General features: G+C 42.1%; 1 protein-coding gene and 1 non-coding gene across 2 annotated transcripts; one reads left to right on the top strand and one right to left on the bottom strand.

Moving 5' to 3' along the window:
• Positions 1-102,093: 102,093 nt before the first annotated feature.
• Positions 102,094-563,705, bottom strand: LOC126090393 (nephrin-like; the record flags this gene model as incomplete). The annotated part of the gene is made up of 12 exons (XM_049906987.1): positions 562,461-563,705; positions 348,811-348,940; positions 310,565-310,773; positions 301,550-301,660; positions 248,035-248,238; positions 211,467-211,612; positions 197,741-197,885; positions 134,635-134,765; positions 119,503-119,662; positions 113,922-114,215; positions 111,612-111,902; positions 102,094-102,257 (listed from the first exon to the last, which is right to left on the bottom strand). Coding segments are annotated over exons 1-12 (2,202 nt in total), but the record flags the coding sequence as incomplete, so codon positions are not given.
• Trnat-agu (transfer RNA threonine (anticodon AGU)) lies at positions 367,459-367,530 on the top strand. Its single transcript has one exon. It is a non-coding gene; the product is annotated as a tRNA-Thr (tRNA).
• Positions 563,706-576,716: the final 13,011 nt, after the last annotated feature.

The following is a 576,716-nucleotide window of genomic DNA, read 5'->3' as shown; positions in this document are numbered from 1 at the left end:
GACACGTGAAGGATGAGCGTCTACTTCCGGATGAGCAGTTCAGTTTTCGAACGGGCACTCAGACCAACAATAGCTTTTTAGATTTTTTTTCAATTCAACAAACTTTACCAACAGCCATACACTTTAAGATATTTTATTTTATTTTGAAAGCAACCAATTGGTTAGTTGAGCAGGCAATGGGAACACTCGACCGCAGAGAGTAGCTTGAAGCGATACCTCTTGACGTGTCCAAGGTATCTGACAGCGTGTGGCATAACGGCCTCCTGTACATGCTTCTTGTATTGTGTCACACGTCCGTCTGCTCAAATCCTACCGAAGTGACGGTACTTCTAGATTCGAGCGGACGGATTAAGATCCACAGCAAGACGAATGCGGGCGAGAGTGCTGCTGGTATCTGTTCTCGACCCCTACTGTACTCTCTACATACGTCCGACAAGCCGAAAACTTCCAGAGTCGAGGTAGCACTTTTTGCTCTTTGAGCGCAGTCTCAGTGCTCACATTATGAGACGTAGTCAGCAAGAATGTTGCGGTAACCTTGCATCTTGGGCGACCAAATGACGAACCAAGGTAAATGCAGTCAAAAGCCAAGCCCTGGTCATCACCAGGAAAAAGCTTCCTGCGGATTTAATACCGCTCGTATCATGGGACGCCTAATCCTTGGTCATGAACCGGGAAATTACCTCAGAGTGACCCTAGTTCAGCACGTGACCTTACGTCCGCGAAGTGATGGGGAAAGCGTTGGGTCGCCTACGCACGCTTTATGCAACAACGACGATGTCCACCCGATGTTAGGCCAGTTATAGAATACGCTTCTGTGTTGTGGGGCATTGCTGCTCAAGTCTACATTGAAAAACTTCAGAAAGTGCAGAGCAAAGCTCTCCGTCCTACTCTGCACTTACCCACACGCTTCCCCACCAGGGAGCTTCGCATGCAGACTGGCCCTCCTTTGTTATAGGACCACATCAAACAGACTACTCGCCAATTCTATGAAGAGGAGCAGAAGTCTCAAAATTCGCTAATAGCTAATCTGGGCAACCAGATGTGCTGGTGCCCGATCACACGCATGAATAAAGCGCGCTACAAGAGCATACATTAAAAGTGTACGAAAATAGCAGTTAAGTAGGCAAGGCATTATGAGTGCCAGAAGTACGGAAGGAACGAGATCCAGAGGTTTTCAAAAGTCAGGTGGTTACTGAAATCAATATATCAGACAACACCTGAAGAAGACTGCGAGTCACACAGATGAAATATGGTGCAAGAAAGCCGAAAATAGCCGGCAGAAATCCGATTGTTCAACATGACAACACATTGCCGGGTAAGCCAGAATAAATATATAGATGTGCTATACGACTGCAGAACAAATGAATCAGATTAAAAAATGGTGCAAATGACTCTGAGCACAATGGGACTCACCATCTGTGGTCATAAGTCCCCTAGAACTTAAAACTAGTTAAACCTAACCTAAGGACATCCCACACATCCATGCCCGAGGCAGGATTCGAACCTGCGACCGTAGCAGTCGCGCGGTGCCGGACTGAGCGCCTAAAACCGTTCGGCCACCGCGGCCGGCTGACTCAGAATAAAATGTTGGCTCTGAATATTGATAATCTCTATCTGTAGCCTTGCAAAGAATCACTGTACCAGAACTGTTACTGTAATTACAGAACAAATCAACATAAAAATTATCCCATTCGGTTTTCTGATAAAACTGCTTGTAAGTTCACAAGGTCACACTTTACTGAAATATTTCGTTGGTATTAAACCTGAGAACTGATACAGATATTTTCACAAAAACGCTTTGGCATTCCCTGTGCCTTATAATACACATGATCTGTGATGACAGTTAATTTTATTGGCATACCTCTGCGCAAGGAACGATCGTCTGTTCTGCAACCTGCTTCTATTAAGAATAATGATGTGATTCTTAAAATTGAAATTTCATTTGCTATACTTGCAATGTGCAGTGTAAGATGGCATCTTACCAATTTTCATTAATACTTCTCAGTACACAACTCGCATTGCACATTGTGAGTTGTGTACTGAGAAGTATAGTCGTTAAAGTAAATGAAAATAGAGAATTAATCCAAACGACTGATAAAAGAGGACAATGATTCCAAGTTGAACTATGCTTATTGAGCCATGACAACAAAACATCTTTTCATAAAGTTCAAATTATTTGCCGTTTTCATTCTGGCTCATAATACTGTAAAATAAACCGTTTCTTAAGCCATATGTATCCGACATTTCTATAGTACATTCTTGAAAATTTTCGAAGCACGTTTCTAGGCCTACTAGTGACCATAACGTAATGTAATGGACCTGAACGTAGCAAGAATAATATTTAATACCAATCGATGGAAATACTGGGGGAAGCTACACAGGAAACAGGCTAGTAATCGAGTAGGTGCAGTGGTGTGAAACAATTCACGTCCATGATCTGCAAAAGGATTCTTAAACTGCTGACCCTGAAAACGATTGTACTTCAGTTTCTGTGTTCGTAGTGTGTAAGTGCAAATGTTTTGAAGAAGACCCACTGTAATCGCAGTGTGACGATTAAGACACCAGATATCGTACCACGCAGATTATACTTACCAAATGAAAACAAATGCAGCTCAACCTAGAATCAAACCCTGAGCTTCCTGCATGCTAACCCGAAACGCTATCCATTGCACCAGCTGCACAGCACTGCTGTTAAACACTAGACAGTGGTAGTTACCGTACATTATATACTGGATTACCTTAAAAGGTGATTTTATCTGTCTTACTCTAGTACAGTCTCGTCAGCATCTTTGCTCAAAGCACATTACTACCAAATCGCTTTTAAAATAGCGCTGCCTCCACTACACGAAAAGTCAGCTTCCATTCTTTTTGAACCAAGCACATTTCCAGACCTTTCATATGTTTTTCATAATGTGGGGCCACAGTCATAATATACACTCCTGGAAATTGAAATAAGAACACCGTGAATTCATTGTCCCAGGAAGGGGAAATTTTATTGACACATTCCTGGGGTCAGATACATCACATGATCACACTGACAGAACCACAGGCACATAGACACAGGCAACAGAGCATGCACAATGTCGGCACTAGTACTGTGTATATCCACCTTTCGCAGCAATGCAGGCTGCTATTCTCCCATGGAGACGATCGTAGAGATGCTGGATGTAGTCCTGTGGAACGGCTTGCCATGCCATTTCCACCTGGCGCCTCAGTTGGACCAGCGTTCGTGCTGGACGTGCAGACCGCGTGAGACGACGCTTCATCCAGTCCCAAACATGCTCAATGGGGGACAGATCCGGAGATCTTGCTGGCCAGGGTAGTTGACTTACACCTTCTAGAGCACGTTGGGTGGCACGAGGTACATGCGGACGTGCATTGTCCTGTTGGAACAGTAAGTTCCCTTGCCGGTCTAGGAATGGTAGAACGATGGGTTCGATGACGGTTTGGATGTACCGTGCACTATTCAGTGTCCCCTCGACGATCACCAGTGGTGTACGGCCAGTGTAGGAGATCGCTCCCCACACCATGATGCCGGGTGTTGGCCCTGTGTGCCTCGGTCGTATGCAGTCCTGATTGTGGCGCTCACCTGCACGGCGCCAAACACGCATACGACCATCATTGGCACCAAGGCAGAAGCGACTCTCATCGCTGAAGACGACACGTCTCCATTCGTCCCTCCATTGACGCCTGTCGCGACACCACTGGAGGCGGGCTGCACGATGTTGGGGCGTGAGCGGAAGACGGCCTAACGGTGTGCGGGACCGTAGCCCAGCTTCATGGAGACGGTTGCGAATGGTCCTCGCCGATACCCCAGGAGCAACAGTGTTCCTAATTTGCTGGGAAGTGGCGGTGCGGTCCCCTACGGCACTGCGTAGGATCCTACGGTCTTGGCGTGCATCCGTGCGTCGCTGCGGTCCGGTCCCAGGTCGACGGGCACGTGCACTTTCCGCCGACCACTGGCGACAACATCGATGTGCTGTGGAGACCTCACGCCCCACGTGTTGAGCAATTCGGCGGTACGTCCACCCGGCCTCCCGCATGCCCACTATACGCCCTTGCTCAAAGTCCGTCAACTGCACATACGGTTCACGTCCACGCTGTCGCGGCATGCTACCAGTGTTAAAGACTGCGATGGAGCTCCGTATGCCACGGCAAACTGGCTGACACTGACGGCGGCGGTGCACAAATGCTGCGCAGCTAGCGCCATTCGACGGCCAACACCGCGGTTCCTGGTGTGTCCGCTGTGCCGTGCGTGTGATCATTGCTTGTACAGCTCTCTCGCAGTGTCCGGAGCAAGTATGGTGGGTCTGACACACCGGTGTCAATGTGTTCTTTTTTCCATTTCCAGGAGTGTATTTCTTTAAAGTTGGTAACACTGTAAATAAACAACAGTGTAATGGCGGTACTGACCTTAAGAAACATTTACAGACCGTCCAACACACAATGATGCTGCTAGTCTCTGACTTATTTTCTGACCAACATTTCTGGTCTCGAACATATACTTACGAAGAGTATGATTATACAGATATTACAGAGATTGACTACACGCATCAAATTCTCAGTTTCATTCACATTTCAGTTAAAAACTTCCTGAAAATCATCATAATAAGAAAGACCGCACCCTTTCATTGCGAAGTAAATTCCTCCTAAATATCGTACTTATTTCTGTTGTAAACGTAATGTAAATATCCTCGCTGCGCACTTTCACTTACGAACTTATTTTCCGCCTTACCTTCAACTCTCTGGAGTTATGGTCCTCCAGTCTGTGCCCGGTGAGATGGTCTGTTGGTCTTCCATCATGTTGTATCTTTCAGACTTGCTGATACGTAAGATTGCCAACTGCTGCATAGCTGATGCAAGTGGACATAAATTGTAAATCTGTTGGTAGCGACGGAAGACGCAGTACCACAAATGCATTTATCATTGACAACATTTTTTAAACACAAGAAAAGTAGAAAAATTAAACTTACTGATAAAGGCAGCAAGACACTCAAGGAAAATATACCTCTAACAAGAAGAACATTGTTGATGATATTTATCTAGAAGACTATGTCAACGAAGGTGGTCCGACAGATACTTCATTATCAAAACATAAATGTAGAAAGGGGGTTTCAAACGTGCAAGCAACGCACGTTCTCAGCTTACGACCAGCCGATATTTCAGACTAATGTCTACTTTACAGCGTTTATAACGTAAATATGCCAATTGAAGCCATTTATCCAGTTTGACTTCATGATGCTGTGGAGAAGCTACAAGTCGCATACAACTTTCTTTTATTTAGTCTGACGAAAAAAAAGGCGCTACATCACAATATAATAAATGTAGGTGCCAGATGTCAGTTTGTGGCATGGAGTTCCACACCAGTTGCAGTTCATTGGCTAATAAGGGGAGAGTTAATGCTGATTGTAGATGATGCTGGAGTTGTCGTCCTATAATGTAACATTTGTGCTCGAATGGAGACAGATCTGGTGAACGACCAGGCTAAGGTAGCATGTCGACACATTGCACAGCATGTCGCGTTACCAAGAGCGGCATATGGACAACCGTCATACATCTGGAAAATATGCCCTGAAATGCTGTTCATGAATGGTAGTACAACAGGTCGAATCACCTGACTGACGTGGAAGTTTGCATTCGAGGTGCGTGGAACGACCACGAGAGTGGTCCTGCTGTCATTCGAAATCACACCACAGGACATAATTGCAGGTGTAGGCCGAGTATGTCAGCAACCAGACAGGTTGGTTGCAGGCCCTCAAATGGTCTCCTTCTGTCAACACAAGGCCATCACTGGCACTATGTTGTTTGATAAAATTCACACAAACGTGGTTGGATTAGCGACACAAGCATTTTATGCATATGCCAAAACTTCAGGATGATGAAACCTACACTTAAACTGTTACTAGTTATCGAGACATGTTTCACGAGCTTGGTAACCGCTCTAATAATCATCCGTCTGTCTTACTTTTGGTTTTCTGAGTGTGTTGCTATTTACACAATAGTGGATCCCCACCTCTTCCTATGCTAGAGAGGTGGTTGGGCTACTGCATTAAGGTCTCGTGTCCCACCTGACCAGTTAAGCACATCCACCTACACTTACTTCCAGGAACATATACATCTACTATAATCACGTACCTAGCAGCGTTAACCAAAGGCAGCACGAACTTCACGAGACACTGAGAGTACTCATCTGCCATCCTGATCCGCCATTGCTCAACCGCTCCCCACGACTTGAGGAAATTGGTCGGAGTTGTGTTCAAGATTAGAACAGCTAGCTTTAATCCAGTTCCGCAGTACTTTATGCTTGTAAAAATCGAGCTATAAGATTTTTGTGCCTATAGTTGAGAATATATTGAATGCAAGCTTTCGACCTCCAAAACACTCGGGACAACCATTTGAGGCCAAACAACCACGAAATTTGGCACCTTTCTCAGATTTTCGAAAATTACTCGAAAACAATGCATCCTACTGAAATTGTTATCCGCACTAAAAAGGAAGAGCATTAAATTGTGCGACGAATGATTTACTTATACGTCGAAACCGGTGGAGCTCTCTCACCGCAATCAGTTGTCGACGTTTGGTCACTTTTAACAACTTGGCTGAAAAGTCAGATCCAATGCGTGTAACTCAAGAACGGCTACTTCAAATAAAAATGTCAAGTTATCACAGTCATAGAGCAAGAAATTTCTTGTCACAAAAGAAACTAGCTTTACAGTTTTAGGCACTATCAATCGGTCAAGCATATAGGTACTGGAAAGCCAAAGTAATAAAATTTCTCAAAAGTTATAATTATTGAATGATACGAAATTTCCAGCGGAAAAATGACTCTCTAATGAACACATGTGTTTTCTATATATATATTTTTAATTTTTTTCTTTGATGTGGTTTTTTTCATTCATTTTCACACATGCTTTAATTGGTAAGAGAGGGGTTGCCAAAATGAAAACGAAGTACATAGTTATGTCCAATATGTAATAAAAATTTGTATAAATTAACAAATAGAATGGCTCGAAAATATTAAGAAAACATAACTTACATATCAGAGATTGAATTGTATCTAATTTCAATTCCATCGACGTCGTTTGGAGACTGCGGCAGGACCTGATCGAGCATCCAATCTTCAGGACCCACTGCACCTTCAATATCTTCCTCATCCTGACATATGCGTTCAGTCTATTCCTCATCCTGGTAATCTTAGTTTCTGAGACGTTCTCGCAAGAAAAGCAACAACAGTGTTTGCACGTTGAGGAGCAGTTCTTTAAGAATGGGTGGCATGTTATATTTGAACGAACTGACTGTCGGTAATTTGTGGATTCTTCCATGAATCCATTCCACTCTGGCATGTTCGTGAATTTATTCCACTTTCCATAAAGCCACGGAATCTCATATCCCGAGCGCGATACCCTCAATAACTCACGGTCGTCAAAACTGAAATCCTTTATAGCAATACTGTTTAAGACTAAATCATTTGCTCTTTGATAGGTGATCAGCTGAGATACACCAACTGTAGATAAATATGTTCAACTGCCCGTGCTATTAGGTCTTGTGACCCTGAGGGTTTAACAAATTCAGCACCTTACATTTTCAGCTGTGGCTGTTTTTCCGTGCTATTCAGTAGTTTCTCTATTCCTTGGCCAATAAAAGATGATGTGGTATAATATCCTGTGAAGGAGTGGTTGAAAAGGGCAAAAGTAGGACTGCAATTTAAAAAATTACTGGAGTACCACACTCCTGCTGATTTCCCTATTTCAGGTTTGTGGAAGTACAAGTTGCTGTAGCTGTTTCCTCGGTCCTTCAGCATAAGAAGCACGTCACTGTCCTCGCTCACGGTTTCCACACTGTCAGTCTCAGCGGGTTGACAAATACCTTATTTTTTCTGTCTGTAGCACTTGAATGCCTCCATCCTCAAATTTCCCCATGAGCATGAAAATAAAGCGCTTCTAGTTACTGTCATTTGAGAGAGACTTTTCCTGTGCGACAGCAGCATTTGTAAACCTGATGAAGAATCTAGTGTCTTTGAACGACGAGATCTTCCAGAACACTTTTTCTCCTTTGCAAAGTTGCTATTTCGGATCTATAGTGTTTTCTCAAACGGTTTCATATTTCATAGACATGAGTCCGAACTTTTCTTTGATGTGCAAAACAGCCTTATACAGCAGGTGACCACCATCCAACACAAAGTATTTTATTTTCGATACTTCATTCTGTTGGAGAGGTGTGGTTGCATCACGTAGCCCTTATTGTAACCGTCTTTTGTGAACAACGGCATGGTGTATGGCAAAGTTCAAATGAGTAAGAGAATTTCCGGCCTGTATCAGATTGCTTGAGAATACACAGCCCGCGAAACAACGTCAATCGGTTCATGGTAGGATTCCTCTTTCTCTTTAAGAATGGGTGGCACGTTATATTTGAACGAACTGACTGTTGGTAATTTGTGGATTCTTCCATGAATCCATTCCACTCTGGCCTGTTCGTGAATTTCTTCCACTTTCCATAAAGCCACGATACCCTCAATAACTCACGGTCGTCGAAACTGATATCCTTTATAACAATATTGTTTAAGACTAAATCATTTTCTCTTTGATAGGTGATCAGCTGAGGTACACCAACTGTAGATAATTATGCAGAAGATGAATGCCTTCTTTCCAAATCAACGTTCTTATCAGAGTCCATAGCTACATAGAGAGTGACTGCTACGATTCCTTCCATGGACTCGACAGTACCCAACCCGTCAATCACGCAGATGTTAAAATGGGCGTTATCAAAGGATGAATCCTCCACTAGTCAGGTTAGAATGCTCAGGCCGTGCAATTGAGGACGTCTCAAAATGAGAAACTTCCATATATAAAACTGCAGACCCAATTGCCCTATGAGCTTTGGCAATAATTCTTGACCCGACTCTTTTGTACATGAGTGTACTAAGACCAATGAAGAGTGAAATTACAGCTGACCGGAGCCTAAGTACAGAAATAACTGCATGTGAAAAAGCAACACACTTTCTACCATTTGTCTAGAGTTCTTCGGTGGTTTTCCAAAATCAAAGACTTAGAGAAATGAAGCAATGATACACAGATCACTGATTGCACATCTGAGAAATCATCGGTTGGGACGTATTTTGATGTATCATATACCTGTATGCGGATGTCCTCTCGAAGTACCGGGTGATCAGAAAGTCAGTATAAATTTGAAAACTTAAGAAACCACGTAATAATGTTGAGAGAGAAGTATTGGCACACATGCTTGGAATGACATGGGGTTTTATTAGAACCAAAAAAAAAAAACCGAAGTATTGCTAGACGCGTGAAAGATCTCTTGCGCGCGTCGTTTGGTGATGATCGTGTGCTCAGCCGTCACTTTCATCATGCTTGGCCTCCCAGGTCCCCAGACCTCACTCAGTTCGATTATTGGTTTTGGGGTTAACTGGAGTCGGAAGTGTATCGTGATCGACTGACATCTCTAGGGATGCTGAAAGACAACATCCGACGCCAATGCCTCACTATAACTCCGGACATACTTTACATCGCTGTTCACGACATTATTCCTCGACTATAGCTATTGTTAAGGAATTATGGTGGACATATTGAGCATTTCCTGTAAAGAACATCATCTTTGCATTGTCTTACTTTGATATGCTAATTATTGCTATTCTGATCAGATGAAGCGCCATCTGTTGGACATTTTTTGAACGTTTGTACTTTTTGGTTCTAATAAAACCCCATGTCTTTCCAAGCATGTGTGTCAATTTGTACCCTTCTATCCACATTATTCCGTGATTTATTCAGTTTTGAAATTTATACTGACTTTTTGATCACCCGGTATACCTGCAGCAGTGCGTACAATTCTCAAATGTTTTTCTTGTGGATGTTACCAGACAGTATCTTATAGTCCATACTTTTGAAATACACTACTGGGCTCTTTTTATGTCTGTCAACAATCATCATTTCTTCACCATACTTCCGGAAGAGTTGGGTTTTTATGGTCCATGTGTGTGCCTCCCTGCAATCCCAGATTTTGTTCTTTAACACCTGCAAAGTAAACTGACATCCTTCTGATTTTTCTATGTAGGTTGGAATCACTTCCATTGCTTAATCTATCTTCATGTATCCAGGGGCTACTTGTGTCCCTCCACTACTGACGGTCCGTTGAAAATCCCCCTGATAAAACATTCCATCACGAGTACGTTCCAATACTTTGCAAACCTTTCAGCTATCCCAATAAAAGTGTGTCTTAATTCGCATTTCATCCCTTCATGAACAATATTTCACTTTGAATAGGGATTTCTTTTAAGTTTCTCCCAATTATCATAAATTTCCTCGCCATGATAAAAGCAGTGTTTATTAAAATCAAATACCTTCTTTTATCATCGAAGATTCGACGTTTACGGTACAGGGCCTCTTGTCAAAGACGATTTTGTCAGTCTTGAGTCATTACAATTATTCTGACAAGCTTCAGTCAGAACAGTTAATAACTTGCGATTTTCCTATCCTTACTGGATTGTAGTAGTGTTTGCAGTCCTTTCTGTTTTACTTTAACCACATCGCCATCTGTCAAATGGCCGTAGCATATAAGACACACCTCTGTACAGTAAGGAGAACTCATTTTAATGGCACTGACGGCACAACGAAGGTAAATTCAAACGATGAAATGAGAATTTTGAAAGACACAAGGAGTTTTGAGTACATCCCTCGCACAACACAGGAAGATTGGGCGCGGGTAACAATACAAACAATAACAAAGGAACAGAGGGGATGACAGCGGCGAGAGGAATATCAACAGATACCCTTACATCGGAAGGTGGAACAGAGTTACGTCTTCCTATTGGAAATTTCATTTCACTGAATAGCTTTGACGTAAAAAAAGCAACAAAATCGAATTATTTTGGCTTTCAAGTATATGAATGCTCAACCTCTAAAACATAAAAATTAGGTGCTTCTGTAACATGAAATTTCGTGCTCTACAACTTTGATAACTCGACATCTTACATTCAGAGTAACTGTATTTGAGTTACAGGCTTTGGGGCCAACGTTATAACCCAGTTCGTAAGAATTACCGAAACTTGACAACTGATTGCGGCCAAACGGACAGACGCAAAATTTGATGCTCTTTCTTTTTGGTAATGGTTACATTTTCAGTAGGGTGGATAGTTTTCGAGTAATAGCCGAAAATCTTAAAAACTGGCAAAAAATTCAAGTGTTTCTTTTTGGTCATAAAAAATTTTCCCTAGAGTTTAGAAGAACGAGAACTTGGATTCAACATACGCACAACTATGGACACAAGATAAAAACATGAAATTTTCTACCTAATTTTTTGCAGGCAAAGGGCTTTTCTTGTGACGCCGTTACTGGACTATTCGAGGTCGTCCACAATGTGCTCAGGACTGAAACACGATGTACTGAGAAGCGATAAAGGCTTTCATGTGACCTTGGATTGTACGCCAAATCATTTGCGAGCAATGGTATAATGCACTGACTTACTGAGATTACAGGTCACCTGCAGGTTTTTGAGGTGATGTGGATTTCTGGTGCCTCTTGTGTGCAGGATGACCCGGTATCAGTAGCATCTGCGGTAACTTAACTAGAGACAACTCACCGCAGCACCGCTGCAACGCTAATCGAGTAGGCGCGGTATTGTGAAAAACCAACGACGCCCTAGAAATCCACTCCTGCCGATTCACTGAGAGCGACACAGGTGCGTCTGATCTACAACGCCCATCACTTCCTCCCTAGAATATGCCGCCATGATGTACTTCAGCTATGAAGCCTCCACCGCAATTACCAACTCAAATCACAGATGTAAGATAGCCTGGCTCCAACCCGGCAGGGATGTGTCCAACAGCGTTTGATAATAAATGAAGTATGTGCCAGTAAAACCGCAAAATTTAAATTGTGCATCTTATAGTTTCCATCTGCTGGAACTGCTGAAGCAGTTCAGTTTTCATCTATTGGTAGTACGGTTAGTGAAAATAAATCGCTTTTACTGTCTAAAAATGTGTTGTCACAGTCGAAATGGATTTACAAACAAAGGGAAAGTTCCATGGAGCCATTTCGCAAAGTGCGCACAATTTACTGTCTGCAAAACGTAACAGATTGATGAAATATTCGAAAAGTAATTGGAAAGTTTAAGGAAAGCTGCTGTTATTAAGACACTGAAACTGCTGAAAATATATTTAGTAAATGAGAGAGATCGCTGTCGATTATAAGGGCGAAACATTTCGAGGAGTGGCATGCAAATAATTTTGTCGGATCTGAGGGATGACAATCCTAGCATAATATTCCAGGAGGCAAAGTGTGGACAACGAGCCGCTGTATGGGAGGATGGAGCAGCTGACCCTTGGTTTTGTAGAATGCCGCAGGAAGAGAATTCTTAGCAAATAGCGTAAATTATTCCTAAGATTATTGCAACGTAGTGAGATTTTTTGATATTAATTGAAGGGTGTAGACCATAAAATAGTTTCATCAAAATGACTTCCCCTGTCATAATATGTGGAAATCTCGCTCATTGCCGCATAAGAAATTTCCGTTTCGTATCATCCCAAGACGTGCACCGCTGAAAAGGCTACCACAATCTTTTAATATGACACCATTGTGACAAATCTCTACATGGTTACATATTATTTTTCATACGTATCGCAATGTATATTGACCAGATTAAAATAAAGAACGGTATTTAATTTTTCCAAATACCGGTAACAGATGTGTTTTATTCGAATATTAAATGCTACATTATTATTGCGACACTTTTTATATCAGCCATCTTATTACACAAGTTACGCACTCGAGGCGCGGCTGCGATCAAATCTGAAACGTAGGGAGAAAAAGATGTACATTTCGAACAGTGGGTTCTTGATGACTCAGGTCAATGGAAGGCACATCTGGATCACATATCTTCTTATTTATACAGTCTGCATTCTGAATTCGTATGCGAAATACACTCCTGGAAATTGAAATAAGAACACCGTGAATTCATTGCCCCAGGAAGGGGAAACTCTATTGACACATTCCTGGGGTCAGATACATCACATGATCACACTGACAGAACCACAGGCACATAGACACAGGCAACAGAGCATGCGCAATGTCGGCACTAGTACAGTGTATATCCACCTTTCGCAGCAATGCAGGCTGCTATTCTCCCATGGAGACGATCGTAGAGATGCTGGATGTAGTCCTGTGGAACGGCTTGCCATGCCATTTCCACCTGGCGCCTCAGTTGGACCAGCGTTCGTGCTGGACGTGCAGACCGCGTGAGACGACGCTTCATCCAGTCCCAAACATGCTCAATGGGGGACATATCCGGAGATCTTGCTGGCCAGGGTAGTTGACTTACACATTCTAGAGCACGTTGGGTGGCACGGGATACATGCGGACGTGCATTGTCCTGTTGGAACAGCAAGTTCCCTTGCCGGTCTAGGAATGGTAGAACGATGGGTTCGATGACGGTTTGGATGTACCGTGCACTGTTCAGTGTCCCCTCGACGATCACCAGTGGTGTACGGCCAGTGTAGGAGATCGCTCCCCACACCATGATGCCGGGCGTTGGCCCTGTGTGCCTCGGTCGTATGCAGTCCTGATTGTGGCGCTCACCTGCACGGCGCCAAACACGCATACGACCATCATTGGCACCAAGGCAGAAGCGACTCTCATCGCTGAAGACGACACGTCTCCATTCGTCCCTCCATTCACGCCTGTCGCGACACCACTGGAGGCGGGCTGCACGATGTTGGGGCGTGAGCGGAAGACGGCCTAACGGTGTGCGGGACCGTAGCCCAGCTTCATGGAGACGGTTGCGAATGGTCCTCGCCGATACCCCAGGAGCAACAGTGTCCCTAATTTGCTGGGAAGTGGCGGTGCGGTCCCCTACGGCACTGCGTAGGATCCTACGGTCTTGGCGTGCATCCGTGCGTCGCTGCGGTCCGGTCCCAGGTCGACGGGCACGTGCACCTTCCGCCGACCACAGGCGACAACATCGATGTACTGTGGAGACCTCACACGCCCCACGTGTTGAGCAATTCGGCGGTACGTCCACCCGGCCTCCCGCATGCCCACTATACGCCCTCGCTCAAAGTCCGTCAACTGCACATACGGTTCACGTCCACGCTGTCGCGGCATGCTACCAGTGTTAGAGACTGCGATGGAGCTCCGTATGCCACGGCAAACTGGCTGACACTGACGGCGGCGGTGCACAAATGCTGTGCAGCTAGCGCCATTCGACAGCCAACACCGCGGTTCCTGGTGTATCCGCTGTGCCGTGCGTGTGATCATTGCTTGTACAGCCCTCTCGCAGTGTCCGGAGCAAGTATGGTGGGTCTGACACACCGGTGTCAATGTGTTCTTTTTTCCATTTCCAGGAGTGTAGCTTCATCCCTTGGCTGAACGCTGCCTTGTTGTGAAGCAGGATGAATGTGATTATTTCCTTTTCCTCATACTTTAATAAATAGTGCTAACCTCTACGCACTACTCTAGACAACAGTTTCCCTTCTTTCGAGCACTCAATAATTATGTCAGTGACACTTGGCTTCAGGACAGACGCACTTGTGAAATTGTGGGTGACGTGGGCATTAGCGAGTTCCCACTAATATGGCCACTCTCTGGCCATTACTCTCCTTTATGAAAATGATTAACGCTAATTTGTTTTACAATCCGTTGACGACAGTAATAGCTGTCGTCCACAGGGTTTCGTTCATTGCAGTTAGCTGGCCTAGTGAAATCCTCCGAATTGAGGTACCCACAGACCGCGTTGCCTCCTGAAAACCTTGCTTCTGGCACAGCATGAAAGGTAGAGCGTTTCATGCGTCGAGTGCTTCCAACCTCAGTACGGTCATGAAAATCATGCTCCCAGTTGTAGGGACGACGGTAAAAGCAAAATCTGGTGACATCACTTCTGTCGGCAAGCTACTCCATTAACTCTGGCGATTAAGACAGCTTTCTCATCAAATGGTAATAATGGCTCGTTCATTTACCTGTGGCAGTACAAATGCGAATGAAAATAACGGTTACTTACTAAGCTCTTTCGAATGAAAAACATAGTTTGACATGAAAATGGAATACATATTTTTGATACTTGAGGACGACAAGTACGTAAAAGGACTTTCTTGGTTCCTTGAACATGGACGTATGACATATATTTGTCACTAACTTGCCTGTTAAAATCATGTTCGGTATTCTGACTTCCACTAAGAGACAGGTAAAAGTCTATGCAGATGAACGACTAACATGGTGCACAACTCATGGTGCACAGTCTCAGTGACGGGGTGTCTATTCAAATGCTCCCAAAGACAACAAAAGTTTGGTTTTAAGCATTTCATATAACTGTTGCCCTACTTTAAAAATTAAAATGCAGTCATCATCTAGTCATTAAGAGGTATAATCTTACGTTAAAGATTCAACACAGTAAGTAAGTATTACAATTTGAAACTGTTTGCTTGTCTTGAGGCAGTATAAAAAACTGCGGGCAGATTATTCAGATTATATTCATCTATTATTTGAAAATGAGAGTACTTAGCACTTCCAACAAACTTAAGGCATAATTTCAAACCCTTAAGAAACTTTTTCTCGCTGACACTCTCCACAAAACGATGGTTCCAAAAAAATCTATCACTTGCTACATTTTCTCCGATTATGCAGTAGAATTTCACCATGAGGCTTAACATATTAATACGTGATTTTCCTTTTACTAACAAGTCTATTTGTAGCATATTTTGTAAACAATGTCCACATACATGTGCAAAATTGTATTAATGTACGTCAAACAGTTTGGGAAATATGACGTTATTAACAGTATGATGCCTGAAAAATTATAACTTCCTTAAAACGGAGATAAAATTACCTACCCTATCGTCATCCAGTGTTTGATAATACGCACCCTTAGTGACTACCAACAAACTTTAATTTCCAATTTTTTATAAACTTTTCTCGCCACTTAGCGTGAAATATTTCACACGTTAACTTATTTGTATACTAGACACACGGTTAGAGCTATTTTATATATATAGAGGGAATGGGGGGTTACTGGTAATTTATGGGGGGGTTTACTGGTAATTTAGTACATAAGTTATCAGGTATGAGAAATGTAAAAACCATGAAACAATCACTGCAATGGATATGACTTCTGAGGACGTGCGGCATACAGTGCCAGCAATGGGTACGCACAGAAATGACAAATACTTATGCTGGAACCGACTGTTACATTCACAAGTTTGGCTCGACGTTAGAAGACTGGTACAGGTGTGTAAATGTCTGGGAAGAGGATTTCATAGCATTTGCTTCGGCAGTACTAGTGGAATCCAGGCCATTGCGTCGCCACAAATTGTCCAGAAACCTAGAGGGAATTAATCGCTGTGAGAGGCTTCTAAAAATTGTGTGATTGATTTCTGTTACCTACCTGATTGGAGTGCACTATGCGTAATGGTTTGCTTAATAGGAGCGGCCGTGCGGTTCTAGGCGCTACAGTCTGGAACCGCGGGACCGCTACGGTCGCAGGTTCGAATCCTGCCTTGGGCATGGATGTGTGTGATGTCCTTAGGTTAGTTAGGTTTAAGTAGTTCTAAGTTCTAGGGGACTGATGACCTCAGAAGTTAAGTCCCATAGTGCTCGGAGCCATTTGAACCATTTTTTTTTTGCTTAATAGTACACACCAGAGTTGAAGCTTCCTTGTGTGTACACTGTAGAATATTATGACGGCCCACTTTCGTTCCTATTGTGAACGTTCGTAGGAATTAGGCGACATGCTTGGGAAAAAGGGAAATAGTCGGTTGTCCTGAGTAAGAGGGGGTCTTGACATGAGAAAATTGTTAAAATTACCTTGCAACAAAAAGTATTGCTTTCAATACATACTGAAATTACGAAGACTATGAATATATCACAACTTCTGCCTCTATTCAGACAATATCAACTCTTTGCACAATTGCTGTAAAGCATGTATGGGCAAACAAGGGGCCACGGGTTCTTTTGCGGCCAGCCAAGATAGTGGGAATTGTGAGGATTTAGACCTTTCCTGACATACAAAGTTATATAATACTTGCAGCCATTATAAAAAGTGCTGCCCTCCGTTAAGCTCTGGTGGCCCTCGAGCCTAACCTATTGCGTACCCCTGCTCCAAAGGAATTGTACCCAAAGACCAAGTCTTTACCCAAAGATCAAGTCTTTACCCAAAGACATTGACTAACTATCACCGTTCAATCTACATAAAACGAAACTGTCAGTAGTAAGAGAGCCCACATCAACGACACAACACGCAGATGTTCCTACCGAAACATGTAGGATTCCAACATCTGTGCTCCAACTCTGCTCAGCCCCTGGCTGGTTACTCTCTTAGGCTGCCTCTGCTCATACTTCTACTAGCTTCCTACTCTAACAGTAACAGACAAGCAGAACTTTCGGAGCGCTCCGCTTTCGAGTTTCATTCAGTTTTTCCTTTGCTCCCCCCACCTGCTGACGTAGCGTCTTGTCGAATAGACGTTACCATCTCAATGGCTCTAGTTGTACAATATTCCTCGGAGACCGAGTAGTGGGAGGGAGGGATTTGTCATTAAATCTCGTCTTAGGCCTGCTAGAAGCTCTTCATGAAGTACAGGTGCCCTTCGAGAAACTCTCACTCTTTATCCCTCTCTTACCTTCGCTCCTTGTCTGCAGTTTCACCACTCTTGTTTTCGCTATACGCTATACGCGACCGTCGCCACCCATTCACCTCTGGTACACACATTCCCCAACGTTTTTAGGGGTTTATGACATTTTATGTAACCACCCTACAAGGTCTGACTGTTGTCGCACTTCAGCGACCAGTATCTGTTGCCTCGTAACATTCACTTTGAATCTTTCGAACTCAAAATACCTGGCCGTTTCTTCCGGCTACTGAATCACACCGCCCGTGTACTCGGCGTGACTCTTCACAGTGGAATCAATTTTAAACCTTCATTCACTTTTACAATATGTTGTTTACATTTACATATCGCACATGTTGAAACTACCGCTTCAGTTGTAAGGTTCTCTTTAATTTTCAGTATTTAAAACACGACAGGCTACAGGCTTTTGCATGCCCATCGTCAGATGTTATACTGAAAATAAACAAGGTTTATATTTTTATGTCCTTAAAAGTAAAATGAAAGAATTACATTCACACTTTACCTTTTCCTCTGGAATGAAACAATTACATTTAAACGTTGTAAACTGGGATGCTTACATTCGCACGTAATATTTTTCTCTACAATGAAACAATTTCATTTATACTGTTATAAACCGGTTTAATTGCACATATACTTTACATTTTCCTTTTGATAATCTTGAATGAAACAATTATGTCTACTGTCTATTTCTGAAGTACTCTGAGTCGTCGTGTTAATGTGAACTTATTATCTATATTACTACTTCCTCATTAGTGCTATTAAGGGGTCTTTGTACTACTTCAGCAGTTATTATTGTTTAAATAATTCCATATAATTCTAAAACATTCTAGTGTTCAACAGCAGGTCAATATAAGTAGCATAATTAATGTTATGCTCATATACGTAGTGATGGAATAATATGTCAAATATTTACAATGTATCATCTTTTCTTGCTGTTCTGTGATCACCTTATGTAAATCCTTTGAGTGATTTCCTGCAATCTTTGGTTTATCTCATTGCGTGGCCACATTATCTAATGATAACTCTAAAGTTAGCATGAAAATGTTCGTATTTTCCTTATTTACTATGCAACAATCAGTTTCTAATTATATTTGTGTGATTACATTCTTTTTAGTTGTGTTGGTGCATATTACTCGATTTGTCTGTATGAAAGCTCTTGTTCCATATCTCCTACATTTACAGTAAAACCTCATTTTTTCTGAAGGCCTCTTAGTACTACACCCTTAGGGTCTTGCCTCCCACGTAATACTGTCAGACCTCCCTCCTAAAAACTACTCATAACTGCTCATTGTTATTTAAATGTGTTCATATACTTTGCTGTAAACTACAATACCCTTTTCACAATGAACTGGCATTACACTCAATGGCTGAAGTTTTGCTTCACACTCTTCCTGGTCGAAGGTTGACAAGCGTGCAAATGTTTGTCAGCACATTTTTCTGTTCTTACTTAATTCTATAAAATCTAGTTGTTCTGTTGATAGTCTCGTGTACTGTCGTTTTGCATTGTCTATTAGAAAGACTCCTTTTCTCGCTAATTGAAAATACTGAATCAAAATACATCTCTGTATCGAAAGAGGAATTTCTTGCGGTAAAGGGAACATTCTATAAAGTAAAAATCTTATTATCTATTAAGGGGGCATTTATCAGGTATCATGATATGCTTTTCTCTATAAATACATCTACACCGATTAACTTTAATAAGAGGTATCCTGATGATTCGGCCAGAGGAACAGGGAACTTAAAAGCTTTCAGTTCATCTTTTTTCACACTTGTGTTTATTATTCGGGCGCTATGTGCCTTTCTGTGCATTAACTACTGCATTTATCATTTGTTCATACTCTGATTCTGTATCTGAAAGTACATCTGCTAGTTTAAGTACTTGTTCACATATGGTTTCAAACGTTGCGACTCTTGTAAGTCATATTTCTACCTCCTGAACACACGAGTTAACGAATCTTTGTATCCTTTCCAGCCCAAATTTTAACGTGTCTTCGCTGTCTTTTATCGCAGTTACTATTCTGTTTTCTGCTGATAATGTGGATCTTACCACTGCCACTTATTCCTTAGTTGAACTCAAAAGGTCTTTGGAGCTGTTCTCCATTTCCTCTTTGTTTTCCCCTTTATATGTAGCATCAACTTCATCTAGCATACCAAATAGTAACTTACTTGCCTTACTGATGATGATAAACAAGTATCTCTTCTTTCGTCTCTTATGCCTTGTCAACTGTTGTACTAATGTTGTATTTCTGTCACCTGTTGGTCTAGCAAGTGACACTCTATTAAACCTCCATTAAGGTCGTTTAGAGGGTCTCCACATCTCTGTACTACTACTTTGCTGTATCGTCTGAAAAAGTTCTGTTTTGGCATCTAAATTTACAAATGTCAGAGTCCTCCGTGTGGTACTGTATATTTCTACACTTCCTATATTATAATCTATTTTTGAAACATCATAATCAGTTCTAAATGTTTTTGCGTTATCTCTTGCTGTGACAGTTACTGGTACTACAATGCGTACGGCGAGAGAAGTAGAGATGGGAGATCCGCTCTTGAACTAATTCATAGAGTTCAATCTTTCAAAGGAGTGAACAATCAGTGATTCAGAAAAAAAGAACGGTAGCTCCAAACGTTTCCCACGGCAGAGAGAGAGAGAGAGAGAGAGAGAGAGACGGAGCATATCAGCAGCGCCTCTGCTGGTCAGAGCACAGTGCACACCACACAACACAGCCAGCGCCGGCCTCTGCCCTGCTTCTACCTTGGCTGCCTGCATTGTGCAATGCCCCATTGGATTTTGTGTTTCACATATGCCGTGCCATCTCTGTGCGTCGTCTGCCGCGTACAGTGTCTGGTGCAGCTTAACTTCGCATCGCGCTCTGTCGGCGATCGTTTCAGTCGCACGTCCTGCCCTCTGGGCAGTTGATGTGAGCAACAGGACAGAGAGTCGCCTAGCGGATAACATAGGAACTACTTGCAACAACCTGCTCGCAAGGGAACGGACGATTTGTCTCGGAGCGGGTGAGTTCACCGCTCCCCCCACTCTCGGAACTCGCCCGCTCAACGCTCGCCCCACCGTCTCGACTCTAGCCAGAGCGTTGAGCAAAGCGACTCAGGTGTCACTCTGGTCTCTGCGGTCTCAGATCACGCAGTAATACAGCTCGCGGCTCGACCTGCTCGACTCAGCGCCTCTGCATCGGAGTTCGTCTCTACTGGATATTGTTCTTCGTAGTAATACCGCTATGTATATTACATTATTATGTTATGTATACATCAATTGTTTTTATTTTATTTTTATTTGTTTAAACTGATTAGATTAGGTTCCTGATGACTCCTCTTACTATAGGATTTTTATTATGGACACTCGAATTTACGCTTTAATTACGAGCGAACCGATAAATGTATCGCAAAATGTGATACACCAATATTTTCCTTGTTTTATTCTGTGTAAGGCTATATGCAGCACTTTCGTTTTACAGTCAAATTTATATTTTTTTTTCTTATTCTGGTACGGATTTTGCGATTTTAGGCGTCTTCGGAAGGAAACGTTCACTTTAAAAATATATGGCTTGCGATGTATTTGTATGAGGTTAATGAAATTTTTATACATTATAGCCAAATATATTGTTAATGTAAATCACAAGTTACAACATTTTCCAATCACCCAAAAACCACGATAGTGCAAAATAAATCAATAATCAAAAACTTTGTCATATCGTGGAAATTTCAATAAACAATACAAAATTCTTACTCATTATCTGCGTTACTTCAAAATTGGATCAAATAAGATCAAAATACAGGTATAGTACTGGATTAAACCAAGTTTAAAGGGCAATGTGCCTTCCATTTATTTTCTATTGTAAATGAGTGGTGAGTCATGAAAAAGAGCTAATTCACTTCAGGGAGTGAACAGTTCTGATCCAATCTCTGAAAAGAACAGTTTTGCCCATCTCTAGAGAGAAGAGCTCTGACAGTTGATATGGCCTCGGAGCACGTGCTTCACACATCCACGACAGCCAATCAGATCGTGTGCTTTTGTTTACGTTTCTGTGGCAACATCTCAGTGTTGCCATAGTGCTGGGCGACCGCTGCTGACTAGCTTCCTGTTCGTATCGAATACTGGCGACGGTGTTGCCAGCTGTCAGAGCTCTTCTCTCGCCATATGGAGTGTACTAGTAGCAGAAATACGTAGTAATAGTGTTGTTCCATGCTGTGTCATACCTGAAATAAGAGGTACTGTTTAAGTCTGTTTGCCTGTACCTTCATTTCTTTGTTCTCTCTTTAATTTTATGACTACATTTGGCCTGTCTATTCTGACCATACGGTCCTCGCCACTGTGACTCTAATTTACTAGATCTGACACGTCTCACTGCTTCATCATATAGGAATGCCTTATCACAAACTTTGAATTCTTTCGGATTTTTTCGTTTATCGCCTGTCCCTTGTTAGCTTTTTTGTGTTGCATTACTGATTGTCTTGATATACTCTGTACTTCTTGTGAGGTAGATTTCAATCTTTTCATATATGAGTCATATTCATAACTTACCTGTGCTGATTCTCATTCCAATGCAGCAGTTCAAAAAATGGGCACCCCGTAGACCCACTTGTCCCATGTACTTTGATGTCCTGTGAAAAAATCTAAATACTCTATCACTGGGTGATGACTTCTGTCTAGTGCACCGCTTGACTCTGGATGGTAGGCCATTGTGTGTATCTTGTTAATTACCAACAATTTACAATGTCTCTTAAAAAGACCACTTGAATAATTTCACCTTTGCGCAGTTGGATACATTGACAGAATTTCATACCTTAAAACGATGTTTTCTACGAACGTTAATGTGTCGGAGTCATATCGTTCTATTGGAATAGCTAACTTAAACTTACTTAAATTGTCTTGGAAAGTCAGCATGTATCTTTTACCTGTAATTGATACATTTGGACCTAAAACGTCCATTGAACACATTATGGATATAAATTCCACCATGTCTGTTATTTCCAACTGCATTTTTGTCTTTGCCTATGGAAACGTATTCTTTTGGCGTGACGTATGGGTTTTTCTATACTGCGATTCATTTCTTTCTGTTGCTTATACTGCTTTAGCCTTCCGAACGTTCTGACAAGCCATCTACCCTGCTTATAGATTTATTTCAGTATTCGTTGCTTAGGACCAATCTCGCTTCGTGTTGTATCTGCCATTGCGTCTACTAATGAGTCCTCATGACTTTTTATTTCAGCGCTTGATTGTATTTGTCACACAGTCACCTGATTACCCTTTTTCTTTCCATCCATCTGTTCCATGTCAGTATAGATACACGCACTGAACTGTTTTCTACTAACAGCGTCTGCAGTACTAATGAGCCTACCTGGATTGTAGTATACTTCATAGTCAGAGTTTTCGATTTTAAGTGTTCAATTCAGGAGTCTCGAACTAGGAACTTTTACACTGAATATCCATATTAATGGTTCAAATGGCTCTAATCACTATGGGACTTAACATCTGAGGCCATTAGTCCCCTAGACTTAGAACTACTTAAAACTATCTAACTTAAGAACATCACACACATCCATGCCCGAGGCAGGATTCGAACCTGCGACCGTAGCAGCAGCGCGGTTCCGGATTAAAGAGCCTAGAAAGCTCGGCCACAACGCCGGCTCCATGTTAACGGCTTATGGTCTGTTACCATTGTAAACAATCATCCATATACATACAATCGGAATTGCTTTACTGAAAATACTGTAACCAATAATTCTATTTCTGTGGTACTTCAATGGACAGGTCTTCGCCAACTGTCTTGCCCTGGGGCAGCACCGGACCTAAAGCTGCATTGCTCATATGAGTCATCACCATGACTGGCTTTGGATTAACCAATTTCTGCTTTTGCCTTGAGAGCATTGTTTTGGCTTTCACTCCATTTGTATTGTACACTTTCTTCAGCAATCCAATGAGTGGCTTCGCAATTTAGCTAGCATTTTTGGTAGTACCCAATTAGGGTTAGAAACGATTTCATTTCCTTTGTTGTTTTGTGCTGTGGGATGAATTTCACCTTTACCACTTTTTCCATGTCCGGTGAGATTCCGTTGTCCACAATTCAAGAACCCAAGAAGATCCCTTCTTTTCTTGAGGACTCATACCTATTTGGTTGCAAAATTAAGCCGTGCCGTCGCAAACAATCAGAAATTAAACGTAGCTTCCCGTTACGCTCCAGAAGGGTCTTTCCACAACACGGCATATCGTCTAGGTACACAAAACATTTAATTCCATTCAGACTTGCCAAAACTGAGTTCATTAGCAGGAGAAAACAACCTGAGGCTCCTTCCAGTCTCAACGGCATTCATCTTTTATTAGTTTGAGCTGAACGGTCTCTATCTTTCTAGTTCGTATTTGGTAGTATTCGACTGCAAGGTCAAGCATTGACAAGTACTTTTCTTGCACTAGTTAGAACAAGATTTCTGAGGTATTTGGTAGCGGAAATGCATCGTCTACGGATTGGTCATTTTATTACCTTTAGTACACTAAGAATCCCCACATTTCTTTGGCGTCTCCTTTCTTTTCGACTAACAATAAAGGTGCATTTCACGCATTCTTGTCTTCGACTATTACGTCATGTTTCAGCATTTGTTATATATGTGTCACGCGGAGTGTTTGCAGGGTATGAGGCGTCATGTCACGGATTGTGAAGTGCCTCCCGCCGGATGTTCGAGTCTTCCCTCGGGCAAGGATCTGTGTGTTGTTCTTAGCTTGAGTTGGTTTAAATAGTGTGCAAACCTAGGAACTGATGTCCTGAGCAGTTTGGTCATTTAGGAATTCACAAACATTTATTGTTTTATGTGCTGTTTTGAAACCTCTCTCTGTGCTTTGGGTGTTCCATATGGTCTAGCGTTTATCACTTATCCTGCGTATGATGGTGCCATCGGGATCCTGTGTCAATCGATGCATTATGGAGGCTGTATATGACAGTCTGTCACCTGGTAGATCGAATGCATGCACATATTCAGTGGAGACTTCCACTAATGCGTTGATTTCTTCTGAATTTATGTGATCCACTCTAAGTTGTTTTCACAGAATGCTACCAGGATTTCCTTTTTCCCTGCGGTTTTCTGGCGACACCCCTCAGCTGAAGCCATTCGGCTACATCGATTCTAACCGTATAATTTATATGAATACTTCTTTTTTTTTAGCAACCATAGCTGCGCTCCCGTATCTGTTAATTGCTTTAATTTCCTATTTCACTCCACACAGGATAACACAAGCACTTTCTGTGGCATAGTCTGTTACCCTAACTATCGGCTAGTTTTACGTGAGAATGCCTGACTGTGCAGCTTTGTTACAACTTAGTTTCCTATGCTTCCCCGTCCCTTTTAGGCATTGACACTCTACCCTTTCTCCATGCAGGCCAAGGCCCTTCATTACAATTCTTAGCTTAGTGCCTCGTTAGTTTACACTTGAAACTCAACATGGAGCATTTTGCAGGTTACACTCTGGGCATCTCCAATCACACAGTAAATGTAGTCCTTTGACCTCTTTATAATATCCTTCTTAACATTGTGTGATCTCTTTCCATCAGCCGGCCGGTGTGATAGTGCGGTTCTAGGCGCTTCAGTCTGGAACCGCGTGACCACTACGGTCGCAGGTTCGAACCCTGCCTCGGGCATGGATGTGTGTGATATCCTTAGGTTAGTTAGGTTTAAGTAGTTCTAAGTTCTAGGGCTGATGACCACATATGTTAAGTCCCATAGTGCTCAGAGGCATTTGAACCATTTTTTTCTTTCCATCACTTTTCTGACCACGCCGCGTTCCCGTTTATGACAACCACAGCACAAATTTGGAAACTGTTTTGTCGTCGTAGTACGAAATTTTCCTTCCTCCTTGTTTCTCCTACACATACTTCCTGTAGTCTTTAGTAACCCACACGCAAAATATCTTAATTCTCCATTTCTCTACGCGATTTCATCGCATCATTGTTAGGCTCAATCTTCCTTTCATTGATAGTAGGGCATTTACTTTCTGTAATGCTAATTCCAACGCTGCAGATAATCCAATTTATCACCGCAATTCTTGAATGTCATTTTTATTCGATCGTTCCTCGGTCTTATACAAAACATGCTCTTCCTAAAGAGTCTACCAGCTCCATGGCACCTTTCCTGTTCTTTCTACTTACGATCCCGTTTACGGTTCCCGAAAGCGTCACTGCATTTCGTCTATCTTACTTGCACATGATGAGATTCGTACGCTGCGGTCATGTGTTTCATGAAATATACTGGAAGCGTAACCGTCTGTCGTCCTCTCACTCCTGTAATTCTCTCTTGAAATATGTTTTATATCTTCCCACCCGTGCTTTTTTCTTTAACTAATTTAAACAATATCTAACACTCCTCTGGACTCACTAGTCAAACACGGAATCTAAATGCTCAATAAATTCCCTTAGATCCCTCTTCTTGGCATCTAAAGGTTTCGCTGTAACACACAATGATTCTTCATCAGTTACTCTCCTGTTTCCCAATGATGAACATGCTTCGCTAGGAAGGGGGTGCGGGGGAGGGAATTTTTTAATTTTAAAAGACTTACGACTAACAGTTTTAGAATTACGGTTACGATGGTTAAAGTTTGGTAGAACATGTAACGACGATCAGTTCGGGTGCCCTGTGACGCGTCGGCAGCGCTTCGTCGGCCATAGGCTGCACTCGCGTCTCGTGCTTGCGAATGAGGACACGGCCTCACACCTGCCATCTGGACGAGGACACGGCTTACGCCTGCCGTCCGCTGCTTGCCTGGGATCACGTCTCTTGCAGCCACTAACAGACGCTCTGTGTCAGGCTCACGGACTCTTGGCAGGTTGTTGTTGTTGTTGTTGTTGTGGTCTTCAGTCCTGAGACTGGTCTGATGCAGCTCTCCATGCTACTCTATCCTGTGCAAACTGCTTCATCTCCCAGTACCTACTGCAACCTACATCCTTCTGAATCTGCTTAGTGTATTCATCTTTTGGTCTCCCTCTACGATTTTTACCCTCCACCCTGCCCTCCACTACTAAATTGGTGATTCCTTGATGCCTCAGAACATGTCCTAACAACCGATCCCTGCTTCTGGTCAAGTTGTGCCACTAACTTCTCTTCTCCCCAATCCTATTCAATACTTCCTCATTAGTTATGTGATCTACCCATCTAATCTTCAGCATTCTTCTGTAGCACCACATTTCGAAAGCTTCTATTCTCTTCTTGTCCAAACTATTTATCGTCCATGTTTCACTTCCAGACATCGCTACACTCCATACAAATACTTTCAGAAACAAATTCCTGACACTTAAATCTATACTCGATGTTAACAGATTTCTCTTCTTCAGAAACGCTTTCCTTGCCATTGCCAGTCTACGTTTTATATCCTCTCTACTTCGACCATCATCAGTTATTTTGCTCCCCAAATAGCAAAACTCCTTTACTACTTTAAGTGTCTCATTTCCTAATCTAATTCCCTCAGCATCACCCGACTTAATTCGACTACATTCCATTATCTTAGTTTTGCTTTTGTTGATGTTCTTCTTATATCCTCCTTTCAAGACACTGTCCATTCTATTCAACTGCTCTTCCAAGTCCTTTGCTGTCTCTGACAGAATTACAATGTCATCAGCGAACTTCAAAGTTTTTATTTTTTCTCCATGGATTTTAATACCTACTCCGAATTTTTCTTTTGTTTCCTTTACTGCTTGCTCAATATACAGATTGAATAACATCGGGAGAGGCTACAACCCTGTCTTACTCCGTTCACAACCACTGCTTCCCTTTCATGCCCCTCGACTCTTATAACTGCCATCTGGTTTCTGTACAAGTTGTAAATAGCCTTTCGCTCCCTGTATTTTACCCCTGCCATGTTTAGAATTTGAAAGAGAGTATTCCAGTCAACATTGTCAAAAGCTTTCTCTAAGTTTACGAATGCTAGAAACGTAGGTTTGCCTTTCCTTAATCTTTCTTCTAAGGTAAGTCGTAAGGTTAGTATTGCCTCACGTGTTGCAGTATTTTTACGTAATCCAAACTGATCTTCCCCGAGGTCGACTTCTACAAGTCTTTCCATTCGTCTGTAAAGAATTCGTGTTAGTATTTTGCAGCTGTGGCTTATTAAACTGATTGTTCGGTAATTTTCACATCTGTCAACACCTGCTTTCTTTGGGATTAGAATTGTTATATTCTTCTTGAAGTCTGAGGGTTTTTCGCCTGTTTCATACATCTTGCTCACCAGATGGTAGAGTTTAGTCAGGACTGGCTCTCCCAAGGCCGTCAGAAGTTCCAATGGAATGTTGTCTAATCCGGGAGCCTTGTTTCGACTCAGGTCTTTCAGTGCTCTGTCAAACTCATCACGCAGCATCGTATCTCCCATTTCATCTTCGTCTTCATCCTCTTCCATTTCCATAATATTGTCCTCAAGTACATCGCCCTTATATAGACCCTCTATATACTCCTTCCACCTTTCTGCTTTCCCTTCTTTGCTTAGAACTGGGTTTCCATCTGAGCTCTTGATGTTCATACAAGTGGTTCTCTTATCTCCAAAGGCCTCTTTAATTTTCCTGTAGGCAGTATCCATCTTACCCCTAGTGAGATAAGCCTCTACATCCTTACATTTGTGCTCTAGCCATCCCTGCTTAGCCATTTTGCACTTCCTGTCGATCTCATTTTTGAGACGTTTGTATTCCTTTTTGCCTGCTTCATTTACTGCATTTTTATATTTTCTCCTTACATCAATTAAATTCAATATTTCTTCTGTTACCCAAGGATTTCTACTAGCCCTCGTCTTTTTACCTACTTGATCCTCTGCTGCCTTCACTACATCATCCCTCAAAGCTACCCATTCTTCTTCTACTGTATTTCTTTCCCCCATTCCTGTTAATTGTTCCCTTATGCTCTCCCTGAAACTCTGTACAACCTCTGGTTCTTTCAGTTTATCCAGGTCCCATCTCCCTAAATTCCCACCTTTTCGCAGTTTATTCAGTTTTAATCTACAGGTCATAACCAATAGATTGTGGACAGAGTCCCCATCTGCCCCTGGAAATGTCTTACAAATTAAAACCTGGTTCCTAAATCTCTGTCTTAATCTATCTGATATCTTTTAGTGGCTCCAGGGTTCTTCCATGTATACAACCTTCTTTCATGATTCTTAAACCAAGTGTTAGCTATGGTTAAGCTGTGCTCTGTGCAATATTCTACGGGGCGGCTTCCTCTTTCATTTCTTAGCTCCAATCCTTATTCACCTACTACGTCTCCTTCTCTCCCTTTTCCTACACTCGAATTCCAGTCACCCATGACTATTAAATTTTCGTCTCCCTTCACTATCTGAATAATTTCTTTTATTTCGTCATACATTTCTTCAATTTCTTCGTCATCTGCAGAGCTAGTTGGCATAGAAACTTGTACTATTGTAGTAGGCATGGGCTCCCTGTCTATCTTGGCCACTATAATACGTTCACTATGCTGTTTGTAGTAGCTTACCCTCACTCCTATTTTTTTATTCATTATTAAACCTACTCCTGCATTACCCCTATTTCATTTTGTATTTATAACCCTGTATTCACCTGAGCAGAAGTCTTGTTCCTCCTGCCACCGAACTTCACTAATTACCACTATATCTAACTTTAACCTATCCATTTCCCTTTTTAAATTTTCTAACCTACCTGCGCGATTAAGGGATCTGACGTTCCACGCTCCTATCCGTAGAACGCCAGTTTTCTTTCTCCTGATAACGACATCCTCATGAGTAGTCCCCGCCCGGAGATCCGAATGGGGGACTATTTTACCTCCGGAATATTTTACCCAAGAGGACGCCATCATCATTTAATCATACAGTAAAGCTGCATGCCCTCGGAAAAAATTACGGCCGTAGTTTCCCCTTGCTTTCAGCCGCTCGCAGTACCAGCACAGCAAGGCCGTTTTGGTTATTGTTACAAGGCCAGATCAGTCAATCATCCAGACTGTTGCCCCTGCAACTACTGAAAAGGCAGCTGCCCCTCTTCAGGAACCACATGTTTGTCTGGCTTGTCAACAGATACCCCTCCGTTGTGGTTGTACCTACGGTACGGCTATCTGTATCGCTGAGGCACGCAAGTCTCCCCACCAACGGCAAGGTCCATGGTTCATGGGGGGGCAGGTAATGCACCTTTATCCCTCGTGGTTTTGTGTCATACTGCCGTTGCCATACGTTGCCCTGCACCCTGCTAGGACTCCGTTTCGAACTCTAATGCTGTGGGACGAATTTTTACTTGACTGAAAGTTGCAAATCCCCATAAGTTCTTGCTGTTTAGCACAATCACTATAGCAGTCTCACTCAGTAAACCGTCTTTTTAAACTTTCATTTACACACACGTCTTGAAACATTTGAGCTTTTTCTGTCGTATCTCAAAGGTGAATGTGGTTTGGGACTGGGCGACAGGTATCGGGAAATAGGGAAATAGTGAAATGGAGTCTTCACCTGACTATATTGATAATATTCCCTTGTTACAAAAAATAGGTTTTGGAATAAGCACTGAAATCACAAACACTAATGAGTGTTTTACAACCTCTGACTTTATTCAGATAACACTCTCAGCTTCTGACATACTTTCTCTAGAGGAATTGTACCCGCGGAAAGGTCAAGTGTTTCACAGAGACAATAACGGACGCCGCTTGATCTACTTAAAATGAAACACGCAGAAATCCCTACCTAAACCAACAGGACTATATCAAGTGCGCAGCAGCTATTGCAGGTAACTCTGCATAGCTCTGCCTGGTTACTCTCTTCTGCTGCACCTGCTGATACAACTACCAACTTCCCACTCCAACTGCAACCGATCTCTCAGTGTCCTGCTTCCGTATTTTATACACTGTTCACCTTCGACCCCCACGGATCCTGGAATGGTGTGTCGTAGATGGGCTTCCACCATTTCATTGGGTACAATTGTGCATTTGTCTTTGAAGGCTGAGTGGAGAGAGGGAGGCATCGGTTGTTAAATCATGTCTTGGGCCTAATATAAGTTTTTCATGACATTTAGGTGCTCGTCCAAAATACTCTAATCCTACCTTGCCCTTGCTCCTTGTCTACAGTGACATCACTCTTGTTTTTACAGCTTTTGATGTTTCGCTATACGCGGTGGTCGTCGTCTTGGCGCCTCTGATCAGTATTTTCCACAGTGCTTTTAGGAGAATTTGACATTGTACAAAAAGCTCCATCGAAGGAGCAGAGTCTTTAGCACTGAATGTCTTTGTGATGGATACGTTGTCAGATAACATTATGAGCAAAGCAATAGCGTGGTGGTAGTTTGTCCGTTATTGCATGTTGTGACGAACCTATAGATCGTACACTTTGAAGCAAAGACACTAGAAGCCACCAGGTTTTAACGAAAGTTTTTCAATTGTAGGTGGACACAGATTTGTGGTGTGGGTGCGTGGAACGAAATATGTTGAGAAGTTGACGTGACATTTAAATTCTATCCATCACAATATACATTTCACGAACGAACTTGAAAAGGAAAGCGGGCAACCTAGCCTCGTCGTGTTGGATTGGAGGAAAGCCGACGGTTTCCTGGGTTACTGTGCACAAGGGAAACCCACACATACCCTGTCTACTCGACTCGAGCCTTCACCATCTACCGCAAACAATGACGCTGCTGAGGACTCTTGTACGCATAGCTCACAAACGTTCAGACACGAAGAGCAGCTCCAAAGAATCGCACGCAAGAGTAATGATCTAGATGAATGGATATTCAGCTCGTTAAACTGAGAAGGCGGTTTATTCAAAGCCAAGAACGCCTGAGAAAGAGCTTCAGACTGAAACAGAGAGAGAAGCGTTAATCTACCTCATGCTTGTACAGTATCTGGAAAGATCTGTAGACAGCTACAAAAATATGGTATCTAGTGTATTTCGCTCCCGCCAACTAATAAAAATATATTAACTGTAATGTTAAATACAATTTACACCTCAAAAAACATGGTGTGTTCCGCAATCCATGCGAACGTGGCATGGCATGTGTGTTCCAAACTATCAGAATAGTCGAGGCGACATGCAGATATCATCAGTGACACAATCAGGTAGATCAACAGCCGCCGAGAAATGGCTCGAATATAATCACAAGGAGACCAATATGGTGACGCAAACGCAAGTTCCTGGTACAGCGTAATTACGGAGGCAATAGAAATAAAGATACGGGAAAACCAAATAAATAGGAAAGGAGGTTATGGAGTTGATGGCTGCGCATTTTCGTCCTAAATAAATAGTTCTAAGCACTATCGGACTTACCATCTGAGGTCATCAGTCCCATAGAACTTAGAACTACTTAAACCTAACTAACCTAAGGACATCACGCACATCCATGCCCGAGGCAGAATTCGAACCTGTGACCGTAGCAGTAACGCGGTTCCGAACTGAAACGCCTAGAACCGCTCGGCCACAGCGGCCGGCCGACATAAATAATCCGTCACAAGTTAAGAAGGATAGAGATCTTCATACCTACAACATTAGAAGAAAAAAAAATGACGTTTACTATTCATTATTAAAGCCATCTGTGACTCAGAACGGAGTGCAATATGCACCAACAAAAACTCTTCATCATTTCGATAAATACATGAATGTGTGACAGGTAGGCCGCTACTGCAATTTTTAAATCTTTTATGAAGTCATTTGTTTCTCACAAGTCCTTCTGTTCTACACAAGAATTTTTAAATTAAAACGCATAATGTGTGCAAATACATGTAGTCTTAAGGGTAGTTTCTTAATCAGGACTGAAAAATGCTATGATCATTAGTGTTAAATAAGGCCAATAAGTAGGCAAGCAATGAAACTAATCATAGATACATATAATGTAAACTGACACATTACATGCGTTTCAACATGGACCAATAAGAACCGTTTCATGAACCGTACATTATTGACACATTTTGTGCGCTAGGGAAGGCTTAGAGGAGACACCTCCGCTTGAAGTCAGGATAGCATCTTCGACGCTAGTGAAACGTTAGGAGAGTTTTGTCATTCACTCATATTGTTCACAAGTCGTCGTTGTTCCGCATCAGCCTCGAGAGTTTCTCATTCAGCTGTATGCTAGTTTTTAGCTGCGAACCGTCGAATTCACTCCGCTGCTGCACTCTCAAAAGAAGATGTCAGCGACCCAGGCGCCGCGGCACAGGTGCAGCCGTTTCCCAGTGCAAAGTGATTTCGGACTGGCCGCTATAGTGCACCCGGTCCCACTCCGAAATCTACGATGACCCTTGACGATAATCCACTACGTATGTGGTGTCGGCAGTCGTGTGTTCGGTTGATCTCCTCCTTACCCCCGGTAGGTGTTAGCATCCGAATGCGCCTGAGTATTTGAATAGGAACGTGGACCTCAAGAAACCTTGTTACTGATTTCCGCGCCGAAGTTAGATATTGGCAGCACTCTGCGTTATGTGCTGTCGGAAGACAGTTTCTTCTTGTGTGGCTGGTAGGCGGCGAGCAGCATGAAATTCAGTAAGTGGAGGCCATCGTGTTGAGTACGACTTCAGCTAGTTCATAGGCTTTGCGCATGCATCTAGGACATACATACATCAAGAAAAGGTTTGCAACACCCCGGTTCCCAGAACTCATGAAGATAGATGTTGACTCTGCGTATTTTATCACACACACGGTCCTTTTGACTGTTCAAAGATGTCAATAAATCCTCCCAAAGATGTAAACAATCATGCATGAACAGCGCCTATTAAATGGAGGGGGTCCGACAAAAGATCAGATCCAGTCATTTCACTAGGAAGGAGGCACACGGCTCGTGTTGTCTGTAGTTCAACCATGCCTAGACGATCAATACTGGGGTTCGATCACGTTCGTATTGTTACTTTGTGCCAGGAAGGGCTCTCAAGAAGGGAAGTGTCCAGGTGTCTCGGAGTGAACCAAAGCGATGTTGTTCGGATATGGTGTAGATACAGAGAGACAGAAACTTTTCATGACATGCCTCGCTCAGGCCGCCCAAGGAATACTACTGCAGTGGATGTCCGCTACCTACGGGTTATGTCTCGGAGGAGCCCTGACAGCAACGCCACCATGTTGAATCACACTTTTCGTGCAGCCACAGGACGTCCTGTTACGACTCAAAATGTGTCGAAAAAGACTGCATTATCTGCAACTTCACTCCCTACGTCTTTGGCGAGGTCCATCTTTGCAACCACGAAACCATGCAGCGCGGTACAGATGGGTCCAACAACATGCTGCATGGACCGCTCAAGATTGGCATCAAGTACTCTTCACCGATGAGTATCGCATATGCCTTCAAATAGACAATCGTCAGAGACGTGTTTGGAGGCAACCCGGTCGGGCTGAACGTCTTAGACACACTGTTCAGGGAGTGCAGCAAGGTGGAGGTTCCCTGCTGTTATGGGGTGGCGTTATGTGGGGCCGACGTACGCCGCCGGTGGTCATGGAAGGCGCCGAAACTGCTCTACGATAAATGAATGCTATCCTCCGACGGATAGTGCAACCATATGGGCAGTATATTGGCCAGGAATTCGTCTTTATGTTCGACAATTCGCGCCCCCATCATGCAGATCTTGTGAATGACTTCCTTCTCGATAACGACATCGCTCGACTAGAGTGGCCAGCATGTTCTCCAGACATGACCCCCATCGAACATACGGGGCTAAATTGAAAAAGGATGTTTATTTACGACGTGACCCACCAACCACTCTGAGGGATCTACGCCGAATCGCCATTGAGGACTGGGACTGTTGTTGATCTTGTGGATGATATGTCACGACGAACACAGGCATGCATCAGTGCAAGAGAACGTGCTACTGGGTTTTAGAGGTACAGGTGTCTACAGCAATCTGGATCACCACCTCTGAAGGTCTCGCTGGATAGTGGTACAACATGGAATGTGTGGTTCTCAAGAGCAATAAAAAGGGTGGAATATGATGTTTATGTTGATCTATATTCCAATTTTCTCTTCAGGTTTCGGAAGTTATGGAACCGAGGTGATGAAAAACTTTTTTTGATGGGTGTATATTCATTACAGTATAGTAACCATGGAATCGAGTGGTATTACTGAGAACGCCATCGGGATCAATGATCAACTCACGACGAGAGCTGGACAGGTGAAGTGTTTAAATGGAGCTAGCGTGAGGCTATGTCGCAAGGCTCGGCCAGCAATGACCACTTGTGCCTTCCTTATTTTGCTGTATTCTTCAACAGGCTGTTATCAGTCTTGTCAGTTCCTCGCAGTAAGCTCTTGAGAAAGAAATAGAGTTCCTTGCAACATGTCTAAGAGCTAACGATTATGCTTGTCTCCCTTTCTTTGATTTTATATCGCCGTCTCTTTGCTGCTGAATGCGTATTCTCACTCTACAGACAGTCTCGTAACATGTCGTGGACCTGACCCACTTGCGACATCCTGCCCTGCTTCCTGCTTCCACCTCTGTCTCTGGGTTGACTTCTGTTTTCTGTGGTAATGTGAATGAGTTTTAATAAAATTTTCTAATTTCTACCTCTTCACTACTCTGTACCGCGACCACGCTTGTAGTGCCGACTTCAAGACGCACGTGACACTTAATAATCAGTCTCTGGAGTGGGAATGAGTCCGTCTGTTCATTTATTTGGCTTATATGAGTGCTTTTCATTACACTGTATCCTTTAAATGACCATGAATGAATAAGAGTATGCACAAGTGGATAAAGTTTCCTCAAACGAATAAAGTTAGCAAACATCGCGAGTAGCCTTTTTTAACTTAACCTTATGGAGAGGTAAGAGAACGAAAGCACTGGATAATGCCAAAGATAAATACTGTGTCCACATGTTATTGGTGGGTGGATGCTAAGGCGTAACGGACTCTCTCACCCCCACCTGTTCTGAAGCGGAACCGTATCGGTCGCGTGCAGTGTTCGACACTCATTAGGTGAAATGGTAAGTCTACAACGTGCTTTCTTGAGCTGTCATTTTCGGCTGCAGGCCATTGAGTGTGATAGTGTGGTTTGCAGAAATGCTTCATCAATTCTGTTTCTGCTTCGTCATGGCACAGAAACCTTTCGTCATGCTTTTTTCCGTTTTTTGTTACTTAATTTCATGATTTTAGTGTCCTTTGACGGGGGTTTGCTTTGCTCAGTTCTGAGCAACTGCCATGTGTTTCCCGACTTCCGAGCTCCATGATCACCCCACTTTCTGGTTTTATCATATGAACTATCGTGAAGGAATATTGTGCTAAATTCAGCGTTATTTGGCTGGTAAACTTTTTGTCCAATTTCTTCGGCCTTGTTTGTTAGACCCCCACGCGTTTGCAATTTCATTGTTTTCAGTAAACTTTGCCATGTATATTGTAGTGCGTGATATTCTGTCCTTAATGAATCTCTAAAGCTGTGGAGAATTAGTAATCGTTGATAGTTCTTCAATTTTAACCACATACCTGCGACTAAGCATCTTTGACCTCTGTTAATTTTTTGCTTGTCTCGAAGAGATCAAGTCGTAGCATTAAGCGATGCCCGCTCTCATCTTGTTTGAATGTGGTTGAATGCAAATGATTCTTCCCCCATGGTCTGTAAGTTTGATGCCTGGAAGACGATGCTAATACCAGTTACGAAGATAGATGAATTATCATTGTGGCACCTTGATCTATGATAAGAAATCTGCCTTCTTATTTCAGACTTACGAATTAGAATCATAAGCTACATTACGTGCCCTCGTTTGCGGCTTGAAATGTTGTTTTACAAATGTATTTTAATGTGATTTCGGTGGGAATTCTATATTTGGTTTGAATTAACCGTCATCGTTCATCATAAAAGAATCCTACAATCTTGTTAAATAATTTTGCTACCACGAATTCGGCTTCCTATCCAACAACAATGCCCCTGCCTGTGAAAGAGAATGCAAATGGAATACCAGGGTGCCTTGAAAAATAAAGTAATAAGCGGATTTGGAGATGTGCAACTAGACAAAGACTAATGAAACCTCTCTGTCACCTTCTGCTACATGTCCGTAAGAATCGTACCCACCCGTTGCGCGAAATCGTCATTGATTTGCTTGATGGACTGCGCTCAAGTATGTTAATCATTGTAAAATTCAAGCGTGGTTCACAAGGAATTAAAACATCCCCCTCTTTATTTTGTGTCACTACTGAGGATTTCCTTTTGTTATAGGCAACACAATTAAAAAGCATACGCCCCACTTTGAAAATGATCAATAGAATATGTACCTAACCAACTAACTTGAAGTACACTCACACTAAACTTCCTGAAACGGAATAGAACCCAAAACATCCCTTAATTTATTTCAAATGATGCCTTTCATGTAAACCGACGAGGGAACGAAGCAGAACAGGCGAAATACATCTTCACCGTCAAGGTTTCTGGAGACTAAATCTGTGACGATGACGTCCCATTGGAAAAGTGACGTCATGTGCTAACATCAGAAGTTAAAATATTGTCTCACTGTCACTCATTTTATAATAGCGGACTTTTCCTTTTCGCAAATGTGCTCTCCCACAAAAGAGATGAAGTAGCGGAGATCGAAATGGTTTAGATATTGTTACAGTTCAATATTGATAATTTGACATAAGGTGCTCAATATTTTTCGTGTTCATTCAGTTCCCCGCAGCGTGGAAAATTTTTGGTACGACCTTTACGGGAAACATGCCTTATGAATTTAGCTTAGGTCTTTTAATAAACTCAGCTATCAGTGTTTGTTTCTTAACGCTGGCAATATATTCCGACAGTTTTGTAAGGCGGGCGGGGTTGCACAAAATCTCATTGTCATCGTTCATTATCGGTTTGAGCAAAGAGACGTGTTGACGATGCGCCTCGTGTGAGCACAGCTGGAGACAGTGAGGATCCAGTCCGTTGAAGGTCCGTTGATGTCCAGTGTGAAGAATCCCTAGTCCACATGAATGTCCGGTACAATAGAAATCAAGATATGTGTTATGTATGAATGAAACTATGATTGAAAATCAACAACAAAAATATACTTTATTGTCAACATATAAAATTACAAAATCTCTTATCTCTTTGGTTGTAGGAGCAACAATAATAATGGTTTCTTCTGTAATATTTTTGACATTGTGGGTCATGACTTCACAGTATTAATCGTTCACCTGAGATTAACTTGTTTTCAAATACCTCGGTCAGAAGTTCGTCCTTCAAAAACTAGTTTCTTTTTCGCAGTGTTTCAGTTAATGGGAGCACAAGAGTAATGGTTGCTTACCTTCGCAGAACTTCTTGCTGTATTCATCTAGGGTCCACTGTAAAGAAACTCACAACCTTTTGAAAACCCCTAGTTATCTGTTCCTAGAGCACCGAAAAATATTCCACTTTCAAATCTGAAAATGATTTGATGAGCAGATATAATACGTCTTTTTCTCCGAATAGGACGAAAACATCGATTTCAATATAACAGTATTAAACACCGTATTCAGTTCAAATAAACAATGCAGTCGTATTTTTAACAGTCGTAGAAGTGTTTAAATTTTTTCCTTTATTGGAAGACGTATTCCGGGGTTTTACGTGTTACTCTGTAACTTTGGGAACTGTACGTCCATAAATAATACGATATCGAGCTCTTCGTGATTGAGTCCCGGACAGTATTCTTCTACGTCACCACATATCGAATGACGAAGATCCACTACTAGACCACTCGCCGTGTAGCTGCTTTTCAAACGAAACCTGTGGAAAGACACAAAAAAATTCGATAAAGCCACAGAAAATTACACTTACATTCAAAAACGTTTTTAGTTACAACGAAAAAATAATCGTTTTGACACATTAGTACCGCATAGACATTTTAGATTTTGATCTGTATAACATTATACTTTCAAGATATTAAATGCATTCGATTTTGCATGCAGTAGGTTTTGGAGTTACGGTTTGGTATAATTCCGCTGCCGAATACAAAGAATCTTAATTAAATTGGAATATGCTTTTATCTTTGAAGACCAAAGTATTACTTACTAAATGCTAAACAATTTCTGTTAATTTCAAAGTGAAGAGAGAGACACAGAAATTAATTTTATCTGTAGACACGGGAGGTTTTTTGAATGATTTTTTGATTTAGCTCCTCCCAACTCGTAGTTATTAAGTTGCGTTAGATAGGACTTTTTGTATGAATGGTTACGCCCTGAACGCAGCTACAGTTCTACTGTGGGTTGGTTAGGAGCAGCTAGGTAATAGTAAAATAACAGGTCTATAGTGTTCCATCTACACTCGCATTTAAGAGACACCTATGTGTTTAAGAAACGTCTGTTAACTGTGAAAACACAAAATTGCCGGGACTTTGAACAGTTTCAGTGTTGAGGCGGAGTCTTTGAATACGACCCTGTGGTACCACCAGGTGTTACTTTTGTCAGTCGTTTGAATCTGCCGATTCACGACGTTCGTGTTACGTACCCTGTGTCCACTGCTTTGGCGACGGCCCTGTGCTGCCGGTTCACACAAACAGAAGAGCAATGTGAGGCTCAAATTTTCATCTTGACATTTACTATCCACGAGCTTTAAATTACTTTCACAAATTATACCACCAAAATATTAACCATCTGTTGGTAGTGTGTAGCTACGGTACAAGCACGAAAGTATCTGGACACCTGTCAATGGATGACTGTATTCAATCTTCGATTTTATTATGGTTTGATCCCTAGGGACATTTTGAGTGAGGTTTCTGAAAATCTGCGGAGGAATGGCAGTCCGTTCTTCCTTAAGAGCGGGAACCTAAGGAGTTAGCGATGTAGGACGTTGGGGCCTGGAGCAAAGTGGACGCAATAACTCATCCCAAAACGCGTTCCATTGTATTCAGGCCAGGCCTGACAGTCCATTTCAGGAATGTTATTGTTCATAGATCTTTGAGTCATAGACGAAGCTTTGTGCACTGTCATGCTACTGCAATCACTGCCTCCGAAATTTTCCTCTACTGTGCACAGTGCATAATTCCATGAACTGTGTTCATATCCTTCTGTATTTATTGTTATCGAAGCACAATGAAGAGGCCACGTTCCAGTATGGAAAAACACCCCCATACCGTAACACTACCTTCCGTACTACTCTGTTGGCCCTACACACAATGGCAGGTAATGTTCTCCAGGCATTCATCAGATCCAAATCCTTCCACCGAATTGCCAAAGGGTGTAGCATGGTTCATTCCAGCATGTCACTCGCTCCCAGTCGTCCACTGTCCAATGGCATCTCTCTTTATACTATATCGTGTTTTGCGTAGCACTGACCGCAGAAATGTATGGCTTTTGAGGAGCTGCTGGACCATTTTTAGCTCCTCACTCAGAGTCACTAAGCTTTCTGAATTGCTGGTAATACTTTGTAACTGATAAGTGATTCCTTCCGCTAGATCTAGTATGACTTTTTACCACCGACCTGCGCTAGACTGTCTCAGTCAGTCAGTACTTTGGTCTGCCTCATCTTGTCTTAGCTGTGGGTTTTTCCTTCACGTTTACGTTTCGCAACGACATTACTAATAGTCGACTTTGGCAGCTTTAGAAGTGGTGAAAGGATCCTGATCGATTTTATACGCAGGTGACATGCAGTGGCTGGGCCACACTGTAGGTCACTGACCTCTCGTGGCCATTTTATACTACTGTTACTGCTTTTCTGCTGATGTGAAATGTCTAGGTATGAGATGGTGGCATTTGATAATGTATCTTTGACTCATGTCTCCGTAAGCCCGTTGATTGAAAGGTGAAGTAGGTAGATTTGAATACCGATGCCCGTTTTCCTATATTACCTGACAGGAATTCAGGATGTCAGCCAGCTTAGGCGGTATTTTAAAATATTCGAACTTAGAAATATACAGTTTATCATGTCTCTGCAGCAGGCCTAACGATTGGCTAAAAAGACGGCATATTTCCTTTAGTTCTTACTTAGGTTTCCTGGGGGTTGTACACTTTTTTCCGTATAAGGTCTATAGTTGGATGGTAATAGGTTTCATTTTCTCCTAAACCACTCGACCAATTTTAATCAAAATTGGTACACATATCCCTTACTGTCAGACAACAACCGCTATCGGGGTAATAACCATCTACCTGTCATAGATCCGGAGACATGACGTCATAAACATGAGTGAAGAACTGCCGCATTATGCATGGCATATTACTCCTGCAGTGCTAACTGTACTCACTACAAATTTCGCAACCAGTATACACATATGCCACTAAATTCACACGGAAAAGTATATCACGGAGATAAGACGTCGTTAACACTGAGATACATGAAAAAATGTCGAATCGTGCATGAAGTTTTAATACAAGTACATTAATTCTTTACTACTAAGACACTCCTACGGTCAAGTCATATTATGGAAATATCTGACATCTGGCAGCGCTTTTGACAGCTTTGAACTGCAGAGCGCAAACGACTGTAGGCAGAAACGATAGCTTTCTATAGAGCTATGAAGAGGCATAGCCGTAGAGATGTTTACAAGGTAGCAGCTGCTCCCAGCTGTTCAGGACCAAACTCGTTATCTGAATACTATACTAATATGGTTCTACACCCTACGCATATTCCTTTGTACGACTGATTCATATTTTCAAAAGCATTTTCAGGAATACATGGAAATAAAAGTTTTCAATACTTGACAACAAATACAGTTATTTTTTGTTTTCGTTTATCACACAAAATGGGGGAGCGAATACTTGGGAAATGTTGGATTTGTCATATACAGCGTATCGCAAGTCTGGACAGAGCAGTATTACGGGCATACTCACTGCATCGGGTCTTAGACACATCGGTCAGATGTAAATTATGAGTATGGTGACTGGAAACATGTAACCTTTTGTCAACATCTACACAATGTTTTCCATCAACCTACAAAACTGGTTTATTCCCTACACAGAAAACCACGGTTATATCAGGTTTGGTTAGATTATGATTTGCCAACGGCCTTGGAGCAGTTGTGACACCGGTTCACGTCTGATCACCGAAGTTAAGGGCTGTCGGGCTGGGCTAGCACTTGCATTGGTGACTATTTGGTCTGCCGAGCGCTGTTGGCAAACGAGGTGCACTCAGCCCTTGTGACACAGACTGAGGAGCTACTTCATTGAAAGGTATTGTGATGAATTGGACGTGAAGTTAATTATAAAGTCGAATACATTTGCAACGACTCTGAAAGTATTTCATACTTAAGTAAACGGCGGCTTGTGGTCACACATTGTCTGTTACCTAGAAAACGACTCTTTTATAGACTCGCGTTATTGCAATGTTTTTGTTTCCATTACCATTTTTGCCCATGTCATTGTTCGCTGTTAATTGCAATGTACGTGTGGAGAAAATCATGGAGCAGATTCGAATGAAGATATTCTGGCAAATTAGAATAAGGATGACGAAGATGAGATTGGTTGACTAATATAGAGGGACTAATGTGATATAGCATTAATTTTACTGGAAGGCCATAAAGCTCGAGGATATTAACTAAAATCACTTGGAGGAAAGCTGCTGTTGTCGTCTTCAGTCCAAAGAGAGGTTTGACACAGCCCTTCACGCTAGTCTATCCTGTTCAGGACTCTTCATCTCAAAATAACTACTGCAACCTTAATACATTTGAACGTGCTTACTGCATTCATCCCTTGGCCTCCCTCTACAATTTTTAGCATACAAACTTGCCTCCAGCACCAAATTGACCATTTCTTCATGATTCTGGATAAACCCTGTCAGTCGATCTCTTCCTTTAGTCAAGTTATTCCACAGATTTATTTTTTCTTGACGTGATTCAATATCTCCTCATTGGTTATTAGACCAAAAATATCCTTCAGCATTCTTCTGTAGTAACATAAATCAAAAGACTCTCTTCGCTTCTTGTGTTAATTGCTAATCGTCCACGTTTCACTCCAGTACAAAGTAACACTCCAAACAAATACCTTCAGAAAAAGACTTTCTAATACTTCAATTTATATTAGATATCAGCAAATTTTCTTTTTCCGTGACACTTTTCTTTCTACAGAAAGTCTACATTTTATAGCTTCTCTACTTCTGCCGAAATATCACCTACTGCTTTTACTGTATCCTTCAGAATCACCTGATTGAACTATGTTAAATTACATTTCCGTTGTTTTACTTTTGTTGATGTTTATCTTACGACCTATTTTTAAGACACTATCCATTCCGATCAACTACTAATTCCACTGCTATGAGGGCTCTGACAAATTACAAAGTCATCATTAAACCACAAAGTTTTATTTCTTCACGTTGAAGATCAATCCGGTCCAAAATTTCTCCTTGGTACACTTTATCACTTGCTCGCTGTACAGATTGAGTAACATTGGAGAAGGCTAAAACACTGTCTCACAGTCTCCAACACTGCTCCCTTTTCATATCCTTCGACTCTTATAACCAGTCTGGTTTCTGGACAAACTGTCGATAAAAAGCAGAATTTCAAAACGTTTATTCCAGTAGACATTATCATAATCGTTTCCTAAACATACAAGTCTTATAAACTCTCCCGAACTAAGAGAGATCTTCTCCAACGTCGGCTTATACCAGTTTTCCCCATGATCTGTAAATAATTCGTGTCAATATTTTTCAAGTATGACTAATGGAACTGATACTTCAGTACTATTCACACCTGCGAGCACCTTCCTTCTTAGCAATTCAAATTTTAACTCACTTATTGCAATCTGAGGGTATTTTGCCTGTTTCCTACTTCTTACACTCGCCTTGGAATAGTTTTATGTCCACACTTAATCAGGGTAGAGACAAACGATTTATAAATCGATAACATAATCTGTCAGAATTATTCAGAGACTTGGAGACTATGGGAATTGTCTGCAGAAGAAAAGAATATTATCCTGCAGCTTAACACGAATCAAATGCTATCACTGGGAAGAAAGGAATATAGTCTAAGATACCAGTATCAAAGGGAGTGAAGCATGGATGGAGCTTGACTCCACAATTATTTAATTTGTACGTAGAAAATGCAATGAAGAAACGTGAGAAACCAGCAGCAATGGGATAGTGCTTCAGAACGAATTACTTTTAAAATGATGTTGTCAAGTTGGGCAGGAATAAAGAAATGGAACACAAACCGTTTCGCCTTTTGTATGAAGTAATGGACAAATGCAATATGAGCGTGAACAGAAGGGAGGCAAACAGTAATGAAATACACCAAAGATAAAAAAGAATACCCAGTAGCCACGTTCAAGGTGAAAATCTGGTGCAAGTGACTTCAACATGGATGACATAAATACAACTGATGTGAAAGTTAAAATGTCCCAGGCAAAAAAAAATCTGTTTTAGAGAAATAAACTGTAGGGAAGATCTATATTAGTTGGCATAAGAGGCTACTTAGCTCACAGTTTCCATTTCCTGCCATCGTGGGCCTAGTGTTTTGTCATCGTTCTAATGGGGAAGGTACCGATATGTAAATGTGCACCATCCACCGTGACTTAAATCTGCTTGGAAGAGTCAGGAAGGAAGGACCCCTGTTTTATGGTGTTTCTGACTGGGAAAAAATATTTTAATTTTTTTCTTTTACGGGGAACCTGTATATATAACTTAGGCGCTACTGATGGCGGTTTTCTGAAGAGTGTTTAATTGTAGTTGCGTGCATTTATCATAATCCCTGGTGTCTGTTGTTTGGGACTGCGTGGCATCAGTACTGAATTTTGTATCCCCGTGTGTCTAACTGGCGTATTTAGTAAAGACGTCAGCTGTCGTAGCTATGCCAACTCGCCTCACAGCTGTTCCAACAAAACCCTCCAGTACCGTTTATTAAAAACAAACAGTCCCTGTAAATATGAATGCGTGCACATCACCCCAGAAAAAATTCACCCTTTGACCAAAGCTGGGCCACCATAGAAATCCAGGTATGTCAAAGAAAGAACATTTACTGCAATTCTAACAGACAGTCACGTCAAAGATAGAATCGCGGATGAAAGGGCCAATGAAAAGAAAAGGGCATATGCAGCCAAGAGGGCGACATGGCTAAGATTGATAAGTTGCATGAAACCTCCCAGGAAACATGGATATGAATTTTCTTCTGCGAATTCTGATGACGGGTTACTAGACATTAGGTACGTCGAAAGTAACAACATTTTGGCCTCCTTAATGGTAGTTCAGAGGCTGAAGAACCTCTACATTGCAGGGAGCTTTCACTTTCAATCCAAAAAGAAGATGGTGAGGTTTCTCATTCGGCAGTTCCCTAGAATCCTGGGAAACATCTGAGAAATGCCAACAGGATGTATCGAATAAGACCAACAATGAATTTCTTACACTCTCAAGGGCCTCGTTATCACCCAGAATACTAATGGTGGCTTGGTTTTGATGAAGTACCTCCCCCCTCCCAGTTCTGTTGGAAAATTGTCACTATCGACGGCAACGAGATTCGCATGTCCATATAGGTCAAAAAGGGGAAATTCTTGAGGTGGCCAGACTTTAATGATTGAGTTCTATAGGACCACAGTAAAACTGTGTGCAAATTGAATCCTGTGAATAAACAAATATACAATTGCTACATTCCTGATTTGTTAAAACCATAGAGGTAATTGTATTTGAATAACTATAGGCAGATACACTCCTGGAAATGGAAAAAAGAACACATTGACACCGGTGTGTCAGACCCACCATACTTGCTCCGGACACTGCGAGAGGGCTGTACAAGCAATGATCACACGCACGGCACAGCGGACACACCAGGAACCGCGGTGTTGGCCGTCGAATGGCGCTAGCTGCGCAGCATTTGTGCACCGCCGCCGTCAGTGTCAGCCAGTTTGCCGTGGCATACGGAGCTCCATCGCAGTCTTTAACACTGGTAGCATGCCGCGACAGCGTGGACGTGAACCGTATGTGCAGTTGACGGACTTTGAGCGAGGGCATACAGTGGGCATGCGGGAGGCCGGGTGGACGTACCGCCGAATTGCTCAACACGTGGGGCGTGAGGTCTCCACAGTACATCGATGTTGTCGCCAGTGGTCGGCGGAAGGTGCACGTGCCCGTCGACCTGGGACCGGACCGCAGAGACGCACGGATGCACGCCAAGACCGTAGGATCCTACGCAGTGCCGTAGGGGACCGCACCGCCACTTCCCAGCAAATTAGGGACACTGTTGCTCCTGGGGTATTGGCGAGGACCATTCGCAACCGTCTCCATGAAGCTGGGCTACGGTCCCGCACACCGTTAGGCCGTCTTCCGCTCACGCCCCAACATCGTGCAGCCCGCCTCCAGTGGTGTCGCGACAGGCGTGAATGGAGGGACGAATGGAGACGTGTCGTCTTCAGCGATGAGAGTCGCTTCTGCCTTGGTGCCAATGATGGTCGTATGCGTGTTTGGCGCCGTACAGGTGAGCGCCACAATCAGGAATGCATACGACCGAGGCACACAGGGCCAACACCCGGCATCATGGTGTGGGGAGCGATCTCCTACACTGGCCGTACACCACTGGTGATCGTCGAGGGGACACTGAATAGTGCACGGTACATCCAAACCGTCATCGAACCCATCGTTCTACCATTCCTAGGCCGGCAAGGGAACTTTCTGTTCCAACAGACAATGCACTTCCGCATGTATCCCGTGCCACCCAACGTGCTCTAGAAGGTGTAAGTCAACTACCCTGGCCAGCAAGATCTCCGGATCTGTCCCCCATTGAGCATGTTTGGGACTGGATGAAGCGTCGTCTCACGCGGTCTGCACGTCCAGCACGAAAGCTGGTCCAACTGAGGCGCCAGGTGGAAATGGCATTGCAAGCCGTTCCACAGGACTACATCCAGCATCTCTACGATCGTCTCCTTGGGAGAATAGCAGCCTGCATTGCTGCGAAAGGTGGATATACACTGTACTAGTGCCGACATTGTGCATGCTCTGTTGCCTGTGTCTATGTGCCTGTGGTTCTGTCAGTGTGATCATGTGATGTATCCGACCCCAGGAATGTGTCAATAAAGTTTCCCCTTCCTGGGACAATGAATTCACGGTGTTCTTATTTCAATTTCCAGGAGTGTATAACAGAACATATTTTTCTTGAAAAATCTATTGTTTGTTTGTACATGTAAGCTCATGCTGTCGTTTGTACATTTAAGTAGAATTTTTTTGATGAAGTATCATTTCTTCATGAGGAATTTATTTTTTTAGGAATTTTGTTCTTTCAAAAGGAAGTTGCCCGAAGTTTTGATAAAATCAAATGTTATTCTTAGAAAATTTCTATATTCCGCCAGAGTATCCCTATTCACATCAGGTTACGTCATCTCATCACTAGGGGTGATGCACAGTTGCAGGATTTTAGGAAAAGTGATTTTGGGTTGACCTAGACATGCATTTAATTAATGGGCCCTACATGATTTTGTAGTCAAAAAGTTTAGTTTCCACCACATTCACCTGAATCTCTGCAAATACTGCATAAAAAGATAAATAATTCGGAAACCAGTGCCAACTAGCTCGATGTAACCTGCTGACATCAAACAGTGTCACCTTGGTTATAAGGGAACAGTTAAAGAGCTATATCTGGAGCGTATGCATGTGCGAAGCAGAAACGCGGGGAGCGGCGAAGGCGTCAGAGGAAACAGTGGAACCCTTTGAGATCTTGATGGTGGAGGACACAGATGAAGACAACTTACACTGACACCGTCTCGTAGATGCTCACTGACAGGAGAGCCTACGTGGATGGGCAGCTACTCAGCATTAATCCTAGTTTATTACTCAGACTAAGGGAATATTTGAGGCAAGAATACAGACGGGAAAATCGAGACTCTAGTTCATGGATAAAACTAACGCTGGCAAAAGCATCGAGAGAGTAGAATCAAGAAGGGAGGACGTACGAGGGAGTTCACTAACTCTCGAGTTGAGGAGTAAAAAACTTATAGCAAATTTGGCAGTGATGAGTGCTACACAACTGGTGACTTCCGTATCGACTCGTAACATTTCAGGTGGAATACGCAAAATGTAAACAGAACAACGACCTTGTCAGCGTATGTAAATACTCAATTCACAGCAACAGTGGGCAGATGGAACGCTCCTTCTCTCATTTACTTCATTTCGTGAAAGAACATCTGCGTCAGCACCTATTATCGTTCTAGGTAGGCACTGCAAGTCTTCAGGAGCGTTATTCCTATTTCCTCAAGATCGCAACGGTTCATCATTCGATGAAATTTAGTTGAGAATCCACTTTTTCTAAACTGCGCTGATGTGTCAACTCTTGCTCACTGCCTGCAGTATCAAAAGATCATGACGCAAGCAGCCTTAGCACGACGTCATTGTGCCCCGTGCTGCTGCTGGGTGTACTCCGTTGTATACGCAACACACATGCTCCCCTTTCCACGAAGGACGCTTGAAGGCCATGGTACGTTACAGTGACCCCATCTTCGTGCAGTATGCATGAAGTATGGCATCGATGGACAAAAGTAGTGTACATCGCAGGAAACAATCCCGGCATAGTTATCCTGTGCGTGAGGCAAGGTATTCAGCAGCGGACACACGGCAGACCGCTCCAGGTTGTGTTTCGCGTCGGCAGCCACGACGCCATGCAGGGCGTTCCATTTATCTTGACCATATCAAATAACTTTTCGTCTATGAGAAAAAAAAATTGTCTACAAATATTGTTTAGTTAGCAGGTGCACATTTACCAATACGACTGCCTTTCTTGAAAATTTGTTTCTTACGAAGATATGAAGTCTTTCTAAAAAGCAGACTACATTTTTTCTGTAATCCATATCCTCTCCTCAAGATCTGCTGAAAAACATAAATCAAGTCTAAGTCAATTTTGTTTTACTGGGCTTACAACTTTGCTTCCGCCGCAGTAGCGGCAAGCGGCGATGCAGATGCTTGGGCGTAAGTGTCATGCAATAAGTTTATGCATTTGTAAACACAACGCTATAAAATATTAGTCTATTTGTGATTACCTTATAAAGTTGTTCTCGACTGAATACGTCGACTGACGGACTCGATTCTCGTCTTATGTGGGAACTTCTAATTATCTGCTTTAAAATAAATAAATATTCAGCCGAGGATCATAAAAATCTGGGTAAGATCAGCGGTGAGGCACCTATTAGTGAAATAATAGGAATAGAATCGTTTCAGTGCTTCGAGATCGGTAATTTTGACGTCGAAGACCGGAATGGTGGCGGAAGAGTGAAGTATTCCGAAACTACTGGATCCCTCAGAAGCAATCACAACAGATCGTTATCGAAAGCAATTGATGAGTTTGAGCAGAGCACTAAAATACAAGCGGACACTACGCAGTGATAGGCAGGAAATGTGATTTTGCAGTCAAGACATACTTGGAAACGTAGACTCCAGACATTGCTCACTCTTACAACCACCATTTTTGATCAATGGCATACTGCCTGGCTAACTGGAACCTCTGGTCGTATGAACAAATGCCAAATTCAATCTATATGTGGATCACCTGAGCAGTTGCTCAGTTATTCCGCGTAGGATTCGTATGCTTCCGAAAAGATGGGAGAAAGTAGTGACCAGTTATGGTCAGTACTTTGAATCTTAATTTTTTATTCACAATTGAGCCTCGGAAGCGAAGTTATAGACCTACTACGTTTCTAGCAACGACGTGTTTGCGTGATTGGTACAGTGTGATATGTGAGTGTACAGGTCTTGAAGGGAGAAAGTGAATTACTGAAGAAAGAGAGCAACTTAATAAAATAAGGAAACCAGAGTGGTGTTCATATATTTGTAGTGATAGAAGTTAAAGGAAAGGCAGCCATGGTGATTACATACTCCTGATAGCTGTATAATATTTTCCTGATACAGTTCTTTTTTTCTTCTAGACAAAAAAAATCTTTTTGTTTGTCCAACATAAATGGGACATTTTATAGTGGTGTATCGCGTACAGACGGGAACTTCGCTATGTTCACTAACTTGGGGAAATACCATGAAACAGGGCGCCTCTCGTTGTTATCTGCATCATTCCATCTGGATAGATATAATATCAGCTCTCTTCCGTAAAAGCGGAAATTCAGGAAATTCAGAGGGAATACAATGTGTTCAAAGGGCTCACAGCAGGCTTGATGGATGACGGATGATTTCTAATGGTTCTCGGTGAATTTAGGAGCTGTAGCCGCACTTGTTACTGTCTTCCGTAGAGGGGCCTCGTCATGTGTCTTTCGATAGGCTTGTGTTTGGTACCCATGTTGAGCTCTGTAGCCTGCGATGTTACACTAAATCTTGGTAGGTACTGTGCAAATTGTAGCTCTGTAGAATTATGCGACATATCTAACATCAATTGCTAGGTAGCTTGATTCAATAAGAGTGATGAGAATGTGTGTCGGCCATAAAGGCTAAAACCTTTTATTTCAACCGTACGTTCAGTTCTCCAAGACTGAATGTATATTGATGACTACATATTACAGTGAATGACTCATCATAACAGTTTATCCCCAGCATCATACCTCAGTGGCCCTACATGGATAAAAATTGTGCCATGTTTTGTGTTTGTAATCTATTTAACAATTTCAGTTAATGAAAATGCTAATGTCATTTTAGTGTAGTAGCAGAAATCATGCTTCCATTCAGTGTGCGACAGTCTTGGAATATTACGCGAGAGCTATGTATCTTATAGAAGAATGATGTCTTAGATAACAATAAATGAGTAGAAACCTAGTTCACTACACCAAGAGACAAACGTTATCAGTGGCAGTACAAGTGATATACTCAACTACAGATTGTCTCAAATGGTTATAAACGCCTCATCTAATTGTCTGTGTCAGTCGCATTTGCCGGAGCAAATAGCTCATCACATTTGTGTGTACATGACAGCAGTAACGAGGCTCTGCGTACCAACCATTTACTCACAACGTATGAAGTCTTATTCCAATTGCAGAGACTTTAGTGAGAACGGGCAATACGTCAAAAATTGTGAGACAATACCGCTTTTGTTGTTATCCCTCCGAATATATTCAGTTGCGTTTGGAAATCTCAAAATGATAGTGTTAAGCATCTTACACGTACTTTTAAATAATAGAAAGCAGAATTTGAACTTTAAAACGACTGTGTGTAACAAAACTTTAATATTCACCTATGTAAACTAGGTATTTTGAACTCTTCATCCACTAGCTCAACGTAATAAATGGTTCCTGTTGCGGAGGTACTGTACATCACATTTGCGGTAACGTTGAAACAACAGTTATGACATACTCGTAAAATGGCAAACCACATTCTAGTTCAAACCTTCCCATTAGTCTCTCTCAAAATTTGGAAAGCCAGCTTGAATTGTCATTTGTGCTTACACATTTCATACGGGTAAACTTTTTTTTTACTAAAAATGTACCCTGTATGAAATACTTTAGCCTTAAAGACTATAAAAACTGTCATTTCCAATTCTCAACTATTCTGATATCTTAACAAATGTTTTGTCATCCTGTCTTGTCTCCTATTCAGTGTTTACCAAATATTCGTGTCATCGCCGGTTCTGCAGAGAGCTTCATAATTTTATCTCATCAGTCCACTGAATTTGCGACAACCTCATGTAACACCACACTTAAATAGTTTCATATAGTCTTCCCGCAAACCACTTCCATTCGATGTCGTGTTGTAGACGTACATTTTCAGAAATTTCTTCCTCAAATATAGAGTTACATTTCGTACTAGTAGACTTGACGAGGAATGCTCTCTTTGCCTGTGCTTAGGAACTCCTTATTTCATTTTTCCCGCGTTCTTTAGTTTACAAAACGGCAAGATTCCCTCACTTCGTCCAGCATTCACTGAGGAAGACCACTAAACGCAGCCGAAATTTCTATTAGTTCAGCATTTTAATATTTTAAGTGTTTTCCGAGATGAGGTGACACTCCGTAGGAGTTTTGGTGACCCCACTGACTGAATTATACACAGTTACAACATTAAATGAAAACTATAGTGAAGTTGATACGTTGTGTCCGCCCCAACCTCCACGTATAGTGGTCATATTAGATACCCTATTCATAATATTTCAGCATATACAGCAAATAGAGCTACAGTAGAGTAAACGCACTGGAGAACTACATTCTTCGGACTTGGAGGAAACAACGTTTGTGCAGACGAAGCAGGAACCAAAAAGTAACCTATCGTCGCGCGTTAAAGAGGTTTCGAGCACAGTACTCTGTAGTAAGTCATAGAGGGACAACAGCAGTAAGAGTCCCAGTCAGAGTAAGTGTTGGTGTGCACTTCTGCTGACACTAGACGTCACATAGTCTTCAGCCAACAGTGTTTAGTGCTGTATGGTCGATCATCACTTTCCTGTGAATGTACTCTTGTATGAAGTTTGTTTCATCAGACAGAATACAGAACCGGCGCTATCCACCGTTGATGTACGCCCTGGCTGTGGAAAGGTGCGTCTGCGTCAGTCGGTTGTTTGGAATTAACGCAGTACGACGGGTCGACACTGAAGACATGGCAGATTGGCGGAAGGGATCTATCCTGTTTGAACTTGCCTTTTACCACACGTTGATAAAGTAGCCCCATTTGTTGCTGTACTAACGTGGGCTGTCGACCATGTGTATGGTGTAGTACTCGCAGCCCTGTAACATAACGTAAGAACAGTGGGCTTAGGAAAATCCTAACTAGCAGCGACCAGAGACGAATATAACACTCGCCAGTGACAACAGTTTTGATTCTGTCAGTTAATTACGTCCATTCAGGACATATTTGGAGTCGGGTACTGAGCAAAAGCCAATTTCCGATAGCAGCATATAAAGCTGCAAATCGTCAGGTCTTCAGTGGATCAGGCAGTAGAGAAACTGAACGTTATATAACGGGACGCGTTTAGTGTGATCATGCAAGTAGCGATTCCACATTTCAAATCATGCAAGGGGTTTAGTTCACTGACGCCCCAATGAGGCGTTTTAGCCGCTGTGTGTAGAGGGTGTCGGTTCCAACAGAGGTGGTTCTCTAATATTTCTTACCATCTTTTGGGCACAATCGTTCAGAATGCCGTGATCTTGAACCAGACTATTTATTTGTAAAATGGCAATCTCCGTCCACGCGTTGCTGTTGCTCATTCTGGTTAAAGGGAAAAGAAAGGAAACAGAGAGCACATACATGTATGCATGTATGTCTGTACGGGAATCGGTCGTACAAACTAATCTCCTTCTCCCCCTGTCTCTGCCCATTTCTTCCTCCCCATCTCTTCATCCATCTTCTTCTCCTACTCTGTCCATCACCTTCTTCCCCATCTCTTTTGCCATCTTCACCTCCCCCTTTTCTCTATCTACTCCTGCTCCTTTCTCCCCACCCCCTCTATCAGTCTATCACCTTCTCCCACTTTCTTTGTCCATCCCCTCCTCTCTCCCACTCTCTTCTTGAAAACAACATATTCACTGAGGTGACAAAAGTCATGGGATAACAATATGAATGTTTTAAGAAGTTGGTAGTATCGCGTACACAAGGTATAAAACGGCAGTGCACTGATGCAACTGTCATTTGTACTCAGGTGATTCATGTCAAAAGGTGTCCGACATGATTATGGCTGCACGACGGGAATCAACCGACTTTAAATGCGGAATGGTAGTTGGAGCTAGACGCACGGGACATTTCATTTTGGAAATCGTGAAGGAATTAATATTGAGAAATCCACAGGTTTAAGAGTGCGCCGGGAATATCACATTTCAGCCATTACCTCTTATCACGGACAAAGTAGTGTCCGACAGCCCTAGTTTAACGACCGAGAGCAGCGGTGTTTGCGTTGAGTTGTCGGTGCTAAGAGACAAGCAACACTGCGTGAAATAACAGAAATCAACGTGGGACATACGACGAAGGACAGTGCTGCGAAATTCGGCGTTAATGGACTATGGCAGCAGACGGCCGACGTGAATGCCTTTGCTAACAGCACGACATCGCCTGCAGCGTCTCTCCCGGGAAAGTGATCGCATAGGTCGGACCTCAGACGACTGGAAAACTGTGGCCTCGTCTGGTGAACCAGTGATTTCAGTTGGTAAGAGCTGATGGTACGGTCCCAGTATGGCGCAGACCCCATGAAGGCATGGAACCAAGTTGTAAATAAGGCACTGTTCAAGCTGCTGGTGGTTTTAGCGATTTGGGCCTGTTCACATGGAATGGACTGCTTCCTCTGGTCAAACATAGCTGATAATCGACTGGAAATCGTTATACTGGATTACATGGAGGCCATTTTCTTCCATTTATGTACTTCATGTTCACAAACAACGATGGAATTTTCATGGTGACAATGCGCCATAACACGGGGTAACAATGTTGAAGAACATTGTAGACAATTCGAGTGAACGACTTTACCACCCAACAAACGTTTGTGGTACACAATTGAGAGGTCAGATTGTGCATAAAATCTGCACCGGCAACATTTGTGCCATTATGGTGGCTATAGAGGCAGCGTGGCTCAGTACTTCTGCAGGGAATTCCAACGACTTGCTTAATCCATGCCCCCCTGAGTTACTGCACTTCGCCGTGCAGGAGGCTCGACACGATGTCTGGGGGTATCCCATGACTTTTGTCCCCTCTGTGTATGTGTCCAGACATTTATAAAAGCAAAGTGTACAAAATTGAAGTACATCGATCCAGAACTTCTTTGAAATTTTTAGCAACAATGTTCCCCATTTATAAATTACAAATATATTAATATATTACATATATTAAAATATACAGTTTATGTCAATCTGAATGTTTATTAGAGTATATTTGAAAACGTGAAATAAACCGGTAAAGAACTTTTCGAGAGGCTTGGTAATAAAGTTTCCCCCTTACACAGTATTTACTTGTTTATATATTATGTAAGTTAAAAATAGTTATACAAAACACGTGAGTATTCGAATGCAACTTAAAACCAACCAGTGAAAAGATTCCGCAGATATTCGATTATGAATGAACGAACATTTTTATTTGTACAGATTCACGGTGAGCAAATAGTACTTTTTTTATCAGCATCATCATAGTGACTGCACTTTGACGAACATTCAGGCACTGTACCGCGCCTGACTGGCTGAATAAATCAGTCGATCTTAATTCCGCAAAAAACGGCCGAATCTGTTTGGAACAGCGAGTGAATCATTGTACTCAACGTCCACTCCCTTTATTATCTCTGCTGGAGCTAAAGATCAGTGAGTGACTTCTGCATAGGACATATGTGAGAAAACGTGTGGGGCCTTATCTTTAGCGGAATGAGACGATTGTCTAGGCGGTGTTAGATGATATTTATTTGTCTGTTGTTCTTATTTCTAGTGTTTTATGTGATTTAATTACTAGTCAGTAGATCCTCTACTGCTTCCTACTAGCTATGCAACGGTATACACTACGCTCTTGAGAAACATACCCTTACTTTGTTTGAATATATCCTACTCCTACAACATATTCGGACCCGTATGTATTTTCAACGTAGAACCCCTAAGTATTTTTCACTAGTTCATCGTAAACATGCGCGTCAGGTATTCCCCAACCTTAAGAAAGATGACGTGACAACATTTGTTTTCTATTAATTACACCGTGCATAAGACCTTGGAGAATACAGGCGGTGGTTCGAAACATGCTGGAATAAAAACTGACTAACAAGACCTCGAACATTTATTGTGACTCCATTATTCACACCTATTTATGGAGATAAATACTATTACAACTTTTAGAAACTATTATAATTTTTTGCTCCAGGAAATAGAGACCTAATAGTATTATAATTATTTAGGAATCGCAGTCGTTGTCGCATATAAGTTGTTACTTTTTATTTGTGAATGACCGGTTTGATTTACTACAAAGATCATCATCGGATCTACATTCCTTGGTGGTAGCAGGAAGCCCTAACGCAGAACAGGCTTGTCCTTGCTGGCGTTGGGAAAACTTCTTCTGTCTTAACTTTTGTTCTTGTAAGCTGAACTACATTAAATTCCAAAACACCCCATTTTGGCTTACAGATTTCGAATAACTGTTTCACGAATAATATTTCTCCTCAGTTTGATAAATTTTCCATTCTCTCTCATGTGAGAGGAACTGTGTCATCGTGGGAACAAATTGTTGAACATCGTCTGACTGCCAACATCATAAAGAATGAAAGGCTGGTGTTTCCGTGTAATGTACCATCATAATGTTTACTGAAAAATAAACAGAACATACTTACATTCCGTTATATGGGAATCTTCCACTTAATTTTATCATATCTGACGTTTAAAACACCAAGACGAATATAATTATAAAAAATGTTTTACAGTTGCATACCCTCACTTGAGGAAAGGATGGATAATTGTATTTTAACGTCCTGTAGAACAGTGCGGAGTATTCCGGCAATGTCCAAATGTGTTCGAAGCTCATTTCAGCGCCTTGCTGTAGATTGCTGAAGCTTCCACATGCATCTTGACCGCCTCGTATAAAATGCCGTATACTACACACACAATGCAGTAAATGGTAAGTGTTATGAACAACTATTTACACTACGAGGGATAGTCATAAGGTTTCAACATTTTGTTCCGACCATCAGTCTTGTGACTGGTTTAGTGCGGCCCGACATGAATTCCTCTCATATACCTAACTCCTTATCTCAGAGTAACATACGCACGCCCCTAATTATATGTTTGGTTGGTTGGTTCGTTGATTTGCGGGAGGGGACCAAACAGCGAGGTCATTGGTCCCATAGGATAACGGAAAGTTGGGACAGGAAGTCGGGAGTGCCCTTTCGAAGGAACCATCCCGGCATTTCCTGAAGCGATTTAGGGAAATCATGAAAAACCTAAATGTGGATGGCCGGACGCAGTTTTGAACCTTCCTCCTCCCGAATGCGAGTGCAGTGTGCTAACCACTGCGCCACCTCACTCGGTTTATCAGTATGGCCAGTCTCTGTCTTCCCCTACAGTTTATACCGTTTATTACTCTCTTAAGCACTACGCAAGTTACCCCTTGACGCCTTAACATATTTTCCATCATTCTCTCCCTTTTTCTTATCAGTATGCTTCACATATTTCTTTCCTCGCTAATTCTGCGGAGAAGCTCATCGTTTCTTATTTTATTACTCTACCCAATTTTCTGGATCACTGTAGGGCACCACATCTCAAACGCTTCGATTTTCTTCTTTTCCGCTTTGTCTGCAGCCCATTATTCACTTCCATACTGTGTCATGCTTCAGACGGGCATTCTTAGAATTTTGTTCCTGAAATTTTCGTCATTGTTATAAACTAGTAGACCTATTTTGGCCAGAAATTCCTTCTTTGTCTATACTAGTCAGCTATCTGTTTCCTCTTTGCTTGGTCTGCCATCCGTTATATTATTAATCACACTCCGTAATCTATCTTTCATAAACGCAATTGCTTTCTAAATATATACTATTAAATAAAATGTGTATACAGATATTATTTCGTAACTACATTTTTCAAGGTTCTAATTAGACATTAAGACTCTGTGTGTGACGGTATCATAATTTTTAAAAGTAAACTTTCTATCGTTCATGTATTGCCAGTTTCAATACCGAATGTATTTATGTCACACTGAATTAGTAATTTTTCGTGTTGAAAACTACAGCTTCCATTTATACCATCTTACATGTGAAAATGATTGCTCCGAGAAAAATGTTTTATTTCTTGCGTTCCTGTCTCATTAAAATCTAACGAATAATTACTTTAGGAATAAATGATTCAGTAATGGAAAGTTATACGGTGGCTGCGTATTTGCGTCCCACCCCCAACTGTTAAGTGGCAGGGTATCGAACGCTTAAGTAAAGCTGCCGCACCCTCCTCCACCCTGTCCACCGTTTAGTGCAGTGCTGTGTCAGCGCGCTTCAGTTGCATAATTTAGCAGTCCTCTCAGGCGACTCTTGCAGACACTCCCGGCACTAGTGCATCATGGAGGCCAACGTTAGCTTTACACAGGGTACTCGGTTCCAGCTCTGAATAAAGTGTGCCTACAGCCTTTGTCAGTTTGTTTGCACAGTTTTTCAAACATACATCAACTTTACCCGCCTTCAGTAATGGCTCTGAATTTGTGCAGCTCAGAAAGTTTCGAGAAGTACCTCACATTCAATGTCGTAACATCGTCATGTGGCAAATGGAACCATATATTTTCTGCAGTATGACTTAATAACTTAGGCATCGCCGTTGACCCGTATAAATGGCTACGTACATACTGCAACTGCTACCTTAATTTTAATTTTGCTAGGTATTTTACGCTATGCACATGTGTCAAAGTTCATCGACAAATACCAATCTATGCAGGATATGTACTTGGTTACTGATACGTCACAAGTTAAAAAATTGTCAGTAGGCGCTTAGGATACTCCAAAACCAGTCCTGCACTCTCCTCGTCTACCTCAAAGAGGTTTAAGATTTCTACGACTCAACTGTTCACAACAAAACATCATCATATAGCTAATTTATACATACAGAATGTACTGGATATGTGCCGAATAATATCAAAACACAGTATGTATAGCGAAGTAAATCAAATCTACATTTCTTGGTGCCTCGTTGTTTGCATATTAGAGCTGCGAAAGTAATGTACACTTGTTGATTCAGTATGATCCGTTATTAATCCCTTCCATACCAGAGGTAAGAGCTGAGTTATTGAAAGTAGAGAAAGGAATGTTTTCACAAATTCGCCAAAGGTGTATCTCAACCTATTCATCAGTCATCCTGATCGCATATCTGCTTCACGGGTTGCATGCCACGGAAGATTTGTACGTAATTATAAGCTTTCGACGCCTTCCTCCGTCATCATCAGCGGGAGTTATCCAAAGAAAGTGTGGTACTTTCTTTCGTTGGCCGACTTACGTCATGGAAACGTCAGGATGTGACAGAATTTCCACATGCTACCAGAAGTTACGTCGGTACATGTCATGTAAGGACTTTGATAGCGATATTGATTTCGTTAGATGGGGGTTACTCGCTTTGTTCCTCTGTTGCCATTCATCATCAGGTTCACGTTTCCTCACAGAACGAGTTGGATGGTCGCCAAACTTTTAAAGTCGTTGAAATTTTGGATCTCAGCGGCTTGGTATTGAACACAAATCTCATGCAGTTGGTAATCTGTGAAGCATTTATTAAAAATGTAGCCGCGAAGAAGTACTTTAACAAATTATTTTGACTTTCTTTCTACTTTAATATTATTTATGATCACCTTAAAACAGTAGAGCTGGATCTCTGGTTATTATTTTGATTCATCAATCTTCCGACTACTCTGATGCACCCCGGAAGGATTTCGTCTTCTGCGCTTACCTCTTCATCTCAGTCTAGCTCTTACATCCTACGCACTCGATTATTTGCTGGAAATACAGGGTGAGTCACTAACTATTGCCACCAACAATAACTCCGAAAGTGTGATAGGAGCTAAAGGGTTGTGTGACAAAAGTTGCATGGGACTACACGGGCCATAATATGAAGTTGGCTTTTTGTTGCTAGATGGGGTCGCGTCAGAGATATGAAGGTCAACTCTATTTAAATGGGATGCTGTAGTTTGGTACTTATTTTCTGATGGCGGTTATCGAGGCGAATCCCATGAAGTGTATCAGTAAGGTCTTTGAAGGTCACAAAGATGGCATCAAGGTCCATTTACAGAAGGTATTCGAGGTGATGAGCATTGGTATCAATGCAGTACTGCAGTCTTATCATGGCTTAAGTGGAGTTCATTACCACATCGGCACTTTCGAAGCACATGCTCTGACAATTCTCTCTCGTGTATCGTGCAAATCGTAAATATTCGCCGAATATGGCGTGTCCATCTAACGTGCCATTGACATGTAAACACCAATCTACGGTTACGCAATACAACACTAATGGGGACGTAAGATTAGTATCGTCGAATCAAGCGAATGTGAAAGATGTATTCCTTCGAATAGTAAGTTGATATGCTTCCCATTTACGGAGAATTAAAACGAAATTCAGTGAGAGCTAGATACTTATATGCCGGAAGATAACCTCAACTTACTCACACAACACATCGTTCATTTAAATATGTGTATGATAAATTGAGAACAACTGGATCTTGAAAGCATCGGAAACATATCCAACAAAGGAAAGTTACTAACGAGGAAACAGAAATTGGTACTCTTGCCAGTATGGTTCGAGATCCTTGTGTTAGTTCGTGTCAAATCGCAAGGGAATCTGGCAAGAACCAGGGTAGTGTTGTTCGTGTTCTGCATCGCCATAAATATTATCCTTATCATATCAGTCTTCACCAAGAATTAACTGGTACGGATTATATGCAACGCATAGAATACTGCCGATTGGCTCAACATAAGAGGAATGACATATTTATTAATTTGATTCTATTTACTGACGAGGCTACATCCACGAACCATGAAATGTAAATTTGCATAACATGAATAACTGGACAACTGAAAATCAATATTGGCTGCGGAAATTTGCACACTATAAATCGTGTTCGGTGAATGTATGGTGTGGGATTCTGTAGGAATTGTAGGCTTCTATTTCATCAAAGGAAATGTTATTGGTACGAAGTACACCACATTCCTGTTAGAAACATTAAGTCTCTTATTGGAAGAAATACCTTTAGGAATAAAGAACAGAATGCGTTATCAACATGATAGGTGTCCAGCACATTTTTCGCTGATGGCTGAAATGAGTTGTAGAGACAATTCCCGAATCGTCGGATTGGACGCTGAAGAGATGTGTCTTGGCCGGCTCGCTCGCCAGACTTGAAGCCTCTGGATTTTTTCTTGTGGGGATTCGTAAAAGACATTGTTTACAAAGACGTTCCAACTACACCTGAAGATATGCAAGAGAGAACTGTCAGAGCACGTGTTTCGGTAAGTGCCGATGTGATAAGGAACACCACTCAGTCCATGATAAGAAGATTGCAGCATTGCACTGATACCAATGGTCATCACTTCGAACACCTTCTGTAAATGACGTTCACGCCACCTTTGTGATCTTCAAAGACCTTACTGTTACACATAACTGGATTCGTCTTGATAGTGGCTATCAGAGTATAAGTACCTAATTATAGCATAGTTGACCTTAATATCTCTGACGCGACCCCATCTAGCAACAAAAAACCAACGTCATATTATGCCCCCCGTTGTCCTATGCAACTTTTGTCACACAATCTCTTCAGCTCCTATCACAATTTCGGAGCTTTTCTTGGTGTCAATAGTTAGTGGCTCATCCTGTATTTTTATCACTGCCTACGTCGAAAGTTTTTATCTTCTAAATTTCCATCTAGTTACATAGACGCTATTCCCTGCTGATACCTTAACACGTTTCCCGGTATCTTGTCCCTTCTTCTTGTCAGTCCTTCCATATATTCGTTTCATCGTCGATTATGCGGAGAACCTCTTCGCTCTTTACCTTGCCAGTCACCAAGTTTTCAATATTCTTCTGTACCATAACACTCCAGACATTTTAATTCTCTACTGTTCCAATTTTCCCAAAGTCCATGTTTTATTGCTATACAATGCTATTCTCCAAACGTACATTCTCAGAATTTTCTTCCTCAAATTAAGGCTTCTTTGATACTCGTAACCATCACTTCGCCAAGAATGCCTTCTTTACCAAAGCTATTCTGCTTCTTATATCCTCGTTGCTCCGTCCACCGTCGGTTAATTTGGTGCATAGATCGGGGAATTTCTCAACTTCGTCTACTACGTGATCCAGAATTCTGATATTAATTCTCTCGCTGCTGCTACTTCTCATTTCTTTCGTCTTCCTTTGATTTATTCTCAGTCCATGTTCTGTACTCATTAGACTGTTCACTCCATTCTACATATCCTGTAATTATTCTTCATTTTCGCTCAGGATATCAATGTCATTAGCGAATCGTATCATTGATATCTTTTCACCTCGAATTTTAACTCCACTCTTGACGCCTCCTCTTATTTCCGTCATTGCTTGTTCGACGTATACGTTGAACAGTTGGGGCGAAAGATTACATCCCTGTCTTACACACTTTTTAATTCGAGTCCTTCGTTTTCGGCCTTCCACTCTTATTGCTCTCTCTTGGTCCTTGTGCATACTGTATCTCTCGCAATAGATTAACACTATTCCTCACAGAATTTCAAATATCTTGCAGCATTTTACAGTGACGAGGGCTTTTTCTAGGTCGACAAATCCTATGAAAGTGTTTTGAATTTCCTCAGTCTTCCTTCCACTATCAACCGCAACCTCAGAACTGCCTTCTACAATCAAGCTGACGGTCGTTTAACAGATTTTTCCTTTCCATTTTTCTGTACATTATTCTTGTCAGCAATTGGATGAGTGAGCTATTAAGATGATGGTGCCGTAGTTCTAAGACTTGTCGGCTGTTGCTATCTTCAGAATAGACTAGACGACATTTTTCGGAATGTCTGATGGTATTACTCCAGTCTCATACACTGTACACTTGAACATCAACAGTAGTTTTCTTGCCACTTTCTCCAATGGTTTTAGAAATTCTCTTGGAACATTTTGTATCCCTCCAGCCTTATATGATCTTAATTCCTCCAAAGCTTTTTTAAATTCTGATTCTAGTAGTACTGGATCACCTATCTCTCCTCTACAGGAGGCTCCTGTTTGTTATTCTTCACATCTTCAGGTAAGTCACCCCCCACCACCCAACGCACGTGGAGACCATCAGTGTAATCTTTCTACCTGTCTGCCCTGTCCTCTGCATTTAAGAGTGAAATTTCTATTGCACACTTGATGGTGCCACCCATGATTATAATTTCTCCGGGGGTTATTTTGACCTTCCTATTTGCTGATCAGTCTTTTCGACAAGCGTTTTGTTTTCGATTCTTTGACATTTTTCATACAGCCATTTCGACGTAGCTTCCACTCATTTCCTATTTATTTCATACCTAAGTGACTTGTATTTCTGCGGTCCTCAATTTCACAGAGTATTTCCTTCTTTCGTTAATCTGCTTAAGTGTGTAATGTGTTAGCCATGATTCTTCGCAATTACCTTACTTGTACTTATGTTTTTATTCCCAACTTCTGTGATTGCCCTTTTCAGAGATGTCCATTATCCTGAACCGAAATGTCTATTGAGATAGCCGCTATGGCAGTATCTATAGCCTCAGAGGACTTGAAACTTATCTCTTCATTCTTTACTCGTCCCGTATCGCCGCGGTGTAGCCCCCGGTGTACGCGCCTTGCCACGGTTCGTGCGGTTCCCAAAGTAGAAGGTTCGAGTCCTCTCTCAGGTATGGGTGTGTGTGTTACCTTTAGCGTAAGCTAGATTAAGTTGTCTAATTAGTGCGTACGCCTAGGGACCGATGACCTCAGCAGTTTGGTCCCATAGAACCTTACCACAAAAATTTCCTTCCGTATCGCACTTCTTTGCGTATTCATTCTTTCTGACAAGGCTCTTAAACTTCAGCCTACTCTTCATCATTACTAAGTTGCTATATGAATCTCTTTCTGATGCTGGGTACGCCTTACAATCCTGTAATTGATTTCGTAATCTCTGCCTGACATTGATGTAATCTAACTGGAATTTTGCGGTATCTACCGACCTTTTGTTATTTATTTCTCCTCCTCTTATGATTCTTGAACAGATTATACATTTTTACTAGCTGATGTTTACTGCAGAACGCATTTAGTCTTTTTCCCATTTCGTCTCTGCTACCAAGCTCATATCCTCCGGTAACCCTTTGCTCTAATCCTTCCTCTAAAACCGCCTTCCAGTCCCCCATGACTATTAGATTTTCATCGCCCTTTACGTACTGAATGAACCATTCAGTTTCATTGTATATGTGAACCGTTGTTGTCAATGTCGGTTTTGCTATCGATTCTGATGAGAAGAACTCTGTAAGTGAACTGTTCACAATAACTAACTCCCTGCCCTGTCTTCCCACTCAAAACGAAATCTTCTCTCGTTAAAACATTTTCTGTTGCCGTTGATATTACTCCATACTCGTCGTCTAACCAGAAGTCGTTGTTGTCTTTCCATTTCACTCACTGATCCCCACTATATCTAGATTAAGCCTTAAAATTTTGCTTTTGAGATTCTGTTGCTTCACTAGCACGTTTAAACTTTTGACACTCTACGTCCCGTCTCGTAGAACGTTATCGCTTCGTTGGTTATCCAGTCTTTTACTAATGGTCACGTCGCTCTTGATACGCCTCTCCCGGAGATCCGAATTGGGGGCTATTCCGGAATCTTTTGCCATTGGAGAGATGATCATGACATTTTTTTCAGTTACAGGCCGCATGTACTGTGGATGTGTCTTTAACGCAGTGGTGCCTTCTGCATCCTCATGACATCAATCACGGCTACTTCTTCCATCTATTACGGGCTGTTCCCGACCGCAAGGACAAGAGAGGCGTTGAACCTCTATCCACCTCTACGCCCCCTTTGACAAGGCCGATGGAAGAATGGGAGTGAGTTCTTATGCCGGAAGCTTTCGGCCAGCATTCTGATGACTTTAGTTCAAAATTTAAGCAATGTCGAGGTTTAAACCCATAATCAAGGACGTTTTAATTATTAATGAGAGACACTACCTTTATACCGCGGGGATTATTATTGATGATAGTGTAGACGTCTATTCTATAGAATCAGTTCTTTTGAAAACCGTTGAAATAGACACATATTTAATAAAGACCACAAATTTCTAAGATTTAGCATTTAATATGAATAAAACCCCTTTTGGTGTTAAGTCATTTTGTCATGAAAATTTAAACAAGATTATAACTAATATGTTCAGTATTTGTAGAGGTATCCTTCAGAACTACTAAAGGAAAGCTGCAACGTCCGTTTTATGCTGTAGCTTTTTATTATGACGTGCCCTTTCCCACGAAGGAATTTTATTCGAAATAACGGTGTAGAAACCTAGATTGTTATATCAGTTCGCATTTGGACTGACGAGAGGTATATTCAAGAAAGGGAATTTTCAAAATTCATCGCTAACTCAAGAAAACTCACTTCAAATGCATTGACTGCTGCTATTGATAGCAGGACTCGACTTTCAAACTGGAATGGAGTGCTAATTCAACTAATAGGTATATCTAGTTCTTAATCAAGGTGTAGTCCGAGGAGTGGTCAATATTAGGGTCATGAAAGGAACGATTATTTAAAACGAATGTGTGCAGTAAACATGGGCTCTAAAATGCACACCCTAAGAAAACACTGGCTCTAAGATCCATACTTTTAGAGATATGAGCAGTTGATCGGTAGGAGAGATGTTTTTCACAGAAGCGAAAATAAACAAGGCCTCATAGCTCTTGCCTATGTTTTACTTGACATATTTTCCATCGAATGATGTTTCCTCTCATAGCATCAATATTGTACATCGCTCTTGGGACATCCTGTGTACTGAGTATTTCTGCCGAGAGGCGTAAACTATCTCTAAGTGAAAAGCGGATAGCTAAAGTACACGTTACAGAGCCCCGTTCTTTCAGCGAACTCATCAGCTGGGCGAGCCGAAGCTAACCCAAATTGGAATTCACAATTTCTACAATACATTTTCTCTACAACCAGTCGCCACCTCGAGGAAACTCTTGTTGGAACTACAGAATTGGAGCTATTTTTTATTTTTAAGTGGGAAAATAGGTACCAGAAAATAGTGCGTGTCTGTATATCTGCTTAAATGGTAAGGGAGTAGACTACATGACTTTCGCAAGATGTGCATGGTACCCGCACGCCCCTGTTGTATTTAGCTGCCACATGCTTTTGCCAAGGACAAAGTTCAGTACGACAGTGATGCGACATTTAAATAATGATTCCATTATTGCTTTCTCAGGCTTTTTTACGGATCTAGTCTAAAAGACATTATCCCTATTCTTGAAGGAAAGCTATCATAACGAAGCTATCATGTTGAAAGTTCGTCAGACATTATGTTATCAGTTATTTGTGAGTGCGTTTTCCCTGCTGAATGTCATGCACAAACTTGAAGTTTCTGTGGGCGGCATGCCATCAATAACTGTGTTTAGGACACTAGAAGCACGTTTTGTCACTGATTGTATCTCTAGTTCTCATTCTGCAGAAGAACTTACATTTGACGTTTAAAATATGTAACTTTGCGTTGTAAGGGATGTTTGCCGGCCGGAGTGGCCGAGCGGCTCTAGGCGCTACAGTCTGGAACCGCGCGACCACTACGGTCGCAGGTTCGAATCCTGCCTCGGGCATGGATGTGTGTGGTGTCCTCAGGTTAGTTAGGTTTAAGTAGTTCTAAGTTCTAGGGGACTGGTGACCTCAGAAGTTAAGTCCCATAGTGCTCAGAGCCATTTGAACCATTTGTAAGTGATGTTCGTTTACACTTATGGACTTGAATTCCTGCACATTGTGTGACGACCTGACAGCAGGCCGCAGTACAGTGCGGGCAACCCTTGCCCTGCGTTTTATGGCAGGAAGTGCAGCGCCGTTGCCATCCTTTAAAGTTTCGTATCTCAGAATATATGACGTGTAGAACAGGCGACAAAGTCTTCCATCACTAACTACACTTCCAGTTTATATTTCTATAGAAAAAACATACACCTGCCATTAAAAAAATCTAACTTTGAATAAAAAGTGGTGTTACTTGATTTTCAAGAATCACACATTGCTGCCCAATGTGTGCACATAGGTGCATACCTGGCCAACTGCAGTTTGCTCAGTTTGTTTCTTTTCGGAAATATATGAGCTGGAAGACTTAAATGGAGCATCCTATAATGTATACGTAAAGTATTGTGAATATGAACAACCATCAGGTGTATAAGAGAATGATGACAGTGAAAATTTGTGGCGCAAAGTGACCCGGACGTTGTTCTGCCGCTTTACGTGAACCGCTTCTGCAACAGTGCACGATCCATGGCCAGACCCAAACGTCCGTGCGTCGTCGTCCTTGTGTCACCACCTGTACTCAGATGTTCAAATGTGCGTGAATTCCTAAGGGATCAAACTGCTGAGGTGGTCGGTCCCTAGACTTACACGCTACTTTAACTAACTTATACTAAGAACAGCACACACACCCATGCGCGAGAGAGGGCTCGAACCTCCGGCGGTAGGGGCCACGCAGTCCGTGACATGGCGTCTCAAACCGCGCGGCCACTCCGCTCGGCTCACAACCTGTACTCATACACACACTATGTAATTCCCGTTAGGCCAGGTCTTCTTGACTGAAAGTCGCTGGCGGTATCGGCGGATATATACGACACTGCAGTACCCATGATGTTGAGAAAATGATGCAGTGTTCCTTCGGACATGCAAGCATATGCAAAGGAACAGGCGGTGCGGCGGCTACAGCCTTTAGGAAATACATTATATCCATTCGCAGTTGCGAATACGAACCACCATCAGCTGAGTAAGGGAATGACGACATTGAAAATTTGTGCCTCACCAGTACTCGAATCCGGGTCGGGGTCACTTGGTGTAGATAACTGTGATCCAAATAGAATCCTTCCAGGTGATTGAAAGGAGGAGGGAGGTCTCCTAACACAAGCGTTGGGTCGAGAGAAGGCTGTTCCATCGCGATCAGTAACGATCTCGTAAAGTTCAAAGGACATCTACGCCACAGCTTTCGGTAGGTGCTGATGTAGAGGGCAACCTCCCTGTCGTAGACGTTGACGAGCCCGAGCCTCCTCTGTCCTTGGGTACGGTGAGCGAGTCGTATCTAATTTATTTCTGCTGAGAAAGGAACCGTAAGCGTCCATAATACCATGGGCCAATGGGTCCATATTGGATAGAGACTGTGCGACGTGTGGAAGCCGCGATACTAAGGGTACATTGATATAATGTGCCTGACGTACGATATTGAGGGACAGGAAACTTTGACCCACAATGCTTGCTCGTATCTGTTGCAACAAGCGTCTTTGTTCAATGTTATCGTGCCCCAGATGTCGACTGTGAAGTCCAGTCCTAGGCATCATGGTGTGATGATGATGTTTGGTTTGTGGGTCACTCAACTGCGCGGTCGTCGTCGGTTCCGTGCTAAGTCCCAGTTTTTACAGAGTCTAATTTTTTTACGCAATCCAATCTAGCCACTGTCATGAATGATGATGATGAGGAAATGATGAGGACCAAACAAACACCCAGTCCCCAGTCAGAGGAAATCTCCAACACGGCCTGGAATCGAGCCTGGGACCCCGTGATCCAGAGGCAGTAACTCTATCCATTAGACGACGAGCTGCCTGCGTGTGTCGGTAAACCAAAAAAGATCAACGCATTCTCGTGACCTAGTCGACCCCATAGGCAGTGCGACCGATTTTTCGATACTGAATTTACTTTCGAAGGACGCTCCATGAGCTGCAATTCAGAATATGGCCTATGTCATGTCACTGGCTTCACGGACGACGAGCGTCACATCATCAGCCTACACGGAGCGATGGTAAACTCCATCGCAAAACCGGAGTCCAGCTAATCGTTTGTTCAGGTCACGCAGCAGAGGTTCCAAGGCCAAAGCATAAAGCACCTGTGTAAATGACAACCCTGGGGCATCGAACTATTGACTTGGAGTATTCCTATCAGGTAGCCATCGACGAATACCAGTGCAGGCGTCCCATGTAGGAGGGAATGACCATATATATGAAGGCATCAGGATACCGCATATTTCATAATCCAGTGATGCCAGTGTTGATGGGAGACGCTGGATCAGTGCTACAGAGTATTGACACAAAGCAGACCTGATAATGCATTGACCTCCTTGGGAGGTTTCGTCTTTGGAGACATACCGAATTGAATCTCGGTTTCCTGGTAGCCGTGTGAAAATTTTCAAGTTACTATTAAACATCATCAAAGGTCAGTAAGCTCGTGTCCGATACCACCTTTACGTATGTGTATTGGCAATATCAAACCTTCTAGGAAAGCCTCAGGTAGGCGCATGTTGGGGGACAGTGATTCCCTACAAATCTCAGTCCTACGCGGTATCAAGGGCAGTTTTGAAGTCCATAAATCTCCAATTGGGGCCCTTCATGTCCTAGATTCTCCCTCACAGATAATGTCACGAACATATTCTATCACGCCCAGCAATAAGTCCATTGCCACATCTGATGGAACAGTACCAAGAAGTAATCTGGAAATGGTAGCTACTGCCACAGCATCTGCGTCCTCTGGCACGTTGAGTAGCGATTAATGCCCTTGAAAGACTGACAATGCTTCGTTGGAACTTGTTGAGTTGGCCGTCATCACTAACCAAGGTATGCACCACCACTATTGTGAGCTCTTTCCACTCCAAGTTAACGTTCTGTATCTAAGGTCATTTCTGAGGTACCCGATCACGAGCTAGCACCCTTGAACCTGCTGAAGGTTCATCAGGGCGATAATTTTCACTTAGCTCGATGATCAGCATCTGGCGATCTGTTGAGGCTGCGCAGTGGAAAACTCTTGTAGTATAGGTGTAGTATAGTGTAATAAAAGTTAACTGTGTGTCGTCTCCATGTTGCTACATCCTTACTGAACGCCATCAGTATCTGTCAGAGAGCAGGCTTGACACATTTGATAGATCAAGTTAATGGTCGCCCGAAGAGAGGATGACGGCCGACAGCTTGGTGCCAGGTGGGCTCCACTGCGTTCCTACTTACCTGTGAGACGAGGCGGTCAGTGTTCATCGGCCAGGAGAGTTGAATCTTCTAGTGCAGAGGGACTGGAGGGCAGTAGCTCAGAAATATGTCACGTAGTTGGTGAAAGCCGTAGGCCATTCTTCCGCTCCATTTAATGCCGTCTTTTGGTTTCATGTGACGCAAAACACATCATTCTTGACGAGCTACTGGCAAGGTGAATTACAATGTGTAGATCGCCACATGTCGACCAGATGAAGGTTTGGTATAAGGGTCTCAAGTTCCAGACAAGGTGAATGATGTGGTAGTTAGTAGGTAGGTACCTACATACAATTGAAGTCGCCACCATCAGCATGTCATCCAGTCGATTCTGGCAGAGCTTCACTATACCCTTCACGAAGGAATGCGAGCATTGTCTTTGTCGTCCAGAGTCAGAACGAGTGTAGATATTCACAAAGAGCACAGCGTTGATGATAATGGCCATGCTCCTGGCATTCTAAGGTGTCACAAGTAGGTGGCCATCAAGCTCTGACAAAGAAGGATGGCAATTCCACGGTCGGTGGGCGACGTGTCTGAGATACTAGCCATATATCCAAAGTAGTCAGGGAATTTAGCTTCATGGACTTCTCGTACGAAGACGACGTCGACCTCTGCTGCAGTGAGTATTTGCTACGGTAAGGACCGCTTATGTCATGTCCTGATTGTATTGATGTTAAAAGTGGCAAGACGGAAAGCCTGTTGTTTAAATCCGCCGACTGAAGGTGTCGTAATGGCAGACAAGTGATAGAGAGAGCCCTGAACGTCACAGCCCGTAACCCCAATTAACGGTGTTGCTGGTTGGAGGTGGTACACAAAATTCCATGACCCTCCACTTTCCCAATCGCCACATCATCGGCGGCCTCAACTTCATCAGCCCTCCGGACAAGAGCTTGTGTTGGTCCGAGGGATAGCTCGCCACTCCTTTCATCAGAGACTGCTGTGTCATTGGTCTACACAGCAGGATAGTCGTCTTGTCCGTCTGACGCTGGTGTCTGGCTGAGAAATCATGTGATACCATTGTCATGACAGAGTTGAGGAACTTTTCGTCTACTGTTGTCGTCTGGCGTACATTCCAAATCACCATCAGTATCGCCGTCTTCATCCACGCAAGACATATGAAGAAGGCGTTGATCAGAAGGAGCCTGTCTCAAATTCTTGTGGTGGCGATGTGACTGATGTTTACAGATGTGACGTGTATGGTTCAAATAGCTCTGAGCACTTTGCGACTTAATTTCTCGAGTCATCAGTCGCCTAGAACTTAGAACTAATTAAACCGAAACCTAAGGACATCACACACATCCAAGCCCGACGCAGGATTCGAACCTGCGACCGTAGCGGTCACTCGGTTCCAGACTGCAGCGCCTAGAACCGCACGGCCACTCCGGTCGGCAGACGTGTATGGTATACTGAAGTGTTGTGGATGTTCTGTTGGCCCCTTGTTATCTGTAAGAAAGGCCAATGTTGACACAACTCTACCATCCACGTTCATCTTCTCCTGAGGTATAACCACGGGTGGCTGGAGCTTTGTGGTCACAGCAGATGTCATCAAGGTCGTCGTCGAAAACTTCTGGCGTTGTGGAGTCCTGCCCTCCTGAGGCAATTGTTTCCTTCAGCATATCTCACCTTTCGTCATCCACCAATGGTGATGTGGGAGGTTTGACACTGTGCTTTGGGAAAATACTGGTCTCTGTGGATACAACAACATCCCTTACTGGAGCCCTCGTCAGACGACGTTGAAGTTATGCCATTCTGACATGGCCGCCTTGTCTACAGCCAGAACCCGTTAGAGACTGATCGCCATACACGACGATGGCAGGAGTGTCACCTATGTTCGGCTATAATGGGACATGTTTTGAGAGGTCGATTTCCACTTAACATACTCTGTTGTAGACTCTGTATGTTTCGAAAGCTTGCCATTTTTCCGCCATATGTGTGATCACAATACCATACAATCAAAACATTTTCCGACACCTCAAAAGGAAGCTCATAGAGTAGTAGCATCTGTGAACCATGTTCAGCACGGTAGAAGTGTTTCGACTTAAGGCATAGTGACCATGTCAGTGCACAAAGCCACAGATGTCATCTTTCCATAAACAATGCTGGCTGTGGAAGAAAACTGAATGCCCACAATGAGCGAAGGGTCCAGTCAGAGCTCACCTCTTAGTTACTGCTTAACTTCGTAAGCAAGTTTTTAGGCGTGGTCCTGTTGGAAAACTTCTTGTCCTGCCTGCAGGAACGGGCAATATCGCGGTGAACATAAGAACAAAACTAAACCATGAATGACAAGGAAGGAAACACAAACAACTCACGCTTGTCCCTAATGGCGGGACGCAGCAAACGTTCTCAGCCCTCTGCTGCTAAAGTACATGGAATTTGGCTATCCGTGCACGACCCACTGCCCGACCCAAACTTCCGTATGTCGTCGTTCCACCGTGGTAACCTGTACTCGTAGCAACAGGATGTAATTCCTTTGCATGGGAGGACATTTTAATCGACAGTCGCTGCCCGGTATCAGCGGATAAATACGATGTTGCATTCCCTGAGGCGTTAAGAGGAACGATGCAATATTCCTTCGGAAATGCATGCATTGCACCGTGCTTAACGACACAGTAAACGAAATTTCAAGCCTGTATTGTGTCTGGTGAGCTTATTTACTATAATCATAGTCAGAGTTTCGGAAGTGGAGGAGTCCGTAAGGCGAATATTATTTTGATACTGTGCACTGCATCCTGTAGGAGTAATAATTTTTGTAAGCGTATCCCGATTGCGAATGTGATGAATGTTGTCTCGAGTTCCTAGCGGCGAAAATAAGGTACTCACCGTAAGCTCTAGTTCAGTCGCAGTATTTGAACGCCGTTGCGGTTGAAGAGGTCGTGTCTGGTGAGAGGAGTCCTCAGGCTGGCTACGACGTCGGCACGGCGCGCCTTGTACCACCGCGGTCAGGCTGCGCACCCAGACACAGACCGAGGCGCGGGGGCGGGCGGTGGCCACCGGCGCATCCTTGCGGTGCGCCCGCGCACTCAGCGGGCCGCCGACAGCCGCGCCTGGCTCGCCTGCACGCAAACGAATTCACGTTACCAACACACGCTACCTGCCACACATGTCAATTACTGCTCAACTCACGATCTCCGCCTATCCTTTCTCGGTGTGCATTTAAGAAGGATGGTGGTGGGATGACGCAGTGTGACATGAGCCAGTGCACGACGCAACACTGCAGCCAATAGCGTCATTCTATCAGGTGTAACGACACGGTGGACTTTGGAGTATGCTTAACACTTTTATAATTGATTTTCTTGTTGGTTTAGGTGTGGTGAAGGTACTGTGTGAATATAATTAAAGTAGAGGTCTCACGGAGGTCCAGTGTGGACTGTAATTATCGTGTGGCAGCGAACTTGGTAGATATGCTAATGTGTTAATGCAGAACCGACTTGAGATCGAAAAAAGTAGTTCCAGCTTTGGGTACCAGGTGCAAATCTGGCACTGCCAGTTGTTTGTATGACGGTATGAGATCCACGCTGTCATTTGGCAAACAGTAAGGTGAGTCAACAGTACTGCTATTGAGAAGAGACTCTGTGCGCTTTTAGTGAAATTGTTTGACGTGAAAATCAGGAAATGGATTGCTGCAGTGAGAGAGTATCGCCGACTGAAAGGTCTCAGGAGAGGCCCAATGTCATTAATGGTTTAAAGAAGGTGGCAATGAAATTCGAAGAAAACTGTGAGCTTAGTGAGGCATTTGAAACGGGCGGCGTTGTACCCCGGTAAATGTTGCCGACGTGGTTGCTGATGCTGTAACTGTGCATGCAGCACATGCCCGGGTAGTGCTAGTGCTCGTGCAGAGCCACTAGAATTCTCTATACCATGGTGAACAGTGTGGAACGTTTTGCGGTATATTTTACACCGGTACCAATACAGTATCCAGATGGTGCAGCAACAGAAACATCACGACCCGCAGCAATGTTCCGAATTTGCTCTTTGGTTGTTGACGGGGTTCGAAGTTGATGATATGAGGCCGCGCAATATTCTGTGGAGTGACGAGGCACATTTCTACTTAAAAGCTGCAGTAATACACAGAACCGCCGAATTTGAGGTATAGATAAACCGCCTGTGGTGTACGTAGAGCCATTGCACTCACAATATTTGACCATGTGGTGAGGTTTCACAAGCACTTCTATTCTCGATCCGTTCTTCTATGAAGACAACACACCCAGCGGGTCTGCCAGGTTGCCAGGTACATCGACATCTGCACCTTATCGAGACCTTCATATGCAACATGTGATTCCTGCTTTGAAAGAGCCCACCTATATGGAAACCACTGTTTTCTTGCAAGGTAGGCCAACAGATCACGTCATTCGCCCAGTGACAGATCTGCTTAGTGGAACCTTCCGAGAATGTGTTTTCTCCAGCGGTTTTCGAGATGCGTGGCCTGGATTGTCATCTGATCTGAATCCATGTGACTTTGGCTCTGTAGATATATAAAAGGACGTTTACCAGGGACTAGATCGGTCTCTACCTGGTCTGAAGACTAGAATACAGCAACACGTTGCCCATATTCCACGGTAACTGCTACGAGCTACTGTTTGTCATGTCATTTTACGGATGCAACATCTCGTCATCGTCACACTGAACACATTGTGTAAAAGGCAGTTACTAATAAAATCAAAGTTATGCCTTTCTCATCTGTTTGATTTTTTTCTGCCTACGTCCCGTTCCTAATACATTACATTTGGAAACATTGCTATATGCCTTATTTGCGTTCACAGCACCAGATTTTCACCTGATGGCCAAAATGAGAAGTATTATTTTTGCCCAGCATAAATCGCTTCCGCGTTAATGTATCAGAATCTGAACTACTCTAGACGTCGTATTCCCGCCAGTGATGCCTTAGGATTATTCCATTGTTTTAGGGGCACTATTGTGACACTGCAAAGTATGCTCCGTCAGAACACGTCATGCACCCGCCTTCTTACTTGCACTTCTCCAAAGCAACAGCAGTACTTTTATATCTACAGAGTCCGTATCAACATGGTCATCACTCGCTATTGGCTCTGTGTATTTCATAAATAACACAGGCTAACGATGAAATGACTTCCTTTTATTAAACTTAGCTTATTCCCGCGGTTTTTAATATTCTGAATCATAGTGTCATAATAAGAAAGTCGTATAACATAACACTTTTTTAACAATTAACCCAATATATTAAAAAAAGCATTAATCTGCAATTTCAAAGATCTCTTTGTTTTCCTCATTACCTTCTTGGTACATTACCTTACAGATTTCAGATGAAAATACACTTCATGCAATACACGTGAAGAATATCTCAGACAATGGGCAAAACAAGAAGAAAAATATAGCCTTTACATTTCCGGTATTAACATACATTTTGTCAGGTTGAGAGGTATATAAACAGCGTAAAAGTTTGTATGAAAATTTTATATTGAATCAGAGATGGTCAACAGCGATCGCTGGTTCAAGGTGTTATGGATAATGTGTTAAAGCAACTTTAGATAGAGAAATGTATTGAGAACTCTCAAGTGTAAAGACGTGTTGTATCTGATGTGCTGGATACATACTTACTCGCTGCAGGCAGTAATGGTTTTTATTTGCAACATACCGTACTGGAAATAATTAAGGTAAATAAAGTTGTTGCCCGCATCTCGTGGTCGTGCGGTAGCGTTCTCGCTTCCCACGCCCGGGTTCCCGGGTTCGATTCCCGGCGGGGTCAGGGACTTTCTCTGCCTCGTGATGGCTGGGTGTTGTGTGCTGTCCTTATGTTAGTTAGGTTTAAGTAGTTTTAAGTTCTAGGGGACTGATGACCATAGATGTTAAGTCCCATAGTGCTCAGAGCCATTTGAACCAATAAAGTTGTTTTGCTATCAAATGCAACACTCATATTCATAAATGATTATTGAGACAATATAAACCACTCACATCTAATGATTCTGTAATGCTAATTGCCGGGCGGGGTGGTCGAGCGGTTCTAGGCGCTACACACTGGAACCGCATGACCTCTACGGTCGCAGGTTCTAATCCTGCCTCGGGCATGGATCTGTGTGATGTCCTTAGGTTAGTTAGGTTTAAGTAGGTCTAAGTTCTAGGGGACTGATGACCTCAGAAGTTAAGTCCCATAGTGCTCAGAGCCTTTATTTTTGTAATGCTAATTGTTAATGTATATTCAGTTTATTGGGTTTTATGTCGGAATCATTAATTTTTCAAAAAGTCTAAATACAAGTTTTAAAGTTAGTGCCATACTGTTACCACAATTCAATACCAGTTCTCAGATCCATGTCGTTTTCGATTAACTATATTGATCAAGAAGTTATTGTCTCAGTCATATTCGAATTTAATTAGAATATGTGCTAAGCAACAGACTTGCACATTAACTGTATGTGAATTACACAATTTAAAGTGCTAGCAGAGAGCAGTGTGAAGAGTGTTTACATTGCGAAGATAAACGCAAGAAATTTTGTAATTTCACGGATAGTATTCATTAAGCACAGGGGTCATTATTTTCAAATTGAATTGATCAAGTTTTGTTTTATTACCAGGGCCAATTTCAGATGAATAGTGTCGCATCAGATTCAGTTTTTGTGTTACGTATATTCACGTAGTTTGACTTGGTTTTATGTTATTGACAGTTAACATTCTCACAGTCAGAAAAGTTCAGTAAAGGACAAAGCGCACAAGCGACGAGGTAAATTACACGTTCACTGTCGGACTCTCATTACAAATGTACATGTTTCACTACTCTCAGTTATGTTACTATAAACGTACATGTTTCAAGGCGTTGTCTGTGACTGCAGCTTAGGTTAGGAATATTTTTGCTAATAATACGCCGTCCTTGGTCACAGATATAATACCATATTGGCAATGAATTGTATCAACCTTACACATTTATTACTCCATTGAAATGGGAGCTGTTTCAACGATCTTTGCAGGAAGCTTCCTTATCTACCAGAAGCAAAATGGGGAGACAAGGTTATGTAACACACCCGACATTCTATAAATTGCTCGATTACAACTTCGAATCAAAAGTGACTGAATGAGTCAGACATGTGTGTGCGTGTATTTCGTTGATTTTCTTGTTAGGACCTAAGGCAACAAGGAATGGCCCCGATACGCTTTTGTTTTAGTCAACATTCGGAAAAGCTTAAGGAGTAAGACAGTTTGATAAGCCGTAACCGACACTGTTTCAACAGACATGTTGACTTTTCCGTGAAATATTTGGCAGTCAGTGACGAACAAGGTGAGTGATTTCGTCAAGGCATCGATTTGACGGAAAGACATTTCAGGAGACCACAAATAGCCACGAATGTGATGGCAGATTACTGGTGGTCACTGCACCGAAAAATATATCGGGCAGTTCATCAACGTAGAACGTATATTAGATGCTTTAAGGATCAATCGACCTCAATACCGTCTAGCGTAATAAATGTTTTCATCTACTATGTGTTTCTCCTGAGAGTCGCCAGTCAGTGCAATCGCTGCCACGATACTGGCTGCTACTCGTGTTTTGCAGCCCCTGTTAATACACAGAGACAAAACAAAATTTCACTAGACTAATCTGGGACGGTTCTAGCGAATGAACTCTTAAAATTCCGCTTTAAAAATTATTTTGTTTGTAGCGGGAAATAAACCGACGCTTTCCGTCGACGCTGATCACCGGATGAAAGACGTGCAGAGCAGTATTTGTTTGGTCTGACTCCTCACTGCAGAAACAACATTGCGAATGTTTGCCTAAATACCAAAAAAAATGTACCTGACGACTGTTAGAAGGGACACCCCATATACGTCAATAAAACCTTTGTTCAGTTTAAGAAATCAAATTATTTCTCATTTATAGATTGGTAATTGTCTACTTTTTAGCGATGCTTCACTGCGATAAAACTGTGGCTGTACGAGAAGCTAAGGTCCGATATTGATTCACTGCCAAAAGGGAACTACGCTATTAAGCTGTTTCCTAATAAATAATGAAAACGTATTTTTTTCGGTAACCTGTTTAATTTATTCACGGCAGACTCTTCAAATTAAAAATCTGAATCACTAATTCTGAAGCGTTGGGTTACAATTCAACTTCAAGAGGCAGTGCTCAGTTACTGCTTCCGAAATATCTTGTTGCGTGTATCGGATAGTTCAGTGTAACATGAATAAAATGTATTTTATTAGAGTGTCAGTACGTTTCCACAATATGTTATCCCAGCAAACGAGATTAATATTCCAAGTACATTTTACTATAATGATTTGAAATATGTATAGCGATAGATATAGGAGGGTACCATTTTTCTTTTTAAATAACTCTATGTAACAGAGACAGTGAGCTTCAAAGTTCGAGGCACATTTATTCCTTACAGTTGCTTCCTCATGCACATCTGCATACCAGATTGGCTGACTTAAAAATAGTATATTCCACTCATGATCCATTCTCTGATATTTCTTGGGTTCGTGCTCGTAGTTTACAGTTCTCAGAATCGTCTTGTTACGAAAAATTTTCAGGACTTCTGAATGGAAATAATCGATTTGGCGTACCAGTGATACGAGTGATGTCCTGAAAGTAATGCACCACAATTTCTTTCTCAAGCGAAAAAGTTACATATGTATTATTTGAAGTCTCTTGAGTGGGCGCGCCAAGTTGTTGTCACTTCCGACAGACAGCATAGTTGCAGGACAGTTTCAAAATACTGTCTGTAGGTGACGTACGTTAGAAGCCACGTGCCGTCATTGAATTTCTGCAGAGAAAGAAATGTGGGGATTTTCACAAACGCTTGTGCAAAATCTATGGAGCATCTGCTGTCGACAGAAGTACAGTTAGTCGCTGGCCACGGAAGGTGAGGTCACCAGAAGGCGGTTCGGCAGAGCTCCACGATTAGCAGCGGTCAGGGAGACCATCCACGACTTTTGAAGCGGACTAATGTTGGCATTCGCGAGGACAGACGCATTACAACTCGGCAGTTGGCGCTGCACCTGTCAGTCAGCAAAGGAAGAGTACATGCAATTATCCGCACTCTTGGATATTAAAAAGTATGTTCAACATGGGTCCCGCGGTGTCTAACGGTGGATCACAAATCGCAGAGAAAAAAACATTTGTTGTGATTTGTTGCAACGTTTTGAAGCCGAGGGTGAGGCCTTGTTGTCCCGGATTGTGACAGGTGATGAAACCTGGGTTCACCATTTTGAGCTAGAAACAAAATGACGGTAGATGAAAGAAGAAAAAAATTCAAAAGCATCTGCTTCCTCCGGTAACGTCATGGTCATCGTGTTCTGGGACTATGTAGGTGTGATTGTTATTTATGTGATGTCAGGAGGCGATCCCAATAATTCAGAAGCATATGTCAACACATTAACAAAACTCAAGACGCGCTTTCGGTGACTTCGGCGTCACAACAACCCAGGAGATGTTTTGCTGCAACACGATAACGCTCGGCCCCACACAAGTCTGATGACTACCGAACACATCGCAAAACAGGGTTGGGCAGTATTACCCTATCCACCCTGACCAAAGCCCCTCGGACTTCCACTTGCTTGGGTCACTAAAGGATGCCATTTGTGGAAGACATTTTGAGGATGATGAGGTGATTCACACTATGAAGCACCAGGACAAGGACGGATACCAACAAGACACACACGGCCTTGTTTCACGCTGGAGGAAGGCCATAGAACGGGATTGAGATTATGTGAAAAAATAGGGTGTGTAGATAAAACACCATTCTTGTAGGAGGAGGAGATTAGTGTTTAACGTCCCGTCGACAACGAGGTCATTAGAGACGGAGCGCAAGCTCGGGTGAGGGAAGGATGGGGAAGGAAATCGGCCGTGCCCTTTCAAAGGAACCATCCCGGCATTTGCCTGAAGCGATTTAGGGAAATCACGGAAAACCTAAATCAGGATGGCCGGAGACGGGAGTGAAACGTCGTCCTCCCGAATGCGAGTCCAGTGTGCTAACCACTGCGCCACCTCGCTCGGTACCATTCTCGTAATGTGTGTTATTTTCATTATGTTCAATAAAGAAGAGTTGAAAAAAATGCAGTGCATTACTTTCTGGGCAACCCTCGTACGTAATAGGCCAGACATCATTAGAAAAGAATATTACAAAGTCCAAGATAAACTGAGCTCACTGAGGGCGCTCACGGCCACTCATCATTCTGAATTAATGTTTAATTTCAGGTGCAAAAAATTGATGCAGAATTGTTTAATCCCTCTAAACGTAACGGTAGAATCTATAGTGATTTCACAGTTAAGTTGTTTTCGTTTTACAATGATGGTTGATTTGCAGCCCCAAAGTAGCTGTAAAAATCAATAATTTTTCTCTCTAGATGCAGTTAACTATAGAAGTATCTACTTTCTTCAGTCTGATTCTTGCTGTATACCATTAATTAGTTCTACATCACCATTTTCCTGGCAACTGTCACGCACTGTGTAACGTGGTAAATTTGTTTTTTATTTTTTATTTCTTTACTTTCACTTTGGGTTACAAAGACGATACAGTCAACAGTTATTAAGTGCCCAAGAAACATAACCGCAAAAAAACAGAAAAGCACAAAATTACAAAGTTAGAATATAAACATACTCTTAAAAAAAAGCGCAATTAGAAAAACATTAGACAGCCGACGCCAGTGATGTCAATCACACTGGAGCAGAACTAAAGAGCACTATACAACAACATTATGAGAAACATACATATGCACTTAAGATAAGACAAAACACTATATGGCAAACATTGTACATCACACAATAAGTACAAAAATAGCTTAAGAACAGAATTGCAAATAACAACGTATAACAATGTATTATAGTGTACAGACAGACGTACGTATAATACTAGAAAAACCCAAAATGACAAACACAATACAACGAACGGTATGTAAAAAAGCGCCAGTAGACCAGTGACATAAAATGCAGAAGAGAGCCATAATACAAATGTAATGTGCAGGGAGAGGTCCGTAAACAAGACAAAACACAAAATTACGTACCCCATTACGAAGCGACTGATACCATTTGAAAATGAAGATCTCGGCAACTCATAGATAAAATTTGGATGACGGTGGCTTTCAAATACTCTGTGAGCAAGGTACATTTATAAGAACGGTGGAGTAAAGCAGGAACACTAGTAGGGAGGGGGTAACCTCTCGCAACCCATTTCTTATACAAGTCAGATTGTGCAGTGGTGTACTTGAACATGTCTATATGATGCGGTTAAGATCCGCTACTGCCATTGTGTCCTCACAGCAGTTTCGAGAAGTGATAATCCTCAATCGATATAGGTGCAGGGGGTAACACCCGTGTCCCAGCCTCATGCATGAGATATTAGTCACGTGCCGTCTACGAAGCTGCACCGAGGCGAACCACAGTCATCTTCGGTTTGACGTCACGTGTGCTGGACTGCTGTTGAAATTGATCGTAAATATTTTATAACGTTTTTGTCTTCAGTTCCTTATTCTAAAGTTTATTTGTGTTAATATTTGGTGTAAAAGTACATTATTAGTAGATTTTCATTAATCATAGTCTTTCTTCCTGTGTTATTAACTCGAGTGGTCTGTTATTCGTGAGTGTGCTTACGTCATTCATCCAAGCCTCACGCATCAGTAGTGTGTTTACATTTTGCGGCGTGCGGTTGCAACTGTAGCGGTTGTAAAGCTAAGTACTGACAAAGTTATCTGTGCACTGTTATACAGTTATTAAATTTAAGAGCTTTCAATGGTGTTTCGTGCTGGCGATACAGCGATTTAATAAACTTATGGAAACGTTCGCCCGCTGTTTTTGGTTTTTTTTATAGCGTTTTTGTGCGTTGAAGTCGTTTAGTAAATTCGTGCTTTATTTTTCAGCTGACGTTTCTTATTGTTTCTAGTGTAATATTTCAGTAAAACTCTCATTCAGTGTTTTAACTTCGTTGAGTGCTGCAGTGGTCGCTTGAGTTTTTGGTTTTAGCTAATAATTTTGTGAAGTTTTGTTGATATTGGTATTAGTTGTAGTTTAGTAGCATTAATAGAAGTAGTTGCCTTCTTAGTTTAGAGAGTGTTTCGAGACTGCTCTTGTTAGTTCTATATATAGTTCTACTGGTGTAACTGAACTTAGGCAACGTAGACATATAATTTTTTTCAGTAACTGTAAAATTTTACCAAGTGTGAGAGGTGTGGGCTCTGTCGTAGGTTTGTGAATAGTGGGTTACAGCGTGGTATTTGTTCAAAATATTTCCATCAGGGGGAATGTAGTGGGGAAGCCCGTGGTTATTCTAACGAGATCGACTGCTGGGAATGCAGAATCTGAAATAGAAATAAGTTGATAGAGGAGCAGGAGGGTAAGATCTGTGCCCTTCAGGTGCAGTTACAACACGCAAAGGAGGAACTAGATATGTTGGGGAGGGTGAAGGGTGCTGGGGAACGGGAACTGACATTTCGCAAGAAGGCTAGGAGGAGGAGGTATTCAGACAGTTATGCTTTGCGCATATGCAATAGATCTGACCAGTTTAGTTTAGTGCAGGAGAGCCTTTTGTAGCTGTAGGTGTAGGGAACACGCATCAGTCCTCAGCAGTTAGGAGGCATAGGTCAGTTGCAAAGTCTAACAGAAAGAAGAAGGTTCTGTTGCTAGGTAGTTCGCACGGTAGAGGTGGGCAGGAAGTGTTGGGTTCAAATCTGGTTCAAATGGCTCTGAGCACTATGGAACTTAACACCTGAGGTCATCAGTCCCCTAGAACTTAGAACTACGTAAGCCTAACTAACTTAATGACGTCACACACATCAATGCCTGAGGCAGGATTCGAACCTGCGACCGTAGCGATCGCGCAGTTCCAGGCTGTAGCGCCTAGAACCGCTCGGCCACTTCGGCCGGCGAAGTGTTGGGGAGTGAGTACCAGGTCACCAACATTGTGAAGTCTAGTGCAGGGTTGGCTCAGGTGACTCACAGGATAGGGGAGTTATGTAGGAATTTTACGGAGGAGGATCAGGTACTGATAGTGGGTGGAGCAGGGAACAGTCGTGATAGGAACGATAGGGACGGGGAATATGATGTAGGTAGTGACCTACTAAAGATAGCTACTCAAACTGGTGGCACTAATGTGCATTTCGTGCAACTTTTTCTGCGTCATGGCCGGCTTTATCTTAATGCGGTTGTTAGGCTCGTTAACTTGGGGCTGGAGAAGGCACTGATGACAGAGGGCATGGGTCATTTTTCAGTGGTGTCAGTTGAGTCTATCTGTAGATCGGGTTTCACTAGGCATGTTCCTGCACGTCAGTAGGTATGGGAAGGGGAGGCTGGCACTACTTATAGGTGACAGTGTAGTGGGTGGTAGTGGGATCACTTACGGAAAAATTCCTGTAGTACTTCATGTTAGAGCTGCACGTATTCTAGACTGAAGTCAGCTGATACGTATACCTTCTTAAAGGACGACTCTCTAACTATGGGCTCACCTTCAGAGGACATCATGATTCTAAGTAGAAAAGGAATTAGCATATTTCATCAAAATATAAGAGGTATTAGAGATGAAGTTAGTGAACTGCTTATATAATATGTATCCGGACCACTGGCTGGAAACGACTTATAAGTTCGTGACGCTGTTCAACGGTAATGCTAGAATTCAATATGGTGTCGGCCCACCCTTAGCCTTGATGACAGCTTCCACTTTCGCAGGCGTACGTTCAATCAGATGCAGGAAGGATCCTGGGGAGTGGAAACCCATTCTTCGTGGAGTGCTGCACTGAGAAGAGGTATCTACGTCGGTCGGTGAGTCCTGGCAAGAGGTCAGCATTCCAACACATCCCATAGGTGTTCTATAGAACTCTGTGCAGGCCAGTCCATTACTGGGAAGTTACTGTCGTGTAACCACTCCGCCACAGGCTGTGAATTATGAGCAGATGCTCGATCGTGTTGAAAATTGCAATTCCCATCCCCGAATTGCTCTTCGACAGTGGGAAGCAAGACGGTGCTTAAAACATCAATGTAGGTCTGTGCTGTGATATTGGCACGCAAAACAACAAGGGGTGCAAGCCCCCTCTATGAAAAACACATCCACACCATAACACCACCGCCTCCGAATTTTACTGTTGGCACTACACAGGCTGACAGAAGACGTTCAGCAGGCATTCACCATACCCACACCCTGCCATCGAATCGCCACATGTGTACCGTGATTTGTCACTCCATACAACGTTTTCCCACTGTTGAATGGTCCAATGTTTCCGCTCCTTATACCAAGCGAGGCGTTGCTTGACATTTACCGTCGTGATGTATGGCTTATGAGCAGCCGCTCGACCATGAAATCCAAGCTTTCTCACTTCTCGTCTGTCATAGTACGTGCAGTGGATCCTGATACAGTTTGGAATTCCTGTGTGATGGTCTGGATAGATGTCTGCGTATTACACTTTACGATCCTTTTTAACTGTCGGCGGTCTCTGTCGGTCAAACGAAGAGGTCGGCCTGTACGCTTTTGTGCTGTACGTGTCCCTTCAAGTTTCCACTTCACTACCACATCAGAAACAGTGGGCCTAGGGATGTTTAGTAGTGTGGAAATCTTGTGTACAGAAACAGTGGGCCTAGGGATGTTTAGTAGTGTGGAAATCTTGTGTACAGACGTATGACACAAGTGAAACCCAATCACCCGACCACGTTCGAAGTCCGTGAATTCCGCAGAGCGCCCACTCTGCTCTCTCTCAATGTCTAATGACTACTGAGGTCGCTAATATGAAGTACCTGGCAGAAGGTGGCAGAACAATGCACCTAATAAGGAAAAAGTTTGTTTTTGTGGGTGTCCGGATACTTTTGATCATATTGTGTAGATGCTGACACTGGAATTATTGGTACATCGGAAAATCACTTAAATAATTTGACAATTCAGAGGCTTCCTTTACCAGAATACAGATTAGTTGGCTGTTTTTCAAGTTATTGCAGGGTGTGGGAGTGTCCATGCACGTAAAAAATAGTATTTCATTTGAATCCATAGACGTATCACGGCACTGCACTGAACAGATATTTGAATGTTGCACAGGGTCAGTTGAATTTAGGGAAACTAAACTTCTAATTGTTCTTTATAGGTCCCATAACTCTGACAAGGAGCACTTCTTCTCAAGCTAGAGGAGGTCTTTGATTCACTTTGTAGGAAGTACCAAAAATTTTCTATAACATGGTGCAAGAATAGTAATTCTAAAAAATAATTCTGTTACCGATAAACCACGTAAATGTTCAGTATTTAACAATCATTTTCTGAGTATTGCTGGTGAATTACATGAAACTTCAATTTTTGCAAGGAATCATACAATCTCTTGGCAAATGCCTTTCCGAGATTGATGTCTGAAATATTCCTCTGCAATACAGACAAGGGGGAGATTGAGTCAATAATTAAATCAATGAAGACTAAGGACTCTCATGGACATGATGGAGGGTCTAGCAAAATACTAAAGCACCGTGCTGCACATGTTAGCCCTGTATTTAGCTATGTTTGTAATTTTTCTTTTAGGAATTGTCAGTTTCCTGAACGATTGAAGTCCTCAGTAGCAAAGCCGCTTTATAAAAAGGGAGAAAGTGATGATGTAGACAATTTTAGACCTGTTTCTATGCTATCAGTGTTTGCTAAAATTATTGAAAAAGCTGTGTATGTAAGAATAATTGATAATTTTATATCACATACTTTACTACAGATGTACAGTTCGGATTTAGAAGTCGCATAACAACTGAAAATGCTGTATTCTCTTTTCTCTGTGAGATACTGAATGGGTGAAACAAAAGGTTTCGAACGATACGCATATTTTTTGATTTAAAATATTGTTCCAGAAGTTGGACCATTGTGGCAAGTGGGTAGTTGCTCACAATTTGTTCACCTCTCAGTTTAGCAACAGACAGCAAAAGGTCATTATTTGCGAGTTGAGAATGGCTGTGATTTGGGGCCTGAGTGCGGTACAGACAAATGGGGGGGGGGGGGGGGGTGCCACGGGAATCAGTGATGGGGCCACTCCTGTTACTTATTTATGTAAATGATGTGCCTTACGGGTCACTCTAAAATATTTCTGTTTTGCCGATGACACTAGCTTGGTAGTAAGGATGTTGTGTGTAACATTGGCTCGGTTTCAAGTAGTACAGTACATGACCTCAGTTCATGGTTTGTAGGAAATAAACTGACGGTAAATCACAGTAAGAGTCAGTTTTTACAGTTTCTAACACACAGTTCAACAAAACCTGACGTTTTAATATCACAGAATGGGCATATGAATTGTAAAACTGAACAGTTTTAATTTCTAGGTATTCAGATAGATAGTAAACTGTCTTGGCAAACCCACCTTCAAGATCTTGTTCAAAGACTTAATCTGCCATTTTTACTATTCGAACGGTATCTGAAGTGAGTGATCGTTCGACACTAAAATTTGTCTACGTTGCTAATTTTCATTCGCTTATGTCGTATGGTATTATATTTTGGGGTAGCTCTTCCCATTCTAAAAGGAGACTTCTGGCTCAGAAACGGGTGGTTTGGAAAATAAGTGGTGTAAGTTCACGAATCTCATATCGACGAGTCTGGGTATTTTGACATTAGCCTCTCAATATACACATTTCTTACTGTCATTTCTTGTTAAAAATATTAGCTTCTTCCTAAGAATAAGTAGCTTTCACTCAGTTAATACTCGGCAGAAATCAAACGTGCATTTGGATCGGACTTCCTTCACTCTTGTGCAGAAAGGTGCGCAATATACTACAGCATCCATTTTCAACAAGCTACCACTAGAATTCAAAAATCTTAGCAGGAATCCACGCGCTTTCAAACCGAAACTGAAGATTTTCCTCATAGTTCGCTACTTCTATTCTGTCAAGGAGTTCCTTGAAAAATTAAGCTGTGTCTTGTTGCATTTTTGATTGCGTTTACTTAAACTTATGGCTTGACTTTTCTTGGGTTCATAAACATTTAGTTTTATCTGTTATTACTTTTATGTTGAAATTTCGTGTACTGACACGTTCCGTGACCTTGGAGATTTGCTCCTCAATTTGGTCCTAAATAAATAAACAAATAAGAAGAGATGATCGGTTTTATGGCCCCCAGATGGGTTCCTTTACATTTCTGAGTGTGCTAAGACGTCTTCCGCATCTTCGGTGTGATATCCGCATAAGGGATGGGCGTTTGTCGTAACTGGCCTTCTGCAATACAATCAGATATCGACGATCGGCTGAGGAGAAAAATATCAGACAACTTATGCCATCTTGTAGTCCGGAGCTCGTTGTCTACCGGTAGCGTTGTCGCTTCCCGAGAACGGAATTCCGGGTTTGATACCCGGCGGGGTCAGCGATTTTCATCTGCCTCGAGATGACTGGGTCTTGTTGTGTCGTCTTCATCATTGTCATTCATCCCCATTACTGTTAGAGGAAGGCAACGGCAAACCACCTCCATTAGGACCTTGCCTAGTACGACGGTGCGGGTCTCCGGCATCGTTCCCGTACGCTCTGTCAAGAAGCATGGGACTTCATTTTTATTTTCTGCCATCTTGTAGACAACGGCATGACGGATGCTTCCATTAGCAGAGCGTTGGTGGGCGTTGATTTCATGACGAATTACTCTATAATGGAGGACACCGAGCTTACTCAAAGTTGATTGCGTTACAATGGCGGAGACAGTGCTACCACAATCGAAGACGAAAAGGATCAAAACCTTATACAGAGTCAAGGCTATATCGGTTCCACTACCCACCATCCCCGTCGAGCATACAAGAGATTTTCACAGCGTTTTCCGCCTTGTCGATGAGGTACGCAACAAGTTGCGTCCACGCGAGATTGCCGTCGAAGTATGTAGATACCCAGGAACTTACCATGTGCCCGAACCGGAAATATGTACGGGCCAAGATCAATAACGCGATAAATATACTGTGGAAGAGTGTGAATGTCTGTTCTACAGTGATTACTCAATGGTTATAGATATAGATAATTGTGTTAATTAGTTCTTTTATATGTACCTCCTTCAATGTGTTGTGTGTTTTTTCTCTGCGTCAAACGCTCTTGCCACAAACGCTTACATAATTTACAACCACATGTTTTCTGCACTGTTGTAACTATGCTGTGAAATGAACTATGCCTGTTAGTACAGACGATCCGTCTTGAGTCCACTCATCCACATTTCAATACCTGATCGACAGGACTGCGGAAATAAACATTAATGGCATACTTGTGCCACTCGTGCTTTGAAGTACAAACCAACCCAAAAACATACTACTTACAGTAGTCGTAGTTATTAGTCTCCAGATGAAGTAAATTCTAATTTAAAATTCTTCAGTGTACTGTCCTCAATCATAAATATAAATATCTGCGCTGATACAGTCAGTTCCACAAGAAAGTGTACGCCGTTATTTGTATGAAATACAAGAAACTATTAAAAAAATATATTTACATGAAAGTACATGTTATTACTAATTGCGCAATTACCTAATAGCTAATCCAATGGTCGTCATTATCGATAATAGCCCTGCCTCCAATAAATCATAGACGTTTCCAACCTCTAAGTATCATTTTACCGATTTGGCAACGAATGTCTTTGACTTTCTAACAATTTTAGCAGCAGCACCATATGAAAGTTTCGGTCCCTTTGGACGATTTACAAGGAACACTGCCTCGTGACGATTAAGAAATTTTGCATTCATTTTAAACTGCAACCGACGGAACATTCAACTCTTACACTTGACACACTGTGTAAAAGTGCACTGATTACAGATTCGAGATCACTACCAGAGGTTACATTTAAAATTATGGCGCACAATTTCTTGTGGAACTGACTATACCACTGACAGCCCTTATATTAGTCTCGTTTCAAGCAAGCGTTTCGGATTCATGATTTAAACTGGTGAATCTACAATTTTCTTGGACATACATAAAATGAACACAGACTTGAAACTCAATAAATATATCCGACATTCTCCGTAACGACGAGCTCTCGTTTGAACATAGAAAATTATTGCTCGCTGCTTGCACTGAAGACCCTGGCCTAGAGCGAATTTACGGTCCCAAAAAATCCTTCACAATGTAATTAGCAGTTTTGTGTGAATTTGACTGTGAGGCAAATAGTTAATGAACGATACAACACAACATGCATCAGTGCAGAAACTAACATGTGTAAGATATTTTGTTAAATTTGGCAGACTTTACACTTGAGTCTTCACAACGACGACAAACTAAAAATTACTTCAGCAATGATACTCGAACACTAGAGTCTGCCTTTTATATTCAAAAGTCTTCACTCTTGGCTTTTGGCATTTATTCTACAGCTACTGGGTAAGATTATCCGAACACCACTGATGGCATATCGTACTTCATATCACACTCTGAGCTCATTATGATGAATGTACCTATATTTGGTAAATAACTACTTATTTCACCTAGCAGTGTTGTTCGACTTCTAATGTCAACTCTTTAACAATATTCTAGCTGTAACACGCTTACGTGATTGCTGTCTGACGGTATGAGTATGTTGCTGAGCCTCTCTCGCTGATATGTACATTAGTCAAATCTTGTGACCGGTATTTCTCAGTTGTAACTCATATATGCCCATCGTGGTTCATGTTGCCTCAAAAGTATACAATGACTGTCGTCACACCGGACTTGACAATTTAGAGGAATATCGAAGCCGTTCCTCCCTTGGTATGCTTCGGCCTCCATTCACTCTTCTCGTCAGGGTAACACGTTTATAGTACCAAACTGTTCTAACATCAGCGTCTATACGTTAACATCTCGATAAAGTTGCGTGTTAAACATATTTTTCCTTTCGTTCCGCAGTGTCTCTGCAATTTAAGTTGGTATCGTTGTCGAATGTTACTACATTCTATATACTACATCAAGAGACTAACTCTCCGGCAACTCTATGTGACTGGAGGAGCGGTTTTCTGCAGTCGCCTCCTTACGCTCAGCCGCAAGGCGTAAAAACACTCATGAGTCCTCGCCGACAAAGGCATGTTTAATGTTATGAGCAGTGGATCGAGCGGACGAAAGTCGAAGAGTGTGGAAACAATTATATCTTGGTTTAAAGGCCACCATGACGTTCAACATTTGTAACGACGTAGTCTGGTGGAAGGCAGCAACCCGCCTGTAGTGCCCTGCTCGTCCATTTCTATTTACTGGATTAGTTTCCATGAATCTTGACACAGCATAAAGACTCTGTTCAGTGTAAGAAACAGGTTGCGAACTAGTACTTCAAGACAGATGTTTCCATCGTAAAACGATCAGTTATGCTTCTTTTTCATAAATTAAGACGTATTTAATAATGCATATACTGTTTATTTTGCTCCTGAGTTGCACTTTTATTTCAACACGACTGATTTCGACCACAGGTGATTAGCTTCAACTCTATATAGTAGAAAGTACACATCAGAATGCAATATTTTTTCTTTCAATATGACTGATTTCGGTCACATGTGATTACCTTCAACTCCGTAATTGAGTTACCAGTCCGTTGTCTCATGTAGGAAGTACGCATCAAAAAGTAGTATTCTTACTCAACCACATAGATCTGAGGGCGATCACATGCAGCCGAAACTACTCATATTGTAAAACAAATTTCGGTTGAGACGGAAAAGAAACGATATATAAATTCTTAACCTTCAGCACGGTGGTTGCATTCCCACGCGACAAGTATTGCGGTTGCAGCGAAAATTAAGACGTACGCGGGACCATATAGAGTCTCATAGTATATTATAGCGTATTTGAGTGGTAATTGTTGTAATAATCGTGCTGATACTCAGTTCCCACGTAATCAAATCTGTTAATATTGACTAACATACATTGAAATGTAGCGCCCCTGTAGAGTGCACTTTTGTGGTCTTGCTGTCGTGAACTTAGGATACTAATTAAAGGCGTCATTGAGATACCTACATTTCCTAGGGAGTTAACAGTTGGTGCTATTTAAAACAGAAACTCATTGCTTTCTTATTTCTCTTAATCTCATACCGAAATGCAAGCATTCGATCCTAAACTGCCTGAGAATCTGGTCATGATATTGACTGTTACCCTCAATAATTACAGTAACAAAATCTATTGTTACCTTACTCAAGGCGTAAATGACACACTACAATGGAACGCTCTCGCGTTAAATGTTTGTCGAAAACATGCGAGGTTATCTTAGAGCTGCCTTCGTAGCAGAGGAACTTGTGGAGGCTGGAGGCCGTATTCACGATTATCGCCCAACCCCAAATGGAGGGTCAAATTCCTTATGATGGTCAGTGATTTGAGAGAGATTTATTGCAAAACGTTTTTCCTGGGTAGCGTCTGTTGCAGTCTTTCGAAACAGAGCTGGCAAGATCGTCGTAGCATGGAATGGAATGTGAAGCCATAGAATTGGAATTAAACGGTAAAATACAGTCATTGACAATGCGGGTGTGTTCGACCCATTATGGTGTTAATGATATATTTGATGTTAATGTACAAACTAAGCGGAATCGTGCGTACTGTAGACTTATATCTGCATACATCTGCTATATCGTATGCACTTAACCATGAAGATCGCAGTTATGCTCGCGAATATGCGAACCGAAGACTAGAGTGTGTAACGGAACTGAAATGATGGTGGGCTGACAGTAATTTGGAGCCCGCGCGTCGGAAACGGGCGCGCTTGTGTGAGACTGCCAGGGAGTGCACCCTGATGCCATCTATTGGCGAAACTGGGAATTAGCGCTGCCTGTCAGACAATGCACTAAGCTCTCGGAGTCAAATGTATTCTTTTTCTTGGTAATTATAAGTTATTACTGTATAATTTAATGTTGTAAAGCGCTAGTAGTAAATTATTATGACTGGTATGGACTCCAGGGTAGTAAATATAAATATTCTTAAATACTAAATGATTTTGGTAAAAAGGTGCTAGGGGAACGCCCCCACTCTTGGTGATACGAGCGTGGCTAGGGGTAGCTGGAGACACAGGGACTGAACAATGGAATGGCTTGGGGAGTGTTGACGTGATCGGACGTGTGTAACTGTGCTCATGCAAAAGTGATTGTGCAACAGTGAAGAGGCGAATATCGTCACCGTTTTTGGAGTAAAATGCGACGAATGGTTGTTGAAGCCGCCTTTATGCCACTGGGGCTGATTGTAAGAGTTCCTGTGCCCAGATTTTATGGCGGACGTGCAGTAGCTTATACGAGTGCTACAGCTCATAGTTCCAGCCGCCATTAAGGGCATGAGGCGTGAAGAGCTGCGTTAGCCACATGCATCTCACCACCAGCACCGACATGTCTACCCAAGGCAAGACTGCTTGCAATTGTTAAGTCGAACTTTGTATACATGTAAAAGGAGAATACCAGTTTTCTTTTATGCAAGTGCAGAGGACAGAATATAGTAATGAGTAAAATTACGACGCATGTTGTTCATTGTAAAGTGTAGTAACCTCAAACATAGTATAGTGAATTCAGACTGAGGCCACCATCGCCTCTTTCATTTACAATTCTTTTGGTTGTAGAATACTTTAGCGTATAAGAATGTTGAAAAGAGCAATGGTCACACCAGAATGAGTCGCCTATTTACAGTTACTTAAATTTTTCTGAGCAACCTTTCAAGTAAAGTCACTTAACTAATTCTGTATCAATGGTCCAAAGAGTAATATCCAAAATCATTAAATAAGCTGAAGGATAGAATTTTGTTAACCGAAGTTGCATAACCTGTCTTGGTAGTAATTACCAAGCCAACTCACAGAAATTGAGAGAGTATTTGCTTTGTAGAATCATCTAGAATGATCAGAAATAGTAATATTCAGAATTAAGTTTAAATTCAACTCAAGCCATTTCACTTTGAAACGAGCCCAAAAAATTGATTTATTCTTTTGCTCCTTCAGAGCTGGCGACCGTAGTTATAAGTATTTTCAGGAGGATTCGACGGTAAGTCTGCTGCTCTCGTCGTGCTGATAGGATTATCCACTGCTGCTAGCAGTGGTGATTGGATACATAAGCTCACTACCAAGTTAAGTGGGTCAGGTAGGCAGTGTTACCGTGTGAACTGTAGGGCACTGTAGGCCGTGGATTGAACCCGTTCAATCATCACAGCTCTTAGGGAAATAGTCCGGTTAGGAGTGTACTAATCATTAGGTAAATACTGGCGAGTAACGGTCAAAAATGTATACGCAAGTGAATTTAGCAAGGTCCACGTAGCACCTAGTTAATGTGGTGCAATGGCGAGGGTAGGAGTGGAGTAAAAGTGAGCTGAGCTTGTGGCAGCTGTGCTGGATTCAAATATTAACTACGTGAATTCACTACTGCCTCTTACCATTGGGACTGAGCTATTTACAGTTCAAATACGTAGCAGTAAGCGCAAAGGCGTGACAGCTACAAGTCCGTATTGGTTTTATACATACGGAATTGGGAAGTGGGTCATTCCGTCAGTGGAGGGGGTTAAAACAACCGAGTCAGGGGAGAACATACCCCATTTACTGATGGAAAGATTCAGCGGTTCAGTCGCAAGTGCTTCGGCTGTGAAAAAGAGTCGGACTCAAGTTTAAAAGCAGTATATGAACAGTTCAGCCCTGAGAAAGAACATATTTCAGAACAGATTTGAATTTCCAGAACAGAGCTACGTTAGTTGGTGCAATAGCTCACTTTCAGTTCCTCCGTGCTGTACTAGATGCTATATTGAAATATGGCAGTATATTTATAGTGATGGTGCCACAGAGAATGGCGTAGCTAGTACAGGACCTTGAGGTGGGTGTTACAGGCCACGGTCATACAACATAAACACTCCTACCAGCATTAATCCAGTCGGGCTTACACAGTTCGTACCAAAGATACATGTTGTTGTTGTGGTCTTCAGTCCTGAGACTGGTTTGATGCAGCTCTCCATGCTAATCTATCCTGTGCAAGCTCCTTCATCTCCCAGTACCTACTGCAACCTACATCCTTCTGAATCTGCTTATTTTATTCTTCTCTTGGTCTCCCTCTACGATTTTTACCCTCCACGCTGCCCTCCAATGCTAAATTTGTGATCTGTTGATGCCTCAGGACATGTCCTACCAGCAGATCCCTTCTCCTAGTCAAGTTGTGCCACAAACGTCTCTTCTCCCCGTTCCTATTCAATACCTCCTCATTAGTTACGTGATCTACCCACCTAATCTTCAACATTCTTCTGTAGCACCACATTTCGAAAGCTTCTATTCTCTTCTTGTCCAAACAATTCATTGTCCATGTTTCACATCCATACATGGCTACACTCCATACAAATACTTTCAGAAACGACTTCCTGACACTTAAATCTATACTCAATGTTAACAAATTTCTCTTCTTCAGAAACGCTTTCCTAGCCATTGCCAGTCTACATTTTATATCCTCTCTACTTCGACCATCATCAGTTATTTTGCTCCCCAAATAGCAAAACTCCTTTACTACTTTAAGTGTCTCATTTCCTGATCTAATTGCCTCAGTATCACCCAATTTAATTCGACTACATTCCATTATCCTTGTTTTGCTTTTGTTGATGTTCATCTTATATCCTCCTTTCAAGACACTGTCCATTCCACTCAACTCCTCTTCCAAGTCCTTTGCTGTCTCTGACAGAATTACAATGTCATCGGCGAACCTCAAAGTTTTTATTTCTTCTCCATGGATTTTAATACCTACTCCGAATTTCTCTTTTGTTTCCTTTACTGCTTGCTCAATATACAGATTGAATAACATTGGAAAGAGGCTATAACCCTGTCTCACTCCTTTCCCAACCACTGCTTCCCTTTCATGCCCCTCGACTCTTATAACTGCCATCTGGTTTCTGTACAAACTGTAAATAGCCTTTCGCTCCCTGTATTTTACCCCTGCCACCTTTTTAATTTGAAAGAGAGTATTCCAGTCAACATTGCCAAAGCTTTCTCTAAGTCTACAAACGCTAGAAACGTAGGTTTGGCTTTCCTTAATCTTTCTTCTAAGGTAAGTCGTAAGGTCAGTATTGCCTCACGTGTTGCAGTATTTTTACGGAATCCAAACTGATCTTCCCCGATGTCGGCTGCTATCAGTTTTTCCATTCGTCTGTAAATAATTCGCGTTAGTATTTTGCAGCTGTGACTTAATAAACTGATAGTTCGGTAATTTTCACATCTGTCAACACCTACTTTCTTTGGGATTGGAATTATTATATTCTTTTTGAAGTCTGTGGGTATTTCGCCTGTCTCGTACATCTTGCTCACCAGATGGTAGAGTTTTCTCAGGACTGGCTCTCCCAAGGCCGTCAGTAGTTCTAATGGAATGTTGTCTACTCCCGGGGCCTTCTTTCGACTCAGGTCTTTCAGTGCTCTGTCAAACTATTCACGCAGTATCGTATCTCCCATTTCATCTTTATCTTCATCTACATCCTCTTCCGTTTCCATAATATTGTCCTCAAGTACATCACCCTTGTATAGACCCTCTATATACACCTTCCACCTTTCTGCTTTTCCCTCTTGGCTTAGAACCGGGTTTCAAAAAAATGGTTCAAATGGCTCTGAGCACTATGGGACTCAACTGCTGTGGTCATAAGTCCCCTAGAACTTAGAACTACTTAAACCTAACTAACCTAAGGACAGCACACAACACCCAGCCATCACGAGGCAGAGAAAATCCCTGACCCCGCCGGGAATCGAACCCGGGAACCCGGGCGTGGGAAGCGAGAACGCTACCGCACGACCACGAGATGCGGGCCGAACCGGGTTTCCATCTGAGCTCTTGATATTCGTACAAGTGGCTCTCTTTTCTCCAAAAATCTCTTTAATTTTCCTGTTGGCTGAATCTATCTTACCCCTAGTGAGATAAGCCTCCACATCCTTACATTTGTCCTCTAGCAATGCCTGCTTAGGCATTTTGCACTTCCTGTCGATCTCATTTTTGAGACGTTTGTATTCCTTTTTGCCTGTTTCATTTACTGCATTTTTATATTTTCTCCTTTCATGAATTAAATTCAATATTTCTTCTGTTACCCAAGGATTTCTACTAGCCCTCGTCTTTTTACCTACTTGATCCTCTGCAACCTTCACTACTTCATCCCTCAGAGCTACCCATTCGTCTTCTACTGTATTTCTTTCCTCCATTCCTGTCAATTGTTCCCTTATGCTCTCCCTGAAAGTCTGTACAACCTCTGGTTGAGTCAGTTTATCCAGGTCCCATCTCCTTAAATTCCCACGTTTTTGCAATTTCTTCAGTTTTAATCTACAGTTCATAACCAATAGATTGTGGTCGGAGTCCACATCTGCCCCTGGAAATGTCCTACAATTTATAACCTGGTTCCTAAATCTCTGTCTTACCATTACATAATATATCTGATACCTTTTAGTATCTCCAGGATTCTTCCATGTATACAACCTCCTTTTAAGATTGTTGAACGAATTGTTAGCTATGATTAAGTTATGCTCAGTGCAAAATTCTAACAGACGGCTTCCTCTTTCATTTCTTAGTCCCAATCGATATTCACCTCTATGTTAACTTCTCTCCCTTTTCCTACTGTCGAATTCCAGTCACCCGTGACTATTAAATTTTCGTCTCCCTCCACTACTTGAATAATTTCTTTTATCTCATCATACATTTCTTCAATTTCTTCGTCATCTGCAGAGCTAGTTGGCACAGAAACTTGTACTATTGTAGTAGGCACGGGCTCCGTGTCTATCTTGGCCACTATAATACGTTCACTATGCTGTTTGTAGTAGCTTACCCTCACTCCTATTTTTTTATTCATTATTAAACCTACTCCTGCATTACCCCTATTTGATTTTGTGTTTATAACCCTGTAGTCACCTGACCAGAAGTCTTGTTCCTCCTGCCACCGAACTTCACTAATTCCCACTATATCTAACTTTAACCTATCCATTTCCCTTTTTAAATTTTCTAACCTACCTGCCCGATTAAGGGATCTGACACTCCACGCTCCGATCCGTTGAATGCCAGATTTCTTTCTCTTGATAACGACGTCCTCTTGATTAGTCACCGCCCGGAGATCCGAATGGGGGACTATTTTACCTCCGGAATATTTTACCCAAGAGGACGCCATCATCATTTAACCATACAGTAAAGCTGCATGCCCTCGGGAAAAATTACGGCTGTAGTTTCCCCTTGCTTTCAGCCGTTCGCAGTACCAGCACAGCAAGGCCGTTTTGGTTATTGTTACACGGCCAGATCAGTCAATCATCCAGACTGTTGCCCCTGCAACTACTGAAAAGGCTGCTGCCCCTCTTCAGGAACCACACGTCTGTATCGTTGAGGCATGCAAGCCTCCCCACCAACGGCAAGTTCCATGGTTCATGTGGGGAGGCAAAGATAAATAAAGATGATGATAATGATGATGTTTGGTTTGTGGGGCGCTCAACTGCGTGGTTATCAGCGCCCGTACAATTACCCTATCTTTGCTCAGTCCAATTTCGCCACTTTCCTGGATGATGATGAAATGATGAGGACAACACAAACACCCAGTCATCTCGAGGCAGGTGAAAATCCCTGACCCCGCCGGGAATCGAACCCGGGACCCCGTGCTCGGGAAGCGAAAGATACATAAAAAAGACAAATATAGTCATCTGTGATTTTTAATGAAAAGCCAACAGCCCCATTACAGGTTTGTCAAGGTCACTAGATCACAAATTTTATGTTCGTTGTAGCAGTAATATCATTCCAAGGAAAAAAGGCATACAAAATGAATGTCTTTTATTTGCGTCTATGATCATGAAGTTGCTAGGCTCTTAGGCTATCGGTTTCGGTCAACGGTGACCGTCTTCAGATCTGTTTTAAAACCTGTCCTAATATTACGAACCCATAGTCAAAAGATACACACAAAATTGTCATAGTATCGTCGCACATATTTGAAATATGGCGTATACTATGCCATAGTATCAGTGACACTGTGTCCTAGTATATACCAAATTTCAAATATGTACCACGATGTTATGCTAATTTTTCTATGTGTTACACGTAATCGTCTTAAACTAGTGTATTTGTTATCTTAAGTAAATGATCTCAGGCACTCTAGATTTCTCAGCAGCACGCAGACAAGCTGAAAATGCATACTGCACGGCAAAACAGTACCCAAATTCAGAGATGATTCTTTTCACTCGATAATTAAATAATTACTAGATGCATGGAAGACATTTTGGATAACTCAGAACTTGAATACTTTTTATTTTACTCTTCGGCTATTGTTGGTGTAACAACGACCATTTAAACCATTATCAATGGAGATATGTAACAAATTCCGACGGAGACACTTACCTGCTGATCGTGTGATATCCTCCAGGTGTTGGTCAAACAGTGGTTCTGGTAAGACGTCAGAGCGGGAGACATGTCCCTCAGCGGAACACACTCACTGTCTTCTTGAGGCTCTGCAATGAAATGCACGTCGTGATTTAGAGACGAAGCACGTACGCTTCCTTTCAAAGGAATGAATGCGATAGATTATAAGAATATTTATCGCAGATCATTTATGTAAACAGCAAGAAACTTAAATCCATTCTATTAGCGAAACCTAGATTACACAGCAATCCACCACTAACTGCATAATCGTCAGATATGTTCCCGACGAAACATTGGCAAATAAATAAATGAATGCGACTTGAATTATCAAGTAACACATGGTTTTCATTTGAGTGACGCTGGAGGGAGTTTTCTGCACAGTCGTTGGAACTGAAAAGATGGAGAATTTGTGAACTATCTCGTAAATGTCGATGGCCTGTGAGAGCACCTCATTTCCAAAACGGACGTGAAACGCTTGTTGCGATATAGTGAGTACACTAATTGCTTGTCCGTATTTATCTGAATTACTACGTTTTTCTTATCTCAAAACCAAGACAGTTTTTAAACATCTGCCTATACGCGCCATTTGTGCATTAGTGTTAAAATCTGTAGCACAACATGAAAGAAAAGATAATCTTCTAAGGTTACTGTTAATATATTTTTTTCTTCATTATTATTTTATCCCCCTCGCTCCATATGGGCTTGGGATGGGCTGTCAGCAGGCAGGGCGGTATTCCAGGAAGGTAGCCACAATAAGTTCGTCATGCAGCCAGCGACACACTCGGTGTGACACATTTTGGAACGGCGTTGAGTTCCCCTCTCTCACGCTCTGATACGTTTGCCTTGAGTTACAAGTAGAAAGCATTGTGCGACTTACAGAGAGCGGTGAATTGGTACATAAGGAACTCATTACGCTGGGACTGGAGGCTGTCGCAGTAAATACTATCTTTGGAGCACGCGGAATGTGAGACGCCGGTCGGAGTGCCGCGACGACTTCCTCTACGGGAAGTTCAAATGACAATTCGAAAATGCGTATCGTACGCATATCTAAGCCCGCGTGGTCGGCGGTTACCACCCTCACATTGCCATCAACATGACAGAAGCGGAGCCACAGTTTGGTCTCATGTAGGCTGCATTCGCACGCCGCGTCGTTAATGATGTTAACTTAGACCGTGCTGCTCACGATCGACAAATGTATTCCGATAATATCGGTCACTGGGATCTTCTCTTCCTCTCGCAGAAAATTCTCTACCTCGAGCGCTTTGGGTCGTTGGAGCAAGTAAATCGGAGTGTAGATTTACGGTAACGGTTCGCCTTGTATCGTACTCGGTAAGCCGGCACTTACGAAATGTCCGTCAGAATGTAAACAAGGCGAGCTCGCGTTCCGCACACGGAAACACGCACGCGTCTGTCTGTTGCCCTGCCAAAGGCAGACTGCTCATTAAGCTTTACCGACCATCAATGATTTTCGATCATACTTTGCATCTTACCGAGAATGCGTTGTCGATGAAACCTCGGTATTTCGTTACTTTGAACCGGCATACTTCAATAACATGCTAGTTGTAATAATTTCTTAACCAGCAATAAGACGTTTCCCATCAATTTACTGCAATAAATCGTAAATTAACTACGGGATTTTCAGAGATCCTTAATTATCTGGTGTTTAGGAACGTCACGTATTCATGTAGGTTTCAAATGAAAGCCAAAATGGTATCTGTCGACACTGTACTGAAGAGAGATGGCGTCAACTGACGTACGTGGCTTTCTTCCATCTCACTGGTCTACGTTCAAACGCGCGTTCAGAATAACTGAAATGCTATATTCTGCCCTCCACCTTTTGCAAGACTCCTCAAGGTGCTTATTCCAAGCTGTGACGTCAGAAGCTCAGCACCCTTAACGTACGGATACAAACGGCCAGTGTGCCGATGGCTTTACCCGATGCACGTGGCTGTGTTCTGAGGCCTCAAATGAAAGACTCCCGCACTCCACGACTTATCGTACAACGTCCCTCTCCCTAATTTTCAATCTTCATATAAAAACTTCGATCCCTCTTTCCATTCCACAGATAAGATCAGAGTTTCTGATAGCATAGTCCGATTCGCTGAGTTCACGATTTCTGCCTGTCGGTCTTATCCAGAGAGCGTTTCCCCCTTCCCTTTATTCTCTCCTCTTGGTTTTCACCGACAACAATGCAGACAAGAAGACACAGTTTCAGACATATCCTGTCCTAAACAGTGTCCGACAGTTCACCACTGATCTCCTAAGTCCAGTCCCGTCCTACTTACACGTCGGCGGATGCTGTGCAACAATAATGTATGACGGCCAGCTTCGGACCCGTTCTGGGTGCGGCAAAGAATGCCACCTTTGATCCGAATGCCTACAATGTCGTATTACGCAACTTCTAGCTACCGTAGGACCTCCATCGTAGCAACCTACAGTGCTAACGGTGACTTACGCGGCTGCTCTTGCTTCTCCTACCGCTTGGCAACGCCGCCCGCACGCCACAAACGACGCCAGAAACGATCCCGACCATACCTCGACGGAGAGTGCCTCGGACGGCCCGCCGCCTCGGCTGGCCATAGACCCCGCTCCGATGGTGCCGGCGCGACCGGCCGCTGACCCAACCATTGGCAACACGATAAAGATCGACTCGCTCATCGTACCCTACGGCGGCCTTCCTGCCAGAGCGATGCGACTCCCTTCCGTCGTCGGACACAGAAGGTCGCATAAGGAAACAAGGTTCTGCGAAATGTCGCAACAGAAGGCGCCGCACCGTTCCCAGTAAAGAGGAGAGGTTGCAGGTCGAGGACGACACGGCCGTCGGCCCGCATGACGTCCCCGCATCAGCTACTTCCGCGAAGCCGTTACGAGCGTGGAGACATCCAACGGTGTGCCTACACCCGTAGCTACACTGGACGTAGCGCAGTCGAATCTACACCAGGAACCACTACATCACCTTCTAAAGACCTTATGGACGATACACCGGTGCCCACCTCCACGGCGTAGCAGTCGAGAGCAATACCCTGCGCCGTCGGGGGTGATCCGCTAATTACACTCTCCCCAGAATCCCCTGGATATAGGAGGTATGCATAAAACTTCAGTATCGATTTTCACGAAAATTAGCGACCGTCGCATTAATACACCTTAGTGTATCAGGTTCTGTCCCGCACTACTTTAGTACAAGTGTTTAGCTAAAATGAACAAGCATATGACTGCCGTAATGGATGGTGTAGCAGAGCTTAGTGGATGATTTGAAAATTAGCATTGGGCACGATACTAGCCGTCAGCATGGAAAATGAATACGGCAACTAGTCATGGTACTAAGATCGCATCTGTCGCGGCAAGGAAGCACGAGAACTTTTTTTTTTTTTTTTGCTCAAGGAAATTTATTGCAGTTTCTTTGTGAACGTGCGTAATATAAACTAAAAAGCCAAATAAGCTGGTACACCTGCCTAATATCATATAGTGTCCAAGCAACCAAGCATAAGTGCCGCAACACGGCATGGCATGGACTCGACTACTGTCTGAAGTAGTGCTGGAGGGAACTGGTGCCATGAATCGTGCGCGGCTGTCCATAAATTCGTAAGAGTACGAAGGGATGGAGATCTCTTCCGAACAGCACGTTGCAAAGCATCCCAGATATGTTTGGTTCAAATGGCTCTGAGCACTATGGGACTTAACATCTATGGTCATCAGTTCCCTAGAACTTAAAACTACTTAAACCTAACTAACCTAAGGACATCACGCACATCCAAGCCCGAGGCAGGATTCGAACCTTCGACCGTAGCAGTCGCGTGGCTCCGGACTGAGCGCCTAGAACCGCTAGCCCACAGCGGAAGCCCCAGATGTGTTTAATAATGTTCATGTCTGAGGAGTTCGGTGGCCATCGGAAGTGTTTAAACTCACAATAGTGTTCCTAGAGCCACTCTGTAGCAATTCTGAGCGTATGGGGTGTCGCATTGTCCTGCTGGAATTGTCCAAGTCCGTCAGCATACACAATGGACACGAACAGACGCAGGTGATCAGACAGGTTGCTTACGTATGTGTAACCTGCCAGACGCATATCTAGACGTATCAGGGGTCCCACGTCACTCCTACTGCACACGCCCCACACCATTAAAGAGCCTCCACCAGCTTGAACAGTCCCCTGCTAACATGGAAGGTCCACGGATTCATGAGGTTGTATCCATACCCGTACACGTTCATCCACTCGTTACAGTTTGAAGCGACTCTCTTGGAAGGTCCACGGATTCATGAGGTTGTATCCATACCCGTACACGTTCATCCACTCGTTACAGTTTGAAGCGACTCTCTTCCGACCAGGCAACATATTTCCAGTCGTCAACAGTCGAATGTCGCTGTTTACGGGACCAGGTGAGGCGTACAGCTTTGTAGCTTCGTTTCCGAAAGCGCACATCGATAATGTTTCGTTGAATGGTTCGAATACTGCCACTTGTTGATAGCCAAGCGCTGAAATCTGCAGCAATTTGTGGAAGAGTGGTACTTCTACCAAAGTGAACGATTCTCTTCATACGTCATTGGTCACGTTTTCGCAGGATTTTTTACGGCTGGAACCATGTCAAAGATTTGATGTTTTACCGGATCCCTGATATTCACCGTACACGCGTGAAATGGTCGTACGGGAATGTCCCCACTTCATCGCTACCTCTGAGGTGCTGTGTCCCATCGCTCGTGCGCCGACTATAGCCCACGTTCAGACGAAATTAAATCTTGGTAACCTGCCTTTGCAGCAGCAGTAACCGATCTGACAACTGCACCATACACTTGTTCCACATCGGCGATGACGACATCTGCGGCGTTTTCTATCTGTTTACATATCTCTGTAATTGAACACGCATGCTTGTACCAGTTTCTTTGGAGCTTCAGTGTGTAACACAGTAAATAAGAACTTGTCAGCAAAGCGGAGAAGAGTGTACACATAAAGTGGCTTTCGGCGTATAGGTTTAGTGTGGTGTGTGTTGGAGACTGACCGAACTTGTCCGGGATGAGGTCGGGGTCGACGTCGTCGGCCTGGCCCGGCGCCTTGTCGGGGCCCGCGGCCGCGCCGCCGCCCCCGGAGCGCGCGTGCGCCCCCAGCGCCCCCGCCGACGCCGACGCCGCCCCCGCCAGCGCCGGCTTGTCGCTGGAGACGCGCCTGGCCAGCCCGCGCCGCACCACCAGCAGCAGCACCGCCGCCAGCAGCACCAGCACCGCCCCCGACAGCCCCAGCAGCGGCGCCAGCGACAGCGCGTCTGCGGCCGCTGCCACCACACGGGCCGAACGCTCACTCTACCTCGCTGCTTTCCAGGACGCATTTAAGCTCTTTATGTAGAACAGACACTTGTCTTCATAACCTACCGTCAGCACTGTGAAATGTGGACTGTCAAATCTTGATTCACTGATTTGTCTGTAATGGAGATATACGGAGATTTTAAAGAAACGTAATGCACTTTGTTCCACATTTTAGGTTGAGAAATGGTAAGTGATCGCTGTGTTGGAGATTCCTCATGTATTAGCTACCTTAAAGAAAGCCCAGAATGGACAAAATCTTTTAGAAACACTAACCTTTCAAACTTTCGGTCTAAATACTACCACCATCACCCATAAGTATATAAACTTTATCTGCCACATCCTTACCTATTTCAAAGTAGCATTCATTCCTCTAGGGTTTTATCATCTCTCCGTATCCTCGAACGTAATGTACTCCGCCTCTTTCCGTAGCCGACTACTTTCTCCTCCTCGTAACCTGTACAAAACTCATTAAGTTCTCACGCTTCCTGAGACAGCTATAACAACACGATGAGACCAATAATCCTTGCGTTTGAGAAACCTAGCACGTTCCCCGAGCTTAAATCAACATTCCATTTCTTTATCTCCAAACTCTCAACGTTATTTCCCAAAGTAATTTCAGTCGATGCACTCGAGTACCATTTGACTTAGTTTTTAATACTTTCGTTCGTCAGATACGAGTATCCTTAGATATTCATTGCCCTAGTGCCAGCTCGTTGGAAGTTTGAACCACCACCCCGTTTCAAATGGTTCAAATGGCTCTGAGCACCACGGGACTTATCATCAGTGGTCATCACTCCCCTAGAACTTAGAACTACTTAAACCTAACGAACCTAAGGACATCACACACATCCATGCCCGATTCAGGATTCGAACCTGCGACCGTAGCGGTCGCATGGTTGCGGACTGAAGCGCCTAGAGCCATACGGTCACCGCGACCGGCCCACCACTCGGGAAATCAACAAAACAGCACTTTGTGTTAACGATGATGTCAAGTGGTGCTTTAAACCTCTAAGGTATCGTCACCAGGGCAATGAATCTCTGAGGATACTCGTGTCTCAAGAGCGAAACTAGTCAGAATTAAATAAAAAACGCGATTTATTTGTACAATGACTACAATGATCGGTGCGTCAACTGCAGGTGGCGTCTGCGTTTGCCAAATACTTTTAATCGCCTTCTTCACCAAGATCACGAACTCATGTCTGTAATATACCCTTCCTTTCAACCATATTCTACCCATCCCATCCCAAATGAAAGTATACCATCCTTGCACATCTGGTAACCCATTCGTCTCCTAACACTTGCATCGCCCCTTCCTCAACAACACCAATAGCAATCACACTTCCTTTCCCATTTTACACTCACCTCAATGCTTCAAACATCCCAGTTCTTACTCACAGCTGTCACTAACCGATATTACATCATGCCCGTACTAAAGAGATTGTACTACCATGCACAAAAGTACTCGAATGGCCTGAACTGGTTTCCCCCTGAAGTTTACGCAACCCACAGAACGTAACGTCCTCCGATTTCTTTTTAGTACAGTCGTCTGACCATCCAAATTTCTACTACACATACCAAAAAAAGTTATCATCACCACGGCTACGAGAGGTCCGGAATCTTAGACAGAAAATTGGAATAGAGGTCAACATAAACATCATTTCCGCCTTTTTAGTGTTCATGAAAACTACACGTCGCATGTTGTCTCACCATACAGCGAGACCTTCAGAGGTGGTAGTCCTGGTATCTGTACACACCGATACTTCTAATACCCAGTAGCACGTATCTTGCAGTGATGCATGCCTATTTTCGTCGTGGCATACTATCCATAAGTTCATCAAGCCACTGATGGTCCAGATTGTCCCGCTCCTCAAGGGTGATTCAGCGTAGATCCCCCAGAGTGGTTGGTGGGTCACGTCGTCCATAAACAGCATTTTTCAATCTATCCCAGCCATGTGCGACAGGGTTCATGTGTGTAGAACATGCTGGCCACTCTAGTCGAGCGATGTCGTTATCCTGCACGAAGTCAATCACAAGATGTGCACGATGGGGGCGCGAATTGTCGTCCATGAAAATGAATGCCTCGCCAATATGCTGCCGATATGGTTGCCCTATCGGTCTGAAGATGGCAATCACGTTTCGTACAGACATTATGCCGCCTTCCATGACCACCAGCGGAATACGTCGGCCCCACATAAGGCCACTCGAAAACAGCAGGGAACTTCCATCTTGCTGCATTTGCTGGACAGTGTGTCTAAGGTGTTCAAACTGACCGGGTTGCCTCCAAACACGACTCCAGTGGTTGTCTAGTTGAAGGCTTATGCGACACTTATCGGTCAAAAGAATGGGATGAAAGTCCTGAGCGGTCCATTCGGCATGTTGTTAGAACCCATCTGTACCTCGCTGCATGGTGTCGTGGTTGCAAAGAGGGACATCGGCATGGACGTCGGGAGTGAAGTGGAAAATCATGCAGACTATTGCGCACAGTATGAGTCGTAAAACGACGTCCTGTGGCTGCACGAAAACCATCATTCAACATGATGGCGTTGCTCTCGGAGTTCCTCCGAGCCATAATGCGTAGGTAGGCGCGTAAAGTGCCCTCCGCCACACACCGTTGGGTGGCTTGCGGAGTATAAATGTGGATGTAGCCGTCATCCACTGCTGTAGTAGCCCTTGGGGCGGCCTGAGCGAGACACGTTATTGACAATTCCTGTCTCTCTGTATCTCCTCCATGTCCGAACAACATCTCTTTGGTTCACTCCGAGACGCCTGGACACTTCCCTGGTTGAGAGCCCTTCCTGGCAAAAAGTAACAATGCGGACGCGATCGAACCGCGGTATTGATCGTCCAGGCACGATAGAACTACAGACAACATGAACCATGTACCTCTTTCCTGGCGGAATGACTGGAACTGTTGGACCCCCTCTGTCTAATAGGCACTGGTCATGCATGGTTGTTTCCATCTTTGGGTTTAGTGACATGTCTGAACAGTCAAAGGGTCTGTGTATGTGATACAACATCCACACTTAACGTCTTTCTTCAGGAGTCCTGGCAACCGCGATGATGCAAAACTTTTTTTGCAGTGTGTAGTTGGATTTATAAAAAAATGGCTCAAAGAAGATGGTCTGTGTCACGAACCGCATCCCAAGGGTGTGTTCAGCCCAGATGGTATCTGTTTTAACAAAAGATGGGATTTGTGGTGCCAACGTATCAAAAGTGGGCAAGGAGACTACAGATAGTTTTGCTAATGTATGCAAACGACCCTCTACAAAACGCTGATTACACAAGTAAATCTATCCAAGAGCTAGGCTGAAAAGTAATTCCTATCGAACTTCTTCAGCTCTAGTGCCATCAAACTTTTATCTTCCTCGCTCCTTACGGAGCAACTGTCAACGACGAAAATGTACTTTTAGTAGTCGAAAATGTACTTTAAGCAAGGACTGACGATATCTTGATTTGCAAAGCACTATAATTTTATAGGCGTGGACGTCAAAATTAGCTAAATCTGAATTACAGTTTAGCTGGTTACTCTCGTGACAAAAGTCCAATTTAATATAACAAAAACTATCTGTAACACGAGCCTGCCTGATAGTTCAAGCATTGGCAAGATATTTTACACTTTTGATTCGCTTGTTCACAAAAATACTGAGTCGATATAAACAAGAAACATAATTTTTAACAAGGACGCAAGGTCACAGTTCTAAAATTTTTCAAATTTGGGTCTATTGGGTAATAAACCGAAATTGCGATGAGGCTTAAGATGGTGAAGTGAAGATTTTCTTAATAATTTTCGACCAGAAAGTTTATAGTCGGGCAATAGAAGACGTAAAAAGCAGACAAAATGTTTATGCGTCTGCAACAGTGAAGAGTTTGTCGCAAATCAGCAATCAGTTCTGAATTATCAGTTGATACAACACTGCCTTTGAACTTTCACAAGGCAAGGAACACTACTTTCAGAGCAGTTCAGACACATCCTGCATGATGTCAGAAGATTAAATGAAATTAAATTTAGGATCCCCGAGTGCGTCATATTCAGCCACACGTACAGTAGTATTTAACTCCTAGTAGTCTGTTTTAACAGAATGAATTTTCCAATAGCCTAGAGGCTGCTCTAGTATGAAAAATCGGGTTTTAACTGTAAAGCAAAGGTCGCCGATTGCTAAGTACTACATAGAAACTTCACACTACACTCTGCTCGATGGATCTCTTCCAGATATTTCGATTTCCTCCCATCTCGTCAGATGCTTTTCGCTTTCACTGACAAACCAGTATCAGCGATTGTATTGTAATCACCATAAGTATATGATACTTTTCGTTATTTTTATCAGTGCAGAGTGAATGGCTGTTTGGCTTTAATAAAGACATATGTCAAAAAATACAGACAATACTGTTAGTGTTTTATGCTCTTTTTAAAATATACTTATCACTGCTGCTGCTGTCTTCGTGTTAGCACAAGCACGAATCGTATTTGCTCTGTAAACAGTCGCCGGCTGCAGTCTTTGCAAGCTTTTGAGCGCACTCGGTTTTATTGATTTGAAACCTTACGTCAGGCCAATGAAAGTATTAATTAGAAAAGGTTGTTTATGTGGTCAGATGAAAAAACTGCGATCTCATCATCATGTTTACAGGTTACACTCAGATGACGCTGGAAAATAAAAAGAAATGAATCGAGCCTGGCGAGAAAGTACATTACTTTGACGGAAAAAATAATTACGAGAACTACTGAGGTTTAGAGCCGTCAAAATAACTGCCCTGCTCCTTAACTGTGATGTTTGAGTTACAGCCGGTCAGTCTAGGCATTACTCCTGACTATGCTTCAGATCAGATTTATTGGGCTGTACTTCAGATGCTTCGGCCGCCATTATAGTGGTAGCAGCAAGCGTTGCCGCTTGTTCGACAGACGAGCTACCCCACTCCTACCCAGTTTGGCACATCGGCAGAGCGAACGTGTGCTCCCTGTCATTAATTTAATGGAGAATTAGCAACATCGTAGAATACGTTTGGCAACTACGTGGCCACCAATTTAGTCCCTGGTGTGGTACAGAATTCTCCTGCTATATTCACCTAATATTACGTTGTCAATTCCGACAAATAATCTGAATGATTCTCTCTTATGACGTGACATGGGAGTCACACATTTATTATCTGATTCCTGAAAGGTCTTTTCACACAGAATCTAAAAGTTATTTCATATTTAACATTACTAATTATCTCTGTTAATCTGCCATATCACAGTGGCAACCTACTTCTAGCAGTAGCGGCTCGCTAGAAAGACGATAGCGTGGCCACTTTGAGCAGGTAACACTGTCATAGATCTAGGTTCTAGTCTAACTAGAGTCATAAACATTTTGTCTGCTTTTTACGTCTTCACTTACCCAGCTGTAGGTATCCTCATTAACATTAATAAAATCCTAACTTCACGATCTTCAGTCTCATCGCAATTTCCATATAGTACCCCTGGGATCTAAACATGAAAAATTTAAAAATTGTAAATTCGCGTCCTTGTTGAAACTTACATATTTTGCTTATATTGTCATGCATCTTAGTTTTCTGTGAATGCACAATTCAGTTGATTACGTGTGGCAGTGAATATTTTGTTAAATGGATTTATGTTTTATCTAAAAATGGTGCAAATGGCTCTAGTTACTAGGGGACTTAACATCTGAGGGCATTAGTTCCCTGGACTTAGAACTACTTAAACCTAACTAACGTAAGGACATCAGACACATCCATGCCCGACACAGCACTCGAACCTGCGACCGGAGCAGCAGCGCGGTTCCGGACTAAAGCACCTAGAACCGCTCGGCCACAGCGGCCGGCTCTGTTTAATCTACCCTCACTGCGATATCATTATTTTCGTGGTAATCACGGACAGCTTATTCGGTAGGACAATGGACTTCAAGTACACTAGGACCACATCGCGCTCAAAAGTGCATAAAATCTTGCTATGTGTGATATTTCGGGCACGCTCGTGTGTTGTCAAATTAGAGTTTTATCCTAAGGGTATACCTATAAAATGTAATTCATTTGTATTAGGACAGAACATACTTTTTATCGAGTTTCTCGTTGGTTTATTGATTAAGACACAGAAACATGAGGTAAACATTGATCATCAACAACATATCCCCGTCCTCCCCTCCACGCACTACCTGAAGCAGCAGAATGACGATGATCAGACTGTGGTGAGTGTGGTCGATGTCTGGTCTCTGCGATTATTCTGCTTCTTATTTATGAGTAGACAATAAATGCATACATCAGCACAGAATCACAGGTGGAAAATCACTCTTTTAGCAGAAATTTCCGCATCCTACACTGTCGCCATTTCGTGGAGCTGGCTGTTGTGTGATTTTATTTCAGTGACCGCAAAGTCAAGTCAAAAGCATGCATTGGACAACTAAGGAAGCCAGTGAATATCGATGTGGAGTACAATAAAATACACGCACAGAACATATTGTAAACAGCTTCCAGGGAAAAAGAATTCTCTTTCAGCGTGGTGCGTCCTTCTTTACACGCACCGAACATATTGTAAACAGTTTCCAGGGAAAAAGAATTCTCTCTCAGCGTGGTGCGTCCTTCATTAATACACAGTCAGGCTGAATATTATGTGTAGGATGGCGGTCGACAGGAATGATTCCAGCTACCTATGTATACGGTCTGGGTACGACCCAAACACCTGACGATCATTTTTAACGAGCGCAAGCGGACCCTCTTCATCCGTGGTAACGCAAGTTGAATTGTATAAGGTTACATCACGGTGCCATATCACAGTAACCGTGAAGTCGCTTCGCTATGTACTTGATTAGAGGCGGTGTAGGTTGGACCTTGAAAAAGGCGGAAGTCACGCCAGATAGAAACTCTGTCACCTGTTAGTTTCCTTACACGAGAAATTTTCTTTATACTAAGAATATAATCGTAACATTCAAATTTATCTGATGAAATTCATATGTGTGTTGTAAATTAGTTTCAGAACCTTTGGCATGCTTAAGGTGCCCAGCAGAGCTGCTGCCGACGTTATAGATTTTACAACAACCGTTACTCTGGCGTACCCTGTCCGTGTGTGGCTGAATGTATTCTCAAAGCATAATTCGTCCTGCTGTTCTCACATGGCGTTACCGAGAGATTATTCGCTCGCTTTAATGAACACGTCGTAATTACGCCTGAAGAGTGATTCTTTCCTCTTTTCAGCCGTATAACACCTGCGATACAATGCAAAGCTATCAGCAGAGCGTACGTGTGTTCCCGTCTCGAGGGCGCTTACGCTATTGCTTGTATTTCCTTCACATAATATTTGTTGGCCGTAATCCATATGGCCAATATGTCTCTGTGTGTGCATTTTTGCACGTGAATGTGGTTTCGTGGTTTCTTCGACTCATCAGTCTTCTGATTGTTTTTATGCAGCCCAGCAGAATTCCTCTCCTGTCACAACTTTTTCATCTCAAGAGTATCACTTGCAACCTACGTCCTCAATTAGTTGCTGAATGTAATCCAGTCTCTGTCTTCCTCTGCAGCTTTTACCCTGTACACCTCTCTCTAGTACCATGGAAGTTATTGCCTTATATATTAACAGACGTTCTACCACCCTGTCCCTTCTCCTCGTCAGTGTTTTCCATACACTCCTTTCCTCTCCGAGTCTGTAGCAGTACATCTCAAATGCTTCGATTATACCGATTTTTCTACAGTCAATGTTTCACTATCATTCAGTGCTATTCTCTAAACGTATATTCTCTCAAATTAGTTCCTCAAATTAGGCCTATCTTTGATACTGGTAGACTACGAGGCATGCCTTTTTTCTAGTGCTAGTTTGCTTTTTATATTCTCCTCCCTCCGTCCATCATGTGTTATTTTGCTGTCTCGGTAGCACAATTCTTTGACTCTGTCTAACTTCTGTTCCCAATCTAGATGTTAAGTTTCTCGTTATTCTCATCTCTGCTACTTCATATTACTTTCACCTTTGTTCGACTTACTCGCAGTGCATGTTTTGTCTCATTAGGCTGCTCATTCCAGCCAACACATCCTGTAATTCTTCTTCACTTTCTCTGAGGATAGCAATGTCATCAACGAATCTTATCATTGATATCGTTTCGCCCTGAATTTTAATCCCAATTTTGAACCTTTCTTTTACTCCGTCATTGCTTCTTCGACGTGTAGATTGAACTCTAGGGGCGAAAGACTACATTACTGTCTTACATTCTTTTTAATCCAAGCAGTTCATTCTTGGTCCTCTAGTCTTATTGTTCCCTCTTGGTTCTCATGCATTGTGTATATTAACCGTCTTTCTCTACAGCTTAGCCCAATTTTTTAGGATTTCGAACATCTTGCGTCATTTTACACTGTACAATGCTTTTTCCAGATAGCAAATTCATTGAACGTATCTAGAGCGTTGTCCTTCAGACCTATGTCTGATTCAACATTCATGATTAGCCTTAGGTATAAGGGGTGCGGCTCTAACGTCACACCCAAGAACCTTCTGATTGCACAGTGGGAGATGTTTCAGTAAACCCTGCTGGACCGCCTAATCTGCAGAAAGGACAGGCCATCTGCCTCTGGTATTCCCGTGCTATGGTAGTCATTAATGTAGCGAAATTTTATCTCATGTACAAAACGATTTTATGGATTTTATGAACAACTGGTGTTAACAGATAATACGCAGATATAAATATTTTATTTCTTTCCAAGCAAAACTTTCTGGTTGTGTGATAAAGTTGAAATGGTCTTAACTACCACGCTGAAGGCCAGTAGCAAGTAATACAGCACACTAATTGGGTGTAGTCTATCTTATTGCGACCCTGATCGTACATGTTCATTAGTAGTTTCAGTGTAACTACTAAGACCAAAGCTGCAGCTGCTTATCCAGTTACTCCCTGTTGAGCAGTGTTTATTTTTAGTAATTGTTTAACCGGTCTACATAGAGTAGTTCTTAGCATTACTTCGTAATATTAGTACACACTGGTATCACAAACGTATATGAACGAATGGGTTTAGTGGAGGACGCAAGTTGAAGGTCTTTGGAGTGTTAAAATATTAGTGGCATGGGAAAAGCTACTTGACGTAGCTATCAACCGAAAGTAGTTTGCTAGATTACGCTGAATGGAATACATATATATTAGAACTTCAGCCAGGATTACGGTTTTCAGTGATGCTCCTGAGGGACAAGGAAGAATGTTTCGTCGTATGTGTTGCAGTAGTTAAGGTGTCCACCGCAAAATCTGCTCTGCTAGCAGTAAAATGGAGACGTAATGAAAGCTTAAAATTTATTTGAGCGACAGTCATGTACGTTTTTGTTTGTCCACCAAATATGGGTTTAAAAATCTGCGGAGGTAACTCACCCACGTGCCTCTCGGCATCGCGGAGCGTGATTTCTTCGATTAACACCGGAGGACTGCGGCCTTTGGCGTTGACGGCAAAGATGGCGACCCAGTAGCTGATGTCTGGCTGCAGCTCGGTGAGTGTGAAGGCCGGAGTCTCGGCCGTCAGGTTGTAGCGAATCCCTCCGCCAGAGTGCAGCACCAACGCGAAGTGCTGCGGGAGGCCCCCGTCGAAGCCCGGCTGGCACACCACCTCGACCGAGGACGACGTCTGGTTCCACAGCGAGCAGTTCCGCGCCGGGAAAGGCTTCCCTGTAGAGGGCGCGCAGATGAGCGGCTGCCTCCGCTATGACAACTCAAAACGCTACAACTCTAAAACTGCTCTGAAAGTTTTTATGCAGGAAGAGTAGAAAGAAGTAAACTCAATGTCAAAATTCTATCTGTGCAGACACACTATAAGTATTTTTTAATGTTGAAAATTGTCATATTCTTACGTCTCCAGAGGGCTGGAAGACGGCACATTACTACCGTAGCTGCAGGCAGCGCATGCACAACACAGCAAGCACTTGTCCTTGGCTGACGGAATATCGATAACCAGATAACACAGCGCGACGAGAGTGTAGTTTGTAAAGCATATTCCAATTTCTATTGATACTTTGCCTGACACATTTATTCACAGTTGCTATTCGCTCAAATTTGGAACTCGTTTAATATCCATATTAATTAGCATTTACCTTTGTGATATTGCGAAGTGTTGGCTACAGAAATAAAATTGAATTAATTTTCTTCGTATTAGTTTCGTACATATGCTTTCTAATAGTAACTATATTTATGCAGATTCCAGACTTTTACAGTAATGTGAAACGTTTCCAACCTTGTAAAGATGAAATATGAACAACATGGTCTCCAAACGAAATCACCTACTTCTCCTTGAGACCTACATATGTGTTATTTATTAATTAATTTCTTGAACATTCATTCAACTTATTTATACATTTCGTTAGAAATTGTGAAAACATTTAAGAAGCAGGAAATAATTCTGACGTTAAGGTGATTTATGTTTCGAAAGATGATTGTCGTGATACTTAAAAGTCCCAAACCCAAATACATATATCAAATGAATGCTATGACCGCTAAAGGCCCCAACTTACTTGCTACTAAGAGCTTAGAGTCTCGACCCTTGTGAAATGCCTTCCACAGCGGTACAGGTACCTGTAACACGTCCTGATTTCTGACGGGATGCTGCTTTCAGCTGCATATGGTTCTTCACCTCATAGATACTGTCGTCTGTGCCGGATACCAAAGGCTGTGCGCATACAGTGAAATTAAACGGGCATATGAAGTATTAAAGGCAAAGTTACTGAAAAAAAAAGAGCTCTAGAATAATTTTATTTATTTATTTTTGTTTTTTTTGTTTTTACTATTAAGAACAGTCTTGATCACGATTTATTTATCAAGGTGACCGTTTCGACCACTACTGTGGCCATCTTCAGACCATTGAGTAGGAACCTCTTTCTGTTGGAGAATAACTCAGTAGTGATTCTCCAACGGAAAGAGGTTCCTACTCAATGGTCTGAAGATGACCACAGTAGTGGTCGAAACCGGTCACCTTGATAAATAAATCGTAATCAAGACTGTTTTTAATAGTAAAAAAAATCACTCGGTAGTGATTCTCCAACAGAAAGAGGTTCCTTCTCAATGGTCTGAAGATGACCACACTAGTGACCGAAACCGGTCACCTTGATCAATAAATTGTGATCAAGACTGTTTTTAGTAGCAAATATTTATAACACACTGATCACTGCCACTCCAATAATGTATTCCAGAATTTTTACTAAGTCTAGTGGAATACAGGGAAAAGAATCCAGGAACGCATAAATAACAATCAGTATATGCCAAAATGTTAAGTGGGAGACAGTGATTTGAACTTAAAACGTGATTTAAGAAACATTCAGTGGTTATATAGCAAGATATGTGCTACCTAGAGATATATAGAGGAAGATGCCAAAATATCTCAGCTATCATCAACGAGTATAAAGTCCCATACATTTGTTAACATGTAACAGGCAGCACCACCTTAGATATTCTTCTACTTTTATGCCAAGAACTATTGCACTCCGATTCATTAGAAATTTAATAAAGTTGAAGGTGAATACCTCCTTCGTCTTTTTTCCCATTTGTGTTTAATATATCTGATGCATAAATGGTAAACATAAGACACGTACAGTGTAGTGGACCTGAGAAAGCGCTGTCGTTGAGAGTTTCTGGCACGCGACTCAGTGGTGTGAAAGGAAGGGAAGGGCACGGGAGCGTCACAGCGTGGAGCCTCACCTGCGGTGACGACCTGGAAGACGCAGGGCGCCGCTTGCGTGCCGACCTCGTTGTCGGCCCAGCAGGAGAGCGAGCCGTAGTCGAGGTCGGACTGCACCGTGTAGCGCAGCACCGACACCTCGCCCGCGCTGGAGAACCGCTCTGGAGATACCTCCATCGTCTCCCCCGAGTTGTTGAACTTCCAGCGGAAGGCGCGCGCCGGCGGGTCGGCGTCCACGTGGCACGAGATGTCCAGCGTCTCCGATCGCGACGCGCCCACCACCACGATCCGCTCGTGACGGCATCGCGGCGCGTCTGAGGCACACCGCATTAGCACTGTAAAGCTCCGTGATAGGGCCGGTCGTCTGCCTGAACTGGGTACACAATCCCACTAATCCCACTTCAACAGAAGACAACGACGACAATGAAGAAAATTACGTGAGACTTCGTCTGGTCCATGCATTTGGATTAGATTACAATACAACAGCTTGCGTCTTTATATTGATAATTAGTCTCATTTCTCCCTATCTTCGAAGACAGAGAGCTCTTCGTCCATTGAAACGAACCAAAAACATTTGCTTAGATACTCAAAAAAGCTAGATGCCAGACCGGCTCCAGTTGGTGGGTGCAAAATTTACTGTGAGTGAAGTGAAATCATAATATACTAGTATTTTGAAACATTAGATATGTGAGTTTTCAGGCAACCTTCGTTTATTTTAAAAAGGTGGAAAAATACGTCGCACATTTTCCCATTTCAGTTGTAGCTTCTCGCCTGCTTGTTAAAGATGCTCTGCAGTTTATTATTTCTATTTATAATATGGGATTCTCCGCATAACTATCAACATACACTACTCGCCATTAAAATTGCTACACCAAGAAAAAATGCAGATGATAAACGGGTATTCATTGGACAAACTTATTATACTACAACTGACATGTGATTACATTTTCACGCAATTTGGGTGCATAAATCCTGAGAAATCACAACCCAGAACAACCACCTCTGGCCGTAATAAGGGCCTTGATAGGCCTGGGCATTGAGTCAAACAGAGCTTGGATGGCGTGTACAGGTACAGCTGCCCATGCATCTTCAGCACGATACCACAGTTCATCAAGAGTAGTGACTATCGTATTGCCACGAGTCAGTTGCTCGACCACCATTGACCAGCGTTTTCAATTGGTGAGTGATCTGGAGAATGTGCTGGCCAGGGCAGCAGTCGAACATTTTCTGTATCCAGAAAGGCCCATACACAACCTGTAAGATGAGGTCGTGCATTATCCTGCTGAAATGTAGGGTTTCGAAGGGATCGAATCAAGGGTAGAGCCATGGGTCGTAACACATCTGAAATGTAACGTCCACTGTTCAAAGTGCCGTCAATGCGAAGAAGAGATAACCGAGACGTGTAACCAATGGCACCCCATACCCTCACGCCGGGTGATACGCCAGTATGGCGATGACGAACACACGCTTCCAATGTGCGTTCACCGCGATGTCGCCAAACACGGATGCGACCATTATGATGCTATAAACAGAACCTGGATTCATCCGAAAAAATTACATTTTGCCATTCGTGCACCCAGGTTCGTCGTTAAGTACACCATCGCAGGCGTTCCTGTCTGTGATGCAGCGTCAAGGGTAACCGCAGCCATGGTCTCCGAGATGATAGTCCATGCTGCTGCAAACGTCATCGAACTGTTTGTGCAGGTGGTTGTTGTCTTGCAGACGTCCCCATCTGTTGACTCAGCGATCGAGGCGTGGCTGCACGATCCGTTACAGCCATGCGGATAAGATGCCTGTCATCTCGGCTGCTAGTGATACGAGGCCGTTGGGATCCTGCACGGCGTTCCGTATTACCCTCCTGAACCCAACAATTCCATATTCTGCTAACAGTCATTGGATCTCGATCAACGCGAGCAGCAACGCGATACGATAAACCGCAATCGCGATAGGCCACAATCCGACCTTTATCGAAGTCGGAAATGTGATAGTGCGCATTTCTCCTCCTTACACCAGGCATCACAACAACGTTTCACCAGGCAACACCGGTTAACTGTTGTTTGTGTATGCGAGATCGTTTGGAAACGTTCCCCATGTCAGCACGTTATAGGTATCGCCACCGGCGCCAATTTTGTGCGAATGCTGTTAAAAGCTAATCATTTGCATATCATAGCATCTTCTTCCTGTCGATTAAATTTCGCGTCTGTAGCACGTCATCTTCGTGGTGTAGCAATATTAATGGCCAGTAGTGTATTTCTTTCGAGCTAGTAATGTTTTGTGTCAGCATTCAGTATATTGCAAGTTGAAGGGGGAGTGGAGAGGAGGGAAAGGAAAGAGAAGGAAGTAGTGATATCTGCTGCATTGAAACTTCATGCGGTATCAGAGGCGACGAGTGAAGATGTAAGCTGGACAGTGCCTCGAACTCGGAATCTTCTGCTTAGTGGGCAGTTCTGTTAACCACTACACCACCCGGACACAGCGGTTATCGCAAATGCTCAGACTATCTCGGGACGCTCCCTGGCCGATCCACACTCCCAATTACCGTTACCTATCCGCAGTACTCCTACATGTCCTCCATGCTCGTTAATTTTAGATCCGCGTCAGAGGTCGAACATATGTGTCCAACCGCACTGCTGAGTGTTGGTTTCATTGCCCTATGAGGTGAATGAATTGCATCAATGCGTGGTGTCTGCTCTTTCGGACATGTGTCAGGCCAGCTTTTGTCCAACATTCAAACAATAAATGCAATATTACAAGGTCTGTGCACAGCCCCACCGTCAATTGTGTCAGTCAATTTAATAATTACTACCTTCAAAGTACTGACTTAACTGTGGCATCACATTTAACCTTTGTCAGTGCCGCATTAGCTAGGTAGCAGGAGTTAGCAAATGCTACGGGCCCCACGCCTTGCAGTCATTTCAAGTATGGCATAAATTTGTTGCAGGTAGACAAGTGAAAAAGGTGAATTATCTTACAATTTAGCTAAGTTTGGAACATCCTGCCAACTGTTTAATGATGTTCCTTGCGTCACGATGACGTACAGGGTAATCGGTGTGTCGGAGCTAACCTCGATGGCCAGCAATAGCTTCTTAGCGACATTTAGTTTGTGCAACAACCCCCCCCCCCCCCCCGTTCTCTTGCCCACGTGGAGTGGCCATGTCACGGATGCGCGGCCCCTCCCGCCGGAGGTTCGAGTCGCCCTTCGGGCACGGGTGCGTGTTGTTCTTCTTAGCTAAGTTACTTTAAGTAGTGTATAAGTCTAGGGATCGATGACCTCATCAGTTTTGACCTTAGAAATTCACATGCATTACATTAACAAATCACTTGCATGCAACCAAAGCCACACAGCACAACAATTGGAAATATAAAAGCACGGAAGTGTTGACTTTCGCAACAGCGATTCAAAAGGGCAGTCGACACAAGCCCCGAGGGGTACAGACATCTAACCGTCGGTGCTTGGAGGCCGATCGTCAACTAATTTTACAAAGTAGAAGGTTATTAACTGAGTCACATCGATTTTATATAGTGATTCCAAAGCTGCTGACTGAAAAGAGGAGACCACTGAAGCATAAGGTAAGGTTCTTGTTTGTTCATATAAAACAATAAAAATGTCTGTTGGTTCTCGGTATGTAACTATGAAGGAATCAGCTGTTCGTGTTTGATAACATAATAAAACATTGTAGTTTTTATTTGGATGATTTCGAATACAGAAGACACAAATAAGCGTTCAGAATTTGTTCGACTTTAATATTTATATACAGGGTGAGTCCCCTTACGTTACCGCTGGATATATTTCGTAAACCACATCAAATATTGACGAATCAATTCCACAGACCGAACGTGAGGAGACGGGCTAGTGTAATTGGTTAATACAAACCATAACAAAATGCACGGAAGTATGTTTTTCAACACAAACCTACGTTTTTTAAAATGGAACCCCGTTAGTTCTGTTAGCACATCTGAACATACAAACAAATATGTAATCAGTGCCGTTTGTTTCATTGTAAAATGTTAATTACATCCGGAGTTATTGTAACCTAAAGCACCGAATTACGTAGGGATGCAAAGGGAACGTTGATGGACCTTAGGTACAGAAGAGACTAGAACAGCACATTACGTCCACATGCTAACACCTTTTTATTGGTCTTTTTCACTGACGCACATGTACATTACCATGAGGGATGAGGTACACGTACACACGTGGTTTCCGTTTTCAATTACGAAGTGGAATAGTGTGTGTCCCGACATGTCAGGCCAGTAGATGTTCAATGTGGTGGCCATCATTTGCTGCACACAATTGCAATCTCTGGCGTAATGAATGTCGTACAAGCCGCAGTACATCTGGTGTAATGTCGCCGCAGGCTGCCACAATACGTTGTTTCACATCCTCTGGGGTTGTAGGCACATCACGGTACACATTCTCCTTTAACGTATCCCACAGAAAGACGTCCAGAGGTGTAAGATCAGGAGAACGGGCTGGCCAATTTATGCGCCCTCCACGTCCTATGAAACGTCGAACGTGTACCTCACCCCTCATGGTAATGTACATGTGCGTCAGTGAGAAAGACCAATAAAAAGGTGTTAGCCTGTGGACGTAATGTGCTGTTCCAGTCTCTTCTGTACCTAAGGCCCATCAATGTTCCCTCTGGATCCCTACGTAATTCGGTGCTCTCCGATACACACGATCGAACAGCGGAGGAGTGGTACTCAAGCGTCAACTTTAGGTTACAATATCTCCGGATGTAATTAACATTTTACAATGCAACAAATGGCACTGATTACATATTTGTTTATATGTTCAGATGTGCTAACAAAACTAACGGGGTTCCATTTTAAAAAACGTAGGTTTGTGTTAAAAAACATTCTTCCGTGCATCTTTTTATGGTTTGTATTAACCAATTACACTAGCCCCTCTCCTCACGATCGGTCTGTGGAATCGGTTCGTCAATATTTGATGTGGTTTACGAAATATATCCAGCGGTAACGTTAGGTGACTCACCCTGTATACTTGAGTTTTTAATACCACAAAGGAACGTCATCGACTTGAAGCCATATTCTAAAAAGGAAAACAGAACGCTGGTGAAATAGCGACCTAGTAAGTATTAGGATAATTAGTTGGGAGAGTACTAAGCGATTTGTGTGTAGTGTCTTACCTGACACGCACAGGTGTCGGTTGCATATGGCATGACCCTGACAATGCCTGACGTTGTATCCACAGCAAATTTTGAGCAATGTGTACTAGTACGAGACATGCATATGGTTTCATTTTGAGAAGCAGTCCGCCCTATGAAGGTAACAAATCATCGATATAATGGGGTGTGTAGTGTAAGGTAGAGACACACTTAATGGACAGCTGAAGGATGTAGAAGACACTCTCTCCATGGCAGTTACATAAGTGAGTCATGTAATGAGGTGTGTACAGTGGAGACGCAAACTTTATGGACAGGTGGAGGCTGTACGAGATGGTTTCCCTCTGGAAATGTCAGAAGGCATTTGTGGAGCCGGGACTGAAACTTGATATGCAGCTGGAAGCTCTTGGAGGCTGTCCATCCAGGGAGTTTCATAAGCGAGACATGTATTGAGGTGTGTACAATGAATACTCACACTTTACGCGCAGCAGTAGGCTATTGGAGGCGGTCTCCCCCTGGGCGTTGGTCGCAACGCACACGTAGCGTCCGGCGCTGTGCCTGGTGACCTGCTGAAGTGCCAGGCTCTGGTTGCTGTGGATGACGCGCGGAGACGCGTTCTGTGGCAGCACCTCGTCCTGCGGCAGCATAAAGCACTGCTCAGCTACTAAACTGTACTCTAGGACTGGTATATGATGTGTGAGGTAATATGCTGTGAGTCTCTCTTCAGTACCGCTAGCCTCAATTATTTATTTGTTATCGTATGGCAATACCGACACATAAGAAAGAAACAGACAAATCACTAATACAACAAACGTTAATAACTGCAAACAAACATCACTAATACAGCAAAGATTAAAGATTACAAACAACCATCAAGTCTATTAATATAATCTTATCGATTCTGGAGTTGCGAGCAGGAAATCGTCGGGGCTCCCATTAAAGGCTTTTCTGGAACACTCTTCAACATTGTGGCTGATGGTCTGAATTTCTTTGCAGTCAGACTGAGGGGATGATATTTTACCCCATTTATACAGGGAGTAAGCACATCTGCCATGACGAGTTCGAATCCTGTTTAGAGTGGACCACGTTTTGTGTGGTAGGTCAAAACCAGGTGGCTTTTGTGTGATGCAAGGCATGTTATGATTTTGCCATGCGTTCCAGTTTTCAGATCATGTGTTTGTGATACTGAAACCTTCTTGTACATAGGTCCTTGCTGTTCTTGTTGACGGGTTCCTAGGTCGAAGCCTATTAGTATTTTCAGCCGCAATGTCTTGGTGGTTTGGCAGGCTTCGATTTCCCATGATGTTTTTAGCATCAAGAGAATAAGTATCAGTTACTCGGATGCCCTTGCACATTAATAAATTGGCCAGGAAAAGTAGTACATTCTAAACTTGGGTTCATGGAAGTCACTGACATGCATGATCTTACAAGGAGAACACTGCAAATGCCAAAACTCGATTTCCCAGAAATTTCGCTCAGCGGAGGAGGGGACAAGATAAGTGAAGACTCGTCTGGGCTTATCCGTAGATGTTCGACAACTTTTGCGAAAATAAAGGGCAAAGTTTTCGATGTAATTTATGTGCCTTTTAGAGAGTAACGAGTGTAGCTGAAGCAATGGTTCTGTGGCTAGTGTCATGGCTTAACTCTTTTGCAGCTCATGTCCGTAACCCGAATATTACTTTATTTTTATTTTTCGTTTATCAACCCATGTCGGTAGAACATTACTGCACGAATGTTTCCCGATGCGTATGGAATAACGTTGTCCTTATTAGCCTACTAATTGTGTGTCTGATGAAGAAATAAAAAAGAATTGGCGCTAACCTTGACAGGGGACACCACCTTTGAAAAAAGCATCTTTAGTACTTGATGGGAGTGTTTGTGAGATTCGGTGAATTCGAGGGCTATGCCGACAGTAGCGTAACTAACAGCCGGGTCACCTAGGACGGAGGGGCCTTGGCAGAGGAGCCAGAGAATGTGTGTCACACAACATAGGACGAGGAGGAGGCGGCGGGGAGGCTTCTGAGGCACAGCGGAGCCACCTTCCTTGGTGGAGGCTGGTGGACAATCCCACTATCCAGCAATACATTTGCTGCTCTCTTTATGCGGCCAGGCGAAATCAGAAATCACTGGACGGAAACCCAATTGACGAAATGGAAAAAGAAAGAGGATATGGACTCCGGTGTAGGAGAATACCTAAACCTAATAACATGGAACTTTAGAGTGAAATCCACAAAGGAAGGGGAATTGAAATGTAATAGATGAAAGGAGATGGGATGCAGTGTTGATTACAGAAACCCAAAATAAAACGAAAGGTGCCAGTGATCATGTAAATATATACTACAGTGGAACAATGCAGATGAGCGCAAACTGGAGTTGATATAATAATTAATTAAAAAATATAGGAAAGGAGTGCTAAACTATAAGTTGATAAACAAACGGATATTGAGTATCAGATCTAAGATCTCTACAAGCTATTGAACCTGTGTCACAGTATAAGCATTGTATGCCCCAGAATAAGAGAGAAATAAGTAAAGTGATAAGAGGAAATCCACCCTACCCCGTCCTGAAAGTAGTTTAAAATATCATACCTGAAAATAAAACCCAGTTCCTCGGAGAAAAGGAAGAGCTAGTTTCACTTTTCGTTCGTCGTATTAGAAGCAGAGTGTACGGAAGACCATGCTTAGCAGGGAGTCAGAAGATGGGGGCATTCCATAAGGATATGACCTACTGACAGTAGCACTACGCAGCCGGAAGGTGCGGATGGCTCATTGAATAAGACAAAACTACGCCAAAATATGATATGACTGATGCAGAGGTGGCAGAGGACAGTATATTTCTTCTGGGAGAACGGAAGAAGTGCCTTGCAACAGTAGGTTGCTGGATAATTTGGAGATTATTAGGGGAAACAACAGTACACTAGATAATATTTTGAGTGATAAGAGATCTTAATTGCAACGGTAAATCCGCACCTTGCACCGTCAAAGCGGATGTTAAGCGAGTAATCGCTTCTTTAGAAGAACGGTCGTTCCCTGGGATACCCACTTGACTTGGGACCCAGGGGATGACAACTGAGCAGGCACAACGAGTAAGGTCAGGAGGAACGTCATGAATAGCAGGGTGACGAGAGTAACATTGATCGATAACCTAGAGATAGTTCACTTAGTCACTAAAAATTAAAAGATCGACGAAGGAAATTTGTTAGTAAAACCTAGAGCTCTGATAATGGTGTCAACACAGCTGTAAAATCACTAGACGATCCCAGCTACAAATATTGTTCCTGATATTCGGGAGACGTAAAAGCATATCCCGTCTTATCCATGGTTTAGAGCTGTCAGTATAAATGACGGTAGTATTCTGATAGTCCTGAAGAGCTGAGATACATGATGTCGAAAAGTCATGAGCGTCACTGATACTTTAGGTCCTGGAAACCTTAGGTTCTTGCAACAGATTGGTTCTAATTTATGGTATGGGCAGTAACAAAGGAGAGCGAGTAGGGTTGCGGGGGAACACATTCTAAAGTGGTTAAGCAGAAGTTCTGACAACTCATAATACCAACCGAGAGTGGGTATCAAGTCCCGATGCCTGTTTTATAAAAAACTAATTTGTTAAGTGGGACGATGAGGGAACTGTCGTATGGTGATTGGATAAGTCAGCACGAGCTGTTATCGTTGGAACTGATGAGGTTACATCCCCATTTCAGCATAGGGACTGTCTACACATCTAGACTGGGTAATGCCAGTTGTCAGGCTTACTCCACAGTGATACACCAGGTCAAGTAGGTTCAAAGCCGATGTGCCGATGACCCATAAACGTGACTCTGATACAACAGTCGGGTGAATGAGGATCAAGGAAACAGCGAGTAGCGTCATATGATCCGGACCTCAAGTGGTGTTGGCTGGAAAGTAAAGGTAGCTGAGCTTTCATACGCAGCTAGTCACTTGATGACGAAAATAGCGAAGCCATGTCAGCTTTTTATCAGAGACTGTCCCAAATATCGGGACACTTCATCAAGGTCCGTGTGCTTAGTACCAAGTAGAGATCCCTGTCGGGATGGCCGGCCACGGTGGCCGTGCGGTTCTAGGCGCTCCAGTCCGGAGCCGCGCTGCTGCTAAGTTCGCAGATTCGAATCCTGCCTCGGGCATGGATGTGTGTGATGTCCTTAGGTTATTTAGGTTTAAGTAGTTCTAAGTTCTAGGGGACTGATGACCACAGCAGTTGAGTCCCATAGTGCTCAGAGCCATTTGAACCATTTTTTCTCTGTCGGGATGGACTGTGGTACGGCGACAAAAATGCAAGACTCGCGTTTTCTTGGGAAGCAATTGGAAGCCAAGAGAAAGTGTCCAAGCGGTGGCCTTCGGATTGCTCCCTGGAGCTGGTGTTGAGACAAAGCTGCAGATAGCAAACTATACCAAATTCAATAATACTCAATACACAAATCGGATGTGACCATTAGTCTGATGGAAGATACTAGTTCATTTATGACGAGAGGAAGTGTGCAGATCCGTGTGAGATACGATTCTGTTGACCCATGGGGAACTAAGCAGTGCACCAACTCCATCCCGAAACAACAGATCGGATGAAAACTGACAAACAAATTTCCGTATGGAGACTCGAAAACGATAGTCAAATATGGCGGTGGCAAGCAGTAGGGCATGCCTCATATGTAAAACTGACACAGAGTAAAAGCCTATCAGATTGCTACTTCCAACCTAATCATATGCTTGGTTGTGGATCATCGTCGTCGTCGTCGTCGTCGTCGTCGTCGTCGTCCCCCCTACCCACCCACCCATTCCCCAACCCCTAGCCCGTCTGAAACGATACCGTTATGGGGACATAAGGCTCCGTGGTTTCAGAACACAGCACAGCCGTCAGCTACCATCCTTTCAGTTAGTTTGCAGAGCACGTTGCTGAAGCTAACAAGTCGCTGGACGTTGCGTTATGGCGTGGTTGAAGGATTGAGGTGATGATGTTGTCTCGATAAGGCAGAGGGTAAACATCTTCTAGCCAAATACGGTCGAAGTACCTGAGTAGATGAAATCTTTGAATAAGATTCAGATGCTGGATCGTCTTATTATGAATCAAACTGATGTTGGGGGTACAACGTCTGACGAGTCAAAAGCCTGAACCAATTCCCACATCTGAAGCAGTCATTACACAGGTCTGCGTAACGGGGAGCAAAGGTTATAGCGTGCTCACCTTTTATGCATTCCAAAGGTAGCCACGTAAGAAGGGAACGCCAGCGTTCTCTATAAATGGGTCGTGAGGTTTTGAGAATGACCGATACATCGCCAGAAGTACTACTATGAAGGAGGAAACAGTCGTACTCTCAGCATTTCTTCTTACTGTGTTCGATTAGATTGCGAGCCTTTGCATTATACACTTAAAATTGATGAGTGTAGTCTCTGCAGGAAGTTGGTTGAGATGTTACAGGAGCCTTCAGCGCTCCTGAGCAGCTATTGCAACTTTTTTGTATGGCATGGCACCGGTGGTAGTAAGGGAGCACGGGTGTTCGCGTCGGAAACATTTCCTACAATCTCCTCGATGCGATCCGATACACAGCGTACGAAGATGATGGCACAGGTATACAGCTGCAAGATGGTTCTTCGAAGAACCCATGATGATAACCAGTCTGTTCGGCAGTCCTAAGGAAGTGACAGGATCATTGGAAAGTTGTCATTGTCACAAAAGTCGTCATGTAACGTCCATTTAGCGGGGCCACGATTTTGGGGGAAGACACTGTAAGGTCTATAACGGAGAGGGTGCTATGGGTGGCACTTCAGTGGAGCAAATAGGTCAAGATCGGAAAGGAATGGTCAATCAGAAGGCCCCTACAAGACGACGTGGTATTTCCTGCAGGAGATGCAGTGAATTAAGGTCTCCAACTTGTAGAGAACGGCATGGGAGGTTGTCGGATTAAGGTGGTCATCTCAACGCAAGTAATTGCCCTGCTCAGCTACAGTCGTATGCACTCGCATATCCACTGCTTCCATTGTGCTATGGAGGAGAAGCCAATCACTGACGATATCTGTACGAAACAAGGTACGCATCCCTCGAGTTACTCTTTCAGGGACAGTATGGTTCCAACAGAATGTCTGAGAACTGGGGAATGGGCATGAATGAAATGTGTGCCTTGGAGAGCAGCAGAGGTCGCAGAACAGGAAAATATTGTTGTAGTTGTGACATGTTCCATTTTCTTGTCACATTAAGGGCGTCGGGGTTAGACATGGAGGAGACAAGAGAATTTGTCGTGCTATTGAATTACTGCCTGTCACTTTCCGGTGTCGAACAACATCAAGATACACATGTTCAGAACCGACGGTGTCGAGTGATCGAACGCCTGCAGGGTACTAGAGTAGCCTTCTATCGAAATTTCTTCTCTTTCTGTTTCACTACTTTAGGCGATCGAGACTCACGAGAACGCTTATCCGCTATTGACGTAGGAACGAAATAGGAGTAGTTACATCTGAGACCAATCATAGTTCATAGGTCTCCCGGCCACTGGCCAGTGTCGAGTCACTCCTCTGTAGATTTCTGGGGAGAGGATATTCGAAAGGGTAAACATAGGAGGGGAATGCCACCTCTTTGGTCAGCTACTGGGTGTTTACATCTCCAAAGATGACGCTGCGGGAAGCAAAAGAAGGAAAGATCTATTTCCTCCCAAAAGTCAAATTTTCTTGCACAACAGCCGCAGGTACCCTTCATGGGAGTAAATACGCGAGGTATTACCGGCGAACTGCCCACAGCCGCGGCAACGGTCGCATCACGGAGGCAATATGTACACGATCGTGCTTTTTTCTAGCTTCAAAACGTGACAGGCAATTGGCAACCTTCAGTACTTTGATTTAGCTGTCATTAATGGGGGAAGTACATTTTGGGGATCATGAAGGATGGTCGTTTCTGCAACTGACAAATGTAGTAGGATACTGGTGGTGCTGGTGCAATTTCTATATCAAGTTGATATACAAATTAAATAAATTGATTAATTAATTATCGCTGCCAACAACGCCCACACCACCCACCGATTACGTCATGTGCTTTTCTCAGCCAGCACCTGTGTCCCTGCAACCTCCCCTTCCCCCGCACTTGTCCTCCCTTTACACCACATACTCTATTAGGGGGAATTTCGAATTTTAGCTGGAATTTCGAACTTTGGTGGGAATTTCATGGTACCAGGGCTGTGCTGACGTCCTGCCCCACGACCCAAGCGGATATTGTCGAGAAATTAAAAGTGGCAGTACCCTTTCTGGGACTTGAACACAGGTCCTCCTCTACGGAAGGCCCAAGTGCACCTATCTAACAGGATTATACCACCAGACGCGCTTGGAACTGATGGGAAATTAAAAATGGCAAAGCCCTTCCCAGGACTTGAAACCTGGTCCTTTGAACAGAAAGGCCAAGTGCGTACCCCAACACGCCGCAGTGACTGACCACCTTGAGGCGACGGTCCTTCACCAACACAAAGGCACGTATAGTCAACTAAACCATAAGAGACAAATTTAAGCCCACTTGAAGTGGAACTTTTTCGTCTAAAATATAGCGACCTAGCCACACCTCGGGACGCTGCCCCCCTGGTTAGGGTGCAGCGGCTTCGTCGGTGACCTCACACACAACCTAGGTGTGCCTGAAGTCCCCCCAATAGGACTGTCGTTCTGTGATGGGGAATGCTTTCATTTAATGTCAATGGACCTCTTATACTCTAGCATCTGTTAAAAAGGAAAACACAGTCGCCACTATAGTAGATGTCCTCTTTCCACGAAAATAGGAGCAGTCCATTTTCTTTTACTTCTATGAGCAAGGTCCGCATAGATTTTACGTTCGACTGCAGGGTATATTTCGAGTCTCATTATTTTGCAACATCCAACGAAGTGCATCACCGCAGATTACTTCCAGAAGTCAGGCTATACATCCCCTACACACGTCCACCCGGCGTAAAATTGAGAAAAAAAGCTTCCAGTCTATTGCTGTGAAAATTACCAATCACGGAGAATGTCCTCGTTATTTCCAAACTGCCATCGGAGTAAAAGATAAAGCGATAATTTACACTCCGAAAAAAAACATCTACATTAACCAATTTCATTCAGCTTCTTGGACAAATTACACGACCTTGAGTTCAAAATAATGTCTGTAAATAAACTGTAATGCACTTGTGTGTTCAGATACGTGAAATAACATTCGAGAAAAGAATCTTTCATGCCCTGGCTCACACGTCAGAAAAAATCACAATCATTTTAAGTGCGACAACAACATGCTGTAGTTCATGTAGACGTTGCTGTTTTATACACGTTGGCAAGTCCCGATTCCAGTGTGAAGCTTTACCACAACTGCGTTTACGAAACAAATCGTGAGACTCCCTTGTAATGGACCCTCCTGTAAGGTTTTACCACGTCTCTAACCTTCTCCCATGACATCGAAACCGATTACCGATTGCATGGTTACATTTGACATTTTTGTTCCATAACTCCCCTCTACCAACATGACTGTAAACTTCCTATTACACACTAGAACACTGTGTTCCAGTTTTTAAGCTTTTTGATCATCACAGCCCGTTTCACGCAATCTACTCACATGTCAGGCGGAATAAAACACTATCACTTCTATGTTCCACAACGAGCCATAATTCAAGTGGTGTCTAATTTATAATTGGAGTTTATGAAATATAAAATAACAATGGACTTGCGGTAGCATGTATGTTTTAAACATGAAATCGTGACGATAATAACAAGAATTGTAGTGATTCTACGAGAATGGATACATCCGATTTCCATTACTTTTACGAGCAAAATCGCCGTAGTTTTGAGAGAACTATCTGCATCTAAACTTTTACCAGTTATACCACTCCTTATAATAGAACCTCCTTTAAGATTTCACCTAGTTTGTCTCTCTTCTGATGTTTTGAAAAATTAATTATTACATATACACGTATCACCCCGTGGAGCACATTGCCAGTGCTAGAAGTCGCTTGCACAGATCTGCATAAAGTTTGTCGACTGTAATGGAGGAAGACCATATCCAACAGACCTGAATCACAAAAGTGAGTTTCTGTATTGGTCCTTTTTCAGCAATTTGGTATACTGTTTTTTCGGCTGTAACATATCCATTCAGGATATGCCTAGAGTTTTGTACACTGCCACTCACTTTGTTTCTCCACCATGGCTTCGAGGTCTGTGTCACGTGTTAAAACGGTATTAACACGTTTCAATCCTTTGGCTCTCACAGGAAGCTGAGTATCGCATGGTGTAAACAACGCAGCAACCACAACACACTGGTCGATATGAATAAAACACAGAATCGATATTTCTAATTGACAAAAATGTGGAAGACATCGCAACATATGGAACATGTAAGAGTTTGTGGCGTTTTAGAGCGTTTGTAGTTATAGAAGGTGAAGCCCTATACAGGTAAGCTCATCTTCCACAGCGACGGGGTAGCCAATGTATCGGTGTTTCGGTTGGACAAGCATTCAAATGGCTCTAAGCACTATGGGACGTAACATCTCAGGTCATCAGTCCCCTAGACTTAGAACTACTTAAACCTAACTAATCTAGGGACATCACACACATCTATGCCCGAGGCAGGACTCGAACCTGCGACCGTAGCAGCCGCATGGTTCCGGACTAAGCACCTAGAGCCGCTCGGCCACAGCGGCTGGCTCGACAAGCATTGTTTGCTCATTTTTCAGTCGTGTACAAGATTACGGTTCCGTTGTCGACCACCGCTGGAAGATGCCGTTCACAACCCGCGCGAGATAGCAGAGATAAGAAGAGATAGTGTTATGTTATTGGTGAAACAAAAAAATTAAAGGATGTGCAGGGCATCGCAGAATATGTAAATAGGGCGAGTCTGTAGCATTGAGGAACTCTTCCAATTAACTGTCTGAAGATGATGAAATCTACGCTTCATCCCATGCTCCATAGCGACAAGTAGCAGATATCTAATGTTCCGCCAAGGCTGCCTCCATCTCAATCAACCAACCGAGCAGGGTGGCGAAGTGGTTAGCATACTGGACTCTCATTCGGCAGAACGAGGGTTCAGACCCGTTTCCGGCCATCCTTATTTAGGATTTCCGTGATTTTCCTAATTGGTTTCAGGCAAATGCCGGTATGATTCCTTTGATATGGTAGAGCCGATTTCCTTCCCAATCCTTCCCTAATCCGAGCTTGTGCTCCGTCTCTAACGATCCTGTTTTCGACGGGACGTTAAACATTAATCTCCTCCTCGTTCCATCTCAACCAAGCTGTGTGGTTCAAATGGTTCAAATGGCTCTGAGCACTATGAGACTTAACATCTGTGGTCATCAGTCCCCTAGAACTTAGAACTACTTAAACCTAACTAACCTAAGGGAATCACACACATCCATGCCCGAGGCAGGATTCGAACCTGCGACCGTAGCAGCCGCGCGGTTCCGGACTGCGCGCCTAGAACCGCTAGACCACCGAGGCCGGCCAAGCTGTGTTAGTCAGTAATTTTGCGGTAATAAACTGTGTACTAACGGATGGACGGGTTGTGAAAGTCATTTATTATATGGGACGGTGTACTGTAATACGCACTGCAGTATATAGCGCGATCAACTTTAGTACGTTTACCAATTGTTCCGTAATTTCAACGCCAACCAATGACACAACAGCGTGCTTCCCAGTTTCTGCATTATCGCTAAATCACCCCTCCTCTAATTAGCAAGTACCATATACTAAACTGCAAGTGCAGCTAGATGACTGTGCAGCACATCCATTTGACCATATTCGTACCAATTGTTCCATTAGTTTCAACGCCAGCCAGTGATACAGAACAATGCTTCCCAATACGTATATCAACGCTAAATCACCAACCTCAATATTTTGCAACTACTACATACTAGACTGCGAATTCATAGTCCTATACCGACGCAATTAAGTTATCTATATAATTACAGCGCGTCGATCTTAATGCAGGAATGATGATTACGACTGGCCATCTTTCCCTGTGTGGATGGGCGTCACAGGATATTCTCTCATTTGTAGGAAAAAGTCGGAGACTGACAGATCCCTCCTACATTGTCCTTTACCAACACACCCTACAGCACCAAACTTAGCCACAGCAGTCATCCGACAGTACAAGAGTTCACCAGATGCGTGCATGTCGAGGAGGGTAGAGCCTCCAGTCGATGTATAATAGACATGAGAGTGTTGCAGTGATATAACAGACGGTTCAGAAGAAATATATGGCTTATACATGACATAGATCCAGACGGATGGAATTTGAAATATTTCACGCAAATCAACCTCGCTGTCAAACATGAAGCATTACTCCTGTCTAGGAAAGAGACAGTAAGGTACCAGCATGAAAGAAATGATCGTAGAGAGTAAGCACATACTCCTTCGGTTACAAGGTTCAGCACCTAAAAATCCTACACTATGTGATCAAAAGAATCAGGGCACCTGGCTGAAAATGACTTAAAAGTTCATGGCTCCCTCCATCCGTAATGCTGGAATTCAGTATGGTGTTGGTCCATACTTAGCCTTGATGACAGCTTCCACTCTCGCAGGCACACGTTCAATCAGGTGCTGCACGGTTTCTTGGGGAATGGCAGCCCGTTCTCCACGAAGTGCTGCACTGATGAGAGGTATGGATGTCGGTCGTTCAGGTCTGGCACGAAGTCGGTGTTCCAAAACATCCCAAAGGTGTTCTATGGGGTTCCTGTCAGGACTCTGTGCAGGCAAGTCCATTAAGGGATGTTACGGTCGTGCACCCACTCCACCACAGGCCGTGCATTATGAACAGATGTTCGGTCGTGTTCAAAGATGCAATCGCCATCCCCGAATTGCTTTTCAACAGTGGTGGGGAGCTAAAAGGTGCTTAAAACATGAATGTAGGACTGTACTGTGATAGTGCCACGCAAAACAACAAGGGGTGGAAGCCCCCTCCATGAAAAACACGACCTCATCATAACACCACAGCCTCCGAATTTTACTGTTGGCACTACACACACTGGCAGACGACGTTCACCGGTCACTCGTCATACCCTGCCATCCTGCCATCGGATGTGTATCGTGATTCATCACTCCACACAACGTTTTTCCACTGTTCAATCGTCCAACGTCTACGCCCCTTATACCAAGCGAGGCGTCGTTTGAAATTTACCGGCATGATGTGTGGCTTATGAGCAGCCGCTCGATTGTGAAACCCAAGTTTTCTTACGTTCCGCCTAACTGTCATAGCGCTTGCAGTGGATCCTGGTGCAATTTTGATTTCCTGTGTGATCGAATGGATAGATGACTGCCTATTCGTTAGTTGATAGTGTGTCAGCAGCACTTAGCATTATTCACGTGAGAGTTTTCTTCCCTGTACCTGCGTAGTGTGCATCCCATGCAACCTAATTGATAAATGATTAAAAATTTATGCATTATACCCGCAACCGTCCGCCACTGACATCTCTACACACATACAACTATGCATGCCTATTACCAAGCGTGAAGTCTCGATTTCTACAGCTTATACGACAATGCAACAGACCCGCAAAGAGCGATAAACTCGTCGCAGAACGATTCTGTAGGAGATGTAAGTACATTTAATTTCATTCAGCTACAGAAATAACATCTTCGATGCAAGTTATATTATCGATATTTCCTTTTTGTGGAAAGAGAACATCTACTATCGTCGCGATTGTGTTTTCGTTTTAAATAGATGCTTGATTGTAAGAGATGCCTTGACGTTAAATAAAAGCGTTCTCCATCACAGAATATCATGCCTATTGGAAGCATTGTAGGCATGCTTATACATTGTGTGAGATCGATGATGCAGCCAGCTGCGCCCTGACCATGTGGCGTCACGTGTGGGCAGAGCTGTGTCGCTATATTTTAGACGAAAAAGTTGCACTTGTGGCGGCCTTCCATTTTTCTCCTAAGGTTTAGTTAACTATACGTGCTTTTGTGGTGATGAAGGACAATGGGCTGAAGGCGGTCAGCAACCGCAGCAAGCTCACGCAATGGTTGAAGGGCTGTAGACCACAAAGCAGGGCGCCGTGGCAGCACCTAGTCAATTAAAAAAGCGAACTGGAGCATTTTCCAGAATTTCGTTGTCATTCTAGAGGGGTCCAGTCTTTCCGAGAGATATGTTTAACTGATTCCTAACAGAGTTCTCTTCTTACCTTTTGTCTATTTGTGTCTGATTTCTGCAGACTGGAGACAGTATGTCAATGTCACCAGAAGGGTCTGTCTCTGGACCATCACTGGGAAGATAGAACCGGCCTCTATCTCTGCCTACAGTGATGAGAGGGAGGAAGGGAGGGATAAGGGATGGAAGGGGTGTAAGACTGCCTACAAGTTGATTAGTTCATGAACGCCTATCGAGAAGAGTGTACGTTCAACTACCGCTGCCTCTGCAGTCTTTTAGTACGATGAATTTCCTCATTGCATTATGACCAATTTGTTGGGAGTACTAGTATTTTCACGATAATTTTGAAGTTTAATTAGAACACTGATGCATTTTTTCCATCAGCTGTGGTAGCAATTAGCTGGACTGCAGGATGATTGTCTAGCAGGCATCAGTAGCAAACGCTGTTGTCAAACTGCTATAGACACTGTTCTTAGCTGTAAGCTTACAGGTAATACACTTATTAAAGTCCTCTCTGTCTCACACCAGCATCTCGTCAGTTGAATATATTTCCCACCAAAAACTAGAGTTTGAGTGTGTCTCCAAGGGGGCATATGATTGTGTAATTAGGACTGGCCTATATGATTAATAACATAACTAGGACCGATCTTTACTTCAGTTTCCCAACCAAAATAAATAAAGTACACTAACTTAACCTTCATTTCCTGAATCAGGGTAGTTTCCATGTCTTGTGGGATGCAGTTGGGCTTCCCATCCGAAGGACCACGGTTTGAGTCCCGTATAGGCCACCGCTGTTTTTAATATCTCGCCAATTCTTGGGGGGGGGGGGGGGGAACTGGGCTGGGACAACTGCACAGACCTGGGACAAAGAAATTCCCACCAATATTTGAAATTCTCACCGATAGGGTAGGTGGGGAAAAGAGTGTGGGATGGTGAGGAGGAGGGAGGGTTTCAGGGACCTATGTACAGTCTGATAAAAGGACATGACGTCATCCAAGGTGGGGTAGCGTGTTTAGGTTGTAATTAATTGACCAATATAATTAATTTGCATATTATTTTGATATCAGCTTGATATCAGATTGCACCAGGACCCCTGGTACCCTACTACTGCCACAAGAGATTGGTTGTCCATTAGGTGCATTCTGTTAAAAAATTAAACACTGTTTCATGCTTAGTCTCTTATGAGGAATCATGGTAAAAGGTAAATCAACAGACATTTTACAGGAGTATAACACTCGGGAGTGGGCAGGCTTCTTTGTTACAGTTAAGATGTAGTCATTTCGTAGTTTACTAAGGACGAGATTTCTTCAAACATGTTTTCAATTTCCTCCACAAATAAACACTGGATTTCTAAACGCAGTTTGTCTAGTTGCAAATCGTGAACGGAAGCTCAGTTTATTGAGAGCCGCATTGTTTTGCTTTCATTCCACGGTGTAGCCAAGGAGGGAAAGTTATTAGGGTCGTAAAGATCTGTTGTTAAGTATTCTGGTCTGTCTGAAGTGAACGACAGAGCTCTATTATCACTTGCTTACAGCTTTAGCTTTTTAACAGTACCATGTATCCTTTATGATGCCGCCAATTTCGAATACGTGCTCGCCCCACAGGCGCCATCCAGCCAGAGAAACGGCCACCTACATTTTTGGTCACTGCCTGCAGTCTCAGTGCCCCTAAAACCTGCTGTGCATACGAGGGTATTTAACGTCTCGGGCATCAATGGCGTGTTCCCTGCTTACTTACACTTTGAATACCTGATGACTCGCTACATGGACCGATTCCATAGTAGGTAGCAGGCGAAATTCCCTACACAGTCCGCCCTTCAACAAAAGAAAGTCTTGGAAGCTTAAGGTACAACACACTTGAGGGGACCGAACATCTGTTAATCAAAATAGTAGGTGAAAATAATGGAACAATGTTGGAAAAGCCATGGTCATTGTCCTGCGAGGAAACTCGCATGTTCAAATGATTCAAATGGCTCTGAGCACTATGGGACTTAACATCTGTGGTCATCAGTCCCCTAGAACTTAGAACTACTTAAACCTAACTAACCTAAAGACATCACACACATCCATGCCCGAGGCAGGATTCAAACCTGCGACCGTTTCGGTCACGCGGTTCCAGACTGAAGCGCCTAGAACCGCTCAGCCACAACGGCCGGCAACTCGGATGTCAGAAGGGAATCTGTCCAAATGACTAGGTCAGAGAATTGGTGTAGTCACAGAATAAGATCGCAGCACTAGAAAGGAAGAAGTATCGCGAAGGTTTCGGACGCATGCCCTTCACGCACGTACTCACAAACAAGTTCTGAGCCCCCTGGGGATGGACAATGTAAGAAATGACCCATAAGAATAAATTCTGCATCTCGATAGTGCTGTCGGTTTCTGGACTAGACATGTGATTGGGAAAACTACTTAAATATCTGCGCTATTTGTTGTGGGTACAATGGTGACGCATTATGTAGATACTAGGTGAACTGAAGTGCCATTGTCATATTCTGCATTGTGCTATTGCGTAAACTTACGTTGTGCAGCCACGTGAGCTTCTTCCAAGGAGGGTTGGCCTTGACATGGCACTCGAAGTAAACATCGTCGCCCTCCTTGATGTTGTCAGCTCGTAGCGTCGGTCCCAGCCGCAGCGTCACTATGGGCGCGACTGGAAAAATTGGAAATTTGTGGTAATATCTTATGGGACCAAACTGCTGAGGTCATCGGTCCCTCAGCTTACACACTACTTAATCTAACTTAAACTAACTTACGCTAAGGACAACACACACACCCATGACAGAGGGAGGACTCGAACCTCCGACGAGGGAAGACGCGCGGACCGTAACAAGGTGCACAAGACCGCGCGGCTACACCATGCGGGCGCGAATGCATAACACATGTATTCCATTATTAATTCACGTTATATGTGTAAACAAATGGTTATATGTACTTCCTGCAGAAAATTTAAATTACACGAATCAAAAAGGTGTTGCATTGGTATTTAATGCAGAATAAAGTTATTAGAAAGCAGTTCCATTATGTGGGGTGCATCATAATTACTAGCGAAAACTGACATGAGTGAAAGTATAGGGTAACAGTAACAAAGAAGTTCAAGGAGCCATCGGTCCTCAAATTAAACAACTGCAATATAATTGTGAATACGTGGTTAAAAATCACTAGTGACTTCAGTATGAAACACTGACCCGATTAATGCTATCGTATTGGAAATACGCCACGCGGGAATGTTACCAGAGAAGCACCGAACTAGCTTAGGGGAGGCCTTTAAGACGTTACGTGCTTTCAAAGAGACTGGGAGCAGGGCGACGGTGGATAAACGAGGGCCACCAAACGGAAAAGGCATTGCACTCTGTTAAGTTCCTTGTTAGGGTGACTGTTTCCCTAGAGACCATAAAACTTCTGTAAAGTTTATTTAATGGCACACTTGCTGTCTGAACAGTGACACATGCTGTTCGCATGAAACCAATAGTAACTTGGTTTTTAGTGGATATATGAAGAAACTGGAAGCAGTATCTTACAGACATTTGAGCTAGAGTAATTCAAACAATAGTCTCATTCTCTGTCTTAATCATTTTAATAGTTGCGACTGTTAATCTCAATTGAGTTGTGAGGTACATGGTAAAATCATAATCACTGAAGCATTTACAAACACTATTAGTACAATAGTAACTATCCCTTATTTTTAAAAACATAGTTGGAGAAAGTCAGCGATCACACTGTAATATTTCAAATAAATTATAAAACAATTCAGATCGCAAAGACATGTTTATTTAAAGGTGACTGGTTTAGATTATCACATGACCATTTTCAGACCTTCAGCTGTAATATAATGCAGGACATAAATTCGATGGATACAGAAAAAGAACTTAAAATTAGCTGTAAAATTACAAAACGTAGATACACACATACTCTTGAACAATGGCTGTTCTTGGCGCAGGAATCACTGAATGAGGACAATAAACTGCTATCCCTGATTAAGATTAACAAATAAACAATAACATAAGAGAAAAAGCAGTCATTACATCCTTTTTCCTTTTATTGTCTAGCTTTTTATTTTCATATAGTTATGTACTTGTTATTTGTAGTGACTACCGCCGCTGATTACTGTGTCGGCTAGGAGGGGATCAATGGAAGTAGTAACGAATGAGAAGCGAGCTCGCTAAGACGTTATGGATTAGGATAGATGGTGGAAGCTATATTTTGGATGCGGTGAAGGCAAGTCTCGTTTTTAGTCACGGTTAGGGGACATGCGAGAGTGAAGACGTATTTCGAATGGCGTACATGTGTGCACAGTTACACAGAAACATCGCAAATGAAACTTAGTTATGGGCAGAAAAATTAAGTGATGTCGGTGACTAAGTGCAAAGCAACTTAGCAATGAACTATAAATAGAAAGTGTAATAGCATGGTAATCATGCCATTGCCGCCTACCGACAGCATCTATCGGCCGCCGAACCTAGTTATTTATTCGCGGCAAAACTTTTGTTTGATGAATAAACAATTAGAGTTCAAATTTAGCTCTTGGACGACGTGCCATGGCCATTCCAAATCACTGCAACTGAAATTCAATAATTTTACGCTGTTCATATTCTGCTAGGATTTTTATACACTATAAGCTCTTTTGGTACTTCTTTGCATAAGTTTATTATCATATATAGAATAACAGAGGTACGGGCCAAGACCTCATAAAAGCCAGTGGTACATTAGGTTAAACGTCCTCAGGCTAACACGTAAGTATTAGTTTAGTGTGTAAAGTCCCAAAAATATAAATTTTTCGACTAAGTCACTTACAAAAACTGGGCTCCAATTTGGCCCATATTCTATGGCTAGGGACAGCGATAAATACTTCAGGAAAACGGACATGTTCCCCTGTTCACTATGAAGTGAAGCGTACAGCACTCTCGTGGATAAGGGTAAAGTGCTAGAGCAGTGATTTGTAAAGACTTGCCAAGATTTTCCATACAATCTAGAGGTGCTTGAAATAATTTCTAACTCACTCCAGACCGTGTAGAGTGTAGCATGCAAACCTCGAGGACACCACGTAGAACGCCTCCTTTAACAGGTGAGAATGCACAGTAACAAGTAATCTGCATCATGTGTATTGTTAAGGCAGTCCATAGGAGATATTTAAGTGGAATTATGTGCAAACTTGATCGATAAGTTCAGATACATTAGTTCTAAGAGAGGGCCGGCGACGGCCTACCGAACTCCACGCGCCCACGGTGTGCGGGCCACAAGCGGGCCAGCCTCCGGCCTCTCTCGGATTTGCTCGATCCCTCTCGGTAGTTTCAGGAATAGCGCAACATTTCATTGAACATTTCGATGTTGCATTTTGATGTGTTAGCGCTATTTACCAATCGCTATTTGGTCGTGTTGTGAAGGACGTTCACAGATCCAGTGGCTCTTGGCACAAAAAGAGACAGTCTAACTATCTATCATCGCAAGCCTTTGACAATGAATGGGAATGACAGAAAAGACTGATGAAAACTCTCGACGTCTATTATGCAGTCGCATAAGCGAATGGTACTGCACATATGCTATGAAACGGTATTACAAAATCTCGCACAAAAAATTAAAACGTTTGATCACGAAAAAGCCAAAAGTTACGACGATACGTATGGGATTCATTGTTCAGCACAGCAAGAAACACTCTGTGCTGAATTTTCAGGCATGCAGCACGTGAAGATGTGTTGGTATGAACAGAAAAATCTCTGAAGTCACCTAATTTCTCCGTTTTTAGTTGCAACAGTTTTCGACTGAATAAAACGCAGTACGGAAACATTGTATATTACTGCAAAGTATGTTGGTTACATCAAGGGGCTTGTATGGAAAGATTTTTCTATTTAAAAGTCTATTTAAAAGTTGATTTTATAAAGGAAAACTGAAGGCAGGAGCTAAAATTAGAACATACGAAATTGATTGCAGGCCTAGTATTTTGAGTGGACGTGACTGCAGACTGCCTATAGTAAGACCTTACAAGTTGAGGAACAACTTCTTTCTTATCTGATCTGCTTATTGAAAGACACCTTCTGACAAACACTGTCCAGTTCCCTAACTCACTGTCGTTAATGAAAATCGGAGGTTTGGTGGACACTGCCGGTCTTACGTCTGTTTTGGAACTGTTTCCGAGACTGTTTGCCATTTCAGTAGAAAGTATGTGCAGCTGAAACTTATCTTCAAGGTAATTCCTGTTTTAATAACAAATATTTTAACTTTAAAACTGTCCTGGACGTCTATATTGCTTTCCTCAAGTACAGTTTCCTTGTTTCCATAAGGAGTTGCAAAACTGTTACAATATTTCGATCGCCATATTTATGCGAAAAACCTTTTTCCGATTATGAAACTAAATGAGTTGGTAAAATAAACCTGCATCTGTCTTCATATCGACTGTTTGTAGAAAAAATGTATTATATTGTCAGTGCGCCAAAAATAATGAAGCAATACTGAAAATTTGTTTTGTTTCTGGCATCTGTTGTTGGGAAATGTAAAATAGGAATGCGACGCGTTCGCAGTTTCGCCCTCTCCCCCCTCCAATTAGTCAGGCAGTGTGCTTCTGCCCGGGGACTTGCCCTCATCATTGAATCATAATCAACATCATTCGTGACAAACATCATCATCATCATCAATCAAGCAGTTTTATGGTGTAGTGGGGGAAATTTGAGGCGAAGCTAAGCGTTATACACTCGTGCGAGGGCATGGTCCACGAGCCGATATGTTGGCCGGCTCTGAAGTAGGACAATATTTCAGCATATACGTCCACATATAAACTCCGCAAGCTAGCGCACGGTGCCTGGCGGACCGTACCTTGTACCATTAATAGTCAGCTCGCTTCCTGTTCCATTCACAAAGAGAGCGTGGGAGAAACGACTGCTATATGCCTCAGTACGAGCCCTAATCTCTCTAATTTCATATTTGTGGCCATTACGCGGAATGTATGGTGGCGGCAGTAGAGTCATCCTCAGATGCCGATTCTTTGCATTTTGTCTACAGCACTCCTCGAAAAGATTACGGCCCTCCCTCCAGTGATTCCCATTTGAGTTCCCAAAGCTTCTCTGTATTATTAGCGAGTTGTCCGAACCTAACAGTAAAAGATCTAGGAGTCCGTCTCTGAACTGCTTCGATGTCTTCCTATAATCCGACTTGATGTGGATCGCTACAATGAACATCCTATACGTGGTCTCTGTTACAGATGAACCATACTTTCCTAAAATTCTCCCAATAAACCAAAGTCGACCATGTACCTTACCTAATATAATCTGTGCATGCTCATTCTACTTGATACTGCTTTGCAACGATGCACATAGCTATTTAATAGACGTGACCGTGTCAAGCAGCACACTATTAATTCTCTACTCGGACATTACAGGTTTTTTTCCCTATTCATCTGCATTAACTTACATTTTTCTATATTTAGAGCTTGCTGCAATTCATCACACCAACTAAAAAAATGGCTCTGAGCACTATGGGACTTAACATCTATGGTCATCACTCTCCTAGAACTTAGAACTACTTAAACCTAACTAACCTAAGGACAGCACACAACACTCAGTCATCACGAGGCAGAGAAAATCCCTGACCCCGCCGGGAATCGAACCCGGAAACTCGGGCGTGGGAAGCGAGAACGCTACCGCATGACCACGAGCTGCGGACACACCAACTAAAATCCTTCCTTTATCCTCCTATGTAATTCAACGACGGCACCTTCCCGTACACCAGAACATCATCAGCAGAGAGTTGCAGACTGCTGCTTTCCCTGTCCGCCATATCATTTAGACATACAGAAAATAACATCGGACCTATCACACTTGCCTGGCGTACACCTGACGATATCCGTCTCTCTGATTAACACTCGCTGTCAAGGAGCACTTGTTGGGTTCTTCGAGGTGTTCACATAACTGAGAATTCATTCAATACGCTTGTACATTCATTAACAGTCAGCAGTGTGGCACCAAGTGTAATGCTCTACGGAAATCTAGGAATATAGAATCTGTCTGTTGCCCTACATCCATGGTTCGCAGGACATCATGTGAGAAAAGGGCAAGCTGAGTTTCGCACGAGTGATGCTTTCTAAAATCGTGCTGATCTGTGGACCGAAATTTTCCTCTCTCAAGGGAACTTATTTCATTCGATCGGATAATATGTTCAAGGATTCTGCAGCAAACCGATTTTAAAGATATTGATCTGTGATTCTGCGATTCCATTCTTTTACCCTTCTTATGTATAAGAGTCACTTCCAGTTGTTTTCCGTCACTTGGAACTTTCCACTCGGCTAGAGGTTCGCGATAACTGCAAGCTAAGTAAGAGGCAGTGTTTTACAGTACTCTTTATAGAAACGAATTTAGATTCCATTGGACCTAGCTACTTACTTCCTTTCAGCTCTTCCAGTTTTCTCTACACCAAAGATGGTTACTGGTGTGTCCTCTGGTATGCTTGCGTGAACGATTTCTTAAATGCGAAATTTAAAATTACGGCCTTGGTTTTGCTGTCTTCTACAGCCACACTAGACTGGCCAACGAGTGACTGGATGGAAGCCATAGACGCACTAAAGATTTCACGTAGGACCGGAACTTTCTAAGATTATCGACAATATATGTTGCTGAGATATGTCAGTAGAAGTTGTAATCTTCGCATATCGAGCTACATACTTACAGCTATGCTCGAATTTCTTTTAACTTTTGCCTGTTGTCATTTGTGGTTTATCAGCATTTTCGAAATTTCGTTGTTAAACCATAGTGTTTCTTTGCCACCCTTAATCCACTTGCTCGGCACATTTCCATAGTATGTTTTACAATCCGTTTAAACTGTGTTCATGATTCCTCTACGTCCATCGCACTGGATGTCAATTCATTGTTTACGTGGGATGCTAACAACTGCCCATCTCCTCTTTCTAGGATAAACCCTCTTCTAGTTTTCTTGATTGATTTATTAAATTTAGTAACTAAAGTCACTATGATGACATAATGGTCAGTAACCCCTGTCTCTACTGTGACGCCACCGATTAGTTCTGCCTTCTTTGGAGATACAGGGTCTAAAATATTTGCACTGCATACGGGCTGTCGAACTACCTGCTCAAGACAGTTTTCGGACAATCTGTTTAAAAGTCAGTGTCGGCTTATAACCGTACATTCTCATTTATTTAGGGCATAGCTCCTTTGTGAGCCCATGTTTGATGAAAGCCTTTTGTTTGTATCATCATGTACTTTAAGCAGTTTGTGTTTTCTGGAAGAATTGTGATACATCCCGCATGTATCGTTACATATTAATTCAATGGTTCATGGCGTAGGAATTATTTCTTTTGGTTCATGGTGTGGGTTCCTGTTGTCATGTCCTAGTTCATGAGCCACGGGCAACGTATGAGTGGCCAAGTAAGTGGTCCCGACAGTCGGGATACCAGTTACTTTGGAATAAGGCTGGGCATCTCGGACATATTCTGAGTCGTGGTCACCTTTGTGCTCATACGGCAAACAGTACCAAATCCATCGGTTAGTCCCTCAGCCGTTAGGGGTACAACCCAATGCGACTCGGGGCAAGTAAGGCTAGCAACCTGCTTCCCTGGTACTTTAAATATGATGCTGGCAACAATCAGAGCAAAATGCATCGGACCTTTGGAGGTGACGGAGTCCCACCTCTAACTGACAATCCAGGGGCTCCTAAGATATGACTTGGCAAACAAATGGTAATGAGATGGGGAGCTATTAATAACAATGGGGGCTACTCTGGGAAGAAGGTAGAGCTGGCAGAGGCTGCAAGTCAGATGGGGCTGCACGTTTTATCTGTTAGTGACATTCGGGTAAGGGGTGAGAAAGAAGAGGAAGTGGGAGAATACAAGGTCTACCTGTCAGGAGTCAAAGCAGGAATATCACAATGGTGTGTAGGGCTTTACATCAGGAAAGAAATGGAACCCAGCGTAGTTGCAATAAGGTATGTAAACGAACGACTGATGTGGATAGATTTGACAGTGTGTAGCAAGAAAATTAGGATTGTGTCAGTATATTCGCATTGTGAAGGGACAGATCAAGATAAGATGGATAGTTTTTATGAGGCACTCAGTGATGTAGATGTTAGAGTAAAGGACAAGGACAGTGTTCTGCTCATGGGTGATTTTAACGCCAGGATTGGAAATCGAACAGAAGGGTATGAAAAGGTTATGGGTAAATTGGGAAAGGATATGGAGGCCAACAGGAACGGGAAACAACTCTTGGATTTCTGTGCCAGTATGGGCTTAGTAATCACAAACTCCTGTTTTAAACATAAGAACATTCACCGGTATACTTGGGAAGGCAGGGGAACCAGATCTGTCATTGACTATATAATGACAGATCAGGAATTCAGGAAGGCTGTGAGGGACACACGTGTATTCAGGGGATTCTTTGATGACACTGATCATTATTTAATCTGCAGTGAAATTGGGATTGTGAGGCCGAAAGTGCAGGAGGTCAGGTCCATATGTAGGAGGATAAGAGTGGAGAAACTTCAGGATAAGGATATCAGGCACAAGTACATAACAGCGATCTCAGAAAGGTACCAGTTAGTTGAATGTAGTCAATTACAGTCATTGGAAAAGGAATGGACAAGGTACAGGGACACAGTACTAGAAGTGGCTAAAGAATGTCTTGGAACAGTAGTGTGTAAAAGTAGGATGAAGCAAACAGCTTGGTGGAATGATACAGTCAAGGCAGCCTGTAAAAGGAAAAAGAAGGCGTATCAAAAATGGCTACATACCAGAACCCAGGTAGACAGAGAAAGTTATGTTGAAGAAAGAAACAAAGCCAAACAGATAATTGCAGCATCCAAGAAGAAATCGTGGGAAGACTTTGGAAACAGGTTGGAGACTATGGGTCAAGCTGCTGGAAAACCATTCTGGAGTGTAATTAGCAGTCTTAGAAAGGGAGGTAAGAAGGAAATGACAAGTATTTTGGACAGGTCAGGAAAACTGCTGGTGAATCCTGTGGATGCCTTGGGCAGATGGAGGGAATATTTTGAAGAGATGCTCAATGTAGGTGAAAATGCGATCAGTAATGTTTCATATTTCGAGGTAGAATGGGATAGGAATTGTGATGGAAATAGGATCACATTTGAGGAAGTGGAAAAAATGGTCAATAGATTGCAGTGCAATAAAGCGGCTGGGGTGGATGAAATTAAGTCGGAACTCATCAAATACAGTGGAATGTCAGGTCTTAAATGGCTACACAGGATAATTGAAATGGCCTGGTAGTCGGAACAGGTTCCATCAGACTGGACAAAAGCAGTAATCACACCAATCTTTAAACATGGAAACAGAAAAGATTGTAACAACTACAGAGGTATCTCTTTAATCAGCGTTGTGGGTAAAATCTTCTCAGGTATTGTTGAAAGGAAAGTGCGAGTATTAGTTGAGGACCAACTGGATGAAAATCAGTGTGGGTTTAGGCCTCTTAGAGGTTGTCAGGACCAGATCTTTAGCTTACGGCAAATAATGGAGAAGTGTTATGAGTGGAACAGGGAATTGTATCTATGCTTTATAGATCTAGAAAAGGAATATGATCGGGTTCCTAGGAGGAAGTTATTGTCTGTTCTACAAGATTATGGAATAGGAGGCAAACTTTTGCAAGCAATTAAAGGTCTTTACATGGATAGTCAGGCAGCAGTTAGAGTTGACGGTAAATTGAGTTCATGGTTCAGAGTAGTTGCAGGGGTAAGACAAGGCTGCAACCTGTCTCCACTGTTGTTCATATTATTTATGGATCATATGTTGAAAACAATAGACTGGCTGGGTGAGATTAAGATATGTGAACACAAAATAAGCAGTCTTGCATATGCGGATGACTTAGTTGTGATGGCAGATTCGATTGAAAGTTTGCAAAGTAATATTTCAGAGCTAGATCAGAAATGTAAGGACTATGGTATGAAGATTAGCATCTCCAAAACGAAAGTAATGTCAGTGGGAAAGAAATATGTACGGATTGAGTGCCAAATAGGAGGAACAAAGTTAGAACAGGTGGACGGTTTCAAGTACTTAGGATGCATATTCTCACAGGATGGCAACATAGTGAAAGAACTGGAAGCGAGGTGTGGCAAAGCTAACGCAGTGAGCGCTCAGCTACGATCTACTCTCTTCTGCAAGAAGGAAGTCAGTACCAAGACTAAGTTATCTGTGCACCGTTCAATCTTTCGACTAACCTTGTTGTATGGGAGCGAAAGCTGGGTGGATTCAGGTTACCTTATCAACAAGGTTGAAGTTACGGATATGAAAGTAGCTAGGATGACTGCAGGTACTAGTAGATGGGAACAATGGCAGGAGGGTGTCCTCAATGAGGAAATCAAAGAAAAACTGGGAATGAACTCTATAGATGTAGCAGTCAGGGCGAACAGGCTTAGATGGTGGGGTCATGTTACACGCATGGGAGAAGCAAGGTTACCAAAGAGACTCATGGATTCAGCAGTAGAGGGTAGGAGGAGTCGGGGCAGACCGAGGAGAAGGTACCTGGATTCGGTTAAGAATGATTTTGAAGTAATAGGTTTAACATCAGAAGAGGCACCAATGTTAGCTTTGAATAGGGGATCATGGAGGAACTGTATAAGGGGGGCTATGCTCCAGACTGAACGCTGAAAGGCATAATCAGTCTTAAATGATGATGATGATGATGATGATGATGATGATGCATTAACATCTTGTAACTGGTACCATTAGTTGGAAAGCATTAAAAGTGAACACACAGAGTAAACTGAGAACATCAGATAAGTAAAACAAATATACTGATTGAGTTAACACATCCCTCAAGCAAGCGGAGTATAAAAGACATATTGTCGACATTCGATGGACTCCATTCTATTAAGAAGGGTATTAGTAAAATGACAGTAACATAATTATGGTTTCCACAGTGAATAGGAAATCATCTTTTCTTCGTTTCAATGCGAAAGATGGCAAAGATAGGAGGGGCGTTCATTAAGTAATGCAACAAAGTTTTTCCTCAGACTTTTTCGGTTGAAAAAATGAGGAATTTGTTGTGAGACATCGTGGAAAATTCTCGCCTTAGCCGCTACTGTTTCATGAAGATCCGACAGGTGGCAGCACTATGCGTTGAGTTCAAAATGGTGTCTATAATGGACGTGCGTTCCAAGCAGAGAGTTTTCACTGAGTTCCTGGTAGAAAATCAGAGCATCGCTGATATTCATAGGCGCTCACAGAGTGTCTGAGGTGACATCTAAGTGGACATAAGCATGCTGAGTTGTTGCACGAAGCGTCTGTGGTCATCGCAACAGGGTCGCGCAAACGTGTTCAATCTTCAGCGGTGCCGGCCGTGCGCACGCGGATGTGACTCCTGCAATGTGGGAACGTGCAGACACTTTCATTCGAAGTGCTCAACTGGACGGCTCTGTGGTAGCGCTGACGTACTAGTCGACTTGTTGGGGTACCGAAGCTGTGTGCCCACTAGGTTCCTCGTCGCCTATAAGAAGCTCACAAAGAGCAACGAAGAATCTTCTATAAGGAACTGTTTACGTCTTACGAGGCTGATAGTGACTATTTTTGTCGAACGTCATCATAGGCGATGAAACTTTAGTTCACGACTTCGAACTGTAAACGAAACAGCAATCCATGGAGTGGCGCCACGCCGATTCTCCTCCGAAGATAAATTCGAAGGCGCGCCCTACGCCGGTAAAGTCATGGCAAAGGTCTTCTGGCACTCTGAAGGGGTTATTCTATTTTATTCTCTCCCTCAAGATGCCACGATCTACTCTCAAGTGTGCTACACTGCTCACGTCGAATTGAAGAAACGACCTTACACAAGTTGCTTACCCGGGTAGAGCTCACAAAACTTCATTGGACTATATTTCCTCATCCATCCTACATCCCGAATCTCGCACCTTCCGACTTCCATCTGTTTGGCCCGATAAAGGACGCACTTCTCGGGAAGCTGTATGTGATGCAAAAAGACGTTGGCTCCTACGTCGACCAGTAGAGTGGTACCATGCTGGCACACGGGCCCTCCCAGTAATGTGGAGTAAGTCCGTCGTTGAACGGAGATTATGATTAAGGATAGGGATTTGTAGCCAAAAGATTGAGGAATAATATGGTGTACTGGAATCATTAATAAAACGAACCTGCTTTCAGAAAAAAAGTGTGTTGCATTATTTACTGAGCGCCTCTCGTAAGGCATGGTATAGGGCCGTGAATACTCGCTCCTCACAACAGCATTTCTTATCATTTACGACATTACCTGCAGTTTTTCCGCTACCTATGACCGTATATAAAGCATGAATCATCAAAAACAGGTCATGCGAAATGTATCCTAAAACACTAAATATAGGAAGATGCAAATTTCGCTGACCTATAGCAGATCGTGTGTCAAATTTAATTCACATACGCAATTAGCCTTTGACGTTCCTCTATTATTATATAACTGTGTATAAATAAATTCTATGCTTGCTGATATACATGAAACAAATAGTCAAATATAAGTATGGTGACGAAGACGAGACTCAGGGCACAGTTCAATAACAAAAGCCATTTAGGGAAGGCAAACATGGAAACGGAGTTCGTTAAATTTTGGCAATAGTAATTAGCGCTGCAACAGCAACAACGTCAACACCAACAAGTTCGACAGAAATAGACCTAGCTGGAACAGTGGTGGGAGCTGGAAGCTACGCCGACTTAAAAACCCTGCTATGAGCAGAGGAGTCAGTACACCAACGCGGCCAATTCCACCTATTCAGCCATACGATGAGAAGTGGGACAAAAACCACTGGTGCTCCTCCCTATACCCCCCAGGACCGTAAAATTTACAGAATTTCTTCCTTTACTTTCTTAGTATTATGAAAAAAATGTCATACAGTACTGCGAGATTAGACATTTTTCAGGAGCAAAAATGCTCTAATCAGTCATACGCCATATGGGCAGCTAAATTTGGCAAGATTAATACAGATAAAAAGTGTGTGCTGGACCGAGACTCGAATTCTGGCATACAGTTTTAATCTGCCAGGAAATTTCATAACAGCGTATACTCCGCTGCAGTGTGAAAATTTCAGTTTGGAAAGATTAACATAGCTGTAAAAATTCAGGGCCAATGAGCATAGTCGCCAGATTTTCGATGACGCCATCGATAATGTCACAATGTGGTGCTGCCAAATTGTTCCTCTCTTCCACCACTCTTCTACTACGATAGGCCAGTTGCTCTATGATTAAAATGTCGATCAATCCAAGATGGCAGACTAACACAATATTCATAAGTATAAAATCAAAGATGACTCTCTCTAGGACAGTCTGAAGTTTCATATAGGTCTACAAACTCAAGGTGGCGAGTTGGTGAAAACAGGACAGCCTCTATAATTGCAAAATACAAAATAGCGGCCCAACACCGCTGACTAGAGGATACAAGGACAACTTGCACCACTGTCAGATTTTCCCCAGCCCTATGACATCAGAACCAAAGATAGCAGACTTGGTGGGTTCTGAGATACCCTGTAGGGTATGTCAAGTCACTTGTACTAAGATTGCAACCGAACATGGACGAGGGTTTGTTCCAAGTGCCAGAGACCACTTATTCTACTTTTAGAATTGCTGCAAATTAAAAATACATTGATTTTCCCCCAATCCTACAACGTTTTCCCCATTTTTACAATGTTACAGTACACTGACACAGCTTACTTGGTTGAAACCCTAGGTTTGAACCTAAGTGCTGACTTACCCTAAGTTTAAGGCGAGTTGTACTACATTTACACACCTCAACCATCAAGCGTCTGGTCCGCTTGTGCTGTTACCACACACAGTGGGTTAGGACAAAAACGTTTATGCCTTTATCTAAATGAATAGAGTGTCAGGAAGGTCTCATCCACATCTCCTCCAAAGCCCACACCACCACTCCCATAAGCAGTCGTCTTGTAGAAGCCACCTCCAGAGTGGTGGGGGAATGCCCTCAGCAGCTACGACTGTTAATGGATACTGTGTCTCCTTGCAGGTTGGTAACATGCATGGAGTGGGCTGTTTTAGTGACAGCACCTCGACTGTGTATTCCAGCAGGTAATATTTCACTCCACATTTGCTAACTCTGCCAATGTTAATGTTTTTTCATGACTGTCCTGATTAGATTCCCACAGCCTACTCCGTACAAGGTACACAGCCCCAGACACCCACAGTTCACCACACACAGCTTTCAACCCATGTGATACATGTCTGCACCAGACAATGGCATTTATGCATTTTGGAATGAAGAAATATATAAGCAAAATGTGTAGGCACTATTGAAGGCTTCTTATGTACTCAAAAATCCCAGATGGTAACGCTTCCCGTGGCATATGGTTGATCCTATCGTACATACATCATATGTATTTGCTATAACATGTGACAAGGTGAATGCAATCATACACAACCTGAACTGTGATGTAAAAAGGGACAGCCAGAGCTGTAACAAAATTGGGTATTTTTGTAGTCTCTCTGGATCCACTGCGGACGTAGGACAGCAGCTGGTCAAATATTTAACAAGAAATTTGCCATATAGCTGTGGAAATTAAGAATTTATTTTATTTTAGTATCGCTACCAGTTTCGGCAATGCAATACGCCATCTTCAGGCCCCATATGCACCGCTCAAAATATATCGATGTTGGCGTACTGCGACCATCTCTTCTGGATTCTCAAGTGCTTCCTTCGAGGACTCTGAGCTGCAGTCAAGTCCCAAATTTTACTACGTCTTTCTCTACACTATTTCTTAGATCTTCTTACATTATTGCATATGGTACAAAACATTATTGTCTTGGGAGCTGGCTCACATGCATCGTTTACTAATTCTATGTTATCATTCTAAAGTTTTAACCTCTTTTAACAAGTTTACTTATCCTTATTTCCTTTTCTTACAAGTTATACTAGTTTACAATTCACATATTCATAGTTTCTCGGTTTATGCTACTTAATCGCTGGACAGGTATCTGATGCGTCAGTAAGTCTGGGAAATGGATACTTTTATAACTGACACAAAAGTAAAGAGTGCATATTGTCATCAGTATCCAGTAAAGCTTGTTGCCATGTTTCAGTGTTGGTTCTCTCGCTACTGTTGAATGTGATACAACATTTTTCCCATGGAAATTTTTCCCTACTGAGATGTTACCTATGCGCCTGATCAGGACTCAGGCTGTTACTAGGTAAGTTAGATTTTGTGTTGGCGGTACCTTAAACGAATTCTCTGGCTATTACAATGTAGAAGGAGTGACCTAGAGAGCAGCTGTACCAATGTGTGTAGCTGGGAGGCAGAAATTCGTCCCAGCTGTCTCACAAGTCGTCCCATTCACTAAAATGCAGTTCTAACTTAACTAAAATATTACGCTGCTTTGAGGTTTTCTTCTCCAACAGCAGTTCATAAATGTAGTTTCCAATGCAAAGATTGAATGTATCCAAAGTGCCTCTATCTTTCGAAAATGAGACCTTGGTGTCAATATTTCTTCTGACAATCCATTGTCTTTGTTTCTCCCAAAAACAGTTGCATCTCACATGTCCATACATCAGTCTGTATTTATGTGGTTGGATAAATGGCGACATTCTCTTTCATAAACTCTTGTAGGTTCCTTAGTGACATAAAGCGTGAGTTTCTCCAAGCTCAGAAATGATTAACTCCTCTCGCCTCTTTACTTGAACCCCTTTCCTCGTCGCTGTCTGCTTATCTTACTGGATAAGTGTAAACCATGTAATATCGATGCTGCACATTCATCTCTGTTATTGGTATTCACACTAACACGTATAACCCTGCTCTGTCCCTATTTAGTTACACGTTTTTCTCCTACATTTGTGCTACATGTCGTAGCTGTGCAGGGAATTCTTATTCAGCTAGTTGCAGCCCTGTCAAGAACTGTTGTGGCCGCAGTAATACCGAACTTAACTGACGATTTACCACATTGCAGATTCCTTCCTGTAGTGACCACTTCAGTTCTTCCGTCACTGAGCCGACCTGCTAATGATCGTACAAGCCTGGCTAGTGCTAGTTTGCTGTCCAGTAAGAGCTGTTGTTTTTGTATTTCTCCTAAATCACTGACCACTTTTTCATTGTATCCTGGGTGTATTGGGATAAACCCTTGCTTAACACGAATATCATATGTGTGTTGTTTAGAGCGCTTTGCCGTAAGTTCGACAACTGCATCTTCTGTAGCTTTGGTAGTGTCTACCAACGTTTGCACTAGCCTACCGTGTTTTTCGGCTGTTGAATATCGTAGTTATCTGCTATTCCAAATATGGTTTTTAAGATTTTTCCTCCTGTGTCCAACCACCCTCTTTTCCATCCATGTAATGTCCATGGTAGAATGACAGCGATCTTTGTCATATAAACCCTCAATTTGGCATATGACAGCCGCAGATACTGCTTTTCAACCTGACCCTGCAGTTCCTGTATCTGTGGATACTTCCTGCAACCGTGAACATTGTTGCTTATCTCTTGAACTCAATGATGAACCTCAGTGTCCACTTGTGGCTCATCAGCAACACAGCCGATTGTCGAGAAAAATGACACACCTGCCTCTTGAATGCGAGCTGTATGCGTAACTCCTCTGTCGATGCCATGCACGAATTTGTATAAACATTATATCAATTAAGAAAGAATATGACAGTTATAGAGCCATAGCGAGTCACATTACAACTCCAACTACATTTGACATGAATAGATCGACATAAGATGACCATACGTAAATAATATTATTGGTCACATGACGTTAATGCATCCAGCTTGTTATGTGCATCTTGCTTGTCTACAGGTAGTTCCTTCTGGACTTTTCTAATTGTATTCGTGCAGCCTGAGTCAATCATCCAAACTTGATTCCCTCTAATGGGATAATCTCGACTCCCATGGACGATAGATGTTTTAATCAGAAGCTGCACTTTAACTTTTACTAGAGATGTTATCACAACCTAATGAAGTTGCTGATACTTTACCAAAAATTGTTTCAACTTCCTCTTATGCTTGTAGGGATTGGAGATCATTACCCGTTGATACACGTGATATTGTTGTAATTGTTCATAGTGTGTTGATTGTCACTGTCATTCTAGAGCTTTAATATTGGCTCACCTTATTTTCTGCCATTTTCCCATATTCATTTAGCAATTTATCTAACTGAGTCACAGTCTGGCCCTAACTTTCAAAATCATGACATCAGAGTGGAGTGGCATTCTTCTACCGTACACTCTCTTGAAAGGTGGGAGATCTGTATCAGCTTGCACTTCAGAGTTGTACACGCAAACTGCAAAAATGGATCCCAGTTTGTATGACTGTTATTAACATAATAACATGACAGAGCGTGTCTTAAGCATTTGTTCCATTCTTCCATTAGTCTGTGGATGGAATGGATTTTACGCAATCTCTGGATGCTAAGTATATGGTGTAGATGTTACATTAATTCTTACATAAAAGGTGTGCCCTGATTCAGAAGTAAGGTATCAGGTGTTCTATATTTGAGCATGCACCTATTAATTAAATCCAACACTACTGCAGTAACCTGCTGACCAGGAATTGCTACCATTGTTAGAAACCTTGATATATGGTCTATCATTGTTGCTACATAGCTAAGGTAGTCTATGAAAAGTGATATTCTGATGATTAAGATCAGCTCTTTGTCAACAAGGCACATAGTCCTTTACATATTGCTCAACGTAATGTTTTCTTGTTCACCACCAGAATTTCTCTGCTACTCATCTTTCGGTGTCCTCCTAGACCTTACAACAAATGGTCATACATTTGCTGCAGCACTTCACCCTTGAATGGTTCCGGAGCCGCTTTGTGCAGTTGACATTTAATTATTCAGCAGAGCATGACCTCAGTTGTCATTAACTGTGGTTTTGACCTGAGTGCCTACAGTCTGTCAGCCACATTTGTTCTCTGCCAATGGGTCTTTCAGCTGCTACAACCATTTTAATGAAGTGTGGTCTGTGGCAATCTTAATCTTCCATCAGTATAAATAACAAGAAAAGTACGCTACTTCACATACAACTGCCAATATCTGCAGTAGTGCTGCATTAGTGGTATGCCTTTATGGCATAACGACTGGCACACCAACCCAGTGCTAACCTACTCTGTCCCAAGCTTGACTGGTAGAACACTAACGAAATAGTAAGCTTGCACAACAGAATTATTCTGCTGCGCAACGATGTCAATGTGTTGGAGCTAATAAGTCTTTGATAGCAGCACCAAACACTTGTGAAAGTTGTCACATTGTATCTATTAACAGAGCCATATCAGCACAATCTATATGAATCATATTCAGCTTAAATGATCTGATGTGCTGAATATGTAGTCTTACCTTGGGCTCTCACGGAAATCTACAGCTTCTTTCAGTTCAGCGAAATTTGATGTGTGATTCTTACCCATCATCTGTCTTCCACGGGACTGGAAGAAGGCCCAGGTCATAGCAATTCATAAAAAGGGTGGAAAATCGGACACATATATCTATCGGCCAATTTCACTGACATCGATTTGTTGTAGAAACATGGAACATATTTTGTGTTCGCACATAATGACCTTTCTAGACCCTGAGAAGCTCATCTGCAGAAACCAGCACAGTTTTAGGAAACAGCGGTCATGCGAGACACAGTTGGCCCGCTTTGTGCAGGATATACAACAGGCTCTAGATACCCTCTCTCAGGTTGACGCCATATTCCTCGACTTTCGAAAGGCATTCGACTCAGTTCCGCACTGTCGCTTGCTCCATAAAGTGCACGCTTCCGTTCTATCCTATGACATATGCGCAGTTTTCTAACACATAGAGAGCAGTATGTCATCCTGAATCGGGAGACTCCAACAGAAACAAGCGTAACATCAGGTGTGCCCCAGGACAGCGTAACAGGTCCGCTGCTTTTTACGATTTACGTAAACGATCTGGTTGATGGTATGACAGCGGCATTAGACTGTTAGTCGATGATGCTGTAGTCTACAGGAAAGTAGTATCACACGTAAGTTGTGAACAAATCAATGAGTTTTTGCAGAAAATAAATGTGTAGTGTAATGACTGGCTGTTATCTCTCAATATTAGCAAGTGCAACCTACTGCATATGACAAAGCGAAAATCCCCATTAATGTACGAGTACAAAATAAATGCCCAGTCTTTCGAAGCGCTAACATCCGTCAAGTATCTGGGTGTGACTATTCGAAATGATTTCGTATGGAACGATCAGATTACACAAGTAACGGGTAAGGCCAACCCTAGATTTCGGTTTATTGGTAGAATCCTTAAGCGATGCAGTCTTTCAACAAAGGAAATTGCTTATAATACTTTATTTCGTCCAGTATTGTTCGTCTGTATGGGACCTTACAAGTTGGGTCTGATTCAAGAGATTGAGAAAGTCCAAAGAAGAGCGGCAAGGTTCGTGACTGGTACATTTAGCCATCGCGAGAGCGTCACAAATCTCATTAAAAAGTTTGAAGTTGAACACAATTGCCGATAGACGAAGCACTAAACGGAAGGGGCTGCTCACTAAATTCCAAAATCCGATCTCCGCCGAGGATGTAGAGCATATATTATTACCACCAACTTTCAAATCGCACAATGATCACCATTCAAAGATAAGGGAAATTAGAGCTCGTACTGGGACGTTCAGTGTATGTCATAGCAGCAAACTTGCGCTTCCATGACTGTCTTCAGTCCTGGCTAGTAAAATAATTCCTGCACAAACACTCTTGTTGAAGTATCCATACCTGCATATATCAAAAATTATTTACAAATCCTGTGGGAAATTTAATCGCTATACCACGTTCATAACAGTGTACTCGGATGACCAATGCCGCTATCAACAGTCTCCCTCGCGCGATCCGCGAGTGGAACAGATGGGAGGAAATACGAATTTCGCGCGAATAGTGCCCTCCATCACACACCGATTGGTGGCTAGAAGAGTATATATGTAGCTATGTAGATGTAGATAGTGAGGTATTGCTTATAATTATACTATTTTTGTTGTAAAATATGGCATTTTGTTAGACTACAAGTTCAGAGTAACAGAGATCATTCGTTAAAATTTTTTGCTGTAACATGTAATACAACTGTGACATGGAGCATTTTGTACATTTTCACTCTAACAACGTTACAATTCTGTTGTGATATTTAGATCTTTGGAATGAAGTGTCATGCAATCTTGATGGTTCAGTGGCGTAAGTTATTATTATCAATGCACTGCATTTATTAGTTCTACAGCACATTCCTCAACACAGTCACCCAACTTAAGCGATCTGCAGTGTGAGTGCTAATGATAAATACATGAATTTGTCAAGTTCACATCATATTCCTGCTTCACTCAATAAATTCAAAGACTGATATTCAGCCAAAGTACTTCAGACTGGGCTTCACAAAGTGGAGGTCACAATGAACTTGAATAACTGTAAGTTCGGCGTTGGTGAAAATATTTCGAGGTCTAACTACAGACGGACATACTTCATCTCCCACAAACTGGCAGACCTTCCCTAAATCTGCAAGCGTGACGGTTTCACTCCTCATGTTCTAACATTCACAACCTGCTGTAGCAAGAGAATTCACAAACAAATGTCATTAGAACTGTCTGTGGTGTAAGGCTCAAACAATGCCACAGTTGTTCAAAAAGCTCGTGCATTCATGTCTTAGCCATTGTCTGATCTGAACGCATCTGGTATGCAATCGGATTTCAGCTCTGTACCAGCAATTTAGAAGCCTTGTGTAAACAGTTGATGCTAGATACGTGGAAGCATCCAGTTCAGCACTACATTTCCTGCTTGTCGATATGACATCAATCGTACGCTGTCGTATGGAAGGCAGTGTATGTCATAGCAGCAAACTTGCGCTTCCATGACTGTCTTCAGTCCTGGCTAGCAATATAATTCCTGCACAAATACTCTTGTTGAAGTATCCATACCTGCATACATCAAAAATTATTTAGAAATCCTGTAGGAAATTTAATCGCTATACCACGTTCTTGACAGTGTACTCGGATGACCAATGCAGCTATCACCTGTCTTCTTCGCGAAAAGGTATGTCTGACTAGTAAATCATGGCCCATCTTCCGTGGCATGATGCGAGTGAATGTAATGCGATACCATTTATCTTCAGTGTAAGACCTGTGACCCTTGTCATCGTTTATCTAGATCACGTCTAGATCTGTTTGCAGTAATTGCGGGTACAAGATTTTCACGCTTCTTCCGACAGGTTATAATCCGCGGTATTATTAACGCGATTATGTGGAGTGATTTGGCGAATGCTTTAGGTTGGATCTTAACCGCTGGTAAGCGTTTGTCCCCAGTTGAGTGTCCAAAGATATGAACAGCACTTCTACATCTCGATGCTTCCACTGTCCTAATCAAGAAAACGGAAATCTACTCTCACGAGGTCTTGCCAAAATGTACCTATGTTCATCTTCCTTATGCAGAAATTGAGCTGCTCCTGATGGTTAGCCGTAGAAAACAGTACTATTCTCGAGATATTGCTTTTTGTAAGCAGCAAAGAAAATGTATTTGACTTAACAAAGTACACTCATTTTGGAAAGTACTACGCATTACGCGATGGATTCTGCGTTTTGTGTAACAGAGAATCGACGTTTTATTGGGTAGCAACATGCTTTTAAAAATCATTCCTGCTTTCAAGAAGTGTTTTTGAGTTGATGCACGCACCTATAGGCCTATATGACTTATGCCAGTTAGCTGTTAAATTTTGAAAGACGTCGTATGACTTCTCTCGAGACAGAATATTTAACGTAGTTTACAAACAATGGTTAGTAGAACTCAGCTCATTCTGTTTGCCCATGAGACGTGGAAGACAGTACATACCAACGTCTAGTTTGTTACCATGATCCATATTTTTCCACGCTGTCATCGTAAGAAACTGATATTAATCAAATTTGCAGTTTAATTGTTCTTAACGAATTCAGACTTAAAACTAGTTTTGTGATTACCTTTAAAGAATGTTATAGCATCTAGTAGCTGTGTGAGCTGGCGCATGAGCGTGACCATGTCCGCTCCTGACTTAGTACTCAGTCTGGAAGTCCATTGACATAATAAAGCGCAGTACAGTTATAAACTTGGGACATGATGAAGGTCTTAGAACTGCGTCTCAAAGCGATGCATTCCAGATGACTAAGAGGCCAGAGATCTTCTAGTTCTATAATTAGAGTAGGGTTATGTGTGACAGTCGTTGGATACAGTGCCCATAGCGTATTGAAGGTGTAGGTATCTCTGTTTTATAAACTGCGCTTCGTGGTACTGGCTGGTTTTGACATATAACGCATGAGGTGCAATCAGTATTCAGTGTACACTGGACCTCTCACACTAGGTATGCTGGAGATTGCAGCCAGCTGACGCATTTGGGCAAGGTGCTGTCATTGACCGAGACGAGTCCATATATGCTACATAATAACTTGAAGACACAGGATCGACGAAGTGCACTAGTAGCCAGTGGTACGCACCAGGCACATGTTGGCTGTTCGCAAGGACTGCAGCGCTGGGGTAGTGGAAGTGACATGCAAATGACCCTCGTAACACACTATACAAACATTCCTATTCTGTTTCAGAGAGAGTGGTAACAGCACAAGTGGATCACCAACTGTGTGGGGGAACTGTTTAGGCATAACACAAATGGGCTTGAACTAAAGGCCAGGTAACTATTGGGTTCGAACTTAGGGTGGTGTCAGAGACATATAACATTATAAATGCTGGAAAACCAGTTATTTTAGAATTTTTACCAACTTAGGCTTAGGACCTGATTCTGTACTTCACAGAAGGAATGATGTCGTATTTTATGAATGTCCTGCCATTTTAAAACAACCACAAATGGTCTGTGACATCAGCAAGAAACTCAGTAGCTGTTACGGATTTCAAACACAAAGAAAAGTTACGTGGCAAACAGGCAGGATATATAAGTGTTCAACAAGTCTGCCATCTTAATTCTGACATGAGATGGCTGGGGAAAATATGTCCACCTTGCAGGCCATCCCAGTATCCTCAGGTCAGCAGTCTTCGACCGTCATCGTGGATTCGTGTGTCTTACAGGCTGTCCTATTAAGCCAAGATTATCATCGTGGATTCGTGGACCTGTATTATGCTTTAGACTGTCCTAAGGACAGACATATATGATTATATATTTGTAACAATCGGGTCAGTCCACCGTCTTGGTTTTTCGACATTTTATTGCTCGAGAGATCATGATGATGTAACTGCTAACGTCATCATAAATTTGGCACTACTGCTGACTGACACAGAACCTGGTAGCCTATATAACTCATGAGGTTCCAATTCAGGCTCCGCACTCGTTCGAGGAAAAGGTGTGTCATCTGCAAACAATTAATTCCGCTCCAACAGAAAACTGCAGAACGTGGACTCAAGACTGTTCAACTGCTAGCAGTCATAGCGATTCTTCTCATCAACGTTCATCCCATTTCCACACCTAATCATTGATCCAGGGTTTGAATATCTTATCCGTTAGTATAGACTGCAAAAAGGGAGTATTCGAACAACTATTATTAAGCATCCAAATCATATTCAGACTAGCCGGCCAGAGTGGCCGAGCGGTTAAAGGCGCTTCAGTCTGGAACCGCACGACCGCTACGGTCGCAGGTTCGAATCCTGCATCGGGCATGAATGTGTGTGTGGTCCTTAGGTTAGTTAGGTTTAAGTAGTTCTAAGTTCTAGGGGACTTATGACCACAGCAGTTGAGTCCCATAGTGCTCAGAGCCATTTTGAACCATATTCAGACTACCCATGTGGTTGTCCCTTGCCTGTTTGCCCACAGTGTTATCGCACACACCTCCTACAGCAATGCCCTCGTAAGTACACATACCAATCAGAATGTTATAAACTCTCCCACATTGGTGAGATCTGCGGCAACCATCCCAGCACACCAAAGTGCGGGCAATAATAACTTACGTTATTGTGCCTCAGTTCATTTTACAGCCAAAGACAGAAAATATGGATCACATTCACCATTTCCGACTGCCAGGTACATTTATAGAGGCTACATTTACTTCCATATCTCTCATGAATGAAGACACCTAAGTTTAAACACCATCTCCACAGTTTGTCCGCCACCATCAGCATCCACTGAGCAATAGCTGACAGTGTATCCCCTGTGGAGTGTAGCCTTATTACAAGACAATCGACAGAAAGCTAAACAACATTTTATATCGTTGCTTCAGGCTTTGCTCAAAGTATTTTCGGTGTCGAAGCTTTTCACGAATATGGCTTCCAGCTTGACTGTTCTTTAAATGTGATTTCCCAATGGATGACATTCTATAATAATGATAGATGCGTGACGAGTTGTCTTCTCTCTTCGATCCCAGACTTGGCTTCACCAGTTGTTTTGTGTCCAGCCTGCCGATGTGGCCGAACGGTTCTAGGCGCTTCCGTCTGGAACCGCGTGACCGCTACGGTCGTGGGTTCAGATCCTGCCTCGGAGATGGATGTGTGTGATGTCCTTAGGTTAGTTAGGTTTAAGTAGCTCTAAGTTCTAGGGGACTGATGACCTCAGATGTTAAGTCCCAGTGCTCAGAGCCATTTGAACCATTTTGTGTCCAGCCAATTCCTGACGCACTTCAAAAGCCACACTGGAACATCTCGAAGCTTTAAGCTTGTTGACGCCCACTGACACAAGTGCGTGGGCTAGGCTGTTCGTGTTTCACCGAAAACCTGTGGAGATTTTATAGCTACATTTTAAAACACCTGTTCTACCATTTGTCAAGCCTGAACAGTTTCTTCATTCCGAGCAACCCATTTCAAAACTAGTAGGCTAGAAATATGTGTTCAAGGTTCCCTAGCCCAGTCGTATCTACAGTTGCCATTGGACGAGGCTTCCCAGCAGTTCACGAATCCTACCTCCGACTTCCATCGCTACGATCGCCTCCATTTCATCGTGGCAAGGGACTCTGCATTCTTTGAGCGTTACATAGAGCTAAATCTCGAGGTCGTCCCATTCTGCATTTAATTTCTTTTAAGTCACAGCCAACAACCCATCTCCTGCGTCAACCTCCTCATTTCAGAGTTGCACTTGAAGCCTATGTCGTCAATATATTTTCTGGATGTATTCCAATCTCTCCCTTCCCTATAGTTTAGACTCTCTACATTACCGTGAAGATTATTATCTGATGTTTAAAACAAGCACTAACATCGTGTCGCATCTTCTTGTCAGTGTCGTCCATATGTATCTTTCTTTGACGATTCTGCGGAGAGCTCTGCTTATTGCTTATGTTATCAGTCCACCCGATTTGCAATATTCTTCTGTATTACCACGTGTCAAACACTTCGATTCTCTTCTGTCCATCACTCACTACCATATACTGCTGTTTTCTGAACGCACTTTCTCAGAAATTTCTTCCACAAATTAAGGGTGTTATCTAATACTAGTAGATATGTCTTAGCCAGGAATGATATCTTCCATAATTTTAGACAACATTGTCTGGGGCTATGTTTAGTTAAAATCTGTAGTCGCTGTCCCAATAACATTTGCTTATTTACCGGTTTCGGCTTATGCTAAGGCCATCCTCAGGATTTTCTGCCCCTTATGACTGGTGCTGCTGGCAACTCCTCGGTTTTCTCGCGATACCACAGCGTACGATGAAAACCGATGAGCCACCAGCACCAGCTACAGAGGGCCAAAAATTGTGAGCACAGCTTTAACATAAGTTGAAACCGATAAATAAGAAAATATTATTGCGAGCTCGATTGTAGGTTTTAAACTGAATGCCATATTTTCCTGTGCTAGTCTGCTTCTTACGTTCTCTTTGCTTCTTCCATCATGGGTTATTTAGCTTCCAAGGTTGCAAATTCCCTTAACTTTGTCTACATCGTGGCTACTAATTTTGACCTTACGTTTCCCACTTTTCGCATTTCTGCTTCTCCTCATTACTTCTGTAGATTGCTCTTTTCATTTAACAGATATTGTAATTCTACTTCCTTTTTACAGGGGATAGCAATGTCATCAGCGAATCTTATAATTGCTACCCTTTCACCCTGAATTTTAATCTCACTCTTGAACCCTTCTTTTATTTCTATCACTACGTTTTCGATGTATAGACGGAACATTAGGGGCAACAGTCTGCATCCCTGTCTTACACACTTTTCAACTCGAGCATTGATAGTATTATTGTTACCTCTTGGTGCTTGTAGATAATGTATTCTACATATTGTATATTACCCGTCTTTCCCCGTAGCATACTCCAATTTTTCTCGGAATTTCGAACGTCTTGTACCATTCTACACTGTCGAACAATTTTCTAGATCGAAAGATCCTATGACTCTAGTTTGACTTCTCTTGAGTTGTACTTCGATTATCAAGCGCAAAGTCATATCTGCATCTCTGGTGCCCTTACTTTTCTTAAAGCCAAAGTGATAATTCTTGACAGCAACTTGGATGCACGAGATGTTGAGTTGATTGCGCTCCAAGTTTTGCACCTGTCTGCCCTTTCTATCTTCGGAATTGTGAGGAAGATGTTTTCCGAAAGTGTGATACTATTTTGCCAGTCTCATAGAGTGTACACGCAAGCTTCAATATTCATTTGGTTCCCATTTCTCCCAATGATTTTACAAATTCCGATGGAATTTTTACCTATCACTTTTGCTTTACTTCGTCTCAAGTCTTCAAAAGCTCTTTTAAATTCTGATTATAATCTTCGACCCCCTGTATCCTCCTTATCGACTTCCGTTTCTTTTTGTCTCACGTCCACAGATAATTCCCTCCCTCGCTCCCGGAGGCCTTCAGTGTACTCTTCCCTCCTACCCGCTGTTTCCTCTACGTTTAACATTGCGAGTTTCATTGCACACTTAATCCTTCCGCCCTTGCTTTTATATTCACAGAATGTTATTGTGATTTTTCTGTATGCTGAGTCAGTGTTTCCGACGTTCATTTGTTTTTCGATTTGTTCACATTTTTCCTGAAAACATCGTCTTCTCTGACCCTAATTTCCTATTTATTTATTCCTTAAGTTGTTTATAATGCATTATTAGTGTTTTTCCCTAAAATTTTTGTTTTTCCTCCTTGCCCCGAACAGTTGAGAGAGGTTCCTTGGGAGTTGCCTTCTTGTACCAAAGTTTGTCTGTGTAACATCAGTTATTACCCTTTTCTTCAAGTGAAATCCCTAATGGTAAATTCCTAATCGCAGAATCTACTTCCTTAGCGAACTTCAGACATGCGTCATCATTCCTCAGTTCTTCAGCATCCAACGTCCTTGCACACTAGTTTTGCTCCAAGTTTCTCTTAAACTTCAGTGTACTTTTCATCATTACTAAATTACGACGATCTAAGTATATATCTTCTGCTGGATATGGCATACAAGACAATATCTGATTTTGGAATCTCTGTCTAGCCAACCGCGGTGGTCTAGCGGTTCTGGCGCTGCAGTCCGGAACCGCGGGACTGCTACGGTCGCAGGTTCGTATCCTGCCTCGGGCATGGGTGTGTGTTATGTCCTTAGGTTAGTTAGGTTTAAGTAGTTCTAAGTTCTAGGGGACTTATGACCTAAGATGTTGAGTCCCATAGTGCTCAGAGCCATTTGAACCATTTGGAATCTCTGTCTGCTTTAATCAAACTAGGATCGTCTCTTGTCTATAGTACTTGTCCAAGTGTACCACCACCTCTTGTGATTCTTGAACAGTTTTCGCTATTAGCGTGTGTAACTTATTGCATAATTCAATTATTCTTCCTCCTTGCTCATTCCTATGTGACACCATCCGTACATCATGTCTGCAGACCACTGAGGTCTTCTGGCCAGGCGTAGGACGTACAGCATGCTATCAGTGGCTGCAGTACCTGTGACGCCACGCAGACGTCACCGCTGCATATATTCTTGTTCTCGATGACGCTGCAGCAGCCACGGCAGCCACGCTGGCACCTTCTGCAGTAGCATGTGGGTAGTGGTCTTTTACAGACTCCAAATTTCCCTATGCAGTTGTTGCTGCGCTCTACACATTTCGCTACGTAGCCTGCTGCAGCACCACATTCTGAGACGCAACTACTCATATCCTAAATATGTCATTTTTCGTTAGGGTTCTCCTCACACCTTAGTCTCGCACATTGTACAATAATAGTGGTCCGCTCAATATATGAACTTTTGAAGAAACAACGGTGTCCAAAACCCTTTATTTCCCCTTTTTAGTATGCTTCTAACGACCAAGCTGAGTGCTTCATGCTCACATTCGAAACGCCAATGGCTAAAGCCATCACTATTGCCAATATCGGAGATGAGCTGATTTTTTTTTTATCTGCCTTTACGAACAGTCCAGTTCAGGACCGAAACCCCTACTGAAATGATGCTTGGTCATCGGCAGCGCACGCTGCTGGAGCTCTTGCAGCCGGCGCCGCAGCATCCATGTCCAGCAGATGGCGATGATATGCAATGAGCACCACTGTCTAGGTCCGCACTTATGGCCAGATTACAGAATGGGCCCGGGCATCGTCACAGATATTTGTGACCAAACGTTCGACGCAGAAGTAGACCCAGGGGTGTATGGTGCGTGCAACATGCATATAAAGTCTATCTTCACCTTGTAGCCACTGAGCTGGTGACAGCTCAGCCTACCCCACCCCACTTCGGTAACACTTCCATTGGTATCCCCTCGTGCCGTCCCCAGAGGCCATATATAAAAACGACACTGTTAGAACACAAGACGACACGGCTTCCTCTGGATTTTCCACTACAACCGCCGACATAGGTGTTCGACGCCATCGACAAATCGCTTTCTTTGGAAGTGAATGTGGACAAGACATCATCTATCTCCCTGCCACCTCCAGACATGGGCATGCAGCTTCGGCGACGCTTCAGCGACGGAAGCACCAGGAGAGACACCTGCCTACGCTTCTCCTCGTCGTCTCCTTCCGGAAGCTGAATAGTTTTGGCAGTGCCGATTGACACTTGGAGGGGAGTTTCTTGTACCTTACCAGATAACAACACTGATTCCACCGCAGAAGACATCAAATTAAAAAAGTTGTGGTTAATATCAACTCAGGATAGGCATAGTTCCTAGCGATTCACCTAGTAGCGCCACCTAGAGACAAGACTACGTTTATAAGAATATGTCTATAAGCTCCACCCACATGTAGTTAGCCGAGTGAAGGCTGTGTACATCATCCTAGTGACGCACTACTCGAACATGTTGTTCTCTTCTGGAATGAAATACAGCTTTCTATCGGTATGTAATCAAATTTACCATTAAGCAACTTTGGTTGTAGCTAAGCAATAGCATGTTTAGCGTCCCACGAGAAGGCGCTCACGCCGTCTTCTGCGTCGACTTAACGTCGCTCCGGATCAGTCCGGTCTCAGTTGTTGCACACCGATAACAGGTGGATGATCACTCAATAGCAGCTGTTGCTGGCTATGTGGGACGTTCTTGCAGTTCAAAAAATGTTTCAAATGGCTCTAAGCACTATGGGACTTAACATCTGAGGTCATCAGTCCCCTAGACTTAGAACTACTTAAACCTAACTAACCAAAGGATAGCACACACATCCACACCCGAGGCAGGATTCGAATCTGCGACCGTAGCAGCAGCGCGATTCCGGACTGAAGCGCCTAGAGCCGCTCGGCCACAATGGACGGCGTTGTTGCAGTTGCTCGAAGTAAGTGCCGGACCTGAACAGCTCTTTGAAAACCACGATGAAAAAGGCCAATTCAGCTGTATGCCAAATTTTTATTTATGATCGATGTGGTTTCGGGGGGTTAGAACCATATATTCAAGGATACATATTTATTTCATAATTTATTTCGAACAACAACCATCAGATAAACCTAAATTCTTCGTCTAGTTGTGATAAAACGACAACTAATATATTTATCCTTGCGTGCCCAAGCCAACGCAAATAATATTCCTGAATTACAAACCGGGCTCACACCCAATAAACAGCAATGTTTCTAACATGAACAGACAGAGACCATTAGCAATGTGTATGACTTGATTTCAGATTTCACCCAAAAGGTCTATAAATAATATTTTAACGAAAACATCCACGCGGCTTCAATTAATACAGAAAAAGTGAACTTCTTTCACGCTGAGTATACATTACAGGAACTACTCGTAAAAATCATAAAGAATGAAGAGAACGCTGAGGGAACAGAAAGAAATAAGCGTGAAATAATGGCAAGTTTAACAATATAACCACCACCAGCAAGCATCTCTTAACAACACTAGGTTTAACTGAAGCGTAAAACACGCAGTGTAATAGCCGCACAGCACAGCAGATAACTCCAAATAACTTCACATACATTGATACATTAACGTGCTCGCGAAAGAAGCCCCTATGCCTATAATTTCTGTAGACACTACTCAACAGACACATTTCGAAGGCTGTCTTCCACCATGTTCGAGCGACGTATTTCTCAAGCACGTAGTTGATAGAATGGCAATGTAGCCTTTCGATTAAAATCTAGTATTGTGGACATCCACAACTGTATAATTGCACCATGATGTAAAGACCGCTTCAGCCGTATAATAAATCTTTAGATATGATCCTACTAGTGAAACGTCCCCTTAGAACAATTTATACACGACTGTGCTTAACCTGACACACAATAATTTTAGCGCAACGCAATCTGACTATCAAAAATCCCTGCAAAAGAATGGCCCTGAGTAACATTACACTATACCTTTCACAAATAACTTACCTCACAAAAATCTTCATTACTGGAACTACTGCAATACAGCGAGCGCCACTACTGCCAGCTAAATAAAAGATTCAAACTACAGAAGGCACTAACTACTGATAGGGATAGTTAGCAAATGAAAGATATTAATAGAGAACAAACAATGTATTTACCTTAATATTCATAATTGACATCCAGTATTACAAAACTCCGCCATCTCTCTCCCCACATCCACCACTGCTGGCGGCTCACCTCCAACTGCGCAACGCTACACGCTGTTCACATCCAGCTATAGCAGTTCATGACAACAATGGCAGACAACAATGCAAACTAGCCACATACTGCACACAGCACAGCCAGTGATTTTCATATAGAGCGCTACGTGGCATTACCCATATAAAAATCTAAACAGCCTACTTACATAGCCCCCATGCTCCCCACAAAAAATTTTACAAATTTTTTTGGCCAGTGGCCAATAATGATTTGAGAAAATTTTTTATAATTACAATAACAAAGATATCAAATGCACACACTTATTGATACAATGTTGGTCAACAGCTAAAATTTTTCACAGTCAATGAAGACAGTCCTGATCATTCATCATAAGAGTAAACCTGCAGTTTGTTTGCTCAAAGTCTGAGCAGTAGAATACAATGCACACGGAAGTAGTGGATTTCCATGCAGTCTTGAAGAAGTAGTATTGTCCTTCCAACAGTAAGACAGTGCTGACTCTTGACATGCTGACAGGTAATGGGCCACAACAGAGCAAACCCACAGCAGAGTCAGTCGACGTTTCGAAGAATATTGGTAGGTAGGTCATCACAGAGTAGACCCACTGTAGTCCTGGTAGAGATTGTGGTATTGGTGGACCACCAGAGGTGCAGACCCACTGTTGTCCTTGTAGAAATTGTGGACAGGCCCACTGTAGTCCTGGTAGAGAGTATGGTATTGGTGGGCCACCAGAGGTGCAGACCCACTGTAGTCCTTGTAGAGATGGCCAGCAGCCATCTGTTGCGACTGTGCAGGTGCACAATCACCATTGAAGAGTCTTGTGGATAATAGAGCAAGTCCATAACCACCACTTGTGCACTCACAAAGTTTTTGGAATTGTCCTTAGAACCAGCAATGCTGTTATCCAGTCCCTTGCTGAATTATTAACACACGTGCAAACACTAACAGTCCCTACTTCTCACATATTGTCCATATACTATGACCAACAGAAATGTGTGCAGTGAGATGGAACTTACAAGTTACTTAATTTGATGAACTGCTGTCAATTACAATTTTATAACATAAGAATACAATGACAAAGGTACAAAATACATAATTAAAAACATAACAATACAGATAACATTTGTAGTACCGGCTTTACAAAAGAATAGAAATAAACATATACATCAGTGTTACAGGAATGATGACATCAGTACAAAAATAAAAGATCAGAATCACTTTTGAAACGTCAACTTCACACATGAGCATTAAAACAAAACAGAATAAATAATGTCTAAGCATCTTTACAAAGAAAATAACAGAGTATTAGAAAAATTCTACAACATAGCTCTCATCAGCACATAAACACATCAACACATAAAGACAGGAAAAACACAAATACACAAGGGTACACAAACATATAGAGGGATGACACAAAAGGAAAGGACAGGGTTTGTTTTACTGCAGTATTTTGCATGGAGATCTCCCTTCGTTCATCATTATTCCCAAAAGTCCTATCTAAGCCTGCTTTCTGTATTCTGTTCACCTCCTCTGTCAGAAATAGCTTTTCTCCACTGTACAGTATCCTTTTTTTTTTTTTTTTTTTTTTTTTTTGGCCAAACCATTTTCTTATAGCTTCTTATTGCATTATGCATTTCGTCCAATTCATCATAGTTAGTTTCTTATATAGTCTACCCCCTCTTAAGCTAACTTAAATCAACTGAGCTCAGATATATATACCAAGGGACGAGGCAATGCAGCATCACATAACACAGTTAATATAAACAGCAATGAAAAAAAACGCAGATTTGCGAAGCAAGCAGCATTAAGAAATTAGCAAAAGTCAAATTCAATAACACTATGTCTGGCAAACAGCAGCAACTTATACCTAAACATGACATAGCGCAAGCAGAAAAAATATTACAGTAAAGACAACAATGCAGAAAAGGGAAATGTCTATTCACATCTTAATATCTATGTAATTAAAGTGGTCATCTTAATGTCTATGTAATTAAAGTGGTGCACCACAACAACTTATTGTAAAAAAATATTACCATGTACTTGAAAAGAAAATTATGTGTTACTGTTACTAGTTCCTTCTTATTGTTCTTTCCTTTCCAAGTGCTCCTTTTTTAAAGAATGTGGATCATAAAATAATTATTTAATAGATCTGTTGACAGAAAGAGTTCACATTAGCAAATGCATCTAAGTTTATTTTATAAAACTAATGCTGCAACACAGCTGGAAACCAGATATTAAATGAAATAAGCAACTATGAAAAGCAAAGCATAAAAATATCATTCAATAGTCATGTGACATTTCTTAAGTCAGTAGCTCTCAACTCTCGTACAAAGACACTTGTCATAATCAGGTCTGCAGATGTAAAAATATTTCTTGTCATTTTATTAGGCATTTCAGTAAATATCATAAATTACGAGCTCCACAGTATGCTTTCAACAAGGAGATGTCAGTAGCGCGGACAATGGCCTTCCCTTTCTTTTTTTTTTTTCTACCTGTGCTTCTGACGAGGCACTCACACTAATGGCTTGTTCTCCAGGTGTTTGACACAGCTGTGTCCCGACGACGCACGTGCAGGTGGTCAATTAACTTTCTTACGGAAATATTTACGACAGCAGTTTCCGCTACAGTGACAGTCTCATATAAAAATATTTCACAGGTCAAGAATGTGCGTTGCAAATGTGTAGAAACAAAATCCTATGAATATAACCGTGTTCAAAAAATTTTCGCCGGCATTGTGATACATTCACGCATTTACACACCTTTCATAACTCTTAAAGTACGATTCTTGGTTTCCAACATCCTTTTTCACAAGTTCGCGTCCCTAACCACTATTCATTACTCCTTACCTTATTCGTCGACACTTCTTCAATATTGCATCATAACAGATAAGTAGCATAATCAAATAACTCATATAGCATCAGCCTATTAATCATAAACATACCTCAGCAGCATAATACTCATCGTCATCGTAATAATAACATCATAACACCTCAGTCAAATCTCAAAATCGTCGTAGCTTCCTCCAATAATTTCAAAACCTAACAAAATTCTCTGCTCATGTCAGAAGTGTCATCTGCCTCAAACGTACTTTAAAATCACGCTCCCTTACCAAATACATCATTCAAAGCTCTCATAGTATCACAATGGTACCAAAAAAAAAATATGAACAGTGCAAAAAGTACAGACAAAATACAATTTCTTAAGTGTGAAGTAATCCAACTCTGTAATTGCGTAAACATGTGTCACTGACGTAGTAAAAAAGATGTTTGTTTCTCTGTTAAATGATCAGATAGCTGTGTAATTTATGTGTTAGAGAAATATGGTACCGATGTGTTAAATTGTATAAGCAAATACCATATTAGCTAGGGCTCCTTGTGCTTGCCAGACACATGGTACACAAAGTAAACGTGTACCCCGCTGAGGTTTATTGTAATTATACCCTCAGGTGTTACAGACTACAGCAATGGAATGAAATGTATCACAAAAAACTTTCTGTGTAATTCAAAACTCTTTAAAAATAAATGTTTTAAGTACAAAATTAATCACTCAAATACGTGTCCTGTAGCGCTAAATATGCGTCTTGCTGTTAGATAATCTCTGGGAAGTGTGGTAGTTATTGTCCTCCGAAAGCTAAGTTCTGCAGAAGTCAATGTACTTACCTCATGATACACAAAAGTGAAATGCTTTGCGTATAGATAACTTAGTTATTACGCTTATTGCCGTGATGAGGAAAGTACTGTGCTGTAACGTATTGTTGTCCTACGGAAAAGGCTGTCTCCTTGTAGCAATACCACAAAAGTTACTACTAAAACATGTTTTGCTTTCCATAAGGATTCAAAAAAAACTGTGCAGATATAAAACAGATACACCGCAAAAGCAACATTGTAAATTGTCACTCATTAGTAACGTCGTGATATAATCGTAAAGGTGTCACACAAAACAACCACTGTGTCATCTGGCATTTCACAGAAAGCACCTAAAATCCAGAATCCACTCGTAAGCAAACCAAAATGTTGCATGTTAACAGTTTCTTAAGTCTGACAAAGCATACTAGAAATGTGAAGTGAAAAGTTTTATGGCAAAGACAAAGTTAAAAGCAGATTATCTTTCAATAAACGGTTTTACATGTGAAATGTGGTGTAAACCTTTACTCTTCCTAGTACGCAGAGTTTCAACTTCAACGCAATTATCATGTGGTATACGTCGGATTCTGTAAGGTCCATTGTAAACTAGAAAGAATTTGTGACTCAAGTGTTTCTTCTTATGTGACAATGAATGAGCTTTAATGAGAACTTTCTGACCAATATATAATTTCTTTGCATTTGCTTTACCGTGTAGTTTTCTCCTTTTGTCTGCTGCAGATTTTATATTTTTAAGAGCCAAATCAATTATGTCTTTGTGTCGAAGTTTACGTGTATTTGGGAAAGGTACAAGCTCTCTGATTCTGTTCGGAGGTTCTACATTCTTCAGTACAAGAGTAGGTGGTAAAGCAGTGGAATCATGAGGCATTTCATTCAGCACATTTTGAAATAAGTGTAAATATCTGTCCCAATTCTGATGCTTTCTGTGACAATAAAGTCTGCAAAGCTTATTGATTTCTTTCATAATCCGTTCAGACGGGTTACAATGTGGTGAATACAATGAAATAAAAACAGGTTTGATTTTATGATTCCGAAGCATGCGTGACCAAACAGCAGATCTGAATTGCGGTCCGTTATCTGAAATGACTTTACTAACGTGTCCAACTTCACGTAAGAAATTTTTAACAAAGGCGTTGGATACAGAGCGTCCAGTGGCTTTACGTAACGGAGTGAAAGAAACAAATTTTGAAGTAAGTTCAACAGCGACTAGAACGTACGCAAATCCATTAGATGTTCTGACAAGCGGTCCCAAGAGATCAACAGCAGCAAATTCTTTTAATTTAGAAGGAATGATAGGAAACAGCGGAGCACGATGGGAGACAGTAGATGGTTTCGCCTTTTGACAAAGTTTACAAATAGACAAGACTCTTCGAATTCTCTTTTCCATATTGTTAAAATAACAAGTCGTTCGAAGAATATGATAACATTTTCGTGGACCAAAATGTGCGTAGCTGAAATGAATGTACCAAATGAGCTTATTAACAAAATCGTCTGGAATGCAAATTACCCATAGCTTGTCATCAACAGTGCAGCGTTTGAAGAGTATGTTGTTTCTAACCAGGTAATAATGCCGAATCTGAGTGTGTGTCTTTTCATGCCATTTACTTTTGATGACTTTCCAGATCGGATCTTTATCTTGTTCATGAGCAATGTCCTTTAAAGATGTGGTGATGAAGTTTTCAAAGGCGACTTTCTGAATGTAAAGAATACTGAAATTTTTCTCAAGGTTGCCTTCTGTGTTACTTTTCGCAAGCCCAGCCGGTGCGCGTGACAGCGCGTCCGCAACAATGTTCTCCTTGCCGGGAATGTAGACTATTGTGAAGCGGAATTCTTGCAGAAACAATGCCCAACGTTTTAACCTGTCATGATTTAATTTTGAAGACATAAGAAATTGTAATGCACGATGATCACTGTATACTTTTACGTGCTTACCAGAAAGAAAGAAACGGAATTTGTTAAATGCCCAAACGATAGCTAAAGCTTCTAATTCAGTAACGGAATAATTTTTTTCAGATTTTGTTAGCACTCGGCTAGCAAAAGCAATGGTTTTCTGAACAGTAGTGTCATTTTCTATAGCTTCTTGAAATAAGTGGGCACCAAGACCGACTTTAGAAGAATCCGTGCTAAGGCAGAAATCTTGTGACAGATCTGGATGAGCTAGTATTGGCGCGTGAAGTAACGCTTCTTTCAAAGAATTGAATGCTTGTTCGTCCCAGTTCCAAATAGTACTTTTTCCAGTGAGAGAACAAAGTTTTGGTGTAACTAGAATATGCATATTCAGAAAACGACGATAAAAATTACGAGACCTAGAAAACTACGGACTTGTTTTTTTGTGGATGGAACTGGAATGGCTCTGATTGCTTCTAACTTTTCAGGATCCGGCTGAATGCCTTCAGAAGAAATAATATGTCCCAAAAACTTCACCTTTGACCTACCGAATTCAGACTTTTCCAAGTTAACTGTAATTCCAGATTCTGCAAAAATACGTAACAAACTGTTGAGGATGCGGTTATGTTGTTCCCATGAAGCTTCTGCTATTAGAATATCGTCCACATATAAGGTGATGTGACGTTTTAAGAACTCAGGTAATATGGAATTTAACCCACGAATGAATGCTGCCGAAGAAATGTTCAAACCAAAAGGAAGTTTCCGAAACTGATAACAAACGCCGAAACAAAGGAAAGCTGTGTATTTTCTGCATTCTGGATGAAGTTCGATCTGATAAAAGCTGGATCTGAGATCAATGGAAGACAACACTTTTACACCATTAAAATTTTGAAGAAGTTCTTCCATCGTCTGTGGCCTATCTGTTTCAGGAATGATGATAGTATTGATTTGTCTCGAATCTAAGACAAGCCTGATCGATCCATTTTTCTTCTCAACAACATGTAACGGATTGTTGTATGAGCTTACTGCAGGCTCAATAATGCCCTCGTCAAGCATAGATTGTATTTCTGTTCTAACACGGTCCCTATAATGTGCTGGAATTACATATGGTCTAACACAAAATTTAGTATGCTCACGAACACGAAATTGGTATTGAAATCCCTTGATAATAATTATTTTGGTTCCCATATTGTCTGTTTCTCTGATTGTCTCTGTGATAGTCATTACTGCGGAGAGGTGATCTTTCCCTGTAATTATTACTACTCTGCCAACGGTTGTCATACGGGTGGTGTCTATTTTGGTCACGATTTGTGTGGTGAGAATAGCCTTGTCGCGTCCAGTTATCGTTTCTGTCGTCACGGAATTGTGACGGATGTGACCTGTAGTGATTGTTTTCCTGTTTTCGCATCCCGCGACTGTCTGTGTCAATTTCTAATTCTTGTAACAGTCCCTGAAAAGCTTCAATGTCGTCTTTGCAACGTCCTGCTAAAATAATATGTCGTAAATGTTCAGGCAGTTTGATTAAGCAAATGCGGATGAGTTCTGAGGGGCTGTATGGGTTTGACAGGTACTGATTCTTGTGCAACATGTCTTCAAAATATTTGACAAGACTGGAAAATTCAGATTGTTCAAAGTGTTTCATCATCATGATGCTATGTTTTACGCGATCTTGTGTAGCTTGTGACCAATATGCTGAGAGGAACGCATGGTAAAATTCTCCTTCACTGTGACAATCGTGAATGACAGATCGCATTCTTACAGCTGGTTCATTCTCCAAGTAGCCACACATAAATTCTAATCTGTGTTCTAATGACCAGTTGGGAGGAAAACAATGAGAGAATTGATGGAGCCACGCTTGTGGATGAATGTCATTGGCAGAATTCTTGAATGTTTTGAATTTACGTGTAGTAATGAACAGCTTATAGTCAAAGTCATCGTGTCGGCGAGTAGCATATCGGTCATTGTTACGTCGTGCCGGCGGTTCCATCTCAAAATTCGGTGTACCTTGCCAATTTCTTTCATAATTACCGAAATGCCCTGTGTTATTATTTTGTGGCTTTTCCGTATTTCTAAGTTCCTCTTCCCGTGTTGGAGCGCGAGTGTCCTCTGAAATATGTAATTCTTGTATCACCTGTGTCAACTGATCTTGTACTTCCCGGATTTCTCTTTTGTACTGTGTATTGATTTGATTTTGATTTTGTCTGAATTTTCTAATTTGTTCATACTCTTCTGTGTCAGTGAAGGCTACGGGTCTTGTGTCATTCAGATCATCATCTACCTTTGTAGATAAGTTAGTGACCTGATCCGAAAGTTCAGCTACTTTCTCCGATAGTGAACACATTTCCTCAGTGTGTTTTTCTGAACCAAGTTTCAGAGTGTCCATTTGTGTTGAAATCGAATCTACTGTGTTCTTTAAGTTTTCCTGAGTTTTTGCCAGTTGCGTAACCGAATCGGTAGATGCAACTGAGTCAATTTTAGCCCACAAGGTCTCATGATTTTCATGAACAATGGTTTGCAGCTCTTTTATGGCTGCTTCGTGATTCTGTAATGCATTTTCATGCCGCGAAAATATAGGTTGAAAATGCTCACAAATTTGTGTTTTTACATCATTACAGACTTTTTGACATTTCGATTCAATGTTATGTAACTCAGCAGTTAAATCTTCACGTGTTTGTTCGAGAGTTTGTTCCAATGAGTCTAACTTTTGAAGATTTTGTTCCATTGTGTCTAACTTTTTAAGATTTCTGATTTTTTCTTGTAGTTTGTGTATTTAGTGTAGCTTTTGTTTGTTGCTAGCGCGTAATTGTAGAGAGAATCTCCTTTGTAGTTGCAGTCTTTCATTGTTGTACTGTAAAACAGTTGTGGCATGCATGTAGATTTGCACCAAGTATTTCGCAGCTGCGCTTGCAATTAACTACATATTATTTTCAGTGCTATGTTAATGTGTTTTCTTATTTTTGCTCTTCAAATTGTGCTTTTCTGTGTTATCGTGTGAAATATTGTGACTATAATGGCGTGTGAAAAACGTAACACTAGGCTCCAAAGTAAACTGAGAAATAGTAGTGACGACGAGCGTAGCTTATCAGCACCACTGTGTAGTGAATTAACAGATATTCCAAGTAGTAATTTGGTAATTGTGTATAGGGAAATGGAGCGGGCGGCAAATAATGGTGTAGACAGTGAAACAGGTAGTGAACAGGGAAGCATTATCGATCGATCGGTCGGCAACAGCTCGCCTCAGGAATCCGAAATGACAGAACACAATATTGCAAATACTGTAGACTTAGGTTTTGGGTCCTCATCGTTTTCTCAAATGAGTCAAGACACATTTTCTGCTTGTCAAAATGTGAATGTTGCCGGTGAAAATGCACTGCCAAAAAGCATAGAGAAACAGATTCCAGACACTAATACATTATTATTGCAATTAATGCAACAAATGGAACAAAATCAGAGACAAATGGGACAAAAGCTTCAAAAGTTAGACACAATGGAACAAAATCTTCAAAAGTTAGACACAATGGAACAACATCAGAAACATACACAGCAACAGTTAGACACAATGGAACAACACCAGAGACAAACAAAGGAACAGTTACACACAATGGAACAAAATCAGAGACAAACACAGCAAAAGCTTCAAAAGTTAGACTCATTGGAACAAACTCTCGAACAAACACGTGAAGATTTAACTGCTGAGTTACATAACATTGAATCGAAATGTCAGAATGTCTGTAATGACGTAAAAACACAAATTTGTGAGCATTTCCAACCTATTTTTGCGCGTCATGAAAATGCATTACAGAATCATGAAGCAGCCATAAAAGAACTGCAAACTATTGTTCATGAAAATCATGAGACCTTGCAAGCTAAAATTGACTCAGTTGCATCTACCGATTTGGTCACGCAACTTTCAAAAACTCAAGAAAACTTAAAGGACACAGTAGATACTCTGAAAATTGGTTCAGAAAGACACATGGAGGAAATTAGTTCATTATCAGAGAAAGTAGTTGAACTTTCGGATCAGCTGAATAATTTATCTACGAAGGTAGATGATAATCTGAATGACACAAAACCGGTAGTCTTTAATAACACAAAAGAGTGCGAACAAATTAGAAAACTGAAACAAAATCTGAATCAAATCGATACGCAACACCAAAGAGAAATCCGGGAAGTACAAGATCAGCTGACACAGGTAACACAAGAATTACGTATTTCAGAGGACACTCACGCTCCAATACGGGAAGAGGGAAATAGAAATACGGAACAGCCACAAAGTAATAACACAGGACACTTCGGAAATTATGAAAGAAATTGGCAAGGTACACCGAATTTTGAGATGGAACCGCCGAAACGACGTAACAATGACCGACATGCGACTCGCCGACGTGATGATTTTGACTATAAGCTGTTCATTACTACACGTAAATTCAAAACGTTTAAGAATTCTGCCAACGACATTCATCCACAAGCGTGGCTCCATCAATTCTCTCATTGTTTTCCTCCCAACTGGTCATTAGAGCACAGATTAGAATTTATGTGTGGCTATTTAGAGAATGAACCAGCTGTAAGTATGCGATCGGTCACTCACGATTGCCACAGTGAAGGAGAATTTTACCATGCCTTCCTCTCAGCATATTGGTCTCAAGCTACACAAGACCAAGTAAAACATAGCATCATAATGATGAAACATATCGAAGAATCTGAATTTTCCAGTCTTGTGAAATATTTTGAAGACATGTTGCACAAGAATCAGTACCTGTCAAACCCATACAGCCCCTCAGAACTCATCCACATTTGCTTAATCAAATTACCTGAACATTTACGACATATTATTTTGGCAGGACGTTGCAAAGACGACATTGAAGCTTTTCAGGGACTGTTACAAGAACTGGAAATTGACACTGACAATCGCAGGATGTGAAAACAGGAAAACAATCACCACAGGTCACATCCGTCACAATTCCGCGATGACAGAAATAATACACAACAAGGCTATTCTTTCAATGTAAATCGTGACCGAAACAGACACCACCCATATGACAACCGTTGGCAGAGTAGAAATAATTACAGGGAAAGATCACCTCTCCGCGGTAATGACTATCAGAGAGACAATCAGAGAAATAGACAATATGGGAACCAAAATAACTATTATCAAGGGAGACAGAATAACTTTAGACGCAACGGTCCAGCACGCAGTTACGACTCAGGGAGAAATTCTCCACCACGTGACCTACAAGAAAGAAACTATGGAATCTACCAACATGACGACAGACGATATGATCGTAACGACAGACCTGAATTGCATCAGAACTGGCGGGGTTTAAACAGGGCTGGGCCCTCTGGGCAATGTGAATTTGTAGAAGTTAGGTCTCCAAATCCCAATAACGACGCGCGCCAACAAAGAGACAATAGGCAATGACTCACACCACTGGCAGCCACAAAACGTACTTATGAAACTGACGACGCAGCTGCCGTAGCTAGTAATTACGTAAAAATGGAAGACATTAGGGACATCTTACTCCAGGAACACGACGTAACACGTAACAACATTGCATATCCTGTGATTTACATTACTGTAAATGACGTAAAATTTACGGCAGTACTTGACTCTGGCAGTCCCATTTCAGTAATTAGTGAAACAGCTTTTAGCAAATGCAACAAATCGAACGATTGCCCCACACTTCCGTTACGTAAGATTAAATTACAAGGTGCAATCTTTGGTAGAAGTGTAGATGTACGCCAACAAACCAACTTAGAATTCTTATGTCAAAGCCACAGCTTCTTTATGAACTTTCTTATTGTTCCATTATTGTCGACGGAAATTATACTGGAAGTAGACTTTTTGAATGAATACAAAGCAATCTTAAGCTTTCCGATGCTGAAATAAGTTTAGAGAAAGAAGGTAAGTCAATAGCTTTGAAATTTGAAGACTGGCTCTCAAACCATGATGAGGAAATTAATCGGCTTTACCTCCTGTTAGACAACGGTTCGGAATTTTCTATGGAGCTAGACACTAACAATCACTCTGCAAGTACTGACAGGGATGATATCGATGGCATATTTGAAACTAATGAGTTAATTCAGAATAAATTTCAAACAATTGAGAATTGTAATGACACTGATAGGCAGGACCTTTTAGAGATTTTACAAGCACATTCCACTGTTTTTACTCACAAAACAGGAACAATCAAGGGATTTCAATACCAATTTCGTGTTCGTGAGCATACTAAATTTTGTGTTAGACCATATGTAATTCCAGCACATTATAGGGACCGTGTTAGAACAGAAATACAATCTATGCTTGATGAGGGCATTATTGAGCCTGCAGTAAGCTCATACAACAATCCGTTACATGTTGTTGAGAAGAAAAATGGATCGATCAGGCTTGTCTTAGATTCCAGACAAATCAATACTATCATTATTCCTGAAACAGACAGGCCGCAGACGATGGAAGAACTTCTTCAAAATTTTAATGGTGTAAAAGTGTTGTCTTCCATTGATCTCAGATCCAGCTTTTATCAGATCGAACTTCATCCAGAATGTAGAAAATATAGAGATTTCCTTTGTTTCGGCGTTTGTTATCAGTTTCGGAAACTTCCTTTTGGTTTGAACATTTCTTCGGCAGCATTCATTCGCGGGTTAAATTCCATATTACCTGAGTTCTTAAAACGTCACATCACCTTATATGTGGACGATATTCTGATACCAGAAGCCTCATGGGAACAACATAACCGCATCCTCAACAGTTTGTTACGTATTTTTGCAGAATCTGGAATTACAGTTAACTTGGAAAAGTCTGAATTCGGTAGGACAAAGGTGAAGTTTTTGGGACATATTATTTCTTCTGAAGGCATTCAGCTGGATCCTGAAAAGTTAGAAGCAATCAGAGTCATTTCAGTTCCATCCACAAAAAAACAAGTCCGCAGTTTTCTAGGTCTCATAAATTTTTACCGTCATTTTCTGAATATGCAAATTCTAGTTACACCAAAACTTTGTTCTCTCACTGGAAAAAATACTGTTTGGAACTGGGACGAACAGGCACAGTTGGAATTCAATTCGTTGAAAGAAGCGTTACTTCACGCGCCAATACTAGCTCATCCAGATCTGTCACAAGATTTCTGCCTTAATACAGATTCTCCTAAAGTCGGTCTTGGTGCCCACTTATTTCAAGAAGCCGTAGAAAATGACACTACTGTTCAAAAAACCATTGCTTTTGCTAGCCGAGTGCTAACAAAATCTGAAAAAAATTATTCCGTTACTGAATTTGAAGCTTTAGCTATCGTTTGGGCATTTAACAAATTCCGTTTCTTTCTTTCTGGTAAGCACGTAAAAGTATACAGTGATCATCGTGCATTACAATTTCTTATGTCTTCAAAATTAAATCATGACAAGTTAAAACGTTGGGCATTGTTTCTGCAAGAATTCCGCTTCACAATAGTCTACATTCCCGGCAAGGAGAACATTGTTGCGGATGCGCTGTCACGCGCACCGGCTGGGCTTGAGAAAAGTAACACAGAAGGCAACCTCGAGAAAAATTTCAGTATTCTTTACATTCAGAAAGTCGCCTTTGAAAACTTCATCACCACATCTTTAAAGGACATTGCTCATGAACAAGATAAAGATCCGATTTGGGAAGACATCAAGAGCAAATGGCATGAAAGGCACACACACAGATTCGGCATTATTATCTGGTTAGAAACAACATACTGTTCAAACGCTGCACTGTTGATGACAAGCTATGGGTACTTTGCATTCCAGACGATTTTGTTAATTAGCTCATTTGGTACAGTTATTTCAGCTACGCACGTTTTGGCCCTCGAAAATGTTATCATATTCTTCGAACGACTTGTTATTTTAACAATATGGAAAAGCGAATTCGAAGAGTCTTGTCTATTTGTAAATTTCGTCAAAAGGCGAAACCATCTACTACCTCACATCGTGCTCCGTTGTTTCCTATTATTCCTTCTAAATTAAAAGAATTTGCTGCTGTTGATCTCTTGGGACCGCTTGTCAGAACATCGAATGTATTTTCGTGCGTTCTAGTCGCTGTTGAACTTACTTCAAAATTTGTTTCATTCGCTCCGTTACGTAAAGCCACTGGACGCTCTGTATCCAACGCCTTTGTTAAAAATTTCTTACGTGAAGTTGGCCACGTTGCTAAAGTCATTTCAGATAACGGACCGCAATTCAGATCTGCTGTTTGGTCACGCATGCTTCGGAATCATAAAATCAAACCTGTTTTTATTTCATTGTATTCACCACATTGTAACCCCTCCAAACGGATTATGAAAGAAATCAATAAGCGTTGCAGACTTTATTGTCACAGAAAGCATCAGCATTGGGACAGATATTTACATTATTTCAAAACGTGCTGAATGAAATGCCTCATGACTCCACTGCTTTACCACCCACTCTTGTACTGAAGAACGAAGAACCACCGAACAGAATCAGAAAGCTTGTACCTTTCCCGAATACACGTAAACTTCGACACAAAGACATAATTGATTTGGCTCTTAAAAATATAAAATCTGCAGCAGACAAAAGGAGAAAACTACACGGTAAAGCAAATGCAGAGAAATTATATATTGGTCAGAAAGTTCTCATTAAAGCTCATTCATTGTCACATAAGAAGAAACACTTGAGTCACAAATTCTTTCTAGTTTACAATGGACCTTACAGAATCCGATGTATACCACATGATAATTGCGTTGAGGTTGAAACTTTGCGTACTAGGAAGAGTAAAGGTTTACACCACATTTCACATGTAAAACCGGTTATTGAAAGATAATCTGCCTTTTAACTTTGTCTTTGCCATATAACTTTTCACTTTACATTACTAGTATGCTTTGTCAGACTTAGAATCTGTTTGCGGTGTTTCTGTTTCATATCTGCATAGTTTTTCTGTATTATTCTGGAAAGTAAAACATGTTTTAGTAGTAATTTCTGTGGTATAGCTACAATGAGACAGCCTCTTTCGTAGCACAACAATACGTTACAGCACAGTACGTTCTTCATCACAACAAAAAGCGTAATAACTAAGATATCTATATGCACAGCATTTCACTTTTGTTTATCGTGAGGTAAGTACATTGGCTTCTGCAGAACTTAGCTTTTGGAGGAAAATAACTACGACACTTCCACAGAGATTATCTTACAACAAGATGCACATTTAGCGGTACAGGACACGCATTTGAGTGCTTAATTTTGTACTTAAACCATTTATTTTTCAAGATTTTTGAAATACAAAGAAAGTTTTCTGTGATACATTTCAGTCCATTGCTGTAATCTGTAACACCTGAGGGTATAATTACATTAATCCTCAGGGGGGTACATGCTTACTTTGTGTACCATGTGTTTGGCAAGCACAAGGATCCCTAGCTAATATGGTATTTGCTTATACAACTTTACACATCGGTACCATATTCCTCTAACACATAAATTACACAGCTATCTGATCATTTAACTGAGAGATAAACATGTTTTTTATTACATCAGTGACAGATGTTTACGTAATTACACAGTTGGGTAACTTCACAGTTACGAAATTGTATTTTGTCTGTACTTTGTGAACTGTTCATATTTTTCAGACCCATTGTGATATTATGAGAGCTTTGAATGATATATTTGGTATGGGATCACGATTTTTAAAGTACGTTTGAGGCAGATGACACTTTTGACATGAGCAGACAATTTTTTTTAATTGATGGAGGAAGCTACGACGATTTTGAGATTTGACTGAGGTGTTATGATGTTATTATTACGACGACGATGTGTATTATGCTGCTGAGGTATGTTTATGAGTAATAAGCTGATGCTATATGAGTTATTTGATTAAGCTACGTATCTGTTATGATAAAATATTGAAGAAGTGTTGACGAATAAGGTAAGGAATAATGAGTGGTGGTTAGGGACTCTGGTTTGTGAAAAAGGTTGTTGGAAACCAAGAATCGTACTTTAAGAGTTATGAAATGTGTGTAAATGCGTGAATGTATCACAATGCCGGCGAAAATTTTTTGGACACTGTTATATTCATAAGATTTCGTTTCTACACATTTGCAACACAAATTCTCGACCCGTGAAATATTTTTATATGAGGCTGTCACTGTAGCAGAAACTGCTGTCGTAAATATTTCCGTAAGAAAGTTAAGTGACCACCTACACGTAATGCGTTTTGGGCGCCCAGCTGAGAGGTAGTCGTCTGACAAAAGAAAGCCATTAGGTGGAGAGAAAAAAAAGAGGCCATTATCCTCGCCATTGACATTCCTTTAGAGATAGCATTGCAAATACGACACGTTCATTACTTGGAAAGATACTTACATCTGCACACCTGATTATGACAAGCGTCTTTCTACGAGAGTTGAGAGAATTTCTACTAACTTATGAAATGTCACATGACTATTGAATGATATTTTTATGCTTTCATCCACATTCTTCAAAAAAGGAGCACTTGGAAAGGAAAGAACAATAAGAAGGGACTAGTAACAGTAACTGCATACATAATATTCTTTTCAAGTACATGGTAATATTTTTTTTTACAATAAGTTGTTGTGGTGCACCACTTTAATTACATAGACATTAAGATGTGAATATACATTTCCCTTATCTGCATTGCTGTTTTTACTGTAATACTTTTTCTGCTTGAGCTATGTCATGTTTAGGTATAAGTTACTGCTGTTTGCCAGGCATAGTGTTACTGAATTTGACTTTGTGTTACTCTTCTAAGCTAGTTTTTCTACTGTTTTATTTTTCTTGTTTGTTGCACAGTGCCTTATATTAGTTGTAGTACTGCAATTGCTTTGCCTATTTAAAATTTTTGTCCTTTATGTTTGTGTTAATTGTTTTGTGCTGCTGCATTGCCTCGTCCCTTGGTTTAGCATCTGAGCTCAGTAGATTTAAGTTAGCTTAAGAAGGGGTAGACTGTATAAGAGAATGAGTTGCAATGAATTTGAAGAAATGCACTGAGAGGTTATACGAGAAAAATACAGAAAGCATGCTTGGATAGAATTTTTTTGGTGGAAGCAAAGGTTGAAATAAGACGAACGATCTATGGAATGAAGGTTTGGGTTGGACTGCAGTACCAAATGTTACACTGAAAACGAACCCTGTCCTTTCCTATTGGTGTTATCCCACTATGTGTTCGTGTACCCTTGTGTATTTGTTTTCTTCCTGTCTCTGTGTAGTTTCATAGAATTTTTTCTTCTTTTAATATTAAGCTACATTCACTATGATGAAGAATACTGTTCTCCTCAAATATAATTGTCAATAATAATATGTTATTTACCTTGTAAATATGCTTAGACATTATTTATTCTGTTTGTTTTAATGCTCAAGTGTGAAGTTGATGTTTCAAAAGTTATTCTGATCATTTATGTATGTACTTATGTCATAATTCCTATAACACTGATGTATATGTTTATTTCTATTCTGTTGTAAAGCCTGTACTACAAATGTTATCTGTATTATTATGTTCTGTAATGATGTATTTTGTACCTTTGTAATTGTATTCTCATGTTATAATATTGTAATTGACACCAGTTCATCAAATTAAGTAACTTGTAAGTTACATTTCACTGCACACGTTTCTGTTGGTCATAGTATATGGACAATATGTGAGAAGTAGGGACTGTTAGTGTTTGCACGTGTGTTAATAATTCAGCAAGGGACTGGATAACAGCATTGCTGGTTCAAAGAAAAATTCCAAACAGTTTGTGAGTGCACAAGTGGTGGTTATGGACTTGCTATGTTCTCCGCAAGAATCTTCGATGGTGATTGTGCACCTGCACAGTCGCAACGGATGGCTGCTGGCCGTCTCTGCAAGGACTACAGTGGATCTACACCTTTGCTGACTCACCAGTACCATTATTTCTACAAGGACTGCAGTGGGTCTGCACCTCTGGTGGCCCACCAATACAGTAATCTCCACCAGGACTACAGTGGGTCTACTCTGTGATGACCTACCTACCAATCTTCTTCAAAACGTCGAATGACTCTGCTGTGGGTTTGCTCTGTTGTGGCCCATTACCTGTCAGCATGTCAAGAGTCAGCACTGTTTTCCCGTTGGAAGGACAACACTACTTCTTCAAGACTGCATGGAAATCCACTACTTCCCTGTGCATTGTCTTTTACTGCTCAGTCTTTGAGAAAAGAAGTGGCAGTTTTACTCTGATGAATGATCAGGACTCTCTTTATTGACTGTGAGAAAATTTTAGCTTTTGACCAACAATGTATTAATAAGTGTGTGCATTAGATACTTTTGTTATTGTAATTATGAAAAAAATTATCAAATCATTATTGGCCACTGCCCAAAACTATTTGTAAATTTTTTTATGGGGAGCATGGGGGCTATGTAAGTAGGCTGTTTATGTTTTCTTATTGGCAACGTTACGTAGCGCTCTGTATGAAAATCACTGGTTGTGCTGTGTGCAGTCTGTGGCTAGTTTGCATTGTTGTCTGCCATTGTAGTGTTGGGCAGCGGCAGCTGGATGTGAACAGCGCATAGCGTTGCGCAGTTGGAGGTGAGCCGCCAGCAGTGGTGGATGTGGGGAGAGAGATGGCGGAGTTTTGTAATTTGTCATGAACTGCTATATATATTATGACTATTAAGGTAAATACATTGTTTGTTCTCTAATAAAATCTTTCATTTGCTAACTATGCCTATCAGTAGTTAGTGCCTTCCGTAGTTTGAATCTTTTATTTAGCTGGCAGTAGTGGCGCTCGCTGTATTGCTGTAGCTTGAGTAACGAAGATTTTTGTGAGGTAAGTGATTTGTGAAACGTATAGGTTAATGTTAGTCAGGGCCATTCTTTTGTAGGGATTTTTGAAAGTCAGATTGCGTTGCGCTAAAAAATGTTGTGTGTCAATTTAAGCACAGTCTTGTATAATTGTTCTAAGGGGACGTTTCATCTTGTATAATTGTTGAAAGGGGACATTTCAAAGGTAACGTTAATTAGCGAGCACGGCACCTCCTAGGCGTTGTGGACTGCCCGCTGCATCTGAGCCCCGTTAGTCTAACTGAGGTGGTCAAGCCGCCCTCGTTTGTTTTGAGTCGTACGCCGGTGCGTAAAACAACACCGACCTACTTCAGGATAGCTGTCACCCGCAGTCTCAGTTACTTCAAGTGCAAGCTCATCTGGCTCACTTAGTCAAAGGGACGCAGGTTTTATGGAAAATAAATGCCGAAGATAAGCTGGAAGCTGAAACTGATTCTAAGGATATTTCACGAATTAGTGTTGATATGGAGATACGGAAACTGGTTAATCGTTTTTTTTATCTGGTAATAGTTACTATACAAGGGATTACTAAACTGTAAATGCAGACTAGTGCCCAAACTGTGCCGCTTTGTATTTGTCCGTTAAGTTGTCATAGCAGGCATCTGACCTTGAAATTCCCGGTCTTGTAGTCCTCCAGATTTTTACCCAGTAACCAGCAGTACGTTGGCTAGTCCCACTGATCAGGCTATTAAAAAATGAGGCACCTTTAGTCGTATCGTGAGAGTATAGTTAAAAGTTTGTCAGATAGACTGCGAAATGAGTTAATTAATAAGCACTGTTTCCAGTACAAGGTTTGTCAGACAGACTGAGAAATGACTTACTTAATAAGCATTATTTCCGGATACAAGCTCAAAAAGGAGCCTTTGTGAACTACGTTGAATACATTAGATGCGCTCAGTTAGCATCACGTGCTAAAGTCAGCGAAACGTAAGTGGTTAGTAATATAATTGAAGAAATGAGGCCATAAGACCTTTCGCGAGTGAATTTTGCTAATATATCCAGTAGTTCCTTGATTTGGATAGAATTACGTGCGATACAGAGAGAATCAGTCTCGCTAATCAGAAAAGGAGGGTCACTGAACCAAAGAGTAACTTGCCCACAACCTCTTCTCTTCAGCACCACGGCAGGAGCCAACGTGGACCAGACAGTGGAAATTGTTCTAGATGTAATAAACCAGCAATGTCCGGGAAGGCGCGAGAACAGTAATGGCGAACGACATTTTCGGATATGGAGTTGGGGTCAGGTAAATAGGACTGCCACCTGTGGAATACAACCTCTCAAGTGGAGTTAGTAAGCCCTTCCTGCCCTTTCTCTGTGCCGCCGTAAACCATGGACCGGTATGTGGATTGCTGGATTCTGGCAGAAACATTTCCTTGACAACATATGTTTGGTATCTCAAGAATAGGAACAGTTGTAAAGTTCCCACTTTACCGTTATTGTGCGAGATACGAGTTAATTTAACAGCTCAGCAATTCTCGTTCCCTATTAACATCTTTGTTGCCAAATATCTGTTTTTTGACTTAGTATTGTATTGTTGTTTCATATACAAAATACGTTGTGTAGTAAACTATTCCAGAAATAAGTTACCTTTAAAGTTTAACGCGAGTGGGGATTATCAGTTACGTAATCATGCCCTTCTTCCTTCAGCTAATAGTGCCGGTTCCAGTGACTTACAATTCCACGTCCAGCACAAAATCTTCTCTCCTTACCCGACCCCGCATCAACTCGGTCTCAGTTGGCACTCACTGATAGCGGGTGGATGGCCGGCCAGCAGCTGGTCCACGCTGTTATGTGGGACATGGACAATGCAAGCAAATGCTGGCACTGAGTAGCACTTTGAGTAAAAGTCGGCATTGCCAGTCTGTCAATTTCATGCAAGAGATATATGACGCTTGGATCTATTGGAAGATGGCACTGGGGACGTCTCTGTGTGTCCTACCACCAGAAAGAGCAGGCATGGTCGGCTGGTTGTGCCATGTGGACATGTTCCGTGAGCATCTTCCCCTTTACACTGTACGTGAAACAATTTGGAATCGTCTGCTGTGAGGGGATTCTTACACTTTGTGTTTCAGGCTTCAGTTAACACAAGTGGTGTTATGAGGTGTTCACCGGTAGTTATAGTGATAAACTTGCCTTTACTTCATGCTTATTTCTTTCTGTTGCCTTGGTGTTCTGTCGATAATTTATTAATATTCCTGTAATGTGTACTCACCATAAAGGCAAGTTCCATTTTCTATCGGGTCTGGTTCGAATTTTTAAAAATTTTCGTGGAATTTGAAATGAAACCGTGTGCATTGCTCATGGTCATTTCTGTCTGTTCAAGTTGCAAGTATTCCCGTTCATTGGGCGCGAGGATAGTTTGTAATTTAGGAGTAATATTTACTATGGCTTGGGCATTCAAGAGTTAAATATATTACTTGTCGCTGAAGCGAACTGGGCGTTTTGTTTTAATCTTTATGGAAACACCTATTATTGTTTCCCTTTTCTAATACTTTTTAAAATTATGTACTGGCACGTTGTCTGTACTGAGCTGATAACTGAACGTCCATTCATGTTAGTCTTACTGGTATTTAATAATGCTAACTGAAAAGTTTTTCTCTCTATTTTAGTCCATATATGCTTGTTTAAGCTATTTTGTAACAGAGCTGCTAAACAGGCTAAATTTAAAAGTTGGCTGTCCCATGTCAGGCTGGGCAAATTATAATTCTAAAATTGTATTTTCTTTTTCCTGGCATTTATTGAAGTTTCTCAGACTTACGAAACATGTGCTAAAGGAATACATTACTTTTGCGGTACCGTTTATTTTGTGAATAAATAGTCTTTTCTGGCTGAAATATTATTTTTAGGAACCTGAAAATTTACCACTTCCAGCTTCTCGCTAACTACAGTATTCCACATACCGTGGGTCCGTAATCAGCGTCAAAATAACATAGACGGTAAGACTCTCAAGATTAGTAAATAGTGGTCAACATGTAATATTTAAAGGGTTTTCACGGTCTTCATTGAGAAACGCGTGTCTATAAATTGTCTATGTCCTGCACCAGAGTTGGCGGTGGTGGTACCATCTTAAGAAATTATATAGAATGATGAGCGTTGATTTATAGTTGGTTTTTCTCGTGTGTAGTTACACGATGACATTCATTCACGTATAAATTCCAGTACAAACTGGCGAGAAAGCGATTGTGAGAGTCCTAGCTTCCAGTCTCATTGCATAACAGGTAATGGGAATGTTTAAGAGAATATCAGAATTTCGTGTGCCTATGTACATGTAGTGAGTATGTCGGTCCGACAATCTGAAAAGCTGATATATCCGTTTACGTCAATGAAAACGTTGTAATTCATTCTTGGACATTTTCTTCTGTATTCAAAAGAAGTTTAGAATCCTCTATCATATGTGAAACCCTATCCCACAGAGTTTGAAACAGTGTATATTGGAAATTTAAGAGAAGTACTGACAGTACTTGTACTGCGGGACGCAACATGTTTGCGCATTAAAATTTCGATCACTCTAGATATGTGTAGCTTATTTATCTGTGCGACTTGCAAATATAGGATGAGCAAAGTACGAAGTTCCTCCTTCAATGAGAGCAGACTTTCGGTGGTTTTAGATGGATTAAAGACAATTGTGTTACCCAGTAAGTGGCTCACAGGGCATTAGTTGTGTCGGCATTGATTCATTCTTTGCATAAAATTGTATTGTCTTAGCTGGTACAAAAGTAATTTAGCACATCATGCATCATGCATACAACAATACTCGGACCTACCACCTCTGACAGCAACAACCGCTCAAACTTGGGTAAGTATCACGTCGAACTGGAGTTATCTTACAGATACGTCATTGCAAGCTTCTTTAACTCTAGTCAGATTTCATGTCTCGTGTCGGCTGTCATGTGGCAGAGCTACAATTCCTCGTAAGCACATGACATTTTTTCAGCGAGAGAAAGGTTTAGAGAACATAATGGCCACAGCAAGACAAGAGGCCTCTCTGAATCAAGGTATTACAAGACAGCACAGGCAGCAAGAGTCCTCTCGTTATCTTGTTGATAGATAACGTCACGGAAAACTGCAAGGCAGGGCACCGACACAGGTCTTATCACGTCAGAATGTAACCTGATGTATAGCTCACCAGCCATGTTAACCTGAAGCGACCTTGTGTACCCGATGACAAGCCACATCATCACCCCAGGTAATGGGCTCATGTGACGATGAGTAATTGTCTGCGGAACTTCCATCCTCGAATACCTCAATCGTGGTGCTGTATGCAGGAATGGCACTCGGCTAGAAACAGCGGCGTTCAGTCCTCTTCGTTGACGCACTGCCATCGAGCGCCTCACTCCGCCGCCTCCTCAAGACGGAATGCAACATTGACCACCGTTCTGCCTGCTCGTGTGCTCCAGGTGTCATTGCATTCTCCATGTATTAAACACCTCTTGCTGCGAACCCATTTCGTAAGAGTGCCTGTACGATTCTGCTCAGCCGAGCGAACATTTTGTCTCTCCTCTCTTGGACAAATAGCGCTGTACACTAAGATCTTACGAGCGTCATAAAGCTGTCGATTTCATTTTCATATGGTAGTCGTGTGATACTATCCTGCACGACCAGCAATATTGTGGTATCATAAACTCCGTTCTGGTACGTCAGGATCATAACTCTGTCGTGTTATTACTCGAGCTGCTAGACACATCTCCTTCTCACAAATGAACCCATGGTCTTCAGCGCTGACTCTTGAATAAGAAATATCGCTGTGTAAACTCTCCTCATTTACAGAATGTAAAAGATCCATACCCACTTAGTTTTGCGCTTACAGTGAAATGAAAATTGTGTGTAAACTGCTTGTTTGGAAATTCCTGTTACAGAGTTCTAGCACGTGTAGAAGGGAGTGAGTACATGATATTTTGAGTAGGAATCCATGTCCGGAAACGCGCTGTTTCCGTTCTGTGAGGGTTTCAGTCCAGAAGTTTAACTGATATACACCTGCTTGAGGAACTGAATTAGGCGTGACGCAGTACAGTTACTAGATAACAATTCGAAAGGAAATATTCATCGATTACTTAAGAAAATTGTATTAACACTTACACATTATGTGTTTACATTAATCCAAAACAGAAAGGAACCCAACAAGGTATGAGTAAAGACCGGTTCATAACAACAGCGGTTACATACATTGTACCTACAAAGTATTCTGGTATACATTCTGCATCCCACGTGGTCTCTCTTCAATCTCTAGTGCAGCGGCCGGAACTCGTGCCAGCAGATCTTCCTCTGTCTCTACAGGAGTCCCGTGAAATAGTCTTTGTATACGACGTTAAACGACATCAGGTGACCGTCTGACGTAGTACGTGTCATCCTGTTTACCGTACTGCACAACAGGACAAGCAACTCTGGTACTTTCCTCTTTGGCTCAGAAGACGTGGAGGCGCTACACATTTGAACTGTGTAGAACAGAAATGGTACGTTTACGGACATAGGTTCCTGTTCACAGTTGTATTTACTCACTTCCCCCCTCCCCCCTAGGATTCCTAGAAGTCTGAAATTCGAATTTCCGAACACCCTGTGTTTATGCGTGTTGTATACTTCTTGCTGTTCCACGTGCGTTCCACACTGACTCCATAATGTTGCAATTTTAATGGACAATCCGTTTTTATGTAACCCATGATTGAATAAATATTGTCGATGTAATTCAGTTTTTTTTTTTTTTAACAACAACCTCATTGTTGGATACGTACCAATCTTCGGTTTCCTCTATAGTTTTTGCGCGCTGCAGCTCTCTCAATCACCATGTCCGTTCTTCTTTTAAATACATTTCACGTGTTCCTCATCTCACCGATTCTGCCAAGATTCTCCACATTTCTTATCAGTCACCTAATTTTTAATATCCTTCTATAACACAACACCTCAAACGCTACATTTCTCTTGTCTCCCGGTTTGCCGATTGTCCAATATTTATTTCCATTCAGTGCTGTGCTCCTAACCTACATTCTCAAAAATTTTCCTCAAATCAAGACCACTGTTTGATGATAGACCTCTTTCAGCCAGTAGTGTCCTGTTTTCCCTTGCTAGGGTTATTTACTGTCCTCTTTCCTTCGTTAGCCACATGTTACTTTCTTCCTAGGTGTCAAGATTCCTTCACCTCGTCTAATCATGGTCCCAATTTTGATGTCAAGTTTATCGCTACTCTTATTCCTGCAAGTCGTAAAGTGTCCGGCAGTTCTTCCTTACCTTCAATGAGAGAAGTAGTTCATTAGCGATCTCATCAATGGCGTCCTTACAGACTGAATTTTAATCCCTCTCCGGAACTTTTCTTCCATTTTGTCATTGCTTCTTTGATGTATATATTCAGCATCAAGTGCGAAAGACTACAACCTGTCATACAGGCCTTCGTTCCTGCTCTTGCATTCTCACTTTTCCCTGACGGTTCTTGTACATAATGTATAGTATCTGCCTTTCACTATAGTCAACACATATTTTCCTGAGAAATTCAAGTAATTTTACATTGTCGAACGTTCATTCCATGTCGACAACTCCTTTGTCCATGTATTGATCTTACATTGTCAACCCAGCCACATGTCAGAATTGCTTCTCTTCCCGGCGTTGGTTCGAGTCTTCCCTCGGGCACGGGTGAGTGTGTTTGTCCTTAGGATAATTTAGGTTAATTAGTGTGTAAGCTTAGGGACTGATGACCTTAGCAGTAAGTCCCATAATATTTCACACACATTTGAACATTTTAGAAGAACTGCTTCTCTGATACCTTTATTTTTCCCAAAGCTAAACTAATCCTCATAAGACATCATAAGAAGAATAAAACAGACGACCTGCATAATAATAGACAAATATTTTTAACATTCGTTTGACACACAAGTCTCAGTTCGAATATAATAAATTTCCTTGATACGTGAAAGCTTCTGTAAACAAATAGGCACAGTTTCAGAAAGCATCGATCTTACAAAACTCAGCTTTACCTTTTGTCACAAGATACCATGTCAACCATGGATGTGAGCAATACGCAGATTCTACATTTCTAGATTTCCAAAATGCGTTTGACACTTTGCCGCACTATCAACCATTAACGAAGCTACGGGAGCCGTGGGGTTCGCTTCTATCTCTCGATCGTCGGTTGTGCCATTGTGTGGCCATATCTGCCTGAGCGAGCGTTTATGGTTCGATAGAGGAGCCTTGGTAGTTGAAAGGTGGGCTTCAAACTTTAAGGGGTCGGCGGAAGCACCGCGACGTGAAGGGAGTGGCCACAGCGCTGTGCTGTTAATTGATGAACCCGTGTTGCGTCTATGGGTCTAGGGGCGTACTGTTTAACCTTACCTAACGGACATTAGCTGTAGACCGAATTACTCTAATTGCCTGTTAGCGCTAACTGTTCCATGGAAATTCGCCCAAGCTCGAACTATGAGCTGGCCATTTTACTATCACGTCCCTCTCTGGGACTCCTTCTAACGATATATTTATATTTGTGTTTTTTTAGTTTTTTTTATAATGTCGGTCCTGTGTCTGGTCGGGCCGGTTGTTGACTTGCCTTGCCACGAGAAAGAGTCCGTTGTTTTCCAGGCAGTTGGTTCGGCGCCCTACCTAATGGCAAAATCACTGTAGTTTCAAACGGAGCCTTGTTTAACTAAGCGATGGGCTTAGACTATTGTATATTATTCAATGTCGTTAAGTTTAAGTATGGATGGTTTTACCAAGCCACTTGACTCAGTTGTTTCTTTTTTAGTTAAAGTTTTCATTTAATGATGCAGATAGCAAAAGTTTATAATATTCTGAGTTTTGTTTCCTTTTAAATTTGTTAAATTCACTAACTTAACAGCTGTAAATAATTTTTAATTTCAAGTAGAAGATTCTAGTGTTCACGAGAAATAATACAAACAACTGTAGTACATCTACATCTACATGATTAATCTGCTATTCACAATAAAGTCCCTGGCATAAGGTTCAATGAACCATCTTCAAGCTGTCTGTTTACCGTTCCACTCTCTAACGGCGCGCGGGAAAAACGAGCACTAAAATTTTTCTGTGCGAGCCGTGATTTCTTTTCTCAATCGGAGGAGAAAACTGGTGATTGAAATTTCATGAGAAGATACCGTACCAACGAAAAACGCCTTCGTCTTAATCATTGCCACTCCAATTCACGTATCATATCTGTGGCACTATCTGCCCTATTTCACGATAGTAAAAACGAGCGGTCTTTCTTCGCACTTTTTCGATGTTATCCGTCAGTCTCACCTAATGCGGACCCCACACGGCACACCAATACTCCAGAATATGGCGGACAAGAGTGATGTAAGCAGTCTCTTTAGTAGAGCTGTTGCCCCATCCAAGTGATCTGCCAATGAATCGCAGTCTTTTATCTGTGTGATCGTCCCAATTTATGTTATTTATAATTATAATCCCTAAGTATTTAGGTGAATTTACAGCCTTCAGATTTGTTTGACTTACCGCGTAATCGAAATTTATATGATTTCTTTTAGTACTCATATGAATAACCTCACACTTTTTTTTATTGAGAGTCAACTGCCACTTTTTGCACCATTCAGATGTCTTATCTAAATCATTTTGCAATTCGTTTTGGTCATCTGATAAGAACATCATCTGCAAACAATCTAAGACGGCTACTAAGATTGTGTCCTATATCTTCAATTTAGATCAAGAACAATAGAGGGCCTATAAAACTTCCTTGGGGAACGCCGGATTTTACTTTTGGTTTACCCGATGACTTTCCGTCTATTACTACGAACTGTGACCTTTCTGACAGGAAATCACGAATCCAGTTTCACAATTGAGGCAATACTCCATATGCACACAGTTTGGTTAGAAGACGCTTGTGGGGAACGGTGTCGAAAGCCGTCTGGAAATCTAAAAACATGGAATCAATTTGACGTCAGCTGTTGATAACACTCATTACTTCATGAGTATAAAGAGCTAGTTGTGTTTCGCAAGAACGATATTTTCTGAATCCTTGCTGACTATGTGTCAATAAATCGTTTTCTTCGACGTACTTCATGAAGTCGGAATACACTATTTGTTACAAACCCTATTGCAAATCGATGTTAGTGATATGGACCAGTAATTCAATGGATTACTCCTACTTCCCTTTTTAGGTATTGGTGTGACTTGAAAAATTTTCCAATCTTTAGGTACGGACTTTTCTGTGAGCGAGCGGTTGTATATAACTGCTAAATATGGAGCTACTGCCGGCCGCGGTGGCTGTGGGGTTCTAGGCGCTCCAGTCCGGAGCCGCGCTGCTGCTACGGTCGCAGGTTCGAATCCTGCCTCGGGCATGGGTGTGTGTGATGTCCTTAGGTTAGTTGGGTTTAAGTAGTTCTAAGTTCTAGGGGACTGATGACCACAGCAGTTGAGTCCCATAGTGCTCAGAGCTATTTTATGGAGCTACTGTATCAGCATACTCTGAGAGGAAACTGACTGTTATTCAATCTGGACCGAAGGCCTTGGCTTTATTATGTGATTTAAGCTACTTTGCGACATTGAGGATATCTACTTCTATGTTTCTCATCTTGACAGTTGTTCTTGATTGGAATTCAGGAATATTTACTTCGGCTTCTTTGGTGAAGGAGTTTCGGAAAACCGTGTTTAGTAACTCAGCTTTAGTAGCACTGTCATCATTGACTTTACCGTTGTTATCGCGCAGTGAAAGTATTGATTGTGTCCAGTGTTTTAATCATGTTTACATTTTAAATAATATTTAAAAGGTTGTAAAAAATATGTAAGAGCACATGTATCTCGTTTTTTTTCTCTATAAAATCGTTTTATCTTAATGTTAACACATAGTCACCACATAACTCAGTGGATAAAACACCATCATTAAGACTTCTTGGCAGCAACACACTGGTCCTGCAGTATTACTCGAAACCATAGGAAGAAGAAGAAAAAGTAGAATATAACATTCCATCCCAACTATGTATTTTGCGGCAAGCAAAGGTTATAAGATAATTGCTAACCCACCCCGATGGGATTACTTCAAGCAAATGCCAGATATTACACGAGATATTATCCAGCATCCACACTGTAATATTTTTATGTGAATGTGAAACGTTTTTCCCCGCTATTGATAATAAATATCATTAAAAGCTATGTAAATAACCTTAAACACAAAGGATTTAGTGCTATCTCTGCTCCTTGCAAAAAATTGACAGTCATGGTAGGTCATCCACGTTGGGAAAGGATAGTAATGAGGCCACTTGTTGCATATAAAGCTCAGTTTAAGAGTCAATTAACCTATTTAATGAGTAATAATGACTACGAATCGTTATAAATTTTTTGAATGAAAACTGATATGACAGGCTGATGCGCAAGTGAATTACAACTCGACAAGGTGAGCCACAGAGTAACATGGTGGTATACAGGGGCTAGAAAACGTATGTAATGTTCATTGTCTATGATCCAGGAAGCAAAGCTGTTGGGAATGTTATGGAAGTTCATGCATGGCGAGGTCACAGGCAGCCACAAGTCGTAGATAAGGCAGCGAGATGTAGATAAGGCGGCAGCCCACTGCTAGTTCTTGGCACTTGGCCGCCTAAGATTGCTACACATGAACGTGTTTAAAGATGCACTGTGTGTCCTGTAGCACCTTCTTTACTGTTACAATAATATTTATATACTGCTACACACATGTCCTGCGACGTGTTGAATTGTATGAAAACGTTTAAGCAGGTATACCATGCCACGTCCAGCCGTCGTGATACAGGTAACCAACTTGGATCGCCATCTTCGGTCACTATCTTCACTATACAGGCGTATACGACAATTTATAGTTGCAGCCAACTTGGTCTTTGACGTCATTTAGGTAGCCACTATGATATTGAGAGAAGCAATATGATTACTGTCCCTGAACAGTGTTAAGGGGAATGGGAAAGGGGTAGGGGATGGATGGAGGGCAAGGTAATGGGGATACCAAATTATCCAAACTACTTCAGCTGTCTGATGGGGGACAATGGCAGGGAAATAAATTTTGGGAAAATATTCAGCTATCTGACACTGGGTATGGGGGCCATAAGTCACTGATGAAGGGTTTGGAAGGGTGACAGGTCATACATTTTCCCCTGAGGACACTGACATAGGCGATCTAAATAACTCCAGAATCAGCAAAGGGCCGTAATTCAGAGACGTTCTCAATTTCCCTTTCCATTCCGCTGTACATATGGCTGGTCAGCAACTTGCATGCATAAACTTATGGGCTGATTGTGTGATATTTCTCGCACTTATCTCCCCTTTGCTACCTCCGGGACTGTGTATAATTTCTGATGGTGTGTCGCCAGACTCATAGACTCGGGAATCATACCGAAGAGTCATCTGGTTGCCACCGCCTTAATGACTTTAGAAATTCCGAGGGAATTTGGTCAGTGTTTTCTGCTTTATTGGTTTTGCAAGTCTCTGTTGAATTCTAGTTCTACTAAACGATCCCCTATATCTTCTCTATTGACTCCCGATTTTTCTTCTATCACTTGATCCAAATGTTCCTTCTCCTCGTTAGAACTTCAGTGTACTCTTTCCACCAATCCGCTCTCTACTTTCTGATTAACATGAGAATTCTTCATGTAATGTAAATGTTAACGTCTGTGTTTTTAATGTCACATACGACACTTTAGATCTTTTCACAAGCTATACTAGTTCCTGCTACGTTCATTTACGTATATTTATGTATATTGAACCTGATTCGGTAACTCTGAAAGGTTCCCAAATCAATTAATTTCATTTTCTTGTTTTTATTTAATTTCTTTGTATTGCCTCGTATCTTAGCATTGAAGCTATCGTTTTAGTGAAACATATTTTTAACATACAGCGGACGCTGACCAATTCTACTACCATGTGGCTTTCTTATCCACCTAGTCCACCTAGACGTGTATAATTACTGCGACGGATATATTTGTCATTGGTTGTACACTGTCCCTAGCAAAATTTTGTTACCTACAAAGGTATTAACGTAGTAGCTCATATAATATGGCAAAATGAGATGTTGGTTGACTAGTCGACATCGGAAATTTCAAAAACAAAATACAAAGAAAAAAAGAAAAGAAAAAACGCTAAATTCAAAGCTATGATGTAACACTTATTTTCTACATGCTGTCACGAGAACTCGATAACTCTTTCTAAATGTCAAATAGATCGTTTGATATATTTTCAAAGGACTTCTTACGAATGTCTGAGAGCGATACTGCAATAAGTGCAGACAGTTGAAATAGTCTTGACCACTTCGTATCCCAGTCAAAGAAAATAGTGAGCGTTAGAGCGTGAAATTAACATAATCAAAACAAAACTAGTGGTCATCAGCAAGAAAGATATAGCACACTGCCATTTAAACAATAAGGTAAACTTATTGAATAAGTAAACAAATACACGTGTATGGGAACTAACATTAACAATAGGTATGATTAGTCGAAAGAAATTAACGTCCGTATTGGGGAAGCCAAGCACGCGTTTTGTAAAAGGATAATGTCCTCAACCGCCATCACTTCTCGAATGGAGAGAAATTAAGTCCATGGGACCGAGACCTGGACTTTGAGCGAGACGACGGGTGAACGACTTGGGGCATCTGAGGTGTGGCTTTACGGTATGACGCAAAGACAGGCAGACCAAGTTACTAACAACGACACTTTCCCTTAAATTGAAAAAAAGAAAAAGAATTAATAAATACAGAAAAACGTAGAAAGCTACAATATTTCGCCTGGATAATGAGGACTGGAAACAGGTACAAATGCTGCAGAACATTCTCCGAGGAATACCTGGGAAACCTAAGGACATAGGCTTCGCACATAAGCCAGAAACTTTCTCGAAGAGGCAAACGTGATTTAGTTCTGACGTTCACCAGCATCTGGTATGGGTAAGCACTATCAGAAGAAGAGTTGTTTCATACTACTTCGTGAAAGTATTTTAATCCTTCTAGTAACCTCTTTCACATCTTCACCTACATCTATATCTACATCAGTACTCTATAAACGACTGTGAAATGCATGAAAGGGGCTATTTAACACTGTATTAGTTATTAGGGTTTTCACGTTCCATTGGGTGTTTAAGTAGCTCTGTACGAGTTGTAATTAGTCTAATCTTATCTTCGCGTTCTCTTCGGGAGCGATACGTAAGGGGTTTTGTACAGTAGTACATTCCTATTATGGGCAGTCAAATGAAACGAAGCAGAACAAAACAGTGAGTTTATTACTTTTTAAAAAACAATCGCCGTAACAATTAATACATTTAACTCACTATGAGAAAAGATGGTCAGTGCCTTCATGGATAAACGTTTGCGGTTCTCTAAGGGACCATGATTGAACCAGCATGCACCTATTCTTTCGAAGCAAATAGACAATCACAAATGTCTTTCTTTAGGGCACCAAAAATGTGGACATCGCATGGAGGATGTGCAGCGTAGTCGAAACAACAGGCACGCCAGGTTTTGGAAAGTTTTGATGGGATTTTTCTCTTATTGCAAACATCGGCTACTGGTTGACTTTCTAGAACACGGTGACACAATTAACGCACAGTGGTACGTGGACACTGTGCAAAACCAGAAGCGCCCCATCAAGTTCAATCGTCTAGGAAAGTTGGCAGGTGGCACCATTCTGTTACAGGCTAGTGGCCACTCACATTATGCCAAAGTTGTCTCGACAACGCTGCAAAAGTGTCTCTGGGAAGCCCTTAAAAATCCCGCATGAAGTCCCAATCTCTTTAGATGCGGTGTCCATATTTTTGGAACCCTGAAGAGAGAATTTCGTGACCGTCGATTTGTTTAGGACGTAGAGGTGCACCCCTGGGTTGAACAAGGGTTCTGTATCCAACAGCAAAAGTTTTTCCATGAAGGCACTGGCCGCCTCGTATCACAGTGGAATGAATTTAGTAACATTTATGACGATTACTTTTGAAAAATTAAACAATATAGGCCTACTTAAATCTCTTAATCTCCCTCGTTTTCATTAAACTGTTCCTTATAGATTTATGATTTGGAATTGTTCTTGACAGTTACTAAGTAGGCTTTGACGGAATAGTGTACGTCCATCTGCAAGCGTTTGCGTATTCAGTTCGTTCAGCATATCCATCATGCTCCCCCATTGGTCAACCAAAAGTGTGACCATTTGTGCGTCTCCTCTTTCTACACATTCAGTGTTCCCCGTTAGTCCTATTCGTTGCAGGTCACAGCCACTTGAGCAATATTCTTAGATGAGTCGCAAGAGTGTTTTGTAAGCTGTTTCCTTTGTAAATTGATTATATTTCCGTAGTATTCTGCCACCAGCCTTACCTATGACTGGGACTATGTTATCGTTCAATTTTGTATTCACACAAATTGTTACACCCAGGTATTTGTATGAATTGACTGACTTCAAACGTGACTTATTTTCATTGTAGACATAGGATATTAGTATTTTTCGTTTTGTGAAGTGCAAAACTTTACATTACTGAAAATTTAAAGGAAGCTTCTGTTTTTCATCGCTTAGAAGTCAGCTTGGAGTATTTACTTTCCAAACTGCTCTGTCAGCGCTGACAATCTACGATTAAGACTATCTGTAACTAGACCTACTTGAGAGCCTAATCTGACAGGAGGTGCAGACGGCAGGTACTCACAGACGACGGAGAGCGTCCAGGTGGCGTCGAGGTGGCTGCCCGGGATGGAAGGGTTCTCGGCGCGGCACGTCACGCTGCGGCCATCATCGTCGGTGCCGGGCACGAAGCTCAGTTCGCTCAGCGTCGCGTTCTCGCGCGTCTCCTCCTGTGGCAGAGGGAGCTAGTTAACTTCCTCAAGTGGGCTTTCTGATTGTGTCGCTCGGAACATCACTGTTTATAAGCTCACACATGGGCATCATTATCTACTCGATTAAGGTGATATTAATATCTGCACGTCAACTTTACTCTATCCGATATTTATACACAATCTGATAGAAAGTATCTGGACACCTATTGGTGGACATTAATGTGGAGTTCACCAACCTTTGGCCTATATGACGGCTTCAATTCTGCTGGGGAAACTTTCAGTTAGGTGTCCCGACGACTATGAAGGAATGGAAGCCCATTTTACCTCAAGAACGGAAAATAGATAAGGCAGTGATGTCTGCGCTGTGGGCTAGAGTAAACTCGACGTTATAACTAATCTAAAAGGTGTTCCAAGGGATTCAGGAATCTGTGGATGCCAGTCCAGAAATATTACTGCCCACAGACCATTTCCTCAAAGATGTTGCTATTATGACAGCGGGCGTTGCCATGTTGATACAGTCAGCGTCTCCGAACGATTCCTCTACTACAGACAGTAAGAAATGCCGTAAAGCGCGTTCATATCCTTGAGCATCTAGCATTTCCGTTACGCGCAATAAGAGGACCATACCATAACCATGAAATATATCCCCTTATCACAACACCACCTTCTCTATACTTCGCTGCTGGCATTACAAAAGATGGCAGGAACACTGTCCACGCATTTGTTAAACCGAAATTTTTTCCACCGGTTTCCCAAAGGGTATTCATCACTACAAATCAGTCCTTTAGAATCATACGTTGTCCAGCGGCTTTGCTCTTTACGTCACCTCAAGCATCGCCTAGCACTGACAACAGAGCTGTGTGGCCTATAAGGAACCCCTCGACCATTGTTCCCTCTTTTCTTTAACTCGCTATGCGCAATCGCTATGCTAGATGCTATGTTGGTAGCATTTTGGAGCTCACAAGCGATTTCTTATACTGATTTCAGCCAGCATACGACGTGTGCCTGGCCTCGATTTAGCTGTAGTATGCGTTTCCACTTGACAGTCGCATCACAGACAGTCGACTTGAACTGCTTTAGAAGGCTCGATGTGGCCCTGATGTATTTGTCACTCAGGTCCCGTCCTACGACTAGACCTCGTTCGATGGTACTGGGCTCGCCTGATCGATCCATTCTGCTGTTTCTGCGTTTCTACCGGCGGTACAATAATCCCCGCCTCCTTCAACGCTATCGCGGTAATTACTGCACTGCGTTAGCGTGTCCGGATACTTTTCCTCATCTACATCTAGATCTACATGGTCACTCTGCAATTCACACTTAAGTGCCTGACAGATGGTTCATCGAACCATTTTCATACTACTTCTCTACCATTCCACTCGAATGGCGTGTGGGAAAAAGGAACACCTAAATCTTTCCGTTAGCGCTCTGATTTCTCTTATTTTATTATGATGATCATTTCTCCCTACGTACGTGAGTGTCAACGAAATACTTTCGCATTCGGAAGAGAAAGTTGGTGATTGAAATTTAGTAAATAGATCTCGCAGCAAAGAAGACCGCCTTTGTTCCAGTGACTGCCACCCCAACTCGCGTATCATATCAGTGACACTCTCACTCCTATTGCGCGATAACACAAAACGAGCTGCCCTTCTTTGCACTTTTTCGATGTCCTCCGTCAATCCTACCTGGTAAGGATCCCACACCGAGCAGCAATATTCCACCAGATGACGGACAATTGTAATGTAGGCTGTCTCTTTAGTGGGCTTGTCGCATCTTCTAAGTGTTCTGCTAAAAAAGCGCAGTCTTTGTTTCGCCTTCCCCACAACATTATCTATCTGGTCTTTCCATTTTAAGTTGCTCGTAATTGTAATTCCAAGGTATTTAGTCGAATTGGCAGCCCTTAGATTTGTGCGATTTATCGTATACCCAAAATTTATCGGATTCCTTTTAGTACCCATGTGGATGACCTTGTACTTTCCTTTCTTTAGTGCTAATTGCCACTTTTCGCACCATACAGAAATACTCTCTAGATCATTTTGTTATTGTAGTTGATCATCTGATGATTTTTACTAGATGGTAAATTACAGTGTCATCTGCAAACAATCTAAGAGGGCTGCTCAGATTATCACCTAGATCATTTATATAAATCAGGGACAGCAGAGCGCCTATGACACTACCCTGCGGAACAAGGTAGTGCGGCACAAGATAGCGTATTTATTTGAACTGTGCCAAAAGAGGGCTACCGTTTATGGAAACACTATAGGAGAGAAAACTAAGACCCCATTAATTGTTTTTGGATGAAAACTACACGTTCAAAGCTCACTGAACGCTCACTCCAGATTGAATCTGTGTAGCTGATGCGAACTCTAACACGGGCGTACATCACTAAAAGCCAGATATCCTTTTATTGTGCCACTCACATAGCCTTGTAAATTGACAAAGAAATTTCAGTTTCTTGGAGATTCTCCTATTTCGCCACGCAGAAGGGCAGTAACTATAACCTTAAATAACTGACATTGTACGAATTAATGTGACTACTCAGAGCTATGAAGTTTTGATCACTAAACAAAGATATGTATTCCATTATATCTTTGACGATTAGACAAAGTCTCTCTCGTTAATGCTATTACAAAATTTATTTAAAAAGAATATATTAATTACATTCCGTAAACACACAATGCATTTTAATGACTCACAGTACATACAGGTCAGTCTAACGTGTTCTACGATCATTCTGAAGTGTACAGAGGAAATCCACTGCAACGGCCCATTTAGAGCTGGTACCCACCCCGAAGTAGTAGTCCACTTGCTGATGGGGATTGTGTAACACACCGACACTACTCGGAGATTGTAGGCGGCGCACACATCTTTTGGTAAAGCGAATGGATAAAAAATTTCTACTTAAATCATTTCAGTTTCCGGAAGATTCTGTTTGCTGCTATAAAAACCGTACTGAAAGAAACGTAGAAAAGTTATATTCACGAACAGTTGACAAACTGTTCGATTATATTGCACGGGAAGAAAACTTAAGGGATACCCGGGGTAGAAACAGACAAAAATTCCTATTTTTCTTCATTTCATGAATCATATGATACATTATATATTTGGATGAAAAATTTTGCTGTTGGTTGGATCTTCTTTTCCTTATGCAGTTGCATTCTCAGTTTACCTCATCAAAAGTTGCATTAACCATTTGGCGGGTCTTACTACCGAACCTGTTGTCCTTAGCAGTGTGTTGTTATCATCGTTTTATAATGGTAAGTTTATTGTGCATTGTGATTTATTCTCGAAGAACCTTCGTTCTAGGATTTTTGCCTATCGCAGCAAACAGGGAATGTGAGTGTTATTTAAATAAATAATGACAAAATGAAGATGAACCTTTAAGATGCGTTCCAAAGGTAGGAGATCGTACTGCAAATATATGGTACGTGTGTTTCAGTACAAGTTATTTAGCCACGTAACTAAGACAAATTCCGTGCGAATGCATCCCAGTGCTTCAAAACAGAACGATGAAATCAGTGATTGAGAAGAGCTCACTGTAGAAAATGACACAGAAGCCGCTATAATTGTAAAATTTATTATACTGATCCATGTTCTAGGTGAAATAATGAATTCTTCTTTCGCTGTGGCGTATTACCACTGTAATGTATCTGCAAAGAAATATACGCCCTATCTATGTACTGCCTATCTGTGTATCTTCTGGGATGAAAACACTAAAATTAAGGTCCAGTGATTAACTATATTTATTATGTGAAGCAACAGTTACCTATAAGTTAATGAGAAGCTAGCAGAAGTTCCGGGTAGTATACAGTGAAAGGGCGGAGAAGAATCGACAGGAGTAAAAGCTAACTGAAACTGCAGCTAGCAATAAAATCATACCGGCTAGAAGGAGAAGAATGATGTTACTTGGTAACACTTGTGATGGAGATGACCAATAGTAAGGAATAAGACGTTCTAATCACGTAACTACAAAAATAAGAAATTTCATATGAAAATATTAATTGCTTTCTTTTGTTTGTACTTTCCCACTGGAAACGCCCTGTTTTCTCATAAAGTACGGCCAGTATTATTCAGAAGCTCTCACAGGTTCCTTTACAACCATTTACACAGTCTCTCATTGATATCTATCCAGCCTTGGTTATTTTATATAAATTAACGTTTTCAAAATTTTTAGGAAGATAGAATCATTGGGTAAAGTGCTATGAAACCTTTCGCATTAATCCAAAACATTCTGTTATAGTTCAGTGAAAAAACGACAGCACAGTTAACAAATATGTTGGATATACCGAATTGAACAGGAACGAGACAGATCCCCGTGTCTCCTTCTATATGAAACTTTATTGTACTACCCGTTTAATTTTGGTATCTCATATCGGGGATATGTCATACTATTACGCTCGACAGAGAGATTGGAGATTGCCCTTTTTCTCTGGATCACTAGGAAGTGGTTTTCTTTGCATCAGTCTGCCCCTTCAGATAACAGGATATGATTTTACACCATCCTCCTCCAATTGGTTTTGTCCCCAAAGATCTTGAATCATCAAGAGGTCTTACAGTTGCTGTATTCCCAGGGATCTTCTGAGTACTACGTGCTCGACTGGAGAAGGTCTCTTAGCTACTCGTACCTGTTACCAGATGAATACATACATGGTTTGATCTCTTTTACTTCCTGCAGACAAAAACGGCAGAGTTGTTTTTCAATGTTTTTAAAGTTAATTAAACAAATAACCGATTGCTTATTATGTTTCTGTTGTGAACCGTAAACCACAAATCACGCATGGCAATTGCTTAATTTTCCATTAGCTTCATCACACAATACTATTTTCAGGCAACAAGGTGAAACAAGTGAAACGGAGAAGATAACATGCCTTGTCATAGATGTACTAGCGTATCTGTCAGCAATACAAACATTGAACACATTGGCAGCTGGTATAACGAAAGGGATGGCAATCTGAATTATGTTTATGTGATACTTCAACTGTTGTTTTTTATTGTTGTAGTCTTCAATTAGAAGACTGGTTTGATGCAGCTGTCCATGCTACTCTATACTGTGCATGTCTCATCACCTCCGAATAACTAATGCAACTGGCATCCTTCTGAATCTGGTTATTGTATTCCTCTCTTGGTTTCCCTCTAAAATTTTTACCGTCAACATTTCTCTTCAGTACTACACTGACGATCTCTTGATGTCTCAGAATGTGCCTGTCAACCGATCCATTTTTCTAGTCAGATCGTATCTACCCTTTCTTTTCTCCCCAATTCTTCAGCACCTTCTAATTATTTACATTATTTACCTAATAAACTTCTACAGTCCTCTGTAGCATCTTATTTCAAAAGGTGCTATTCTCTTTCTGTCTGAACTGCTTATTTTTCACATGTACTTTCATACATAACTACGCCACATAGAAGAACTCACAGAAATGACTTCCTAACAGTTAAATCTATATTCCATGTTAACAAATTTCTCTTCTTAAGAAATGCTTTCCTTGCAAATCCCAGTCTACATTTTATATCTTCTCTACTTCGGCCGTCATCATTTGATTTGCTACCCAAACAGCAAAACCTATCTACTACCTAGAGTGTTTAATTTCCTAACCTAAGCCCTCAGCATCACCTGATTTAGATTACATTCCATTTCTGTGTTTTCCTTTTGTTGATATTCATCTTATAGCCTCCTTTCCAGGCCTTTCCATTCCATTCAGCTCCTCTTCAAAGTCCTTTGCAGTCTCCGACAGAAACATGTCATTGGTAAACCTCAAAGATTTTATTTCTTCTCCCTCAATTTCAATTCCGACCCCAAATTTTTCTTTTGTTTCCTTTATTGCTTGCTCAATGTTCAGATCGATTAAGACAGACTAAAACCTCATCTCACTCTCTTTCCTTTCATGGCCCCCGTCCCTCCATCCCGTGCATGATTCTTACAACAGGCGTCTGCATGTTGTAAATTATTATAAACAGCCTTGCGTTCCCCTATTTTCTCCTACCACCTTAAAAATTTGAAAGAGACAATTCCAGTCAACATTGAAAAAAATCTTTCTCTAAGGCTACGAATAATATAAACATAGGTTTAGCTTTCCTTAACCTATCTTCTAAGATGAGTCGTAAGGTCAGTACTGATTACTTCGCCTGTTCCTAGACTTCTCCGGAATCCAAACTGATCTTCCCCAAGGTCAGCTTCTGCCAGTTTTTGCACTCTCCCGTAAAGAATTTGTGTTAGTATTTTGTATCTATGTCTTACTAAGCTGTGAGTTTGACTATATTCATAGCTGTGAGCACCTGATTTCATTGGAATTGGAATTATTATATTCTTCTTGATGTGCAAGTGTATTTCACCTATCTCATACGTGGTGAGGTGGAAGAGTTTAGTTACGGCCGGGTCTCGTGAGGATGTCAATAGTTTTGATGGAATATCGTCTACTCCCGGGGCCTTGATTCGACTTAGGTCTTTCAGTGCTCTGCCAAATTCTTCTTACAGTGTTATATCTCCCATCTCAAGTCCATCTACGTCCTCCGCCATTTCTATAACATTGCCTTCAAGTGCATCTCCCTTCTACAGACCTTCTACATACTACGTCCACCTTTCAGCTTTCTTTCCTTTTCTTAGGATTGAGCTCTTGTTATTCAAAAAGCTGCTTCTCTCTCCTCCAAAGGCCTCTTTAATTTTCATGTAGGTAGCATCTATCATTCCCCTAGTGGTATATGTATCTAAATCCTTACATTAGTCCTCTAGCGATTCCTGCTTGATCATTTTGTGCTTCCTGTCAGTTTCAATTTTTGGCCGTTTGTGTTTCCTTCCGCCCGCTTCATTTGCTGCATATTTATATTTGCCCCTCTCATCAGTTAAATTCAGTATCTTCCGTGTTATACAAGGACATCTACTAAGCTTTGTCTCTTCATTTATTTGACCCTGTGCTTCCTTTTTTATTTCATATCTTAAAGCTGCCAGTTCGTCTTCTAATTTGTTGTTTTCTACTGTTCTCATCAACTTATTTCAATAGTGGTACAATTCCATTACCTTCACTTTGCTGCCTATAATGCTTCTGAAATTAATGATCCAAATAAACAGAAAGAAAGGTTCATCTCTAGCAAGAAGCGATATGCTTGAATATTTCTGGTATCTCAACTGAAGATATTTCAGCGCTCATTTAACTTTAGGGCTCTGTATCTCAAAATGAACAAAAATGGACTTATACCACTACTGAAATAAGCCGTCCAACTGTTCTCCTGTTGACATGCTTAGAACTACAACTTCTTTCAACTTGTCCAGCTCCCATTTCCATAATTTCCATCGTTTTGGCTATTTTTTATCTTTTAATCAGCAGTTCATAGCCAATAATCTGTGGTAAGAGTCCACATCTGCCACCAAAAATGTCTTGCAATTTAAAATTAGGTTCTGAAATCTTTGTCTTGCCATTATATAATAAATGTGAAACCTTCTAGGTTATCCATGTCTCTTACACGGATACAACCTCCTTTCACGATTGTTGAAACAAGTGTTAACGATGAATGAACTATGCCCTTTGGAAAATTCTACGTGACGGCTTCTCCTTTCATTCTTTTCCGCAAGTCCACATTCACCTACTATTTTTACTTCTTTTCCTTTCCCTACTATAGAATTCGAATCTTCCACCATAATTAAATTTTCGTCTGGCGTAACTAATCGAATCATTTCTTATATCGCTTCAGACATTTCTTCAAACTCTTCATCATATTCGTTGCCAGTTGGCATATAAACTCTTTCCACTGAGCTGGGAATGGGTTTAATGTATATTTTGGCTACGATAATGCCTTCACTATTTTGTTGATAGCAGCTAACTTACATTCTTATTTCCTTACACATTATTAAACCTACTCTTGCAATACCCCTATTTGATTTTGTATTAATAAACCTGTAATCACCAGACCAGACATCCTGTTCTTTCTGTGCCGAACTTCAGTAAGTCCAACGATATCTAGCTTCATCCTATCCATTTCCCTTTTTGAATTTTCTAACGTGCCTACCCGACTAAGGGATCTAATATTCAACGCTATAATCCGTAGAACGCCAGTTTTGTTTCTCCTCATGACAACATGCTCCCTGTCCACAGATCGAAATGCGGGACATTTTTTCCTGCGGAATATTTTACCCAAGAGGATGCTATCATTACTTAATCATACAGTAGAGTAGCATTCCCTCGGGAAAAATTACGGTTGTAATTTCCCCATGCTTTTCGCAGTACCAGCAAAGCAAGGCAGTTTTGGTTGATGTTACAATGCGAGATCAGTCAATCATCCAGACTGTTTCCCCTGAAACTGCTGAAAAGCATGCTGCCCTTCTTCATGAACCTCACGGTTGTTTGGCGTCTCGAGGGATATCCCTCCTTTGTGTTTGCCGCTACGGTATCACTCCCTGTATTACGGAGGCACACAACGCCCCCTCCACCAATGGAAAGTTCCGTGGGTGATGCAGGGGGGCGGGTTTCTACAGTATAATGTACAATACAACAGCTTTAGTTTTATTTGCATTTTGCACTAATGAGAATTACATTTATAAGCGAAACATATCAACCCCGCCGTAAAAATATCAGAAGGAACGTAATTTCTGTTGTTTGCTCTTAATCATTGCAATCATCGTCCTAATCAAAAGTTAAGCTTTACCTCTTACTACGATCCACTGATCAAACTTTCTGGTCATTGCTTCAAATTTACTGTCTTTCAGTAATGTGTTACACGTTTCGTTTGGGAAGCGATAGTCTTCCATTTGTGAACGTGTCGATTGAAAATTTACCCATAGTGTTCAAACCAGTCACTGACGGCAAACATAGTCAGTTCTTCTTCTGTGTTATTATTTAATATCCGCTCAGGTCTTGATTCGTAAACTCTTTTGAAAAAACTTCATTTCTGTCGTCTGGGAAGTCCTTTCATTCTTGGCTTTTCTCACGAAATGTCTTCAACGAAAAATTTTGCATGACAACGGCAATTGTTTTTTTTAAGTTTTCTTCAGTATGTTTTAAATTAGATGACCGATTATAATAGTCACTCTTCGCTCACTTTTAAAACGTTTGCCTTGTTCTGTATTTTAACAATTTTATGGTAACAGCGAGTAACATCACATCCGAGATATTTAAAATATATTACGAATTCTGCCATAATACTGACTAATGTCTTTTTTATATCGTAATATCTTCTTTTCATTACTTCCTTGTTTTTCATAGTCGTTAGATGTAGCCTTGACGAGAGCAGATTAAATGATCTTCATTTATTTTCAGGAGAGTTACTATGTACTATGAGTGGCGTTCAAAAGAAAACGTGCGAAACAACATTGTGAATATAACTGAAGTCTTAACTCAAAAGTAATCAGCAAAGACCAGAGCACAACTGTCTCACTGTTTCCGAACCGAATGATTCCGTATTCCCAGAACTCCTGTGGCTGTGGCAGGAGCAGGTTCTAACCTCCCCCTCACTTACCGACCTTAATGACAGTGAAAAATGAAACCGCGTGTACCTAATGGGAGTTTTGGAAAAGCAATCGTCACCGAAGTTAACCTGTCGGTAAAGAGGGAGGAAAGGGTTACATCTAAATGAAAGGAAATGTGCTAATGAAACTGGTGGAAATTAATTTTGAAAAGGGGTAAAGTTAATAAAGAAAGTGAATGTGCAGCCGTTACGTTAACAATTAACTAGCGGTAATTAGGTATTTGAGATTTGGGGGAAATCACGGTCGCCAGTCCTAAGGACAATTACTATAGTAACTGAAAAAGAAAGGTTATTACACATATAATTAGCACTAGAAGCGTGGCAACTGAAGGTTGACACGTGTAGTGTGAAAACAGAAAGTTTGTCAGAAGTAATAAATTTCGCTACACCCTGACTTAATTTAGCAAAAGAATTAATAAAACCGGAAAATCGAAAGTTAATTTAGTGACTGAAGTTAATAGTGAGCTTTCTTTCTGAAGCACATCGAAATTCAGTAAAATACGGTTAGTCTTGGACTACCTCAACAATCATTTCAAAAACTACTTGAATCTACGCAATTTAGAAATAAGAGATTTAACTTTGAACTTGAATTAAATGATTCCAAACAATTAACAATAGTAAAATTTAGTACGTACCAAGCTGAGCTGCAGTCACAGGTAAGCTAAAATATGGTAACAAAACTCGCACTCTTAATTTGTGCTTGTGTAATCTGAATATTGTAGCCAGCTATTAATGCCATAATTGAACTTTGAAATTAAAGCAGTGAAAACGAGTTAGCTATATTACTTTAATGCTGGCGTTTGAATTTCAACGCCACTCGGGTTCATTTCGGAAAAGGAAGGGACTCTGCTTGGTAATGCAATTGGGACAATGAGCAACAAAAGTTCATGCTAAGTTGCTGTAATTATAGTGACGAAAATGGAACAGTTTGAAAAACTGAGGTCTGCCATACAGTTCTAAAACTTTACGTGCGTCCAGTCTTCCTCGTCGGTTGATTGAAGGTTTGAAGCCGTCGGTCGAGGAGGTGGCGACAGTCACTCATTGTCGGCCGTCGCTGTTGCAGAAGCTGGATGTTGGCGCGCCTTCTTCTCGACACGGTCACCAGACGAAACGGGCTCTTGATGTGCGCTAGTTAATGTTTCCCGTCCGCGACACCATGTCAGAAACTATCATCGCAAGTCGATCGCAATTACATGCTGCCAAACCCCGAAAGCGCGGCAACTCGCGGGAGCGTCACACAACACACCTGCTCCACTCGCTACTCCAGCCAGACTCCTTCTGCTCAGCCCGCGCTCCACGCGGCAGAGTTAACACTACCAAAGATCCTACACACTTTGATTCTTCACATGACCTATCGACGTAATCGTTCGATAGCAGTTTTCCCTAGGCAAGACCCAGCGTAAAAATACAAATAATATTTACGAAACAAACCAATTATACATCGACATAAATGTATAAATATATATATACAAACAGTAAAACAATTACAATATACAAAGAGACAGAAATGTCATATCTTGAGGTAACAAAGCAAGGAAAGAAAATAATAGCACAATAGATGGACATAGGAGGATATGCATTTCCGGCGTTACAAGGTCCTCCACAGCGTCCTTCAGTTCGTCGCCCGAATTGGAGCACTTCATTTAGAGATTTTAGAGGGTCAGACAGCGTGGGACGTGTCTGGGCTGTAGACCGAATGCTAAAGCTGCTCGCACTTGAAGTTGACTATTACACTTTGTGTGGTCTTCAAGATGTGACGGCGCGCCTTACGGTGGAGCACAATCACTCCTTTCGTGAGCAACCCAGGCCGTTTGCTCCTGATGGGCTTTCGTAGGCTGAGTGTCTCATAACACGTGCTGTTAAAGATTTTCTGTGCTCGCGGGCTTTAATGAGTATCACATCTCGAACGTCGAAAAAGACGGCGGGAATCACCTGCCCGCTGAGGGCACTGCTTTAAATTTTTTAAGCAAAGAAGACGACACTACTTTTGCGTCCCTAGATGTCCCAGTACCTTATCTCAAAGAGGCACATGCAGTTTTAAAGCGTTTGGGTTATTATAACGTGTAGTTCATTTTGATTCGATCGCTCCTTATATTAGTAAGCTAATCTAGGCGTGACTGAGTACGGGTTGTTGCTCAATACCTTCAAATGCTTGATTCTTGCATTAACACTGAAATATCCTAAATAAATTTCGAAAATAACAGTAGTTGGGTGGTATGCGTTATAATAATAGCAGCACCTCTTGTCAACATCAATGTTGTTGTTGTTATGGACTTCAGTCCTGAGACTGGTTTGATGCAGCTCTCCGTGCTACTCTACCCTGTGCAAGCTTCTTCATCTCCCAGTACTTACTGCAACCTACATCCTTCTGAATCTGCTTAGTGTATTTTTATCTCTTGGTATTCCACAACGATTTTTACCCTCCACGCTGTCCTCCAACGCTAAATTTGTGATCCCTTGATGCCTCAGAACATGTCTTACCAACCGGTCCCTTCTTCTCGTCAAGTTGTGCCATAAGCTCCTCTTCTCTCCAACTCTATTCAATACCTCCTCATTAGTTATGTAATCTACCCATCTAATCTTCAGCATTCTTCTGTAGCACCGCATTTCGAAAACTTATATTCTCTTGTTGTCCAAAATATTTATCGTCCATGTTTCACTTCCATACATGGCCACACTCCATACAAATACTTTCAGAAACGACTTCCTGACAATTAAATCTATACTCGATGTTAACAAATTTCTCTTCTTCAGAAACGCTTTCCTTGCCATTGCCAGTCTACATTTTATATCCTGTCTACTTCGACCATCATCAGTTATTTTGCTCCCCAAATGGCAAAACTCCTTTACTACTATAAGTGTCTCATTTCCTAATCTAATTCCCTCAGCATCACCCGACTTAATTTGACTACATTCCATTATCCTCGTTTTGCTTTTGTTGATGTTCATCTTATATCCTCCTTTCAATACAATGCCCATTCCGTTCAACTGCTCTTCCAAGTCCTTTGCTGTCTCTGACAGAATTACAATGTCATCGGCGAACTCAAAGTTTTTATTTCTTCTCCATGGATTTTAATACCTACTCCGAATTTTTCTTTTGTTTGCTTTACTGCTTGCTCAATATGCAGATTGAATAACATCGGGGAGAGGCTATAACTCTGTCTCACTCCCTTCCCAACCACTGCTTCCCTTTCATGTCCCGTAAATCGGTAAAACATGAAATAGCTGCGGCCGGAAAGAGATCGTGCAAGAACGACGTCTATGATGACTAAGAGATTCGTTCAACGTGACAAAAGTGCAACCCTTCCAAAAATATCTGCAGATTTCAATGCTGGGCCATCAACAAATGTCAGCGTGGGAACCATTCAACGAAACATCATTGATCTGGGCTTTCGGAACCGAAGGCCAACTTTTGTACCCTTGATGACTGCACGACGAAGAGCTTTACGCGTCCTCTGGGCCCATCAACACCGGAACTGGACTGTTGATGAATGTCAACATGTTGCCTGGTCGGAGGAGTCTCGTTTCAAATTGCATCGAGTGGATGGACATGTACGGGTATGGAGACAACTTGATGAATCCATGGATCCTGCTTGTCAGCAGTGGACTGTTCAAGTTGTTAGAGGCTCTGTAATGCTATGGGGCGTGTGCAGTTAGAGTGATATGGGACCCCTGATGGGTCTAGATACGACTCTGACAGGTAACACATACGTAAGCATCCTGTCTGTTCACCTGAATCCATTCATGTCCATTGTGCATTATGACTGACTTTGGCATTTCCAGCAGGACAATGCGACACCCCACACGTCCATAATTGATCCAGAGTGGCTCCAGAGTTTAAACACTTCTGCTGACCACCCTACACGACATTAGACAAAGGTACCAATTTCTTTGGCTCTTCAGTGTATATCAGATATCAGTATTATAAAATCAGAGATATAAATGTCTTTGAGTAAATCAGTTCCGAACAACAGACAAGTTTATTATTGTCTTCTACTCATAGTTTCAAAGCGTCCTGAAGCAACCTGCCCTCCCACCTGCAACTGTACTCAGCCCGTCTGTCCTATTTGTTGTTCAGCGGCTCACAAGTGTAGATACGAAACAAATAATTGGGCTTGGACTGGAGGATACACACAGACACTGTACCTTGATCTTGCGCAGCTGGCGCCGGCCCTTGTACCAGGTGATGACGGCGGGCGGCCGCGAACCGGCGGCCTCGCAGCTCACGTGGTAGCGGCGGCCCGCCTCCAGCGCGCCCTGCGGCTGGCTCAGCCACACTTCCAGCGGCGGCACTAGCAACCCAACACACCATTGTACGTACCGTCCTCCACAGCACTGCAGTTTACAACGCATTCTATGCTATATATAATTAAGAAAAGACCTTTGGTAACGAGAGAGCTGCATCAGTCGCTGCCAGCTATTAACACAGCAGTGCACGAGGAATAACAGAAGAAATTACTGAGTGACAATCGTAACATTTAACACAGAAGTATTCTGAGGTGATAATACTTTGAGTCATCACTGCATTTGTTACTAACCAATCAAGTATCCTTTTATATGAACTTCTTTACGTTACTGTACTTTATAACTAGTTCACATTACACCAAATTTAAATTTTCTTACATCTAAGAACTTTGCGCCATCAATTATAACAAACAAGAGGAAGATCAGTTTTTTTATAACGAATGTAATATTTACGGAATACTTATGTGCAGTGAAACATTATTTAGCTCTTAAAAGAGCACATCTAAAAGAGCACAAGTATTTCCCAACATGTCAGTAATTTCGTTGTTTCGGAAGGTTATCTCTACATTCACGAGACTACCTTGAACTTTAGATCATAACAATAACTCTCACTTACGCGACGTTGTTAGTCAAAAGGATAGAATTTGCTAGCAGAACGTAAAAAAATAAGTTACTACATTTTAAGTATTTAGTTGTATACCACCTAAACTTGGTACAAAGATAATAGTGAATGAAATAGGTGGAATTAAATCACAACATAATTCATAAAGGTGCTTCCCAACTCTCGCAGGGGAACCATATTTTCTTGAGTATCGTATGGAGGTTTTGGATGACCTTTGAGCCCTGTTCAGTGGATTGCACTTTAATACACTCCTGGAAATGGAAAAAAAAAACACATTGACACCGGTGTGTCAGACCCACCATACTTGCTCCGGACACTGCGAGAGCGCTGTACAAGCAATGATCACACGCACGGCACAGCGGACACACCAGGAACCGCGGTGTTGGCCGTCGAATGGCGCTAGCTGCGCAGCATTTGTGCACCGCCGCCGTCAGTGTCAGCCAGTTTGCCGTGGCATACGGAGCTCCATCGCAGTCTTTAACACTGGTAGCATGCCGCGACAGCGTGGACGTGAACCGTATGTGCAGTTGACGGACTTTGAGCGAGGGCGTATAGTGGGCATGCGGGAGGCCGGGTGGACGTACCGCCGAATTGCTCAACACGTGGGGCGTGAGGTCTCCACAGTACATCGATGTTGTCGCCAGTGGTCGGCGGAAGGTGCACGTGCCCGTCGACCTGGGACCGGACCGCAGCGACGCACGGATGCACGCCAAGACCGTAGGATCCTACGCAGTGCCGTAGGGGACCGCACCGCCACTTCCCAGCAAATTAGGGACACTGTTGCTCCTGGGGTATCGGTGAGGACCATTCGCAACCGTCTCCATGAAGCCGGGCTACGGTCCCGCACACCGTTAGGCCGTCTTCCGCTCACGCCCCAACATCGTGCAGCCCGCCTCCAGTGGCGTCGCGACAGGCGTGAATGGAGGGACGAATGGAGACGTGTCGTCTTCAGCGATGAGTGTCGCTTCTGCCTTGGTGCCAATGATGGTCGTATGCGTGTTTAGCGCCGTGCAGGTGAGCGCCACAATCAGGACTGCATACGACCGAGGCACACAGGGCCAACACCCGGCATCATGGTGTGGGGAGCGATATCCTACACTGGCCGTACACCACTGGTGATCGTCGAGGGGACACTGAATAGTGCACGGTACATCCAAACCGTCATCGAACCCATCGTTCTACCATTCCTAGACCGGCAAGGGAACTTGCTGTTCCAACAGGACAATGCACGTCCGCATGTATCACGTGCCTCCCAACGTGCTCTAGAAGGTGTAAGTTAACTACCCTGGCCAGCAAGATCTCCGGATCTGTGCCCCATTGAGCATGTTTGGGACTGGATGAAGCGTCGTCTCACGCGGTCTGCACGTCCAGCACGAACGCCGGTCCAACTGAGGCGCCAAGTGGAAATGGTTTGGCAAGCCGTTCCACAGGACTACATCCAGCATCTCTACGATCGTCTCCATGGGAGAATAGCAGCCTGCATTGCTGCGAAAGGTGGATATACACTGTACTAGTGCCGACATTGTGCATGCTCTGTTGCCTGTGTCTATGTGTCTGTGGTTCTGTCAGTGTGATTATGTGATATATCTGACCCCAGGAATGTGTCAATAAAGTTTCCCCTTCCTGGGACAATGAATTCACGGTGTTCTTATTTCAATTTCCAGGAGTGTATAAACAGGCTCCAGCGCAATTAATTTCCTATATTTGCCAATGAAATTACTTTCTTAACCTGTTTTTAGGAAAATATTGTTTCATTATGTTTATATAACAAAACTACAGTAGAAACGATGCCCTTAGCAATTAGTACCTTGTGACAAAAGAGGCATTTGCGCTTGCAGGAGCACGATCAACAGAAAACTGAAGTTGCCTCCGTCTGGAGATGCACTCATACGTCAAATAAGTAAAAACCCACTGGCAGTATCAAAATCATAACTATCAAGGTCGTGAGGTATGGAACACATCAAATAAAATTTAAGAAACATGATAACTTCTTACTTAGCGGTTGCTTTTCTAGAGATATTTCTTGCCAAATAGCCAGAATTCTTGAGACGTATGAAACCCGTACGAGTTCCTTAACAGTAAAACAATAGAGCAGACACTTCCACACGTAAGAAAATTACGAATAAATTTGAAGACGAAACACGTCAACAGCAGATTTACTTCACACAGACAAGGAGGAGCTTTCACATTAGGTATAATGGATAACAATAAATATTTTGACGTCAAAACTGAAAATTCGTATGTAAAACTCACCATCAAGAAAGATTCTGTGTAACAGAAGTAACTCACGCTTACCATTCTTCACATCGAATTTATACATTTACAACTTTTCTGAATTTGTAAATATGCTGAGAGGTAGTACTGAACTGAAAGAACGGAAACTACTTACGTAACAGTTCTTTAAGAGAAGAGCGTTCCTCTTGCAAATTGCGCTATAATTTTATTCCACCTTCCTCACTCCCTATTTGATTGACTAATGAGAAGTTGTATAAACCAAAAGAATTACCACTGAGTAGCCAAGAGGATTAATTGGGCGCATCGCGTATTTGCGATTATGTCACACATTACAGTCGAATGTATGGTGGACAGGACTCTTGACATCAGCGATTCTCAGGGTGTCCGACACATGGGACACAGTGTGTCCGACGTCACCAAGACCCCCGTGCCAAGTGTGTAACGTGATTATTTCGATCTGGTTAAGACTGTCGTAGCAGACACTTATTGTTGGCAGTGTGTTCAAGACTGAACTGGCTACCTAACACTGGACATTGAATCAGCAGACAGATTAGACACTCGCTATTCACGACTGAAACGCCACGCAGAACCACGCAGTGACGTACAGAACCTGTCGCGCAATTAAACACGTCTGCCCATCACATATTTTTCGTAACAGAGATGTTACAGACACAGATACTGCTGTCTCGAGCACTATATATGAACGGCAGTCGCATCCTGTCTCCAGTGTCCAAGTAGTTCAGTGTTACTCGCTCCCATGCAGGTGAGCTCTCACTGATTGTTACTCAAAAGGCGCATGGCCCTTTCCATGGGGCTAAGGAGACATGGAAGGTACCTAGGTCATAATGCACTGCAAGGCGCAGAGGTAGCACAACGAGCCTGCACACACCGCAACGTCGTGGCCCATGCGCATCTACAATCAGTTCCACATGTAGTGTACGCCATAATATTAAATATAACGTCCGCAGCGACTTCTCTGGCAGTGGTCTCGAATCTATACTCAATGCGCTTTTGCACAGTGAACAGATAAACTGTGTGGGAGTTGAATATTTTGTTTTGTCGGTTGCAGTTTTCGCTATGTGCACTCCTTTACAGCCAATTTAAAGGCTGAGAAAACGTGCAATATTTATCAAAAATGTCTTCTGGCGATCTTTATGAAGCTATTTAATGCGAACGAGGCAAACTGGATGCTTTAAGAGGATAATGATCCGAAAAATCGCAGCCGTCTCTCTACAGTGTGGAAACATGACTATGGGGCGTCCAGGATGGATTGGCCTGCAATATCTCCGGTTGCAAATCCGATCCGAAATGTTTGGTCGCACATTAAGATGAAGCTTAAAGGGAAACCAATATGTACTTTGAAGCAGCTGTCATATAAAATGAGGACGATATGGTGATCGTTACCAACAGAGCGAGCAGAAAATCTTGTGAAAAGCATGCCAAAACGATGCCAAGCTATAATCGATAATGGCGGCAATTGGATTAACTACTAGATAACTGTGCCATTAGTAATAACTTGTATTTTCATGGAAACATATAGTTACAATAGTGTCTTTTATTTCATATGGATAATGGCATACACTTTCTCGTGGAACTGACTGTATGTGAGTTGCGCATGTCCATGGGTGTCGCGGTGGTGGCCGTGTCTTTAGGTGTCGGTCATGGCCGGCAACTTTTGCCAAGCTGTACGAAGTTTATTCGTCCTCTCTATCGCACACCACAGTCGAGTGAGCAGAAAGTGTATCAGTAAGTAGTGCTCTACTCGGCGGTTGGATGACGAGAAATACCGGGAAAAGCTACAGCACCAGCTGTAATATATAGTTTGTTTCAACAGTGAAAGAAAAATCTGAAGAGCCATCTTCTCCTTTCTTCTGTTACTTTACTCTACATAACACCCTGCGTTTCCTTTAACTACTTTAGTTATCTTCGTGACTCATTGTAATTAATTTGGTTGTTTACGAAACAAAAGTCCAAGACGTTTCCTTTTGATGGCAGCTTGCAAATTCCTCAAGAGATTACAGTGCCCGTCTGTATTCACTGTGTGAGTTGGGAGGGAAGTAGTGAACGAGAAAACATCATTCATACTCCCAAAAGATGATTGCTGTAACTTTCCATATCTAATGTGTGACCTTCGGGTCTTATTAGACCCATTTGCCACGTGTCTTCCACAGCATGAGCTGACGTTTTGTCTCAGGAGTCGAATGATGGACCCAGCTTCGTCCTCAGTGATAAGCCGTTTGGACTGCAGATCTCAATCTCTCTGATGTTTTAGCAGAAACATTCTGGCCAAATGCATCAGTTGCTGCCTGTGGACATCGCGCAGCAAACATGACACCCTATCTTGCACCGGCTTTGCTGTAATGAAGAGAGTCTCTCAGGACCTTTGCAATCGATGAGCGTCTAATACCAGGCCTAGGAGGTAGCAGCATTACGGAGTTGTCGGTAGTAACGCGGTGCTCTTTCACGACAATATTGTGAACTTCAATGATGGCATCATCACCTGTCTCTGTAGTCGGCCTCTGTGCGCGCTGATCGTCATGCACATCTTGGCCTCCTTCCACAAACTGTACACACCAACGTCGAACCATTTTAATGGTAGTAAAGCCTTCCTCACAGACAGAGGTTAACTCCTAATGGATCTCGACAGCGGATAACTAATGCCAAAGCGCTGCTCAGAAGTGGTAACTCCATGTTAGCTGTCAGCGTATTAGGAAGATGCTGTGGTATGTGTCGTAAGATGATATGAGCATCATCAGCGCTTACCTGTTGAACTCGCCATCCCTCACATGCCACGGCCACAATTTAATTGGAACGAATCTTAAAGGTTGATTTTGGACTACATTCAAGCCTATATAGTTTGCCGATGTCTCGTCATTCATGTGTGTTTAATAAACGGAAGTCTTCTGTAGACGAGATACACCTCCTAAACCTGTTCAAGGGATGGTTATTGATAAACACGTGGCTACATGTGCACGTGACATGACGTCGTACGGAAATATGGACGATGAAGGCTTACTGGAACTTTTTTAGACGTTAGTCGAAGCTAGAGCGACTTAGGGAAAAGTACCGAAGATGCTATCATACCTCAATTCACAAGTGTGTCATGGGATAAAGCAGAAAGTGCTAAATGGCTGAGGTATGTAATTGTGCCAGAGGAATAGCTCATACACAGTCCATACACATTAATATGACCACCTGTCAAAAGCCTGAATAACCATCTTTTGGAGCATATAAGTGAAGGAAAACAGGGATGTGGGACTGTGCCGACTTAGGTTCTGTGGCCAGCAGCTCTAGGTTTCTTTGTTGACGATCTATGGCACGAACAGACCGACCGATCTGGTCCAACAGTTTCTTGATTAGGTTTAAATCCAGGGAGTCTGGATTCCAGAGGGGTACGGTAAAAGCAACCTGGTACTCTTCGAACCACTCACGTCACCGGGAGCCGTGTGGCATGTAGCATCGTACTGCTCGTACATGTCATCGTGCGAGAAAAAAAAAAAAAACATACTGTATGTAGGGGTGGACATGCTCCCCAAGAGTAGATGCATACACGTGTTGATCCACTGTGCGTATCAGAATGACGAGATCACAAAGGAAATGTCACAAAAACATTCTCGAGATCACAACTCTCCCACCTCTAGCCTGGCCCTTACGGCTATTGCTGCAGGTTCATACATGCCAACGGCCGTCTGTCCGATCAGAAATAAACATAATTCGTCTGAAAAGGCCACCTATCACCACTCAGTGGGCGTCCAGCTGTGGCACTGGCGTGTAAATTCTAGTCTGAACAGTAGGCTTCAAAGGAGCATGAAACAGGCACATACTGTAGAAGCCCATATGCAGCAACGATCGCTGAACTGTCATTGAGAAAAGACACTGTTGGTAGCCCCTTTGTTCATCTGGGCGGTAACTTGCTCAACAGTTACACGTTTATTCACCCACACAAGTCTCTCCAAAAGAGGTTCAACCTTGTCATATATGGCCGGGTGGTGAAACACAGTTGCCTCGGGGCTGGTTTTGGATAGCGCTGTTTTGCCATGCAAGGCATACTTTAACGACGTCAGCACGCAAACAATTCACAAACTTAGCCGTTTCGGAAATGCGTTCTGGCCGGAAAATTCAGTAATCATGCCCTTTTGGTCTTCAAATAAGTCGCTTCGTTTCTGCATTACGGCTACGACTGCACTGTTTCTCCCCCCTCCTCCCCCTTCCCCCCATCACCACTACCCGACACACATTGTATAACCTCCACCGGTCGTCCTGCAACCCGCCATCTGTGACGGCTACTGCACGTTGACGTCGAACATAGTCTGTGGTCACATTAATGTGCTTAGACCGTGTATAAGAGGTGATAAATGCTTAGCAGCTCCAGATATGTGGACGTTTAATGCAAAAAAGACCCGCTATCTAACATGTATTGTCCCTATTTTGTTGAGTGAACACTCACATCCGTGTTTCATTTTCCACCTAGTTTCCAGATGAGTCTAAAACGGGTGATAACATACGAAGAGAATTTTTAAGACGATATGTGCCCCCATATGCACGAGACTGTTTTGAAAGATATGCGTTTTGCAATCTAATCAATTATCAACGTTATCGCTGTGGTTATTTATAATTGAATTTTTGCTCCCATGCGCTCAATACAGGGTTTCGAAATAGTTCTAATGCGCTGTATATATCCGTAAGTTGTCCGCGAGTTCATGCTCTTTTGACAGCGGTGAAATAACTTCTTGATTTGTCCCTTTTCGATCTATCGATCTTCGAATTCGTAGAGACACTTTGGACAGCCTGACGTCGCGAGAGGGCGTTCTCGGCAATATAGAGGCGCTACATAAACTGTGCGCAAGCCCGGAGTAGTGTTAGGCTGAAGAGCGGCGTAATAAGCTGCTGCCAGCCCGACCCCTTTAGGTGGAATCGAAACCCAATAAAGGAAAATAAAAAACCGGAGTAGGAGGACACACCCATTGCCACCGAGTGGACGACGTCCTCTCGCGGCTGATGTGCGAGGGCCGGCTGAGACGACGGACATATTCCGTGGGCCAGCGCGGCCCCAACCAGTATCATAGTTAATTTGTCAGTTGCACTTTAACAATTACAGACAAATTATGTGCCTTCTGAATTTTAAAATTTTTAGTTGCAATTGTCAGTTTGTCAAAGACTGACTGTAGGAATTGAGGAGGTTGTCTGAAGAATAAGGAGGAAGGGAATGGTTCAAATGGCTCTGAGCACTATTGGACTTAACTTCTAAGGTCATCAGTCCCCTAGAACTTAGAACCACATAAACATAACTAGCCTAACGACATCACACACATCCATGCCCGAGGCAGGATTCGAACCTGCGACCGTAGCGGTCACGCGGTTCCAGACTGTAGCGCCTTGAACCGCTTGGGCACACCGGCCGGAGAGGAAGGGAATGTTAGGAAATGCTTACAAGAAGAATGTTGTATACATGGAAGAATCACGGGGATACTAAAAGGTATCAGATAGATTATATAATGGTAAGATAGAGATGTAGGAACCAGGTTTTAAATTGTAACACATTTCCAGGAACATGTGTGGACTCTGACCACAATCTGTTGGTTATGAACTGCTGATTAAAATTTAAGAACCTGCAAAAAGGTGGAAATTTAAGGAGATGGGACCTGGATAAACTGACTAAACCAGAGGTTGTACAGAGTTTCAGGGAGAGCATGAGGGAACAATTGACAGCAGTGGGGAAAAGAAGTACAGTAGAAGAAGAATGGGTAGCTCTGAGGGATGAAGTAGTGAAGGCAGCAGAGGATCAGGTAGGTAAAAAGACGAGGGCTAGTAGAAATCCTTGGGTAACAGAAGAAATATTGAATTTAATTGATGAAAGGAGAAACTATAAAAATGCAGTAAATGAAGCAGGCAAAATGGAATACAAACGTCTCAAAAATGAGATCGACAGGAACAGCTAAATGGCTAAGCAGGGATGGCTAGAGGACAAATGTAAGGATGTAGAGGCTGATCTCACTAGGGGTGAGATAGATACTGCCTATAGGAAAATTGAAGAGACCTGTGGAGAAAAGGGAACCACTTATATGAATATCAAGAGCTCAGATGGAAACCCAGTTCTAACCAAAGAAGGGAACGCAGAAAGATGGAAGGAGTATATAGAGGGTCTATACAAGGGCGTTGTACTTGAGAACAATATTATAGAAATGGAAGAGAATGTAGATGAAAATCAAATGGGAGATGCGATACTGCGAGAAGAGTTTGACAGTGCATTGAAAGACCTGAGCCGAAACAAGGCCCCGGGAGTAGACAACATTCCAGTAGAACTACCTACGGCCTTGGGAGAGCCAGTCCTGACTAAACTCTATCATCTGCCGAGGAAAATGTATGAGACAGGCGAAGTACCCTCAGACTTCAAGAAGAATATCATAATTCCAATCCCAAAGAAAACGGGTGTTGACAGATGTGAAAATTACCGAATTATCAGTTTAATAAGTCACAGCGAATTCTGTACAGACTAATGGAAAAACTGGTAGAAGCGGACCTCGGGGAAGATCAGTTTGGATTCCGTAGAAATATTGGAACACGTGAGGCAATACTGACCTTACGACTTATCTTAGAAGAAAGATTAAGGAAAGGCAAACCTACGTTTCTAGCATTTGTAGACTTAGAGAATGCTATTGACAATGTTGACTGGAATACTCTCTTCCAAATTCTAAAGGTGGCAGGGGTAAAATACAGGGAGCGAAAGGCTATTTACAATTTGTACAGAAACCAGATGGCAGTTACAAGAGTCGAGGGGCATGAAAGGGAAGCAGTGGTTGGGAAGGGAGTGAGGCAGGGTTGTAGCCTCTCCCCAATGTTATTCAATCTGTATATTGATCAAGCAGTAAAGGAAACAAAAGAAAAATTCGGAGTAGGTATTAAAATCCATGGACAAGAAATAAAAGCTTTGAGGTTCGCCGATGACATTGTAATTCTGTCAGAGACAGCAAAGGACTTGGAAGAGCTGTTGAACGGAATGGGCATTGTCTTGAAAGGAGGATATAAGATGAACATCAACAAAAGCAAAACGAGGATAATGGAATGTAGTCAAATTAAGTCGGGTGATGCTGAGGGAATTAGATTAGGAAATGAGACACTTATAGTAGTAAAGTAGTTTTGCTATTTGGGGAGCAAATTAACTGATTATGGTCGAAGTAGAGAGGATATAAAATGTAGACTGGCAATGGCAAGGAAAGCGTTTATGAAGAAGAGAAATTTGTTAAGATCGAGTATAGATTTAAGTGTCAGGAAGTTGTTTCTGATGGTATTTGTATGGAGTGTAGCCATGTATGGAAGTGAACATGGACGATAAATAGTTGGACAGGAAAAGAATAGAAGCTTCCGAAATCTGGTGCTACAGAAGAATGCTGAAGATTAAATGGGTAGATCACATAACTAATGAGGAGGTATTGAATAGAACTGGGGAGAAGAGAAGTTTGTGGCACAACTTGACGAGAAGAAGGGACCGGTTAGTAGGACATGTTCTGAGGCATCAAGGGATCACAAATTTAGCATTGGAGGGCAGCGTGGAGGGGGAGGGTAAAAATAGTAGTGGGAGACCAAGAGATGAATACACTAAGCGGATTCAGAAGGATGTAGGTTGCAGTAGGTACTGGGAGATGAAGAAACTTGCTCAGGATAGGGTAGCATAGAGAGCTGCATCAAACCAGTCTCAGGACTGAAGACCACAACAACAACACAAGAAGAATGGACAGGATGTTAAGACATCAGGGAATAACTTTCATGGTACAGGAGGGAGCTGTAGATGGTATAAACTGCAGAGGAATACAGATATTTGAACACATCCAGAAAATAATTGAGGACATAGTTTGCAAGTGCATCTCTGAGATGAAGAGGTTAACACAGGAGAGAAATTCGTCGCGGGTTTATCAAACAAGACAGGAGATTGATCATTCAAAAAAAAATTTTAATACTTAGAAATGTATCTCAGTTTATTTTCACTGGTCTCGATAGATTTTGTTATATATATTCCCATTAACCGATTTTGACTGTAATTAGTCTTCTTATGAATGCAACACGTAAAAGTTTTCATCGAACAGTTATTGTGGTCAATTACAATGTATCTAACAAATGCTGTCAAGATATGTGTGAATTAAAGAGTACTTAAATAGATCATGAGCGCCAGTTTGGCAAAGTCCAATTTCTTTTAAAATGTCTCCCAAGGAGAGATCCGAAGAGTGCGAACGACTTTTTTAAATCAAATAGACAATGGTGTAGATAACAGTCCCAGGTATCAGATCCGCAAGCCTTCAAAGTAGACCCTCGCTGGCGAGTAATCGATGAAAGAGTAGTTCATGTGATGCTCTAAAGTCTTACAAGTAAGAGAGTTGGGGATATTGGTGTCGTATTGCGGTGGTTGACATACAGTCCGCTGTGCAGAAGGCTGTGAGTTCGTTTCTCCTCATGTGCCTTGAGTGGTTTTATTATTGAATATTTTTTGAAATTACTTAGATCACCATTTTTTATTCAGTTAATTGGCTGGAAAGCGTTTTTGTTCCTAATCCTTTGCGGTGTGATTTTCGTCAGTACACTGATTTCTTGGCCTCATTTTTGTTCCTATCACTCATTTTTCGTTTGCAATGTCTTTACATAGTATTTTAACTTTTTATTAATTTTTAAAAGAATTTAACGCTTGAAAGTGCAGAGATAACGGTTAAAAAACAAGAGACGAAATTAACTATTTACATTTACTGTGAAATGTTGGCAAAAATGTATTTTTCATTGTGAGATGTACATTTTGTTGGATGCTAATTGGTATATAACACTTGAAACAAAAATTGTATTTACCTTATGGACAGAATGACACAGACGTAAAATTTAAACGATAACAAGGATTGTAAATCAAGCGAGATTCGAGCAAAATGAGGAGCAGCATATAGAAGTAATGACTCCAATAACAAGGAAATAATGAAATGATAAAACGAATGAAATGTAACTGAAGTTAATACAAAGAAAATCACATGGATGGAGTTTCCATGTAAAGAAAAAGATGTGGGGAAGAATAAATGAGAGCAAATAAACAAGGCAATATGATGATGAGAATGACGTAGGAAAGGCTTAGAAATTCAAAAAAATAATTTAAACTTAGGTGAATATAAATAATGATCATAGCCATTTCGAGAACCATTTAATAAAAAGTAGCTTTAAAGAACCTGACAGGATTCGAATCCTCAAACTTTCGCGCGTAATGAATGGATCTTAATCACAATACCACGCCGGCGACCTACAAAACCCCATTATTTGTATCTCTCTACTAGAAGATGTCACGAAATTCTCGTTCGTTGACTATCTCAAACAAGGGCACTCTTTGACGAATGGCTTCAGGATGCAGAACCTGGGACACTAACCTAACCACAGGACGATTTCAAAAAATCGATTGCAAATTCGTGGACCTCTCCGTGTCAGTCAGAGGAAACGACGGTAGGACGCGCATGCCACACAGCAATGTTTCCGCGACGCGCGTAGCGCGGGGTGCCTACTTCCGGTGGTCCGCGACACAGCCCGGCCTGTTCGGTAGACTGCAGTGGGCTGAGAAAGTCCAGAACAACGGGCTGCCAGGTGGCCGCGTGCACTAAGCCGGGACGGGTCGGGAAAGCCCGTGGGCCCTGAGACCTTTGAGGCCGGGCTCTGTGCACTGCTCTTGAACACGGTCCGTCATTTGTCATCGTAGAAGACTAATTATCCGCTTACATGTCCTTACAATAATTGTTTTCTTTGTAACAAATTCTAATAATCCTAACGCAATACGGCCCAAATTTCTGATACATATACTGCGAGGAACACAACGACCACGGGTGAATTACATACAGTACGTCTGCTGAACGTCATAGCATCCACGCTTCCCTAGTCTCTTACTTCATCGGAATTTCCGACGCACCCAGCAGGTTCTCTAGAAAACAGTAAACCATAGTATATGATATGCTGTTCATTGGCATTTTTTTCCTCTCCAGGAACTATTTCCGGGTGTTTGTATGTTGAAATTATGTAACGTATTTTAAAGGCAAAGGGTAGAATAAATGTTTCTCCAGTAATAAAATGAAACAAATGCAGTCGTCTTTTTGATGGATGGAAATACAAAAAAAAAAAAAAGAAAAGTAATATGAACTCCGCCAACAGGTCCTCAAGACTACGCGATGCCGACGGGTGGTCGTATCGTCCTCTACCACATGGCGTCTTTTGGATGCGGTACGAAGTGTCACAGCGTCACCATACAGCTCTCCCGGTTGTTGATGTCTTTCCAGACCTAGGAGGCACTACTTCTCAATCAAGTAGCGCCTCATTTGGCGCAACTGGACTGAATGTACTCCGTGTCCGTCCTATCACCAACAAAAAATCCCTAGCTGTACTTAAAGTTGAGCCTGAGTCCCCCACACAGCAATCAGACACGCTGAACACTCAGATACGGAGGTGGACAAAGGATAAAATGGCCATTCGTGGAAATACTCAGCCTACAGTCACAACTGATCCAATGAATTATCAGTTTCAATAATAGTTGGAATAAAGTCTTTCTTACGACGTTATTGTCAAAGATGAGGGAGGTTCACAATTTACCAGTTTTTTTTTTTTTTTCATATTGCTATGAACCCTTCACTGAAGGTTTGTGAATCAAAGACAGTTCCAGTTACTCAAATTATGCTATTCTCTTTTCTCAGAAAACTGTAAGATATTAACATCACAATTATTCCTTCAAAGGAAATGGGTCCACTTTCATTACTAAAGAACCATTGTGTGCTGTGTGCTAGAGCCCGACTAGATATTTATTTTTCCATGTGTGCATTAGATGTGGCAAGTTTGCACTAAATCGCCATCGTAGTGCCCGTGGATGAGCTGTTTCCTGTACATTAGCATCCTCTTGAAACCACTGTTGCGAACGTTTTCACACTAGTGAGTCCGGGAACACTTCGCAACCGACAAATGTGTGTGCATGGGCGCGCGTAAAAATTTATGATACAGGGTGTAAGTTCCTAAAAGCGTCATTATGATGTAACTGATTGTTTAAGTTTGACAACGTATCGTGCCAAATAGATAAATTTAGTAAGAGGTACACAAAGCTTACTTTATCTTCAACGTTTGATACTCATACCTTCACTATTTTTAGAAGGTTATACCATACCTTCAAGGCATGCATATTTCATTGGTACATCCAAAGATCATCTTCTTATGTTGTTAAATCGAGTATGGGTGCGTGTGAGGTTCGAAAGTATCTACCGAACTGGTCGATGGAATCAGTTCTTAACAGTCTAGGATTAACACAAAATGAACCTCGTCTCCCTGGTTTGGCAAGTTGTTGTGTAGCAATGGGAACTCGGCTGCAGAACTAATTACCCTGTGACTGTATATTGCAATTTATTGACCTCATATCGCTTAAGATCCATGTATGTAATTTCAAAAGATGCAAACTCCTGTCAACCTTGGTATTTCGCCAACTTTTCCTTTCTTCCAATGCAAAAATTGGTATTTCTTCGGCATTTGGATCCACACCTACAGTATACCTACAGATAGCTACAGATAGCATGATGGTGTTCGAAATTGTGCAATCCCTCTACCGTGTACAGATGAATGAGTCTCAAGAATGAACTGGTCAAAAGGAAACCTATTGTTGAGATGAAAATGTGCAGTGGCCGAAGGAGCTGTTGCTGTGGGAGGTGGGAACGGATGTCAGACATATATACGAGTACTTCAGCAATTTCTGCACCGTGCTCCCTTTCTGCTACACGATAAGAGCTGCACCAGGAAGCGAGACAGAAAAAGGGTACCCCACTCAGGCAATGTTCTATAAAATGTTAAAAATAATGTAGGAATCGCCGTCACGACACGTAAAACAGTATAGCTTCCCGAGAACAGCCTTACAACCAAGCCCTGTAGCATTTACTGAAGCACAACTTTTCCCCCATATTCACCAATGTTAAATATTTGGGTCGGTAGAATCAGAAACAAAAATCAGAAATAAACACTTTTAGAATTACGTGAGAAATCTGAAATAAATAAAACGGCTGCCGTAGATTTAAGGAAGGAAGTGTGTTTCCTGCCGCCGTTGGATAAGCTGCTGCCAGCAGCAAGTCGTATACTCCTAGCTCACTTATTTGTTACATAGTTTCGTATAGGAGGTGTAATTTCGAGTTTTAGTTACTGTAGCCGTAAATTCGGGCAGATTGTAGCGCAGTAGTTAGAATGGACAGGGACTGTCACTGCTGTGTTCGGATGAGGGCTGAGTTGGCATCCCTTCACTCACAGCTGCAGGCGGCGCTGACTTCGGTTGTGCAGCTTGAGGCTGTTGCCAATGGGCACCACTGTGGGAAGCCGGACTTGGGTATCACGGGAATGTCAACCTCGTCCTGTCTGTCCCCAGATCGGTCTGCCGCTGTGGTTCCCCCGGTTGCTGCCCGCAGTGGGGCTGAGCACTCGCCTGTTGTTGATTGGGAGGTCGTTCTGAGGCGTGGCAGGCAGCGAAATACATCCCCGGAGGCTGATCAGAAAGCCTCCCTGGTGCGTCTGACAAACAGGTTTCAGGTGCTGTCTCTGGCTGAGCCAGATGCAGCAGCCTGCCCTGTTTCAGAGGATGATTCTCAGCCTTCAAGGTATGGACAATCGCAGAGGGTGGTCTTAGTAGTAGTTGGGAGCTCCAATGTCAGGCGCGTAATGGGGCCCCTTAGGGATATGGCGGCTAAGGAGGGGAAGAAAACCAGTGTGCACTCCGTGTGCATTCCGGGTGGAGTCATTCCTGATGTGGAAAGGGTCCTTCCGGATGCCATGAACAGCACAGGGTGCAGCCAGCTGCAGGTGGTGGCACATGTCGGCACTAATGACGTATGTCGCTTTGGATCTCAGGAAATTCTCTCTAGATTCCAGCGGCTATCTGATTTGGTGCAGGCTCTCGGTCTTGCTTACGAGATGAAAGCAGAGCTAACCATCTGCAGCATCGTTGACAGAACCGACTGCGGAACTTTGGTGCAGAGCTGGGTGGAGGGTCAGAATCAGAGGCTCAGACGGTTTTGCGACCGTGTTGGCTGCAGATTCCTTGACTTGCGCCATAGGGTGGTGGGGTTTCGGGTTCCGCTGAATAGGTCAGGAGTTCACTACACTTACCTGGCGGCTACACGGGTAGCGGAGGCTGTGTGGCGTGGACTGGGCGGTTTTCTAGGTTAGAAGGCCTCGGGAAAGTACGGGGTGGGCTGCAATCTCAAAGGGTGCATGGCAAATACAGGACGTGCTTGGATCAAGGAACAGTCGGAATTGTAGTTGTAAATTGTTGTAGTTGTGCTGGGAAAGTCCCTGAACTTCAAGCGCTAATAGAAAGCACAGAAGCTGAAATCGTTGCAGGTACAGAAAGCTGGCTAAAGCCTGAAATAAGTTCTGTGGTAATTTTTACAAAGTCTCAGACGGTGTTGAGGAGAGATGCATTAGGCAGAATTGGTGGTGGAGTGGTTGTTTCTGTCAGTAAGGGTTTATCTTGTAGTGAAGTCGAAGTAGATACTCCGTGCGAATTGGTATTGATGGAGGTTATACTTAACAGCCGAACTAAGTTAATAACTGGCTCATTCTACCGAAGCCCAGACTCCGACGATATAGTTGCTGAACAGTTCAGAGAAAATTTGAGTCTCGTAACAAATAAATACCCCACTCATACGGTTATAGTTAGTGGGGACTTCAAACTTCTCTCGGTATGTTGGCAAAAATACTTGTTCAAAACCGGTGGTAGGCAGAAAACATCTTCCGAGATTGTCCTAAATGCTTTCTCCGAAAATTATTTCCAGCAGTTAGTCCACGAACCCACGCGAATTGTAAATGGTTGCGGAAACACACTTGACCTCTTAGCCACAAACAACCTAGAGCTGATAGAGAGCATCATGACTGATACAGGTATTAGTGATCACAAGGTCGTTATAGCAAGGCTCAATATCGTTTCTTCTAAATCCACCAGAAACAAATGCAAAATAATTTTATTTAAAAATGCGGATAAAGTGTCACTAGAAGCCTTCCTAAGAGACAATCTCCATTCCTTCCGACCTGACTATGCAAATGTAGACGAGATGTGGCTGAAATTCAAAGACATAGTAGCAACAGCAATTGAGAAATTCATACCTCATCAACTGGTAAGAGATGGAACTGATCCCCCATGGTACACAAAACAGGTCCGAACGCTGTTGCAGAGGCAACGGAAAAAGCATGCGAAGTTCAGAAGAACGCGAAATCCCGGAGATTGGCTAAAATTTACAGACGCGCGAAATTTGGCTCGGACTTCAATGCGAGATTCCTTTAATAGGTTCCACAACTAAACATTGTTTCGAAATTTGGTAGAAAATCCGAAGAAATTCTGGTCGTATGTAAAGTACACAAGCGGCAAGACGCAGTCAATACCTTCGCTGCGCAGTGCCAATGGTACTGTTACCGACGACTGTGCCGCTAAAGCGGAGTTATTCTACGCAGTTTTCCGAAATTCCTTCACCAGGGAAGACGAATGGAATATTCCAGAATTTGAAAACCGAACAGCTGCTAGCATGAGATTCTTAGAAGTAGATACCTTAGGGGTTGCGAAGCAACTCAAATCGCTTGATACGGGCAAGTTTTCAGGTCCAGATTATATACCGATTAGGTTCCTTTCAGATACAATAGCTCCCTGCTTAGCAATCATATACAATCGCTCGCTCACCGATAGATCTGTACCTGCAGATTGGAAAATTGCTCTGGTCGCATCAGTGTTTAAGAAGGGTAGTAGGAGTAATCCATCGAACTACAGACCTATATCATTGACGTCGGTTTGCAGTAGGGTTTTGGAGCATATTCTGTATTCAAACAATTGAATGGAACGATCTATTGATACGTAATCAGCATGGTTTCAGAAAACATCGTTCTTGTGCATCGCAGCTAGCTCTTTATTCGCACGAAGTAATGGCCGCTATCGACAGGGGATCTCAAGTTGATTCCGTATTTCTAGATTTCCGGAAAGCTTTTGAACCGTTCCTCACAAGCGACTTCTAATCAAGCTGCGGGCCTATGGGGTATCGTCTCAGTTGTGCGACTGGATTCGTGATTTCCTGTCAGGAAGGTCGCAGTTCGTAGTAATAGACGGCAAATCATCGAGTAAAACTAAAGTGATATCAGGTGTTTCCCAGGGAAGCGTCGTGGGACCTCTGCTGTTCCCGATCTACACTCCTGGAAATGGAAAAAAGAACACATTGACACCGGTGTGTCAGACCCACCATACTTGCTCCGGACACTGCGAGAGGGCTGTACAAGCAATGATCACACGCACGGCACAGCGGACACACCAGGAACCGCGGTGTTGGCCGTCGAATGGCGCTAACTGCGCAGCATTTGTGCACCGCCGCCGTCAGTGTCAGCCAGTTTGCCGTGGCATACGGAGCTCCATCGCAGTCTTTAACACTGGTAGCATGCCGCGACAGCGTGGACGTGAACCGTATGTGCAGTTGACGGACTTTGAGCGAGGGCGTATAGTGGGCATGCGGGAGGCCGGGTGGACGTACCGCCGAATTGCGCAACACGTGGGGCGTGAGGTCTCCACAGTACATCGATGTTGTCGCCAGTGGTCGGCGGAAGGTGCACGTGCCCGTCGACCTGGGACCGGACCGCAGCGACGCACGGATGCACGCCAAGACCGTAGGATCCTACGCAGTGCCGTAGGGGACCGCACCGCCACTTCCCAGCAAATTAGGGACACTGTTGCTCCTGGGGTATCGGCGAGGACCATTCGCAACCGTCTCCATGAACCTGGGCTACGGTCCCGCACACCGTTAGGCCGTCTTCCGCTCACGCCCCAACATCGTGCAGCCCGCCTCCAGTGGTGTCGCGACAGGCGTGAATGGAGGGCCGAATGGAGACGTGTCGTCTTCAGCGATGAGAGTCGCTTCTGCCTTGGTGCCAATGATGGTCGTATGCGTGTTTGGCGCCGTGCAGGTGAGCGCCACAATCAGGACTGCATACGACCGAGGCACACAGGGCCAACACCCGGCATCATGGTGTGGGGAGCGATCTCCTACACTGGCCGTACACCATAGGTGATCGTCGAGGGGACACTGAATAGTGCACGGTACATCCAACCCATCGTTCTACCATTCCTAGACCGGCAAGGGAACTTGCTGTTCCAACAGGACAATGCACGTCCGCATGTATCCCGTGCCACCCAACGTGCTCTAGAAGGTGTAAGTCAACTACCCTGGCCAGCAAGATCTCCGGATCTGTCCCCCATTGAGCATGTTTGGGACTGGATGAAGCGTCGTCTCACGCGGTCTGCACGTCCAGCACGAACGCTGGTCCAACTGAGGCGCCAGGTGGAAGTGGCATGGCAAGCCGTTCCACAGGACTACATCCAGCATCTCTACGATCGTCTCCATGGGAGAATAGCAGCCTGCATTGCTGCGAAAGGTGGATATACACTGTACTAGTGCCGACATTGTGCATGCTCTGTTGCCTGTGTCTATGTGCCTGTGGTTCTGTCAGTGTGATCATGTGATGTATCTGACCCCAGGAATGTGTCAATAAAGTTTCCCCTTCCTGGGACAATGAATTCACGGTGTTCTTATTTCAATTTCCAGGAGTGTATATAAATGACCTGGGTGACAATCTGAGCAGTTCTCTTAGGTTGTTCGCAGATGATGCTGTAATTTACCGTCTAGTAAGGTCATCCAAAGACCAGTATCAGTTGCAAAGCGATTTAGAAAAGATTGCTGTATGGTGTGGCAGGTGGCAGTTGACGCTAAATAACGAAATGTGTGAGGTGATCCACATGAGTTCCAAAAGAAATCCGTTTGAATTCGATTACTCGATAAATAGTACAATTCTCAAGGCTGTCAATTTATCTAAGTACCTGGGTGTTAAAATTACGAACAACTTCAGTTGGAAAGACCACATAGATAATATTGTGGAGAAGGCGAGCCAAAGGTTGCGTTTCATTGGCAGGACACTCAGAAGATGCAACAAGTCCACTAAAGAGACAGCTTACACTACACTCGTTCGTCCTCTGTTAGAATACTGCTGCGCGGTGTGGGATCCTTACGAGGTGGGATTGACGGAGGACATCGAAAGGGTGCAAAAATGGGCAGCTCGTTTTGTATTATCACGTAATAGGGGAGAGAGAGTGGCAGATATGATACGCGAGTTGGGATGGAAGTCATTAAAGCAAAGACGTTTCTCGTCGCGGTGAGATCTGTTTACGAAATTTCAGTCACCAACTTTCTCTTCCGAAAGCAAAAATATTTTGTTGAGCCCAACCTACATAGGTAGGAATGATCATCAAAATAAAATAAGAGAAATCAGAGCTCGAACAGAAAGGTTTAGGTGTTTGTTTTTCCCGCGCCCTGTTCGGGAGTGGAATGGTAGGGAGATAGTTCGATTATTGTTCGATGAACCCTCTGCCAAGCACTTAAATGTGAATTGCAGAGTAATCATGTAGATGTAGATGTAGAAAGATGAAAGAGTGAGTTTAACGTCCCGTCGACACCGACGTCATCACAGACGGAACACAAGCTCAGATTGTGACAACAATGGGAAAGATAATCGACCATTCCCTTCAAAGGAACCATCCAGCCTTTACCTGGAGCGATTTAGGGAAATCTCGGAAAACCTACATGGAAATGGCTGGACGCTGGTTTGAACCGTTGTCCTCCTGAATGCGAATCCAGTGTTTTCCACAGATTTCGGGGGGGGGGGGGGACTTCAACCACCCTTCCCCCTCTATCGGACGTTTATGTCTATATAAGAATTGAATACACGGCGTAATCCAGGATATTTGTAGGAACTGTGCCAGGAAGCAAATTTCTGCTCCTCGTTGCCACTTCGACCACTTTCAAGGCACAAAACTCGAAATTATAATAAAAGGACCTTTCTGGTTTTGTTTTCGGTTTGCATTTTTTTGTGGAGAATACAATTATATAAACTTATAACATACGTTTATTGTTTCTTGTTTTTCCTACTATATGCTAACTGTATGGACGGGTTTCCTGAACTACCAGTGAAAGTTCGTATACAATTGGCGATTGTAAAAAAAAAGAAAAATCATAAATCAGTTTCAAGGTATCTGAAATTCCGACCATAAGCTTTATTCACTGTTCTGTGTAAAACCCTTCGTTCATTTGAGTTTAGTCGGGGCATCAGACGGGGTCATTGGTATATGGGATCTCCCTCGCTACTGGACCTGTGAGAATAGTAGTTGCACTTACAACACTTCACATAGATTTAATTAGTTAAAGGCCAGAATTACAAAATTTCGGACGATTCATATTGTATAGTAACCACCATATGCTTAACATTACATGTATGGCGAAACATTTTTTTTTCTTTTGTGATATGCCACAATACAGCATCACCGGTCTTTTGCGGTCTGTGTTGGTGAGGCTAAATTTATCGACAGGGCAGTGACGCTGCGTCACTGCAGTACGGTTAAGTCTGTGGTGGGACTTGGAGTCCCGTACCACTCCCCAACGGTACTACATCAGCCAGGCAGAAAAATTTTGCGGAACATGGTCAGGTAGGGTGGGAAAGTATTGAATGTAGAATGGGAGGCTAGTCTCACCAGAGGATGCATCCATGGTGAGCGTGCCAGGCCTATCGTTAGCCATGGTAGAAATCCAATTCCTCTAGGATGGTTAGAGGAACCGGATGTCGATTCCAGAGGCGTGGAAGTGTGGTCCAACGTGGCGTAACCCAGGGACACTGTCCCGCAGGGTATCCACTTTCTCACAGAGCCCCCGCGCGATGTGGCGTATGGTTGGCTTGAAGGGGACGATATCCGCTTCCTCGTGGAGAGTCACAATTCTCTTGAGTGGCAGGGCGTGCAGGCTGTACCTGAGAACTTTGTTCTGCAGGCGCTACAACGTCCGCATCCTGGTGACCCTAATCGTGGCCCATGCAGCAGAGCCATACGTGAGGACTGGCAGGATAACTGTTCGGTAGATGCGGAGCTTGGTATGCAGGTTACGTTACCTAATGCGGAAGAGTGGGTACAAAGACCTGGTCAGCTTTTGCCCCTTGCTGGCGACATACTCCGCATGACAGTTGAAGAGCAACTTGTGGCCCATCCGGACCCCGAGATAGGTGGTTGTCGGGGACCAAGGCACCTGCACGCTTGCAGTCAAAATATTGTGGCGGAGGACTGGGCGCCGTCTGGTGAAATCGACTGTCATAGTTTTGGCGGCATTGAGAGCTGTTTTGTTTGTCTGACATCAGGTGATGATGGCGTCCACCTGTCGCTGGAGGCGGGCGACGACGTCGTCAGTAATGCGGACAGCGGTATATAGTGCTGTGTCGTCAGCATATTGTGCTAAGTGGCACTCTGGGATGACTGGTATATCATTCACATAGATAGTAAAAAGTATTGAAGATAACACCGAACCCTGTGGAGTGCCTGCCGACAATTGGCGAACGCCGGAACCCATTCCCCGTTGAGCCACTAGGAATGTCCTAACCGCGTAGGAAGTCATCCACGATCTTGACATAAATATCCGGTATAGGGGTCTGTGTCAGCATCTTGTGTACTAAGTTGTCTTGTCAGATCTTGTCCTAGGCGTTCTGCAAGTCTGCACCGACGGCAGCTGTCGGTGAAGCCTTTGCTGAAGTGTTCCGTGATCCGTGCGACCTGAAGTGCAAAGTGAATAAAAACGGTTCAGGTCGGATCGTCCTAGCCGCCACCAGAGATTGGGAAAGTCGGTGGAGGATCACCGATCCAAGGACCTTCCCCATAGCATTTAGGAGGCTGATCGGCCTGTTGTTGATGGGGGCCGTACAGTCCTTGAACCGCTTGTGGATCGCAATCAGCTTGACTTGTATCCAGTGAGGGGGGAAATGGCCAGACCTGAGACACCAGCTTAAAATCTTGGTGAACAAGATGAGAAGCGTGCGGGAAAGGTGGCAAAGATGATCATTTAAAATTCCGTACAATCCAGGGGCCGAACGGCCATGTTTACGTCGAAGGATACGTTGAATTTCTGCCATGGACGTAAGGAGGGGGGCAGACTGGGGTGGGTGGTTTCGGAAAGCAGCAACAGGTGTCAGGACTTCGTGTTCGTCCTATAGTTCGTTCGGAGAAAGGTTCTGGACAAGGGGGAGGTTTTTGGCCTCGAACGCATCTGCCAGCGTTTCCACAATTTGGAGGGTATAATACGACAAGCCCGCTGCAGTGCGAATAGAATGGGCAGTCGCCTTCATAGAGCGCCGTTTTGTGGCGAAAGAAGAAAACATACATCCTGTCATCCCATTGTTCGGACCTCCAGTCGGCGAGCCGGTGGCAGAATTCGCGCTGGAGACGTTTCACCTGCCGTTTACAACAAAGATCGCGAAACTGCTTCCACCATAAGCGGTAGCGATTCTTGTGCAACTTCAGTTGCCGTGACAAGGTAGATAAATCGTCCAAGGGGAGGCGCAGTGAAGGAATGGCGAAATAATTTGTGTAGTGCTTTAAATTCCCCATTCTCATACTTACAACTTCGAGAGAAAATACGAAGCCACATATCTTCAGAGAACAGTAAATTTTCTTTCCCGCCGTTGGTTTTAACGGAAAACCTGCGCTTTGCTACTTTTTTATGTGGGTCCCAATTTTTATAGAGTAGCTCATATAAAATTTTAAATAAATGGATAATAACCTTTTTGATGTTTCGGTAACAATGTTTTCCTGTTATGTATAAATCACTGACAGCAAAATTGGTCTGGCGTGCAAAATAACACATTTGTAATGAAGCGCCACAAGTTAATCGATTGTCACAGCGTATGGGCAGACAGTGAGGGCGAGAACACTCGCAGAGCAATTCTTCAAGAATAGTAGCTCTATATTAACGCGAGCAGCCACATCTATTTGTGTAGTGGTAGTGTCAATTAACATTTTCAGTTGTTGGAGAGTATTCTGACAGACACACATTCAGACCACATATCTCTGTAGAAATGAAAGAAGTGTCGTACATCAAAAGCATTCCGCCCATGCAGATTAATGGCTTCTGAGCGGCTACGAATCGCGTGCGATGTTCACTCTTGCACGCCTTATACTAATGACAATAACATGAAACATAAAAATGATAATAAATATCATCCAGCCGTCCATATAGCACAGAATGTGAATTTCACTCTAAAAAGTGTGCCAGGTGACTCCAGGCTAATGGTAATTATAAGTAAATACTGTAGACAGGCATTGACCCAGGTCTTCTTGGTTTCGCAAATTATACATCCTAACCAACGCATTTTTTTTAAATCTACATTGGTGTTAGTGCTTCGCGGCATACATTTCAAGCTAGGCTATAATAATGCGTTATCTACATCTGTCAGTTAGTTATGAAAACGCGAACTGTACATCGTTCCGCGTACATATTCGAAGTAACGTCAGTAGATCAGAAGAGCAAAGTAAAACACTAAGAAGAAGCATTATCTCTCTAATGAAGAATCATAAATACGACTGAAGTATAATTTATAGAAATATGAAATTTAAAAAAATTCTAAAAAAATGAAAAAATAAGTACAAAATGTAACAAACACCCACATGATTATGTTTACGGTAACTCGAACATCCCTGAGGCAAGAACATACAAGTAGTGGTAATGTAGAGTAGTAAGCAACAATAGCTCTGATTAATTGGTAACAAGAGCTCACTTTCCCACAGCAGCCAGGAACAGATTCAGTAATGTAATCTGAGAGTTATTTAATTACATTCATTTTATTTTACATTGTTTAGTTGCATTTGTAACATTCTGTTTTATTTCCACATTGTGTATTATCAACAGTTGCTGAACATAGTTTATTGATGTGGGCAGGATATGATTCATGAGAGAAGAAGGAGGTCAAAAGATCATATTGATATATATAACCTGAAACGCGTTCCAAGTGAGGTACACTCACTTTAGGTGTAGATTAAAGAATTTAGACTCGTATTGCAGTAACAATACTATGCATGTGGTCCAGCAACAAGCCGGCAGCATGGAACATTCTCCAGAACTGCCACTATCGGTATCACTTGTAAGGCCTGCAGGCCTTACTACTTACAGACTTATCTCCATGTCGAGGGTTTTGCCGCTGATTCGTCGCACAGGCCACTATGGTACTAGTATTTCTGTCATCCATCAGTTTCACAGATGAGCCTATCGTAGGCGAAGTACCATCTCATTCTCCAATATATCTATGGGCTATGGAGAATTCCCGTGGTATAGCGGCAGTGAACCATCATCACTACGTCCTCTTCAGTATGTAGGCAGGCATTATTGACAACTGCCTCGTGAGACCACTCATTGTTCCACAAACCCTCATAGTCAAGACATGTTTGCCCTTCTTGAAAGTGACAGTCTCATTCCTGTTGGACTTCAGATGGTACAGAGGGTAACGTAGCTTCTACACGACGGTGCTTCATGTCACTGCTCTCTTGAGTGTTGAACCAAAACTCTAGTACAGACAGAACTTTCCCACTTGTCTGGTATGTTCTGATGTTTACTTTTAATAACTGGAATCTATACTCTCACAGATACTTTATTTCTATCCTGATGTTGGTATACTTTGTTTGGAAATTATTTCTGGACGTATGACCCACTACTTCCCGCTATAACAGATGTCTTGGTAGTTTCTGAACACAGAAATATGAACCAGTGAAGCTACTACAAAAAAAAAAAAAAAAAAAAAAAACATTTCCACAATACCCCCTGATTACCGACCTATTTGTATTTTTCCTGCACTGTCCAAGGCCCTGGAACATGTAGTCCACAACGAGCTAACAAACTCTCTAACTACAAACAACCTACTAGACGAATATTAATTAAGATTCCGTAAAAATCGCAGCACACCTTCTCCCTCATTAAAGATAAGAGACGACGTGAAGCTTGACCTGGATGCGTAAGAGGTGACTATCATGTGCTTCTTAGTCTTCAGCAAATCCTCTGACATTGTCGACTTCGACATTTTTACTTGCCAATATTAGCACCCTACATTTCTCGTCCAGTGTGGTGGAATGGTTTCATTCATACCTGACTTCGCACCAGCAAAGCGTCATATCTGGCACCATAAAGTCACAATGGAGGCAGTTAGCATCAGGTGTCCCTCAGGGTTTGGTATTAGTGCCTATACTCTTCTCCCTGTGTATCAAAGACGTGTTATTAATTTCGTACTACTGGAAATACCACATGAAAGCTGATGACCTCTAGCTGAATGTAAGTGTAAAACAAATAACCCAGAAGAAAGATATCGACAGTATCAACACTGATCTGTGTGCACTATCAAAATGTGCGCAAGATATAGGGTTACAACTGAACCCATCCATAACCCAAAAAGTACTATTTGGTCATTCTATGCTCATTAGCCTAAAAAGGGAAACCATATCATCTTTGAACCTAAATGGGAGAAATAACAACCTCTCTCCTTTAGCAAAGAATCTAGGACTAATAATGAATGAAAATCTAAATTGGACTAAGTACTTAGCTGCAATGTGCAAGAACGCATCAGCATGTTCCAATGCCCTACGAAATTAAAGAATACTCTTCCCCTAAAGAACCATGTACAAACACTTATACTTGTTGTTATTGATTACGGCGATGTTATCCTGAAAGGCCTAGCTCAGGATAGCTGATAGGGGCTGGAACAGGTTACGAATGCCTGTGTTTGTTATCTGTGTGGTGTTAGAATCTTTGATCATGTTTCACCACAGTACTCACAGATGTCCTAGCTCCATGCCGACAAGCGCCGATATTTCCATACCCTCTATCTTCTCTGGTGTCTTATTATCTTACACTGTTCCTCACATTTCTCCACGACCTTAACACCCTTCTCTGAACAACACTCATGCTCTTCAGAGCAAAATCCTTTCTGTCCCATAGCATGGCTCATCCACTTTCTCAAAGTTCTTCTCAGTAGCAGGAGCCGGCCTCTAGAATAGCGTCCAGCATTATATTAGATAACTGGGTAAGATCTCCAGCTGCAGAAGACAGTTAATGACATATTTACTAAAGCAGCAATAATGATTTCCATTGCCCCTCTATGCACTCGTCACCCTCACATATACGTCTCCTCAGATTTCGTTTCCCCAGAACGTGTTATATCAGAAAGCATCTAGTTTGTACAGATATAAATTCTATTCATATTTATCTCTATCATTAATGTTATTATTGTCATTATTATAATTATGATCACTATATGTGGTTGCAGCAACAGATTCATAAATACTGACTATATTAAGTTTATTAGTTCATGGTATTATTTGTGAAAATTGTCACTAAAGACACTCAAATCATTTAAATAAATAAATGAAATAAATACCTAAGTATGTGGATTTGATCTTATTGGTCCTTATCCTTTCTGTTCAGAATGTCTTGAGAAAAGGTCATAAATGTACACTACTGACCATTAAAATTGCTACACCAAGAAGAAATTCAGATGATAAACAGGTATTCATTGCACAAATATATTATACTACAACTGACATGTGATTACATTTTCACGCAATTTGGGTTCATAGATCCTGAAAAACTAATACCCAGAACAACCACCTTTGGCCGTAATAGCGGCCTTGATACACCTGGGCATTAAGTTAAACAGAGCTTAGATGGCGTGTACAGGTACAGCTGCCCATGCAGCTTAAACACGATACCACAGTTCGTTAAGAGTAGTGCCCGGCGTATTGTGACGAGCCAGTTGCTCGGCCACCATTGACCAGATGTTTTCAGTTGGTGAGAGATCTGGAGAATGTGCTGGCCAGCGCAGCAATGGAACATCGAGAACGGCCCGTACAGGACCTGCAACATGCGGCCGTACATTGTCCTGCTGAAATGTAGGGTTCCGCAGGATTCGAACGAAGGGCAGAGCCACGGGTCGTAACACATCTGAAATGTAACGTCCACTGTTCAACGTGCCGTCAGTGCGAGCAAGCGGTGACCGAGACGTGTAACCAATAGCACCCCATAACATAACGCTGGGTGATACGCCAGTATGGCGTTGACGAATACAGGCTTCTAATTTGCGTTCACCGCGATGTCGCCAAACACGGATGCGACCATCATGATACTGTAAATAGAACCTGGATTCGTCCGAAAAAATGACATTGTGCCATTCATGCACCAGGTTCGTTGCTGAGTACACCACCACAGGCGCTCCTGTCTGTGATGCAGCGTGAAGGGTAACCGCAGCCATGGTCTCCGAGCAGATAGTCCATGGTGCTGAAAAAGTCGTCGAACTGTTCGTGCAGATGGTTGTTGTCTTGCAAACGTCCCCATCTGTTGACTCAGGGATCGAGACGTGGCTGCGCGATCCTTTACAGCCATGCGGATAAGCTGCCTGTCATCTCGACTGCTAGTGATACAAGGCCGTTGGGACCCAGCACGGCGTTCCGTATTACCCTCCTGAACCCACCGATTCCATATTCTGCTAACAGTCATTGGATCTCGAACAACGCGAGCGACAATGTCGCGATACGATAAACCGCAATCGCGATAGGCTACAATCCGACCTCTATCTAAGTCGGAAACGTGACGGTGAGCATTTCTCCTCCTTACACGAGGCATCACAACAACGTTTCACCAGGCACCGCCGTTCAACTGCTGTTTGTGTATGAGAAATCGTTTGGAAACTTTCCTCATGTCAGCACGTTGTAGGTGTCGCCACCGGCGCCAACCTTGTGTGAATGTTCTGAAAAGCTAATTATTTGCATACCACATCATCTTCTTCCTGTCGGTTAAATTTCGCGTCTGTAGCACGTCATCTTCGTGGTGTAGCAATTTTAAAGGCCAGTAGTGTATCACAATTAAGTGAATTGAATTGAATCGAATAGGGCTTTTGTATTCGCATTATGTTTTTCAGTATCAATGAAAGAAGACTGCATGAAACTCATTTTATGAAAAACTTGTAGATGGTATATCGAAAATCATTGCGCTTTATTGCAGGTGCCTCAGATAACGTGTGAGGGAGCGAGACTGCGACACGCGTCTCGTGTGGCCCTGCTGGGGAGACGCGGCGCCGTGACTCCCCGCCGTTAGCGTCCGCCCGGGCGCACGCGTTAGCAGCGATCGCAGCCCAGCTCAGGATTACAGGCCACCGCGCCGGCCGCATTTTCATATTACGACTCATTCCGCGCCACGCCGCGGCACGCCACGCCATGCCGTCGCTCGTATAGCTCCTTAATGGCGGCCGGCCCTCTGACGTGCCGCTTCAGCGGCCTCAAGGCTATTGATTTAGAAGAATAAATCTGGCGAACTGTAAAATACTGCAAGGCAGCACGCCACCGCTGTAAAGGGAAACATTTGCAAAAGGGCTCCCATGTATTCTGTAGAGTTTTATCAGATAAGGTACAAGCATTACTGAGCCCCTTGCGAGACGGAGCCGGTTTACCTCGTAATGTCCACGTTCTCAGCGAAAAGCGTCAGTGTCCTCGCTTAACAGCTCAGAGACATAAAGGAAACTAGCAAAATTACAGTCAGAATCACATCTCCAGTGATGTGTAAAGATAATATGTTAATTTAACAGCTCTGACAAGCTCTGTGCTCACTAATGTCGTGGAAAAAAACATGCAGTTAATCCTAATTGGTAAAAGGGACGATTTCTAAATCTCATCTTCGGACCTGCTTTTAGCAGTCGAGATCATACGAAACACTTAAGTACAGAAAGGCATCCAAAATATAATACCTCCTCCATCACCAAGGAAGATAAAGTTAATTTTTTCAGGTCAATTTATTATACTAGAGATTTGACACTGAGGAATATTTCACGAGTTCGATCAGATTGACATTCGCGATCTAACCTGCAGCGTCTATAACAACCTTCTTACAAAGATCTATTCTATTAAGATTGTGTAAAACTATGTTTTCAAGACTGATGACTTTGCAGTGCTAGAAATATGGTATACACGGTACAGACGGTTACAGTCTCGGCTACTGAATCACGACCAACGTTCATTTCATGGGATCTCTCGTAGATAAACTTTGTTTTCATCCTTATCATTAATACAGCCACAAATTTACACATCGCTTGCTCTAAAGCGGGCAGTTTGGACTTGATCAATATGTCTAGTACGGAGTATCGCAAAGTTCTGTTAATATCGTTTTCCCTAGTCGTAATCACGGGGTGAACTAGTTGTTAGCATTTACTGTTACGCCTATATGCCGTTTCATTTGAAGGCAGTAATCCGTTTCCAATATGTATCTAGCTTTGTGTTGGACAAAAACTGGGATGTTCAAAATGAAGTCTGCTGGCCCGTTAGGCTGCATCGTCATCTTCTTCGACCCTCTGAAATTCGGTGGAACACCTTTCCAGATATCGTGCAGTAGTCAAGATATTTTCGAGGGAAGCTCGGTTAAAATCTCAAACTGATTCAGGTTTTCAGTAGTTTACCCAAAACAACTGAAGAGGGGTGATTTCTGAAACAGGGCGATACTGATTTACTCGGGAATCGTTTTCTAATCCAAAATGGTGCTCCGTGTGGCGTCAATACAACGATACGCGATAGAATTTTGCACATGGATGCAAACCGCAAGCTGCGGTCGCACCGCTCCACACTGACAAAGAGCTACGGAAGCCTCGGACAATCCGATTATGACGTCACCGCATGTAGTGAAGTATCTATTATAAGGGGTGAGGATCAAAATTTTTCCATTTACATAAAGGCATCCAAAATATAACCACTCCCAAAATTTGTGGTGTAAGGACCCTCGGCGTTCGTAACGTATATTTGGTAGCTTAATGTTGGCTCCGCAATGGAATTCTCGTGCCTACGAATGATTAGAAATACCCTGCCATTGACACACCTACACTTAGGGATTTCCATAAAACGAAGTATCGTGCTGTAGTTTTATTTCACATCAGATTAGCAAATAAAACAAATTATTCCTGTCGGGATGCTACTAGAACGTATCACATCTTGGATCCGTAAAAGAGTTATACTCAGAAAATATAAAGATTGCAAAAATTTAATTTGTATGAAGTACATAATGTCACATTCCACCCTAAATGTAATTTCAAAATTGACATGACATATGTTTGACGTTCTTTAGACGACTCTCCCTTTTATCATACGGACGCCAAGTTGGTTGGCACTGGTTAGCGGTGGGCAACAGAAGACTGACAGCCTAACTGGCACTTTCAGGAATAGTTCAGTGGACAAGCAAATGGGGCTAAAAACGTTTACTGGATATGAGTGTATCGGTATCTGTCGAACCAAAGTGTTCCTATCATCTATTGGGATACAATCAGTAGTTACACTGCATCGATGATCTGCTTATTGGGGCGTCGACCGCTGGGTAGACGATTTAGGTGGCGCACCTGTAATTCTCTGTCTACACAGTGGACACAATATGCTGTTCGCAAACTCCCAAGGCTGAAATTACCTCATTACAAGACAGAACACGAGTTAAAATTTAACCAGAAACGAATTTAACTCAAGTATTCTTCCGTAAGGAAGCACTTCAATGTGCGTCAGACTCCACAGAGAAGTAAAGAATTGTCACTCAAATAAAAGCAATAATGACTTCGTTTACAGATAAACGACTCCAGGCGCTCCGTGTGGCGAAATCTCAAAATGTAATCGTCAGATTCTCCGCTGTGGGTCTCGCCAGCGGAGTCTGTAGGTCGATCCCCGGAAACAAGTTCCTTCGTTCTGTCCTCGCAGGGAACTGTGTCCCCATGCCGTACCCAGCTGCCACCTGGACACGGGACGTCTATGTCTGCGCTCAGGTGACAAAGCCCAGCCGCCGTCACAGAAACACTACCTCCCTCTATATGGATCATGAATCTGCCAGTCAGTCGCATGAAGCTCATACTTCTGTCAGACGATTTTCTGGAAGTTTCCATTTCCCCTCCTCAATTCTTAGCACACCGCCAATCAAACACACGTCTCTGGTTTTCGGTGTGTAGCGTGTCCCTCACCATCCTGTGGGAAGATTCCTCAGAGATCATATGGCGACCGTCGTTTGACCGTTTGTGGCTCCGAGCATTTCTTCACACGAAAAGGACGTCTTTTCGCGTGGTTCCACCCAGGACGCTAGTCTGAACTTTTCCTTTTGGTCCAACAGAGTGTAACCTCCTGCTCACAGTACCGGTGTCTGCAGCCTGTAGCGTCGTAAACAGCCTCCTCTCTCTCAGGGTAATAAACATCAGCCTCTGCAGAACACATGGGCTCCCTTCCAGCCTCTCTTTAGCCGATAGCAGCTTCTGAGGCCACAACTCCAATAAACTCCCAGACAGACAGTACTACAGTAACTGTTAGTACGTGGTGTTAGCCAATAACAGCCAATGATTAATAGTCTGATATTACATTGTAAAGAGTGATCTAATGTAAATGTAAAAGAGTTTACAGACTACTAAACGTACATAGACAAATTCTTACCGTTTTACAGTTGCCTCATTTAATGTGCTAAGATCTTTCTGTTCAATTGGGCTACCAAAAGCGCACCCGAACATTAAAATGAATAACAATGAATGAAATACCATAATTAAAACAGTGGAATGCATTATCCAATAACACTATATTAATGAATGCTAATGAACTGTCTTATGCATCCATACATAAATATCAATAAAAAGTGACAATCGGTATCGAAACATAAACATAGGAACAAGTTTGTGAACCTTTGGTTGCGTCGGTGCGGAGAGAATATCTGATAATGGATATTGTCCATTTCCGTTATAGAAGCTGTAAATTTTCCAATGTCATTGATCTCTGACATGATCTTCTGTCATGTAACAGTTCACATTCCTCAAATCCTACTGTTCGGAAGCAAATGGATAGCGATGTTAACGCGGTAGACTATTGATGAAAAACACTTGCGTGAAGTCTAACGTTTCTACATTTGAGTACTGCCACTTGGTGGTTGTACCCGTCCCTGAAGACGGGTTTTCTCCTTCGTAGGACTGACGGCATCCCCTGCACTTTGTTGAAGAAGGTCGACGATTTGAGTCTGAGATGCTAGAACTGGAAATACACGAAGCTGAGTTGACAGCCCCATGGCAGTGCACTCTTTGTTCTCCTTATTACCATTTACCCCGATAATAGGCACTTTCGACATATACGGTAATGAACTCAACTGCAGAATTCACATCAGCACAATAATATGTGTCATCACGCGGGTAAAAGTGATAAGGGCTTCGTATAACTGTAGAGAACTGGCATCATGTGAATGAACCTTCTTCCTCGGGGACGAACATGTTTCTAGTATAAGACACACTTGGTGTTTCCATTGCGGTATAAATATCTGGTAGCTGATCTCGAGTTTGTGACAGTACTTTAGCACGTGTCATCAATTTGTAAATCCTGCACGATAAGAAACGAAGTATACATCGTTTCCATTTTCTGAGAATTTTTTTCCATGTATTTATAAAACGGAGAGAGGCGGTGCTGTGGTTGCAAACTGGACTCATAGTAAATAAGACGATGGATCCAATATCTGTGGCTCATCCAAATTTCGATTTTCTAAGTAGCTTAAACTAAAAGCCGAGATAGTTCGTTTCTGAAAGAAACGACTCGTTTTCTTTACTTTCTTCCATAATCCGACCTTGTAGTCCTGATGTTAAGCTATAACTTTCCTTTTCATATTTCTATACTTCCACGCTACGTGCTTGCAGACATTATTTCCACACTTCTAAGGATTTAAGAGATATTTTAAATATCGGTTATATGTTAATAAGTAAAATATTATTCTATTACACGTTTTGGTAGCACAGGGCAGAAATTGAACTAGTTTGAAAATTTTACTCATGTGGTTGCTCCTCGAATTGAGAACGACGTAGCTGCACGCAAAGTGATAAGTGGATCCTTACGAGAATTTTCATGTTTTGTCCCCTGCGACCCCTCTGCACTACCATCTAACTTGAAGAAGCACAGATGATAAATAACTTCTAAGCCAGCAATAATAATATTACAACGTTTTTCAGGCAAGATCGAATCTTCGGAGTAACGTATGGAGTTACAGAGCCAGTCATAGTTTAATTGAACAGTTCGTGGCTCTTACTCATTCTCATATGAGTAAGAATAAAAATTGGGAAACTGTCCTCATCAGTCATGTCAAGCTGACTAAGTATTATAATTTTAGACTTGCTTTAAGGAATCATGTCTTCAGCCTACATAGTCTGAAAAGTTGTTTAAATAACCATTTCGTTTACCGTGAATTAATGTTTTAGCTCTAAAAGAGTAAAAAAAATTAATGTTAAATGGACTTGTTAATTTGTAATAAAATTGGAAATAACATTTTTTAGTTTGTTAAAAGCGCGCTGCGGAAGTACCTAAACGTCTACTTCAATCCCACTCACATTCACTAACGATGTTAATAGCTAACGTAGGATAATCTGTTTGATTAAACGTATTTAGTGTATAATGTCGATATTAACAATTGGTTTTGTCATTCTGTGTGATTGTCACTTTTGCAGTATTCGTATGCTGGGTTCTCTGAGCCACAGTTATTCCTAACACCCCTGTGAGTGCACGACATAGTAGCAGCGCGAGCTTCCTTCTATATAACTGGCGTTGTCAGCCGCAGATGATAACCTCCGTTTCAAGAGAAGTACGGGCTCGAACGTATACCAGAAAGAAAGGATTATTTAGAAGATGTGCGTAATTATTGCAAACATATCGAATAATAACAAAAATATTACAATTAAAGATGTTTTTCTGAATAATTTACATAGCGGTTGTAGAAGTTGGTAGTATTTTTTTTCCGACTCTGAGGAAATTACCAGTTAACATCTCCCTCTACTAATATTTGTTCACAAGGAGTCAAAAGTCTTCATTAGCTCCACATTTAATCTTCACATATTTTGGCATTGTGCCAGATTGAACTACAAGCTTGCAGAATCTGAATTTAATTCCAACGTCCACTAGGAATGCTATATAACGTCATGAAGCGAAATGTCAACCTATGGTTGTGAAAATAAATTAAATCTTTTTGAGTACAGCGCACCGCTCGTTCTATTGATTGGAACAATCATATCAGGTAGTTATGTAGCAGAGTCTGGTATTCTTACAGGAGCTGCATAGTACGTGATGATACAATCGACAGACACATTTACAAATCATCAAGGTCTCTTTGATTATCTTGGTAGGAAGGTTTCAAGTGTTCACTGGCAGAACTTGCATCTTAGGTATTGTATTACAATATAAATGGAACATTTGACATAGCAGTATTATACATTCTGCACAGTAGAGAATGGGGATGGATCAAGTGACGTACCTAGCCCATAATTTAGTAAGTACAGAGAAAGCATTCAGTGATACTTATAAAATATGAACAACGTCTGTTTTCTTTCCCTGTTTAATGCCTGAGCGTTCATTCAGTGACATGCTGACCTATGCATTTATTATAATTGTACGAGCGCTTTTCTTCTTCTCATTTTATAAGCAACACGCACTGATACTATACTGAGCTTCCAGAGGAACCTGTCATAGTACACGAGGTGGCATTTTTCATACTTCTTCAACGGTATGAGAGTGAAGTCCGAAGGAGTGTTAAATATTTGAGATTGATTAGACACTGATGTCTGCAGACAAAAATGGAAACTGCTCTTCCGTTAAATATAAAAACAGTCAATCACTCCGAGGAAGGGGTGAGTATTATGTACAACATCTGTTAAATAAATTAAAATTTTGCGTTTACTTTTCTAAACATAATTTGCAATATTCCATTAATTTACAGTGACCTCCACAATTGCGATTCACGACGACTTAAGTAGTTTTGGAAACCATTACAAAAGAACGCCTTTTTCCTTCTGAGAAGTGGATTGTACCATATCTTAACATTTCGGGCAGTACTCAATATAATAATCGTAGTAGCTTACATTCCATCATGATATGAATAAGATTTGTGAGTGCTACGAATATTGGCAATTTGCCTTAACTGAAATGTAAAACTGCTAGTTCTACAAAACTCAGAAATGTATTATCTCATGACTAAAATACCAGTGAGTCTTAAAGGTAACCAATTAACTCCCACAAATACATAGTTCTAAAGTTTATGACGATGTGAGGTACAATGATCAAACTCAGTGGCAAGTAAATCAAGTGGCATTCTTGGTCTCAGTGGTTGGTTACTGGAAAAATACAGTTCACGAAGGAGATACCTTTTAAAACTATGGTACGATCCACCCTAGAATGTTATTCAAGTATGTGCGAACCAACGGGATGACAAGAGATACTAAATGTACAGAAAGAAGGACACCATGAATGAATGCCGTCAGGTTTGACGCTTGAGAGATTGCCACGTAAATACCGCAGAACTTGATCTCACAGGCTATCTCGCCTAAAGAAGCTATTTACAGTTTTAAAAACAACAAACAATAAGGGAACTAGAGATATAATCGCACCCCATAGGCGACATTCTCGTACAGATTGTGAAGATAAGATTATACACGGATTCTTTTAAGAGCCTCACTGCATGTGCTGATGGAAGGGAAGAAACCTAATAGTTGGTAGAATGGATAGTACTCTCCTTTAGTAATTTGAAGAGGCTATGGAGATAGGTACAGAAGCGGCAATACCTTTCGACAAAGCAATCACTGTTACAAATACGTTGCAAGAGGGACACTTTGCATCATGTTCCTGATAACGTGGTCATGCAGCTAGCACACTTTTATTTGAACTGCTCGTGCCTCTGGAATATGAGCAGTAGGTGGTGCAGTACTCACGCAGCAGGTCGAGCTGCAGCGCCGCCTCGCGCGGCTCGGTGAGCGGCGTGTTGTCGGCGCGGCAGGCGAACACGGCGCCCAGGTGGCGGCGCGCCACGCCTCGGAACGACACGCGGTTCTCGATGACGTCACCCACGTTCTGCTCGACGTCCGCGTCCAGCACCTCTCCGTCCAGCAGCCAGCGCACGCGCGGCTCCGGCTTGCCTGCGTCACACACAGCCCTCAGCGTCACTCTGAGGTGCAACAGTACTACAGCTTACACAGAGCGTCATTTTCCGTGACCTCTTCCGTCGCTGCATAAGACAGTCGCATGCAACGTCAATAAAATTCTGTCGTATGGAAAATTTATTACTCTGACATTAAAATGCGTTTTATCTGAACTGGACATACTTGTCAAAGGGAGTTCCCTGAAATTGACGCCCGAATTCCCGGGTTCGATTCCCGGCGGGGTCAGGGATTTTCTCTGCCTCGTGATGGCTGGGTGTTGTGTGCTGTCCTTAGGTTAGTTAGGTTTAAGTAGTTCTATGTTCTAGGGGACTGATGACCATAGATGTTAAGTCCCATAGCGCTCAGAGCCATTTGAACCATTTTTGACCTGAAATTGTTATTTATATAAAACGGACTCATTTTCTGTATGTCCGTAACTAGTTTTTATAATTTCAAACTTAAGGGTTTCGGCCAGTGTCACTCATCTTCAGACACTTTAAACAATATTAATTTTTGTAAGAGCGTCGTTTTTATCTGACACGGAAAGCCTCATCGTGATGCCACTTGCGCCCTGATATTTACGTACCTCGTTCCATGATTGATTAATTGAGGATAGAAGACATGCTCTTAAATCATTTTTAACTGTACTGTCCCTTCATAAAATATGTTTGTCGACATAAGAAACGCTCTGTAATTATTTGTGTTTAATACTCCGTGATTTTTATGTGTAAATTATACAGAGATTACATTTTTAAATCCGTTAATACGCGGAGAAGTGTAAAACCCTACAGGCTTTAAACGTCAATGAAATTTCTTTTTTAATTTTAATACCGATCGAAGCCATACAATCATTGCTTAAATATTTGACAGTGAAGCTGATAGTTCCGTTCGGACTGATTAATCTGTGCTTACGAGAAATGGTACCTTATAGAACGTTTGTACTGTAATTGGACAGAAACAGTTTTCGCTCCCTTATTTTCATATTTACTCGCAGTACTGAAACTGGATGACAGTGTCCATATCCGGCCATTTTGAAGGAATAAAAACAGCGATCGACAGACTGAAAAGATTGCATTTACAGTATATTTCCTCACAAATTTAAAATAAAATCACAGAAGTAAGAAAAAAAACTCAAATCTAACAATAAAACTACGCTCGTAATTATGCTTTCGTGAGCGTCGCAGAACTTTGAGCAATACGTCGGAAGATGCTAAAATTATCGTTATCGGTAAAATATGTTGTGTGATTTTGAGACTGTAATCTGCCTCAAGTATCAAACTTGACAGGAAGGACTTATTGTATCTCAATAGTCTGAAAAGCATCCACTAAAAGTTTTATTGCAGAGGGCCTCGGTATTTCAACAGTAAGTATACGGTAGCTCATTAATACATGAAAAATACATATTTTTATGTTATTAATACCAATATGAATGCCAGCTTCTTGTTACATCCGTCTGAAATTACATCTGATGAAATGCAGGGTGCTGAATGAATATTTCAGAAAAATATTTTCGCTGCTATATGAAGAACGTTAGGTTGAGACTCACAGTTAAAATTCTAAAACTGAAAAAATGAAATATTCATAATGACTGAAAAAACCATGCTGGATTGCAACAAAAAGAACCAACAAAAAATGACGCAGTAATACTTCTCAGAATGTAGAAATTGGCTGCCAACTTTAAAAAACGCTTACTCATCTTCGATGCATTATGCAAAACTAGTTTGTCATAAAACATTCACAGCTGGTCATGATAATGGACACAGAGCATTGTTTTCATGACTTCTATTATTTCAAGTTAACTTTCATAACTAAAGTTGGACAAGGTGTGTTTTGAAAACTGCATTTTGTGAGCGAGTTTGGTCAAGTGTAGCCCTGGACAAGCAGTCAATTAGCGAAATATCAGAGACTTCCTGAAACTACTCCCAGACTGGACGTTAGTATCTATTTTTAGCAGGCTACAATTGACCCCTGTCACCGCGTTTGACACAATATTGTGCAAGCATAAGAACTAGTACTTTCCCTCTAGGCCAGGAACGTTGATGCAGTGGTAATAGATTCTCAGTCGTTTCAAGAAATGAATGTTATATAATGCCCCTAGAGTCCATCAGGTGGCAAGTGACCCCTCTAACTCACCCTCCACCCTTCTGAATACCTGTAAACTCCTTGAACATTTTCCAAATTAACTCTAAATTGAAACTCGACTTCAATATGCGTGTTTTCTGTTGATAGTGTAACTCGACTAAAAACACATGCTTATTTCTAAGTTATGCTAATTCCTGAATGTATCCAAATGGTTTTGTGAGAATTCTAACAATTTATACTGTGGCACCATGTAGGAAGACATTCATTCAGTTTCCGGATACGCAAAGCAGATAAGCAACGTGCCTTACTTACCTCTTACAACTGACATCAATGACATGAAATCAGAAAAAGTGAATGCTAGCCTCTACAGTTACTAGTGAGCAGTATTAGCAAGATACGCAATTTACAGAAAAAAAAGTTCTTCAACTAAGCCCACCTATACCAACAAACGATAAAATAAAGAAATAAAATAGAAACACGTATACATGAGATAGAAGGTGACATGAAACATCTCTTAAATATACAGGAGACAATTATTGAATAATATGAAAAAAAAAACAAATTAGTTAAAAACTACGGCGTGCACATACTTTATTCAAGATGCATAAGTCGCTAGATATACTAGGATTTAGGTTACGACATATTAGATATACCTGCCATCATTGGCGATGATGTGGCGCAGACCAATATCGAAATTCTGCATGTCCCGCTGCAGTGTCGGAACATCGATGCTGCTATTGAACGTCTGAATGGCTGTTTTCAGAACAGCAATGGTTTTGAGGTTATTGCTGTCCACCTTGTATTTAATATAGCCCCACAAAGAGGAGTCGCATATGTTCAGATCCGGAGAATATGGCAGCCAATCAAGGCCCATGACAGTGGCCTCTGGGAACCCCGGAGCCAGAATGCGGTCGCTCGTTGTCGAAATCAGGGTCACTTTGGATAATGGGGGTGAAATCATCTTCCAAAACCCTCACGTACAGTTTGGTAGTCACCGTGCCATCAAGGAATTTCGTACTGATTACTCCGAGACTGGACACCATGTAAGCGTATTGTCATATCGCTGGCTTAGTTGTGGAGTATCTTTGCGGCCAGCGGCGTCTGTAGTGAGTAGAGCACGGGACACGAAACTGTTATGTTGTGTAGTGTGTAGCTCTGCATGCAAGAAGCATTGTTAGTATTCAGGTTGAAGTGTTGTTACAAGTGCTACTACAAGAAAGTGATTAAATATGGAAGTAATTCAGAGGAAAGTGCGTCAATATGTAATTAAAAATGAGCAGTGCCGCCGCTAACGTATTTGTGCATCCTCTCGTTGCGTGTCGCACAGTATCAATCATCCGCGCCGTGTACGGACTACCAGAATGAACTGATGTGAATCAGTAGAAATTAGTTACCATAAAAGAGTGCAGTCAAATGCGAGCGTCTTGTAGCGAGCGTGAGGACGTGCGTTCGTCCATCGCGTTTCCGCATTATCAACAATCAGTCGCGCCGCGACGGTTACGCGCACGCTCGTACAAGTGAGAACTAAGAACTGAAAAATTAGCTTTTCGAACAGTGTTATATCATTACTAGTGACAAGGAGGACTATTATTACCAGATATCTGTATGTGTGACGAGCGTAAGAACTTTCGTTCGATCATTCGGTTTCCGCATCATCAACAATCACCCGCGTCCTGTCGGTTACGCTTACGCTCGTCCGAATGATCTTTTTGGACTGTTAGTCATCAAGATTGTTAATTGGGATAAACATTTACGATTTAGAGCGTAAACAGTGCAACCTGTGATTTCCATATTGTCTCATAATATAGATGTTCATAGCAGACATAGGACATTGTTGTGTTTTAACGTTGAGTGGCTCCCCTAAACCCGCTCGCATATTTCGATAGATAATTTCAGGCAAGCCAGCAGCAGAACAGTACGACCGCCGCGGGAATATCAGGTACGTGGTGTGGACAGGGCGCACGGTCAAGAAAAGCAACGGTCACGAAACGAGAAGTCAGTTTAAAGTACCCCACCCATTTGAACTTCCGGGCGTGTTACAACCACACAGTCGCCCGTTGAAGGTGAAGAGACTTCTCGATGGCGAAATTTGGATTATCAGTCCTCCAAATGCGCCAATTTTGTTTGTGGACGAACCTATCCCAATGAAAGTGGGCTTCGTCACTAAACCAAATCATACTAATTCCCAACATGCCTCGCAGCCAACAGCGCAGTTTTAACGTTCTAACGCAAAGTGTCCAGAAGTTATGATGATTTTATTTCATTTTGTTCAGTAATTGACACACTGTAGGTACTCAACATTTATAGGCTGCGGTTGTTTTATTTAAAGCGAAAGAGCCGAAGCAACCGACATCATCAAAAGTATAGGACGTAACAGAATTATGTCAATAGACGTCGAAAGTGTACTCAGACACAAACTGAAGATGGAAAACCGAGGCTGGAAACATCGTCCACCTGATCGCAAGTACTTTTGCGATGAGCGAGGATACGTTGGGCAGTGTTTACCATTCAGACTGCTGCCGAGCCCACTGTACCACTCTCTTCAGGACACCCTGAGAATACCATTTAGTTTGTCGGTAACTGGACAACCATAAGAGAGGCTTGGAGCATAAGCAATTCATTTTCGAATACACTTAGTTGTCTAGGTATATGGGTTCCTGATGCAGAGTTAAGGTCCACATTTAGAGGATCGTGGCCCCAAATGTTGCTATCGAGAGGAAAATGTAATGCAACATGTTCTCGTGTACCAACATCTGCATCTGTGTCAATCTGATTCTTTTTTTTTTTTTTCGATGCTATGATGGTGAAGGAGGTTGAAATGGCGTAGGCCTTATTTGCATTTCTTTTATGGTTTAATTATTTCATAAATGTTGGCTGGTAGGCACGTACTGATTATCCAGGATTTTGGGGACGAGATTACGATTGAACAAAAATAAGTAACAGGTTTCACCTTGTTGTCTACTGAACTGAATGAACGAAGATTCTGGTAATATAATTTCAATTGCTTCCACCAACCTTAGATGCATACCTTCCTACTGAGTTATGCTTTCGTATGTTCAAACTGCATGTTCATGGTTTCTGATAATCCAATAATGGCAGCAAGCTGTGTGTTCTATGTTACAACCTCACAGCGGGCAATGGTAGTTTAGAGGGCGTATTTATAAAAGTTCTCTTATTAATCATTATTAAGACTATTGTATTGTGGTGAGAATACGTATCTACATATATATAGCTTCTGCGAACGAGGTTACTCTTAATTTAAGGATGGGATGTAGTGTACCTTTCAGCGGCAAAAACAGGTTGTCGTATGGACAGATACTTAGTTTGTTCTTCACACATTACTGGTGCACTATAGATAGAAAAATTGTGTATGTGACCTCTAGTTTTGCTAGCAAATTCCTTGAAACCGTAAGTCATCAACATATGGGACGACTGCGCCTAGGATTATCTCGCTATCAGCTAAGGTTAGAAAATGCACGATGGCTCTATTCACGACATTGGATCAAAGAAAGAACCTTGTGTGTTGCCTTGTGTATTTTCCACTCAACAGCTCTCCCTTCACAGAAGTCCACAAGACTGTTGTAAGGCCAGTTCAAGGCACTGTGTCAAAGGAAATCTTCACTATAATAAAAACTCCAGTGATGGACTGATGTGTTTCTTGAATAGAGATCAAGCGCAGTTCAAAAACTACTTTTTAGAGTTTGAACTGACCTTTGAAGAAAGAATCCAGTTTATTTTGTGTGTCGTAGTTTTTGCACGACATTTGCCCATAATGTTATGTGTGAAAAAACAGCTGTAGAAGCAGCGGGAGGATACAGGTAGCCGTACATAATAATTATTAGATTTCTTTCGTCATATGGAATAGTTATACTTAATGTCGTCTGTACAGCCAAATTATTCTTTTTCCTGACATACTGTAAAGAATAATGCAAGTTGATGTGTGACTGGACGAAGTTATCTATTTATATATACCATGTATCCGACATACGTTAATTAATCACACTTAAAATTTTGAATTAGGGATCCAATGACTACAAAATGAAACAAAACAGTCACTTCCTTTTATTCTGCTTAAGTTATTCGCGAAAGAGTTGGTGAAAAATGGAAATATTAAAATAATAAAAACTTAGCTCATCTATCAAAAGAGGTCAGAGGGAGGTTTTAATAATTGTTGAAGTGAAATAACTGCAATTATAAAGATACACGGCCATTGTTATGATGTTCACTGAAAAGACGGATAGTATTACAGAAACAAATGGGTTACACCTGCGGCTGGAACCGAAAGCAGACCGATCAATGAAACTAAATGCAAGTCTTCAAAGTGAAGGTTGAAGTAATTGAAATACTGTTAGATGTCTTAAATGCACCTACACATTGTCTCACGCTTGGCATTCGATCTCATTACAGTAAACTGTAGATGGAGCTGAAGTGTTCGCAGAATCGGTCATTGGTAGCAGCAATGAGCCTCGCCAGTGAGAAAGACGAAATCCTTTAGAAATGTCTCGAAGTCTAATGAGACATCGTCTCAGGTGGTGTTACATGCTGGTGGAAGTTATGTCTGGTGATAGGGACTCCCAAGATCATGACTCCCGAAGATCAAGTAATTTCTGATCGAATGTTTACTAAAAGGGAACCTTGCATTTCCAAGTTTTGCGTACCTTGCTGTATTCAGGTTGGCTGGGCTCCAATTTTCAAGCAGCGACTGGTAAAAATGCTGCTTAGAATAAGCCAGTCCCCTTTCCTGGGGCATCCTCTAGCCGGTTTACCAGTAACGTGCATTCTACCATTTAAGACACATTCTTTCCATGTTCCTCTGTGACCAACTAGGTGGGTCCTCATCGACACAATCAGGCATCTCTGCCTTCTAGTCTATTTATTTTTGCCATTCCGTACGATTATTATGTTGTGTAAATATTTGTTTTTCATATAGCCAAACACTCAGTGGCGTCTCTCACTTTCAAAGGCCGCAAACTGAGTGTTCCCATTTCCCTTTCGAGATATTTATATGTGGTGTTTTTTATACTTTCCAGAGAAAAACTCAGCTTTCTATTTTTGTGCACAATAGTAGCTTCTGCTGAAATACATTTCTCCTTCTTCCTCTCCTTGGGTTGTTAAGCGGTCATGTGAAATCCAGTGTGTGTCAGGCCACGATACCCTAGGTGCCACAGTGCGGCATTGCAAAAGGCTGTCTGGTGTCCTATTGGCCACTAACCTGGGCGCTCCCGGCCTGTTCTTTCCAATGGTGGTAGCTTGCTTTACTCTCCTGGCAGTCCGACTGTTTCTACATCGTCTCAAATCTTCTTTCAACGTCCCTTCATTTATATAAGGCATGCAAGTCCGAATGAAAGAGTAAATGAATAATGTTACATTAATCGATTACCGATAAAAACTTGTACCGGTACCACATTCCTCAGTGCAGCTTAAATATTACAATTTTGATAAAATTGTAAACATTCCACTGGACTGTTTTCGGGAAAACGGTTGTATAACGCTGATGACATCCATGTAATACCTACTGTAAAGCTACTGATGACTGCAAACCGCCTTCAATTCAATGAATAGGTACAAAGCCACGTTTGCGTATGAACGTCTTAATAAAGTACTTTGTAATAAACATTATCTTTCAAAAACAGGCTGAGTATTTGCTCCTTGTTAGGTTGTCTTATGTGAGTCATATAAATGAGCCAACGGTCTGTTTGATCACTGGTTGGTTTCATGCTTAGGGGAAATGTCGTTAGCTCCTTTTGAGCAAATCTCTTTGCTTCAGAGTAGCACTGATAAGAAATGTCCTTGATTATAAGCTTAATGTATTCTGTCTCCCAATTACAGTTCTTTTCCTTTATTTGGCTCCCTCTAGTTCAGTCTGTCTGCTCTTCCGCCAAGTTCTTTTCTTGCGAATTCTCTGCAAATCCCAACTTTTATCTTATCAGTCCACTTAATTTTCAGCATACGTCTGTAACACTGTTTCTCAAACGCTATGATTCTTATCTTTTCTGATTTTTCCCACAATCCGTAATTCCTCACCGTACAGTATTTTATTACAGACGTAAATTTTCCGAAATTCCTTCCTAAAATTAAGATCTCTTTACACTAACTGAAAATTGATTTATGGAATGTTAATTGTCAGTGTAACTTCGTACATACACAAACCACTAGTGGCCATGTAAACAATTCAGTGTTTCCATCATCTGTGGCTTGTAGGATGGCCACCAGAGTGCATTAGTGGTTTTGGTGTTCAGTGTTGTTACCGCATCTGGTAAGGAATACAAGAGGAGTGAACAGCGTCATGTTTCATCATTACTGTGAAGGACACTTAAAGGCTGCGTACTGATGTCAGACCGCATTATCAGCACTTGACACAGTTTGAAAGCAGCGCCATTGTGGGTCTCCATTTCGTTGTTGGTCAGATCGCCTGGTATGCAGACGTCACAGTGGCCTGTGGTTGGACTGCATAGGAGCGTGAGGGCAGACATAGTTGTTTAGTTGTTGCCAAGGTTCCGGTCACCATATCTGACCACTACAAGGGAGGATCGTCCCATCCTGAACCATAAAGTTCGCACCCCCCCATTATCTACGCCTGTTATCCGAGAGCAAGTAACGGATTCCCTGAAACCTTCCCTGTCACGTCGCACCATTGGTCGGAGGCTGTCAGCAGCTGGACTAGGCAACTATCTTCACAACCGCAGGCTGGCTTTAACACCACAACAGAAGCATCTGTGTTTGGAGTGGCGCCGTGAACGAGACTGCGTTGATTGTTCGTAGATTAATCGCAGTTCTGCACTTCAATGAATCACCATTGTCGACGAGTGTGGTGGCTACCTCAGAAGATGTCTCTTTCTTCCAATGTTTTGAAGAGGCACAGGGGTGTTACTCCCAGCGTAAAGGTGTGGGGAGCCATCGGGTATGACTTCAGGTCATGGGTGGTTGTGAATGAGGGAAATCTAACGGCAGAACGCTAACTCACTGACATCTTCTGCCACATGTGTTACATCTCGTGTGACAGTTAAGTAGTGCCATTTTTGAACAGGACATTACTCAACCACTCATGGCACATGTCTCTACGAACTCTCTGCGTGGTACTGATAAAGACCTGTGTCTAACAAATGACTCTAGGTCTGTTCCGATAGAATATGTGTTAGACCAGCTTGGACGTCAACTTCGTCACTGTGCCAGTATCTAGGATTTCAAGTACCATTTACAACATTTGTGTGCCAGGTTATCTCAGGAGAGGATACTGTGGCTTTACGACACACTTCAAAAACCGAATCAGTGCATGTCCACATGTCAGAGTGGGTGTAACGTCATACGAATGAGTATTATTATAGCGCCAAGTTCGTTATAAATATGACTCACCAAACCAACATCAAACAACCTCAAAGCGTTTAGTGTTTTTTTTTTTCCTGGGTGCTCCACATTTCTTGTGAAGCAGTGTATTTGCTACGGTTTGATCGTTGGTTTGTTATATTATGTTACCAGCAACAGGAGGACGCTGTGCGGAAATACGCTGCGCTTCGCTTCTCGACGTAAGGTGAGTCCATAACAATGGTGCAGAGGACGTCTCAAAATGTTGTCAACAGATTAGCATAGACACATTTGTATATTCACTCCGTCCCTTGCACTTTGTACCATTCATTATTTCGTTTCATAAACAATAAACACAGCTGTTATTTTACAAATATAGCTGTTGAAAAAAGTATATTTCCTTCAAGAAAATGAAATTTTACAGGAAACGATGGTGTGGGTCAGTTACTAGATACTGGAAACTAACATTCTTCTGCACTGTATGAGATGATGTCTGTTCGAGGAATACCCGTATCCTCACATGTCATATTTATACACCCACCTGTAATGTGAACAGTTCGAATTTTCTATGACATCCTGCGACATACATTTCGATCCCACCGTACTTTATCTCCCCTTTTTTTCTGTAAGCAATGAATGGAACACAACCACATCATCAAGGAAGATTACGAGACAAATATTACAGTATCAGCTGAAATACGTGTTCACATCAATACCGGGTTAACTTCGTAGTTGAAAAATACCTACATGTAACCTCTAACATACTCTTTGCACGGGCCCTAAGCTACGAAAGAGGTTCTAATTTCAGTCATAAAGTCTTATCTACAGGTTTCGTGACTCTCACTCACGGCTGTACGTGCAATTTAGCTATTATCTCGGTGCTTCAGTTCATCAATATGGCAGTTAAGTCGCTATAACGATGTAATTATCAAACAGAGAACTGATAATTGCATACATTTGTTCTCATCGCCAAGTTTGTTACGGTTGCTAGCCGTTGAGATTTATCGTGCAAAGCAGTCGTAAGGCATTGAGTCTCGGAAGAACAAGCTATGGCCTCGTTAAAAGGCAAATCATAATTCCGCAATGATACGAATAGGAGAAAAGAGCATCCTGGAAACTGCGAAAATTTGTACGTCGTTCACGTTAAAAGAGACTTCTGTCAGGAATACCAGTAGACGATGTTATCGATGTTGTGACGTAATCAGTTGCACTTCTAGTGCCAACGAGGTAATTCAAAGATTCACCATTTCGAGTTTATCCATCTGTTTCTCTATATGACACAATTCATTAAGTAATGGAATAGTTTATTACTTGTTACATTGTCTTTCTACGAACTTTTACTATAGTTTGGTACTTTAGTGTTAATTACATGTATATTTTATTGAAAACAACATGGAAAATGCTCTCCAGCGCTGTACAACACGGACTGAATGGGTGTAACGAATAATTTAAAACGAAACAATCCACTGTCGTATACATGCAGTGCTATGATTATGTGTATTGTATTAAAAACTGCAATTCTTTAGACATACGCAACATCTTGATGCTGCGTGTACGTTCGTGAATCTCTGGATTAGAAACACATTATCTGATGGCGGACGCAAACGTAAAACACGATTCTCGTGAAAGGCCATCGATGAAGACAAGGAAAGGAAGGTCTGTTTAGACCACTGATATATCTGTTGAACAGTATGGAATGTACTTCGTAATTAATACTGAAGAACATTCCTTCAAAGCAGAAATGTCCATTGATATATCCATCCAGTTGGCCGATGACCGCCGATTGTCTCTTGTCATTACTTCAGGAACACTGTGAAACGCTCAGAATTTATGAACGTTGGCAGACATTAACCATATGACTACGTTTCTGTATCGAATATAGCTGAGCCTCGCGTCACACGTGAATCTTATACAAAGCGCCTGCACTCACCAACATGCCTTGGCAGTAATGGAGACAGGTTGTGGTCGCTGCAACAGTATGGAATAAGCAGACATACGAAAGGCTGTCGACAAGGTACAAGACTAGCTCTGTAACTTCGCCATGTTCCCGAAGCTGAAGATCCAGTTCAAAGTTTTGCCGTTTTGTCACCACTGCGGAGTTCTAGAGCGAATGGCAGAAATTGCTTGACACGTTTCGAAAAGAAGACTGTAGGAGGCATTTCAGCAGTGACAGAAACACTGCGAGCCGTAAGTGTCTGTAAAAGATGAGTATTTTGAAGATAGTAAATATTTGAACGTAGATACGTAAGAAAGTACTCTCTTGTAAATAGTGTCAGCTTGGAAACTTTTTGATACCCCCACATATCTGTACATTCCCACACCGTCATCCGTGGAATGGTGGCCAACCTTCATCTTCACTACTCAAAATCTTTGTATATAAGGTTGCGTCACAACATGCAAACAAACCATGATATGGATATGTTGTCTGAAGCTGCTTACTTACTGCAACAGAAAAGAAATACCGCGAAAAACAGGATCATCGCTTACTCAGCGACGACTCAAAAGTAGACATTACATCACATACCAGACGTTAAAATGACATAAAATCAAAGAACGTATGAGAAAAATTGGTATATGCCACATTTAAAATTTCTGGCGTTCACGAAGCTCTCTAAGTATCTGATGTAGATGTTGATACATTCATTTTGATTAAACATTATTCAGCTGGATTAAATTTACGTACAGTGTAAGTGTAAAGGGTATATCTATCGGGAGCAGTAATAGTCCAGTGCCAGTTATTAACCGTGGTTATGAATAGCTGATGAACTGAAACCATTTCTTATTCTATTGTACACAAACTGATAATTAATAATCAAATTAATAAATTTAGAAACATTTGTGACAGTAAAATACGGACAATGCATGCATAACTACACACGTTAAAAAACGGATATCACAATGCAGTAATGAGGAAAGAAAGCTGTGAGATGAAAGGAAGTAGAGCTTACCCAGTGTCACATGCATGTTATTGAATGCTGACATCGAAGTACTGGAATGTGAATGCTCACTGTTAAGTGGAAAGCTATTTCAGAATGGCAAGCCACTCCTGCTTATACTCCCGTGTATTTCCAAGCGAAAAGTTTACAAACGCTGATAGGCAGTGAAAATTATACTGCGGGTTAGCTCAACCCAGCACACAGCTTCCCGGTAACCCAGCAAACAAAGGACTCCATAATGCTGATTCCCAGATCAGGAGGCAACACTGTCATGACGCGTTCTATTCGGAGATTGTGTCTCTAACGGAAGGGAATCGCTGAACAGGATATGCTGTAGAACTAAATACCTCTTGTCTGTGACAGACTGGACATAGTATTTCTGTGAGAAGAGATTTAGCACTGCTAACGCATCCAGAAAATGTGTCAGCCTCAGTAAGCTGAATGGTATCTAGCCGTTCAAAAAAATACAGATGAATCTAACGTAAGTGTATAGTACTGGCTGCTAAAGCCACTCCATGAACTATCGTTTACTGAAGCTATTGTTTATCTCTATCTTTGTAGACATTACCATTCATTTGAACGATTGTTCACAGATTCATATGTCACTCTAAAATTATTAATTTTCGATCACCATTAAGTACTTAAAACTGTATATGCTTTACTAAGTGCTATTATTTTGCTTTATTGAGCAGCTGTTTTAGACAAACGTCTATAATCTTACACAAGTAGCTCATTTCGAGCTCTATAGTAGAAATTCAGTAATAGCTGCGATCTTACGAAGGCATTATGTTAGAGATATCTGCAAGGCTACTGTCAGTTTGATACGCCACGTTGTGCCAGTGCCTTTAAGCTGAAAATTAACTTTACCACGAAGGTTCCTAAAACATTCAGGACAGTAAAAGCTACAAAAGGAAAATGTCGAGTGAGAGATAGGTATTAACAGTACTGTCGAAGTCCTTGATGTCTCAGCAGTTTGAGTGCAGTGAAAGTAAATATCAAAATATTTGGAAGCAACAAGAACATATAGCTGTGTTACAACCCCATGAGTACATGGTAAGATTTGAGAAAGACTGAGACGTACGGTTTAGGACAGAGGTATGACTCACGCCGTAGCGTGCAGACAAACACAGGCAAGTGTGTCATTGAGTTTGTTACATATAAGATACACAGCAGGCCTTCTGCAGAGCTCGGCGATGGTATCGCACACCGTGCCAGTGCCAGAATCTGCAGCGTCGCCTCCCGGTTGCCCAAACTATCGGACATAGCGCTCCTATTCACGCTACAGCTAAGTGACCGCCGGGTGCGTGAACTGTGCCTCTGGCACTGAACAAGGCTGACTGCTTCCTGAAGCCCGACTCGTGGACCCCATGTTGGGCGACGAAGGGGAACAGCAGACCGCCTGTACATGTCTGTTCCGCCGCAGCTATTACTGAATTTCTGGTTTAGGTATAGCTACAATGTATCAAAGGCTTACACTTTCCAAAGATACATAACTGGTTATACGGACACCATTTATTTGTTTCACTATCAGTGTCACACGTTGATTCATTTCATATTTCCTCTTTGCTACATGAGACTACGAAAAAAGTTGAATTAGGGACGATCTGTAATGAGTGGTTTCTCTGTGGCTATTTCACCCCTCTCTCCACCGCCTCAAACGCATCAACAATAAAACTAAAACCCCATCAAGTGAGCGACATCGCCTGCCGGCCGCTTAGGGAGCGCAGTCAACAGCATTTCAGTTAGCCTGACGAACGCGAACCTCTTCGTCTACGGAAAGGCGAACGCCGTCAGTTTCCGGTAACCGGAAACTCTATGCGTTCTGACTCGGCAGGTAACAGCGATGCAAAATACTTTCCTACTCAATCACCACATAACAGTTATTTTACTCGCCCTTAAGAAGGCCCTTAGCACCAGGTGGAAGCGTTACAGTTTCAGAGATGTAGACACACAAACAAATGGGGCTCTCGGTTTGTCCTTTCTCTTCTTACATTGTTTTTGGATATCCAGTAAGCGACGTGAAATCAGATTGTTTTACGGTAGGGACTGGTGCCCCTCAAAATAGTGTTCTAAGTGTGTCCCCTTCTTTCATCAAGTCGTGATAGCATTATCCTGTCGAGTTGTGTTTACTTATGGATGATTTTTCAGTTCAGACTTCCACTTCTGTCAGAAGTACTCTTGTAAGCCAGCTACCGATTATCAATAGGGCACTAAAACAGTTTACAGTTATCGCCATAAATATCTGAATACGTCGTTTTCCCTAGTTCTTGTTTCCTTCTCAGTTTTTCGTAACGTAATGTGATGGACTCCATTGTAAAATTTAAAGAACCTGTGACGTATGTGGACACAACATTTAAGATCAAATCCGTATGTAGCTGCTTCCCCTGGAGAACTTGAGAAGTCTAGCCCTGAATTCTCGTTATGTTTCAAAATGCATTCTGTACGAAGACTGGACGGCAGACGAGTTGGGCTACCCCCATTTTATAGAACATTCTCATGCTGGTTATCAATGTACGGGTTCAAACTTCCTCGAAAATTAAAACTGTGTGCCGGACCGAGACTCAAACTCGGGACCTTTCCCTTTCGCGGGCAAGTCCTAAACCAACTGAGCTACCCAAGCACGACTCACGACCCGTCCTCACAGCTTTAATTCTTCCAGTATATCGTCTCCTACCTTCCAAACTTCACGGAAGCTCTCATGCAAACCTTGCAGAACTAGCACCCCTGGAAGAAAGGATACTGAGAAGACATGGCTTTGCCATAACCTTGGGGATATTTACAGAATGAAATTATCACAAGTGCACTTTCCCGCGAAAGGCAGAAGTCCCGAGTTAGACTCTCCATCCGGCACACAATTTTAATCTGCCCGCAAGTTTCATATCATTTCATAATCAGTTGCACAGTGAAAATTTCATTCTGGAATGTACGTGTTTCTGATCAACCAGGCCATAGCAATTTAAGGTATTAAAGTGAAGTGAGGCCACCAAGAGGAAATTGCGTTGGACAGAGGCAACAACTGCATTCCCAGCCTCTGTAACGGAGCTGGAGAGCTCCTGCTTCGCATCAGACCTCAACAACTCATTGTGTGACAAGGATACAAAATGTACTTCGTAAGCAAGACGCTCGCCCATCCATGGACTAATTTTCAATAAGCACCAACTGGGACCCGTACAAACAGTTTTCATACCACACGATGTCTAGCTTAGCAACTGGTCAATAACTCATTGAGAGTCAACGACGACGCCATTTGGCATCCGCGCAAAGACTTGTATTTTAAAACTAGGTGTAGCGAAGATTAATTTTTCTCCCAAATTCTCAAGAAAACTGCTATCTTGGATTCTTAACATGTCTAAATTCGAACTAAATTCGGCTACGATATAGCAGTACCTGTGTGTTAAGAAAAACGATGCAATATTACTTCGAGGATGCATGCATGCCCGAAAGAACAGGCACTGTAGTGACTACAGCCGTTTCACATTTATTCGCAGCTGCGAATACGAATAAACATCAGCTGCACAAGGGAATGACGACAAGGAAAATTTGTGCCGGTCAGGATTCAAGTCCGAATTTCTTGCTTTACGCGAGCGGTCGCATTAACCGTTAATGGCTATCTTCGCAAGACTCACCGGCAAACCCAAACTTCCGTATTTATTGTTTCCTTTATACACCTGATGTTTGTCCGTATTCGCAACTGCGAATGCATATCATAAATTTCATACAGTTGAAGTCGGTGTAGCGCCTGTTTCTTTGGAATCCGTGCCTGTCCGAAGGAACGTTGCTTCGTACTTCTTAACAACTGTGCCACTACAAAATCGTATTTATCCACAGATACCGGGCAGCGATTTTCAATTAAAATGTCGTCATATGTACGGCATTTACATAATGGATGTAAGTCTGCAAATTGTGAGGCAGAAACGACGATATATGGAAGGTTGGGCCTGGTCGTTAGCTGTGTACAGATAGCCAAGAGCGGTTAAGGCAACAGCTCGCGTAAGACGGGAAATCCAGGTTCGTGCCCCAGTCCAGCAAAAATTTTGATTGAAATCATTCTCTTGTACAGATGATGGTTGTTTGTACACTGGGAGGAGACAATCGCGGATATTCAGTAATTTTCCTGATGGCACAGTCAGGATCAGTCTACCGGATATACAGTATTTACAGTGTACTATCCTGTGTTCCACACTGTTCCACACGTTTATAAAAGTGCTGATATGGCTGACAGGCGGACAAGAGAAAATGTTTCCCATCTGATCCGATTTCCTAAGTGCTCCACAGTCCTTTCAACAAGGTAGAAGAAATTGTAATGAATGTAGCGAACAGGATTTTCTTGTTGTAAAAGAAAGGAAAGGAGATGACGTTCACCTGTGCGACGCAGTCGACAAGAAGACATCTCAGGTCGCTGCCTAGAAAGCCTGAGGGCCGGTTCGACTGTACGCGCCTATGGGTGGTTTTCGTAATCACTGAAAACTCGCTGATCAGTCGGAAGCTCACCCGTCAGTCGGAGGAAGAGTGAGTGCAGGTGAGTGACCGCGCGCGCCAGTGCAACTGGCCCTCGGCGCTTTATCGACCCCGCTTTGGTCGTGAGCTTATCTCTGGCGGAGCTGTGGCGCCTGCTGAGGCAGGAAAGCCGTTCGGAAAGTGCGTTTAACACTTGAGTACGCCTGAGTAGGGGAATTGCCGTTGTTACAGAGTGAGAGGAGCGTTAACGTCACGAGGACGCTTGTTCGCACCCGGAATCGGTGGGCAAGGTGTCACTTTACTGCAGAAGATTGAATACTGCAATTGGTGGCAACCTTTGGGAGGAGGAGCTGTTGGGCATCGAAGCAGATATGTCCTGTGCTACATGTACCTGAGATATCAGGAAGGGTAGGATTCATTATTTTGCTAACGGAATAACCACTTCATTTTCGGGGAAACATTTTCTATTATGGCCAGTAGTCTGAAAGTGCTGACTTTTGATCATTTCTTGAATTTTTGTTGATTCAATGGGGCCTAAAATTACTTTTTGAACTAACTTATCAGTGCTGAATTTCTATTCAGTTGGTAATTCTTCTATACCTTATTCGTATTTGCTCGCGGTCGTGTGTCTTGAGTGAACTGTGTGCCTAGTCAAAAGGTAGTTTTGGGTACCTCCTTTGTATCTCTGAATGAAACAGCGAGCGACTAAGTATTTCTCTCCGAGTTATGTACTGCTTTCGCACATGATTCTAATGTACCTTGTGTCAGTATCTTGCTTAAAGTTGTTTGCGGCCGTTTGTTTTGAGTGAATGGTTTTGCAAGTCACATGGCAGTGGAAACTCCGTTGTTCTGCTGAGTGCCCGGAGTTGAAAAGCGAGCGGCTGTGTAACTGTGTTTTCCTAGTTTATTAAATAGCTTTGAATCTGTGTTGCAGATGGTTCATTGTAAGACTGGCAGAAAGCTCACGTCTGTGTGAAGTCTCAGTCTTCTTATGAAACGACGCGACTCACTCATTTTACTGCCAATAGAATTTTGAGGAAATGTCTTGAGTAAGGACGGCTGCAGAGGACTTGGTTTTTTCTGTTTGAAATAATATTGTTGAGCTTTTTGTGTATTAGCTGGCCGTTCGAGAATTGGGGTTCTTTTACTTAGTATTTGGCTCTGGTTAATTTATATTGTAGGTTGTGATTTGCCGTCATTTAACTTGATTTTCTTTAGGTTTCAGTTTCTTCAGTTGTATGTGTAATGATGCTACAAAGTTGGAGGCTTCTTGGGGCTTGAACGCTTGTTGGTGAAGCCGAAGCATTTGGCCCTGAATGACTTTGTAAACAGCAATCGTTCACAATAGTAAGAACACACCCGCACCAAAAGAACGTATATTTTGTTCTCTGTTCAAGTCGGTTAGAGAGTTCACTTTTTGTTACTCTTGTGGTTACTGTTTCGGAACAGGGCTTGCTGTATAGGGATTAGTATGTCACTGTGCATGGATATTGATTTGCAGCTTTTACCTTAAACGACGCGACCTTAAACTAGCCCTTTTCAGTGCTTTAACGACACCATGTTGACCGTACGGACGCTTGTTTCTTGCTTTGGAACGCGGTACAGTTCCGTTATTAGAAGGCTGTTTAGTGTACCTTGGATTTTTGTGTGTTTATAGACTGATGTATAGTTTTTGGTTTGCATCCTTGGGATGTTGTTTTATGCGCCGTCTTACTGCTAGCTATTTATCTTGGCGCCAGTATTAATTGTCTGAGAATTTTCTTGTCTCTGATATCCCGGCTCATGTGGCCGTTCGAAAGACGATTTCTGCGTAGAATTAACAGGAATTCCTTATAAACACCTTGGCGCATGAAAATTCAGCCATGAATTTTGTAAGCTCGAGGCCCCTACTGGTCATATAATTACTTTAAAGATTGTGTTACTGGAATTCTTGTTACGCGCCCCGGCGCCAGCATCAAATATGGCAAGTTGTTATTTGTTCTTACAGATTACTTCTTAAGCTGTCACCAAATTGATGTAACTGCACTCCGTGTTGGTTATACTAAGAATTGTTACTTTATGTTTCTGATAAGGAATATTTTGGACTCGTGTTGCCGCCCTTGAGCCCACGAAGGCGCTGCACTTTGTTACTGGATTTTGTAGGGTAATTATTACTTGGTTGTTACTTGATCGTCGTGTCTAAATGTCGTCGTTATTACTGTAGTGCAGCTTCACAATTTAAATGTTTATATTTTAAAAAAGATTGATGAAGTGTAAACACCCGGTAGATTTAAACTGACATTTATTTTGGTTGCTTTTTGCATTGGGTAAAAATCTGTAATCTGAAGTTAGTGGACGTCTGGAATATTTTTTTTTAAATTGTTAATAAATTTATTTTTAGCCTTACGCTGTGTTTATTTCGGTACCAGCACCTTCCCGCTCCAAATTTAGCTCGCTACCGCCACGTGGGTATTAGGGTTTCTGCTGTCTTGGTCTTTCGAGAATGGATATGCTTTATGTTGAAGCTATCATGGTTTCCTTTTATACGCCGTAATCTCACAAGCAATTTTAGTTAGGGAGATGCAGACAAGGGTTATTAACTACTAATCAAGTTAGGAACAGTTACTACCTGCATTAAGGGAGATTTTTGCTCTGAAATATTCGTACTTTGTGTATATATGCTATTCATCTGACAATGAAGTATCAGCAGTCGACTGAGATACGTAAACACAACTCAGCTATCATCAAATGTTGATTTCTTTGCCTTGCCTTGTATCGTTTCCATTATGTAGTTAAAAATATCGCAAGTCCACACAACTATCTGATCTTTATTATGTAAATTGAAGGTGGTGAGGAGAACAAAGGAAAGGGAAGAAATTCACGACGTGTCCGAAAGAACAGACACCATGCTTTCATACATTATCTGATCTTTCAGTCAAACAGTTCCCTAGTGTCTAGTTACTATTGACAACTCATCCGATTCATTAAAGCTGATACAGTCAACAGTGACGTCCACATACTGAAACACACTATTAGACTTGGTGCAGTGTAAAATGCATACATCAAGAACTTGTGCAGCGATAGTGAAACTACAACCAGCGGAATAGTCTGTTACTGATTTGGTGGCGAAACGTAGAATTTGTAGACTCAATGGTTAAGTGAGTAAGTGACTGCGAATCCGAAGGTTGGACAGTCAATCATAGTAAGATGCTGGATTTCTTTTGTTTATTATTGTTTTCTTCAGCTCTGGCAATGGTTTGGTAAAGTGAAAAATGTCAACTTACATCATTGTTTCACATACATACGCCAAATAGATCACCAAACTGCTAGCGGCACAAATTAGTTCATAGTTCAAAGGCACCGAAGAGTGTGCAAACTCAAATAAGATTACGATTAAAGACCAGTTCAATTTTTTCGGCTTGTGTGTGTGTGTGTGTGTGTGTGTAGCACAGTGAGATAGTAAACAAGAGAAGAAGATATCAAAATATACTCAGTACCACTTTCTACGATAGAGGATTAGTCTTCACCTTTTTCAGTGCTGGTAGCTTCAATTCCATTGCTCGTCTCGGGGTCGTAGTGATATACACTAACTTCGTCCATGGTGAGAAAAAGTTAGTCCCTTTTGCCTGACTCATTTGGATTTTGCTCTATTTGAATGGATGTGAACCGTTATAAATATGCAAGATGTTTAAAATTGATTCGTTCAAATGGTTCAAATGGCTCTGAGCACTATGGGACTTAACTGCTGAGGTCATTAGTCCCCTAGAACTTAGAACTAGCTAAACCTAACTAACCTAAGGACATCACAAACATCCATGCCCGAGGCAGGATTCGAACCCGCGACCTTAGCGGTCTTGCGGTTCCAGAGTGCAGCGCCTTTAACCGCACGGCCACTTCGGCCGGCCAAAAATTGATTCGTCACTGATCTTATTTCACTACTCTACAATGCTGGTGTGTAGATATTAAAGAACCAGACCCTTCAGCTTTCACGAGTTTCCCAGTGTTTCATAACAAGACGGTCTGCCATTTCTTTCTGCCTCATTCAGATATTTTTAATCACACTGGAAAGGTCTGTGCCACCTAACGGCCCGGAGACCTACCGACGGTGGAGTTTCCCTAAACTTTTGAAGTTGTCTATAATACCGTCGCACTTCCGACCAACAAGTTTGGCACCGTGTCATTTATGACCCGTTGTCACTCATGATCCGAGCCTCCCCCACTGTTGCGGCTTCCTTTGATTCACGATACAGAGGTGTACCGTCAGTTCTGCTGTTATTATTACAAAACGGTCGGAAGAGCCACGGGTAACATTGTTCAGGTTTGCACCGTGGCAATACCTTCTAACATAGAGGCCTCCGTAACAATACGAGTGTCTGTGTGGCCTCAGTTCCAGTAGGCTGTAAGTGGGCGAACAGATTTTGCTACAACTAGCACCACTGGTGGCTAGAGCTAGGCTTAATGGCCGCACCAACTTTGGAACTAAGGCTACAGATGGAAAACGAAGTTCGATTCATTTAATATATGAAACACTGCAAGACAAATTAGCGCCAGTTACAAAGTAATATGCCGTAAAATATCTACACTGTTTGATAACGTGTTCAGTCCCCATGGATGTATCTTTAAAAACAATTCGGAAGAAAGTGTTCATTTTGGCTAACCCACCTAGTAAACAAAAATTGTGAACTGCGTAGATTCAAATTGTACTATTTGATCTTGAAACTTAATCCGTCGAAATTACATATCTGTTTAATTCAGAAGTCTTGATTTAACTGTTCAAAATGGTGTAAAAGCGTTGTGTGGCACGTTGCAAATCAAAATTACGAATATTACGAGTAGCGGTGTTTTCTTTTCTGAAAATCCGGCCGGAGTGTCCGAGCGGTTCTAGGCGCTACAGTCTCGAACCGCGCGACCGGTATGGTCGCAGGTTCGAATCCTGCCTCGGGCATGGATGTGTGTGATATCCTTAGGTTAGTTAGGTTTAAGTAGTTCTAAGTTCTAGGGGACTGATGACCTCAGAAGTTAAGTCCCATAGTGCTCAGAGCCATTTTTTTTTTCTTAAAAGGACTGGAATGGACACCTACAAAACACTGTGGAAATTTTCAGGATACACAGGTCGAACTCAGCGTCTTACAGTTCAGTCAAATGGTCTCACGGTACCTGTGCATTAATTTAGAGAACATGTCCGACTTTTCAAGTGTTTAACTTAACATGCTTATTAGTTGTTCATTAACAACGTGGTTTCGGTTAATCGAAGGCATTCTCTAGCAGAGCTAGTACATTATATAAATTTTTCAATTACTGGCAAACTGTGATTTACATAAGCAGAAATATTTTTGATTTTCTGACTTAAAGAACCGAACTTTGTTCTTAAGATAACAGACACAAAACGCAGTTTGCGTAAGTACATAGCAGCGTCATTTCCCTTGGGAATCGTTATATGTAGTTGACAAAAGGCTGTCTCATTATTTCAAGGTCTGCGAGCTTAACTTGAATAAGGACCTCATTTTCAGACATACTGATCGTTTCGACAGTTCCACGGAAAATAAGTATTCTGTGCCACTTCGGAAACCACGCCATTAACCAGGAACTATTGCCGAAACAGCAAAAACCACACACTCACACACACACACACACACACACACACACACACGTGTGCTTTTGTGTGTGTGTGTGTGTGTGTGTGTGTGTGTGTGTGTGTGTGTGTATGTTTATAGAGTGACACAGCTAATGATCCTTTTGAGTGCCGATGCACAAAAACGCCCAAACTCATATGGGTATCATTGTCGCTACTAGTGAGAGTAATTGGTAAGGGAACTACATCAGTAGTGTGTCGATAAGTTAGGAATGTAGGTGAGTCAGGAACCATTTTCAGATGGCCGAGGCGATCAAGGCGACAGTTTGCGCGAAACGGAGAAATGCTGGTTAGAAACGAAGTCCGGAACAAGTTTACAAACTTCCCCATTGACTTATTTCCGTGCACACTAACAGCTAATGTTATTCCTTTGATTAATTTTCATACAAGGCTTCAGGATCACCAATGGTATCTGTGCATTCGGACATATCATTATATATATAGGGTGAAGCGAAATTCACGCACTCGGGCTTCGCAGGCCGAATCCCCATATCCTAGCGATAAAAATATATCTGTCACAAAGTTCGTCCGACGAGTACATCCAGCAGAAAGAGGACTTTAAAGAGTGGTAATCTGGCAATATTGGAACGGCACGTAGGGTAAATACCTCTATTAGCACACTATCATTGCGCTAAATTTTTGGCGCAGTGTAAACAGGTTCGGGTCAGCGTGCAGGAGGGCGAGGGTTCACTCCTTGGTTGTTGCGCTTTTTTTTTTATTTGCAAATTTCATTCTCACCTTTCGTACTGTAATATAAACAGCTTCTTAGGTCACATGTATCCTAAATATTCAACATTTTGTAACGCTGAACATAACATACACGTATGAAATTTTTCCTCTGCAGCGGAGTGTGCGCTGATATGAAACTGCCTGGCAGATTAAAACTGTGTGTCGGATCGAGACTCGAACTCGGGACCTTTCACATCAGCGCACACTCCGCTGCAGAGGGAAAATTTCATTCTAGAAACATCCCGCAAGCTGTGGCTCAGCCATGTCTCCCCAATATCCTTTCTTTCAGGAGTGCTAGTTCCCGCAGGAGAGCTTCTGTAAAGTTTGGAAGGTAGGAGATGATGTGCTGGCAGAAGTAAAACTGTGGGGACGGGGCGTGAGTCGTGCTTGGATAGCTCAGTTGGTAGAGCACTTGCCCGCAGAAGGCAAAAGGTTCCGAGTTCGAGTCTCAGTCCGGCACACAGTTTTAATCTGCCAGGAAGTTTCATAACAAATACGTGTTTATACATTGAAGAAATAGACAATTGAAATAAATGACCTGTCACAGGACAGAATACCTACAAAAACAATTTCAATTTCTAGATGTTAAAGATGATAGAACGGTACTTTTCCTTTATACTACATGTAATAGGAGCACTAAAATGTCATACATTAGCAATCAGTGACAGTAATGTTATTGACTGCATGGCCTTCACAACAGAATACGTTGTAATCAGAAGAACAGATGCTCAAAGCGACCTCCCTGCACGTCCAAACATTGCGCAACCCGCTGGATCATACAGCACTGGACTCTTTGCAGCAAAGCTGCGTCCACAGTAACTAGAGTAGCATTAACACTTGCGACCAATTCTTTCGCATTCGTCGGCGGAGTAGAGTACACGTCCTCCTTCAGGTGTCCCCAGAGGAATAAATCCAGGGATTTAGGTCAAGTGAACGCAGTGGCCATACAATTTCCAAGCCATTGGCTGGAGATGTTTAGTCCAAATACTGTCGCACATTAATTCCAGAGTGTGAAGATGCAACATCATGTTGGAACCGTATCCTCTTCGTAACATGTAGTGCAACGTCTTCCAACACATCACGCAGACAGTTTGAGGGGACTGCATGATACCTTGGTGCAGTCAACCGGTCAGGTAACATGTAGGGGCCAGAACACCTGTCGCCCAATATTCCCGCCCAGATGTTGATACCAAAGCGAACTTGATATCTAGAGTCATGGTGGCACTGTGAATGTTGAAGACACCCTCACGAGTGAATGCTGCTTCATCTGACCATATTACGGTGTTCACTAAGTCATCGTTGGCTACTTGTTGTTGTTGGAACCATTCATACAATTGCGTCCGCTGATGGCGACTGCAGGATGGAGGTGTTGCGTGAAAGCATAATAATAGGGGTGCAACCCATACTCGTGCCACACGTTAATGACCATGCCTTGCGCTACAGTCTGGAACTGCGCGACCACTACGGTCGCAGGTTCGAATCCTGCCTCGGGCATGGATGTGTGTGATGTCCTTAGGTTAGTTAGATTTAAGTAGTTCTACGTTTTAGGGGACTGATGACCTAAGAATTTAAGTACCATAGTGCTCAGAGCCATTTGAACCATTTGAACCATGCTTTGCAAGACACGCAGCTGCCTTGCTACGCTACGTGTACCTCACTGAGGTTCTTGGTGTATTATGATCTCCCGAATAGCTTCCTCAGTAGCTGGAGTACGGGTGTCCGTGGACGACCACTGTCACACGATGGTGGAAGGAGAGAACCTGACTAACGCAGGCGCAGCTCCAGGCGACAAAACATATTTTCATCTGGATGGTGTTGACGAGGATATCTAGCAGCATATTTATGAGCGGCAACACCAGCCCAGTTACCAGATACACCAAGGACCAGAAGCATATCCATACATTCATCGTTTGTGTATGCCATGCGTTTGCCACACTGGTTTAGAGGTTTACAATGAGAAAATTCGATACGTGTACGCATGTACATCGGAGTCTGTCACGGGCTCATTACTCCACTCGCAACTATTACCTGTCTGGTGGACAGCGCAAACAGTATAAAAACGCCGTCAGTCCTGCGCACTGTTTCACCTAAAGCGAATTACCCCTCTGACAGATATTGCTCTGCATGATTCACCCGAACACCGCTAATAGGAAAGCGTTCGTTTTCGAATTACACTGTTTCCCTAACGGTAATAGACGTGATCTTTCCACAATCCCATCGATAGAATAACAATAATAATAATAATAATAACGCATCGAGATACGTACTAAACAGCATGCGGTAACCAAACTCAATGTTGAAAGGCATAATTAGTGGGACCATGGTGATAATACATACACATAATAACCGAGTCTGGACATTACTCGGAAAGCACGTTGCTAGTCCTACTGGTAACATGAGGCCCTAACGAAATGTAATGGACCACAACGAGGCAAGAATAATAGTTGGTATCAATCCTTGGGACCACTGGAGGAGAGTACAAAGTAAACAGGTTTTGAATCTGGTAGATGAAGTGGTGCAAATAAATTCACTTCCACGAAGTGGAAAGGGCTTCTTTCAAAGCTGACCAATCCTCCATTTCCACGACTGTAGTATGTAAGTGCAGATGTTTTCTAGTAGACCCGCTGCAATCGCTGTTGATTAAGATGCCAGATACCGTACCACCTGGGCTACATTTACCAAATAAAAATCGTGTACCTTAACCCAGGTTTGAACCAACGACCTCCTGCAGGATGGACCAAATCTCTATCCGCAACACCAATGTATAGCATGCCTTCGATCTCCTGACAGAAGTATTTACCTTGCATGTGGTTACAGTGTTGGCAGATTGCCACTGTTTAGCGTCCTTTTTCTGCCGGATGTACTCGCTGGACGAAATTTTGTGACACATTTTTTTATCGCTGGCATGTGGAGAGTCGCGCTGTGAAGCCCAAGTGCGCGAATTTTGCAAGCATAAATGGTGGAGGACTCTAATCTAAAAACAAAAAAAAAAATTAAGGTAGTCTGTAATGTTAGTGACAGCACTTCAATTAACAGATGGACACTATCATTCTTTGCTTCTCCTGCTTACTTGGCAACTGTTTACAAACACCCTTCTGATAATGCTCATCCTCTCCTTTTATGTTTTAGAGTCTCTTCAAATTTAAAATTTGCCAGATACGGTTGGATTAATAAAAGAGATCCTGATAAGATAACAATGTACCCCGGTTTGGGACAATTTCAGAAAATACACAACTGGTTATGACCAGGTTCTCTTCCGTTAGAAAGCTACGTGACATAGAATGTATAAAAATAATAAAATTTGCTAGTAACGTTAATTTAAAACCCGTTTTTCCTCGCAACCTGGAGCAACTAAAGTCAAATGTGTGCTTAATGTTTTCAGTGAAATGACTGTCCAAGGTTTTCAATCCTCGGGGTAACATCATCATATTGAAAGTTTTGAGACCACTGATCAGTGTCTTTAAATTAATTTTTACATGGTGAAACACTGTAAATATAGCTCACCTGGAAGAGGTATCCATTTCAACGGTGTATAGCAGAAACCACTCGCCAGCACATGATGACAATACTGGAAGTTTAAAAAGGTTTTTATCATGGTTCCATATACCTAAAAACTTTTGTGATGGTACGTTTGAATTATCCAGTGCCACACAGTTGGCCATAGCGCATACTACTCACGCTCTTTTAGAAGTGACCAAGTACTGCACTGAGTTATATTATAAATATCTATTGAAAGCTCAGGTTCAGACAGATGATGTATGAGAAATATTAGGAAAATATCAAACAGTATTTGATATCTTTGAGACAGGTATTTCAAATTTAACCCAAGCCAAGAATTCAGATTCTGGTATCCATGAAAATTTCATCATCTGGTCTTACTAAAGTTGGTACGGATTTACAATTTTGCTGAAAGTGATTTTGTATATGTCACCTTACTACCACCACCAAACTTTTACAGCATATGGATTTCAGCGAGGTACAACTTTTGTTCAGGAATACTTGTCTGTTTTCAATGACTTGTCGTAAAACTGTGCCAGAGCTGTTGTTGAAGAGCTGTGGTATGAAACATGCAAAAACTATTTTGTGCAAGATAAAACATAATCAGTAACAAAAATGATGACGGCTATGAACTTATAAGAAAAGTGGACAGAAGTGGATTGTACTATCCTAATAATGAGGTCACTAATGCCGCTATTTTTACTTATCTGCTCGTCGAAAACTTGGTGTCTAGATACATGAAGATTCCTTTATGAGATTCTCGTCCCGGAGAAAGGTTAGCCATTGTAATTAAAAGCGAAGGCTGCTTCCTCAGTAAGCATTTTCGTAGTAAAGGAGATTACAAAGATTACAAAATTATTCAGTGTGTAATAAAAGTATTATGTAATATGTTTCTCACTAATTATCTTAAAAAAATAACTATAGCCATAACGGCAGTAATATCAAAAGACAGGTGACAAGTGAACAAACACTTACATATGTCATTCTCTCTTCATTCCTACTTTTCTCTACTTGAAGTATGTAATGGCATTGTTTACTCTGAATTTTAATACTAATAAGCCTATATTCCATTTACGATGATTCCATTTCATTAACAGTAATGTGCTGGTACATATTTCAGGCAGACATAAAGCTGTCAAGCTTATAAATTCCCTCATTTTGGTTTCTACGTTAAAAATTGGTTTCATGGTCACGGCAAAAGTGTCTCCAGTATTCATGCCATCTACAGTGAACCATTTATGCCCAGTGAATCACATATTTTTTTTGAAAGAATTAATCTTACCACCATCAAAAACATTTCGTCACACTCTCTACTAGGTGTTACTGTAAGTATCTGTTTCACAGTATTTCTGGCAGTATAATTTAATGTTTCTGATGAATTTATGCTTCTGTAGTACGTTTTCCTTAACAAGCAGTCAGATTTTGCGTATGATTTTAACATAATAGAAAGAAAACCAGTGTGTGATGCTTTGTGTACAATAGCATATGGGGCGGCGCAATTTATAAATGACAGTTTGATAGATAGTAACGATGTGAGTCCTAACATTTTGCTAACCTTGACGAAAGAAGTACAAGATGATCGGCTCTTGAGCAGATGTTGGCTTACAGCGATAGCCTAGTGTCGACGACGTTATAGTTACGCAGTTAGGCATATCTATAAGAAGGTGTCGACCGTAAATAGTTCCTTCCAGAGCCTGTCCCCACTGTTGTGGCTTTCTTTGGCGGTCGAAAAGCTGCAGCTAAAGAATTTGTGGTCGGTAACACCACGTTGACGTCACGCGTCGCCAAGTCCGCGGTTAGAAAGTCCATGGTAACGACCACAGTATCAACAAGTGCCCATTGTTAATGGGTTGGACTTCTTCAAACATAGAAAACAAATTCAAAATGATGCCCCACTTTAATTTGCTGCGAGCTGTGGTGACTGTAGTGTGGCGTAATAGATAGTGTCACTGGCTGGCGTGAGTACATCATTCCCACGGTCCGTACATTCAGGACACCAATGGATTGCAAGCCAGCAGTAAGTCGTCTGCACATTAGGCAATCATGAGTGAGCCAGATCGCTGGTCGATCATCAGCGATCGGCTTCTTATCTTTGGCGCGTCCCCGGGCACGAGCATCTTTGCGTTTTGGGTTGGGGCGGCCGGTGAGACTGGCGGAGTTGTGGCTCGGGCGTAAGCACATGTGTGATGTCTGTTACGCTGGGGCTGTTTGCTAATCGTGCAACTCCTGCGGCGGTTACTGGTTGCCTGGAAGGCGTTTCATATAAACTGTGCCAAGCCTCGCAGTGAGAGGGGAGTCCGGAGTTGGTTTTGACCTAGCTGTTTGTACAAATTGAGGTGCGTGTGTGAGAAGCACGGCGTGGGCCTGTTGGTTGCTTCGTCCTTCTGGCAGGCACCGCAAGCGGATGTTCGGCCGGAATGTCTACAGTTAGTGATGAGCATAGTGTGAACAAGTTCTCGTAGGATGTGCTCCCAGCCTGACACTGAGCCTGTGTTATTTGTGGGTGCCGACCCCCTTGTCTGTTACTGCTTCCGGGTGTCCTGTAAGATTTCACAGCAAAACTGTGTTTTTGTGGCATTCTGTGTTTCTGGCTCAGCCTCCACCTAGAAAGGGGAAAGATTTGTGCCTCAACTGAAAAGGGGGGGAGGGGGGTTCGATTGGACATCATTTCGGACTTCCTTAATGCTGTAATTTAAACATATAAAAAAAAATTTCAGACTAAGCGCCTGTTTCTTTGGGACACTGCAGTTCGAACAGGAGTGGCGTAATGTTAATGAGTATTTGTTATTCGTCAAATGAAGTCTATTTAATGTCTTGCAATTTTCTGGGGCACGCAGCTGTGTTAATGAACTCATTTTGAACTGTTCTGTCGGGTGAATGACTGCGCGCCACTTCAGTGTATTCTTTTGAGTAGTATTGTAAGGCTTTTAATTGGATATTTGTCAGTGGTGTGTGTTGATTCAATTTTGGTTTTCTTTCTTTTGAATTACGGAGAATCGTTTAGTTTATCTGGTTATTGGATTAACTCGCGCTTCACGCACTATATCAGCTGATATTGAAATTGTTTTTTTATTCCTGTTTAATGTCAGACAGATTCAAATGTAACTTCATTTGTTATTTGAAATAAACGTGTTGGATTGATCTTAATGAATTATGTGCAGTCGAAGTAAGGGACCCAGTCCTTCATTAGTGCTTAGCAGTGGCGTGTAGTTCAAGTTGAGAGATCCCGTTCTCGGACCAGTTCTGGTAGCAAAGCGTATTTGCTCTGTGGTTACTGCTATTGCACATGGTTCATGTTTTAATGGATGTTGTCTTTAAACTGTAAATTTGTTCTGCTGTGTGCTGTTCGTGTGCGTATTTTACAGAATTGTCATGTCGGCACGTGCGGTCATGGGGATTGGGTGCCTGAAGGACCAATTGCAATAAGAGTTACGGATTCGAGGGCAGCCTGACGGCGGTGGCGTGAGTGAGCTGTCTGCGCGGCAGCGAGACGCGGTGGCGCTCTTTGTCCAGGTATCCGCGGAGCGCGTCCGTCAGGTGGGTGACGCCTTGTTGTCTTGTGCCGCCTCCCTGGATCAGATGCAAACTTAAATTTTTTAACGGGTAGTTCTCCCTCCCGCATCTGCAGGTACAAATCACTCACTTCATTAACCGACTTAGTGATCTTGTTCAGGTGGCTGTCGGCCCGGCTTTCAGGGTCAAGGCAATCGAGTTGCGGGAGCGGGTTTTGAAATTGGAAGTTCAGTTGAGTGCTTTGGAATGGGAAAGCGCTGCGGTGGAGGGTGAACAAGGTGACGCTTCGTTGAATGGAGACCTCTGGCACCGGATCCCGAGATCCGACTAGCGAGGATAAATATTTTGCTTAACTTCCAAACCCTGTTGGTATGGAACCGCGTTACCGCTATGGTCGCAGGTTCGAATTCTGCCTCCGGCATGGATGTGTGTGATGTCCTTAGGTTAGTTAGATTTAAGTAGTTCTAAGTTCTAGGGGACTGATGACCATAGATGCTAAGTCCCATAGTGCTCAGAGCCATTTGCACCATGAAGAAGACCGTTCTATGGAGTACACAATAACAATTATATACATTTTCTATGTTTGTGCATGTAAACCGTACTCGCTTCAAAAGTAATTCCTTTGGTTATATAAAAGGGCTGAACTTCCGAGAACAAACAATTTTTATTAAGTGTAAAATGCAACGTATACTCTAAGAGGATATAAAGTACACAATGGGCTAACAATGAATGATATGCGGCCCTAATCGTGTGGAAAACTAACAAACAAAAGCAAAGAAAGCAAAGAAGCCTCCCTTACACATTCATTTTTGTTTCTTTCCCTACCAATACTACCGGGAGCACTACCATTTACTATGTCATTTATATACTGTTCCTAAACTATTGAACCGCCGTTTTGGTACAGGGCAACTCTATCCTTGAAACAATGTAGTTACTGAATATAAAGGCGAGTTTTCGGCGAATACTACGCAGCCAGACCTCATCCATCACAACGGCTTTATTCATGCCAGTCAACTACAAACCATTATTGTCGACCTGTGGGACGAAGTCCGCCGTAGTTTAGTTTTGAGTGTGGAAACGAAGTGACATCATTAACGGACTACGAAATTGTTTTAGGCCTTCTAGTGCCGTACTATTGAACGGTGGCAGTGCGACTTCAGTAAGTGTCGGTACCGCAGACGTTTGCCTGTAAAGAAAAAATTAGAAAATGTATACTTTATTGCGAATATGAACCACTAACGGCTGTATATTGGAATGAGAATGGAATTTTATGCCGGAGAGGGTCTCTAAACCGGGTTTCCGGCTTTCGAGCACTTGCATTAACTCTTCCTGCTATCTGTGCACGAATAAATACCAGACCCATACTTCCTTACTTCACCACCCATCTTTCGCAATCTGTGGTCGTACATTACGTATATTCCCGTCTAGGAAGGGCATATTTGTGGAGTGTCGGGGGTCTGGTGTTGTCCAGTAAATACGAAATAGCGTTGCCTGTGTTTTTAATAAGTACTGTGAAAAGTTTCTTTGGAAATTAATGCACGTAGTACCAGGCCCTCCGTTCTCAATAATTGTCCTTCCTGGATGGGGATATACGTAATTTACGGGTGCAGGTTGTTAACACATGAGTGACGATACGTGGAAGTACACAGGGTGTTCTCAAATTTGTTACAAACTTCTAGCACTTGTAAGGGGACTGAGTACATAATATTTTGAATAGCAGCCCATGTCCGAAAAAGTGTTGTTTCCGTGCTACAACTATTTGAAAACATGTTGTAACGTCACCACTTTTGCAAATAATTTATTAGGTGTGCCCCAGTACATCACTTGCTTTGCAATTTCACTCATTAATAAACAAAGAAAAAAAAAGGAATCCTAATCAGTTTTCACAAACACTGTTCAACGTGATGTAGTACGGCTCCTTCCAATTCGGGTACGCCACGTGTCCTTGGAGCACCAGTCACTCCTACTTACGGTGAAGATATCCCTTCCTCTAAGTCGTTGCGTAATTGTGGCGAAAGGGTATGCGATGCAAGCGGGCGTTGTGGATAACGATCTTGATAAAAGCGACAGTCAGTTCTTCCATTCCGTGAGCTCCGCCATACACAAGGAACATGTATTTTCTGCGAACGTGTACTCAGCCATGTTTCTCTAATACTCACATACCCGTGAATGAGGCTCGAACCACGTCATGGAGGTAGAACAGACATCAAATGACATCAGCCGATCCAACGAAAGCACCCCCACCATGACTACCCTGTTACATACGAATCTAGCAAACATATTTTAAAATGGCTATAGCAGGGAAAAGGTACATTTCCGGAAATGAGTTCCGATTCAAAATATTACATGCTTACTCGCCACTACAAATTCTAGAAGTTTTTAACGGCAATTTCCTAACAGCCTGTAGGTCTAGTCGTGATTTGAGCATGGATAGCCGAAGCGGTTAAGGCGACTGATCGTTTAAAGCTCGAAATTCGAGTTAGAGTCCCAGTCTAGTACAAATTCCCATTGTCGTCATTCCAACATACAGCCAAATACATTTCCTGTATGTCTGTACGGCTGTGGTTGCTGCGGTGCCTCTTGCTTCGGACACGCATTTACTTCTCAGGAATCACGTTCAAAGTCCAGAACCGAGATAGTGTAAAGCTGCGGCACTCCTAGTGCCACGATGGACCGCTTCCACGCCGTTGGAGGTGAGCGGAGCTCATGCGGCGAAGCTATTCCAAACTAAAACAAAGCGGCACCCGGACGTCGTATAGCAGCCAGCGGGCAGCGGCGCCGAGCGTGCGTGCCAGCGGCCGGTATCTGCGGCGCGCCTTATCAGCCTCGAGCTCAGGCCGCCTCAAAGGCCGCGCCGGCTCGCCCCGCCCACCCCCACCCCAAGGCCTCTCCTCCCCCTCCCCCCACTACCCCTCCCCTTCTGCCACCCGGCACCGGTTTTTATAGGCGCCCGCTGGCCGCCCGGCGGCGTAGGATTTATCTGCGCGAAGCGCGCGTCGGGCTATATATCTGCCGGCCTTACGTGACGCGCCAAACACCCCGCGCCGCGCAGGATGCAGGATGACGCCGCCAGGCAGTCTGCGGGGCGCGCCGAGGCGACGGCTGTCGTGATCCACTGTGCCTCTTGGAATTATGTTAGTGCCCCTGTGTCAGACCGTTTTTTTTTTCTATTTTCGTACTTGTTATTTCGACACTCTTGCAGTCACCCAGTTCTTTCGTGGCACTACAGTAATGTCGTATGACAATGCGAGAAAGTCTCCGACGAATGTCATAACGTAATGCCGAAAGATTTCCTTATATGACGCCTTCTGGAAATTGTAATAAATGTTGTATATTGCCGAAACTTTGATACTGTACACTAAGGCCTAAAAATACGTGATATCAGTACACTGGCATGTTACGTAGTTCTAGCTGAAACAGTCATTGTTCCTAGCGTGAATCGGTAGTGTCTTTGGCAATCGTGTCACGTGTAATTATCGCAGTACCTGTGCTCCATGTGTCCATACGATAGTTGTGTTGCAGCAGAATAGTTCGGACAACAATAACGTACGATCAGAGGCTCAGTATTGTCACTCTAATGCAGCAGGGAATGACACAGGAGGACGTCGCAGTGAGTCAATGTGAGTAAAATCTCTAGAATCTTGAACCAGTTTCTGGCGACAGCATCAGTTGAAAATTACCACAGAAGTGGTAGCGGAAGGAAAGCAACACGCGTACAGGCCTCATGTCTGCATATAACAGCGGGCAGAACTCAACACAATGTTCCACATCTACGGCTACACTTCCACACAGCTGCAGGTGTCAACACAAATGATACGAATAGCCTCCATGAGCAGGGATTGCGGGCCAGAAGACTTCAACACTCTTGCTCAAACCTGGTTCGGAAAAGCCATCGTTTCTTTGGGGGAATAGGCAGCAGTGGGAGATACCGCCCATTTCTGACGAGACCTGTACCAGTCTCCTGAATGACAACACTGATATTCACGCGTGTTGACAACGAGGGTAACATTTATACTGGAAAATTATCACAGACTGCCAGCCTTATCGAAGCAGTTGAGTCACTTGATACTGAAGGCTGGTACATAGCCTACTGTTCTCGAATGACATTGAAGGCACTTCTGAGCTTGATATCCCCATCAGTCAGACAAACACCATTGGCAGTTTAACAGTCTCACATGCCCTCACTCCATGAGATTATGGAGAGTGTACAGTGGGGGCCGTCACTGAATGGATTAATATTATAAAAATTTATTTTTTTCTATTTCAATAGACATTCGCCAGTGCCTTCTGCCTGGCGGCTAGTTTCAGCTCATACGTCACGTTGAAATATACCGGACAGAACCACTTCTAAACTAACGTGTTCAACCATCAGCAGCTAAACTCAAGTGTTGCTGACGAGGTGACGCTACCGAACCAAATGTCTACAATTTGGCTGTCCAATAGGGAGGTGTCGAGGTGGTCCCGTGTGGGTGGAGGCGGCATCCGTTCTCTTCTGCTTGCAGCTTCCGACCCAGTTAGACGCTCTCCTCTCCTGCTCTCATTGAGTTTCGGCGGCTTCTCTAGGCCTGCCTTCAACCACTTTTTACTGAAATAAACCATTATGTCTGTTATATAATTTTTAACTTCATCACCTCAGTGGGTGCCTTCCCCTTCCTCACTAATCCTGACACATCAACATCTGGCGTAAAAATGGCTCTGAGCACCATGGTCTGAGGTCATCAGTCCCCTAGAACTTAGAACTACGTAAACCTAACTAACCTGAGGACATCTCACACATCCATGCCCCGAGCAGAATTCGAACCTGCGAACGTAGCAGTCGCCCGGTTCTGGACTGAAGCACCTAGAACCGTTCGGCCACGGCGGCCGGCTACATCTGGTGCCAGAAGCGGGATCACTCACCGTTAGGCCCATTTTATGGAGCTAATTGAAGTTCAGCATGCCATACCCAATCAAGCTGCCATTAGTACTTTACACTCGACGCGCCAGATGCGATGTTCAATAACAAGAGCACGCATTCGTGGTTCGCCAAGCAGCCTTCGGCACAGAAACAGCCACTGCCGCTGCCGTTCCCAGGCAGTCCGGTGGTACACCACGCCGAGGGTAGCCATCCTCCACACTGCTCCGATGCAGCACGGTGGCATGTTCCCGCCGCGCGCCGCCATACAGGAAACGTGCATGTTCTGGCCGACTAGCTGGGTACATCGCACAGCCGTCGACACCGCCGACATCATCTTCACCGCTGTTTCCTGCCGCCGTCGTCCAGTTGGATGCAGCCATCGACGACCCATCACAACCACAACTACAGCTTCTGTAAGTTTGTTGATCAATTTTTCTTTCCCGCTGCCTCCTTGCTGCGAGCTACGCAGTTATTTTGTTGAGTGTGGGTCTTTTTTTTTTGTAATCTACTTGTATAGGTTTCGGGGAACACTAGGTTTCCTAATACTGTAACGATGCCTCAAACCCGTAATACCGCTACTGGCGAAGGGAACTCTCCACCTACGGATAAACCAGACCCAATAGCTGCCCTTCCAGCAGAAGTCGATAAGTTTGTTGAGAAAGATAGAACTGACAGAAGAATGCCAAAAGTTGGCTCAGACCCAGTCTGCCGATCTAAGTGCATCAGAAACACTCTCTGCTGCGTCGCAAATGATGGCTGCAAGCACCTTAATTAGCGAAGTATCCCAGCCATCCATTGTAACTTTAGGTAACCGTTTCCTTGCACTCAGTTTTATTCCGACGTTTTCCGGGAAACCTAATGAACAACTAAATTCCTTTCTACAAACTGTCAGAGATGTAGGCCGCGCTTGTGCTTAGACAAACGTTTTCTATGAAATGTACTCCACCTTAAATTGTCAGGTCTCGCCCGTACATATATCGAATCAGTTCACACCCTTAAGGACACCACCTCTTTGGCCACATTAGAGGATGGGTTGAAAGAGAGGTAATTGGACAGGTATGACGCCAGCTATTACAGGGACAAGCTGTCAGCCCTCCGCCAGAAGCAAGGGGAGGATGTAGACATTTGCTGACCGAATCCATCCTGTCACTTGCCGCACTTACACGCTGGGTTCGGATTCCGCCCGTAACGAGGTGTCAATTGAGTAGGCGGGAGCCTGCTCGATTGACGTATTTGACGTATTTATACGTGAAATCGACCCGTATGTCGGAAGAGAGATAAAAATGGCATCACCTGCCTCGTTGCATGATGGCACACGATTAGTGATGATGCGAGAGGAGATACAACATTTTAGTGACAATTTGGTGCGTCCCAACGAACGAATTTTTAAATACGAGCAGGCATGCCAACACTGTCGAATGGCACGCCATGCTGAGGCTCAGCGCTGCACACCTCGGTGTGGAAGCATAGGACGTTTGAATATAATCTGTCCATAGACCCTGAGAAAAGGGGGCCCTCACACAATCAGGAGAGGGAACAAGTCACCAACAATTCACCACGACACAAAAATCAGCTAGGAAACGGTCGGGGGGCAAATCACGCCGTCTGGTCGTGCCCCCTGTAAAATTCATGCACCCAGTCCTCCACGGCGTCGTAAATGAGACGGGGAATGTCGTCCTCAACGGCAAAGTTCGAGGAAAACATGTAAGAGAGCTTATCGACACTGGAGCACAAACCAGCGTACTATTCGTAGGACATGGGATAGACGAGTGTTAATACCACCCCGATACCACATTAGCGGTCTGAGCGAAGAAATAATCATACTCACTGGGTATTGCATAGTTAAATTGAAAATCGGAGCCAGCCACTACCCTTTTGACATGGATGTAATCCGAAAATGAAGGCGAGATTTTCACCTCATCCTGGGGAATGATTTCCTCCACCACTGAGTGTAGTGGATTGCAGAACGCAAACTGTGCTTCTGGGTGAGGAAACCCACGGTTTCGACGGTCTCCACACCATTCCACCGCAAGGTGCTTGTGAAACGTGGCCGCTTCCACAAGTTCCTTTCGCGCAATCATGGGCATTACGTACAGCTATGTTCAAATGTTCAAATATGTGTGAAATCTTATGGGACTTAACTGAAAAGGTCATCAGTCCCTAAGCTTACACACTACTTAACCTAAATTGTCCTAAGGACAAACACAGTCACCCATGCCCGAGGGAGGACTCGAACCTCCGTCGGGACCAGCCGCACAGTTTACGTATAACTTTCTCTGTTATAATCAACAGTGGCACGGGACGCATTCTCTGGCTTGGGGTCAAATCCCGCGAACTGCCGGGAACAATCATATTGGTGGACCCTCTCCACCAAAACGATGTCCTCGACAGATTACAGGTACATGTTAAACGTGACTTAACGACAGAGGAAGTGCAGGGAAGGAAATTTTGTTCCCATCTCTTTGGACAATTTCGGAAGGAAATAGGTAGAAATCCCTATTGGCACCATTACAGCTAGCGGCCACGACAATGAAGAAAACCATCCTGTACAAGAGAAGTTAAAGCCTAACCGGAAACAACGGCTTCCGGAACGCAGCGTATGTCATATTGCTCCCGAACTGAGAGACAAATTTAAATATAACTTAGCTAATCTGCCTTGCAGCTCACCTAAACAAACTGTACTCCGTCTTGGAAGAACGCTCCTGGTTATTCGAGGAAAGGCGTCATCTGACGGCTAATGACCTTGTTTACCATGAAATTCCCACCGGATATGCAAGGCCCATTGCGCAGAAACCGTATCACCTCCAGCCTGTTGCGGGGGAAACTATCCAACAGCAGATAGAGGCAGGAATAATGCAACCTTCCACGAGCCCCTGGTAATCCTAAAGAAATAAATCAGTGGAGAGAAGACCTACCATGTTTGAGTCGATATGAGAGCAGTAAATAAGGTAACCACTCCTGATACTTACTCTGTCCCAAGTCTCGACGAAACACTGGACAGGCTAGGAAACTGCAAATACTTCACTAAACCTGACTTGAAGAGTATCACCCAATACAGATTGCATCACAGGACAGGCCAAAAACAGCGTTTCTAGTTCCCTCCAGCCTATATGAAATTTTGAGAATGCCATTCGGGCTGCGCAACGTGCCAGCCACCTTCCAACGCTTTGCTGACTTACCTTTAAGAGGACTGAAACCTACAATGTGCCTAGCTTATCTAGATGATATCATGTTACCAGGTTAAGAAGTGTTTTGTCTAGACTAAGAAGTGCCAATTTAAGTTAAAAAATAGAAAAATGGTCCTTTGTTGAGTCTAGTATCTAGGGCATATTATTAGTGCTGATGGGATATAGCCAGATCCCCACCTAACTGAAGCAGTTAGAACATTCCCTTCCCCTAAAGATGTAAAAGAATTGCAAACCTTTATGGGACTAAGCAATTATAATAGGCGTTTTGTAAAGGACTATGCCACAGTAGCCAAACCCCTTACCCACTTGAAAAGAGATGTATCCTATCAATGGACCCCAGAGTGTGAAGCTGCTGTGCAGTTTCACAGATATTCTGACTAGTTCCCCCTTATTGATCTACCCCAATTTAAAAAAACCATTTATTCTCTCCCGTGACACGTCAAATTTTGCATTGGGGACTATTCTGAGTCAAATTATTGATGGTGAGGAAATACGAATTGGTTATGCATCCTGTCAGCTGAATCACGCGGAAATTAATTACAGTACTATGGAGAAAGAAACGCTGGCATTAATGTTTGGAATCAACTATTTTAAATGCTATCTTTATGGGAGAAAGTTTACAATAGTTACAGATCATGCAGCACATCAGTGGCTATTAAGTTTAAAAGACGCTAGCAGTCGTCTCACCAGCTGGGCCCTGAAGGTGAGTATGATTACCAAGTGCAACACAAAGCTGGAAGACTACACCAGAATGCTAACGCCCTTAGTAGAAAAGTGAGAGCAGCTCAAACAGACGATGTATTGACAAATTAAGACTCACTGGAGAATGATGCAAATTGTTGCCAGTATCGCTCCCATCCAGATTTTCTTACAGAATATGGAATTCTATACCCCAAGACCCCCCTGGGTAAACGTATCGTAACACCTAAAGACCTACAATCTAGAATTATTGCCCAGTGCGACGACAGCATTCAAGCTTGCCACAGTGGACGAAGAGCCAAAACGCCCGCATTGCCAGGAAGTATTGGTGGAACAAAAGATGGAAAGATGTTGCTAAGTATGTAAGAAAACTGCCTACCATCTGCCCAAAGAGCACCAAACCCACAAATCAAAATTCCCTTGCAATCTCTTCCTGAGGCACCCAAACCCTTTTAGTTTCTGGTTTTGGATGTAATCGGGCCACTTCCCGCAAGTCCACATGGAAGTAAATATATTCTATCCAATATTGATCACTTTTCCCAATACCTTATTTTGATACCCATCACTGATACGTCAGCTGAAACAGTAGCACGAGCTTTTGTGGATCATTTTGTCCTTCCTTTCGGAGGACCTGAAGCCATTGTAACAGATCAAGGAACCAATTTTATGTCGACCTTATTTGTTCAAGTTGGCAAATTGCTGAGAATTAGAAAATGGGGAGCCACTACTTTTCATCCCCCTAACAAATGGCCACACTGAGCATATCCATCGCACTGTGAAACAAATGCTTTCCTATTACATCAAATCAGCCCACGGTGACTGGCAAAGGTACATTCCGTTTGTAGCAAGTGTGTACAATAGTCACTTCCATATAGCCACTGATCATACCCCTTAAAAGATAGCATTTGCCCGTTCTATGGAATCTCCATTTGAGATCGATAAATTACCTCTGGGGATCGACCACACGGCCATTAAGGGGATAGCCCCCCACCTTAAGGCCATTTGGAAGAAGGAGCAAGGGAACAACCGCAAAGTAACCAGGAAACAGACGGAAAGAAGTAAGAAAATGCCATCCTCCCCCCCCCCCATAAAACTGGTGATTTAGTTTTGCTAAAAAATCCTAGTATAAAGAAAGGAAAAGTGAAGAAACTTACCCCTCTGTATGAGGGACCATATTCAATCATAAGGCTCTCTACCCCTGTCAATGCAGAATTAAAACTGCCTGACTGCAAGGTGGTCGTCCATTTTGATAGACTAAAACCCTACTCAGGAACTATGCCTATCCCACTGTCTTCTGAGACAAGTGCCGGACCTTCAGCAGGTCTGCCCCCCCCCCTCCCCCTGTGAAGTTGAGGAAATGGAAGTTCCACCACCCCCAGCTCACCCTAGGTACACTCTGAGACCTAAACACCCATACGCCCTTAGTAATAGGGACTAAACGCCAAGGTACTGCTTCTTAGGAGATTCCCAGTTATATCAACCAAAAAAAGGGGAGGGGGAAACAAGCTTTAAGAAATGTTCTTGTTTCTTTCCTTTGCAAATGAACATTCTACCTATGCAATACGTATTTTATGCTCCAATGCTATGACAACTAAGATGTCACTCTAGCCTCCCTCTCTCAAAGAAGTTATTAGAGCTTTACCCACCCAGCCTGTTCTGCAATGCTGGCGTAACCTAGTTAATCCCTAGGTTTAATCAGTATTTTTATTATGTTTCCATGATACACCTAGTGATCGGACAACAGCTCTATTTTCAATACCAATATATTTAATTCTAAATAAATGTATCATATGGAGAAGTTATCGATCAGTATCAGGATATTGTATGAAGTAATGAATGCCTTAAGTCTCTATCTTTTCATTCCAAAGACTTTCTCCCTGAAATGGCAGCATGTTTCAATAAGTAATTTTCCTATTTGAACACCCAGAGTGATAATTATTAACACGCAGTTCTAACTGAGAAATTTGCTCCCAACGAAGGTACATAACTTCTTGCATTGACACCTAAAGAAATGTTAGATAACTCAATGATTATTCATGTACTGCGTCTGCGTGGCCTACACACAACAGTGACACTCGAAATTCCCCCCTACCATCCCTCACGGACGCCTGTTCTTTTTCAGGTTAACTCAGAAGATAAGTACACCTCCTTGGCTGTACTGCAAAGTTGTAAACACGAACACTCCGCCTGTCAGAATCAGGTGAACCCATCAACAAGGAGTCGCACGCGCAGCGGCCATAATGTCAAGGGCGGAGTCACTTCATACTAGAGATGGGCGAAACTGTTCTTTTCAGAGATTGGATCAGAACTGTTCACTCCCTGAAATGAATTAGCTCTTTTTCATGACTCACCACTCATTTACAATAGAAAATAAATGGAAGGCACATTGCCCTTTAAACTTGGTTTATTCCAGTACTATACCTGTATTTTGATCTTATTTGATCCTATTTTGAAGTAACACAGATAATGAGTAAGAATTTTGTATTGTTTATTGAAATTTCCACGATATGACAAAGTTATTGATTATTGATTTATTTAGCACTATTGTGGTTTTTTGGGTGATCGGAAAATGTTGTAACTTGAGATTTACATTAACAATATATTTGACTATAATGTATTAAAATTTCATTAACCTCATACAAATACATCCCAACCCATATATTTTTAATGTGAATGTTTCCTTCCGAAGACGCCTAAAATCGCAAAATCCGTACCAGAATAAGAAAAAAATATATAAATTTGACTGTAAAACGAAAGTGCTGCATATAGCCTTACGCAGAATAAAACAAGGAAAATATTGGTGTATCACATTTTGCAATACGTTTATTGGTTCGCTCGTAATTAAAGCATAAATTCGAGTGTCCATAATAAAAATCCTATAGTAAGAGGAGTCATCAGGAACCTAATCTAATCAGTTTAAACAAATAAAAATAAAATGAAAACAATTGATGTATACATAACACAATAATGTAATATACATAGCGGTATTACTACGAAGAACAATATCCAGTAGGGACGAACTCCGATGCAGAGGCGCTGAGTCGAGCAGGTCGAGCCGCGAGCTGTATTACTGCGTGAGCTGAGACTGCAGAGACCAGAGTGACACCTGAGTCACTTTGCTCAATGCTCTGGCTAGAGTCAAGATGGTGGGGTGAGCATTGAGCGGGCGAGTTCCGAGGGTGGGGGGAGCGGTGAACTCACCCGCTCCAAGACAAATCGTCCGTTCCCTTGCGAGCAGGTTGTTGCAAGTAGTTCCTATGTTATCCGCTAGGTGGCTCTCTGTCCTGTTGCTCGCATCAACTGCCCAGAGCGCAGGACATGCGACTGAAACGATCGCCGACAGAGTGCGATGCGAAGTTAAGCTGCGCCACACTGCACGCGGCAGACGACGCACAGAGACGGCACGGCATATGTGAAACACAAAATCCAATGGGGCACTGCACAATGCAGGCAGCCAAGGCAGAAGTAGGACAGAGGCCGGCGCTGGCTGTGTTGTGTGGCGTGCATTGTGCTCTGACCAGCAGAGGCGCTGCTGATATGCTCCGTCTCTCTCTCTCTCTCTCTCTCTCTCTCTGCCGTGGGAAAAGTTTGGAGCTACCATTCTTTTTTTTCTGAATCACTGATTGTTCACTCCTTTGAAAGATTCAACTCTATGAATTAGTTCAAGAGCGGATCCCCATCTCTACTTCATACACCTGGCACTGCTGTTATCTCCCCAACACTCCCCAACCCGCGCTGTCCCACTAGCACGGGCCAGCTGTCTCCACCTGATTTCCACCGTCCTTTCCCTCTCACCATGTACTGTCCATGTGCCTGACTGCAACGGTTAAAGAGACCTTACACATATTAGAACGTACTATCTTTGCTATCAACAAATGTATAGCAATTCAATACAGAAAGGTACCATCTTCTTATGTAATATCTATTTCAAACATCATTTCTTCATCCTTTCGTCTCATACTCGGGTAATTTCAACAACTTGAAAACCCACCTGTAAATTTACTTGCACGCCTAAACCCTAAACATGCTCGATAATGAGACTATAACTCTGAGTGGAGTTTAGAAGCAAGTGACCTCCAGCTGATGGAGCGCAAAGCAGAAAAGCATTACAGTAACGAAGCACGACCTTATGGAGTGTCTTCTCATGCATCACCATTCAGCTTGGTGGCGCTCTGCATTTGTGAGCCTCCTCTGAAGTACAATGCCACCATACCACATTCCATCTAGTCTGACACAGCTAAAGAACCAACTACCTGCTCCCTTTCCGAATCCTTAAATGGTTTTACCATTACATGCCCACCACAGACTATTCACCTTTGCCATCACCACGAAAGTAAAAAAAAATTCTGTAGAAATGAGCTACAGTAATTTTACCCAATAAACCCTATAAATCCATTTGCTCGAGAAAGGAGTTAGAGTACTATTCACAACAGTCACGAGTCCCACAGTTATTAGTTTATGTGAATTGCATTTTACAAATGGTTAATTCAAATGTCCCAAGGAGTCGTGAAAATCTTTCACTTAGAACACGCCGGAGCTATTGCCATGACGTGCTACATGCACAGCGCAGCTGCTCTAACTCAGCGTTAAGCTGGAACCTGCATCCATCGCAGCACCTCTGCTTGTGCCTCTTGCCAGTTATATAACGCTACTTGCTTCACCATGTACAGAGTTTGATAAATAGATTTAACACTCACTTTTGGCGGCACCCGAAAACTTCTTACCATACATGCATCTCCACCAATAAGAGAACCCCAAAACAGACAAATTTAAGAATTAATACCGCGAATTAAATATTATGTACCTGTTCATTATACCCTGCATCTCGAACATAAGACTTATGAAAATCGACTATCGAATTGTTCCCATTATACTCCCGATAGCATTACAGGTATTAGGAGAGAGCACACGACCAAGAGAACCAGGCTTTGAGCCTCGGCCACAGTCAAGAAGAAAGAAATAATTACAGGTAAATCCGTCCCGGCACTACAACATGATACACCACCACAACACCTAAATAAGTACATCCCACAAGTAAACGGTGCGTAACCTCTTCTTCCCCACCCAGAACACCATATACCAGAAAGCTCAGTATTATGCGAATTTTGTATGATAAGAGGTGTTGAGCAATGTCCGACCCACTATGTGTTGCCAGTTGCTAGCTGATTAATATTTGACCTGTATATTTTCTCCTCTTATGATTTTTGTGTTACGTTTAAGCATTTCACAGCCATTTTGCTGCGCAGCAAAGCCCTTTCTATACTCTATATGTTTTACCATGTATATATTTTATAATTTATGCCATTTGTATTGTACAATATGCACTTGTATTTTATATTTATGACCCCAGTATGTAAAGGCCCACCACAGCCCTGAATTCTAGATATGTTGCACTACAAGAATACTCCCATTACGTAGGATCTCCCATCGGTCGTGATACATGATTTTGAGTGCAAGCGATTCCGGAATCCTATTATGCACGAAGTTCATGCCCAGAGCCAGACTGGTATGTTTAAAAGAAAGGAAGCACCCGAGTTTTCTAAAATACTCAATAGAGAATAGTCGAATGCGCTCCTGACGTTGAGAAGTAGTGCGCTACCCTCTTGCTGTAAAGCGGCAAGCGAAATAGATTTAATGTTAAGATAAAACTAAATAAGTTTCACCCAAGTAAGTGAACAGTTGTAGTTCCACCCCTTTGTGCATTTTGCAGATTTAAGAGTTCACCAAGACGAACACATGTTTCATTGTTGTTCATCCTACTTTTTATGAAGTAATTTAGTAATGAAGTGAAGATCATACAAGCAAGCACGGAAATCGGCACTGCTACAATTTGGATAGTGTGTTCCACCGTGTGTTTAGCAAGTGGGACGCACACGTTTGTTTGAATAAACAAATACACCCATGACGTAATAAGATTGAAGCACCCACTGAAATAAGCACTATATCGTTGATGATTAGCATCCATGACGTGACGTCATCACCCTAGCGCAGTAATGCATTATCTTGTTGGAAATATAGTTAGCAAGAGACTTCCCTAATGAATAAAAGTTTTTATTGTAAATGTCGCAGTAGACCGCGCCCCCTTTTTTCGTAGTTAACACTGTTACTTCATGGATTTTGGGAATTTTTTAGTAGTTAACCCACATGAGACAAAATCGCCCCTATGGAGACAGAGTACAGTTTCTCGCTCGCCCATTTATTGCACTGGATTACTACATTTACTCTGAGTCGCTCGTCTGTTCGTTTCAATCTCAACCATTACTTTGTACCTCTCTCCTCCAGGGCCGTGTGCCTTACATGGTGCAGTTAGCACCAACAAAGTGCCCAGCTGATTGGGTAATTCTTCCTGTTTTCCCTTTTATAAATTGATCGCCTAACTATCCCTTTCATCTATGGCTCACTGACACATCGCGACGAGGCTCGCCTTCGTCTGCATCCTGTCAGTAGCCAATGCTACGCCCCTCAGAGGGAGGGCGAAGGAAAAACCTCACGTAGGGATAGGTTTTATATTTTTTCTTCGTTAGTACCCTCTTGTGATCGATTTATTTAGTTATGAGATAAATGCAGCCACTCTTGCCTCCTCAGGTGTGGTGTTCCGTCTACTCGCCGAGAAACTGCCTGCTTCCCTCTTCCTTTTCCTGGCGTGAGGGTTAAGCAGAGCTGTTTTTGCACCCAACAACAAAAACATACGTTCACACCCTATTAGCCCCGAATGTTTGACACTGTCCTCCCACACTAACACTTCCTACTGTCGAGGTTACGTGACTTTCATAGTGCTGGGCAACATCATGCCCCACCTCCAAACCAGCTAGTTCACGTTATGTGGAAAACCCTTAGAATCCTTCTTATCAGTAAGAGCCACTGGACTCATACTGTCCTATCTGAGCGCGCCTTGCAATGCTGCCAACATGGGAACTACATGTGTTCAACACTTACTATTCGCACTTCTAAAAAAGCACGAGTAGTTGCGTTGTTTCTCACTGAGCAAGGGACCCCCTCTGCAGCCATCTAGTTGTACCAATAATAGAACCACAGTTCGTTGCTGTAGGCAACAGCATTTTATACACCGCACCCTACCCCAGTAACAGCCACCATCGTGTGTTACGAGTACTTCCGAGCAACCCATCCCTACTGTGTGCTACTCAATGGTAGCGGTTTGTTATTTAATAACTCTCACTGCGAAATCACTACCCCCACCGAGGAAGTGTTTGCACACTTAACTTACGCCCATAACGAGCGATTCGTCGCTCTCATGTCGTATTTGCCAGAGCTGCCGATGGTTCTACCGTCGCCTGACAACTGGCCACTCTCCGCAACCACTCACATTCCCAGCTGATCAAACCTTTAACCAACCTGGTAAACAAAGAGTCAGGGCAGATCATGCTAAACAGCGCCACTGCACATATCACGAATTGGCACAACCACCAGTATCTCAGTCATACAGTCATTCTCAGTTCTGTATGTTCACCTCTAGTAATTATCCTTATTGGTTTATTGCTATGGGTAGATTTAAAAGAGGACATGTTTCGCGACTTCGGTCGCCCCTCCCTGCTGTCCCTGAACAGCAGCCTCCTGGGGAATATCACGCTTAAGTTTTTGTAATGGGAATAAGAATGTTTCTTTTTGCCCCATACTGTCGTAAACCAGTAGAAAATTGCCAGTGTCTGAGTACGATGTGAGTAGAGAAGGAATTATAAATAAATAAAATACCTCCAAAAAGAAAAGCCATGGCCCTCCTTTAGGTATAAGCAACAAACTGATTCGCCATATGCGCGTGAAATAAAGCAGAGCTGTTAATCCCGTTTCCCCTTGTGATCTGTGCTTCGCCCCTTCCGGAACCCGCCACTTATACGCTCCGGCGGAACTTGCAGTGCGCCACAGCCCGACTCTGCCCACCGCGGCCATCGACCTTCGCCACTGCCAGCGCCAACAGCTGATCGCCGCACCTTGCGCTGCCACTCGCAGGGCCGCACAACACCACCGCACCATCCGCCGTCGTCCAAATTGTCACGCAAGACATTCATACAAAAAATATTGTCATTCTTTGGATAATTTTCCTAAGCAAAAATGCAAATTTAAAATAATTCAAAAATTTACTGTCAAAAATTGTGTAAGGCTCTCCTTCACTGGAGCTCCATAATCACTGTCAATTTGGCTCCCCAAGCCTCACTCCAGCAAAGGGGAGAAGGGTGTACAGTGGGGGCCGTTACTGAATGGATGTAATATTATAAAAATTTAATTTTTTTGTTTCAATTGTTCACCAGTGCCTTCTGCCTGGCGGCTAGTTTCAGGTTGTAAGTCACGTTGCGTTATACCAGACAGAACCACTTCGAAACTCACGTGTTGAACTATCAACAGCAAAACTCACGTGTTGATCAGGTAACGCCAACGAACCGCGCGTCTACAATTTGGCTGTCCAATAGGGAGGTTTGGAGGTGGTAACGTTGGGTTGGAGCTACTTCCAGCCGCCGAGAGCGGACACGCCGTCTGTTCTCTTCTGCCGGCAGCTTCCGACCCGAGCAGACGCTCTCCTCTGCTGCTCTCTTGAGCAGCAGCCCATTCAGTTTCGACGGCTTCTCTAGGCCTGCCTTCAACCACTTTTTGCTGAAATAAACCGTCATGTCTATCATAAAATGTTTAACGTCATCCCCTCAGCGGGTGCCTACTGCTTCTCCCTCCTCGCCAATACAGACACATTAACAAGAGCTTTTTAGTTTTGTCCACGAGATAATAAGAACTTTTTGTGGCTAGGCTCTCACACAGTTACATTTCCTTTCCTTTTGGGCCGCTTATCGATGGTGAAAATTTCTCCTGTCACCATGAATCGAATTGTCTACGTCAGGGTCGAGCGTCACACTGCGGAGGCGTGCGTTAGCGAATTCTGCGCCGAAGTCCTGTTGGGCTATTGGAAATTGAGTACGGAACTTTGACGTGATTGACAATAGAAAAAAGATTACATTACAATCTTGACCAAAAATAGACAAGCATACATAATCCTCGTAAGTGATTGGAAATTTTTAGTGAAGATAAAATGTTGACTCAACAAGTAGCTCAGGAGGCGGCACAATAATCAAAACATTCTGTGAAATGCGGAAACTCAACTCCAAATTTCGAAGTGGTTTTTATCTTCCACATTAGGCAAATATGTGACGTTCACCGTGAAGCAAAAGACTTGGTTTATTAGCTACCGTGTAAATGGTAAAACAGGGTAATACTTATATTTGGACAGTAATTCCCTCTTTGCCTGTGCTGTTATGGCTTTAATGTCATTGCCTCATTCGTCAGGTTATTTTGCTTAGAAGGTAGCAGAATTCTTTCTTGTCGTCTACGTAATGACTACGAATTCTGACGTTCAGTATACAGCTAATTTCTACAGTTCTTCAGTATTTTCATCTTTCTTAGGTTTACATTCAATACAGTCTGCTCATTCCATTCAGCAGATTCCTTGCTCTTCCTCACATTCACTGACGATAGAAAATGTTATCAGCGAATCTCATAATTGACATCTTTTCTCCCAGAACTTTAACCGCACTCTCCAAGCATTCTTTTACTGTTGCCATTTGTTTTTCGAAGTTGAAGTTGAAAAATAGGGGCTAAACAGTACGTTTCTGTCACACATCGTTAATAATCTGAGCACTTGGTTCTTGGTGCTTCATTCTTATTTTACCCTCTCGATTCTTCATGTTGTATGTTGCCCGTCTTTCCGTATGGCCCACTCATATTTTCTCACAGTTTCAGACATCTTGCACAGCTGGTAGGAAAATGAGAAGAATGTGTATGAAAATGTTAATCGCAACGAATAACACACAGATAAATGAATCAAAATAAATTTCGATGAAACAAAATACAAGGCCGTGAATGTTAAAGTAATTTCGCTTTTATGGATTTCCATTAATTATTTGTATGTAAACGATGAATACTAAGACACATACGACTACTCTGCGTCAGTTCCTGTGGGTATAGACCCTGTGAATAACAGACCACTAGTTCTATCTCAGTGAGTGAGAGGCTTATTAAGAAGCCCACTAAAATAAATGTCGTGTGACTAGGGCCTCCCGTTAGGCAGACCGTTCGCCGGGTGCAAGTCTTTCGATTTGACGCCGCTTCGGCAACTTGCGCGTCGATGGGGGTGAAATTATGATGATTAGGACAACATAACACCCAGTTCCTAAGCGGAGAAAATCTCCGACCCAGCAAGGAAACGAACCCGGGCCTTAGGATTGACATTCTTTCGCGCTGACCACTCAGCTACAGGGGGCGGACAAGAAGCCCACTGAACACTGACGGGAACAAATAACTCGCTATGTGGGGGAGGTAGCATTGGTGGCCGGAAACTTGCGGCGTAAGAAACCTCTCTAATTTGGCCAACGGCCTTGTGAAAGAGGGTGAAGGAGCGGACAAAGGTTCAGGGCACTCTCTCGTCCTAGGGGTGGGGAACTGCCCCTAAAGGCGGACGAATCAGCAATGATTAAGGGCATTCGGATGCAGAAGGCAATGGAAATCACTGCCTTGCGGACACGTAACGTATATCCACTAGACATGTTGCCTGTAATTGAAAAAATGTCATGATGATCTCTCCATTGGCAAAAGATTCCGGAATAGTCCCCCATTCGCATCTTCGGGATGGGACTGCCTTAGGAGAGGTGTCCATCAGAAAAAGATTGAAAAATCAAGAAAGGATAACGTTCTACGAGTCGGAGCGTAGAATGCCAGAGGCTTCAAATGATAGGAAAAGTATAAAATCTGAAAGGGGAAATGAAAAGTCTTAATCTAGATAGAGTAGAGCTCAGTGAAGTGAAATGGAAATAAGACAAGGATTTCTGGTCAGATGAGTATAGGGTAATATCAGCAGCAGCAGAAAATGGTATAACGGGAGTAGGATTCGACATGAATCGGAAGGTAGGGGAGAGAGTGTATTACTGTTAATAGAGTTCTTCTTATCAGAATCGACAGAAAACCAAAACCGACAACGATAGTTCAGGTATACATGCCGACGTTGTAAGCTGAACAGGAAGAGACAGAAAGTTTACGAGCATAAAGGGTAATACATTACGTAAAGGGAGATGAAAATCTAATAGCTATGCGGTATTGGAATGCAGTTGTAAGCAAGGAGTAGAGGTAATGGTAAGAGAGGAATTTGGGCTTGGGACAACGAATGAGAGAGGAGAAAGACTAATTGAGTTCTTTAATAAATTTCACCTATTAACATCGCATACTCTGTTCAAGAACTGCAAGGGGAGGAGCTACTCCTGGAAAAGACTGGATGATACGGGTAAGATTTAAGTTAGACTACGTCATGGTCAGACAGAGATTCCGAAATCAGATACTGGATTGAAAGGGGTACCCAGGAGCAGATATAGACTCAGATCACAATATAGTAGTAATGAAGAGTAGGTTGAAGTTTAACAGATTAGTCAGGAAGAATCAATTCGCAAAGAAGTGGGATACGGAAGTACTAAGGAATGAAGAGATACGCATGAAGCTCTGTAAGGCTAAAGATACAGCAATTAACAATAGCTCAGTAGCGAGTACAGTTAACCAGGAATGTACATCTCTAGAAAGAGCCGTCACAAAAGTTAGATAGAAAAACTTATGTGCGAAGAAGGTAACTGTGAAGAAACCATGGTTAACAGAAGAAATACTTCAGTTCACCTATGAAAGGAGGAAGTACACAAATGTTCCACGAATCTCGGAATATAGAAGTGTAAGTCGTTGAGGAATTATATAAATAAGAAGTTCAGGGAAGCTATGACGAAATGGCTGCAAGAAAAATGTGGAGAAATAGAAAAAGAAGTGACTGTCGGAAGGACTGACTCAGCATGTAGGAAAGTGAAAACAACCTTCGGTGACACTAAAAGCAAGAGGAATTCCACTCCTAAGTGCAGAGGAGAGCGGATAGATGGAAAAATACATTGGAAGCCTCTATGAAGGGAAGATTTGTCTCATGCGATAGAAGAAGGAACATGACTTGATTTAGAAGAGAGAGGCTTAGGGACTGATGACCTTAGCAGTTAAGTCCCATAAGATTTGACACAAATTTGAAAATTTGTAAAATGAAATTTATTCTTCAGTCGATGAAGTCAAGCAGCACTTCACAAATGTTACACGACTAAATTAGACACATACACCATATACGTCATCGTTAACTAAGTAGCATTTAAAACGTAGATGTATTTGGCTCCGGAAATCATGCAAGTTGTGTATATCATTGTTGCCACTTTGGTAGCATGTGTAGCGACTCACGAGCCGCTAGCCGAGAGTCATGTGGTGTTGGTTACCCTGGCGGACAGATAAGGACGCAGTACTGATCATACCGTTTGCCTCTTGTTATTGTTCATGCGCTCGAGAGTAATGAGGCTCACAGACTGGTCAGGTGAGGTTGCCCTGTCAGTCTTTCCCCCGACTGGCTCAAGATCCGCTCGCGAGCGTATTAGTCGCTACTTGATATGCACGTCTGCCCTTATTGCGAATCCCACAAATGGTAGAATCAGATGTTTGACCTGGAAACATATGGCTTGCCGCTAGAGGTCCCTGATGAGGTTAGTGCATGATCTTCGCCCTGAATCATCTTCGCAATTTTTCATCACGTTCATCATACTACACTGTTTGTCAACTTACTTGACATTGTTAGATCACTACTCAACAGCCATTTTCCATCTGGGATGTGATATGTCTGTTGGTACGCATCAGAATCTGGCTTTCAAAGTGTTCTAGTACGTAAGAGATTTTAACGGTTTTTTGCTGTCTATTTTTCGTATTCCGCTGTTTACTGTTCTTTTGTTTGGATGCTTGATGTTTTAATTCTTGTTGTTTTGGTGTAAGAAGATCTCCATACTTGACTACGTGGAAGGTGTGATAAAGATTATCAAATTTACTTATATGACGTGAGGCTAGTCCTAGTGTGTGTGTGTGTGTGTGTGTGTGTGTGTGTGTTTGAGGTTTACGGGCGCTAAACAGCGTGGTCATCAGCGCCCAACTAGTCCTAGAGCGACATTGTCTTTATCATTTAATGTGTACTGAAACAAGAATGGCGCAATTCTCAAAATATTTTCCTAGGCCCAACAGTGTCTTGCGAGTTTTTGTTACCTCAGTGTGTGTTTCTCGTGAGAAGTAGTAGCAAGCCACGGTGATTAAAATACAGTAAAAATGGGAACTGGCAAACGTCGTTGTCCAAACCACGCCTAAAGCATTTGTGGGTGGGAAATTCATCCGAAAATCTCAACAAAAACCAATAACTGATTGAGTTAAGAAGGCATGTATTCTACATTTTGACTGTCCTGCTTGTGATCAACATAAAATTTCGTATCTCAAATTGCTAAATATCCAATACTACCTCTTTCACCGAAGTGTTGATAGGAAAGCGTTTAGCCGCCACATTCACTATTCCTTCTGCCTTACAAATAATGCAGGGAATTTAGGTAAAGCTAGATACGTATAAAGTTTTCAAATTTATCTTCATAACATTTGCAATCTCCGATACGAAACTCACGAATATAAAATTAGCTACTTGGTCCTCTTTCAGAGCAATTGTGAACGGCTTTTTGTGTAATATAAGAGACGATAACTATGTTTCCGTTGTGAATGATCTGTTAGATAGCTACTAGAACGTGGAATATAGAATGTCGCTTCAGATACACCTTTTAAATCCCAATCCTCATTTCTTTCTATAAAAGTTGCGAGTTGTAAGCAATCAGCAGCTCGACCGCTTTCACCAAAACATCCGTACGATGGATCACCGTTACCAAGGTCAGTCGAACCCTTCAATGGCGGGCAACCAGTGATGAAACGAAAACAAAAGAAGATCATCGTTGTCATTTTACGAATGACAAAGGCGAAAACAATTGAAAATGTTGTGAGCTAATTTACACCTTCTACTCACGTCATGTCCTTATGTACATTTTAAATAGTATTGAGTTCTAGAGTTCTGAATATGCATTTCTTCTTTATTTTAATTGTGTTAATGTACGCCATAACTGTTTTTGATTCTGCTTTGCATCTTAGGAAATGCGAAGCGATAGAGATAAACTGTTCTTAGTAATGAATTCAACATCCCAAATTTAAGTAAATACACCCATTTACGAACTAGATGGAGAAAATGTTGAATTTGTTGACTGGTGAATTGTTCATAGAGAAATGGAAAACAGCAGGGTAGGTTTTGGTAGGGAAAAGTAAAACGTCTTATCGTGAGAGTTTTCCAGTGAGCTGAAAACAAACAAAACAAAGCAAAAAACAAACCTACCAGAAAACAAATACACATTGCAGCAAGTGTTTCTCTGTAGTATAAGACTAAGCACAGAACAAAGCTACTAGTAGTTGCTCTACATTACTAAAGGCAATGCACAATATTCGATGATAACGAGAAGGGAAACGCCTCCTGTGTGGAGGCGTCACTCACCCCCGACGACACGGCAGTTGAGGGTGATGTCGTCGCCCTCCAGCAGCGGGCCCAGCGTCTTGTTCAGCCGCCGCCCCCACCGATCCAGGATCACCGGCGTCTCTGGCAGCACTGCAACACCAGCCGTCTCAGTACACACGTGTGCCAAGATATGGGCTACATTTTGTACTAACAACGACGACTTCCAGAGGGCGAGTTATTAATCAGTGGAAAGCTAAATGTGCACGGATCTCTTTGGGGGATAATGAACAGGCCACCATATGTCTTACATTTGTCTTACACATTACATATGATACTAAAAGACTACCAGAGTGAGTTAGGAAAATGTACATTGTCCCGTGTGAGGGTGGTTACTTTGAGGAGCACTACAAAAACCGTAATGATTACTTGTTCTCATCGACCATCACATCTGTTATAATTCATGTTTCAATAGAAAATCAACAAACCACAAGAAACGTATGTGCTCTTTGGTTTTCTTGAAGTAAATTTTCAATAATTTATATCCCGTGCCAACCTTTTTATCTCAAAGTAGCTACTACAACCTACGTTCTCAATTAGTTGTTGCATGTATTCCAATCTGTCTTTCTCTGCAGTTTGCAACTTCTGCAGCTTCCTCTAGGACCATGGACGTTATTCGCTGATGTTGTAATACGTGTCCAATTATCCGTCTCTCCTTCATGTCAGTGTCTTCCATATATTCCTTTCCTCATCGATTCTGTGGAAAAATTCCACATTCCTTACTTTATCGCTCAACCCAATTTTTCAACATTCGTACGTAGCACCACATTTCCATTGCCTGGATTCCCTTCAGTTCCGATTCTCCCACAGTCCGAATTTGACAATGACGGGTTCCAACACGAATTTTTAAAATTCTCTTCCTCAAATTGTGGTCTGTCTGATACTAGTAAACTTCGCTTGCCTAGTAATGTCTTCTTTGCCAGTGCAAGGCTGCTGGCTCTGTCCATCATGGCTTGTTTTTATGCCTTCTACTTCTTGATCCTGGTTCTAATGTTAAATTTCTCGCAGTTCCCGTTGCTGATACTTCTCATTACTTTCGTCTTACTTCGACTTGCTCTGTACTCTGTGTAGTCGTTAGATTCTTCATTGCGTTCAACAAATCTTGCAGTCTTTCTTTACTTTCACTGTAGATAGCAGTGTCGTCGACCAACCTTGTCACTGATATCATATCACCTTGAATTTTAATTTCACTTTTGAACCTTTATTTCTCTCATTGCTTCTCCGGAGCGAAAGACTGTACCACTGACTTGCATCTTTCTAATCCGAGCACTTCGCACTTCGTTTCTCGTCTTCCAGACTTATTGATCCATCTTCGTTCATGCACGTATTGCATATTACTCGTCTTTTCCTATAGAGTACCGTATTATTCTCACATTTTCGAACACGATGCACAATATTACACTGACGAACACTTTCTCCAGAACGATAAATGCCATAAACTATCCGACTTTTCTTCAGTCTTGCTTTCATTGGCCCCTTAACCTTTCCTAAAGCCAAACTGTTAGTCATCGAACAGATTCTCATTTTCCTTTTTCATTCTTATGTATATTATTCTTGTCAATTTTATCCTCTTCAAAATAGCCCCCCCCCCATTAGAAACTATGCTATTATGCCAGTGCTTATTCCAGTTTTCGCAACACTGCTGGAACTCGTTCCTTGTGACAGCTATCAACTCCATTGGCGGTGAGTTTTTAGTCTCATCTGTGTTTCTAAAATAAGGGTCCTTATAGGTTTCTCTTTAATTCTGGAACATAGAGTTCTTACGGATTCATTGTAACGCTTTTTTTACTCAACACAAGACGTGTTGTAAATAACACTCCTTACACTCCTTATTGGTCACTGGAACTCATGGAATAATATGCTGTTAAAATACAAGGGAATGGTGAACATAAACTGCACGTTTACTTGCACTTGTTCGAGCTTTATCCGATCTTGGCAATTCATAATTCTTTGAAAGGGACAATTGAGCCGGAAATTCAACATTGTCTGTAAAGACGTTTCAGTAGTTCTACTTTATCATTTATTGACTTCTGAGAAACTTTCTTTGTCGTTGATTTTGTTCTAAAGCCAACAGGTTTGTAATATATTTAGGTGTCACATATTTCATACAAACTAAATTCGAAAAATGTAGGGGGTGAGCTAACTGATGCAACAGACTTATCGGAAACGTCTCTGACTATGATTCAGTTATCGTCTGTAATTACTTCTTCCACTTTTCACAAGATATGAACGGTTGATGTGCTGGAGCGTCCAGGGAACTCGTGAGACTCGACGTTTTCCTGGCCTTCTTTGAAAAGCTTATTGCATTCACAACCTTCTTTTTTTCTCATAGGAGACTCACCAAAACAATATTTAACAGTTCTAATACTTTGATCGACAATTTACTTCAAACCTACTGTTTTATAAAGCAGGTGATGACCGTTATTACCAAAGCCATGTAACTCTTTTGACATGTGGTAACAGATTAATTATTTGGTATGGCTAAGACTGTTGAGATGCTTCTGTCATGGATACCAACAAAACAATAAGATCGCTCGAATCGAACCAATACAACACGTAAAATTACCCAGCGAAGAAGTATCTCCTTTAACGTTTGTGACGAGCTGAACTGTTTACGGACTGGGAGTTTGTAGTGCAATAGGCATTTAAATTATTAGAGCCCATCTCAAAAATCGCCTTAAGGACTCGGCTTGATACTAGATCGTGTCCATACCTTACAACTACCATATTGTTGCTCCTGAAATGCTGCTATACTTGTACCAAAGAGGCAAACGATATAGGGAAATGTTAGAGCTTGAAGGTTTCAATCCGTTACCCAGGCATGGGAAGACTTCGCTGTTGTGAGCGCAAGGCCGTCTACATGAGGACATTCATCTTAGAGTACCCATCCGGCGCAAGATAATGAATGTTCATAGCTGCTTACACTCCCTTAAAGATCATAAGTAAATCGTGGCATCGACATCTTTGTCTAACCTTGGGTGCCTGTTTACTAGCTCGCCGCCGCTGACTGCAATATTTCAGCCGTCGCAAACGGACTGCGCAGAGCGTCCAGCCCCCGGCCGATGTGCATAATCTTGTGTTTATTCATGCTGATCCTACCACCCGCCGTTACTCCGTACTTAGTAAGAAGTGCAACCACCTTACGTACATTGTTCTCCGACCGGACGAGTATTATCAAGTCGTCGGCATATGCAGACACATGAAGGAACTCCCACGGAGTCTAACGCCTTTAAGAGTCCTTATAAGAGTCTGCATCTATGGTTCGAGCGTTATTTCAAACAGCATCATCGACAAGGGACACCCTTAACTAAGCTACAAACAGGAATCGTTCCTACCTCCCTGCCATTGACTCTCACCATCGAAGGAACGCCGCGAAGGAGGCGCATAAGGACAGTAATAAAATCGTGATGTATCGTCATGGGTCGCATGGTCGAGTCAAGGAAATCATGGTTGATCCTGTAAAAGGCACGATCAAAATCCACTGAAGCGAACGCCGCCCGCTTGCGACAAGCTTCCGTCAGGGAAATGTCATGGCATTCGGCTAAGATAGAATGGATGTAGCTCCGAATCCCTAGACAAGTCTGGTCGGGTGGTAATGTCTTGGATATTACAGTCTTTTGCCTTGCCGCCAACTTTCTCGCAAAGATATTATAGTCAGTATTGAGCATTGTGAGCGGTCGAAATTGATGGGCGCTGACACTCACTGCCGATTTCGGTATTGGTATAAACAGTTCCGCCATGAATTGCGACGGAACGTCCGTGTCAGGGCTCGATAACTCATTATGCATCAACACCAATTGGGAGATAATTAAATCTGCACATTCGGAATAAAATTCGAATGTCAACTTATCTGGCCTTCGTGAATGCCCTCCGTATGTCATCTTCCATTAAGGGCTCCAATAAAGCATCTGCATACGGATCATGTACGCCCATTTCCATATGTCGCAAAATTTCTTCTCCTATCCGATTGTCCGTCGGCGTCCCAGTGAAAAGGAGGCAGTAATGATCCAGAAACCCAGCATCAATGTCCTGCTGTGACGTCGAGGGCCAACCAACACCATCATGGAGCACTGCGATCAAGGATAGGATTACGCACATGTCCCTTGGACACATGATGCATGCTAATACGTTTTCCATCTACACTGTCCAAGCACCGAGTACGTATCGAAAGTCCCTCCAATCGATGTCTCGTGTTCGATAAAATGTACCCCTGAATACAATGGACTTCCGCTCTACGCTCGGGTGATGCGGCCGTGGAGGACAGGTCACGGAGCACCATGTAGTAATAATCAAGTGTATCTCGGAGCCACTTAGCTTTTCCCTTGCTGAACGTTATGAGAGCGCTTCGTATCGACGGTTTTGGATATTGCGGCCACCATGAAAGAACCGTACGGTGCACTGGCAGACGGTGAGCGCATTCCTCCCATGTTTCTTCGATCCGCTGTCGACATTCGGTATCCACCAATAAGGATAAATTATGTTTCCACGAACTACGGCTGCCATGGGAGGGTTGACGTGCATAAATATGCAAGGTGATTCGTAAAAGCTGTGGGGCAACGTTCAGCGGGAAACATGTGACCTCTTATCCGTCAGAAACATAAATCCGATCCATCCTGCTAGCAAAGTGGCTGGTAAAAAACGTGTAGCCCTCTAGCAGCCCATGGATCTCTTACTTTGTAGGAACCTCAGGGCATATTAGTACAAAAACTCGGGAATAAAGGCATTAAACACGGGATCTCCCTGAAGAAGTGTGTGCAGTGACTACTGAGTAACCAAATTCATCATTCATCAAATTGACTAAGATCGCTTCCATCTACCACTTAGTCTGGTTGGTCGAGATTGGGTTCGAAAAGCAGCATAACAAACTATTGACTCATACATATAATTACATCTCATTTGGAAATCATTACAGAGGGCGAAAAGTTAGTAATAAATGCAGTAGAATGATACATCGGGTAGCACTAAGTGATTTCTCTTAGGATCACCATATCTTCCCTGTTCTGCAAGACCTATCTTCAATAGAGTATCACAGTAACTATCAACTTTATATTGACGAACTGTATCATATTTTGAGGAATTGCTTACACTGTTCTACAAAGAAAAATTTTCTAATGAAGAGATAAGTGTTTCTAAAGCTGAAAGGAATTTTTTCCTCTTTTCTAGAGAATATCATTGCACTGCTGAAGTAATACCAGACAGCTTAAAACTTTGCAGAATTCAGTTTGTAAGGTTACAGAGTGTTCTGTGTTGTCAAGTAAGTTTTCTTCCTTCTTGACATAAATGAAATGTCCCATCGCCTTTTGTACTTAAGAAAAATAGTAGTGTTTATTTTTACCATATTTTATTCATACCGTATGTTTCTTTCTAGAAATTGTATAGGCGCCGAGTGTGTCGGAATAATCCAGACTCATTATGTCTGCAAAGAGTATTTATTTGAAAGGTATGGGAAGAATATTTCAACCATCATAAAGAAGGCTTACAAGCATTACTTTAGAACTGAAATTGAAGACGAGAACAAGGACTGAACACTACGTATTTTCTGTGCGAGTTGTTACATAAAACTGACAAGTTGGTGAAAGGATAATGATTCAAAATTGGTTGGAGGACTCATACCTTGGAGGGAGCAAAAAGACAAGCAACAGACCGTTATTTTTGTCTCTCAAATGCGACAGGCTTTGCAAGCAGGAAGTGAAAGAGACACAGTTTACTCAAATTTGCTTTCTGCAATCGGACCGGTGCCAATTTCTGACAGAGATCCAGTGCCTTCAAGACCTTCAAGACCACACAAAGTTTGCACGCAGATAGTGAAGAGGAAAGAGTTGATCAAGATTTGCCATCTTCTCCTGAAAAAAGCGATGCAACATATCAACAAATAAGTGACAGAGATCATTGTTTCTTAACTCAGGCATACCTTAATTTTCCAGTTCGTGAATTGAGCATAAGAAAAAAGTAGACACAAACTGCTAGGCCCTAGGTTAAAAGAATGCAATCTTCTATGACGGGATTCAAATGTAACTTCATATAGCAATAGAGGAAGCACTCTCCTCCCTATTTCTTAAACGATGGGAAACTGACGTTCTACAGTAATTCACGTGACGTAACGTAAGCTCTGGACTTTAAATATAATACAGAGAGGGCCGGATACTCGTTATACTTATCTCCAAAACTAATTTAACAGCAGTTAGACTCCACAATGGGAACGGAACTTCTTCCATACCAGTTGCCTATGCTACCTTGGCTAAAGAGACTGATGGAATTTTGAATTACATGCTCACCTGCTTGTAATACGATGAACGGAAACGGAAAATATGTCGACCTCAAATTATGGCCACGATATTAGGTACCCAGCAAGGCTACACCGAAAATAGCTGTTTCGTATGTAAGTTAGGTAATAGAGACAGAGATTGCTATTATATACAAAATGTGGTCTTTACGAAACTTTCAACTAAGAGAAAAAACTTCTATGAGTAAGGAACTATAGATAGTGAATATGTGCTTGTCCCTTCACTTCCCACCAAGCTAGGCTTAATGAAGGAATTTAAGGCAATGGGCAAAAGTGGAAGAGGATTGTGTACCTCTCAAATAAATTTCCTTGTCTTACACGAGCGAAGATAAAAAAAGATATATTTGTTGGCCTGCAGATTACACAAATTCAGTGAGACCAAAATTCTGAAGAAACGCTGATGACAGAAGAAAAACAAGCATTGATATTTCAAGGAGGAAGAACCTGTACCTACAAAGAATAAGTAAATCAGATACTTGTTGTGCACCAGAAATTGGTATGCAGAACGTCCCTCAAAGTGCATTCTATGCATTCTCATTTGGATCACTTTCCAGAAAGCTGCATCGACGTGTCTGATGAACATGGAGGAAGATTCCATATGGCCAGAAAGATGCAGCGACGTTTCTGATGCACATGGAGAAATGGTTCATATGGTCATCATGACCCTAGAATGGTACGAAGGAAATTGATACATACGATGCTGGCTGATTATTGCTGGAATATATTTAGAGTGTACAAGGATATTAACAATAAAAGGAAGAAATAAAAATATACATGATACCATATCTGTAGTATAATGATGGGAAAATATACATTTTTTGATTACATATTTAATTGTTTAAGCTCTATGTACAATGGTGGATGTGTTGAGTAGTTCGTTTGTTGGTTGAAATTTCTCTTCAACAACGTTTACAAAACTAGAATTTACTGTTTTTGTAATACAGAAAACAAAATGTATTGAAGATAAAATCGCAATTACGCAAAGACTGTACCTGATCGAAAATATCTGGAAACAGATTTTAATTCAGCTCATTGTTTTCCATAATGATCACAACTAATATCCCAAGAAAAAAAAAACTAGCAAACTCGGCGTATATTTATACAAAAGAGAAAAACAGGGATTAATGGTAATAAGTATGGAATTTCCCTAATGAAGAGTGCGCAGTGACCACTGACTAATTTAATTCGTCACTCATCAAATTAACCAAGATCACGTCCTTCTATCACTCAATCTGGATGTTCGATCTTATTTGAGTTCGAAAAGTAGCATAAAGGGCAACTGACGTTTTCAAATGATTATAACAAACTATTGATTCATACATATAATTACATCCCATTTGAAAATCATTACAGATGGTAACCAGTTAGTAATAGAGGTAATACAAAGACACATCTGTTAACACTAAGTGATATCTCTAAGGATCACCAATACTTTCCGTGTATTGTATGACTTACCTTCAACGGAGATTCACAGTAACTATTAGCTTTGTTGACTAACTAAATCATATTTCAGAAATTGTTTATTAGTAGACTTCACCAGTATCTTACAGTATTTACGTTTCTTGTGCCTCATCAGCGGTTCAGCTCACATGTTCGCTTATTTCTTACAGTACTGAATAATTCAGAAATCCTTATTAACTACGAATATTTCTTTATATGTGATAAAAACTTTGAATAATTTGGGTGAAAATATTTTGTATATTTGTGCCAAATTTCACATCGATAGTTGTGTAAAATACAGAAGACATCTCTTCAGATTAATAGAAACTTAGTGCTTCAGAGCTTGGTTCTCACCATCAGAAGTTCCTAACACTGACCACTTCAATTGATTTGGCCTTACTATTATTTGCTATGTCTGATACCTTACTGGCACACTACTTTGTCTTCTGACTAGATTCATTGCTGAATATTGTTTGCTTTATGGATTCTTCCGTAATTGGAATTCCAAATATGTAACCTAAATTGCACCGTTCCTACATCAAAAACAGTCAGCAGAGTAGTCAAGTTATGCTTCCCCTTCAATTTTTCACAATTTCATTCAGTATCTTCTGATTTGTAATTAGATTTACCCCACAATTTTCAGCGTTTTTTCTATAGCGCTATAAGCTTCTATTTTCTTCTTGTTTGAACTGGTTACCGTGCAAGTTTCACTTCCGTACAAAGCTACTCTTAATCTGAAATTAAATCTTTACATATCCCTGTTTTGTAGAAATGGTTTTCTTGCTGTTGACAGCCTGCATTTTATATGCTCTCTGCTTCAACCATTATGCGTTGTTTTATTGCCAAAATAAAAAAAATCTCAACAACTAATACCCTCAGCATCACGTGATTTAAATCTACTAAACATTCCATTACCCTTCTTGTTGATGTTCATCTTGTCTGGTCTTTTAGAGACACTACCAATTCCCTTCAACCGCTCTTCAAAATCCTTTTCTGTCTCTGACGGAATTCCAGTGTCCGGCAGACCTGAAGTTTCTATTCCTCCTCAACGAAATTAAATTCATTTTACAAAGTTCTCCTCGCTTTCCGTTCGAACTAGCTGACTGTACTGACTGACTGACTGGGTACAGGCTACAACCCTGTCTTATTCCATACTCAACTGCCGCTTGCCTTTCACGTCCTTCGACTGCGGATCACAAATATAACCAAATGGATAAAGAAGACTGTAAACCAGCAGGCACTAAAGGCGAGGCCGGCTGTGTGAGAGTGCTCACCGATGACGGTGAGGTTGTATCGGGCGGACCTGGTGGGCGCGTTGCGGAAGTCGACGCGGCAGCGGTAGACGCCCTCGTCGCGCAGAGTCACCGGCTCGAGCACCAACTGCGCCGGGTCGGACACAGTGCGGAAGTAGGCGCGGGAACCAAACACTTCGGGTGCCGACCAGTGCGCCGCCTGGCTCAGCGGCTTCCCGCGAACGTCGAAGCTGCAACCCGCAACACATCATATCTCTGACTATCCATGGCTCACCGGGTGCCGCTCTGCAGGCGCTGGTACACTCGCTAACACTACAACACTGTGAAAAACTGTAACGCTCAGCAAGAATGGCTCCAATACAATCATATTTTACCATATATCAGTAATTAAAATTTTATTTAGGTAATAAACGAGTAGATCTAATAGCGTTTCCAATTGTTCATTAGAAACATCATTCGGAAATAACCTTCTTACTAAATATCTTCGCTACTAAACTGCTTTTGCACAAAGAACAAATATCTTCTGAACATTGAAAACAGCAAACCCTTTTCAGCACTTAGTTTCCTTATTAATTTTAACGATTTTATTGCGAAGGAAGACCAAAGACTAACAGCTACAAACACATGCAGAATATCATTCACCTCAAATATCTGCAGGAAGCAATCATCTAGACACTATCACGTCTTGGATGGAAGAAGAAAAGTATTTTTTATTTATTGTTATTCTTTGAAGGTTTAAACTTCTGTAACAGTACACATGTACTCACTCTTAAATCCCGCAATGTACAAGATAAGACTTCTTAGTGTACATGATCTGTACTTCAGATATACAAAACAATTTGAAAAATTAAAATTCATTTTTGAGAACTATTTCTTTAGTTTTAGCCTTCAGGAGACAGAGTAACCACTTCAGTTAATGTAGGGATAAATCAATGTGCGGAGTGCGTCATTTTATTTAAGTGGTTTTACTAGCGAGATGCGAGCATCCTCACCTGTGCATTTCTTTAATGGCAAAAAATTACAGGTTTAAGGTATAGCTAACCCCTCTATCAACACAAAGTCGTGTGACATGGATTTTGGTCAGATTCGGTTCGTCACAAAATTTGAAGAATTTTATTTAATAGTACCAGTCGGAACTGCTATGTAAAAATAACGAAACCATATTCGCCTTTGAAATGCATTGTGATATGTACAAAAATCACTGACTGAAGACTTGTGATCTTTACTTTATATCTTACGAATGTGAATGGTTCCAGGAATAGCCACTATGGATAAAATTAACGTCAGTATTACGCTAGGATCAAAGAGGACATGTGAAACAAACGTGTAACACTGAAAGCATGACACTGTAAAACTTTTCGAGGTCAAATACTGCAGTGGTGGCCTTTTACTGAAGACTAACCGGGTAGAATCATTGGTTTTTGGCTCATATTTGATACACTGCTGAGACAATGGTACTCAAATGTAAGCAGTTTGATCTCAGATATTAGCGGAACAGGAATGACTATCGATAGTACCACATAACATCACTCCAGACAACAATTAAATTCTAAAAACTGACATTCAGTGAGACCGGTGTAACTGAAAGAAGGGGAGTAATCCAAATAATAGTTAGGAAAAAGTAATATACTGCGTGAAAGAAACCTCCACATAGAAGTGTGGGTTGTTACAAACCAGATTTCACTTCATTCTGGAAATGTAACACGTAACACATTTCTGGATTATGCTAGATATAAGCATACATCACTACAACTAACAAAACGTTAATGGTAACTTAGAGTTAAAAAAATTCAGAAGCTATACGGAATTGAAAACGTATTTGCAATTATGTCAACAGTTAATCTCTTGGAGCCATATGTAGCACGATCTGACCACAGAACTGGAACGTAAGACAGCTTTTTGTGTGTTAGTTATTAATTATCATGTACTGTGAAAATTAGAAAAGTCACTTGTACATAAGTGAAGACAGATGAAACTACTGAAAATGATTTGTTCTTAAATTAACTACAAACTACTATTAGTTTGGCAAAGCACAGAGTTATTTCAACTAAAATATTTATAGTTCACAGTGAATGCATGGGACATTTCTGATACTAGTAGTTGTGTTATGCATGATACAGAAATAGCCCAGTGACACTGGGAACTCCTCTGCCTTCACAATTTTATTATAGTAACATCTGTGTCAATGAATCCTAAGTGTGGTGAACTGGCGAGGGTGGCACGCTGTATTTCACATGGAACGAGTTTATCACGTCGCTGTGTTAAATACCCACGTGAACAACAACAGTCCAAATGGCTCTGAGCACTATGGGACTCAACTTCTGAGGTCATTAGTCTCCTACAACTTAGAGCCCTAAGTAACCTGAGGACATCACACACATCCATGCCCGAGGTAGGATTCGAACCTGCGACCGTAGCGGTCGCCCGGTTCCAGACTGTAGCACCTAGAACCGCTTGGCCACGACCGGCCGGCCAACGACTGTCCACATCAGTAAGTTTGAAGCTAAGACAAATCTCCCGTGGGAATCACGTATATAGAGTAATGGATTTAAGGAACGTCTTTAATAATATATTCAGTTTATTTTTCGTCATGCTAAAATCAAATTCAGTGGAGAGCTTGTCAAAATAAATTATAATCATTGATTTTTTTCGATGTGCCTATCGTGAGAATTATAATCATCCCATACATATATTTGAAGACATTCTTTGAATAACGATAAACGTGAAAACCGGAAAAGCCATCATTTATTTTACGGAAAATATCTCATTGAGATCCATTTACAAAACAGTATTTTGGTGATTCATTGATGGGAATGATGTATAAAGTGAATGTAGACGAAATATATGTAATATTTAGATTACCTTAAAGTAAACCTTTACATGTGTGAATGTTGAAAAATTTTAATTTCACCTTTAACTGCTACAGCAGAAACTAACAGTTCATTCACTTCGCTTGAGTAACTCATTAAATTTCACAGTTACTTGTCTGAACAAGGGAGAAAACCACATTCCGCGGCGACCAGTTGCAGCTGCAGCCCTTTGCGAGAGCTAATTACTGGTAAGTTGTTTGTGCATTTTAGTCAGTTATTATATTTAGTAGCTTTAACTGGTGTATCTGTGGAATAACTGCTGAAGAAACTTTTAGAAACTTCCGCTGTATTGATAAAGTTGTTTGTGTATTGCCGTCAGATACTGAATTCAGTACTCAACCCGTTATTCTTGCTGTTTTCTGTTGAAAAAGCTTTCGCTCACTTTGTACGATATAGTTGTTCGTGCTCTGTGGTCAATTATTAAATTTTGTAGTTTTCAGTCGGTGTTTGTATCTGTTTTTGTTACAATACTGGTAAGGAAACTCTTGGAATCTTTCACTTTCTGTATTTGATACATTTTTGAGCACATAGTTAGTAATTATATTTAGTATTTTCCAGCCAGGGTTGCTTGCCGTTTTCAGTGGAATAGATATAGTGAAAACTTTCGCTCACTGTGTTCAATTTCGTTGGTGTATCAGTGGACGCTTGAATTTTGTAGTCAAGTTATCGTGTGAAGTTTTTGAGTCATTATTACTTGTTGTGGATTAATACCGTTAACAATAATAGTTACTTTCTTTGTAGATAGTGAAATTTGAGATCACAATAATCAGTTCTTATATCGTTCTATTGTTGTAACAGAACTTAGAAAACATAAAGGTTTACTTTTTTCAGTAACGAAAAATATTTTACTACTAGTTAGAAGTGTGGGCTATGTCCTAGGTTTGTGAGTAATGGATTACAGTCTGAATTCTGTGCGACGTATTTTTATGTGGGGGGGGGAATGCAGTGGGGAAGCCATTGGGCATCCTACTGAGATCCTCTCCAGGAACTGGCGGTTGGCAAGAAGGATGCTAGGAGGAGGAGATATTCAGATTGTTGCACTTTACGTGTTACCAGTAGAGTTGACCAACTGTCAGAGTTCAGTGGAGAGGAAGCTCTTGTAGCTACAGGTATAGGAAGCATGCATCGGACCTCTGTAGTTAGGGAGCCTAGTTTAGATGCAAATTATAACTGAAAAAAGTATGTTCTGTAATGTAGTTCTCATGGTAGTCGCAGGAAGTGTTGAGGAGTGAGAACCAGGTCACCACTTTTGTAAAGGGTAGCGCAGGGTTGGCTTAGGTGTCCATTAACATAAGGTAGTTCTGTAGGAATTTTACAAAAGAGAATCAGGTAGTCATTGTGGGTGGAGCTGGGAAAGGTTTTCTTATGGATGACCTGAAAATGAGGACTACTCAGAATGGTCCAGAATGATATTTTCACTCTGCAGCGGTGTGAGCGCTGATATGAAACTTCCTGGCAGATTAAAACTGTGTGCCCGACCGAGACTCGAACTCGGGTCCTTTGCCTTTCGCGGGCAATTGCTCTACCATCTGAGCTACCGAAGCACGACTCACGCCCGGTGCTCAGACTTACTTCTGCCAGTGTTTCGTCTCCTACCCTCCAAACTTTACAGAAGCTTTCCTGCGAACCTTGCTTCGGTAGCTCAGATGGTAGAGCTAATGCCCGCGAAAGGCAAAGGTCCCGAGTTCGAGTCTCGGTCGGGCACACTGTTTTAATCTGCCGGGAAGTTTCATACTCAGAATGGTGGCTAAAATCCGCATTTCGTGTAAGTGTATCAGCGTCATGTTCGGTTGCATGGTAATACAGCTGTCAGGCATGTTAACATGAGACTTGAGAAGGTACTATGGTTGGAAAGGATGGTTCACATTACAGTCGTGTCGGATGATTCTGTCTGCAGGGTAGGTATCATAGACGTGGCCTGCACAGGTATTTGAATGTTGTGGGATCATGGATGCATTTAGTGAAACTATACTTCTAATTGTTGTTATTTATAGGTCCCCTGGCTCTGCTAAAGCGAGAGTGTGTTCACTTTATAGGAAGTACAAAAAATTAGCTGTATGTGGTTACTTGAGTATTAATATTGTGTAAATGTGTGTGTGAGAAAGAGGATGCTGGCAGATATCTTTAATTCATACCATCCGATGCAAACTGTATTCATTCCAACGAGAGTACAGGAGAACTGCAGTTCGACCGTACACAACATTTTCATTCTCCATTATTAGAGGGGCATTTTGTTAGCAAAACGGTGAAAGTCCTTTCAGACCATGATGAACAAATTTCATCGCTAAAAGATTTGTGTCCTCAGTCTTCTGCTTTTTTTTATTGTTTCTCCCACCTGGCGTCAGTGTCCGTTAGTGATTCGCACTCTCCATTTTGTTCGATCGTTAGCCATGTCTGGATGAAGATTTACAGCGTTTGAAAATTGGTTTCTATTAGAACTTCCAAAACGGGGTACTAACACTAACAGACAGTCTGGGTAGCTAAAAAAGGAAAGGATATCATGTAGAATGAAGAGGGAATTATATCAGAATGTTAAGCAGGCACAATTGAGCTGCCGCAGCCTATTATAAACAGTATTGTAAGGTGTTTAACACTGTTATTAAGAAGACAAAAATTGTGTTACTCGAATAGAATAGCTGAGTCTCAGGATAACATTAAAATCATATGGTTAGTCTTTTTTTTTCTCAGGATAAAATTAAAATCATATGGTTAGTCGTTCTACCCCCATGAACCACGGACCTTGCCGTTGGTGGGGAGGCTTGCGTGCCTCAGAAATACACATGGCCGTACCGTAGGTGCAACCACAACGGAGGGGTATCTGTTGAGAGGCCAGACGAACATGTGGTTGCTGAAGAGGGGAAGCAGACTTTTCAGTAGTTGCAGGGGCAACAGTATGGATGATTGACTGATCAGGCCTTGCAACACTAACCAAAACGGCCTTGCTGTGCTGGTACTGTGAACGGCTGGAAGCAAGAGGAAACTACAGTCGTAATTTTCCCGAGGGCATGCAGCTTTACTGTATGGTTAAATGGTGATGGAGTCCTCTTGGGTAAAATATTCTGGAGGTAAAATAGTCCCTCATTCGGATCTCCGGGCGGGGAACTACTCAAGAGGACGTCGTTATCAGGAGAAAGAAAACTGGTGTTCTACGGATCGGAGCGTGGAATGTAGGATCCTTTAATCGGGCAGATACGTTAGAAAATTTAAAAAGGGAAATGGATAGGTTGAAGTTAGATATAGTGGGAATTAGTGAAGTTCGGTGGCAGGAGGAACAAGACTTTTGGTCAGCTGAATACAGGGTTATAAATACAAAATCATATAGGGGTAATGCAGGAGTAGGTTTAATAATAAATTAAAAAATTGGAGCACGGGTAAGCTACTACCAACACCATAGTGAACGCATTATTGAGGCCACGATAGACACGAAGCCCATGCCTACTACAGTAGTACAAGTTTATTTGCCAAAAAGCTCTGCAGATGATGAAGAAATTGATGAAATGTATGATGAGATAAAAGAAATTATTCAGGTAGTGAAGGGAGACGAAAATTTAATAGTCATGGGTGACTGGAATTCGAGAGTAGGAAAAGGGAGAGAAGGAAACATAGTGGGTGAATATGGATTGGGGGAGAGAAATGAACGAGGAAGCCGTCTGGTAGAATTTGGTTCCTGGTTCTTGGTTCAAAACTCATAAAAGACGTTTGTATACATGGAAGAAGCCTAGAGATACTAGAAGGTATCAGATAGATTATATAATGGTGAGACCGAGGTTTAGGAATCAGGTTTTAAATTGTAAGATACTTTCAGTGGCAGATGAGGACTCTGACCACAATCTATTCGTTAGGAACTGTAGATAAAACTGAAGAAAATTGCAAAAAGGTGGGAATTTAAGGAGATGGGACCTGGATAAACTGAAAGAACCAGAGGTTGTACAGAGTTTCAGGGAGAGCATAAGGGAACAATTGACAGGAATGGGGTAAAGAAATACAGTAGAAGAAGAATGGGTAGCTCTGAGGGATGAAGTAGTGAAGGCAGCAGAGCATCAAGTAGGTAAAAAGACGAGGCCTAGTAGAACTCCTTGGGTAACAGAAGAAATATTGAATATAATTGATGAAATGAGAAAATATAAAAATGCAGTAAATGAGGCAGGCAAAAAGGAATACAAACGTCTCAAAAATGAGATCGACAGGAAGTGCAAAATGGCTAAGCAGGGATGGCTAGAGGACAAATGTAAGGATGTAGAGGCTGATCTCACTAGGGCTAAGATAGATACTGCCTACAGGAAAATTAAAGAGACCTTTGGAGAAAAGAGAACCACTTGTATGAATATCAAGAGCTCAAATGGAAACCCAGTTCTAAGCAAAGAAGGGAACGCAGAAAGGTGGAAGGAGTATATAGGGGGTCAATACAAGAGCGATATACTTAAGGACAATATTATGGAAATTGAAGAGGATGTAGATGAAGATGAAATGGGAGATACGATACTGCGTGAAGAGTTTGACAGAGCACTGAAAGACCTGATTCGAAACAGGGCCCCGGGTGTAGACAACATTCCATTACAACTACTGACGGCCAGACCTGACAAAACTCTACAATCTTGTAAGCAAGATGTATGAGACAGGCGAAATACCCTCAGACTTCAAAAAGAATATAATAATTCCAATCCCAAAGAAAACAGGTGTTGACAGATGTGAAAATTACCAAACTATCAGTTTAATAAGTGACAGCTGCAAAATACTAACGCGAATTCTTTACAGACGAATGGAAAAACTGGTAGAAGTCGTTGTTGTTGTTGTTGTTGTTGTGTTTGAAGTTTATGGGCGCTAAACAGCGTGGTCATCAGCGCCCACTGGTAGAAGTAGACCTCAGCGAAGATCAGTTTGGATTCCGCAGAAATGTTGGAACACTTGAGGCAATACTGACCGTACGACTTATCTTAGGAAATATATTAAGGAAAGTCAAACCTACATTTCTAGCATTTGTAGACTTAGAGAAAAGCTTTTGACAATGTTGACTGGAATACTCTCTTTCACACTCTAAAGGTGGCAGGGGTAAAATACAGGATGCGAAATGCTATTTACAATTTGTACAGAAACCAGATGGCAGTTATAAGAGTCGAGGGGCTTGAAAGGGAAGCAGTGGTTGGGAAGGGAGTGAGACGGGGTTGTAGCCTGTGCCCAATATTATTCAATCTGTATATTGAGCAAGCAGTAAAGGAAACAAAAGAAAAATTCGGAGTAGGTATTAAAGTCCATGGAGAAGAAATAAAAAAGTTGAGGTTCGTCGTCACATTGTAATTCTGTCAGAGACAGCAAAGGACTTGGAAGAGCTGTTGAACGGAATGGACAGTGTCTTGAAAGGAGGATGTAAGATGAACATCAACAAAAACAAAACGAGGATAGTGGAGTGTAGTCGAATTAATTCGGGTGATGCTGAGAGAATTAGATTAGGAAATGAGACACTTAAAGTAGTAAAGCAGTTTTGCTATTTGGGGAGAAAAATAACTGATGATGGTCGAAGTAGAGAGGATATAAAATGTAGAACGGCAATGGCAAGGAAAGCGTTTCTGAAGAAGAGAAATTTGTTAACATCGAGTGTAGATTTAAGTGTCAGGAAGTCGTTTCTGGAAGGATTTGTATGGATTGTAGCCATGTATAGAAGTGAAACATGGACGATAAATAGTTTGGACAAGAAGAGAATAGAAGCTTTTGAAATGTGGTGCTACAGAAGAATGCTGAAGATTAGATGGGTAGATAACATAACTAATGAGGAAGTATTGAATGGAATTGGGGAGAAGAGCAGTTGATGTGGCACAACTTGACAAGTAGAAGGGACCGGTTGGTAGGACATGTTCCGAGGCATCAAGGGATCACAAATGTAGCATTGGATGGCAGCTTAGAGGGTAAAAATCGTAGAGGGAGACCAAGAGATGAATAAGCTGATTCGGAAGGATGTAGATTGCAGTAAGTACTGGGAGATGATGAAGCTTGCACAGGATAGGGTAGCATGGAGGGTTGCATCAAATCAGTCTCAGGACTGAAAAAAACAACAACAATGGTTAGTCGTAAAGAAAGTGTCTGGCCAGCATCGCCGGTTTGTGGATATAAAGTCAATTTGTAGTAGTAGTGTTTCAGTTACTGGTATGTCGGATACGTGATCGGTAGTTAATAATCACTTTCTGAATATAGCAGTTGAACTAAATTGAATCTTAGTCCCTACAAGGCAAATAGCTGTCTTAGAAAATAGCTTTCCAAGACTGTTTACTGTAAGACTTCTCCATGATACTGACAAGGGAGATCTTGAGTCAATATCTTAGTCCCGCACTTAGCCATCTCTGTAACGTTTCCTTTCGGAATGTTCAGTTCCCCGGTCGATTAGAGGACTCAGACGTGAAGACACTTTGTAAGAAAAAAGAAAAGGGTAATATAGACAATGTTATACCTATATATATGCCACCGTTTTTTTTTAAAGATACTGAAAACTCTGTTCATAAAAGGGTTTATCGACATGGGAACTGGACGTTCTCATCATTTCATCATCATTCAGGCATTGGTAAGACTGGAAATTTTAAAGGTTGGGAATTTGTATGGGCGCTGGCAACCACGCCGTTGAGCACCCCACAAACCAAACTCATCATCAGTCATCATCATAAAATGGTAACGGGTCGTTTCAGCTCACATAGCTTACAATAATATGTACAGTTTGGTTTCAGAAGTGGATAAGAAACTGAAAATGCTATATTTCTTTTTTCCGTTTGAGGCTCTGGACGAATTACATAGAAAGTTGAGAGTGCTAAGTGTCTTCTTAGATTTAACTAAGTTATTTGACTGTGTTGATAGCCAAATATTACTCCAGAGGTTGGACCATTATGGAATAAGTGGAGTAGCTCGTAATTGTCTCACTTCTTACTTTCAGAACAGACAGCAGAAGGTTATTCTCCGCGATACTCATAATGGCTACGATGTGCAGTCCTAATGGGGCACAATGAAGTGGGGGAGGGGGGCGGGAGGTGCCCTAGGGGCCGGTGCTTGGGCCGCAGCTGTTTCTTATTCATATAAATGATCTGCCTTCTTGTGTTACAGCTCATTCTCAAATTTTTCTGTTTGCTGATGACACCAGTTTGGTAATGAAGGACGCTGTGTTCAATATTGACACAGTATCAAATAACGCAGTTGAAGACATATGTTCAAGGCTTGTAGAAAATAAATTGATGCAAAATCACAGCAAGACTACGTTTTCACAGTTTATAACATACAAATCAACAAAAACTGAAATTTTGATTATAGAGAACGAATATATGATTAGTGAAAATGAACAGTTAAAATTACTAGGTGTTCACGTAGACAGGAAGCTATCGTGGAGAGGCCATGGTCAGGATCTTTTTTCAAAAATTTATGATCCTTTATGTACCACTAGGACAGTACGTAAGTGTGAATTCAACATACTCTACTTTGCTATTTTGAGTACGGTTTTCTTCTTCTGGGATACGTCTACTGATTCATAAAGGGTATTTTTGGCTGAGAAACGGGCGTTTCGAGCAACATTTGGCGCAAGTTGGCGAAGCTCTTGTCGACCTCTGTTCAGTAGTCTGGTAATTCTGACATTGGCCTCTGAATACATACATCCTTCAATGTCGGTTGTTGTCAACAACTGTTAGCAGCTTTCACTCAGTTGATACTAGGTCGAAATCTAATCTGCATTTGGAACGCACCTCTTCCAGTCTTGTGTAGCGAAGCGTTTAGTATTCTACTTCAGCCATTTTCAGTAAGCTGCCCCAAGAGTTCCAAAGTCTTAGCAGCATTTCTTTCAGTTCTAAACTGAAGGGTTTCCTTATGACTCACTCTTTCTAGACTGTCGAGGAAATCCTGGAAAAATTAAAAGAATTAAGCTAATTACTGTGTTACGTTGCTTACTTATTAAGTTTCTTCAGCGTTATGGCTTGTCTTTTGCACATAGGATGAATATACATTTCATTTTATCTGTTATTACTGTCGTGTTATAATTTATGTACTGACTTGTTCCATGACCAAGGAGGCTTCGTCCTCAGTTAGGTCATACCATACATGATACGTATAAAAAATAGAAATAAAATAAAATACAAAGTATTATGATTTAGTCTGGTAGTGGTTATAGAAAAGAATCTTCCTTTCTTACCAAATTCTTCCTCAAATTAGGGGAACCTGCAACTATTCATCTCATTAATAATGTACAGACAAAACCATTAAATATGAGAAGATGTGGAGATAGGACAGCACACGGTCGATGCATACTATTTGTTTTCGGCTCTTAATACATCACAAAGTCAGCAGTTTCACCACACCCCGTTGAGAATTTTTATCGTTTTTGGAAAAAAGTCTCTCACAAAAACCATATCTCTAAAAAGACATAGCTTGATGTGAATGTAACTTCGGACCAGTACATATTATCGGTGTGTGTGTGTGTAAATAAGTACAGCTGCAGTGCTTTGTGACAAAGCGATCATCAGAGTGCAGTAGCGTTTTTCATGTTTAATGACTTAACAGGACTCTTGGTGCATACAAGAGACTTGAAAAGCGTCAGATGTCGAGTGATCACTTTCAAGGATACGGAGATGGCGCGTACTCGTCTGAGACCAAGTTATAAGCACGTCATTGTGTGTATCCATTTTTTGCTAGCTGATCGAATCGAGCTATATCTGTATTTCCGGGGTATTAGGATGTGACAGTGGCCTGATGTTGGAATCTATGGTACGTGAGGCCAGGCATAATCATAGTCAAGGTTCTGGTAGACCAAGTCCGAGCAACACAAAGCAGGATCGCCATAGTGCCCATAAAGCACATCGTACCAATTCTCATCTGTGCCTGCCCTCCCAGGACATGTAATCGATTCCCTTCAACATTGTGTCATCACCCACCATTGGTTAGATACTAGCAGAAGCAAGATTAGGAAAATACCATCCCTTGCGTAGGCTGTCGTTAACGTCACAACATAAACGGTTGCATATGCTGCCGTGCCGGGACCAGGAAGCATGGACTGCTGGTCAATGACGTCGCATTATGTTCACGTCGTATCGCGTTTCTGTTCTATGACAGATAACTATTGTTTGGCGAGTAAGATGCGACTTGGGCAGACGTCATATACGCCCAGTTGTTTTGAGAAATACAGAGGTGTTACCCCCGTATCTCGATGTGGGGAGCCATCGGTTATCACTTCAGGTAACACTTTATAGTGACTGAGGGACCTCTGGCTGCCCAACGGCATGTCACGGGCATCCTGCGTCCTAATGTGTTACCTCTCATGCGAAATGATATTGTCGCTTTGCTATGTTTATACTGATTAGTGCTCGTACACTCATGGCACGTGTCACCATGAATTCTCTGCGTGATTTTGACACACTCCCGTGAGCATGGTCCCCTGATTTGTCTCAAATAGAGTTAGAATGGGACCAGCTTGGACGACAACTCTCTCCTCTTGCTATTATAAGGGATATCAGGGATCAGTTACAGCATATGAGAGGCAGCTTGCCTCAAGAAAGAATACAACGCCTCAATTCCAAATCGAATCAGTGTATGCATCGCCATTGGTGCAACATCAAAATGACACGTTGGAACTTACTGCCTTGTTCTTTGTTAATCTAACTGGATTTTGTAATCGCTGCAACAACATCACATACCCTTCCAACGCGTGAAATTTCATTTCGCTTCCTCCTCCTCGGATGCTTTTTTTCAGGTTTTTTTTTCTCAAGCAAAATATTTCTGATTCGGTACTACATTCTGTGTTATCGAAACGCAGGAGATTACTGATTCGCCTGTGTTTTCAATCCTACCAATCGTTGTAATTGGTGGAAAATCTCTCACGTCATATGATCCTCTTCGCAATACCAGGTCCTTCTGAACGTGGGATTGGCTTTCTCCAATATCTTGTCCCATGATTTGCGTGAATTGGCGCAGGCCTATGGACAATAATGTTTTAGTGTGGGCTTTCTGACTACTGAGCGAGTAGTGCTAGAGTTAAGATATTGGATTCATATTTCTAAGGATCAGTGTTCAAATACAAGATCTAAGTTCTGCTTAGTTTCCGTATAAGGCTTATACATATGCCATGACGAATTGCTTCTAAGCATAACGATGAATTTCCTTTCTCTACACATTTATATGTTAAACTTGGCCTCTAACGATCCCGCCGTCCACAGGAGATAGTACCTAATCTTCCGGCAATGTACGTCAGCTTCGCTATGGTCAAACAAGCCTCGCATTAAGGTTCGTAGAACAAACCGTAATTTTTATTAATAAGAGCGTTCTGGCCAAATTAAGCCATTTTCAGACTGAAATATGGATAGGAGTAAAGTTATCATGGGCGTCAAACGTTGCAGTAAGACGTTTTCTGAATCACTCACACTAGTGACATATCACATTATTCTACTTGGTGATTCTGTATTCACAATTATTAATCCACAAGATGATTTATGTGATTGGTAATCAATTTCAACATGGGATCTAAGGAATCTAAAAACTATTGAGTAATATTTTACTGAATACATTCATTGCATCGCTCAAGTAGTAAGTAGAGTCTTCCCGTTTTCACGGTTCACGAAAATAGGTGAAATGTGATCCTGAATAATATATCTCTCATCCAGTAGAGTGTGTCAACAAATGTTACGTGCAGAACGCAATGCCCAAATACATGTGGCTCCAAATTATAGTGAATAGCGATATTATGACAATTCTGTTGCAGTACCATGTGCATACATTGCTATTTTCACAATGTCGCCAGCTTAGACAGTACACAACATTAGTTCTGCTGTAATTATAATGCATGCAGAATACCGTGGCCAGTAGATACGCAGACGACAGGGCATGCATGGGGGAGAGCTGTGGAGGCGGTGGCAGCCGGTGTAGGGGAAATACGAAGCGCTGGAGGGGAGGTGCCGTTGTAAACAGAAGCCTAAACTTAAATTTTTTTGTAAATATTACGTCGGGCTCCTTCACGCCCACACTTGCATGGTGACCATTCAAAAAGATCAGTCACCTCTCCTTTGGTTAGTATGTAAAAAGAATTTCACCGAAAAAGCGGCTATTTTTTTTCACCTTGTTTGTGAACCATTTGTAACTTTCAGACAAGTATGACGAGTGGGGAATTTTGAGTAAAATCTTCACATTTTGCTAGTTTCTATGTTAAAATGGCCTTCTTTTGTCAAAACTCGGTGGAGTTTACGCAGTCTCATCTCACTAACATATTGTGCAGACGCAATTGCGAGAGAATTCTGAGGCAATGGTTTATTTAGTGAGGATCGGAGGAAAAGTGAGGTCAGCATCTCAGGAAGAAACACGTACGCGGTAGAAAATAAAAATGTAATGACTTGACTTAGGTTGTTCCAAAGCCCATAGAATTTCTCGTTTTACCAGCTATCCACAGCCCTTAAAAATTACAACCTTTCATCGTAAAAGTCTGTAATTAGTGGAATAACACGGTAGACAATGAAGTTTTGAATAATAACCATACGCCAAAATACTCTCCTCGTTAAGTGCTATTATTTGCCAAAATCTCATTTCTACATCTGAAACAGTTTATGAAATACGAGGGATGTTGTGGATATCAATCTGGCTTTATCGCTGGCACGGTGCGATCGCAAATGAGTGTGATACGTCAGATCAGTATTCTCAAGATTGGTGACTGGCAGAGACCTCTAGCCAAGTCTAATGAAAAACTCAATATGTTAGCTAAATTTCATACGCAGCAATAATTATATAATATGCACCAAACGCAAAATCATTACGAACTCTCTTTTTCACTACAAACTTTTTAAAATTTCGCGCAGTATGTTACTTCCACGTAAATATCACAATAAGTATGACCATTAACGAAATAATAGGTGTACGATAATGAGCCTGACATATAAAGCTAGAAGCAAAACAAAAATGATTTTTTTTCTAATAGTTTCTGTAAATCGTTTGAGAAGGATTGCAGGATGTGCGCGTCGATTCTGTCATCGCCGACCAGCCGAGTGATGGCAAACTCTCGTCGGCCTCGACTTCTGAACGAACGAATGAACTCTCACCGTGCTTTGGACGAAAGCTGGTCACTGCGCATCGGCCATCGTGTCATGTGCCACCTACATATGGTTTTCCTACTTGAATTGTTTGAAATGTTGACAATAATCGTCACAAGCTGTATTCACATTTTTTTAGTAGAAGTCTTTGTTTTAGTGTGCTCAGCGCCCACAAAATACCGTACTCTGTGGATTTTCGCTCATTTGACTTTTAATATTGATTAACAAGTCAACTGATAGTTTAATGTCAACGTAAAACCGCCGTTTCCAGCCATAAATAATGTTACAAGTATTATCAATGTGATTTACAATCTACGCTGAAGAAGTTGAACCGCACGTATAGTCACTACCCTGTTATTGTGTTTCAGTCGATGCGTTAGGTACATCGTTCTATTCAGTCATGGAATGCCAAAATCACACGGTTCCTCACTCGCAGCAGATCATCACATATGCTAAATTAGCATGCTGAACCGCTTCCAAACAACTGAGTCGTTTCTTTGTTATGCATCCTGCATACTTCAGACAAGAAAAAATTTTTACGTGCCATAACTGCAGGCCTTTTTCCTTCAATGTGCTCAGTAACGTACATTTTCTGAAATAAAATGATCCTTAGCCTTTCATCATTTGACCTTTTTTGTGCATTTGTTTAGTCTTTCTGCCCTCTGTTCTAAGACATGGAGCTACATATACAGAGGTTGGACAAAAATTTGGAAACATCACGACAAATGTATACTTGAACATAAATGCACATTAATACACAAAGGAAATACAGACATTGACTCCAGACGGGCATTGGTTGATATTAATGGGGAAGGTTGAAAATTTGTGCTGGACTGATATCCGAACTCAGGTCTCCTGCTTATTAGGCAGACGCCCTGACCACCACGCCGTCTGGACGCAGTGGCCATTGCACCTGCACGGACTACCCTAGCACGCCTCCCATAAGACCCAAATTGTCTACTTATCCACACACTATTAATGTAGGGCCCTTCCCCGTTATCATTGCTGTTCGTGACATTTTACTGATTCTAGTAGGCGTTCGGGCCTGGCGTGCCTCTGCAGTGTATGTAGTTTGTGCTCTTTCGGGCAAGCACGTTCTCCAGATGTGTCTCTCCCTGGAAACAGCTGGTCATGGGCTGGCAATAGACTGGCGATGTACTGCCACGCCACGATTTAGTAGCCACTAAGACTGGTAATCTCTGGTGAAGAGTTGCAACAGCTTGGAATGACGTACCACTGTCTGTCAGCCAATCTTCAGCTTCCAAGGTTTAATTTCCTCGCATAACATGAGGTAGACACTAGGCAGTTGTTAAATGATTATTGCTTTATGACCATAAGTAAACACTTGTGAACGAAAAGTTCTTATTTTCGCTTCCAAAATTAGAAAGAAAGTTATATTTATTCCTGGGATGATGATATCCTTTTTCTTTTTGATGACGTAACACTTACGTTAAGTTAGAAAATCTACAAAACGAGCGCAGATCATGAAGCTCATGGACATACATTGACAGAAAAAAATCGCAACACCAAAAAGTAAATAATATATAGTAATGAAATTTAGGGAATTCATTTATGCAGGGAACATTTTTAAGCGATTAACATTGCCGGATTACGGGATACTTTAAGCGCGAGGTAAGTCACTGCAAATGTGAAATGTCGGTACATTTATAGCCGGTGCAGCCGCTAGAATGTTGAATGCAAGCATTCAGACGTGCGTGCATTATGTTGTACAGGTGTCGGGTGTCAGTTTGTAGGATGGGATTCGATGCCTCTTGTACTTGATCGGTCAATACAACGACGACGAATGTCGGTTATAGATGACGTTGTACTTGCCGTGTCCTGTATTGGAGACAGATCTGGTGATCGAGCATGCCAATTCAACATGTAGACACTCCGTAGAGTATGCTTGGTACAAATGCGCTATTTAGGCTAGCGTTATCATGTTGGAAAGCACCCCCTTGGAATGCTGCTCATCAATGGCAGCACAACAAGTCGAATCAACAGACTGACGAGCAAATTTACAGTCAGGGTGCGTGGAATAATCACAAGAGTGATTCCGCTGTCATACCAAATCGCACCCCACACCTTAACACCAGGTGTAGGTTCAGTTTTTCTAGCACGCAACAGGTTGGTTGCAGGTCCTAAAATTGCCCTCTTCTAACCAACACACTGCCATCACTGGCACCGAGGGAGAACACGCTTCCATCAGAAAACGCAACATACCTCCACTCTGCCCTCCAGTGAACTATAACTTGACACCACTGAAGTCGCAAATGGCGGTGGTTTGGAGTCAGTGGAATGCACGCTATAGATTGTCCGTCCTTGAAGTTACCGATTTGTAAAATTTCGTTGTGCCAATGTGGTGTCAACTACTGCTCAAATTGCTGCTGCAGATTCAGTACGATGCGCCAGAGCCATATATCGAAGACGATGGTCTTCTCTCTTGGTGGTGGCACGGGCCGTCCACAGCTCGATCTTCTTGCGACCGTACATTCTCCTGACCATCGCTGTCCGCAGTCATGTACAGCGGCTATATTCCTGCCATGTGTTTCTGCAACTAACGCAGAATGAACATCCAGCTTCTCGTAGCCCTATCATACGGCCTCAGAGAGGCACAGATAATGGCGTCTTTGTCGCCTTAAAGGTGCCACTCTCATGTGACTGGCGTGCAATTTTTTTTCTCCAGTGTATTTACAAGAACGTCGTCAACTAATCCTAAACAATGTTATTTTGATGCAACGAAGTAAGCTTCAAACATGTAAAGCATCAAGCTAATCCAGGTTGTTTGTATAAAGACCTTGCATACACAAAATTAATGTTCCGCAGCAATATTTATTCATTTGTAGATTTAGTCATATTTATGTGACCACCGCCTACTTTCGACAACATACAATACCTTCTCACAGAAAGCAGATGGCAGGACGATCGTTGGAGGTTGTATGAAGCCTGTCGGAGGGGTGTGAACACTGCAGTCGACGTAATGCCGAAACGGAGAGATTTATCTGACGTCAAAAAGGATATGATCTCTGATTTTCTGGGCAATGGTAGAAGCATTTCCGAAACGGTTAAGTTTGCAAACAGATCGCGTTCTGCCGTGGTTAAATCATACTTAGCACGGCAAAATGGCATTATCCGGAACTTGCGCCGAGACTGCTGTTGTGCACCACTGGTCATATATGACACGAGTCAACTACGACTGCGGAGATATGTACGGGCGAGGGTTGGGCTGCTGAAAGGCCAGAGAGCTACAGACAGTGTCTCTTGAACGACCGTTCATTGAACGTTGCTGGTTGTGGCTTCCACAGCAGGCCCCTGGTTCACGCAGCCATGTTGACTGCTGCTTATCGGCGACGCAGGCTGGAGTTTTCAAGTCAGTACTGCAACCGGAAGTCCACCGATTGACGGAAGGATGCCTTTTCTGCTGATTCACGTTGTTCGTTGGCCGTTGGCAGACGCTCGTTGGGGTGTACGGGGTGAAACGTTTGAAATCAAACACCGTGCAACCGTCAACGGAAGTGTCCACACCGGAGGGCATTACCTGAGCGAACCCACCGTTCTGGAGGGCACAGTGGACCAATACAAGTATGCATACATCCTTGTGGATCATGTACACACCCTATATTCAGTTTGCTTTTCTCGGTACGATGGTATGTACCATCAGCACACCTCTCGCGGTGTACGTGCGTGGCTCGAAAAGCATTAGGACGAGCTTACCCACTCCCCTGGAACCAAACTCCCCGCATATAAACCCAATCGACAATCTATGACACCACCTCGAATGGGCAGATCGCGCCAAGTGTCCCAACCCAGAAATATAGCTCAGCTGACCATGGCAGTACTGTCGGTAAGGCTCGACTCCCTGTCGGAACCCTCCAGAACCCCACAAACTCTCTTCCTGCACCTCTCGCACAGTTCCGCGCTGAAAAAGATGGTCACTCATGCTTTTAACAGTTTTCATATTAATGTGATTGTACAATGTTCGTTGCGAATCGGCTTTCGGCGGCTTCCTAGGCCACCGTTAAGTAATTTAAATGTATTCCAGTGAAAGATTGTACCACTGTGTGACACTAATGTGACGATTTGTCCTAAGAACGTAACAGGGGAGAGAATGTGGCAGATATGATACGCGAGTTGGGATGGAAGTCATTAAAGCAAAGACGTTTTTCGTGGCGGAGAGATCTATTTACGAAATTTCAGTCACCAACTTTCTCTTCCGAATGCGAAAATATTTTGTTGAGCCCAACCTACATAGGTAGGAATGATCATCAAAATAAAATAAGAGAAATCAGAGCTCGAACCGAAAGGTTTAGATGTTCATTTTTCCCGTGCGCTGTTCGGGAGTGGAATGGTAGAGAGATAGTATGATTGTGATTGCAGAGTAATCATGTAGATGTAGATGTAGAAGAACCAGAATTTTCATTCCATAACAAACGGGTGTTGTAGTAAATCACGGATATACAGCAGTGTTTTCTCGTGCAGCTAGATTTCCTAAAACAATCACTATTCAACATCATAATATGTACTACACTCGAAATCGCAGCTTTCATATCAATGGCACTAATGGTTTCGTGGAAGTAGTCACTGTCCGTACAGGCTAACGAGGGTAACCACATGATGTTGAACCAATCTGTTCCTGTGAAAATTTTAGTAGGAGTGCACATCACGCAGCAGGTATAAAATTACAATCCACAAGCCATTAACAATACACACGAAGAAACACGATGTGAAGGTTGCCGATCTGTCATGCGAGTTCGATATACAATATGCCATGAAAATTTCGGGTCCCTACATCGCACCGTCGATATAAGACTTGCTCATTGTTCATTTGTGCCACTCGCCACTGCCCTGCTGAAATGTAGTGAAAGAGGCGCAGTAACTTGATACTTTAAATCCCCCTGTCCTACCAGGCAGCCGTTCACATTACAGATAGCAGACAAAAGCTCCCCTAACCATTAGACTTGGCCATCATGCTGCTGAATAATACAGGCTATCAGATTGAAATCATCACAGTAGCATCTTACAATAACGGCTAAAAGGACTCTTACCGCAAGTCAACATTTTAACTTTCCTCATGTCAGTGACGTGCTTCACGCCAACATTGAAGTTAGACACCTTTGGAAACACGTCGATGAACTGAATAGTGTATGATCAGATCATTTCAGCAGATACTGAAGTTATGACAAAGATCAACATGAAGCATTGCCTCATATTTGAGACAAAACAGTAAATGAAGGTGTACGGTAACGGCTAAATGCCACTCGTCGATGCACTACATTGTATTCTGCTCAACACTCTATCATCACTGTCCATTACCAGCTAAAATGTCATGGTATGACACATACAGTTTTGTATACCGAATGGTGCTCCACTTAAACTAACTCAAATGATGTTATTCCAACGTTCAACGCAAATGAATCAGTCTGGGTATGGTTTCACGATTTCTGGTCATTTGATTGCTGTTGACTTATAGTAATAATCACACTTTTTGCTTGCACGAGAAAGATAGTTGATGGGCGTACATTTACACGATACTGCTTCCGTTTTTCGTAGTTTATTGATGGCACACTGTTTTACACATATTTCTTGTTTGTGTATTACTGGCACGAAAACGCAAAGGCAAAATTTAAATAAGTGTAACAATACATCTGTGAACAGTACACCTTCTATCTGGTTTCAGTTTCAGCGGAGGTCTGAGTCTGGTATCAGGCTAGCATTATTTTTCATTGTAGCACAGATTTTTGCTCATTATTGAGAAAAATGTAGCTTGCTACAATGAATTCTACATCTGAAGCAGCTCACTTCCGTCTCATGTTGTTCTAGTTAATATGGAACTGTGTGGTTAACTGTGGCAAAACTGGGTTGCCGAGATGTTTTATTACTGTTTACAAGAATGATCAGTGTAATACGTAGGAACAAGTTTCACAATTCGTCACCGCTACTATGTGATCCTTATATTTGCAGTTTACATCGACCCTTTAAAGATAAAACGTTGCTAGATAAAAGTTATACAGTGATGCATACAACTTAAAGATACAGCTAAACTACTTTGCAGCTAATGCAAGACTATTGTCGGCAGGGTTCAAATAAACCTTCATAGTGCTTATCACACCACAGTCGATCGTGAATGCCTGAAACAAACTTAACTATTTCTCATTAGAAAATAGTCCTGCAGCAACATTCTAAAAATAGATTTTTAGGCCAACAAGTCAGTCAGAAAACTAATGCATCGGGATTATAAAAGAAAGGACTAGAATTAAAGAACTGTAATCTTTCGTATCATACGTTTCGTCTTTTTGATGTGTTTCCACAGTTGTTTCTTTTCACATAGTCAATACCTAGTCTCTAACTTTCATCTGAATTTAGATGAGGTGTAACAGTAAAATAGTAATTTAAAAGTATTAAGAAAGTCAACTGTAGCTCAGACGTTGGATTCTAGATTTAGTTCTTAAAATACGAATTACAATGATTTATTGCCAATACATCGGCGATTTTGTTCCCTCTTTGTCGCTCCCTCAGTTTTTTGCATTAGGTATGAACGACTTTGCGAGACACAGAGTTCACCAATATTGAAGTGCGTCATATAATTGTTTTTGAAATGGCTACCCAACGTACTGTATTTATTGGGGCATAGCACACTTGAGCTGATATATGTGAAACAACACTATCTTATTTCCGGCACCACCGTAAATCGATTAAAGGTACTTAATTTGTCGCATAAAGGTCCAGTCAAAACATTCAGTGAAAAAGACGACTCATTGCGAAAAACCAAGGGAAAATTAGAAAGTAGTGGTAAGTTCTGAGGGATCAAAATAGGGGGTCATAGGTCCCTTAGCTTACACACTACTTACTTACGCTAAGGACACCACACACAGCCATGCCCGAGGGAGGCAGGGTAGGCGGGGAAGCCCCGCGTGCCGTGACAAGGTGCCCGAGTCCAAGCGGCTACCCCGTGCGGCCGAAAACCAAGGGAGAGCCAGTAAATGCTCACTTATCTCTTGAGCTTCACAAAGCAAGTGCGCTGCGCTATCAGCAGATAACGGCGCGTCGCTACTGTAAATCTCAATCCAGCTTGTAGTAATTAGATCCAGACGGTTCGTTGTGAGTCGTTGCTTGTGAGCTCTGACCCGACTTCAACTATTGTAAATCGTCTGCACGTCAAAGCTAGTTGACTAATTCTAAGATCTTCTCATGATGTAATCCCTCTAGAAGAACCCGCACTTACACTACTTTCCATGTTGATGGCCTCAGACCATCTCGTGACCATTCTTACGTAGTCATTGTAGCGCATTCTGTAATGCCGTACTCTCATACGTGACAAACTGTTGGCATCACTTCAGAATTACGTTTATTACAGAATAACAAAATTTTGAGACTAACGATGTTATTCATCAATTTTGTCTACAGTTTTATTCTTGACTTTTTGTGTGTTACATGGGTGACGAGAGGTGCGATATTTATAGTAATGCTACCATGATATAGCGTTATTCAAATAACTTACGGGTTTCCTGCCGGGTGACGTCGTCGAACACCGCCGATATTTCGACAGGAGCGCACCCTGACATTCTCAAGGCACAAATGCAAGGAAGAAAAAATGTGCAAGCAAATTTAATACATCGGTTCACAGAGGAGAAACAAGGAAGACACCACACACAAAACAAGTGTCAACATAACCAAAGATAACCAACATCAGAAATATCGATAGTTACTATTAATCAACAGGTGAAGTAGCACAATTCTGTCCCTCTGTTTTTTGATGAGAGATAGAGCCGGATTCCAAGCAGCATTTAAACAAAACCCACCATCTCTGCTAATAATGTTGCTTGATAGTCTGATTTCAACAGATTCCTTAATAACACTATCCCAGTAGCTGGACGCGCAAGCCAGACTCTCCGTGTTGTTGTATTCCATAGGATGAACGGTGTCAAGGCAATGTTCTGCAATAGCGGATTTGCTCGGCTGTTGTAAGCGTGCGTGACGCTTATACACCGGTCTTCCACAGTCCTAATTGTCTGACCAATATATGACATGCCCCAACTGCAAGGAATACGATACGCCCCAGCTTTACGCAAACCAAGATCATCTTTTACGGACGCCAACAGGGCCTTAATCTTAGGTGGTCGAAAAACACATTTCACATCATATTTCCGCAAAATACGGCCAATCCTGTTCGAAATGCTTCCTGCGTAAGGCAAAATGGCCGTACACTTAGGTGCCACTTCCTTGCTATCGTCACTCACGCGATGCACAGAAGGCTGATGGCGCAACTCACGTTTGATCTGCCTCTCACTATAACCATTCTGACGAAAGGTGACTTCGAGATGTGCTAACTCAGCTGCCAAACTTTCAGGGTCTGAGATAACGTGGGCCCTGTGAACAAAGGTGCGAAGTATCCCTTCACGCTGAGCTGGATGGTGACAACTATCAGCTCGCAGATAAAAGTCGGTGTGGATGGGCGTCCTATAAACAGAAGGTCCCAACGTACCATCAGTCTTCCTTTTGACCAACACATCAAGGAAGGGGAGGCATCCATTCTTTTCCACCTCCATAGTGAACTGAATATTCGGGTGGATTGAATTCAGATGTTCCAAAAACCGTTTTACATTCTCAATACCATGAAGCCAAACAACAAAAGTATCGTCTACATATCTGAAAAAACACGCAGGTTTCACGGTCGCTGACTCCAACGCACGTTCCTCCTAGTCCTCCATAAACAAATTGGCCACATAGGTGACAACGGGCCTCATTGCAACTCCATCAGTCTGTTCGTAGTACTGACCATTGAATAAAAAGTAAGTGGAAGTCAGCACATGTCGAAACAACTTTGTTAACTCGACACCAAACTTAACCTCAATTAGCTGCAACGAATCAGAGAGAGGAACGCGAGTGAAAAGAGAAACCACATCAAAACTGACTAAAATATCAGAGTCATTCAAACGCCATCCCTGTAATCGACGTAAGAAATCTGCAGTGGTCTTAATGTGGTGTTCACACCTACCCACTAGTGAGCTCAACAAACTAGCAAGATGTTTAGCTACACGATATGTCGGAGCACCAATATTAGAAACACTAGGCCAAAACGGACAGCCTCTTTATGGACCTTATTGAGGCCATATAATCTAGGTGGTACAGCACAGTAAGAATTAAGACTCTTGATAGTCTCCTGTAACAAAGAACTTTTCTTCAGGAGGTTATTTGTCTTTCTCTCAACACTCTTAGTAGGATCAGCACCGATTTTGTGATACGCCGAATCAGAAAGTAGGCACTGCATCTTTTGAATGTAATCGTGCTTGTTCAACAAAACGGTGGCGTTACCCTTGTCCGCAGGTAAAATAACAATATCAGGATCCATTCTAAGTGAACGTAAAGCAGCCGCCTCAGCTGCTGTAATGTTACACTTGGGTGGACGGGCCCCAGTCAACACACGACAAGCTTCCCTCCTAACCTATTCCGCAGCCTCGGAAGGTAGTTTATAAACAGCCTGTTCGATAGAACTAATAAAATCAACGACTGGCAAACTCTTAAGCGTCGGTGCGAAGTTCAAACCTTTCCCCAGCACAGACAAAGCTGCATCGTCAAACGTTTTCTCCGTGAGATTGATCACAGAACGTAGAGAATTAGAATCAGACACTGAGCCAAGGAAACGTTCAAACTTCGCCGAATGACGAGCAGTTACAGATTGAAATTCCCAGTCAGACTGCGACCAAGAGGCACCGTCCACCCTATCCCAAGAAAATTCAGAAACATTAGACGCCATCATTAGATGAAACTGAAATAATTCCTTAGAAACAAAATCTAATTGACGGCGAGTATAGTGGATCCTTTCACGAACAAGGATTTACTTCAGCTTACTTAAGTTTGTGTCCGATTCTTAGCTAAGTGTAGCTGCGCTGTCCCCTTCTGTCTTTAATCGATCCACAGTAATTGTAAAGATAAGGTCTAATAACACCAGTAGTACTAGGGAAATTCGTTCCTTTAGCCACTGCCAGGGCAAGAAGTAAGATAATGGGTGCTCGTTCCCAAGGCAGTTTGGCCTCATGGTATTGAGAATTTAAACCGGTTTTTGGAACATCTGAATTCAATCCACCCGAATATTCAGTTCACTACGGAGGTGGAAAAGAATGGATGCCTTCCCTTCCTTGATGTGTTGGTCAAAAGGAAGACTGATGGTACGTTGGGACCTTCTGTTTATTGGAAGCCCACCCACACTGACTTGTATCTGCGAGCTGATAGTTGTCACCATCCAGCTCAGCGTGAAGGGATACTTCACACCTTTGTTCAGAGGGCCCACGTTATCTCAGACCCTGAAAGTTTGGCAGCTGAGTTAGCACATCTCTATGCCACCTTTCGCCAGAATGGTTATAGTGAGAGGCAGATCAAACGTGAGTTGCGCCATCAGCCTTCTGTGCATCGCGTGAGTGACGATAGCAAGGGGGGTTGTTGTTGTTGTTTTTTGGGGAAGACCAGACAGCGAGGTCATCGGTCTCATCGGACTAGGGAAGGACGGGGAAGGAAGTCGACCGTGCCCTTTGAAAGGAACCATCCCGGCATTTGCCTGGAGCGATTTAGGGAAATCACGGAAAACCTAAACCAGGATGGCCGGACGCGGGATTGAACCGTCGTCCTCCCGAATGCGAGTCCAGTGTCTAACCACTGCGCCACCTCGCTCGGTAACGACGATAGCAAGGAAGTGGCACCTAAGTCTACGGCCTTTTTGCCTTACGCAGGAAGCATTTCCAACAGGATTGGCCGTATTTTGCGGAAATATGATGTGAAATGTGTTTTTCGACCACCTTCTAAGATTAAGGCCCTGCTGGCGTCCGTAAAAGATGATCTTGGTTTTCGTAAAGCTGGGGTGTATCGTATTCCTTGCAGTTGGGGCATGTCATATATTGGTCAGACAATTTTTAGCTGTTTGTGCGATCTTTCGATTTGATGTTCCCATGTCCTATATGCCAATTATTGTGCCTCCTTAGAATTCCAAAAGATGGCGATCTGCGCGACCACGTTCACGCAATCTATCACGTGATCTCTAGTAAGGTTAGAAACAGTCAGTAAACATCAAGACCTCTCTACATTCTTTATCTATAGACTTGCCTGCTTTCCTGTACAGAAAATACTATTGCATTAATATTAAATATCAATCAAGGTTTTCCATAGACATTAAAACACCGTTGTGTTAGTTTGGTAGCGTTCGCTCAGAGTTTTCCATTTCCGTCAGGATTTTTCACAGTTTGTAAGACAATTATAGCAAAATTTTTCTTCTACTGTTGCAGAGTGCTACAACATCCTATGAGGATGTCTTCATAGTCGTAGAAGGCAAATCGTAACAGAAAACCACTATATTAACATGGAACGAATTAATGGAGAACTACAGCGGGAAAAACAGCGAAAGCGATCCTGCTACACAATGACTCTCCAAAACATAATGACCACTTGCTTAATAGCGAGTTGATTCACGTTTGGAAGGCAATACAGCAACGGTTTTGCGTTGCATCGTATAGCAAGTCCTCGACAGGTTTCCGGAAGTATGCGGCACTAAATGTCTTCGCGTAAGTCAGTCAACTCATTTAAATTACGTCCGAGTGCAATGGCGTAGTAATTAGTACATTGAACTCGCAATCGGGCGAGGTGGGAGGGGGGGGGGGGGGCGGTTTGCAGAGGCGAGTGCAAGGGGGTGGACGAGATCAAATCTGCGCCCGTCCATCTAGATCAGGGCTTCACAACATACGTGCTCGCAGAGCAAGCTGTGAGCAGCAAGGCGCGAGCACAGAGCAGCGCGAGCACGCTACCCCCACTACCGGACCAGAGCGGAGAGTGGGGAGAGTCACGTGGGGCACACAACAGCTGCCGCCAGTCAATTTTAATCCGCGGCCACCTGCAGGTATATCACTCACGAATTATTACTGCGACAAATGAAACAAATAAAGGAGAATGTACACGTGCCACATAATTTTATTAGCTTAGTGTATGCCTCTACATTCGTATTAATTTGTGAACTGTTACACAATAAAAGGTGTCACTGAAGTCTGGGGTTCTCGGTTATCTTGTACGTTTTCCCCTTTACAATTGCGTCTGTGTTCGGTGTAATAGTTCTTGTGCATTGTAGGCGCAGCGTGCAGTTTAAGTTTCGATCAGACAATGCGTTTCTCAGGCGCGTCTTGTTACATTTCATTGCAGAGAACAGTTGTTCACAAACATACGTGGAACCGATCATTGATATTATTGTAGCCGCCAGTTCGTGCAAACGAGGAAATCTATCCTGAGGGAAGCCTCTGTAGAATTCCAAAATGTTTTTCTTGTTCTGAAATTTGTCTCTGTATTCTCTGTCACACTGCAGGTCAATAATTTCTAGTTGCAGCTCAGGACGAATCTCTTCAATATTCGCTGAATATGGAGAGGAGAACAAATCAAAATCACTGTCTAATGCTGTCAGATCTTGAAAGTATTGATCAAATTCTTCCTTAAGGGCATGTGAATAACGTTCACAGCCTTTGTGAACATCTTGCTTGGATGATAATGTAGGAAAATGAGCTAGATTTCCTGTTTCCAGCTAACTCACCCAAAGTGTCAATTTCATTTTAAAAGCTCGTATTCGATCTATGAAATGAGTTATTAGCAGATCTTTACCTTGTAGTGAAATGTTCAAAGCATTCAGATGGCTAATTAAATCTGCTAAGAACGCGAGATCACATTTCCATGAAGGCTCTTTCAATTCAGGAAGACGCATGTTATTTATTTCCATGAACATGTTTATCTCATGTAATAGGCAAAAAAATCGATTATAAATTCGCCACGACTAAGCCAGCGGACCTCGCTGTAATAAGGCAGGCTACCATACTGGCTTTCTACATACTCAAGAAAGTTTTTAAATTGCCTGTGTTGTAACCCATGCTTCCTTATATAATTGGTTGTACGAAAAACAACACTCATCACATTTTTTAGAGTGATACTCTTTGCACATAAGTTTTCCTGGTGGATCAGCCAGTGAACGCCCCTTATTTCATTCGGCACGGTCAGTTTTTGCATTTTCTCCTTCAACAGCGCGACGAAACCTGATTTTTTCCCTGTCATCGCTGGTGCACCGTCTGTAGGCACTGAAACTAAAGAATTCCACGACAATCCTATATTTTCAACACTTTCTTCAACACTACTTAAAATATCACCTCCGGTTGTATTCTTCATGGCTACTACATCGAGGATCTCCTCCCTCACCTGAAGATCTCTATTAACACCTCTAATAAATATGGTAAGCTGCGCTGTTCCTGTGGTATCAACACTTTCGTCCAGAGATAGAGAATACGCCATTAAAACTTTAAGGATATTTGCAAGCTGGCTCTGGACGTCGTCTGCCATGTCCTGTATGCGACGCATAATGGTCATGTTAGATAATGGCACAATTCGAAACTGTTCAACTTGAGATGGACACAAGTGTTCCGCGGCAACTACCAAACATTCTTTTATTAAATCGCCATCAGTGATGGGGAGCAGGGATTTTGCTAAAAGCAAAGCAATTTTGTAACTCACTCTGAGAGCTGCCTCAGTTGATTTTTCTTTGTCGTCCAGATCTTCTTCAGATAGCTTCCTTTTAAGTTCCTGTGCACAATCTGGTCCATCACATTTTCCACTTCCGTAGTCTTTCGCGTGATACGACATATAATGTCGCTGCAAATTAAATTTCCTAAAAGAATTCAGCGTTTTGTGACATACTAAGCATTTTGCAACACCATCTTTTTCTGTAAACAGATACAATTCCTCCCAATGGGGGTTGAACTGCGAAAGCATGGTTTGGGTTACACAACGGCGACTTGACATGATTCTTAACCAGCGAAGTGACTGTTAGAGCTGATCGTAGTACTTTAAACGTTACACAGTCGGCGCGAATTCAATAGGCACGCTGCGGCCCTATCCAAACATGCGCGCGCATTTCCCCTCCCTCCCCTCCCTCCCTACTCCACGACCTTGCACCTGCTCTCGAGCTCGTGCCTGAGCAGATGCCACTACTTGCGCTCAAAACCGGCCAGTTGTTAAGCCCTGATCTAGATTAAGGTTTTCCATGATTTCCTTTAATCGCTTTAGGCAAATGTCATGATGGTGTCTTTGAAAAGGTATGGCCGATTGCCCTCCCCATTCTTTCCTAATACGAACTTGTGCTCCGTCTTTAACGACGGCGCTGTCGAAGGGACATTAAACTGTTACCTTCTTTCCTTTCTAAAATTTTCAAACGTATGTGAAATCTTATGGGACTTAACTGCTAAGGTCATCAGTCCCTAACCTTATACACTACTAAGACCTAACTTATCCTAAGGACAAACACACACACACCCATGCCCGAGGGAGGACTCGAACCTCCGCCGGAACCAGCCGCACAGTCCATAACAGCAGTTCCCTAGACCGCTCGGCTAATCCCGCGCGGCTCTTTCCTTTCTTTTGTAAATTGTGGATCGATGGTTTCCAGGTGTGGAACTGGAGCCCGACAGCGTCCCGGATGTGCTCCATCGGGTTCAGATCAGACAAATTTGTTGGCTAAGGCATCAACGCGAGTCACTCTCACGGTCCTTAAACCACTGTAGCACGACACTGCCCTTGTCACACGGACAGTTATTCTGCTAGAATATATCACTACCGTGCGGTAAGATGTCAAGCATGAAGGGATGCAAGTAGTGTAAAGTAATGTTCAGGCAATCCACATCTTCCATGGGGCCTTCAATAAACACAGGCCCTTGAGTCTCCAGGAGCACATCCCCCACTGGATAACACACTCCCCGCCGGCCTGCGTCCATGCTTAAAGAAGTCGTTTCCCGGGATCATGACGTATCTGGACACGACCATTATCGTTCTGTCGTAAGAAACGCTATTCATCCATTGTGTAGTGTCGATAATCCTGTGCACACTAGACTAGTAACTGACAATGCCGTTTGACCAAAACGGAGACACGTAGATGTTATCTGTTGCGGTACCCCAGTTTAAAGTGTGTAGGTTTCACAGTGTGTTCTGAAACACTTGTGCCTGTATCAGCACAGTACTCCGTCGTCAGACCTGCCACAGATCACCACCTATCTTGCCTTACAGAGAGGGCAAGCTCCGACCCCCACGTTCTGACCAGCACCTAGTCGCTACTGGTAGTTTCCCCGTCAGTTAACCACTTTCTGTAGATAATCTCGACAGCAGTACACGAACACACTGCGAGTATCGTCGTTTGCGAGATGCTCGTTCGCAGTCGCTGGACCATTACTATCTGTGCTTTCTCTAAGTCGATTACGTCAGTGAATTTCTATAGTTGCTGTCCGTGTCGTTGCTAGAATGGTTCCTCATTCATATCTGCTCCGCTTCCTTAGCGCATCAGGTGCCCACATCCACTTTCAGTTTCAGTTTCGCGGTGTGCAATTGCCATAATGTTACACCTATTGAGTGAATGTTTTAAAATAATATTTTATATAGTGTGAAGTCCTCCAACTACGAACCATGGGCCTTGTCGTTGGTGGGGAGGCTTGGGTGCTTCAAAGATACAAAAAGCCGTACCTTCGGCGGGGTATCTGTTAAGAGGCTAGACAAACGTGTGGTTCCTGAAGAGGGGCAGCAGCCTTTTCAGTAGTTGCAGGGGCGACAGTCTGGATGATTGACAGATCTGGACTTGTAACATCAACCAAAATGGCCTTGCTGTGCTGGTACTGCGAACGACTGAAAGCAAGGGGAAACTACAGCCGTAGTATTTCCCGAGGTCATGCAGCTTTACTGTATGTTTAAATGGTGATGGTGCCCTCTTGGGTAAAATATTCCGGACGGGGACTACTCAGGAGGACATCTTTATCAAGAGAAAGAAAACTGGCGTTCTACGGATCGCAGCGTGGAATGTCAGATCCCTTAATCGGGCTGGGAGGTTACAAAATTTAAAAGGGAAATGGATAGGTTAAAGTTAGATATAGTAGGAATTAGTGAAGTTCGGTGGCAGGAGGAACAAGACTTCAGATCATGTGGATACAGGGTTATAAATAGAGAATCAAATAGGGATAATGCAGGAGTAGGTTTAATAATGAATAAAAAAAATTGGAATTCGGGTAAGCTACTACAAACAGCATAGTGAACGCATTATTGCGACCAAGATAGATACGAAGGCAGTGCCTACCACAGTAGTACATGTTTACATGCCAATTAGCTCCGCAGATGACAGAGAGACTGGTGAAATATATGATGAGATAAAAGATATTATTCAGATAAAGAAAGGAGACGAAAATTAAATAGTCGTGGGTGACTGGAATTCGATAGTAGGAAAAGGAAGAGCAGGAAACGTACTAGGTGAATGTGGAATGGAGGTAAGGACTTTTTAAAAAAAGGAGGCCGTCTGGTAGAATTTTGCATAGGGTATAACTTAATCATAGCTAACACTTGGTTCAAGAGTCATGAAATTAGTTTGTATAAATGGAAGAGGCCTGGAGATACTAGAACGTTTCAGACAGGTTATATAATGGTAAGGCAGAGATTTAGGAATCAGGTTTTAAACTGTAAGACACTTCCAAGGGCAGATGTGGACTCTGACCCCAATCTATTGGTAAATGTAAATGTCGTATAATTATGACCTCCTGTCGGGTAGACAGGTAGTACAGTGCAAGTCTTTCGATTTGACGCCACTTCGGCAACTTGCGCGTTAATGGGGATGAAATGATGATGATTAGGACAACAAAACACCCAGTCGCTGAGCGGGGAAAATCCAGGACCCAGTGGCGAATCGAACCCGGGCCCTTAGGATAGACAATCTGTCGCACTGACCACTCAGCTACCGGGAGCGGACGATCTATTGGTTATGACTGCAAGAATTCCAGATTTAAGGAGATGGGACCTGGATAAACTGACAGGACCAGAGGTCGTAGAGAGTTTCAGGGAGCATTAGCGAACGATCGACAAGAATGGAGGAAAGAATTACAGTAGAAGAAGAACGGGTAGCTTTGTGAGATAAAATAGTGAAGGCAACATAGGACCAAGTAGGTAAAAAGACGAGGGCTTGTAGAAATCCTTGGGTAACTGAATATACATTGAATTTAATTAATGAAAGGAGAAAATATAAAAATGTAGTAAATGATCCAGGCTAAAAGGATTACAAATGTCTCAAAAATGAGATCGACAGGAAGTACAAAATGGCTAAGCAGGCATGGCTAGAGGAGAAATGTAAGGATGTAGAGGCTTATTTCACTAGGGGTAAGATAGATACTGCTGTAAGTAGGCTGTATAGGTTTTTTTAATGGTAACACCACGTAGCGCTCTGTATGAAAATCACTAGGTTTTCTTAATGGTAACGCCACGTAGCGCTCTGTATGAAAATCACTGGCAGTTCTGTGTGCAGTCTGTGGCTGGGTGGCATTGTTGGAAGTTGTCATTGTAGTGTTGGGCAGTTGACTGTTAACAGCGCATAGCGTTGCGCAGTTGGAGGCGAGCCGTCAGCAGTGGTGGATGTGGGGAAGTGAGATGGCGGATTTTTGAGAATGGATAATCTGGAGGTGTGTCCATCAGAAACAGTACATTTGTACGAATGGATGTCATGAACTGCTATATATATTATGACTATTAAGATAAATAGATTGTTTGTTCTCTATTAAAATCTGTCATTTGCTAACTATGCCTATCAGTAGTTAGTGCTTTCCATAGTTTGAATCTTTTATTTAGCTGGCAGCTGTATTGCAGTAGTTCGAGTAACGAAGATTTTTGTGAGGTAAGTGATTTGTGAAAGGTATAGGTTAATGTTAGACAGGGCCATTCTTTTATAGGGATTATTGAAAGTCAGATTGCGTTGCGCTAAAAATATTGTGTGTCAGTTTAAGCACAGTCATGTATAAGTTTTCTAAGGGGACGTTTCACTGCCTACAGGAAAATTAAAGAGAGCTTTGGAGAAAGGAGAACCACTTGCATGAATATCAAGAGCTTTGATGGAAACCCAGTTCTAAGCAAAGAAGGGAAAGCAGAAAGGTGGAAGGAGTATATAGAGGGTCAATACACGGGCGATGTACTTGAGGACAATATTGTGGAAATGGAAGAGGATGTAGAAGAAGATGAAATGGGAGATATGATACTGCGTGAAGAGTCTGACAGTGCACTGAAATATCTAAATCGAAATAAGGCCCTGGGAGTAGACAACATTCCATGAGAACTACTTACAGCCTTGGGAGAGCCAGCCCTGATAAAACTCTACCATGTGGTGAGCAAGATGTATACCATCAGACTTCAAGAAGAATATAATAATTCCAATCCCAAAGAAAGCAGGTGTTGACAGACGTGAAAATTACCGAACTATCAGTTTCATATGCCACGGCTGCAAAATACTAACAAGAATACTTCACAGACGAATGGAAAAACTGGTAGATGCCGACCTCGAGGAAGATCAGTTTGGGTTCCGTAGAAATGTTGGAACACGTGAAGCAATACAGCCCCTATGACTTATCTTAGAATATACTTTAAGGAAATGTAAACATACGTCTCTAGCATTTGTAGACTTAGAGAAAGCTTTGACAATGTTGACTGGAATACTCTCTTTTAAATTCTGAAGGTGGCAGGGGCAAAATACAGTGAGCGATGACTGTTTACAATTTGTACAGAAACCAGGTGGCAGTTATAAGAGTAGAGGGGCATGAAAGGGAAGCAGTGGTTGGGAAGGGAGTGAGACAGGGTTGTATCCTATCACCGATGTTATTCAATCTGTATATTGTCAAACAGTAGAGGAAACAAAAGAAAAATTTGGAGTAGGAATTAAAATCCATGGATAAGAAATAAAAACTTTAAGGTTCGCCGATGACATTGTAATTCTGTCAGAGACATCAAAGGACTGGAAGAGCAGCTGAGCGGAATGGTCAGTGTCTTGAAAGGAGGATATAAGATGGACATCAACAAAAGCAAAATGAGGATAATGGAATGTAGTCGAATTAAATTGGGTGATGCTGAGGGATTTAGATTAGGGAATGAGACACTTAAATTAGTAAATGAATTTTGCTATTTGTGTAGCAAAATAACTTTTGATGGTCGAAGTAGAGAGGATATAAAATGTAGACTGGCAATGGCAATGAAAGAATTTCTGGAGAAGAGAAATTTGATAAAGTCGAGTATAGATTTAAGTGTCAGGAAGACATTTCTGAAAGTATTTGTATGGAGTGTAGCCATGTATGGAAGTGAAATGTCGACGATAGACAGTTTAGACAAGAAGAGAATAGAAGCTTTCGAAACGTGGTGCAACAGAAGAATGCTGAAGATTAGATGGGTAGATCACATAACTAATGAGGAAGTATTGAATAGAATTGGGGAGAGGAGAAATTTGTGGCACAACTTGACTAGAAGAAGGGATCGCTTTGTAGGACAAATTGTGAGGCATCAACTGATTACCAGTTTACTATTGGAGGGCAGCGTGGAGGGTAAAAATCGTATAGGGAGACCAAGAGATTGAATACACTAAACAGACTCGGAAGGATGTAGGCAGCAGTAGGTACTGGAAGATGAAGAAGCTTGCACAGGACCGAGAAACATGGAGAGTTGCATCAAACCAGTCTCTGGACTGACGATCACAACAACAGTTTTATTCGATTCATTCATATATCTATTGTCCAGATATGGATTAAATTATATTCAATAATTTCTTCATATGCGAGGCTCACAGCCATAGTGTATTGTCTAAATGATGGAACCGTTTTAACATTGAAACATTCGACTTGCGTATGTTTAGCAACATGCCTGTCCTCACATAACAAGTAATAAAACCTTTTTGAGTGACACACACATACCATCAGTACCATACATTTGCAAATGGCATGATGCCGAAACCGGCCAGTAATGTAAATTATATGCTGGATGTATTAACGGAATAAAACTGACTGACTACGCGGATAAATTCTGGTGTTCGATTCCACTCGTCGGTTTTGAGCAATGACGTCACACCTAAGGAAAAGACGCAACGTATAGGCAATCTATGAAACAGACGGATTGTACTCATAAACATACGTGCATAGCATGCGATAAAATTACAATCACATTTCACGTAGTCATTTACTTATTCGTGCATTATATGGAAACTAATAGAAAATAACGAAAATGATTAAGAACAAGAATTTTTGAAAAATTCACTTCTCATAACAGTTAGTCTCGTAATTTATGAGAGTAGAAAAGTACAGAGAACCTTTAAATCGCATTACAGTAAAGCGCATGGTGAAGTCTTACTACTGTAAAGTACGGCTAATTTTATTATTAATTATTGGATCTAACCGGACAAGAATAGGAATGTTAGGGTTTTGGGAGGGAAGTAACAGCAAAATGAGAAAATGAAATGAATGACAACAAATACAAAACAATAACATGATATGTGGAAAAACCGACACACTAAATTCTAAAAGAAAAGCCAGCAATCAACCAACGAAAAGCCAAAAAAAAAAAAAAAACGAATATTGGCATCAACAACTAGAATTAACATATACAGGTAAATTCCAATGACCGATTCCCACCATTCCATGATCCATGTGTAAATAATTTTTGCAAGAGTTGTATACACTGAAACGTAATGCCATTTCTACGTTCGTGAAATATCTCTGTGACTACTGCGGTGAATAACAAAAATTGGAATCGGTAACTGGAATTGACCTTATATTCTAGTAACCGATTCCAGTGTTATTAGCTTTTTTGCAAGCTCAGAAATCCTATTAGCAATACTTTAGGTTAAGTAATATGTGAGCTTAGGGACTGATGACCTTAGCAGTTAAGTTCCAAAAAAATTCACACACATTTGAACATTTTAAACCCTATTAGCCAGTATTTTGGTTCACAAATCAGCTGAAAATACGATCCAATTAACGAACCATCGAATGGTAGGAATCGGTAACAAAAATTCACCTCTGAAGGAGGTCACTTCTATTTACCGATTCCAACTATTCGATGCTTCATAATTTCGGACATTTTTGCGGTAAATCTGTGGACTAAGTTTTTGTAGGATTTCTAGATTTCTTATTGATCTCATAACTACTACGAAAATGTAACAAATATTGCAGGTACAGTATCCAAATTTTTCTCTTTTTCATAGTAGTGAAGAGGGCAATGCCAATTTAGAAATCCTGTAAACTTTAGTCCACACACTTGTTCTTAAAACGGTCTAAATAACGAGCAGTTGAATGATTGGAATTGGTATCTAGAATTAACATCTGTAGGTTCCAATAATAGTCATTTTTCGCAGAAGTTCAGAGAACAATTACAAATGCAGAAATCCTATTAAATTCCAGTGCACACGCCTACCGAAAAAACGGGGTAAATTATGTACCATGAAAAGGTTGGAATCGGTAACTATAACTGACCTATATAGCTTAATGGTTATTTCCAAGGATGATTACCTATCGAAGTTGGAGGGCTCCAAACGATACATATCGAACGTGCGATAGTAAATCGATTATGGAAGTGTCGTGGCGCGTGTTATAATAAATTATTTGTGATCGTCATTTTTATCAGTTTTGCGTTGTTTCCGCAGTTCGTGTACATTACATTCCCGCCGTAATTGTTCGTGATTCCATTGGCAAATCGATATGGTTTCTCTTGATAGCGAGTGTAATGTGTGCTGCTTCTCAAGTTTCTTCTTCGGATTGCCTAGCATGGAAAACTCTAATTCCATGCATATCCAGCACAGACATAAGTTTGACTTTTTGCCGGGAATATAGACTTCTGCCGGACGAGGAAAGGAGGGACTGTGTTGACTGTGGTGCTGCTAAGTCTGTGAAACTCCGTAAGATGAGTGTGGACACTGAGATTCCGTTGCAATTTCATTGCGAACTTTGCGGAAAGCGAACCAGCATCAGGAAAAATGCGTGGTTCGAGTCCTCCAAATTATCACTTCAGACGAGCGTAATTCTTGTGTCGTGCTGGATTCGTGATTACACGTTGCAAGCTACTGCATCAGAAACTGAATTATCGGCAAATACCGTGAGTGACTACTTCGGGTTTTACCGAGAAGTGTGCTACCTGATAGTTACAAATGACAGTGTGCCGATTGGTGGACCGAATAAAATAGTAGAAGTAGACGAATCTCATATTGCTAGACGGAAGAATCAGAAAGGACGACCTTCTAATAGTGAAGTAGATCATATTTGGGTTTTTGGCGGGATAGAAAGGGAGTCAAGCATGTGTTTCGTTGTGAGGGTATTGTCCCGAGACGAGGTGACTTTTGTGGGTCTCATACAACATTTCATACTACCTGGTAGAAAAGTCATCACAAACGGGTTTTAGTCGTACCAGAATGTCAAAGCTGAAGGGTTCTAGCACGAATTCGTGAACCATTCTGTGGAGTTTGTCTCTTCAGATGACGCCAGTGTCCATACCCAGAATACAGAATGGCTGTGGAAGTCTGTCAAGTATACCATAGGAAGAGAACGGCGTCCAGGACAGAGGGATGAAATGTATTTGTTCCAGTACCTATACTTTCACAACTTGCGTTTGCAGGGGAAAGTCAACGCATGCGACACTCTGCCGATATTCCTGCGCGATATTGGTAGAGTTTACCCTGGGTACGGGAGAAAAGGAATTGGCCCTGCAGCTTATACATCACGCGGACAGTAAAAAGATGATAACATTGACGACGAGTAAGGTAAGTCGTCTCCTTTGAATTTACAAGTGATTCTCTAACGCTTTTCTTTTGCCGTTGCTGTAGTGACAACTTGAAACATACTCGTAACGCGCGATACGAGACTTCCATAATCGATTTACTATCGCACGTTCGATATGTATTGTTTGGAGCTCTCCAACTTCGATAGGCAACCATTCTTGGAAATTACCTTTAATTCTAGTTACCGATTCCAAAATTTGTTATGCCCTAGTCTTTGTGAATTTTCCTTACTTGCGTACGAGTATCATTGGATTTAATAATTGTTGTTAAAAATTAACTTTATTTCACAATGTTATGACTTCATCATGCAGTATGCTTAATGAGTTTAAAGGTCCTCTGTGCTTTTCTTACTCGTGTAAATCATGATAATAATTTATTTCAGACATGTGTGCTTCTCTTTTTCTGTTCTTATTTATTTTTCTTACTTTCAGTTCTTTTCAACATAATTTGAGGCTAAGTAATTAATCACCTGAACTAAGGTTGTAATTTTACGGTACGCTAAATTCATTAGTTTACAGATATGATCAGCTACTTTCAAAGATTCCCTCTATCGAGCGCCTCTGCCATAGTGTTACATCACTGCTCAAAGCCGATGAGTGGAATCGGACAGTGGAATTGACCCAACTACGATAGTTAAAATGGTTTCATCATTTACATAACATTTATTTCTGAAAACTCGATTATAGACTGCATTTTTCGCTAACTGTATACTGTGCTCCCTGAATCTCCCATAGAGGCACAACTTACAGGCGCCTGCGTGCTCACCTGTAGAGCGGGATGCCCTCGTCGTCACGGAACCAGAAGACCATGTAGACCCTGTCGTGGCCGGGAGGCGTCACGTTGCATGGCAACGCCACGCTGCGGCCCTCCACAGCCTGCACCTCCACCGCAGGGACTGCAACACACACGCACAAACCACGCTGTTACGTCACGTCTGGTGACCCAGAAAACCGCAGTCTCGCGCCTGTGTCGCCTCGCGGCAACACCACTCTTCGGCCTTCCAAACTTCACTCCACTAGTTCCAGGACTGAAACATGTACAAACCAAGCCGTTAGCACGTCGTCTCTCGTCTATATCCACACCAAACATCTATCATAACAAGTCTCTTCGTTATTTACGCCTAGGCATACATTTTACCATGAGTCGACAGCGCCACGTAACAGCTATCCATGAGCTGTGCCTCATCTACATGAACTCCAGCGCTAACATCTGAACCAAATCGTGGCAGAATGACATATCGTGTGTGCGCACACTCGAAACACCTTCTTTCAGAAATGTACGTCTTAATACTTTAATCATACAGTGAGCTTCAAAAATACTTTTAAAACTCTGGAGACGTACTCCTTACACCAAAATAAGAAATAAAGTTCATATAAACGTATGCTCTAAAATCTTTCTCTTTAGACTTATTAACGAAACATGACATTCAATGATTTTCCGTCTACAACCCAGCAACTTTACTTATCTATTCACCAGTTTGACTAACTGTATCCTACATGACATTGGCCTACCTGTGAGACTGTATAATATTAATCATTCGTCAGTCTTCAACGTGTCCACACGCGCATGTACCACATGTAGTTCCTCTACTGAAAGAGTTCCGTTCAAACACGACAGGTATTCATTTACGAGTACGCAGACAGGATTTTTATGAACAGCCAAATGAGCAGCTGCACGATGCAATAAACGCGTCTCCAGACCAAACATATACGACTCATCCAACCTTTGGTGCCGTGTTTTGTCGCGTTACCGAGACAGAATTCGTAGTGCTCTAGACTATTGATCGAGGTAGACTACGTGTTGTTTGTGCGTCTGACCAGGAAGAGTATGTTCTACTGGCTATCGAAGAGGAGCCAGGTATCGCGCAATACAAATGGCCCTTTTGAACATGGAAGATTCTTCACAAGCAGCTTATACATCCGTATTGTCTTCAGAGTGTACCTGCCAATCACTCTTCATGGAAGATCCTTTTTCCGATGGTTTGTTGCACAAACTGCCGGTCCGTTGATTGTCACTCCAGATTTTTTTGCGGACAAAGTAAACTTTGGAAAAGATGGTATAAGAAATTTCCACAACCAGCACTTAGGGGTCAACTAAAATCCTCATGCTACAGTACAATCTGGACATCCGCATCAATTTATGAGTAATGTGTGGGCTGGAACTGCAGGTGACAGTGTGGTGGGGCTATACGTTCACTCAGCACGTCTTACAGGTGCTGTTTACAAGGACTTTATACAGAACGCTCTCCAGGACTAACTAGAAGATGTTTCCCTGAAAATAAGAAGAAACCTGCGATTTATTCGTGATGGTGCTCTAGTACATATCAGCCAGTGTTCTAGTGCGCTGACTCGTATCTACCACGACAGACGGATATGTAGAGGAGTATCAGTTCCATGCCCTTCGCTTTCCCCCAACTTCATTCAAAGGGATTATTATCTCCGGGGGAAACTTAAACAGTTTCTGTGTAGAGGACCAACTGAATGCCAAAACTCCTCAAAGAAGCGTCATAGAAACCTGGAAAACCATTCGAAACTGTAAGGGAGTGTTTAGAAGTATGAGATTCGACAAGTGCATACGTGTTTAGAAGCAAGAAATGGACATTTCGAGCATTTATTATAAGTTTGTCTGTTGATGAGCTCCACTCATCTAAATTTTAAACTTTCATTAACAACTCGAAAACGAAGTATTTTCGGACATACGTTTACCTGACCTTTTTTACTAGTTTTAGTGTACGAAACTTCTTAGCAAAGTTTGTAAAAGTAATTTAGACATCCCACTACATTAAACTGTTTTTTTTTATTTAGAGAAAAATTTCTTGCTATTACTAGTTTACATTTTACTTAATTCTGTTCTTTCAGTCATTTTGCTGCTCAAATAGCAAAACTCGTCTCCTGTTTTTTGTATTTCATATCCTGACTAAGTTTCCTCAGCATGTGTTAATTGACCTGGACTGTATTCGATTACTTGTTTTACTTTAATTGATATTTATCCCATAAACTCTTCATTTTACACTATACAATCCAATCATTTAACTTTCTATGTCCCCAACTGCCTCTGACAGGACTGAAATATCACCCGAAACTTTAAACCTTACATTCATTCCCCCACAGTATCAAATTCTTTCCCCAGTTTTACCTTGGCTTTCTGTTCCCTTGGCCTATATACAGGATTAATAACATGGGGTCAGATCACAATCCTCTCTCAGTTTCTTCTCGACCACTGCCATCTTTTCACGTCCGTCGGCTATTAAACTGCAATCTCGTTTCTGTACAAGATGCGGATAAATTTCATATTAGTGTCTTCTATTTTTCAATAGTGTTATATATCCCTGAAATTGTTACAAATGTAGTTTCAGCACATTTTCTAACATAAGTCGAAAAATAAACCATCGCATGTTCCTACATTTGTTCAGAACCCATGCTTATCTCTCTGGTCATTTCCTGCCAGAGTGTCAAAATTTTTCAGCAACATAGGTATGTGCTTCGTTGTCAACACCTGCCTTCTTTGTAATCAGGATTATTGCTTTTTTATTGAAGTCCGGGATTATTTATACTTACCATGCATCACGCATAGAAGATTGTCCAGTTGTTTGGTTCTGTGAAGGATTTTAATAACTCTGAGGAAACGGTTACTCTTCGTGCCTTTATACCTTCAGTGCTTTGTCAAACTCTTTTCGTACTATGGGTCCCTCATCACATTTTCGTCCGTTTTCCCTTCCGCTTCCATCATGTTTTCAGTTTACTTCCTCTGTACAGTTCTTCATAATCTATCTTCCATAATTTCCGCTTCCTAGCTTATTACTGGCTTGCAACATCAGCTCTTAACATTTTTACAGCAATCAGAATGAGATTTTCATTCTGCAGCGGAGTGTGCGCTGATATGAAACTTCCTGGCAGACTAAAACTGTGTGCCGGACCGCGAGATGTACTCGGGACGCTTATCTTTTGCGGGAAAGTGCTCTACCAACTGAGCTACCCAAGCACTACTCACGACTCGTCCTCACAGCTTCAATCCTGCCGGTACCTCGTCTCCTACCTTCCACACTTCGCAGAAGAGTTTCTGTGAAGTTTGTAAGGTAGGAGACGACATACTGGCAGAACTGAAGCTGTGAGGACGAGTCGTGAGTCGTGCTTGGGTAGCTCAGCTGGTAGATCACTTACCGGCACGGTAGCTCAGCGTGTTCGGTCAGAGATCTGGCAGGTCTCTGTAATAAAAAAGCTGAATGAAGGGGTAAAAAACGAACTTGAACGGGTGTCATGTGACGTCCGCTACGGTCAAATGCAACGAAAAATGAAGAATAAATTGCAAAAAAAAAAACACAAACAAAAAAAAGTTGGTAGAGCTCTTGCCCGCGAAAGGCAAAGCTCCCGAGTTCGAGTCTCGGTCCAGCACACAGTTTTAATCTTCCAGGGACTTTCATTTTTACAGCTGCTTGTACCTTCTCCAGATAGTTTCCTATAAGTTGCACCTATGTTTCTCGTAATAATGCATTTTTATAAGGGTGTGCATTACTCCACACATCTACATCTACATACATTCTCAGCTAACTACGATACAGCGGTTGGAGGGAGTTACGATGTAGCATCATGAGACATTTCATTTCGTGTTCCACTGGCAAATTCAATGAGGGAAACACAACTCTGCATGCCTCCGTACGAGCCCTAATTTCTCTTTATCTCCTTGAACCTACGCGAAATGTACCCAGGCGGCAGCAAAATCGTTCTGCAGTCGGCTTCAAACGCTGGTTCTCTAAAAGTTGTCGAAAGTGTTTCTCGAGAATAACATTGCTTTCCTTCCAAGTATTCTCACTTGAGTTTCTTAAGCTATCCAAAATAGGTAATGAAACCTACCGGTAATAAATCTATCGGATCGCCTATGGATCGTTTCGAATTATGCCGTCTCAGTACATCGTGGGAAATCTGCAAAGCCGTTTTCATTGTTCCTTTATTCTCGTCGTTATATTTTGTTAACATTCCACACTTAGTAGCGCCATTTGAGATCTTGTATCTATTTTTACTCGCTATGATATGGCTAGGAACTGTGCTTATTTTGAACTAACATAAGGGGAATAGGCTGCTGTCCGTAAACAGCTGGAAGCAGCGTTGGCTACCGCCGGCAAGGTGCTCTCAAATGTTCAAAGTTCCGGCGGAATCGGGGCTCTGGGGACAACACCTGTGACACCTTTGGTGGCTTTGGTATCCTCCCATGACCCAGATGTCGCAGGATCTTCTGATTCGCAACATCTGAAATGTTCAGACAGTGGACGTAAGGCGAAAGAGGGAGCAGGTGGCTATGCTGGCCCTCTTAGCCTTAGCAGCAGGTACGAGGGGCTACCCATCTTTGTGATAACTCAGAGCCAGTAAGAGATGCCTCTCCTGTTGCGCAGTCTGCAGATTTTCCTGCCCAGTCTCGACTTGTGCAGAGGGTTGGTATGCCTGTCATTGGGAGCTCCAGTGTTAAATGGTTCAAATGGCTCTGAGCACTATGGGACTTAACATCTGAGGTCATCACTCCCCTAGAACATTGAACCACTTAAACCTAACTAACCTAAGGACATCACACACATCCATGCCCGAGGCAGGATTCGAACCTGCGACTATAGGGGTCGTGCAGTTCCAGACTGAAGCGCCTGGAACCGCTCGGCCCCTTCGGCCGGCGCTCCAATGTTAGGCGGCTGATGAAGCCCCTCAGGGAAATAGCAGACAAAGCAGGAAAGATCGCCAGAGTGGACTAGGTATGTATGTCGGGAGGGTCTTGTCCATGATATGGAAGAGAACTATCGGCAGCCATCGATAGCACTGGGAGCTACCCACTGCACATAGTGGTACATGTTGACAAGGCTGACGCCACCCACTTGGATTGTGAGAGCATCCTCGGCTTCTTTCGGCGGATGGCTGATTTGTTGGGGTAGATCACATAACTAATGAAGAAGTATTGAATAGGATTGGGGAGAAGAGAAGTTTGTGGCACAACTTGACCAGAAGAAGGGATCGGTTGGTAGGACATGTTCTGAGGCATCAAGGGATCACAATTTAGTATTGGAGGGCAGCGTGGAGGGTAAAAATCGTAGGGGGAGACCAAGAGATGAATACACTAAGCAGATTCAGCAGGATGTAGGTTGCAGTAGGTACTGGGAGATGAAGAAGCTTGCACAGGATAGAGTAGCATGGAGAGCTGCATCAAACCAGTCTCAGGACTGAAGACCACAACAACAACAACAAACAGGCTAAGCTGTCTATTTCTAGCATCGTACCCAGGACTGATTACAGTCCTCTGGTTTCGGGCAGAGTGAAAACTTTAAACTACAGGCTCAGACTACTCTGCGACGGTATCGGTTGCGAATTTCTCGATCTACGCTATCGGGCACAGAATTGCTGGGATCCCCTTTACAGGTCAAGCGTGCACTACACGTGGGACGCGGCTACTAGAGTAGTGGAGTGCGTAGGTGGAGTGCATGTGGGGCTTTTTTAGGTTAGAGAAACCCTCCCTTGTGATCAAGGACTTTTGCCTAATAAATTAGCCACGTTCTCCTCAGACAACGTTCGTTGTCGTAGATCAGAGATAGAAAATGTTAGTAGTGCGGAGTGGCCGCACTGTTAGAGGCGCCATGTCACGAATTGGGTGGCAACTCCAGCCGGAGGTTTGAGTCCTCCCTCGGGCATGGGTGTGTGTGTAAGTCTTTAGCGTATGTGTGTTTAAGTAGTGTGTATGTCTAGGGACCGATGACCTCAGCAGTTTGGTTCCATTGGAATTCACACACATTTGAACATTTTGAACATAGAAAACTTCAACATGATTTAAGTAAACTGCAGGAGGATCCAAGGAAAGGTCACAAAAATAGTATCGCTTAATGATGGTTTTAAAGTAGAGATAGTATTACGAACAGAAATTTGGTTGAAACCGAACGTCAATGACAACGAAATCCTAAGTTCCGATTAGAAAATTCATCGTAAGGATAGGTTAGTGGCCAGTGGTGGCGGCGTGTTTATTGTAGTAAAGAATTCGATAAAATCTAGCGAGATTATCACGGATTCCGATTATGGATTAAAGTGGTGAAGTTAAGTATCAAAGATAAGTCAAAAATAGTGTTCGGATGCTTTTATAGATTACTGGGTCAGGAACGCTAGATGTAGAGCGCTTCGGACAGAACTTGCAGAATATCGCTAGTAATTTTCCTGATCATGCCATTGTAATAGCGGTTGACTTCAACTTGCCAGGTGTAGATTGAGAGTGTTATTTTATCAAAACCGGTGCCAGAGACGGGGATTCGTGTGACATTGTTCTGGATGTCTTATCCATAAATTACTTTGAGCACATAGTTAGAGAACCAACTCGTATGGGTAACACTCAGACTTCCTGGCAACCAACAGCGCTGAACTTATCGAACCAGTTAACGTAGAGGCTTATCTCACTAGGGGTAAGATAGATACTGCCTACAGGAAAATTACAGAGACCTTTGGAGAAAAGAGAGCCACTTGTATGAATATCAAGAGCTCTAACTTCAGTAATCATAGTCGGCATGAGATCTAGATCACTAATCTCTGTCTTTATACCGACGCCGTCCACATGGTCTGACCTTTTTGTAGCTACAAGGTCTAAAATATTTCTGCTGCTTGTAGGCTGTCGAACTAGCTGCTCAAGGCAGTTTTTGGAAAAAGTATTCAAAAGTACCTGTCAAAACTGTCTGTACCCTCTGTAGTGCATGCATTGCCGTCCCTGTCTATACTTGGTAGATTAAAGTGTCGTCCAACTAATAATGATTGATCTGGTCATTTTCTCGCTTCTGACCATATAGCTGGTTCGAATCACGCTAAAACAGTCACAGCAGTGTTGGATGACTCGTAAAAACATCCAATAAATAACTTGATTTCATCTAGACCTGTTCTACGCGGCCATATAACTTCACTGTCACACTCAAATTCGACCTCAGCAGAGACAATATTTTTGCCACGTGCAATGTACATGCCCTCTCCTATGGCACCTAATCTGTCTTTCCGACATACGTTCCAAGACTTACAAAACAGGAATACTTCGATAGTTTACTGCTAAAAGATTGCTAGTCCGAGTGTCTTCTCTCTGAATAATGTCTGATTTCGCTATCTCCTCTAGGCAATATTTCCTTACCACTCTGTATCTTCAATTTAATTTAAGATACGTCTTATCCTAAGACTTCTACTGGCCCCTCGTATTTTTCCTGTTAGTTTGTATCTTAAATTTACCAATCATATTTGCTATTGAATTACTTGTTTGTATTTCATTCAGACATTGCCTATTGCTCCTTGATACTTACAATTTATCCAGGTACAATGGTCTTAATTTTGTACCTTTCAGTATTTCCATCTATTCTGATCGGTATTCCATAACTAATAAATCACTGTCATAGTCCACGTCTTTACCTGGAAATTTCTGTCTTGCTATTAAATAATACACCTGTAACCCTGCAATGTCTCCATATAACTTTCACATCATAAGTAACTATTTCGTTGAGCAGCAGTCTACCAGACTCTCCGGCAGTCCATGTCTCTGAACAGTTTCTTATATCTAATCAAGTATTAATAAGAAATAGTGCATAGTTGAACAGTGCTTCATAATATAACAGGATAATATTTTTCATGAAACAGTTTTTTAAAAGCTGTTTTAAAATGTTACCATTTTTACTTTCGTGGGAAGATAAATCAATAGATTCGTCACGAGTTCTGTTTCGGAACTGCATTATCACCACGTCTCCGACTTTTGACACGTTGTATACAGAGCTAAAGAAAGGACTGATAAAGGAAATTGATTTTCTATGTGAGTCTGCGATCACTGTGAATAATTTTGTGAATAAAACGTTACACATCGCTTATTAAATTTCTTTATTTCGATGTTTCGGCTTTATCAGATACCATCACGTATCAGAAATTTAGAACTTGCAAAACAATATACATTGTCAAAATTAAAAATTTTGTTAGATCCAGACGAATTCAATTATTGGCATTCAGAATGTAAGTTGTTACATTACCTTTCTCACAACGCTGCTGCCTTTGCTCATCTTTTACGTGAGGTAAAAGGAAAACGGAAAGAGCACACATATTGCACAAAACTATTATTAAGGAACGGAACATAAGGTAGATTCCCCTATGAATTATTGCATTAGAGAATTTATGAGATAGCGAGTTCGATGTGATAAATTCATCACCAGAAGTATTTTGCTGTAATTTTTGTAGTCGACACAACGCGTCAGGTTGAATAGTTTGAGAAGCACTACTTATGTACGTAATAGTCAACGAGTGTGGACTGTTTTTACGTTTCTATTTTATCGGAATTCTATTCATTTTGGCTAGACTTCCTGTGGCTCTTGCTACCTGATTGACTACCTGATTTCTTTCGTCAATGTGTTATCCGGTCTTGAAGCATGAGATATTATTACTCGAGGTGTGCAAACTGTATACCTTTTAATTGTAGAGAGCGAAATTTATAGTCTCTATGACGAATCTACATGCAGGTAATTTTTCATGTTATATTTTATTAGTCTCCATCCTTCAGTCTAATAGAAATTTGATAACATTTGTAACAACACTTCTAGTATCGATGTCTAGTTTCGGCTACATAAATATTGCAAGGAAGCTCAGAAATAATATATTTCTGTACCTATAATCAAAAAAGTACGTTTTTAAACTTTGTCGTACTACGTCCAAGAAATTTAGAACATCTTACTCCCTAATGTGCACAGTCCTTCATTAATAAGAATTTTATGATTCAAGAGTGCATATTTATAACCTCCGTAATAAATAAATGTCGTGTCAAAAATGACGTAAGTTACGAACTAAATAAGATTTTTGATCTGTTATACTACCGTCACTAATTAATATGTGGAAAACGAAACTTTTCAGTCAGTTTAGGAGACGAACAAAACGGGACGTTTTATACATGTACAAGTAAACGCTTCCTAAAATTACAAGGAATATTTTGAGAACGCAATTTGCAAAAGGCATATACTTGTTATCAAAGAATGAACGCAATATTGGAACATTAAATTTTCGTCTCTCACCTATATAATGAGCAACAATTCCTTTTTTGTCTCAAGAGATATCGAGTCGCCACCATTCACAGAAAATGAATTTTCCGAGATGATATGTGTACTGAATTCTGAGATAAAATCCGTAATTGGATATCAAAGTTCGAAATCGTTATTTACATTTCTTGCAAAATTATAAACGCTGTGTTCTTCACAGGACACAGTTGCCAGTGTATTCCTCGAGAAAAAATAAGAGGAAGAATGATAGTATATCGTGTGTGTATAATCTTAAACTTCACACAGATTGCTCAATCGTGAAGTCGTGCAACCTAATTTTTCACCGTGGTTTTCAGAGAATCATGCTCTCTCGCATAAAGTGAATTTATACTCTTGAGCCACTAACATTTGTGAATGTTTATGTATGTACAATATCAACATTTCAAGCTTTTGAATGAAAATCACTTAGTAAAATCTGTCCCTAATGCAAAGTTATTCGATTTAAAAATTTAATTCACTCTCCTGGCCAATCATTTAAACTGTAAATTACTCTCGTGAATAGCGAGCTAGTATAATTAGTGGAGCACAAATTGTGTTCTATGATAAATGATTGTAATAAATTAATTCGAACAACTTGAAATTATGGATTTAGTTATTAGACCAGCGGTACTCTGCCGCAGTCGAGTGCACCATGTTGGGTAAGATAGATTATTCTATGCGATACGCAAATTTGCCACGATTTCCTTGTAATTTGTGCTTTCAGTGATGACTGCGTGTAACTGAGGCCGTTTCCGTGACACAGTTGATGCTGTAAAACTTGCTGAAGCCACGTAACCAGACGAGAAGCGTATTTGCCGCTATCAGGTATATCAGTGTGACAGATTCCACGTTAAATAACAGATTGATGTAAATGTATGAACATACCACTTTTCTACAGTATAACCTTCTGTCCAAGAAATAAATCACAATTAGAACGTAGTTTTTCTATCTGACATTCTTCGATAAAAGCTACACACATTTTCTTGCATGTGGATTTGTATGTAATCTCAAGCTCTCCACGACTTACTCTGTCGTCATCGTCAAGAGTTACCTACAAGCTTTGCAGCTCTTTATTAGGTTGGCCGAATTATGTCGTAAAGACGTCATGAGCTCACGGGACTCCCATATGCTACCAGAAATTACGTCGATGCCTTTGATGGAACAACATTGGTAGGGGTGTTGATTTCGTTAGCTGATGCACAATTCAGATTATTTTTCTGTAGCCTGTCAGTGTCCAATCCCAAGCAACACAATGGGTGTAACTGCATCCACAGCCCAACTCGGTTGTGCAGAGTTTAGTATACTGCACTCGCATTCGGGAGGACGATGGTTCAAACCCGCGTCCGGCCATCCTGATTTTGTGTTTTCCGTGATTTCCCTAAATCTCTTTAGGTAAATGCGGGGATGGTTCCTGTGAAAAGGCACGGTCGATTTCCTTCCACATTCTTCCCTAATCCGAGTTTGTGCTCTGTCTCTAATGACCTCGTTGTCGACAGGACATTAAACACTAACCTCCTCCTCCTCCTCCTCCTCCTCCTCCTGATCTGCTCTCCATATTAAAGTTGTTGTTCGACATTCCGATCTTAACGGCTTCGTTGTTGGTGTAAGAGGCCTCACACAACCCATGGCGAGCAGTGTTTCCTAAAAAGATAGAGTAGTAGAAATCTACAAGTTAGTGTCTGTGCGTGTATTTCTTTCATCAAATTATTAGGAAGGTAAAAGCTAAAGGAGATGAACTGCTAAACGATCTCGTCACTGAAATTTTTTTCCATCTAATAGCATCATGTACGTTCCGATGAAATACTAAGGCTACTTTGGAGAGGTACAATTTATACAATTTGTACAATGAGTCGTTTAAGATGCAATGATAGGCAATACGCCAAATAGAATGTTTGAGTGACGTTCAAAATACTGTAAACACCATGTATTTGAATATTGCGCAAGCGAGTTTGAATTTATAGCGAGAGGGCATTCAATTAGAAGCTCTAAACTTAGTGACTTATTCTCGAGACATAAAATGTTGCTGGATGTACTTGAATCTTACAACCTTACCATATTTTCCAGACCAGAATTAAAAGAAATAGCAGCATAATGATACACAGCATCTTCATAGGCCGTTTCCTAGTTGATGGTCAGCATGTGAGATCAATAGTAATGAAGTGCCACATACTGTTGCACAGACAGTAGCACTGAATTAAATCAGGATAGAGTCATGTGCGAAAATAGTAAGAAAAAGATATAGCTTATGAGTTCACTGGTAGAGCAGACGTTTCAAGCCACTTTTGAAAGGCTAACATCCCAAAACCTTTACAATACAGGAATCTTTAGTCACATAATACATTTCCTCAAACCGTTATCACTTCTTGATACTTCTTCCCATTAAAATTTTGCTGGTAGATATGCAGCACGGACAAGCAACCATTGTGAATAAATAGTGGAGCACCATGTAGGAGAAAATGGTAGCTGTATCATAATACAAAAGACAGTCTGAGCCCCATTACACAAGTTCACTATAGAAGTCAAGGTGTTAAAGAAAATCAGCATAGTAAAATAAGGCATTAAACCAAGAACAGAACTCTCTCATAAAAATGTTGAAATAAATGCTCAGTTGTGACGTAGGTATTAATGTAGAATTTGCTTACTCAAGATATCAAACCTCTTCTGAGCGAAAATGTTAGTGGTCAGTCAGAGGTGCGCAAAGTATTTAATAATCACGTCCTGTCAATACTCGGCGTATTAAACGGAAATTTTATTAGAACAGGTAAGAACCCTTAAAAACGTGTCCCAAGACAACTGTCATATGGAGCTTCAGGAAACAAGTAAAGAAGAAAATGAATCAACTACTGAATCATTAAAGAGTAAAGTTACTTTTGGTATGATGAGATATCAAACAGGATGATTACGTCGGGGGTATAATATATTAGCTTTGTATTAATTCCCCTATGCAATGTTTTTTTTTTTTCAGGTGTGGTCTGTTCCCTCATAGACTGAAATACTCGTTAGTGAAACAACTTCATAAAAACAGGGACGGAGATCACGTACACAGTTAACAGCCCGTTTCTTTGCATCCAATTTTTCCTAAAGTTATTGAGAAAGTAGTGTACAAGAGGGCAGTAGCACATCTCAGTATTCATTATATGTAGTCAGATAGCAGTTTGACTTGACGAAAGGAGTTTTCTCTCATGTATGAGCCACTAGCAGTGTTACGCGCTAGGTTGAGGAGGGTAGGGTTCCTTCATGGTGTAGGCCATGCATTATATCTGCGTAAACTGGAAAATTATGGGATTAGGGAAGAATTTCAACAATGATTAATATTTGGAAAAAAGAAAGCAGATGTTCTGCTTCCATTGCTTTTCTTGATAATTTCAACGATCTGCTAAACTTGACAGCTGACTCAACTTCTTTTCCTCTTTGCAGATGATAAGTGTTATGAAATACAGGCAACTTTAAGTGTATTATCTAGCTTTTACGGTTGTCTCGAAGTTCAACAGATGATTGACACTTCATTGAAGCCAAGCGCAGTGCATACAGTTTTTGACGCGGAGTTGTTATAAGAGCATACTTTTCTCGTACGAAGGTGGCTAAACACTGTACACGGCAGTTTTAAATTCTTAGGTCTGAGATTAGATGGAAAGCTCACCTGGAAGGCCCATGTTTAAGGCTCTCCGCCCGTTAAATTTACACCGAGAAAACTGAAAACCGTCAATAACAGAACAAATCGTTGAGTGAACCAGCAAACTTATAATATGGAATTACATCATCAAGTTGGAGCACCATGCCTTCCGTGCACCGTAGTCTGCCGTCAGATACACTTTACCAGCAGCCAATTTCGGGCCTCCCTTAGCGTTAGCACCTGATCATGACTATGATTTTCCTCTAAAGTCGCCTTGCTCAACAAGAATTATTTTATTAATGATATCTAATAAGCGAATAAGAGTTGCCTTCTCCAATAATTTATATTCCTTATGGTATTCAAGGGAATCCTATACCATTCTTCCTGCAGAGTGGCAAGTTCAAGCAATAATTATGGAGGTAGATAGCGATTACGTAGCACTCTCTCTACAATAGACGGAAAATCTCAGTGATACTGATATCTGTCAAGGTTGGTGGCCATGCTGTAGTATACAGAGTGGTTGCAGCATAAGAAAATTGCAGCGTAATGCAGGAAGATCTGCAGCGGATAGGCACTTGGTGCAGGGAGTGGCAACTGACCCTTAATATAGACAAATGTAATGTATTGTGAATACAAAGAAAGAAGGATCCTTTATTGTATGATTATATGATAGCGTAAGAAACACTGGTAGCAGTTACTTCTGCAAAATATCTGGGAGTATACGTACGGAACGATTTGAAGTGGAATGATCATATAAAATTAATTGTTCGTAAGGCGAGTGCCAGGTTGAGATTCATTGGGAGAGTCCTTAGAAAATGTAATCTATCAACAAAGGAGGTGGCTTACAAAACACTCGTTCGGCCTATACTTCAGTATTGCTCATCAGTGTGCGTCCCGTACCAGGTCGGGTTGACAGAAGATCCAAAGAAGAGTGGCTCGTTTCCTCACAGGGTTATTTGGTAAGCGTGATAGCAATACGGAGATGTTTAGCAAACTCAAGTGGCAGACTCTGCAAGAGAGGCGCTCTGCATCGCGGTGTAGCTTGCTGTCCAGCTTTCGAGAGGGTGCGTTTCTGGATGAGGTATCGAATGTATTGCTTCACCCCACTTATACCTCCCGAGGAGATCACGAATGTAAAATTAGAGAGATTCGAGCGCGCACGGAGGCTTTCCGGCAGTCGTTCTTCCAACGAACCATAAGCCACTAGAACAGGAAAGCGAGTTAATGACAGTAGCACGTGAAGTGCCCTCCGCCACACACCGTTGGGTGGCTTGTGGAGTATAAGTGTAGATTTAGATGTAGGGGTTGGACAAAAATATGGAAAACCAAAAGACACAATACATTACCATGACAATACGGTTTAAAACTTGTCGACGTTCAAAACACTCTCCAGTGGTCTCAGAATTGGTAAAGACAGGTCCTTATGGTATTCAAGGGAATCCTATACCATTGTTCTTGCAGAGTGGCAAGTTCAAGCAGTGATTATGGAGGTAGATAGCGATTACGGGCCACTCTCTCTACAATAGACCGCAAAATCTCAGGGATACTGATATCGGACAACATTGGTGGCCAGGGGAGATGTGACAGTTCATTTTCAAGCTCAAAAAACCAGTCCTGGACGATGAGAGCTCTACGAACAGGAGTCCTGTCGTCTTGGAACACAGCACCACTACTGGAGAACAAGTATTGTATCATGGGAGGGGCCAGATCAGCCAGAATTGGTTCATAAACCTTCGCAGTAATGAGGCTTTTGCGGAGTAACATTAGGACAATCTGAATACCACGATATGCCTGCCCAAATCATCGCCGAAATCTCGCGATGTTTCGCTTTACGGACACAAACTCGACCAGAAGCTGGAAACAGGAAGAAACAAAACTCATTCGAGGTGTGGTGCTACCGGGTTCACGAGTGCGACATTCAGTTCTGCAGTAACTCTTGGAGCTTTCGTCCTATTATTTTTCGTCACAACGCTCTTCAATGACCGTCTATAAAGACCACTCAACATACATTTCAGTTCGCTTTGCGACTCAGAGGATGATAAGTTTTTGCTGCTTTCCCTTTATGCCGTATAAATCTTCGATACGGTGCTTCTTGGAGCACCAAACACTTCGCTCCTTTGGTTACGGAAACATCCACCATACAAGTGCGAACAATTTGCCCATGTTCTAACTCATTGAGCTGCGACATAATGCACTCGCTACTACACAGAGCACTGTTTTGACCATGACTGACACCTGTAACCTATTGAGGACAATGTACAGGTGCCCTTCGTTGCAAAATACTACAGCGCAACGTCCACGCTTGGCTAGAAACTGCAAATGCGTTCAACGATTCATTTCTCGTGGTGTTGGCACATTTTTCTCCAAAAGCATGCGGACCGATTGTTAGTCATATCAGTTCCTTCTTTTCCTGGGTTCAAAACTGCGATGACGAATACACAGCTACACATAAAAAGATGGTCGTGCCCGCAGTTGATCACTTATGGCCGCCCACGCAATAGAAGAACCTTTTTCTGATAGAGATTTTGCAACGTTTTTGTGAGATACACTAATGCTGCAATGCTCATCTCGCATAAGCTACCATGAAACCACTTAAGTGCAAAATCCATGCATATCAAACTTATTTCTACCTTTAACATATTTAAGCCGACTTCCAATATTTCCCTTGTGTCCGAGTAAGATCACGTGTGGCAGGCATATTCGTCTCGAAAACTTAGGTCAAAACTCTCGCAAGGATTTTGAACGCTTTTTTCACGTCGATCGTATCAAAACACGTGCGCATACAATGTTATACTATGTATTTTTTGTATATTTTGAACAGCGAAAGTTTTATTTTGCAGTGCTGAAGCTCTTCACAGGACCCAAAAATTCGAAGAAAACGTACAGATAAATTTATAATATAAGAATGTGTTGAAAGCAATGTCATTTCGTTTTGTGTGTTACTACTACAGCTTCATTCGATCCACCTGCCGGTTGAGAGTTCACGGCGTTATGCATGCTATCCAGTTAAACAGTTCACTGGATGCTTCTGAAAATAGCCTCTCGCTTCCGCGCGGCAGCCGGCAGAGGCGCAGGCAGTCACGGGTGTCGCACTAGCGTAGCGATGAGGTTAGCCTCCGTCGTGCAATTGTGCATTACTTCGCGCACTGTCCAGTCCTGGTTTGGTAAAGCTTGTGTTAGTAGTGTATTTCGTGAGTGTAAGTGATTAACTACACTGTCGCAGAGGGATCACTTGTGCCTTAACTTCGCGAAGTAGATGACAAAACATTTTCTAGCTAGTTTTACGAAAATGCGTACTCTTCCAAAGGTAAGTGACTCACATCACACTTCGAGATTAGAAGAAATCAGAGATTTCTGCCCCTCTTCTTATAAAAAGTAGGCCTACCCTTAGCTTGCAGGTTGCTTTGTGACAAATAAACTACGTCGATACAAAATGGTTCAAATGGCTCTGAGCACTATGGGACTTAACTGCTGAGGTCATCAGTCCCCTAGAACTTAGAACTACTTAAACCTAGCTAACCTAAGGACATCACACACATCCATGCCCGAGGCAGGATTAGAACCTGCAACCGTAGTGGTCGCGCGGTTCCAGACTGTACGGCCTAGAACCGCTCGGCCACACCAGCCGACCTATGTCGATACACATGTATTTAGTTTGGTGACTCTGGAATCGAAAAAGAATGGACGTTAGCGTCTTTCGGGATATGTGTGACAACAAAACGGCTATCCACGTAAGCGTGTAGAATGTATGAGCCTGGCGACATACCATCTGACATTCGGAAAAGCGTCATCCACACAGTTCCGAAGACGGCTTGCTAGTGCGAGAATTATCGCACAATCAGCTTAGCAGTTGATGTATCCAAGCTTCTTACAAGAATAATGTACAGAAGAATGGAAAAGAAAATTGAGGATGTGTTAGATCAGGATCAGTTTGGCTTTAGGGAAGGTAAAGGCACGAGAAAGAGGCAATTCTAACGTTGCGGTTAATAATGGAAGCAAGACTAAACAATAATCAAGATACGGTCATAGGATATGTCGACCTAGAAAAAGTGATCGCCAATGTAAAGTGGTGCAAGATGTTCGAAATTCTGAAAAACGTAGAGGTAAGCTATAGGGAGAGACGGGTAATATACAATATGTACAACAACCAAGAGGGAATAATATGAGTGGACGACCTTGAACGAAGTGCTCGTATTAAAAAGGGTGTAAGACAGGGATGTAGCCTTTCGCCTCTACTGTTCAATCTGCTCATCGAAAAAGCAATGATGGAAATAAAAGAAAGGTTTAGGAGTGGAATTCAAATTCAAGGTGATGGGTATTAATGATACAATTCGCTGATGACATTGCTATCCTGAGTGAAAGTGATGAAGAATTACATGATCTGCTGAACAGAATGAACAGTCTAAAGAGTACAGAATAAGAACTGAGAGTAAATCGTACGAAGACGAAAGTAATGAGAAGTAATAGAAATGAAAACAGCAAGAAACTTAACATCTGGACTGATGAAGTTAATTCATCTACGTAGGCCGCAACATAACCAATGACGGACGGAGCAAGGAGGACATCAAAAGCAGACTAGCAATGGCAAAAAGGGCATTCCTGGCCAAGAGAAGTCTACCAATATCAAATATCGGCCTTAATTTGAGGAAGAAATTTCTGAGAATGTACCTCCGGAGTACAGCATTGTATGGTGGTAAAACATGGACTGTGGGAAAACCGAAACAGAAGAGAATCGAGGCATTTGAGATGTGGTGCTGCAGACGAATGTTGAAAATTGGGTGGACAGATATGGTAAGGAATGAGGAGGTTCTGCGCCTTAATTTGAGGAAGAAATTTCTGAGAATGTACGTCTGGAGTACAGCATTGTATGGTAGTGAAACATGTACTGTGGGAAAACCGGAACAGAAGAGAATCGAGGCATTTTAGATGTGGAGCTACAGACGAATGTTGAAAATTAGGTGAACTGATAAGGTAAGGAATGAGGAGGTAGTGCGCACAATCGGAGAGGAAAGGAATATGTGGAAAACACTGATAAGGAGAACGGGCAGGATGGTAGGACATCTGTTAAGACATCATGGAATAACTTCCATGGTACTAGAGGGATCAGTAGAGGAAAAAACTGTAGAGGAAGACAGAGATGTAGAGGTTAGCACAGGAGAGGAAATCGTGGGGGGCCGCATCAAACCAGTCAGAAGACTAATGACCAAAAAAAAAAAAAAAATCTAGTCTTGTGCGTTGTATGATGGGAGTTATGTAGTCATTCCATCACGCCCTCAGAATAATTTCTCAGTTAAAAACATGTTTTGTTTGTCTATTTTATTGATTGAAATGGGTTCGTAATTGATATCAGTTGATATTACATCCAGACAAAATGTGGTGGAAGCTGTTTGTCGTGTCGGTTGTTATTGTTGATTCCAAAACCTGCTTCTGGCTCCATCTGTTGCATTGCAGATGTCAACACTAAGCGGTCGATCTACGAGGAAGTACAAGAGACAGAGCAACTGTATTCACAATCACTCACGACAGGAAATCACTCACTATAGAAAATAAATGAACAAACTTTATATGACATGGTGACGTAAGTTAATCTCTGATGATATAGGCTGAAGCCGTGAATTAAAATTTGTACCATTACTGGGATTCGAATCTATTTCTCCTGCTTACTTATTTGACTTAGAGGAAGAACATTGGGCTGAGGCATGGGATGAAATTTGTGTTGGGATCGGAGACGTTCTAGGGTAATCAGTGCAATTCTGGTAGCTTCAGTGCCAGTGTGACGTAATGGCTAGCGCAACTGCCTAGTAAGCAGGAGACCTGGGTTCGAATCCCGGCGCTGGTACAAATTTCATTTCCCTGCTTCAACCTACACCATTATTGTAGATAAAGGCGAGATTCAGTACGCCTCAGGAACATCAAATGTATATGATTGAGGTATATTAATATTGTGCTTGAACATACCCTGAATTTGGTGCAAATTTAGTTCAAAACGCGACGACTACTTTCGCCCATAGAATATCATTGTAAATGATATCGAAGAGTAAATGATCTTACCTACTCGCTAATAAGCGGACAGAACGCGAGAAATCGGTAGATCAGTACCAGAGAGTACAAAGTCTGTGAAAAAGCAGTACATCGTTTAAGGAAACTATATATCGGAAATATGTCATGCAGTGTTAGGGCATCATTCATTCAAGAAATTCAGAAACATGCTGGAAGCATTATAGAAAGTTGCAGTGACCCAAGAGAAAGAGTGACACAAGCTACTATGGAACGTAAATGTTGCCAGAAAGCCAATTGCTTATTTTCTCTTAACCTCACTGAAGTTTAGCGGCAACGATATGAGGGGAATATTTCATTTATTCAGGTTTACAGTCTACTTTTCCGTTGTTCTACATGTGAATGGAATAGGACAGGAAGCAGCTAACGTTGATGAGGAGAACACTGTAAATTTACAACGCAAAACAAGAAAGATTAGGCTTTGATGTGCCGTCCAAAAACAGAATCGTAACAAAAAGCAAATATTAGATGACTGTCAAAATATCTATTCTGCAACAAATTTACAGAGAGTACAGCATTTCTGTAAAGAAAAAGCTATGCAATGGAAAAAATTCCATGTGATTTTGATATCGAGAAGGTATGAAGCTACACTTAGGTTCTAGTGTATCCAGAGAGGTCCGTAAATTTCCTTAAGTAGAGTTAGTAAACAACACTTCTCTTCAAATTCATGTCTTTATGATTCCAGACAACGTGTAAGAGGGAACTGTGTAAAGATCTCATGTAAAAAAGTGTTTGGGTACACCAATACCTCATATTGCCAAAACAGTGGAAAAGATAGTCATCTTATTATAATCTTCAGTAAAGTAAGAAAATTATTAGATGATGCAGAACCTTACAATGCCAAATATGAGTATGGTATGAAACTGTGGACATTGCTGGAGTAAATTACAGGATATTTTTATGGATCACATCACACACAGAAACGTGCGTGGAATTGGTGACAACAGTCATAAATCCGTGACAAAGACGTCTTACTATTCTGTCTTCATAAGGTGCCCCGTAAAAATATATTCTCGTGTTTGGCATATTGTCTTGTAGAGTAAATGGAATATACTCATCCAAATACAGAGAGAAAAAGGTGAGTTTAGGAAACTACATTGAAAATATATTCTCTCCCAGAAACCGTGTTTAACTGAGTAACATGTAAAGTCTTTTTGGTTTCTCAAACTCATGTTTCAAATTCAAAAAATCCTTAAAATAGGTGGCTGAATAAACTAACCACAGAAATTGTTTGTTGCGGTTCCCAAATCTATGTGGGATTGTTTCTTTTCACACGTACGGTTTTAGTGATAAGGACTAACTTTTCATTTGATGGATAGATAACTGCTTTCTCTTTATTTTTTTCCCTTGTACAACATTACAAGCATGTGAACCATAAAAGAAAAGACAGAATAAAAATTATCATCACCAGATACTGAATCCATACATACTTGTATTTTTAAAATGTGTGTATGTATTCGTGTGTGTGTTCCACATCTCCTCCTAAACTACTGGACCGAATTCAACCGTACGTGGTACACATATTCCTTACTGTCAGGAAACATTCGTTGTGGGTTAATAAACGGCTAACTATCGTAGTTCAGAAGATATGACATCATAAACAATGAGATGCTTGAGAAACTCTCACATTGTGTAACACGTTTAAGTTTATTTCCTGTTCCCTACGAAATATATTCGCAATACATTTTGTAGACAGGATCCACATATGCCGCTCAGTGTACCTATTAAATTATATGATTATGTGTCATTTAAATCAGGAGATCTAGCGTCATAAACACTGAGATGGTTGAGAAACTACCGCGTTATGGATGACGTTTAAATTTGTTACTTGTCTACTACAAACCCTGTTTGCAACATATTTCGCTGGCAACATCCACACACGCTGCTAAATGTAGCTATACACATATACAATTGTAAGACACACAATACAAGAGATATGACATCTTAAACACAGACGTATATGTAAAACGTCGCATCATGCATGAAGTTTTACTACGTCTATTCTTTACTGCTATGACACTGCTACAGTCGAGTCACCTTAGGTAAATGCCTGACACCTGCCAGCGCTTTTGACAGCTTTCAATTACTTAGCGCAAACGACCGTAGGTATAAACGATAGCCGTCTAATAGAGCTATGAAGAGGCGTAGCCGTGGACACATTAACAACATAGCGTTGTAGACACGCAAAGTAGCTGCGCCTAGCGTACAGAAGCTGTCTGAGATCATGTTTCTTAATTTGGATACTGTACTTATAGGTTTGTGAATTATGCATATATCTCTGTACGACTGTTTCCAAATTTCAGTGGTTTTTTCACGAAAAGATGGTAATGAATTTTTTTCAATACTTCACTATAAACACTGCTGTTTTTTTTTGTTTCGAATAGAAAGTTGGCAAAAAGAATACCCGGGCAATGCCGGGTATATCAGATAGTAAGAAAATAAACGGAAAGGAGAAGAAGCCGTTATCTAAGTAGAAAAATATGAAAGAAAGATGAAAAACTTACTTCGTCGTCAAAGAAATGTGGCAAGAATTAAATCATTTGAATAAAAGCCAACAAAAATAAATTCCACAAAATGGTAAGCTATGAACATTATAACAAACAGAAATTAAAGGCACCATGTTAACGACCAGCCCTGTAAAACGGATATTTTTAAAGCCTTTAAACTGTGAATTATTGAATCTTCACGTATAACTAACAAAGGCTTAAAAAATACACGGGCCAACAAAACTGGGGCAGCTGTTAAGAAAAACTGTTCCTAAGCTTCTGATTTAGACGCTGCAAACAAACCAACAATGTTAATCTAAACGCCTGGTCGACCGATACTACGCCCGCAAATCCTCTTCAGCTGCGGAGCGGTGACGTTAAGCCGTTAGTCCAAGGCGGACCAAGGACGTGGGTCTGCCGGAACAGCTCGGGCATCTAATTTGGTATCCGGATAACAGAGCTGCGCCGTAATCGCACGGCTGCTCGCGTCTTCATTAGGGGGCGTGGCCGGCGCTGGTAATTTGACGGCAGCCGAGATGTATCGCCGTCTCTCATTTCGCGTAATGGCCTTCCGGAGCGCTTCCTCCACTAATTGGTCAGGGCGCAGATCTAGGCTGCTGCAGTCTGGAGAGAGGCTGGCGGGGTTGTATCTGATGCTGCACCGTCCTGGAATCGTAAACTCGGACTGGTCACTCCATCTACTCTCCCTCTCGTGTAGTGTAGAAGCTGACCCACGCTCGTTGTTTCTGTTAAAGCCAAAGTTATCTCACTGATTTCCTTGGTACCAAGTTTGTTCCTTACCGATAATATCCATTCACTCTGAAATCAATCAAGACGCGTGAAATGTACACTTGTGTAAGTTCATCGGATGAAGTACTAACCACCCACAGAAGAGAGCACACTGGCGGCTTTCCAATGCTGTGGATGGTGTCAAACTAGGACCAAGTGGTGGTGTGACCCACCACCACTAGCAAAGGTCGTTGCAATGAAGGGGAATACATGAGAGGTGTTCAATAAGTAAAGCTACACCGTTTTCTTCTGAAAGCAGGTTGGTTTTATTCATGAAGAGATTTCAGATCGTTTCCGTATTTCTGGATTATTGAGTATCGTCTCCGTTATGCAACTGGATTTGTGACTTCATGTCTGAGAGATTATAGTTCGTAGTAACTGACGGAAAGACATCAAGTAAAACAGAACTGACTTCTGGCGTTCCCCAAGGCAGTGTTATTGGCCCTTTGCTGTTACTTATCTTTATAAACGATTTTGAAGACAATCTGAGCAGCTGTCTTAGGTTGTTTGCAGATGACGCTGTCGTTTAACGACTAATAAAGTCATCAGAAGATCAAAACAAATTGAAAAACGATTTAGAAAAGATATCTGAATGGCGCGAAAATTGTCAGTTGATCCTAAATAATGAAAAGTTTGAGGTCATCCACATGAGTGCTAAAAGGAATTCGCTAAACTTCGGTTACACGAAAAACCAGTCAAATCTAAACGACGTAAATTCAACTAAATACCAAGGAATTACAATTATGAACAACTTTAATTGAAGGACCCCACAGAAAATTTTCTGGGGAAGGCTAATCAAAGACTGCGTTTTATTGGCAGAACACTTAGAAAATGTGACTTGTCTACTAAGGTGACAGCCTGAACTACATTTGCCTTTCCTCTTTTAGAATACTGCTGCACAGTCTGACATCCTCACGGAGTGCATCGAAAAAGTTCAAAGAATGGCAGCACGTTTTGTATTATCGCGAAATATGGGAGAGAGTGTCACTGAAATGATAGGATTTGGACTGGACATAATTAAAAGAAGGCGTTTTTCGTTGCGACGGAATCTTCTCACGAAATTCCAATCACTAACTTTCTGCTCCGAATGTGAAATTATTTTGCTGTCACCGACCTACATAGGGAGAAATGATCACCACGAGAAAATAAGGGAAATCAGAGTTCGTACGGAAAGATATAGGTGTTCGTTCTTTCCGCGCGGTATACGAGATTGGAATAATAGAGAATTGTGAAGGTGATTCGATGAACCCTCTGCCAGGCACTTAAATATAATTTGCAGAGTATCCTCGTAGATGTAGATGTAGATTTAGATGCCTCCAAGACACCATATTATTTCCCACACTTTTGGCTACAAAATCCTGTTTTTCAACATAATCACCGTTCAACGCGAGGGCCTTGCTTCTCGTTAATAGGAAGGGCTGTATTAGAGATGACGGATATCACTGAAACAGTTTTCCGTTATATCGGTGTTTTTCATTGCCAGTTTAACTCAAAATAACCGGTTTTTGAAATAAGGAGTTTTCGATTTTTTATTCCCATTATTTCTTTTAATACTCTTATAGGCAGATACTGAACTGAGGCTGAAAAGTTTTGATTCCCTTTGTTTCAAGAGACATAAAATCTAAATAGTAAATGAAACAGGTAAAGAGAAAGGAAAGTAAGTCCGTCCACTGTTCCACCATTCTCTGCTTTTCACAAAAAGTAATAAGTGGTTGAATACTACAGAAGGTAACCAGTTTTCTCATACTGATTCTAATTTTTTCAAACTCTGCTCAAAAATCATGTTGCAATCGAGGACTATACCACCGTTTGGGCATCAGGAATCACCCCCCTTCATCAGTGATGAAGGGGGGTGAAACCTGAAGTTGAAGACCTGTTCTTTCTTAGTTAATTTGTCCGTTTTCATGGGCTACAAGCAAAAAAAAGGCATATTACGTAGACACAGGCTACAGGTCATCTGCTTCCGATTTTTATCGTAAACTGAATAAATTAAGCTGTACGTTTTCTCTTTATATGACGTCGAAAGTTTGTTGTGGCTCCTCCCGTTCTTAATATCTTAAAGGAAATGGAGCACTGTGCTTCACTGGTGCCGCAGTTCGTAAAATACTTCTAGACCAGAGATGGTCACATTCTGTAACACAACTAATGTCGAACGACTGGGCACGTCTCACACACTACTTGTACACACATACCATCCCTTGGACCACGTCAGATGGTAATAGGTTCATTACTGTCTCAGAAATGCTGCATCAATTCTGATGTCATGTTAATCATCTTCATTTGTCTGTGTTTGCTTTAATAACCCATATGTTTTTGGGTGGAGTCCGCCTTCGGCAAAACACAATTTTGTTTTCTGTCCCAGACTTGTTCCACTGCAGTTGCTGTTAAACATAGAGAATGTTCTTTTCTGTTTATATACATGTAAATATTAGTTTTTAAACAGTAATTACAGCTTTTTGGAGAACACATAATATTATGTATTCATACCTTCTTAGCAAATGGTGTGGTTTTCCTGCTGTATTACGTTCTTACACTGTCTGTTTTTCTTTACAGTTTGTCATCTGCAACCATTTAAGACTTTATGTAGGCAAAATATTTACGCAAAAATTACGGTTTCTAAACTGTTATGGCTATGCCTGAAATTAATAAATTTTATGTGAAAGGTTTTGTGTATGTGTGTGTGTGTGTGTGTGTGTGTGTGTGTGTGTGTGTGTGTGTACTGCTCCACTAGTCGACGTCACAACCCAAGTCTTGCAGCGTCAATAACCTCCCCATCACCCACGTACTGATTCACGTGGAGTGCATCCTTCATTGGGCCACATAGACGAAAGTCGGAAGGTCCGATATCTTGTCTGTAGGGTGGATGAGGAGGAAAAGACCATTGAACTTTTGTTAGTCCCTCACGTGTGCGTAGACGTGTGTGAGGCCTTGCATTGTCGTGTAGAAGGACAAGTTTGTTTGAATTTTTGTGGCGACTAACATGCTGAATTCTTTTCATCAATTTACTGAGGGTAGCACAGCTCTGTGCGACCGATCGGCATGTGGGAGGTTTTCGCGACCTTGTTACGATGATGACAGGCTTCTCATCCAACGACTCACCTTACTTTCCCTCGCTGTGAGGTGTCGATAGGCATTCTGCAAGCTTCTACGAATGTCTGGAATGATATGCATTTCCGCCAAAAAAAAAATCGATTAAAGCGCTCTGCTTCGGAGACACCTTCATTACAGACGTCATTCTGAAGGCTACTTACAGCGTCGCCACCTATCGGAATCTCATTAAACTATGCTGATTGAAGTGGGACTACTTCGAGACATCCCATAAATATCTCTGCGATTTTTAATCGTAACTGACAAAAAAAAATGTTGCGTTACTGATTGAACTCCTCTCGTATGAGTCTCTCACAGTTGCAAACAAAGCTATACCTCTTTAGTGTGCTTAACAACACAGAAAACGGACAGCAGCTAACTGGAGATATCTAGTGTGGTCGAAAGAAGAAAATGGCTCAAATGGCTCTGATCACTACGGGACTTAACATCTGAGGTCATCAGTCCCCTGGAACTTAGAACTACTTAAAAATAACTAACTTATGGACATCACACACATCCATGCCCGAGGCAGGACTCGAACCAGCGACAGTAGCGGCCCCGCGGCTCCACACTGAAGCGCCTAGAACCGCTCGGCCACTCGGGCCGGCTGTGGTCGAAAGAGGTGCGATTTTACGTCTCTTCAAACGATGCAAGGTGTCGAGTGCACCGAAGTCCCAACGGAATTTACAAACCTGTTGTATACAGAGTTAGCCCGCGAAATCATGCAATGATAAACTCATAATGAATGTGTCGCACTATATGAATCAGCGAGCAAAACGTACCTCAGTGGAATCTTGGCAGAAGAAACGTACGTACTCTTTTCCTTCCTGAACTGAAGACATTATCAAGGCCAGAGACAGTGAAACACAGTTTTAGCATTGAGTAGGTCCGTAGCCGATTCCAGAACATGATCTGAGATGTATCGCGCGCCACGAGGTGGCGGATGTGGAACACCGAAGCCTGAAGGAAGAAAGCGCAGACCGGAAAGTCACACTGGGGGCAGCGAAGGATGAAGGTGACGCTTTACACAGAGACACGCTTGCTGTATTTCGTTCGACTTTGAGTTTACGGCAGGCACTGTGTGGTGTGGTGGCGGAGTGTCATTTAACGGTTGTGGTAGGCGGTACTTGAGATCCTGCAACGTCGTGGAGGGTTATTAATCCGTCGTTTATGGGCTTGCATAGAGATAAGGCGCTCGAAGCGAAGGTAGCTTCACATTGCAGCGAGTGAGTCGGCCGTTGCAACCGCAGCGGCTGGCGACAATGTGTGGCTCGCAGAAGTCACATACTGTGGGTGTTTTGTGCATTTAGTTGGTATCACATTGTAAGGCGTTTTGGTTGGTGAAAAGCTATTCTACGAGGTTGCATAAAGGTGAACTGCACTTCGGTGCGATAAGCGTGAGCAGCTGCATGTCTATAAAATTTTTGTCATTGCCCGTGCTTTAATTGGCTCTGAGCACTATGGGACTTAACATCTATGGTCATCAGTCCCCTAGAACTTAGAACTACTTAAACCTAACTAACCTAAGGACATCACACACATCCATGCGCGAGGCAGGATTCGAACCTGCGACCGTAGCAGTCACTCGGTTCCGGACTGAGCGCCTAGAATCGCGAGACCACCGCGGCCGGCGTGTGCTTTAATTGTTGGAATGGTTTTCGTCTTGCACCTAACAGCACCGACGTCTGTTAGTTTTATGTGAATTTTGTATGTTATCCTTATCAGTCGATCGGCTTCAAAGACTAGACGTTTTCTTATTATATGTTTTGCTAAAGTTGTTTTAAAGCTTTTTCTTTGTGATTTACGTTTTATCGAACTTTCTTTAGTTGTGCTGAGCATATTAAAAGAGACACTTACTACATTACTCTTAACTGCAATCATTGGTCCATAAGCTTACGACAGTAACAGTTCGCAACTTGTTTTGCTACTAAACGGCTACTGCTAGGGTTTCATTTCTTACAAACAAATTAACACCTAAGAATTATTGTGCCACCGTTAGCTGAAGCCGTGTACGTTTTACTGAAAGTTAAATTTGTAAAACTTCTGATTCAAGAAAATATTGAAACTTCCTGGAAGATTAAAAGTGTGCGCCGGACCCAGACACAAATTCAGGACCTTTGCCTTTCGCGGGAAAGTGCTCTACTATCTGAGCTACCCAAGCACGACTCACGCCCCGTCCTTACAGCTTTACATCCGCCAGTATCGCGTCTCACACCTGCCAGGAAGTTTCATATCAGCGTACACCGCTGCAGAGTGAAAATCTCATTCTGGAAACATCCCCCAGGCTGCGACTAAGCCATGTCTCTGCAATATCCATTCTTTCAGGAGTGCTACTTCTGCAAGGTTCGCAGTAGAGCTTCTGTAAAGTTTGGAAGGTAGGAGACGAGATACTGGCAGAAGTAAAGCTGTGTGGACGGGGCGTGAGTCGTGCTTGGGTAGCTCACATGGTAGAGCACTTGCCCGTGAAAGGCAAAGGTCGTCAATTCGAGTCTCGGTCCGGAACACAGTTTTAATCTCCCAGGAAGTTTCATATCTGCGCACACTTCGCTGCAGAGTGAAAATCTGATTCACTAAAATATTCTTTAATAATAATTGCTGTAATTGTGTTTTACAGTTTCTGAGCGTGGGGGTAGTTCGTTGGTGTTTGAAATAATTGTATATGTTGTTATATGTGTTCTCGTTTCTTCTTTTAGATGTTATCTGTACCAACCCGTAACCATACTGTTCATGGTAGTACAGTTGGCCGCTATCGGTATAATATGGGGCCTTGGGGTGTGTTGTAATTAATACTGTTTTTACTTGCAACTATTTAGTTACTGTAAAGTAATGTAAATAAATGTTATCAATTTAAAGTTCTGTTGCATCTCGGTTACGTTCCTAGAACTCTAGAGTTTGAAAGTAATTTTGTCCATTCTCTTGTGTTTATGATTGATCTTGGGTTATATTTTACTTGACTTCAGTTCAATGCTCATTTAATAGATATACGCAGCCTAGTATACAGAAAGTCTTACATTTTAATATTCTATTTTGTTGATGAAACTGGAGGGAACGTTCACCCTAATGTCTCTCGGAGAAGGTGGGGAGGGGTGTGCTTCCCGTACCTAACATGTCAACGACACAGATTATCGGTTGCGAGTTGTACCATTCCTTACTATGCTAGTCTAAATGAAAATATAATGTTAAAGCTTAAAACATCATTTAAGCCCTCTGGCGTTACACAGCAAGACGGCACCTCTCAGCAAACAGGCAGCAACAGAAAATGAAACCGTATTGTTTATGCCACGGCCAATGTTCATATACAGTTTTCACTATGGGTTTTTTGGTTAAAGGTTCTTTTATTCGCCATGCCATGGTAATTTAGCAGCATTGCAGTTTCGACCCGTAAAAAGGTGGGAATGTGGATCGCTTTACAGACAAAGCACAAGACAGTGTTTAACGCGTATAGGTAACAGAACGAAAGGCTTGGCTGATTTTCATCAGCGAAGACGTTACTAGAATTATATAACACACATGAAATGGACAAAATCTGACGAATAAAGACGTTATGTCATTGTTCAAACAACTGCCGAGTTCTTTTTATTCGCCATGCCAGAATTTAATCCGCATTCCTGTTCATAAAATTAAATTACCTGACAAAAAATGTGATGCAAGCAGAAAATTGATCGCATGTCAATTTAACTTCGTGCGTATGTACAGCGTCTGTGCGTATCTAAATTATTAGAGCTGCAGCTATGTGACGGGAGGAACGTGCGAGTGCATTAGTGTTATCGGACTGATAGGGTGTGTAAGGGACGTGAACGTTGTCAGATGTTGAGTGATCAGTGTGAAGGACACACAGATTCCGCGTACACGTATGAGATAGTGTTAACACTGTGTCAAAGGGACGTCATTGTGATGTAACGGAAGAAAACTATAGGAAAATGAGGTGCAGAAGTCAGAGCCCAGAATTGCAAGGATGTCGCAGCCAGCCAGCAGATACTGTCCACTGACTTGCGCGATCGGTTCCTGTGTCGTCAGACCACGAACGCTGAAATCGGGACACAAGCCACGTACATCGGCCGCAGACAGCCTTCGATCCTGCTTGTTCAGCGCCCCTCAGCAACAGCAAGGCTCCCGTGACACCGTCCCGGTTGTCAATGCCCTAGGACGGCCTTCGAGAAGCCACTCGGGCTCGACTCACTTCGTCGTCGACGATTACGCCAGACCAGGGTCATTGCCCTGTTTCAGATGGTTCGCCGTGTCCCACAAACGCAGCCCTGCCGCGAATTCAGCGCCGGGAAACAGTATTTAAACGATGGCCCAACCGAGTACGTCACATTTGGGCACAGCGTGGCCACAGCTGGCACCTGCTGTGTGTCAGCTGGGAATCCTCGCTGTGAATTCTGCCGGGACCGGGCCGTGAAGGAGGAGCCTCTGACTGTCTGCCCAGCCCGGGCAGGAAACAGCGAGCCGTCCTCGCACCGCTGTTCCTCACCGTCGGTCCAGACTTCGGCTCTGAGCACCACCATCGCCTTGCCACTGGAACGACGCGACCTCCCGCATTAGAGCAGACCTGCTGGCCCCCTGCCACCTCAGCTCGCCTTGGATACAGACGTTGCCAGCGCTGCGCTCTGTCTCCCGAGCAGCACGTGGTAGCCACCCGCCATACAACTACGTCTGCAGCTACGGCTCCGGAAAATTACGAGGAAACTCCGGGCCGCATCAGAGAATGGAGCACGATCAGGAGAGTGTCTGAACTGTATGAATTAGTAAAGAACTAATGAAGACTTGTTGTATTTTTACCCGCCTGTGCTGCTACCCACATCCCACATGTTCGACAGAGAACCCAGCCCGCACCCAGACAGTCTACCACTTTTGCCTTTACAGTGGATCATTTGGCAGACTGGTGAAATCGTGCTTGCGGGGCACACGGATGCGACAACGAAGCACGAGGGCAGGCATGCCCGTCGTCAAGGTTCCAGTTGACAACGTGTGATCACAACAAGGGACGATCGTCACATTGCACATCGTAACCACCTTGGATCTGCGCCTGCCATCCGAGAACAAGAGACGATCTGCCTGCAACATTCTGTGTCATCTCGCACCATTAGTCAGAGATTGCCTGCAGCCGGACTAGGGAATTACCATCCAATCGTGACCTACCGTTAACAGTGCAACAGAAACGGCTGATTTTGGAGAGGTGGAACCTCGGACTGCTTTTCATGGCGTGTATTCTCTTCGACGAATCACGATTATTCAGTACCCCTCATGACGGTTATTCAGCACCCCTGGTGATGATCTGGGGAGAGGTCCCTTCCGTCCGTTGTTCTGGGGAGGCTGAGAGGTGTTACTCCTGGCCTCATCGGGTAGAGAGGTATCAGGTATGACTTTAGCTCACGGCTGGTAGTGATCAAACTCTGACGACACAACGGTACGTCACCAACACTCAGCGCTCCCATGTCTCCCCCTCATGCGACAAAAACGTGGTGCCTTTGTTTTACAGGACAAAGCTTGTCGATCCACATGACGGGTGATGTTGAACTTCCGCGGTGACGAAGATCCCGTTACCTGTCCACAACCGAACATATGTGGGACCAGCTCGGACGTTAACTCCATCACTGAGAGCAGACCAGTTAAAGCAGTTGTGATCCAGGAGAGTATACAATGACTTTATGCATCCAGGCCAGAAGTTGGTGCATCGTCCTTGTGATCAGCTGTTACTGCGAAGTGCTTTCAAAATTTTACTCGCCTTTGTAATCAGTAAAATAAGATCACTTACCATTTAACCCGTGAAGTTCCATTTCGCCTCTTCCTCCCCTTCTGGGTGCTTCCCTTTCTTGTCAAGCTGTGTGCATTATCTTAATCACTGCAGTACATCGATTGACATCAGCTGTACCAGTTTTCACAAATTATAATAATGCGACACGTTACTGCAGACGTCGTTACAAATGGTCACTGGATGAAATTACCATATTCAGACCTTCGGAGCAGAAATCAGTATGCATCATACGCAGTAGGACAGTAAACTGCAAGTACAGGGACAGACCACCGTTTTGAAATGTTCCGTGACAAAGAAGGATCTAGGATGATACACTCCTGGAAATTGAAATAAGAACACCGTGAATTCATTGTCCCAGGAAGGGGAAACTTTATTGACACATTCCTGGGGTCAGATACATCACATGATCACACTGACAGAACCACAGGCACATAGACACAGGCAACAGAGCATGCACAATGTCGGCACTAGTACAGTGTATATCCACCTTTCGCAGCAATGCAGGCTGCTATTCTCCCATGGAGACGATCGTAGAGATGCTGGATGTAGTCCTGTGGAACGGCTTGCCATGCCATTTCCACCAGGCGCCTCAGTTGGACCAGCGTTCGTGCTGGACGTACAGACCGCGTGAGACGACGCTTCATCCAGTCCCAAACATGCTCAATGGGGGACAGATCCAGAGATCTTGCTGGCCAGGGTAGTTGACTTACACCTTCTAGAGCACGTTGGGTGGCACGGGATACATGCGGACGTGCATTGTCCTGTTGGAACAGCAACTTCCCTTGCCGGTCTAGGAATGGTAGAACGATGGGTTCGATGACGGTTTGGATGTACCGTGCACTATTCAGTGTCCCCTCGACGATCACCAGTGGTGTACGGCCAGTGTAGGAGATCGCTCCCCACACCATGATGCCAGGTGTTGGCACTGTGTGCCTCGGTCTATGCAGTCCTGATTGTGGCGTTCACCTGCACGGCGCCAAACACGCATACGATCATCATTGGCACCAAGGCAGAAGCGACTCTCATCGCTGAAGACGACACGTCTCCATTCGTCCCTCCATTCACGCCTGTCGCGACACCACTGGAGGCGGGCTGCACGATGTTGGGGCGTGAGCGGAAGACGGCCTAACGGTGTGCGGGACCGTAGCCCAGCTTCATGGAGACGGTTGCGAATGGTCCTCGCCGATACCCCAGGAGCAACAGTGTCCCTAATTTGCTGGGAAGTGGCGGTGCGGTCCCCTACGGCACTGCGTAGGATCCTACGGTCTTGGCGTGCATCCGTGCGTCGCTGCGGTCCGGTCCCAGGTCGACGGGCACGTGCACCTTCCGCCGACCACTGGCGACAACATCGATGTACTGTGGAGACCTCACGCCCCACGTGTTGAGCAATTCGGCGGTACGTCCACCCGGCCTCCCGCATGCCCACTATACGCCCTCGCTCAAAGTCCGTCAACTGCACATACGGTTCACGTCCACGCTGTCGCGGCATGCTACCAGTGTTAAAGACTGCGATGGAGCTCCGTATGCCACGGCAAACTGGCTGACACTGACGGCGGCGGTGCACAAATGCTGCGCAGCTAGCGCCATTCGACGGCCAACACCGCGGTTCCTGGTGTGTCCGCTGTGCCGTGCGTGTGATCATTGCTTGTACAGCCCTCTCGCAGTGTCCGGAGCAAGTATGGTGGGTCTGACACACCGGTGTCAATGTGTTCTTTTTTCCATTTCCAGGAGTGTAGTTAGGCTACAGTTTCTCACACCACTGCAACAGTGAATGATGTAGATGTTACTGTTAGCAGCGTTCGGTAACCGATTAAACGAAATTCAACAAGGCTCCAGACCCCGATGAGGTCCCTTTAAAATTCATTACTGAATATACAGTTCGGTTAGTCCCCTTGCCGTAAAGCAGAAGTCACCCTTTTCTATAAGCAGGATGGAAGAAATGATCCATGGAACTACTGTCCAGTATTATTGATATCCATCGTACAACACATTACAAGCTCAAACATGAATTTCTACACAAAACCCAATTCGTCACTTTTCTCACATGACATCCTGGAAGCCATGGGTGAAGGTGACCAGGAAGATATCATGGCATGTGAAAAACTTGTTGGCATTACATATCGCTTATAATGAAAAGTGGCCCCAGTGGGGTGTACCAAACAAATTATGCCATTTGATTGAAGATTAGTTTGAAGGACGAACGCTAAATGTTATCTACTAAGCATAGTCAGCAAATGATATGGAAGTGACATCAGGCGTTCCCCTGGTTAGTGCACTGGGACTCTTGCTGTTCATATGTAATGATCAAACAGACAATATTAATGGGAACCATAGAGTATGGAAGTGATATTGTTATCAGTAATTACGGGCTATCGCAAAATCAGTATACAAATATTGAGTCAGAACGTGATGTGGCTTCAAAGTTTTAAATATGTGGTCAACTTGCTACGTATTAATATAAATCTGTGCTCCACACCAAACACAAACACGTTGCGTACTATGAACAGATCAGCAGGTTGCAAATGTAATAATAAAAACTGTTGGGTGTACATTTTGTGTGGATATGAAGTGGAATACTCATTTGGGCACAGTCGTTGATAAAGTAATTGGCATACTTCGGCTAATTGAAAGGAGAATGGTAAAATACAGTCAGTCTATGAATGAGATTACTTACAAAGCTGATGTACGATTCATGACAGAATAATGTTCAAGTGTATGGAACGCTTACCAGTTAGGCTTAACGGAGATATTGAGTACATAAAAAACGACACTAGCCGGCCGGAGTGGCCGAGCGGTTCAAGGCGCTACAGTCTGGAATCGCCCGACCGCTACGGTTGCAGTTTCGAATCCTGCCTCGGGCATGGATGTGTGTGACGTCCTTAAGTTAGTAGGTTTAATTAGTTCTAAGTTCTAGGGGACTGAGGACCTCAGTAGTTAAGTCCCATAGTGCTCAGAGCCATTTGAGCCAAACGACCCCAGAAATAGCTCTAGTGAGCGTCACGGAAAACCTGAAAAAACTAAACTTCATACGTTTCAAACAGACGCCAACTCTCATGCGAACGCCTGCTTGTAAAGTTTCAAGAACCAGTGAACTCCTAATTATAAAATTTCAGGGACAGATAATGAGGAATAAAGTTATGCGGTACACCACTCATAGACAGACAAAATAAAATTAGACAATGCACAAGGATGCAGTTAAGCAGCCGTTCTTCCTGGGAAGACACCCTGATAAGTGCTAGTTCCCTCTGTGACTCACGATAATGACAGATTTTAGGTTCAAATGGTTCAAATGGCTCTGAGCACTATTGGACTTACTTTCTGAGGTCATCAGTACCCTAGAACTTAAAACTATTTAAGCCTAACTAACCTAAGGACATCACACACATCCATGCCCGAGGCAGGAGTCGAACCTGCAACCGTAGCGGTCACGCGGTTCCAGACTGTAGTGCCTAGAATCTCTCGGCCACCCCGGCCGGCACAGATGTTAGGAGTAAATTCATATTTAGAGGTACATAACCTGAGCAGAAAGTTATTGTTTCCCTTAAATGTTCACACTAGTCGCTTTGTAGTTATGTAGATGGTGTGCATATGATAGCAGGTTTTCATGTGACACTCCACCACTGACACAAGAGGTGGACGTGAAAAGTTGTATATTCATATTAATCGACCACAATATTATGGCACCTTGGAGTGAGAGCGCTTCGGTCGACTTATAACATGTTTTTATCGTGTTGTATCACGAGGATGCGCTGAACCTCTTGTATATTCACAACTGTCTTGAAATCTTTTACAATGCAATGCTCTTTCCTCAGCCACCACTGTACATTTTAGTATACAAAGTCACAGCGTGTTTCCTATAATGGCCACGGGAGGCCAAGTAGTATCGTGGTGGGGCAGTAAACGCCAGTCCGTTGTATGCAGACAGTACAGCAAGTAGGCCGCTATTGAGAAAAGAACAATGGGTAGGGAGAAGTTATCGTGTTTGGACATGCCCGTGACTACATCATAAATTACATTGCTCTACTTGTTGCCGTATCAAGGGTGTGTACAAGGAATTACGTACCACATGTAGCCATGTAATGTGCTGTAAGAACAATGACCGTAGAAAGATCTTACCTAATAGAGATCAGAGACGAGTATCATAGGTTGCCAATGACAGTTTAAAATCTAGTAGGATTCCTGTTGACGATGAATACAGGTCCATGTCAAATAGGTTCCAAGCTATCGTAGCGAAGGGAACTGCATTATAAGGGCTTTCTAAATCAGGTACCTCGCGAGAGACCATTGTTCACAAAAGCACATAACCTGCTTGTTCAATGCGACAACGACACAGACATTTAGTGACTATAGATGCGAGGTGTCGTTCAGCAAGTTGTGATTAAGCCTGTCTATAAATGATAAAAGACATCAGGTACACCGATGGCCCAATGGAGCTTTGAGTGTACTGTTTGTGGCGACTGTAATTAAGGGCTTAAGCTGCACTGTGAAGTTTCTGGAGTATTTTGATACAGTGACCTCGACACACTCTTGCAGGCTACTTTGAATGTGAACCAGGACAATTACTTTCACATTCTTGACGACCAGTCGAAACTCTTTCTTCTATATGTTCTAAATCAAGGTGGTAATAATTATGTTAACACGGCTGTATACGTAAGTTCCTGAGTTTACAAACACTCAGTTACTCCACAGCACCTTCACTTGCCCAATACAATACATCTGCCGATCTCAGTCCGCAGAAAATGTCTGCGACTGTTTGAAACATCGGGTGACACGTATCAGTCAGTATCGACGACTACCTTCAGTTGTTTATCGCATACCTGACGAAGCGTGTGAACACTCTTCCTCACCGGACTGAGGCTGTTATTTTCAATTTGAGATAACACTACCTCCATACTGCATTCCGCTACATACAAGTATACTGAACTTTTGTGATGCAAGTGTAATCTGTCGACATATAACGTCAGTTAGGCAATACTCTCGGTTGCTAACGTCAGTTAGTCCCTATTATTGAGGCTTAGGGGGCTTTTCCTCATTTAATAAGCCAAGCTCTCTCTTCCCCCTATTTCTTGTGGGCCTGTGGTGTATAGCCACTGCTCTGTGCTGTCATTTTCTGACTCCCCTCTGAGCGTGATAAACAGTTTACACAGCTGTCTGAGCACATAGCCCTCCAGTGCATGCCTCTTTTTCCTAGTCGGATGTGCCGGTATACAATTTTGTTTCAAATGTGAGTCAGAATTGGAAACAGGCAGTCAGACTGTAAATTGTTCTTCATTTTCGCGATCGCAGGTTATGGCAATATAACTATCTGTAAAATTAGCGTCAATAAATATCGGACTAAGACCAAAAGAACTAAAAACACATCGATCCAACATTTACGGTTGTACAATAAATATAGTATTAACTCCTTGCAATTACAATATGAGTTGGTTATAGCCAACAATACAATCTAACGACTAACACAATGATGTCGCACGTATGCGAAGCAACCAGTAACATAGTTCCATACGGAACATATTCTGAAGCCACTACTGTCTAATGTTCATGATAATTGGTGCCTTTGGACCAGACAGTATATGTATGTGTTGAAATTCATGTACATACGCTGACCTCGATGTGCTTAGACATGGAACTATGACAGAACAATGTTTGGAAGTACAATAATGCCCTTTACTCTCATGTACGCTCGCTTGCGTGATAACACAAAGACTACAACACTTGAATACACCGTCATGCTTTTACTGATGATTGTATTTAGCAAATCACGACGCCATGAGTAACACCGAAACATATGAAGAATAAAGCCTTTCCCCATGTTGGCGCCATACTCACCAGCTATGATCATCAAAGGTATATGAGAACCCAAAGCAACGACGTTCGTAGTTTAGTAACAGCATCGCTCCTAGCTCAGCTGTTTGTGTCATGTTAACAGTAGCCTAGGCGTGCAACGGTAGTTCCCTAGCCCTGCTCCTGCCAGTCACTGAACAATAGTGTGCGATGACACAGAATATTGCAGAATGTTGCAGGGAGTTAATTACTTGGTCCTGGATGGCAGGCGGTGATATAAGGGTGTGACGACATGTTTGGTCTACGATACGGCGCTCGTCTCTTTTGGTGGTCAAAAGTAGTGGAACTAAATTCTAAAAAGTACGCCTGTCCTCACCTTCCCATGCAGTCCAACATCGGGCTACTGTTACATACTAATGCATAGAAACCTGAATATTGCACGATTCGACCAGGCTGCAAATTGGAGACCTGCATCGAGGCCCATTTTAAACCGATGATGACGCTGTCGCACGTAAGCACGCGGCATGTCCGTGGCTTTCACATGCTGATCGCTCTTCACGAACTTTATATTCCCTGCCAGGCCTGGTAACTACTCTAAACACCAACAACACCGATACACTTCGGTGGCTATCCGATCATGTCTTCTACTTGCTTCATTTACTTCGACGAGCAATGGGTCTGGAATTTGTGAAGATGACATCATTCAATAAATTATTGCTGGCTATAATACAAGACGCCAACAAAATTTTTGTAGTAATTACATTAAGTGATAAAGGACCCCACTGATACCGTCTTTAATAATATCACACGTTGGTATATGTATTTTGTTCTCGTTTCGGCTAGTCATTTTTCGTGCTGTTATATGTATGCTATAACAGACAAATAATACTTGCTTGCTCTAAGCCCAAACAGTTCTTTTCTTACTAGAATTGTATTTTATTGATGTAGCATGACATGGCTACTCTTTTGCTAACTTATGTTATATTCGTCAAATAAATCTAAGGAATACCATTGTTTTTATCTTATTATTTATTAATGTAATCGTGTATCATAAAAAGTTTAAACAAATACATATTTAAGGGAATATAAATTAGAAGATAGCGTAATATTACTATATATGCTACACGACACAGATTTAGAAGATGTGACAGAGTTCTGTTTAAATTTTATAGTGATTCTTAGTGCTTACGGAATTCGTTCGCTACTATGATGATAAATTATTTATTTATGGCTCTGTTACTGTATTAACAGTGTTCTCACCCAGCCTTTGGTAAGTGACTTCCGTAGACTTTTCTTACCTGTTACCACTTTACACGTATTTACTTCCGTCCATTAGAATTTTAATATCGTCCAGTAGCACTAGATCCACAATTCTGCCATATTCTTGTCTCCACATGTCGTTATAATTTGCTTTTGTACAAACAGTGTTCTTTGATTCAAAAAGCATTCATGTGATATGATGTCTCTCAGGTCTCCAGCGTCTTTAATAAACATCATTAAAATACACCACTCCCAGATTAAAATTTATTTTCTGTAGAATCTTTATCTCATCACATAACGAAAGCATATATGTGGTTGTCCAAACAGTGACACAGTGGTACGACAGAATGTCACATAATTTAATTAATCGGGGTATGACTCTTATCTACATTGAAAATATTGCTGGCGATATGATAAATAATTCCGGATCAGCAGCATAACGAATCTCCTAAAAATATTTGTTTCTAAGTAGCGAGTCTCACCCAGCGTAGTTAAGTACAACAACAGTATGACTTACGAACAGACTGTCATCCAGTGAAAAGGGTTGTGTCAACACGTGTTGTTTTGGACGCATCAATGCGAAATCGTGTATCGCACAACAGTCAAAGTACTTTTCAGATTATGTGATTGGAGTTTATGTACAGGTAATTGATAGAGAACATATCATTAGCCCTCACATTATTGTTGTAGCATCATTCACCCAGTTTATTACCAATGATGCCCTACATCTGCTGCTTTTGCAATGGACAAATCGAGCTACCATATCGGCATCATTCTACTCATGTGTGAGACATTTCAAAGGGTGATTTTGCAGGTGAGAAGCCTATACCGACAAACAGTAAGTTACAGTAAATACGTAATTTTAGACAGTCTGACAACACAGCTGAAAAGACATCAACTGACAACATTTCTTTTATGAGCATGTATTACACGCTTCTCATATACAGTGTATAAACTTCACAGAAAATGATTCACCCAGTAAAGTTAACGTGACATAGTGGCGGCTGTGGAACAGAAAATAGCTTTCTGGCCTGACAGACCACTGACATTCATCGTGTTCGCTTATGAGAATGTACACTTAGGAGCCCAGAGATAGTTACGATAGAGAATGTTGCGTCAGTGAGTCTGTATTTGCCATGAAAAGTAAGCAACCGCTGTCGCAGTCCGCTACAGCAAAAGCTGTAGCCCTCAGTATTGACCTCTTTCGAAACGGCAATGACGTTTCTCAGCGTGTGTACCCTGCCAATTGACGCTTCGAAGAACACAGCACGGTATTTGGCGCAGCTCATTCCCCATTCCCTCACACACACTCTGTTTCATCCTCTCACCCCTCCCTCCCCACCACCTCGAATCGCTCCCTCCACCATCGCCCGCCCCCCCCCCCCCCTCCCGCCCGGCAACTCACCACCAGATCACGAAATGTGAATCCCACTGAGCACTTCTGGGACTTCATGCAGCACTTGGTCACGCTATTCAACGAGTGCCTCTACATCGACCTCTGAATGACACTCGGTCTGTTACTACCTCACGGAAGTTTTTTATTTAGAAATATCTGTGTAAAACCAGTCTGCCAGCAAATGCGGTAGTTTATATTTAGAATGTTTTCTCGAACTGCTGATACTTAATCTACAGATATATATTCGGCATGACGGTCCTCATTTATGCTTAATATGTCTAAAAATAACTTATCATTAACGATTTGATTTACCTCATCTTTGAAATTGACCACATGACGTATCCACTGAAATTGCCTCGAAAATAAAAGAAGTGCGTCTGTCCACACAAACAGCTTTTCTTTCAGTAACAGCTTTTCGTTCAGTTACAAAGACGGAAATTATTCACTAGGAATAACAATATTTCAGTCATCGTCTCTATGAGTATTTTAGTTAAGATATGAGTCGTACGTTTCGTTAAAGACGTTTAATTCGTTGAGACAACTTTTACCATTACAGCTGCTGATTTGTGCAGCGTGACATGTTTAGCATATTGTTTAATCTATTTAAGTAATGTAGTAATGGCTACAGTCATATCGAGCAACTAATAACCTGTAGATGAAGAACTCCATTGTTTTTATGTGACAAACAAACCGTGTATATTGATTTAAGCATAACCCTCGCTACGGAGCAAATATTTTAAAGAGTTTGACGGCACTGTGTCTATATAAATTTTTATGCTATGAAAGAATTGCTTGACGATTTCGAAATATGCACGTTCATTACTTTGTAAAATATTCTTTTTATCTGTAAGGCATCCTTGTTAGCTAAGAGGAAATAATCACACTTGTCTAACCCTGCAATTCGAAGAAGAAAGTGAACGTCGTTGTGTTTACATAGACCCGAAGAATGAATTATTCAGAGGAAACTAAATATTTGGAAACATCATAAATTTCCTGAATGTATGTTTCCAGAGATGAGTTCTTTGTGTCGTTAGCATGAATACTTTCTCGATCCCTTTCCACACTAACTGATGATATTCTTAGATTAAATGTTTGTTTTAAGTCGTCCCAGTCTCTTTATGCCGTACGACACGATCTTCTATTAAATGTATGATATTGCGTATCATTTGATTTTGCGGCAAGATGAAAATTTTTCATACCTTTGATACTCTTTTATGGACTGTATTTCAACGCCTTCATTTTGTTCTCTCTTTTACAATAGTAATGTGAGTTTTTTAGTCATCGCTGGAAAAGGTACACAATTAAACTGGATACACAGTTATGAAAATAATTTGTTGTTCTGGCATATGAAATTCTCCTCGGTCGTTGAATATCAATTGCAGGCAAAAAAAAAAAATACTGGACTGAGAAATTAAACTCTGCCATGAAAATATTGAAGACCTGTTTGAAAATAATTGAAATGCGTATGCAGATATTGGAATGCAAAACATGAAATTTAAATTTCATACGCATTCTGCGTGACGGTGGTCACATTGGCATAAATTCTCGTTTGCAGACGCGATAAAACACTGCACCAAAGCAAAAGGCAATTTTCTCGTAATATTAATTAATCTCTGTCGCTGTGCGCTTGGCCTCATCCCCATCTCGCGTAAATGAAACTCAAAACTCATGTAGCAGCTCATATCGTACTGGGCAATTTCTGTCTCCACACTCGTTATTTGTACATTGTACACCATAAAAAACGACATGGAAACTGTGTCTGGAAAGCTGTCACGAAGACATAAAATTTTATGTTTCAACAATGGCGTTATTACGTTAAAAAGTAAAATCGACAGAAAAACTTTCAATGACCGTTCTCCTTCGCGTTGTGACTTGATTTTCAGATATCAATGGTAAATGCAATTCTTACTCTGCTTGTTACGAGACGGATAATTACATACACTTCTCTCGTTATCCCCATAAGATTCGATATGTCTGCTCTGCAATATGTGAATCAATCGTGCAAGAGTTGTGTTCACCAAAATTACTGTATGTCACTATATTATCAGATATTTTCATCAGCTACAACACATATGACTTATCGTCTTGGACTTCCCTATTTGTCGGCGGCTCGGGTTTTAACGACTTCTGTATGCCTCGGTATGAGCCCTAATTTCTCGTATGTTCGTGTCCTTACAAGCAATGTAACTTTGAGGTGGTAGACTCATTTGGCAGCCAGCTTCAAATTCCGGTTTTCTACATTTTGTCAGTAGTGTTCCTAGAAAAGAACGTCGTGTTCCCTCCAGGGATTCACATTTCAGTTCCCGAAGAATCTTTGCAACACTAACGTGTTGCTCAAAGCTACCGGCAACAAATCTAGGGACACCCTCCGAATGGCTTAGATGTCTTTATTCCATCCGACCTGGTACGGAGCTCAAATACTCGAACAATACTCGAGAATAAGTTGCCCCAGTGTCCTATATGCGATCTCTTTTACAGGTGAATCACTTTTTCCTAAGATTCCCAATAAACCGAAGTCCACCATTCGACCTCCCTATCGCAATTCTGACATGCTTGTTCCAGTTCATGCTACTATGCAAAGTTATACCCCTATATTGAAACGACTTGACTGTGTCAAGGTGGACACTAGTAATACTGTATCCGAAATGTTTGTTCCTCCTACTCATCCGCATCACCTTACATTTTTCACATTTAGAGCTAGCTGCCATTAATTACACCAATTAAAAATTTTGTATAAGTCGTCTTGCATCTTCCTGCAGATAAGTAAATTCGACACCTTACTACTGCAGTTTCCTACCCACCCCGTCCGCCATATCATTTCTATATATAGAGAACAACAGCGCTCCCATCACATTTCCCTGATACATTCCTGACGGTACCCTGGTCTCTGATGAACACTCACCGTCGAGGACAATGTACTGGCTTCTACTACTAAAGAAGTCTTGGAGCCACTAACACATCTGTGAACTCATTCCAAATGCTCGTACCATCGTTAACAACCTGCAGTCGGGCACCGAGTCAAATGCTTTCCGGAAATCTAGAAATATGGAATCTGCTTGTTGTCTTTCATCCATAGTTCGCAGCATATCATGTGAAAAAGGGCAAGAGCGATGCTTTCTAAAATTTTGCTACTCCATCACATAAGCTTCTCAGTCTGATTAAAGCTTAATATATTCGAACTCAAAATATGTTCTAACTGCAAACTGAAGTTAGAGATATTGGGCTGTAGTTCACCGGTTCATTCTTTTGCTCTCCTTAAATATTGGTGTCACCTGCGCTTTTTTAAAGTCACTTCGGACTTCGTGCTGGGCTAGAGATTCACAATAAATGAAGACTACGTAATTGAGAAAGTGCCATAGAGAACTTTGGGTAAAACCCAATTTGATTCCATGCGGACCTGTTAATTTATTTGCTTTCAGTTCTTTCAGTTGTGTCTCCAAGCCACGGATTCTCGGTACTATGCCGTCCATACTGGAGTCTGTACGATGGTCACATGACGTTATGTTTGCACCGTTCTCCTGTGCGAACGATTTATTGAAAGAAAAACTTAGCACTTCCGCTTTCGTTTTGAAATCTTCACCTGCCACACCCACTGGTCAACAAAGGACTGAATGGAAGCCTTATTCTAAATAAGTTAGTCCGAGATACTACTAATGGAGCTTCGCACCCGTCCCAGAGAATGCCGAAGTTGAGTGGAACGTGGAAAAAAATGGCTCTGAGCACTACGGGACTTAACTTCTGAGGTCACCAGTCCCCTAAGACTTAGAACTACTTAAACCTAACTGACCTAAGGACATCACACACATCCATGCCCGAGGCAGGATTCGAACCTGCGACCGTTGTGGTCGCGCGGTTCCAGACTGTAGCGCCTAGAACCGCTCGGCCACCCCGGCCGGCTGGGACGTGGAAAGGCGGACAGAGTTTGTATACGCACTCAGCCGTCGATGGATTCCTGATCTGTGGTAAACGGAGAAGCATTTATACAGCTTTAGACTATTTAAGGAAAAAAGTTCTTTAGTCAGGAATACTACAAAATAAAGACTAGAACCAGGTTTCTGAGACAAGATCACTCTGACACAAAGATCTAGTTAGCAGGGTAAATGTGTAAGGAGCTACAGGTGCGTAACTCACTGAACACATTAAGATTCGTAAAAGTGAGATAACTCTTTAATACAGGATAAGACCATTACAAAGAGAAAGTCATACTACCGCCTCTTTGAAAAGTAATCGAATGACAGCAACTCTAACTTGTTAATTAATGAGTGCTGAAATTAATATTAAAAATAAAACATTGTATTCAAGAAATCAATTGAATGATTACGAGTTATGTACTACTGAAACCCGAGCGCCATGGCAGCATACGATAAACTGTAAGAATAGGCAACATGTGACTTAAGTGCATTATTTATTAGACATAGGCAAAAAGATACGAACAACTTTTATTACGATAATGCCTAGCTTTTTGCTTTAAATGATTCAATATTGCTTAATTATGACATCTACGCTTAAAATCAGGCTACGTACCACAACGTATGCAAGGTTACTAGACTATTTAATGTCATGCATACAGATTACCCACATGTTTGGGTAAAGTTAAGTTTAACGGCTTTAATCTAACAGTATTTAGGAACTACTGCAGAGAAGGTAGGATAGAAGGAAGAAGCAGACCTACATTATGAAGAACGTCAGAAAACTGTAAATAAAACAAACCATAAGACACATGTAAAGTCAGCGGGAGATTTAATTGCTACAATTGGACAACTGCCAAAACTTAATTTAATAATTACTATGGAGTAGATTTTATAAATCAGAATGAAGGAAAACTAAAGGAAGCGATAGCATTTCACGAACTGTAGGCATCAGGCATCTTCATTGAGGAGAAAGACATTCACAAATTAACATGGTCTACACAAGGTTATCGTTAATTATTAGATTATCGAATAGTCAAAAAAATGATAGACCCCAAGAATAACAGACATTCAAGTATACAGAGGTAGAAATATAAATAGAAACCATTATTTTGTCAAATAAAAATTCCAACTATGGTCAAGAAAGATAAGGCAGTCAATAAAAGTAAAGGTGAAAACAATTTAAACTGAAGATTTAACGTACATCCTTTGCAAGAATAGGTGAATAATATATAACTCATCGGAAAAGAGGTTTAAAACTTGAAACGAAAGGGTATAAAAAGGGTTAAAGTATGAACAGAAATTATGTAAGTAATACTTACAGAAGAAAGCTTAAGAGCGGAAAAGAAATGAAGCAGAAGCAATAGTAAGATCAGAATGTACTTTGTCGTGGGATGCGTTTATCAGCACAGTCGAACACGATATTCATGGGAGACAAGAAATGGCATATGAATTAATGAAATATCTTGACAAGGAAATAAAGGTATCGTAAATCTAAATGTAATACAAAAATCTAACTTGGCTACAGATTATATAGTACTATGGAACACTCTCGAAATCAAAGAAGCTGATAATAAGGAACAACAGAAACTAGTAGATTATACAGATCTCACGGAATTGATGTTTTTTAAAAATGAAAAACCGAAAACCAGCAGGTCTAGAATTGACACGGATAAAGAGATAACCTCTGAAACATAAAAAAGCCAAGGAGTGAAACAAGGGTGTCTCTAGTATTATTCAATATATGGAAATGTCAGAGAGTGAAAGGGAAAAAAGATAAACTACTTCCAGGTGTAAATAATGAGAGGAATAAAAACGTTAACTCGTTGTTATTCGCGGATGATCAACTTATGATACACGACAGCGAAGACAAATTGCAAATGACTTTACATAAACTAAGTGAAATAAGAACAAACCGCCTTGTGACTACTATAAATAAAGCTAAAACCATTGCGTTTTTAGTTATTGACACAGTACAGGCCGAAATAGTGCTCAAAAATTATGCGATAGAACAAGTATCGCACTTCGGTTAGTTAGGATGTGGCACATCATATGACCAGTATGTGGATATGCAGAAAAGAAAATCATATTTATAGTCATAGATGTTACACAATGAGGAGAACACGTAAGGGCGAAACAAGCAAAGAGGAAAAACTGAAATTTTATGAAGTCATTGAGGTTTCCACTCTATTATAAGCGGCGGAAAGTTGAACCCTCGAAATGAAAACGTACAGCAGCTATAAGCATCAGAAATGACGTTTCTCAGAGTTGTGAAAAGATGCACTGAGCAAGACAAAACCGAAAGCCAAAAAACCAAGGTGACAATTAAGGATACAATCAATAACTCAAAAAGTAACCTAATACAATGACAAATGGAGAGAACATGAACCTCGAACTTTTCATAGCGCCACAAAGGGTTCCTAAACTAGCAATGGACCAGAAACCATCAAGCAAGAAAAGCGTGGGAAGAGCGAGGAAGAGATGGTGAGACCGAAACAGGCTCTAGGCCTAATCCTGGAGTTGCAGACGAAGAAGTTTTAATCAGTAGCCTGAATTTTATGGGAAAATACTGAATTTCAGACAGATATACGTTAGTATATACAGGGTATACATTAAGTACGGGAACACTTTCAATTATTTATTGCACAAGAACCTAACATTGTACAGATATCATACATATGTCATTTCTAAGAGAAATCCTGAAAGTTTTTTTTTTCGTGTATACCGCGACAACGTAGTTTGGTAATTTGCTGATGGCGCTGGACGCAAGCATGGCGAGTTCAGGTGCGGAGGGAGCTTTCTATGTGATGGAGTTCGTCAAAAACAAGTGTGCAACTACTGTTCTTTTTCTCTGAGGGACTGGTGTATGTACCGCCTCTACCACGTGATATAGCAGAAGTCCAAGAGAGAATACGGGAATCGACTGCCAGAGTCAACAATGCCATGCTGGGACGGGTATGGCAAGAATTCAAAAAATGGTTCAAATGGCTCTGAGCACTATAGGACTTAACGTCTGAAGCTATCAGTCTCCCAGAACTTACAACTACTTAAACCTAACTAACCTAAGGACATCACACACATCCATGCCCGAGGCAGGATTCGAACCTGCGACCGTAGCAGTCGCGCGGTTCCGGACTGCAGCGCCTAGAACCGCTCGGCCACCGCGGCCGGCGGAGAGAATTCGATTACCATATTGACGTCTACTGGGTCACTCATGGCTCGCACATAGAATGTTTGTAGAAAAAACTTCCAGGGTTTCTCTTCAAAATGCAATTGTAAGACATCTGAACAATGTTTGGTTCTTGTGCAATAAATAATTGAAAGTGTTCAAGGACTTTCTGTTCACCCTGTGTGACAGTAATCATTATCCTTTCAGTTAGAAGGGAATAGTGTATGTGGCATTACTCTTCAGGGACAGAAAAATTTCACGAAAATAATAACTCGAAATGTAACGCGAAATTATCGTTTTTTGCGAAATAACTCGAAATCGGCGACTTTTAAGACATATTGCGAAATTTGTAATTTAGCATTATACAAAAATGTTGTAAAAATAATGACAGCAATTTACTAATATTTGTAACAGATAGATACTCAATGTTGAAACAGCATTTTTGCTTCTATTCTTCTAAATTTGAAGAAAACAACCACACCGAATTTGCCAAAAGAACCACACCGAATTTAGCACAAAAACCAAAACCGAATTTGTCAAAACAACACCGAATTTGACAAAAACAACAAGGATTTTGAAGACAAATACGGACTGCGACAAGATAAACAGTATTTGACCATAAAACACCAGATTTGCCAGGAAATAACATTAAATTTGCCAAAATACAAAACCGGCTTTGGCAAAATATAACACCGAATCTGGAAAAGAATCAGTTCGAATTTATTCATGAACTAAAAAAAAAATTCCTGTCCTTAGGTATTAGTATACTGGGTGCATAATTATTATATGCTAATCCGATGTGAACAAATGCTTAGCATAGTGAAAAAGGAGAATATATTCACTATAGACGCCAATTACATTTTTAAGAGGTTTGGGAGCCTTCATAGACGTAGCTTAAAATGTATTATGGTGTGACATTAAACTTATTTTTAATAGACGTTTTCTCCTTTATCGATTAATGTTTGAATATTTATATTTTAATATTTATACCAAGCATCGTCCTTCTCCAACGAATTTTGCACTTCGGTGCAATGCATTACACGAGATGCTTCAGCATAATAGAATTTTATCATTTCTTCTAGTGAGTGGCTCCCAATATTTGTCATTAGCAAGGCATCTTTAAACTTTCCGTTACCTTTGGTTACGCTATGCTACCTTATTTTTAATCCTTGAAGCGTGCACCGTAGTAAAATTTCAAATGCTCTTTGGTTTTATTGTTGTTCTGACAGTCCCGTTCACCACCATCATTTCCTCTTCAGTATACAAATATTAAATAACAGTGATGGTAAGCTAAATCCAGCTCTGATATAGCATCAAGTGGAACTTGTGTAAAAAGACAAAGAAAATACAGACATAAGAATATACAATTACCATAGAAAGGGGCAAATAAAAGCGGCCAGGAGAACAGGGTTCCAAGGTACAGAGAAACACAGCAAGGAAAAGAAGTACAGTACTAACCTACCTATAGCAGATGTTGAAAGTGACTACCATTCATCTCTTTGCACTTCTTGGTCCTGTCAGCAAGTTGCTGAAGATGGATCGAAGCTGGACTGCTGGAATTGCTACAGTCTCATCTTAAATGAGTTCTTCTGTAGCTCATGAAGACTGTGAGTGTTGTTGCAATACACATTAGACTTGAGGGCTCGCAACACAAAGAAATTTCGCAGCGACAGATCAAGTACCCTTAGCTTCCGGTTAGGTTACTGACCAGACTGATCTCTACTAGCAACTCTGTCAGACGTGAAGATTGTCTGAATGTGCTCCAAGGTTCGGCCGGTTGTAGGGTCAGATGCTCCATCCTCTTGGAAGTAACTGTAGCTCTTTTCCTCTTCCGTTAGTGCTGCCACAAAATCCCGTTCAATGTTATCGAATCGTCCGGAACGCTTTTATTTGCCCCGTCTAGTATATAATGCATAATAAAAGAACATTTCTCTCAAGAACTAACTGAGGAAGACCAAACCAAGTTCAAAGTAATCTAACAGTTGCTTTACCGTTTGTATTATAAATGGTGCAGGTTATACATATTCTCATAAAATGAAATAAATTGACGGTACATTGTTTCCGTTCTAGAAAGAAAATAATGCCTGAAGGACTGACTAAGGTGGAGAGAAAACCTAAAATGTTGATTCTCGGTACAGCAGTATGTCAAGAAAAAAAGAGAAGAGAACATAAAAGCAACGTAAACGTCTTGTAAATATAATTGTTATGGCTTGCAAACGAGTTTGGACCTCGAAACATATCGCGTACTTAAAATTAGAGCAAGGTATAAGTACTTTGTTAATATCACTTTTTATTAAAATTACTAAACTTTCGAAAAAATGTTCGTGATGTGACAGTTAACAATGAGTAATCTGCTCACGTATGAAGAGCTAAGTTTTCCTTCGACATCTGTAGCCTTACAGCCAGGATGGGTGAATAATCAAATACGCCGATCTTAGCAAATTGGGGTTGATACGATACACATTAAGACACAGAAAAACTCTCTTATGGGTAAACAAAATCAGTTAAAAAGACGCAACGAAATGTGTTGGCACACGACCACGTATTCCCATTATGTTGTTAAGCAATTCCTCGTCCTCGCGTTTTATAACTCCCTTTGCGAGGCCACTGAAGCCCCAAACACGGAAAACGGCATGGCCAAGTGAAGGTTGTCCCACGAGAGGTCTCCAAGGTAGAGTCGCTACGCGTCACGTGTGTGTGTGTGTGTGTGTGTGTGTGTGTGTGTGCGGCAAGGTCGCCGGCAGTAGTATGGGTTGGGGGGTGGGGCGGCAGTGGTAATTATGGCGCTGAATGGCGCAATCTCCGGCGGCGCGCCTTTCAGCGGTCTCGGCTATTCGCGCCCTCCTCCGTGTTTGCTCTGTCGCGTCCGTCGCGCGGCTTCCCTCAAGGGCCTATACAATGCTGCAGACACACACCCTCGTGGTGAAAGTACCCACACTTCCGCCATGCATGTACCTAGCTGTATGGTCCTAGCTCCGCTGCGGTGTGAAGCGGTGGGACACTAGCCAGCTGATAACTCCGTGTCTCCGTGGGAGCGCTGAAACCAGCCAAGTCCCCCCTTGTGAACGCTGTGAATGATGCTGAGGCCAAACTGACTCACCATTCTGCGAACTCTCTGCCACCCCTAGTGGCTCTGAAGCACACATACAAAAGAATGTAACGCTTTCTCTATGCAACAGTGTTCTAATAAACGTCTCTCCCTGAAATAGCGACGCTTTCTGTATACAATAGTTTTCTAATCAATGTCCCTCTCTAAAACAATAGAGTCAGAGTAGTATTGCGCATTCATAAAACTTGCATAATACATTTGGCCACTGACGTTGTAAACTGTTAAATAATTACATATTATTAAATACGAAACATAATTAGCCTACTTCCTAACGTAAGTAAGTTTGCAGAAAATATATTGCATAAATTGTATAAACTGCCATAAGATCTAAAATAGCGTTCCCAAATAGAAAAGTATGTATTTGCACAGGTTTCTGGTCATTGTTTCTGTTGTGTTAACCAGTGTCGACTCAATGTGTTTTTGATTGAAACTAAATAATCAGTACGCTTACAAGTAGACTGACTTTCTGTTATTAGCAGTCACTACATTATGGTTCGTCTGCAACAGTTTCTCTTAGGTTAAAGCAATTCAGTTATAATACGAAAAGTCGCGATACTGTATTTTTATAATTTACTTTGGAACATTTTAGAACCACAATTCTATAATAAAACAGAAGTACGATATAGTGTATGCTGTTCAGTGTTCATGTAGAAAACGCACAATATTGTGCTTGGCGTTTATTATTATGTTAGGGTAAGATGAATAGACGGAAGAATCAGCTCTCATCGCAGTTCTAATGTGACTACGTGCTGAGGTGCTTCATATAACGATAATTTATCATCAACAAAGTATTTCACTCTGTGTCAATAGATATGTATATATTTAGATGTACACTTTTCCGTATTTCACACCTTCATCGGCTCTCCTACTCCTGAGCCTAAAGTTTATAGTTTGTATTTTACTTCTTTGCTGAAGTATTTAGAGTATTTTTTCTATGTCTAACTATTACATTTCCTGGCTGACTTAATGTAGTTAATAGCAGATAGTTCAGTCTAAGTAACTGTCATCTGAAATTTGGCAGCGACATTGAGTACCTTTCAAATATTTACTTACGTATGTAAGCAACCAATCTTGGTATCAAACTTGTTATCAGTCACCTAAATATATTTATATATTAATGTCAGCCTGATGTATACAATTTAATATCATATTACCGACCGTGAGTATGTATACATGTGTAACTTCGTTTTCAAAAGGAAAAACATCCGAAATATCATGCCTTGGAAGATGTTTTATTCGCATGAAGATAAAGATATGTCTGGAGAATGATGCTGGTGTCTCCGAAAATTACACAGTCGATTTCCCTGCCAAATTCTTATCTAATACGAACGTTCTTTAAATACATTTTTGTCGCCTCCATTACAATGTTTGTTACTTCGTTCGTCCAATGACCTTCGTTGATGACGTTCGATGAGTCTACTGCCGCTCGAAATTTATTATGCCTAAGTTTTCTGCGCTATGAATTATCTGTCGTCAGTGTCATATAACGTGACGGTACCTCTAATAAATTTCAAGTATACCACATTTGATTAGCTATTGCTCGTCCCAGAGACCAAAAATAAGAGCATATCCCAGGATGTGAACCATGTTACAAAATAGAAACGAAAGCACAGGTGCAAAACAGAAATGAGATGATAATTTTCGTTCGGCAGGTGCTAACTGAAATGATATGAACGAACGTGGAAGAAGTGAAATGTTTTAAGCTTACAAGCTATTATAGAACTCACATCAAGCACGTACATACGTATATACAGAAATGGATATAATAGTTTTCAGTGCAACTGTAGCGTTGTATCACCGCAAAATACAGTTTACAGTGCATAGGTAGAGTATAAAAATCATATTGCAACACTACAGAAGTGCAGAAGTCACATATATAATGCAGTTCAGTTTAAATAACGTATACGCCCATAAGTATTTAGTGAGTTCATCTCCCATGATTTTCTTTGGTATTTGGCGTATCAGCTTCTGAATAACAGATATTTCTGTTGACCAAAATAAGTTATTACTGCTCTTTAACTATTCGCACGGCCGTATACTTTAAGCACATGATGGGTGAAAACATATCGCAGTTGCTGAACAGAATAAAATGAGTTTTGCCCGAGCTTATGACCAATAAATTATCCATAAATTACTACTATCTGTGAACGCTTGCAGTGGTGATTCTGCTTTTTCATCTTCATTAACGTACTGAAAAAACGTGGAGGTAAACGTATATCTCTTGTGTAAGCAAGTGCACCAAGTTATCAGGTGGATAATGAGTGATAGCTGAACACTGACCTATTTTCCTCTTTGCATCTTTCCTGTCTCGGATTTGAAGTACAAATTAATGTATGCGTATACCCAAAATATAATTCTGAAAAACTGTTATTGCTTTTCACCTGGAAAAGAAATGATCGAAATTGATTCTATTTCATTGTTCACTTTATTACTATTGGGCTGCATTATACAGGGTGTTTCGGCACAGGTGAGGCAGAGTACGCCTATATGTTGGAAAATCACATAACAGTGCATGTTGAAAAAAGCCTTCCTGGCGCACTAGTGAGATCACAAAACACAAGAAAGAAGGACACGAACAGGGTCAGAAATCACGACTATTGTGCTTAATACGGGAGAAACTAAAAAATATGAGCAGAAGCAAGTAACGATTGTCATCAAAGACGCTGTTCGAAACTACGACCGCGGATCGTGAATCAGGTCTCACGCCTCCGGCGCATGGGAGATCTGATGGAAAATACCTGCGTGTCCCTTACTTTCCCAACGGCTGCCATGATTGGTGAAACACTTTCCTCAGCACTGCTAACAGGGATTTCGTATTCCAATGTCTTGACGTACTCCCAGAGAAAGATGTTGCCCTGGTGATTCTGCTTTTTCATATTCATTAACGTACTGTAGATACATGGAGGTAAACATAAATCTCGTGTGTAAGCATGTGCGCCAGGTGGTCAGATGGATAACAAGTGATAGCTGAACACTGACCTATTTTCCTCTTTGCATCTTTCCTCTTTATTGTATGATTACGTGATAGCGGAAGAAACACTGGTAGCAGTTACTTCTGTAAAATATCTGGGAGTATGCGTGCAGAACGATTTGAAGTGGAATGATCATATAAAATTAATTGTTGGTAGGGCGGGTACCAGGTTGAGATTCATTGGGAGAGTCCTTAGAAAATGTAGTCCATCAACAAAGGAGGTGCCTTACAAAACACTCGTTCGGCCTATACTTCAGTATTGCTCATCAGTGTGGGATCCGTACCAGATCGGGTTGACGGAGGAGATAGAGAAGATGCAAGGAAGAGCGGCGCGTTTCGTCACAGGGTTATTTGGTAACCGTGATAGCGTTACGGAGATGTTTACCAAACTCAAGTGGCAGACTCTGCAAGAGAGGCGCTCTGCATCGCGGTGTAGCTTGCTCGCCAGGTTTCGAGAGGGTTCGTTTCTGGATGAGGTATCGAATATATTGCTTCCCCCTACTTATACCTCCCGAGGAGATCACGAATTTAAAATTAGAGAGATTCGAGCGTGCACGGAGGCTTTCAAACAGTCGTTCTTCCCGCGAACCATACGCGACTGGAACAGAAAAGGGAGGTAATGACAGTGACACGTGAAGTGCCCTCCGCCACACACCGTTGGGTAACATGCGGAATATAAATGTAGATGTAGATGTAGAACCTGTGCAGTAACGAGTGCTTCGAAGTACGCCGTTTAGCGCACAGTAGAAGAGGGTTCTGAACAACAGATGATTCCTGTATGTTTGCATGTTGGCCCAATGATATCCTCAGTTACTATTTCAGAGGGCATGGAAACATCGAGAATGGATCGTGGACCGATGGAAATATGTCATCTGATAGGAAGAATTACACCAGGTCGATAGTCGTGTTTTGATTAGCAGTCATCCATGGGACCTGCTGTTCCATGTATCCATTGCCCCGCGTACGCAGGGAACTATTGTGCTAAGAACGGCTTGAGAGGGACCTCTGATAGTAATGGAATTGACGGACTACGTGAACATAGTTGCAGGTCACCTACATCCCTTCATGGTTTATGTTCTCACCCATGGCGATGATTTCTTCCGGAGCAGAGCAACTGTCCGTCCACAAGGTCGGAATCTTGCTAAGGTGGTTTGAGAAGCATAGCGTACTCCCTTTGATGTCCTGGCCAACAATTTCGCCTGATCTGGACCCGATTGAAGATTTGTGGGATGCTACAGGGCGCCAACTCGCTGCCACCGGCCCGTAATGTACGTGAACTGCGTGACCAATACGTAAACACCTGGTGCCACATAACTCCAGAAACCTATCGAGGATCCTTCTAATCCATGCCCCGTAGAATCGCTGCCATATTGCGTTCCAAAACGGTATTAAGCAGGCGGCCATAATGTTCTGTCAAAGGTGACAAAAATCATGGGATAGCGATAATCACATATACAGACGGCGCTAGTATCGCATACCATTTGCAGCTAATCATGCACTTCATCATCCATTACAACGATGGAATTTTTATGTGGTACAATGTACCATGTCACCAGACCATGATTATTCTTACTTCGTTTGAAGTGTATTCTGGACAATGCGGGAGAATAATTTGACCACACAGATCGTCCAACATGAAGCTCATCGAATATTTATGGAACAAGAGGTCAAATCGTGCACAAAACCTTGCACCGGCAACACTTTCCCAATATTATAAGGCACTGTAGAAGCAGCATGGCTCAGTATTTTTGCGGAGGATTTCCCACGACTTGTCGAGCCAACGTTATTTGATGTTACCGACACAATAATAGGAGGTGCAGCATGACTTCTGTCATCTCAGTGCTTTGCAAAGTCTTATACTCTTACAAAACCTTATCTCCTGGAGATACTGTTAAGAGTAAAGTAAATATTCGAGATTGACATTAAGTGTATATGAACGATCCTTATTTTGAAACAGGGATGAGTAGTGTACCTCTAAACATATGTTTGCTCTCCACTCGAGATGAAATTGTGGTGCCTCGGTACACTGAATCGTAGCTATCCTACATGAAGCACATCGAGCGAGCAACTGTGATAGTACGATTTTGTAGACCAAACAACTCTGTATCTGTTTTATGGCTCTGGAGTGTGGTGTTTGTACGTGAAGTTTTTCGGACTGAGTTGTATTGTAAGGAGTTCCGTAATTTCGACAGTATCTGAAAGTTGTTTCTTTCAGTCTGTACAGCCCACGTGCTTCTTGAATTTTAACATAATCACGCTTATAATGCTACGATTTCATTATTTTCCACTACGCTTCAGCTGACACGTAGCATGAACTTTAATGAATTAGTGTTTTAGAAATTTGATAAGTTTCGGCATTGGTGGACAGACATCACTAACTGCGTCATACATCCAAGCCAGGTAGTGAGCCGGCCGCGGTGACCGTGCGGTTCTAGGCCCTCCAGTCCGGAGCCGCACTGCTGCTACGGTCGCGGGTTCGAAGCCTGCCTCGGGCATGGATGTGTGTGATGTCTTTAGGTTAGTTAGGTTTAAGTAGTTCTAAATTCTAGGGGACTGATGACCACAGCAGTTGAGTCCCATAGTGCTCAGAGCCATTTGAACCATTTGAACCAGGTAGTGACGTAAGGCACTGTTTCTTTCCTCGTTTCTGCGGCTTATATAGATTTGGCCTCTCGTCTACCGGATGAGCTATTAGATACGAAATACATGTTAATTATGCTGTTTTAGTAAATAACCAGTGTGTTAACAGTGATCGTGTACCATCAACCATCATTTCACTATGAACCTATAGTCAGACAGATGTAAGCTTTTTAAACCAGTGCAGCGAATTACAGGCTGGATTTCACATAACCGCGCCCTTACAGTGGCAGGCAAAGCTGTTTAAAGGGGAAGTCGATTAAAATGCGTCTTTCAAAGAAAACTAAAACGATCAATAATCCTCGTTGGAAACATTGTAAGGAGTCTGTTTTCTTCTTTGGTTGTGCTTTGTGATTTTAATGGCCAGCTTTTGTTGCGGGGCAGGTTTGCGTTTAAGGCGTGAGCAAATATTCTGAGTGTTAATACTTAGATATGTCTTTTATGAGTAGGCGTTTCCTCTTTTTCTTCTTTTCGTGAGGTATCTCTTGGAACGTTACCGTGAAGGAGTATATGTTAAATACGTAGTATAAAGTACCATACATTTTTTACAGAATCCTTATCTACATAATCTATGTATTTGCACGAAAAAAAGAGTTCTTTGAACAAACATACTAGTTTGAAATTGCAGATAGGTACAAACGTTGCACTGAATTGTACTGCTATATATCTGCATTGCAATTTAATATGGTTATATGTTTCGGAAACGACTGTTCCCCCGTCCAAGAAGGAAATAGTATATCTTAACATCTGACACGTAGATGGTATCGGTAGTCACAAGTGCTAACATGTTTGGGGACTAATGACCTCAGAAGTTGAGTCCCATAGTGCTCAGAGCCATTTGCTAACATGTTTGCAGCAGGATTAAGAATGCCAGCAGACTGTAAACACTGGAACAGAGAATTTAGCTTGCCGCGTATGAAATATCATAAATTAGTCAAATCGTAGTTTATATATGTAGTTCGCGTGGTTGCAGTCGTTAGCCGTGTTGAGCTTGTGGGCCATTGTAGAAGCCGAGAACTATCGCGGTCTGCAACGGACCTCCGCCTAGAGTGAATGTAGTTTACTCCTTACGTTATTTGTGAATTACCCAGTACGTCGTATGAGGGTAAAAATCGCACACTGGCAGCAGAGGTGTGTGGTACAGAAAACGTTTAAACTTCTTCGATGGCGACACGTCAAGTGCTGGATGAGTTCTCCGGCAGTAGAATGGTGTTCTCCATACTAACTGGCTCGCTGATTTCTAGCGGTAATCGCAACTCGGACAGTCGTATGCAGTGCATACCAAACGGGACACGCTCTAGTTATTGCATTGATCATATTATTCTAACAACTGTACTTGTGCGCTACTGTCACTTTTAACACTCTTCTTCAACATAAATGTGGGCAAACTCTTTTCAAAATTATATTAAAATTGTACCCAAATAACCCGTTCCCTGTAAATTCTACTAAAAATGTCAATAACAATAAAATAAAATCGCATATGCACTTACTTTATACGTTACTGAGTTTCAAGCCAACTGCACAGACAACTTTGTGGCACTCCTATACTTCCGAAGGCTACATACACTGAAGCAGTAACTATGTTACATGTAATATCTTCTCAGTGTCACGCAGATGTCATTGCACGGGTCATATTGACGGTATTCTACGCTACACTGCAATTCATGCTGTACACATTGAGCATCTCTGTGATGCCGCGCGGTCTACCACGGTCCGCGTGGCTGCCCCCCCCCCTCCCCCCCGCCCCACCCGTCGGAGGTTCGAGCCCTGCTTCGGGCATGGGTGTGTGCGTTGTCCATAGCGTAGGTTAGTTTAAGTTAGAGTGTAAGCTTAGGGACCAATGACCTAAGCAGTTTGGTCCTCTAAGGTCTTACCACAAATTTACAATTTTTTTTACATCTCTGTGATGTGGCCACTACATATACTTCAGCGCTGTATGATACAACTCATTAGTGATGCTTCATGTGAGATATGATCATACGGGTATTTTCTCTGACGGTGATACTAGAAGCTACCCTGTACTTGGTTCCCCTACTTCACATTATTATCTTTTGAAATACCGTTACGTACAGCAGTCTTGCACTAACAGACTTGGAGGTCACGGCCGACTTCCTTCCCCATCCTTCCCTAATCCGATGGGACCGATGACCCCGCTGTCTGGTCTCCTTCCCCAAACAACCCAACCAAAACAGACTTGGGCGGTATTGACGAAGTTGTCACGTCTTGGAATAGGGCACACGTCAACCCTTATAGCACCAACACTCAAAATTACACAGTATTGAAATAGCCGAAGTTGTCGCGTTTTGGAACAGGGCACACACCAACCCTTATAGCACCAATACTCAAAATTTCACACTGTTGAAATACTTTAATCCGATACATAAAATGCCTCTTTCTACAAGACGAATAGTTCCCTACCTACTCGTCTAATTCTTTATCTGGCATTTAAAAACTTCTCGTGAGATAACTGATTTTGTCCGTAGCATTATCATCTCGTTTCTTTGCGACAGCTATATCTATCGCGTCAGTTACAGTCACTAAAAAAGGATACTCATTATCAACTTGCAAAACACTGCGACAAATGGATATACTGTCTGTAAACAGTGAGATACATTACCGAGTGTAGTGCAGTAATTGGTTTTGTTACGTACTGTGGTTACTGCGCAATGAGGCCACAACACCAGAGATACGGGTTACAATGGACCATTCGGCTATTAATGTGAATAATTAATACTGCAAACTACCCCGTATATGACGTCACTGAATAGTTAAGAATGTATACCAACGCCTAGTGGTATGCACAGTATATTACCTCCGTTCCTTACCTGAAAAGTGGTGAAACTTACCGAAACTGTGTAACGACCCTAAAATGTGTAAAGACTTCAACCACTGATATATATTAAATAATAAATATCTGCCAGAAGAAATAAACATTTAATTCGTACAAAATATAATGCGCAACAGAATGAAAGTGTCACATTTTCGAAAGCTCGTAATTCTCTCCCACGGCGACGGAGATTTTTGAAATTTGGCTCAAATGTGCATACGTAATCGCGACGTCACGCTGTGACGTTTAAGGTGGGTTAATGATGTCACATAGACGCCAAATGTCATTACACTCATGCAAAAGTCACTGTGAGCGTGCCACACGATGGGAAGGTCGTCACAGCCCCTCTTATCGAAGTTTCATCATTTCTGTGGACACCTCTTCGATGGAGATCAAAACCGCGATGCGTAGCGTTGAAATCACAGGGTATTCTCATGAATGGCACCACCTTCCTCCTGATGGATGATAACGCACGGCCCCACCGAGCTGCCATCTTGGAGGAGTACCTTCAAATAGAAGGTATCAAGCGAACGGAGTGGCCTGCTTGTTCTCCAGACCTAAACCCGGTCGAGCACGTCTGGCATGCTCTCGGTCGACGTATCGCTGCACGTCTTCAAACCCCGACGACACTTCAGGAGCTCCGACAAGCACTGGTGCAAGAATGGGAGGCTATATCCCAGCAGCTACTCGACCACTTGATCCACAGTATGCCAACCCGTTGTGCGGCTTGTGTACGTGTGCATGGTGATCATATCCTATATTGACGTCGGGGTACATGCGCAGGAAACAGTGGCGTTTTGTAGCACATATGTTTCAGGACGGTTTTCTCAAATTATAACCAATACCCTGGACTTACAGATCTGTGTCGTGTGTGTTCCTTATGTGCCTATGCTACGAGGGCTATCCACAAAGTACATTACGTTTTGGAATTAAAAATAAACAAAGTATTAGAAATATTTTTTATTATATACAGATGAAAGCCACACTTAAATACTACTTTTCTAGATAGTTGCCATTTAAATTAAGGCACTTATCGTAGCGATGGACGAGCTTGGAAATTCCTTCGTCGTAAAATTCGGCCGCCTGCGCCTACAACCACGTGGTTACCTCTTCTTGAAGCTGTGCGTCGTCATCAAAACGCTGCATAGCCAACCACTTCTTCATCGCTGGGAATAAGTGGAAAACTCTCGGTGCCAGGTCGGGACTGTACGGCGGATGAGGAAACAACTCCCACTTAAAAGATTCGAGAACTTCACGAGTGGCATTTGCCATGTGGGCCCTGGCGTTGTCGTGAATCAGCAAGATCTTTGAGCCCAACTTTCCCCAGCGCTTGTTTTGTATTGCTCTTCTGAGGTTGTGCAGAGTTTGGCAATACCTTTGAGAGTATATAATTGTAGTGCCTCTTTCCAGGAAATCCACAAAAATCACACCTTTACTGTCCCAAAAGACAGTCATTACGTGGTTGAAGGCGCAGGCGGCAGAATTTTACGACGAAGGAATTTCCAAGCTCGTCCATCGCTACGATAAGTGCCTTAATTTAAATGGCAACTATGTAGAAAAGTAGTATTTAAGTGTGGCTTTCATCTGTATATAAAAAAATTTCCAATACTTTATTTATTTTTAATTCCAAAACGTAACGTACTTTGTGGATAGCCCTCGTATTAGCGCCAGCTTTGTGTAGTGCCACGGTGTGTGGCACCACATTCTGCAATTATCCTTAATTTGTCAGCATGAGTGTAGAAGGGAGTCATTTGTACAAAGTTTTAAATGTCATTGGGTATTTTAATCTTAAATTTCTTGTGTGTGTGCATTTACAAGGCGTACGAATGCGTATACAACGAGGTGACGACAGTCATGGACAATTGTGGCTGACCTCCTTCTGCCCAGCGTAGTGCAGCAATTCGACGTGTCATGTACTCAAAAGCAATGTTTATCAAAGTCATCGGAAGACCCCTGAAAAAAAGAAAAACAAAGCCATGTCAAGTATATAGCCGTAAATAATTGAGGAAGTGTTGCCGGTGCAGAATTTTGTGCACAAACTGACCTTTCGATTATTTCCTATAATTGTTCGATGGGACACATGTCCGGCGATCTTGGTGGTCAAACCATCCGCTCGACTTGTGCAGAATGTTCTTCAAATCAGTCACGAACAACTGTGGGTGGATGACATGGTGCATTGTTAGCCACAAAAATTCGATCAGTGTTTGGGAACATGAGGTCCACTAATGGCTTACAATGGTCTCCAAGTACCTGAACAGCCATAGGACACAGTTCATTCCGTGTAAAACAGTCCTCACCAACACCAGCTTGCGTAACGTCTTGTTGACTACTTGGGTCCAAGTGTTCGTGGGGTCTGCGCCACACTCGAAACTCTACCATCAGTTCTTACCAACTGAAACTGGAACTCATCCAACCAGGCCAAGGTTTTCCAGTCATCTACGGTCCAACCGACATTGTCAAGAGGCTCTGAGCACTATGGGACTCAACTGCTGTGGTCATAAGTCCCCTAGAACTTGGAACTACTTAAACCTAACTAACCTAAAGACACCACACACATCCATGCCCGAGGCATGGAGCGCCCGGAACCGCTCGGCCACTCCGGCCGGCTACATGGTCAAGAGCCCAGGAGAGGTGCTGCAGGCGATGACGTGATTTTAGCAAAGGCACTCTCGTCAGTCATCTGTTGCCATAGCCTATTAACGTCGGATTTCACCGCACTATCCTAACGGATACGTTCGGCGTACATCTCACTTTGATTTCTGGGTTTATTTAGTGCAGTGTTGGCTGTTGTTAGCACTGAAAACTCTACGCAAACGCTGCAGCTGTCGATCGTTAAGTGAAGGCCATCGGCCACTGCGTTGTCCGTGGTGAGAGCTAATTTCTGAGATGTGGTGTTCTCGGCACTCTCTTCACATCTTGGATCAAGGAATACTGAACTCACTAGCGATATGCGAAATGTTATGTCCCATGCGTCTAGCTACAACTACCATTTCTTGTTCAAAATCTGTTAATTCCCGCCGTGCGACTACAATCACGTCGGCAACCTTTTCACACGAATCACATGACTACAAATGACAACTCTGTCAATGTAGTGTTCCTCTATACCATATGTACGTTATACTACTGCCAAATTCATTTCGCTACCACATGTCTTTCCTTATTCCAGTGTATTAGCTGCGCTGGTGTAGATGTAAGTTGTCTCTAGTGCCACTGTTTTGTACAGACCAGCGGGAGTAGCATCACAAGTATAGTCCATTAAGTTTTTTTTGTTACAGTTTTGTAAGCAGAGAAACTTCTGTAGCCTTATGTCTTTGCTTCTGTACTGTAAAGCTTCAATTTCTTCTATGACATATATTGATGAAGTGTTTAATCCCGTATTTGAATTCTGAAGTATAAATTTACTCTGTCTTTAGCGCCATAGCTCTGCCTTTAGCGCCATAGCGCCAAATTATTTACGACATTAAGGGACTACGGATGCTGAGTTTGGATGCAAGCGGAGATGGAATCACTCTCTCACAGATGCAGGTGATGCTGGCTGGCGTCGGTCTTGCAGCTTCAGGCTCTCGACATTGGACATTACTATGGCTCGCCGAACTTAACGATCCAAGGGACGACCAAAAGGTCCCAAGTGTCCTCCGATCGATCCACTGCTGCGCTCGGCCCGATTTCTGCCCACACTGTCACCCATGATCGTGTCGATGGCTCTTTCAACGTGTGACAGGCAGTGTAACCTAAAGAAAGGCTAGCGAACATGCTTCAGGCACTGGCTAGGGGTGGCAATGAATCCTGAGTCACCTGTGGGCCGTGCGTGGCTCGTGTTCGTGCCATCTCTTATTTAACATCCTGTTTCTGCTGTACTGCCACCTCGTTATATGAGTTTCGATTACTGGTGTCACTGAGTTGTCGCTTTGCCTGTCCGTGAGCAGCAGCAACTGCGCTTATCGATATAAGCCCTCCCGTACTATCTTTGCGGCACTGCTATTACTTCCCGGTCGTCGTGTGTCGTGAAGTGAGTTGGAAAGCGCCGGCAGTGCAGTTCGGACCGGGCAATGAAGTGAGTTGGAACGTGCCAGCAGTTAGTTCATACCTGGCAATGTTTGAGTTCGCACGCGGCTCTAGTTCAGTCGGGGCGCGGCAGCAGTGAGGTCCGGACCGCCATGACTCGCCCGACGGTTGCCGACACACATGATTTGAGTGGCGACCACTTCGGTTGGTCGTCGGTCGGTCGTCTTGCCGGACGACGTGTATTTAGCCAGAGATCGCTTATGGGTTGGGTGTGTGTGCCGACTCGTTATTCGTCCCTGTTATTGCACAGTCACTGCTGTTAGGATTGTCTAGGTCTGCCTGCAGTGTTCGTCAAACTGTATGTAGTTTGTGTGATTTTGATGGACGAGTTATTTTAAATGTTGTCGGCGTACTGTCTCTGAAATGTCGGTCGGTTGGCGTGGAGCAGTGAGGAATTCTCGGCGGGGCGTAGTTTGGCCGGGGCCCGTTGGCGGTCGCTATGCGGTGCCGGGGTGTGTGGCGCTGTTCCCATTGCTACGAGGTCCGTGGCTCACCGACCCTGGACACGAAAGTTGAGTTTTGATTTAAACTACCAGCAAGTCAAGACTGTTCGCGCTGTGTCGTTTGGAGTTCGTTGTCGGCTGTTGGGATATTCCCGCGAGCAACAAACGTGGTTTTCAAGTTCGAAAAGTCTAGCCACCCTCCGGTGGAGTTTCGCTGTATTTGGTTATTTGAACTGAATTGCACCAGCGGAATGTTCTGCCTAGTGGCCGTTAACGTTTCGGTTACCTGCCCTGGGCGTTGACGTAAATTTCGGGCAGTGCAGTCTCCTCAATGTGTTGTTGCTGTCCAGCACAGTGTGTAGTTTAACAGCTCCGTGTGTGACTGGTTGTAGGCTCCAATATCTTCTACGTTGTTCCGTTGAACTCTCTTGTGCCCTGGTAGGGTGAAGTGGAAGTTATCTTTTCGGTGGGTCCTCTGACTGTCGGTCGGTTGGGTTGTCGTCGAATCGTGAATGGTAGCTTCGACTACCTGTCTCACCTAAGCGAGTTTGTGTTTACAGGCCGACCCTCGAATATCTGCGCGCCCTTGTGTGGACTGAATTTTCCTTTTTAAATTTGTTCTTTTTGTTGGTACTTGTATGGATTCTAGCCGGTTTTGTGTTTTAAATTAGAGCTGTTTTACTCTTAAGGCCTTCAGCCTAGTTGAAAATACTGTTACACGTAAGCCCTTTCGAATTTAAAAAAAATTTCAATTTTTATGTCTTCGGCCTTCAGCCGATTTGAACTTAACTTGTTTACTTCAACCTAGTGAATGTTTAAGTCTTCGACCTTCAGCCGGTTTGACTTGCAGTTCTTTGTTCTTAAGGTCTTTAGCCTTAATTAAAGAACTGTTTCACATAAGGACTTTGGTATTTTAAAAAAATAATGTTTTGGAGTTTTAAGTGTTCGGCCTTCATCTGATTTGAATTTAACTTGTTTACTTCAGCCTAACTAAGGAACTGTTTTATGATAAGGCTTGCCTTTCAAATTTATGTTTATGCTTGCGTTTTAAGCTATTGGCTTTCAGCCGTTTTTAAATTAAAGTGGCTTTCAGCCGATAATTAAGTCCCAAAGATAAAAGCTGTATGTTTAAACAATTTTTTGGGCTCTTGTAATGTTTGATCAAATAATAAAGTTGTATATTCGAGTGTAACTAACAGCCCCTTATTTTGGCCCCTTTCAACAATTTATTCTATCTGTCCTGTCCTGCGGGTTAAGCAGGGCATTTCAACCTGCAATCGCTGGAACTGTTGTGGATGATCCCTCTCGGCTTGCGCTGTCTGGGCGGTCAAAGAGTATGAGATTATCGGTGGATGAGCTCCAGTTATAGCCATATGGCCCTTAGCGTCGTCGTTGCCAAGGAAGGGAACTTATCCATTCTGCTCTCTATGTGCATACTAGGGGCAGTCACCTTGTATGAGGTCAGGGTCCTTACGGCTGCCATAAGGAGCAATGGAAGCTGCCGGCATCAGGTGATGACTTATGATGGTACCAAAGTTGTGTGTCGTTTCGGTTCAGAAGAGATTCCCTCTGGTTTTGTGCTCCAGTTTGAGATGGTTACAGGCAGCCTCACTTACATGCAGATAAAGGGGACACTCACTATCTGCCGCATCGTTGACAGGACCGACTGTGGGCCCCTTGTTAAGGCCCTGAATGCAATGTGAGATGATTTTGCGACCGTATAGGCTGGAAAATCTTTAACTTACGCCCTGGGGTATCCGCTTAATAGATCAGGAATCAATTAAACACAGCAAACGGCTACACGGGTAGCAAATACTATTAGGTGTGGTGCCATGTTCAAAGAACACCTCATGATTTCCGTCTCTAAATCTGTCTTAAGTACCCATTTTCGAGAGCAGAGGCGTTCCATCACTGACCTTCCCGTAACTTAAAAATTTTACATTGAGAAAATAAAGGCCACACGTTAAATGTCCTAGAAGAGGTCGAAATTATGTGATCCATCAAATGCCTTCGCCATCATACAATAAATGAACAAACATAAGTAAGACGTCATAGCACCTTAGCAAATTTTAATTGCCTCAGTAAATGTAAAGCTCTGTTCTTCTATTTCCCCACTTATTTCCCCTTTTCTACCTCTTGGACTTTCCCATTCAGCCCCGCCTCACCCCTCCCCCCCCCCACTTCACCACGCTTATTTTATCTTGATAGTTTATATGATCCTCTATACCTATTAGGGGCACATCTAGTTTCTTACATGCCATGCCTTAAAGTATATTTTAAAAAAGTGTTAGAAATTATGTATTATAAGGTTTTTAGATCTTCCTAGTTCTGAAAACAATTTTATTTGAAAATTTATTACGTTTATTTAGTTGATATTGTTATTTTCAGCTGGATCTATCCCCGTTGCCGCAACGTAGGTACCTACTGGTCTTCTTTTAAGTCATTATACCCCCTTAGTTCATGTTGTTTCTCTTAGACTAACACCCCTGTGTCGACGTCTTCGGAGATACACTTTAATACAGATTTTCCATACAACTTGTAGGACATTGTAATTGAACATCCCAAAATTCTTTGTTCTCATTTAATTATTCATGCTTTCGGCAACAGATAACCGAACTTTCGGTTACTCCAGTGCATCATCTGTGCAAGATCGAGCCCTCTAACGGCTAGCTTCTTAATTTGGCGGGTTCAGGATTTCACAGCCCGCGGTAGCATCGCGTGTTCCGGGGATAAGTATGAACTGGTATTGTACTGTGTGTTTATTTTATTTGTATTTCCTTTTCCGCTAATAGACCACTTGTTTTATGCTCATGGACCAGTTTTTTGGGCTATTGCGCTACTTCGCAGCAACCTCCCCCTCTGTTCTTTAAATTAGACGCTCATGAAATCTTCATTTGTTTTTTATGTTTCTTCGTGTTACCAGAGGCTCCACCGACCATTTTGTATTTGTTGGATCCCTACGTCCGGCTGATTTTGATTGGACTTGGGTCTCTACGACAAGATGATTTTGTTTCATTAACTTGGTTACGTCAGTAAAACTTTATAAATTTTACATGTTTGTAAAAGTTATTTAAATTTATTTTTGAAATTCGTAGGTATTTTGGAGTCTATTACCCTTTCATGAGTCTGGTTCAAATGGCTCTAAGCACTATGGGGCATAACATCTGAAGTCATCAGTCCCCTAGGCTTAAATCTAACTAACCTAAGGACATCACACACATCCATGCCCGAGGCAGGATTCAACCTGAGACAGTAGTAGCAACGCGGTTCCGGACTGAAGCGCCTAGAACCGCCAGGCCACAGCGGCCGGCTTATGATTCGGGGACATTCCCGTTGGTGGGGTGGCTTGCGTGCCACAGTGATACCGATAGCCGTACCGCAGGTGCAACAGTGGTGGAGGACTTATGGAAAAAACGTAAACTACTAACGGCCTAAGACGTGCAGACACTTTATTCAGCATGTAAACGTCACCACAGATATTTGGATTTAAGTTATAACATGTTTAATACACATGCCGTCATTGGATATGACATGGCACGGACGAATAATAAAATTCTGCGTAACCCGCTCAAGTGTCGGAACATCGATGCTTCCGATGACCTCTCTAATGGCTGTTTTCAGCTCACCAATGCTTTTAGGGTTATTGCTGTATACCTTGTCTTTAATATAGCCCAAAATTTTAGACCTGAAGAATATGGCGGCCAATCCAGGACCATGCCAGTGGCCTCTGGGTACCCCAGGGCGAGAATGCGGTCCTCAAGGTGCTCCATCAGCATATCCAACACTGTCCTGCTTTGATGGGTTCGAGCTCAATCTTGCATGAACCACTTCTTGTCAAAATCCGGGTCACGTTCGATAATGAGGATGAAACCATCTTCCAAAGCCTTCACGTACCGTTTAGTAGTCACCATGCCATCAAGGAGTGTCGCACGACTGGACATTGCACATCACACAGTCACCCGTTGAGGGTGAAGAAACTTTTCGATCGCGGAACGCGGATTCTCAGTCCCACAAATGTGCCACTTTTGCTTCTTGGCGAACCCTTCCAAAGGAAATTGGGCTTCGTCCCTAAACCAAACCATACAGCGCACACTAATTCCCTGCACGCTCCGTGGCCAAGCGTGCAGTTTGAACGTCCTAACGGAAAGCGTTCAGATGTTATAACTATTTTATTTCATACAGTTTTTTTTGCGTTGTATGTTGAAAGGCCAAACAAACGGATTGTTTCTGAAAAGGAGCAGCAGCCTTTTCAGTACTGACAGGGGTAAAAGCCTGAATGATTGTCACATCTGGCTTTGTAACATGACCCAAAATGGCTTTCCTGGTGACAATGAGAACGGCTGAGAGCAAGGGGAAACTACAGCCGTAAATCTTGCCAAGGACATTCAGCTCTACCGTATGGCTAAATGATGATGGCATCCTCTTCCGTAAAATATTGCGGGAACAAAATTGTCCTCCATTTGGATCTCCTAGTGGAGACTACTCAGGAGGATGTCATCAAGAGAAAAATAAACTGGTGCTCTACGGACAGGAGGCCGGAATGCCGGAATGGTAGATCCCTTGATCGCGTATGTAGGCCAGAAAATTCAAAAATTGAAATGGATAGGTTGAAGGAAGTTAGATATAGTAGGAATTAGTGAAGGAACAGGACTTCTGATCCGGTGAATGCAGCGTTGAAACACAAAATTAAAATCGGTAATGCAGGAGTAGGTTTAGTAATTAATAAGAAAACAGGAATGGTAAGCAACTATGAACAGCATAGTGAACGAACTATCATAACCAATACAGATAGAAAGCCAACACCCACAGCAGTAGTAAATGGTTATATGACAATTAGCTCCGCAAATGATGAAGAGATGAAGCATTTTTCCATAAGGTATAGGAAATTATTCATAAAGGGAAACGAAAATATAATTGGAACAAGAAATTGATAGCAGGGAAAGGTAGGAAAAGAAAAATTGTAGATGAATAGGGACTGGGCGAAAGGAATGAGAGTGGTAGCGCCTGGTAGAATTTTGCACAGAGCACAACTTAACCGTGGCTAACATTTGGTTTAACAGTGAAAGAAGGCTGTAAACGTGGAAGAGACGTGGAAACACCGGAAGGTTTCAGAAGGATTATAAAATGGTGAGACAGGGGTTTCGGAATCAATTGTAAGACACTTAAAGAGACAGTTGTAGACTAGGACCACACTTTATTGGTTAAGAGCTGTACATTAAAACTTAAGAAATAGCAAAGAATGTGGGAAATCAAAGAGATGTGACCTGAATAAGTTGATGAGAACCAGAAGTGTTGAGACTTTCAGATGTAGCCTTAGGTGAGCATCAACTAGAGCGGAACAAAGGAATACAGTAGAAGACGAATTGATAGGTTGACAGTTGAAATGGTGACGGCAGCAGAGGACCAAATAGGTAAAAGAACAAGGCCCAGTAGAAATCTTTGGATAACGCATGAGATACTGAATTTAACTGGTGAAAGGAAAAAACAAAAAATGCAACAGATTAAGCAAGCGAAAGGGCTTACAAAAATCTAAAAAGTAAATTATCAGGAAGTGCAAACTTGCTAAACAGCAATGCCTAGAGGACAAATGTAAAGATTGAGAAGCATACTTTACTAGCGAAAAGACAGACAACGCCTTGGAGAAAAGTGAAGCAGCTGCATGCATATCAAGAGGTCAGATGGAAACCAGTCCTACGCAAAGAAGGAGAAGCTGAAAGGTGGAAGTAGTACATAGAGGGTATATATAAAAGAGATGAATTGGAAGACAATATTATAAAAGTTGAAGAGGACGTAGATGAAGATAAGAGGGTAGATATGATACTGCAAGAAGAATTTGACAGAGCACTGAAAGATGTAGGTCGAAGGAAGCCCAGCAGTAGACGCCATGCCGTCAGAACTACTGATAGCCTTGGATGAGCCAGCCATGAAAAATATCTTCCAAATGCTGTGCAAGATGTAACATACATGCGAAATAGTCTCAGAATTCAAGAAAGAATTAAATAATTTCAATTTCCAAGAAAGCAGTTGCTTACAGGTGTGAATATCACCGTGCCATCAGTTTAATATGTCTTGACTGCAACATATTAACACGAACTAGCAGAAGTCGACCTCGGCGAGAATCAGTTTGTATTACAGAGACACGCAAGGACACACGGATCAATACTGAGCAGACGACTTATCTTACAGGCTTTCTAGCTTTTTTAGACGTAGAGAATGCTTTTGAAAATGCCGACTGGAATATTCTCATTGAAATTGTGATTGTAAGAGGGGAAAAATACAGGAAGCTAAAGGCTATTTACAACTTGTACAAAATCCAAACGGCAGTTACAATGGTCGAGGGGCATGAAAAGGAATCAGTGGTTGAGGAGGGAGAGAGACATGGTTCTAGCCTGTCCCCTATGCTGTACATTGAGCATTGAGTAAGCCGTAAAGGTATACGACGAAAATTTGGAGTAGGAATTAAATTTCAGGGATAAAAAATAAAAACTTCGGGGTTCGATGACACTGCAAATCTGTCAGAGGCAGCAAAGGACTTGGAAGTGCAGCTGAGTGGAAGGGAAAATGTCTTCAGAAGAGTATATAAGACAAACATTAACAAAAGCACAACAAAAATAACGAAAACTGGTCGAATTAAATGAGGTTATACTGGGGAAATTAGATTAGGAAACAAAACAAATTAAGTACAAGAGTTCTGTTATTTGGGCAGCAAAATAACTGATGATGGCCGAAATACAGAGGATATAAAATGTAGACAGGTAATGGCAAGAAGAGCGTTTCTGAAGAAGAGAAATTTATGTATATTTGGTTTCTGTTCCTTCGCACATTTCCAAAAGAACAGACACTGTTGTTGATTCAGCAGCCTATAAGAATTAAGACCCAAAGAAATTACAGACATTGGCTGTAAGCGGTCATTGATTGAAATCAATGGACAATGTTGATAATTTGTGCAGGGCAGCGAGTCGTGCCCACGTCCTCTGCTTATTGGGCAGCTGCTCTGACCACTGAATCATCTGGACACTGTGGTCACTGCAAATGCGCGGATTATCCTAGGACGCCGCCAGACACAAATATTCATCCATTCGCAACTAACGGTAGTCGTCATTATTGGCAGCAGTTCACCGATTCCCATAAAAGTTAGAGCATGTTGTGTATCAGCACTGAAGAGATCATTGGCCGTTTAGCAGTTATTATACATACATGTTTCTTCTGCTCCTTTCGGACATGTCAGAAAGAACAGACAGCACATATATACAGGGTGTTACAAAAAGGTACGGCCAAACTTTCAGGAAACATTCCTCACACACAAATAAAGAAAAGATGATATGTGCCCAGTAACGCTTAATTTCCATGTTAAGGCTCATTTTAGTTTCGTCAGTATGTACTGTACTTCCTCGATTCACCGCCAGTTGGCCGAATTGAAGGAAGGTAATGTTGACTTCGGTGCTTGTGTTGACATGCGACTCATTGATCTACACTACTAGCATCAAGCAAATCAGTACGTAGCCTCAACAGGTTAGTGTTCATCACGAACGTGGTTTTGCAGTCAGTGCAATGTTTACAAATGCGGAGTTGGCAGATTCCCATTTAATGTATGGATTAGCACGGGGCAATAGCCGTGGCGCGGTACGTTTGTATCGAGACAGATATCCAGAACGAAGGTGTCCCGACAGGAAGGCGTTCGAAGCAATTGATCGGCGTCTTAGGGAGCACGGAACATTCCAGCCTATGACTCACGACTGGGGAAGACCTAGAACGACGAGGACACCTGTAATGGACGAGGCAATTCTTCGTGCAGTTGACGATAACCTTAATGTCAGCGCCAAAGAAGTTGCTGCTGTACCAGGTAACGTTGACCTCGTCACTGTATGGAGAGTGCTACGGGAGAACCAGTTGTTTCCGTACCATGTACAGCGTGTGCAAGCACTATCAGCAGCTGATTGGCCTCCACGGGTTCACTTCTGCGAATGGTTCATATGGCTCTGAGCACTATGGGACTTACCTTCTGAGGTCATCAGTCCCCTAGAACTTAGAACTACTTAAACCTAACTAACATAAGGACATCACACACATCCATGCCCGAGGCAGGATTCGAACCTGCAACCGTAGCGGTCACGCGGTTCCAAACTGAAGCGCTTATAACCGCAAGGCCACACTGGCCGGCTCTGCGAATGGTTCATCCAACAATGTGTCAATCATCATTTCAGTGCAAATGTTCTCTTTACGGATGAGGCTTCATTCTAACGTGATAAAATTGTAAATTTTCACAATCAACATGAGTGGGCTGACGAGAATCCGCACGCAATTGTACAATCACGTCATCAACACAGATTTTCTGTGAACGTTTGGGCAGGCATAGTTGGTGATGTCTTGGGCACCATGTTCTTCCACCTACGCTCAATGGAGCACGTTATCATGATTTCATACGGGACACTCTACCTGTCCTGCTAGAAAATGTGCCTTTACAAGTACGACACAATATGTGGTTCATGCACGATGGACCTCCTGCACATTTGAGTCGAAGTGTTCGTACGCTCCTCAACATCAGATTCGGTGACCGATGGATTGGTAGAGGCGGATCAATTCCATGGCCTCCACGCTCTCCTGACCTCAACCCTCTTGACTTTCATTTATGGGGGCATTTGAAATCTCTTGTCTACGCAACCCCGGTATCAAATGTAGAGACTCTTCGTGCTCGTATTGTGGACGGCTGTGATACAACACGCCATTCTCCAGGGCTGCATCAGCGCATCAGGGATTCCATGCGACGGAGGGTGGATGCATGTATCCTAGCTAACGGAGGACATTTTGAACATTTCTTGTAACAAAATGTTTGAAGTCACGCTGGTACGTTCTGTTGCTGTGTGTTTCCATCCCATGATTAATGTGATTTGAAGAGAAGTAATAAAATGAACTCTAACATGGAAAGTAAGCGTTTCCGGACACATGTCCACATAACATTTTTTTTTCTTTGTGTGTGAAGAATGTTACCTGAAAGTTTGGCCGTACCTTTTTGTAACACCCTGTATATACATATATACACTGAAGAGACAATGAAACTTGATGCCGTTTTTGCAAGGTCTTTTTCCGGCCGCAGTGATGCGGAATATTTGATGTTTTACCGGATTCCTGATATTCACGGTACACTCATGAAGTGGTCGTACGGGAAAGTCCCCACTTCATCGGTACCTCGGAGTTTCTGTGACCCATTGCTCTTGCGCCGACTATAACACCATAACACCACGTTCAAACTCACTTAAATCTTGATAACCTGCCATTGTAGTATGCAGTAAGGGATCTAATAACGGTGTTAGGCACTTGTCTTATATAGGCGTTGTCGACCGCAGCGCCGTATTCTGCCTGTTTACATATCTCTGTATTTGGTTACGCATGCCAATACCAGTTTCTTTGGCGCTTCAGTGTACAACACGATTGATACGGACTGCACAGATGTTAGCCTTGCACGATTACATATAATGGGTACAAGAATTTCTTAGATCCTTCATGAGACATTCAAGAAAAGAAATCAAGGTCTTGGGAAGACGTACAGGACTAAATCCTCATGAAGAATGTAGAGAAAAAAATATTTTATTTTTATTTTTGAATCAAATTTTTTCATAAGACGTGAAGTTTTGTATTTTAAAACGTTTTAACCTCTGGTGGAAGCAGGATCTACATTTCCTTATGAAGATGCGGGATTTCACGCATAGTTTACTGTAACATAATTGTTTATCCATTATTAAGAGGAAGATAAATTTTCTTTGAAAATTCCTTAAGAAGAAGCATTTATGTTCTTTATATGAACAAGAATCAATCAAAATTTAGTTAAGGAACTAACAAAACCATAACCAAATAATACTTTTATGCAAAAAATGAACATCAAACACTAATTCTGTATGGGTAGGGGGGAGAGGGGGGAGCCACGCCAATGAGTGCAACTTTGGCCTGCGCATGAACGGTCTAGAAGGGAGGAGAAAGGTCCGAATAATAATAATAGTAATAAAGTAGTCAGAACATCTGCGTAGTATGCAGAAGATCCCGGTTAGAATCCCAGTACGGCACAAATTTTCACCTTTCTCTATTTTTTCCAGTCAGTGTTAGCTCGCAGCTAGTTTCTGTAATTCCTTTGCGTCTTGTGAACAGAAACCAGTTCACGTGGAATATAGATTTAAGTTACAATGTATTTTCTGAAAGTGCTTGTATGGAATGTAGCCGTGTATGGAAGAGAAACATGGACGATAAACAGTTCACACAAGAAGGAAACATAAGCTTTTTAAATGTGGTGCAACAGATGGATGTTGAAGACTGCATGGTTAAATTACTTTAACGAGGCGGTACTGAATATAATTTGAGAGTAAGGATATTTTTGCCACAACCTGACAAGAAGGGATCGGTTGATAAGATACATATAGAGACATCAAGGGATCACCAGTTTAGTATTGTACGGAAGTGTCGGGGGTAAATTTGAAGAGGCAAACCAAAAGATGACTACAGTAAGCATGTTCAGAAGTTTTTAAGTTATGGTAACTGTTTGGAGACGAAGAGGCTTACACAGTATAGAGTAGCAAGGTGAGCTACATCAATGTAGTCTTCGGACTGAAGACCATTTTAACAATACCGTTTCACGATTCACTGTTATGCAGATGTCACCTGAGGATGTGGTTTTCTGTGCCATGAAACCGGTTATGATCTGATAACAAAAAGATTAAATGCACATGAATTGGCTGTTTAATCTCCAATATGTTTGGATTAAACTGTTCGGTTTTTGCTTAGGTTTTCAAAGAGTACAATCTCACAGACAGCAATGAATGCTGGCTAAAGCAGTAAGTAAGTAAAGCTTGAGTTCCTGCTAAGAATTACGTTTTAAGGTAAAGAGGGGTAGAATTAAGTTGGTGGTGGCGAGTTTGTTGCTGGTAGAAGCAGTTTATGTCGTAATCAGACTGAAGGACATAGTTGTTTTGAGTTAGTGTACGCAGAAGTTCAGCTACATAATCAATAACTGGTTCTTTTACCGTCTCCATCTCAGGTGATATAATTGCTAAAATAGTTAACGATGTTTTGAGCCTAATTTCGAGTTGGTACCAAAAAATTGGCTCAAATGGCTCTGAGCACATCTGAGGTCATCAGTCCCTAGAACATAGAACTACTTAAACCTAACTAACCTAAGGATGATTAAATGCACATCTATGCCCGAGGCAGGATTCGAACCTGCGACTGTAGCGCACGGTTCCATTCCGAAGCGCCTAGAACCGATCGGCCAGACCATCCGGCAGTTGGTATCCTGATCATAGAATATTATAGAGGGCACAGATGAACTTATTCGCGATACGTTGGTGACAGTACACGTTTAAAGTCGGTAGCAGATATAAAATGTCGCCCGAAATAGTACTAAATATTTTCTCCAAAAATTTACATTATTTTCAAAGGTCTAATGACTATGACAACATACTACTCATTTAACAACAAAAAATCACGGGCAAATAGTGTCAGTAAGGATACAAGAATTAGTGGCCACATGTTCGCCGTAGCGAGAGAGAAAACTGTAAAAAGCAAATCTTCGAAATATAAATACAAAACGTACCTGCTTACAAATTCTGATAAAAATTTAGTTGACGTACTCCTTAGGGATTGTCTCCATTGTTTTTGTACTTTGTAAACGTCGGTTATACGTGGGTCAGATTCTAAGAAGTAATGTTGATTGCAAATAAGAGGTTTTTTTTTACGAAGTAAGTCAATAACGCACGGAACAGATCCCCCATGCTACCAGAACATGTCGGGACACAGTTGCAGAAGTAACAAAACAAGTATGCCAGATATAAAAGAACGTAAAATCTCAGACTGAGGTTTGTTTATACTGGAAACTAAGTGCGGATTTGAAGCCGAGGTGCACAATTAATCTCTGTCTCTACTAAATCTGGAAGAATATGCAAAGATGTTCCGGTGCAATGTTAAGTACGCTAATGGTAAAACACAACCAATTTCTTCACTGAGTTGTTGCAGCGCTAAAGTTACCGACGACAGCTCTACTGAAGTGGAGTTTCCGTAATTATTTCACTACGTAGGATTCAGTATTCGAATCACAAACAGCTGCTTATATTAGCTACCCATGGTGTAGCGAAGCAACGTAAGTCGCTTAGTAATGGATAATGAGCCGGTCCTAATTATACACCAACTAGATCCCTTTCGGAGTGTTCAGATTAAACAACTCTATTTTAGCGATCTTTTACGACCGCTAGGTAGACAAAATATAGATAGATACACAAGACGTTTGCACAGGACACACCGATACACAAGCAGAAAAAGCAGAAATAATCCGCAGAATTATAGACCCATGCCATTGACACCTATATGTAGCACTATCTTTAAAGACCGGTTTATAAAATTTGTTTAAACTTTACGAAATACCTTGAAAGAAAACGAGTAACTGATAACAACCAGCACACACTCAGAACATATCGTTCCATTATACCATACGTTGAAGTATTGTCTTGTTCTACTGGTGTATAACGCTCTAGAATGATTGCTCACAAGTCTGTATGTGCACTGTAATTAGTCTGATCTTACGTTCACGGGCCCCAAACGAGCGATACGTAAAACCAATATAATCTTCCTTCTTTTAATAATGATTTACGATACTTTGCAAATACACCTTCCCCTACTTTCATGCGCCTTCCAGTTTTTTCAGCCCCAGGGTGACACTCTGTCGTGCTTCAAAGCGGTGACCATTCGTGGTTCCTTTATTGCTATAGGTTCAGGTACTGACTAAAATCACTTTGGCAGTTTTTTAGGATGGCACAGACAAGTATTTTCTAGCAATGCCCTATGTACACTTTCATTTTCACAGTATCCTACCGAACCGAAATCAACCTCTTGCTTTACCTACGACTCCACCTAAGTCGTCAATCCATTTCATATCCCTGCAGAATGTTACATCCACCTTTTTGTATAAATCAACTGATTTCAGTTGCAGTTCACTGCTATTAAAGTTACAAGACACTATGTTTGCGTATCAGCGCAATGAAAGGGATGTAAGTTCTGGACGTTTAACTACTATAAAGAAACCTTCTGCGTGAGGCAAACCATTTCTACATTACGACTCCGTGCAAAGCGAAACAAACTTATTCTCACCAGCAATTCTGTGATTTTCTTTCTACCAGCGTCCAGATAACATGAAAAGATAAGGAATTCTTGGGTAGGCGCAGAAATATTCTCGCCCTAAGTTGAAAAGTTTCGCTTGCGGAGGAAACAATATTAACTTGTTCTAGGAAGGCTGTGACGCGATAAGGACGGTAATAAACGGTGCCCGTAATTACTGAAAATTTCCCTTCTTATCTCTTGGTGGCAGCATTTACGCCTCGCTAGAGACTGCTTAGAAACTAAATTAGAACGCATTAATTCCATAATTTGAAATGCAACGAATGCAAATAATCAACTTATGTCACATTTTATTAAGTATATGCATGTCATCAATGAAAAGTATGTACAATATATTTCGCTTAACGTAACATTAGGCCTTACATTGAAGCAGATAGTTAGGCGTTTCAGAGTGTAAATTCTTTCTTCCACCAATACTGCGGGACATTGGTATTCCAATTAAATATTACATTCACATTTTCAACTGCTATGTCAGCGAATTATGCAATTCGCGTAAAAGTTTGTCAAACATGCATGGCAACTGCAAATTTTCGGTCGTCTGTAGAATAGATTAATCCTGCAAACCCAACTCACCGTCGACATTTCTCAGGAGAAATTCCTCGTCTATTTGCGTAAAATACATGGATTTGAGCTATCGACCTTCAAGTTCTCTAACACATAAACTTGTTTTTATTAAATGCAAGATCAGTAGCTAAATTAATTTTTTGTGATACATCGAGTACTGAAATTCATGATAACAGCAGGAACTCCATAGAATAATTGCAGCTGTGACTTTTATTGAATTCGGGTTGCCATTATTGTTCAGGAATGATCTCCGTCGTTCAAAATGCCATAAACAAAAAAGCTACAGCTGCAAACGGAATCTGACAACTTACTGCGCAGCGAACCAGGCCCTAGATGAAATACCTATAGAAGAAATGTTGTTATTTAAAGCTGTGCTAAACTGTGTGAATTTCCTCATCAATGGAATAATTTTCTGAGCTAATAGCGAGCATCAAAACGGATGCAGGGATAAGTGAACACAGGATTGTCGTAGCAAGATTGGATATTGTAATCACCAAAACGTCCAAAAATAACGAAAAACAGCCACACAAAAAAATCGGATAAAATTTCACTTGACGCCTTCTTGAAAGACAATCTCCACTGCTTCCAAATTAACAATGTGCGTGTAAAGCACATGTGGCTTGAGTCTAAAGAAAAAGTGTCGTCAGCAATTGAGAGATTTATACCACATAAATTAGGAAACGACGAAGCTGATCCTCCCTGGTAAACAAATCGGGTCAGAACGATGTTGCAGGAACAACGAAAAAAATATGCCAAATTTTAACTGATGGAATATCTCCAAGAACGGCAATCTTTAAGAGAAGTTCAAAATTTAGTGCTGACTTCAATGCAAGATGCTTGTGATGGTTTATACAACGAAACTTTGTCTCGAAACGTGGCAGAAAATCCAAAGAGATTCTGGTCGTAGGTGAAGTATGCTAGCAGCAAGGCACAATCATTGTCTTCTCCGCGTAATAGTAATGGAAATACAGTCGACGACAGAGCTGCCAAAGCAGAGTTACTAAACACAGTCTTCAGAAATTCCTTCACTAAAGAAGACTGAGTAAATATTCCAGAATTCGAATCAAGAACAGCTACCAGCATGAGTAATGTAGAAGTAGACATCCTCGAAGTAGTGAAGCAACTTAAATCACTTAACAAAAGCAAGTCTTCAGGTTCCGTATTTCTAGTTTTTCAGAAGGATTTTGACTCTGTACCACACAAGCGACTAGTAGTGAAATTGCGTGCTTATGGAATATCGCTTCAGTTACGTAAACGGATTCGTGATTTCATGTCAGGGAGGTCACAGTTCGTAGTAATTGACGGAAATTCATCGTGTGAAACTGAAGTGATTTGTGGCATCCCCAATTCGCAGCTCGTGGTCTAGTGGATAGCGTTGCTGCCTCTGGATCGCGGGATCCCGGGTTAGATTCCCGGCCGGCTTGGAGACTTTCTTTGTCATCATTCGTGCCAGTGGCTAGATTGGACTGTGTAAAGATTGGACTGTGTAAAAATTGGGACTTTTTATGGGCGATAATTACATGCAGTTGAGCTTCCCACATACCAAACATCATCATCTGGCGTTCACCGAAGAAGTGGTATAGGCCCTTTGATGTTTCTCAGCTATGTAAATGATATAGGAGACAATCGGGCAGCAGTCTCAGGTTGCTGGCAGATGATGCTGTCGATGATGATATCGAGTAGGAAAGTCATCAGAAGATCAAAACAAATACCAAAACGATTCATAAAACATATATGTAAGGTGCAAAAATAGGAAATTGATCTTAAATAACGAAACGTGTAAGGTCATCCAAATGAGTGCTAAAAGGAGTCCGTTAAACTTCGGTCATACAATAAACCAGTCAAATCTAAGGACCGTAAATTCAGTAATTACAATTACGAACAATTTAAATTGTAAGGAACACTCAGAAAATGTTGTGGGGAAGGCTAACCAAAGACTGCTTTTTATTGGCAGGACACTTAGAAAATGTAACAGAGCTACTAAAAAGAGTGCTTACGCTACACTTCTCTGTCTCTATTAGAATACTGGTGCGTGGTTTGGGATACTTACCAGACAGAATTGACGGGAGACATCGAGAAACTTCAAAGAAATATTATCGAGAAATGGGGGAGACAATGTCACTGAAATAATACATAATTTTGGGTCGATATCATTAAAACAAGCGGTTTTTCGTTTCGTTGCGGTGGAATCGTCCCACGAAATTTAAATCACCCACTCCGAAAATAGTTTGTTGATGCCTACCTACGAAGGAAGAAACAATCATCAAAATAAAATAAGGGAAGTTACAGCTAGCACAAAAAGATATAGGTTTTCGCTTTTTCCGCGTGCAGTACAAGATAGCACATGCCGCCTGGTACACGCGGCGCTCGGCGACCAGAGCACAGCTAAAACACCTGAGGAAGGGCTTATAACAGTTCAAAACCGGTCGTGTGAAAATAATTTACAACTGAAGCGGTATTTTCAACCTCAGCCCAGTTGCCGGCGTTCTTCCAACAGGATTGTTTGGAATAATAGAGAATTGTTGTGACGGCGGTTCGATGAACCCTCTGCCAGGCACTCAAATGTGATTTGAACAGTAACCATTATATGTACAGGTAGATTTCTGTATTCATGTTCGTCCTATTATTCCGCTTAAAGGTCCGTTTGATTTCCGGAATTACGTGAAGTGATTCTCACAGTCATGGTCACAGTGAATTCTGCCACTTATCCCCGTTTTCTGTCTGTAATCTGAATGTAAGATGGGCGTATTATTTTAGGTTATGATGCTATGATTCATGTTTATTTCGTCTCATAGGCTTAACCAAACAATTTGGTCCTTTCGTAAGGAGTTCTCTTTCTCTGCACAGCGTATATCCAGCTTTGCACTTGACGAGTTAAAATTGCGTTATGGCGCCTAATAGTAGTTTCACTGTCCTTCTGTCCCTTACCGTAGATGCTCTCGACCGTAGATCGTGAACATTCGACCAGCTTCGCTGTTTTCGAGACTGTCGTTCACAGGTTCAGATTAATAGTAATCTGTTTTTCGAAAAAATCGTTATCTCATTGGATTTTCCTATTTGTAGCCCATATTTTCGCAATGGAGATTCCCTGCTCTTGTCTGCTCCGCTTACATACTTTTGCTACCGCGTCACGTGCCCGCAGTGTCACCAGGTGACATACAACGTCGCGTTGAAAAATGTGAAAGGTGCAAACATTTAAATTCTGCATGAGGAAGGGGATAAAAGGTACATGTACCCACAAGTAGTAGTTAGGGTCTGTTTACAGAAGTCGACAGCATAACACCCAAGTGCGTAGTGTTGAAACACGTTCTGTCGAAATTGAGAGTGAAAGTATCTAATAGCATGTAGCAATATATCATGTGAGATACCTAGTACTGTTTGTAAGGGAATTGCCAATCGAATTAAGAGCAATGGAGCCTGTAAAACTCGAGCATGCAGTGCGAATTATAGTTATTTGTCACAGTTAATTTTCTATATCAACAGTGAAGGCGGCTAGTTATAGTGCACATCGCTGCAATCGATGTAAAAGGGGCCGCTTTAGGGTGGCAAATACAGCAGTAAGCACTAACGCTGATTAGGTTAGCCAGCGCTGTTTAACAGCCGCCAACATGTGAGAACGACATACGATTTCGTACAGAAAAGTGTTTTTGAATTTTCTTCAAGATAAGTATTTCTTCTTTTACGTGATGCTGGATAGTAATTTTGTGATTAAATGTGTGTTTACTCGACGTTTGTGCAAGTATTCCCAATCACGCTACCATATCATGTGTCTTACACTCCCAGGTTCATAATTCCTTATTTCTGAAGAAATTCTTTCTGGAGTTGAGTGTTACTTCATAATAAATTTTACTGCAGAATCATATTAAATCTAAATCAGTGTAATGGGTTGTTCTCTTTATTTCCTTCTTGCTACTTATTTAAAACATGTAGTTACTAAAACTATACTGTTTTTCACAAAAATGTTAAAATTCCACGGTCCACGTCGGAAAATTCTGGTCATCTATTGTAGTTACTGTTCGCGTTCAAGGTTTCTTCCCCTGGAAGAATAAATAACCGACTGCTACAAGGCACATGTCTTCACTGTACATTGGATGCTGACATGATTCTTTAAGTTGTGAACCACCTACTACCAAACCTTTTTCTAAATTCCAGTATAAAAAGGGGAATAGTAAGCGTCAACTACGCGTTTCGGGCCTATTTGAGTCAATAGATGACCATCAGTAATCGTTATTTTCATATTTAGGTCTGTCTTGAACTTGCAGCAACTTCTCCATTCTACTCTGACAAAGGCGTTGGAACAACGACGGCAACTCCTTACTCTGTACGTCATCGGTCACCTAGGGAAGTGGCTCCGATCAAACCGGTCTAAGAAGCCTTAGATTAATGGTCAAGGATGCTAACCATAAATGACGCCCCTACTTATTTCGTACTTGTGACCAAACCTACTGTACTCGTATGCGGGCGTAGGTATTAAGGCTCGGTGAACACTCAAATTAAGGGAGCTGAAACGTTGTGGTGATAAAAATGGGAGCCAGGGATTAAGTCGACAGGTAGGGGAAATGAGATGGTTCTCTGCATTGCGAGAAATACTAGTTAGAAGGAAGAACAGATTGATAGGACATATGTCTATAATTTCGGTTGATCGTGTTACGTGAGATCGAACTCCCCCCCCCCCCTCCTTCACTTCCCCACAGGGAAAAGTAATAAAAGCAGGGTAAATTCCACTCTAAAGCAATTATACTTATCTGTCGTTGCTAATATTTCTCTAGTTGACATCAATGTCACGCCTGCCCTACATCCAGGGCCGGTTTAAGGCCCGAGCGACAGAAGTTTGGGTGGCAAAGGTAGGAATGTCGTTAGAGGCTCTCAAGTGCAAAATTTGTGCACAAGATGTATCATACTTAAGGGCAAAAATCGATTTCTAAGCTCAGTAGATTTTATTTTATTTTTAAATATCATACCAAGAGCACAGTTAATGTATAAGGTACGGAAGGAGTGCGAAGGGTGACAAATGACATGTCGCTTGTGTGGGAAAATCTTTTCTAACTGACTGTGCCGTCATCACAAATAACGAAGTAGTAAACTTTACTAAAAGTGTCAATATTACCATCAAATCAGATACTGCAAGGCAAGTATGCTTTAATGGACTTGCACTTCACCTTCTGACACTGACTGCAGAAAATAAACTGTTTACCAAAACAAACAGTACGAAGCTGAATGCGAGAACAATAGATTATACCTGTATTTAATATGTGACCTGCGTTTTTACTATTGTCACCGAATTACGTTTTTATTTAATGTCTCATCAATCAAAGAAACCCAAGTCTGATCCACTGATAGGCACAAAACATGTGGACAGATGATATTTTTTCACTAAGAATATATAAAATGTCTGAAACCACAAGTATGATTAAAGAATGGAGAATTGAGAAATTCAGGAAGTATTCGCGGAAGATGGACAAGAAATATGTACACGGTACACCTGCTACAAGTAAAATATGTAACGTATACTGTCGCTTAATGAAGGTCTACTTTGAAATGTATTAGCCTACAAAATTAACTTGTGAAAGTAGATTAAATGTAGCTAAGCACTTGGCTCCAAAAAGCATAAGAATATCAGTTAAAGCTGAGAGGACACTGTACGCTACTGGCACCAGAAGGTATTATGAAATTCTAAGAAAAGTCATCAAGGTATCGAAGTGTATGCATTTTCAAGAACAATTAAGCCCCTCCAACAGCAAGATATGAACTAATTAGAACTCAGTAAAAATGACACAGGAAAGACGAATCGAATGTCAAGAAATTTCTTTGCGAGTAGTTAATCAGTTGAACAAATAAAGATCCCCGAGCTACACACACATTTAATTACTCTTTTTTCTATTAGTAGCGGACAGGTTTGGACATTAATTAGTGTGTAACCAACAGTTTGTAGGAAAACCTGTTATGAACTAGTTTTATGAAATTTAACTATAATTTACGTCGTCAAAATTAGGTATTAATGTTATCAGTTTATTTAAAAATAACTGTTTGCCTTAGTTATGACGAAATAAATGCTACACAGTTGAGCTTTGTAATGTACTTATTTATGTAATGTATGTTTTTTATGAAGTTATAATCACAGACTTGTTGCAAAGTTACTTTGTACTGCTGTCTCAAGACTGCCGTACAACAGAATTTGTAAGCACTTAAAAGAGAGACATAAAACTAATAAAGAAAGTAGAACTCACGCAATCTGTCGAGGTATTCTTCCCAAGCAATATAAGTCAAGAAAGTAGTGTAATTTTGTGGGCCAATGGCAAACGTTGAATTGCATGTCAAACAATTCGGTTAGAGTGTAATCACCCATCAGAAATATAAGCAGAAGTTTTCATGCATATACAACATTACTAAAACAGTAATAAGATAATTGTTTAACCTCAGGCGTTGACGTTCCTAGCAGTAGCGAAATCTCAGCGCTCTTAGCAGTAAGGTGTAATTGTGTTCCAGACAAGATTTCAGTGTCAACATGTTGCACACGAAGCAGTCAAAACACCTTTTAACGTTGACCTAAGTAAGTTCAGCGCTAAACCATTCTGGGATCCCTACCGGGTATACGGTGTATCTATGCCATTTTTATAATAAAAGATGTAACATTTTATGTCCTCTAGAGACTCTAATATCTTATGTAAGTAGTCTTTTAGATTCTGTGTCTTACAGGGTGTCCCATTTATTTTGACAGCCCCAATTATTTTTTTGTTCAAAGCAAAATAAAAAGTTTTTCAAGAAAATGTTGTTTAGCGACCACATGGACATTAAACTGCATGATTAACGCTCTTGTAACTTTATTAGTTACGAAGATATGGACAGCAGTATGTCTTTCTTAAACAGTAACCTTTGTTTTCTATTAGGTAACCCACTTCCTCTCCTAGATCCGTTCTAAATCCTATCAAGTGTATTTTCACGTAGACAATAATTTCTGGTAAACACAATACATAACTGACTTTGCCTCGCCTGTACTGCCACGTAGTGCAGGTTCTATGGGTAACATAGATCGTCCACCTGCCGGAGTTAACAATAAACAAATAGAAACACAAGGAAAATCACGCCAGTCATTCAATTTTACGTTTAAGGTTGAAGGATTGTGTGGAAATACCAAAGAAAAGGTGACAGGAACGCTACTCATCCACAGAGAATGTAAAATTGTGAAAACAGTAATGACGATTATGTACTCTTACTTAAAATACGTAGTGCACACTGATAAAAAGTATCCGGCATATGGACATTCATATGTAATGCGGAACTGGCCAGTAAATGGCAGGACAAGGAGAACTACCTGTCCAAAATGAGGCGGTGAATATTGTATCGACGGTAGAGAAGCAGTAATGGCGGAATAGTTCAGTCAAGAGAGCTCAATTAGTTCGAAAACGGACTAACCATAGAATACCACCTGAGTTACAAATCTGTTTCTATCCTTCAAAAGCTACCCCAAGTCTGTTGTTGTCGATGTGACAGTGAAGCGGAAACGCGAAGGAACAACGAGAGCTAAACCGAGACAAGGCGTACCTCAGGCACTAATGGGCAGGGACTGTCTCATGAAATCAGTGGAAGGAAACACTTGTGAGATCCATATTGCTACCAACAGCACAGTGAACATTCGTAGGCAATTAAAGGTACAAAGGTCGAGGAGCTCCTATTAATGCACACATTTCTGTAGCAAGTGCTAAGGGACGCTCTAGGTGGTGTAAAGAAGACGACATTAGACAGTGGATGACTGGAAACAAGTGATTTGGTGTGATACTTCATGCTATAACATGTGGCAATCCACTGGAAGTGTTTGGCTTTAACAAATCCCTGGAGAACGTTGCGTACTAACATGTGTATTACCAACAGTCACGTTCGGAAGAGGTCATTTTACAGTATGTGTGTGTTCTTCTTGGTTATGGTGTGGTAACCTTACTGATATTAGGAAAATGCTAAATGTGGAAGGCTATGAACACACTTTACTTCAGTGTGTATTGCGGCCGGCTGGAGTGGCCGTGCGGTTCTAGGCGCTGCAGTCTGGAACCGAGCGACCGCTACGGTAGCAGGTTCGAATCCTGCCTCGAGCATGGATATGTGTGATGTCCTTAGGTTGGTTAGGTTTAATTAGTTCTGAGTTCTAGGCGACTGATGACCTCAGAAGTTAAGTCGCATAGTGCTCAGAGCCATTTGAACCATTTGTGTATTGCGTGCAGTAGAGGAACAGTTAATGGGCGATAAAAGCTTGTATTGCATGACAATGCACCCTGTCACAAGGCAGAATATGTAAAGTAATGGCTCGTAGTCAGTAACATTCCTTAAACCGTCCGTACTGCCCAGACTTCCGACCTGAATTGAATGGAATACCGTGGGGATGAGTCGGAATTTCGACGTCATTCCAGAATCCAGCGACTAATATCAATACCTTCTCTGATTTAGGCTGTTGAGGAAGAGTGGCTGCCATTCCTCAGGAGACATTCAGACAGGTCAGTGAAAGTGTCCATTCAGATTTCAAGCCGCCATAAGGGCGAAGAATAGACACAAAAAAATGGTTCAAATGGCTCTGAGCACTATGGGACTTAACATCTCAGGTCATCAGTCCCCTAGAACTACTTAAACCTAACTAACCTAAGGACATCACACACATCCATGCCCGAGGCAGGATTCGAACCTGCGACCGTAGCGGTCGCGCGGTTCCAGACTGAAGCGCCTAGAACCGCTCGGCCACCACTCGGCCGGCGAAGAATAGACGCATTCCATATCAATTTGCACTAACAGGTGTGAGGATAATTTTGATCATATAGTGTATGCTGTACAGTACTACAATTCATTCAGTGATTCATTCTACGATGAGTTGCTTGCTGAATTTTTCGGTGAAGTGACCAACAGTAGTCCCCATCATGTTGGTGTTCCAGCGACCTTGGTAACATTTTTCCATCACTTTAATATGCTGGAAAAAACGCTCTCCTTGCTCCTCACTAACATCTCTCATATTGTCCGAGAAGTAATCAAGGTGACTGTTCAAAAAGTGAACTTACAGGCTCATTAAACATCCTAAAGTTTTAAACTTCTTTAACATTGTATCTATAATAGAAACATAATCTTGGTCTTTTTCAGTCCTAAGAACTTTGTAATGACTTGCTTGAATGATACCTATGTTTATTTCTCATTTAAGGTCATTGTGTGTTCAAAATTAACAGTAAACATCAGTTTTCTAATGTCAGGTCTGACAAAGATGCCTTCTTTTAGTTTAGCTTCTGAAAGGTGTAGAAACTTTTGGCAGAGATACTTAAAACATGGTCCCTCTTTAGGCAAAGCCATTACAAACTGTTTCATTAGGCCTACCTTTATATGCAGAGGTGGTAGGAGTATGTTTTTTGGATCTTCAAGGTTTTTGCATAGAATGTTCTTCTCACCAGGTTTTAAAGACTCCCTCACAGACCAATTCTTTCTGCACCAGTGTTGATCCCTAGCCCTACTGTCCCATTCACACAAGAAACATGACAATTTGGTAAAGCCACCTTGCTGACAAACGAACTGGCATGTTACTTTTAGATAGCCAGATATCATCCAACCATGAGCAGAATAGCCTATTTTATTTATCACTATTTCTAGGTTTTCATAGCTTTCTTTCATATGTATAGAATGTCCAACAGTCGTTTAATGAACAAAGTAAGAGCATATGGACTATCAGACCAATTGTGTGATTGGATTGAGGAGTTCCTAGATAACAGGACGCAGCATGTCATTCTCAATGGAGAGAAGTCCTCCGAAGTAAGAGTGATTTCAGGTGTGCCGCAGGGGAGTGTCATAGGACCGTTGCTATTCACAATATACATAAATGACCTGGTGGATGACATCGGAAGTTCACTGAGGCTTTTTGCAGATGATGCTGTGGTGTATCGAGAGGTTGTAACAATGGAAAATTGTACTGAAATGCAGGAGGATCTGCAGCGAATTGACACATGGTGCAGGGAATGGCAATTGAATCTCAATGTAGACAAGTGTAATGTGCTGCGAATACACAGAAAGATAGATCCTTTATCATTTAGGTAAAAAATAGCAGGTCAGCAACTGGAAGCAGTTAATTCCATAAATTATCTGGGAGTACGCTTTAGGAGTGATTTAAAATGGAATGATCATATAATGTTGATCGTCGGTAAAGCAGATGTCAGACTGAGATTCATTGGAAGAATCCTAAGGAAATGCAAACCGAAAACAAAGGAAGTAGGTTACAGTACGCTTGTTCGCCCACTGCTTGAATACTGCTCAGCAGTGTAGGATCCGTACCAGATAGGGTTGATAGAAGATATAGAGAAGATCCAACGGAGAGCAGTGCGCTTCGTTACAGGATCATTTAGTAATCGCGAAAGCGTTACGGAGATGATAGATAAACTCCAGTGGAAGACTCTGCAGGAGAGATGCTCAGTAGCTCGGTACGGGCTTTTGTCAAAGTTTCGAGAACATACCTTCACCGAAGAGTCAAGCAGTATATTGCTCCCTCCTACGTATATCTCGCGAGGAGACCATGAGGATAAAATCAGAGAGATTAGAGCCCACACAGAGGCATACCGACAATCCTTCTTTCCACGAACAATACGAGACTGGAATAGAAGGGAGAACCGATAGAGGTACTCAAGGTACCCTCCGCCACACACCGTCAGGTGGCTTGCGGAGTATGGATGTAGATGTAGATGTAGATATGTTGTGTACAGTAGAGACAGTCGTTGATTACTCGTAAACACTCCATTACTTAATGTTCTTGTGGTTGAAGTTAGAAATAACGCTGTCCACATAAACCCTACAGAGAGCGATATCTTGTCAAGAACTAAAAATCCCGACGGATGTTTTCTCACCTAGTTGTGATGCCTCGGGAAACAGGAATCGCAATCGTCGTAGAATTTGTTTGGAGAAAGCCGCCGAAGTTACTGTTTTAATGAAGCCGTGTTTACGTGAATAACTATTGAGGAGAGAATGTGGACTAATTACAAAAAGTTATAAAAAGTTACGCTTCTAATTATCACAACCGAATAAGTTGAATATCAAAACGTTTATTCAGTTCTGTTCGAAAAACAAGAAGGAAATTGCTTGTTTCGGTTTCATGATAGACGGTTTGTTTTATAAAAGCACCGTAATTCTGCGTCAGTCACCAAGAATTTTCGTTATATAATATGTTTATAGACGGTTACAACATTATATTGTGAAAGACATAGCTAGATTTTTTTAGAAAGCATAGATGATTTCTTGCAGCAGCTTGTGACGTGCTATAAGATTAGTTGCGACCTACAGTGTTAATAATTGTTTAAACACATCGTTTTCTGACATTTTCGACATTGTTCTCTTATATACTAAACCTTCCAATTTCTACTTGTTTTATATGCTGCATTGTCAGTGTGGCTTTGAATACTACAATTAGCACATAATTTAGCATTTACTGCGGCTTCAAGCTTTTGATTTGTTTATCACATAGGCTTCCACAAAGCCAAGCGGATAAGTTAGAGCAGTCACCGAGCCCAGTGTAAGTTCTGTCTCTCGGAGAATCAAACTCAAACAAAGTCTGCCTTCCTTTCTGACACCGGCCTCCAGTATAAACGCGAACGCAGGGCCACGTTGTGTTAATAAAGACCAACTATCAGTTTTGCATCTGCCAAAGCAAAGAGTTTGAGAAAAGTAAATAATTTCCTTTTCTTGCAATTAAATTATCAGTATGCTGTATCAGCCAATATTGTGTTACAATTAGGATACAGTTATGACAACATTAATGTTTATACTTCAGGCAGTGTTAACCAAGGTAAACTAAGTTAAACGACAGAAAAATTACATTAGGTCCTATCACGTTAATACCAAGAAAAAAAACTGACGGAGTACAGTTTCTTATGTAATAAGGGCAGTGTTAAATTTTGTAAGCGACATATTTAGCACTGTGGGCACCAAGCAACAAAAGTTTTGAAATATTTGACATTACTCGTATTTTTCATCGACCTGATACTAAAAAAATTGATCTTGTTAAATTAGTTGTCCACAGCCTTCCATTTTGTACCTGTATATCTGTTCACATAAATACAACATTTAAAAAATCAATACGTAACTTTGGTTTTGGTAGGAAAAATGTTTTATTACACTGTAATTGATTTACATTTTGAATTTTCAGAAGTGTGTATTGCAAAGTGTCATTGATGTCGAGAATTATTCCTACCACCCAAAGTATGAAACATTCCTTCATACCTACCATAAACTTCTACATTAATCGAATTAGACGGATGTGGTCCTCTACCACTATTTGAAATATACTTTAGAGATAACCGTAACGAAACTGTGTGCGAACCGTGACTAATCGGACTATGTTAACCCCGTTACTTATCGTTTGGCACCTAAATTTATTGTACATATGTTTGAAAACTAAGTCAAAAACGGTCTTCCTCTGACATCAGTAGACACTTTAACTAGGAAACTAGGTGAGGTGGTACAGATGTCTCACAAGAACGAAATAGGTCCTTGTTTTCATGTCAACGTAGGATTTTCAAAGTCTTTTGAAGATGGTTTTATAATGTCTCGCAAAATAGAAATTGTGTGCAAACTATCAGAAGTACACACGGGCGTAGTAATCTTTGAAAACAATTCCAAAGACATATAAGAAATTACAGTTAGTTACGGCAGGCAGTCTTAGAACGGATTTGATGACGATTTTATCTGATGTTTGTGGACCCGAAGCTTGTTCCAGGTATAAACACATATCGTCTCATCTGATAACTCACAGAATTCTATGTGCTGTAGCAGCTTTCTTCGAGTTCCGAAAGCTTCTCACTATGTGATAGTATTAGACAGATAATAGGATATTAATAACCAGCGTTAAAACTTCGTATTAACTGAGTGGGACTTAAGTTGCCCATAAACAATGAAAGGGCTATGTCGGGAAAATAATGAACCAGAAAGTGTTCCAGTACGCCACTCACATTGGCAATCCTCTGTTATAACTGCCACTAATCTGTTGCCGATGAGATTTCAGGATTCATTGCGTGTATATATTTTAAGGCTAACATTGGTATGAAGTAGAAGCATGGTGCTGAAATCAACAGACTAAAATACCGATTCTATAACTGACAAACCTGTAAATGTAAGATCTTATCATTCAAACAATAACGTTGTTTGGATGCTTCTCAAGAGTTCTTCAAGATTAAGCTGTATTCTGAAGAACGACTTGGTAGAGTCATGTGTTTCGTTTCGTCCACAGTCTAGCATTATTAAACAAAATGTAACTCAAGTAAAATAATGGCATATCTTATGTACCTGATTTGTTCAAGTGGTTCAAATTGCTCTGTGCACTATAGGACTGAACATCGTAGGTCATAAGTTCCCTAGAACTTAGAACTACGTAAACCTAACCAAACTAAGCACATCACACACATCTATGCCGAGGCAGTATTCGAACCTGAGACCGTAGCAGCCACGCGGTTCCGGACTGAAGCATCTAGAACCACACGGCCACCGCGGCCGGCACCTGATTTGTACAAGGGAGAAAACTACTTGCCTATGTCTCCATACAATTCAACGTATGACCATAAGTGACACGTAAGATGTCACGTATATCCAACGATAGCAGAACACAACCTCACACATGAACCTATTTTGCAATAAGAAAATTTCGATGGGATTCAGTCACTGACAATGATTGTAACAGTGAAGTATGTTTTTGGCAGCAGTTCCTGCTCACCATTACCGGTAAACGCAAAGAGAGCGAGTTGTAACTAATGTCTTCATAATGTCTGAAAAGAGACCTGTGAATTTAGATAACTTAGATGAGATACTTATCACTCCATTAAGAATATAGGGCATTGTATAGAAGACACTACCGCAGAAACACAAGTGATAAGAATAATTGCATAAGAGATACCTTCATCCTGATGACCACTGAGCCCTCGCCATAGCACGATACCTACAAATATTAGACAGCGGAAAGCTTCTGAAAGGCGTGTAAACACGGGCGATATCACGGCTGACGATATACGAGTATATAGCCTCGATTAGTTTAAAAATCTGAATGCTGGTATTGGATGTGATCGCTTGTACGATTAAGGAGTGCGAGAGCAGTAATCAGTAAGGAGTAGCAGTAAAATATTAAGAGAACAAATTACATGAATCCCAAAATCCAAGTGAAAGTAACATAGCCACAATATATGCACAGGCTGTGTAGGAGCAGAGACAGAAACTATGGACATTCAAAGAGTTCGATAACTTCGTGGAAGCATTCTCCTGTTGTTGATTGTAATGACATACGGCAAGTTATCAACTGCTAAGAATTACCGTGAAATTTTCAATGTGTTTCGTCCTTTGAGCAGGAATAACGTCGAAAATTAGTGCAAGAAGACATCAAATAACACCTTGGAGAGGAGAACGTAGGATTTTCTGATATTTTCAGTAATTCTTGGATTAGATCAGTGTGTTCGCCATATGGCTGGAATTGAACTTCTTGTTTTCACTGAAGCACCTACATAGTGTGTACTGATTTATATCCACTAGGGTAGGGTGAATGGCTGCCGGAGTGGCCGAGCGAATCTACGCGCTTCAGTCTGGAACCGCGCGACGGCTGCGGTCGCAGGTTCGAATCCTGCCTCGGGCTTCGATGTGTGTGATGTCCCTAGGTTAGTTAGGTTTAAGTATTTCTAAGTTCTAGGGGACTAATGATCTCAGATGTTGAGTCCCATAGTTCTTACAGCCATTTGATCCATTTAGGGTGAATGAGTCTATTGTGAACTTTTTCAGGCGACTGTCTTAAGTCATTTGTGTAATTAATCTCTTATCAGCGGAACATTTCCAGACTGGTTAAAATATGCTGATGTTAATCCTCTGTACAAGAAGGGGCATAAAGAGGTACGGTCAAACTACCAACCAATTTCACTCTTGCTGGCTTTTTCAAAAGTATTTGAAAAGGTTGTGTTCAAACGTCTTCTTAGGCATATGACTGCAAATAAATTATTGTCCAAGTCACAGTTCGGGTTCCTTAAGAATTCCAATACAGACAATGCTATTTACACGTACAGTCAGAATGTACTAAATTCATTACATAACAAATTACAGGCTACTGGTATTCTCTGTCATCTGTCAAAAGCCTTTGACTGTGTGAATCAAAACATTATTTTAAGTAAATTACAATATTATTGTGTCATCGGCAATGCTGCGAAATGGTTCCAGTCTTACCTAACTGACAGGACACAAAAGCTGTAGCTGCGACAAACCTGTGCAATAAGCAATCAGTCTTCATCTGATAGCGAATTAATTACGTTTGGTGTTCCTCAACGTTCTATCTGCGATCTCTTGCTTTTTGTGGTGTTCCTTAATTACCCCTTGTCTTTTATGTTGCCAGATCCTAAGTATGTTTTGTTTGCAGATGATACAAACATTGCAACAAGTAGTAAGTAGAAATCGCTGCTGATAAAAAAAATTGATCAAATGGCTCTGAGCACTATGGGACTAAACATGTGTGGTCATCAGTCCCCTAGAAGGAATTACTTAAACCTAACTAACTTAAGGACATCACACACATCCATGCCCGAGGCAGGCTTCGAACCTGCGACCGTAGCGGTCACGCGGTTCCAAACTGAAGCGACTAGAACCGCACGGCCATACAGGCCGGCCGCTGCTGATCAAATTTTCACGGACATTAATCAATGGTTTAAAGCTAACTCACTGCCATGCAGTTCAGAACCTGTAAGGAATTTCCTTTCAACACGTGTATAACTTATGAAAACATGCAGTTCGAAGACGTTGACAGTGCCAAATTTCTCGGATTAGAACTCGAAAGTAAATTCAGTTGAGAAGGGCACATCGTTGAATTTCTGAAGCTCCTAAACCAATCTACATTTGCAGTGAAAATGATGTCATATGTAGGAGATACAAACACAAATTTTGAATACTTTCATTCTACTATGCCATATGGGGTCATATTCTAGGGTATCTCGTCGAAGCGACCAAAAGTTTTTAGCGTGCAAAAGCGTGTAATAAGTAAGACTCAACTGTGGAGCAAACTCAAGAACATTATTTACAAACTTGTTCAAGGAACTTTGTGTTATAACCACTGCCTCTCAGCATATTTATTCCTTAATTAAATTTATTTTAAGCAATATGTCTCTGTTTCCAACCAATAGCTCAATACGTAGTATCAACACTAGGATTAAGAGTAATCTACATAAAGAAAGTCACTTACCTTGGTCCAAAAAGGAGTCCAATATTCAGGGACACACATTTTCAATACATTGCCAGCAGCCGTTAGAAACTTGATTTTCGATAAAGCACAGTTTAAACAGAGTTTGAAAGACTTTTCTTAGGCAGCTCCTTCTACTCTATAGATGGGTATATTAACAGGGACTGTTAGACCAGCATAAGTAAAAACGTGTGTTACATATCAGTTTTGACAGCACGTAGTCACAACAGTCAAGCTAGTACTTTGTGGATGACAAATTTATTAAAAGTACAAAGCTATGTTTCATTCTGACAATGCATTATTTCCATAAATATTAGCAGTTCCTGTTTATTGTAGTGTATTCACCTATTTTGACAATCTCCAATCAAATGATCAGATTAGTGAATATCATATTCAAATGTTTTGTGTTTTTTATGTTATTCTTTCTGACTTTTCCACACCCACGAGAATCATCTAACTTTTTTTGGCGGAGGGGAGGCGGTCAGTGGAACGAAAACTGAGTATAATCTAATCTAATGATGGTATGATGCTACTGACCATAAATGATTTACTGAAACTGCAGGATATTTACGTGATATTGACACACGGTAACGCGAGTCAAGAATCGGTCGACTGATTTCTCCAGTTGTCGTTCACTTCCCGGTCTTCTACTGAGTTTCATATGGATTGTCCGTAAATCTGATAAAATGTAAAGAAGGAATAATATTTTGTTGGGAGCCTTTTCATAGTGAAATATACGTAAGTCCTACTTGATGTCACCGGATAATTGTGACTGACGTTAAATACATTTAGTAATCCGCAAGAGGCATTATTATGGATTTCGACAATGACCTATAGAATTAAAAAGGTCACTGAGTACGCGAATAGTTGATTACGATGTGATAACCGTACAGAAATACTTTATATAGAACGCATGTCAATGGTGCATATTCTTTTTGTTTCTAGTTCATATGACATTGAAGAGTGCAAGATGATGTAATGTTGTGAAGACAGATATCGGCAGTAATAGTCGTGACGATATTTAATCGACCAGTGCATGGAATGATACGTCACCCGTATTAAAGTATGCATACACGCCGTTTTGCATGACACCTTGCGTAACAATCGTTACACAACATGTTGTGAGTAAATGGATCAATTGTTCGAAGCCCCTTTTATTCTACGCAAATTTAAATTTCTTGAAATAACAGAAAGATACAGGGTGGAGCAAATAAAAATGGCCCGGAGGAGTGGCATCTCTAACGTATGGTTACTTCCAACAGGACGGAGCAACTGCCAGGTTGTATTGTATTGTATTGTATGTTAACCGGGGGCCTAGAAACGACGGAGAGGCTCCGTCCCCGCCGCATCCGCAGTGTTTCACGACAACTACCGCAGTCCACTTCACCCCTCCGCCACCCCACACCCAACCACTCTTTCATGGTTATTGTACGGTTCTGCCGCTGTTGGACGCCCCCAGGGAACATCTCACTCCAGACGAGTGTAACCCCTATGTTTACGTGGTAGAGTAGTGGTGGTGTACATGTACGTGGAGAAGTTGGTTGATCAGCAATTGCCGACATAGTGTAGTTGAGGCGGAATAAGAGGAACCAGCCTGCATTCGCCGAGACAGATGGAAAACCGCCTAAAAACCATCGACAGACTGGCCAACTCACCGGAACTCGACATAAGTCCACCAGGTTGATTCGTACCGGGGACCAGGCGCTCCTTCCCAATCCGGAAAGCCGTGCGTTAGACCGCACGGCTAAGCGGGCGGGCTAACTGTCAGGTTAGTACTGTATTTCCTTTCCTCTGCTGTATTTCTTTGTACCCTGGAGCTCCGTTCTCATGGCCAGTTTTATTTGCCCCACCGTGCAAAATGATTGAGTTGATATTTTAGAACTGTAGGTATGTAGGTAGTACAGACAAATGAATTATAGTTAAAACACCATTACGTACACAAATAAGATAGTCATACATTTACAAACAACACGGGAACGTCATGTAACACTGACTGTAGTTATATCATAGAGATCATCGGGAGAGCTGAGACAGAGAAGTTCGATCAGCTATTAATAGATTTAATATTGCTGCTGAGGTAGTGTGACTTCCGTCTTCCATCGTGTAGGTAGATCACTCGAGGTCGATGCTAGAATGCTTTATTTAAAAAGATCGCGCTTGGTTTCTCTTCCCGTTGTTCTCTACTTCGAATACATGTTCCGTTTTCTACAAAGTAAGCTATAGTGGGTGTTAAATCACAGAGAGGAATAGCGAAAATAGATGCCTGGATAAGAATATATGTCATCTTCTCCAGGAGAGTTATAAATGATTTGCTGTCTCCCTATCAAAGAATGTCAATTACGTAACTATTATGTTCTGACTTTTAATTCTGTTGCTTTAAAGTTTCCTCGACTGGTATAGCGAGATCTGTACGGTATCAATATTTTAGAATTGCATGACTAGGAGCGAAAATATAATCTGCGCAGTAAATCACTTAAGTCTCCTGAAAATATTTCATCCGCTGTGGCAATTTCTTCAATGGTTATTTCATTACGGAAGCATTTTCTTACCGTCGTCTGTTGCGTGCGTAGCTCCAGTTACACGGTTGTAACAGCGCGAAGGGGAAAGGCGAAAAGGCTATTAGGTTTTACTCAACCACGCCGTGAACTACCCGCAAGACGTGCGTCTCGTATCTGTTACACTGCAGCTGTGTTTTATGCACGATTTCAATGCACACTTTATGGATAATAGTGTTTCAATCTCCCCGCCGCCTTCGTGTGCTCCCTCAGTTAGAGTGACACGGAGGCACAAGAGCCGGCGAGCCGAGCGCCGTTAAATTTTACTGGCCGCGTCGCGAATCGCCGTCACGGGTTGCGTGCGCGGCGCGGGCAGACTTTCGTGTCGGGCCGGCCGGTCAGTTCGCGTGACGACCGAGGCAGCGGTCTCACCGCGCCCCGCCTCCCGATCGAGGTCCCGGCGCGCCGAATATCGCGTCTCCTAATAGAACGACGCCGACGCCGACGCCGCGCACGGAGGGAAAGCGCCCCCTCTTGACGCTTTTCTTTTCCGCCCGCGGCTGCCAGCAGGGTATGCAAGAAACCATTAGCGGCGGATCTGGCCGCTGCGCGGGGTGCGGGACGGGACGGCACGGGATGAGATGCTATCGCCGCCGGCGCCGCCGCAGATTATGGGAAATAAAACGCCGCGGCGGCCTCTGACGTCAGCGAATTACGGCGTAAGGAGCGGGCGGGGCGGCCGGGGGGCGGGCTGTGTTATTTGGCGGGAGATTTATCCGGGCCGCGGCGGTATTTCCAGCTCGGCCCGGGCCGCGCCGCGCAGGCCGAGACAGTGGTGGCCCCTCCCACGGTAGTGCGGTGGAGGGAATGGCCCGCCGCCGCCGCCGCCCGGGCACTGTCTGGCGCCTCTCACCGTCTGCCCGAGAAGCGGGCGTACCTCCTCCTTCTCTGTGATCTTGAACACTGTGGTTCCTTACATGGAAGCAATAAACTCCAGCTTTCAAGATGATACATTGTGAGAGATAAAATAAAATAATTATTTAAAGAAAATAATAGTCAATACAAGGTATTACAAAAAGGTACGGTCAAACTTTCAGGAAACATTACTCACACACACAAATAAAGAAAAGATGTTATGTGGACATGTGTCCGGAAACGGTTAATTTCCATGTTGGAGCCATTTGAGTTTCGTCAGTATGTAGTGTATGTACTTGTAAATTTTTACAATCAACATGTGTGGGCTGACGAGAATCCGCACGCAATTGTGCAATCACGTCATCAACACAGATTTTCTGTGAACGTTTGGGCAGGCTTTGTTGGTGATGTGTTGATTGGGCCCCATGTTCTTCCACCTACGCTCAATGGAGCACGTTATCATGATTTCATACGGGATACTCTACCTGTGGTGCTAGAACATGTGCCTTTACAAGTACGACACAACATGTGGTTCATGCACGATGGAGCTACAGCACATTTGAGTCGAAGTGTTCGTACGCTCCTCAACAACAGATTCGGTGACCGATGGATTGGTAGAGGCGCACCTATTCCATGGCCTCCACGCTCTCCTGACCTCAACCATCTTGACTTTCATTTATGGGGGCATTTGAAAGCTCTTGTCTACGCAACCCCGGTACTAAATGTAGAGACTCTTCGTTCTCGTATTGTGGATGGCTGTGATACAAGACGCCACTCTCAAGGGCTGCATCAGCGCATCAGGGATTCCATGCGACGGAGGGTGGATGCATGTATCCTCGCTAACATTTTGAACATTTCCTGTAACAAAGTGTTTGAAGTCACGCTGGTACGTTCTGTTGCTGTGTGTTTCCATTCCATGATTAATGTGATTTGAAGAGACGTAATAAAATGAGCTCTAACTTGGAAAGTAAGCGTTTCCGGACACACGTCCACATAACATATTTTCTTTCTTTGTGTGTGAGGAATGTTTCCTGAAAGTTTGGCCGTACCTTTTTGTAACACCGTGTATAACACGTTTTTAAATCGAATTAGAAAGTCTCAAATAATTTCTCGAACCTTCTTACAGATTCCTAAGCACACACACATAAGCCTGAAAATCTGTGTGGGTTAATTTTTAATAGCTTCGACAGTACTTGTAAGAAGTGTAATGGAAAACGTGGAGCACATGCTACACATAACTGATGCATAAGTACTTCACTTCCTAGCTGTTGTCTACCCCATGCGCCACACATTTTTCAGTATTGTTATAATACACAAGCACAAATTTTCTGTGTACAGGATGGTCCATTGATCGTGACTGGGCCAAATATCTCACGTAATAAGCGTCAAACGGAAAAAACTACAAAAAACTAAACTTGTCTAGCTTGAAGGGGGATACCAGATGGCGCTATGGTTGGCCCGTTAGATGGCGCTGCCATAGGTCAATCGGATATCAACTGCGTTTTTTAAAATAGGAACCACCATTTTCATTACATATTTGTCTAGTACGTAATGAAATATGAATGTTTTAGTTGGACTACTTTTTCGCTTTGTGACAGATGGCGCTGTAATAGTCACAAACATGTTGCCCACAATTTTCGACGAACAGTTGGTAAAAGGTAGGTTTTTTAAATTAAAATACAGAACATAGGTACGTTAGAACATTTTATTTCGGTTGTTCCAATGTGATACATGTACCTTTGTGAACTTATCATTTCTGAGAACGCATTATGTTACAGCGTGATTACCTGTAAATATCACATTAATGCAATAAATGCTCAAAATGATGTCCGCCAACCTCAATGCATTTGGCAATACATGTAACGACATTCCTCTCAACAGCGAGTCAGGCGTTGTCGGTGGATCACGACAGCAAATATCCTTCAACTTTCCCAACAGAAAAAAATCCGGGGACGTCAGATCCGATGAACGTGTGGGCCATGGTATGGTGCCTCGACGACCAGTCAACCTGTCATGAAATATGCTATTTAATACCGCTTCAACCACAAGCGAGCTATGTGCCGGACATTCATCATGTTGGAAGCACAGCGCCATTCTGTCATGCAGTGAAACATCTTGTAGTAACATCGGTAGAACTTTACGTAGGAAATCAGCATACTTTGCACCATTTAGATTTGCCATCGATAAAATGGGGACCAATTATCCTTCCTCCCATAATGCCGCACCATACATTAACCCGCCAAGGTCGCTGATGTTCCACTTGTCACAGCCATCGTGGATTTTCCACTGCCTAATAGTGCATATTATGCCGGTTTACGTTTCTGATGTTGGTGAATGACGCTCCGTCGCTAAGTAGAACGCGTGCAAAATATCTGTCATCGTCCCGTAATTTCTCTTGTGCCCAGTGGCAGAACTGTACACGACGTTCAGAGTCGTCGCCATGCAATTCCTGGTGCACAAAAATATGGCACGGGTGCAATCGATGTTGATGTAGCGCTCTCAACAACGACGTTTTTGAGATTCCAGATTATCGCGCAATTTGTCTGATACAGATGTGCGGATTATCCGCGACGGCAGCTAAAACACCTTCTTGGGCATCATCATTTGTTGCAGGTCGAGGCTGACGTTTCATATGTGGCTGAACACTTCCTGTCTCCTTAAATAACGTAACTATCCGGCGAACGGTCCGGACACTTGGATGATGTCGTCCAGGATATCGAGCAGCATACATAGCAGACACCCATTTGACATTTTGATCACAATAGTCACACATCAACATGATATCGATCTTTTCCGCAATTGGTAAACGGTCCATTTTAACACGGGTAATGTATCACGAAGAAAATACCGTCGGCACTCGCGGAATGTTACGTGATACCATGTAATTATACGTTTGTGACTATTACAGCGCAATCACTCACAAAGCCAAAAAAGTGGTCCAACTAAAACATTCATATTTCTTTACGTACTACTCGAATATGTAATTAAAAATTGGGGCACCTATTTAAAAAAACGCAGTTGATATCCATTTGACCTATGGCAGCGCCATCTAGCGGGCCAACCATAGCACCATCTGGTTTCCTCTTCAAGCTAGCCGAGCTTCGCTCTATGTAGTTTTTTCGTTTGATGCTTATTTCGTGAGATATTTATCCCGGTCACTATCAGTGGACCACCCTGTATGCTTACGAATACGTATGGGGCGGAAACAATTTATTTCATACTTTTTAGTCTGGTTTAGAAGCATGCCAAAACTAAAATTTGTTTTTAATCAGACAATTATTTATTTCCTGCTGTTCGCTCTAGTATGATGTTCCCGATCGAACTGACACCTCTGTCCCTCCCCTCGAACCTGGTTTCCAGTACTTGGACAACATTGCACACACGGAACTCAATGCCCCTATCACTACACAGGATCTCGTTGCTACACTCCGCACAAAACGCAACACCGCTCCTGGTCACGATCGTGTCACCTATCGCCACCGTCGTGAAGATCCTGTCTCTTTCCTCTCCACCCTGGCAAGGCTCTACAATGTAGTCCTGTCCACCAGCTACTACCCCGACCTGTGGAAAACCTCCCGTATCCTGATGTTCCTTAAATCTGGTAAACCCCCGTCCGCCGTCTCCTCCTACCGTCCCATCAGCCTTACCTCGGTCTTCAGCAAGGTCCTGGAATCCATCCTCACCCGACGCATCCACCAACATCTCCGCCAGCACCGCCTCCTTCCCGTTACCCAGTGTGGCTTACGGCCGTCCTTCTCTTCCGATGACCTCCTTCGTCACCTCGCTCATCTCCTTTCCGAGCAGCTTAATTCCCGTCGCTCCGCAATCTCCCTCGCCCTGGACCTCGAACGTACCTATGACCGCGTATAGCATTCCGGTCTCCACTTCAAGCTCCAAACCTTCGCCCTTCCCATTAACTACATCCGTCTGATCGGCTCCTTTCTCTCCCACCGTCCTTCCTACGTCACCATCCATAACACGGATTCCTACACCTTTTTTCCCTCCGCCGGTGTGCCCCAAGGCTCCGTCCTCTCCCCCCTTCTGTAGCTTTTGTATACGGCAGACATGCCGCCGCCGCCCCCCCCCCCATCCATCTTCTCCAGTTTGCCGATGACACCGCCTTCCTTGCCCTTGCCTCCACCCTGCAGCGTTCCCAACACCTTCTCCAGTCCCATCTTGACCGGTACACCGCTTGGTGCAACCAGTGCTTGCTCAAGGCGATCATTTTAGCCAAAACCTCCCCTTCCTTCCGTCTCCTCGATTTCTATCTAACCATCTATGGCCGTCCTATCGCCCTCACCCCCACCCTTAAGTTCAAAAATGGTTCAAATGGCTCTGAGCACTATGGGACTCAACTTCTGAGGTCATTAGTCCCCTAGAACTTAGAACTAGTTAAACCTAACTAACCTAAGGACATCACAAACATCCATGCCCGAGGCAGAATTCGAACCTGCGACTGTAGCGGTCTTGCGGTTCCAGACTGCAGCGCCTTTAACCGCACGGCCACTTCAGCCTGCCACCCTTAAGTACCTTGGCGTCACCCTCGACCGTCGCCTCTCCTGGAATCCCCATCTGCGGACAATCCAAGCCAAGGCACACTCCCGACTCCATCTCCTCAAGCTCCTTCCCGGCCGTATGTGGGGTCTGGACCCCTCCACCATACTCCACACCTATATATCCCTCATCCGCCCTATCCTTTGTTATGCCCATCCGGCCTGGATCTCTGCCCCCCCCCCTACCTTTTGTAAATCCCTTCAGATCCTTGAACGCCATGCTCTCCGCCTCGCTTATGGCATCCGTCTCCCCTCCCCCACGCAGATCCTGTACGACCTCCATCCGTTCCCCCAATTCCTCCTTTCCTTGAAAGGGTACAGATCCTGTACCCCTCCCATAAACTCGATTCTCCTCACCTGCTTATCTCACCCATCCTCTCCCACCCCCGCCCACTGCCACGCCTGTATTTCCACGTCCCACCTGGTCTCCATCTCTCCACCCTCCTTACCCTTTCCCAAGGTGGCTTCCGCCAGCTCCCCCTTCCTGATGATGTCCTCCTCCCCTCCATCTACCCCTCCTATCAACTTTGATCCTCCCCTCCCACATCCTGTGTATTTTCCTTTGGGCACCCTCCCTCCCTTCTCTCTCCATTCCCCCCTTCCTCCACACCTCTTCCCCCGGGCTTCCCCTCCTCATTCTTCCCTCCCCATATCTCCCCTGCCCGTGGCATCACTGCTCTCCCCGCTCCCCCTCCCACCCTCCTCCTCCTTTCTTGGCAGGTACCCGGACTCGTACACGTTTAGTTAACATTCGCGTACCGGAGATCAACGCCTCGTGTTTCTGTGTGTGCCGTCGTTGGTGCTTAAGTGGTTCAGTGTTATTCGTTTTGTGCACCTACGCTCGCGTGTGACAGTTTTCGTGTATGTGTGTGTCCAAGTGTCTGAACAAATTTTATCTTGGACTCTACACCCGTGAACGGCTCCATGTATTTTAAAAAGTGTTTGCTCCGTTTCTATGTCACCGTATTTTTTTTCTAATTGTCTACATTTGTCTCTTTCGTGTTTCTCTGCGGAAAAAGAGCGGCGTAGTATGCTGCTGATGGCCTGCCTGTAAACAGGTTTAAAAATAATAATTAAGAAAAAAAACTCTAGTATGCACGCACTAGCTTTTTACATGTTCTGTGGTTTCATCCAGGTATGATAGTGTCACATATATTGCACACATCTCCTCTTCACCTTCTCTCGACCGCGCGGGGAAGCTGCCCCGTCTCAGGGGCTTGCCACAGTTCGCGCGCCTTCCCCCGTCGGAGTTACGAGTCCTCCCTCGGGCATGTGCGTTTGGTCCTTTGAGTTAGTTAGTTTCAGTTAGATTAAGTAGTGTGTGAGAGTGGGTATTGATGACCTCATCAATTTGGTCCCATAGGAAGCTACCACAAATTTCGAAGTTTTCACCTTCTTTCTATCCGTCTACTATTACGCTCTCTTTCTGCCAGGCCACGCCCATCAGCATTCACACCACCCACAATACATTCTGCTACTACCGGCACATCACTCTGATCCTACAGGATAGCCGAGATGTCAGGTGTTACCGGCCAGTTTCACTCCATCCTCAGCCACACTGAACAGACCGACAAGAAAGCGAGTTAATAATGCATGTTTAAAATTTCAGGTCTCTTCCACATCGGACAGTTAGCTTAAAATCAATCGTAAAATTTATACTAAACAGACAGAAAAGAAATCAACCCAATAAAAATGTGTTAGAAAGCTGTCGATAATTGTTCAGTTAGCAAACAAAATGATTCTTACATCATTTTAATTGTTGTTGTGTTGTCATGATATTCACTTCTTCATGCTAGTCTGACCTGTGCTAGCCTCTTTATCTCTACATAGCTTTTTGACTATCCGCTCATACTTTTGTCCATGCACGTTTATCTCACAGTATCAACGCAAAAATGTTCGTGACAGTGTTAAACTAAAAGTGCAAATAAAGCATTTACTAATCTTTTTGACAAACGCTCTAGTGAAATAACACGCCACCATGCAATAATTTGAATCTCTGGGGATGAAAGTACCTGGCCTTTGTAGCGTGTGCGTTGTCAGCGACTTAATCATGTCTCTCTGAGAATAGAGCTTCTGGAGACAATCTGTGTTCATCGAAGATTTAAAAATAAATAAATAAAAGCTGCATAACTACTGTCATTAATTTACGCATATATGCAACTAACGTAAAGTTCTGTTGTTCCAGGGCTGATAATTTGACTGAATTACTGTTAATGTTGACTGAAATATTTAAGAGTTAGCTGGGAATGACCTGACACTCTGCTTGTAATATTTACTTTTAGAGCATATATGTATATATATATTGAAGTGTCTTACTATAGCATCATGTCGTTTTTCATTCGTATCACGACAAATTGTGAGTAACTATACTGATTATCAATTTATTGCACGCAATACAAGATTTTTATTGTATTCTAGAGTACTATATGAAATTAGTCCATTGTAACATGGAATTTCTTTGACTGTAAAATTTTTACGTAATGAAGAGCTTCGCATCAGAAATAGTCAGATGTATCATCAGGGCCACAATTACTCTTCTCCCTCCACAGGACCTGGCGGGCCTATCAAAACCGACTGACCACCATGTCATCTTCTCCCAATGGCGTCATTATATGCGGTGTGGAGGGGAGTGTTGGCAGCGTTGTCCCTGCTGTTCTCAGTTTTCGTGGCCCGAAGCCGCTGCTAATCCTTTCACTGGCTCCTCTGGTCGCATACCACCAATGGGAAAGCCCTGGCAGTACTGGGAAACGGACCCGGGTCGTCCCCATGGCAGTCAGCCGTGCTGACCACAGCTACGGAGGCGGATGGGGCCATAAACACAAAGTTGATAAAATACCTCCTGCTTAATGTTGAGAATTTGAGTATTAGACACATATTGATGGACTTTGCACTTGAGCCAGAATTTTAACATTACATAAAGTTCAGAAACGGGAATCTGGAACGGATAGCAGTTAGCTCCAAGTATCCAGTAAGACCCCTTGTAAATAATGGAAACGTCACGAAGTACCGAAACTTAACTTCTTGGTCAAGACCTTTAACATCACACATCTCTCCACTATCAACAAACTATCCGTTGACGCTTCAAGATGCGTTCTCGTTTAGTCAAGCAGTGCCATAATTTTTTTCTCCCAGTGCTATTCAGTACCTCCTCATTAGTTACACGATCTACCCATTCTTCTATACCACCATCCTTCTAAAGTTCCTGTTTTCTTCTTTTCTGAAATGATCCGCTTCAAAAAAGGCTTCCCAGCATTAAAACCTACATGAAGTGCTAATAACTTCATAAAGTCTTTTCATCCTATTGCCAGTCTTCATTTTATATCCTCTCTGCTTCGGTCATCGCCAGGAAACTTTCATTGTCATATCTACTACATGAAATTACATTAATAACTTAATAATTGTTTGAAGGTCGTCTCTGCAGCCTTGGCATTCATTGAAATCACCGAGTATCATGACGCAGGTGGTGCTAGAACCAAATAGCGCAGCTCAGTGGTGAAGGCCGGCTCAGCTTTTTTATGTATTTGTTTACTTATTTAGTTATTTGTTATTTTTTGTGCCATTTTTTTATTTGTGTACTTTTTTGGATCTACTTTCGACGTGTCACGCTGCTGTGCCGCGTCATTCTCTTTGCATGCCAAGACGGAGTACATACACCTACAAACAAACAAAAATTTATTTACGTAATATTATTCTTTGTGGTACTTAAATCTACGTGACTAACTCTCGAAGTTTTTACTTAAGACTTTAAAACACTATAATCCGTTTACAATTGGGGGTGGGGGTTGGGGGGGGGGGTTAAGAGAAGCCACATCTCACGAAACGAATGAATGAACGCCGCTATTTGAAATTCATCTCAATCAGAGAACTTATCGGTACCGAAAGCTTGTTCCATTCGTGCTTCGTGGTTTTATATCGAGTTAACTCCCACCTTGTTGTGCAATGTGTCGCTATTGTTCGCCCTGCGATCGACCCAAAACAGCCTTGGTTTGCACTGAAGAATTATTAATCTCACACGGAATTATTAATATAACACGTTAACTTTGTCAGCTTTCCGACCTTACTGAAGGTCTGCGAGAGCACCGATGGAATTGAGGTCACTGCAATGTTCTGATAAACGGTTAAGACACTCCACGCAAGAAAAGAAAAACACTCATTTGCTGAATAAATGTGGCTACGCTTCTTGTCGAAAGTAAATCGTACAAGCAACAATCTTCGTGAAACTTCCTGGCAGACTAAAACCGTTTACCGGACCGAGGCTCGAAGTCGGGACCTCTGCCTTTCGCGGGCAAGTGGTCTACCAATTGAGCTATCCAAGCATGGATCACAACCCGTCCTCACGGCTTCAATTCTCCCTGTACCTCGTCTCCTACCTTCCGCACAGTTTTAGCCTTCCAGGAAGTTCCATATCAGTGCACAGTCCACTGCAGTGTGAAAATCTCATTCTGGAAACATCGCCCCCGACTGTAGCTAAGCCATGTCCTGCAATATCCTTTCTTCCAGGAGTGTTAGTTCTGAAAGGTTCGCAGAAGAGCGTCTGTGATGTTTGGAAGGTAGGAGACGAGGTACTGGCAGAATTGAAGTTCAGAGGACGGGTCGTGAGCCGTGCTTGAATAGTTGAGTTGGTAGAGCCCTTGCCAGCGGAGGGCAAAGGTCCCGAGTTTGAGTCTCCGTCCGGCAGTTTTAGTCTGCAAGAACGTTTCATATCAGCACACTCCTCTGCAGAGTGAAAATCTCATTCGGGAAACAATTTTAGTGTCTTGGAAAGACGACAAGTATATGTTTTTGTTGTATAGTTGGAGGGATGAACGATGGCGATAGAACTTAGGCTAGCTCCGCTAACCTACGTCACGTATTCTCCTACAGCCAATGAGACTTCATCAGTGTTCTGAGCAAATTGTTGTAACGTCGTACCCAATGCATGCATTAAATGTGATCGTATTGGGCTATTTAGTGAATTTTTATTTGATATGCTGCGAGCCATCGCGGGTGATGGTGGTAGTAAATAATATTTCCTGACTGTGAAATCTGAGTCTTTGTACACCCTCTTGAACTCTGCGAAGATAATGCATTGACAGGTTTAGATAAAAGGAGAGCTGCCATTTTCGCGAAATGCTGGAGTCTCCACTATTATAGTAAAGAAAATTAAGATCACTGGGTCCATTCGTCGCACTCTACAGATGGAAACGTAAATTTTCGACTGATGTACAACGGCAAAAGCCAAACGGAATATAAGTGAGAGTGTTGGAAATACCCAGCAACAAAATGACCCATGATTTCTTGTTTTAATGAAAACGGTGCACAGTATTTAACTTGTGCTTCGCATAGACGAGTTCTTTCCTTTTGAGTCTAAAGTTTAGATTATTCAGATGCCAGCTGTCATCTCAAGTGTTTCTGAGGTAATGGTGTAAGGTGGGACCACTGTTCTGGTGGCCTCTGTAGCTGAGTGGAGGCCGGCACTGTAGCTCAGCGTGTTCGGTCAGAGAGCAGGTTGGCCTCTGTAATAAAAAAAACTGAGTGGAAGGATCAACAAAAGAACTTCAACGGTTGTCATGTGACGTCCGCAACGGCCAACCACAACGATGAAAAAAAAAAAAGTGATCAGCGCGGCGGACTACCATGCACTGGGCCTAGGTTCTATCCCCGGTGGGGTCGGAGATTAATTTATTCGCTCACGAAATGCATGTTGTGTTGCCCTCGTCATCATTTAATTATCATCATCGACGCAGAGGTCGCCATTGCGATGTAAAATAAAAGGATTGCAGCAGGCGGCCGAATGCCACAGATGGGGCATCCCGGCACGGAAACGACATGCGATCATTTCATTTCAAATACCATTGTCACGTGTGCCTTTCATAGCACGATCAGCTCGCAGCATATCATTTGCTACCTTCAGCAGTTGACATTTCGTGCCACCTAGAAGGGCAGTAACAAAACGACAACCAGGCCATCCTTAAGAACGAAGTCTTTGACCTAAAACGACCCCACAACAAAGAATAAATTGAATAGCACCTTAAGGTGTTACAGGATGTCACTTTCACAATTTTTAGTGGTATTAACCAATAATTACATTGTTTTGCGTCTAATGTATATAAAGTATAAGTATTTATTGGAACGTCTAACAAAGGTTAACAGGACGAAATGGGCATAGGCTAAAAGAGCGCGTAATGGAAAGGTACTTATTAAAGGAGTCGATGTTTTGTTGGAGTCGGAGTGAAATATTAATCTTAGCGTTGGCGCAGTCGTTACGTACTTGGTATTAAGGTGCCAAAAGGTGGAACAGAGTAGTGAGAAAAGGTGTTCGCTATAACGAAAATATCATATTATTCTGCATAGTCACCTTGTTTTAAAATTATCTGAACTGAAACACAAATTGGTTTTAATTGAAGAACCAATTTAGACATCTAAACTCATTTTGAAATGGTGATACACCATAAGGCATCATTTAAACCAATAAAAATAAGTGTTCTGTGGCGATTAGGTCCTAGTATTTAGCTGATGACCACTTGAAAAAGGATTACGGTCCCAATGCTGATTGCGATCTTAAATGAATATGATTCGGATGAAACAGTACTAATAAAACAGTGATTCTCATACAAATGCAGGTTATTACATGATTGTTGTTGTTCGTTATTTGCTATTTCCATGTCGGTATTGTCATCTGTTAGGCAAGCGGCATCCTACAAACGAAATGAAAAATCTTTATTCAGTGATCATTTGTAATGACGTAGTGTGGAGTACATTCTTCATCTACAGATGCTTCGTTCGGAGCTGTGTGGCTCTTTGTCCCGTGATGCGAAATCGACGTTCCGAAAACTATGTGACTCGTTGGTATTCTCCGTTAATATTAAGCGCAAGTAATCCAATTGCCGGGACACTATTATTTACAAATTTGTTTTGTCGTTAAACTGTTCCCCTGCGGATCTTTCGGTATCACCACGTATTTAGTGATAACTGAGCGTGCTTTGGTAACCCATAATTTTTTTTTAATTGAATGAATTTGGTGACAAAGTGTTAGTAATCCTCGACACAACATTATCACGCAGGTCGTAACAGCAACACTTTCTGTCATTATTATGACTCCCATCGGCGCGCAAGTCGCCGAAATGGCGTCAAATCGAAAGACTTGCACCAGGCGAGCGGTCTACCCGATGGAAGGCCCTCGTCACACGCCATTGTTATTGATTGTTGTTGTATTATTATGACTATCGCTTTATTATTGTTATCGTCTGTTCATAAATATATGTACTTTTGACCTAATTGTAGAAGTACATACTTTTTTCTGCAATTTATGTATGAAGAACCGTTGACCCTGATTCAGATTCATGCACAGTGATCTATAGTTAGAGCAGGAAGAACTGTGTGTAGTAGGTGAGTATCACTACAAAGAAAAGGCGTAAGGGCACGTAGTGGGTGCACCAAGAGAGGAGCGGCCTATCTGCCGATCGCTGGTCCTTAGGTTGTCGACAACTAGGAGAGGAAGCGAGGTTAAATTCTCTGGCAATAAGCCTCGAATGGACGCATAATCAGCTTACTGCAACGTGGAATGTTCGTGTAATGCTCTATTGAGTTCGGGTATGGAAGGGAGAATTTTATTAGAGCAATTTACATGCTGAAGCACTCCTGCACAATAGTAGGCAATGCCATCACCGCCGTACTTCAATGTATCGTCGCCCGCAGCGACAACAGACCTACGTAAAGTGCCAACTGATCAACCTGAAATGAAATCGCGGAGGGAAATGATGTATGCATGCCAGAGTATTCACAATGATTTCTCCTAATCCTGTATTCACTTAGTTATTCGCTTTAAATTTGCTGCCTCGAATTAAACGTGTATCCTTGCATTAGCCAGAGGTAGTTATTTCTTGCCTTGGTACCCGTACAATTTGTGTCTAGTATAGGCGTTTTTAATCCATTAAATACATTTATAATAAATAAACAAACACCGTCCGCATCAAATCTTTTACTACCGACTACCGGATTCAGTCTTCGCTGCAGGTCTGACGCCGCGAAGTGCAGTTGATAACCTGTGACACTAGACCTGCAGCGCAAACTGAATCCGGTAGTCGGTGCAAAAGAAGTGATCCAGATGGTGTTTGTTTATTTATTATAACAACATAGGTCATGGTTTCATATAACATTGCGTCAATTATACAATCAATAGATTTCGTGGCGTTTATGGTGCTCCGCACCACAGTAGGTAAAAATGGAAGCCTTATACGATGAATTTGTTGTTCGTCTAACCGTTAAAAACCCTTTCTTTCAGGAAAGTGTAGACGCATGTAGTTGAAATTTATGTTACACACTGAGGTCCGTGATCCCTTTACGGTGAAAGACACTGAAACTTCGAAGCCAATTCAATCAAAAAATATGGCCATATAGGTAACATATCGTAATACTCGCAAACTCACTCATCAAAACCTGTAGGATACTTTTCGTAGAAACAGAATCAGGAGATATGGAAACAAGCATGGTTTCACAATAAAAGTAAAGCAAAAAATCCAAAAACCTTTGATTTCTGAAGAGCTCACACGAAAAAAATATTTCTTTTGTCATTTGTTTCCCGACGTCAAACGTGGTATTAAAATAATTAGTAGTTTGCATTGAGGCTGGCTGGGTCGCAACGGCAAAAGTCAAACATCAGGCGATATACTCATATAATGCGTTTTGGAGTGTATCCATCGTCATATGAAGGTAATCAGCGAAAGTTTGTTTCACATACAACCTGAAACACCGTAACTATGTGAAATAATCGCTCCTAGATACCTGATGATGGATAAATTCCGAAACGTATAATACGAGCAATTAAGCCATTTCTTACCTGATATTTAATTTTTTCAAGTGTCACCCAGTCAACCTGAATGGAGAATTACTGATTATTATAATAATTGGGCCTTTCCCGTGAATGAGTCTATATTACATTTATGTTATTGAAACACGTTCTAGATAACACTCTGGAAATATCTTGGAATTCCTGGGGCTGATATTTTTCCAGTATGTTACATTTATATTATTGAAACACATTCTCCAAAAAATTCTGGAAAAACCTTGAATTTCTAGGTCCGATATTTATCCAGTATCAACGTCGATAGCAGACAAAAAAGTTCCACATTCTTGATTTCTGGAATTGATGGAATGTCTATATACATAATTAAGTTTGTACAGAAGTTCAGTGCACAAGTCCAACTCTCAAATGGGCAGTATTTCAAATGTAAAAATGAAACATGGATTCGTTAAAATATATACCGAATCACAATAGCTTCGTTCGTGACAAACTTACAATATTACTTGCAGATGAAAGGTCAAAATCTGACATAATCAGTTTTCTATACAGATATTAATTTGTAATTTTTAAAACTACTTAGCATTAGTTTCTTTTGCTTAATCGTAACATCGTTCCACCCAAAGTGTCAATGGTTCGATGAAATCGATATTAATATGAGTGTATTAATTAAGTTTTAGAAAGAATAAGGGAGGATGATTACAGTGTAACGTCCCGTCGTCAAACGGGTCATTACAGACGCAGCACGAGCTCGGATTACGGAAGAATGTTGAAGGAAATTCGGCCGTGCCCCTTCAAAAGAAAGATCCTGGAATTTCCCTTAAGCGAATTACGAAAATCAAGGAGAATCTAAATTTGGATGACCACCTGGGGCTTGAACCGTTATTCTCCCGAATAAAAGTCCAGTTTTAGTTAGTTTCTTGTTCCATGTATCAAATTCACGGTTACTCTTATGATATGGAAAGTGTAAACAGAAAAAACACTGAACTCTCGTATTCAACTAACAAAATTTAAAAAAAAACAGTATAGAGTCACGCGCTGCCTAGTTACAGTGTTTCTTACATTAAAAATTGTCTTTGCTCGGAAATTTCTCCTGGTGAGGAGAGATTTGTTAAGAAGAAAAAGCAATAACCTACATCTGAAAACACTTCTGTTGTCTGTCACACATTTCACTTCCACGAATAGAATGACAAACAGTTTTATGGAAGGACATTTCACCCCTCCCTTCTTTGTCAAAGATTCATTAAATGGTAAAGCAGATCACTTTTCCTGTTAGTGTTTACTTGTGAATGCCTCCGTTACTCTCAAACACAACAGATGGATACTTGATAGCAGATTTCATAAGTAACTAAATGTACGCTGAGGCTTAAAAAGATACTTGCATCATTTGCGTGTGTTAACTTCATACTTAATGACAATTACTTTCTTTCGTGCAATGAAGACTTTTTGTCTCAGTAAGGAGTTACCCCAGAATATCTTTCCATAAGACCAAAACGAAAAACAAAATGCAAAATGTATTAATTAACTGATTTATCCCAAGCCGAATTTCAACGTTTTAGTAGGTCTACTACATGGTTTTCCAGTTTATGATTTCATCTATATGCACACCTAAGAGCTTTCAATTTTCTGTCCTGTTTATTATTTCTTGTTGTTGGTATTAGGATAATAGAAAGTGTTTAAAGTTAGTCCCTTTGGGCAAAACCATTCAAGAGCTTTCACATAAAACATCTTTTCCATTTTCTCTGTTGGTATTTCTTTGCTCGGCTTCACAAAAAGAGTTGTGTCATCTAGAAACTGCACTAAGTTTGCCTCCTGACCGAAATTAGTTGGAGGATCATTAACATGAAGCAGTAATAGTAGTGGGGCAACGATCGAACCCTGTGGGATCCGCATTGCAGTTTCTGCCCTTGCAGATGACAATGTGTCCTTGCTTAAATTGCCCTAACAGCCTGGAGTAACTTCATCCAGTCTGTTTCTTAAATAAGAAGTAATCCAGGCATTTGCTCATCTACCCATTCCATTATGTGCGCTAACCAATACTCCGCCTCGCTTGGTTTACAGCAATGGAGCAAAGGCCTTTCTGGCAATGATGTGAACTAATTTTGAAAATGTAGCAACCGTAATTTAAGTTTGTCAGAGATTTGGACAGTTGGTTGTCTCTGTATACGGTCCACAACCGTACTTTTTACGCTAGAATATTGCTGTTAATGATCGTGTTATGACTTCATGTGTATAGTAGAATACTTGGTGAGCCTCACGCACTTACAATGTCATATGATTTGATGAAATTTTAGAACCATAAGCGATGGAGGCACTTGAGAAACGTTTTACAGTCGAAACTCTGCGGTAATGGAAACCAAATAATAGATTATTTTAATCTGTCCACTTGCAAGTAACGTGATGAAATACTCTAATTTACAATATAATTTGTGCATTAGTCAAACAATAAGTTGTTTTCTGTTATTTAAGCAGCTGTATTTCAGATGGCCTTTACTAAGGGACTTGCCTACATTCATAAGTTAGGTTGCGACACATTACAAAAACGCAATTGATAAGAATGCTAAAATCACTATTTTTTTAAAAAAGGTAGAAAGCACAGAAAAGTAACCTAAGAAGATTAGTAATTATCGTTCATGGGATTTAGCCTTTGTTACCTCTTTGTGGGCAATGTACAACCCGAAAATACGGGATGAAGAAATCGGTAAGTATCTTATTTCGGGATAGTTCTTCATCACGACTGTACCCGTTAATTCCATATTTAAAGGTGCTGTTTACCACTGAGTGGACTAATAATTTATCAGTGGGTGACGACTGCTTCGTTTGGGCGAGAACTTTAATTTGTTTCCTGAAGGCCCGAACAAAAAACTTTTTCCATCGGTTTTCCTTCAACAGGAAGAGCTCATGGCACTGCATTTTACGTCAATGGCATGCCAGTCTTTTGAATATCGACCTTCTGTAGTGATCTACACCTAGAGAAGCCTGTTTTCCGAATTTTGCAAACAAGACGAGTAAACTGAATAGGAGTAACAATAGTTAATGTGGAAGACTGTATCTTCGGATTATGAGATTGGTGATGGGCAGCGTTGTATCCGTGTGACTTGCACAGTGAGGAAGCGACTTGCGAATAATGCTGGAATAGCTCCTTAGCTTGCGGAGGAAATAAATAACATGGTATACATTTTCGGCTTGAGTATGAGACTGTTTGAGGAACAATAAACAGCGATATATGACACAGTGAACACAATCGTTCTCGTTGAAAGCTTGCTGAATCTGGGGTAGAGAAGAAAATTCAACGGAACTTTTAATGCGCAATTTTGATTAAGTACAAACAAAACTATGAGGAGAACGATACAGTGTAACAAAGTGACAGCATCCATATGTTTCACTTCGTAACTGAATAAAATGTTGTAGAATGTCAAGGCATTCTGGTAAATAGCAAAGAAGACTGAACAACATGACAGAATCTCAAGCAGACTGGTACTGGCGAATTTCTTCACCATTATCCATTTGGGGAATATATTTCTGGGACAGGAACATAGTATGTACTGAACTGAGATTCATGACATAATCAGAGAAGATGAAAGAGGAGGCACGTGAAATGTAATGATAGAGACGTGATGGAAATGGACTGACAAAGAACGAAAAGAAGAGGTACCTCGAAGAATAATACTAGAAGAATGTTGACGAAAATCTTTTTCAGAATGATGAGATTACTAATTTTGCTCTACGAGTATATACGGTGTGAAAAAAAGGAGGGAAATACAAAAATTAGAAGAAATATATTTAGCGAGAATATTGGCAGACTCTGTTAATATTAATGAAGAAACAGACGGAGGGCGACATAAATCCAGAAAAAACATTTGCAATTAAAAGAAATACATAAAGAAGTAAAACTGTTAAAGGTAAAGAAAAATCATTCTTAAGGGATAACTAATTGGAACTTTTATTTAAATGTACGCTGCATTTCGGGTTCGAAAGGTAGTGTGTTTCCTAATAAAGACCACGAGTTTTGTTGAAGGTGGTTAATTTTACATTATAGTTTACGAATGTGACACAATCAAGGCTCCACTATTGATAAAATTAAGCAAAGTTCATTACGTCAAGACCTGAAGAACCGTCTTTGACAACCTAATTAATAGGCGAAGAAAGAACAATTAGTTCAAATCTAACAAACAAAGAAGATTCATTGTTAAGCGCACTGAAGCCATAAGCTACGATCTATGAAATATGGCCGGCCGGGGTGGCCGAGCGATTCTAGGCGTTTCAGTATGGAACTGCGCGGCCGCTACGGTCGCAGGTTCGAATCCTGCCTCGGCCATGGATGTGTGTGATGTCCTTAGATTAGTTAGGTTTAAGTTGTTCTAAGTTCTAGGGGACTGATGACCTCAGATGTTAAGCCCCATAGTGCTCAGAGCCATTTGAACCATATGAAATATGTACCACGCAGAGCGGCACATTACGTAAAATATCCATCGTAGATTAAAGTTACTATTCGTAGAAATTAGCGGAAACCAAGACTGCTACACTCGAGCCATATAGGAGAAGGCAGGAAAACAGAGAAACGTAATGAGAACTTTCGCACCTCATTTCCACAAGTTATATCCTGGAGAAAGTCCGATCAGAATATCCTAGTAATTAATGGCATTATGTAAAAATGAAGAAGCCCCAACGAAACAGAAACTCTTTGGTTGATCAGTACAGTGTTGAATCTGAAGACAGCAAACAGTGAACCGAAATATGAACTGCGCATTTCACTCCTGCAAGAGAAATTTAATCAAGCGGCCCCAGAAACGAAAATTGGGACTACTCGAAACGAACAAGGTACAACAGGCGGACGGAGCCCCTATTACGAGGATTTCGTCGCTTGCGCTATTGAATTAGCCTCTTTCGTAGAATATGACTAAAGTATCCCGCTCAATGAGCAGAACCACGCGATTATAGAGCAGCTTAGATCACACCGGTTCACACAGTAAGAGGAAGATGCACAGAATGAGAAAGCACTATCTCTGACGTTCGGCCATCGTAGCAATCTAAGTTCCAATATTATTATGCCATTATGCTCCTGGAGGAAATCAAGGTTCTCAATAATTGCTTGGTTGGTTGAGGATGAAGGGGCTAAACAACCAAATCATCAATCCCTCGGTTAAGAAATATTTCATTTGGAGTTAGTGATGTCAGCCAGGAATTTCATTGTACTATGAAAACATGTAGGAGTGGTGACATCGAGGTCTTGGAAGCAATAGTGATGAAAGTGTAAGGAAATAATTCAAAGAGAAGTAGATCGATCAGGATGGTTCCTATGTCTGAACATACGGGGGATCATATGCGGTGAGAGAAACCTCACTCGTGTCCAACGCTACGCCAACTGAATTAAGGGTGAAGATACTCACACAGAAAAGAATGCGTACTAGCCGGTAGATTCGTAGCGGTGAAAGTGTGATGGCTATAAACGAAACAGGCATCAGTCGGGTCTACAGTAATAAAACAAAGTGACAGCAATAATTAGATCGGTAAGTGGCTGGGGCCAGGTAAGTTTCTCCCACGCTCTGCTACAACAGGCACCATCCCACCCATAGCCACCCCACCAGCTAGGGCCAAAGTATGAAAGAGGGAACAGCGCACACTATTCATCAGAGAAGAGAAAACAGAAAATAGGGTATGGAAGAAACTGGAGGTAACATTATCTAAAAGCAATTTAAACAGAGTGAACGCACCAAAAATCGTGATAGTGAAAGCTGGGCGAAGACTCTCTTCTCTAGTCAAACATCGCCCAGTTCATTCCCAGGGATACCACATGACATGGAATCGGGAAAACGACCACTGAGTATGGAGTATGACAAAGGTCTGACAGCCGAGCGGGATTAGGCGCTGCAGTCATGGACTGTGCGACTGGTCCCGACGGAGGTTAGAGTCCTCCCTCGGGCATGGGTGTGTGTGTTTGTCCTTAGGATAATTTAGGTTAAGCAGTGTGTAAGCTTAGGGACTGATGACCCTAGCAGCTAAGTCCCGTAAGACTTCACACACATTTGAACATTTTTTTTGAAAGATCTGACATCGGTCAGACAGAAAGTCATAAACAGCGATAAGAGCAACATCGATCTGTAGAATGGAGACTGAGCTTTGAGTCACTATAAATTAAAACTCGGTCGAAATGATTCTGTTAAATAATGCTCTATTAAGTGGTAGCCGGTGGGAAGTGTAAAATCATATTCCATGGTATCCTTTGCTTTAAAGCTGTCAGTACTGTCAGTACCACTCGAGAGTGATATCAGAGGGCGATAAAGAATTCAATGAGTTTGATGATTAGAAACTTGTTAGATGGTGATTACCTAAATCGAGCAAGAGTTTATATCGTCGGAACTCATCAGGGAAGATCCCAGCTTCGGCAAGAGACTGCCTGGGGGTCTGGCCCGGAGGGCACCAGTGGCCAGTCTTATTCCAGTAAGATGGACTCTGTCCATCTACCCTGCTTCTCAGAGATAATCAGCATGAGATCATGCAACTAATCATTTTAGATGCATATCTCGACAGAAGAAGGTGCGTTCCAAAAGACGTTAAAATTACCACGTTGTCGATAAACAATCGTAAAACAGTCATATGGAGTGTTCTGGTGAATATCTTTCGAACCCTCACAAAGTTTTGAATAGCAGTTACAAGAGTGTGCGGTTGCCACACACACCAAAGTAACACTGGCTCTGCATCTCCGAAGCGTAACGGGACCGCTAATGTTTAAATACGAATAAAATATGTGAATATGAATAAAAACAGGAAAACGTGAACAGCAAAAGGGAAACGCATCGCACGATGAAACTCTGGAAAACATCGAACCGATTAAAAAATTTAAGGTAAAAAAAGAAGTGACGTAAATTGATTAGTAAGAATGTGACTAGAATCTTAAGATTACTGGAAGGGTACTGGGTAGGTACGGTGGCGCGCTCAGTTCAGTGTGCTCAGTTCAGTGTGCTCCCTGCCGCCGTTGGATAAGCAGCTGCAGCAGCAAGTCGTATACTCCTTGCTCACTCATTTGTTACATAGTTTAATTCTTAATTTCTTTGCGTGTTTTTGGTACTTGCATTGTTTAATTCATAAATTTCGGGCGTATTATAGTATTTGAGAGTTGTAGCATCGCGTTTTAGTACCCGAATAGTGTAAAATCGCGTAGTCTCCTTCCGCCGCCGAGCAGTGTGTCAGCAGTGCGCAAGTAGCAGCATTACTGTATTACTAGGCAATCTTGTATTTTAATAACCGTTTAAATTTTCTGTCGATTTGTTTGCGCTCTCTGTAGATTAGTTCAGACGTTCTTTGCACAACAGTTTTTAGCATGGATAGGGACTGCAACTTCTGTGTTCGGATGCAGGCTGAGTTGGCGTCCCTTCGCTCCCAGCTTCAGGCAGTGTTGGCTTTGGTCACACAGCTTGAGGCTGTTACCAATGGGCATCACTGTGGGGGTCCGGATGGGGGTTTGTCGGAGACGGCCAGCTCGTCCCACGCATCCCCCGATCGGACTACGACTGTGGTTGCCCGGGATACTGCCCGCATTGAGGCTGATCCCTCTCCTGTGGTAGAGTGGGAGGTCGTCTCAAGGTGTGGCAGAGGGCGAAAGACATTCCGGAGGGCTGAACGGAAGGCCTCTCCAGTTTGTCTGACGAACCAGTTTCAGGCTCTGTGTCAGGCTGATACTGATCTTCGGCCTGACATGGCTGCTTGTCCTGTTCCAGAGGTTGCCCCTCAGTCTGCAAGATCCGGGCGGTCGCAGAGGGTGGGCTTACTGGTAGTTGGGAGCTCCAACGTCAGGCGCGTAATGGGGCCCCTTAGGGATATGGCAGCAAGACAGGGGAAGAAAACCAATGTGCACTCCGTGTGCATACCGGGGGGAGTCATTCCAGATGTGGAAAGGGTCCTTCCGGATGCCATGAAGGGTACAGGGTGCACCCATTTGCAGGTGGTCGCTCATGTCGGCACCAATGATGTGTGTCGCTATGGATCGGAGGAAATCCTCTCTGGCTTCCGGCGGCTACCTGATTTGGTGAAGACTGCCAGTCTCGCTAGCGGGGTGAAAGCAGAGCTCACCATCTGCAGCATCGTCGACAGGACTGACTGTGGACCTTTGGTACAGAGCCGACTGAAGGGTCTGAATCAGAGGCTGAGACGGTTCTGCGACCGTGTGGGCTGCAGATTCCTCGACTTGCGCCATAGGGTGGTGGGGTTTCGGGTTCCGCTGGATAGGTCAGGAGTCCACTACACGCAACAAGCGGCTACACGGGTAGCAGGGGTTGTGTGGCGTGGGCTGGCCGGTTTTTTAGGTTAGATGGCCTTGGGCAAGTACAGAAAGGGCAACAGCCTCAACGGGTGCGGGGCAAAGTCAAGACATGCGGGGACCAAGCAGCAATCGGTATTGTAATTGTAAACTGTCGAAGCTGCGTTGGTAAAGTACCGGAACTTCAAGCGCTGATAGAAAGCACCGAAGCTGAAATCGTTATAGGTACAGAAAGCTGGCTGAAGCCAGAGATAAATTCTGCCGAAATTTTTACAAAGGTACAGACGGTGTTTAGAAGGGATAGATTGCATGCAACCGGTGGTGGAGTGTTCGTCGCTGTTAGTAGTAGTTTATCCTGTAGTGAAGTAGAAGTGGATAGTTCCTGTGAATTATTATGGGTGGAGGTTACACTCAACAACCGAGCTAGGTTAATAATTGGCTCCTTTTACCGACCTCCCGACTAAGCAGCATTAGTGGCAGAACAACTGAGAGAAAATTTGGAATACATTTCACATAAATTTTCTCAGCATGTTATAGTCTTAGGTGGAGATTTCAATTTACCAGATATAGACTGGGACACTCAGATGTTTAGGACGGGTGGTAGGGACAGAGCATCGAGTGACATTATACTGAGTGCACTATCCGAAAATTACCTCGAGCAATTAAACAGAGAACCGACTCGTGGAGATAACATCTTGGACCTACTGATAACAAACAGACCCGAACTTTTCGACTCTGTAAGCGCAGAACAGGGAATCAGTGATCATAAGGCCGTTGCAGCATCCCTGAATATGGAAGTAAATAGGAATATTAAAAAAGGGAGGAAGGTTTATCTGTTTAGCAAGAGTAATAGAAGGCAGATTTCAGACTACCTAACAGATCCAAACGAAAATTTCTGTTCCGACACTGACAATGTTGAGTGTTTATCGAAAAAGTTCAGGGCAATCGTAAAATGCGTTTTAGACAGATACGTGCCGAGTAAAACTGTGAGGGACGGGAAAAACCCACCGTGGTACAACAACAAAGTTAGGAAACTACTGCGAAAGCAAAGAGAGCTTCACTCAAAGTTTAAACGCAGCCAAAACCTCTCAGACAAACAGAAGCTAAACGATGTCAAAGTTAGCGTAAGGAGGGCTATGCGTGAAGCGTTCAGTGAATTCGAAAGTAAAATTCTATGTACCGACTTGACAGAAAATCCTAGGAAGTTCTGGTCTTACGTTAAATCAGTAAGTGGATCGAAACAGCATATCCAGACACTCCGGGATGATGAAGGCATTGAAACAGAGGATGACACGCGTAAAGCTGAAATACCAAACACCTTTTTCCAAAGCTGTTTCACAGAGGAAGACCGCACTGCAGTTCCTTCTCTAAATCCTCGCATAAACGAAAAAATGGCTGACATCGAAATAAGTGTCCAAGGAATAGAAAAGCAACTGGAATCAGTCAACAGAGGAAAGTCCACTGGACCAGACGGGATACCAATTCGATTCTACACAGAGTACGCGAAAGAACTTGCCCCCCTTCTAACAGCCGTGTACCGCAAGTCTCTAGAGGAAAGGAAGGTTCCAAATGATTGGAAAAGAGCGCAGGTAGTCCCAGTCTTCAAGAAGGGTCGTCGAGCAGATGCGGAAAACTATAGACCTATATCTCTGACGTCGATCTGTTGTAGAATTTTAGAACATGTTTTTTGCTCGAGTATCATGTCGTTTTTGGAAACCCAGAATCTACTATGTAGGAATCAACATGGATTCCGGAAACAGCGATCGTGTGAGACCCAACTAGCTTTATTTGTTCATGAGACCCAGAAAATATTAGATACAGGCTCCCAGGTAGATGCTATTTTCCTTGATTTCCGGAAGGCGTTCGATACAGTTCCGCACTGTCGCCTGATAAACAAAGTAATAGCCTACGGAATATCAGACCAGCTGTGTGGCTGGATTGAAGAGTTTTTAGCAAACAGAACACAGCATGTTGTTATCAATGGAGAAACGTCTACAGACGTTAAAGTAACCTCTGGCGTGCCACAGGGGAGTGTTATGGGACCATTGCTTTTCACAATATATATAAATGACCTAGTAGATAGTGTCGGAAGTTCCATGCGGCTTTTCGCGGATGATGCTGTAATATACAGAGAAGTTGCAGCATTAGAAAATTGTAGCGAAATGCAGGAAGATCTGCAGCGGATAAGCACTTGGTGCAGGGAGTGGCAACTGACCCTTAACATAGACAAATGTAATGTATTGCGAATACATAGAAAGAAGGATCCTTTATTGTATGATTATATGGTAGCAGTTACTTCTGTAAAATATCTGAGAGTATGCGTGCGGAACGATTTGAAGTGAAATGATCATATAAAATTAATTGTTGGCAAGGCGGGTACCAGGTTGAGATTCATTGGGAGAGTCCTTAGAAAATGTAGTCCATCAACAAAGGAGGTGGCTTACAAAACACTTGTTCGACCTATACTTGAGTATTGCGCATCAGTGTGGGATCCGCACCAGGTCGGGTTGACGGAGGAGATAGAGAAGATCCAAAGAAGAGCGACGGGTTTCGTCACAGGGTTATTTGGTAACCGTGATAGCGTTACGGAGATGTTAACAAACTCAAGTGGCAGACTCTGCAAGAGAGGCGCTCTGCATCGCGGTGTAGCTTACTCGCCAGGTTTCGAGAGGGTGCGTTTCTGGATGAGGTATCGAATATATTGCTTCCCCCTACTTATACCTCCCGAGGAGATCACGAATGTAAAATTAGAGAGATTAGAGCGCGCACGGAGGCTTTCAGACAGTCGTTCTTCCCGCGAACCATACGCGACTGGAATAGGAAAGGGAGGTAATGACAGTGGCACGTAAAGTGCCCTCCGCCACACAACGTTGGGTGGCTTGCGGAGTATAAATGTAGATGTAGATGAAAAAGGAAAATTTCCCGGCACTTGCAGGCTTTGACAAGGTATAACAGAAGACGTCGAAAAAAGCCAAAGTGGAGTTTTAGCATTTTAGCTGGTAGATGTTGCCCACACGAAGGGACCAAAGGGTACTTGAATAGTCCTTGAAAGAAAAGCGAAGTTTTCCTCAAGAAAATAATAATGGAGAAATGTAGAGTGCCTGTATATGAGGATAAACGTGCGACACTTTAGTTGCATCCATTGAATGTCGTGTAGGGATCAATAAAATAAAATAAGAGAGCATCCTGTCCGTACTGAGGTACATATACAGTCATTTTTTTATGTCTGGATGTACTGTATGGGTCTGAAAATCGGTAATATATATGAGAAATATCGCCCTCCCCCTCCATTTCGACGCGCCGGAATGAACCTACAGTGGCTCGCCGAGTATAAACGGAGAACGTTCGATCTGAAGCGGCTACTAAACCAGATAAAACAGCTCAGTGCAGCTGTGAAGAACAAGAGCCTCAGTAATGACTCGTAATACTGCCGTATGTTAGCAGCGTTTCAGACGAACCCAGCGGCGCAGCTGTTGTTAGCGAGCGACAGCCCAGTGGCGGCCATTACCTCAGAGCGATCGATACGGTTCGCAGTAGCAAACACACTTGTGCTGCACAAAGAGGGCAGCGACAGAGAAATCCATCGCCAGTCAGCAGGAAGCGGGCCTCGCCACGCGCCACTTACACCGCCAGCTCAAGCCGGCGCAAAGGCAGGGCCGAGGGCGAGGGCGCGGTGAGTGCCAAGTGCGCGCCTGACCCACTGGCGCCAGTGGCTGAAGCCACGTCTCTCCCACTGAGGCATTGTATAATATCGCAGCAGCGTTTCTTGAGGACCCGGTTCCGTTGCTGATGCAGCCACCTTGACATAGATGCTCTTTAAATTATTTCAGGCGTATTTGAGTATCACTACCTGAAGTCGACAAATGCTTTCCTGTTCACTTACGGTCTCTACGAAATCATTGCTGATATTATTATGAGATTGACATGGATGAATGAACTGCATCTACATGGGTCAAGATCCATGTTTAATATTTTAAATGATGTAAGCATTACCCGCCGAAGGCAGGATTACATGTAGTTACACTTTTAATCTGTGTGAACTAGCCCGAACAGTCCTGGTTTTTTAGTGCGGTCCGGGGTAATGTCTGGGTTCGCAGAATGTCCAGGGTTTAAGAAATTTGTGACTGGACAGGAGTTTTTTTAATAATTTGAGACGTATATGTTCAACATCGCGTTTTTGAACATCCTTTCATGTCCGTGTCTCTCTCAGTCTTGGAGCAAACGCTGACGTTGATGGGTAGGTATGGCTACGGGTTCACATACGTCAATTATTTACCAACACAACCATAGTTTTATGTTGTTTTTGTATGTCAAGTAAGTCGTCATTTAGTCTGTATCAGTTTTTTGTCTCATTGTTTACAAAGGGGCAAAGAAAGAGTGTGTCTGATGTTAACCTGCAAGAGGAAAACACATTTTTGAAATTGTAGAATGACAGTAATCTTAAACGTATTCTCTTGCACACATAGCAGAGTATGTTACTGCAGAACATCTGAAAACGTGTGAACATAGCAGTGCTGTTATGCAACTGTTTCACCAAACATAAGAGATTTCGCTAAAGCAAACGATGGGAATTGTGACGTGGAGTATGCTACTAGCTAGACACAAATTCAGTTTCAAAACGTCAGAATGAAAATCTACGAGGGCTGTCGAGATAGTAATAGATGTTTTGGTCTACGGGAGAGGCGGGCGAGGCTACACCCGCCATCTTGATTCCATAAAATTCCTGCTCTCAGTACGCTTCCATTGGTGGTAGCAAGCGGTCTGTATCTCTGCTAATTCACATTCTGTGACGAGTTAAAATGTGCGGTGCAACTGAAAATTATGCCACTTGAGAGGTTCATTCTGTGATTGGGTTTTGGCTGCAAAGAATTAAATACTAATTAAAGTTTATCGCGACCTTTGTGATGTGTACGGAAAAGGAATTATGAGTAAAAGCTGAGTGAGGCAGTGGTGTATTGATTGTAAAAATCGCTGTACCAGTGTTCTCGATGAGGACAGCAGGGGTAGGTCTATCCTTGTGTCAGACGAACTAGTGATGAAAATAAAAATTTGTGAAAATCGTCGTTTCACGATCACGGAACTTTCACAACATTTTCACCAAATTTCACGGAGTTTGGTGCATTTAATAGTGGCGGAGAAGCATGGTCACCACAAATTTTGTGCTAGTGGGGTGCCCAAAATCCTGATGGAAGACCAATAAAAGCAGAATGGCTGGAGCACTGATCTTCCTCGAAGATTCCGAGAAAAAGGATAGCGAAGTTATTGTTCGTATCGCAGTAGCGGAAGAGACTTGCATGAAGCATGCCAATTATGAAACAAAAAGGCAGCCGATGGAATGGGGGCACACAAATTCTCCCAAGAGACAAAGGAAGTGTTTTCAAAAGCTGTTAATATGAATGGTCTTGAGTAACGTATATTGGAACGCTGAGGGACTGATTGTCGTTGATATAACAATTACCTCGTGGCATAACAATTACCTCATAGAGGTATTGTCAAACACTGGCAAAGATAAGACAGGCGGTACGAATAAGCGTCGTGGAAAACATAGGGCAAAAGTTTGTTTTCTCACGACAAGGCACGTCCACATGTGGCCAATCGTGTCTTAGGGATCCTTCTGGGTTTTGGGTGGGAGAAGTGTGATCATCCACCATATAGCCAGGATCTGGTGCTGAGCGACTACCACCTCTTCCCAGCAATGAAGACATGACTCGTTACACAGCACTTTGATATCGCCGCCGAACTGCAGGTGGGTGTAAACCAATATTGGTACTGGCAGGCGGTAGATTTCTACAGAGACGGTACTGAAAAATTTGTGCCACGTAATAAATGTCTCAATTTGAAATCGGCTATGAAAATTTTGTTTTTTAATATTTTTAATTTATTATTTCCAAAGTCTGTTACTTTCTTGACAGCTCTCGCAAAACGGTTAAAAATTTATGTGACCCTAAATTTTCATCTGCTAGAATCGAACCCGATGCAGTAATTGTTACTGTTATTGCACCATTTAAATTTGATAACGTGTTGCGTTCTTTGGAAAACATGAATTATTTAATAATAACTATGGATAGTTGAAACAGAATTGAAGTAAAACTTTTTCCGACTTTTATAAGGTCGTTCGGTACATAGGAGGGAATTCGAGTTAAACTTTTAAATTTCTACCAACTGTCAGGAGAAACTGCTCAAATTTTGACTTAGTATCTTTTGCAGCGTATGAAAAAATACAAACATGAAGAAACGTTGGTTTGTTTATTATGCTGTTGGTAACACTAACAGTAATTTTGGTAGTGTGAAAAGAACGGGGAATGGACATGTGTTCATAAAAGTTCAGAATGATTGTTAAGTCTTTCGTGGCCACTTGTTGACAAACTGTTTTTTGGCTTCTGTCTCGGATTCTTCGGCCGACGTTCGTCTGATGATTTTTCTGATGTTTCGCCAGCACAAGTCACTGGCATTGTCAAAGTTTCACCCTCCATTGCTCGTGGTGGACTGGAGGCGAATCTGTTAACTGGTAATTAGAATAGCACTTTGGTACTGCTTTAGAGTGGATCTAGAGGTGAAACATATAGCCATGGACGAGAAGCTAAACGAGAGGAACATTAAATATAAAGTCGTTTGGACTAAAGAACACTATGTTTATCATTAACTAACATACATATCACTGAAACCAAATCACTGCAACAAAGAACAATGATCACATATAAAATGATATATGACCCCAACTCTCAACTTTTTGCGCTAGGGATAATTTATTACAAGAAAAATAAAGGAAGACAAAACAAGATAATGACTGGAACAATTTTTGTTTTATTTGGTTTATCATTCTATGAGCAATCAGCAAGTGTTTTGTATACGACTGAAATGTTGTTATTCGGAGTTACGTAAAAAGTGCCAGGGTGGAAACACACAGACATCATACAAATTCCAAGTAACGTGCCGCTGTCTTTCGCCGTCAAAGCTCATCTCGTTATTGAAGGAAACTTCAGTAGAGGGACTGCCTTGTACCATAAAGAATAAACCTACTGTACGGAATCGTAGGCTTGAAATGAACTTTAAGCAGAAAAATACCGGCACATAATTTGTGTCATTAAATCTAGTGATATTGTCATATGTGGTTCGCATGAATAGTTTCTTTTTGAGCGGTCTTCGGCTTAGCAGATGTTAGTAACTGCTGAAAGCTTTCGTTATTGCGCTGTGCAAACGATATGCTCATTGGAGGATTTAGTTGTTGAACACGTTAACAAACGCAATTCTTGAAGGACAAATCATAACGTTCACTGTTAAATACGGGCGGGTGAAATGAATATTTGGAAATAATAATCGATAACGAAGGTGATATTGCTACCTTGATGGTTCTAAGCGGTGATTAATCATGGTCGAGGAAAATAAAGCGAAATTCTGGAGAATATTAAAATTATGATAGTTACGTAAAAAGTCGTAGTAGAGAAGCTATAGAGGCGACTTAATAAGAGAGAAACAAAGATTGCTTGTTTGTCGTTGCATGTGACCTTCGCAACACGCACTCGATAGTATTGTCTGATGACACGTCCTGTCTGTACATGTTCACAGCAATCGAGGTTTGTGGTGTCGCTTTGCTCTCTTTTCACACCGCCGTCTCTTTCCGGCAATCTTTTTGCTGGAGTTCGTATCTGATTATCAGTTTCCTTCGTTCTAGTTTGATGTAGATACTTTGGTATTTCTATAGACTGCTCAAGGCATAGCAGTGTTGTCAACGCCTGCATGCAGGGACCTGCTCCTCGTCAGTGATTCCTACTATCATCAATGAATGTAGATCTGATGATGATCTCATATATGATTGAAACCTGTCGTCTAAAAATAAAAATTAACAACCTAAATTCGGTCACAATTGTGTTTATTTAATAAGTTAAATAATTTTTATCACATGTCTCATACGTCTTTTTACGACATTCCTGAGCAATTTTTCTACTCCTTCAGCAATTCTTTTTTAGTTTGTTGCTGCACTATTTGCAGATATCCTTATTTCTTGCGTCTTAATTCTTTTTTATTTTCGTTCACCACGAACATCCCACTGGTATCAAAACCATTCTCGCATCAGAAAACACAATTTACAGAAGGAAGATAAGCTTTGTAAGACATTGTAACCAACACATAGAGTGGAGGGTATTCCCACCTAGTCGTTCGGTACCATCACGTGGGATGTCAGGTTATAGCGCTATACTTAAGTGAAGGCGATCGCAATAAGATTAAAGTGCTGGGCTGGGCAGGATACGTACTAAGAGCTAATGATAGAATGTTTAAGTGCCTCAGGGAACCATAAGAGTTTGAAGACCAGTGTTAAGATGCCAGAGAAAACAGAAAGATAATTGGAGTTCATAATTGGAGGAGCTAGTCACTTATTCAGTAATTTTTTACAGAAGGCCAAGGCTCTAAAAGGACTGCTGCAATGTAATAAACCTTTGGTTATTAAGTGATAAATTAATAGTATGTGCACCATATGCAAATAAAATGTAGGAAGGTACCGTACTGTAACCAATGAAGGAAAACCATACAGAATGTCATTTTTTACTGATATTTCGTTCTCTTACTCTTTCATTTTATTAGTAACCTCTTATTTCTTTTTTGTGTTACCGATCGACGCACTTTCCTCGAATTCCGAAAGACTACAAACCCCATATCGGCCATCCACATTTATGTATTTTGTAATTTCCATAAAATCACTTCTTTCGATATCCTAGTGTGGATGGTCTCTCTGAGAAGAGTACGATCGACAGGTCTCTGGTCTTACTCATTTTTCTCTGACCCAAACTCGCGCTCCATGATTAATGACGTCATTGGCGAGAATACGTTACATACTAACCCATCCCTTCAACTGTAGGTGTTCCTGTTTTTAGTTTCCCATCCCTGCAAGGCTCTTCATTCAGACTTCGGAACACATTTCATAACTAAAATTTGTTTCGTAAAGCTTCTTTGCCATAATCAGTGTGAAAGCAGAAGAATCTTCGGATATTTTTCCTTTCCTAAATATGGCGGACATATAAGTAAAAGTTGCGATTTTAAGCTGCCAAACTGGTTGACAGTATCCCCTGCGTTCCTCTCAGAATAGTACTTGTCACGGGTGACACAGGCCTGTCCACATACAATACGCACACACATGCAAAAACTCAAATACGCGTATAGCAGACACAGATGAGCTTCGATGTCGAAAGATACTAACTTCAACATTAATTAATTAGAACTTCACATTCCCCAGGGAACTGTACTGTTTCAGTGATAATACAACATACATTGTCAGATATTCAATAATGTTACGTAAACATAACAGGCAAACTCTGCACTGTCTACAAATGCCAACAATACTTGCAGCGACTGGTTGGTTTTAGTTTATTGGGATTTAATCAACGTAAGTGAAGTATTAGGTCGTGTTGTTGTGAAAGTACCGTCACTCAAATTAAATTACCAGCAAATTTTCGGGCTCAAGGACCACGTAGTGGCTTGACAAAAAGTACAGTTTAGAAAAGCTGTTTCGTAGAAGGTAAGCGAGGTCCTTATCTTTCGTTTAGTGATTGTATTTTGACGGGGCGGTCGGTAAAGTAAAGGGTGAATCCCATTCTTTCTGTATATCGACTGTTATCCTTTACCTCTTTCCCCACATAACATGGCGTTGTCGGATCCTCGGATCTCCGTGCGTGATGTACCGCACGAAGCCGTAGTAAAATTACTTGTTAAGTCGTCAAGAACTGACGGTCTAACATTTAAGGTGCGCATCGAGAAACGCTGTAGCTTCGACGCAACTACTGAATAACGAAAGATTCTTTTGGGTTTATGGCACTTAGCGGAGCAAACCGGACCTGTCTGACTTTTATGAAACAAGAAAATCATTTCGGATCTTGGTGGCTCTGGTTACTGTATTTCCAATAAATTACAAGGGAATGCGGAGTGTGAGATAAGAGTACGGCCAACGCTAGATCAGGTAATAATAAGTAAACGTTTGTTGTAAACCTGCGCTACTACTGCACAAAACAGAATGATTACATTGTGATTTAAAATACATATTCTGCACGGTACGCACATGGGAAAACATTAAAACCATTCCTTAATATAATCATCAGCATAGGCACCTCACCATGGGATTACGGTACTAGTCCAAGGAGTTGTTGAGGAATGAATAATTATGTACCGCACTTTCAATGATCACTCACACAGCAGGACACTAAGGGAATTACTACACACTGTACAGATACAGGTTAGATTACTGACATCATTATATTACAAATGAAAGAAATTTATATCTATCATATATCACAAAAGAAGGTCTAATTGTGATAAATGTCAATACATGAAAGCACTATATTGTATTTGCAGACGAAGATAGTACCGTGTAATCGGTGAAGATGAATGAGGTCAGGATTCAAGCTCAAAGCCAACCAGTTAAAAAACAAACAATAATTTCGATAAAACTCGTTTCATGTGAATGTTAGCATACATATTGAGGTCCATTTCATTTAGTTAATGTAGCAGAATCCAATAGGAATTATCCCTAAGAGCAAATCTTGAATTCGGTTACATCTTTTGGTTATACCGCAAAGAACCAGTGAAACCTGCATTGCGGCGAAGGATGCACTCTGTGCACTAGTATGCATTAATTATTAGGGACGGTTGAGTACGTTGAACTTAATGTAAATGGAAATACTGAGATTGTTTCCTGATCGGGACTTCGACGTTGAAGGTAAAAATTAGAGAGATTCGAACTCAAACGGAGTCTTACTAGGAGTCGTCCTTTTCATAAACCATTTGCAACGGGAACAGGAAAACGAGGAAATGACAGTGGTACACAGATCACCTCCTCCTCACACCAGACAAGAAATTTCAATTGGCACTGTTACTTTACTTCCAATCTTCCGCTGCACACATTGCACTATGTGATAAAAAGTGTCCGAATACCTGGCTAAAAATAACTTACAAGTTCGTGGCACCCTCCATCGGTAATGCTGGAATTCAAAATGGCGTTGGCCCATCCTTAGCCTTGATGACAGCTTCCACTTTCGCAACCATACGTTCAATCAGGTGCTAGAATGTTTCTTGGGGAATGACAGCCCATTCTTCACGGAGTACTGCACTGAGGAGAGGTATCGATGTTGGTCGGTGAGGCCTGACACGAAGTCAGCGTTCCAAAACAACCCAAAGGTGATCAATAGGATTCAGGTCAAGACTCTGTGCAGGGGAATGACAGCCCATTCTTTACGGAGTACTGCACTGAGCAGAGGTATCGATGTCGGTCGGTGAGGCTGTTCAGTCGCCCAATGTTTACCCTCCTCACACCAAGCGAGGCGTCCTTTCGCATTTACCGGTGTGATCTGTGGCTTATGAGCAGCCGCTAGACCATGAAATCCAAGTTTTCTCACCTCCCGCGCAACTGTCATAGTACTTACAGTGGATCCTGATGCAGTCTGGAATTCCTGTGTGATGGTCTGGATAGATGTCTCCCTTTTACACATTACTACCCACTTCAACTGTCAGCGGTCTCTGTCAGTCAACAGACGAGGTCGGCCTCTACGATTTTGTGCTGTACATGCCCTTCACGTTTCCACTTCACTATCACACCGGAAACATTGCACTAGGGATGTTAAGGAGAGTGGAAGTCTCGCACACACACGTATGACACAAGTGATACCTAATCAACTGACCACGTTCGAAGTGTCTGGATGCCTTTTGATCACATAGTGTACTTCCGTTATACGCAAATTTTACTGGAATGAAGAAATGTGATCTTTACCACAAAGACTACTAATTTTGAAACCGATAGGAGCGTGTCAGTTCCCTCATCGCAATCCCTACTTTAAACTACACAAAGCATTCTGGATGTACATCGAACCATATGCCGAAGAACAGAGATACACACGAATTGATGGCTGCAACGAGAGTATCTCAGAAAACCAACTCACCCAAGGTCGCTGGATCCCGGGCCTGTCGTTTTTGTATGGTCGGAGGGAAGTTCATGGAACTAAGCAACAAAATGAACCAAAATTGTGGGTAAGCACTGAGTCTGCGGCGCACTACGTTGCTAGATATCTATGGAAAATACCCAGAGACGTTGGTACCACTACACACTGAGGAAATAAAACGTCCCTGACCGCTATTCATACAGATGAAACCATCACCCACACATCCACAAATCACAAACATTATTCAAGACGTGAATCTCCCTTTGTGCATTATTCAATACTAAGTGTTGCAAAATTAAATTCCAATACTGTACAGTTGTCAGAATGAGTACAGTCCTGCTTTGAATAAGTTTTTCGTTTGTATCAGTGGACCATTCTTTCTTTGATCATACCATTCTCATTTCAATGTTTAGGATATTGTAATTTAACGATTTCTATTTCCAGTCTCTGTCCGTCCATTATGGACAGTGAACATCGGGTGGTCCGTACTTCTCAATTCACTAAACTTTACCAACGGCCGTATACTTCAGGTTATTTTATTTTATTTCCAACGCAACCAGTTTAGACAATTCATTTAGCCATCTTTAGGCCCGATACGCTTTTTCCGAATGAACGAGCTTATCGTATGGCGCCATAAAACTGGATACCGTGAATCCCAATCGTTGTGCAACTGATTCATACGAAAGTGTGACATCAACTCAGCCCACCTACAATCCACGAACGTGGTCAAAGATTTCCCTTATTTTATTACGATGATCGTTTCTCCCTGAGTGGCGGTCAACGTCAACAAAGTATTTCCACTTTCGCAGTAGAAAGTTAGTGACTCATATTTCGTGAGGAGATTGTCGATGTACTCCGTTAATCTTATCCGGTAAAGATTTCAGATCGCACAGCAGTACTCCAAAAGAGGACGGACGAGCATAGTACAGAAAGTCTCCTTAGTAGATCTGTGGCATGTTTTAAATTTTCTGCCACTAAAACGCAGTCTTTGTTTCGTCTTCCCCACAGCACTTTCTGTGTGTTCTTTCCAGTTTATATTTTTGGTAAGTGTAAAGCTTACGTACTTACCTAAAGTTAACGCCCTTAAGATTTGATTGACCTATCGTGTAACCGAAGTTTAACGGACTTCTTTCGGCACCCACTGGGATGACCTCACACTTTTCATTATTTAGGGTCAATTGCCAGTTTTTGCGTCATACATATACCTTATCTAAATAGTTTTGCAATTGATTTTGATCTTCTTATCACTTTACTAGACGACGAACGACAGAATCATCTGCAAACAACGTAATACGGCTGCTCAGATTGTCTCCTAAACCGTTTATATGTATAAGTAACAGCAGAGGGCCTATAACACAGCCTTCGGGAACGCCAGAAATCATTTCTGTTTTACTCGATGACTTTCCGTCAATTACTACGAACAAGCCACATATCTCAGACGATATTCCATAAGCGCGTAATTTGATTAGAAGCCGCTTGTGAGGTAAGGTGTCAAAAGTCTTCTGGAAATCTAGAAATTCGGAATCAATTTGAAATCTATGGTTGATAGCACTCAACACTTCGTGCGAGTAAAGAGCTAGTTCTGTCTTACATGAACTTTTTTTTTTCTAAGTAAGTTCTGACTATCTGTCACTACACCGTTCTCTTAAAGGTAATTCACACAGTTCGAACGTAATATATGTTCCAAAATCCTGCTGCATATCGACGTTAATGATATGGACCGGTAATTTAGCGAATTACTTCGATTACCTTTCTTCAGTATTGATGTGACCAATATAGCTTTCCTGTCTCTGGATACGGATATTTCGTCGAGCGAGCGATTGTGTGTGCCTGTTAAGAATGAAGCTGTTGTATCAGCTATTCTGAAAGGAACCTAGCTGGTACGGAAGACTCGGTTTTATTAAGTTATTTACTTTGCTTCACTGATCCAAGGATATCTACTTGTAAGTTAATCATGCTGGCAGCTGTTCTTGGTTCTAATTCTAGAATATTTACTTCGTCTTCTTTGGTGATGGGTTATCGGAATTTTGCATTTAGCAACTATGATTTAGCAGAACCGTGGTCTACAGTATTTCCATTGCTATCCGACACTGAATGTGTCTTGCCGCTAGCATACTTTACACACGACCAGACTCTTTTGGCATTTTCTGCCAGGTTTCGAGACAAAGATTCGTTGTGGGAACTTATAAGCATCTAGCATTGAAGTCCGTGCTAAATTTCGAGCTTCTGTAAAAGACTGAAAATTTTGCGTTCGTTTGGATTTTGCATACTTTTGTGCGCTAGTTCGATGATTCTGCAACAGTGCTATGACCTCTTTTGTGTACCATGAGGGATCAGCTGCGTCTTTTGTCAACTTAATTGGTATAAATCTCTGAAATGAGGTCGATACTGTTCCTGTGAATTCATGCGCATGCCGTCTACACTCATATTAATTTAGGGGGGAGATTGTCTCCCAGCAAGGAGCCAAGTGAATTTCCCAGAGCCTTTTTCAGTAGATAAATGTTTCATTAATTTTGGCGCATTTGGAAGTTACGGTATTCAGTCTCGCTACGACAATCATGTGTTCACTAATTGCTGTAGTCATTTTTACGCTCGTTATCTCCTCAGAACTATTTGCTATGAAGAGGTTAGGCGTGTTTTCGTAACGTTTACTATTCGAGTGGGTTCACGAACTTATTGCTCGAAAAAACTTTCATGGTTTAGCACAATTTCAGATGATGTTTTATGCTTACCTCTGGGTTTAAACACGTATTTTCGCAAATATGCCGACGTTATATTGATTTCACCACTAACTATAGTTCAGCGAGTCGGATAAGGGTTTGAAATTAGATTCAAGTTCTCTATCAACCTTTCAGTAACTGTATCATTTGAGCTGGGACCCTGGTAAAAGGATCAAATTATTATTTTACTCTGGTTGCCATGAATTACTTCTGCCCCTACCAACACATAGGAACTATCTACTTCAATTTCCTACTAGATAAACTACCTCTAATAGCAAGAAACACGCCACCGCCAACTGTATTTCGCCTAGTCCTTCGCAAAAATTTCGGCTGAACTTACACTGATCAGCCAGAACTTTATGACCATTACCCTACGATCGATATAATCTCGTCCAGGTATAGGGGCACCACCTGGCGAGGAAAGACTGCTTGTCAGACACAAGCATGGTGCATGTAGTATCAGTGAGCGAGCTGTACGTGTGTGGTGGAATGGGATGGAACGGGATCTATCTGAGTTTGACCGAGGGGGGATTCTGATGGTTCGGAGGCTCGGCACGAGCATTTCGGAAACTGCACGAATTGTCGAGTGTTCGAGGAGTGTTATGGTGAGTGTCTTCAACACATGGGGAAACCAAGTTGAAACCACGTCCAGGCGTCGTGGGGTTGCGCGGGCAGCACTCATTTCAGATGCCGGAGGACGTGGACTGTACAGACTGGCGACAAACTATGGCGGAACTAACATTACACTTTAAGGCTGGGCAAAGTACAAATGTTTCTGAACTAACAACGCACCGAACTCTCCAAACGATGAGCCTCCGGTCAATGGACCACCCTGTATTTAAAATGTCCGTACCTGTCTCATTTTACATTACTGAATGTATCTATTTACAGACTTTGCTTCTTTTTCCAAAGAATCATTAGATTTCACATTCGTAAAGAATTCTGTAGAGTTAAAATTCACTGCTACTCGAAGTTCTGCTTTTATCAGCTCGGTGGTACATTTGTTGCGCACCTCTGTCCATTTATGGTTGAGTAGGGGAAAAAATTCTGGGGACCAATGCATGTGGCACAAATAACGCCACGACGTAGGCAACTATGATTGGAACGGGCACGTGACCATCGTCACTGGACGTTGGCGCAGTGGCAGAGAGTTGTGTGGTCTGATGAATCTCAATTCCTTCTTGATCATGGCGATGCGAGGGCGCGTATCCGTCGTCTTGCAGCATCTCGTTAACACATTTAATGCGGGAAGCGGCGGCTCCGTTATGAATTGGTTAACACTAACATGGGCATCCATAGGTCCAGTGGAGCTCGTGTGAGGCACTTTGACGACCAACGAGTAGCTTACGCTGGTTGCAGAACACGTACACCCCTTAATGACGACCATGTGTCCCTACAGCCAGGGCATTCAGGGCATTTTTCAACTAGATAATGCACCACATCACAAGGCCAGGAGTGCGCTGGAGTGGTTAGAGAAACACACTGATGAGTTCCAATTAATGTTCTGGCTTCCGAACTTGCCAGATATGAACCCGATAGAATACATCTCAGATCTGATTGATCGTGGCGTCAGAGCCAATCACATTCCTCACCAGAATTTACAGGAATTAGGGGAGTTGTGTGTGCAGATGTGATACCAACTCCCTCCAGTGAGCCTACCAAGACCTCATTGATTCCATGCCACACGTGCCGCCTCTGTTATTCGAACCAAAGGGAACATACCGGCTATTAGGTAGGTGGTCATAATGTTCTGGCTGACCATAAGGCAATGCTGTTGGAACAACAAGAGATCATGAGAAAGTTCTCTCTAATTTTTACCTCCACGATCTTTCTGCGAGATATGCGTGTAAAGAGGAAAAATATTGACATATTCAGAAAAGAGGCACTGAAATAAATCGTAGGTTCACCAAATGACTTTTTTAATTTCATCAAAATTTTTGAAATCGATTGAAAATTTTCACACACTCAGTACTAAAACGGAGAAAGTAATTACTTAATTCAAAATAAAGTTTTACTACATCATATTTTTAAATCACATTAAGAGGTTTAAAATAAATTCTCTTAGCCCCATACAGGTTCCTAACCCTGTACAGATGGTTCTCAAAATTTGTTATTGTGAATGTGTAATGACTGTAAAAATACATGTAAGAGTTATAAAGAAAAACTTGGGGTGCATCCAGTAAATAACTGATGCAAGAATAATTCACTCTCTATTATCTGTTTCATGCGCGGAACGTTTTTGATTAAAAATCTTAGAATTATTTTCACAGCTATTAAAAATTCACAATCACACGTTTCCAGAAATTCCTATGAGGGACTGGGATTCTGAATGGGGCTAGAAGAAATTATTTTGTACTTTATAGTAGTATATAAAAACATTATACTAAAATTTTTATATAAATAATATATAACCTGTACCAAAGCGAAATTTGATTTCTAAATTAGGTATGATACGATTATCATTATATTATACATGTAATGTAAAGTATGTATAATGACAGGTTGAATGAATTAACTCACAATGTTATACAATTGTAGACAATGCTCTTACCGACTAAAGCATGCAGTCACAGGACTGCGGGTTCGAGTCTCGATTAGGCATACTTTCCTAATCAGTCAGTGACTATCAATGGTTCTCTTTTGAATACGGAACTCTCTGTTGTAGTGTATTTTCCAGTAAAATTCTGTGTTGAGATAACCGAGCATTCTACCCTCGATGCTTTCCTGCACTGATCTGTGGGCTTAGACACAGTGTCGTAGAGCAGTTCTGCCGGCAGAATGCTCTCTGACAATAGTTAAATAGCTGTGCCCCGTTGAAAATGAAATTATTTGTCTGTATTCACGCATTGTTAGAAATTTTTGTTGGAATGTCTTTCCCGGCAGTGCTGCGGTGATGTGGCCGTCTGCTACAGAGGTGCAGCAAACTCCTAGCACTCCGTCATCGGCAAAAATTGAGTTTAATATTCTTGTTCTGTGATGCGAGAATATTAAATATGAAGTTGCTACGAGTAGATACCACATTACGGATTTAGCTTAAGAATGGCTGTTCTGCCTTGTCACATATAATCAGCATCTGTCCTACTTGAACCTTAACGAAGAAACGAATATAGATTCTTTGAGAAAGAAAGTCTTGGCTGGTAAATCTAACTCCTCAAATTATCTTGTTACTTTGTGTGAGAGTGTGGGTGCGTGTTTAAGTACGTAAGAGAGTGGGAGCGAGAGACAGAGAGTGCGAAGGAGGGAGAAAGAGAGGGAGACATAGAGAGGAGGATAAAGAGAGAGAGAGCGAGAGAGAGAGAGAGAAAGGGATAGAGGAGAGAGAGCAAAATTAGCTGGAGAACAAGCAACAGAGACGTTTATAGGAGAGAGGAAGAATAGAAGGAATGAAAGGAAATGCAGGAACAAGTGTTGGACGGGAATGACGTAGTGTATCTGCGCTGTCGGCGGCAGGTGGGTGTGCCGTCGCTTTCGGCCGGGCCCCGGCGGCGGCAGCGCGGTGGCGGGTAACAAATAGCCCCGGGCAGCAGCTCGTTAGCTTGTTACAGCCCTGAGGAGCGCGCGGCGGCGCGGCGCAGTGATACACTGCCGGCGCCGCGGCCCTTATCAGCGTCAGGAGGGGAGTTTGCTCAAGGAGGGGGCGGGGGAAGGAGAGATGAGGAGGAGAGAGGAGCCGCTGCGAGCCCTGGACAGGGGCGACGGGAGGGGAGGGAGACATAACTCAGCGGCGCGCAGATAGGCGGCCCGCGCCGTCGTTAATAAACACGTTGGCCAGCGGTAACGGCCGCCAGGCACGCGATGCGCTCAACAGCCATGTCCCTCTACGTGTAGCACACGTGTCCACTTACCGCTGCGTCTCTCTGCTGATGGAAAAAGCTCAATTTTCGCGGCTTTGCGTGGAAAGTCTATTTTTTAAGACTGAAGGTAAATTAATTTTTCGAATGTTCCCTGCTAGATCTACGAACATCGTCCATCGTTTTTCCAGTCCATAAAAGAGGTCACTGTAATGGGTTTATGTAGTGTGCTGACGTGTTAGCGTGATTTGATGGTGGGAAAAAGGAGAGGGTAAAACCCAGTAGTGCCATATAGCCAGCCCATCTCCAGTGGCTCCAACGGAACCTCCGATATCACCGTCCTCATGAACACCAATAGTGTCACATGCCTTCACTTAGTGATGCACTGCAGAGAGATCTGAAATTAAAGCCAGGTGGTTAGCGCAAAGTGTAGTGATCCAGAACCTTACGCCATCATTTTTTTCTCCTCTGCCGTAAAGAAAAAATGGGCGACAGCATGTGGTGTACCCTGGCGGTAGCCCATCCATTGCCCATGGCCGACTTCACTTAACTTCAGCGGTCTGACGACAGCCAATGTATACAGCGAGGCAACCTTGATGGTTGTTTCTCAGTCAGTAGTTGCAAAATGTAGACTGCTTCGACTCAAAAGTGTTTCCTAGCGGCTACACTCATTAGATGTGCGATTATCTGGATGGATATGTGATGAATATTTACAGTAAAGTAGGGTAGCTAAGAAGCTTAAGATTAATGAAGGACAGTGCAACAAATTTGTTTCACTACAATGATACATTACTGGTAACCCCCAGTTTTCTAGGGGTAGCGTCTTCGATCCGTAGTGAAAAGATACTAGGTCCCTATTTCTGTCCCCTCCACTGACTAAATTTTGAATAAAAACACAGGCCAACGATGGAAAAACTCTTTTGCAGAAAATACCTTATTATTATGTTTTTTATGGTGGGATATCCAAATAAGATACTTAAAAACTGTGTCACCCACCATTTCTTCACATTTTACAGTCAAATTTATAAAATTAAGCGACTTTTTAAAGAATTTAACAGCTTTTATATAGTTAAAATAATTTAAAAATGAGATGTGATGAATGTAGATGACACTGGTATCACTGCTGAAAAACATTTGCTAGCAAAAAAAGGTCGATTCTATTTTTCTGTTAACAGATGGTGTTTTGTTACTGTCAACCTAACCTCACTTTCCCGTTTCCTGTACATGTGCACAGTACAATGTCTAATCGTGGTTGTAAAAACTCTTCTGACAGTTTTTGTTATATTTTTGGTGAATCTGTCATTAAAAAACACCAAAGAAACATCACAGAATTCATGGAAAAGTTTATCTATCGTACTTTGGATCTAAACTTGGTGATCAAGATAAATCTTGGTGCCCCATAAGCTATGTTATGTTTGTGTTGAAGAACTCAAAAAATGGTCCAAAAAAGGAGAAACAAGCCTTTGGATTAACGGTTCCTATGATATGGAGGGAGCCAAGAAATCATTCCGATTATAGCTACTTTTGCAGTGTTGATATTACTGGTCACAATTCGAAAAATAAGAAGGTAGTAAGCTACCCTAACAATCTCTCCGCCATCCGACCACTAGGGCATGGTGTAGATTTTCTGGTTCCTGAACTACCACTGATTTAAATTCTGTTCCAACAGAAGTATTTTCTGATGTACAATGCGATTTAGATGAACCAGATGATGATGATTTCCATTGTAATACAGAAAGTCTAGAGCCCAAATTGTTTACTCAGACGGAGCTTTACGATTTGGTTAGGGATCTGGATTTAACGAAAGAAAAAGCTGAATTTCTTGGCTCTAGATTAAAAGAAAAGAACTTTCTGGCAGTTAGAACCAGCATATACATGTATAGAAAGAGATAGCAGAAGTTTTCCAAGTTTTTTCAACAAGAAGGTGATTTAGTGTACCGCTCAGACATTCCTGGTCTGATGAATGAGGCTGATGGAGGCTGTTAATTGATTCATACAAAACTAGTGAAGGAAAAACGCTATCTAGGTCGCTGGAACACCAACATGATGGAGGACTACTGTTTGTCACTTCACTGAGAAGTTCAGCAAGCGACTCATCGTAAAAAAAGCTACTCAAGAAACTTCAATGAAAAAACGAGAAAGAAAATACAAACCAATTCCAGCTGACAAGTGAAACCTCTATTAACAAATGTCATTGTTTTAAGTAGCTTACTGTAAATACAAACCATACTTATGTTGTAACAAAGCGTTTCATTAATTTTCCCGTTTACCTTATAGGACTTTTATACTATATAGTAAAAAGCATATTGCTCGAAAATTATGGGTGATACCAAAAAAAAAAAAAAACTATGGCTAGATTTGGGTTCCGCTCATAAAAATCTATAAAGATCAGCTATCAATTTAAAACAAGGTTTTCAAAAAAAAATTGCGTTGGCCTGTGAAGTCATCAGTAATGGCGGACGAAGACTTCCAGCATAAGTAATCACCCTCATTCAGCTAACAGCTCTGTCGAAGATGTCGGAGGAGCGAGGTGTGGAACTACCCCTAAAGGCGGAGGTATCAGAAAAGATCAACACCATGAGAATGCAGAAGGCAATAGACACCTCTGCATTAAAGACACAATCTGTATCCAAATGACATGTTGCCTGTAACTGAAAAAGTGTCCTGATGTTCTCTCCATTGACGAAAGATTCCGCTATAGTCCCCCGTTGGGATCCCAGGGAGGAGATTGCCAAGGAAGAGGTGACCATGAGAAAAAGAGCGAATAACCAAAAAATGATAACGTTCTACAAGTCGGGGGGCGTGGATTGTCAGAAGTTTGAGTATAGTAGGGAACTAGAAAATCTGAAAAGAGAAATGGTAATGCTCAATCTAGGTTTAGTGGGAGTTAATGAAGTGAAATGGAAGGAAGACAAGGATTTCCGGTCACACGAGTGTGGGGTAACATCAACAACATCAGAAAATGTTTTTAAAGGAGTAGGGTTCGTTATGAATAGGCAGGTAGCACAGAGAGTTAGTTACTGTGTACTGCTCAGCGATAGGGTTCTTCTGATCAGAATCGACAGCAGACCAACACTGACAAAAATACTTCAAATACACATGCCGACACTGAACGAGTAATTCAGTACTTAAAGGGAGATGAAAATGTAATAGTCATGGGGGATTGGAATGCGGTTGTAGGGGAAGGAGTAGAAGAAAAGATTACAGGTAAATGTGTGGTTAGCGGTAAAAAACGAAAGGAGAAAGACTGATTGAGTTCTGAACTAAATATGAGTTAGTAATAGTGAATACTCTGTTCAAGAATCACAAGAAGGGTGGATATCCTTGGAAACGCCCGGGCGTATGGGAAGATTTGACTAAGATTACATCATGGCCAGACAGAGGTTCCGAAATCAGGTATTGGATTGTAAGGCGTATCCAGAAGAGAGATACACTCAAATCACAATATATTAGTGAGGAAGAGTAGGCTGAAGTTTAAGAGACTAGTCAGAAGAATAGGTGCGCAAAGAAGTGGAATGCGGAAGCACTAAGGTGTGAAGCGATATGCTTGAGGCTCTCTGAGGCTGTAGATATTGCGATAATGAGTAGCTTAGAAGGCAGTACAGTTTAAGAAGAAGGGACATCTCTAAAGAGGGCAATCACAGAACTGTAAGTGAAGGAAGACAACTCAAATAAATCATGAGTAACAGATGAAAAACTCACCACATCGCCGAAAGAAGGAAGTACGTACAAAAACGTTCAGGCTAATTCAGGAATACTGAAATACAAGTAACTTGGTAACGAAGTAAATAGGAAGTGCAGGGAAGGTAAGACAAGATGGTTGCATGTTAACTGTGGAGAGACAGAAAAAGAAATGATTGTCGGGAGGACAGATTCAGAATATAGGAAAGTCAAAACAACCTTTGCTTAAGTTAAAAGCAAGTGTGGTAACATTACGAGTTCAGTGATAATTTCACTGTTAAATGTAGACGAGAGAGTGGATCTGTCGAAAGAGTAAATTAACTGCCTCTTAGGGGAGGAGGACTTATCTGATGACTTGACGTAAGAAGAAGATGAGTCGACATGGAGGAGGTAGGGGATCCAGTATTAGAATCACAACTGAAAAGACTTTCGGAAGTCTTAAGATTAAATAAGGCAGAATGGGTGGATAACATTCCATCGGTACTTCTAAAATTGTTGGGGAAGTGGCAACAGAACGACTGTTGACGTTGGAATGTTCAGGGTATGAGACTGGCGAAGTACCATCAGACTCTTGGAAAAGTGCAAAAAATTGCGAAGATAGAGAGAGCCGGGTAGTCTGAGAATTACCGTGCAATCAGCTTAGCAGCACAAGCATCCAAGCTGCTGACAAGAATAATATACAGAAGAATGGAAAAGAAAATTTAGGATGTGTTATATGACGATGAGTTCGGCTTTAGGAAAGGTAAAGGTATCGGAGATAGCTCTAACGTCGCAATTAAAGAAAAATCAAGAGAAGTTCATTGGATTCGTCGAACTGAAAAAAGCATTTGGCAATTTTAGATGGTGAAATATGTTCGAAATTCTGAGAAAAGTGGGGGCCAGCTATTGGGAAAGCGGGTAATATACCATAAGTACAAGAAACAAGAGGGAACAAAATAAGTAGAAAACCAAGAACTAAGTGCTCCCATTAAAAAAGTCTTTCGTCACTGCTGCTCAGTCTGTACATCGAACAAGCAACGAGGAAAATAAAAGCAAGTTTCAAGAGTAGGATTAAAATTCAGGGTGGAACGATATCAATGGTAAGATTCGCTGATGACATTGCAATATTGAGTGAAAGTGAATAAAAATTTCAGGTTATGTAGAATAGAGTGAGCAGTCTAATACGAGTAAGTACGGAATATGGATTGAGAATTAATCGAGGAAAGAGCAAGGTAAAGAGAAGTAGCAGAAATGAGAACAACGAGAAACTGAACATCACAATTGGGGATTACGAGGTAAGGAATTCTGCTACCTAGGAAGCAAAATAACATATGACAGACGACGCAAGGAGGACATAAAATGCAGACTAACCTTGGAAAAAAGGCCATTCCTGCCCAGAGAAGACTGCTAGTATCAAACACAGGTCTTAATGTGAGGAAGAAATGTCTAAGAATGTAAGTTTAGAGTACAGTGTTGCATGGCAGTGAGATATGTAGTGTAGCGAAAGCAGAAATGAAGAGAACCAAAACCTTTGAGATGTGGTGCTACAGAAGAATGTTGAAAATTCGGTGGATTGATAAGGTAAGGAATGAGGAAATTCTCCGCAGTCAGTAGACTGACAAGAAGAAGGGACAGGGATAGGAGATCCGCTAAGCATCAGTGAATAGAAGGAGCTGTAGACGTAAAAGCTGTAGAGGGAGACAGAGATTGAAATACATTCAACAAATAATTGAGGACTTAAAGTGCAGTTGCTACTCTGAGGTGAAACGGATGGCACAGGAGGGAAATTAGTGGTGGGCCGCACTATACCAGCCGAAAACTGATGACTCAACAAAACGATGCTACTACGAGTGCCAGGATAGTTTAGGTTGGTTGTCTCATTTCCGACTGAAGAGAGAATGAGCCATTTACCAATGAATAATATACATAAAATTAGTTTTTTTCAAGAATCATGTGTATGTGGGTTACAATGAAGAAGCAGGTAATGCCTTCAGTTATTTTATTATTTGATTCACAGTAGCTTCCCGATAAAAATGGTGTTTATTCTTTAGGACATGTACGAAAGAACATACAGCACGTATATAATTATAGCAGTGATGGGGAATGATACGTTCAATGCAGATGCATGCCAAGTTCGAACTGTTTCTGCAATCGGCGAGATGTTGCGACTAATGAGGTTAATTAGCAGGGCACTACATCAGCTGTGTGTGGCATAATTTGACAAATTGCGTCTGACGGGATACGTGATAGGATGCTGTGCGTGGGTGTGGGGACTTCCGTATCCAGATGGCGTAGCAGCCAGTGTATCTGCCTAGTAAGCAGGAGACCCAGGTTCGAATCCCAGTCTGACATAAATTTTCAGCTAACCACATTGATGTAAATCAATGGTGACTGGCAGACAATCTCTTTAACTCCTTCGTGTCTGATAAGTTTTATGTTTTTTAATACTGAAGATGATCACACAACAACTGAAATTGATTTGATGCAATAAATGATTTCACACTTCTTACGCCCGGGACAGCCATTTGTATTGTTTGTAGTGACTGAGAGGTGTTAGGCGAAGGGTAATGACTACCTTGTCTGCAGTGACTGTGAGGTTTTAGGCGAATAGAGTAATGACTGCCTAGGAAGCCAGGACTAGATTGGCATTGATTATCTTGCGTCAGTAGGTACAACCTCAAGCTTTCGACTCCTTCAAGACAAAAAAACGACAGTCCATTAATTCTCTTCGGGGGTGGCAGCCCTGGTAAGAAGGTACCCTCCGATAACCCCGTACGACCAGCGTCTTTCTTACAGCTAGTTTAAGCAGAGCGCGGAAGTGGGCTTGTGGGAAAGGACATGGAATTGATGCGACCCACAGATTCTGTCACAGACAGACGAAGAAAGAAGCCATGAATCGCCATGTCGCAGAGTATATGAAATGACTACCTCGCCACAAGAAACGCCATCGTGACCAACCGAAAGAGGAAATCTAAAACTTCAATGTATTTGGAAGTGAAGCGGGAAGATAAAGGGTAAATCTAAAATATCAATATCTTTTAAAGTGAAGCGGGGAGATAAGGGACGAGGCGGTCCTGAGGTCTAGTGAAGCGAGAAATTTGAGTAACGCAACATCATATAAAAACGAAAGGTTCTGGGACGTCTGACTTCGTACACTACATCCTGGTATCTTCTCTGAAGAGCCAAAGAAAGGGTAAACGAGTGGGCCTTCTGCTCCGAAAGCCCATATAGATGATGTTTCGTTCAATGATTCTCTCGCTGACATTTGTTCATGGCCCAGCGCTAAATTCTGCAGCAATTTGCGGAAGGGTTGCAGTTCTGTCACGGTGAACGTGGTTGGTCCCGTTCTTGCAGAATCTTTTTCCGGAGGCAGCGATGTCGGAGTATTGATGTTTCACCGGATTCCTGATATTCATGGGCGAAATAGTCATATGGGGAAATCCTCACTTCATTCCCACCTCTGTAGGTCCCATCGCTCGTGCGCCGGCTGTAACAACGCGTTGAAACTCACTGTAATCTTGATGACATGCCAGTGTGGCAGCAGTAACCGGTCTTACAACTGGGCCAGACACTTATTGTTCTACACACGCGTTGCCGACCATAGCGCCATATTCATCCTCCTTACATTTCTCTGTATTTGAATACGCATGCCTGTATGTTGCTTTGGCGTTTCAGTGTACATTAAGAACAGTGGGCAGCTGGGAAAGTGTGGTTCAAATGGCTCTGAGCATTATGGGACTTAACATCGGAGGTCATCAGTCCCCTAGAACTTAGAACTACTTAAGCCAAACTAACCTAAGGAAATCACACACATCCATGCCCCAGAAAGGATTCGAAACTGCAACCGTAGAGGTCGCGCGGTTCCAGACTGAAGCGCCTAGAACCGCTTGGCCACAACGGCCGGCTCGGAAGGTGTGTATGTGAGGTGGTTAGAGAGGAACAAACACACCAGTGGATGCGTAATATGTGGTAAGCAGACATAGGAACAGCAGACCGCTTCATGCTTTCCTAGTAGCATGTGAGGCCGGCGGTTCTAGGCGCTTCAGTCTGGAACCGCGCCACAGCTACGGTAGCAGGTTCGAATCCTGCCTGGGGCACGGATGTGTGTGCTGTCCTTAGGTTAGTTAGGTTTAATTAGTTCTAAGTTCTAGGGGACTGATGACCTCCGATGTTAAGTCTCATAGTGCTCAGAGCCATTTGAACCAGTAGCATGTGAGCTGGTTGGCTACCGCTGTCCAAACATAACGATGACGTGTCTCTACGCAACGCTTACGTCGGCGTCTCACTAGGTGGCAGTGGAGTCGACCTATAAGGCTGCAGAATCGTAGTACGCAGACCTTGTCATCTATGGCGGATAAAAGTGTTCGTCTTGTGGGACGGCACAGTGGCACCTTGGGCGGAAGCTTAGTGACATCATTTGTATTAAGTGTTCCTCGTGTCATCTAAAAGTGCATCCTGGATTATCTGAAGGTCAACAGACGCATAATAAACAGCATTCGTCATTTGCTTATCGGCTGGATTCCGCCAAACTGCTTGTGGATTTTCATGGTATAAAAACAGGAAGAATGCAGACCAATGAAAGATAAGCTTGACAGTTTAGTAAGCAAACACTTGTCAGCTTCTTGTGTTAATCTGCGTCACTGACGAACTTTAATACTTTGTTGGTGTTTAGAAATGTTTGTGTGTCCACTTGTACACTTCGAATGATTGGTTCAATGGGTTGTCAGACTGTTCTACGATCTCTTCAGTATTTAATTTTGACTGAGTCCCGTTAAGCGTTTTGATTACTCATTTTCGTGGTTATTGGTGCAGTTTGTTTAAATAATGTATGTTTAGGCACCTTTAGTCTAGCTTAATGTTTTACATTCAACTGTTTCCAAAAGGAAGATATATTTTTAAAGCTTTTCTCTCGTTTAAGATTAGCAATCCATCTTTAGAGAAAGACTTTGGTTTTCTTGTGTTTTATTTCCCTCTAGGTCACTTTGAAATCATATTTTGCAAGATTTTTTATTCTATTATTTTTACCAAGTATTGGTAAAACCTTGTTTATTGAAGCTGTAGTAGAGGATTAAATTTTAAGATCTGTTCAAACACTGTTACATAGTTTTCAAATTACGTTCCCAAAATGTTTCATTGTCTTTTACCAAGGGGCTTTTGTGTAAAGCGTTCCTTTGTTGTAGTTCCTCTTTATGTGTTTTTGATTCACTGAAGAGTGTGATCCCCTCTGTATGATAATTGAGAGCTGTTTGCGAAGTGAACATGTTTGGAGTGACACATGTGGTGGTTACTCTATAAAGCATGTTGAAGAATGTTGCAGCCACCAAGGAATTGTTATATACTCTTAATTTATTGTTTATGCCGAGCTTGTTTTAAACAACTACTGTTCGTAATTATTGGTCGCCTTTGTTGATGTTACTCAAATTTCTACGCTGGACGGTTTCCTCAGAGTAACTTGGCAAAATAAAATTATTAAAAGAAATACGTGGTTATTTCTTAGTACGCGCGCATGGTACCTTTCATTACCGAACTGAGTATATTATCGTGATGTAATTTTAAGAAAGCTCAGCTTGTACCGCAGTCGTAAGAGATGTCAGACTCTCACAGTTTAAAAGTATTGTCCAGCAATCACTTCACGAGAAGTTATATTTTCAATTAGCGTCACATTCGATACGTGTGACATGTGAGAATAAATTCCGTCAGAGAAATTGGTTCTTCAATTAGTAATAGAAAACCATGCAAGCCGACTCACCTTTCTTTCTTTTCATTCAGACAAGTTACAACAACTAGTTAACTTATTGATCAATTTCAAGGAAGTGTACCCAATACTGCGGGTGTTAAAATAAGTTGTACTTCACGTGCTATACGTTTTTAATGCTAAAGCACGGTTTTGTGCTGTCAGTTTTTGTAGTGCAGCGCCACCACCGTCCATCTACTTCTATAACTGTCGTTTCGCTCCTGAAGGGAAGTGATGGAAACGTCAAAAATAATTGTTACCTTTTGCCCTGACTCTGAAGTCTGTTAACAAATTCCATGACACACAGAGATTAACCACACTGGACATCAATTGTGGTGCTTTCCTCTGAATTTTCATCACACGAGAGATCCCCACCAATGAACTGCACCTACATATTGGTTAAACAATTTAATATCTGACACAGAAAGAGCTGATGCTGGAAAGAGGACACAGAAGAAAAAGAAGACGAAAGAAAGAACTTTAAGAATCAGGCGAAGAAAATTATTAAGAGAATGAGATTTTCACTCTGCAGCGGAGTGTGCGCTGATATGAAACTTCCTGGCAGATTAAAACTGTGTGCCCGACCGAGACTCGAACTCGGGACCTTTGCCTTTCGCGGGCAAGTGCTCTACCGACTGAGCTACCGAAGCACGACTCACGTCCGGCACTCACAGCTTTACTTCTGCCAGTACCTCGTCCGCTGCAGAGTGAAAATCTCATTCTGGAAACATCCCCCAGGCTGTGGCTAAGCCATCTCTCCGCAATATCCTTTCTTTCAGGAGTGCTAGTTCTGCAAGGTTCGCAGGAGAGCTTCTGTAAAGTTTGGAAGGTAGGAGACGAGGTACTGGCAGAAGTAAAGCTGTGAGTGCCGGACGTGAGTCGTGCTTCGGTAGCTCAGTCGGTAGAGCACTTGCCCGCGAAAGGCAAAGGTCCCGAGTTCGAGTCTCGGTCGGGCACACAGTTTTAATCTGCCAGGAAGTTTCAAAATTATTAAGCATTGTACTCGTAAGTCACTGAACTATGAATTGGTTAATAAATTGGTTAATAGATTAAAATATTCGCTTCAGTTGACAGTAATTTTTGTTTATTGCACAGTAAGTTTCAAGTTCTAAGGCTTCATCTTCAGCTGCCATCAAAAGTTACAAAAACAAAACTGTGTGGCAGTCGGATCGGTCAGTGATGGAGGTCACTGCTAGATCGAACAAACGCACGGACAAGTAGGAAGAGCAGGCTCCGAAGCCGGTCGGGCGAAACAGAAATTACTGGCAACTGAATTCTATTAGCATGTTCCTCAGTGTCGAATGTTCACCTGATCAAACATTTTGAAATAAATTGAAATTACAAGGAAGATACAACGAAATGGCGGTAGGAAAAGTGTTTAGAGACTGGAACTGAAGAGTTCATCAGGAGGTTCATGCAGTATTTAGATAAGTAAATAAGGCATCCAGTTAAACGTAGAGGAGGAACGAATTAGCCGACGTACTACACTGAGGATCACTACGAGGGTGAAAAACTGTGGCATCGTAGAAGAAAAATCGAGTGCTTTTTTTTTTTTTTAAGGCGTAGTGGATCTGGAATTAGATTCAGAGTTCAAAAGAGCTATGGAAGAATCAAAATCTTAACAGTACAAGACATTGGTAAGATCCCTTCCTGATTCCTAAAATCAATGAAGGAAACGTAAAAACGAACGATTATGCAAGTTACTACTGCAAAACCCAGTTACACAACATTCTTTTTTCCCCGCTGAAATATTAATTTCAGATATAAAGCTAGAAAAATATTAATCTCGACAGTTTTTGAGAAGTGAGAGAAGGATTTGATAAAAAATTATTTCGTTAAAAACTTAAAGAAGAACCGTTTCATGTAATAGGAAAAGAACTTTAGAGTTGCGGAACAATCGCTTAAGAGCCACGGAGTACACCACAGCTGTCTGTTACTTCGTAGAAACCAGAAACCTGAAAATTTGGACTATGTGTTAGTCAGCGAATGCTTTGTGTCGGTTCTACAGTGACAGATATACATATGCGGCAGAGCTATTGAGTCCTTTGAAGAAAGATATGAAGTTATTATTACGGGGCGCATTGCCTGTGATGTTTTGTTCTCAGCAATCCGTCGTTTCTTTCACAAAATGACTGACGTGAAAGTGAAATTGCATATTCTACGTCAGTTTCGCAGTTTCTTTAATTGCTGCGTCAAGCTGAGACAGTTATTCGCTCTTTGTTTCGCAATTTGTCATTCGTTGATTACTAACGATGCCCGAAGCAGCAAAACGTTATTGAAAGTCGTCAGATGCGTATTCTTGGGCAGCAGTTATGTTTCTTATACTGGGAAAGCTCTCTTTATAACTTGGATTTTATTGGACGTTGACGCTCAGGATTTAATATATTTAATAACCATTATTTTCTTCTTTTTTTAAAGAAGGAATGGGAGCCGCCACCATGCGTAGAACCTGTGATGCTAGATAAGACTTTCGGACGCATATTATATAATCGATGGCTAGAGGGAAAAATGTTAGAAAACTTGGTAATGTAAGGAAATAAGAAGCCCGCAGCGTAATGAGCGACTAAGTAATAAGTGAAGAACAGAGACTGGCAGATGTGTCACGCTATGGAGAGCCGGGGGAAGTAAAAACTGTAGAGAGAAAAATGAAGATAGGAATGTATTCAGAAATAAATCAAGCACACTGTGTGTAAATACTACTCTGCGACTGACGGCAAAAAAGGACGTCTTTCGTGGACGAACTATACTTTTTCGGGATTTTAGCATTTTCTTTCCCCTCGAGTATATTTCTTCGCTACACCTTTTCACTCCATACAGAAACTCCTGCACGATCCTCTCACGCGTCTCTACCCGCACAGAGAAGCCGCAACGTTATATAATCGTACTTAAATGCGAGAGCACCTGCACAGCATCGTCGCTTGTTGCAGTGACTGGCGATTGACCCTCAACATAAACAAATGTATCGTAATGCGAATAAATGAGCAGGAGCAGGAGAACCACAATTCCAGATCTTTCACTAGCAGGAGTCACATCCATAAAATATTGCATACTAGCAGACATAACTTTTAACTGGAGATACGGGGGGTTAAAAATCGAACTCTGACTTTTCTGTGTGGGAGGGTTGTAATCACTTCCAAATGTAAAACTGCTACATTACTTTGGCCGCCTTTCCGCCAACCTATATGCTTGACATAACTGAAAACGAGGAAGTTCGTAGCTGTGTGCCACAAATGTGTGTGAGTATTTGAGGTATAAAATCCAATCTTCAAGGTAATAGTTAGTGCATAGTGCCTGATTGTCAAGTGGAAGTACACAGTTTGTTTAATATTTCATCAAATAAAAATATTTTTTGCTGGTATATCTTCACGCTTTCCGTATCAGTTCTGTGTTACTTCCCTCTTTTGTTAATTAACGTAGAGGCTTCAAGTGCAGTGGTACTGCCATCCAGAAAGAAAGAGCTTTTCAAGGACTCGCAGAACAACAAATCTTACGTTGCAGATTAAGTATATCTCTATATTTAATGTTCCCCGACAATTATGATGACATATTATAGGTGGTAGAGCAGACCTGGACAGGACCTACCAAGAGTGGTTTGTAGTTTCAATACGTACACTATGTGATCGAAAGTATCCGGACATCTGGCTGAAAATAACTTACAAGTTCGTGGCACTCTCCATCGGTAATGCTGGAATTCAATATGTTGTTGACCCTCCCTTAGCCTTGATGACACTCTCGTAGGCATACGTTTAATCACGTGCTGGAAGGTTTCTTGGGGAATGGCAGACCATCCTTCATGGAATGCTTCACCGAGGAGAAGTATCGATGTCGGTCGGTGAGGCCTGGCTCGAAGTTGGCGTTCCAAAACATCTCAAAGGTGTTCTTTAGGATTCAGGTCAGGATCCCGCATCTCGTGGTCGTGTGGTAGCGTTCTCGCTTCCCGCGCCCGGGTTCCCGGGTTCGATTCCCGGCGGGGTCAGGGATTTTCTCTGCCTCGTGATGGCTGGGTGTTGTGTGCTGTCCTTAGGTTAGTTAGGTTTAAGTAGTTCTAAGTTCTAGGGGACTTATGACCACAGCAGTTGAGTCCCATAGTGCTCAGAGCCATTTGAACCATTTTTTGATTCAGGTCAGGACTCTCTGCAGGCAAGTCCATTACAGGGATGTTATTTTCGTGTAACCACTGCGTCACAGACCGTGCATTTTGAAAGATACAAAGATCTTCGAAATGCTCATCAACAGTGGAAAGCCAGAAGGGGCTTAAAACATCACTGTAGGCCGGTGCTGTGATAGTGCCAAGAAAAACAACAAGGGTTGCAGGGCCCCCTCCATGAAAAATACGACCTCACTATAACACAACCGCCTCCAATTTTACTGTTGGCACTACACACACTGGCAGATGACGTTCACCGGACATTCCCCATACTCACACCCTGCCATCGGATCGCCACTTTGTGTACCTAGATTCTTGAATCCACACAACTTTTCTCCACTGCTCAGTCGTCCAATGTTTACGCTCCTTACACCATGCGAAGCGTCGTTTGGCGTGATGTGTGGCTTATGAGAAGCCGGTTGTCCCTGAAATCCAAGCTTTCTCACCTCTCGTCTAAGTGTCATAGTACTTGCAGTAAATCCTGATCCAGTTTGGAATTCTTGTGTGACGGTCTGGATAGATGTCTCCTTATTACAAATTACGACCCTCTGCAACTGTCGGCGGTCTGTGTCAACAACAGACGAGGTCAGCCTATAGGATTCTATGCTGTACGTGCCCCTATACGTTTCCACTTAACTATCACATCGTAAACAGTGCACCTAGGGATGTTTAGGAGTGTGGAAACCTCGTTTACAGACGTATGACACAAGTGGCACCCAATCACCTCACCGCGTTCGAAGTCCTTGAGTTCCACGGAGCGCCCCATTCTGCTCTCTCACGATGTCTAATGACTACTGGAGTACCTGGCAGTAGGTGACAGTACAGTGCAACTTATATGAAAAACGGGTGTTTTAGGAGGTGTTCGGATACTTTTGGTCACATAGTGTATCTTATGTATCCTAGTCACACGCTCGCCTACTGAACAGTGTTTTAGTAAAACTGGAGAGTTGTCAACTACATACCGTAGCCAATTTAATCCAGAATGCTTGCGTGGTCTATTGCTGATCTACAGTAACTATATATATTCTTCTTTTCCAAACAAATGAAAAAGTGAAAAGTAACAGCTACAGATATAGAATATACTTGAAAAAGAACACTCATGTGCTGAATTTCATGGATAATATTCATTTAATGTATCCGTAGTTTCCCATTACTGACAGTCAAAATACAGCATCTGTTTAGAAGCTAGTTTTAACTTTTCTCTGTTATTGCGCTGACATATGAAAATTTTTTTCCGCGCGTTCTATGAACTGTGTCATTTAAGTTCTGTTGGAAGCGTTGCATATTTGTGTGTGTGTGTGTGTGTGTGTGTGTGTGTGTGTGTGTGTGCATGTGAGAGAGAGAGAGAGAGAGAGAGAGAGAGAGAGAGAGAGAAGAGAGGAGGGAAGAGAGAGAGAGAGAGAGAGAGAGAGAGAGAGAGAGAGAGAGAAAGAAAGAGAAAGAGAGAGAGGGAGTGAAAGATATGGAGGGACAGAGAGGGAGAGGAAGATGTGGGAAGAAGGTGAGAGACATTGGATTTGGCAGTACGGTCATGCGTGGGTAGAAGCAGCAGAGACAGTCCATACATGGTTACTTGCATGTCCAGATTCCGGACAACAGACATGGAGCGACTGCCCGATCCAACGGAGTCGATGTTGGGCAGGACTCGAGCGGCTAGTCACCCCTTTAGCTGACGAGCCGCAACAAATCGTACATAGATAGTTGGAAAACTCTAGGGAAAATCGCCCGAGTATTTCGTTGTACAATTAGGCATATTCCTTATAATCAGTCACAAGGAAATCATCAGCGATACACGTCAATCGCTCCCATGAACGTCTGTTGCTGCTTTGAAGTCTTCATTCATTTCTGTACAATCCGTCTTACCTCACATGAGAGACAGCAGACATCTTAAACAATGTCATACATTCTTTCTAAGAAACGTTATTCATACCTTTCTATTTTTACTGTACGCACTTCCTAAGTAACAGCTCAATTCTTCTGAATCCTGAACATCCATACCCAATTTGGAAAACATTTTGTGGAAAACTTAGTACTGAAACTGATGTATGTTTTGAAGTTGAACTGATCGTTGTACAGAGCTTCTTCATGTATGCTTATTATCTATCTGCTCCTTTCTTATTATTTCCCAAAGACCTGCATTTAAATCTTGTAAATTAACAACCTGAACTTTGTAATTATTTTTAATTTTCCTTACGCATCCTTTGCTTTCCCAGTATCTATCGCATTTATAATTTCATTACACGCTTAACTCCCAGAACTATGTTTTCATTCTTTCCTGTTCATAGTTACGTGTTAGTTCATGAGTTCTCTCTACTGTTTATTTCTGTTTTCGTGCTCAAGGTGGCCTTTTAAAGCGTAATTATTGCCTTGTTGATGACACAATGTCACAAATTTCCAGCCAACAGGTTGAAAATAAAATTAAAATTCTTTAACTAGTTTTCAACGCCAACTAGGGGCGCCTTCTTCAGAAGAAACTGGATCTTCAGATAAATCGACCAGAATGCATTGTCTGAACCTTGTGGCCGCGGCCTCCAGTTACTTCAGATCTTTGTTCTACGTTGCGAAATCATTTACATCAACCCTACGGTTATAAATATTTGGCTTCTATGCCTTTCTACATGGTTACAGCAGTCCCATCTTATACATTCTATTGCCTCTTTACATTCTTGTGTTGTGACCAATGAAGTAATTTTTCACTAAGAACCTTTTAATTTATTACATCAAACTGTTATTTCGCATTTGTGTTTGAATATTTCATATCTTCCATTATTTTTCGCACTTTCTAATGAATGAGTGCTTCCTGTGGCTCATAGTTAATGAAGTTTTGTTGTAAAGCTCACAATTTATCGTTTCATCATGTTACTCATGTACTGTTTCAAGATTCTCGTAACCAGCTTATAATGTAAAGTCACACAATATATCGCAATAACTAACTCTGTTAGATATCTTTTTATTCAAAACAATACCAACACTTGTAAGTCGAGCCTTTGATTCTGTTGTTGTTAGAATATAGTCATCTGATCCGAAGTGTCAGATCCCCTACTGAAGGCGTCGTAAAATAAGTGAATATATGAGATAAGTATATTAGATTGACCTTTCTTGTAAAACATTTATGCTGCACCATTATGGACATCGCAGTGGTTTTTTTTCTAGTGGTGTGTAAAGTAGGAAATAATAACTAGCGAACACTGTATGGTATACAGGAGTTTTAGAACATCAAAGATTTCACTGCTGGATACTAGAAGACGGCTTTTAATTATTCAAGGTTGTCATGTAACTTTCGCGTACGTGGATGAGAGACTGTGTAAATTTCGTATTGTCAACAGCTATCATCGTAACTGGGAAAATTGTGTCGCTTTCCACAGAAAATTATGACAAACTAGATCTCTCAAGATGGAGAAATTCGGCCTAGTTCTTTGATGGTGCAAATGGCTCTGAGCACTATGGAACTTAACAACTGAGGTCATCAGTCTCCTAGAACTTAGAACTACTTAAACCTAACGAACCCAAGGACATCGCACACATCCACGCCCGAGGCAGGATTCGAACCTGTGACCGTAGCAGTAGCGCGGTTCCGGTCTGAAGCGCCTAGAACCACTCGGCCACAAGGGCCGGGCCAAGTTCTTTGAAAATTCATTGTTCGCGCAGTTGAGTTTTACGAGATGGTGTTGGATTGTAGAGGAGTAGACTGATCACAGATATCTGTCAACTGGCCAGAAAAATGTATACCCAACGTAATAGTGTGGAAAATATTGTCAGAGAATTGATTACACCCTTGTCATAAACAATAAGTGGAAGCTGTGGTGTTAAATGATTTTTACTGCAGAATTTAGTCATGTTTTACAGGGCAGTACAATAGTTTCCATTCTTTAAGCATGAGGGCTCCTTCAACCGTGATAGTGTTTTTAATTGCCGCAGTAAACATTTATGCAGTAACGAACGTCCACACGCTACACCCGGTCCATATGCAAAAGCAAAAATTCTCTGTCAACATATGGTTAAGATTTTACAAGACCAAAAAACACCACTTCGTGTCCTGCTATATCGATCCATTTGTATACTTCTCTCGATTTCCGCGGCCTGCATGGTGTTCATTCGAGGTGCACTGTCAGAGTTGTAGGAAAGTGTACCTCTTTGTCATCTGTGAAACGATGTGAATTCGGGATGACAGTGCCGCAACTGATTTTGACATTAATGCCAGTGAGCACTTGAGAGACAAGCATGCTCTTATTGGACTGGTTGGCCGGCCACGGTGGTCTAGCGGTTCTGGCGCTGCAGTCCGGAACCGCGGGACTGCTACAGTCGCATGTTCGAATCCTGCCTCGGGCATGGGTGTGTGTGATGTCCTTAGGTTAGTTAGGTTTAAGTAGTTATAAGTTCTAGGGGACTTATGCCCTAAGATGTTGAGTCCCATAGCGCTCAGAGCCATTTGAACCATTTTTTGGACTGGTTGGCGGGACAGCAATATGTTGATATAGATTCTAAAGCTTTTAGTGAACAATTACTTCATTGATCACAACACAATAATCTATATAGGCAGTAGAATGTATAAGATTTGACTCCTGTAATAATATAGGAAGGCGTCGAAGCACAATATTGCATAACAGTAGAGATGCGCTTCCATAGCATGCGCTCTCGTGCTCTCGTGCGACTCCACTTCTATGGATTTACATAGACTTATGTTACCCCTACTCCCCCCCCTCCCCACCCAATGAACTATGGACCTTGTCCATGGTGGGGAGGCCTGCGACCCTCAGCGATACAGATAGCCGTACCTTAGGTGCAACTGCAACTGCAACTATTGAGAGGCCAAACAAACGGGTGATTCCTGAACAGAAGTAGCAGCTTTTTAAGAAGTTGCAGGAGCAGAAGTCAGCATGATCGACTGATCTAGCCTTGTAATATCAATCAAAACTGGCGATCTAAGTATCGGAGCGTGGAATGCCGGGTAAGTAAGTTAGAAAATTTAAAAAGCGAAATGGATAGCTTAAAGTTAGATGTAGTGGGAGACAGTGAAGTTTGGAGGCATTAGGAAAAGGACTTCTCGTCAGGTGAATACAGGACTATAAATACAAAATCAAGTATGGGTAATGCAGGATAAGATTTAATAATGAATAAAATAATAAGTAAGTGGATAAGCTAGTACGAACAACATAGCGAACGCATTATCGTAGCCAAGATAGACACGAAGCTCACATCCACCTCAGTAGTACAAGTTCATATGCCAACTAGCTCTGCAGATGCTGAAGAAATTGGAGAAATGTATCACGAGATAAAATAAATTATTCAGACAGCTAAGGGAGATGAAAGTTTAGTAATCATTGGGGACTGGAATTCGATAGGAGGAAAATGAGAAGAAGCACAAATAGTACGTGAGTATGGACTGGGGGCAATGAATGAAAGAGGAAACCGCTTGGTAGAATTTTGAAAATCTTAGCTAGCACTCGGTTTAAGAACAATGAAAAACGGTTGTATATTTGGAAGAGACGTGGAGACACCAGAACGTTTCAGACTGATTAAATAATGGTAAGACAGAGATTTCCGAACTAGATTTTAAATTGCAAGACTTTTCGAGAGGCTCGTGTGGACTCTGGCAGTACTTCATTGGTTATGAATAGATTAAAACCGAAGAAACTGCAAATAGTTAGGGACTTAAGGAGATGGGACCTGGATCAACCGAAGAAACCAGTGGTTATACAGAGTTTCAGAGGAAACATTAGGAAAGATTGACAAGAACAGGGGAAAGGAATACATTAGAAGAAGAAATGGTAGCTTGAGATATGAAATAGTGAAGGCAGCAGAAAATCACGTAGATTAAAAGACGAGGGCTAGTAGAAAGCCTTGGCTACCACAAGAGATATTGACTTCAATTGATGAAGGGAGAAAATATAAAAATCCAGTAAATGAAGCAGGGAAGAGGTTAAGCAAGAATGGCTATATGACAAATTTAGAAGCGTATCTCACTAGGGGAGAGATGGATGCTGACTGCGGGAACATTAAAGAGACTATTGGAGAAAAGAGAACCATCTGTACGAATATCAAGAGTTCAAATGGAAAATCAAACCTACGCAAAGAAGAGAAAGCAGAAGGGTGGAAGGAGACTATAGATGTACTTTATAGCAATATTAGCTAAATTGGAGAGTACGTAGTGAAGATAAGATGGCAGATATGATACTTCGTCAGGAATTTGACAGAACACTCAAAAATCTAAGTCGAAACAAGGCCATGGGAGTAGACAATATTCTGTTGGAAGTACTGATAGCTTCGGGGGACCACGCATGACAACATTCTTCCATCTAGTGTGTAAGCTGCATAAAACATGAGAAATAACCTCAGACTTAAAAAACGAACGTAATAATTCGAATTCCAAAGAAAGTCGGTGCTAACAGGTGTGAAAGCTACCGAACTCCTAGTTTAATAATTCGAGGCTGTAAAATACTAACACGAATTCATCACAGAACAATGGAAAACTGGTAGAATGCCAGTTTGGATTTCGGAGACATGTAGGAACAAGCGAGGAAATACTGAGCCTACGAATTCTCGTAGAATAAAGGGTAAGGAAAGGCAAATCTATTTTTATAGCTTTTGTAGACTTAGAGAGGGTACAAAATTTAGACTGGAAATGGCAAGAACAACGTTTCTGATCAAGAGAAATTTGTTAACATCGAGTATAGATTTAAGTGTCAGGAAGACTTTTCTGGAAATATTAGTATGGAAATGAAACGTGGTCAATGAACAGTTTAGACAAGAAGAGAACAGAAGCTCTTGAAATGTAATGCTACAGAAGAATGCTGAAGATTATGTGGGTAGTACACGTAACTAGTGGGAAGGTACTGAACAGATCTGTAGAGAAGAAAAAGTTGTTGTACAATGTGCCTAGAAGAAAGAATAGGTTGGTAGAACAACACTCTGAGACATCAAGGGATCACCAGTCTAGTGCTGGAGGGAAGCGAGGGGAGCAAATATCGAAGAGGGAAACCAAGAGCTGCATACAGTAAGCAGATTCATAAGGATGTAAGCTGTAGTAGTTACTCGGAGCTGAGGAGGGTTCCATAGGTTGCAGCAGCATGTAGAGCTGCATCAAATCAGTTTTCGGACTGAAGACCACAACAACAGCATTTGAAAACCCTTTAGAAACAGAGCTACCTCATTATGCAGCAGACAACACCGTCATTCGAAACGGAATGATGAAATTTTGTGCTTCGTTATGTTGCATACTTTGTCACTAAAATGAGCTGTCGCTAAGAGCCTACATTAAGTTTCTGCTGTTAGCTGCAGTTTATTAATCTGAGTAGAAAATATGCAAAGCTCTGAGTTCTGGGCCAGGCAGACCAATCTGGACTGACCGACAGCAGTGTTATCTTCTACCAGTGATGTCATTTGGAAACCGTTTGGGGGTCATGTGGCCAGTACTCCACTGTCCCACTAGTAGCTGAATTTCTTGACCTCTGAGCCACTATATCTCAGTGGAAAAGCTTCTCAGTTGACATCACAAGGCTGAGTGCACCGCGTTCCAGTCCTCCCACGAAGGGATAATCCCTTGCAGAACCAGGAATAGAACTCTACTAATCCTCGTAGCAGCCGCTCACTGCGCTACAGACACACACATTGATCTCAGTCAATTTTTAAATATTCACTATCGAAAAATGTTTCAAATGGCTCTAAGCACTATGGGACTTAACATCTGAGGTCATCAGTCCCCTAGGCTTAGAACTACTTAAACCTAACTAACCTAAGAACATCACACACATCCATGTACGAGGCAGGATTTGAACCTGCGACCGCAACAGCAGCGCAATTGTGGACTGAAGCGCCTAGAACCGCTCGGCTACAACGGCCGGCTTATTCACTATCGACCATTATTTTATTTTCACATAGTACCCAACTTAGGTTTCTGTCATCTGTGTGATTTATCTCTAAATATTTCGAGACACTAAATAATGCTTAATACTGCATCAACAACGACAGCGGAGTACGTGCTATGATTTTAGAGCGTATCACGCACCAGGAAACGCGTCATGGCAGACTAAGATAGCTTTGCTTTGCAGGGAACAGTATGTACATAACATTTACAGATCGTGAATAATAACGTCCCTCAGAGAGTTGCCATACCTTTCTGGTTTGATACCCCACTGTCGAAATAATACCCTGTTAATGGCGAGCGCTGTCGTTTAATTACGGTTGTGACGCCAGGCAGTTAGCAGTCGCCCAGTCCAAACGTCTGCCGGGCCGCGTGAGCTAGCAGCAGCCAATTAAATTCACGCGACCCACCTCGCTAAGGTACGCGAGGTATCGCGCTCCCACGCCTGTGTGCGTGCCTATACGCGTTCTTTCTACGACCGCAGTGCTATCTTATTTACACAAGATAGAGTGGCATCAAACTTTCTGTGTTAGGATGATAGTTGGGAATGAAGTAGGATAACATACTATCGTCTTTATTCCTGGGATTACATGATGAACGAGGAGGCACCATAGCGCCGGAGTGGGAGTGAAGCAATCGGCTGTGGATATTTTGGGTGTACTGTTCTGGCATTTACCTGGAATGTTCTTAGGAAACCACGAAAATATAAATATGAAACTTCCTACTACCCGAAACCATTCGATTGGCTTAAGAGTAGTATTTTGGACTTTGAATAATTACCTATAAATCTGACACATTAGCGGATGCCCTAATGAGACATGGTGCGATGATGATCTACATACACTATGTGATCAAAAGTATCCGGACAAATGGCTGAAAATGACTTACAAGTTCGTGGCGCCCTCCATCGGTAATGCTGGAACCCAATATTGTGTTGCCCCATCCTTAACCTTAATGACAGCTTCCACTCTAGCATGAATACGTTCAGTTAGGTGTTGGAAGGTTTCTTGGGGAATCGCAGACAATTCTTCACGAAGTGCTGCACTGAGGAGAGGTATCGACATCGGTCGGTGAGGCCTCGCACGAAGTCGGCGTTCCGAAACATCCCAATAATGTTTTGTAATATTAAGGTCAGGAATCTGTGCAGACCAGTCCATCATAGGGATGTTATTGTCGTGTAACTACTGCGCCACAGACTGTGCATTATGAACAGGTGTTGATCGTGCTGAAAGATGCAAAGATCCCCGAACTGCTCTTCAACAGTGGGAAGCAAGAAGGATCTTAAAACATTGATGTAGGCCTGTGCTGTGATAGTGCCAAGCAAAGCGATAAGGGTTGCAAGCCCCCTCCATGAAAAACGCGACCACATATAACACCACTGCCTCCGAATTTTACTACACACGCTGACAGATGACGTTCACCGGGAATTTGCCACGCCCACACCCTGCCATCGGATCGCCACATTATGTACCGTGATTCGTCATTCCACACAACGTTTTTCCACTGTTCAGTCATCCAAAGCTTACGCTCCTTACACTAAGCGAAGCGTCGTTTGACATATATTATCGGCGTGATGTGTGGCTTTCGAGCAGCCACTCGACCGTGAAATCCAAGTTTTCTCACCTTCCGCGTAACTGTCATAGTACTTACAGTGGATCGTGATGCAGTTTGGAATTCCTGTGATGGTTTGGATGGATGTGTCGCAATTACACATTATGACCCTCGTCAACAGTCGGCGGTGCCTGGCAGTCAACAGACGAGGTTGGGAGGTATGCTTATCTGCTGTAACGTGTCCCTTCACGTTTCCGCTTTACTATCTGAAAATCTCACGTAAGACGTATGACAGAAGTGACACCCAATCACCTGACCAGGTTCGAAGTCCATGAGTTCCGCGGAGCGCCCCATTCTGCTCTCTCACGATGTCTAATAACTATTGAAGTCTCTGATATGGTGAACCTAGAGGTAGGTGGCAGCACAATGCACCTAATATGAAAAGCGTACGTTTTTTTTTCTTTTTTTGTTTGGTGGGGAGTGTCCGGATACTTTCAATGACATAGTGTATGATCGAAGCCGATTACCACTGACAGATCATTGTTAATTTCTTTCAGTAAAAAAAAGGTTGTCGTGACATTGTTTGAAACTGGCGAAAATGTACTGATCTTCTCCGTCTTGCAGGAAAAATTCTGAGGTCAACGAAAGAATTTGAATCAACATCTAAATGTAAGTCGCTAAAATCTCAAGCAATTGTTGATATCAGTTAAAAAAACCGCTTATCATTTGCTAGGTGATACACAGAGAATCAGGGAACATGTAATTTCAAAATCAACCAAGAACTTTTCCAAACTTCCCGTCACATCCGCACTGCTTGAGGAGATAAGCAGTGTGTCTTACAGTCAGCACCAACACCAGGAGTGAGGGTGGTGTGGTTTCACCACCTAAACGTTTGTCTACAACAATCAATTCGTAATCGCGACGTAAACAGCATAAATCGTGCCTCCTTCGAGCGTATGGATGAATGTGTGTAACCAATAGCGGAGTGATCTCCAGATATTCCTCCGGATTTTAGTATACCGGGAACTGTTTACTCCGGGAGTTCGTCTATAGGTTAACGGCAAAAAGAGTGTTAAACGAAATATAGCACTGAACTTTAAATATTCGATTTCATAGGTCATTTCTACATTCAGGACTTCCAAGAGAACCTCAAGGAAACTTTTATTTCACTTTCTAAACGACAAAACCCAAAAATTCCTGGAACCTTCCTTCAGGAGTTTCAGAAATAGCACAACTAGTGCGTTCTTTGGAACTGGTATGAAACTCACATGTTCTTCCAAATATAAAGAACAAATTGATTAGTAGTGTTTATAACTCCTCAAAACTTTGCAAATGTTTGTCACGCATCTCACATGTATGTAGTACATGTAGTACCGAAGTAAACTAAAATGAATACTTGGTCGTCTTCTTTCTGCGGCTCAGTGCATTTTTCTCCGTTACATAACCGAAATCCTTTCAGCGCTCTGAGTGTAATTATGACAAAATATATGCGCACAAAGAAGTCACGAATATCTGTAGCAATCCAATTACAGACGCGACAGGCAATGAACAACTACTGCAGCCTCAGGTAAACACACACACACACACACACACACACACACACACGATGACGGGTCTCCTGTAAACTTAGGCCATTCTCAACACTCCTTCGGCGGTTTTGTTGCTCAGGAAGCGTAGTAGGCCTTCCAATATTCCCGTTTCTCATATTTATCAGTCACCACCACTAAGACTATTCGACGATTGTAGTGTTGTGTGCAGGAAAGTATCAGCGTTCGACTATCGTCCAGAATTAGAGAAAATCGTGGATAAAATTTCCACTTTGCTTACTGAATGGCAGGCAGGGGGGTATATTTTTTTTTTTTTTTTGTTCTGAGGGGAGGGTTCGGTTCCATTCAATTTCAATATGTTCGTTCAGAGAAGTATCCGAAAATACCAGCAACTGATGTGTTATAAACACCTTAAAAGTTTGTAACTGAACTGGTTGCGTCTGCTGAAAATTCTAATACAAATGAATGGATATGAAAGCAGAGTGGCAGCAAAATTTGTCTGCTGATTGATGTTGATGTAATCGCTTCGTAAACCGCGAATATGTAGCGTCTGTGAACTACATCTTACGCGACCAACCAAATCAAATGCATTCTTTCTTAGCACAGTTGATCTGGAAAGAATGCACTTTACAAAACATTGCAAGCATGCAAATAAAAAGGAAGATCGTTAGTCAGCTTGCGCTTCAGCAATGCTGAAAAGTGTTGATCGTAGTAATGCTTTACATATAAATATAAAAAGTATTGTATAAAGAATTGAAGACATCCATACTAAGTATATTGTTCTAAGGATCAATAAACAAGTAAATAGGTATCAGAAAATAATAAGTCTATCCAGTTCCTTCTTTCTCTTGGTGAGTTTATCTATCACTTCCGTAGGTGTTCTAAACATTGAAGGTTGAATGGACAAGAGAGAAAATCCATTTAGTCTTCTATGAAAGGATAAAATCCAATTACGACTTGGGAGCTGATACCGCAGCAAACATTATTCATTTTTAGAATCTGTGAACATTAATAACTGTTAATCTAATAACTTAACATGAGAAAATAACGTTCATAACTCGACTGTTCTCTTTTCGCAGATATGACTTAACTCTCTTTAATGCAGAGAATGACCCTTTTGCGGCGGTCAAAATTGCGGTAAGTGTTACCAATTCCTTCAGAAACTTTTTGATTTTTTGATACATGTCTTTGTCCCATAACTGCAATGGTTCCAAGGCAGATGAAGATCTGGAATTTCCATAAGTGTGATTCTGCAACGAATCTTCACGTCCCGTATCTTCAATGAAGAAATCATTTAAGACCTTGAATTCTTCGCATTCTCCATTATTGGGTACGTCACTGGCTGAAACTGGAGACAGTGAAGAAAATTCAGACGGCACTTTCTTCCGTTCTGTAAACTTTGACTCTATTATAAAAAGTCTAAAAAATTGGACCAAGACTGCTACCCGTCAGTAATCTTCAGGATCATGCTTCATGTAGTATGATCTCATGTTTTGGATCCCATCCATCCGGGGACCCAAGACTGAGATGTCAAACTTTTGACCAACTGAAGTTGCTTTGTCAAGAACAGCCTAAAGGTTTTTGTAGCGTCTGGCCTCAGAATTTCCAATTCTCCTCTAGTGTCTTCAGCTCCTTTCATGGCTTCTCTCTTATACAGCGTCCATTTGTGAAGTATTTGGTTTAATGTATGACCGGATACAAATACATTACCAATTACTGAGACAGGAGTGACAACTTCACCCTGCAGAATAGAACACATTAATGAGTTTGCCTTTCTAGCTGTACCTGTGTAGCCCAACATAGCTGTCAACGCTTCAGTCAAGGCTCCAGCAGCTCCAAGAGATCAGAGACAGTCTCAAATGTTTCACTCCATCGATTTGAACAAAGGTTTTTGAGAGTTCTTGCATTAGATGATTCATCACAAGTGTTAACTCCATATGAAAATATACCTTTCTTTTCGGGTAGCTAAAAATGTTAAGATCTTTCTCAGTTGTCCCTAAGGCCTTCCTGATTCCCTGAACTTCGACAGCTGAATAAATTACTAAATTAAGAAACTGTGCTAAACAACATACACAGATTGCACTGACTATAGCTTGCACTTCTTGCAATAGCTCATCTAGTCCTATTTCGTTCATATTTTCATGCAGGGACGATGCTAAAGTTTTTCCAGCTAAAGTCACTAAGGGAATGATTTGTAGAAGTCTTCCATTATCAGCTGCGATTCCTATCCAACAAACTAAACAGACATAGAAGCGTGTTCCGCCCCAATGATATCGAGTGTCTCAACAAATAATACCAAAAAACACTTGGATTTATTTACTTTCTCAACAGGTTTTTCAAGAATTATTGCATTACACTACTCATTATTTTCATTTTTTATGCTATAACTGTATACTTATTCCCTTTTTTCGTGTGGTTCTAATGCTAATTTTATCTCAGTGTACGCATTGGAACGATTTCTGTATATAACGTGAAAGTTTTCTTCATTGCGGACTTGCAGTTCTGCAGAACGAATTATTCTAGGATACTTCCTTCCTCTTAAATTTAGTTCTTTCCTATCACATAAAACAACAGTTTAAGTCATGACTAGTAAATTCTTTCTATGTTTTATACATTTTCTTAGTTTCCATTAAATAAGTTGCCAACAGATATTCTTTTTTGTAGATACAAATTGATATGTACGGATTATCTAATTTCTTTCATGCTGATTTGCTGTGTGCTAGTCAAAATATTTCTATTGATTTCTTACAATTATTATAGTTCTGTTTACACAGCTATCCAAGATGTAAAAAATTCATACAATACCGTGGCGTTCAAAACAAGACACAAAATTTGCTGTAAGACGCAATCATCAACAGCTATGTATGCTATCCACTTCCATTTAGACAGACATACATGATGATATTTGACATTTAGCCCCTTTTCTACATAATGATTTGAAACTAGAAAGATATATGTTTCTACTGGGACCCACATATTGCATAATGTTTCAAATCTGTCAGCATCACTTACGCTACGCAAATCAACAAACGATGAAACGCCATTTTTACAGATGGAATTGGAAATGGAGAAACGTTAACACAGTTGCACCTGTCTGCTGAACTGACTACATCAGTCCATGAACATGAAGTGAACTACAGCTTGCTGTCTTTCAGACATATCTACACCACTTTTTTAAGGTTGTCATTGGGTGATTCCAGTTTAGCGTGTTAATTGAATGAAGCTTGCAAAGGTCTCCAAAGGGCTCCATGATAGTTCCCAAAGAGAGTAATAAAAATGTGAAATGTACCATACTGAAACGTCGTGTCCTTGCGTGGTTAAGATAATCAGAGGTACTACGTGTTAAAGTAAACGAATGAAAGTAGTCCAAGTAATTTGATTTTCTAGAATATATGTTTTCTAATAAACAATCCGAAAACTGGGAAATTAAATGGAATGGTACGTCTAAAAATATGGTACATTGACTTTAGTAATACTCCAAAAGAGTGACACATTCAGAAAAGGACATCACCGGAATTTTTCATTAGGTAGATAGTAGTTGCCGATATTAGTCGACAAAATTGTCGGAGATAAGTTAAGCTTAAAGCGCAGTGGAGTGTGAGGTACAGAGGAAGCAAGAAGGGAAACATTGTCTCCACGTTGAGGTAGGACATAAGAGGGGGAAAGTGATCTATCTATCTGTCCGCTGTACAGTCATGACGCTTTTGATGTGCAAGCACGCATATGACCAGCAACTGTGTTATAAATTAAACGTGGAAGTAACCGGGCTATGTGAAAGCACGTCATAAGCTTGCTCATCTTCACATACACTCGTTACGCTATTTATTTTGCAATCGACTCACGAAACAATTCGCCGAGCTGCTATAATGCTACAGCTGTTAGCAGCTGTCGTAAACATAAGACAGGCGACACGAGTTGCACCAATATGGACATCGTGCCACTTCTGGTGCTGCCAAACTTTGCAGTGTAACAGTCGTAAGTTTCCAGCAGACAAAATTTAATTGCATGGTTATCAAATAACTGACACAAGTAAAATGTCTATTATTTTAAACCGTTTAGAAAAATAAATAAAGAAAACTCTTCAGGAACGGGTTTGTACTTCTTCGCCTTTCCCTCCCCCCACTCCGCCCCCACAACCTATCATCCCGTATCTACGCCACTGATGGCAGCTCTCTTAAAATGGAACAAATGTAACGTAATGCTTTTAACGAAGAAACGTGATATAATAGTATCTGATTAACAGATTGGTGACGCATATCTTGACCACGTAAAATGGTGAAATTTTGGGGTCATACTAGAAACCGTTATAACATAGGACGATCACGTAAATTCATTGTTAGCGAAGGTGACTCAGAGACGTATGTTTGCTTGTTGATTGCGTTCTCGGAAAATACAATAAATCTGTAAAGAAAACTGCTAACATGACACCAATGTGATCAACTGCATTGTTCCACTGGATGGAGTCCTCATCAAGCAGGCATAAGAGCCCACACGGAATCGCAACAGAAATGCTCGGCGAATTTCAATGTAAAATCCATTCAAAAAGAAAAAAAAACAAATGTTATCGCTGTGCAAATTTAGAGATCGTGTATTTGAATAAGACCATTATGGCACGAAGGTCGAATGTTTCTAACAGCGTTCATAAGAGGTTAGAAGAAATACATAGGCATATAGACGGTTTTCCCTCACTCAGTACGCGTTTAGTGCAGGACCGGAAGTCGATAATGTCGATATGCTGTACCGTCTGTCATACACTCTGCTCGTACAGTGACTTTCAAAGTATTTATGTAGATGTAGACTGGTGAATCTGAATGTCTCTTGTAGACGCTGTAGAATCAAGTTGTTTCGCGCCGATTCCATAGCATCCTGCTTTAAACACCACATAAACTATAGCAACATCAACGACAACGTAATCCTTGTTCATCAGAATATTTGTTTTTGCAGCTATAAGTTATTGAAGCTATAGAGATATGTTGTCCCAGAGGGCTTTAGAAAAATGAATGAACTGATAATAAAAAACATTAATTAAAGGAATTATAGAATATGTTTGAAGATATCATGCATGAGCAAGATTATGGCATTTAAATTCTAAATTTCCAATATTGTTCAATGAGTCATCAGCAATTCCTGTCTATTAAGGTGTGCTCTGACCGACAGAAACTCTTATCAGTTATTATTCGCTCCTTTGGCCTTCGAATTTATAATAAGGAAATGTTTGTTCCGTATGGAGGCAGTACTAAGGCCCTGTTGCTATAACAGCACCATTAGAAGCACGAATACTCGTTTTTGTAAGCACTCTGCTAGATGCTTTATGAAGCACAGAGATCAATAGAGCATATTGGATTACATTCTGGTAGCGAGTAGCTATACTTTTCCACTTGTAATACCTGTCGTCGGAATACTCATTACGAACCTATTTCAGCCATAGATAATGAAGTTACTATTGATCGACCATTTAGGTGCCAGACAAGCGATGCAGCCTCGACAATATAGGACGGCTGACATTTCTTGCAGCCTTTTCCACATATGCAGAGAAATACGCTTGTTCACCTGTTAGGACGTTTTACCGTCATTCACACACTAATAAGTGTTTCTCTAGAATCACATACAATTTAGCATTCGAAAATTGTCATGGCCAGTGCCCCCTTCAGAAATCGATCAAACAATACGGTTTAGAATTATATACTACTCCCAGAATCTGGGATTTCATGTGAAATGACTTGAGCGCAGTGGACTAGAACACAAACGATTTAAATAACGCGTAAGACTTGTAGATCGAAATAGGTCGCGAGACTTCATGCCTGTACTAGCGATGATAACCGAATAGCGTTCTATGTATTTTACAAAACGTATTGCTGTGGTAGCTAAATTTAACTGTTTCAAATTGTGATGGAGATCAACTAAAGACGGCAAACGTGACATCAAATTTAATCGGTAAAAAGAACTATCAAAATTAATCCATTCTCTCATAAAATGAGTTTTCACGGCAGTAGCCAATTTCGTCATCCCACGGAATTTGTACCTCATCTCCAGCGTTTTATTCTGGATGTGACGTTACCACTTCATTTTTGTTTCTCGTTTTAGTGCGGATTCTTTAATCTACGTAAACAGGATAGGCTTGTATAGTGGAGATCTTCTCTCAGGAGGTGGGGAAGTATTTCATCACCAGTATGTCGTTACGACACCCTTGACAGCCTCAATGCTGTTCTAGAGATTTAAGATACTTGATGGGACAAATTCATCCCTCTTCTTTTCCTTTCACTAACATTAACATCACAAACACATAAATCCTCAGAATATAGCTCCCAGCATCACATAGTGTGATAGAAGCACCCGAACACCGAACTGAAGATCGCAGAATAAGAAAAGACGTTGGTTCGCAACAGTTCGTTAGCGAAAATTATGAATGATTAAAAGTGCTTCCCGGACATTTGGGAGCGAAGGTAACAGAATGACTGGAGAAACTTCGTCTTAGCCCATGCACGCACGTTAAATGTCATTTTCTGCAAACCTGCACAATTTAACGCACATCCATTTTCCATATTACGGTATATTTATACGAAATTTGAATCACATCAAAACTAATCATAGTTCCAGGATCGTAATTAGCAATCTATCAAACACATTGGTAGCGATTATGAACATTCTTGTATGTGTTGTACCGCATCTTGACCAAAATACCTTAATCGTAAACTATATGGTTTTATAGTTTACAACTAAGGTATTTTATTCAATGAGGCAGTACAACACCGAGAAGAAAATTAATTATCATGACTCCGGCCGCTCAAGCCTATGTAAGTCTGTATTTGAGAGGTTCTAGATAATTGAAAACTGTTAATTTTTCATTATCATGTATGGGATATGCAAACACATATTTGCCTAGATATCGAGAAAATAAACTTTTTTGATTGTTGCTTATGTGCCCATATGCTAAACGCTTTGCAACGAAACCGGCACTGTCGAATCGGCCACGCTATCTGGCTTTTGTCACCTCAGAGTAAATTTTGTGAAATCTCTTAACAATATCGACCTCCAATTTCTCTACGTCATATTTAAAAAGATTGTATAATTTTCAGTATATGTGGCTTTTGGCAATAAAACATTTTTGAGTACGTCATGCATACCTGTGTTCGGTTTCTAAATGTAATCTTTATATTTATTTGTAAATTTAACATTTCTAAAGTGACAGGAATAGGAGGGTTAATAAGGTGAGTTATAACAAGGCATAATAACACAGTAGACAGGTACATTTCTGAAATGACTTGGATTACTTAAGAATTAAAATTTTAAGCCTCAATTTATGAAAAAATTTCAGAATAAGAGTCCTGTGAAGACGACCATTTGGTGCATGATGTCGCATAATGGAGAAAAATGAACCCCTGTCGCAGTTGCTGGTATAAATAAAATAACGCATTTGTACACTGCACAATAGATTCCATCACAGTGCCAGGAAAATTGTTGCAAGAAGTTTTCCTGTAACTAATGATTAACTTGCCCCTGGGGTGTAGAGGAAGTCAATCGTTAAACCACTTCGTTAAAAAATGTTTATTTAATTTACTCCAAATCCGGTAAATTGTGAAATTAAAGTTAAGAAATGTGTTTTCAACATTTAAAAATTATAGTTTGCTGGTAAGAAGTTTAGCCTGTTATTGGATTCCTGGGGTGGACAAACTAATACCGTCACGTAAGATGGCATGTTTATAGATGGTAAACCGACTTGCGCGGTAGAAGCAATACCACTAAAATACACATCTGAGTGCCAGCCATGTGATGTTTATTTTTATCGCCAGGTTGAAATCCTTGTTTAGAGGCTTCAAAATCGAAAATGCAGTAGCGATTCACAATATAATTCACGATCAGCCTTCATGACCGATTTTTCACGCTGTATTATCGAATGCGTAGTATGCATCAAAATTAACTCAAGAAAAAATTTAAATGTAAACCAAGTATGTTTCCCCACTAATCTTCGACAGCTACGACGTGACTGCGCCATGATTTCGCTCAATATATGTTCTTGTGCCACGAGTATATTTGCTTCGAATGATTTCATATGACATCATTCATCTGGCTGTTCGAAAGAAATGCAGGACATATAACAGACTGTGATCGGATTAAAGTTTGAATATAGAAATTTATTTGCGTACCTTGTTATACTACTTATTGATTTACTTACCTTATTAAACCTACTATATCTGTCAACTTCGAAACGGAGAAAAATAGAAATGAAAAAGATTGCATATGAGAACTGAACACAGTCCCTTTGGTCCCCAGGCAAATACCTTGGGTGCTGCGATTATAGCGCTTTCGTTGCACAGCATTCACCTTATGAGTGCATAAGAGGCAATTAAAAGCGTCTCTTTCCTCGGTTTATAGGAAAATATGCGGTTGCGGGTGCCATATATAATGAAGAAAAATGGTTAGTTTTTATCGAACCTTTCAATTTTGAGTTGTTTGTGCATCATGAAATTTTAGGCTCTGGCTCTGAGCACTATGGGACTTAACATCTGAGGTCATCAGTTCCCTAGAACTTATAACTACTTAAACCTAACTAACCTAAGGACATCACACACATCCATGCCCGAGACAGGATTCGAACCTGTGACAGTAGCGGTCACGCAGTTCCACACTGAAGTGCCTAGAACCGCTCGGCCACACCGGCCGGCTGAAATTTTAAGAGTGTTTCTCAAGAACTAGTGGGAGCGGGAGGATGTGTTGAGCTAAAATGACTTTGTTTCTTTCAGATTTAAGTTGCACTAGAGGAAGGCGAGGGTGTTGAACTAAGCTGTCTTGAAGACTTTCAGTTTTATATTGTATACAAGCAATCTGCCAAATATGAGCCGAATCGGCTCGGCCATTGTATTCCATTCTCCATACGCACTGGCAGTATTTAAAGACTCACGAGTGATTCCTTCCGCTGATTTCATGCGATTTTGCTATAATACCTTTCGCAATGTTCGAGAGTGGGTGAATGCATAAGGGATGCAGAGTCTTGATTTAATTCTGATGGTTCCTTCGCGTTTATAGTCCACAATGGTTTCACCCCTAATCGACTTGGGCAGTTTGGAAGAGTTGAAATGTCCCTGATGGGTTTTTTTACTCAGATGAAATCCAGTGACAAGTACACGTTCGAAACACTAAGCTCTTTTTTATCGAACCGTTCTGCTGTTACGGCCGTCTCTGCTGACAACACAATACTCTCGTCCGCAGGTCGTGACATCTAATGATCAACTGCGTATTACGTAGGGGTGCCCGACTACTTTTGATAAGACAGTACACAAAGTTTGACCGGAAAACTGAAAGTTAGCATTAGAAAATCATTCGAGTTTGAGTGAGGTAATAGCAATTAGTTTCATTTTCCATCATGTGACTGGATCCCGTCTTGCCGTTATAATGAAAACTAACGTGCTGCTATGTTAACGTACAATGAGTGAACTTTCTTCGACATATGTATGTATTTTATCTGTTTGATGTTTCGTAGGTGGCGAAGAGGAAACATGGCCGAAGTTGACACAGATTCGTACGACAAACCCACTAACAACCACGCTCAGACTGCGTGGTGTATTAGACCTATGACTGATAACATGTTACACTATGTGAACAACCCCGACTAAAAGCAATAACTGCAGGGGTTAGTCAGAGAGTTTTATAGTAGAGTTATTCTGTTAGGGAAAGGAACCAACACAAAATGGGGCATGTCGCACTTTGGCGGTGCACTACGGTAATGGACAGAGGCCAGATTTCAATATACTGCAAGACTGCGGAGACATACTTGAAAATAAAGAAAAAATAATTGTATTGCTTTATTTTTTCTAGGTGATTGCTAAAGCTTCACGGCTATGCAGACCAGTATTACACAAAAAACGTACATAAGAAGTTGTTTGCATACTTTTAACTACAAAAGGTTTAAGGGAATTTTGACGATCTAAACAAAATGTCGAAAGTTTGCCAACGATTGACGACTGTTTCTGGTTGTTGTTTGGGAGGACACAGTTTAATGTGGCTTTGTGGCTGTATCCTTTAAGGGTATTTTACTCGTGAGCGAGCACTTTGGCCTGCCTGCCGACGACGCGCGGCACCCACGCACCCGTGTTTACCGGCAGAGACGTGTTGCGCGGCGCCGCCTACATGTCAGGGGCTTCGCGGCCGCCACCGGCCAAGAAGAGCTGTTTAATTACGCAGCCCGACATCGGTCGCGTGGGCACCAGGTGCGAGCAGCACGTCAACTCCGGGGTCACTGAAGCCCTTGACGGCTCCCTGAACGCGCTAAGGCGGCTTACTTCGTCCTCTTTACATAGCCCTATAAATAGAGGTAATGAGCACCGGCTAAAGGTAGTGATATAGACATACGTTTCTCATGACTTTTTCTGTTAGTGTTAATACACTACTGGCCATTAAAATTGCTACACCAAGAAGAAATACAGATGATGAACGTTTATTCATTGGACAAATATATTATACTAGAACTGACATAGTATCAATTAGCAATTTAGGTGCATAGATCTTGAGAAATCAGTACCCAGAGCAACCACCTCTAGCTGTAATAACGGCCTTGATACGCCTCGGCATGCACCTTCAACACGATACCACAGTTCATCAAGAGTAGTGACTGGCGTATTGTGACGAGCCAGTTGCTCGGCCACCATTGACCAGACGTTTTCAATTGGTGACAAAACTGGAAATGTGCTGGCCAGGGCAGCAGTCGAACATTTTCTGTATCCAGAAAGGCCCGTACAGAACCTGCAACATGCGGTCGTGCATTATCCTGCTGAAATGTAGGGTTTCGCAGGGATCGAATGTAGGGTAGAGCCACTGGTCGCAACACATCTGAAATGTAACGTCCTCTGTTCAAAGTGCCGTCAATGCGAACAAGAGGTGACCGACACGTGTAACCAATGGCACCCCATACCATCATGCAGGGTGACACGCCAGTATGGCGATGACGAATACACGCTTCCAATGAGCGTTCGCCGCGATGTCGCCAAACACGGATGCGAACATCATGATGCTATAAACATAACCTGGATTCATCGGAAGAAATGACGTTTTGTTATTCGTGCATCCAGGTTCGTCGTTGAGTATACCATCGCAGGTGATCCGGGCTGTGACGCAGCGTCAAGGGGAACCGCAGCCATGGTCTCCGAGCTGATAGTCTATGCTGCTGCAAACGTCGTCGAACTGTTCGTGCCGATGGTTGTTGTCTTGCAGACGTACCCATCTGTTGACTCAGGGATCGAGACGTGGCTGCACGATCCGTTACAGCCATGCGGATAAGATGTCATTCAACTGCTAGTGATACGTGGCCTTTGGGATCCAGCACGGCGTTCCGTATTACCCTCCTGAACCCACCGATTTCATATTCTACTAACAGTCAATGGATCTCGACCAACGCGAGCAGCAATGTCGCGATAAGTTAAACCGCAATCGCGATAGGCTACAATCCGCCCTTATCAAAGTCGGAAACGTGATGGTACGCATTTCTCCTCCTTACACGAGGCATCACAACAACGGTTCTCCAGGCAACACCGGTCAACTGCTGTTTGTTTATGAGAAATCGTTTGGAAACTTTCCTCATGTCAGCGGGGTGTAGGTGTCGCCACCGGCGCCAACCTTGTGTGAATGCTCTCAAAAGCTATTCATTTGCATATCAGAGCATCTTCTTCCTGTCGGTTAAATTTCGCGTCTGTAGCACGTCATCTTCGTGGTGTAGCAGTTGTAATGGCCAGTAGTGTACTACCGCTGTTATTGCTGCACACAGATACAGGCCTGATGCATCTAAGTGCCGGCCGCGGTGGTCTAGCGGTTCTGGCGCTGCAGTCCGGAACCGCGGGACTGCTACGGCCGCAGGTTCGAATCCTGCCTCGTGCATGGGTGTGTGTGATGTCCTTAGGTTACTTAGGTTTAAGTAGTTCTAAGTTCTAGGGGACTTATGACCTAAGATGTTGAGTCCCATAGTGCTCAGAGCCATTTTTTTGCATCTAAGAAATTTGTAAACCTCAAAACTGTAAGTTATTCGACATGGGCTTTGTTAATTACCTAATCATATAAAGATCAGGAAGATGATAGTTCTCCGTGAATTAATGTGAAAGTTCAGTGATCAGGAACACAAACACCTTCATTTATTATTATTCATGTTTGGGCCCAATTGGACTACACGAGGGACAATCAGTCAATGTCGCTTTTGATGGGTCGCCTACCAAACTCTGTTATTTGTTTGATATATTCCAGTCTCCAAATTTGATCATCCTTCCAGAATGAAATCTCTTTCTCTCATCTGACCACGGTGTTCCAGTCTGTTTTCTCATTTTCCTCTGACCACCTTTCCAATCACATATCTTTTTTCTGAATGTTTTTCTAACTGTAACGTCTGTCACAGTTATATCGGCTCCTTAATTGCAACGATCCATTTAATTTAATTTATATAAATGACCTAGTAGATAGTGTCGGAAGTTCCATGCCGATTTTAGCGGATGATGGGAAGTTCAATGCGGCTTTTCGCGGATGATGCTGTAAGTTGCAGCATTAGAAAATTTGCTGCGAAATGCGGGAAGATCTGCAGCGGATAGGCACTTGGTGTAGGGAGTGGCAACTGACCCTTAACATAGACAGATGTAATGTATTGCGAATAGAAAGAAGGATCCTTTAATGTATGATAGCGGAACAAACACTGGTAGTAGTTGCTTCTGTAAAATATCTGGGAGTATACGTACGGAACGATTTGAAGTGGAATGATCATATTAAATTAATTGTTGGTAAGGCGGGTGCTAGGTTGAGATTCATTTGGGGAGTCCTTAGAAAATGTAGTCCATCAACAAAGGAGGTGTCTTACAAAACGCTCGTTCGACCTGTACTTGAGTATTGCTCATCAGTGTGGGATCGGTAGCAAGTCGGGTTGACAGAGGAGATAGAGAAGATCCAAAGAAGAGCGGCGCGTTTCGTCACAGGGTTATTCGGTAAGCGTGATAGCAATACGGAGATGTTTAGCAAGCTCAAGTGGAAGACTCTGCAAGAGAGGCGCTCGGCATCGCGGTGTAGCTTGCTGTCCAGGTTTCGAGAGGGTGCGTTTCTGGATGAGGTATCGAATACATTGCTTCCTCCTACTTATACCTCCCGAGATCACGAATGTAAAATTAGACATTCGAGCGCGCACGGAGGCTTTCCGGCAGCCGTTCTTCTTGCGAACCACACGCGACTGCGTGGTAATGACAGTGGCACGTAAAGTGCCCTCCGCCACACACCGTTGGGTGGCTTACGGAGTATAAATGTACACGCAGATGTAGATGAATTGGCTCAGTTTGGTCTTCCTTTTGTTTTCGTAGAATTATACTATTTGTTTTGTCTACGTAGTGGTTCCCATTCATTTAAAGTGCCCAAAAAATTTAAGTCTTCATTTTCTCATAACCCCATGTATGTCTGCGTATTCTTCTATTTCCCTATTACCTCTTAGCCTGTAGATTCCTTTATCAGTAATTTTGGGGCCTAATATTTTCCTAATAATATATCTTTGTTTCTTTCTTTTTAATTTCTTTAATATGCCTCCTTCTGTTAAAAATTTCATTTATTTCAGCACAACTATTATTTTCTATACTCCTCAGAAGTACCCACCGTAGTTAAACATGTAACCCACAACACTCTCACTCTGCAAAAGCAGTTTGAACGCAGGTTTAAACAATGAAGCTTATCAACGTTTATCTACGTTGTTGTTGGTTTCCTGCATCCTAATGTATCATTACTTACCTTACCCTTTAACGTTGCCTAATATACTGCTGGCCATAAAAAATCAGTCCATAAGGGAAGCATTCAACAAACGTTAAGTTGGCATTTCGATAAGTAACTGAATAATACTTCAGCGTAACGACACAAAGAAGATCAAAATTTTAAAGTAACGCCTCCTACGCTCTATGTGTCTTGAGGGCGCAGGGCCTGTTCAAAGTCTTCATGAGCGAGTCTTTCAACAACATATTACAAGACCATTTATTCCTCGTGGTATCCCCATCTACGTGTGTGCAGAAAATGTTCGACCGCTGTCCTGGTCAGTACCCTCACTCCCAAAGACAACACCTGGTCATTGGTTGCCGACATACACGCTGTCAGCCACTGTTGCTAATAAACTGTAGCAGAGAGTTGAAACTGCTTGGAATGAAGAGTTTTTTATTCTGTTTATTAATTTTTTTAGTCACTAACCTTCTTACCCGTTTAACGCTGCCGGCCACATATTACCCTCCTGTGCTCAAGTCTTCACCTCGTGGTAGCCCTTGTAGCCCTTACACCCTACGACCTCTGTTGCTTACTGGATATATTTCAGACTTTGTCTCCAGTTTTTACCCTTTACGGCTCTTCTAGTACCAGGGACCTTATTCTGTGGTGTCTTAACACATGTCTTATCATTCTGTTCCTTCTCCTAGTCAGTGTTTCCCATATGTTTCTTTCCACTTCATTCCTTAGCTTATCAGTCCACCCGACTTTCAACGTTCATCTCTAGCATCACATCTCAAACGCTTCGAATCTCCTCTGTTCCAGTATTACCGTAGTCCACAAATAACGACCATAAAATACTGTACTCCAAAGGTACATACTTCGAAGTTGCTCATGCCAGTGAACTTCTCTTGATTGGGAAAGCCCTCTTTGCCTGTGCAGGTCTGCTTTTCTACGTCCTCCTTGCTTCGTCCTCCATGGGCTACTTTGTTTCCAAGGTAGCAGAATTCCCTAACTACCTCTCATTCGTGATCATCAGTTTTAATATGCTTGTTGCTATTCTCATTTCTGCTACTTTCCATTGCTATTGTCTGTTTACAAGTTATTCACAGTCCATATTCTTTACTACTACGTTCAACATATCTTGAAATTCATCTTCATGTTTACTGAGGATAGCAATGTCACCATCGAATTTTATCATTGATATCCTTTCACTATCAATTTTATTCTCATTTTTGAACCTTAATTTTACTTCCATCATTGCTTCTTCGATGTACGAAAGCGTGCTTCCGAATTTCTTACACGAAATTTCTTACAGCTTTTTAAATAAACAAAAACTATTAATATTCTGCATCTTTTTTCTTCATGTGTATATATATCTCAACATAGCGACGTGACGAACACATTTATTCCAACGAGAGATCGGTTAGTTGATATCATCACTGTCCGAATGTATGGATTTGTTGACGCAGTCACAACCACACCTCTGCTTGTCACTATCTAAGTGAAGCCATTGATGGTGTCCTTTGGTTAGGAAAGAGATGAAAAGCGAATGAGGCCGCGTCGGAACTGTATGGAGGATGATCGATGACAGTGAACCCGAAGCGCCGGATTGTTGCAGAAGTCACAGCTCTCATGTGCAGTACGGCATTGTCACGCTAAAGGAGAGCATGTTCCATGTGTCGACGAACTCTTTCTGCGGTTAGAAACTCGATTACAGAAAGCTGTTTCTCATGCAGCGACATATGTATGCTACGCTCTGCCGTGTCATACGCTACATTTCGGAGACCTTTAACGGCAGAGCGTTCCAACTTGCGTCAGCGAAGTGGGAAAGTCGACCGAGTGCATGACATGATCTTCCTCAACCGATATTGTGAACTGAATAAAATAATTGGGTTATTATTTTTCAGCACGCCTTCGTATAAGCTGAACAATAGATGTTATAGGCTGCATCCATGTCTTAGATCTTTAAAACCGGCCTTGGCCTTTCAGTATTACTGTTTTCTATATGTTTTTGTAGCATCTTTATCTATTGTTTACTTCATTTTTTCTCAAAATTTTGAACATCTTCTACCTTTTCACAATGTCAAACAATTTTTTAAATTCGAAATGTCCGATGAACGTGTGTTTATTTTTCTTCACTCTTGCTTTCGTTATCAACGGCAACGTGAAAGCTGTGTCTGTCTCTCTCATCAAAACTCATTTCGACTGGATGCCCAGCAGCGATATACCATTGATGCTGCGAACCGTGGGAGCTGCACGTACTAAATTTATCGCCGTTGTACACCAAAATCATCTACAAACAGAAATCTTTATCCTTCCTGCTATAGCGCAAACAAATAGTAAGTAACATTATGTTACTTGCTATCGTTAATTATATCCCAGTTGTAATGACTGCAGTATAATTTCGTTGCCTAAACGTGTTAATGATTTCCTGGTGCATTAATTATTGTCATAAGAGTCCAGTAAAATATCAAAATGATGGGGTCAGTGGGAAAACCATTCAATTACATATCATGTTCATTATCGTTTGCTCGATGTTCCAGTACAGCGTACGTCAAAAATATCGACATATTCGGATGTAACAGTGATGACATATGTATTGCAGTTACACCTGCCGTAAGTAGGCGTAACATTACGAAATAAATACAGTCAAAGAAAGTATACCGTCAACACGACGCTATCAAGACAACTTATGTTTCAAGGCCAGTTACAATTTCTGTCTGACTTCATTCGTGCTATATTCACTGTCCTCTACACTACTGTTCATCATCTCGTACCTGCTCCTGAATGTTTTATTATATGTGTCACCAAATTTAGCTTCGTATTCCGAATAATTTGCAGTAGACTTTCCTTATTGTCACCGTGCTAGTCACCTAGCCAGTGTAAGGGGCATCGCGAACTTTTACTCTTATGTTAAAATTTGATTCAATTAAACTTTCGTCTACAATGTTCGAATGTAATTTGAATTGGCCTAAGCGTCATGTAGGACCGTCGCTTCAGCTGAGACTGTTTGTTCGACTAAAGCGCACTGTCAAACGAGTCACTATACACCGCTTACGAACAGAAAATAAGGAGTGTGGATAGAAATCACGTGTTGGTTGCTGCCATTGCCCTGAAGCCTTCGATCCCTATGAGGTACTCTCCCTGGCCCCGGATTAGAGGTAGCTATGACGTGAACCATCTCCTCAATTTCCTTGTTTTTCGGACTTCCTTCTATACCAAGACTATATCTTTCCACGATGTCCTTCAGTGGCTTATAGCCTCTTTTTCCGACTCTAGATGCATAAATGTATTCCATGTACAAGACATACTAAATAGGACGTAAAAAACTCTTTCGTATAACCAGAAATCGCTTCAGATGTGCACACCGCGATCTATCTTAACCAGAAGCCACTCTGATAGGCCCACCAAACCTTTAGAATTACATCCCCACATCTCTGTTTACTTTACACTAGACGACATTTGAAATGATTCTAGTTGCTTCTTCTATAGTATTCCGCTTTATGATTCTCCCTTGGATAGAACGCTCGCTCCCATCGTAGTTTCAGGTGTTTACTGAATGGGTTGGGTTGTTGTGGGGGAGGAGACCAGACAGCGAGGTCATCGGTCTCATCGGATTAGGGAAGGACGGGGAAGCAAGTCGGCCGTGCCCTTTCAAAGTATCATCCCGGCATTTGCCTAGAGCGATTTAGGGAAATCACGGAAAACCTAAATCAGCATGGCCGGACGCGGGATTTAACCGTCGTCCTCCCGAATGCGGGTGTTGAATGTTGGTTAAGGATACGTACTATGGGATTTACTTGTTCAAGTAATCGTAGCCTCTTTTTGGGTAGTATTTTATGCATGACCGCTAATGAAGAAGCAAAATGCAGACAAAAGGACATTAACAAAAGAAAGGTGAAAGACTTCACCTATAACGATCGAGGCGATAGTGGAAAAAAGTTTAGCTGAATGCAGGTTGCAGATGAAATGTAGTTGAGTCAGATAAGTCCAGATGACTTCATTAGCCACCTAATCAACGTGAACGAGTGCTGAACTTACCAGTGTGAAGCCGAGACAGAGGGGCAAAGCACTCGTATCAGTGAAAAGAGGTGTATTAACTACTGGCGAAAAAGGTGAAGACCCAACTGTCGTCGACCAAGGTGACCTTCAGCATTTATGTTGCAGCGATGTTGTGCTAACGGAATCTGCTCATATCGCTCAAACCTTCACATGGGCATACTGCTGACAACTACTGACGAGGTTAAGGGAGACTGATGAATCGAAGCATCGCTGAAAACTATATTACGGGGGTATTTTATGCTACACAACAACGAATCAGATCATTCTGTGCAGGACACGAACACACATGTTGCTTTTAAAATTTGCTCGTCCCAGTATTCTCCTGATGTGGAAGTTCTTCCTCTTGCATAGGCATTTCTAAAATGACGAAGAAGTGGAGTGATTTCTCAACGATCGAAATACAGACATCTGTACCAAATCATTAATCCTTTGGAAAAAAAAGTATCGCACCTCAAATTAAAACTTTAACAGAGTGTGATGTTAGTAGAAGTAAGAGATAAAGGACTCGTACCTAAGATCAAACATGCTGATGGCTTTTATTCAAAATTCACATATGGGGAGATATAAAAGAATAGAATAAACATTCAACTGCATTACTTACAAACGAGTAGAAGATGTTTGTCATATAACATTCCATCGGTGTCTGTGTCATTGGAGACGGAGCACAAGGTCGGAATGGGTCGCGTCCTTTTTTGTTTAAGTGATGATGTATGTAAAATTGGTCCAAAACGTTGAAATTTTTTCCATCAGGTAGTTCAAAAATTTCTTCAATTTTCAGAGTTTAGTTCGTGCTATAGTGATATAAGAGCCATGATGCTTCAAACAATGTGCACTGACAAACCCTTTTTGTACACAATGCTGTCTTTGTTTGCAATATTTTATTATTTTCTGCCTTCAGAGAAGACATATGTACAGTAAAGAAGGCTGTGAGAGCACTTAAGATGCGATTAAATACAATTAAAGAAACTACGATTATGGAAATACACATATGGTGTAACACAAAACGCGAACTGAAGATTTAACATCTCATATAGAGCAGACGCCCAAAGACCACATTTCTGTTCACCTACTATTGCTATTATGACGCCTGTTTGGAGTTCAATGATGGTGGCACTCGAATAATCAGGACCCTTATTTGTTGTACATTGCTTCACTGAAAACCTATTGAAGAAGACTGATCTTCGTACTCCATGTTCTGAGATTTCTGTGAAGGATATTGTCAAAAGGGCACATCAGAAGGGTCAGACTAGGAGAAAAGGTCTACAAGAAGACCAAAAAAACCAAATGTATGGATATGGCCAAAGTTAAGACACTTGTTTCTGGCTTGGAAGCTAATAAAACCTTTTTCTGCATTTCCTCCCACTTCCATTTTTCGAAGTATATGGTACATTTTCATGTGAGACATCGCATATAAAAAGGTGTAATCCGCTACAGACATTGTAATACTATAACAACAATTCCTGTAGTAAAAAGTTTTTTGAAGTGCGTTACTGTCGATTTACTTCAGTTTTTCTGATATAAGATTTACTATTTATCATACACATAAATTGAAAAAGTTTTGCGAGTATTCTAAGACTGATATTAAAAAGCCGGCATGCAGATTTGCTTACCTAATTAACTAAGAAAAAGAAACCACATTTTGAAGGTGACAAGTGTAGAAACCTTTCAGAAAATGTTCCTCGCGTGATAGTAAGTGTTCCGAAAGTATCCAGGAACGTCATGATGAAATTACTTGACAAAAAATAATTTAAGAAAGATGCAGATTATAGTCAATAACATAATGACAACATGTGTAAAATTTGGTTAAATTATCTGTCAAAGAGTAATAATTATATTAGTGTAATTTCTTGTACGTCCCCCCTTAGGCGCATGAGGGAATCTGCATGATCAGAGAGGAATTTGAACCAAGGTCCTCCCGAATACGAACCCGGTATCTTAACCACTCCACCACCTGACACCACGTGGAATTAAGGTGTACTGACAACTATAAAAGGGTGTTAAACCTTCAGTGTCGATGCATTAAGCTCTGACGTTCACTGCGTGAAAACTCACATCGAAAAATTTGTTACAGAAAATGAAAGAGTGGAAACGAAAAAGATAATAATAATTGCCACGGCAAGCGGTCCGCTCTGTACAGTTATGCTCATATTTATTTTCCAGGTCAAACGCCTGCAGTGGCAGCCTGCACCCTTTTGTGCTCTTCCGGCCAATTCCTATTTGTCAAGTAACGTCATTTCTGGGCACTTCCCCCAAGGCAAGTGTTTTTGCCCGTCTCGGATGCCGAGAAGCAGGCGCAATACACGTCGGCGATCATTTTGCTGGTTACCTCGTAACATCGCGAGACAAATGGAGAAGTTGGGAAAATTTATTGCTTTTAATATGCGCCACTGGCTCCTGTGAACAACGTGCTTTCATATATCATGCACTACGCGAACCTAAGCAACGAGTTGGTAGCATGCGCACGCTAGCTGCTTGGCCCAGACTGATCTCAGAATTTATATCGCCATTACGGCCGACGGTAAACCGCTTGTAAGACGGATGTGCTGTAAGTTCAAGCGCGATTTTCTTGTCCTGTCGAAATTCAAAATGAGAAGGGTGTGTAAAAAGGAAGCTACTGGTGCAGCAAAAGTCAGCGACACTTTCATAACAAGCAGCGTATCACTAAGAGAGTTTTGAAATACACAGTATATACAGTAAATTCCGCACTAATCAAAATTGCTTTTAATAATTAGTTGCGATTAATGTAATCTGTTACTGTGCTCCAGTTGACACAGGTACAAGATTAATTCTACACAATTAAAGGAACAGTACCTCATCAGCAACACATCCACTTATCTGCCATGAAGGACATCAGAAATTGCATGTCGCAAAATGAAAATAGAAGATTCTGCAGTACCGTCAGGCACATTCGACGTGATTTTCCTCTTTAACTGCGGTGCACTTAGTATGTCTCAGTTTTTCACATGCGTTGGTTCAAAGTAAATAACGAAGCACTTTGTGCTATTTTTGAATTTTATTTTCCTTAGTTTTCGTTGAGGAACTCACTCGAAATAGTTCTCCATTTGTTGAAAAGATTCTCTGTCTATAATTCAGTTGGCAGTTCCTGAGGACTGAAAGCGAATTAGATGAACATCCTAGTAATAAGGGTGCCTTTACTCTTAAATGTGAATAAGACCTTCGCTTTATGTTTATAAAGACGTAAAAACTCTCAGATAATCAAAAAAAATTCAAATGTAACCTGAGGTTACGCTGGTGAATACAGGTTGACAGTAAGCTCAAATGAAGAAATTTTGCTTGTGTTTAAACTCTGAGAAAGTAAAGTACATACTTCTTCACAAAGAATAGAGCTGTAACCGGACTTACAGCGATAGCTGTGACAGATGAAAAATGATCATAAAGCCCTATGCTACCAGCACAATGGAGATCTGGAAAATGAGACGAAATTCGCGATTCACTCGATGCAAAATAGCACCATGCAATTTACATTACAGTTTTACAGTACTTGTTCATCTGCAGGTGACACAAGGGTTCAACAGGGTCATATCTAGCATTCAAACTGTGCGCACAGATTTCCAATATTAGCGACAGCAGTGGAGCGCGAATAAAAGAAACGAAAAGAAGGGGAAAAAAAGGCAATGACTTCGGCAGTGAATGGTCAGTAATTATCGGACGCGTAAAATTGTAACGGCAAAGAGTCGAAACACAGCTGAACACACTCAAAGAGAACCTCAATAATTAAACTCCGTGTGTTTAAAAGCTTTAGAGATACCGGTGAGACACGTAATAAAAGCCCACGGGAATGCAGCCCTTTAAATTATTCTTGGTTTCATTTCACGAGGCACCACGTTATAGACTCCAGTCGTGCTATCTACTACTTCGGAGTTACGAAGGAAGCAAAGATTTAGCATGTGTGTGTGTGTGTGTGTGTGTGTGTGTGTGTGTGTGTGTGTGTGTGGTGTGGGCGTTTGTGTGTCTGTGTGAGTTAGACATTGGGTACGTTGTCTGATTTTTCGTGTCTGCCTTTTAAAAATAGATAACGAATTGCAAATCAAAGCTGGTATTTTCACTTTAGATGGGAAAAGAAAAATGAGATCCGGGGTTGACGTTCAGAGATCATAAGAAACAGTAATATCTTCCCTAATATACAATGGAAACTCGTGCTGAATATTTCTGAGGATTAATCGTGCTTGTCATAGCTATGGGTGGTAATGACAAACAACTAGAGATTTTGCCGTGTTTAAATGTGTATTTACCTAGGAATCAACTTTACATTTAATGTGATCATACAACCATTTCTGTTGTTAATTTTACAAGAATAAGTTCATAAAAACTATAACAAAGTTTATAGACTCGTACGTGCGTTTATGATACTATGATACACGATGATTGATATTAAATGTCTTAAAAATAGTCTTCTAGAGCCACTTGTTAGGCTGTGTAGCTTGTTATGACGTCTGTTTCTCTTCCTACTTCTCGTGTCGCGTGATGACAGATATACATCGTCTTAGAACTACAAGTCTGAAATAATGTATGTATAAAGATATTCATGTCTTTCTTTATTTTATTTTATCCTCTTCACTAATTACTCCATCCTTGATACGGAAACACCCTCAAGCAATGTAAATACACAGTACTGTTAATTAATTTACCTTACCTGTATTTGTTGGAACACTATGACTGTGCTGTTTCGCGCCGATGTGGTAGGTCGCTGTCAGCAACAAATACCTATTAGAAAAGTGTACACGTACATATGTACTAATACATATAGAGTGTGTGAGGTTCTTCACCATCTGGAAGAAAATTAAGCTGACAAAGACCTTACTAGACACCCGTTGTCGAGTACACTCCAAAATGAGTGTAAATATTGCTTAATTTAAGAATATCGAGAATTTTTATACACTATTCGACTTATAGATAAGTAAAATTCATTGCTGAAACAGGTTTTATGTGCTGCATGTCAGAATTTTGGCTGTGCTAAGTGAACTGATTGCCATTATAGACGATTACTGAATTTGATATTTTCGTATCTCAGGCGAAACTGAATAGCCTTTTCCGGGTATTGGGTAGGTGAGCAGGACCCAGGTCGAATCCACCATGCAGATTAACGAAGATAGTTGGATGTGTGTTTTAGGCAGTTTTCCACTTCCGATTAGGTGAATGCTGGGCTTGTACCCACCTACCACATCAGTTACAAGATTTGCAAACAGTTTCAACACGTGTTCACATTTTCACGTAGGAAAACACTGGACGAAGACAGATTAGGTACTTAAAATTCGTCCCCAGGGAGACGGGGTGGAGACAGGAAGTGCATCCAGCCACCCCCAATCACTAACACTGCTAAATCCAGATTATCATTCAGACCAAATGACTTCACGGTATGAAGTCAGGACAAAGAAGAAAGATATTCGACTACCAGTAATTTAATAGTTCTAGTAGTGTATATTTTTTTACAATGACTGATTCCCCTAGTATATCTCTATATAAAGGTCATAAGGCTTTTTAAATCTACATCTATACTCCGCAAGCCACTTTAGAGCGTGTGGCGGAGGATAATTTGTGTACCAGTGTCGCTTCATTCTTTTCATGTCCCAGATGCGTATGGTTCACGGGATGAATGATTGCTGGGAAGCCTCCGTGTAGTCTAGGATCTCTGTAATTCTATTTTCACGGTCTTTTCGCGAGATATACGTGGTTGACTGTTCTAGGAATATATGCTCTCGAAACTTTAACGGTAGACAACAACGTGATACAGAATGCCCCTCTTGCAGCGTGACTTCTATCAGTCCTATCTAGTATAGATATCATGCTGACGAGGAGTATTCAAGTGTTGGACGAACGAGATTTTGTGAGCTACTTCCTGTGTTGAAGAACTACGTGTATGCTGGAGATTCTTTCAGTGAATCTCCGTCTGGCATTCTGGATCACCTTGATTTCAGTACAACAAAATCGCTAACGACATCTTCTTCTAAATGACGTTAACTTTCCTTCATTTCCAGTACAACATTTACTCTGCCAGAAAACATACCCCACCCAAACGAAATACAACACAGAGCCAGTATCGTCATTCTTACGGTCAAATTTCAACACGCACTCTCCTCTACGTCAGGACCAACCTCAAGATCACCAGCTGCACTTCAGCCAATTTTGTGTGCCTGGGTGAAGTTCATGTAAATTAGATTCATATATTTCCATTTCTTCTCTTACATAAATTTTCTATCAATTAGTTCCGCAACATACAGTCTGGTCAGACATCTTTCTATATATAGATGACATCCCCCAGTCAAAATCTCCCTGAACGTCTCATCTGTTAGTGAATCTCGCGAAAATTTTTGCATCGATTTAGGTACTGTTTACATTTACTGATACCAGCGCCATTGGCTGCTATCTCCTTGGCGAAACCTCTTCTCACCAACGCCTCTCGGCTCATTGAAATAGTTGTCAATCGTTCGACTGGCGGGAAATCTCAAGGAGCATGCATTCCACGCTCTTCTGTGTATATAACGGTTGGAGTGGAGTTTCGTGTGACCTAACTGAAAAGCGCTAAAGAAACAGTTATAGGCGAGCGTATTCAAATACAGAGAGAAGTACACAGGCGTAATGCGGCGCTGCGGTTGGCAAGAGTTGTTCGATCGGTTACTGCTGCCACAATGGCAGGGTATCTAGATTTAAGTGAGCTTGAACGTGGTGTTATAGTCGGTGCACGAACGATGAGACACAGCATCTCCGAGTAGCAATGAAGTGGGGATTTTCCAGTACAAGCATTTCACGAGCATACCGTGAATATCAAGGATCTAGTAAAACATCAACTCTTTGACATCACTGTGGCCGGAAAAAAATCCTGAAAGACTTGGACGATTGAAGAGAACCGTTCAACGCGACGGAAGTGCAACCCTTTCCTCAAATTGCTGCAGATTTCAATACTGGGCCATCAACAAGTGTCAGCGTGCGAACCATTCAACGAAACATCGTCGATATGGGTTTTCGGAGCCAAAGGCCCACTCGTGTACCCTTGATGACTGCACAACACAAAGCTTTATTCCTCGCCTGGACCTTTCAACATCGACATTAGACTGCTGATGAATGGAAACGTGATGCCTGGTCGGACGAGTCTCGTTTCAAATTGTATGGAGGGAATGGATGCGTACGAGTATGGAAGCAACCTCATAAATCCGAGGACCTTCGTGTCAGCAGAGGATTGTTGGAGCTGGTGGAGGCTCTGTAATGGTGCAGCGCGTGTGCAACTGCAGTGATATGGAACCCCTGATACGTCTACATACGACTCTGACAGGTGACACGTATGTAAGCACCTGCATCCATTCATATCCATTGTGCGGTCCAACGGACTTGGGCAATTCCAGCAGTACAATGTGACACCCAAATAGTCCAGAATTGCTACAGAGTAGCTCCGTCCAGGAGCACTCTTCTGAGTTTAAACACTTCCACTGGCCACAAGACTCCCTAGGCAAGAACATTATTACATTACTGAGCATATCTGGGATGCCCTTGTAGTCTTACGGATTTATGGAGAGCCCTGCAGGGTTCACGGTGTCAATTCCCTGCAGCATTACTTCACACATTAGTCGAATCGATGCCACGTCGTGTTGCGGCACTTCTGCGTGCTCGCGGGTACCCTACACGATATCAGACAGGTGTGCCACTTTCTTTGGCTCTTCAGTGTAGTATAGTGTGCTTTACTTCACGGAAACTGAATTTAACTCTGGTTATAGTACAGAAGATATTAACTCTGATTAATGTAATTTGTATCTCACTGATTTTTTCATGTATATAGACTAATTCCCAGATTCAGCCTATTTATAAATTAATCTAAAGCAGTCTGTAAGTAAGTGTGTTGTGATTCGTGTAAATTCAAATATGAGTTATACGCAGTAACTGTGAATAGAAAATACTATGAAGTTTATCTCTGTAAATTTTATCGAAGAGTGAGCCGGCTGACAGCGAGAATCGAAGAAAGACGGACAGAGAGAATATGACAGTTTGAAAGCGGAGAAGTGAGTTGTACTTTGAGGAAGAGAAATTGTTTCTTCTGCGATAATAGTCTGATGGTATCGTGTGAAGAGTAGAGCTGAAGTATTTGAGAGAGCGAGAAGCAGGTCTTGAAATGAAGATGTTGCCAGAGCTTCGTCATGATATCAAGGTTATAATAATTCACTGAATATTACGACGTAAATTCGATCTATTGAACGTTTTAACAACGAAAAGGGTTCGACGAGAGAGATGAGGAGAACAGAAGGTTAAACTAATATTTACGGACGGAGAAGATTGATGAAGAAACACAAAGCGCAAGAGGAAAAGAATGAATAGACAGTGAAAGAACAACAATTGTGCATATGTTCGTCTAGGAAGTGTGAACCTGCGGAACAGTAGCAGACAATGGACAGTCATGTACGTTAAGTGAGAGCAGTGAAGATTTCGTGAACCACAATGTTGAGGTGGAAGGTATAAACAAAAAGTAACAATTAGGTGAACTTTTGTGCTTGAGAAGACGAAATGAGAATGGTGTTGCTGTCACATTCATTTCTTCTGAGGGCCTTGCACTGATTACATTGGAACCGAAAATACTGAAATAAATTAACACCGGCATCCACTGTTGCGATTCAAAGTGTATGATTTTGAAATAACCTGAACATTCTCATCTGAAGTGATTACATACTCTTCAGTGACCGTTCTACCGTGTGAGGCTCGGCATTCATTCGCTGGACACGGGCGTGGCGACCCCGGGGTTCAAGAGCTGGAGACTGGTAAGCCCCGCCAGTCCCCTGTCACCGTAAGCTTCAGCGACCATCATGCGGTGCGGCGCTGGAACATTATGTATCTCAGGGAATTTTTGTCTTGACCCCCTGGATCATGAGGACGGAATAGATTTCTATAAAAAACGTCTCAATCTTAAGGTGAGCTGCGCGCTGATGGGATTCATGGCTGTTGAGGTGGGACATTCGTTAGCGGGCAACCACTGGGGAACTTGACCCACCTCACTTGTAGAAGGCTTACTCGGGCATGTGGGGCTTTGTCTGAGTGGCCAATTCCTTAGCTGCTCGTGGGATCAATATGGGTCCTCTGAAATTTTCTTAACCCCTCCCAGCAGATAGGGTGGACCGGTGGAAGGTTCCAAACCCAGCATAACAAGAGGGCTCATGTTGCCCATCGTCCTAATTCCGTCAATAATAAATGAATGTATGCTGTTTCGTAGACTGTGTTTCTCACAGTTATCTCCACCCCCACCCCCTTCCCGGTCTCTTACGGATTAATGGAGAGCGCTGCAGGATTCATGGTTTCAGTACCCTCCAGCATTAATTCAGACATCAGTCAAGTCCATGCCACCTCGTGTTGCGGCACTTCTGTCTGCTCGTGGAGGCCCTACACGATATTAAACAGGTGTATCAGTTTTGAGAAAGTTTCGACACTTTACGTACAGAAAGGCTTAGAAGGTACTGCTGTTACCTTCAGACTCTGTTAAGCGCTTGCCCAATGGGACCCCTCAAGAACCATCAGAAATCTCAGTGCCTCGGGGAGTATGCGATAGAAACTCAATTGCGCAACATCTTGAACTACAGAAAAGGTTATGTGACTTGCAGCGATCTAGTTGACATTCCCTGAGAAGAACTGAAAGGCGAAAGGTCCCGGGAAGGCATTGTCGACGTGCGAAATATTGTGAAATGGGTGGATGGCTATCTTCTAAGATCAGACTCTTTTATCATTACTTTTAAAAGCATCAAACTACCAGAGCATTTCAAGGCAGGTTTCCTGCATCTAATTGTATGACATTATTACCGAAATCTGATGAGGTGATTTAAATGCCAGCACTTGGGGCACACTATTTTTGGGGGTAATGAAGAAGCCACTTGCGGGAAATGTGATAAAGCCGGTCATGACAGAGTTGGTTGCTCTAGGGATTACCCTGTGCGCAGCAGGGACTGCAGTTTTCCTTAAGGAACGGGATATCCAAGAGATCGGAATGACAAAGTGCATCCCATATGGTAAAACCAAGAAGTTATACAAGTCCATGCAACTACCCACATTCGCTTCCTCTTTGACTTCCATTTTGAAAGAGCCAGACCTGAAAACTCATGCCGCTGCACAAACGGGGGTTGCTACTGTCAGCACTAGCACCTGCGTTTGTCAATGCACTTGCGCTGCTGCAGTTCCTATGAAGCCTACCTCTCCCTACTCAATTTCAGAAAAGGCCCTGGTTACTGATCTCGTGGAGCTTCCTGCCTCTCCACAGGTCAAGTCTTGTGCACCGCCCAGCGCTGCTACAGCCACTACCACTTCTGAGGCATTGGCTCCCAAGCCGCCTCTGACCAAAAAATGGAAGTCGAAGGAGTAGAATCGGCCACTGAAGGGGCAGGAGGTACACAGTGCGATGATGCCAAAGTCATCCTATCCGACGTCTCTGTCGAATGTTATTCAGAGGCGATGGAGCAATCATCTAGCCCCAACACTGAGCCTTCACTCATTGTGGGCTCGCCTCCCTGGCAGAAAGTCAGGATGAAGGTACTACCTCCATGACAGATGGCTCCCATCATACAGTTGAACATGAATGGATTCAGGACACATGTGGAGGAACTGAAACTCCTACCACAGCAACGCCGCCTGTGATTGTGTTTACAGGAAACACATTTAAAACCATCTGATGCCCTTGTACTATGGGGCTATAAGCTACATCATAAGGATGACCTGTCATGGAAAAGGGCCAAAGGAGGTTTTTCCGTATCTGTCAATAATGGGCACCACTACTCTTCTCTCCCCCTGGATACTGATCTGCAAGCATTTGCCGTTGAAATTCATGCATGTCAGAGGATTACAGTTTGCTCTCTTTATTTACCTCCGCTGAATACAGTGGACTCTCAGGCTCTCACAGAACTCATGGAACAACTCCTTCACCTATTTCTCCTCCTGAGCGACTTCAATGTCAATCATGTCCTGTGGGACTCCTACTTAATCTCAGGGTCAAGATTTGGAGAGCCTAATAAGAGCTGTGCGTCCTAAACACCGCTACCCCAAGTCATTTTTATCCTGCTACTGGGTCATTCTCGGCCATCGTCCTATCTTTTTGCTCTCCAGCCCTCGCTGACACTGTTAACTGGAAAGTCATTGACGACCTTCATTCCAGTAACCATTTCCCTGTTCGCATTCACCTAATGCACTATGATGAATTCTGGAACGGAAGCCCCAACATGGATGTTTGGCAGGGCTAATGGGGAGCTGTTCAGGTGGTTGGCTGTCTTTGAACACCGTGACAGCGTCCAGGAATGTGTGGGCCACATCACGCATGTTTCCATCATGGCACTGAACTATCCATTCTAAAGCCTTTCGGTCCTTGTAGGAGGCAAACTGTACCTTGGGGGACAGAAGAGTGCCATTCAGCCAGCTGGTACAGGCATGCAACTCTTCGACGGTTTAAATGCCGCCCGACAGAGGGCAACCTCACATCCTTTCTCGTAGCAAGAGCCAAGGCCCTCCGCGTCATGGTGAGAGTCCCCGGACTCCAACCAACAGTTCCACTTGTCTTACAAAAATATGGTAAGCCATCTGGAGGATAGAGGATAGCCGGCCGCTGTGGCCGAGCGGTTCTGGTCGCTTCAGTTCGGAATCGCGCGACCACTACTGTCGCAGGTTCGAATCCTGCCTTGGGCATGGATGTGTGTGATGTCCTTAGGTAAGTTAGTTTTGAGTAGTTCTAAGTTTGATGACCTCAGATGTTAAGTCCCGTAGTGCTCAGAGCCATTTGAACCATTTGATAGAGGATATCTGGTAAACACAATCGTTTACCGATAGCAGCAGTGCTGAAACAGGAGTGTCTCCAAACAACGCCTGGAGACATCGCTCAGATGATAGCCGAACATTTTGCAAATACTACAGAAGATGCAAACCTGTGCTCGGCATTTAGTCGCTACCGGCGAGGGGGGCAATTAAGACTTCAGATCCAACTGTTCTGAGGCCTACAACTCACCTTTCTCAATGTAGGAGCTCGAATCGGCAAAGAGACTCGTGATACTGCACCCGGTCACAACAAAATCCGGTAATGCATGCTTCGCCATTTGCCAGCGGCGACAAAGGAAGTCCTCCTCAAATGTTTTCATCTTATATGGCAGACAGGCAACTTCCCGAACTCTTGGAGGGAGTTGGTTCTGATATATCTCCTGAAACCACTGTACGACGCGGACAGAGAAGCAACCTTTTCAGAATGTCAGGAGCGTTTGGGACAACATCTACACAGATATTATGCGTCGTCTTGGGTGTGTATCCAATAGACATTACAGTACGTTTCAGAGCTCCAGCATACTGGATGAAAAAGGGACGAAAGGACAAAGTGCAGGATATTACAGGGAAACAAATACAAGAAAAAAAACTTAATGAATGGCGAAATGATACTTGGCAGACTGAATAGGACGCAATATAAAAAGAACGCAGCGAACACACATTTTTCCCGAACATCCGAGAACTAATGAATATCACTGTATCGATATACTTTTTCATGTCAGTGAGGCATATGATACTATTTTGAGACACTGCATTCTCGCACAGCTACTTCATTTGATGCCACCTTCCCGTCTTCAAACAGTCTTTCCTGTGTCATCGGTTTTTTGCGATCCGCATTGGTGCCTCACTGTCAGATCGATTTGAACACGAGAACTGTGTCCCTCAGGGCAGTGTTTTAAGTGTTATTTTCTTTTGCCATATCCATTAACAGTGTCACGTTTACGGTAAGGGTTCCTGTACAGTGCTCCTTATTTGTGGATGATTTTGTCGGTTTCTGTTTCTCCTCCAGAGTTACGACAGCGGGCGCCAGATGCAAATTACAATGCGGCAGTTAGAGGAGTGAGCTGCAAAGAGGGGTTTCCAGTTTTTTGCAGGTAAGTGTGTGTGTTTGTGTGTGTGTGTCTGTGTGTGTTTGTGTGTGTCTGTGTCTGTGTGTGTGTGTGTCTGTGTGTATGTGTTCATTTTAATCGTTCTGGTCATATTTTTAATTTACCTGCCTTTTATAAGGGGGGGGGGGGGGGGAGGGGACACTGTCCTTCATTTCAGAGACTCCAATGAGGTTTCTGGGCTTCATTTCAGACTCCAAATTGCCGTGGTTGCCATACTTGAAAGATCTGAAAGCCAGAACCCTGAAGACACTAAACTTCAAGTTCCTTAGCCACAGGTCTTGGCGAGCGGACAGGATGTTTCTGCTCCAGTTTTACAGGGCTTTCATGCGTTCACGGCTGAGGTGCATGGTTTATGGGTCAGCAGAGCCCTCTTATTTGCGGACCATTGATGCTGTCCACCATCAGGGGATTTAGCTGACTATGGGTACTTATCAGACCAATCCCCTACCCAGCCTCTGTGCCGAGGTGGGGGAGCTACCACTTACCATCCGGCGCCAGCTCCTCGTGGTGCGTCAGGCGTGTAAGATCCTGGCAGCTCTGACTTCACGCACACACCATACTATTGCTCGTCCACCGCTGGAGCACCTTTTTCCCACCGTCCACGATCCACGATATCATTTGGTATCCACACGCAGGGTGCGCTGAAGTCACTCAGTGAGGAGCCAGTACGACCCCAAATCCATCGTTTTAACCGTCTGTCGCACTGTTTATTGGAGAGGCTTAGAGTGATTTTCGATTTGGTGTGGTACACGAGAGATAGCCCTCCTGCTACAGTTTTTAATGAGATAGTTTTTGACATTTTATCTGAGCACCACGACTGTGTCGCTATTTTTTCGCATGGGTCAAACGAGGGGGATCATATTTCTTGCTCATTTGTTTTCCCGGATCGTGAACTCAAGGTCCGACTGCCTCAAGCCTTTACTTTCTTTGATGCAGAATTGTATGGAATCTTGCGGGCAGTGTAGCAGATGAAACGTTCTTCAAATGCAAAATTTCTTGTCTGTTCCTATTCTATGTGTGCCCCTCTCTTTGAAACGTTTGTGCCCAGCCGATAAAGTCATCCAGTATATCCAGAACATCCTGCTGCAACTACAGTGACTGGGGAAAGAGGTTTCCTTCTGCTGGGTCCCTGGGCACATTGGAATTGCGTGGAACGAAAGGGCTGATCGGGCAGCCAAGGGGGCGTATCGTGACCCTCAAATATTGCGGTGTGCTATCTCCTTGCAGGCTATCAACTCACTGTTGAGGTACAAAATCATGTGTCAATGGGAAGACGAGTGGCTGGAAGCGACCGACAACAAGCTCCGTGTCGTAAAGCCCACAACTCGGCCGTCGAGTACTTCCTTCCAGCCACGTCGACGGGACGATGTTCTCCTTACTCGTCTTCGCTTAGGTCACAATGCTATGACGCATGGATTCTTACTCCGGTGACAGGATCCTCCAATGTGTGGTGCTTGTGGCGTCCAGATCACGGTCCGCCACATTTTATTGGACTGTATTTTATTTTTCGATCAGCCTACTGTGGCAGTTTTGAGGGCGGGTCTGCACTCTATTTTAAGCAATATTAAAACGAATGTGGTTCAAGTTTTAATGTTTTGTGAATTGTTCAACATTATTATCTAGAGTTTAAGGAGAGGCTTTTTAAAGTGTCTGCTTGTGACGGTCTCAGCCAAGTTTTTTGTAAGTGGTGAGTCAGCCACATTTCCGTGTGCTTTTCTTTTAGTTCTTCTGTTTTGTTTCATTTGTGGTTTAGTTTCTTGATTAGCTATCTTTCCTCCTAACTGGTTTTAGTGCATGTGAAAGTGCATGTGAGATAGAGTGACTACGTGGTCATTTCGGGTGCAAGAGTGTAGCACAATTTTCGTTCATCTCCACATTCGTTAGTTTTAATAAGCGTAAGGCCGCTGATTACCTCGCCGTTAAGCTCTCGTAAGATCCAAACACTCAAACAAACGCACACACACAATCACCATGTTACGTTTTGAAGCGGCTATCAGGACAATATTTCTTTTAGCCATCAGCGCTTGAATTGACGACATATGGTAATATTTTCTTATACCTGGTCGTGTGAAAATATCTGCCACGACACAGGTGAGTGGAATGACTGAAAACCTCTGGAACAGTAACTTTCTCAACAAAACAGCCAGGTGTGTATTTGTGAAAATAATAATGTGATATTCATGATATTTCGATGTAGTTAATGGTAAAGAACACCTGAACTATACTAATTAAGTCGAATTCAGAGGAAAGTACTTTCAGTAATGTAGGAAAAGGTACATTGTTAAGCATTACAGCGCTAGTTGTGTTATTGGTCACAGCCAGTAAAAGTGTATTCCTGTATAAACTCAAGTAGGTAAACTTATTGTTCGCGAAAGAGGCGCTTTAAACCATCGTGGATTGAGTTTCTTCGGTAACATAACTTCACTAAGGTTTTGCTCGAGAGTGATATTACATTGATATACTAATGAAAAAATGCATTTGCATATACATAATTGCGTGCACATCAAAACACAAACAGTTACAATTACTTCACATATAGTTTGAATTCGAAATACGAATAATTACACTTCTGTTATTTTGTAAAGACTCAACAGATTCATTGATACAGAAAAAGTTTTTTAATTTCATGTTTGAACTAATAGCACTTATATGTAAAGTCAACTTTAATTCAAATGTAACTCATCTCAATGACTTCAGTAATGACCATTTTTGTAATCTATAATTTTATCTTTCTATGAATTAGTGAGTGTATGAGAATACGCAAGCAGATGCTTGACACAGTGCAACAAAGGAACACAGATTGTGCATTTGTTGCGACAGAACAGTACCAAGCGTCATTTCAGTTTCAGTTGAGAAATTAAAGTAAGGCATTTAAGAACAGTGTCGCTTGGAATCATAATAACAATTTTATTTAGCAACTGTTACAGGACGCTTTTATTGTCATAAAAACATAACAGTTTAGATCAGCCCAACAGTCTTTGGAAAGGATGTCCTGATTAAGTTGAAAATGTCATCAATAAAAAATACACAGCAGCAGAACAGAACATAAACAGAATAGAACAGCAACTACAAAAGATTTCATCGAACGTTATCATTTGTGGAGTACAACATAAAAATTTTGAATGATACTGCGGAAAGGCTAAATTTGTGAATTTATTGTGTAGAAGAGGAGAGGTTGTTCACACAGTGGATTTTGAGCAGTGTTTACGAAATAATATTTCACCATATCAGTGTGAAACGAAGAAAATATACTGACAGAAAAAATAACAACACCAAGAAAGAGTAGTGCGAAATAATTGAAAATGGGCTGGCGTGTGTATATATCTGAAAGATGCTGTCTGTTAGGATTTCGTGCCAGTCGCATAAGAGGCCACCCACTATGAGGATGCACATCAGTTCTGCTTTAAATACACACTGCAACTGACGTGAACTTGGTTACCTCTGATACTGGACGCCGTTAGTTGATAATAGCCGGGAACACAATTAAGGCAACGAAACGAGGTTGTGTAATAGGGCTACGAGTAGGCGGATATACCTTCTATGATACTGCAGAAGTACTTGGTAGGAATGTAGCTGCTGTACATATTACTAGCAACGGTGGTCACGAGAAAGTGCGGTCGCAAGAAGATCAGACTCTTGGTGGCCATGTGGCAATTTCGTGAGGCAATACCATCGTGTTCGGCGTGTGGATCTGGTGCAGCGAATTGGATCTACAGCAGCAATATGAGCAGCAGTTGGCACCACAGTGACACAATGATGTCTTACAAATCAGTTACATCAAGGAGAACTTCGAACAGACTCCCCGTAATGGGAATTTCACTGACCTTAAAATACTTGTACTCCTGCTTTCTGTGGTGGCAAGCGACAGCTCAGTGGAGAGCAGGATAGAGGTCTCTTTCGTTTTCTTATGAAAGTTGGTTGTTCTACTTCGGTGCCAGTGATGGCAGCATTTTTGATAGAATGAAGCCAGTTGAGGGCCTACAACAAACCTGTTTGCGTGCTAGACACACTGAAGTTATGGTATGGGGTGCAATGTCGTATGACAGAAGAAGTACTGTCACGGTTATCCCACGCACTGATTGCTAATTTGCACGTCAATCTGGTGATTATACCTGCTGTGTTGACATTCAAGAACAGCATTCCAGGGCGTTTCTTCAACAGGATAATGCTCGCCAGCATACCACTGTTGTAACCCAGCATACTGTTCAATGTGTCGACTTAATGCCTTGGCCTGTTACATTAACAGTTCTGTCTCCAGTCGAGCACATATAGAACATCGCCGGACGAAATCTCCAGCGTCATTCACAAATAGCATTACTCGTCCCTGTACTGACCGATCAAGTGCAACAGGCATGGAACTTCATCCCACAAACTGATACCAGACACCTGTACAACACAATGCATGTCAGTTTGCATGCTTGCATTCAACATTCTGATGGTTACACCGGTTATGAATGTACCAGCATTCCATGTTTGTAATGTTTTATCCTGCGCTTACATTAATCCGTGATGTGGCGGTATTAACTAGAACAATGTGTTCCCGAATATTCATTACCCTACATAAATTTTTTTGAGTGTTGCGATTTTTTGCCATCAATGTAGATGCAGATTACAGCATTATGACAAGAGGTAACTATGGTCATACGACTCCTGAAATCAACATTAAACATGGGTGTTATTAGCGAGAAGCTTATTCGGAAGATTTAGTCGGAGGCAATTCAAACTAATCCAATGAAAGAATTTTATGTAGAGCCGGAGTACAGTGGAAGCAGCGTTTCAGCTTATTGTCAGATGATGTTGAACTAGGTAGGTCATACAAATATGTGTTTTGTAATGAATTAAAGCTTTCAGAAGCACAATCTGAATTTAACAACGGATAACGAAGACGTATGAAGGCGATAACAGAAGATCGAATAACAGAAAGAATTTCAGAACAATATATTGGAGAATAAATTATTAGTAGAATAACACAGAAAGTGAGGGCGAGCATGTATGAAGGTCCGGGCATATGCACGATAACAATCAGTGACGGAAACTTAGAGAAGGATGAGAAGGAAGTACAACTGTTATGAGTCAGTGGGAAGGCAATATCAGAATAAAAAGTACAGAAATTATTCTGAAGATTATTCGGAAAATTCTAGGAGATCATCTACATCAGGACACGGAGCAATCGACGGAGGGAGTAATAAATACACAAACACAAGTGAAGTCACGCGCAGTGAAGTGGAGGGCAGCATTAAGTCGTGAGAGGAGCAGTATCGAAGCAGGCAGGAGATGAGTGGAGCAGCCAGTAAGGGCAGCGGCAGCGGCGAAGGCCAGATGTCACGTGCAATAGAGAGGTTTTTGGAACACATTTAAAGAGAGCAGTGGATGCACAAAAGGAAGCTACGTAACACACAACGACGAGACAAGAGAGTTTTATGGAGTTCAGTCATGAACTCACGGTCTGCTAGGGAACTGGCCAGGGCGGACTTTGGTGCAGTCAGCAGAGCTGTGCTATGGCTAGCGGTTCGTGGGCTAGGCTGTGGACTATATTGCTAATTTGTCTTTCATACTGAGCGTAGTAAAGTATAAATGAAACAGCAGTTTGTGGGTTTACTCCTAAAGCAAACGGTACATTAATTATTTGCTTCAGTTTTGAAGTAACTATATTAGCTGTGACACATACACACATTTTCGTTAGTGATTGTTTCATACTTTAGCACAAAAGTTTTGTATCAAATACTCCAATTCAAATTTGCTACTACTGCTAAATTTCAAAACACATATACACAAAAACACACACAGGCACACACACACACACACACACACACACACACACACACACACACACACAGAGAGAGAGAGAGAGAGAGAGAGAGAGAGAGAGAGAGAGAGAGAGACAGTGAGAGAGAGAGAGACTGAAGAGTCCATGGCAAAATTTTAAATGAATATGTTCACTCACACACATATTAACACTAGAATTTTCTCTTTTGTTAGCAAGATTATTCAAACTTCAGAGTTCATAAGGGAAAATTGGAAGAAAATGCCTCAAGAAAATATGGCATATATACATTACGTTACTGAAAATTACATTACAATAGTCAAGAAATATTATGGCATCTACTTATTTATTTACTGAAAATTTCATAAACATGTTCCATGTAGTACTCAGTTATTTCAACTGCCTGCCACTTCGTTTGCTCGTGACCGTGTCATTGACATTCTTGGTCATACAATTTATCATTACCTAGGATGATTCAAAATTGGTGATTTGCGATACGATCCTCATAATTCTCTGGCATTTGCAAACATTACTTAAATGACCCTCAACAAGATCACAATCATCCAGATTTAGACTACACATTTTGTGGAAAACAGAAATTGAGTGAAAACTATCAATTTACGTGCCTGAACACACATCCACATACCTTTCAACATGATACGAGCAGCAGATGTTAACGCAACATCATTCTCAATGCGAACTGTCAAACTTTTCGTGGACATTTCTGGTATAAAGTTATTTGGGATGGACAATTCAACTTCCGTATCAGATTGTATCCAAAAAGTGCAAATCTCAAACATTTTAAGAGAAAGTTCCTTTTTTACATCATAGCCAGAAACATACACCAGCACAGGCAGGGTACCCGACTTCTTTGATATTTCAAAATTCTCCCTTTAACACCACAGAATTTTTGTCAACGTCAGTAAATTCATTATATGTTCCAGAACGATGAAGCAAAGTTCATAGGATTATTTTTTTATTCAAAGAATTTGAAGCAACATCATACCTTTGAATTTCTTTTTTTTTTTTCCACCCTCACGTGTTTGGACATAGCTTACATTGTAAACTGGGCCCAAGATTTGCAATAACAAATTCATCTACCTCCGGAATTGTTGTTGTAAAACTTACCCAGCAATAGCTACAGGTGTTTTTCCTTTAAATTACTTCAATTAATATGTAATCTGTTTTGTAATGTTGAGATACATATGGAATCAAGACAATAACTGCGTCAAGTGTGTAGATGAAAGACTAAAAGGTGCGACGACTGAAGGACTGGGGAGGGGGCTAGGAACACACAGCATCCAATTTTTTTTTCAGCCATAATAACATTCCCTTAAAAAATTCGCTTAGTAAGGAACTATTTAGCCTAATAGGCTCCCTGAGTGACTGTTGAATATTTTAGCTTCATGTGTACCTTTTACATTCATAGTGTCCAACCCTCACAAATGAGTTAATTGGAAGATGCTATATGATTTGACTCTGAGAAGTCTGTGTTCCTAGAAGCAAAGGCCTTTAAAGGCGTTATTGGTCTTTCATCAAAAACCTTGAGTACTAGATTATTATGTTGTTTTGAATATTGGAAGAGAATAAGGCCGTAAATAACAGTAAACGACTGTGTTTTAGTACCGAGCCATTTCATTAAAAAATTCCCCAATATTCAAAAGCTGCAGTAACTGTTATGTCAAAACCGTTAAAATCAAGAAAATTCAACAGTCTCTTAGATTTATCAGTTTATCATTTGGTAAGGATGGATTTCAGTACATATACAGTGCCAAATTTAGGAATAACTTCTAGCAACAGCACGTGCAATACAAGGCTGCAACCTATAGAATCATCATTTAGAAATCTTATATGAAGTGATTTCATACCTTCATGTCGCCTAATAACCTTCTGAAGTAGCTCATAGGAGAAGTTTATTTATTTATTTACATGTTTCAGTGCTTGAACTGGTACAGACAGCCATATAATCAGCTTCCTCGTCCAAGTGAAAACATGTGCCACGCCAGATATCATTGATAAACTTTTACCGCCGGTATTCTTACAGTCTCAGGTGAAAGGGTTTACATCTCTGGAGAAGCCATTTTCATACATAAACAGGTGAGTGTGTGTGGGTGAAATTAATGAAACATGTGTGGGTGAAATTAATAAAATGCTAGGCGCGTAGTCCGGAACCGCGGGACTGCTACGGTCGCAGGTTCGAATCCTGCCTCGGGCATGGATGTGTGTAGTGTCCTTAGGTTAGTTAGGTTTAAGTAGTTCTAAGTTCTAGGGGACTGATGACCACAGAAGTTAAGTCCCATAGTGCTCAGAGCCATTTAATAAAACGCCCCTGACAGTATTTTGATGCAGTTAACAGCTAAGCACACCACAACTGTATTAGCTATACCAGAATTCAGTAGCAAAAACTAAATAGTTTGAGCTGTGTAGGAAAAGCTTTAAAAACAGTGAGCAGGTACAACAAAGCGAAAGTCAAGTTTTTACTCCCAGCCGATTTATCCCTATATAAATTCAGGTATGTAAGCTTTAGTCATTTAAACAAAAACTCTAACTCATTCTAAATTTGTTACCTTAATAACACAATTTTGTTTAAGGTTTGCTTGACAGTGTCACTACATTGACATAGTAATAGAAGACTGCACCTGACACATACGTAATTGTGTAATACGTAGAAAAAGCCATGCTGTTTTTTCGCGTATAGCCTCAGTTCAAAATACTATTAATGGCGCTCAGGTTATTTGGTGAAGATTCAGCAGATTCATAACACAGCAAGGTCTTTTAGGACTTTCATCGTCAACAGCAATACGTGGAAATTTTTACTTTAATTAAAATGCAACCCATCTCACTAATCTGAGTACTCAAATTATCCTATTTTATAATTCTGTCTTTGCATTCGGCTGTGTGTATGGATGGGTGACTGTGAGATAACATGCATTCGCTTTATTTATAGGTGAAAGTGTAAGCACAAATATAGCTACACAGTGAGAATTAGCTGGTTTCCTTTTTGTTCTGATAAAATAGTAGCTATTGTAAACACAGTCATTAGAGTTTTTTACGAAAGAAATTACTGTCAAGCAGTTACAATGATGTTAAAGGCATCATAATTACTTTTGAACAAGAACTGTTTTTATCTTACGTGCGTATCTCGGATCAGCTAATTCGTGATGTTTTACCATCTCAGAGGCAAATAGCGGTTGTCTATAGAGATATAAAATTAGAAATTCTCTTCTGAGCTCACAGCGGAAAACGTGGAAATGTCCTGTACACGTATCAGACTGCCGTATCAGTATTCGACAGAGTTTGAAAAGGGCATCATCGTGGGTGTGCATTTGGAATGCTGGGCCAATAGTCCCATACACATATTTGTGGGGCATTCGGATGTGACAGCGGCTCGATGTTGGACTGCGTGGGAAAGTGGGGGCAGGGGTACTCATTGTCAAGGTTCCAATTTACCACGTCTGACTAGCACAATGAACGCTTCTCAGCTCCTTTTCATCAGCACTTGCCCTGAGAGAACAAATGACGGACACCCTGCAGCATTCTGTATCAACCCCGCACCACTGGTCGAAGACTAACAGTAGCCGACCTAGGAAACTATCGTCCAGTGGATATGTTGCCGTTAACACGACGACACATCTGGTGTGGGGCAGTAACCGGGAAACACGGACTGCCGATGAATATTGTCGCTTCGTGTTCAGAAACGTATGGCGCTTTCGCACTATCCCGTTGTCTAGTTTTGCGGCGATCTGGCCTAGGTTCCAATTCTTCCACTGCTTTGGAGAGGTGCGACATGTTACTCGTGGCCTCCTGATGTGGGAAGCCATCTGGTATGACTAACAGTAGAATGAAGGCTTTCACGATCGGATGACACAGCTGATGGTACACCTTTCGGGATGTGAGGTCGTGGTCCCAGAAACTCTTCTGTTTCTCACGTTTCGTCCAAAACTGGACAGGACATCCTCACAGGCGCTCCTCCGCTGAGTCTTGCCGACTGACTGGTCGGATGTCGGAGATAGACATAAATACTGTAGGAAACGGAGCGTGGTCAAAACTATCGATTGTTGTCGTGTCAAAGATGAAACTCTCTGGCGATTCTGCAGTGCTACAGTCCATATGTGGCTAAGTTTCATTGCCTTTTGTTTCCTATTAAAATTTTCCTGAGGATTAAAAATTTCAATGGCTTCTCTACATAGTCGTGGATAATAATTTGACGCTGTAAATAAAATTTATGTTTCAGAAAACGTCACTGTCGACCTGTGGTGTATCCAAAATTCCGTGCACGTGTGGTAAAGTTTATATTGCAACTATCAAGAGGAGCGTAAATATACAGTTAAAAGAGCACAAAAGTCTGGAAAAAATAGCAGTCAGGCTGCCACGAAGTGAATTTATCTACATCGTCAAATTATTGTCCACGACTATGTAGAGAAGGCATAGAAATTTATAAGCATCAGGACAGTTTTAATAATGAGGAGGGGGGGACAATGAAACTTAGGGACATATGGACAGTAGCTCCGCAGAATCGATAGACAGTTTCATCTTTGACAAGACGACAATCGATAGTTAAATTTTATCTCTGACAAGGATTATCTCTGCTCATCACGTCTTACTTTGATCACTCCCCCTTTCCTAAAGTAATTATGTAGCTCTCAGGCATCTGACTAGTCAGTCGGCAACACAGCGGAGGAGCGCTTCTGAGGATATCCAGCGCAGACATGGACCAAACGTCAGGAACAGATGAGTTTTTGGGACTACGACCTCACATTCCGAAAGATTTACCAGCAGGTATAACTGATAGTGTTTGAGGGAACTCCGACAGCACTTCAATACGTCACGAATATCCTGCGTCGTCATGTGCTATCTCTCGTACGACAGTATTGTGGTAACATTTATCAAGAGGACAATATCTGTCATCTCACGGTACATGTCTGTCTGAGCTGGCGGTGTGACCTTAGGTACATCCGTGGCCAGCAAGATCCCCAGATCTGTCGGCGATGAAACATGTCTCAGACCAGCTCGGAAATCAACTCCTTCCCAAGACGAAGTTCAGAATATAAAGGACCAGTTACAATATTTGGGGTCCACCATGCCTCACGAGAGGAGAGGACGGCTTTATGACTCCCTTCCCACCCGAAGGAGAGCATGCATTCAGGCCAGGGGAGCTGAAACGATATGATAATTAGGTTCATGCTGCCAAGTTCTTTCTAAATTTGATTCGATTCTGCAATCATTGCAGTAACGTCAAATAACTTCCCAAATTGAGAAGTTTCATTTCGTTTCCTCCTCCCCTTTGGCATTTCACTTTTGTGTCGGGCAGCGTACTTTGATTGCAGGATGCAAAAAAATTTAACAGTTTGCAGTCCCATCACGACCGTATGTGATTCACATTTATATAACATATTTCTCATCCCTGCTGAGCGTCTGAATTAAATACAATGATTAGCTTACGTATGACAATTCAATTTCATCCTCCACCTTTGAATGTAGCTGTAATAATGAAACTCATAGACAAACACTCGAGCGGCGAAGTTCAAAAGTGTAGATGCTGTGCTAATCTAGTGAGTTATGTTGTAGGTCATGTACATTTAACAGATTTTAATAATAACTTCTTCAAGTAACGAAATGTTTCTTTAGATCCAGTGCAATTCCAGAAGAAATAAAGCATCCAGTTAACAAAACTTTGCAGACCCCCTATTTTGCAGGAACATCCTGAATACTGTTGTTTTTTAAATCTGTTTACAACACATCATGTCCTTCATTCTCATTTCTGATATTCTTTGGATGTGCTAGTAGCCATTTTTATGATCTCTTTCTTCATGAGAATACATTTACATGCTGAAATGAAAACATTTCAGAAGTTTTCCCTAAAATAGATAGATTTAACAAGTTCGTTGTGGCGGCCATTTTTCGGAGAAGCTGTATGCGAATTGCAATAGATTTCAAGAAATACGTCTTTTGCACTGAAGACATCTTTTTTTTTTACTTTAATTATGAGCGCAGATGCCTTTCTCCTTTTTAACAACGCAACTTCAGTAGGTGTTCTGGAAAACAGCAGAATTTTTTTCGTTGACAAATGTAGGTTACAGGCTTAAAAACAGTCATTGAAACTTTATGTAATGAAATTGGAATGGTACTTGTTGTACAGCATCTGATTCCCAAATTATTTCAAAACTATGCAGCCTCCCCTCACGTAGAATACCGGCTGACAACATCCACTTTTCGTGTAGTCACTGTACTTTTATAATACAACACCTTGATCCCAATTTTCGCTGTCTAACCTCATTAGCTTCTGTGCTCGTTGGCAGCTTCTCGGCTTTTCCTTTCATTTGATTTCCGTCGAACTGTATGTTCGTTGTAAATTTCTCTCTCTCTCTCTCTCTCTCTCTCTCTCTCCCCCTGTGTGTGTGTGTGTGTGTGTGGGTGTGGGTGTGTGTGTGCACGTGCGTGAGCGCTAGCGTGCATTGGCGCGCGTGCTTAAGTCGCGGAAGGAGGGGCGCGTTGCAGTTGCAGTACGTATGTGGCTATCCAGTTTTTTTTAATTTGTTTTAGGCCCTGCGTAGGTGGGAAATGAGATTTGTGTTCATCTGTTACGATATTTTTCAATTATATACTCAATCTGTGTAAACAATGAATAGCTACATTCAGTTCGTCATTTAAACAGCCGTTTCTATCTGCCTTTGCAGTCAGTATTTTATAATTTTCTTGTAAAGTTAATCTTCCGTTGTCCATCCTGTTTTCATGTCTTTCTCTCTTGTAGTTGGCTTGTGATTCATTTTTCTTAAACATTCTACAACTGTTGAGTGGCTTGCCATATTTTTCCAGGCTGTGATACGTTCTTTTTATTGGATGTCGAATGTTCTGCTTTTCCAACACATATCTCGCATAGTGCTTGATATATTCTTGTCGTGTGGTACATGTCTGTTATGTGTTTTGTTATTTTTGGAATGTGCCTTTCGAGTGAACTCTCTGTTTAACTCCGTATTTATGCCTTATTTCTTGAAAATATTTGTGAGTTTGTATTTGTATTTTTTTAATGTGCCAGCCTGAATCTTGTTTCTCTTGTTGAAAAAAAGTGCATCGTAAAAAATGATTTTTTTCTTGTAAATTGCTGCTACTTACACCTATTAAGTTTAATTGTCTACTGAATCTGGACATTCACAAATTTCTCAGGCACCAATACACATTTTTGCCTCTAGCATTAACGAAAGACTGAGTGCACATTGTTGTACATAACGCACGAAGGAAAACATAATATTTTGAAGATATATTAGCGCAAATTTGTTTAAAATTCAAAACCAAAATTTCTGTTCATTTTTATTCCTCAAACACGACATCACTACAAACAAATATTCTGAAAACTAACTTCGCGAGCAGGGGTTTAATACTACATGATGCTAACCTATTGCCTCACCAACGTGTGATAACAGTATGATTTCGATGTGGCATGTAGACGCACGTGATCAACACCACGCTTTTCTTTGTGTTGTTTGTCAGCTTTTCGAAATTCGATCCGATACTTCTCATTCAAATAAATCTAAGAAGAGTAACAATCACAGGAACGAAGCACATCAACTGGAACTTAGTTTCCTTCTACACTTAGTTTCTGTGTCTATCGGTTACCATCAAGAAGTTATTCAGCATCTCTATTACAGCGAAAAATTATATCGTCTCTTAGTAGTCAATTTCCTCAAGAAAATTTTTATTATTGAGAAATATTATGAAATTGACCAGTTTCCGTCACGGAGTCCTCATAAAAGTGAATCCAATATATGGAAAAGGTATAAGGTCTGCAATGAAAGTCATGAGTCTACAGTCAGTAAGCATAACAATATTTTGAAAATACCGTGCACTGCTTCCACGATCGAGGTGTTACAAATGAGTGATTAGTGGTTTCACTCTCTGTGTTTCTGTCTCTCTTTCGTTTTCCCTCTCTTCTGGAGCAACGATAATTCCTCGTTTAGCGTGACTTTAACCGTACCGTTGCGGTGCAGTCCAGTTCAGTAAGAAAATCTGTCATCCATCATCCTCATTCTGAAAAAGACAACAGATGGTCCTGTCTATTGCATTAGCTTTGTAATGGAGTATAGCACGGGTCGACAGTTTCCTGTGTTCTTACAGTGTACAAAACCGATATATTTTAACGTATGATCTGGCGGTAGGCTAATCGAACACATACGGACAACGAGCGATGTGGCGCAGTGTTAGAGATACTGTACAAGTATTCGGTACAGCTGTGCTTCAAATTTCCGTCAATACATCCAGGTTTATCCTTAAACTTTTGAAAAATATCACAAATAGCAGCTGATGACATAAGTCTTTGTTAACTACTAGTTTCAAAGGTATGTCGTGAACTTAATCGGCGTGACGTTAAAGCATAATCAGCGCCGTTGACATCTAAAGATGGGTGACTCAAAAACGTGCCAAGGTCTATAAAGCGTTGAAATGCGCATAGACCCAAACCAGCGTTAGCAATGCATGAACGCTTGAAACCAACGTCTTTGTTTGCGAATAGAAATATAGTGCAGTACAACTATAGCTGTTATTTGTGTTGAGAAACAAAGAACTTGCACCCTGGTGTGCACCTGTCACCTAAAACAAGCTAATGCCTAGGCCTTGGAAGTATGTACTAGGATGGCTGAAACATGCAACTATTTTGGAGGGAAGTCGTTTTCCTACGTAGACTGTGTTATTTTTAAATAAACGCTTTTTTATGATTTAACAGTTGGCTAATATGGCCCCCTTAGCTTTGTCAAGTTTGATAATACCCGAGGGGCTGTAGTTAGTTTATCGCTAAATCATTAAATAAAGTGGTTATTTCAAATAAAACAACTTATTCAGGCGCGTGACGCCCTTAAAAAAATTCATAGCGGCTTCGAATCCACAAAAAAATAAAACAATAGAACTGTTGGTGCGAATACTCGTTGTCATTGGCATAAACAGAAAACTTCCTGTTCAAATAATATCACGACGTCAATTTTTTATTTTGTATTAACGTAGAGAGTAAACCCATTGTGAAATTATTAATTAGTGTCTTCTTTAGACCGCAACTTTCCAAGCGGAGAACGGCTCATGTTCTCTACAGATCAGCTACAGATGTATTATGATTGAATGTCGAGAAGTTATTCACTAAAGCCGGATCCCACAAAGTACGTAAACTTTACTAATGATAGCTAAATATTCTTCATACTGAAAAGAATAAAATAAATCGACAGAGACGTGAAACAAACTGACACTACCAGCAAACAACTCCAAGAGAGCTTTTAATCATGATACACATCTGATGATCGTGGTTTCTACGCTTTCACTGTTACCTATTAATAGAGTCCTACAACGACGGCACTTCAGAGAAATTGTAAAGAAATGAAGATTGGTCCCGTAAGTGTATGTAATTGTGTAAATTTCCCTAAAATATTTCTTGAAATACTTTACTTTACTTCAAATTCATAGGGCCCAAATTTAGCCTCAGACATGTGGCAGTGGTACAATATACTAGTTGGACTCGTGATTCGCATTAAAAATGCAGCAGATACCGGCAACTGATGATGGAAGAACACTTGCAGTATATCTCTCCACAACCAAATACTCGACAATGAAAAATCATTAGCATATTACTACTAAAATAGAGAATAATTTGTTACTGATTGTTGAACGTTTTAAGAGTATTTCTGTTTAAACTGACAAATATTATTGCTAACCAATGAAAAACTTAGACCAAAATAATTACTAATTTATTCCTAAAAGAAGTTACAGCTTGATCCACTATTTTCAGGTAAGTGGGAGCAATGACAGATAGAATTGCTTAGCAGTAATAGAAAGATGAATGTCCGTATTACAAACTTAGTTTGGGGCAACGGCAGCGATGGTGGGAGGTAGGCAGGAAGATTAGCGATTCAAGTCTAATTAGTAACATCGTCATGGAGTACAGAGTACCAGTATCATGGAGGAGGGACGTGACTGTTATATTGTTAAAATAATCGGTCAAATATTCACATGGACAGATGGTGGGTAAAACAGAACAATTTAAATGTAAGTTGTCTGACACGAATATGAACATTGCACCGACAGAATCTTAAGTGCCTTTAATGATAAGCTACTTTTCTCAGTACTGTTGAAAGAGAATACTAAATCACTGCACTTATGGAGAGCACTTCTGTCTTATGAACTGAATACTTCTGTAATACGCATTCATAGGCTAAAGAGCGAGTAAATGGTCGAACCGTCATATTATCTCCTGTGAAGAACTTATCGCTCATTTGATGACTGAATTAACAGCCGAGTCAATGCGACGCCTTCTCGGGAAATAACCCAAGAAGAATAAACTCGCGTATTGCAAACTTTCGATAACTGGTTAGCGATCTTTACAATAATTTCAAATTATGGTTAAAGGATAATAGAAAAAAAAGATGACGCAAAGAAAGTATTCAAAGAACCATATTCTTCACGTGACATACACATAGTAAAAAAATAAACGGTAAAAGAATTGCCCCCTGGGATATATGTAGAAGGAGCTGTTGACTGAAATAAAGAGTGGAAATGTGAATTTGAGTGATGAGCTGTTGTGACATAAATTCGCTTATTAGCTAAGTTGTATAGATGCTATATGTAAAAACCTTATAATGAAGTAATAGCAAGTAAACGTTTAAAAGAAGGTGTCTTACCTCATCAAGAAACTAAATATCTCACTGTGCTACGGCATGCTTTAGTAACAAGTACACTTCTCAAAACGACTTTCCATAAATAAACTTCTCTTGAACACATCACTGTACGTAGTATAAAACGCAATCACATCCAAAACAACTGGTGCACTCTGTTAAAATTTTATCGACGACTGTTAAGTTTCGACAGATTGTCGAGGACGGTACTTTGCAGAATTTCTTAATGTGTATCATTTCTTTTTCCGTTAAGAAACTAAATGTGCACTTCTACACTAGTCACCTGTGAAAAAAAGTTTCTGCAACATCTGTTGTGAAGTGTGAATAGCGTACGGCATTAGTACTTTTTACGTAAATCACTGATTCTACTGTCCACGGCATACCAGAAATTAAATCCAAAAAAGTCCATACACCTTCTTCTGTGCCTCCTTTTATAAAGACTATCCGGTGTCGAAAGAATGTCCCTATATTTGTGAAATTTATTGCATTATTACCTTCAGAAATAAACATTACAAGGACATTTGTATGTTTTTAGTAGGGAAGAGGCAAGCCAGTTTCCTTTCTCACAAGCTACGACATAGTCGCGAATACACACAGTGATCCAGGTACTGTCAAATGCTTTTTATTCCAGTCTTTGAGCATAGTATAAAGACCTTCGACGATGACCGGTTTCAGTCAGTAAAGACCATCTTCTGTTCTGTGTTACAGCATGTCCTGGTGTAGAACAGGTCTGAAGAAAATAGCACCACGTAAAAATTACATTTTTAGAAAGAGAAATTGAGAAATTGCAAAAATTTATACTGTCGTGACTAGAGATTATAGATGAATTAAAAAAATGGTTCAAATGGCTCTAAGTACTATGGGACTAAACATCTGAGCTCATCAGTCCCCTAGACTTAGAACTACTTAAACCGAACCAACCTAAGGACATCACACACATCCATGCGGGGGACTGATGACCTTATCTGTTTAGTCCCCCTTAAACATCCCAACAACCACCACCACCACATCCAAGCCAGAGACAGGATTCGAACCTGCGACCGTAGCAGCCGCGTGGTTGCGGACTGAAGCGCCTAGAACCGATGGACCACAGCGACCGACTTATAGATGAATATGAAAGAAAGTAGAAAAATGGTAATGGAAGGTAAACGAATGAAATCAGGCAATACTAAAAGAAATAGATATTGGAATGAGACGCTAAAAGCAATTTGCTGCGTGGACATAAAAATAACTGCCGATGGTCATAATTTAATCGATTAAAGTGCAGACTGACAGTACTAAGATAAGCATTTCCGAAACACCGAAAATTGTTAACAGTGAATATAAATTTCGGTATTAAGAAGCATTTTGTGAAGGCAGTTGATTCGAGCGTAGCCTTGTACGGAACTGAAACGCAATTTAAACAAAAACAAATTTTCTTGAAATGTGGTGCTGCAGCAGAACGGTGTAAATTATATGAGTAGATCGAATAACTAACGAGGAGGTACTGAACTGAAGTGGGAAAAAATAAATTTATATCGTAAATTGACTAAAAGAAGGGATCGATTGACAGGACACGTCCTGAGGCATCAGCGAGTCTTGAATTTGTTATTGGAAGGAGTGGTGGCAGTGATAAAAATTGTACTGTGAGATCTAGGTTTAAATACAGGAAACAGGCTCCGATGAATGTAGGTTCCTGTACTTATGCAGAGACGAAAATGCTTCAATAGCATGGACTACATGCATACCCCCGTATTCTGACCGAGATCGCAAAAACAACACACTGGGTCATTATAGACAAAGACATTTGTTAAATGTCTCAGAAAATGTTCTGCTATTATTACACAGTGTCATGACATGTTAAGCACATACAACTACAGTATTTGCTTGTGACGCTTTCTAGAGTCATCCATTTTTCTCATTCACATGTACACCGTCCGTCAAAGTTGCCCTGAGAATTATTTTATTCCTGCCTTTTAAACGACGTCAGCGAAGTAGCCATGGTGGCAGCTTGAACTAACAACTGTAAACAAGAGACATGAAGGCAGTGTTAGGAATCTGACAAGTGACTACAGTGTGTCTACGCTGAATCAACTGTTCAGTGTTCAGTACATTTTCCAGAACATTTAGAAGAGAAAAAGTGTAGAAACAAATCGGTCCTATACATATGAGAAGGTCGGATAATATGCAAATGTGACGCTCGAGTTGAACAATATCCCAAAGAAAGACTTTTTCTAACAGTTTCGCATGGTTTTATGAACTTTCTGTGCGTTGTTCTCAAGTAGTGGGAGAATTTGCACAACATCTGAAGCATTAAACCACCATCTTAATGCTTCTGTGCTTTCTGTCACTCGAGCCTCGTAACCTTTTTGAATGACGGGTCTATGTATATTATTTGTTAAGTATCTAACAGATTAATTCGTTGTCAGAGTTACTTCCTTAATCTCAAACGTTTTGTGCAGTAAGAGTATTCATGTGCTACATTGTGCTTCTTACCTTCAGTCCTCTAGTTCTTATTATCAGTTATGAAAGCATTCTACATTTGCTACTTTCGACTGTCGAAAATGTAAATAGTAATCAGATCTCTACTAGGGATGTCATTAAAGAAAGGAACCTAATTTTTGAAACCGATGAACTACTTCAACTCTTGCTGGAGATATTTACATAATACTTCTGAATGTTCAAAGTCATTTGCGCGTATCATCGACTATAAAAGCAATCACTTCCAAACGAAGAATTGTGAAGCTCAAATTACCTATACAAATTTTTCATTTTTAGCCTACTGCTGTCTGGTTGAAATTTTATTTAAAGTAAAAAATCATATTTGCGAAATTATCTTCGGTTAAGTAGTGACATCAGCATATAATAACCTTATACATAAGGTAGTAAATCACATTTCACTGGAAAGTGAATACGAAAACAGGAAATAATCGGAAAAGGTGATAAGATGAAGAATATTTATTTAAAAAAAATTGGATCTCCTCTCAGCTATATCAGTCAAAGTACGACCACTAGAAACAAATGATCACAAGATCGGAATTATTGGCAGCCAGGGGTTTTGAACATAGGTAGAAAACCTTTATAGCACATGGGAACTCTTAAGGCATAATTTACAAATGTTAATTTTATCTTTGGTAGCCTCCGACGGTGTAGCTGTAGGTGGGAAACATCTAAGTAAGTCAGTTACAGCGTTGTCGTGAATAGAAACAACTGATACCTCTTTCATGGAAAGTGAACAAACATTGAGCTATACGATTGATCCTACCGAAGCTCCGGTTTCAAATGTCCATCATTCCAGTATTTTAGCAGCCCTGCATTTCACATAACAGCTCACGTAGGTAGTTTTGCACTGAAAAAATGCTATCTATCTGACAGCAAGGGTCTCAGTCAGCCCCCCACGCTTCAAGTATACTTGGACTGGATTACGTCGTACTAATTCTAAGTAGGACAGCAAATACTTTAGGTCTATCTCCAAACAACTGAATCATTAGGAACTACGGTTTATGCAAAGTCCATTATTAATAACACCTACACGAAACATCTTCTAAAAATGAAGCACGATCAGATTTGACGCTTTGTTTAACTATTTCCGTGCAAGTATGATAGATCTGAAAGTGTCCTTTACGTTTTAAATGTAGAATTTAGGACTAATTTAAGAGCACAGCGTTTTATTTTATTTCAGAATGAAAACGATAAGGAATATGTTACTACATGGTAAAAGTTAACTATTCAAATGTACCTAGCTATTCAACAGTAACAGGTCTACAGGTCTCCATTATATGTGATTCATCCATGTCTTTCACACTATTTATTCAGTTCTCAATAATACACTCCCTTCTGACTGTTACAGAATAGTGAAAAATTTTAGATACATTGCTGAATTTTGGTAAACTAAATTTAAGTAATATTTACTTACTTATTCATCGAATTATACAAACTTCTCGACGTGTAAAATACTTGAGACTGAATTCAGCAGTGAACGGGTGATATAAGAAAAAGATTAAACGCCAAAGAGAATCAGATTTGAAATTGTTGTTGCTGTTGTGGTCTTCAGTCCAGAGACTGGTTTGAAGCAGCGCTCCATGCTACTCTATCCTGTGCAAGCATCTTCATTTCCAAATAACTACTGGAACCAATGTCCTTCTGAAACTTCTTAGCGTATTCATCTCTTGGACTTCCTCTACGATTTTTACCCTCCACGCTGCCCTCAAATACTAAATTGGTGATCTCTCGATGCCTCCGAACATGTCCTACCAACCGATCCCTTCTTATAGTCAAGTTGTGCCACAAATTCCTCTTCTCCCCAATTCTGTTCAGTAATTTCTAATTCGTTATGTGGTCTACCCATGCGATTGGAAATTATGGACATGAAATTCTGAGCTTTTTCAACGCTGAAAGATTAGTTTAGTAATGGGAAACAATTTTAAAGTTCAGCGCTTTCGATGTTTTGAAATTTTGTAAGGGATTGATAGGAGGTCACAGTATTAAATATTCTGATAATAGTGTAGTGTTCAGGCGTAGGTGAAAAAATTATATGAAAGGCAAACAAGGTGATCAGATGCTATAGATGACCAAGTAAGTAAATTTCCTCATGTCTGACGTCAACGCCTTAGACAGCCAGATATATTTGACTTGCGACCGATAGCCCCCAAATTTATGAAGATGAATGCGTCTGAGTGAAAGATACAAAGTAAAGAAAAGTTCTTTGCTAAATACGGATGCTAAGTCGCGGGGAATCGTAAGTCAATGAAATAAACAGTACAGTGGGACCATTGAAATTAGCTGAAAAGGAAACAATTTTCTGTGTAAGATATAATAGGTAATTCAGCAGCACTCATTCATTCATTCATTCATTGCCGTGTCCGGTCAGCATTTCCAGAAGGTAGCAACTCCGATGTCGTTTCCCTCGATCAGGTCCTGTGTTGTGAAGGGTCGTTCAAGTTGAGGGCAAATCATCTGGAAAATGCCCCATTTTCTCAAGTTGGTCTTCCAAAGAGGAACGCCCACCCTAAGACGACTGAGCGATCAACGCAGAAGTAGTAAATCAGCAGCAAGTATAACTGCAAACACTCGTTTAGCTTTAATTAATTTGATCCACTAGAGCTGATGGAGTCGTAAATCAGAATAACGAATGAAACAGTGGCAGTGAGTGTATGAAGATATTACCACCAAGGATTGTTTAAGAGCTATCTTCTAATATATAATGTTTTGGGGCTACTCAATTTGATGAAAAAGAAATTTGTGCCTCAGAAAAAGGCATTCGGAACTATTTACAGAGTCAGTCTATGGACTACTGGTAGACCGTTATTCATGCGTCCCCTGATGCAAACGAGGTGCTCCTATTGAGAAGAAAAACTGCTGCATCCACTCAGTGTGCGTTAGAAAGGTAAACGATTTTCACTTCAATAAAACTTCCTGAATAGTTAGTAAGAAAGGTGTACCCATTTCTATAGGTTTTACTTTAATAAGCTACCACCAGATCTGTAAAATCTGATAAAAGTGAAATTATCCAACACTTCGTGTCTCACTTTAATTTCATTCAATACGAAATGTGCTAGAAGTATTTGGGCCATAGGACTTTCGGTCACACGTATAAAAAACTTAAAAAAGAGAGTTCCACAATTTTTTCTGTCTAAATCGGACTAGGAATACATTTCATCACAGCCACCCTCGAATGCTACAACACGGAACATGTATTACCAGTTCCGGTTCAAGGATCTTACACACTGAAGAGGAAGTGACAATTCAAACTCATTTGACGCTCTGAATGGAAGAAAACCACGTTTCACGTTCTATCGTCATCAGATTATGTCCATGATCTGCATGGAAACATAAAATTAATGTATTCCTTTCATGTGTTCTAGACGGGAAAGGCGCACGGAAATAGGAAACAAAGCCCAAGATTTACATTTTGAATCGGTAACAGAGAAAAAGGTAGTATTAGCCATAGCCAGAGCCGTGTTTCCAGAAAAAGCATCAGCACATTTTACTTTTGCATTTTCATCATCTAATGAGGTTACATACAGTTTCGTAGAGAATGGTTTAAGGTTTGTGTTAGAAATTACTGAAACTGTGGTGTTTTAGCACAAAGAAGTTGCTTCATTAGATTAATGAACTCAGCGTTGCACTGAACACTGTGACTTACTTGTGACGTTTTTGATATTCCTGTGGCGGACGTGCCTGAGGGGGTGTGGCTGGCTGTGGCCGGCGGCGCACACGGCGGCGAGAAGGAAGGCCAGGGCGAAAGTGAGCGGCAGCGCTCTGCTCGCCGCTTCCACCACGCACGACAAGCAGCCTCCGGGCACCCGACGATGAGGCGCCGCGAGCGTTCGAAACGTTCCGACGTGAGCTTGCGGCTGCATCGTACTGAGGGATGGCTAACTACTCCTTTCACAAACGCGTAGACACTCAGAAAGGACACGGGGAATGATTCATCTCTTGCCAGACTTCTGCTTACTCAATAATACATGCACGCGAGTTAAAACGCACCCGTGTTAAGACAGTTACTGCATTCCCTTTTAAAATAAAGCAATTATGAAAATTTTGGAGGAACGTAACGCAAGCTGCAATATAAAAAAAATGTTTTTACACAGAGCTGTTCGTATGAGGCTCAGTGAAACCATTGAGTGTCCTGACCTTTGTCGTTAGATATTCACTCTTTTGAAGAAAGTGAACCGTATTACTATCTAAGAAATTAATAGCTAAGGAGAAACATTAAGTATTAACTACTGGAGTTTAACTGGGTGTAGAGTACTTACTTACAATAAAATAAATAATATTTATCGGCTTTCAACGAACGAAGAAACGTGATCAAATTTCATGTCGAGTATTTGAAACGCATTCCATATTTCCATGTAGGCAGCAATTTACCATGCTTGAAGAAGACAGCGAAGAAATTTAAAATAACTTCTTAATACGATCGGAGGTACATCATTACAATCGTCTATTAATATCGATAATAGTAATGGAAAATTTTGTCGCCTACTTTCGTCATATGTTATCCAACATCATACAGTTCACCAGACGCCTCCCAAGTAATAATAATTAACGAAAGCACAGTATGCCAACCCCTCTGTTCCTAGACGAAGAGTAAGAATTATCGAAATGAACTGTTTCGGACGTAGAGATGTTACTGTCGTCGGGATATGGGGTGATACAGAACTCGTCACATCGCAGATCACGTAAGGAATTCAAGTCCGGTAAGTGGGCTGCCGCTGTCCACAAGAGCAGCAGTATCCGGAAAAGTAAACTGAATCCTTTTGTCACAGAGGAGCGGTAGCTGTGCAGCTCGGAGCACTCCGTGAAGAAAGTGCGCGCTGTGGCTCGGAGCCGTCGGCGGTCGCGGGCCGACGAGTGCTGAGGCGGCAGCGGCAGCGGCGGTCTTACCCGATTGGCGGTCGCGCCGCAACTGAGCGCGAGGCAGCGGGGCAGCGAGCTTCCGCTGGGCCGCCGCCGCCCGCGCTGGCGCCGCGCCAAGGTGGCGCAAAGTGGATGCGGCGGCGGCGGCGGCGGTGGCTGCCTAACCTCTGTAAGGTGACCGCCACCAGCCTCAGCACACTGGCTCACTGCACACGGACGCGTCACGTCCTACGAGAGCCTTCAATAAATAATGCAACACTTTTATTCTGAAAGCAGCTAGGTTTAATTCAGAATTCCAATACACCATACTATTCCTTACTCTTTCGGCTACAAATCCCTGTCTTCCGTTCAGTGTGACACTCTTACGTCATGCCACTAGGAGGGTCTTCATGCTTGCATCGTTCCACTCTACTGGTCGACCTCGGAGCCAACGTCTTGCTGCATCGATAAAACCCTCCCCCACCCCCCACCCCTACGTCCACTGTGGAATGCATCCTTCATTAGGCCGAACAGATAGATGCTCTCTACACCTTTGAGTACCCCAACTGGTGTACCGTATTAACGGCAGAGACATCCAGTTGTGCAGCGAGTTGTTGCATTGTGATCCGTCGATCACTTTGAAAGAGACTGTCCGCACGTTCCTCTGCAGGTTTTCGGGGCTTGGTAGCGATGATGACAGACGCCACGTTTAACGACTAACTGTTCACTGACAAGTCTCGGTAGACATTCTGCTAGCGCCCGTACGACACTCTAGTTTACCACAAAAGAAACAGAATGATAGCCCACTGCTTGCAACGAACCTCCTTTACAGACGCCATTTGAAGCCAGGTATAACGCGGCCATCCATCGGAACTACATGCAACTATACGAGCTGAAACGGGATCATCCTACAATACTGGCCATTAAAATTGCTACACCACGAAGATAACGTGCTACAGACGCGAGATGATGCTATGATATGCAAAGGATTAGCTTCTCAGAGCATTCACAAAAGGTTGGCGCCGGTGGCGACACCTACAACAGGCTGACACAAGGAATGTTACTAACCGATTTCTCATACACAAACAGCAGTTGACCGGCGTTGCCTGATGAAACGTTGTTGTGATACCTCGTGTAAGGAGGAGAAATGCGTACCATCACGTTTCCGAGATTGATAAATGTAGAATTGTAGCCTTTCCCGATTGGGGTTTATCATATAGAGAAATTGTTCCTCGCGTTGGTCGAGATCCAATGACTGTTAGCAGAATATGGAATCGGTGGGTTCAGGAGGGTAATACGGAACGCCGTGCTGGATCCCAACGGCCACGTATCACTAGCAGTTGAGATGACAGGCATCTTATCCGCATGGCTGTAACGGATCGTGCAGCCACGTCTCGATCCCTGAGTCAACAGATGGGGACGTTTGTAAGACAACAACCATCTGCACGAACAGATCGACGACGTTTGCAGCAGCATGGACTATCAGCTCGGAGACCATGACTGCTGTTACCCTTGACGCTGCATCACAGACAGGAGCGCGTGCGATGGTGTACTCAACGACGAACCTGGGCGCACGAATAGCAAAACGCCATTTATTCAGATGAATTCAGGTTATGTTTACAGCATCATTATGGTCGCATCCGTGTTTGGCGACATCGCGGTGAACGCATATTGGATGCGTATCACCCGGCGTGATGATATGGGGGGGCCATTGGTTACACGTCTCGGTCACCTCTTGTTCGCATTGACGGCACTTTGACCAGTGTACATTACATTTCAGATGTATTACGACCCGTGGCGCTACCCTTCATTCGATCACTGCAAGGCCGGCCGCGGTGGTCTAGTGGTTCTAGGCGCGCAGACCGGAACGGCGGGACTGCTACGGTCGCAGGTTCGAATCCTGCCTCTGGCATGGATGTGTTTGATGTCCTTAGTTTAGTTAGGTTTAAGTAGTTGTAAGTTCTAGGGGCTGATGACCACAGAATTTAAGTCCCATAGTGCTCAGAACTATTTCGATCACTGCGACATCATACATTTCAGCAGGATAATGCATGACCGCATGTTGCAGGTCCTGTACGGGCCTTTCTGGATACAGAAAATGTTCGACTGCTTCTCTGTCCAGCACATTCTCCAGATCCCTCACCAACGGAAAACGTCTGGCCGACCAACTTGCTCCTGATGAACTGTGGTATCTTGATGAAGCTGCATGGGCAGCTGTACCTGTACACGCCATCCAAGGTCTGTTTGACTCAATGCCCAGGCGTATGAAGGCCGTTATTACGGGGAGAGGTGGTTGTTCTGGGTCTCTGTGCACCCAAATTGAGTGAAAATGTAATCACATGTCAGTTCTAGTATAATATATTTGTCCAATGAATACCCATTTATCATCTGCATTTCTTCTTGGTGTAGCAATTTTAATGGCCAGTCGTGTATATGTCGCACAACAAATCCCGTACTTTTCATCCAGTACTGGCAGAGAATAAAATGTGCTGCTTTACTTACTGAATGCACAGTTTCACGCAGTGCGAACTGCTAACCTTGAAACGTTTGCTAAAGCTCAGGATAATTAAATCCCTACCCAATGATGCGCCAGTCACTAGTGATTACAAACAATATTTTAGTCACGTCATAGCACGTTTCGCATTGGACTTGATTTTCAAACTTAATTCGCTGATAGCGAATTCATTGACATCGGTTGTATTAGCTATAGATCTACTACCAAATAGTGACATACGAAAATTTTGGCATGTCACGGTTGGGTAGTAGATCTATATCTGACACAGCTGATGCGTAGGAATTCACATTCGGGATTAATTTCGTAAGTAATTCATCCACCTATGGATCGTCAACATTTCTGTTCTTTTAGATATGCATGTAAGTACTGAACTTCAGTTTGGTTACAGTTTCAGTAACATTACGTCTGCGTGGTAAGAGTTAAAGTGGCATTGCTGATAGAGATCCACATTGGACGCAGACAGCTGCTGCTCCCTGTTCTTGCTACACCTGAAACTGTCTGTACAAAAATCCCTCCACACTGCCAATAGGTCTGGCCACGACGACCATTATTGTCATTCGTCGCAAAGCAAGACACATTAAGAAGGTTTAGTCACTTTGAAACGTCTCATTAGAAAAATTAGTGATTTACTGTGCTGGTGAACCCCTTACGTTATTTGATTTTCAATCAGCTGAGCAAAACTGAACGTACTCAGACGTTTATCTCTTTACTTATTCTGATCATCACTAAACTAACATACAATATTTTTAGCGCAACGCAATCTGACTTCTAATAATCCCTACAAAAGAATGGCCCTGACTAACAATAACCTATACCTTTCATGAATGACTTACCTCAAAAAACCTTCATTGCTCAAACTACTGCAATACAGTGAGCGCCGATACTGCCAGCTAAATAAAAGATTCTAACTACTGAAGTGACTAACTACTGATAGGCATAGTTAGCAAATGAAAGATTTTGATAAAGAACAAACAACGTATTTACCTTAATAGTGTTCACAAGTAATTATATATATATATATATATATATATATATATATATATATATATATATATATATATATCAGTTCATGACATCCACTCTTACAAATTCACTGTCTCTGATGGGCACACGTCCAGATCATCCGCTCTCAAAACTCCGTCATCTCTCTCCCCACATCCACCACTGCTGGCGGCTCACCTGCAAATGCGCAACGCTGCGCGCTGTTAACAGCCAACTGCCCAACACTACAATACCGAAAATTCCAACAATGCCAACCAGCCACAGACTGCACACAACACAGCCAGTGATTTTCATACAGAGCTCTACGTGACGTTACCAACATAAAAACCTAAGCAACCTACTTACAACTACACATTTCTAAACGAAGTGTATCACCTGTCCGTCATGCTGATGTCACTGTATAGAGTATTCCACGCTACTTTTACATTGTAGAGATGTACTAAAAGGCTTCTGGAAGGAAGATGGAGCGTGGAAAGTTTTCATTTCAGCTAATGATGTGCACAGATTAAAAAGGGTGTAAGACAGAAATGTAGTCCTTCACCCCTACTATTCAATATGTACGTTGAAGAAGCAGTCACTGAAATAAAAGAAAGGTTCAACAGTGGGATTAAAATTCACGGCGAAAGGATATCGCTGTTAAGAATCTCTGATGACAGTGAAATTGAAGATAAACTACATTCTCCGCAGAATAGAATGAATAGTCTACTGAATACAAAATATGGATTGACAGTAAATCGGAAAAAGACGGAAGTAATGAGAAGTAACAGAAACGAGAACAGTGAGAAACTTAACAGCAGAACTGGTGAGCACGAAGTACCGGAAGTTAAGGATTCTGTTACCTAGGTAGCAAAATAACCGGTAACAGGCGAGACAAAAAGGACTTAAAACCAGAGAAGCACTGGAAGAAAGGGCACTCCTAGCCAAGAGAAGACTACTTTCAACAAAAATTATAATTTAAGGAAAAAATTTCTGAAAATTTTCATTTGAATGACAGAATTATAAAGCATAAAACATGTATCGTGGGAAAATCGGAACAGAGGGGAACATAAGGATTTCAGATGTGGTGCTACAAAAGAATGTTAAAAATTAGGTGGACTGATAAGGTAAGAAATGAGGATATTCTCCGCAGAGTTGGCGAGGAAAGGAATATATGGAAAACACTGACAAGAAGCAGGGACAGGATAACATCAGGGAATATTTTCCCTGATACCACAGGAAGCTGCAGACACTAATAAAGACTGTAGAGGAAGACAGAGACTGGGATAAATCCAGCAAGTAATTGGCGACTAAGATGAAAAAGGCTGCAGTTGGATTATTGTGTGGGTAGTGCCATGTCGTAGGCTCTCGCCTACCGAATCGGCAACCCTTCGAACAGCGCCATCACATGGGCAGCCAACACTGCCCCTGCGCGCCCCTGCAACGCAAGTATGACACGACGCCGTCAAGATCGACCACCCGGAAGCGAAGCCGGCGTCTGCAGAGGGCGCCGACAACGCGGAACCTGAAACTTCCTGGCAGATTGAAACTGTGTACCGGACCGAGACTCGAACTCGGGACCATTGCCTGAAAAAAGTAAAGCTGTGAGGACAGGGCACGAGTCGTGCTTGGGTAGCTCAATTGGTAGAGCGCTTGCCCGCAAGAGGCAAAGGTCCCGAGTTCGAGTCTCGGTCCGGGACACAGTTTTAATCTGCCAGGAAGTTTCATATCAGCGCACACTCCGCTGCAGAGTGAAAATCTCATTCTGAACACGGAACCTACTCGTGTCCGCGTGGCACGTGACAGGGAATAATTACAGTAGCATTCCGTCGCAGGCAGCTATATTAGCCAGCGACAGGACAGCACGAGTCAGTCAGGCTTCGAGAGCCTCTTCTGAGACAGGCGTTGTGTGCTACCCACCCCATCAAACAAGGTTGCTCTGGAAGTCCATCGTTAGGAACAAACTTCGCTGTCGTAAGTCATCGTCAATTCTTCTTCCGGGTTTTCACACTTGCTGATGTCCAGGGACGTTTACATCTGTAGCAGCACACTGTGTTCATCATTAGTGACGTTATTCGGAAGTGGGTATTCCGGCCTTCGGCCCCAAACTCTTAATGCTTTCTTACTGAAAATGAACCAGAACATGATTCTGCAGTGCACGCATGCCCGAGAGAACAAGCACTGCAGCAACTACAGCTCTTATGAAACACATGAAATACCTTCACAGTTGCAGACATGGACAACGTATGACGGAATGATGACACTGAAAATCCTTGCAAGAAGCGAGAAATATGGGTTCGAGTCCCGTCATTCCATTCAAATGAAACCTATCTACCTTTGCCGTACACGTAAGGTGGCACCAGTAACTACGAGTATGTAGGCGCCATCTATTGGCAGAGAGACTGACACGTGCACACCGTTTGATGTAGCATAGCGCCAGTGTATTCCGTCAGATCACCGAAGTTAAGCGCTGTCGGGCTGGACTAGCACTTAGATGGGTAACCATCCGGTCTGCCGAGCGCATTTGGTAAGCGGGCTGCACTCAGCCCATGTATGGCAAACAGAGGAGCTACTTGATTGAGAAGTAGCGGCACCAGTCTCATAAACTCAAATACGGCCGCGGGAGCGGTGTACTGACCACATGTCCCTCCATATCTGCATACAGTAACGCCTGTGGGCTGAAGATGACAATGTGGCCGGTCGGTACCGTTGGCCTTCCAAGGCCCGTTCGAAGGGAGTTTTAGCACCAGTGTGGTTTCATGCCGGAAAGAAGATGACGTTGTCTCCTTGCAAGATAATTCCCGCCCACACATGGCCATTGCGGTGAAGACGACATTGCAGCAGTTTCGGTGCGAAACGCCGGAGCATCCACCGTACAGTTCCGACCTTTCATGTGTTTGGACCTCTAAGCTATTTGCCGACATCGATTCGCAATGGACGACGAAGTGTGTGACTGGATCCTGGCCTGAATCCGACGGCAGCATACGAACTTCTTCCAGGATCTACCGTCCGCTGCCGAACATGCCGTCGAGTAAGCGAGCGATTCGATTTTTGGCGGCGGAGAGAGTTGGAGGCCGTGAAATGTATCGACGGATGAAGGAAAACAAGTGTCAGAGCAAGCAGTGGAAACAATCGACTTCACCACCTCCAAAGAAATCGAATGCCCGCCCACACACGGCCATTTCGATGAATACGGCACTGCAGCAGTTTCGATGCGAAACGCTGAAGGAACCACCTTACTGTAGAGGACAAAAGGTTATTTTTAGGAAATATGGTGTGATATTTTAGTGTGTTTCAGTGCGCGGTGAGACCGCCTCACGGCAGACGGCGGACGAAGGCTGGCCAGCGCTTTATGCAGATGATACAGTTTTTTGATTCAGGAAACGATAACCACAACAAAAGCGATACGCTTTGCCCCCATCAGGTGATTTTTTACGCAGTATTAGGACAGGAGCGGACCAGGGACTACTACTGGTTTCTATTATCCCATCCCTAAGCCGTTGATTAATAAATTCGCCATGACAAGCTGTAAACATTTTGGAACACGATATAGATGGTTATACACCGTTCTTCATTCCCAGTGGGGATGTAATGCTGAGGTCGCCCGGTGTTGCCGTGCGGTTCTAGGCGCTTCAGTCTGGAACCGTGTGACCGCTACGGTCGCAGGTTCGAATCCTTCCATGGGCATGGATGTGTGTGATGTCCTTAGGTTAGTTAGGTTTAAGTAGTTCTAAGTTCTAGTGGACTGATGACCACAGATGTTAAGTCCCATAGTGCTCAGAGCCATTTGAACCATTTTTGTAATGCTGAACTAACGGTGTGGCGGGCACTGGATCATGAGGATTAAATAACTCTTTATATTCCGTCAAAAGGTTCTCCATGACTTCTCTGTCTTGCCCTTCTAAATGTTCTACTTTACCCCTCAGTGCGGACCAGCTGACAGACTGTCCCGGCATTGTGTAATCTGCTGCGAAAGCCTTATCCAGTTCATCTTCCCCTATTATCTCCAGATTCGCTGTTACGGTACCCCGTGCTAACTGCACCTCTTCAAGGCCAAAATTATAAATACTGACAGGGACAACCTTTTATCCTTTTATGTCCCGCACGTAGGACACGCTACGGCGCGTAAATCACTTCATTTTATCCAGCTGCTCATTCTCAGACAAAGGTTCAACGACACGCAACGAATTTACCGTCTCGCTAGCACCAACATCTGCCCAGATTATTTTCCCTGTACCCTTCGGTATAGAATTCAGCGAGTTAACCTTAAGGAACCTTGTACGCAGTTTAGGTGGCCCACCCGACGTCTGGGCGGTCCCTTGCGACTGTAATGGTTTTTTGGCCGCAGAACTTAGGCGAAATGGTATTCCGTCCAGTTCTACTGTACGCCGTTCCAGGTTAACTTTTGCGTGATGCGCAACCAGGAAATCCCTGTACCCTTCGGTATAGAATTCAGCGAGTTAACCTTAAGGAACCTTGTACGCAGTTTAGGTGGCCCACCCGACGTCTGGGCGGTCCCTTGCGACTGTAATGGTTTTTTGGCCGCAGAACTTAGGCGAAATGGTATTCCGTCCAGTTCTACTGTACGCCGTTCCAGGTTAACTTTTGCGTGATGCGCAACTAGGAAATCCAATTCCAGTATGACATCATAGCTGCTGCCAACAACTGGAAGTACTTCTACCTTCACCTGGAAGTTCCTCATTTCCACTCGGAAGTTCTACACCGCTGATCCGAGTGACTTCACCTGTCCCCACCCCCGCCACTTAACGCCCAGCGGGGTGGTTTTAGTTCTACTTTACCGAGTACATTTCTACTCGCCACGTATACCTGAGACCCGGTATCCAATTAAAATTTGCACGGTCTGCCCCTCACCAAGCCGGTCAGAAAAAAGTCTGCCACTGATTCTGCACTAGCATTAATCCTTACCAGGGGTGTTGCACAGTGGACACACCACCCCCTGCCCCGTTTAACGGAGGGGGGGGTGGGCCCCACCTTGCGGTTTCCTATCATGTTTCTGCCAGGACCCATCGCAATTACGCTCCATATGACCCCAACGTCTGCATTGCCTGCACTGCACTTCCTTGCAATCGCGTCTAATGTGTCCCATCCGACCACATCATTTTATTTCTGCATTAAACACTCCTTTCCTGTCCTGTATCTTTGTTACTGCTTCAACTTCCTTTAAAGCCACACCGATTCCAACTGCCACATTAAGAGACTTAGGGAATTTCATACTAATCTTGCGGGAGATTTCGGATTGTATTCCCCGCAAAAATGCGTCTAGTGCGCTCTGCTCAGCTTACTGCAGAATGGCTTCATTAACCCTATCGGAATCCGTTAGCTCATAGGTATTAACATTAATTTTTCGAATTCCATCTACAAAAGTTTCTATTGATTCCACATGCCTTTGATACATTCTGTTCAATTGTTCCCGATAATATCTAGACGTATTTTTCCTCCGATATCCCTCCAGCAACCCTTTTTGAATATTTCAAATGCCTGAGCATCCCTTCATTCTTCATTGCTTGTAACGTACGCTCCGGCATCCCCAGTTACTTTCAACTTAGCCACATGTAAATGTGTTTCTGCACCCCGATTTCCCAATTTAGCGGCCGTGCTAAAGTTCTAAAAAAATTAATAATATCCTCCCCAGCTTTTCCCGAGAAAGGGGTGCCCAAAGACGAAGCGTCAGTGTCAATAATTACTGCATTAACAGGAAACCGTTCTTTGCTCGCTTCTTTAGGCCAAGCAAGCTCTATCTCTAATTCTGACACTCGGTCAATTAGCTGCTGATAGCCACCTCGGCTGACACAGACTGCTCCATCACTACCAGCTATCGAATGAAGACTACAGTAAGCCCAGAAAGCAGAACAGGAAGGGAAGACGGACTATGCTACAGGTTCAGGCAAACCACCAAACGAAAAATTGGCACTTACTTGTCATGTTGCAGGAGTTGCTGATCCATTGGTGCCCTTCTCAGGTGCCACATATCCTCATCGATTACCAGCCACAATTTCCTCCAAATCCAGGGAGAAGACCACTACTGTTACCAATTCTAACAGGAGTGTGTGATGCGCAGCTTGCCCACTGACACCAGTTGTAATAGGGTGATTGGAGTGGGTGGCGTGGTTGGGGTTGCAGGGCGTGGCTGGGTAGAAGGAGGTTGCTGTTTTTAGCAATCTTCCTCTTTAATTTGGTTCTTCCAATACATTTTCCCGCAGTTCCGCCCCACCACTCGTGTCGTGGTGGAGAAGAGCTGATGCACGCAGTCTGGGGAACGCAACGCCGCGCTTGGTCAGTGGCTGCGCAGGTGGTAGGAGGTTAGCGGCATGAGGCCTGGCCCAGCTCGCCTGCCTCCTGCAGACGCTGCGCTTGTGACGACGCCGGGAGTCGCCGGTGCCGCAGCGGGCAACACCCACCGCCAGCCGGTCCTCGGGGACAGCGTCACTCGTGACGACGACGTGACAGCGACCGAACGCCCATTCGCTCGAACCGAATGCTGACGCCCACCTCTGAGGGCCTTAAATAGTGCAGACCGCTGCTGAATCCGCCGGTTACGCGGTGGCGTGTTTATTAGAAGGTTCTCGGTGAGTTGGCTAACGCAACCGCACCACACGCGGCCCGCGCCTGCGTAATTCTGCTAATGCTGTGTTCTGATGGCTGCCGCACATGTACACACTTACCGACGCTCGTTGCAAAACTGTGTCAACTGCATAACGCGCTGGCCAGCCTTTGTCCGCCATCTGCCGTGAGGCTGGCGTATCGCGCACTGAAAGGCACTAAATCATAATTTCGCACCATATTTCTTATAAATAGCCCCTTGTCCTCTATAGTACAGATAGGACCTTTCACCGTGTTGTTTCATGTGTTTGGACCTCTAAGCCATTTGATGACGTCGATTCGCAATGGACGACGGAGTGTGTGACTGGGTCCAGGCCAGAATCTGACAGCAGCATACTAACTTCTTCAAAGATGGAATCGACCAGCTAATGTTGCAATGGGATAAATGTGCCAACAGTTTATTTTTGGGCATGTGTACTGTGTATAACTACATCTTTGAGTTAGTAAAATCGTTACCGTTACTTTACACTAGTGACCGGGTTTCATTTGAATACTAGTCCATAATGGCAAATGTGAATATATATAAATCAGGACAGTCGCCATCCAGGGTCTCAGACTTACAGGCCACGTACTTAGCACCTAGCTAGTGACCAATTCCGAAGTTAGCGTCCAGCAAGGGCTCATTCCCAACTTCGCTCGAGCAGTATTAGCTACGTACAGAGCACCACGCCAGTGTTTTCTCTGTGAACTTAGTCTCTGACCAGTACCCACTACATTTAGCGCCATTCTGACCTCACTGTGATTCACACTTATTTTCTATCTATTTTGTTACTCTTGTAACTGTACTCTTTTCAACATCAGACATTCTTTGTTCAATTAACTTCTATACCCTACATATTGTTTTCCTGTGTCGCGGAACGCGACATTTCAGGTAGTTAGATGGGTCATGGTGGTAGAAGAAGGATTGATGCGGTAATGGAAGGAGCGATGGTTTGATTCTCGAAAGAAAACTGAAACTTTTCCCATCAAAAATCTTATATTACTTCCAACGTGACAAAGTGAGATCATCCTTGCGTGAAAGTGATGACAGACTTTATCTAAAACCTCTCCTTTCCATCTGAGTTACTCTGGGGTTGAAAAACGCCTTTGGATGTGGAACTCCCAAGGAGAGAACTATTGGATTATTCGAATTCTTTTGGAAATTCCTTTTGAAAATTCCTGCCCACCACCTGTTAAGAGAGCCAGTTATTTACTTGAGAAATAAATGCTGGACTGGAAAGAGACAGAAAAAGGCAAGTCCTGTGCTGTCCTCGAACAGTGTGTTCAAATCCAACTGCCATCTCCTCCCGTGAAAGATGTTGTTGAAAAGACGGAAATGCGAAGTGTGATACAGAGAGACACTGGGTGGTAAGCCTCGTACTGATTGGACGTTTCAGAACAAAAAGAGTTTGGCCCTTTTCCTTTTGAAGCGGAAGGAACACTCGCGGATGAATGGGGATGTATAACGAGAGAGCTAGGTACAGTTGTGCTCAAAACTATCCAAACGACCTGAATTGCATTTCGCCTGATTCGCATGCAACCCACCTAACGCAGCTGTCTAGCAGGTCCTCTAATCGCTCCTCGGTACAGTCGTTTGACTATTGAAAATGGCTGCAACAAGTCACCACTAGAAAACACTATTCTCAAGATGTAAAGTACCAAGGTACTGCAAATAACAGGGAACACCCTATCACAGATAAGACTGTCCTTAAGGCTTGTAAGCTCACATTTATTACAATAAATGATATACCTGAAGTGTTACCACTCTCATTATTACGTCAGATAGCAAATGCAGGTAGTAAGTTCATCGTATTCTAGATTTCCTATTCAAAGTATCATACCGTACTTATTATTTCACACAAAATGACAATAAAAATTTAAGTTATTCACGAGCAGCTAGTTGAGAATATGTATGAACTTCAAACTACACGACGAAACGTCTCTTTCCGCATATGGATTCAGACTCAGGTCATGCAGACTAAGCAAAGATTTCCTGACTGACGGAATCTAACAGTCATTCCTGACTAGGCATAGAGAGAGTCATATACCTCAATTTTAGACAGTATCAGTTAGCAAATTTCAACTTTAAATTACATAAAATAAACATTTTTAACGGACGCGAATTCCTACCCAGCACCTATTATCACTGCTAACGAACTAAAGGAGATGTTAAATATTGCTTCCTCACAAGTAACCTACTTGAAATGCCGTGAGGTAAAGCTTTTTGTTAGACAGAGATTCGAACCCGGAACCTAACCGGATTGTCATCGAAGCACAATCAGCTGTGACATATCGGATTTTCTCGACAGTAGCTAAATGTTTTAACTGAGATGACGAGAAGAAACATTAATTTTTTCCTTCCCAGGACTCCAAACTGGAAGCTATCGCTGATATATTCTAGAGGAAACGAACGTCAAATATGGGTTTGTTACACCAGCAGCGTCATGTGAGCATGTTTGAACTAGAAATATTATGATGAAGAGTTCAGTGCTGACTGGCAATAGAACCCCACACTTATCGTTGTTGACTGCACACAAAGAGACGTGAGCTACCGAATTTTTATCCATCAGCAGCTCGGAATAACTTCCTTGAACTTACAGTGATCTCGTAAATAGTTCTGTATCTCACTGGGAGTCAAAAATGTCAGATATCGTTACTGTTGACAACGAATGAAAATACATTAAAATACAAAATTATCCACCAGCAGATAGATGTTCTAATGCTAGAGCATCATAATACATAATGAAAACTTTAGTGCTGCGCCAGGATTCGAACCCATTCACGCGCAATATGTGGAGATGTTGAGGAATCTGCAGTTTTGAACAAACAAAAAATTGAATTCGGGCTGTATTGTCACAAAGGGACCAAATTCCGCGTTAAGGCTGGTCTGAGTTGCATTCCCAGTTCCGAATCAATTTTATCCACATACAGCACCTCAAATAAAAGATGAAATAATTGTCCTGAGATATT

Source organism: Schistocerca cancellata, chromosome 1 (genome assembly GCF_023864275.1).
Source record: "Schistocerca cancellata isolate TAMUIC-IGC-003103 chromosome 1, iqSchCanc2.1, whole genome shotgun sequence".
NCBI lineage: Eukaryota > Metazoa > Arthropoda > Insecta > Orthoptera > Acrididae > Schistocerca > Schistocerca cancellata.
Note: the sequence above shows the minus strand (reverse complement) of the source record. Positions and strands in the feature narration are given on the sequence as shown.